The sequence below is a fragment of the Aulonocara sp. 'chitande type north' Nkhata Bay genome, linkage group LG8 (assembly GCF_057382095.1).
Source record: "Aulonocara sp. 'chitande type north' Nkhata Bay isolate Kocher_YH1m ecotype deep benthic linkage group LG8, A_spYH_male_GT1.1, whole genome shotgun sequence".
NCBI lineage: Eukaryota > Metazoa > Chordata > Actinopteri > Cichliformes > Cichlidae > Aulonocara > Aulonocara sp. 'chitande type north' Nkhata Bay.
In genome coordinates this window covers 3963206-4539921 of record NC_141351.1, presented here as the reverse complement: position 1 = coordinate 4539921, position 576716 = coordinate 3963206, and the positions used below count along the sequence as shown (strand labels likewise).

The 576716-nt window shown below is 40.3% G+C and overlaps 12 protein-coding genes, 1 long non-coding RNA gene and 1 pseudogene across 20 annotated transcripts; 7 read left to right on the top strand and 7 right to left on the bottom strand.

Moving 5' to 3' along the window:
* Positions 1-100711: 100711 nt before the first annotated feature.
* On the bottom strand, positions 100712-153857 carry spata20 (spermatogenesis associated 20). Its single transcript, XM_086302842.1, has 16 exons — positions 153566-153857; positions 152462-152590; positions 152307-152371; positions 152077-152231; positions 151841-151984; positions 151474-151675; positions 151227-151357; positions 150011-150115; positions 148857-148931; positions 147286-147498; positions 146891-147083; positions 143227-143395; positions 135996-136204; positions 127743-127942; positions 124358-124438; positions 100712-101716 (listed from the first exon to the last, which is right to left on the bottom strand). The coding sequence occupies exons 1-16, from the start codon at positions 153760-153762 to the stop codon at positions 101522-101524; spliced, it is 2463 nt and encodes an 820-aa protein (XP_086158968.1). The 5' UTR covers positions 153763-153857; the 3' UTR covers positions 100712-101521.
* Positions 139002-231467, top strand: LOC147322880 (uncharacterized). 2 transcript variants are annotated; one of them, XM_086302847.1, is made up of 5 exons: positions 139002-139089; positions 229325-229439; positions 230165-230438; positions 230587-230709; positions 230836-231467. In XM_086302847.1, the coding sequence occupies exons 2-5, from the start codon at positions 229339-229341 to the stop codon at positions 231187-231189; spliced, it is 852 nt and encodes a 283-aa protein (XP_086158973.1). In that variant the 5' UTR covers positions 139002-139089; positions 229325-229338; the 3' UTR covers positions 231190-231467. The 2 variants fall into 2 exon arrangements, with proteins under 2 accessions (XP_086158973.1, XP_086158972.1); XM_086302846.1 differs by lacking the exon at positions 139002-139089 and adding an exon at positions 228443-228560.
* LOC147322884 (PI-PLC X domain-containing protein 1-like) lies at positions 154293-159362 on the bottom strand. Of its 3 annotated transcripts, none has more exons than XM_086302844.1 (7): positions 159048-159362; positions 158824-158929; positions 155972-156096; positions 155746-155877; positions 155222-155386; positions 154897-155080; positions 154293-154667 (listed from the first exon to the last, which is right to left on the bottom strand). In XM_086302844.1, the coding sequence occupies exons 2-7, from the start codon at positions 158927-158929 to the stop codon at positions 154474-154476; spliced, it is 906 nt and encodes a 301-aa protein (XP_086158970.1). In that variant the 5' UTR covers positions 159048-159362; the 3' UTR covers positions 154293-154473. The 3 variants fall into 3 exon arrangements, with proteins under 3 accessions (XP_086158970.1, XP_086158971.1, XP_086158969.1); XM_086302845.1 differs by having other exon boundaries at positions 154293-154664; XM_086302843.1 differs by having other exon boundaries at positions 154293-154703; positions 159048-159358.
* On the bottom strand, positions 174361-178604 carry LOC147322883 (pepsin A-like; annotated as a pseudogene).
* On the bottom strand, positions 186575-218456 carry pkd1b (polycystic kidney disease 1b). Its single transcript, XM_086302840.1, has 41 exons — positions 218344-218456; positions 217970-218163; positions 217072-217190; positions 216773-216920; positions 215992-216257; positions 215133-215894; positions 213941-214072; positions 213613-213788; positions 213351-213487; positions 208944-212611; positions 208303-208455; positions 208024-208164; positions 207576-207852; positions 207266-207368; positions 207012-207140; positions 206741-206891; positions 206098-206235; positions 205120-205264; positions 204356-205042; positions 201781-201934; positions 201430-201685; positions 201133-201328; positions 200834-201001; positions 199229-199369; positions 198855-199065; positions 198632-198755; positions 196951-197094; positions 196540-196861; positions 196253-196364; positions 196008-196165; positions 195348-195550; positions 192740-192937; positions 192504-192658; positions 191359-191559; positions 190750-190924; positions 190454-190636; positions 190276-190380; positions 190054-190188; positions 189772-189974; positions 188110-188221; positions 186575-188009 (listed from the first exon to the last, which is right to left on the bottom strand). The coding sequence occupies exons 1-41, from the start codon at positions 218454-218456 to the stop codon at positions 187131-187133; spliced, it is 12174 nt and encodes a 4057-aa protein (XP_086158966.1). The 3' UTR covers positions 186575-187130.
* LOC147322881 (ankyrin repeat and SOCS box protein 12-like) lies at positions 223324-226105 on the top strand. Of its 3 annotated transcripts, XM_086302837.1 has the most exons (4): positions 223508-223729; positions 223820-223855; positions 224349-225119; positions 225748-226105. In XM_086302837.1, exons 1-4 carry the CDS (start codon positions 223708-223710, stop codon positions 225897-225899), a joined length of 981 nt encoding a protein of 326 aa, XP_086158963.1. In that variant the 5' UTR covers positions 223508-223707; the 3' UTR covers positions 225900-226105. The 3 variants fall into 3 exon arrangements, with proteins under 3 accessions (XP_086158965.1, XP_086158964.1, XP_086158963.1); XM_086302839.1 differs by lacking the exons at positions 223508-223729; positions 223820-223855 and adding an exon at positions 223324-223495 and having other exon boundaries at positions 224352-225119; positions 225748-226104; XM_086302838.1 differs by lacking the exons at positions 223508-223729; positions 223820-223855 and adding an exon at positions 223331-223495 and having other exon boundaries at positions 225748-226104.
* Positions 231468-240268: 8801 nt separating the features above from the next.
* Positions 240269-406808, bottom strand: slc39a11 (solute carrier family 39, member 11). 2 transcript variants are annotated; one of them, XM_086304718.1, is made up of 10 exons: positions 406767-406808; positions 403899-404016; positions 401750-401788; positions 371742-371900; positions 307164-307305; positions 258287-258454; positions 242680-242749; positions 241183-241281; positions 240941-241099; positions 240269-240834 (listed from the first exon to the last, which is right to left on the bottom strand). In XM_086304718.1, exons 2-10 carry the CDS (start codon positions 404004-404006, stop codon positions 240756-240758), a joined length of 1023 nt encoding a protein of 340 aa, XP_086160844.1. In that variant the 5' UTR covers positions 404007-404016; positions 406767-406808; the 3' UTR covers positions 240269-240755. The 2 variants fall into 2 exon arrangements, with proteins under 2 accessions (XP_086160844.1, XP_086160845.1); XM_086304719.1 differs by having other exon boundaries at positions 307185-307305.
* LOC147322879 (uncharacterized) lies at positions 269657-270850 on the top strand. Its single transcript, XR_015130826.1, has 3 exons — positions 269657-269690; positions 270063-270148; positions 270744-270850. It is a non-coding gene; the product is annotated as an uncharacterized LOC147322879 (long non-coding RNA).
* Positions 406809-418969: 12161 nt separating the features above from the next.
* On the top strand, positions 418970-423327 carry LOC147322877 (somatostatin receptor type 2). Its single transcript, XM_086302836.1, has one exon. The coding sequence runs from the start codon at positions 419462-419464 to the stop codon at positions 420473-420475; it is 1014 nt and encodes a 337-aa protein (XP_086158962.1). The 5' UTR covers positions 418970-419461; the 3' UTR covers positions 420476-423327.
* A 24457-nt stretch (positions 423328-447784) lies between these two features.
* Positions 447785-459279, top strand: LOC147322876 (somatostatin receptor type 2-like). Its single transcript, XM_086302835.1, has 4 exons — positions 447785-448174; positions 450468-451153; positions 451627-451952; positions 452916-459279. Exons 2-4 carry the CDS (start codon positions 450772-450774, stop codon positions 453345-453347), a joined length of 1140 nt encoding a protein of 379 aa, XP_086158961.1. The 5' UTR covers positions 447785-448174; positions 450468-450771; the 3' UTR covers positions 453348-459279.
* A 14472-nt stretch (positions 459280-473751) lies between these two features.
* Positions 473752-477605, top strand: tnfrsf13b (TNF receptor superfamily member 13B). Of its 2 annotated transcripts, none has more exons than XM_086304716.1 (5): positions 473752-473834; positions 474790-474920; positions 475171-475287; positions 475482-475733; positions 475809-477605. In XM_086304716.1, exons 2-5 carry the CDS (start codon positions 474809-474811, stop codon positions 476069-476071), a joined length of 744 nt encoding a protein of 247 aa, XP_086160842.1. In that variant the 5' UTR covers positions 473752-473834; positions 474790-474808; the 3' UTR covers positions 476072-477605. The 2 variants fall into 2 exon arrangements, with proteins under 2 accessions (XP_086160842.1, XP_086160843.1); XM_086304717.1 differs by having other exon boundaries at positions 473771-473834; positions 474790-474830.
* Positions 477606-479214: 1609 nt separating this feature from the next.
* On the bottom strand, positions 479215-501677 carry usp22 (ubiquitin specific peptidase 22). Its single transcript, XM_086302832.1, has 13 exons — positions 500998-501677; positions 494228-494360; positions 490005-490118; positions 489220-489321; positions 488160-488326; positions 487910-488057; positions 487518-487620; positions 484778-484936; positions 484348-484474; positions 484173-484264; positions 482285-482347; positions 481026-481175; positions 479215-480941 (listed from the first exon to the last, which is right to left on the bottom strand). Exons 1-13 carry the CDS (start codon positions 501115-501117, stop codon positions 480899-480901), a joined length of 1521 nt encoding a protein of 506 aa, XP_086158958.1. The 5' UTR covers positions 501118-501677; the 3' UTR covers positions 479215-480898.
* Positions 501678-501800: 123 nt separating this feature from the next.
* On the bottom strand, positions 501801-513337 carry cops3 (COP9 signalosome subunit 3). The gene is made up of 12 exons (XM_086302833.1): positions 513067-513337; positions 511955-512084; positions 511143-511255; positions 510815-510864; positions 508573-508665; positions 508296-508475; positions 508062-508202; positions 506910-507083; positions 506133-506219; positions 505780-505893; positions 505574-505654; positions 501801-502680 (listed from the first exon to the last, which is right to left on the bottom strand). The coding sequence occupies exons 1-12, from the start codon at positions 513119-513121 to the stop codon at positions 502627-502629; spliced, it is 1272 nt and encodes a 423-aa protein (XP_086158959.1). The 5' UTR covers positions 513122-513337; the 3' UTR covers positions 501801-502626.
* A 478-nt stretch (positions 513338-513815) lies between these two features.
* nt5m (5',3'-nucleotidase, mitochondrial) lies at positions 513816-523938 on the top strand. The gene is made up of 5 exons (XM_086302834.1): positions 513816-514844; positions 515964-516064; positions 518661-518721; positions 518838-518952; positions 521432-523938. The coding sequence occupies exons 1-5, from the start codon at positions 514572-514574 to the stop codon at positions 521569-521571; spliced, it is 690 nt and encodes a 229-aa protein (XP_086158960.1). The 5' UTR covers positions 513816-514571; the 3' UTR covers positions 521572-523938.
* The last annotated feature ends 52778 nt before the right edge of the window (positions 523939-576716 follow it).

Below are 576716 nucleotides of genomic sequence, written 5' to 3'. Positions count from 1 at the left end.
TTGCAGCTGTTGGGGATCCATGGCCTCCAGACCCTCAGTATCCCCCGCGGCGGACTGGACCTGAAGACTGCTACAATGCCCACCTGGAACAGAGTCATTCTCAGGGCCGCCCTGTGGTGACGCGATCACTGAAGTCATGCCCTCCCGGTCCTCCAAGCGTTGGCAGTACCTGCACTGTTTTTCCTCACAAGGGCGTCGGGAGAGGGCATCTGCATTGGTGTGAAGACGTCCCGCCCGGTGACGGACCTCAAAGTGGTAATCTTGCAACGTCTCCAACCACCGGGCTAGCTGTCCCTCCGGTTCTTTAAAGCTGAGCAGCCAAGTGAGGGACGCATGGTCTGTGCGCAGGAGGAACTTCTTCCCGTAGAGGTAGGGTCTGAAATGGCGGAGACCCAGGATGATGGCCAGCAGCTCTCGACGGGTGACACAATAGTTCCTCTCCGGTCTGCTGAGGGAATGGCTGTAGTAGGAGATGACCCGCTCCCCCTCAGGGCCTTCCTGCGACAGTACAGCCCCCACCCCTGTGTTGCTGGCATCGGTGTCCACGACAAAAGGGAGCTGCAGGTCTGGGTAGGCTAGCACCGGTGCCTCAACCAGTGCAGATCGGAGCCGATCAAATGCCACGGCACTGTCCTCACTCCAATGGAACTCCCGGCCCTTCTGTGTGAGCCAGTGCAGGGGGCTTGCAATGGTAGCAAAGTCCTTGACGAAACGCCGGTAGTATGATGCCAGGCCAAGGAAACTCCGCAACTCAGCAATGTTGCCCGGAATGGGCCAGTCTTTCACAGCGGCCACCTTTGCAGGGTCAGTGGAAACCCCTGCTCCGCTCACAACGTGACCCAAGAAGGTCGTCTCCTTTCGGAAGAGATGGCACTTTTTGGGGTGGAGGCGAAGGCCAGCCTGGCGGATAGCGTGGAAAACAGCAGTCAGGTTAGCCAAGGCTTTCTCGAAGTCTGTCGCGTGGACGAGGAGGTCATCCAGGTAGACCACACAGCGGTCGCGGGGGATGTCAGCCAGAACCCTCTCCATTAGGCGCTCGAATGTGGCTGGGGCATTGCAGAGGCCGAAGGGCATCACCTTAAACTGCCACAGTCCCTGGCCAATGGAGAAAGCAGTCTTTGGGCGGGCCTCTGGCGTCAGCTCCACCTGCCAGTAGCCACTGCGCAAATCGAGGGAACTGAACCAGCAGGACCCAGCAATGTCGTCGAGGGCATCGTCAATCCGGGGCAATGGGTAGGAGTCCTTGCGTGTGATGCTGTTGAGTAGACGATAGTCGACACAAAACCGCCAGGTACCATCCTTTTTCTGAACCAGTACAGCCGGGGCTGCCCAGGGGCTGTTTGAGGGTTCGATGATGCCCGCCTCTGCCATTTCCCTGATCTTCTGCTCTGCTGCGGCACGCTTGGCAAGGGGAAGGCGACGAGGGCGGAGGCGGATGGGCCGTGCAGCCCCAGTGTCAATGTCGTGTTGTACCAGGCTGGTTTGCATGCAGTCCTCATCCTTGGCTGCAAAGATTTGGGCAAACAAGTCGAGTATCTCTCGCAGCTGCCGTCGCTGATCAGCCTGGAGACCCTCGCAGCTCCTTTGGTATAGGTCCTCGACAGCTTGCTTGGTCTCTGCAGACAGTTGCGGTACTGCTGGTGAAGGGGAGGCCCCTTCCCCCGCCAGCGGCGACAGGTCCTCAGGCTTCCTGACGCTGGCTGAAAAGGTGGAGGCAGGCAGCGGGACTTCCGTTGTGGTGTGGAGCTTCACAGCCTCCGTGCCCAGGTAAAGGATTGCTCGGGACACGTCCACTGTGGCCTCCCATTTGGCTAGCAGGTCCAGGCCAATGATGCATTGGTCCTGGATGCTGGCTAGCCAGAACTGGTGGTCCACGGTGCAGTTAGCAACAGTCACCGGGAGGGATCTTTCCCCCTTAACTTTGGCACGCTCCCCCGTGACTGTGGTGATGTGGAGCTGAGTAGGCTGCCAACCCTGCGGTATTGGGCCATCAGAACCAGGGAGGACTCCAGCCTGTACTAAGGAGAGCGTGGATCCAGTGTCTATCAGGGCTCTACAGGTGGTGCCGGCAAGGTCACAGTCCAGATACAGTCCCCGTGTCTGGCCGAGCCGGCCAACCCGCAAGTGTGATTTGGAGGACAGAGTGGTGGCAGGGGGCAGTTCCTCCGTTGTGCCACCCCGCCTTAGTTTAACGGCAGCTGGGGTGCCAGGCTTTGTGGGCTTGGTGCTGGACAGTAGCGTGCGATGTGGCCTGGTTCTCCGCACCGATGGCAGTTACCCCTGGATTGGCCTCCTGCTCGCCTATTCCCTCGCCGAGATCGCCAGGGTGGTGTGTTGGTGGTTTGGCGGGCCTCCTCCGCCTGGTCGCTCCTTTCGTAGTCCGTTTGGCGCACTTGGTGACTTATGCCAGGGCTGCGTGCACCTGGGCTGAGCACATGCTCCACTCTTTCGGCCTCAGTTAGAGCTGCCGCCAGGGTTTCTGGTGCATGCAGACGGATGTGCTCTTGTAGTCTTTTTGGCTGGAGACCCCGGACAAAAGCCTGGAGAGCAAGCTCTTCTTGTGCTGCAGCATCAAAAGCAGGGTACCCTCTACGTGCATAAAGACATAGGTCAGCAGCATAGGCACCCAGACTCTCCTCTTGTCTCCGTGGGCGGTTAGCAAGTTTATCTCGGGCATCATCTGCATGTGTACGGAGGCCAAACCTGCTCTGCATTGCTCTGGCAACAGCAGGCCAACTTAAACGCTCTTCTGGCTGAAGATCTGTGAGGATCTGCAGGGCCCTGCCTTCCAAGGCGAGGGCAACTTGGACAGCTGTCTCCTCTGTTGACCAACCGTTTAGCTGAGCAGCCAGCTGTACCTGGATAAGGTAGGTCTCTGGAGGTGCCTCCCCATTATAGCGTGGCAGCTTCATGCTCCCCCGGACAGGAGCCCCTGATGGCAGCGGCGGCTGGTCGCTCGTGGTCTTGGAGCCTGCAGCATGCCTTGGCGGCTCCGACAGCTCCCCAGTGGGCGGGGGTGTGAGGCTCCATCTGGTAAGCCCCACAGGTCTTCCCCTGGCTGGCTTGCGGCTGCCCGGGGATCTCCCCGCTTCTTCGATTGTGCTCCATTCACTGCTTCCAGGTGAGTGATAAGCTCCTCAATCTTCCTCAGCTCCTCTTCCTCTTTCAGCATAGTGGCCATGCTCTTGGAATCCCACTTCTGACACCAATGTGGCATGCAGAGGAAACTTTACAAAGAAGCTCACAGAGAGATTGTTATTCAACCCCAAGCTGGTAGGGGGAGCTCTTTATTACAACACACACTGATGCTACACTGTGCTTCGAGGGTCATCAACAGCATAACAGAACTCACCCATGGTTGCATTCATTCTATAAAACAACAACTGTAAGTGCCTTTGAACCACAGTACAAACACAACATTCAGGATAACAGTTAAAAGTAGTGTAACTATAAACAACAAAACAAGAACATCCAAACAGCAGCACATGTCCCAAGGCTTGATGGGAGAGAACTAGCCGCTCCCCCAACACGCCACAATATGTTGGGGTGTAACCTAAGATTATTTACCCATCTAATGTCAGTTATCTCAATATTGTATTGTCATTGGTTGTTGTGCTGACGAGCCAGTCAATGTCACTCTTCTCTGTTATGGGGGCGGGACGAGTGGTAATGTTTGTGTGAATCTGTGGGAGCGGACACAGAAGCTAAGTCCGAAGAGAGAGATATCGTAAGGCAACCGTGGTGTGGATTTTGCATCTAAGTGTATCATTGAGGTCGACTACCCGTGGTCCTGATATTACTTATTTGTGATCTGCAAGAGGTAAATGAGACTGTGTGCCTTGACATTTGGACTGTAACTATTCGTTATAGTGATAAAATAGCGTGATATGTGATGCTAACTAGCGCAGCTTACCGCGTTATGTGCTGTGATGCCATGCTGTATGTTTAGCTCTGTGATTTTCAGTCAAAGCATGCTAATGCTAAATCGTTATGTGATAGCATTTGGTATTGTAGCTCAAGTGTTTTAATATGTTTAGAAGCCGAGGGACGCTCTGAAAGGAGAGGGAGAGAGAGGTTTCTGCCCGGATGGACCCTGCTGTTTTCTCACCCCTGGCTGTTTCCTCGCCCCTGACTGTTTTCTTACCCCTGACTGTCTTCACTACTGGTGAACTAACTGCCCGTTTCTGATTGCCCCACTAACAAACTCATTGGACTCGTGAGTACTAACTGGAACTAAAGTGCACGTATTTTGTTTATGGCTCAGTTTGAGTGAAGCGGCCATCAGTTTTAGGCCTCACCGCACCCGAACTTCGAATCAGGCCTGCAACAAGCACGTGCTACAGGTGTAGTGTGGACAGGTTAAAGTGTGTGTGTGTGTGTGTGTGTGTGTGTGGGCCCACTGTTACAAATTCGGTTTAAATTGAGTAAGTGTGTAGTTTTAATCAAAGTTATTATCAAAGGTTGAAATTCATCCATTTTAAAGGTGTGAGCTGTTGTAACTGAAATAACAGTTGGCACCTAAGAAAAAGGTATTTTGTGTGGATAATCTTTTATTTATAATCCATGTAGTCACATTTACAGTGTTTTTTTGTTTGTTTATTTTAATTCAATTCATTTTATAAAAGTAACTGTTTATATTAATTTCTTTGCGGTCTAAATAAATACCCGGTGAGGGATAAATTTGTGTAAAGTACAGTTGTGGTGGTCCTTATTAGTTAAATTAGAGGGTATCAGGTATCATTATTAGTAGCACTACGAACCCAGGCCCAGTCTCATTGTACTATATACTCTAGCTTTACCATAGCTACGTGGGACCTGGGTTACATTTGGTAAATGAAATTCTACTGTCACCTTGGTCTCTCAGTGCTAACAGCATTACAGTTTATGGATACACCTTGCTAATCAGGCTCGCTGTCATTACCTGATGCCCAAGCACACCACCTTCTCACCAACATACATCGTTCAGGCATATAATTATGACCACCTGCCTAATATTGTGTTGGTTTCCTTTTCTGCTGTCAAAATAGCCCAGACCTGTCGACGCATGGACTCCACTAGACCCCTGATGGTGTGCTGTGATATCTGGCAGCAAGATGTTAGCAAAAAATCCTTTAAGTTCTGTAAGTTGTGAGGTGGGGCCTCAATGGATCAGCACATCCCACAGATCCTCAACTGAGAGGCAGCTCATGCAAAGGCGCTTTAGCACGCCCCGTCTTATCTACTTTAGCATCGCTTGACCATCCGATATGAAAGTAAAAGACATCACAAAGTTCAAAGCAATACACCATCTGACCTTTTAGAAAAGCAAGTATTTATGACTCTCACAGATGATGCAGCTCATCAAGCCAATTACTGCTGGAGTTTTCATCTCAGCTCCTCATATTTTTATATGGTTTTAAACTTTTAAACATTTAACAGCATCTTAAACCCACATGTGAACCAAGAGCTGAAGGTTTTTATAACAAGTGGTCAGCGATATATACCAAGAGATATGTTAAAAGAAAGTGAAGTTAAGATTGCAGCGTCCTCTAGTTAGTCATTTTTATTATCTTTATTTTAAGTTATTTTATTGACCGATTAACTTGCCCACAAACCGGATTCCTTTATGTTTGGAGCATTAACATTCTCAGCTGCACATTCATACATTTTTATTTAGCTGACTGTGTTAGAAACCTCAGGATTTATAGGCATAAAAAGAGATTTTGCATGTGAGTATTCCACAAAGCTGAACAAATAGGGGCCGTATTTTAAACAGCTAAAAGGCTTCTATCACCCCACTTTAAATCAACTTACATTGCCTGCCCTGGTGCATACAACAGTGAATGTATGAACTGCATGTAAGTGTCTCCTAAAAACACTACTCAGCCTGGGTAAACTGTTTTTGAGTGTCTTTAGACTGCACTGTACTTGTCTCTGGCTGACAAAAACACCACATGCAGTGGTGCTGGTGACAGGTAGGGTATATCTTATGTATATGTGTGTGTCAGTGTGAGTGTGGCAGCATTAGTGTGTAGATGTGTAGGGGCACGTCTGGACAGAGTAGGCCTGTCTGCACTGTAAAAAAAAAAATCCTAAAAAAACAGTAATATTCCAGCAGCTGGGGCGCCAAAATAATACCAGAAAATAACAGAAAATAACTTTCTCATAAAAATACGGTTATGTTCAGTAATGACAATACAGTTTGTTGCCCTAATTTTACATGGGATTTTGCCTTTTTCAAGTGCTTTTAAACATTAAATTGGGAACATTTTAACGTGATTAAACAATGAAATTACCTATAAACAAGGTCAATGAATGCGGCAATATGAATAATAATACTTAAATGTACAGAAATATACAGTTAACAGTTGGTTTAAATAATAATGGATTGCATTCATATAGCACTTTTCGAGACCCTCAAAGCGCTTTACAATTCCACTGTTCATTCACACACTGGTGAAGGCAGCTAGAGTCGTAGCCAGAGCTGCCCTGGGACTGACTGAAAGAGGCGAGGCTGCCATATCGCACCATCGGCCCCTCTGGCCATCACCAGTAGGTGGTAGGTGAAGTGTCTTGCCCAAGGACACAACGACCGAGACTGTCCAAGCCAGGGCTCGAACCGGCAACCTTCTGATTACAAGGCGAACTGCCAACTCTTGAGCCACGATCGCCCCAAACAACGTTATTTGATGTAAAGTTTATAAGAATCATTTTATATATTTTTCCATAGCATTACATTTGAATTTAACAGTTCAATCTTTCAAATAACGGTCAAATACTTGTGAAATTATGATACATTTGTGAATGTATTTTAACAATCTACATATGCACATGTACAGACAAATACATTTAAAAAAACAAGAAAATTATGTTTTATTACATTTACAGTGGTTTTACGTTATTTTACATTTGAAATCTGAAATCACAGTCTAATTATGTGAATTTAATGATATTCTAGAAGAACAGTACAAAACTGTAAAATACACAGTAAAATACTTTCATATAACAAATTTTTTTTACAGTGTGGTGTTTGTGAAGAGGGTGCGTGTTTGTTGTGGAGATGTGGCGCTGTGCAGAGTGGACGGCGAAGAGAGCCATTAGTGGAGGACGGCTGCTGATTAGAGTTGAACTTCTACTCTCCTTCACTTATCGCACACACACAGACACACATACCCTGCTGAGATAGCAGGTGGGCAAGAGTCTAAGACATTCCAAACATGTATGTGAGTGTGCGTATATGTTATCTGGGCTGTTATGAATCTTCTTGAGCCTGGACAGCGTGGCGTGTGACTGAAGGGCTAAAGTTTTAGAGGTTGTAGTGATTAGGAAGAAATAAACAGTAGCAGCGGGCAAGAGATGGCACTGCGACAAGGCCACAGCAACAGAATGGACGCCTATGACCCAGGCGGTTTAAATAATTTAAACTCTAAATTTATAACAAAACATCTAAATGTTTCCACAGACAATAGACAGCGTCCTTAATGGTATCTTCTCCCAGAAGGCTATTAACCACCTAACGTGAATTTTTTTTTAAAACATATTATATACAGAACAAATCTGAAAGGTCTAGAAAGGGCCTTACACTGGTTTCTTTCTCAATTCCAGCAGGGAACAAATCCTCTGGTAGCAAAAATAAGGTTTGGTGTACCGAAATCGGTAACACTTTATAATATGGCCCAAAACTAAGGAATTAATTCCCCTGCAACTAACAGGAAGTTTAGTGTATTATACTTGAATTTACGATGTAATTATATTTTCCTACAAATATATAAAGGCAGGGACACTAGGAAGAGGTTCACAAGTCAGGTTTTTACAGGAAACAAAGAAATAATTAAACTAGGAAATTTAAACAAGTGTGCAATTTCATGGTAATTTGGGGTGTGGGCATTTTAAGGAGTGGTCTTGCCTTTTTACATGTGCTACTTAATACCCATTATGTTTGTATGTATGGTGGGTGTTCTATTAATGAACTGTGCTTTTATTTTACCAATGTAAGGGTGATAAGGACTGTTCTCTACCAACTAATGAGACAAAATAAATCCCATAAAAATTTGAAGGCTTATGTAACCTCATAATGATGGAGCCAAGTCTAACTTATTGTTTTTTCCTTCATAATAACTGTTCAGACATAGCTTTCAAAAGGAGTGTACAAGAAAGTAAAAATACTAGTTAGGCAAGGTGAAGCCACTCCACAGTACGGCCTGCAAGAAGTACAGTGTACTTACAATGTAAAATGAGAAAATGCTGTTTGTTTATCAGCAAAATTACAAACCAACTTTACTTAAAATTACTTACAATTAAATTATTTCTTCATTCCTGCAAACTTCATTAAGTTTTCCAATATTTAAAATTACTGGTTTAAATTACTTGACACAGAAGTTAAAATGACTTACAAAGTACTTAAATGTTCATTATAATTATTTCCTTGTTTCCTCTTACCCTCCTTATTCTAGTGAACTTACCTCTGATTATTTGTTGGTAAATATAATTACATAGGGATTTCATATAAATACATATATATTTAGTTATTTATTTATAGGCTGTATTATAAAGTGTTATCTAGAAGTGTATGGGAAAAAGACCCAAATACTCACTTGATTTACAATATCAATAAACACTTTACTGATATGTTAATGATCTACTTTGCTAGTTTCAAGTCGCAGTTAATAAGGCATGATGTCAGTTTTTCATAAAACAGGATAATGAAGGGTTAATGTATTGATTAACTCGTGACTGAAGAGCTGCTACCATAAGAGTGTGCAGTGTCCTTTGTTTCTCAGTTAGATCAACACCTTGCTCGTCTGGTTTCATAAAACAACATGGGTGACATCAGAGTGGCTAAGCCAATGTATTACATACAGTCTATGCTCGCTAATAGCAGTGACAAACTTTTATGCAGTTACATCAGCACAACATAAAGAAATAAAGAGGAGATAAGTGCAGACACTTTTCCCCCTTTTCTTTTTAAGCATTATGACACTGAAGAACAGATGAGCCAATTACTGCTTTACAATCTTGGTCAAAGACAGGAAGCTGCCACTTTTGCTGTATGAAAATATGTCTTTTCTATATGCAGAGCCTCCCAGGTTATGAATCGAGCTGTCCTGTGTCTCCCTGTTGCCTGACAGGAATGATCAAAGAAGGCGTTCACCTTTCATACATCGAGTCATATCAGATCACAGATTTCTGTGTCGGGAGCAAAGCGCTGTCACAGCTCCTGCGGCCTTCCTTTTAATATTCATCCGGCTTCAGCTTCAACTCGTGTCGTGCCATTTGATGTGCTGAAGCAGAACCCGGGGAGCGCTCTGGCACCTCGGTGCAGAAACTTTATTTAAAAACTTTGGCTGTCTGCGTGGGCGGGAGCTGTTCCCGCCCGGCCACAGCTTCGCTGGTCTCTTCTCAGAGATCTCCGGGGAGAAACCAGAAATAATGACCCGTGACCTCAGAGGCAGATGATGGAGGTTGTGGGACGGCTCTGTGACGTAAAATGTCTTGATTAAGTACCCCTGTTTACTCAGCTGACTGCCAGAACACAGAATCGGCAAATGGAGGCAAAGCGGGAGAAAAAGATGAGGGGAGAAAATCCTGAGATGTGGACGGGGGGCAGAAATGCAAATATAGTAGAAAAACCGAGCCAAATAGCCAGGCCAGAATGGGAAGGAGGTGAGAGGACCAGAAGATGAAAGAGAAAGTGGCTACGATTCAATTGACCCTCTTAGGGACGAGACTGTGACTGAACTTAGTGCTTCCCCTTTGATCATGAGACATGGCGAAAATCGCTGCAATATGGGCTATGAAAATGTAAGAAGAAGTTGCAGCGGAGACGGTGGTAGAGAGAAATCAGAAACCAGCACAAAGCCAAGCAGAGCGGGAGTGCTGCACTTTCCTTTTCTTTTTTTTTAAAGGAGGGGGAATAAAAAGAGTAATATAAGGAAAAAGAGGCAGAAATGGAAAGTATATGATGTCCCGCTCAAGCAAAACTCATTCATTTTAGTCACCATATTGTAAATTACACTACGGATCTGCGAGAGCCGAAGTAATGAGGAGCTTCTGAGAGGTTCGTAGGAAAAACATACTGAGTTAATTAATAGAGAAAGAACATTGCTGGAAAGGATTTTTACGGCTTCAAAAAGCTAAAAGGACAGAGTTCAAACCATATTGTTTTAAGTGGAACAACTGGAAATTACAAAATGCAGAAAGTAAAGCCAGATTTTTGTTCTTGGCAGACTAACCGCTCTCTGGTAACAGTTCCAAAGGTTTGGTGCCAAAATTTTGATGCTTGTGGAAAAACATCAACACTTGTAATAATTATCCAACGTGATCCTAACATAGTCAATAATAAGCTGTTACTGACACAAATGCTGATTGATCGGCTAAAGATGAGAATAAATTAAGTGAAGCATTCTAGTGTCCTCAAGAATGGATAAAGATCAGACCGTCACACGGCACATCAAACAATGTATATTTGGATGCCTTTTATTTTGAAGGAGACTCAAACTCTCTTCCTAGGTAAGAGGGATAGGACTGTTTAAAGGTCCACTTGTCACGAGCCACGCGAATTCAAATTTTTCAGTCTAACATGCAAAGGAAGTACGAAGACACGAGACATGAAGCAGACGTATGCAAACCTACAGTGTCATACTCTCTCATATCATGGCCACAATTAATTTTGATCACTGTCACAGAAATCACACAGTGTGATTTGTTTAATTTGGTTCATTTGTTTCAGCCCTTTTTCTTTTATTTTTACATTGTAATCCAAATAACGGTTGAATCATGTGATTCAGATTGTTTTAAAGGTGCATTTTTCCCTGTCTTGAGTTGACTGAGTTGTCTGTCTGCTGCTCCACTCCTCCCTGGTTAAGCAAAAGAGGAGGCTGAGGGTGCAGCCAGTCTAATACATAGGCCTAAACCATCTAAATAAACACCATGAAGGGGAAAGGCTTTCTCTGTATCAATTTTAGTTGGTGCACATTTGACCTTTGACCTCTCTCAGTATATTGAACTAAAGGTCAAAGTGATAATAATGCTATAAAGAGCTATTTAATACCATGTTACTTACTGCCATTGTTTGTATTGACAACATATAGGCATATATGGAGTGATGATGGGGATCATCACGTCACTTTGGACCTCTGACCTCTTCTTCGAGGTCAAACAAGGTCAAGCTTTCATAAAATGTCTTTTACCTTTAAAACTGTGCGTAAAGTTCTACTGCTTTTTTTGTAGTTTGCATCAAAATGTGTCACATTTGACCTCTGACCTCACTTTTACACTTCATGGCTGTCTGTTTCAGATTTACCCCAAAATGCGTTTTATATTTAAAGGAAGTATCGAGGGAAAGAGAATGAGCTGCCTAGTTATAAACTGCTCAAGTTATTCATGTCCAGTTATTTACAAATCAGTAGCTGTTATTCATGATCTGCTCCTACATAATGTTGGTGAAACCAAAGTAAACATCTGTCATTTTTACTGTGCTACAAACTTCTTCAAGTCAGTTTAAAAAGATCAAAGAAAACAAAATTAATATATGGAAAATACAAAACTAAAACTGCCCAAGGTTAGCTTCTCTGTTTCCAGTGCTCTGTGGTTTTTATACTTTGAATATTTTGTAACTTTTTTGGGTTAAATAAAACAAGTTGTTTGAACAGTGCACGTGTCAGAGTGTACGCTGAGAGCACAACACCCCAACTTTTAAAAAGAGATGGGTGACCTTTCTTACAGTGCTGTTGCATCTTAACACAAAAGCTGCGTTAAGTAATATTCTCATGTTAACAAAGAAACAAAAGAGTTTCTGTGATGTTTCTATGACGCAGCAGCAAGGATTCAGCTCACGATTTGGTGGAGAACGAATTGGAGCTAAAAGAAGAATGAACACATTCATCAGCTGCACACATATTCAAACCACAAATAAATGTTAACATTGCTCTGTGTCTGCTTATTGGTGAAGCCATAAGAGAGTGGGGTAAGGGGTTAAGAAGTTATTTAATCATTTGTTTTGAGTGCTAGTCGGTTGGCCTTGATCTCTCAGCAATCTGTGATGAAAAGCTAAAAGTCTGATGCTTTTAGATCAATTCTTCTTTTGATCTCTGAATCAGAATGCACTGCGAATGAATCAACAGCAAGAAAAGCAAAAACTGAAGACACGGATGTGGATGTTCCCATTAAAGCTTTGGAACAATGTTCTGTCATCTGCTTTTTTGCCTCTTTTGAATAATCTTTGCAGGCTGCCATCTGTAGCTTTAACATGGTTCTCACGCCACACACGGGGACCTTTCTGGGGGTTTTCCACAACCTCCTGACACAGGGCACTGCCTCCCACTTCTTTGTCCATACATGTATGTTTGGAGATGGACCTGTGGTCCACAAGGTACAAAGTGAGCTATCGTTCATATGCCACTTCCTCTCCACTTCATCTTCTTTTTGTCATTCTCTTGTGTTTCTCCCCACAGACACGTTTATGTCTTTCTGTTCTTTATGTCTGTCTGTAGTGTCTTCTGTGCTGTTTCACCCTCCTCTCCTCCCCCTGCCCTCTCTTCTCCCAGTGCCCCAGTCCTTCAGCCTCTATCTCTATCTATATAAGCACATCAAAACAAACTATAACTCAAGATGGACCACCGCAGCCTCCCACCAGTTCCCATTAAAAGACACAGGCACGGAGAAGAGAGAAGATGGGAAGGATGAGGATGGGGACAGAGTGGGAGTTCTGGGAGGGAACAAATGGCCAGATAACACTGACATAATGAGAGAAAATGAGAGAGATGACAGCAGAGCGGATACAGGAGGTGGACCGGGAGGGGAAGGGAGAGGGAAAAAAAACAGGCGAGGTGAGATGGGCTGCGGAGCTGTGTAAAAGTTAGGAAATGAAGCACATCAAATAGATTTGACACTATAGAAAAAGGAGGAAGAGGAAGAGATGGAAGGTGAGAGATTAAAGAGAAATAGAAGCGACTGATTCAGGTGGGAGTTGATTAGTGGACTGGAAATTAGGAGAAATTCCCGCACAGCTAGTGAAGCACAGCAAGAAAGGGAAAGAAAGGGTGGATAAGGGGAAGGAAGGAGCACTGAATGAAAAAAAAGAGGATCCAGCATGGCCGGGGGGAAATGTAGAAAGTGAGATGAAAGAGTAAACCGTGGAAGAGTTGGAGGGAGGGCAGGATGAATGCATTCAGTGTGGTCTCCTGGCAATTTGTGAAATAGTGACGAAATGTGATCTATTTGTTCGGCTACGTGGACACACATTTTCCGTTTTGTTGTGCCACTCGGCTTGACTTTGAAACTAATGTATTACAAGTGGGAATATGTCTTCTGCCAGAACCACATATGTTTGGTTTGGTTTTTTCAAGACTGTTGTCTGATCACCAGGAGTGCAGTATTTTAACCCGAACCACATTTTTCTAACCCAAACCAAGTAGTTGACCAAAACTAAGCATACATACACTGGATACACACATACAGAGTAGACAGTGCTTTACTTTTGTTATAAAAGCAGTGTGATCTGATGCAGAGCTGCCCTCAGACAAAGTACAGCCACCCCCACCAGTCAACCAGGAAATGTATCCAGGCACAGGATGCAACAACAGCCAAGACTCTACAAACCTCAGCTCTCAATATCACACCACATGCACTCGATAATGAAGTTCAAGTTCACACTGGGAATGGATTACTTTCTATAAAAGGCTTTAACTAAGAAATCCATGCACATTTACGATTTTAAAGATATTGTTCATCTTCTAAAATTATGGATGGATGAAGAAACACAGCAAAGACGTCTTAAACTTCATTTTTCTAGCTTGATAGGTAAATTTGTTGACCAATAGTATCGAACGACGCTGTCCTTTTTTGAAAGGTTTTCTGAATAACTATCCATACAGTGTTTTCCACACTCAGAGTTTACTCCAGGCATATTTGATAGTTAAGGTATAAATTATATTGTGATCTTTTTTTTATCCTTCTGAGAGAACAACACCTCCTGCAACTGATACAGGGAAAAAATCCCCTCACTTTCCTGACCGACTTGTTTGCCAGCCAAGTAGATGTTCCATCAAAATAACTCAGCTGTACGAATGTCGTAGTTCGACAGACCCCAGTGCTAACCATAACCTGCAGATAGAGTAGAATTAGATCGCCTCACAACACTAACTAATGCTATGGTGCAGAACAAGGACCAGAATTTCTTAGGCCGTTCAAAAAGCCAGTAAAATCCAGTATTGATCAAGTGCTACCAATTGGTAAGATATCTACATAACGCCTTGTGCTAGACGTGCTTTTTGATTGATACGTGTTTTTGAATCTTTGTGTTATCTTAATTCAACAAAGATATGCAAAGAGTAACTTTTTGTGTATGTGTGTCCAACAGAGGTGTAAAAATCTGTTCTAGTGCTGACTATTCATCAGGATATAACTGTAATTTGCATTTGCATAACAGGACAGTATATTTCCTGAGACTTTATCAATGCAGCCTTGTTGCTAAAGGGGTGGCAACATAGTTGCTCAATCAGTCAGTCTGTTTTAGTCCAACAGAACCTGGTTGCTTTGCAATACAATTTTTCACAACTCCTGATCACTCCCACAGGAAGGTTTCGGAATGTAATGTCTCAACAAGTACCCAGTGTATTAAATGGTCAATACAGCAACGTCAGGACAGAAACTCATGCAATTGCAAAACTAATAGCATTAGTTTTGCAATTGCAGCTTTAGCTGTACTTTTTGTTTTTTGCTAAAATTAACATGCTAATAATGAGTTTAACATAATCAGCATGTTACATTCCCATGCCAAGTCATGCCAAGATGATTTAGCAACACCTAACCTGCATAAATGCCTAATGTTGTTTATTGCGCCATGGTATTATAGATTCCTGTATGCCAAGTTCTCTGGTCTACAGACGTACGACACACAGTCACCATAGAAACTTTGTGTGTTCACAAATATAAGCATATGTCTAATGGATGTTAATACAGTATAAAACCGTGTTATGCAACAACCTGCAGAAAACCTATAAAAGTTATCGACTTCCAGCCTCAGCGAATCATAATCCTGGGCAGGGATGTAGCTTTAATGGCTGCTCCTATCAGATTATGAAACTGCAGCCAACATCCCAACGGTAGTCTCATGCTAGTGGAGAGGCGAGGAATGTAAAACGATTCAGTCCAGGCCATGAATGAAGTTGAAATGAGGCTGATTAGATCCCTTCTGCTTTGCTCTGCCCTCTAGCCAAGGAAACACCAAAATGACTTGTTATGCTTGTGCTGGAGCCAGAAACCACTCAATGTCTCTTATTTTGGACTTCGAGATATCACAACAGGGTATCGGATCGACTCGAAATGTCTGCGTCAATCAGAGGGCTCAGAAGTATTTCCTGATATCAGGATACGATTTGATCACATTGCGTGTGTGTGTGTGTGTGTGTGTGTGTGTGTGTGTGTGTGTGTGTGTGTGTGTGTGTGTCTGAGAAGTGGCCCTAAGTGAAGATGAGGGGGAATATAAAAAAAGAAGAGAAAGAATATAAAGGAGAAGAGGCCTATTTAGGGTAGGAGACTGCCAGAGCCCTCATTTAAAGACAGCAAGCAGGTTTTACAACCAGCTAAGGAATGCAGACATGAATCGGCTTTTATTATTTTACACAGAGCAGTGGTGAGCTACCAGCAGCAAATATCTCTATCTCACCACATTTAAAGCTTTCTTCGCCCATTTAGCCTAATGTTTTTAACCAAACTTCAGTACTTCTGTTTCCATATTTTTTGTCATACACCTGTATGCATGCAAAAACCTTATTCTTCCACAACACGGTCTCCTCAAAAATGTAATAAACTTGTGATCCAATCTCCATCCATGTATCCATTCATCTAGTCTTCTAAGGCTGGGTACATCCTGTACAGGTCTCACTATAGTACTATAGCGAAGTCACATCACAGGAGGTGGCTCAGCTTTGCTTTCATTATATATTATATTCATTATATGCTAAAGACCATATCTTATTAGTTGTTAGCAATGAGGCTATGTGTCACTGCCTGCTCACTCAGCCACTGCGATAACTTAGAAAGTCAGTCATTAGAGTACCCTTAGCCACTTCCAAATTAGCTACCTAATGTGGTGAGACGTCAACCTGACCTTCCAGTTCTGAGGCTCACACATTGTTATTAGTATAGGGTCAGGCTACATGAGGCAGAATCCTTCAGGCTTTTTCTATTTTCACTGGTTGCCTTTACTCCTACCATTTTTGCCCGGTGCTAAGCACCGTGTCTCTGATTCTTGCTTGATTGTTGTTCAGTTTGTTGGTAGGGTGTGTCTGCGAGAGAGAAATGTTATAGCAGAATGTTAAAATTAGTCTTACTTTAGCATGTTAGCACAGTAGCTAGCATTAGCCTAGCATTAGCCTAGTCTTTATATCATTCCGACAAAAGGAAATACTCTTGCATTGCATTTTTCTGTGCAGCTGAAACACTGGGCATGCTTTCCTATATATGTGATGAACTTCTTACATATAATATTAATACATGTATATATAATACACACATATATGCATATATAATAATAGTAATGATACATGTAATATGTAAAGAACTATCTCATAGAGATAGTAAATTACTAGTTACAGCTTTCCTTTATGCCCTTTAAGGAGTATAAATTCATTATATTTTCAGTCTATAAAGTCCAGTAGAGTTTTTATTGTTTCTGGCAGAGTGGGACTCATCCACTCAGGAGTCTCATTGTAAACCTACACAAAAGTGATTTGCAACAAATGGTTGATGAGTGAATTTGTTGCAGCGTGGAAGACAACAATCAAACATTAGGCCAGTATTCAACAATACACATTTAAAATGAACTCTGAGTGATTAAGCTGGGACTTCAATTTCAATACAGTTAGCTTTAGAAGCAAAGGAAGCGTAACATTCCCTGGTTAAAGTTTTTCATACATAGGCAGCAAATGCTTTTTTCTCATTAATGTGTGCCGATAAAAAGATTACACAAATTTTTTGTGGTTAGGACTGCAGTATATTAGTATGCTCTATGGTGCATTACAATTGCCATTTACACTGTTTCCTGATATTCTCCACACAAATGAATGATTCTACTATTACTGGATATTAAAAAAAATAGATATACAAGTCATTGTACTTCGTTAGATTTCCAAAAGAGTAAACAGCTTAACTTTTCAACAACCAGCATTAAAACTCCTAAAAGCTAAAGTTAAGAAATCTGATCCATCTTTTTTTTAATAGCATAGGGTCCATCGGTGGTGTATTTAGGAAATAAGTATACAAACAGAAAGTCTGCTAACAACAGGATCATAACTCTTAGCTTATAATGAGAAATGGATTGATGAAGTGAGGGCAAACATTTTTGGTGGCTTTTAGGTACAATCAGCAAACTCAAAAAAAGCTCAAGGGTCATGACCCATAGAGTCTGATCCCAAACTATATGAATACCTTTAATGATGGTGATGATGAAAAGGTTTCATAAGACAAGTCAAAGTATCCACCCTGTGGATGTGTGAGCATCAGAAGTGGACCATGTAGCAATGGAAGGTGGTCTGGTCTGATGATCGATGGCCTCATGTTTTCTTATACCTCATGTGTTTGCATGCACAATATTAGACAGATGATTGCAAAAGGGTTAGATAACATTACCCAGTGAAAATATGCCCAAAAAATAGTTGCTACGTTCCATATTAATACCCCATTCACGCTTAAGCAAGTTGCTGATTACAAAAATGTTGGTTCAGAGTGTGCATGATGGAGTCTTCCTCTGTCTGTCTAAACGAGCTGCCTTCTTGTCGGACCTCAGGCAAGCTAATAGCCTGCAATAATTAACTGAATACAATATTCAAATTTTATTCAGCCTAACAAGAGTTAACAGGAGCTAACAGTCAGTTATTTATAATTCTCAGATAAATATTAATTTATATTATTCAAGGATATGCTTGAATAAATGAAGCATTTTAGGGTCAGTGTAAGTCAGATATCTAGCACTGCTCCTGGAAAAAACACGCCTCTAAGACCGGAACTTCGTGACCTACGATAGAAATGTTAAAATGAAAACTCCTTTATGTAATTTGCACTGATAGCACTAGTGCTGCTACAAATGGTGAAGTTGCAAAAAGTTGCAACATAAAATATTCACACTGCAAAGTGCCCATCAGACTGTTAGCGCTCACGTAAGAAAGCTGAATAGCCTGTCTGCAAAAACAAATAATGCTACTTGTTTATGTACTTCTATGTACATCTTAAGCCTCTGTGAGTGTATCATCATTACAGACCTCACTGTATATGATATACGTTCCCCTCCACTGGTGCATGTGCATAGTATATATCCATGTGTGAGTGTGTGTTTGCGTGTAAGTAAGTGTGATGGATGATTGTGTCTGGGCAGCAGCATTGAACGCCGAGCCAAGAGAGTCTGTAAGGGGTCGACTCAGGCCGTCTGCTAGGGGTGTACTCTCTCTCTCTCGTTCTCTTGCCCTAAACACATATAGTAGCGTGTCAGCGATGATAAAGCGAGGCTACACAATGCAGAGTTCCCCCAGGTATACTTAGCAAGGCAAACCCAGCCTCACAGACAAAACGCTGTCATTTCGCAAGACAACAATAGAACGGTATAAAAACAAGACAACGCAGACTTCACTGGCAAAATAACTGAATGAGGAAGTAATCCATATTAACCCGACTGTGTCGGATTTTCAGTGGCAGTAAGTTACATACAGGGAATCCCACATATCCACATACACACAGTATAGATACTCCAGAGTTCTTAGATGACACAATGCCTCCGTTGAGCAGGAGTACCTCTTGGATTCATGTCATTTTTGGTCATGTTTAACAAAAAAAACATCTCTAGTGCAGTTTTATGTACAAGACCCTGTCAGGGATTCAATCATATCTCTTTTATACCTTTATACCGATGTAACATAAGCAGCACATTTCTACCTGAGGTGAAATAGGTGTGTCATTTCTTGTTCATCATTCAGTTGTTCCTGTTTAGTAAAGTTTTACAGTAGGTATAAATTGTCTGAAGCCTTTTTTAAACTAGCCAAAATTAGTATCCACGTGTTAGTGATTTATTGCTGTTTCTTGTTAATGGCTCAGTCACACTGGAGTAAAAATAGGACAGCAACCTCTGTGTGACCAGGAAAGATCAGTCATGGCACAAGTGATTTTTTTTTCCTGTCAAAGACCAACTGCAAGTAGTAGTGAAAACTAGGTGATTGCCCAGAACTTGAGTGTGCAACACTGTAACCTCCTGGTGACCACTTATGATCACAAAGCGATTGCACAGGTTACCTGGTGGTAAGCAACCTGTCTCCAAACGACTCAGACTGACTGCAATCACTCTCAGACAGTTTGCAGACAATTTGCAAATAACCACCATCTAATTTATAAACAAGGACAGGTTGCCAGCTCGTTCCAATCAGTATGAATGAGCCTGTGTTGATGGGTGCAACTCTTCTTCAAAAATTCCTATTGGTTGTATTCTGATTATATGAATAAATATATAAAATAAAGATAGCAATAGTGTGTCAGGAGCTAGCACTGGTCATCTACTAATTGGAGGGTTGATGGTTTGATGCCTGGCTGCTCCAGTCTGCATGCCAAAGTATTCCTGGGCACAATACTGAACTAGCATTACATAGCTAGTTAGCGTGTTCCACCTTGAGCAGATAACTCGAACATGTTACTCTCATGCCCAAACATGGTAACTTGTGGCTCCAAAAAAATAAAGATGGCGACAGTGGAAATGGCTAATTAGGCAGTAGTGCTATAAGGATGTCTGAGATTCAAAAAGCATGGCGAAAAGTTATGGACACATTTTGGTTTCTACACAAAAAGTAATGAGCTCATGTTCCCAGTCTGCAAATAGTTTCCCGGTAATAATGTACTGCAGCTACTTTCTACAAAAGTAACAGTCACACCAAATTAAATTTCATTCACTTCTATTGCAAACTTTAAGACGGTTATTTCAAAACCTTGGTAAATTAAAGCCAAACTATTTCTAATGCTAGGATACCACTGAGCAGTAAAATTTGTGCTCTTTGTAATGTAGCTGAACCAACCCTCTAACCAAAGGAGATAAGTTGCAAGGTCTGTTCTTATATAATAATTATAGCATACCATGGAAAATTTTTGACAGCCTAAACACACGTATATAAAATCACAGCTTCTGCCCCTCACGTCTTACTTCATCGTCCAAAAATGCATCGGAGCTGGCCTGTTGCTAATCGTTGGCTTTTGTAAACCACACTTCAGAAACAGCAGCAGTCAGGCTGCGTTCCCCTCAAAGACTAATTTGTTAAAATCACTGTGTAGCCATGCATTTAACACAAATCCTCCCGTTCATTTAACACAAAGCTCTTCCCATCCATCTCTACCTTCGTTTTGTCTGTCTCTCATGAACCATAATTTATGCCAAAACAGATGCTGCTACGTCTGCTGCTGCTGCGGCGTTTTATGTGTGTCTTTGTATGAATGTGTGTGTATGTGCCTGTGGGAAGTGGAAGTAAGCAGAGCGAATAATAAGCATAATCACTAATACAGGAAAATAAGGAAATTCTTTGACACACATGCCTACAAAAGTTAGTCCAGTCCCAAACACACACACATAAAGACATCCTATCAAACATGTATTCAATCATTCTTGAGTTTACATGACAACAATATATATTTCATGAATCTTGTGCAACCACTCTATAACACACACACACACACACACACACACACACGCACATAGCATCCCCCCACGCATGTGCTCTAATATTCCTGAACCTCATTGACAGTGATGTTGCTGACACAGGCCTCTGTGGGGGTTAAAGGCCTTTGGTGTTGCTGAATGGGCTCCTGCAGGACACAAATACCCACGTACACACAATCGCATGTAACACACACACGTGCATGCAAACCAATTAGCATCACCTGAAGGCGTGGAAGGATGTGCGTGCCCTGTACCTGCCATAATCTCACCCCCTTATTCTTCAGCTTTTGCTTGCACGTGTATAAGAGCAGATGAACAGACGGCTTTGATCGGAAGCATCGTGAATGCTAGCTGACTCCTGCATGTGTATATATGTGTGCGTGTATACACGTGCGGGTGTCGGTGCATGTATGCGTTCGTCTGCAGGGCTTTTCATGTTCTTCAGTTGTCTGCACAGCAGAACATCAGCAGAGATAAATATAGTGAGCAGAGAAACGTATACGGCAAACAAAAACATGTCAGATGTGCACAGACCAACGTAAACGCTGCAAGATTCTGTTAATAAGTCAATTAAGTGTCAAAAAGCAATTGTTTTTCAGTTACCAGTGGCATTGTGTCTTTATTTTTTATTGACTGAACACCTACTTTAAAGGTTACCAGCCCAATGAATGACAATTGTTATTAGACTACATATATGACCATTAAGTGGCCTCCAACACCTACTAACAGGATCAGTACCAGTTAACAACTCATTCAATGGTAGTGCATCGAATGCATTAGGAAGCAGCAGGGTTGTTAGAGGAATTATTTCAATTATTGATTATAACACATTAGTTGGAGGCTCATCTTTTGTTCTTGCTCTTCATTTTGAATCACTTTTGCTAGCTCCGTTTTCTAGCTTATCACAATTTGTACCACTGAAGATTTTACATGCATTCTGCTGTGTGCTAAAATTCTCCTATATAATCAGTCATTTTTGTTTACCAGTTATTGCAATCACTGCCTAGCTAGCATATAAGTAATTCTGCTAGAATTTAAAAGTATGGGACAATCCAAAACATCTATGTAATTCACACTTGGGATCTGTTGCTATAGGTTACTGCTATTTTATTCTAATGTTCATTTTTGTATGAAAGTCCACTGTTAGGACAAGCTAGCTTTTAGGAGAACAATACTTTTGGTTTTCAGTGTTTTAGACCAGTGGCCCCCAACCTTTTTTACACCACGGACTGGTTTAAGTCTGACAATATTTTCACAGACTGGCCTTTAAGGTGTCACGGATAAATACAACAAAATAAAACCAGTACCAAAAAAAGAAGATCTATTAATAACACATGGGAAAAGACCCAGGGAAATTGAGTTAACGTTAAAAACGATAAAAAATAAATAAATAAATAACTTTAAAAACCAATAAAAACCCTGAACCTCAACTCTCACGGCCCAGTACCAAACAACTCACGAACCTACAGTCACCGAGGAAAAAATGTGTATTCACTGACCGACTGGAGGCTGCTAGCTGTCAGTAGTGAAAATGGTGTTAAAGAAAACATCCAAAATCAACATATTTCAAAAGGAACAACTTTTATTTTTGAGCCGGTGAGTGTTTGGAGAGAATTCACTCAAATTACTCACAACCTCGGCAAGCTGCTGGTGACCAAAGCAATGACGAGGAAGCTTTCGGTGCAACACTGTAAATCTCCTTGTGACCAGTTTCACACTAGTGACTGCTAACAACCTCTAGCCAGCCACTTTTATCTAGCAACCAGTGACTTCCTGGGGTAACTAAACTGTCAGTAGGCAGCAATCAATTTCACAGCCAGAAACCTTCAAGGTCCACTTTCAACTGGTAGGACAATCCACATGTTGCCCCAATGACCAGTGGTTGCTAGTGGTTTGGCTTTTCTAGCTTATCCTGTGGTGGACTGTAATAGAGTGAGTTCTAAATATGGGTCAACAGATTGAACCCTTTGCCGTGTTCCTCAAGTAGCTTTCAGTGGTGATGCGGTTTTCTGCTGCCTGTAAGAGCATTATTTAAGAGTCTTTTCTTCTTTTAAAACCAGTCAGCTAGGAACAAAATAACAAGTCACTCAGAGACATTATATGCAGCCAAGTTCTGAATTAATTAGCACATTTGCTATAGCTAATAATAACATTTGCCAGTCAACAAAACCTACGCTTTACAGATTAGAAAGGAGAAACTGCTTTTCTTTCTCTGTGTCCTATATGGATGTTTCAATAAGCATTCTAAGTCATTAATATGCCACCAATCAACTGCGTGAATGGCCCATAAGTCTCATATCAACTTTTATTTAAAATCAACTTTAAAATCAACGCATACATATAAATGATCCCAAACCCATTTTTAATATTTTATTACAGTCTAGCAGACTGTTTACATTTCATTTCTTTCTCTATCCACTGCATCTGGAGCTGAGATTATATCGTTCTGTCATTGCCTTGTTTTTAAAATTAATTGTGCTGCTGGTGGCAACCATATCTCCCCAAAGGGAACAACTAAGTTTCCTAATCTTATCTCTCATGACTCAGATCACTTTAGTTCATTTCAGCTTCTCTTGGCCAAATTGTGTTTCCCACATTTTTCCCCAGACAGGGTTTCTGTCTCATCCTGAACACTTTCCACAGCCTTAAACTGTGTTTTCCCTTTTCCCCTTGCTGCTCGTCTTAGCTCCTTCCTGCCTCCCCATGTGGCTGCATGCGGCGCCCACAAAACCCTGACAAATACGGGAGTGCTAGACCACTGTGCGTGCACTTCTGCGAATTTCACACACACATGGACACCCATGCAGATCATCTCAATGAGAGAAATCTGGTGTTAGGTGGGCAGACTGATGAGAAGACTTGAAGCGTATAGAAGGGTAGGAAGCACAAGAGAGGGACAGGAAGAAGCTAAAACAGAGGGGCAATAGTGGTGCACAGAAAATAGGAAGAAAGGGAAAGTAAGGAGTTGATTGAATTGTTTAAGACAAAGGAAAATAAAAGATACCTCTCCGCTCAATACACAACCAATCCACCCTCCAGCGCATTCAGAGAATGAGGCGGCTAATAAACACACAACTAAACACCTCAGCTCTCAAAGCCAAAACAATGGCTGCATCCTCTGCATAGGAAAACCTACAAAAGAATGCTGAGGAAGGAGGAAAAAAAACACACTGGAAGAACTCCCAGTATGTACATATATATATAAAGTCTTCCATCACCATAGCAACCCTGGCTAAGGAGGGAAGGTATCATACCATAAGGTCGGAAAACAAAATCTATTGCAAAAGGAAAGCATGGAGGGGAAAAGAGCAAAATAAAAGTGCCTCAAATTTGGGGAATTAATAGATTGATTGATAATTGAAAGAAGGAGAGAAATTATGGCATGTCAGCAAAAAGATGAAAAAGGCCAAAGGGGCGTCGAGTCTGAAACAAAGTTGAAATGTGACAGAACCAATAAAACATGAGTCTGTCAATATACTGAACACTGTGTGCAGCTTTACTGCTCAATGTAAAGAGAAAATGTTTGTGAGATATTCACAGTGTGTTTTTAATCTTTAGAAAATGTAATAATGTAGTTGAAGAGCGGGTCAGACTGAAGCTGTATCCACACAGGAAGTGATTCCCAGAAATGCGGTCACCAGAGACCATACAAAGCCACTAAACCACCACAGGCAAAGAAATGCTGGCAATGTAAAGTGGGCTGGTTCCAAGAAAAATTATTCTTAACTTCAAAGCAAGTGATTGAAGCAACTACCAATGGGACTGCAGGGTAGTAAAAACATTTGAGGGTTACCTGGGCAGCCTGCGCTTTGAAGGCTTATACTAGGGATCAACCATCAGCTTCAACATGATGCACGACAAGTGAATTGCTTCTCATGTGGATGCAGATAAAAGGTCTTTCATGGCCTACAAGAGATGGCAAAATAGACCTGACCCATTAAGGACTCATGGGGTTTCCTGAGGTGCCTGGGATCAGTTTTTAATGGATCATTTTCGGTCCTGTGGGGTTGCAGGATTGAGCCTCTATGAATCTGGTCTGTTGCAGTGTTCTTGGTAAGAAGCCTCTTTTAGGCAAAGAGTATGCCATCAAAGTTACGTGCAGATGCATCCTCAGGTTCTGAAGAGAATACTGCATTGTAGCGAGGTGATTGTTGTTATTTGCTTCTGTTACCCAAGGTTTTATTGTTGTGGCCAAGGGCGTAGATTTGGTTTTGGCATTGGTGGGGACGGATGATTCAACCACCAAACCCTGCCCTGTTTCTTTTTTTTTTTTCCTTTTTATTTTTGTTTCTTGATAAAAGGAGAAATATACTTGCCTACATATGCTATTCTACATGCTTTTAAACCATTTAAAATTACAATTCATAGTTTTATATGTGAATTATATAATGTTAAATTACTATTAAGCAAATGACTAAAGTATTTTAGACTTTAGTTTACTTCAGCCATATTCCATACAAATCAGGTATCATACAAAAATAAAAATAGCTTCAAATACAGTCATGACAATAAAAGAATATGACTTTAAGGATTTAACATCATTACTTCAGTTATAGTACACCAACATGTCTTATACATTAGCACTAAGGGAAAACTGAATGATCTGGTGGTTTTTGTTAATAAAACTACTCATCTAAGATTACCACAAAGTAACAGATCTCTCAGCAAAATTATGCAACATTTTAGGCACACTATCAAATCAGTGAGCTGGGATTTTTTATTCTAAACATGAACTACTGTTACAGCAACAGACATGGACACAACAACTCAATGTCCACTATGTGAAGGAGCCAAACACATGCTTTCTCCTCTCGTTAACTGAGATAAACTGCTGGCATATTTGTTTTACATCTATACTGTCCAGTCTCTCCTGGTGGACATGGTACAGCCTCTGTAAACTAATATCCTGGCTTGCTCGAGGCTGCCGTTTTCTCTGACAGTTTCAATCAAAATTAGAAATGCTACTCTGAGATTGAGATAACTAATAGTGCTGCCTGATGTGCAGTTAGTTTCCAAATCACGTTATTAATGGTTACATACACTTTTAGACTGATGTGGGCCAAAGCCTAGCATGGCCTGTAACGTTATTATGACACATCTTATGAGTGAACTTAACTTTAAGTGACTTACAGGTTTCTTTGAAAAATACTTTCTCATATCCAGGTTCTTCCTTTTTGCTGCCATACTCCTCTCCTCCTTGCAGCGCAGGTTTGCCGCTGCTAAAACTAAACAGAGCTCCCTGAAAGGCACAGCCAATCACATTGGCCATATTTGTCACATGAGGTAGGACTCTACATCTGACTCAGTAGAGAACGTAATTTAGCTCTTTCTGCACCGCTGGGTGAATGAGACGCTGACAGATCTTTTTTTTTTCTTTCTATCGGGTTTGATTTCTTTACTCGAAGAGATCAAATTATTGGTGGGGATAAATTCAATAATCGCTGGATATTGGTGGGGACATGTCCCTTCTGTCCATGCCAAATCTACGCCCTTGGTTGTGGCTGATCAGCATGTATGAGGATCTTGTCGTGAGCATAGAAGTGTTATGAAATGTATGCGCTAGCATTAGAGTTCCTCTGTGTAAGAGCAGCAAAGCTTAAAGGATAAAGGAAAACATGTGCCAACATTACACATCAAAGTCTCCTCAGAGATAGAAGGGAGCAGAGGTGGGACCAAGTCATTGTTTTGCAAGTCTCAAGTAAGTCTCAAGTCTTTATCCTCAAGTCTCAAGTCAAGTCTCAAGTAATGTCAGGCAAGTCAGAGTCGAGTCTCAAGTCACTGGTGTAAAAGTCCGAGTCAAGTCACAAGTCTGAAATTTTGAATTTCAAGTCCTTTCGAGTCATTAAAAAAAACGAAAAAAAGCATGTTGCAGTTATATGCTAAATGTAAATATTAGACCATGTAATTTTTAAATCTGTGTTTTTCTCAACACATGACAAAATAGTGAACTTAGAAAATATACACAAATTGTGAAATTGCACCTCTTTAGAATGCAGCTCAATTAAACCTAGCTCCAAGAATAATTTTCACCGACAGTTCTGAGATAAGCTGCATGTTATTCTTGGATGCGGTTGTAGGACCGGCTTTAAAATCGCATGACAAAAATATCATACACATTAAAAAAAAACTGCATCACCAACGTAGCCTGGAAAACATTTGCTAGTTAGATGAAGTCAGCTATCTCATATTTATATGCATATTTATAAGCATACGGTTCTTGGAGTGAGTGCATACACTCATGAAGTTTAGTAACTTCCGGTCACTGCAACAAGCCCAGGTACAGTTTACCGACGGATGGGTGCAGGACCTTGAAATGCACCGTGTAGAACGAAAGACCATCGTACGTATCATAAGTTTACCAGTCTCACAAATCGTCTTCATAAATACACATTCGTTAACCGTTTATTAATAGGACCTTTGAGCTCAACGGTAATTAATTAGTAGTGGAAATAATTTCTGGTACCCATCACAGAAATGCAGCAGTGACAATAATACTGTATGCTGTAATCGTACTGGGCAATTAGTGATACAAAAAACCTGTTTTATCCTGTGAATAAAAGTATATGTTTTTGTCAATGTACCATAATAACAGAAGCGAAACGCAATATTGTGTCAGGACAATTCACTATTTATGCACAATAAACAAAGGAGCATAGCACGACAATTTCTGTTCAGCGCCAGACTTGCTTGTAACCTATATCACTAATTATGTTATGAAAATGACGTATTAACTACAACAGCAGACTGACCTTTGTGGAAATGCTTGGAGCAGACTAACCTGTGAGCTGGAGGGTTCTGGGACGTTATATTTGATCTTTGAATGGCTGCAATCCAGGCCATCCGTCGCCTGTTTGTCACTTCGGAAACATGGCTCGAACAATTTCTCTTAAACGTCGTAATCCGATAACAACCGATCTCTTTACCCGTCGGCTTCCCGTGGCTGTCATGCGACCGGCTATTGCAGTTAATAATACAACAGCTTCTTGACATTTTTGTGTTTCTTTTTATCTCTGTGTAACTGATTTTAATTGAAAGCCTGCGTGCGGTAGTACTTCTTGCCACGAGTTCCCAGAATCCTTTGCGGTTCTACCCGTGAATGACGTCACATTTTCAATCTCTATATAATATGCGTGTTAAATTTTATATTTGGGGTGAAATATCAAGTCTTTTCAAGTAAACCGGTTCAAGTCCAATTCAAGTCCCAAGTCATTTGTGTAAAAGTCCAAGTCAAGTCACAAGTCTTAGAACATTTTTTCAAGTCAAGTCTAAAGTCATAAAATTAATGACTCGAGTCTGACTCGAGTCCAAGTCATGTGACTCGAGTCCACACCTCTGGAAGGGAGTACTACTGAACATGTGAAGTAGATCGTGTTAAAGCTTTAGTGCAAACCTGATTGCGTCAAGTGATGAACTCAAAAGAAAAATCCAGTGTCGTGGAGTTAGAACCAAGTAAGCCAACTCTATAGTCATCTCTATAGAGGTGAACTGTTGGCGGTCAAGAGTGTGATGTTAGGTATTCTTTTCTTCACAATGAGGCATTTGATAAGGGGTGGCTGCAATCAGCACAGAGTAAAGTCTGACCACACGTTTGTATGACCACCTTTGTGCATTTGAACTGAAAAGTCAAATGCAAAAGTCAAATTTTAAAAAGTAGCTTTTTTCAATTTTCTGGTGTTGTCTTAACTCGCAGTGTTTTTGTCCTCTCAGAGCCACCGTACTTTTGGACAATCCACAGAAACAGTCCATTAACGGACTAAGGATGTATCAATTATCTGACCAACACAGATTAGCTACTAAGAATAAAGCAATGCAGTAATTTCTATGGCACCCCAATATATGAAATGTCAGGTCTTGCCTCTGTTGTGAGATTTTTTTTACCGTTACTGTTGTTATTAGGTTTTCTTTCTTCTATTATTGGTACAATTCCTAAACTGTTTAACCGTTGTCAGTGTTTTATCACTGATACCAATTTAGTTTGGTGTGTCAACATTTTCAAAATTAGCCTAAAGTGCAAAGAAACTGTGAAGGCTCATGGTAATAAACCAAATTAACTTTACAATGTAAACATTCAGACTCACTGAGAATCTCTGTGAGCCACCCAAAGTCATAAAATCGGCAGATTTTAAGCATGCTGTCTAATAGTTTGTCATCCCATGCTAGCAGTCCAGTCCCATGGTTAAAAAAGAACAAATCACGAACACTGAAAGGTTATTCTGCTTCAAAGACTAACGCTAAACGTAAAATTCTGATTCACCTTCCAGCACTTCTTTGCCTTATAAACTCTTACTGCTGCCTTTTTTCTTTCATTCCATTCCTTTTTATCCTTTCCTCCTCCGGTGATCATATTGTATCCTCCCCTTCCCTTTTCTTATTTTCCCTCTCCATCTCCTTGGGGTAAGGACGTATTGAATAATTCACAACGGGTCCTGATTTATAAGAGTGCTTGTAGTGCCCAGACGCTTCAGTCTCGCTCATCAGTCTGTCAGCTCATTACGGCTAAAGAACGGCACGGCGGCCTAATCTCGAATGACACGCCGCAGTTTCCTAACTGGTGTACAACATCAGCACAGTGTGTTCCAAATGCACTGGTGTAAGCAGTTGTGGCTCTGTGGCGGATGAAAGGCCATGATCTGGCTCTTCATAGTAATGTTATCGCACTCAGACAGCCAGGCACAGTTCTTCTCGGGGAGCAGAAAAGCAACTACTGTTACGTGAAAGAATATCCAAACTCCAAGGTTTGGCAGTTTGAGCGCTGATTGAGGTATTTCATGGTCTTAAATATAACCACCCAGTCTGTGAAATACATTAATGAAAGAGGAGGGAGTGTTTCCTATTTCGTCTCTCCCCCCACCCGCATTTCACCGGCCGCGCTGTACATCAGAACAAGCACTGCTGCAATTACAATCCCACCTCTTCTGAACACCAAAATAGACGTACATTTCATAGATTCTAGCTCCAGGGAACACTTGTATGGGAAAATTTGTGTTGCTGACTTGTAAATGTCTACACCAGACATGAAGAAAGTATAGTAGTGGGAGGCAAACTTATGATTACACCAGCCAATCTTATACACACATCAAATGGGATAATGTGGACTTAATTGAAGTATAGGGAAATTGAACAATTACTCATTATAATGGGGCTCCCTCTTGAGGACCACTGAGAATCCCAGGACTCTAACAAACACTGCACACCTTAATAACCTCTTGTGAGCGAGATGCAATAAAAATGCATCTCGTATAAGTATGCAATGTAAAGACGTGGCTGGAGGATGAACAACTGTATTCGGCTCGTATATAAATCTAGCATCTAATACATTTTCTAAAATGAATCCATTTAAATCAATTAAGGAATCTATTTCAATTTAGTGCTCAAGAAACGAGCGATTCCACCGAGGTCTACCTAAATAGAAGACAATGTTTTTTTAATTTCTTTTTCCAAATGGGTCACAGAATCTTTTGTTTAGTGAACGGTATGGTAGCCTGTTCACCGCCTAAGAAAAAGATGAGCAGCATTAATATGAAATGAAGATTAAAAATGTACCTGAAACATTTAGAGCTATTTGCTTCAAGTACTTTGGGTCCCGATTTAATACTACTAAGGTCAAAAGCTTAAAGGAATAGGTTCATAACTTGGGAAATGCACAGATTGTGATTCTTTCCAAGAACTAGACAAGAAGACTGATAGTAGTTGAATAGCTTTAAGCTAAATGTGAAGCTGTGACCAGCAGAATGTCCTATAGTAATAAAGTCCAAATACCAACTATCTGCAGTTTCCTCGACATGTGCAATAAATTCTCGGTGTCTTCAGCATCTCACCACATCTGCCCACAACATAATCCACCACATATCTTTCACGTTAGGCTAATACCAGAAGGTAAAAGTAAGTAACTAGCTTCTTATAGCATAGCATAGCATAGCATAATAAATGATAAAACAGCTATCTTTGCTCTGTCCAAATTTAAGAGAGAATTTCTCAAACAGTATGTCTAAATTAGATTAACATAAATTAATGTGTAGTCCTTTAAAGTTGCTGTTCTTCATGGAGCCTTTAAACATGGATCACATGACAGCCTGCCACCCGAGAAGTTAAAATATCTTGGCTAACCCCCTGGTGACTGTTTGCAGTATAGGCAATGAACCTTATATTTCGGTTGTCTTGTACAATGCCCAAGCACAATTGTCATGCCTCCCAAAAACCCACAGGATTAAAAATATGGCAGTTAACCTGTGCATGTTTTTATTTTTAGAGTAAAGTAGGAGTTCAAAAATCAACAACAAGGCAAATATTAATTTATTTTATCCAGTGCCTTGTTGCACTCCTTCAGATACCAAAACAAGCCATTTTAGCCCCCCCTCCATCCCTTTAAAACCACAGTCCTCATTGGCTACTCCTTGCAAACAGATGTTTCTATGCTCACAGCTTTATTTAGGATATCTCTTGCACATCATACAGAGCCAAAAAAATGGGGGAAACATGGTATGAAACTCAACATGAAGCCAAAGCTTTCAGTTCATATAGATTAGTCTTAAACACACAATGGCAGTGTTTAATATGTGTTAGGGCAGGTATCATAGAAAATTGGAAAAAAATATTAATATTAATAAAATATCCCATCATCATAAAAATATTATCAAGTTAATGTAAGTGTTAAAAAGTTGGATTCTGATTAGTTATATTAATCAGAATAGTTATTATAACTGACAAGTATAGTGGGGAGGGTACCTGGAAATGCATAAGAATATTCATTAATAATATTAATTATTGCAGCAACTATTATTTTAGAGGTTTTGATTAGCCTTTTCAGTGTTTTTGGTGATTTAGGTGTTTTAAAGACTAAGGATGCTTACTAAAGCTACAGTAAGCTCTAAGAAACATATCAAGCACATTTCCTTGATCACAGCATGTTTGCAAAGCCATTTGTTGTTGATATGTAATAGGGGTGGATTAAAACAGTAATTCAAGATGCGGACTCCATCCCAGGATGCTCTGTTCACACAAACAGCATCTGCTCATTTTTAGGCTAAACTCTAAAGCTGGCTAACCTTTTCACTATATCAACATATTGGCCTAAAGTGTTCAGAGCTGATGTTTACCACTGATTGGAATGACGGTTTTAAAGAAAAGTGCACTGGAGCTAAAACAGCTTCAGATAGTAGATGAATTGAGGGGTCGCACAAGGGCGAAATGTATTTGGAATTATTATTTTATTTCATACACATATATGCTAACAGTCTGATCAGTGATCAGTTTAAACACTAGCTTTGCTAACACAGAAAAACTCAGAGAACGAGGGTTCAGCAAAGGACTCACTTACAGTACTGTCAAAAACTAAATGCCCCTAATAGAGATACAACCAATGAGCTGCTCTGCTGAACCAAACCAGCCAATCAGAAATGAAATCTAGTCCCTGGATGAACAACATCAAGACCGTATTTATGTAAGTGGTTCTCTACCTTCTGTTATCTCTGCTCTCTATTCCTCAACACAGCACTTCTTCCCCCTTCTCCCACCAAAATTTTTTTGCCTCAAGTGTTGGAATTTGCTGAAAACATGACTTTTTCACCGGTGGGGATTTTGGAGAGAAAAGCTTAACAGATGATGCTTCCTAGATGGCTGACTTTGTCAGTCTCTCAATTTCCTTCAAAATGTTCAATCAAAGCATTTTGACTCCAGTCACAGTAGCTGAAAAAACCCAAATGAGCAAAGAGGGGGGAGGATAACGTAATGAGGGAGTGATCGATGAAAACATCCTGAGACACTGGTAGAAACAAAAGCCATATATCTGAGGGACAGGTGCGCTGTGCAAGGAGAACAGCAGCAGTTTGCTTTAACAGGCTTTTTCACCAAGACAGATCGAGGGAATGAAGCTTTGGGGCAGTTCAATATGAAAGAGACCTCAAATCTAACCTTTCACAAACCTTCCAAGTATAAGCAGATAGTCAACCCTCCGTAAACTATTCTGGGATACATACGCTGCATCTTGACTGGTTCCTTTATTGGCCCCATCATGCTCCGACATTAGCATTAGGAATGCAGGCTCAGCATGTTCATTCACTTTAAGCCTGTTTATTGTTCTGACCTTGTGCTTGTATATTGTCATGGTTGTTTATTGCAGATTCTGCTTTAGGGAATGTTGTGAGTGATGTGTTTGTGGAAGTTTATTCTGGAGCATAATAGGGGCAAAGTAGCTTTGTCATATGAAGATTAAAAAAAGACCAAAAACAGCTGGATTGGATGCGGAAAAGTAGACGGAAACATTATGCCATGCCAGCAGAGGGTTGGCTGATCAAGCAGAAATATTTGACAACAAGTAAGATAGAGTTACAAGATGTGTATTTAATTTTTTAGATCCCCTAAGCACACCACAGGAGTGAAACGCCAATTAATGTAAGGTGTTTAAATTAATTTGAGCGAGAAATATTGATTTTTGTAGTTGGAAACTACAGAACTAAAACACACCTAATATTTTCCTGTAACACCTAGAAATTGCATCTATATAATACTAATTTGTTACTGCTGATAGGGTTTTATTAAATGGGAACTTTTGGGGGAAACATGCTACTATATACTAAATACCACATGGAAACACGTTAACAAGTTAAAGTCACACGATAAAATAGCAATAGAAAAATGCATCTTACTATTACACAATTGCACATCTTGCCGTTGGTGCTGCAGTATGGCCAACCGTGAGATGTTGGCCCCGTTTTAGAGATGGTGTTGTCATAACTCACTGGCTCTTGTTCAATTGGACCTTTGGGTTTTGCACTTGGTTAGACTTCTCTCAGCTTGCTTTTCATATGTTTTTATTTTTACCATCGTTATCAACAGTGTGAAGGAAAAACTCCCTTTTGACAGGAAGAAACCTCAGGCTAAATCAGCCATTCATTGGGTGTTAGGGGAGGGAGACAGAAGACAAAAGGACAAAAGACACACTATGTATTGGGTTGAAATACACTCTCCCTAAGCAGTAACCCTTCATGTTGAAAAATCTCAAGTCGGCAGCAACAGATATGTCTCAGTGCTATTATAACTTGATTATGGACCAAAGCTAAAAGACAATATTGCGTAACTGAGGCAAAATTGTATTATTTAAATGCCCCTGGAACAAAAAGCTCTGTACCACCAGACATGAACTACAGTTCAAATGTGCAACTGAAACAGAAAGAGGGTGAAACCTTACATCAGTAGCTATCAGTATCTTTCCAGGTAGGTAAAATTGCACAAAAAAAAAGCTCCGGGAGAGGACTTGAGAGATGTCATTGTGTTTTATTGTCTAAAACTGCACATTCTAAGTTTGTATATAAGTAGTAAGATTAATAAGAGGGGAGGCAAAGTTTAATTTCCAACTACAAGCCCCTACTCCTTATTCCCCGGTCTTTGAGGGAGGGTTATGAAGTTAGTTGTGTACAGGCACCTTAATTAACCATGTAACTCAAAAAAACTGATTACATCTATAACTTGTTAGTTCCTCACCCTGATTTATATGGAATTTCCCATTTACAAGACATTCAAGCAATCAGCTTAATGGAGAACGATAACTGTAAGCTGTTGCTTTTGTGCATGTGTCTTTGTAACAGCTCTGATTGTTTTATGCAATTACAGAAAATCAATGAGCAGCCCTCCTATATGGGAATACTGGACTTAAAGGATTATGGTATTAATGTGATGAATTGTCTTCATTTACTAGATTTATTTCACTGAAAAACAAACAAACTTTAAAAAAAATTGTATATTATTGTAAATTATCAATTCAGCTTCTTGCCTACCCTGAAGCATGTTTCAGTTATGCTGCTATAGGTCTGGGCTGTCGGGGCACTTCCAGTGATGCACTAAGCATCGTCTCTTCTCTCCCTCTCTGCTCCAGCCGGTCGACGCAGACGGCCGCCCATCCCACGTCTAGTCCTGTGGGAGGATTCTTCCTGTTAAAAGGGATTTTATCTTGTGCTTCCTCATGGGGGAGTCAATTGTTTAGTCTATATAATATTTAACTGAATATTGAGCAATACTATAAAACCTGATAATACCATATCACCCCAACAGAGCATTTAAGGTATTTAAATGTAGAATGGGAGGCAGAGTCTTCAACTTTGAGACTCTTCTGTGGAACCAGCTTCCAGTTTGGATTCAGGAGACAGACAGTCTCTCTACTTTTAAAGTTAGACTTAAAACTTTCCTTTTTGATGATGCGCATAATTAGGGTGGGATCAGACGACCCTTTCCTTATTTACACTGCAATAGTCCAAGGCTGCTGCAGGTTTCCAATAATGTGGAGTGTTTCTCTTTCACTCTGCATTTCCACAGTGTCTCTTTTGTCCGGTATTCCTCCCCTCACTCCCAACTGGTCGTGACAGATGGCCTCCCCTCACTGAGGCTGGTTCTGCTGGGGGTTTCTTCCTGCTAAAAGGGAGTTTTTCCTTCCTACCATCGCCAAGTGCTTCCTCATAGAGGGTCATGTGATTGTTTGGATATTCTCTGGATTATTGTAGGTTATTTACCTCACAATATAAAGCATCTTGAATTGACTGTTGTTGTGATGTAGTGATCTCTATACATAAAATTGAATTCAACTGAATTCAACTGAACTGAAGAATATAAGAGCTTATATATAAGCTTATATGTAATACATAAAAGTTTACTATGATATAACACTATACAGTCATAAAACAATATAGCGTGTACCATTATCACGCCACAATAATGTGATGCACTGCTGCAAAGGCAGAGTTATGACAGAGTCATAAAAGATCATGAATAGAGCAAGTGAAGTTAGATATGTGGAGCTTTTGTTCAGCACACACACAGGCACATAGGAAAGGTAAAGGCAAACAACTGGGGCTCCTGTGTGAGCCACAGGCACACGGTTTTATTTCATGAATTTAATTTGTGTTATTTCTTAAAGATGCACTTGGTTGCCTGCCTCACACAGAGGGAAGCTAGGACCCAGAGCAGGACAGCGAGGGAGCGTTTTAAATTAGAAGCAGACTTCTCTCTCTCTCTCTCTCTCTCTCTCTCTCTCTCTCTCTCTCTCTCTCTCTCTCTCTCTCTCTCGCTTTCCCAAAAGACAAAGAGACAAGGAGGAAGTGAAGAGAGAGGAAAGAAGAGAGAGAGAAAGAGTCTGGAACTGGTTCTGTAGCCACATCTTGTAGGAAATCCTGAACAGAGCAAGTTAACGAGGGACACCGAAACCACGAGCGCCGAGGCTCCCCTCCCTGCATTGTGTGTGTGTGTGTGTATCACAATGCACAATACAATCCCTCAGATAGTCTGCGTGTGCCCAGCGAGACACTACTGATAAACACACAATAAAAACAAGAAAAAAATTTCTGGCAGGAATTATGCACAGTACAACCTCACATATGGGAAGGACTGGCAAATTACACAATACAGACAAATACACCAACAGAGGATTACATATCACACAAACATACAGTGCAACAAACATGAACGTCACTGAACAAATCCGGCACACACACACATACACCTCCAGGGAACAGACAGGGTTTCCCTCTCAGTCTACATCTGCAAACTGTATGTATGGGACCATTGCAAAACTTACAGTGAGACCTCCCTGTGTGCCCGCATGTCAGGCCCAGCTATGCTGTGTTGGCCTATGCTAATATAAAGCCTAATAAAGACCAGATATTACACATTCATGCAACAGTATGCACACTTGTTCTAAACACACACACACAAGGGGTGGAAATAGACGGGTTGGGGGGTGATTGGGTAAAGCAATGGTGACTAAGAGAAAATATTAATCAAGACGAAAAGCAGATCCCGCTGTCTTCCTCATCCTGCATGTGGGCTGGTCGGCACCCTCGGGTGGAACACAATGCATTTTTCTCCCTGAAATGATATTGTCACATTTATGAATGTGTGGGAGCCACAGAATGCAATATGTGTGATGGAGGAAGAGGGTCGAACTGTTTGCATTTAGGTATCATTTGTATCCGTGTGGGAAGCAAGCACTGTCGATTTTTGGCATATTCTATTGAACTGTTGTTGCTGTGTGGCTGTTTCTGCTGCTGGTGGGGTTTCAGAATATATAGATTTTTATATTACTTTGTCACTTCATTATACTGTTATTAATCTAGTGTGACTTCATCTGAAGGAACACAATTATGACAAGCAGTATTCCCACACAGCACCATACTCCAGACAATGGATGTGAATAATATACTGTAATATAATATAAAAAGATAAGCAAACTTTTTCAACATTTTCGAGGTAATACATTTTAAAGCTAGCCTCAGTTGTCATAGCATAAACTAAGGTATAAAGACTTACTGATAGCATAATGTTAGCACTGTTCTTCAAATGTTTTTGACAAATATACAGTTCTCCTGCACATAGCAACTACATTTTTAAGCAGAGCAGACAGCTGTTTCCAGAAACTAAGGCTTTAAAAAAGGATATCGACGCTCACAGTACCTGCTCAGTATCAAACAGGCTAAAGAAGACTTAGCTGTTAGCTAGTAAACAATATGGAAAAGACTGAAAGCCACTCTCGTTAGCAAGTGCTAGTGTTAGGTTTCCTAATGCCAGCATCTTATTCAAATATGATAACCTATTATAAAAAGTGGCAACATCAGACTTCAAAGCAGATTCACAAAGCAACAGGTGACAACACAGAGGCTACAGCCCTCTTTGCTTTATCAGTAGATACATTTTTTAGCTGGTGTCTTTTGTTACCTTTATATGGATCTGATTTCACCTATTATGTTAGCTAAGCTAACCTCCTGCTGGAGTACATTAATTAAGTACATTTAAGTTATTTATTTGTCCTCTTTCTTATCTGTGTGTGCGTAGTTGCTATACATATATATATATATATATGTATATATTTTTTTTTAATTCCCCGCTCACCCATGCGGGCGGTCAATCCTTCAAGCTCGGGTCCTCTACCAGAGGCCTGGGAGCTTGAGGGTCCTGCACAGTATCTTAGCTGTTCCTAGGACTGCGCTCTTCTGGACAGAGATCTCCGATGTTGTTCCCGGGCAATCTGCTGGAGCCACTCGCCTAGCTTAGGAGTCACTGCACCTATATATATATAATGTTTCAAGTCCTCACATTTAATAATATGGCCATTGGGGGGGGGGGGGGTACTACTGTCACTAGCTTCACATACAAAGCCATATCTTACACACAGACTCTATCATCAGGTGCTAATGTGACATTTTCTCTTTTCCAGTTTAACAGATTACACCTGTTTCACATAACCTTGCAACCCCGTTTAAATCTGGTAAGCTCTAGGCTCATAGGACATGATCCCATTCCCTTCTCAGCTGATCCCAGCGCAGGTGTAGTGATTAAAAGGATGCTGAGGCTCAGCACTTCCACAAAACTCTGTGATCTGATTCAGGAGCAGCCATCACACAGTCGCCCCTGGGACATTAAACTCTAATGGCTGCAAACTGTAAATGTCACAGTGATTTGGGCCAAGCACCAAGGAGAGAGAGCCTGATAGGGTGTTCGCTTGTGTGTGTGGGAAAGAGAGAGACTGTCATGTCAGTGTCACTGCTTGTGCAAAACAGGTCACAGTGAAAACGCACTGAGTTGAAGTAATTACAATATTAGAAAGGTGCGGACACAGAAAGAAACACACGCAAACACTTTTCCATATATTTGATAACCAACAACACAGTCAAATATGTCTGCAGTAAGTTACAACCTACATTTGCTCATTCAGTGAACTGAACTGAAACTGTGTGTTTCCAGAATTATTACATCGGAGTAGCACACAGGGATCCAACCACCAGTGAGGGAGCGGTGATTTAGGAGAATTCAGAAAAATTGATTAGAAAACCCCCCAAAATGCACAATAAGTTATAATTACTGTTTTTAATGTGTACAGACCTCCTGCCTCTATAAATACACATTAGAAGACGTAGCTACAGTCTAATAATATAGCAGGTGCACAGAAACACAAGATTTAACGTGAGATAATGGAGCTAATAAGATATTAGCTCCACTACTGGTTACAACATTAAATATGTTTAATTTTACTGAGTCATAGAAGTAAATAACATTATGTCTGGGAGGGGACGAGGAGCACTCCTCATTTTAAACCTTACCAATGTATTGTTTTCTAACTATACCTTTAAATGTTATTTAATAGTGAAGGCTTTTAGGTTTTGAATCTATGGTAGGCAGAGGTGGACAAAAACAACATCTTATTCTTTTAGAGTTAATTGAAAACAGCCTTTTTCCCCCCAAAGAGGGGGGCTAGAAGTATAACTTCCAAGTGTAAAAAGCTTTCTTAAACCTTATTCTGGGGCACAGTTAGCATACGCCAAAGTCTCTTTCTAATTAGATTTAACAGGTGATTCAATATGTGCATTTTCTATGTCCCAGTGACCATTTAAATTAAAGTTAATTTAGAAAATCCTTAAAAATAGGTGCTTGGAGGCATAACCAATAAAGCAGTGGGGTGGTGAGATTTGTTCCTAGAATCGAGTATTTCTGGAAATGGATCAGTGTTCCAAGCTAGCTAGATATTATGCTAAAAGATTAAGTGTCTGTCCCTGGCTTCACTCTTCATCCAAAACTTTGGCTTCAATTCAATTCAATTCAGCTTTATTTATATAGCGCCAAATCACAACAACAGTCGCCTCAAGGTGCTTTATATTGTAAGGTAGACCCTACAATAATACATACAGAGAAAAAACCCAACAATCGTATGACCCCCTATGAGCAAGCACTTTGGTGACAGTGGGAAGAAAAAACTCCCTTCTAACAGGAAGAAACCTCCTGCAGAACCAGGCTCAGGGAGAGGCGGGGCCATCTGCTGCGACCGGTTGAGGTGAGTCACTGTTTTAGTCAATGACTATTCCTGACTTAAACCTAATTTATGGAAATCACAAGGTAAGTACCATCAACTTGAGTTGATTAGCATTTTCATTTAGGTTTTTTCTGGGGGGGTTTTTGTACCCCCATAAGGACATGCAGAAGTAATGTTCATTAGTCTTAGAGGGATTGCAGGCTTGGGTCAACACCCGAGGCTGTATTCGCTTTAGTTTTGTTCTCTTATGTTTGGCTTTGAAAATAAAAAATGTTTTAGCACGTGCAAATAGCTATGACTGAACAGTTGCTGTTCGGGGGAGGGGTTTAGGGAATGGTTCACTGCGATGACCGAAAACTCACTCGAGCTCACGCGACACATATGCTCGTCAATACTACACTTCATATGAAAAAACTATTTCTGCAGGTTTTTAATTACACACACCATAGGGGGATTAACCACAACAGCTACTCAAAAGAATTGAAAACACACACACACGTGGTCAACCCACTATGAAAAGTTCATTAGCCTCCACTCAGCTGCATGTATCTATATGAACCGGAACAAACCAGACTTGCATGATCTGCTGAACGCAACAACACGGCTTTCGGCACAGAATCACAACGGTAATTGAGTGAGTTACTATCAGCCAATCTGCTGTCGTACAATGATGTTGTGTAATGAGTTAAATTTACATTAATGGGAAAGTTTTATTAAAGTTGAAGGTGGAGCTGTGAACACCCCGTGTGCACAGATGCAGACTTGCACACACGATCTCACGAGGCCAGCAGACATATCATGACTCTTATATAAGCTTCCTGACCCCAGAGGTATTTATATCCCTCGTTTGTTATCTATAATAAGACATCTTTCTCTTTTTTTCCCGCTCCTTCACCAGACTCCCCAGACCTGCTGCGGGAAAATCCTGATTAGTGTCCCAATGACTTGACATAGAGCGATTGAGATAGCGATGCAGACAGAGAGGGAGGAGCAGGGAGGAGGAGGGAGGTGGAGCGGCGAGACAAAAATGTGCAGAAAGTGACAAAAGAGACGCGTTTCGGTGTGTGGCTGTGCGACTTATTGACAAAACTGGCAGTTTTGCGGCGGGCTGATTTGACAGTCGACTGATTTGGCGCTTTACGTGTTTATCCCTGAAGTGTGCATGAGTATGTGTGTGAGCTGGTACAGAGATAAGGTCAGCGCTCAGGTCTGGAGTGTGTCAACAGCACCAGATTCCTTTTTTTAGTAACACAACCTAAAAAGGGCACTTCTATCAGACATGGCATCTCCTGCTGCTCATCAGCTTATCAATCTGTCTGGAGAAAAACACAGCTAGGAAAGGGGGGAGGTGTAATTATCAAAAATAACTATGAGAAGAAGGTGGAGCAGAGATGGGTAAAAAAAAAGAAGAAGCAAGAAACAACAGACCTGAGAGGAAAGAAGCTGAAGAACCAGGTCACATATTTTGTCAAAAAATAGGTTTTTAGAAAGCTGGGCAGCTGAAATTTCACAAAACTGGGGCGATATATGATGACTGAAGAAGAGGGTAAGATGGAGAAGGAAGTAGTGGACACCAGTTAGCAGAAAGGTGGAGGAGAAAAAGATCAAAGCATTTGTCATGACGTAGACCAGACGCAGCGGCAGTAAGACAGCTTAATAACTCGGTACATGTGTCCAATAAGATTTTGCTGTGTAAGAGTAAATATATAGCTTACCCATGCCATTCTCATCTCTCTTCTGTACCCCCACCCCCTTCTGTTGCCACTCTGTGCAGCCAAGCTCAATTCTTCTACAATACCCTAATGAGAAAAAGCTGGTAGGAAAATCCTGGACTCAGTCCTACATAAACTTACAGCCATCTCACGAAACAGCCCAAGAGAGACTGGGGGGAAAAAACACATTAACAGTGCAAAATCAAATATATACTTTCATTATTCTGATAAAGTAACACGTCTTAAGTATAGAAAATACATTATGTTAAACTCTATATTTGCTTCTACAGTACCTATGAAATTTCCGTAACAGGTGAAGTTCAATTCAATTCAATTTTATTTATATAGCGCCAAATCACAACAAAAGTCGCCTCTCGGCGCTTCATAGATACAGAGAAAAAACCCAACAATCATATGACCCCCTATGAGCAAGCACTTTGGCGACAGTGGGAAGGAAACACTCCCTTTTAACAGGAAGAAACCTCCGGCAGAACCAGTCTCAGGGAGGGGCGGCCATCTGCTGCGACCGGTTGGGGTGAGAAAAGGAAGACAGGATAAAAGACATGCTGTGGAAGAGAGACAGAGGTTAATAACAGATATGATTCAATGCAGAGGTCTATTAACACATAGTGAGTGAGAAAGGTGACTGGAAAGGAAAAACTCAATGCATCATGGGAATCCCTGGCAGCCTACGTCTATTGCAGCATAACTAAGGGAGGATTCAGGGTCACCTGGTCCAGCCCTAACTATATGCTTTAGCAAAAAGGAAAGTTTGAAGCCTAATCTTGAAAGTAGAGATAGTGTCTGTCTCCTGAATCCAAACTGGAAGCTGGTTCCACAGAAGAGGGGCCTGAAAACTGAAGGCTCTCCCTCCCATCCTACTTTTAAATACTCTAGGAACAACAAGTAGGCCTGCAGAGCGAGAGTGAAGTGCTCTAATAGGGTGATACGGTACTACAAGGTCATTAAGATAAGATGGGGCCTGATTATTTAAGACTTTGTATGTGAGGAGCAGGATTTTGAATTCAATTCTGGATTTAACAGGAAGCCAATGAAGGGAAGCCAGAACAGGAGAAATCTGCTCTCTCTTTCTAGTCCCTGTCAGGACTCTTGCTGCAGCATTTTGGATTAGCTGAAGGCTTTTCAGGGAGTTTTTAGGACATCCTGATAATAATGAATTACAGTAGTCCAGCCTGGAAGTAATAAATCATCAACAATATTGCTAATGCCTTAACAAACACACTCTTTAGCCATAGCAAGTTATCAGCATTGCCTAAAGAAGCGAGACCTATCTTTCTATAAATAAAAATTAAGTTGAAATTTATATCAATAGCTTTTAGGAGACCCACAGTCATTTCCTACAGTGTGTGGGAATGGGAATTCAAATACTCTGTGGTAAATTTTCTATTGACCTTTTCCCACATATACACACATTGCAAGGATCAATGTAGTGGTCCACCTACACATTACACATACAGGAGCTGCTGGGCCATGGAAACTCATACCATGAAGCTCCTGGTGCACAGTTTTTGTGCTGATGTTAATGCTGATGCATGTTACATACTATGTGCTTCACTACTCGTGACCTCACAACTTTACATGGTCTGTCACTTACTGGCTGGGTTACAGTGGCTCCTCCTATAGCTAATCATGGAATATCTCGAGGGGAAGAAATTTAGCAAATGGATTTATGCAATAGTGCTATGATTTTACTGTACGACACTGCGAACTCTTTGAAATGACTCATTTTATTCCCAAATGTTTGTAATGCAGACTTTGTACACATGTGGTAATTGAACTGGAAACACCTGAATTGAAAAATTAAGAGGTGTGGCCCAGTGTAGTTCACCAATGAACGCTAAATATTTGTTAAATTTTAGCAAATTGAATCCCTCTTTGACTCTTTTACTCATCCAGTATACATTTTTATGTGATGTAAAAGTGTCCTAGTGTGCACAACACCAAGATAAGACCAGACTTGGAAACAACAAACCTATTTCATGACAAAAACACACCATAAATACAACAAGGCTACAAAGAACGTGAGCAGTTTCAAACAAATAACAAAGCGTTGCTAGCTCTACTCGCTAGTTGCACTCATTATGACAGGAGTAGCAAATGGTGGATGTAAATTGCTGTTGCGGTTACATAAAACCAGGGTTTTAAGCTACAGATATAAAAAAAAAGATAAGATAAATACAAGTGCTTTACAAGTTACAGATAACTTTAGCTAATATTATCGTTCGCGTGTTAAGAAGTTATCTTATAACACAACAAAAATCATGTTTGCTGCCTACACACTTTCCGGACCAACAAACCAACCACCATCAAAGCAACAAGAAAAGCAGCCAGTTACCCTTGGACTTGATTATTCAACAAATGAATCACCCACCCAATACCCAGTTCACAAAAGCTGAACCAAACAAATCATTCATTTGACTACTTAATTATGCCAGTTAGCCCGTCTTTCATTGTTGAGGGGTCATAAATGAGAGTAATGTTTCTAACAATTAAAAGAAACTGAAAAAAAGAAATGGCTAAATACTAATAAATTATCAAAACAAAACACAAACAGTCAACCAGCTAACCATTTAACCAACTTGTCACCACTTAAACAAGCTGGTCAACCAACCAGGAAAATGGCCAACTAGTTAACCACATAAAAAACCAATACAACAGCCAACTAACCATTCATGCAACCAACCAATTAACTCCACAATCCTTCAACAAATCAACCAACCAGCCAATGCGTCAAGCGGTCTTTGATGGAACAGTCAAACAGGCATAAACACAACACTCCAATCAGACAACAAACCAAGTATCCACACAACCAGCCGGTCTAACCAAAACAGCATTCCTGACAATTAAGTGCAGATGACAATGACAGAACTGTTTTGTTTTCATACATCTTAATTGTGTCGGGACGCATTCTGCAGCAGCAGTAATTAACTGCGGGGTTTTATCTGCACTAATTGTTCTCTCTGTACAAATAATTGATTGAAAATCAGCGATAAATTTGTTGTCTGGAGACAAACACATGTGACTGTGCTTCTCAAAGCAGAAACAATATGACAGGGGAACTACTGTTGCTGCGGGCAAAAACAAAAGATTATGAGCGAGTGACATACACACACACACACAAACACACACTGTGAAGTGATTTTTACAGGGCCGCAGACGAGCTCTCGAAGACAGCACATCTGTAAAAGTCTAAGCTCCATCCCTTCCATGGATTTCACTACCTCCTGTCATCAGACCCTGCTGCTGCTCCTCTTTTCCTCTCACTCTCCTTTTTTTCCCTCTATTGAGGAGCTAGCCTGTGGTTTTTACAGGATTCACATTAATTTGTTAACTAGGCCACCAGAATCACAGGGGTGGAAGAGCACAACACATGTCTGACAAAAGGAATGAAGCAACACGCACATTAGAAAAAAACAAAAACAAAAACCCAAGCGAGTAAAAGCTGGCCGCTCCATCAGAAAGTTGCACAAAAAAAAAGAAAGGAGGAAACTGACGTTTGCTCTTCCATTCAAAACAGTAAACACATTCATATAATAAGGCAGAGGCACAACAAACACACACAGACAGTGAGTGTGATTCTTGCTGCTGTTGTCAGTCTACAGTAGAGTTTGTGGTTTGCTCCCGAATCGCTGTGGTCAGAGTCTCACCGGGTGTGTATCAGGTTAGCCGGCCCCTCGGCTGCCAGCACGCACACCGAGGTGGCTGCCAGGCCCGAGCCACAAGCACATTCATTGCATTCACATATACTTAAGTAACCTGGTACTCAGAGAAACCGAGTTACGCAGGTAAGTGGAGAAGCTGTGATGGTTCTAGCAGAGAACGGTCGAACCACAGCTCACGATTACAGACGGCGAGCAGTCAGACTCTGTTCTGATGTTTAGATTAGACTGCTGTGGTTTCTCACTGGACGTAAAAGACAGGCAGAAATGACTTCCCAGAGGTCAGGTGATTTTTTACTAACATATTAATTAGTGTCTGCGTGACGGCTAGTCTAGCCGTCATTATCTGCACCTTTGCCTGATCATCCCCTAAAGTGAATTCCCCCGTACGTACGGCGACTCACATAAATAAATTCATTTTGCATTTCCACTACTCCAGTTTCATCACTACAACATAAGAGTTTTGCACGTGTGTATAAGAGTTTTTAAAATAAAGGGAAGGGTTTTAATTCTAATCTTGCAAAAACAAGGTTAATATTTTGAGTTTTCACGAGAGCAGGTGATGTTAAGAAATAAAAGTATGTATTTATTTTCTGTTTCAAATACAGGCCTTGGGAATCTAAAATATATCTTGTGAACAAAGTGGAATATATTCCAAGGATGTTCTATTGATTTTACAGACAGAGGAGCACCTTATTATAAGGTATTATCCAGCAGAAGAAAATATGCGCAATATATTCGATAATCTATAAAGAAAGCTTGTCTGATTGTCTCACCTGGTTGGTGAGCAGTTTCCAGAGGTTGCTGTGTCAAAAATCTCCCTGTGATTGCTGTGATCTCTAGCAGATTGCCGCAGCCACCCATGGATTGCATGGAAGACACTGACTTGCCTTTACTCTTCTAGAAATACTGAAAATAGAAAAAGTGCAACGCAAACCACAAACAGAGGCCATTTAACAAAGTACCAAGTTGCTGGTTTGGCTGCAACCTGCAGGCAGCCAAAGCAATCTCCCCCTGCAGCAACCAGTAGGGGAGTACACCCAGACTGGTTGGCGACTGGTGGTTGCCAGGCTATAGGCTGGTGTGACTGAAGCCTTACCCTAACCTAAAAAACAACAGTTAAAATTACTGTCTTTGATTTCAGCCTAGAATTTATTGTTTATAAACTGAATAGAGCAATAGCAAGAAACATTGCTCAGGGTTCCAAATATACTTTAATACAAAGTACGGTGCATTTTGTAACCGTAAATCTAGATCAGATGCTTATACTTCTATGATTTCTGCGAGATTCCTTTGAAGAGGAAACCATTAACTGGGAGTAAGAGTAATTTTCTAATGAAAAATGAAATAATCACTCTCTGTGCCCTAAAGGAAAGCTTTTCCAGGAAAAAAACCCCCCAAAAAACACACCAGCTGTTTAAAGCAAAAGCTTTAATAATCCGCCTATGTGAAACTATAGAAGTGCAGCAATCAGCAACAGAGCTGAAAATGTGTTGCGGGCCAAGCACAAAGAAGGGTTTTCTTTGTGTTTAACAGCTTAAACAAAGCTCTTCATTAAGAACAGACCTCATACCGAGTCGTCTACTCACACCTTAGTGCAGTCTGAGCTCTGCCTCGGACTCGCTCCCTCTCTCCTCCTCCTGCCATCTCTTTCTGATTGTCGCTCCTGTTATTCGTCAATAATTGGCACTTTCAGTGTGGCGGTGGCTGAATCACTGAATTTCACACACATACTGCAGAGTGTGTCGGGAGTTTACCATTGCCAGGAAACTGATCTATGGCTGTTTTTCAGTGAATCAGTGTTTGGAGCAGGTTCAACACATTATGCTAAAAGAACTGTCACTTACTTCAAACAACCTTGGTGCCTTTCGAATGTGTGTCGAGTGTGTTTACAACAGATGTTAGCCGAACAGTAGGTCTGTGTGATACAGACAACAAAACAACGCTGCAATTATGCCGGTAAATATTGCAACTGATATTTGGACAGGGATACAATAAACGCTCAGTCACTTCCTTCAGCCGAAGCCAAGAGCAAAGACTCGGTGACTAAGAGCGATAAATCCCTATCAGCTAACATTAAATCCTGAATGTAACAAAGACTTTCTCGCACAATAACAAAGCCCTACACCCACATGCACACGCCTACATAAATACCAGCCACAGCGCTGAATGATTTTGACTGCTCTCATTAGAGTTCTCTGGTTTGCAGTTATGTAAGTGTTCGTTCTAAAGCTTAGTTTCCGTCTTAAAAGTGAGACCGAAGAGTTCGCTCTCATGTCGTCCAAAACTTTTGGCAAATGTAACGGTGAGTTCAAAGAAAGGTATCAGAGGAAACATATTTTCTGTAACCACTGCACCTCTTGACTGAACTCCTTAGCAATTTTGTGTGAATTTTTCCAACAGTCTTTTGTTCACCAATAAAATATATTGGAACGTGGCCAGTGACAGAGAGCGGTAGAAGTACAGCAAGAAGATTTCTGGACAGGAAAAGAAAACCAAAAGATCAGATCGGGAGATTCCAGTGCAATCTGTGTGAGCGTCTGCAGTTTCCAAAGCACACAGACCACGTTTGGAACTAGCTAGTCGTCCATCTATCCTTCTGTAAACTTGAGAATTGCTTCTAACCAGTACCAGAGAATTCATAAACTGAACCTAAATCAAATACAACTCCAAATGAATGCTAATTCCACTCTGTGCTTCCTAAAGATTTCCCAGTTTGTTCAGAAAAAACTATTTCATGAGGGGATCATCAAATATGTCAATGCTTTTCGCTTGCACTGCTGCCCCAAGTGGCCAAAAATCAATTAATGCAGCTTTAAATTCTAATTAGACTAATCAGGAAATTCTAATCTAGGATTAGAAAGATTATTGTTGGACTGAGCTGAGCATCTTGTTACGTGGCATTAATTTAAGGTGGCAGCTGTTTCATAAATGTCACGGTTCTGGGTCGGTTCGACCCAGCATTCTGAGTTTATTATGTTTTGGTTTATTCTCGTATGATTGTTTTGTTACCTTTGTGATTTGTTGGTTATTATTTGAATTCTATGTTTCTGTTTATTCGTGTTTAAGGATTTGTTCTTCGGTTGTGTCTCACGTTTAGTTTAGTTCAGGTTCCATGTGTTATATTCTGTCTGTCTCGCAGTGTCGAGTCTGCGTCTTTGTGTAGTGATTTCTTGTTTCCTGTTTTATTGTGAAGGTCTGCGTCTCATGTGAGTGTGTTCAGTTACCTCCCTTGTCTCGTCTCGTTAATTACTCCCAGCTGTGTCCCCCACCTGTGTGTAATCTCCCTGTGTTTCTCTGAGTGTATTTAAGTCGTGTCTTCTGTCATTGTAGTTGCTGGTCTGTCTGTGTATCCACCATGCTTCATCTGTGTGTTCTCCCCTGCTGTCCGTCGTCATTTACCTCCGTCGTGTTCAGGTCCTGGTTTGTGTTCAGTAGTTTAGTTGTTCTCAGTTTAAATAGTTTTCAGTCCCATTTGCCGTTTCTCCATTTGCATTTTGTGTTCAATAAACCACCTCACCTTCACGAGTGCCTGCGACTGGATCCTCCTTTAATCTTTCCACACGGCTCATCTCACTCGCCGTGACAATAAAACTCTAATTCTAATGTTCGATTGAACTTAAGGAGCTTTGCATGACTTTCAGTTCAAAATAATCCTTATTTATTTTAAGCTAAGCACCCGCTGTTTGAAACAAGCCATTTTGCCTCCCCAAGTCTTCCGTTTAACCCAGCTTTCTTTTGATTGGCTACACCTCACAAACACAGGGTTTGAAAGGTATTTATGTGGGCTTCTGTGCTCATAGTTAATATAAGTTTAATCACAAAACACTCAGCAAACACAGAACTCTCATTACTGATCACAAAATCCTGTGTTCTTGTTGAGGTTATAAGCTGTTGCTGCTCACCAGCTTGCTAATGTGTCACATTAGTGTTCCTGTTCGTACTGGTACAAATGCAAACAGAAACCAGCTCCTGAAGTCGGGCTGGAGTATTTTAACATTGTGTGGTGATATTGTATTGATACAGAGAAACCAAATGTCAATAATAATATTATTAAATACATTTAAAAAACAACATTTTCCAGGCGAACTTAGATTAAATCGACTCAAAACTGGACACGCTTAGCTTGACAAAGCTACCTCCTAATAAACCACTGTAGATTTCAAGGTGATTACATGCATCACCTAATAAGAGGCAACCTTTCTACAAACAGTCTGACTTGGACTTACTGCAGTCAGTTTCAGAGACTGTCAAAGGTTTGCAGATAATTGCTGTGTGGTTTATAAATGCAGGCAGACTGCTGACATGAGTATTTGTCGATGAACACGAGTACGAGGACTCAACTTGCTGCCAGCTGTTTGTATTCTGGTTAAGCTACTATAGAATGGGAAGGTTGCTCGGCATAAAAATGGCTATAATATCATATTGTCGGTGAAGTATCATAATAATATCATATGGGGGACTCTCTGGTGAGTTCTAGCCATACCCTGAAGGTAAGTCATTTTCTGGGGAGCTCCCAAGTAGGCGATTACCCTCTGGAGGCCCTAGAACTCTTTGGACTTAAAGTCCCTTAAGAGTGTCGTGCTCTACTGACTGAGCTAACCAGGCTGCTATGTACGTGCTACAAATCCACTGTGGATCTGTCCATTAGCGAGCTGCATTCTACATACAAACTTTTAAGCTACGTTTAAGCTTCAAACACACGCTAATACGATCACGTGTGCAGCTTTGAATATGCATACAAATACACACTCTGACAAACACACACATCCCTTGCAGTGAACAATTCACATGCAAAATACATGCAAGTTACATCACATGGTCCCCGAGATACATGACTCACAGACTAAAGATCCCTGCACAACACAATAAGAAGTTTTTGCACTGCTGAGTAAATACTTTATTAAACACGATGAGTGAGTATGTAAGAAGGGTCCAGTGAGAGACAGCACATATTCAGATTCTTTACACACAAATGTATGTTCCAAGTGTCGACACAGCAACCTAACACGCCTATGAAAGAAGTTCTGATGGGATTCACAAAGAGCATCAAACTGCCAGAAGTTGGAAAATCCTCCAAGCAACTTAAGAGATGGTAGGTTTGGGTGTAGGAGCAGAGGGAGAAAATATGAAAGCTGTGTTTCTGGCGGGAGCAGGCCAACTTTTTCACCTCTTAAAAAATGCTCTCTGAAATCGCACACGGCTCTTCAGCTTAGCCTCCCTCCACCTCGCGCTCTCTCTTTTTTTTTTTTTTCTTTTTTTTTTTTTTGCCGGTTTTGGAGAAGATGGCATACACCCCTCCTCGCTCCTCCAGCCAGCGTGAGACTTTTAGCTGCAGAGAGGAGGGGAGAAAAAAAAAGGAGAAGCAAGGGGGGTCTGCGAGAGGGGAGGGGAGGGCGGGAGACATTTTCTGCTGATTAAGTAAGTGTGCGCTTCGGCTTCCATTATTAGACAGACGCATCACGTAAGACAGGCAACAAATGTGGAGAGTGAAATCGGAAGAGAAACATGAAATTGGTAGCATGCTTTGTCCAAATCCTTCCACTCCTTTGAAGCGCAAGTGGTTTATCAGGCTGCTAGTGATGCCGTTTCAATGTGATGACAAACACCTAGCCTTGGCCAGGTGTCCTCCCTCACTGTTCTGGGCTGTGTAATCCTCTGCTTAAATCAGTGCGAGCAAAGGATAGAGAGCACTGGACCAGTTCCCAAACTCTCCCCTCCTCCTCCTGCATCTTGGCACAACATCCAGCTCCCCGCCAGAGAGGAGACACCTACGGGAGTCCTGGGGAAATGTGTGTGTGTGTGTATGTGTGTCTGCGTATGTGCACTGCTTACACAATCTCGCTCTCTCTCTGTCAAACATACACACACACATACAAAAGCTCTCACTCTTTATCATACGCAGATTCTGCAGGAATCATTAGCAAAACCTGCAGAGGGAATTTCACACAGGCAAGCAAAACATCACTCAGAGCGTGCACCCCAGGGGTCTTCAATTAGACCTTAAATACCTCAGCGAGCATCCAGGGGTCCTAATTACCCCTCAGACTGTTGAAAATGGCCGCGGGCCACCTGAGACCGGGGGCTTAGTGAGGATATGTGTGTTTAGAATAGATTCTGGCCCTGAGATCAGTCAGGCTTTCCTGTGTTGTTGGTCTACAGCGTCAGACAGAGGAAGCAGTCTTGGTGCATCCGAGTTGGCTGCTGCTGCTGCTGCTGCTGCTGCTGCTGCTGCCGCTGCTGGTGGTGTGCTGTGGATGTATTTATAGCAGGATAGAGACGGAGAGAGACTACTGCAGGATTAATTCTCGAACCAAGAGCACAGAAAGAAAGAAAGCGAGACCCCGGTGTGGAGAGGCTGCTGCAGAGGAGGACCGCAGATCAACAGAGGAAGAGTTAAAAATATGGCCAAAGTTACATCTGCTTGCCTCCATGCAAAGCACCAGGGTACGCACTGATTCACACACTGCAGTGCACACAAACACACGCGCAGGGGGAGATGGATCGATCGCAGTAATGTTACACTGCATTACAAAAGCAGTGACCTTTTCCTAAATCGGTACAAATACACATTAAAGGGCAAACGGGAAGCCTGAGAACACCTAAATACAATCTTTGGGATGCCTGTGCACACCCGTACAGGGGAGCAGTCAAACATCACTGCAAATCACCCAGCAGTTCTTTCAACACTTTAAAATCCATACTGCAAAACAGATCCATCAAACCACAGACCTCACCGGTTCGAAAAGAGCCAGTCGCCATCAGGATGAACTTTTTTTCTTTTTTAAATCAGTTAAAATGACAGTATTTTAATACCGTAACCCTAAACCACAGTGTGACACTTTACTGAATAAAATTAGTTTGTTTTGTTTTGATTGCTTCGATAAATTAAGTATTGCATTCGATAGTATCGATCCCAGTGCAGGTGTTGGTAACTGATCGATACTTTGTTTCTATCTTATGAATTCAGGTTTTTTTGGGGGGAAATTCACATTTAAAACTGAAGTTGTCCCAAAGTGTTTTAGAGACAGGTGCATTTACATTCCAGGTCTCCAAAAGAACCCAGTTTCCAAATTTAAAAAGCTGAAAGGTGTGTTTTGTTGTGTAACTAAATATAACATTGATTCAGATAATGTGTTCAGAATTTGCAAATTGATGATAATTCATCTCAAAAACCATGACACACTGCTCTGCTCTTCATATACCTTTTTCGGTTAAAAGCATCGGTACTGGTGACTATTTACGTGGTATCGGATCAGTACCAAAATATGCAGCAGCACACAGCACTACAGGCCACCAAGTCAACCTCAACACTTGCTATGTAAGCTGCTTTAACCTGGCCACATTAGCTGCACATCTGCAAGCCACTTTGCAACCCACCTCCAGCCCAGCTCTTCCTAATACTTTATGACTGTCATATCCATTGTTACTGATCTGTGTTGCAGCTGTCAAAGATAATTTCGTAAAGAAATTATCGCAGTCTTCTTAGGACTACGGTGGTCCTGGTTGATCTGGTTATTTTGGTGACTGGTTACTTTGTCTGTTTCAGACAAAGCAGCCAAACATATCTTCACCATAGACTCTGAGCTAATGATACCAAACTTGATTAGCAAGCTGTATCCATAAACTCCAGCTCACAGACAAACATACTGAATTATTAGTGCTAAGTACATTAATACACCAAGGAAATATTGAGATTTAATTCACCAAAACATCTTAAATGGTTACTGTAACACAAAGAGGCTGTAAATAACAATAAAAGGAGAAACAAATGAAAATCCCAACTGGAATTTCTTGGAACCTCACAATTACAAAACAGAGAAGTATAGAATAATGTTGCTCAAACTTTAATTTCTCCCAACTATATGACATCAACGTCAGATAAAAATCCAAAGAAGGTGGGTTTTTGGATCCTTTTTTCCTATCAAATAGGAATGTGCTGCTTTAATGTGGAGGTCTCACTGGGAGGTCCACGAAAAGTAAATGTTTGAGAACCCATGACTTGGATAACAGTATCAAGGATCTCCACTGCTCCCTGTGGAGTCACTGAGGACTCTTGTGCCCCCGCTGCTAAAAAAAGTCTATTTGTAAGCCCTTTTTAAAAGATTTGACATTTACAGACATGGAAATTAGCTGTGATCTCTGGGAGATGGAGACACACACAAAAAAGAAAAGGAAAAAGGAAAAGAAAGATGAAAGAAAAGCGAGAGAAGGAAACATGAAGGGGAGGAGGGGATAAAAGAGTACAAACAAGTGCGAGCAGCAGCATCGCGGGCCAGCGTTCCTGGGAGAGGAGGAGGACAGGTTGCCACTGCGTCTCAATTAAAACAGTGACAAATTAGGAAGGGGGGTTGGGATGAAATGCAACAGACAAGGCTGAAGAGATGGATGGATGGGAGGGAGGATGGAAGGAACATGACACCTAAAAGAAACAGCAAAGGCGGTCTGAAACCCCCTGAGCAGAGCGGCCAGGGAAACATTTATTCCCATAGCCCACTCACACATATAGACATACACACACACACACGTTACCTAAACTCTAAGCGAGACAGACAGACAGTGGGAGACAGAAAAGAGCCTCCTTTCTCTTCCTCCTCCTGCCTCCTTGCTAGCAGGAGAACGGAATCGGTGCAGGTCCTGTCCATTTATGAATCAATAAAACCCTTCAGTGGCAGGAAGGGTTCAATAAGGCTGTGTGACATGAACCGACTCCACCCCTCCACCGCTATCCACCCCAAGGACGGGGCCACCGCTCAATAAACACCCACTCCAGGTGTGTCTGTGTATCAATAAACACATTACAACTTCCAGACTCCATCCTCTAACCCCACCCATAAGAAATGGATTATTAACAACCACCTTGTGTGTGTTCTTAATAATCAATCAAAGAATAACACCCAACTCGGAGGAATCAGAGCATGATGTGGGAACACACACACGTCCAGTCAGGTGTGAGAGGATGCGGTTCCACTGGGACCCACACACACATCTGAGTCACAAAAATAAATGTGACGCTTTGTTTTGTTTTGTGTGTGTGTGTGTGTGTGTGTGTGCAAATCAGGCCATGACGCTTGCTCACTCCATACATCAGCCTGCACACACACACACACACACACACTGATCTGTGTGATCTGTCTGAGCAGGCCTGTCCTGACTCTAGCAGCCTTGTGGTCACTGGATAAACCCTTGTGAGGTGCACAGCAAAGCAGGTGTTTCTTACCTGCCACAGGTGAATGCGCGCATATGCAGACTCCAAACGCGTTGAGTTAAAAGAAAAGGATATGGGTTGCAGACCATTTTGAGGCACCAGCTCCGGGGCCGGGTGGTTTGTTTCAGGTAGAAGAAGACCACGGGGGCCAGGGTGGGGTAGGGCAGGCTATCCCCGCCGTTCGCCGACATTTCCTCCCCGGCTGCAGAGATCCCATCCGGTGCCGGGGACGCCGGCTCCACCGCAGATATCTCGCCGCTCTCCCCGCCTCCCGTCCCGAGCCCGGACAGGTCGTTGAGCCGGATGAAAGTCCTCGGCAGAGAGGAGCGACCCTCCGAGGCCCCGGCGTCGGGGACCCCGGAGAGATTTCCCCCATCCTCGGCCATCATTCACCTCCTGCAAGCAACGGGGTCGATCACAGACATATGATTAGGATCCATTAGTCAGTGGAGAGCGCGCAGAGAGAACAGAAATCGGCAAAATAGATATTTTAAAAAAATAGCTGATTAAAAAAAATAAAAATAAAGGTACCAACTTTTGGCTACAGTGAAAAACACCTCGCTGCTCATAGGCGCACAATTAAATGCACAATGAAAGGCGAGCAACAGTATGGAACAGCTAGGTGGTGTTGGGGGGGTTATTTGAGGAAATATGGCCAAATATTATCGAAATGACTGCTCAGATATGATCGTTGTATTGGAATATCATCACAGAAGCCGCTTCATTTTACATGGATTAAACTCGGATAAGTGAATATCTACTGTTCAAAGCTGGAGGGGAGACGAATAGATCAGAGCTCCTAATGTGCGGGGCTCACATTCCTTCAAATCAAAAAAAAAGAAAGAAAAAGAAAAAAAGAAAGAAAGAAAAGAAAAAAATCTTGCAACGACAGCGCTTGCTTGCTATTATTGGCTTCCAAACTTCGGCAGCATCACCGATCTACCGACAGCAACACTTCCCACTCCCCCGAGCTCCTGCTAGCTCTCGGAGAGCGAGAGGAGCATCTTTCCCTTCCATTCGTTACCTGTAATGGACTCGGGTAGATGTTCCCAAAGCGCGCTCAGTCATCGCATGATCAGTTTCTCTCTTCTTCTTTTTGCGTGTTTGTGTGTGCCGTGGCTGTAAAGTCCACGCCGGTCTGACGGAAAGAAAGCAAGAGAGAAGAAACGCGAGGGATGGAGCAGACGAGAGATGTTCTTGTAGGTTTGTGGAGCGTATAGTTTCCAGCTGCTGGTGCGCTGCAGTGCTCCTTCTGCAGCTCGGGGTCCGTCTGAGACACGCTGCGCCCCCCTGGGTCGAGTCTCCGGTGTCCAAGAAGCCTCTCCGGGGTCCTCAGGCACGCATCATAATCCTAAATCGTAAAGATTGGGAGGGAGACAGGGAGACTTTTCCCTACTTTTCAGTTCTCAGCCTTCTTTCTTTTCTTTTTTGTCTCTGTTTGTGTGAAATTTACTGACGCCGCGCACAAACTTCTCTTCGCTCCCCTCCTCCTCCCCCTCCTCCTCCACAGCGCTGATGGGCAAACCCCTAAAAAGGGAGAAAATCCTCCACCGAGCTTTGCTTTTCCCCTCCTTTAAATGAACGATCCCGGCACTTTCATCCACAGGCGGCTTTCTTTCAAACGCAGATCCCGCTCCGGAGTTTCAGCACATCCATGGAGATGCTGCTGCTGCTGCCACTGCGCATCCTGAGCGCAGACAGCCGTCCAGCCTTGTTTCTTTTTTAATATTTCCTAAATATCACAAACACCTCCTTCCTCCACTGTTGCGCGCATGATGAAAAGCACCGTGCTGCTCCCGCTCCTTGCTCTCGTCACTCTCTCTCCTTTCTCACTGTACTCCGTCCATCAGCGAGGTTCACACAGCTGGATGGGGGGTGGTGGGGGGAGTAGAGGGTGGAGGAGGGAGGGTGGTGGTGTGGGGGGGTGGGAATCCTAACTTCTCACTGCCCGCCCCAAAGAGCGCCACTCTAAGCCAATCGCTGCGGGGCTTGACTCGGAGGTGCCCGCCCCCACTGGTCGAGCAGGAAGTCGATTAACAAGTGCTGGGAGGGGGCGGGGCGAAACAGCTCGATTCTTAATATCGAACGCGAGCCAATGAGAAGCGAGGGAGTGATGGCATCTGCCTTGCGATTGGTGGTGGGCTTTATTATGGGGGGATTTTTAATGAAAAAAGTTACCACGGTGCAATGTTACCTGACTGTGAAGGCATGGATGGTCAGACAGACACACAGACCTGATGAGTCACTTTAAAATTTCATTAAAATGTTACCTGGAAACCAAAATAAATGCTGAAAAATTCTCTTTATACATTGAAAATTGGAGTGCTTGTTGAGCCTTCTGACAAATTAAAAGAAATTGAAAAATTAAAAGAAAAAAACACATTTTTTTTATTCTATATTACTGATATTTTGAAATGTTTAATCATATTTGCCACACCTACTTCATTTTTGTTTTGTTTATTTGTTTTTTAAATCAGTTGCTTAAAAATGTTATTTATAGGCAATTTTGTTTTTTCAGTGGTGGAAAAAAGTCACACTGTTTTTCAAGAAGCCTCAAAACCTCATATGCACACACACACCATTTTTATTTATTTATTTATTTCGTTAAGAGTTGCATAACTGTATGAAATCTGTCATTTTGCACAATAACAACCCCTTTCTTGAACAAAAGGTCCCTTAAGTAAAAGTTTTATGTATCCTAGTTAAAACTATCCCAGAACTGGGACTCTAGACCCAACTCAGGGTCCACACGAATCCCTGCAAACTTGGTCTGGAAGCAGCTGTTTGCAGAGAATGAGCAGACTCAGCTATCAGGCAGCACATCTTTTAAAACAAGACAAAGACATCCAGGATTCCATCTTTTGTCTACAAAAAGGAAGCATAAATTAATATTAATAGATTATTCATGAGATGATGTCTTCATATATTTTGGCATCTGCTGACCAGTGTGTGCTGATGGCCACTAGAGGAAGACGTTTCCCCGGGCCGTCTGTCTTTCACATAACTACAGAAATACACCGGGTATTAGACCGTGATGCAGCGCTCAGAGTTTTACACTCCAGTTTTGTTCCCTTTTTAAAGTGCATCAGTAAAATTTAAGAACACTTGTAAAGCTAAAATAAATGTTTAGTGTGAGTATTTGAATCCTAAAACCAGGGACTAGAATTGGGACTGTTTCAAGTATTTTCTCAGTTATGAAGTGATAAAAATCCCCCAAACCCTGTGTAAAACAAGAGTTTAGAATCTTCAGAAATCAGATTTTTGGTCACAACATTTCAGAAAAATTGCATTCTGAAGAATTTGTAATGTAGATAAACTTCTAAGGTGGTTTGGTGATGATGCCTCACAGCTAAAACATTTATCTTCATCATCTGCACTCTGTCTACTCTGCACTGACTTACGCTTCTTTGTATCTTCTCTCATCCAGAGACCTAAAATGATCTCTTCCACCTTCACAAAAGAACTCCCAGTTCCCTGAATGGACCCGGAGAAGATGCAGAAATAGGAGATTTCTGGAATGCACAAGTCTTTATCATCAGGTGAGTAAATGCCACATCTTCTAATGTGACAGTTGTTGTGACAGTTACTGTACATGGTAAAATGCAATCAAAGTCTTTATTATAATGTTTCTGACTCAAAATAATACAAAGTAAATGTGTCACCTCTTCGGTGGAATCAATCCCATTAGAAACACATTAGATATCAGTAGCAGTAAGTCAAGTAGAAAAGTAGCCAAAGAAATCCTCAACAAAAAAAACGCTAATTCAGAAATGAATCACCAGATTTTATTGAAATGTATCATTATATAAAGTACTATGTATACAAACTTTGGCACTTTATTTTTTCATTTTTATGGCCCAGTGATTCACATTAAAAACGATTCTACACACTTGTATTTTTCAGTATTGTGTAATTCAACTATACATCATTAACTAATTGGTCACCAATTGTGTTTTGCAAGATTTTTTTTATTAGTGTGTGCTAAAATATGGGACTTTGCAGGAGTGCAGGACTTTATTTTCATATTCTATCCCAAATTACTGACCCTGATTCATTTTGATGGCAAGAAAGACCAGTGAAAATTTCAGGCTTTTATCCTTAATAGTCATTGAGATATTAATATTGAAATGCTAGCAATTTCAATATACCAAAAAAAAAATTCTAATATAAAATTTTTATTCTAATCTAAGAAAAAAAAACTGAAATTAAATGATACAAAATTGTTTCAAATTATTTTCAGGCTCGTCAGAAGCACCACTGCCACTGATTGGCTGTTAACACATCGAACAAGGGGGCAACGCATCTGGCTAAAGAAGAACTCTGTAGGGAAACAGGCACATGGCTTCAGTATGCACTTCCCTGATGACCTTCTGGGCTCAGTCTTCACTTTCAAGTTCAAATTTTATTCGCCACATGCAGTGGCAGGTTGCCCTGCAGTGGAGTTCAAGCCATAATGAATAGAACATGAAATCCATTCAAAAGGGGGATAAAGTAACCAATGTGGTCACTAGACTGAGGATACCAACTGGTCTGGTTAATCACAAGCCTTCATATCCATTTTCTAGTGCTGTGCCATATTGCAGATTTTGGTATTGATACCAAGTAAATACAGGCCAAAAGCTCGGGACTTCTCGTTTGGCAGCTCCACCACCTTTTGTCCTCTCACATCCTCAGGGGGAGGAGCTAAACTGTGAGTAAGAGACACAAGTAAAGAAAGTGAGGAGATGCATTAGCATGAGCTAAAGCATCCTTAATGTATCTAAATTACAAAGCTGTTTCTGCTTTCACCGATTTTTTTCTTCTTTTGTTTTTTTAGTGAACCACAAAAAAGTCTCCCGCGCATACCAGCACACACAAACACACACAAACACACACTTCAAAACGTTATTCACTACTTCCAGCAGCATACTTTATTTTCATTACAGTGCATAATCATCGATCTGACAGAAAGCGCAAATCAATGAGGAGGACCAATTTCTTTTTCATAGAATCTGTTGCAGCTAGCGCTTGCATGCGGCAGCGGCAGATATTAATCCCCTGGGCTATTTACGCACAGCTCATTGGGAAGGCATGAAGACTAAGTATCACATGCACACACACGACCTAAAAAACACCTTCATGTGTGCACGGGGCGGAGGGGGATAACAAAGAGAGAACAATTGGGAGCGCAGCAACTTCCAGCATCTGTCAGCAGACCTTGTTTGGATTGATAACTTAACTGTGTGCTTGCTTAATTGTGTACCCATTGGTATTGATCCAGCACTGCTTGTACTCATTAGGCGGTAATGACGTTTGGCCTGGGCACACATCTTTAAAGGCACAATTACGACCAGGTTCTTGGTAAAGCGCACCTAAAAGTTTAAACACAACATGCATTAATAATAAGCAATACAGTTATGCATTTATTATTCATAAAATGGAAGAAACCACTGGCAATACAGCACTGAGTGCACCGTGAACAATTCCCAAGGCGAGCTTTTATGAGTGCTTGATGAATGATGTTTGTTAGCGCCGGCCACTTCGAGGTACGACCCCAATTTATCAGAGTGAGTGATCTCTGTTCTCCGGAGAAAACTTTCTCTCGTGGCTCCTCCACAGGCCTCCTGACCAGCAGCACTATTTGAACAGCCACACAGCTCACTCGTCACCTTTAGCAGACTGGAGGATTACAGAAAAAAGAGTCAGGAGGAAGGTTATACTCAGAGATAGATTGTGTCAGCAGGGAAGTTGGAACATAGAAATCGTTTGACAGTGAAAAATGTGTAAAGAAAGGGTTACACTTTATTGGAGGCAGGTAATAAAATCAGGTTAAGCCACTTGACAGAGTCAACCTATAATGTAATTCTATCAGCTTTTTATTAGCCACGCTGGTGAAGTGCCTTTTAGGATCTTTTGTCGCGTCTATTGTCTTGTCCATCAGCAAGTCCCCCACCTTGGCAAAGGCTCAAAGTCCCAAAAGTGAGACTTGATCGCTGGCCTTTACATTAACTAGTAGTTGCTTTTGTCCAAAGCAGCATACAAATAATGTAAATGATAAGATGCATTAAACTCATTTTTGAAATGCTATGAAGAAATGTCATGGTGTCCTGCAGTGGATTAATCCTGCTGACTTTGATGGATTTATCTGTAGACATGCTATGAGATGAAAATCTTTGGTTTTCAATTGAAAAAAAATGATTTACGTGGCTATGAAAGAATTTGGACCTACACTCATGGTCCTCAGAGGATGAATCCTAACATCTTTAATTACAGAAACTAAAGTTTCTGGTGAACTTTGTGTTTGGTCGGAATTGCCCTCAAAGATCCAATAAAGTTCCAAATGGAAATTATATTAAAGCCAATCATGTTGCGCTTACACACGTCTAAGGAAGAGGCCTGGGGTGACTGGAGTCCTTGATGATCCTCCCCGCTTTCCTCAGGCACCGCTTCCTGTAGATGTCTTGGAGGGAGGGAAGCTCACCTCCAAAAAACTTGTTTACGTGCAGCTCTCTTAAGTTCCTGCCCAGAGCGTTATCGTTCCCAACGCGTAACATACTGACAATTTTTCACGCCCCTAGTAACGCGAAAGATACCCTTCCGCATTGTCGTGAAACTCTCTCGGTTGTCAATTGAATCCAATAAAAACATACAATTGGAGCAGAGGCTCCAGCCGTCTATTCCAGCCCTAACCCTAAACCTTAACCCTAGCCTTAACACTATCACATAGTGTTTTCCAAAGTGATTCAGGATCTGAAAGTGAACAGATTTAACGTACATAATGCTTTGTTAGGTTGATTTTCATGTCACACGTAAAACACATTTATAGATTCATTCCAAACCACTCTCATGCCTCCCAAAGCGTATCATACCAACGATTTGTCACAGTTGCCGGGTATGTTACCCGATTTTGCTTTATCTCTTGAATAGCTGGCCTTGCTTTTTAATCTACAGGGTGGGCCAATTATATCGATACACCGTAATAAAATGGGATTGGTTGGTGATATTAAAGTCCTATTTGTGGCACATTAGTATATATGAGGGGGCAAACTTCTCAAGATGGGTGGTGACCATGGTGACCATTTAGAAGTCGGCCATCTTGGATACAACTTTTGTTTTTTCAATAGGAAGAGGGCCATGTGACACATCAAACTTATTGGTAATGTCACAAGAAAAACAATGGTGTGCTTGGTTTCAACGTAACTTTATTCTTTCATGAGTTATTTACAAGTTTCTCTTTGTTCACAGCCATTGACATGTCGAAGAGGTTAACACGTGAGGAGCGGATCGAAATTGTGTTGATATCTGGTGAACACAGTAACCGGGTCATTGCAGCAGATTTCAATGCAAGACACCCTACGAGACCACCCACCTCCCATGCTACAGTTAGCAAACTGCTTGCTAAGTTTCGTGAAACTGGTTCAGTGTTGGATTTGCCAAAATGTGGACGCAAGAAAACTGTCACTAATGAAGAAACATCAGTGGCTGTCCTAGCTTCATTCAGCAAGAGCCCACAGCGTAGCACTCGCCGCATGTCACTGGAGAGTGACATATGTCGAATATCCCTTCGGCGGATATTAGCTACTCACAAATGGCACCCTTACAAACTCCAGCTACTGCAGCATCTCAACAAGGATGACCCAGATCGGCGCACAGAATTTGCAGAATGGGCAAAACAAAAATTGGAACAGGACCCTCAGTTCGCGCAGAAGATTTTGTTCAGTGATGAGGCAAACTTTTATGTGAATGGTGAAGTTAACAAACAAAACCACCGCTATTGGTCTGACACTAACCCACATTGGATGGATCCCTCCAAGACTGTTGGCACAACAAAAGTGATGGTTTGGTGTGGTATATGGGGTACAACGATAGTGGGTCCATTCTTCATCAATGGAAACCTCAAGGCCACTGGATATTTGAAATTGCTACATGATGATGTGTTTCCCTCTTTATGCACTGAAGCTGGCGCGTTCCCTGAGTTTTTCCAGCAAGATGGTGCACCACCACATTATGGGTGCCAGGACCGAGCATTCCTAGATGAACAGTTTCCTGGAAAGTGGATTGGTCGTCGTGGGCCAGTTGAATGGCCCCCAAAGTCTCCCGATCTGACCCCCTTAGACTTTTATCTTTGGGGTCATCTGAAGGCAATTGTCTATGGTGTGAAGATACGAGATGTGCAGCACCTGAAACTACGGATACTGGATGCCTGAGCTGGCATTTCTCCTGCGGTGTTGCTATCAGTATGTGAAGAGTGGGAGAAGAGGGTTGCATTGACAATCCAACACAATGGGCAGCACACTGAACACATTTAATAAGTGGTCAGAAACTTGTAAATAACTCATGAAAGAATAAAGTTACGTTGAAACCAAGCACACCATTGTTTTTCTTGTGACATTACCAATAAGTTTGATGTGTCACATGGCGCTCTTCCTATTGAAAAAACAAAAGTTGTATCCAAGATGGCCGACTTCTAAATGGCCACCATGGTCACCACCCATCTTGAGGAGTTTGCCCCCTCACATATACTAATGTGCCACAAACAGGACTTTAATATCACCAACTATTCCCATTTTATTATGGTGTATCCATAAATGGCCCACCCTGTAGAATACTTTGGTATACAGAGAGTTCGTGGTTGCAAGGTATGCTGTTTGTGTAGCTGTAAAACAAGCCCAAATCATCACCCCTCCACCGCCTTGCTCCAGAGGTGGTATGAGGTGATTGTGTTCATATGCCGAGCTTGTTTTTTTTTACTAAATATGGTGTTGTGCATCATAGTAAACATTTCCAGCTTGGTCTTCTCTGTCCAAAGGACATTATTCCAGAAGTCTTGTAGTTTGTTCAAATGCTGGCAGGCCTTCCACACAAGCCAGACTTGTTCAGTCTTTTTTTGATTGTACTGTCATGCACTTGATTTAAAATGTTAACTGAGGCCTGTAGAGTCTGTGATGTAGCTCTTGGGTATTTTGCAATTTCTCTGAGAACTGAATGGAGTGACCTTGAGGTGAATTTGCTGGGATGTCCACTCCTGGGAAAATTTGCAACAGTCTTGAATGTGTTCCCGTTGTGAATAATCTTTCGCTCTGTTGAATGATGAAATTCAAATTGTTTGGAAATGGCTTTATAACCATTGTGAGATTGATGGCCATTGTGCTAACACACACCTGAATGCTCCAGACCAGCAAACTGCCAAACCTTTTGCTTTTATAGAGGTGCTCACAGTTGCTGATGATCTATTATTCAAGTCCATTTGATTATAAGCGCCTGGCTGCTACTTACTCTCTTAATTCCAATGGAAACAGTAAAGGCATTGTCACAGCGGCACCCACCGGTATATTTATAGAACGTACCCAAAAGGAGACACGGGAGAAAAAAGACTAAGGTTTAACAAAAAGCGAGCCGTTTATTTGGCTGAAAAAAGAAGGCAAGGAGATTCGGGGTGAGAACTAAACCAAAACCTAAACTGGGAAAATTAAACTATGAAAACTAAGATATGAGACATGAACATGGAACCGAACAGGAACATGCAAACATAAATATGAAAAAGTCTAAACATGAACCTGAATAGTAGCAAAAACGCTGTGACCTGATAAGATTTGACATGGAGATAAACAGGCCACCCAACTAATGGACTTAAATACACAGAAGGGTAATGAAGGAAGTGGAAAAACCTGGGGAGACACAGCTGAGACAAATTAACATAACACAAAACACACTGAACATGGAAACACTAGACCCTTCAAAATAAAACAGGAAACATGGAGAGATGTAAACATGACACATGAGCTTCACAACGTGGACACAACACAGACATGAAACACATGACAGACTGAACAGGAAACATGACACATGAACCAGGGGACAATATTGGCTGAACTAAAACTGAACTAGACCCTAAATAAAATCACAAACTTAACATAAGAAAATCAAAAATACAGAATAAATTCAAAACGCTGGGTAACAGACCCAGCCCCTGGGTTTACATGCGGCAATAACAGCACACTCTAAACACAGTGGAGATTTAATGCCAGTTTTTAGTTTGTTTATTGAAATTGTTCCACTTTATTAGTTTCATTTATTTTTGTATTTGAGTAAATGACCCAGCCTTAGCACACAGGCTAATGTTCATCTGTTTCCTTAGGCAGTCTTAAAATGGCAACCTAAATATAGAATAAAAAGAAACTTTGCAAATATCACAAAGAGCCAATACATACATTAAAACAGACAACATACCATAAAAAATAAATTCAAAATTAAACACAATAGAAATCACTAACATGGAGACAAATGACGGAAAGCAGAAGAAAAGGTCAGTAAGCTGTTATGTTCATATGTACGACTGATAAAAGTGAAAGTATTACCAGATCAGTAAATGAATGTATTGATCTCTCTGATAGATCTCTCTCTGGTTAAAAGCAGTCCTTCCTGATGTCTGCCATAATATGTGATCATTGACTGATCCTTGAAAATGACCCATAATAATTTTGACCTTTTTTACTCCCAGTTTGCAGGTCAAAATTTCTCCTTGACCAAGATTCTGGCCCTTTAAAATCCAGCTGGAAAACTAACGGCTCAGCATCTCAAAAAGGTCAACCGCTCCCGGTCCTCACAACATGAATACTAATCTCACCATCAGCCAAAGTGTGTACACTACAAGTGCAACTTACATGACATATCCTAGGGTGAACTTTTTCTGTTTAAGGGACTCCAAGTACTGACAACAGGTCAGCTGATGTATTTCACACAAAGCTTCTCAAAGTAAGGACATCAAAGGTTAACTATCATCATTCTGATATTTAAAAAATATATATATTGCTTTTATAAGAATTTCATAAACATCATAGATTTTGTTTTGGTCACATTATCTTAAGACAGTGTGTCAGACACAGATACTGAGTCCTTTCTGCCATAGAAGCTGAGCTCGCCTCCCTGTACACACAGCAAAACAATTCCTTATTCAATAATCTAATACCTGATAATCACTGATTATCATGCACTGTGCTATAGTGTGTGTGTGTGTGTGTGTGTGTGTGTGTGTGTGTGTGATTGCACTCTGTGGTATTGAACCCTCGTTAGTATCCCCCCTGGAGTCTCTAGGTCTAAGAAATATCTAGAGGAGGTAATTACTATATTGATCCTTAAGCTTATTATTCCCTTATTCTTGTGTTGTTCTTATTGTTAACCCTTTGCTTTATAGGAGAGGAGACTGTCCAGTCACTCAATATGACAACAGACCTTTGTTCCAAACAAGCAACAGGCGCTTAGAGGAGCCCAGCATTCAAAATAAGGAGTTTGCTTGTTTTCCTTCTGCCACACAGGCACTTAAAAATAAATGAATCCAGTAACAATAGGCCTGCACCGGGAAATGGAATTGCTAGATCAGTTTCATAATAATCATTTGTTTACATTCCCAATGGCACAGCTAGACATTTAGTGGTTGTACACTGATAGCCAACAATAATAAAAACGCCTAACTTAAATGTCTTCAATGAGTCACCAGCTTGTGAGAATCTATCATTTTTGCCTAGGACAAACACTGAAGAGTTGCAACAATAAATCCACATATTATTAAGATTTTTGACAGTTTTCCTTCATGCCTTCAAATAGACTTTAATCATATACAGTGCCTCCAGAACGTAGTTGCAGCGCTTCATATGTTCCACATTTTGTTATGTTACAGCCTTATTCCAAAATGGATTAAATCCTTTTTACACACAATTGCCCATATAGACAAAGTGAAAAAGGTTTGCTTGAAATTTATTAAAAATCAAGAATATGACAAATATATGAATTTACAACCTTTGTAATGAAACTGAAAACTGAACTCCTGTGCGTTCTACTTCTACTCATCTGTCAGATGTTTCTACAACTTGACTCGAGTCCACCTGTGGTAATTTCAGTTGATTGGACATGTGTATGGAATCTGACATGGACACACCTGTCTATTTAAGATCCCATAGTTGACAGTGCAGAACACAAACCAAGAATGAAGTCTAAGGAATTGTCTGTAGACCTCTGAAACCGGATTGTACCGAGGCACAGCTCTGGAAAGGGTACAGAAAAATTTCTGCAGCACTGAAGGTTGCAATGAGCACAGCGTCCTCCATCATCTGTAAATGGAAGAAGATTGGAACCACTAGGACTCTCTCTACAGCTGACAGCCCCGCCAGTTAAGCAACTGATGTAGAAGGCCCTTAGTCAGGGCTCAGACTTGAACCCTGACTCTGGAGAAATCTGAAAATGGCTGTGCACTAACACTCTCCAATCCAACATGGTGGAGCTTGAGAGGTTCTGTGGAGACGAATGGGAAAAACCTCCCAAAAGCAGGTGTACCAAGCTTGTAGCATGATACTCGAAAAGACTCAAGGCTGTAATTGATGCTGTAGGTGAATTTAGATAATGGAAAGATACTGCTGTTGGGGAGATCTAGGTTTGCATTAATATTAAGATGGTCAGTATGTCTAAGGAGCTTGGAAAGAAAAGGGTCTGGACTTCTTTAAGTTTCACCTCTCATTCGAGAAGCTTCTTCAGTTCTAAGAGCACCAACTGTCTGCCATCTATAATCCAGTTTTGAGATCCCTTCCCAGACGCTTTAACCCCCACTTACATCCTGGGCCATTTGACCTCAGTAAATCATGACAGGGTGGGGATACCTTTCATAATGGGTTAACCCAAAACCTTGGCTGATCGTGATCCACACCCGTTTTCACACTTTGGCTCGTGTGATTCAAGATTTAAGATTCTTTATTTGTCACGTGCATAGTTATACGAGTACAACACACAGTTAAATGTGACCTGATACACTCCTCCACTGTGCAAAAAAAGAGACAACATTATGTACAGTAAGTGAATATATACGAAGAGGACATTATGTGCAGTAAGTGAGTGAATTATATACATTAAGTTAATTTAATTAAATAAAACAATCTGGAAATTTACAGTTCAAAATCTGAGAATGTACATTGTGTGAGTTGGGTGTTAAAGTGTCTTGTGCCGTAGTGAAGCCAGAAGCATCAGGCATGATATGAGAATGTGATTACAATCCTGAGTCCTGTCTCAGTCACTTATGGATGATGATGGGGTGTGTCAAGCTGTATCTTTGACACAGCTGTTCCAATACCAGGATGTGATATTCTGTGTGAGGATGCTCTCCACAGCGCCTGTATAGAAAGTCCTGAGGATCTCTGGAGAGACCCTGAACTTCCTCAGTTGTCGTAGGTGGTACAGGCGCTGCCTAGCCTTTTTGGACTGGACCTGAATGTGGGCAGACCATGTCAGGTCTGAGGAGATGTAGACACCGAGATACTTGAAGGACTGCACCCTCTCCACTGGATCTCCATTGATGACGATGGGCTGTGCTCACTCCTGAAGTCCACTACCAGCTCCTTGGTCTTGCTGACGTTCAACTGGAGGTGGTTGTCCTGGCACCACGATGCCAAATTCTTCACTTCATCCATGTAGGCCGCCTCATCGTTGTTGGAGCTGGCGCCCAACACCACTGTGTCATCAGCAAACTTCATTAGGCAGAGGATCAGCAGGGGGTTCATGACCCTCTTGGGGACTCTCCACCCATTGCACTTAGAACTGAAGAAGCTTCTCGGATGAGAGGTGAAACGTTTTCAAAGAAAGTTAAAGAAGTCCAGACCCTTTTCTTTCCAAGCTCCTTAGACTACGATGACCTGGATATGGACATGGTCAATATGTGTTTTGACTATGAACACCAAAGCAGAACAACGCATTGTAATACGATATTCAATATTATTCATGCCACCTGTCAAAAATGCAATAACTGAATATCCAATGAATGTCTGCATGTCATGTTAATCGACAGAGCTTCTCGACCGCCTCCTGATAAGAACAAACCTAATAACAAAAAGCATTATGGGAAAGAAAACTGTTATGAAACCTTTTTGCTGTCCTTTTTTCCCATGCAAAACCTAGCAGAGAGACCAAAATCAAAATAAAAACAATAACAGTTCAGTTTAACTGACAGCATGTTGAAACATGTCAAACTGGTTTCTTTTAATCACTAAAATCAAGCTGAAGTTGACTGTGATGTTTGGTTGCTGTGAAATCCAGGAAGTTGTTATTCACATTATGCTGTTTAACTTTGTGGTATTCATTTCTTTCCTTCTTTTGTTTTTCTTTTTTTCCTTTTTTTGCAAGACAAGCAGCCCATTGCTGTATTTCATGCCAACAAACCTGTAACCATTTAGAGTTGGCAATTGATAATATTTCAGTGCAGGCCATTAAAGGCCCTGCAAAGGTACTTTTAAATCATAGCTATTTTCGCTAAAGATTATTCTCATGGGCAAATACGTTCAGGGAGGTAAAAATCTATATTACTTATAAACACCAAGCAACCTTAGCAGGAATATGTGGGGCTGTTTCATCTGGCAGGACTATTTCACTACAGCCATTCTGACGTTCAGTGGTAGCTAAACACAGGTGTTTCAAATAGCATTAATAAGGTTCTGTATTTAAATACACCAAAAGCTTAATTAATGTGATTACTAACACCTGTGTTTACCTGCAGTTGCAAAGAAAGACACAGAGTCCTCTACAAACTAAGTGCTACTTCCATAGGACTTCAGAAGATGAGTATCGGCCAGGTGCGGCTGATTAAATTTACTTGATTAATTGATCATCAGCGAGTGAGACTGCTTCTATAAAATCTGAGGTTTCTGCAGTTTCTCAGGCTGGAGCATTCAGGTTAACACAATGCTACAAGCTTTCAAGAAGTGAACATCCCAGCAAATCCAACCAAGGTCAACAATATATATAATTTCCCCCAGGGATCAATAAAGTATTCTGATTCTGATTCTGATGATTCAAGACAATGATCTCGAGCACAGCAGCAAATCTCTAACAGAATGGCTGAAAAGGAAAAGAATTAAGATGTTGCAATGGCCGAGTCAAGTCCAGACCTCAATCTGATTGAAAAGCTGCGGTGGGACCTTAAGAGAGCTGCACACAAACAAATGCCTGCAAACCTCAATGAACTGAAGCACCATTGTAAAGAAGAGTGGGCCAAAATTCCTCCACAAGGATGTGAGAGACTGATAAAGTCATACAGAACACAGTTACTTCAAGCTATTGCTGCTAAACTTTGTTCTACAAGTTAGTGAATAATGACATGCGCTTGAGTTTTTCACCTATTGCTTCTGCATTTTGTCTTAATTTTTGCTAAATAAATAATGACAGTGTAATATGTCATGTTTTAGACTTCATTTGAGGTTGTATTTGCCTGATTCTGAGGCTTGTTAGGGAGTGGATAACTTTTTATGTTTTGATGCATAAATCACTTATTACCCAAATGACCTAGAATGAAGTTCTAGGTCATTTGGGTCATTCTGGGTCATTTGTCAAGATAAATAAATTAATGAAGTTTAAATCAAAGCAAAGTCTTTCTTAAAGACTTCCTCTGGGTCACTTTTACGGCAGTGCTTCTTGACAGTTATTTGGACATAAATACAGCAAGTATAAAATCATCAGTGAAATTTTGAACTTAAAAAGCACACTTACCTATTTTTTTAGGACTGTAAAGTTGGTCATTTTAACATAGGGACTGGTTTGCCTATGGAGCCAGCCAGATGGCACCTAGAAGAACTTTAATGTTTACCACTTCAACATGGGGGAAGTTTCCCCCTATCGTCAGTCCTCTCAGAATCCCATGTTAAAATCCCATACTTTACCTCATGAAGAAGGATGCATGGTATGAAAACAGTTTTGCCCTGTATTGATACTCTGTCTCATTCACAACAACTCTAAAGAGGATGACTATTACATAACTCATCCATGTTTAATTATCTGAGAACTATTATAGCTTGCTGTGTGGTACAGCCTGTCCAAAGAGTTTGTGCTTTAGTTTTGGCAAGAAAATTTTTAGTATTTAATCAGTCTATTACTTGGCAGGACTTACTACATATCTATGACTGTACTTTGCACCCATACAGTTTATGGAAGAAGCTTGCTAACTAAACTTGCAAAGGTTAGCTGATAACTTGGCACTCTTACAAATATGGTTACAAAAAACCAGCATGACATGGGATTTAAAAACTGGAGTCCAAAACCAATGGGCTAAATCATGCTGAATACACAATACATTGTGAAGTACTGTTTTCTTGGTGTTTTGAAACAGGATGTGACAAGGATAGATCTGACTGTGAACGTGCACGTTCATTGACTAACAATGTGATTAACAAATTGTACCCCAGGTAATCCTCCTTATTGAATAACCAAAATTAACAAAGTTAATTTTTTGTTTTAATCTGAAATGAGTGACCCATAAACTCATTAGCAAAGTGTTCAAGTCAGCCGAAAGGATACTTTCATATAGACTTCTACAGGACTAGAATTAGAGCCGTGCAGTACTGCAGATTTTGTTACTGATCTACTACTCTTACCGATTCTTTAAACGTATAAAGGCAGCTTATGTTGAGAGCAGTGTGTCATGATAGAGCTGAAGCATTATTAATTTCCAAATTCTGAATACATTTTTAATGACCATTATATCACTCTGATTTTTCACTTTTTGCAATAATTAGTTAAAACAACAAAACACATCTTTTAGCTTTTCATGTATTTTTATTTTTATTTTATTTTATTTTTTTTGGAGACCATGAATGAACCAGGACTTTGGGTCAAATGTGTGTTTAAATGTGCTAAAAAGATGTTTTTTATAGTGCATGTTTGAGGTATATGTTTTAATTTCCCAAAAACAAGTAATTAAAAAAATTTGTGGCATACATACTAAACTAAGAAGATAGAAACAGTATCAATCATCCTACAGCACTAGTATTGATCTGATACCAATGCTAGCGTTGGATTCGATACTGTAAATATTTTTGATCGACCCACCCGCCTATAACTGGAAGTCCTTTTGCAATCACAAGAATTACGAAATCAGGACTAAGGCTTTTGTTTTTTGGCTTCACATTTCAGACTGTGAAGCTGTATCCTCCTTTAAAGGTATCTATGCCTCAGGTGCTGTTGAAATTTGACCTCTTTGCTAACAAGGGTGTAAAGCTGTTTTGAATCTGTTCATTATTTTTGAATGAACTCTGTATAAGATAAATATGTGCATGGGCTTAATAGTTGGTTAGCATATCATTGAGAAAAAGGAGGGGTATGTCTGTGTACGAAGCACTTTCTGTGCTAAGGGCAAAGTTGTGCTAGTCAGATTAGCTTATGCTACACTAAGCTAACCGCTTCATTTAGTGTTATTATATTAACATACAGACCTGATGAGGAAGGTTCAACTTATCATTTAATGCTCAACAAGAAAGCAAATTAGCTCATTTCCCAATAAGCTACGCTTCTCCTTTAGGCGCAGTAAGTTACATTCTTATGATGTCATTCATGTACTCCTGGACAGTGGCTCGACTACCACACACAGTGACCAAACACACGCTCATCTGCTGGGGAGGCCAGGAAAGGAACAGGCTGGCAACGGAGGGCAAGAGGTGATTGCCTCTGGTCTCACTTTTCTATTTATTTGCTGAATGATAAATAGAAGAAAATGAGCATGTCAGTTTATTTTAGCCCACATGCAATCCAAACAATAAAGTAATACAATGCACTCTGTGTGACTCATGTGGTGTGTCCATGCGTGTGTGTGGGCGTGTTATGGGAGCCCAAAAACGGTCGACAACAATATCAGTCATTTAGAAACAAAAATCTGTTCTAATTGAGAAGTATTAAACAAGAGAGCCCAGACTATACAAAACCTGAAAAGGTCTGAAGCTTTTCCATCCCTGCTTGCCCACCAAAAAAAAATTACACGTGATTTCACTGATACTGATTCACATGTTGGTAACCTTGGTTACAGAGCAGTACAGCAGAGAGGAACATTCGCAACACTTCAGAAATTATATGCCTGTAATGACATGGAGGCAAAAAGAAGGAAGGAGAGGAAACTGGAGGGGCAAGAGAGAGATGAAAAATAGCAAGAGATAAACGAGAAGATGGGAGGCAGAAAAAAAAGAGAAGAATAGGAAATATGAGTATTTGAAGGATGAGATGGTGCATGAGGAGGGAACGACGGGGTTTAAGGAGGAAATGGAGTACGAGGAGGTGCGCGAAGTACGAGAACGATTAGAATAAGAATAATGGGAAATGATAAGTAAAGGCATCAGATGAGAGGAGAAAGAGACTGCAAAAGAGGGGGAAGATGTAGATGGTGAAGAGAGAAGTAGACGGAGGGACAAGAGGTTTAAGAAGAGTAGTCGAATGAGAATTGCTGTGGCAAGGCTGTGATGACTAATAGATAGGTGCTGAGACAGGAATTCCTCATTCTGCTTTTTTCTCTTTGATTCTCTCACCCTTCCCCTCTATCTGCCTAATTAAGACTGCATCTTATTTTCCCCCTAAATATAAGCCACCAACACAAAGTCACATTTGCAACATGTCAGAACTGAAGAAAAAGTTGAGACGAACTAGAGGGAGAAACAGAAGGGGCCCTCAGCACTTCCCTCCCTGCCTCCGTCTTTCATCTTGTTCCTCTTTGAGCATCCTCCAGCTCTGTCAGTGTCGGCTCCCGCAGAGCTCCACTCTCCCGCTGGGGGTCTTAGAGAGTCAACCCAGGACGAGCAGCTGTCCCTGGGGTGAGGCAAAACTGTGAAGGGGCCCCTGCTCTGGAGCCTGCGCTACTGATAGCTAAGGGCACAAACTGTCTCATGGGAATACAGAGATAGTCCAATGCTGCCAAAGTGGCAAAACTACACTAAAGCTACCAGAAGATAAAAAAGAATTTATATATTTGCTAATCTGTTGGGTGTCTATTGCATCATGTCAGTTTATTATGCCTGTTCATGCATGTTATAGATATATTGTTATGAGTGTTTAAATGCACTCCAATAGTTTCTGGGTTAGTTTATGTTGTGTCTAATCCTATATTGCAGGATACGTGAATAAAAAGCTGTGTAGTGTAGGCAAGAAAGAAACCTGTGCCTCAGGAAACCAACTACAATATTTTACATTCACAAAATTATTCCATTACCATCAATTCTCACATACAGTGTGTGAGCAAATTCAGATAAGAACAGCACAGTACTGGTCTCGAAAACAAAAAGCTTCAATGCTCACGTTTTCTGAACTGATAGATGGACATGGACATATGAAAGTCTCTTAAATCTGTAGTTTTCTTTAATAGCCTCCAGGGAACGAAGCAAAAAGAGGTTCAGATGGAAATAAGGCTCAGCATCCTCAATTAGTGGTCTCAGTAAACACTTTCATGATGACTTTATATTTGATGGTGCTAGGTTCAAGTTTTATTGGATACTGAATTTACAATGTTTGCTTAGCAATACCACAAAGTACAGCTAATGCTATGCTGCTGTTAGTTTGAGAAAGTATTGTAAAGCATTCAGTATTTTTTTATCTGATGAAAATTTATACAGGAGTGTATTCAAAGAAAGAGGTGGCAAAGAATATAGGATAAAGATGAAGGCTTAGAGTGATTTGGCTGTGAAACCGGACACTAAGAAGGAGGAGAGGGCTTACATCGACTGAAAGGCAGCAAGATCAAACCGGAAAGGATGCACAGCAGATTAGGGTGGTTAAGGGTGAAGAGGGAAATGTACTAATGAGTGAAGAGAGTGTGCTGAGAAGATGGAAGAAGTGTTTTGAGAAGCTGATGAATGCAGAAAATGAGAGCAAGAAGGACAGTTAATCCAATCAGGAGGTGCAGGGGATTAGTAAGGAGGAAGTGAGGACACCTATGAAGAGGAGGAAGAAGTGGTTGGTCCTGATGACATACCTGTGGAGATACGTAGATGCCTAGGAGAGAGGGTGGTGGACCTTTTGACCAGATGTTGGATTGTTCCTAACAGTCTTGGAAAGTGAGGGAAATGGAGAAGTCTACTGGTACAAGGTTTCATGAACAAGCTTTCACAACAATGTCACAAGCCATACAAACAAACTCTTTACATTCACCAAAACCACCCCTGTTCCCATCTTATGGGGACTTTGTTGTTGCTCTAAATAGAACTGTAGCTTGTTGTGTCAAACCCCAACAACACCTTGTATCTGAGTGCCTCCAGCAGCTTCTGACATGTTCTGTTACTCCATGTAAGTTCTGTGGGGATTTTTCACTTACAAAACAAATATCAGCCTCATTATATAACTCGAGGATGACTGGTCTTACGGTTGCACTAGAAGGATCCTCAGGTGACCAACTAGTTCAGCCTGTACTTGTGATTGGGCAAACAGTATGTTTCATTTCTCACAGCTAATCCAAGCTAATACCTTGGACACCAAGTCAAAATGTAATATTAACAACCTGACACATATTTTATTGCAATTATTGCATGTCTACACTCTTACACGTGGCAGCAGAGACCATTCTTGCCCCGTTGGTGTCAGATTGGCAGTGAGAGAAATCTCAGTGCAAGTCTCACCCATTTAGTGACGATCACAGTCTGGCTATGTGGGTTAAAAGCTGGCTGTGCCTGTTCATTCAGGGAAAGGAAAAGCGATTGGACCAATCGATCACTACCACAGGGGGTAATGTATTGACAGACTAACATTTTTCATACACACACATACTCTCTCAGAGACATTATTATCTTTATTAAAGTCTGTCTTTGAAATTCTTTCTTTCAAAGTCGGGCTTTAATAAAGACTATAAATCTCACAGTTTTAACAGTGTCTGCAATCCATGCACTACTTCCCACCGCCCTCATTTATAATTTTGTTTAAAATGAATCCTTTTTCAGTTCGTTTACTACTAGGTAGCACTAATTAGGTAGCCTAACTTTGCGTGTGCAGGTCTGTGTGGGTCATCTGAACCTCTCTCCCCACAAATGATCCACAGCTGCTACCGACCAACTGTATCTGACAAGGTGTCTGTTCACCTGCCTATCACAGGTGATCATCCACGACAACCACACAAAGAAGCACATGGTTCAACACACAGACACAGACAACAGAAAAAGAGAAGACTGCACAGAATCCTCACTTTCACACAGCCATTGAGAACCAAATCCTCATGACTAGACCGTCCCGTCTTCCTCAGCCTCAGAAACGATCTCTCTTCATCATGAGATGAATAAAAACAGATGGAGGTGTTTACCTCCCGCACGTGATTGAAAAGCTTCTCAGCGGCCTTCCCCGCAGTTCCTAATTTAACCGCATATTTTGGTTTTCCATCCCGCATATCGTAAAAAGCAGGCAGCTTTTTATGCCTCCCTGTGAAGATTAAATAAAAGACCGGGGCCCCTCGCCATTTGTCTCCAACCATTTCCACAACCAAAAACAGCGAGTGAAAGAGAGATCGATATTTCCATTTGTGTGATGGCTCGGGTGGGTGTTTTGAATTATTTGATGATGGAAATGTGCAGGGGGTAAGGCATGTGTTTGTGAGAGAGGGGACAGCAACATTTAAAGAACAGTTTCTTGTTTTACAGAGCTTCTTCGCTGGCTTTGGACATATATGCTACATTCCTAGATAATTTAATTTTCATGTCTCCATTATGGTTCACAAACAAACTATTCTTTTTGCCTTATCGTAATTCTTACAGTCTTACAATGTCCTTATAAAACTCCTTGTGAGACTTAAAACACCTTTACACTGAACAAATAAAATGAAAACACTTCCAACAGTCTGCAGCCACATGTTGGAATCCAGCCAAGTCTCAAGTTTAGTGCCGTGTCCGTTACCATGTTGGTTTTTGAAGCCCACAGTGACCATACTGGACACATGGAAAGAGTGCTAAGTTATCAGCTAGCAAGCTACCAAGCTCAGTCAGATTAGGGTAAAAATTAAACAACAACTCCTTGCGATGACGAATAGTTGGTGGTTGTCTGGAGATTGCATTGATATTTTTTTGCAAGTGACTAAGGGATGAGCCAGAGATTGAGTGTGCAACCCCCTCAACCCCTGAGTGCCCACTTTTGGGCAAAGTGATCGCACAGGTCACCTGGCGGGAAGCAACAATCGCATTCTGGCTCCGACTGACTGAAGTCACTGTCAGACAGCTTGAAGTCTATATGAACACAGACTGATTTTGGTGTGCTAGCAGTTGGACTGAGTCAGTCTGCACCAATGAGCACGATTCATCTGCAAAGAAATTTCTTTGGAATAGGGGACTCAACTCAGCTGGTTGTATTCCGGTTTTATATTCTATCCATCCATCCATCCATCCATTTTCTTCTGCTTATCTGGGGCCGGGTCGCGGGGGCAGCAGCCCAAGTAGAGAAGCCCAGACCTCCCTCTCCCCAGCCACCTCCTCCAGCTTATCCGGGGGAACACCAAGGCGTTCCCAGGCCAGCCGAGAGATATAATCTCTCCAGCGTGTCCTGGGTCTGCCCCGGGGCCTCCTCCCGGTGGGACATGCCCAGAACACCTCGCCCAGGAGGCGCCCAGGAGGCATCCTTGTCAGATGCCCGAACCACCTCAACTGGCTCAGTTCGATGTGGAGGAGCAGCGGCTCTACTCTGAGCCCCTCCTGAATGGCCAAACTTCTCACCCTATCTCTAAGGGAGAGACCAGCCACCCTTCAGAGGAAGCCCATTTCCGCTGCTTGTATTCGCGATCTCGTTCTTTTGGTCACTACCCACAGCTCGTGACCATAGGTGAGGGTAGGGACGTAGATCGACCGGTAAATTGAGAGCTTCGCTTTGACGCTCAGCTCTCTCTTCGCCACAACAGACCGGTATAGCGTCCGCATCACTGCAGCTGCTGCACCAATCCGTCTGTCGATCTCTCGCTCCCATCACTCATGAACAAGACCCCGAGCCACTTAAACTCCTCGACTTGGGGCAGGGTCTTGACCCGGAGAGGGCACTCCACACATTTTCCGGCTGAGGACCATGCCCCCAGTTTTGGAGGTGCTGATTCTCATTCCCACCGCTTCACACTCAGTTTTATTTCTATTTAAAAGCAAAGTTGCTGAGCACCTTTGTGATTTGAAGTTATATTGCTCTCCTGCAACAACTACATGATTATTTGTGGAGGTTTCTGAATCTGAGTCAAATCTATGAGGGTCGGAATATCAGTAGTTAATGTAAATTTCTGTGCACATAGAAAGTAACAGATTTGCGACAGTTTTTTGATTTTTAATGATTTATCACAGTTAGTCATTGTGTTATCATATTATGTTCAAGTGTAAACTGATAGCAAACTGTAACTTTGTCTTATTGTTGTTTTATTGATTTTGAAGCAACCATTTCAAAGGCAAAAAGTCCACAGGTTCACTGTACATGGTCACTATAAGCATGAAAGTAGTGTGTTGCTACAAAACCTGCTACATAGTAAACAATGGAAGAGAGACAGACCATCATAACACTTAAAAATGTGGGTCTTCCCTACAACTGAGTACAGTTTCCTTCACCATCAAAATGCACTCAGAAACTGGGGCAAACTCTGACAGGAAGAGGTCCGGCACACCCAAAGCCACACCTGAATCAGAGGACAAGTTAACAGCTTGCGTGATAGGCGGCTCAGAGGACAACAGCTTCAAGCACAGCTTAATAATGGTCGTAGTAAGCAAGTCTCAGTCTGAACTGTGAAGAGAAGACTTTGCAGGATCACGCAGGATCTTTGTACGGCGTGGAGTAGGTGAAAGGATGGTACCCCAGTGTGTGGCATTAACTATCAAACATGGAGGAGGAAGTGTGATGGTCTGGTGCTGTTTTGCTGGATCCAGGGTCTGTGACTTCTACAGAGTGAGGGGCACCCTGAACCAAAACAGCTACCACAGCATTCTGCAGTGCCATGCAGTACCCTCTGGCATGCGTCTAGTTGGTCAGGGGTTCATCCTACAGCAAGATAATGACCCAAAACATAAATCTAAGCTATGCCAGAGCTACCTCAGGAAAAAAGAACAAGACGGTAAGCTTGAAAACATGGAGTGGCCAGCACAGTCTCCAGACCTAAACCCCATTGAGCTGTTTTGGCATGAACTGGAAGAGGCAAAGCAACCTACTGCCACACATTTATGGGAACTTCTGCAACAGATATGGTAAGAACTTTCTGAAGAATATTTGATTTCTATTGTAGAAAGAATGCCACGGGTGTGTTCAGCTGTTATATCTGCCAAAGGTGGCTACTTTGATGAGTCAAAAGTTTAGAATACATTTTGGTCTATAAGTTGATTCCATGATTTTTTTTTCTTAACTCCAATTGCTTATTTCTACTATGCTTTCATCTCAGAGTGCAATGAGACATTAAACTGCATAATTTTCAAAGAAAATGGAAAAATTGGGGTGTTCTAAAACATTTCACCAGTAGTGTATTTCTGAGATCTTTTTGTGTGTGTGTCATTAGGATGTTTTTTCCAGTGGAATGATGCTACCTTTGATCCTGTGCTGCATTTCACAGCAGTCCCCTAAAGCTGTCAAATAATTGAATCATTATGTTATACTTTAAAGATCTAGATGTAGCCTAGATGTAAATAAATAAATAAATAAATGCTGGTGTTGCTGGTTACCCTTACCCCTGTAAAGTATCATTCTCTGGAGACTAGCTCCCCATCAGATATGTATGCTCATCCTTCCTGATTTGCAGGATACTGGAGGCTGTCCTGTCTGACCTTGGATAAATCCTCAACCTCAGGGCTCACACAAAGAGGAAGACAACAATTTTCAGTGCATTCTGTGTAATTACAGCCACTTATTAGCCTAATCTGCATATTTTTGGACTGCGAAAGACAACCGGAGTAGCTGGACTTGATTCTTTCTGGAGTTTCTTTGGGAAACTCCAGAAAGAATCAACATATCCAACCCAAAACTTTGTTGCTGTGAAACTGCTAACCGCAGCAGCAGCATGCCACCATGGGACTAAACAGACAAATATTGTGGCACAACCACCGTGAAGCAAATCGAATGTTACGAGTACATTATGGCATTTAAACCTCGAGCTAACTTTCAGCATCGCAAACAGCCCGTGCTTGATCCCTTTCTGCAATAAAAACAAATGTATCATGAAATAAAAATGAACTGGAGAGCAAATGTGGCTTTTTCACCCCAATGAGAAACAAAAGATTTCTCATATAGTTCAAACGGGCATCCAGAGTTCAAGTGGTTTTTCTTTTGTTCCCGCGCCCCCATCTCCAGCAGATTATTATGTAAATGAGGCCATCTCATTCATCATGGGACTGTGAAGAGGCTGGCTAGGCAGGAATGTCATCTGGACAGAGATCAGAGAGAAGGAGGGGAGTGGTACCAGGGGAACAGATGTGTTATCGTAGGTGGGAGAACATTTCCATAAGCCACTGAAAACCTCAGGGCTGTCGACACACACACACGCAGAGAACTGACTCCATCAGATATAAAGTCTGATCCGAGGTAACCCTGGATTCATGTGTGTGTGTTTTCTTTGGAAATATGAAGGGTGTAACCTGGTCCTCAGCGGGTCTCTCCTGTCAGAATGGTCGCACTTCATTAACCTGCGAGAGAGGTAGACAGGAGTGTGTGTGTGTGTGTGTGTGTGTGTGTGTGTGTGTATGCACGAGCATGCGTGTGCGCGTCTGTGTGTATTGACAATTTGGCTGGCCTTCGGCGTTCTTTAATGGTCTGGACAGAGTTACGGCCACAATAGCGAGAAGCCACGCAAGTTTTCGCTCTCTGCTGCAACATGTCCAGAAGAAAAATGATCTGCAGCTTTTATCCATGTTCTTTGTGGTCACAGCACTGTTTGGAGTTTAGATGTCTCATCAAAAAGGAATTCCACTTCCACTTTATCAATCTTTTTTCAAGTGGCCGGGAGCCTGTGAAGCAGCTTGCAGATGTGACATGTCTGCTGAGGTTTAAATCATGCTTCTGTCATTAAATATATATATATTATGTAATGAGTTATGGGTGAAATTAAGGGTTCGTGTAACTTGGTGGAATAATGGAAACACCCACTCAGCCACATGAATTTAAAGGATGCTTCTGGTTCATTCTAATCTAAATCTTAGTTCTGCCTAAATCTTCTCTCCAAATGTTGTTTTCTTCATGAAAAAATGGGACATTTGCATTAGAGTTCAGAAGTAGATATTAATGTAGATACAGTGCTGTGCAAAAATCTTGAGCCACCCTTCATTGCTTTATGTTTTGAATCCAAGGAGCCAGACTATCTTGTGATTTAAAAAAATGGTATTCAGTAATAGTTCTCTTGGATTTCTGGAAGACTTTTAAGGTTTTCCACTGGACATTGGCTGTTTTTAACATTTCCAGAAGAATAAATTTTTGGGTTTATTTGTTAAGTCACCTAGGACTGGCCTATATATCATTACAGCATAAAAAAAGACACCTAACTTAAGGAATGAGCTAGAATAATGCTCATAGGCAACCACTTAACAAAGAAGCAGTTTTTTTAATTGTATATATCTAAATTCCAAAGATAACACAATAAGATGATTCCCAGAGAGCTGAAAATGTGGTATAGCTGCATGATGTGCAGTGTGTCTAAGAAAACTAGTGAGGTAGAGTACAAAAGAAGAACTGTATGTGAAAATGATGTCCTCTGAAAGAGGAAGAAATACAGCAAAGACCTGACACAGGACCTGAGAGATTTACCTGACTTTTCACCAAAGCCTCATCAGAAATGGTCTCAGTGAAAGTGTGGCTGTCAAGAACTCATTCATGAGGAAATGAAATGGGGCAAAAACATGGTATGTCAGTTACAACAGGTCTATAAAACGATGAATCCAAATTGGAAATTTTTGGTTAAATTATCATCAATACGTGCACAGGAGGTTAGTCAATTTGATGGAATTGCAACACAGAAAAGTACTGTGAGATTTTGATGCAGTACCATCTGGAAAGTGTCTGACTGGCAACAGCTTTGTGTTTGTAGCATGACAGCAATCCTAAACACACTGCCAATGCAGTAAGAGTGGAGCCATTACTGAGGAGTACTTAAAGAAATTGCAGGAAAGCTTATGTAAGAGAGTTCAGGCTGTGCTGAAAAATAATGCTGGTCATACCAAATAGTGACTTTCATTAGAATTGTACAAACTCTGGTTTTCCATGTATGTTTGCACATTTCCATAAATTGCCTCCATTTCCTGGCAAAAATTAAACAAATGAGGGATGTTTCCAGATTTTTTGTACAATACTGCCTTAAATTCATAACATCAGATGGAGTTTTATTTTATAATTAGCATGTATTTGCCCAGTAATATTTAGTAGTCTAATTAAAAACACAAGCAGCACAACTAACATAAAGGAGAAATGTGACTGAACTTTATATCAACAAAGTCAGCTTTACCCAATTTTGAGGTTAAATGCATATAATTTAACATCACAAAAAGTCATTATGAAAACCTGTTTGTAATTTTCAGAGCATTTTTACACAGTAATAATATTTCATGTGAGATGAAGGCAGTGTGATTTGTTGCATTGCCCCACACACTGCACATAGTTTCAACATTTTAACAGCAACACTGCACATAAAACCAGCCGGAAGCCATTAATCTCTACAGGAGTCTAGGTCACAGTGGCCCTCTGCTATCTATGTTGCAGCACTGTTCTCAGCCCGCCAAACACTGGAAACCACATCACAACAATCAAAGCCTAAACAAACACAGCTCAAACAAAGATCACATTACATCTGTGGTAATAACTTGAACTTATAAGTCTTTGCCATAACAACTTTATAGGATGATTGTTGTGATTTTTCAGTAGTTCCTAATGGACCAGAATTAGTGTGAGCATGGAGGGAGATTGTCAGTTATTAAACTAATCTTTCGTTTTACCGACTTCAGGAAAATCTAACAAATAGCGCTGAACAAGCATTCAAAATAACACTGAATTTAAAAAAAAAAGAAACAGATACCATGGCAACGTTATATTAGAATTGTAGTATTATACTTTTTTTTTTTACCCTTGATTCCCATAGTAGAACATAGGAACAGGTAATCTGGTAAATCTGGTAATATGTAAATAGCCTGCTATAACAAAGATCTTCTGTATAGACAGGCATTTCTGTCCCATACATGACATTTTAGGGTTAGACTGTTAGCTGGCAGATACAAGGACAATTTAAGAGTAAAACATCTTGCTGTTGTTTAAAGTCATGCTTCCACAGCAACGTATCGAGGAGTGTAACAAATTACTTTCTGCAGGGAGAAAATAAGTAATGCCATACTTTTCTAAAAATTAAAAGAGTAATATGTGATGCATTAGTTCGCTAACATGAACTAATGTAAGTCTATTGACCATAACCAACAAACCATCCCAGTGTCTGTACTGTACTGCCAGAAGATGCAATGTTCTAAAAACTTTAATTTTAAGCACATATTTCTCAAATCCGGCTTCACAGACAGGGATGATTCCATGTCGGTCCTTGACAGCAGAGCTTTATACATGTAGTGTTTCATGTCTACTTTAAGGGCTTATGTAGAAAAACGCCTGTATCAAAATGTAAGGTCCTTCAACAGATGCTGAAACTCGTCAGCCTCATAAATAGAATCAAGTAAAAGGGTTATCTTAGTCATTACGATTCATCCTCTAGCAATCATAAATCTCCGTGCCAAACCTTAAAGCAATCCCAAATGTTTCTGAGTGATTAAAGGTGGGACCAAAGTGGTGAAGATCATGACCATCATACAAACGAATTGCATTACTGAAAAGAAAAAAACAATGTCTCTTATCTGATGGTTGTTCTCTTCCCAGCGCAGTATATCTAAGCTTCAATCCTTCCTCTTTTGTTAGCGGCTGTTTGTGGGATATGGCTGTGCAGATTGTCTATACTGGTCTTTCACACAGCCAAAGCAAGAATCAAACAGAAAGTGCCATATGCTAACAATAATCATCCGTCTTGGCATCTGTCATACAAAATCTGTTCATATCGTTCCCATCAGAGAAGCTTAGCTAGTTGCAATTTCACTGACAGTGTAGGAGCAACTTTTGAAAAGGAATGGTGCTCTGAGGTGATTTGCTGCTGATAAGGAATCTTATATGGAGCTTGCATGCAATGCTATGGTACATTAACTTCTGTACAATTGAAATGACTTTCACAATCAAAAGTTTAAAAGGATGCCAGACCAAATGTGTGCACACATGTATGGTAATGATATGGCATCTCTTAATGTTGCAGAATAACCTTTTGAGTTTGCTGTTCAATGTTTATTCACTTGATACTGGAATCCTTCTGGCCTTCCTCCTTTCTCAAACAGTATGTGTTTGCTTTACTTTGCTGTACTTTTCTTTAGAACTCCTTTTTGGTTAAACAGTCTGAGCTCTTGGACTCTGTCAGTGAAATGATCTGATTTAACTTAAAACAAAGTTTTGCAACAAGCAAAAACAGCCAAAACAACAGATTGAATATAAAAGATGGATGCACTCATTGTGAGGTCACACACTGCCTTGTGGACTTCAGCATTTTGGCCATAGTTGGATGCATGAGCAGAGTTTTCACAACACGTTCTCATCCCAAAACGACGATACCAACAATTTGTCACATAGCGTCAGTATGTTACGCTTTTGGCCCAACCCACCTGTATGTTACTCGTTTGGAAAATGAGAACTGTTTGGAATGAATCTACACATGTACATTTATTTTCCTATCTCATCATGAATCGCTTTGGAAAACACTATCTAATATGATTAAGGTTGTGGTTAAGGTTAGGCATAAGGTTATGGTTAGCATTAAGATTAGGGTTAAGGCTGGAATACACGGCTGGAACATCTGTTACTGCCGCGAGCATCATTCTATTGGATTCCACCCACAATCTGGCGTATATCATAGGGACAGGGGAGGTTAGCTTTCGCATTCCTATGGGACGCCTCGGTACGTCACAAATCGTCGGTATGTGACACATTGGGAATGAGAACAGTCTCAGTTAATATCAAGCAAAAGCTGGCTTTGTTGTCAATGTGCATTTACCTATTAATAAATGCCTTCATGGGTGTTGCTGTTAGTACAATTAACCAGACAGCAGAACACATTATTTGTTAGATAATACAATCAAAAATTCTCAAAGGGACACCAACACCATGAAGACAGGTAACATGTCTAGTCCATCCATCCATCCATCCATCCATCCATCCATCCATCCATCCATCCATCCATCCTCTGCTCATCTGAGGTAAGGTCACAGTAGAAGCAGGGTGATTATTATTACTGGCATCTTTCTCCCGGAAGCACTTTCAAGCTCCTCCTGGGAAATCCCATAGTGTTCCAAGGCTGAATAAAATATATATTCCAATAAGGCATAACGTTATCAATACTGTGATGGCCTGGTAGCACTGCTTTTGGCACCTTTGTCTTCCCCTTCCTGCAGCCCTGTGGTAGTGGGAATAACAGGAGTATATAAAGCTAGCTCCTGCAATGTCTCACACTGTGAGGGTTTGCTGTGTGGCAGGCAATGGTAGGACCCAAATGCAGGACTTGGACACAGAAACTAAATTTAAACAGCAGCTTTATTGTTAAAACTCCTGAAATCAGGAAAACATAACCTTGGCATGAACAGGAATTAAGAAACAAGGTAACCTGGAAATACTAGGGAACATTAAGACACAAGATGTCTGTGAAGGTTCTCAGTCATCCAGGTCATCGTAGTTGTCATGGATCGCTGCGTGGCAGGCGGGAGGAGGACCCAATCGCAAGATTCACAAACACGGGGATGAACTCAAAAGCAGCTTTATTGCTGACAGGCAGAACATAGGAAATACAGAACTCAACTAAACTGGGAATCAATAAACTAACACTCGTAGGGAGACACAGGGAATCCACACAGGAAAGTGGGAACACACGGGGAACACAGCTGACACAGATAACCATAACGAGACAGGGCGGGGTGAACATAACACTGACGGGAGACGGGCAGAGTCAAACAGGAAGTACAGAGGTTCAGACAGGAGGAGAGAGAGCACGGGGAAAACACAGACATAACGGGCTGGGGAAACATGGAACAACCACAAAGGGAGACGAGGGCTCATAAATACACAGAGGGCACACAGGGGGGAGAGAGAGCACGGGGAGAACTTAGACATAACGGGCAGGGGAAACATGGAATAAAACATAAGGAGAGACGAGGGCTCACAGATACACAGAGGGGCACACAGGGGGTAAAAGCCACGAAGGGAAAACACTTAGGGAACAACACAACAGGGCAACTCAGGAAACATGGCCTAAATAGGGAACAAAATACAAACATACAAGAAAACTAAGAATACTGGGCCAACATGGCCCAGGACCATGACAGTAGTCAAAGGAGCTTGCAAAGAAAAGCGTCTGGACTTCTTTAAGTTGCTTGAAGACGTTTCACCTCTCATCTGAGAAGCTTCTTCAGTTCTAAGGTCAAATGGTGGAGAGTCCCAGATATAACCTAGTGGGAGTAACCCCCCACAGAGGGACAAACGGACCCCCTGATGATCCTCTAATCGCCTGAGCCAAGGTGTGAAACTGGGTGTGGGTCCCAATCAGCCAGAGTTTCGGGTGTGTTCATTGTGAAACCTGGCCCCACCTTATCATGCGAATTCCTGAGGTCAGATGGCCCAGGATGTGAGTGGGCGTTAAGGCGTCTGGGGAGGGAACTCAAAACTGGATTATAGATGGCAGAGAGTTGGTGTCGTAAACCCCCGCCTCTGTTCAAAGATGGTTGCTCACAGTGGACATAGATGGCTTCTTTCACTCCTCTTTCAAACCATCTGTCCTCTCTGTCCAAAATGTGAACATTGGCATCCTCGAAAGAGTGACCTTTATCCTTAAGATGCAGATGGACTGCTGAGTCTTGTCCTGTGGAGGTGGCTCTTCTGTGTTGTGCCATGGGCTTGTGAAGTGGCTGTTTGGTCTCTCCAATGTAGAGGTCTGAGCATTCCTCGCTGCACTGTACAGCATACACCACATTGTTAAGTTTGTGTTTTGGCGTTTTGTCTTTCGGGTGAACCAGTTTCTGTCTGAGCGTGTTGCTGGGTCTGAAATGCACCGGGATGTCATGCTTGGAGAAAACTCTCCTGAGTTTCTCTGATACACCGGCTACATAGGGGATGACAATGTTGTTGCGTCTGTCCTTCTTATCCTCCCTCGCTGGTGTCTGGTCTTCTTTTCTGTGCCTCTTTGCTGACTTTAAGAACGCCCATTTAGGATAGCCGCACGTTTTGAGTGCTTCCTTTACATGTGTGTGTTCCTTCTTTTTTCCTTCAGGCTTAGAGGGAACATGTTCTGCCCGGTGGTGTAGGGTCCTAATTACTCCAAGTTTGTGTTCCAAAGGGTGATGGGAGTCAAAGAGGAGGTACTGGTCCGTGTGTGTGGGCTTCCGGTAAACTTCGATGTTGAGTTTGCCGTTCTCTTCAATGTGCACGGCGCAGTCCAGGAAAGGCAAACAGTTGTCCTTTGTGTCTTCCCTGGTGAACCTGATGTTTTTATCCACAGCGTTAATGTGCGCAGTGAAGGATTCCACTTCTTGTGTCTTGATTTTTACCCAGGTGTCGTCCACATATCTGTACCAGTGGCTGGGTACTCTTCCTTTGAAAGAGCCAAGAGCCTTCCTTTCCACTTCCTCCATGTAAAGGTTGGCTACAATAGGTGACACGGGGGAGCCCATGGCACAGCCATGTTTTTGTCTGTAAAAGCCTTCGTTGTATTTGAAATATGTAGTGGTGAGGCAGACACAAGGAGCTCACACACAGCCAGGAAAACAATGATGACATGACAGGGACAGAGGAAGACTGAGGACTTAAATACACAGGACAACGAGAAGATCGGCAACAGGTGGAAACACAGCTGGAACAAATCTGACTAACGAAACAGGGGAAGCAAAACTGAACATAAGACACATGAGAAGAGGTAGCATAAACAAACAAACAAACAAACAGGAAGTGACACACAAACTGAAATCCAGACAAGGACACATGAGCTTGACATTAGGACAGGGGATAAACATACATGGAAGTACATGACAGACTGGGGAGACAAAGGCTGAAATACTAAAAGAGGAACATGGGAACAGGTAAGGGAGACGAAACACAGGGACACGACTAAGACACAGAGCAAGAGGAAGAGGGACATGGAGAGAGAGGGAGAGTGAGGGACACAGAGGGAGAGGGAGCAAGAGACAAGACCTGCTGGGGAGACTAAGGAGCACGCTGAGGACAGAACACAGAGATGAATACTATGGTGGGACAGGACATATCAACAAGACTGGCATACACAGGAGACACTGAGGACAAAACAAAAGGAAAGGGAAACACTAAGAGAGCTAAACCAGAACCACAAGAGATAAACACAATAATCAGAAAACTCACAGATGTAATAACACTAAACTAGGAAACTTAAGACACTATAGGTATGCTACAATAAAGATTAACCAACATTCAACGGCCCACAAACACAAAACACTGGGTCAAAGAACCAGATGTACTAATAACCACACACACACACACACACACACACACACATTACACAGTTAACTATTTCTTTGTTAAATAAACTGAACCAGCTAAACCTTGTTTGTGTACCTGTATAGCCAAAATAACCTCGACACATCAAAGCATGGACTCAGCAACAGATCATGTAAGTTGGAGCCTCCATGGATCAGACTTCTTTGTCCAGCACATTCCACAGATGCTCATTTTGTATTGAGACTGGATTGAGATTAGATAGAGATTTGGATTGAGTAATTTGCTGTGCTGTGCTCCTCTAACCATTCCTGAACCATTTGTCCTTTGTGGCAGGGCGCATTATCCTGCTACAAGAGGCCACTGCCATCACAGAATACTGTTTCCATGAAAGGTTGCACATGGTCTGCAAAAATACTTAAGTAGGTGGTACTTGTGAAAGTAACACCCGCGTGGATGGCAGGGCCCAAGGTTTCCTAGCAGAACACTGTGCAAAGGTTCACACTACCTTCGCCAGCTTGTCTTCTTCCCATAGTGCATTCTGGTGCCAGGTTTTCCTGGCAGCTGGCCACAGAAAACATAAGTCAACAGACCAGACCACCTTCTTCCATTGCTCCGTGGTCTATTTCTAAAGCTCATGTGCCCACTGATGGTATTTTCAGTGGTGGACAAGGGTCAGCAATGGTACCCTGACTGGTCTGTGGCTATGTAGCCCCAAAACACAACAAATTGTGATACACTGTGTATACACGGACCAACCTTCGCTCCGCACATGAATCTGTGAGCCTTGGCCATCCATGGCCATGCCATTGGTTCACCTCTCCTTCTTCCTTGGTATAATTTTGATAGATACTGACAACTGCAGGCCAAGAAAACTGCACAAGAACTGCATTTTTGGAGATGCTCTGACCCAGTCATCTAGCCATCACAATAGGCCCTTGTCAAAATTGCTCGCATCCTTACGCTTGCCCATTTTTCTGCTTCTAACACATCTACTTTGAGGATACAAAGTTCACTTGCTCTCTAATATGCCACTCACCAACAGGTACCATGATAAAGAGATAAACAGTGCTACTGACTTCACCTAATAATGTTACGCCTGATAAGCGTTCTTTGTTCAGCATTCTGGCTCTCTTCCCAGAAAACCTCCAAAGTCTTGCATCCATGCCCGAAGCACCTCAACTGGCTCCTTTTAACACAAAGGAACAGCAGCTCTACTTTGAGCTCCCTGCAGTGTCTGACGTCCAAGTCAAATATTGGAGACATTGTTCAACACCTGGATTACTGGCACACAAATCTGCCAGTCTATCTAAAGCTCCATCTTCCTATCACTCATAAATAAAATGTCGAGCAACATGAATTCCCTGATTTGGGGCAGTCTTCCTCTCCAACTCACAGGGAGCAATATCCAGCATATCCTGCCACTGAATAACTTTTGGAGTCATCCTCAAGTGGTCATTGGAGGAATTGGAATTTTTTGACCCTTCTTAATTTTACAAGCCTGGACACATCCACTCCATAACACTGGAATAGATCTGGAAAAAAATCTTAGACTTTCTCAGGGCTACAAAGTCACAAACTGCCCCTTAAAGCCACAATGCAGCATAAGTGTCCAGCGTCACACTGTCCCACGTCGCATTTCCCTTCAGTTCTGGTCCCATGATAACAGATGGCCAGAGCCTGGTGACATGTGTCCACAAATGTCAACAAATGTCGTGCAAATGTCAAGGCCGCAGACAAAGAAGGCAAGCAGGGATAGTTGAGTTTGTGTGTGTACGCACTACATGAATGTGGAAGGGAGATCTTTTTGGGAAGGCAACAAAAAAAATGGCAACATGACAGTATATATGATATAGACAACACAAAGAAATCATGAGCCCCTTACGACCCCTCACCTCAGCTTACAGCAGCTCAGCCGACCCCTCGTCTGTGGCAGGTTTAAGCCGATAATGATCACACACCATCATCAAAAGTGACAGGTCCTACCGTACACTGACAGTGATTCCAATTAGGAGGACGAAATGAGCAGCAGGCAGTAGAAAATTACCAGACTGTCTTGTGCAACAGATTGATTTTTTTTCCCCCCCTTACCAAGTATGACGCAAGACCCTGACACTGAGTAAGAGGAAAGAGGACAGAACTGTAGAGGACAATGGGAAACCACGGAGGCTTTAATGAGCACCTCTTTCTTTCCACTTTCATCTAACTGGGCTAACATGATGAACTAGTCGTCCTGTTCCCGCTTAGCCTCCATCGCTCTAGTTACCTCCCTACACGCCGCACAAACCAGGCCTGGTACCTCATGATAAATTTACAGCGGAGCAGGTGAGAGGGAGATGGAGAGCACGAGTTTGCTCTGTTGTAATGAATAAATGTCGATTTGTTCTCTCTGGTTTCTCTTGCACTCTTTGTCTACCAGCCCACCAGCAGCCACAAGCTGGCATATGCACTGTTTTTATTGTCCTTTTACAACAAAAAGTGAATTAAAACCTGGGTTAACCCTATATATGGCTGGAGTTTAGTGTGCTTAGCCACGTGATGAGTAAAAAAGGATCATTTAGTGCATTCAAGTTAAATGCGGTCAACTTTCAGTAATTTAAAGTCTCTTTAATAAAATGGGTTTTCAAAAAGAGCAAACTCTAATCAGCAGCAGCTCTAACTGAACTTGTCTGACTGTGATTGCACAGCAGGCCTTGCATCAATGGGCATGCAAACAAGCAACAGGCTTTGTCCAGACAAATGAGCTGAGGAGAATTTAGCCATCTCAGGCCCACCCACCATATCTACTGTGGTGGTTGGGCCCACTGGGGCCCACTGTCACACTATCTACTGTGGAACTGCTCCTATGTGGTGTTTAAGAAACAGTCAGCACTTAAAAATTAATAAATTAACACAACTGCTCAACTGCTTGTTAGCGCACATATCTAATTACCCAATCACCCAATCACAAGGCTGCTTACTTAGTACATTTAGCAATGCAAACATGGTCAAGACTGAAATTCAAAATGAGCATCAGAATGAGGAAGAAAGGTGATTTAAGTGACTGTGGCGAGGTTGTTGGTGTCAGACATGCTGATCTCAGTATTTCAGAAACCCGTGATCTGCTGGGATTTACCCACACAAACATCAGTAGCTTTAAAGAGGATGGACTGAAAAAGAGAAAATGTGCAGTGAGTAACAGTTTTCTGGGCTGAAATGCGTTGTTGATGCCAGGGGTCAGAGGAGAATGACCAGACTGCTTCAAGCTGATAGGAAGGCAACAGTAAATCAAACAATAAAATTCAATAACATTTGGTTCATGGGTTCAACATAGGGCCAAATAATAACAAAAGTCATCTTAAATGCTTTACATTGTAAGGTAAAGATGCTACAATAATACAGAGAAACTCCAACAATCAGATGACCTCCTATTAATAAGCAGTTGACAAAATAATAGGAAGTAACCCCTGGCAGCAATCTGCTGTGTGTGGTTGGAGGTGAGGTGATGAACACAGGACAACAGACACACCGTGAAAGAGAGCCTGAAATGAATAATAACTAATGATTAAATGCAGATGGTGTATAAACACACAGTGAATGAAAGGAGGTGAGTGAAGAAGAAAAAATATGTGCATCATGGAAGATCCCTAGGATTATTGCAGCATAACTAAGGGGGGGTTCAGGGTCACCTTCTTCAGCCCTGACTACATGCTTTATCAAAAAGAAAAGTTTTTAGCCTCATTTTAAAAGTAGAGGAGGTTGTCTGTCTCCTGAACCCAAACTGGGAGCCGCATCCACAGAAGTGGGGCCTGAAAACTGAGGGCTCAGCCTCCCATTCTACTTTTAAGTATCCATAGAACTGCAACTAAGCCAGCAGTCTAAGAGCAAAGTGCTCTATTGGGGTGATACAGCACTGTGATGTCTTAAGATAAGATGGAGCCTGATTATTCAAGAAAGGGATATTTTTTGGCACACTTTGGACTTATCAGCTGAGCAGTGTTTAAACACCACAGCCGACCTGAGTATTGTTGAATATGTCCGTCCCTTTATAATCACATTGTACCCATGTTCTGATGGCTGCCTCCAGCAGTATGCAACGTCACAGAACTCAAATCACCTCAGACTTTTTTCTTGAAATCATTGTCATGTGGCCTGCAAAGTCACCGCTTGTCAATCCAGTTTTTGGGATCAGGTGGAATGGGAGAGTCGCATCATGGATCTGCTGGAACTTTGTGATGCCATCATGTCAACATGGACCAAAATCTCTGAGATTAGCGCTTTGTTGAATCTGTGCTCTGAAGAATTAGGGTAGGTCTGTAATTGAGAAGAAAAACAAAGGCGTTCCCATAATAACAGAATGGATTTAGGAGTTTCATTGCTCACAGCTCTTGCATGTTCTGTCTGAATGATGACTGGTTGATTATGTGTTCTGCTGCTCCTACATTCAATGAAAGCATATTAATCAAGAAGACCGATGAAAGACTTTTTCAGTCTGCAGAAGAAGTTAATCAGATGTTGGTTATATCAGCTAGGGTGGTTATATGACACTGACATATGGCAACTTTTTCATGAGTAAAAGTAGACAAATAAATTAAAGTTATTAATAATATTTTATATTAATTGTCTTTTTTCCAGGCATTAACAGGTTTCCATTGGAGAACCCTGTCTGAGAAACATGGGGTTTCATGAGATAAATTATAGACTGGTGTAGAAACTCAAAAAGATTTGTTTTTCTTGCTGTCATGAGGGAAAGGGAATCTTTGCTCACATTCTTTAATGATATCTCGCCTGGAGCCGTGCTTTATGTCCACTGGGCAGCTTTATAGTGCACTGTAGCAGCTGGAAAAGGCAACACAACAACAGAAGGGCAGTGATAACATTCACACAAAGTGACTGAATGGGAACAATAAAACAAGTTACTGAATTTCACACCTCACAAAGACGACAGTCAGTGTTCTGCCCAGCACTCCAACCATAATAATCTAAGGTACAACAATAAAACATCTATATGTGGTCAAAGTCAAAATGTACAAAAACTGAAATATTTTAATTCCTTTTTAAATGGATTGTAGACCCACCAGTGCTGATCCAGCCAATTAAAAATGATGGAGTTAGGGAATCTTGAAACCATAAAAGCTGTACATGCCAGGTCTGTGCAATTATTTGTAATAGAACAATAATGTCAGCATTTAAAGAGGACGTTGAAACTGTACCAATAACTGTGAGCGTTCCCACTGCAGTTGCCAAGGTTCCAGCTGGAAACAGGAACCTGCTGGTTTTTGGAGAGTCCTGAGGGAATGTCAGAATGTTAAAAGAGTAAAAGAGCATAGGCACCATGTGTCTATATATAGTTTACACTGTTTGCATAAGTGCATTTTAACTATACAGGTAGGCGCTTCTCCTGCAACGCTCTTGGTTTGGTACACTTTGCTGGTGTTTCTTCATTCAACTTTTGCCGGCACGTTTATCTCAGTTTTCTACTTCCTGTAGTATCTTTCTGCGTATCCTGTGCATGCAGTCTGATATTCTTCTGTCTGTGTTGTTCCGACATCATCACAACAGTGTTGGTCCAGAATTAGCATTTCAACTGACCACCCACATTTTCTGAGCAATCAGTTAGCGTTAGCAAAGAAGTTAGCTAATGCTATTGAAAGCTACCACTACCAAATCAATGTGAGTAACCTAAATTTGGCTAACCACAAACCTAAGTTGATAATAGTATTATTTATACATTGTATAAATGGATAATGAATAAAGAAAACACCTGGGATGATTACCATTTGTTCCAGAAGAGAGATTATATAAATAAAAGCATTTCTTTTCTTTTTCCTCCACATTCTAAAGCTTGACATTGCAAAAATGGGCATTGTTGAGCCTGGATTTTTGTAGTGATGTAGGAACAACACAAACAACACCGTCAGGCTGGTAGCCGTTAACCTCTGGTCTTTCAGCTGAGCTGCCAGCCAAACTTCTTGATAAAAACTTTGCAGTGCAAGACCTCATGGTACACTCGCTTTCTCTCTACCTGTGACCAGGTAGGTGTAGTTTGTTCTCTCGTGTAGTTTGTTCTCTCCACCCTTTATCCAACATGACGGTCTAGCAGTAGCCTACAGACTTAACTGTTGGGTAGGGAGGCAGAGCAAGCCATCTATTAATCAGAAGGTTTGTGGTTTGATCCCTGGTTTTTCAGTCTGCATCCTAAATATTCTTTGGCAAGATACTAACTCCAAGTTCCTCTCCACTGGATTCATCACAGTGTGAATGTTCATATAAGCACTAAGAAAAAAGTGCTTGTATGAATGGGTGAATGAGCCATGTTGCATTAAGCACTTTAAGTACTTGGAGTGGAAATGCACCATATAAGAAGATTTAGACCGCAATGACCTGACTAACTGAGAACTTACACGGCTTTATGAGAACCAGTCCGTTACCCCAAAACACACACAGACACACTATGGTTTGCTGAGCTAAGCTGCAAATCTTAACATGGCTTCGTCCTCCATTGCACCTTAATAATTTATTTACTATTTCCAGTTTTTGTAAAGCACTTCTGTGGTGTTACCATGAGTTTGCGTTGACTTAACGCAGCCCCAGAGATAGAGAATGACACTTGGTGGATCTGGCACACTTCTACCTCTCCGAGGCTTGTGGGGTGCTCGGACTAACCATGCTAAATTCTTGGAGACAGTGGTCTGAGGGGGCACAAAACCTGAAACGCTGACTACAAAGTGGGACTAGCCTGATATGCAGTGACTCCATCATACTTGTAGACTGTTTCTACAGATGTGGTGTCAGTTCCATGTATTTCCATATATAAAATAACTGGTGGTACCAGCATGGCACCACAGAAATGGTGGGCCCAAAGCTGGGACCATTAATGCTAGTGTCTAGGTAACAAATTTGCTCATTATTGGAAGATGGAGCCCATGGATTCTGCCCACCATAATTCAGTTATAATGGAAATTACCTGAACTTCTGCTCGTAAACCTGTTGAATAGCAGGTTTGATCTTGAAAGACACCAAAGCAGAACTAACTGCACGAGTAATTTTTGGTGGAAATGATTTATCACATCGACTTGGATAATCTACCTTTCAGCAGATCCTAACAGTTGTTCCCTTTATGGGCGGTCCAAGTTGTTTTGGTTGTACACAAATGAATACGGGAATGACAATGATGGCTGGCTTTTGTCTTACCAATGTGTAACAAAGTTTTCATTGCTATAATATCAGCACTGACATATCAACATCAGTAGTGACACTGCTATTAAGAGAAGCTAGGTGCTGCAACAGATGTTGTGTTCTGTGTTCTCACGTTTAAAGGAAATTCATACATTCTGGGAAAAAACAAACAAACTGTGTGACACCATAAATAACCAAAAATACATGGATGCATGCTGTTTGTGCTGAAATGTCAAAATCAAGTATGTTGTTTCCCATCTAGGCTGTGTCCATGACTCTATTATCCCTCCACCTCCAACCCAGCCATCAGTTGGCCTGACAGTGTCTGGCTGGATGCACTCTGCTGCCCATGACTGCTTTTGACATGCTGTTGCCTCTGATATAGTCTGAGCCATGAGCCAACACTCCTGCCTACACAATTCTGTCATGCACATAAGTTAGCTAAAATGTCAAACTGAGAAAGCAAGGAGGAGCAGATACAGAAAGGTAAAGGAGGTGACACTGTGGCAACAACTCAGTGTTTGAATGTAATGTTTTTCATCCTCCTGCCTCTTGAACTTTGGATCAAGTGATGATGAATTTTGAACAGAGAACTCTTTCTTCATCACTAGACTAGACTAACTCATCATTGCAGAACATCCATCCAACCATTTCCACTTATCAAATTTACAGCCTGGAGAGGTCACCAGTCTGTTACAGGACAAATACAGTTCCCATACAGACACCCATTCAACCTATGGCTAATTTAGAATAACTAATTAACCTGAAATACAGGAAGCTGGGTTATCCAAAGTTTGGCTGGACTGCTGAGAGAAAGGTTCATCAGCAGCTTTAAATTTCTCCAAGTATGTAATGTATGAAAGTGTGTGTGTGTGAACATATGGAAGACGTGTTTGTTTTTGGGACATCTACGCTTATATTTTATATCTGAGGATCTTTGTAACTATGTTTAAAAAACTTTATACAAATAAAGTTATTATCGTATGATTATTTTTTATTGCATACAGCCTCTCTGAAATCCTGAAATGGACAACCAAAGTTCTACAAAAGGATTAGTGAGCACTGCTCCACACACTAAAACTTTAGAAATGAAGGAAAACAAAGAAGCAAAGAAAGAGCCAGAAAATACATTGAATCAATTGATGGCGTTCCAGGGAGCTCTTGATGAGAAGAAAAAGAAAATGAAGAAGGCAAACAAAGAAACTGAAAAGGCAAAAATGGCAATGAGGGAAAGGCAGAGAGCACTAGAAAGGGGAAACATGCAGTAAGCAAAGAGGGAAAAGGAAACAGCAAAGAAGACAACTGAATAGGCAAAACTGAAAATGAGGGACTGAAAAGTCCAGTGAGCTCTGGAAGAGGAAATACAGAAGGCAAAGGAGGAAAATGAAACAGTAGGGAAGGCAACAGAAATGACAAAGAAACAAATGATAGAAGTTTAGAGAGTGCTGGGAGAGAAGAAAAAAGAGATCCAGAAGCAAGTGAAAGCAAGTGAAGCAGCAAAACATGCAACTGAAATTGCACAACTGCAAGCTGAGGTAGCAGAACTGAAACCCGAAGAAGCAAAGATGGGACTGATGGAAATGCAGACTGAATTGGAAGTAGAGGACAAGGAAATAAAAACAGGCAAAGATGCAAACTGAAATCGCAAAAAAAGAACTGATGGAATTCCAGAGAAAGCTCAAGGAGGCCAAAAAAGAAATCCAAGAAGCAAAGACAGAAAATGTAAAAGTGAACCAGGAAACTGAAATTGCAAACAAAAGGAAGTCATGGAAATCCAGACAGCACTGAAAGACGAAAAATTAGAAGCAAATATGGAAACTGGAATAGCAAAGAAGTACTGAACCGAATTGAACTGAAATGAAGTTCATTTATTTAAGTACAATCAAAGACTGCAGCAATCCATCTAATGCTTTGGATGTGTTGCCAGGAGAAAGTTTTTTTTTCTCTTTAAAGAATATGGCAGGACAAATGACAAGACTTCAACAATGTTCTTTAGACCAACAAGATCAAAGGGGCGATAAGTCACTATCATGCACAGGACCAGGTTAGGTGCAAACCAAACACCACATACCAGCCGTAAAGCACGGTGGTGGAAGTATAACGATTCGGGCTTGTTTTGCAGCCAAAGAATCTGGGGGTTCCTTTATACATTGTGTCAACCATGAACTCCATTCTACACCAAAGTAGTTTAGAGTCAAACGTAAGGCAGCTAAGGCTTGTCGTTGATGTTAATTTAATAATGCGTTAAAATCTTTTGTATTAGCTTTATTAGTTAAAAAACACTAACTTTCAAGTCCACCTCATTTGGCACATGATCTGGTTCTTATATAGTGCTTTTCTACATTCATACTCCAATGAGAACACATTAAGCAACTCAGGGCTCAGTATTTTGTACAAAGACACCTTTTGCATCAGGATACTCTGGCAAACAGACTGGAGCAGCTCGGAATCAAAACACCAACCTTCCAGGTTAGTAAATGACCTGCTCCGCCTGCTGCCTGAGCTATAGCCCCCCTACCTGCTCAACCTTAGCACCTCAGCAACTTCCCTTGTAGTGTGAAATAATGGTGCATCAGCTCGTTTGAATCCTTGGGACCCCGCTCTCCCAGTTTAACTCTATTTTTGCTTTGTGTAATCAACAAAGTACCAGCCTGGGCTGATAAGCGGTACTGATTTTCTCCAGGAGGTTTAGGTCTTATCAGACAAGTTCCAGTGTTGTGATACCTGTTTTGACTGTCTCTCTCTCTCTCTCTCTCTCTCACACACACACACACACACACACACACACACACACACACACACATTTACAGTGTTGATTCCATATTTCAGATATCTGAAGTGTTTTCACAGATTCACATAAACACACAATGCACGTATCTAATTATTTACAAGTGACAACAACATTTTTATTTTTATTAAAAAGAAAGTTTTTTCTCAAAGATTTTTCTTTTCCTTTTAAACAAAGCATCTTAAACAGTTTGAGAAATGAAATGTCCTGTAAGAACACATCAGGAGTGGAGAGAAAACCTTAAGACTCGTGAGCTGGGTGACAGAAAGTACGCAACACCTCCCCCTCTGCTGAATGTTCCTCCTTTCCTCCAAGTTGGTGTGTTGCTGTTCCCGGCCCCCTGTGGCCTCATTATAACACAGACTGAAACACAGCAGCCATGTCTGATAGCAAGGACAACAGCACACGCACACACACACAGACACACATAACCTGAGAGAGCCTTGTTTTACAGACACTTGCTTTCATCTAAAACACAGATCGTTCCACACACTTAATGTCCGTTCAAAAACCAGAACGGAGTCACGAAACACATGCACGCTAAATAATAAGGAATTATATAACAAGACAAATACAGCTCTATAATTTTAGCTTCACTTCATTGTTTACATCCAACCCACACAAAATGTAGGATATACATCAATTCTCTCTAAACATTTGGAAAATGCAAATCGCATTCAAAACAGGAAACGCAACTATGGCAGCAATGTACATCATCATATTTTCCAACAGGATCATTGAGATGGTTTCAGCTCTGCTTGGTCTTACCATCTTCATGTTCATATCCAAACTTTTATCAGCGGAGAGGCATGTCACCTGCTCTAATAAACCTTTTAGGAGGCTAGACTGGTTAAAAATATTTACAGGTTCACAACTCTCTTTATATAGCATTTGGTTAAAAAACATACCAATAAAACACTCAATTTTAAATTGTTCCACAATGCAGCTCGACCCTTTTATTAAGTGGTTGCAGACATGCAACCGCTAACCACATGACGTTAACTTATCTGTCATTTTGGATGTGCGACAATCATGGCAACAATGTGAGCCCCAGTCCTACAAACCTTTTTGTAGCCCTTTGCTAGCTCAGATTTTTACTGTTGCTAGGCTAGTTGTTAGCAATTATTTACAGATAAACATGAACATCTACAGGCAACTGTGGAAATGTGTATATACGTATACATGTATTTTATGTTCACGTATGTGTGCTTATGTGTGAATGTGTACATTTTTGTACATGTATGTGCATATTTGCATGTACACATATTTTTTACAAACATACATGGATGTCTTATAATGTTTTCATCTTATCTATTTTAACTCTTTTTAATTATATTATCCCTCTGTTCAGCACTTTGGCCGACACTTGATGTCTTTTAAATGTGCTATATAAATAAAGATGACTTGACTAGATAAGGACTAGGAGGTTTTTGCTGCAGTGAGAGACTCTCTAGGAAGCCTACAAGAACCACTGCCAAACAGTCGAGGAATATGCATTTTAAGCTAGCAACTGGTGGCTGTATCATGGCCAAAACAGCATGCAACTTTTGAGCAATGTGCATGACATCGCGTGAACATTTTTGTTGGAAAAACCATTGTTGGCATGCAGAGCAGGAAGACATTTCTTGAGGTTGACCACCAGGTGTGCATTCATTTCAGGTGAGATTTTGGCTAACTCCTCTTTACAGAAACTTTAAATCCTTTCATGGCTATCACTTAGCAACTTGAAGCTCCCTCCAAAGATTTTCTATAGGATTGAGGTGTGGACACTGGCTAGCCTACTCTATAACTTTAATGGGCTTCTTCTTTAGTCATGTTAGAAGACCCATCTTTAGATTTTACGCCACATGCTGGTCCATTGGCCCCTTAATGCGGTGAAGTTGTCGTACCCTTGGTGGAAAAACAGCCCCGACTTTAGATGTTATTCCAGCTCCGTGCTTGACTGTGGGAATGGAGCTCTTTGTGTCATAACCTTTATGTAATGTGTTTTTCCTTCTGGATTTTTGGTCAATATTCTTTCTCTTTCTCTCTATTAAAATGAAACTGTCATAAAAATTAGAGACTGTTCATTTCTTTGTGACTGAGCAAGTTAACAAATTCAGCAGGTGATCACATAATTGTTTCCTCCCTCTGTATGTGCAGACTTAGAAACCAGTCTTCTTTTTTTGTGGATTTGAAACTAAATCTCATAAATTGTGATATATTATAGAAATTAAATTAAAATTTAATTAAAAAGTGCAGATTAAGTATTTTTATTTAAAAATGAGTAAAATATCTTTCAAAAAAACGATTAACAAAAACCTTATTAAAACATCTCTTCCTTTATGTGCACAGCTGTATTACTGTGTCATGCCTTTTGCGTATGCACTCCATTTAGCCTCTTTCTACAAAGGTGCTGCTCAAAATGTACAAGTTTATCATTCATATCATGACTAAGATCTGAGGCATGCAGATTACAACTTCATAATTAGCGGGCCGTCAGGTTAGCTGGGGTCAAACACTAATCTCAGTGCTAATTAAAATTTAGCTTGTGCAGCTCATCAAAACAATTAGTGGAGAACAATAATGAGAGGAGTGATGGAAGGAGGGGGACTGTGTGTGCTTGTAGACTAGGATTCAATAAACGAGACAGAGGCTCCAACATGCTTTCAATGCCAATGGCACAGCAGTGGAATGGCCAGTGTGTATATGCCACCAAGACAGAGGGGTCCAATCCTGGGAGAAGATGAGAGGAAAGGGAGGAGAAGGAAGCAAGCGAGAGAGAGCGGTGTGGAAATACAAGAAAAGGAGCATCCAAATGTTTCAACAGACAGAAAGAACAACCGCTCACAATCTGATAAGTTAAGAAAAGTGATGCTGGGACATTTCATTCAAATCTCTCTCCCTCTGCCTCATGTTCTTCCTCCCCACAGCCTTGTTTTCCTCTTGGCTACTTCTTCTTCCACAGAAGCAGCCGTCTGCCAATATGATCCCTCCTCAATCTTAAGGTGACACGAAAAAAAGGAGGGGAGGGCGGAGACTTGGCTGACAAAAGTACAGAGACAAAAGTAAACAAGTGCAGATGGTCTGCGTGTTGTTAAAGGACAGCGGTGGATGCGAGGTGAAGGACACGAATCTGCCGCCACCATTGCGGAAACTTTGCATTTCTCCTCTCGTCTTTTTCTTCTCGCTTTGCTTCCGCAGCCCAGAGGACGACCCTCAGAGACTTGCCTGCCTCGACATCGGCGGTCCATCTGTGTCTCCCTAAAACACACGCAGTAATACACACACTCCCAAGTGTTTCACACAATGTTTACATTACATTGGCCCAGCCTACAGCGGGAAACAGACAGCAAGAGAATACACAACTGACGGCTTCTCTCTGTACGAGTATTTATAGTACAGAGAAGAAAAACGCTGCTGGGACAGACTCACTCACTCCTTCATGGAATTTCCCCATCTTGGACGTCACAGACAAAAACGAACACCACAAAAATGACACTTATTCTGGGCACCTTTATAGCTGCATTACATAACGCAGCACATTCAAACAAAACAGAAGCATCAATCCAAAAATCAAACACCCACTGCTTGTAGGAGAAATAGATTTATTATTCGGGGGTTGTGAATATACATGCTCTGTTTTTTTATGATGTCTAAAGGTAAAGACAACATTCACAAGGCGGATCTTTTGTGCAACAGTTTCAGTAGACTCGCTCCTCACAGATAAAAGCATCATATGCAATGGTTTTTAAAATGTATGTACACGGTTACACACAAATCAACCGCCGCCAGGCAGGTCTCCTCTGTCAAATCCGTGTGTCGTGAACACAGGAGCTGGAACGCATGCCGGAGAGGTCCCTCTGCAAAATGTTATCGGCCCAGTTCATTTAAAGGGCTCTCAGCTTATCCTCTATTAGGGATCTTCTGGGGTAACGGTAAAGCTACAACTTTTTGCAAAGTTGCTACAGGTTTATCAGATTGCCACTGTTGCTTAGCTCATCTGAGCATTTCTACACATTGATTTGAATTAAAACCTGGAGCTGATATTTGAGGTAATACCTGGTATTGCTGATAAAGAACAGGCTGGAGTAACAGATGTGGAATGGCTAGCAGGACGACACCCTCAAGATTCCTTAGCCCTACCCCTACCAACATCAGCTGCTAAAGCACCGCCATCCAGTGATGGCAAAGCCGGACTCACTAGCCACATCCAACAAAAAAAGAACTAGGCTTGAGCTGCAGGTCTTAGAAGAGCAGTTTTTGAGGATAACATGCTCGGTCAGTTTATTCAGCTGTCATTCTATCTGCGTGTTTGTAGTTCCGTCCAGGAGTAACCGGCGGAGCTCCTGTGGGTCGGTGACGGGCAGAGAGCACGTGAAGTCCTGACAGACGTAGGCTGTGGCTACACCGCGCAGCTGCGACATGGAGGAGAGGACGGGCAGGCGCTGGCACAGGAAACTCTCCGTGTCCCCATCAGCGAGCATCAAGACCTGAAAGAGCCAAGCAAAAAGTATGTGGCATCAGATTACAAGGACAGAACTGATCAACAAGGTGCAGTAAACATTTCTTTGACCATAAATCAGTTCGCCATTATGATAACATTTATGCTTCAAGATTAGGATAATGTTTGCATATAGAAGCGTACGTGCTGAATCTCTAATTAACAAATCGGGATTAAGAGAGGTTAATTAAACTCAATCCAAGCTCCAGTTAAAATAGTTAACATCTCATCTCCAGCTAGTACTTGGTAGACCATCCTCTGTCTCAAACAAGCCACTTTAACTCCTATGGTCTTCGCTTTAAATCAGGCTTCTTTTGATTGGCTGTCCCTCAAAGACAAAAGGTTTGAACAGCAGGTGGGTGTGGCTTCTACTCTGGGGTGTGGCTTCTATGCTGACATGTGCCTGATATGACCATATTAGTATGCTGCTCTCACTGACATCAAACAGAAGACATGCTGTTATGCTTGTAAATTAATAAAAGTGAACTGAGTTGAAATATTGTGCATCTGCTCAAAGGCAGTGATTTCAGTGAAGCTAGCCCCTCCTGTATGCTAATTCCTAATGCATACACACATTTTGTTTTAGCATCATGGAAAACTGGAATTCTGTGTGTGGGACACAGGAATTACAGCTGAGAAGCAGAAAAATCAAACGAGTGCTGGAACAGTAAATAGAAACCATTTGTTTTAATACGAACAAAAAAAAAAAAAGAAAGTCAGTTGTTGCCATTTGGCCAAGCGTGAAAATGGTTTGAGTAATTGGGATTGTCATTTTTATGTTACTTCCATCTGTGTGGCAGCAGTCCAGTCACTAAAGAAGAGTGTTACTGTCTGGGAGAAAGATGTTCAGTGTAATTACATCTTTAAACCATTTCTGTGTCAACGCATCATCTCGGCACACAGCGCGGCCTCGTGCTGATCATGATTGCTCTCTTTATTCCTTTAATACAGCTGTACTACTCCCATACACTCACCCAAAATAACCCTCCCAAAAACACCACATTCAAACGTGGGTCAGTGGCTGCTATGCTGTCATGCCCACACCAAGTCAAGAAATTATTATGTGTGTGTCTGTGTGGGGGATACATGCGTGGTTCACCAGTCCTGCCTGCAGCAATGACGCTTTAAAAAAAGACAAAAACCCAAACAAATAATTTAAGTATGTATTCACAAGAATGTGAATTTGGGCTTCAGGTCACCAGAGAGAGAAAAACTGGCTGCCTGTCTTTGTGCATGTCTGTGTGTCACTGCAGTGTTGGACAGGCAGCAGAGCGAAGTTAAAGAGAGCTGCCCTGTCTGGTCCCTGGGCGGTTTCCTGTCAGACACGTGTCATTTCCTCCTGGCCCTGCACCACCTCTGGTTCACAACGGAGCGAGAAATGACAATACAAACAAGGAGCGGAGGGAAAAATGAGAAAAGGAAGGAGAAAGGAGACGAGATCGGACGACTGCAGGAGGGTAGAGGTGAAACTTCTTGAGTAGACTGACATGACCGTCGGTATAATAAGCTGACAACCAGAGGCAGTATAGGAAACAAACACTGGTTACAGGTTTGAATGATCGACAGAGTATCTGCAGTATATAAACATCTAAGACAAGCTTGAGCCAGGTAGGTTAAACCTCTGCACTGTTTTATCCACACAGCAGATGAACTTAATCAGGTCTTGTTTGTTTTTCCAATAATAAATTGTACATTTGCTAGTAAGACAAATGACCACCTTATCCTTTAGCACAGCCTGAACTATCTTAGGAAAGCTTTCCTGTTGTTTGTTCAGGCAGTCTTCAGGAACATCTTGATGTATGCAAAATCATCCAGGTAAGGAAATCCCCCAAAGTAGTCTTATGGGTCTTCAGGAATAGTTCTCCAGACGTCCCCTTTCTCTTCTTTGGAGGTCGACTGCCTTTCGTTGTGTTCTTTGTCGAGATGCCGCACTGCTTCAATAGTGCTGAGGTCCAGGCAGGGAGGCCAATCCATGACTGACAGTGTTCGATAGTGTGCTTTTCTATCCAGATTCGCTGTTCCTGCACTGACCGTGTGTTTACACTGTCATGCTGAAAAATGCAGCCATTGCGATTCACATCCTTCCCAGTTGGTATTGAATGGTGGGTCAAAATCTGAAAGTACTTTCCTAGATTGATAAATTGCATCAATTTTGACAAGTTCTCCAACAACAGCTCCAAACCATGACAGAGCCTCCACCGTGTCTTACAGATGGCTGTAGACACTCACTATTGTACATCGTTGCTGACTTCCTGCCGACATTGGTTTAGTCCTGTTAGTCCAGATCTTGTGTAATGTGGGATACCTCAGCCTTTTCTCCCAGTTTCCCTTCCTTCAGAATGTCTTCTTGACAGCCACCATTTGACAGAGACCATTGTGCTGAATGCTCAGTAAACAACTGATGCATCTCTCTGATATTGTGTCAGGTCTTTAATAGATTTTTTCCTAATTGTTAAGGTCATCACTTTCAGATACTGATACAATTCACAGAGATGTATAATTCCTAGATGATGCATCTTAATGAGTCCAGTTACCCTCCGACACTTCCCTTTTGCACAACTATATGGTTGACAATGAATATCATTCCCATCAAAGTCAGCTGTACTTTGCATTTAGTCCAAATTTGCTAACATGCTCAACTCTAATGGCAAACCTGTTAAACACAAACCTGCTAATCATCAGCATTACCCAGCTGTCCCTGTGATTCCTTAAATGCTGCTGTGCTGCAGTACTAACTCTTAGAGCTGCTAGCAAAGCATTTAATAAAAAGATCGAAACACTGTTTTGGTATCAGTGATAAAACAACATTAATATATCAGAACTGTGATCTGGGAATATTAGAAATGTCATCCCTTCACAGAGTACATAATGATCAGTATGAAGTATGGATTAAACATAAATAATGATACAGTAAAATATCACGGTCCTTCATCTTCCTATGGGTTACCCAGTGGCTAGAAACATCCATATTTAAATTGAAATAGGCAGTAACTCTGAAGTGCATACAGCAATGTGAAGCACATTAATCAACTTCACACATTATTAACACTGATTAATAATGCTAATACACACACTGACACTGCACTGCAATATACAGTATAGATATAAACAGAAATCCTGCTCTTTGCCTTTCAGATGTATGTTTTTGGTCTTCTATCTACAGCTGTTTTGACACAGTCATCAATAATGTATTGTTATTATTCCGATTAATTCAACCTGTAGTATGCGAGTGCACGTGGGGGTGTGTAGGACATGTTAATGTGAGCTTATCCGTGTACTGTGATCCACTCCGTACAATAACGCTGCACCCTGTTACATGTCCACATGTACAGGTGGCTGTAATAAACTAGAGCACACAGGTACTCCCGATCCTGCTTTCATCGCTAATTGTTCTTTAGTCATTAGACAAAATTGTCTGCTGGAGGAGACTCTCCTCTTCTGTAAGCGTGCCAGCCAGCACTCACCCGGGCCACCATGCGGAACTGTTTGCATCCTCTTCACCCCGTCTCAATGAGCCTTCTCATTCACTGGCTGTCTCAGAGCTCCCCAAGTGCTCCACTCAGCCATTTAGATGCTCATTTGTGCCGAGAGCCATCTGCACTTCAAAAGCCAAAAAACTATCAATAGATTACGCCGCTCAAATCCATCCATCCATCCATTCGCTTCCGCTTATCCTTTTCAGGGGCGCGGGGGGCGCTGGAGCCCATCCCAGCTGTCATAGGGCGAGAGGCGGGGTACACCCTGGACAGGTCGCCAGTCTGTCGCAGGGCCAACACACAGGAACAAACAACCATTCACACTCACATTCATACCTAGTGACAATTTGGATTATCCAATTAACCTATCCCCACAAGCTGCATGTCTTTGGACGGTGGGAGGAAGCCGGAGTACCCGGAGGGAACCCACGCAAACACGGGGAGAACATGCAAACTCCACACAGAAAGACCCCGGCCTGATGTTGGAATTGAACTCAGGACCTTCTTGCTGTGCGGCAACAGTGCTAACCACCGTGCTGCTGTGTTGAACTACTTCTGTGTCTATTACTAAATATGCTGTGTGGTAAAGAAAATTCTTCCTTAAGGGGAGCATGAAAGGATGCTGCCCACATCTTATCTTCTCAAAATTCATGCAGGCTTACGTGTTTGAAGAAGCTCAGATGATAAATAATTTTGGCACTAAAAAACAGAAAACTGTGGAAACATCACACCGAGCACCGGAGAGAGCTGTCTACAAACATTTTTGGGCATTAAATCAGGGGAAGACTGGGAAGAAGCATGATGGAGTGTGTTCATATTGGTGTGACCGTTGTCATAGCGACCAGAGGAGGATTTCCCTGCCAAACTGAACCTTTTCCACCCTGACTTGATTCTTCTTTTGGCTTCATGCCGTCCCTCCCTGGGTTCAGACCACATCCAGCCACGTGGCCTCAACTTAAAGGTCGCTCAGTAGTCTGTCTGTGTCACAACAACACGATCTGCACAGACCCCTCGGTGCTGGAAACGACCTGTGCGTGTGTGTGTGTGTGTGTGTGTGTGTGTGTGTGTGAAGCTGAAACAAAGAAACAGAGACAGACAGATCCAGATTACGTGTGAATGTACACACGAAGGCTTGTGGATGTGACGGACTGAACGCAAAGTCTGTGTGTGTGTGTGTGTGTGTGTGTGTGTGTGTGTGTGTGTGTGTGTGTGTGTGTGTGTGTGTGTGTGTGAAGCTGTAGCAGACAGCACAGTTGGCTACACATGAGAGTGCAAACTCCCACAGGGTTAATCCCCTCATACTGGGCAACCCTGAAACAAATACACACACACACACACACACCTCCCACCCGTTAAATGTCCCTACACTGACAGCTCCCTCCCACTCTACATCTCTCATTCTGCCAAAGCAGAAGAGCTCAGACATTTAAAAAGAACATGCCGTACCTGTGCTGACAGCAACTCGCAAACACACACGCAGCTTCGGAAATCATTTTATCATACTTAGCATCCGCACAACTTGGGGGCTAAACTCACACAATGATCGCATCGAATGCGTGCTTTCAGGAGCCGCTGTCACACCTGAGGAAGAGCAATCACAGTTCTACACGCAGTCAAGCGTGAAGAGAATTACTTCCCCCATCCCTCTCACTTTTGTTTTGTCCAACTTGCACGCACACACGCGCACACACACATGCATGCATGCTCACTGTGTGCTGCTCAGTCATCACTGCAACCTGACATCTGGACTTCTGCCCCAGGACAGAAACAGACAAATTCACGCTTTTACGTACATTCTGTGACAGTGTGCTGCTCATATCACCAGTCATCCAGTGACTTTAACTTTACCCTTGGGTTCATTTATTTATCTTTTCAACAAGAGAGAAGGATGAGAGGAGGTGAGTGTGCCAGAAAGAAAACTGGACAGGAGACATTTGAGAGGAAGGAGAAGGTCAGAGAAACGGGAACGGATTCGGCTGATTTGGGAGCATTAAGCAGGATTGAGCTCAAACTCTTCACAGAGATCAAAATCTGCCTTTTTCTACACTTAACTATATAATATCCAGAACAGTTAACACACTTCAACTAAGTGCACATTTTAATGCAAGGCTTAATATTCAGTTTAAACTCAGACTCCAAATATGATCACCTACACCACATTAAAAGCAAGAATCTGGAAGCTTTCCTTATCCTTCCAAAAACAGTTATGACACACAAGGGCTCTGACGAGGATCTGAGGCTTTCCTATGGATTAAAATTTTGGACCGCCTCATATTTGAGGTGTTTCGTCTTCTTCAAGCTAACGCTTAACAGTTTTTACAGTGTGGAGTTCCCACTGTCCTGCTCACAAAGACCACTGCTGTCAAAGGAAGGGTGTGTTAAATGTGCAGAAATGTTTAGGTGGGTGGCAGTGGTGGGGGTGTAAATCAGCTTATCATGTGCATGAATATCAGGAGTTTCACAGCAGGTTACTGAAATGTGACAATATCATTGATGTTCTCCCAGTTTGTTTTTTTTAAATCCAGAGAATTAAAAAGACTGACACGAAAATGTGGAATCAAGCTAATGTCCAAAATTATGCACATTACTTGACACAAGAGCTACGAATACAGACATAAGGAAAAAAACTACAAAATAAGCCTGCGCGCACGCACGCGCACGCGCACACACACACACACACACACACACTTGCCGTCTGACCCGAGTTAGAATGAGTGGGCGAGCCTGTTCTGGCAGTGTGTTCTGTCTTTTGTCAAGCTGGGCATCAGTTTTCAGCTGCTGACAGTCTCTACAGGACCCTCTTCACTAAATCAAACTGTGTCTGCAGCAAGATGTGAGAATGCCTTGGGATCTGAGCAGAATTAACAGCCTCTCTCTTCAATCAGGCCCTGACACCTACGGCACACTTCATCAGCTTCTGTTGTGTTTAAGATGAAAGAAGATTCTCATTTTTTAATGTCGTAAAAGTCACGCCAAGTTAGAAATGCTAAAGCAATAAAATCTGACATATGAGTGATACAAGGACGAGGCCAGTAGTCTGAAATATCCCAGATATACAGGCGGGTGACTAATGAAGGAAAAAGACTTGAACCCTTGACCCCTGTATGGAGAGGATCTGCTGGCTCTGTTATGCTGGGGTGGGGGTCTGTCTCCTTAGAAGGAAGGATGACTGTAAATCCATACAAAGATGTTCTGAGGAATCACCTTTACCTTTTTGGAAGAATGTCGTTCATTACTCCAGTAACATTTCAGCGATTGGGTGATCTTTCTGGAGGAACAGTGGAGCAGATCTGGTTGTATGGAAAGGCCCAATCAAAGGTCCTCCCTTACTAATGTAACGGGGAACATTATATCAAAGACATCACAAAATGCATAAGTGTCCTACTTCACATTTAAAGAAGAATGTTAAGCACGGCTCCACAACACGGGTGGAGAATCATCCTGGTGCTACACGTTTGAAACGGCAACGGTTAGCTTTAGTTTGGTTAATATTAGAACCACCAAGAGGGTCATTTATGTAGCTGTGTATAAAACTCATCATCTCATACTTCATTACTTATCCAGTGTTTTAGTGCTGGCTAAAATGACAAATTATTACAAACACCTCTACTTAAAGCCGCCAAGAGAATTTGACCCCCAACAGAAATCACTGTAAAAATGCTGCACTTTACATTTACAGCACACCTGCATTGTTGACACATGAGCAAGAAACAGCTAGATGTGATTGATAGATGAATACACAGGGCACTGTAGTTAGATAAAAGATGAATGGTTACTACGGTGCTGACCCGGGGCTGGAAGTGTAGAGAATTGGGCAGATTTCTACTGTCAGAGCAGAGAGTCCAAAGTAGTAATCAGAGCAAAAAAAAGTGAAATACACAGCAGATCAGCTGAACTGATTTCAGGCCTGAGGAGCAGAGCCGAGGAGGGCTGCAGACTGAGGTGGAGCAATGTGGGTGGTGGTGAATGAGAGAGGCTACAAGTCCACTGAAGGAAAAGCAGACATGACAAACTTTCACTGTTTTACCTTTATAATAATTCATTTATTAAAATTAACTTAATATTTTGCTGTTGCAACAACTGGGTTATCAGTGAGCGCTCCGTTTTCGATCCTGTCTTTATATTAATTACATTCAGTTTCCAATTCAATTCAATTGAAGTTTATCTATATAGCACGAATTCACAACAAAAGCCGCCTCAAGGCGATTTTTATTGTAGGGTAAAGACCCAACAATAAGACAGACAAAACCTCAACAATCAGACGGCCCCATTTCAACAGTAGCAGAACCAGGCTCAGGTAGGGGCCATCTGCTGTGACCAGTTGGGGGGGTAAGAGGAAAACGATACGAAAAAGAGAAGACAAATGAAACCACAACATAGGGAGACGGGACAAAGCAGGGTGAGGGAGAGAGGAGACTACAATTAATGCTGCAGTGGCGTAAAAATATGTGAAGAGTAAAAAAGGTGAGCGGAGAAGAAGTGCACAGTGTATCCTATTAAGTCCTTCAGCATTCTGAGCATGAAGCAGCATAGCTAGAAGATGGTTCAGGGACATCTGATCTAGCCCCAACTACAAGCTCTATCAAAAAAACCTAATCTTGAAAATAGAGAGGGTGTCACACTGGGAGCTGGTTCCATGGGAGAGGAGCTGACAGCTGAAGGCTCTACTTTTAGAAACTCTGGGAACCAGAGTGCTCTGTTAGGATCATGTGCATGTATGACAGGACCTGATTATTCAAGATGTTGTATGTGACGAGAAGGATTTTGAATTCAATTCTGGATTTAACTGGGAGCCAATGACAAGAAACTAATATGGGAGAAAACAGAAACAAGCAAAATGAACTCTCATCCTCTCAAAGCTGGGGGCTTTTTAGGGAATTATAAGATCGATAAAACCTGATAATAATAAACATCAATAGTCCAGCATAGAGATAATCAGTCCAACATATTTGTTTATGTGTGCACTGAAAAACATATCCTGATCAAAAGTGTACTGAAGGTTATTCTAATATACTGTAAATTATTATATTTATAGATTAAACAAAGCAAATCTGTATCAACTTACATCAACAATATGTGGTTGTTGAATAGTGGTATTGTAAAGCGCTTTGGGTGCCTTGAAAAGCGCTATATAAATCCAATCCATTATTATTATTATTATCAATCAGAATACTACAGATGTCTGCAAATTATTATTATATAATAATATTTATAATAAAAATATTATATTATCATAATCGGCCTTTGTCAATACTCAATATCGACTCATAAGAAAAGATTTACATTCTGTTTTGCTTTTGCAAAAGCAGAAAAAATAATAGAGATGAACTTTTTTTTGAACCAAAAGAAATCTAGATTCTTGTCAGATGTAACTAATTTAATCCTTGACAGAGAGCTTGGCTCTTGTTTCAGGTGGCTTTACACTCAGGGTCACTGGAAGGCAGATGAACAGTACATCTGTGCCCCTGAGAACCACTAGCCACTAACTGGATGTGTGAGATGAAAGACTGCTGGACTCCATCTGAGGTGTTTCATTAGCTCTCAGTCGTACAGTGGGCCAGAATTGGAAATAAGGTCTAAAATTTTGCTTCTTTCTAATTCACTATGGGAAATTGTGTGAATTTCAGCACGTGTATGGATACTAGCTCTGTGTGTGAAAGATTGATCAGCTAGAACATATTTGTATGTCTTTTAATTTCAGCACAAAATGAACAAAGTGAGTTTTCAATTATTTTTCTTAGCCTTTCCAACAACACCATTCTGTTTACAGGATATCTTTGTATACTGAGATTTTAGCTTCATACTGCTGTAAAAAATGTGAGCAGAACTGAATTATTCAAGCGTTATTAACCCTCTGGGGTCCAGGGTATAATTGGCCGTTTTTGACTACTTTTGATTTTACTTCTATATTTCACCTTTAAAAACTGTTCATCTTGCTTTGTTTGGTATCATTCTCTTCAGCACAGCCCTCATACCTCATATCTGGTGTCATTCCTAAAACTTACCCCCTCTTCCTAAACAACCAAATGCCACATATAATTTTGTGATTCGTTGACATGGTACACTTTAACACCAATAGGAAAGGGGTGTTTTTCTTTAAAAAAAAAAATTTTTGCTCCAAAGGGGAGAGTGGTTGCTAGCGCTGTCCTTAGAAAACACTGTTTATACCATTTTATTCAGACACAAAGATAGCGTGTATTTTTCTTTTATCATAACTCTCGTTTTACATGGCCTATCAACACAATTCAAAAACTGGTATATAGTTTGCAGTCCACACTTTTGACAAGTTGAAATGGAGGCTGTGCATCGTTCCATCTTGTTGTCTTAAATTGGTCATGTGATTTTGACGCACTCGTGCATCCGTCGACCCTAGAGGGTTAAAGAAAATAACTACTAATTTCTAACTTTAGTACTAATAACTACTTCATTCTTCTTGCAACTTCACAAAAAATGACTGTTTTAATTTTATATAGCTATTTTAATGTCTAATCAAGTGTGTCAAACATAAGGCCCAGGGTCCACAATCAGCCCAGCAAGGACAAGGACAGCAAGCAAGGAAAATATGAAGAGGGCAGAAAGTTTTAGAAGTTATACAACTGATAAAAATCTTCTCTATAGCCATTCTTACTACACCAAAGTAGTTAAGTAACAGATAAACAATTAAATGACAGAAAAGTTCCTGTTTTTTTACTTTCTACCATAGAAGTTTCAATTAAAACAAGAAAACTTTCATCAATCAATAAGCTGTAAGTTCTATAAATATGGGACAGTCTGGGCAGTGAGCTGCCAGAATCTTTTCTGTATTTTTAGATATTTATCGTGTAGAAAAACTGAAATTGAACTTCTTTATTTTATAGTAAGATGTCTCAGGAATTAAATGTGTAGTTAAATGTGTAGTTAAATGTCTTTACACAATGTATGTTTCACTCGGCGATCAAAGTGGCCTTCAATGGAAAATGAGTTTGACATCCCTGGTCTAAATGCTCTTTTATATCCTCTTACGCTGCTTTTGTAAATTACCTTTGATGTCTTTTGAAATTTTATGTAAAGCACTTTGAATAGCCTTGCTGTTAAAATGTGCTAAAGAAATAAACTTGCCTTGCCTCCTCGATAGAATGTTACAAGGTCCAGATACTAGATACCATTCATCAGTTTCAGATAAGAGATCCAAGTGAAAATTACATGATACTGGCTGAGGCAGATGAAGAAGTACACCAGTACAGGAAGGAGACACAGGCAGCCAACAGGAACAAAATCCAAATTGTTGCTTTGAAAATAAATTATCTGAAAGAGACAGACTAAGACTGAACTGCTTGTAGAGAATTTGCATGCAGTTCGGAGTAATGTTGATGCAGGATTTTCTTCCACTAAATGCAAATTGATTCTTGGCACTGTCAATGAACAAAATGCTCAGAACTGCTTTCCTTCCTTTGACTGCCAGGGAGATATTGGCTCAGCTTAGAGTGCTTCCAACTATTTATGGGCACACAAACTTTCGTTAAAGCAGTTTTCTACTGTTCCTTTCAAAAGTTTACATGAAAGATTGAGTTTTCATGTTTGGAAATGTTGTGCTGAAATGCTACTTTTTCATATCTATACATGCTACCACAGATGATGTATTTTTTAAATAATTAAAATAAAAATGATATCACAATAGAAATACACTGTAAAAATGTGATATTAAGTTTTTTAAACTGGCTTTTGAGTTTTTTTTAAAAATGTAAAAATGTATTATTACTTAAATCCACCACCGCCAAGCTTGGGTGTGAGTAGAGCCCTCTAGTGGGTTGCCACACATGCCCAGCCCCCCGAACACCCAAACAAACAGTCCACTAGTCCAGGACCCGGGGCTTAATCAAATGTCCAGAACGACTGAAACGCGGAGTCCGAGAACTGGCTGTGGGCTCACCAGGCCGGGAAGGACAGGCCGAACCCTCCGCTTGCCGGACAAGCACCGACGGGCACGGTGGGATCACAGAGGGAGGGTCAGAGTCCAACGTTCCGGCAGCAGGTGGGCGGCTGCGGCGGAGGGCTGGCACCACAGGCGCATCCTGCAGAATGTGTGCAGGCTTAAGTTGGTCCACTGAAACTACCTCCTGCCGGCCCCCAAAATCCAAAAGAAACCCCCTGGCCACCACCTCTGCTGTCGTGAAAGCCAGGGGAACCACCCCTGGCCACCTGGTGGTGCGATCCACCACAGTCAAAAGGTGTGTGAAACCCTGTGACTGTGGGAGTGGTCCGACCAAATTGTCGTGCACATGGTCCGAGGGGCACCTGAGTGTGCCTGTGGACCTTCGAGCGTTAGCACAGAACACACGCAGCAGCCCAATTCTTTACCGCTTTCCGCAGGCCCGGCCAAACAAACTTGTCGCTTACCAGCTTGACCGAAGCCTGTAAGCCCGGGTGAGAGAGAGCATGGATGGAGTCGAAAACACGACGGTCCCACGAAAGGGGAACGACGGGGCACGGGCGACCCATAGACACGTCGCAAAGCAAACGCGGACCGCCATCCCACACCGGCGTGTCTTCCAGCATGAGGCTCGTCTTTCTTTATAAGTTGCAATAGGAGAACCGTTAGCCGCAATCAGCTGCAGTCCGTGGCCTGCTGCTAAGCGGTCCGCGGCGGTGGGCGTGATGAGGCTCTTCTGGGAGCCAGAGTCCAGCAGAAAACAGCGCCCGGAGCGTGAGTCTTCAATGAAGAGCAGCCTTTCCATATCGTCAGCGACTGCGGCAGGCAGCAACGCGCTCTAGCGCCAAAACGCTGATGGTAGAAACAAATCTTTCCCGCGGTGTGTAGCGGTTCCTGCCGTTAGTGCCAGCTTGTCCGCTCTGGAGAAGGCTGTTGGGGGTGTCGCCGGCAGATCCACGGCCGAGGCATGCACTCCAAATGTGTGGGAAACCAGCAGGATGCGATCTGCCTCTTCAGCCAGGGAGCGGTACTCCTGCGCCGCTAGAAACGGGGAGCTGGCGAGGCCAGTTCTCACCAGTGACAGGCAGTTGTCTGGTAAAGAGATGGACGAAAAGGAATCCTCCGTCGTCCGAACCAAGCAAGGACAACATGTTTTCCGTGAGTTCAAGAGCCGTGCCTCTGCCCAGCCTGGAGAGGGAAAGAAGTTTCTTGGCTTGCACCGCACCGGAGAGGGTGTATCGCCGCGGGAGTAGGTCCTTAAGGGCGACATATTTCCCTTGCACGGGCGGGTCCCGGAGGAGGGCCATCGCACGGCGGGTGGCTAGCAGGTTGAACGATGCCACCACATGATGAAATTTCGTGTCGTCAGCCGAGATGCCGGGGAGAGCAAACTGAGCCTCCACGCGGACAAACCATGACGAGGGGTCGTGGAGCCAGAAGTCCAGCAACTGGAGCGCCACGGCAAACGTAGCCACAGCAAACATAGCCACAGCAGGAGCTAGAGGGCCGGCAGTAGCTGGCCGTCCAGGGCGAACTCCATGGTTCGATGCGTGTTCAAGGTAGGGTCACCAATATGGAGGCATGGGACACACAAAGTTGTAGCATTTTCAGCACAACATTTCAAAACATTATTTTTGATTGATTTAAACTAACCTAGACTACAAAAGGAGAGTGTAAGTAACACCAAACAAGATGTGTTTGTCAGCTTTAGTCTGCAACTGTATTGCAGTCTACCTAGTTCCAGGTTTGGAAACTTTAACTAAAATTATTACATTTTGTCGTAGCATGCTGTGTAGAGGAATCATTTACTCAAAAAAAATCTCAGAAGTTAAATTTATGCTGCGAGTTTTCCAAGACAAAAGCAAATCTTGAGTTTTATTTAAATACAGGAAAGATACACTGATGGGTATCAAGTGTCAAAGTAAAACTTGCTAAGGGAGATTTAACCAAATATGAGTGAAATTGCATGTATATATTTGAACATGTAAGTATAGTTTTGACCTTGTGTGCATTAGAGGAAATTCTTAATAAATTCAAACTTGTGAACACAATACTTGTTTTTTTTTAAAGGTAATTCTTTGGAAAGAAAAAAAAAGTTCAAAGAAAGTATTAAATATATATATGCAAACTTCTGTCCACAACTGTGGGAAAAATCTTTTTACAAGCATAAGAACGATCAAACAAAATTTTTTTTTCATCTTGCTACACCTGTGATTACATGAGAAAGAATTTCACAGCTTATAGAGAGGGAAAGAATGACCCAAAGGGATATACAGTTGCAAAATGCCTGTATTTATGTATGTGTAAATGTGTATCCACACACAGCATAAGGATATTTACTGAGCTGAGATATGGACAAGCACGAAGCATCAAGCATGGCTACAGCACTCAAGATACCACGGGCAGAGGATTATATCGCACACATGCCACTAAAGCTGTCAACTCTGCTGAATCATGAGTGTACATGCAGCTTCACCGTTGCTTTATGAAGATGAAAAGAAAAAAAAAAGTAACATTCACTTAATGGATGAATGTGTAATGCTTTAGATTAACAAATATTAGAAGAATGGAAGGAGGTGAATGTAATGTGAAACTGAATATCTAAAGGATGTTCATTTGCAAAATAGCAGAGACAAAGCAGGAAAAAGAGGATAAGTGGCTACCTGAATGCATTAAAGTAAGCATGAAATGCACTTTTCCTCTACATGAACCATCTGGGGCCATCTGGGGCCTTTCCCAGACCTGTCAGTCAGACTGTTTTCTACTCTGGATGGTTACTGGGCTTAACAGGTCATCAAGGTATTGGCGGCTCAGGTGGTAGAGAGAGTTGCCGAACAATCAGGAGGTGGATTGATTCCTGGCTTTACATGTCGAAGACGCTGAAGATGCCCAAGTTGCCTCTGACGCATCCATTAGACTATAAATGTTGGCTAAAAAGTGCTTAGGAATAAATAAAAGCACTGAAATTGTGTGTTTTTAAGTGGCTTGTGGTAGAAAGCACTTTGAGTGGTCAAAGTGAGCAGAAAGTTGCTACAAGTATGAGTCTGTTTAACAGAACAGAAGAAACAATTCTTAGCGGACATATGCAATCTTTTAAGGAGCTTTCATGAGTGACCGAGGCTCAGCGAAACAAAGAGACACAACAGGACACAGAGTGAAACAACGGAGCTTAAAGATCACTGAGGACCCTGGGCATGCCTAACTCTAATCCTCTTTTTTACAGTCGTGTTACCATTGCAAGTTGGCTAGTAGATACTGTCTCTTATCTCCACCCATCCCCTCCTTTCCCTTTCTCTACTCACACTCCATATCACCCTGCTAACTGTTCCCCCATGTCTCTAAGGTCTTGTTAGGGATTCCCAGTTGTTCGCAGACATTTTCAAAAGGACTCTCCTCTTAATAGGCCACGGTCCATCCTTCTACTCTACGATTTGTCCTATTCTCTCTGCCTCACTCTCGTCTTTCGAAAGGCACAGGGAATGCGAAATATATCCATCTACATTTAATTCCATTTAATAATTCTTACATGGTATTTCTTAAACCATAAAAAATCTCTCTGTCCTAAGCATATTTTCTAACGCTCACATTTTACAGTCCTCCATAAGACGTGCCACAAACACTTTCCAGATTATGGGACACATATTGCTGAAGTTTTTACTTAAATACACTCGAGAGAGGAACAGCAACTCTATTGCTCTCTGTGACAGTTTGCTTATAATAGAGTTACACAAAGTTACTTGGCTAGTTTTCTGGGGGGAAGGCTGATGAATAAGCAGAGCTGACAAGACACAGTCGGGCTCAGTGGGAACTCACAATGGGAATTACAGTTCTTGTAAAGCATTATTCAACTCATAAAAGATCATGTGTAAATCTTGGGCTGACAGAAATTCATAATTTGAACCACTATCAATGCCACTGCCAACATGCTTTGTTGCTTACATTACTAAGCAGCCTTGAGATCACAGCTTGATGAATGTAAATCTTCATGTTTAGTGTTGAATGTATTCCATTTTCTAGAAATGTATTCTAAAAATGCTGATCAGACAGACCAATGGAGAAATCTTGATTTTTCTTTTTTAACCACCAAGATTAACCAGCACACAGTTCAAAATGAAGCTTTCTTTCAACAATTCCAACCCTCTTTCAAAAGTAATGTTCCTAGAGAACTAAATTGCATTTACTTACCTTACTTACCAAACATTTTTCTCTATAGCAATAAAACCTTAAAATTTTAAAGAGAGACATTCATCAGGTTGATAATGGCTTTTTGACCTTGAACCCCCATCCTGTCTCATTGCCTTGATCATCTACTCTACACCTATGTCTAGTTTGCCCCAAGTGTATAAATAGTCCTCTTTTCTCCTTTGTCCCTGGGTCTGTTAAATTCCCCAAGTATGTTTGAACTGTACGATCTCGTGGGTGTTTTTGGACTTTGTTTTGACAATTCTCATCTCTGCATCAGCCCTAATAAACGTTAACTCCTGTTTAATCAGCCACAAACACAGTGAAGAAATTTAGTTTAATGACTCAAAGCAGTGAATGGACCCTAGCGAAGACCTTCTAGTTTCAGCTGCCTCTGTTAGGACATCTGCCATAAACACAGCTATGTGTCTAACTCCAGCACCCAGGTGGATTTGTTTAAAAAATGAATTAAACAAATAAATAAATAACTCAGTAGTCATAGAGTTGTTATGAAGGGAGAAACTATCAGCAAAAACAACCTTTTGGTACCAGGTTGAAACATGTTTTTTTAATCCTGAAGGTGCTCAAGTGGCAGTTTTTGGCACTTGCACACACGTTGCCTCTTGGGTAAAACATGTTATCATTTTGATAATGTCATCTCTTTGTTATAAACCACAAAAAGTCTCGGTAAGCATTACTATGTGGAGATTTGCAAAAGACGCTAAACCATTCTGACTCACAAATGTGCCCAAATGCAGACATGGTAAAAGAAAAAGGAAGCGAATTACTCAGTACAGGTTGAACATTATTGGAGTGCAAATATGGATGTAATGCTTTCGAATCAGTGACTCACAGAGGTCACTAACATGAAGATGATACAACAACTTTGCAAGTGTTGTTAGAATATTAGCCTTATTTTGAGAACACATTCTGACTGCACACTTTTAGAGCAAAGAAATTCCACACGTTGGTGTTTTCAGTGCCAACGTGGCTTTGAAGAAGAAAATTTAGCCACCATCAATTTATCATTTATACCTGTGTTTTTCACACTGTTAACATATTTTCCACAAGATAGACCTCATGTCCTAAGTAGAGGAGGCACACTAGAAAAACTGTTTCTAGTCCTACCAATGTAAGACTAAGATTCATGTCACAAAACACCACTGTAACACTGTAGTGTCTATCCCTATCCTTAGGCCCAATTGCTAAAAAAGACTGCATCTCTATTTGTATTGCAAATCCCATACTACAATTCCTGTACTTACACAATCAACAAACCCTAACCCGACTCTAATCAAGCTATGTTTCTGTGTAATAGAAAAATTAACCACAATTTATTGCAGCAATTACAATCAAGAGCGATGTTTCGGTTTAACGGAGGCCTATAATTGATTCCAACAAGCAAAAAGTGAAGAAGCAGCTCCGAGTGCTGGAGTGAATTGAGAAGTGCAGACTCTTGCGGTGAATTAAAATAGTAAGTATTTTAAATGAAGTGTGAAGAAATAAAAATGTGCGTGTGTGTGTGCGTGCATGCTCTAGATTAGCATGAGTTGAGTTCTGAGCACCTCATTCACCACAATTAGTTTGTGGCGGTCTAAAACCAGGAAAACAGGCAAGGAGTAATTGGATTTAAATTAGACATGTTCTCTGCTCATAGCTACCTAATGTAACGTGGAGCACAGTCCTCTTACTCTTCCTTCGACTTCTTCCCTTTATCTCATTTACCAACCCTCAATCTCTTCCCACTCCTGATGCTTATATAACCCACCCAGCTGACTCCATCATGCACTTTACCCCTTACTTGCATTATACCCATTCCCTTCCAGTTCATTTGGTGTTTTTACGTGTCATCTTGTACATTATCTGTTTTAGATCATGTTTTCTACTTTTCCTTGTTCTTGCTACCAGAAATGAATTACTTTAAAGGAACAGATCAAAGAATGTGTACCAAGAAAGTGTCGAGGTTTTTATTATTTCATAGGTTTTAAAACATTTCACAGAACAGAATCATTTCTCTTAAGAGTTTTTAAATGATCTTTTATTAGCTAATGACTCTGTGGACAGCATTATTTTAAGGCTTTAGATCTAACCAGTTTCACAGGGTTCTATTCTATTACTTTGCCAGGTATCAATTCTGTGCTGATGATTTCCAAATCTACCTGCTCCTAAAAGTATTACATATTTTTGTCAAGTGACATTAAAGTCTGAATGACCTTAATTTTTTTTTTTTTACTTTAATGAGAAGTATGAATTACAATAATAAAAACCAATTAGTTCCAGCGATGATCCAAAACTGGACCTGTGTCCAATGTCTCCAAAGGTTGATTCTGTTGATCTGGACGTAGCGTTTTTAGTTTCCATTATAAATAAGCTTGGTGTGAAAATGGGCTGTAACTTAAAGACTGAACAAACAATTCTTAATTCATTTGTTCAATTAGGTTTTTACCAACTAAGGCTTCTAAGGTCAAGCACTTCTTATTTATTATTAACTTTTGGAAAGTTATACATGCTTTTATTACTAAGAGCCATTTCGTTCGTGACCGACACAACACTACTTTTGTCAACTTTTTAAAAAAAAATAAAATTGGATTGGATTGTTAAATTGGATGCTCAAATTAGACATGGCTAAAGTTTCAAGCCATATTTAAGCATATGATAAAGTAACCCCTGTAAAGCCAAAACTAAGGCTTTACGTTCAGAGTTATTTAGTACGTCAGCACTAAATCCACACCCATCTGCTGCTCAATCCCTCTGTTTAAAAAATGTAACCAATCAGAAGGAAAGCTATGTTAAAAGTAAGTGGAAAGGCGCTAAAAAAAGCTGGTTTCTAACAGCAGTGAAGGGCTTCACAAAGGTTCACTATAAAATAAGCATTATTCTAAACACTGAACCATTAAACTGGAACAGTTTGCAGCCGAGAGTGAAGTGGTGGGAATGAGAATCAGCACCTCCAAATCTGGGGGCATGGTCCTCAGCCGGAAAATGGGTGGAATGTCCAGTCCGGGTCAGGGACGAGTTCCTGCCCCAAGTGGAGGAGTTTAAGTATCTCGGGGTCTTGTTCACGAGTGACGGGAGAAGGGAGCGGGAGATTGATGGTCCATCATGTTGAAGAGAGAGCTGAGTATAAAGCGAAGCCCTCAATTTACCAGTAGTTCTACACCCCTACCCTCAACTATGGTCACAACCTGTGGGTAGTGACCAAATGAACAAGATCGCGGATACAAGCGACGGAAATGAGCTTCCTCCGAAGGGTGGCTGGCCTCTGCCTTAGAGATAGGGTGAGAAGTTCAGCCATCCAGGAGGGACTCAGAGTAGAGCCGCTGCTCCTCCACATTGGAAGGAGCCAGTTGAGGTGGTTCAGTCATCTCATAAGGCGGCCTCCTGGGCGCCTCCTGGGTGAGGTGTTCTGGGCATGTCCCAGCCAGGAGGAAGCCCCAGGTCAAGCTGGAGAGATTATATCTCTCGGTTGGCCTGGGAACGCCTTGGTGTTACCCCGGACAAGCTGGAGGAGGTGGCTGGGGAGAGGGAGAGGTGTGGGCTTCTCTGTTTATGCTGCTGATTAAATTGCTGATTAAATTTCTTGATAATCAATTAACAGGCAAACTGCTTGAGCACAGTTTTATTTTTTCTTAATTTCTTCCTTTTCCCTTCCTCTAGTTTGTAATCACATCACGTACATGTGAACTTTTGTCCTCACTTATTTATCTTATATTTGCATGTGAAACTGTGTATCTCCCAGAATGTGTTTATGTGCTCCAAGTGTTGCTTGTGAACAAACTGTATCAGAAAGTCCGTGAGTGTATTTTACATCTGCTGTAGGCAGTGATGCCATTCCTCTCAAAGTGTGATGTCTCATCTCCAAAAATAGGTTTATGTGCATGTTTATTGTTGTGCAGGACCATCAAATCTCATCCTGGCTGAGACAGCTTCTACTGCCACTAAAGTTGGCTCTTGCCACTATATCTGGACACACACAGATACTATGTGCACACACACTCTGTCCTCTGCCTCATTTACTCCCTCTCAGCCTCCCCCTTCATCTCACTCTGAAGGCTCATTAGAACAAAATCTGTATCTGACGTGTCACTCAAACAGACTCCAGGAGTCTTTGTTTCTTTGCTTCTAAAAGCACAAATGCACAGTTATACTGTAAACTGTTCCATCTTTACATTCAGTATCTAACAAGATACCAGTGAAGCCTCTTTTTTTCTATTCCATGTCTTCGAGATAAAAAATAAATACATAAAATTTCCTCGACTATAATGTTTCTACTTCTTTTCTGTATTCTTTTTAACCATATTACTGTTTTCAGTCCAAAGAACATTTTATTCTTTTACTCTAAGTGGTGTAGTGCTGATCACTTACTGCCTCACAACAAGAAGGCTCCTGGTTCACCTCTCTGTATAAAGTCTGTGTGTTTTCTGTGCACGCTGAAGTTTATTTGTGTGTGTATGTAGCAGCTACACTGATCCATCATAGTCATCATGAAATGAAAGAAAACAAGAGGAGGACATTTCCGAGTGTTGGATTGATTTTTGAATCACAGTGTAATTTGACAGTGCATTTGCGGAGCTTCTCGATTATCTCATCTCCTTAACTTTTTCCCCACCGGGCATTTTTGTCAATGAAAAACTTGAAGTGTGCTGAAGAGCACAGGAGTGACAGCTGAGTCATTTTACACAAGAAAAACAAACAAACAGGGACAAATTTCTCATACGTCACTACACAAGGGCTCGTCTGTGAGATGGCCTCCTCATGCGCGATTACAATACGAGGCTACAATTTAGCCTACATAGTCACTGCTGCTGCCAGCATTTATCCACCCACCCGGTGGGGTGACCATGATACCCCATCAGCCTTACGTGGCTAAGGGGTAAAAAATGGTGACAGAAAGAGAAGCTGGAATTGCACAGGAGGAAATGACACCACCGAATGGGCCGATCACAGCTGCACTGACATGACGTGGTTACCATTCTGAGGGGCTGCAGCGTAAAATCAATGAGCAATAAAAACTAAATTTTTCATGACCAACTTTCTCATTTAAATGAACCCAACTTGAAAATAAACCTGTCTTTATTATTGATGTGACCATTTCTCCTGACTGAGACAGTACCCCATCAGAGAAATCACTGTCATTACCCTGAATATAACATGGCTGAGCATGTGACAGTACACAGTGTACATCAGCCTTAATAATACATCCATCCTGATAATGGCTCCATCCAGCTCGGTCCTGATCTGTGTCTCTCTGCGGGGATCTGGAATGGCTTGATGTTACTGCAGCCACTGCCTGATACTGCACAACTCATCTATATTTCAGTAGGGCAGTGTGGAGTGTGTGTGTGTGTGTGTGAGAAAAGACAGGGCGAGAGATGGAGTGGACAATCACTGCTTTAATTTAGTAGTCTAATTCTGGTTGCAAGCTGGGCAAATAAGTGAATTTAAAGAGAAGTGTTATAGTGAGAGCTGTGAATCTGTGCTGGAGCCCTTTCTTTGTTGAGTTTCACTTACTCAACAAGCTTGTAAAGATTCTTTTTACAATTTAACCCAGCGGTCCCCAACCCCCGGGCCTCGGACCGGTACCGGTCCGTGAGTCGTTTGGTCCCAGGCCACGAGAGTTGAGGCTCAGGTGTGAAATGTATGGTTTTCAGGGTTTTTATCGGTTTTCAGCGTTATTTTATCGTTAACTCGGTTTTCCTTGGTCTTTTCACGTGTGTTATGAATAAATCTTCTTTTTTTCGGTACCGGTACTAGTTTTATTTTGTTGTATTTATCCGCGACACCTTAAAGGCCGGTCCATGAAAATATTGTCGGGCATAAACCGGTCCGTGGTGCAAAAAAGGTTGGAGACCGCTGATTCAACCCACAAAGTGACAAAAGCAGCAGAAAGCTACAACACCAAGGAGCTTTCCTGTGGATGCACTCTGGACCTTAACATCCATAACAGACAGTGACTGTCTCCGACCTCACCCTCTCAAAGTCAAAGCCACGCAGAAATTTTTCTTCCATGCTGTCAAGATGTTCTGAGATAGAGGCTGGCACCAAATCACAGGCATGTGTGAAAGCATGGCCTTTTTAAGTCAACTCAGATCTGACCACATCAGACGTAAAGGCAAATAGTCACATGAAATTTTCAATTTCATTACACCCCCCCCCCCCACAGAATGACACAGAATACTAGAAACTAGTATTTTCACCTGAGATTTTTTATGTATTTTTTTGATAAACAAGTTACAGTAAGTAAAAGGTCTCTTTTATCTACATTCTGTTACTGGCTCATCTTCTAGCTTTGTTTCCTTTTGTGTCAAAATTTTCTAAAAAAGACATTTTTTTAACGCTCACAAATTGGAAACCTCTGGTGCTTGTTTGACAATCTTTTAGGTTTTACTCTAACATGTTCAGTTTACAAAGAAAGCAGGTTAAAGGCACTCCCACACTGGATTTTCACCACGGGTAACCTGCCATTATATACAATTTATGCTGTTGTTGTTTTTTTAACATTTATTATATTTAGTGTGAAACACAGAGAAACATTTTTTGTCTGAAAGCACTGAAAAATGTTGGCTAGCCACAGTGAATTTAAGACTGACTCAGACTGACAGCTGTCCAGTTCTTAACTACCAGCCTCCATCAGGGCTAGCAGGAAGACAAGTAAGGCCTTCACCGACTGCAGAGTTAAGATTTAGACCTACTGGGCCTTTCAATGTCAGCAACGGGCTTTAAGGTCAACTAATGCCCCCAAAGAGATAGCTGGGAAGTTATTACACTGAGGAGTGGAAAAGAGAGAAGCTCAGGCTGACCTTTAAAAAACCACACTTAAATCAGCCAACGCCACAGGCGCTGTTCTACGTTGGGCTCACTCTGCTTCTGTGTGTCAGTGTGTGTGCACGTTTAGAAGGTTAGTGCAAATCTGCTGCCTCCTTAAAGACACTGACGCTGGAGTAAATCAGCATGCGTCTACAAAGCTGAAAGCTGATCTTTGCTTTAGCGATTGGTGATATATTTTTCTCAGTTTGTCGAAATGATGCATCACTTTCAATCAAACATGATGTTGAAAGCTTACCTTATACGGGAGGAAGAGGGACTTGACTGCTGCTAGGAGACTTGTGGTATCTGGAGCATCCCTCTGACCACAGATCACAATCTAAAAAAGATAAATAAAAAAAAATAGAAGAGGGAGGGTGAGGAAAAAAAGATTATGTGGATGAAAGGAGAAGGAAGAAAGAGGAAAGAAGTATAATAAGACCAAAGCAATGGGGGGGAAAGGTGACACGTGGGACGAGGAGATGGAGAGGAAGTGATATAGGTCAGTACTGTATTTGTAGCACTAACAAGGGAGGCAGGTGTTTTCTCTGGGATTGCCTTCCCCTGCTTTACTTCTCAGTTTGTTACCCTCGCGCTGTTACCCTGACCTGTCACCCTGTCATCTATGACAGACAAACCCCTAACTAATCCTGTTTTAGGCTCCTGTTATTCCCTTCTCTCACACGCTTTCAAACTTAAAATTTTCTTTGAGTGTTACAGAAACTTTGGGCTAACTCCTGCTGTGCCTGCTAGTTTTGGTGGTTTCAGGCTAAACTGAGGGTGTTAATATTTCAAAGCAGTTACATAACTGAACAGCTGAAATAATCCCTTAAATGCACAAGTCCTGTTTAAAAACAGGGGGAAATGATTAAGAGTCTGTGTGTCCAGGGATTAGATGTGCAGGGAGCTTAGAGAGGTGCTGTCCTCAGATGACCTACGGGCCATGAAATGGGGTGAAAAATATGTATCAACAAATTAGCTGCTTGCTTAAGGAGGACTCTTGTAAACAAATGTTTATCCAAACAGGGTTTATATGATGGGCGCTGAGCTTCCAAGTTAATAATGAAAAAGTAGCAGCGGGAGGAGAAACAGCACAGGACATAAATATTGTGAATGGTGAGGATATTGAAGGCTACTTGGCTCTAACTCCACTTTCATTAGTCAGTAAATTACACACACAGCCACTTTGTTCACAGTCTAACTCATGATTATTACTGGGATCGAGGTTTACCAATGAAGCTAAAGAAATACAACATTGTTTAAAAAAATTCTTATTTTTTTAATTACTGCAAAACTTTCATACATTCCAGTTTCATTATATATAAAGTGAAAGATTTTTCATCCTTCATTTGATTTAGAACACTTCCTCAGCTTAAGGATGTGCGTGACTACTTGACTAGATGACTAACTGTCGCTGCTGGTTGGTACCAGACATTCTGCTCATTTAATCTAATTGTTAACATTTCAATCGATGCCAGCAATTTATTGTGTCGTAAAGGTTATGCATCCATGAGCCACCAGATGGAGCTGCAGCCCCAAGATCGCTGTAGAAACCCCCATAAATCTGTAAATCTAGGCTTGATCCTTTATTTAAGTCACTGCTAGTCAAGCTGGTTTGATAGTCTGATCGGACAAAGGAGGGAGAAAGGTTTCACCCACCACAGCAGGGCTGTAACTAAAGATTATTCATGTAGTGATCTAATTTGCCTTTTTCTTTAACTTTCTAAAACGGACCCATTCAGACCTGGCGTCACAGCTCCAAGGTGCGGGCGCTAATCACTCACTGCGGTAGTGCTGTTGTGGGAGGAAAGCTCCACTTTGCACAATCTACATTTAATGTTTATCTTAATCTCTCATTTCCATTTTCTTCCGTCCTCCTTGTTTTGCGGTCAGTTACAAAAACACATTTACGTGGTACTAGCGTCTGATGCGTCGACAATAAATTTCTGCGCAGGCGATGTCATCGATTATGCTGAGGAATAGTTGCAGCCCTACACCACACGCACACTCCTGTGCAGCCCCTCATTTAGTCGACTAAGAAATTAGTTGCCAGGAGCTGAGATCAATCAAAAACTGATTTACAATACAAAAACAACTTCTGAACACAATGTTACTTATTACTTTAAAAGCAGACACAAATGTGATATAAAAACAAAATGGACTTGACTGAACTAAAAAGCTCCCTGCTATCTTTTTTCATTAAATGAAAAATCGTTTTGATTTCAGGGAACAAAAATCGTAACTTTTTTTTTTTTTTGTTCAGTAAAAGATGTTTAACAGTGATAACGTAAATGTGGGTCACAAACTGATCCAGGTGGGCCGCGCAGCATAATTTACAATAAATACCTAAAAAAATATATTTGATTCTTACAAACAAATTACATTTCAAGTGCACAGAAAAGCATCGTTTTAAAAGTCACACCTTTTAGACTTTTATACAACTTAATCCTGTTTGATAACTTTATAAAATTAGATGCACTTATTATTTAACCCTACAGGATAAAATCCTTTAGGATTGGTTTCAAAATCAACACATTTTTATTTTAAAAGTTTTGGGATTCTAAAGAACTTCTGAGGGTTTAAGGGGTTTCAAAATAACTTATTTTTCATTATTATTATTATTATTATTATTATTATTCAGGTTTTCAGACCATTTCCTGATCTTGAACTCATCTCACATTTCATAGTAACCAGGAAACTTAATTTGGAAAGAAAAACTAAGATTAAAACAAATGAATGACAAAACACGCACAGGAAACGTTTCATTTTTCATTTGTGAGACGATCAGAGTGACTAAAAGTTTTGTGTGTCCCATTTCAAACTGTGCCGTGGAAGTTTAGGAATGGCTGAAACACAATACAGTAAAGTACAGTACAGTAGGGCTGCTTGCTGTGAGGAATAGTATACGTTATCTCTGTCTTTCACTTTTTGCAATATTTGTTATTATAAAAAAAGTTAACAAACAGACATGACTTTAGGCTCTGGTTGCTTCATGGCATCTGTAGTTTGACCAACTAAAGAGAGAACTTTATTACCCAAATATGCAAACATCATCAATCAATAAAACTTTATTTGCAGTGCTGTGGAGAGATGTAGTGGAATAGTTTCATACTGATTCACGTTCACTTTACTGCATGGTTACTGAGTATACAAGAGAATCAGTTAAATCTGTTTCACCAGCTTCTTGTTCAGCTTTTGTTTCTGCTATGCCACATCATTTTCTTCAGTTTTTGTTTACCGCTAAATGCAAATTGCATGACAAACTGTGTTTGCACAATACATCATTCAAGCAGAAACCTTTGCCTTTAGTGGGTGGATGCAAAAATCAATTTGGGCTGGCAGCCTCGCAAACACCTGCTCTCCAAGCCAACCTGGCTTTTAGGACAACTGTCTTTGGCTAACACCAATCAACAGTGGCACTTTAAATGCGTAATATTAAATCAAGACTACTTTGACTATCCTACCAATACCAATTGTAAAGTATTATCTGGTTGTCATAGTAACTAAAACCCACCAGTAGCCCTGATTCCTACATGCAAAACTCAAAAGACTTTAATAACCGGTGAACTCACAGGACAACATAAATCCTTCTGGTGCCTGAACTTGTTCCCCTTCATGATCATGTGTGTTAGTTTCAAACTCACCTGTTTAAGTGTGTAGTGCTGGGCCATAAGAGCTCGCACCATTTCAGGCAAGGCTATGGGAACAGTGGTCAGACGGTCAGAGAATGCCGTCAGTAGCTGCTGGGACTTCTGGAGCCACTCCTGTCTTCCAGTGTAGTGGGACAGACGAAGGAGGTTGAACGCTGAGACTGAGTTAGCACTGGGCTCAGCTCCATCCTGATCTGAGACGCAAAGACAAACAAAAGATGCTCAACAGTTACAGTCTAAGACCTTGAATATACTCTGAATCAAGAAAACAGAGGAGTTATTTAAATGAAACCGAGTATAAAGTTATAGTCACACTAAAACCGTGGTCAGAGATTTCAGCATGAGCATATTTATTGCACAATTGTGCAAAGAATTTGCAAACTCACTGGCTTTGAACGACTCCTCTGAAGATACACTTCAGTTGTTTGGAGACAGGCTGCTTTTCACCAGGCAACGTGCAATAAAAATACTCACAGCAACTACTTGCAAATTGTTCACCGATAGCAAAAAACTTCAATGCAATTACCAGGCGACCAGTGATTATTCCTAGTTACAGAGATGTTGCCATCCTATTTTTACTCTAGTGTGACTGAGCCATAAGACGGGGATTAGGACTTGATACAAAACAGACTCACTCACAACACAACTCATTTATTGTTATCTGAAACAAGGTCCTGGGAAGGTGCACAAAAAACAATAATCAACTTAAGCATTATTTTGTCTTTTAGATATTCTTCACTAAAGTTGGCTTCAATTTTTGCCCAGTGACTGCATTGAAGTCTTTTGCTGCCGGTGACCGACTGAAACTGAATGTTTGAACATTCAGTTGTGGAAACACAGGTATTGCCCACTAAGTTCAGCAAATTGTCCTCTTTTTTTTGTTTGTTTGTTTAAAATGCCAACATCAATCAACAAAAGCTTCTTTTTTATTTTTCAATTTTATTTTTAATGAAAAAAATCATTTTAAAAAAATAATAAAAAATGAATGCAGGTTTAGGAAATTTCATGCTTAATTTTTCAGACTCAGATTATGCTCAGTGTTTTATAAACTCTATGGCATAGCAATGCGTTGTACGTTATTTTTAACTAATGTGATTTGTCTAAACATGAACAAACATTAAAAGTTTCGCTTTTAAATCCAGAATGATGCCATGCTTGTAATCCAAATGTGGATGCAATGCCTTTCTGTGTGATGTGATGGACACAACAGATAACCCTATGAATGGCTCTGTTCAGTGACTGGTCCTTATCATTCATATCAGTGTCTAATGAGAACCTGGAAGGTGATGTTCCCATAACCTCTGCCCTTGCTACATGATTGCTTCTCAGGCCTGAGTTCTGTGTTTCTGAATGTGTGTGAGTGTGCTTTTTATTGTCCAACACAATTTACTCTTTAAGTTAAACTGCACATTTTGAGCAAAACCTGGAAATGTAGAGTTGTAGAGTTCTGACTTCTAAGTATTTACAGCAAAATGGCCCTACACAGCCACACAGCTGTCCTGTACACTGCATATTCAATATGTTTTATAATGAGCACGAATTACCATCATCCATGCGTGACTGAAATGCAGAAATACTTTGATTTGCATGTTTCTGGACTCCACAGCAAGGAAGTTTCAGCACACACACACACTGTAAACACACACAGAGGTTTAACCTGAGAGTCTGTTTGCTTTCAACATTTCACATCTCATCTCTTAAGGATCCCCATGGAAGGAGGGCAGATGAAGGCGTGACAGTACTGCTTCCAAACAGACACACACATAGAAAACTTGCTGTCAGCACAGAAACACACACTCACTGCAGTAAAGCACTACTTAAGACTTTTATCAGTTTTTTAAAGTCTACAAAAACAGCTGAAGCAGTCTCAAGTTGATGTATCCTGTATTTTTCTGTCTTTTTAAATGGGAATACATCTGACAATGCACTGTGACCACGAGAGACAAAAAGTGTTTTCACAAACAACTGATTTTCAACTACAAAACAAAGACGGATATTGTGCATAATTGCAACCTTAGTCTTCAAAAACAAATACACACAAGGGAGGCTGAGGCGAGGGGATGTAGAGTGGCAGCATAGTGGGGTAATCCGTCTTGCGGTGACAGGCCACGCTGCTGGGACCGGCGTCCACACTGCAGCGGGTGTAGCGTCACTAATGGGCTTCAACCCCACACAGCGCCGCCACCATAATGGCTCCGTCAATCCTCTCAGATGAGAGAGCTCTCACGTGTCAGCTTCGATAAACACACACAGATGCAGGTGTGACGGCGCGCAGGGACAAGCGCTCCAAAACACACAAGCTCAGGCTGCCATCATCTCTGATCTGTCCCACATTTCATAATAAAAATAACAATCACCAAAAGATCTGCATTTCCAACTGAAAAATGATGAATCCTGTCATGGAGGAAAAGAAAAGATGTAACGTGAGATCCATTTGGAAGGGAGAAAGACGAGCCTACTGACTGTATTAGTAAGGAGAAAAAAAATTAACTGAGTCGAGATGACAAAAGAGTTATGAATAAAAATACAAGTGGGAGTAGGAAGCTGTTGAAATAGATGGTCCCTGTCAGACAGAGCAGCTTGGGAGCAAAAACAAATAGGCAACTACATCCAAATTGGAATCTACAGCCTGGCAGATCAAAGGTGCATGTCAGCACGTAGACAAAGTGTCAGTTTCTCTGACATGCCACCAGCCATCAGTTACAGAAGTGGATTGGCAACTGAAGAAAGGCTGGAGTGCACATCCAGGCCAGGACCATTTATTTTTATATCCCCAGTCCTTTGGTACAAAAAAAAATCTCCTTTTTCTACAGATTTGCAACATTAAAGAAGTTCTTGAGGAAAAGTTTTTTTGTTTTTTACGAGCTAAGCAAAAAGTATAGACCAGGGATCGGCAACCTGCGGCTCCGGAGCCGCATGCGGCTCTTTAGTCCTTGTACTGCGGCTCCGCGTGGTCTGGGAAAATAAATTAGAAGTATTTAGCTGAAGTGTGTTTTATTTGTGATTAGTTATTTTTTTAACTTGTAGTTCTAAATTGGAAGATTATTGTGATATTGAAATATAAAATAAAATTATATTTTATTATTTTTTCATCGCTCAAAATAAGCGTCACACTTGCGGAAGCCGGTATACCCGCCGAAGCGCCGTGCATTTATCGAGACTTTCAACCCCAGGTAGGCCAATTATGGATCTTCGGATCCACATTATGTCAGCAGCTGTTCTCCACCATGAACTATGTTAAAAACAAACACCGCTCACGCCTCACAGATGACAGCTTACAGTCCTGCGTAAAGATGAAAGTGACTTAATAAAGCCCCGATTTTCAGACGCTGTGCGCGGAGGTTCAGGAGCGGAAGTCCCATTGTAAACATACCACGCAGACCCGACGATGTTTCCATGAACGTGCTTTTCAGCATCTCTTTATTGACCACTTTTCACACACGGTTGCTGTACGCATACAGCCGGCTGTAGCTTTTCAGCTCACAGCCCGACACACACCAACACAACAGCCGAGAGCACAGACGTTAAGGCGGCGAGGCGAGATTGCGGGTGCCGCTCAGGTGCGTCCGCCTCCCCTGCAGCGGCGCTGCAGACGATGCCCCGCCACACACAATAACCAGGTAAAATACATATTTAGGCAGAATTTTGCAAATATCTATTTTTCATCTTTTAGCAGCATAGTGCTTTTATTCCAATTGTTTTTTCAAAGTCAGGTCAAGGCTCCAAAAGCCCAAAGGCGATATAAGGGGGCCTCACAACAGTTTTTGTTTGCTGGATCATTTTAGTTCAGCTGGGTGTCTTTCCTTTTGTTATATTTCTTTAAGAGTTCAAAATGTGTTAATTACATAAATAAAATGTAATTTTCTCTGTAGCACTTCATGGATTTCATAAGCAACACACCTTAGTTGAAGCATAAAGGTAAAAAACAAAACAAAATAATATATGCAGTGTTATCTTCATTTTAGATGTCAAAAAGTATTTGCGGCTCCCAGTGTTTCTTTTGCGTGGAAACCGGGTCCAAGTGGCTCTTTGGGTGTTAAAGGTTGCAGACCCCTGGTATAGACCATTATATTTTCAGACACTGTACAGAATATGTATATATGCGGATGGGTTTCTTGGACATTTGTTTATATTTAACGGCGCAGCGAGTCTCTTTACAGAAACTCTTTAAATCTTTTAGCTTTCTTGGCTAACAGATTAGCTACCTGCTTAGCTACCTGAAGCTTGAGCTCCTTCCACAGACGTTTACAGGACTGAGGTCTGGAGACTGGCTAGCCTTGTTTGGAAGAACAGATATGTTGAGTGTGACCCAAAGAACATATCTGTTCTTCCAAACATGGCAGGTTAGGTTGATGTGAGTGAGTTTCATCTGACCGCAGCACTTATTCCAAGCCTTCTCTGAATTATTTAGCTGTTCAATGGGAAAGTTAAGATTTGGTCTTGCCGACCATGGCGGACAGACTGGAATGGAAGAAACTAATTCTGTGGACAGGTGTGCTTTACACACATAACACATTGAGATCAGGAGTATCTGTAATTGACTGATTGTTTGTAACGTGGCACACAACCAATCAGTGGGAACCAGAATTCTGGCTGGGCTGTAGGGAATCAAGTACTTCACTTTCACTTAATGAGACGCAAATCTATTTATAACTTTTATGTAATGTGTTTTTTCTGAACTTTTGGTTAATATTCCGTCTCACTTAATTAAAATGAAACCATCATAAAAAATAGAGACTGTTCATTTCTTAGTAAATGAGCAAACTTACAAATTCAGCAAGTGACCAAATAATATTTTCCCGCACTCTAAGTAACAGCTAAGAAGGCACTAATATTTTAATCACCAAAACTAAGCACAAACTTCTGGGATGGCCAGCAACCCATAATAGTAGTTACATAATTCATTTAAAAATTCTCCAACAGCACACACACTAAGGGGGGGGGGGGGGGGGGGGGTCAGTAGACACTATAACTGTCTGTCTTGGGACACCTATCAGTCAAAGTGACTGTGCCCCGAACGTGACTATCCAGCTGGAAAAGTTGGAAAAATTCACCCAATTCAGGATTGAATCTCTGAAACAGCAGGCTGTCAGTCTGTCTGCACAGTGCTACTTCTTCTACTTCTATAGTAATACACTGTTTCATCACTACCTTTTACATAAGAAGATTTTAATTAGCAAAACTTTAGGCATCTAAAGGAATTATTTCTACAAAACTCCAAACTTTCCACTGCAGGAAAGGTTTAAGTTCTTAGTGGAAAACAAGGTTAGACAACATTTTTCATTTTTAGTGGCCATTCGTGTACCTTGTTCAATCTATTTCTAACCTTTTTAATCATTCAATTTATTCTCTACAGTTATATGCCAATTTTAGATTAGATCAGATATTTTCAGTGCATTTGTGATAAATAACGAACAAACACATAAATACTGGCCTTACACAGCTTGTCCACTAGGGGCCTGGCCCAAATGTCCCACATCTCATCACAGCTCCATCAATCACTTATATTATGTTAGATATTGCTGAAAATATTGTCCTCAAAGGTTTCCTGCACCATGCTGATGCTAGTCTAATGCAATGCCACCTGTTTTGTCATTTACCAGGTTCAAAATCATTGTAAAGCTGAGGCACAGGACCAGGTCAAAGACAAGACTTCAGTCACTGGGAAATCAGTAGGATTGTTTCTGGGTTGGGTTTCATTTCCTCAAGCAGAAAACAGATTTTTATTTATCGAATAGCCTGAAACAAAACAACACTCTAGTACTGTTTGTAAGGAAAACTATTTGCGGCCCAATTGTGCTTATATTTGTAATCAACATGAAAAGGCCCATACTGAGGAAGGAAAAGAAACAAACCCTACAAGGCTAAAAGGTAAGTACGAGGGCAGCAAGGAAGAACATGTAATAATTGGAAAAGAATGAAGATGTAAGCAAGATGAGAGCAGGCAGAAGCAGAAGGTGGGTTTGAGATTCCCACTGCAGATTGTCGTCCTGTTCCAGCCTGTCAGGAGCAGATGGACTGAGAGACAGAAAGAAGACATATTTGACAGGCCTGGTGATCAAAGTAGCCGAAGAATCAGAGCATCAGTCTTTGAGTGCTTTCAAGTTGAAGAGGTTCAGCTTGAATGAGTGAGGCTTTTACAGTGCTGAAGGTAGATAGGAGGAGGTCAATACTCCTATGCTCCCCTCTTTTATCCTCCAGCTATTCATCAGTCTATCCACCAATCTGTGCCTTCTTGCCTTTTCACTAACATTTAAAGTGTAGCAATAGAGGGAGACTGACAGAGAGGCTTCCATCGTGTTAAGATCCAAATCGATCAATAAGGTGGAAGATATACATAGGCGAGAAAGAGATGGACGGTACATGAAAAGATGAGCAATTAATGATTACGCTCATCCAGTAACTCAGCATCCATTCATGCCTCCTCTGTTTGTTTAACTCAGTGTGGTCAACTTCTGCCAATTTCCAATTCTGCAGACACATCTCAAACTTAGTATTTATTCATCTCTCTGAGCTACATCCTCACACTTTGCCTGAGCCGCAGCGGTATTCTGCAGTAGTGCTATTAATCTTTCACCTGTTTGTCAATCCAACCTGCATCTTTAAACACACTTGCCACATGCCCCACAGTAGCAGCACCAGTTTGTTATTTATGTTCTAACAGCTCAACAGAACTTCCAATATTACAGCAGATGTGTGTACATGCCTGTAGCACTTTCGGCCTGTTGCTTAGTCGACTGGCATCATTTTCTGATGTCACATTTGACTCCATGTGTATCCAAAGCTTGAACCCTTCTCAGTTTGTTAATCACTTGACTTATTTTTCTACTGCTTGACAGGAGCAGCTGGAAGCTTAAAAAAAAACATTACATGACTGCTTAACAAAATTACCCTAAGTTTTCTACAGACATTTGTGAGCCCAGGAGAATGGACGTTAAAGACTTTTCCTGATCACCTCTGTGCTCATCTAACAACACAATCACTGCATTCGAGCACTCGTGCTCCTTTCAGTTACTAATCTGGGCAAATCTTCAGGTCTAATATCAAAACTGTTGTTCCTTGAAGACCCACTTAAAGCTATTCAAGACCACAGACTTCCATTTAACACACTTTTGACTCCATGGCTAATTTGCCTCTTTGTATAAACTGTATATTATCCATAGGACTTAAGGTCAGAGGAGCTGACTATAGGGTTCATATAGTGGTTATAGATCGGTCGGTGTGTGTGTGTGTGTGTGTGTGTGTGTGTGTGTGTGTGTGTGTGTGTGTGTGTGTGTGTGTGTGAGATCATTAAGGTAGCTACATTATATCTCTTATATGTAGTGTATGTTGAAACTTTACAGAGCAGTTAGATTTCTAGAGGGTTAAAATACAACATTCAAAAACACTAGCAAGTTTTTAAACAGAAGAAGTTAGTTATTCAGTATGAGTCACAAAAAATGCTAAATACAAACTGTGATGTTTTTGTTGGCTTTCATATTTTAGAAACAAAAGACGTATGAATCACTATAGCTCAGAGTACAATCACTCAAATTGTCCGCTCTATGACACTGTAAAATCACACTCCTTGCGGATTCCTAATTGCCACAGGCGACATTACCATCATGCTCTGACATGATGGTAATGTCTTCCAGAGTTATGTATTTAAATTCACTACTAATATTGTAGACACAGGTAAGATAACAGAGATTTCAGATATCTAAGTAGTTTATTTTCATTTTATAAGAAAGAAATCATGTTTGCCTCAACACCCATGCTGAGATGATCTACCAATCTATCAGCACCTACATTTCCACTCCAGGTACCTATTCTGTCCCTGAAACTTCAAAGAAAGAAAAGGTTCCTTTACACTGTTGTTCATATGTGATTCCACTTCAGTCTGAAGAACCTCAGAGATTAGGCAAATTAGTTCACTGATGTAGAAACAGCTATTCTGACAAGACTTTCTAAAAACATGGCAAACCAGACGTTCCAGCTGTGTAAGCCTCTCTTGTCTTGCTCAAACAGAGCAATCAAAAGCTGTGCTTGGGCCAGATTTAAATGTTATCTTTATAAAAAGTAAGTTATCCTAACAAAAAGAAGTCACCACTCACACATCCCTAAACTTCCAGAATGTGCCAACCCCCCTGAGCAGGGACTTTGCTGGGGGTAAGATATTGTAGTTCTTATTGAAGTTAAGTGCATTGAGCATCTTCAAATGTTCCTCTGGTAAAAAAAAAAAAAGCAGCTAATGCATCCATCCCTCACCCTCTTTCAGCTGCAGCAGTACTGTGCTGTCAGTGGGATCACTGCAGAAGTAGCCTCCGCCCTGATCATCCCAGAACAACACGTCCTGCCTCAGCTGCAGCTCCTCAGCCCACTGCAGCCACTCTGTTTGTAGCGTGGCCTCGTACAGGTCCAGCAAACCACATATGATGAAGGCATAGTCATCCAGGAAGCCAGAGATAGACGGAGATCTGCAGAGCGCAGAGGGAGAAAGTGAAAATCAGAGGAGCAGGAGAGGAGAGTGGGAATCAGGACAATTTTCATTAAGAATTTATTGATCGATGCGTTGACATGAGTTACTTTTAGTGAACTAGTTTTGCTTTGTTTTTTTTCTCCATTCCATGCTTTACTTTTTTATACTGCCTGAGGAAGACAAACAGCCAGATGCTAAAGAAATGTGGAGGGACTGCCTTACAAAGGCATTACAAAGAGCCTGAAGGAGATACTTGGGACAATCCACGACTACATTATAATACACATAGTTAGCTGAGTATAATCACTTCCTGAAGCATTTTTCTCAATGTGTAATTATTCATCTGTGTTTCTATAGTAAAGGCAAAGACATTCGCATAGGCACACAACTGCATACATAAGATGTCTGACGTTTGAAGTAACTCTTTTTCCTCCTCCACTTCATTCAGACGAGTTCTTTTGTCCTACCAATTTCTCCCAATTTTACAAATCATTCTCTGTCAGTGAAATTGATTCTGATTTATTGTTCAAGACTTGTCCTTCACAATGTTGCTACTGAGTCGCTGCAAATCAGCTTCTAAATTCGAGGGTTATTCCACCCCGTGCTACTTTTCCCCTCCAATTCTTATGACGGCACCCCGTCTGAGTGAGTGCATGGGGACAGACAGTGACAGGAGGCCAGACAGTGCTGTGACATGAGAGGCTGATGGCTGGCAGTCAAGAGGCTAAAAACAGGAGGTGCACTTGGAGAAGATAAAGTGCATGACTTTAAGGTCATGGAGAGGTGAGGAGTCAGAGAGCAGCTTTTCTTCCCCAGAAAAAAGGTTGATTCATGAGCCAACTCATACACAGAGCAAAAGCACTTGTTCTAGCCAACTCAACTCAGTATAGGACTCTGCAAAAGTCCTGACCCACCCCCTCTTTTCTTTTGTTTCCATGGAGCCAGAATTTCTTGTTATTTTTAAATTGGCCTTAAGCAAAAGTTCTGAGGCTTTCTGAAGTGGCTTTGGCCACTTTATTCACTCGTTTCAGTCCCTGTAAACTTACAATTATCATATAGATTATTATGTAAAATCTGAGGCCATGGTTCTCAGCCGGAAAAGGGTGGAGTGCCCACTCCGGGTCGGGGATGAGTTCCTGCCCCAAGTGGAAGAGTTCAAGGTTCTCGGGGTCTTGTTCGCGAGTGATGGGAGAAGGGAGCCGGAGATCGACAGATGGATTGGTGCTGCGGCCGCAGTGATGCAGCTGGTCGAGCTACGTCCCTACCCTCAACTATGGCCACGAGCTGTGGGTAGTGACCGAAAGAACGAGATCGCGGATACAAGCGGCAGAAATGAGCTTCCTCCGAAGGGTGGCTGGCCTCTCCCTTAGAGATAGGGTGAGAAGTTCAGCCATCCGCGAGGGGCTCAGAGTACAGCTGCTGCTCCTCCACATTGGAAGGAGCCAGCTGAGGTGGTTCAGGCATCTGACAAGGATGCCTCCTGAGCGCCTCCTGGGTGAAGTTTTCCAGGCATGTCCCACCAGGAGGAGGCCCTGATCTATGTTTACACATAGCAAATAAATGATTTTTCTTATATTTTCTATATAATTAAAGGAATGTGATTTCTTTTTTTGTCAACAAGGAGGCCGTTGTTTTTTGAGTTTGAAACATAAATAATTCCTTCCAGCAACTTGATGTAAGTAAGTATCCAAAACATACAAGTTTCATTTATATAATTTTTAAGGGATCTTATACCTGTTTTCACTCTTGTATACTTTTCATACAAGTTTCACACAAGACATAAATCTTATAAAGTTTGTATCTATATATCTTTTCCATATGGGGTACACGTACTGGAAAATTATTTACTAGGACTCACCTATCACGCGACTGGAGAGCGCAAACTCCGCCATTGTCGTTTTCCATCAAACACTCGTTAAAACAGCAACCTACAGGTATGTTAGCGCACTCATCCCTGACTGTCCGAGGGAAGGGCGGGGTCACACGTTGAAACAGACGCAAGGCAGCCCAGGCGGGGAAATTTTTCTTTTACATTTTGCGACTCATATTATTTCTCTATCTGATAAGAAAACTATTCAATCAGATAGTTATTTGTGGTGAATGAAATACAGTTACACTTTCAAGCACTTTTAAGCGCCACATCTAAAAATTCAAGCACTTTTCAAACCTTGAAAAGACAACATTAAAATTCAAGCATTTTCAAGTATTTCAAGCACCCGTACGAACCCTGTTACAAGTCCTTTAAGATGCCCAGACAAATATTCCTTGAGATTGATAAAGAAATTATAAGAAATCTTGACCATAAGAATTCAAGCTGTGCTGAAGAATAAATCTGGTCATTCCAGTTATTGCTTGACAGAACTGTGAAAACTCGTTTTTTGCCTCATATTCTGTACTTCCATTTATGCTTGCACGTTTCAGTAAATCGCTGCATTCATTTCCCACTTTCCTTACAAAATATAAAGAAATTTTACACTGGCTTAATACTTTTGCACAGTACTGAGCTTATAAAGCAGATATATATACAGTAGGGGTGCAACGATATTCGTATCAATATTGAACCGTTCGATACAGTGCTTTCGGTTCGGTACGCATATGTATCGAACAATACAACATTTGTAATTTATTTTATCAACTTTCCTTCTGACGATGCTGTCTGTGTGGAGCGCTCAGTGAATCTGCGTTCGACTACTCCGCCTAGGCTGCACTGTCGAGCGCAGATCCACTGAGCGCTCAACACAGACAGCATAGTCAGAAGGAAGAGCGCAGGGCAAGCTAGCGAGACAGAAGTTAAGCTCTCCTTGCAAGATGGACCTCCCCCACCCTCATTCAGATCTGGCGTTTGGAATTATTTTGGTTTTCATGTGACGTATGACCCTGAAGGTAAGCGAGTCATGGACTAAAGTAAAACAGTATGTTGGATGTGCCATGCAATGCTTAATTAACTAGTGTGTTAGCGCAGTTAGCTCGTTAACGTGTTGGCCGTCTAGCCCCATGCACGGGGCGATCGGCGGTAGCTCGTTAACGGAGATTTGCCGTGTTGTGGCGTTAAGGTCATTTCAACGAGATTAACCTGAAAGCACTAGTGGGAACACAACGAATATGACTGCACATTTACGCCGACATCATCCTAGTGCAAAGACAAGTGGAAGCAGACAAAAAAAAAGCAAGCATGCTACTAACTTTAGTCGAGTCATTTAGACAGCCGTTAGCACAGGATTCTCCTTATGCTGCTGAGAATATAGCCCAGAAGAAGCGGATAGTATAGCTTTTATTTTGGAAAGAGACATTTCTCTGTAATAAACTCTCTTTTCCAAAGATGAGTGATTCCTCAATCAGATACAGGGCTTGCAAAATCGCTAGCCCGACGTCCCGGAGCTAGCGATCTTTCCAGTCGGGCTACAAAAATCTCTCTGCCCTGCCCGTCGGGCTATTGTAGGAAAAATATATGTCAATGCTTTTGCATTCTTTCAGAAATGTAGCTGGGTAATTATGTCATTGGCATCGGTGAGCCACTGTCAATATGTGACATATTGAAATCGCGTTTGAATTTGCGCTTGTTTTTTTGCTTTCACTTTGCAATGACAGCACTGATCTGTGAGTGATGATAATTTGTGCACCAATTCCTCTGACATCGTCTTATTAATCGTTAGCTTACTATGCAAACATGACAAGTGAAATCTCCCGCAGCAAGCTTAAACATGTGAGAGGTTGATCGCGCAGAGAATCGCTGAAATTATGTGAGTGCGTGTGTAAAAGTAGCAGGATTTATATTTCAGTTCTGCTGAGCCAAATAAGACAGGTCGGGGTGAAGAAGTGACAGCCAAAGAAAAGCTTACCACAAAACGGAGAAGTTATGACAAATGAGACTATAAGGCAAAAAGAAAGTGCAGCTTTATGGTTTCATGGACAAAAGAATTTCTGTGGCTGCAATATGACGAGCTAAATAACCAGGGGTGCACATAAGTGGTCCGCAGGTGCGCATTCTGAGTCATTAATAAAACAATGTAGCTAACCCTAACAGAAGCCTATGATACTCTGCAGACCCTTGAAATTAATTTGAATGCCCTCATCTAATTGCTCTTTATGCGCCAGCCCATCAGCGTGTGTGGGATTGTGTATAAAACTGTAATTGAACGGCAGTGAGGTGGAAAAAGAATAACTGCTTATGACACTATTAGAGTGCAGTCAAAATCACATTTGATTATTGGCTCAAAAAGTTTGAATTTGCATTACTACATATTATTGTGATCTTTGGAAAAACAAGCAAACAGACCCACACAGTAATGACAGGCTCATGCTTAAAAAGCCAGATTCATTTTAGCACAAGAAAATAACATTTAATTTAAACTGCAACAGTCATTGAATGAAAACAAACCATCCTTAAAACTAACATCATTAAAAATCAAATCAAATTGGTGGGCATTGGGGGGGTGGGGCTTGGAGCCTATCCCAGCTACCATAGTGCGACGGGCAGAGTACACCCTGGACAGGTCGCGAGCCTGATGCAAGGCTAACATTAAACTAAAACAAAATAAAATAAATTAGGGGGCTCCACTATAGGTCAGCTGGTTGACCAGGCAATACATATGCCCCAACAAGGGTCTGGGCTCCATTTCTCCCCACACAATTTCATCTGGCCCCACCCTTTCTTCCTACTTTGGATAGTACAGAGTAGACTGCAGTCTAATAATTCTACAATGCCAAAAAAGAAATCTTAAAAAAACAACTAATTGAGAAGTTATCTCTGCTAAGTGTAGTGCTGAAGAGGCTACAGCAGCAGCCTGAGTAATGAGTCAACATCACCAGTGACCCACTTGCCATGGCTATACTGGATCCATTGTCATGCCTTCCTTTGGTTCCTAAAGACCTTGGTGATACTCTTCATGATCAGCTCCTCAACATTACCACGGCCTATTAACCCAGTTAGCCCGAGCACCTACTATTCCTCCTGGTAAATTAGCGCACGGCCCATATGTGCCTGGCCTGGTGTGACAGAGTGATTTACCAATGTACAGAAAGTAAACCAGCCCTGAGAAAAGGGCTTTGGTAAGCACTCTCAGTGCCGACCCCATCTTGAATTGGAACATTATGAATGAGAGACAGGCTGTGGAAGACAGAGGCTCGTGGTGTCTATCTGTTTATATGTGTGTTTAAAATTGCATGCATTTCATGCTGTGATGTGGGCTTCCTGGCATATTTTTCTGCTGATTCGGCCATACTGCATACTCACTCATTCGTAGTAACTAGGACATAGGGCTAGCCAACAGAACGGGGACACCTGGAGTGATGGTGTAGAATCAACAAGAGACTCTGTTCGTTCCGCTGTGTTTGTCACACTGATGAGAAATTCTGTTTGTATTTGGTCGTCTTGGCCATTTCAACACAAAAACCAGAGCTTAAGCTTAACAGTATTAGCTTAACTCTGTGCCATCTTCCACTTCATGTTAGGCTTAACTGTAAAAGGTTAAAAATCAAACACGGCACCCCGTAAAAGAAAACAGTCATTCTAAGACAAAACAGATTTTGTACTGTTGCTATGTAGGCTGAAAAAAACTCATCACGAGTCATTCAACAGGCGTCTTTAACCCAGTTAACACAGGGCCAGTCTTGTCTCAGATAGACAAAATGATAGAAACTAAAAGAGAAAAACTAATTACTGACCTGCAGCATGTAAATGTGGCTTTGCTATAACCAGGTTACTAGAATGCATGTGAACATGTTCTCTGATTTCTCAGAGTAACCTGATTTATCCAGATATAACCGTTTCCTGTTTGCATATAAACAGCCATTTCAGTACAGAACTACTGCGTACCGCTCCTCTACTACAAAGTGGAAAAAAAACCATTTTCCACATCCTATTTAACAATGTCACACAGTACAAAAGGGACAAAGCTGTCTGTCATTTGGCATTGAGAAGCTCAAGATTATAACCTCATATCATCTCAATCATCAACATCTGGAAAAATTCTGGTGTGGAGGATCATCCCTTGCAATTAGGCCTGGGTCTCCAGTTCTAACAGGACAGTCTTCAAAGACCACACAGTCATCAGCCTGAAGGTAGAAAGACTGAGATTCTAGACCACAGAGTGAGAGATTAGAAACCTGACGTTATGATGTGACGTCTAAAGGCCCCTGAGAGAACTTCCAGCGGAAACAACCAGAACTCTGATGTGTTCCAGCAAACTCAAACTTTTTCTGGCAACGCGTTGATTACAACTCGGCCACCTTGGGAACTCTGTCTGCCACCCAAAAATGAAAATCAAGTTGAAGGATCACCGCTGGAGAAGATCCAGTAGATGAAGGCACAAGTGTCCACTAAAACCTAAAAATAGCAAAATGCTCAAAACAGTCTAGAGGCACAACAACAGGAATATGTTAAAGGAGAAATCAACCAAACCCAAAATCAGCTAAGGCTTTTCATTTTTGTGGGCCCAAATACTGGATCAGACCTTATAAATCTAGCAAACACTTCAAGAAAGCGAAGGAAACTCAGACAAATACAGGAGTATTTCCTTTGTGGTCTTCTGCTTTCTCATAAGAACTAAAACATTCAACAACTCTCTCGGCCGAGGAGGACTCAATTTAGCACAACTTGTTTAGTGCAGTGGGTTCAGCAAACCTTTACTTTCCATAAATCATATTCATTTCATTTTGGTTTCACTCCATAACCTTCCCGCCTCACCTGCAATGACTCTATGCCCTACCCGTGAGGCTCGCTAAACTTCAGGAAAAAAGCACACATGCAGTGTCTCTGAGAGAATTTTGTACTACAGATGCATCGAATCAGGAATAAAATTCTGAGACTCTCAAAAATCCAAATCAAGGTTAGGACAAACATCCTCTGACAGCTTTCAGTCACAGTTAAATATTCAAAAACTGCAGGACTGTGTGGGTCTAGTCTGACATGTATGTGAACAAAAGCATCAAGCAACCAGCTGTCATCAGATTCTCATTCTGACTATGATCGCTGAATTAAAGCTTTTAAAAACTGAGCCATCAAAACTTTCTCTCGCTTACATCTGTTGCACCTCCATCTGGTCTCCACGGTAACAAGATCGAAGGATGGTCTGCTGCTTAGCGTCCCACAGGTGCTCCTTTAGGAAACCCCCAGCCTTCACTGCTCTCTCCACCAAGTCCTTGTCTCCCAGCACAGCTCCGACGCGAGCGTAGGCCGACAGCATCAGGCCTAACAGGGAGAAAGTAACGGTGATGTCGTTGAGGGTGAGTGTATTGAGGTCACCAAGTAATAAAATGACATACTCACTGCTTAGGTATCAACATGTAGCCCCTGCCACACTTCCAATTTAGTTATCCCCCCCTCTCTCCTTTGAAGTCCCCCTGTTCCTCCTCTTGTCCCTATCTGCATCCATCCTTCCTCCCGCTTTCCCTCCACCCGTCTTTTATGTAGTAAATCAAAGCCTAGTGAGTGCACAGCCTCGCCTTCAAAGTTTTGCAGCAGAGGACAGGTGATTAATGGCAAGGTTTCTTCATTAGAGAGGAGACAGAGAGTCTTGCGTCTAATTGGAAAGTTCTCAGGATCGCCGAGCTTCATTACCTCACTAACACACACTGTCTGAGACGTCAGCCCCGGGAGCCAAATTCGTGGGTGCACTTGTGTATGTGTGCTCTCTTGTAATTAATCGAATCTGAGACAATGTGCAGGACAAACAGTGCTAAGGAGACATCACATTAATCCCAAATGACAAGTGTCTGTAATAATCTACGCACACTTTGACACTGCAGAAAAACGGCGTGCTCGTGAATATGAGCGGTATTTACTGTAAATATATGACAGTCTGATAAAATTGCTTGTGCTAACTTGACATAATCAGAATCAAACTGTCTTGTTGAGAAAAGAAGAAGTGCTCATAATCTATCAACTAATATAATGTAAGGTGTCTGTTTCCGTTGTGGAATTAATGGTCACATTGTGGAACATCCCACAGAAAAACTTCTCCTTTCTGGCACGCTGTGTTACACTTTTGATCATGTCTGCAACCTGAATCCCTGATCAGACAGATCACTGCCTCTGATTACGAGGCTGAGCTGTCTATCGATACTTAGCTAATCCAGCCAAAGGATCGATGAGCTCATGCCACAGCCGTGCACAATTTACAAGACCCGCGACTCCTCCTGTGTTAATGGTCAGAATTTAATCAGACTTACACACAGTGATCAACTTATTGGTCTTAACCCAAACTGTGCCCAAAGGTCAACATCACTTTTGTCATTTTGAGGCAATAAGCTCAGAACTGTGACCGATCGTGAAACGCTTGAACTACTACGTCACTGACATTGTTTTTTGTGCATGTCCTTCATAGTGACATAGTTTGATGTTTAAAGTCACAGCTTTTCCAGTGGTGCACTCTAGCACTGTTACCTAAAGGTCGCTGTCCAACTTTCTCCTGCAGCATGGAGGGAGACACAGTGCAGGTCCAACAATAAATAGTAACTCTAAGTTTGAAGCTTTATATTAAATTAATGGCTAAACTTTGTATGTAACAACAGATGACATTTGTTGATTTGTGTTAAGAAAGAAAGTGTAGGTTGGCAGTTACTCTGTGGGACAGATGAAATTCAGATGAAAGGCCCCTAACTCACCAGTCACACAACACTAACTGACCAATCAAGGTAGGAGCACACAAACAACTGTGTTTACTGCTGTTTTGGGAGGTAAAATTACTGGTTTTGTCAATGGAGTCTGACTGAGTGCACCGCCTTCTCTTCAGGTAAAAGCCTGGAAATGTCCTAAACATAAAGTACACTTAAACAGATATTGATCCCTTTTTGTGGCTGAAATCCATGTTGGCGCTGACTGTGTCCTCAGCAGTACATGGCTATAGTTTCTGTGCTGTGTGCTGTCTGTTTGAGTTTCTGTCACTGGCATCTACTGAAGAAAACAAACTGACCGTGGATCACAACCTCAGCCAGCCTTACTTCAGATAAAATTATCTATCCCCAGCTAAACAGGCAAAATTACTTCTGATATCTCAAATTTGGTTTTGTACAAAATGCAGACATATGTATTGGGTATCACCACTCTAGGAGTGTTTGGTCCATTTAAGGTACAAAAAAAAAAAAAGATTAAAGGACTAAAGAGGGGGGCTGAGAAGGGAGTAAATTTTCTATCGTCCAAAAAATGACCATATTTAGGCAAATTTATGAGAACAGGAAGTTACTAAATGAATTTCTAATTATTTCTCATCTTATCTTACAGAGCTCATAGTGCTCCAATAATGCTCTGCATTTAATCATTAGTTATTACTAATCTGTGGCTCACTTTCAGTCTGTCTTTTGTCCCATCTTCCTCCCCTACTCCCAGCCAGTCACAGCAGATGGCCGCCCTTCACTGACCCTGGTTTTGCCAGAGGTTTCTTCTGGTTAAAATTGAGTTTTTCCTTCCCACTGTCGCCAAAGTGCTTGTTCGCAGAGGGTCGTCAGATTCTTGCTTTATTCTCTATTATTCGTAGCTTCTTTACTTTACAATATAAAGATCCTTCAGGGGACTGTTTTGAGTTGACAGCTATATACTGCTCCTTAGTGGAGAGCATGCTCTCCTGCTGCCTGGCTGTTTAGTACCCAGGGGCCACAAAAGAGATCAGGAAGGCTGTACAGAGGGTAATTAACACCACCTCAAAAAAATCACTGGCTGCCCTCTGCCACCCTTTGAGCCCATCACCAGCTCCTCCCATCTCAGGAAAACCAGATCTATCACAGGTGCACCCCGACCACCAATTTCCTGCCCCGCTGCCCTCCCGCACCTCCAGACTTACAAACAGCTTCTTCCCCTGGGCCATTCTCACATGCAGTCTTTTCTTTGCTCTACATCCAAGCACTTTGCAACTATTTTGTTCTCTATTGTGTGCTTTTCTCTTGTTTTGTATAAATCCCTCTTGATTGTATATATTTCTCCTGTTTGCTATTTATTCCTGCTGTGTACAGTTTAGATTTTGCTCCAGCACAGTTGGTGTGGAGCACCCACAATTTCGTTGTATGTGTACATTAACAATAAAGGGCTATTCTATTCTATATAAATATAATTGAATTGATTAAAAAAAAAAGAAAACAGGAACAGGTTTTCACAAACAAAGACTTGTAGTGTGCCCAAAAAGGATAAAGTGATTTCAGTGACACTTCACTGTATGAGTGCAAAGCTAACACAGCTGAGTGTTGCACTCTGTAGACGGTCGCAGCACATTCCTCTCACAGTCAGCTACATATGACTTATTAATGTGTATTATTGCTCCAGGTCTGCCTCGTTTTAATAAAAAAGAACTTGTGGTCTGTTGACGTCCTGAATAAAATGATTGAAAAAGGTGCTGCTGGAGTTCTAAAAACGCTCCTCATGAGTTATTGATTCCAGAAAATGGAAAATGTGAATTTCTTCCCTACCTAAACCTGAAAAGTAAAGCGATATAGTTCCTTGACTAAAGTGAACGTGTGTTTTTAGTGGTCTTTTGTTCCCTATAAATTTGCATAAATTTTTAACACTCAGTGGCCTTAATATATATAAAGCTGCACCATTCACCCTCAAATGTTTTTGTTCATATCATCAAGCCCTATTACTGCTGTCACTCATTACGATTACTCATCTATTAAACAGAAAAATCAATGATGCTGAGCCTAAGAGCCATTTGAATGACTGGAAGTGACCATTTCAGTGCTGTAGTGTAAACTTTACCATTCCAGGAGGCCAACATCTTGGTGTCCAGATGAGGGCGTGGCCGACTCTTTCTCACTACGGCCATTTTGGCTCTGGCAGAGGCCAGGAGCTCATTGACTTTCTCGACAGTGATGCCAAAGCGAGCAGCTGTTAACTCGACTGAATAACGCACGATCAGCACATTCTGGCCCTGCAGCTCCCCGTGGGGGTCCTGGCAACACACAGTACAGGGAATAAGAGGGTGTTCACACATACTGATCCACACTGACTGCAGCATTTTTCATGTTAATGGTTACTGACACTATCAAGTCACCTTAAAGTCCTCTGTGACTGAAGTATAATAAACCATTATCATTCTGTGCATATTCACTTTCATTCATTGAGCAAGACCAACACAACTAGAACAAAAGTACCTGTTCTGGAGCAACATTGCCTTGCTCTTTGACCCCATAGTGATGCATAAAGATGTCAGCCAGCGTAGCATTACCAGCGGTGCCCTCCACCACGTCTGGTAAGAGCTCCCGAACTTCAGAGGCTGTCCACACGCAGAAAGCCCCCTCTTGCTTTTCTGGTCCCCCCGAAGCCGGGACAGAGTCTGCATCCTCTGCACTGTAGAAGCCCCCAGACTGTTTCAGAGAACGCACAAACACACAGAGAGGGCAGGAGGAGGGAGAGGTGCTTTTTAAGGACGAGAGACAAAATGCACTGTTGTAGATCAGTTGAGAAACATGCAACAGTATTCACGACACTCTTTCTGTTGCTGTGACATGATGATGAAAAACAACTATCTGAGAACATGAAAAAATTATTTTAGACACTGAAATTTCACAAACGCATTAATTCGGAAAGCTTCGGAAAGTAAAAACACATGAAAACCTAAAACCGCGGCAGTTGGTTGGAGGAAAAGCAGGACGGTTTAGCATCCTTTTCCTAAAATGAAGACTTAAACACTGCACTGCTACTGCACTTTTTTAAGATCATAACTGGCCTATTAATGTGGTTGGGAAACACAGAGATTTGCCAACCACAAAGTTTAACAGGGTTTTAATAGATCTACTGTAAAAAACACATAATGACTCTCAATTAATTTCAACCCCTATGATGCAAGATAAATCAAGCTTCAGGTAGTTAAAAAGGAAATACAGAGACTGAAGATCACTGGGACCCACACAGCTCACAGGGAACCAGCTGAAGTAAAAAAGTACTCCAGTAATTTAGCCTGAGGACAATCACGGAGTCTCCCTCACTGTGGGAAGATCCCACCCACTGTATTACAAAAAAGCAGCATGAAGTCTGTAGAAAATGATCTTTGCAGCACCAATTCATTAGCCTGTAATTGCATAATAAATCTTAGGGAATATTATTATTGCAACAAGTCTGGTTTTAATTGTGTGCCCAATTCACTTCTGTCGCCTCATTTAACAAAAGGGGGGGAAAAAAGGCTTGACCCTTAGACGAGAAGCAAGAGTTTAAGAGGCTATTCATCAACGGGGTCCCACCTCGTGACCTTGAGGATGCATGAACAAAAAGAATCCATAGAAAGGAACTTAATACAGTGTTGGCTTTAATATGCCTGTGCATTGATTCTCCAAGTCTGTGAAAGATGTCTTGACACATGCTCAATCATGCAGGTAAGAAAATCCCCAAAAAGTTTTTTGGGACTGTAGAAAGATAAACATGGTTAGTGTCATAAATATCTCCCTTAGCTCCACAGTGTAGGGGTTTACACATTTGCTCAGCTGGAAACATAAATCCTCTTTGGGGTTATATCAGGAAGGACATCCGGTATAAAAGCTCTGCCAAACTAAACCTTTAAAGTTACCTGCTGTGATGACCCTTCATGCCAAAGAAGCAGCCAAAAGAAACTATTTCTTGTGAAATAGTTTCTTTATTTGCTGATTTACAAAACCATCACAATGACGGTGAAGTTCCCATTACCACAAAAACAACACAGCAGTTGTGCACACAGAAATGGCAGACTCACCTTGTCGCTCAGGTCTCTGGAGACGTAAAGCAGTACATCCTTAGCCACTTCTGCAAAAAACTGCTCACCTGAAACCTGGAAAAACAGAAACGCACACAAGTCACCTCCCAAAGCAACATGATTTAACCTTAACATGACCTCACAGGTACTGTCACGTGGAGTGGTCTGTGCAGTATGCAATGAGAGTTCTATTTGTTTGAGTTTGTATGTTTGTGTCCTAATTAGGGTTTGTTTTTCAGTCTCTGACTTAAAAGCAGGCCAGCCCAGCAAGCACTCACGGGAAAACTGAAAACTATGGCATTCAGATTCTTAAGTTGTTTGCTGCATCATAACTCAGTGCTGCCCACTGCAGTGAAAAACACTGTCAAGTGTTTGAAGTGATGTACTAAAAACAGTAGAGTACAGTCATTTTGACTGAGGGCTAAATAAATAAAATGAAAGTTACAAAGTACAGTCTGACCACTCCTGGATTTTTAGGACCTATGTTGATACAGACTTTGAGGAAGCAAAAAAAATTCCAGCATTACATCTACAATACTTTTTTTACTGTACTATATTAGCGATGTGTGAAACCACTTGAGATGACTAGATGTTTAATCACTGCTGCCCTTGATAGTGATCATCAAAATTACTGCGTAGTTTAAGAAATTCATCCATTTCTTATTCAATTCTGGGTCACAGGGCGCCTGACCCTATCCCAGATGTCATAAAGTGAGAGATGGCGCATTTGCCGCATTAATTAATTTTTTTTTTTTTTTTTTGCTATGTCTGGTTTTATTACTATGTGCATATTAGTATTGTACAGCACTTTGGTCTACCAGGTGTGTTTTTAAAGTGCTAGATAAATAAATAAATGATGATGAAAGAAATCTGTTATCACAACTCTTTGGGCTCAAACTGTAAGAAATAAATGTGTAAAATTACAGAATATGTTCTGGTAGGCCATTGCCCAAACAATAAGCCTCACAATAACAGCACATGTGTTGTCACTGTGAGTGTTTGATTTGACTCTGAAACAAAGTAAATGTTTGCCATCTCTTATGCTGGAGATTTTAGGTTGGGGGGTAACATTAATTATGCAGACAAGAGAGAAAGATCAGAGCTAATTACACTGTCAGATACACAAACAGCCACACAGAGACAATTGCACACACCTGGGAAGCTGTTATGTAGGCAACAGCCAGCTGAGCCTGGTCGTACAACATCTTCTCAAAGTGAGGAACATGCCAGGAGGAGTCTGTGGAGTAACGATGAAAACCCTGAGATAAAGAGACATAAAGAGGGAGGCTGCTTAATTTTACTCACTAAAATGAGTTGAAAGTATCAGTACTACAACATAAGTATATCTGACTTGAACTAAAAACACGATTATATTAAAGAGACCAAGAGTACATCTGTGTGTTTTTGTGTCTGACATGAACAAACCAGGCTTGCACATTAGAGAAGCACCACTTCTGACAACATTCTGACAACTTTTTATTTAATTTTCTTGTTACTTGATGAATAAAATGTCCTAACCGTACAAAATGCCCTTTGTAAGAGCTTTCCTCTACAGTTTTGATTCAGTCTGTCATGCATCTCTATGACTCGCCACTGCATTCTGTATGATTTGATGGGTTGGGCATCACTGACCACATGCACAAAATAGCACTAACATATTTTGGTTTTCTGGGTAAACTTCCAGGTTGTCTTGGTATCCTTGTCTGTTCGAGCACAAATGCCCTTTTAAGACTTTGCTTTTTTGATGAGTTCTGACAGATGTGGGAAAAACAGCGTTTTATTAAAACACACCTAAACTTGAACATGCCAGTTTCTACTAGTGAATTTAAAATGATCATAAAATGGAATGGATTGAAAGAGACCTGTGGATGTTTTTCATGAGAGGCTTCTAATATTTTATGTTATGGATACTTGTATATAGTACGTTATGCTGCAGACCTCACAGAACAGAGCAGGCCTCAAGGACATTGGATGTGGCATTAATTATGCTAGAAAAAGGTTGAGCCAGGGTAGAGTTGGGTTGCAAAGCAGCATGCAGAGTCAGCAGAAATGGTGGGGACAAGCTACATGACAGCTGCCAGTGTCACAAACTGTATCAGCTGAGCATCAGCTGAACTAAAAGCATCTGCCCTGTCAGCCAGAATTTAGGGTTAATTTATAAATTTTTCTGACAGTTAATTTACTCCCTATTTTTCATGAATCTTTACCACTCAACCTGGTGGTTTGAATTTTGTTTTTCTGTGTTTAATATTTATTCATATATCAATTTTTTTACAATACTTTGCCATTCATAATCCTGTTACAAAAAAAAAACAACAACAAGAAGAAAGAAAAACCCTGAATTACAACACTAGTTTGGTTTGTTTATACCTGTGCAATGTGGTCATGGATGCCTCCCAGTGCCATCATGCGAAGCGTGTGCAAGGCCATCTGGAGAGCCTCGACCCCTTCCGATGTGGAGCGATTCACAGTCCAATAGGACATGAGGAACATCAGATTCACTACAGATGCATAGGCAAGAGAGAGAAACAGGAAAAGACTTGCTGTCAGGTAGTCAAATAAAGAATTTTCTACAGGCCTTAAAGCTACAGAGCTGACCACTTGGGCTCATGTCGACCTGGTGAGGGGAACTTTGGAGCGTCTCTAAAGCCTCCATACTCTTCCTCATAGGAATGGGCGAGCTGCTGGAAGCAGCGATTAGCCACGTCTGGAGCCAGTGGAGGACTTTGGCCTGCGTTTGCAGTGATGGTTGTGCCTTTTTTCAGGGCCTCAATGATCCTCTCCCCACTGGACTCCAAAGCAGGACGATTATTCTGCCACTTTAGAACACAAGTCATACTTTATGTCATTCATACACAGCACAGGAGGGTAAAGAGAACAAACAAAAATATAATTTAAATCTCTTTAACGACTTTTTTTCATCCCCACTAACAATGCATGAAATCTGATATAATAATGTTCCCTAATTCTTGAAGTTTTACTACCTGATCTATGATTCTGGTGAGGACCGTCTTGAACCCAGGTCTACCTCCACGGTCTCTGGGAGGGAAGTAGGTGCCTCCAATGAAAGGTCGAAGTTCAGGAGTCAACCACACACTCATAGGCCAACCACCACCTCCACTTGTTGCCTGGAAATAATTCCCAGGCAAAAATTATAAAGGGGCACTAGCAGAGTGAAGCTGAAAGAGATTTTCATGTGAAAATGTAAATGTATACAAACCTGCACAAAGGTCATGTAGACCTTATCCACATCAGGCCTCTCTTCTCTGTCTAGCTTGATGCAGATGAAGTTTTCACTAAGGATTTTGCCAATTTCCTCGTCCTCGAAGGACTCCCTCTCCATAACATGGCACCAGTGGCATGTGGAATAGCCCACTGGAGGTCAAGCAAAAGAAAATTCTTAATGTAGTGATCCAGATATCTGTAATCTAGGTCGCGGAGAACTCTTACCGGATAAAAAGATGGGTTTGTCTTCATTCTTTGCTTTGTCAAAAGCATCCTTCCCCCATGGATACCTGACCAAAAAAGGAAAAAAGAAAAACAAAACGTGGCATTTGGCCGTGCTTTCAGAAAGTATGTCCATCTGAAGTTTAAAAAGCACTCACCAGTCGACAGGGTTGTGCGCATGTTGTAGCAGGTATGGTGACCTCTCCTTAGCTAACCTGTTGGAGTGTTTGTGAGAAGTGGATGATGGCCCTTCACTCCCTGACGCCATACTCATGAAGACAGATGGACTGGACACACAAGATGCTTATGAATGTGGATCCTGATTCTTATTAGCAAAACAGAGCAATCTTGATGTTGCTGCCTCGGTGTGGGCCCAAATACAGTGACTAAATACCTTACACAATGTTAAGCCAGCCCCAGGATGTCATTGTGTTACCCTTGAGTAATACGATAAAAATACAGCTACAACATTCAGTTCAAATTTCTCTATACATACCCGTTCCTTACAGAAACACTGTCAATACCCTGTGTAGTATATCGACAAAAGAATATATAAAATAATATACTAATATTGATAGGTTAATTTTTTCTAATTACAATTCTTGAGCGTTTCTGGGGCTGTACAAGCTTGTTCAGCAGCTCATTAAAGCTGCAGTAGCTGTCAAGCAGCTGTTAGTCCAGACTGGCAGCCGTGGCGAATTCCATTTGAATATTCTCCAATTTATTATGACTTAGCTAAAAAATAAAAGTTCATACCCCGGAAAACGTCAACAAACAGCTTTCACTTTATGAGTCATTTTTGTTGAATTCGGGTGGAAAAGCTGCACATATGTGCGTGATTTTTCACGTGTAACTTAGAAGCACAATGCTAGAATTTTCATCGTTAGCGGAGGGTGGTCGATGAGTTCCCAAGAAACCAGCAAGAAAAGCTAACCAGTTAATAGAAACCAAAACATATTGTCAGCCTTTGTACTTACACCGAATTGAAATGCGTGGCATTATGATTTTAATCAAATGTTTGCCCCTACGGGGGAATGTCTCTGGCCACGAGTTAGCCTTAGGGACATATTAATATGAATGATTTTATATGGGAGTATGGTGTGGTTCGACACTCGTTAGTGCTATTGTGCCACAAGCAACAACCGTATCATAATACAACAGGTCGTGACTTTTATGCTAAGCCCGCTATGCTTGCTGTAAAATGTCAAAGCAGTGTTTACGTACAGCTAGCATTAGCTACACATTAGCTGAGGCAGCGTTACCTGAGGTAGCAGGCCGCCCGGGGATGGAGGAGCGGTGACCTGTCGCTTGGTGGGTGGGGAATTTGTCTGAAACACCTTAAGTCACCCTGTGATTTCTGCTGTGGACTATACGCTCCCGAATAAGCTGCAGTTAACACGCATGTAGGTCCCGCGCGGCTATGTTTGGACGCCGACCGACGCCATGCTAGTCTTAACATCCTAATCCACCAAGTGCGTCACTTTAGCAAGCTAACGTTAGCTAGTTTGTGAAGAGACAGCAGTCAAAACTTCCAGGCATGAGTTAAACACTTTTTTTTTGCAATACCCTCACTTGACAGATGGAGGCGCGACAACAAAGCAGGAGTGGGGATCACAGGAGATAATGTATTTGTTTTGGTGATACAAAATAAAAATGACAAACTGTGCAGTAACGTCTTCTCCCAAGTTTGTTATTTTCGTAAACGAATTTAAATTAAATATAAAATCTTTACATTACCTAAAGGAAATAAAACACAAATTCTAATATATTATAAACCATCTTCGCATTGCATTGGATATGTGAGATAAAATATATATCTGCACTTTTTTCCTACCTCCTTGTGTATGTGGCTTATAATTTAATATTACACCCTGTTCATATGCTTATTTTTCTACACATTTTTTATTTTATTAATTGTTATTAGTCTTGAATTTATACAACACAAAATGTGTTTGTTTTTGTATTTGACACATTAAATAAAAATTTAAAAACAATTTATTGTTTATTTAAAAAAGCAATACAATACTTATGTACAAGCAAAATATTTAAGCCTCTAGTAACTGTACAATATTTATATCTTTTCAATGAACCGATGAGTTATCTATGGTTTAAAGAATAAAACACACACACACCGTCATATTCAAACTAAAGAAACACAATACTTTTTCAGTTATGGTTTCATTAGTGCAGAATTGAGCTCAACAACTGTTGACACAAAGTCCTTGCGAGTTGCCAAGTCTGAGGCAACGATGTTCACACCTGATTGCTGCTTCAGCCATTTCAGGAGCTTAGGCAGACCCCTCCTAATAACGTTGGGGAAACTGTCGCAGAGACGAAGGATGTAGATGAGTATCCTATGATCTGCTGGAAGAGTCATGTTCAAACCACATACAAAGAAATCTGTGGGGAACAAGTTGAAGCTTAGTAATTATCTCAAATTATATTGTGTATAACCTGGCTGTTTAAAACTTTTTTCTCTCTGAATAGATGTTATTTTGGATATTTACATCCCAAGTAATATTGTTTTTTGATCACCAAAGATGAATGTCTTGCTGTCTATAACTTATAACATGGCATAGTTGAGAAAACTCACAATTGGAAGTCTTTTCCTTTCCCAAGGCTTCAGATATTTTTGATTTAACTTGTGCACGGTCCATGCTATTGGCGTAGTAATAAGTTATTTTTTTCCACATTTCAGGATGGTAGTTTGCTGGATAGTCATATGAAACTATGACATTTTTGCCTTGGTCCCAGCAGTTCTGCAGTGTGGGGATGCCCTGTTGTAAGATAATGAATATCTTATTTTGAAACTATAAGCAAAGGTTACAGTAAGTACTTCAACAATGAGACTTATTTGACCTACTGATCTAAGAATAAATGAATACATTTTTTAAAAAAGAAGAAAAACTGTACACTACCGGGGGGACGAGTGTGCTTCCAAACATGGTCTTAATGAAGCCGATAAGATGGTTGTGAAGTTTATCTTTAATGTTTTTCTCAAAACCATTGAAGTTTGAAAAAGCCAGGATGATGACTTCTTTAGGATGGGCCACTGTCCAGGCATGTATTTCCCCGAGAACAGTCTGAACTCAATGGGAAAATTAGCTGGCATTAGATAAAAGAAATCTTCTTTATAGGGTTCCTTCATGACACAGTAAGTGAGCACATGTGTTATAAATCACATTAACTAAGGCTAATTACCAAAATAGAACAGACACTTCATAAAGGAAATCAGTAACACCTGTGTTTATTTACCTTTGGTCATATTTTAAAACTTGAACTAGTTTTAAAACAGGTCTTGCCTAAAGCTTAGTAAAGGTCTTCTTAAGTTAAAAAAAATCTGCTAAAAGTTCAGTTATTTTTATATCAAAAAATTTGATATTTTAGTCTTGTACTTTTGTATATATAGTCTTGTACTTTTACATAATATGCTTATTATTACCTCAACATCAGTGCTTGTGTACAGCCCATGGTAAAAGTAAAGCCTAGTGGGATGGTGGTCATTACGTTTGCGAGCGATCCTCAAGTCAAAGTAGCGAACTCCTGCTTCCAGTTGCATTGTGATGTTGTATTCCTGTGATAAAAACCAACATCAGTCAAACATTCCATTCTCTGTTTGTTACGTTCACCTATAAATTTGATAGCGGCAGGTCAGAAACTCCCCTTACCTGGGTCATTCCCCATGTTCGTACTATTCTGCGTAAGCAATAAATCCAGCTGAATCGTTTTAGATTGTCAGGCTCTATAATAGCAGAGCTGGCATCCAAATCATAACTCACAGAGTCATGGCTTCCTACGAATGAAACACACAAATGCCTTACCAATGTTGTTTTAAAATGCTGTACAGATTTGGGAGTTGTTTTTTTATGGTGTATTTATGGGATTTTTTTTCTCATGTAGCTCTATAGTCCTCTTTTAAATGTAATGTGTATGGGCACAAATTATGGTCATAAATATTTTGTACTTGTAAATCAGGATTTGTATGTGTAAAAAGAATTTGTGTGTGCATAAAAACATTTGTGTGTGGACTTAGCCAAATAGTGATGGGTCGTTCGCGAACGAAATGGCTCTTAGAGCCGGCTCTTTGACGTGAACGACGCGAGCCGGCTCCTTATCGCGAGCCGTCACGTGGGTTTTTTTTTTTTTTCTTTCTCTCACCCTCTCTCTCTCTCTCTCGCACTTTTTTTCCGCTTCACTTCGCACCTGAGCCTTGTGCTTTATGCTGGGCAGAGGGGGGAGGGGCGGTAGTTACACTCACTAGCACAGGAACAGAGCCAGAGGGAGAGAGAGAGAAAGAGAGCCAGGGACAACAACGTCACATTAGAAAGGTATAGTAATCATCCACAACTATTTTCGGTTGCAGATGATAAAGGATTCAGAAAGTTTATTCATGCAGGCCCATATGACAGAGAATATGCATCTTCTTTTTGTTTTCATATTATAATTTATATTTAATTGTGTTGTGGTTTGCAGTGTTTTGTGTTGTTTTCACTTTAAATTTGTAAAAGGAAAAAGCTGAAAATTTAAATAGTTAAAATTTGAAATGTGAATAGTTGATTTTTGTATTATATGATTTATTTATTACATTTTATGTGGAGTGAAAAAATAAAAGTATATTTACAGTGGCCCCTACAGACAAAGCACATACAAACTTCAAATCACGTACAAACTCCAAAACACGTAAAAACACGTACAAACTCCAAAACACGTAAAAACTCAAAACACGTACAAAAGACAACAGAAGTGCTCCAGGATGCTGGGCGCAGTGTTGAGCTTTTGTTACCTAGTGGCTACACAAGCCAGCAAGTACCAACGACCGGATTCGGTGTGTGGTAGTAACAGGTAAATGAACTTTTTTTTAAATTATTTGAATATATATGAGTGCCTGTGTATAAATACACAAACAATACACACGCTTTCAATTGTGTAATTTAAGTGATCTAGTAGCTCTGCTTTGGAAGTTCAGTTCATGCTAGAAATGTGTTTTGGAGTTTGTACGTGTTTTGTCTCTAGGGGCCACCGCATATATTTATATATAAACATGTACAAATAAAACCACTTTTTTTACGTTAGTAATTCCTCCATCCATCCATCCATTCGCTTCCGCTTATCCTTTTCAGGGTCGCGGGGGGCGCTGGAGCCTATCCCAGCTGTCATAGGGCGAGAGGCGGGGTACACCCTGGACAGGTCGCCAGTCTGTCGCAGGGCTAACACACAGGGACAGACAACCATTCACACTCACATTCACACCTAGTGGCAATTTGGATTATCCAATCAACCTATCCCCACAAACTGCATGTCTTTGGACGGTGGGAGGAAGCCGGAGTACCCGGAGAGAACCCACGCAAACACGGGGAGAACATGCAAACTCCACACAGAAAGACCCCGGCCTGATGGAGGAATTGAACTCAGGACCTTCTTGCTGTGCGGCAACAGTGCTAACCACCATGCCACCGTGCCGCCCCCTTTTGTGCATAATTTTATATTATTGTTAATAATAAATTAATTAAAGCAACAAAACAACCTGAAGAGCCGGTTCGGAGCCGAAAGAGCCGGCTCTTTTTAGTGAGTCGAACCGAAAGAGCCGGATCTCTAAAAAGAGCCGGAAATCCCATCACTATAGCCAAAACATACAAGTGAAACTCTGCACTCAAGTTTCAAGTTACTAGTACAAATTTTGACCCTAGTTTTCTTCCTTTCATCTGATTGGTCATTGTCATGTCAATCACAAATTTAACAATCCAATCAGAGAACAGATGGGTTTGGCTGTGGAGGGGTGCTTTTTTGAACTGCAGGTCCTTGAAGGGTAATACAGTTTGAAGCTGGAAGATCTCTATATAAATATCCGATAGAAACTAGGTCCCCTAAATTTCAGTAGCTGTTGAAAGGATAAAGTTGTGGTATATCAGTGGTTAGAAATACCATTATTACTTTAAAGGTTAAAGGTTAATTAAAGGTCCTTTCACATTGGATGCATGTGCTGCTAATGCTAGCTGCTAACTAAAAGCCAAGGATCCAAAATTTGTTGCGCTGGCTGCTGAGCTCTGTGGGGTTTTGCGGCAGCTCTACCTGTACTAGATGCACCTGCTCCTTGTCGTTTCTATCTCTGACTTTATGTCCTCTACAAGAGTTTCTGTTTTTTTTTATCTTCAAATGTTCAATAGAAACATGTAACGCTAATTCATAACGAAGAAAGCTTTGTAACTATCCCCACTAGTGAAGACTGTCATTTCCACAACACTGCCATTTGGGTACAGTCTCCGCACTAGCCAAGTACAACTACTGTATTTCTTGCAAATAATTAACAAATTAATTAACAAATGCAGCAGAAACCACAACCTTTTTCATTCATTTTGTTTGTTTGAATTCTGACTGAATAAATGCTACCACTAAATGCTATTGGAGGTGCCCCAAAAAAATCTGCAGTGTAGATTGCAGAAAAGTATTTCTGTTAACAAAATGGTCCGATTTGACACACTGTACATGCTGTGTTTGACACAGTTGCACTGTATACATTTACCTGGTATGGCTAGTTTGAAGAGAGGAATTGTCCAAAGTTCAGATGGTAGTTGTGACATCCAGTCAGTGTAGTTCGCGATCTTTATATTCCCTTTCTTTGCAGACATCTACACAAAACATTTTTAAACTTACGGGAGAGTCTCTTAGAAATTCAGTGGTTCTAGGCAACAGTGAACACATTAAGCACAAACATAAAGGTCACAAGTTTTAAGAATTAACACTTACCCTGCCAAAGTCATGCACCAGCTGTAGTTTACTTCGTTATTCCTTCAGATTTGACAGTGTACACAAGCTGACACAGTCAGACAATCAGAGGCTTAGCTTTGTCACTGCTCCTCAGAAGGACTTCATTGTTATGTTGTAAGAGTTAAAACGTCAGCTGTCTTACCGGTTTTGCAAGGATGCAATCAAAACAAGGAATGTTTGATCAACAAGATATAACGCCCCAATGAAGCTTCCTCATACCCTCAGTATTCACTAGGAAAAAAACAAAGGCTTTCACTACACTTTTAATTCTGATATTAGTGCAGACTTCAGTAGTGGATTTCAGTCTGCACTCAAAAAAGTAAACTAAGGCACTTGTTTGATGAGTTCGTTGATAAGTTTAACCGATGTCTCTAGCAATAAGATCTCTGGAAATTATTGAGAAAAAAACCAAGGGCTGAAACACTTTTTTGTACTAAAAAGGTTTGCAGGGTACATATTTATCAAGAGTACCATTACAAACTGTTCAGAAAAGAGATCATTACCTGCAGGACAGACATCAGTAACAATATTTAAATTTTTTTGATAGACATGCTGAAGTGACGAAGGAAGCCTGAAAAGAATCTTTAATACAAATCAGTACTCTGTCTCCTTTGGTTTTCCTGTCAGTTTGACAAATGCCGCCCAATGTTATGTCCAAATCGGAGAGATTTTTGTTTAGCTAGACTACAGCAAGGACAAAAATATTGAAACAGCATTCACACATTATTAAATGTAATAATCCTTTTCTATTTTTTGAAATCATGTAGGCAAATTATTTCAGTAGGGCTGCTTGGCACTTGTTGTCTCAGCAGGCTGTTTATTGATCTTTATGAGAATATCTGAATTATTTTAGCTAGACAGGCAGGCAAATGGCCTGTTATTGCCATTAATTTGATCTATATATGTCTAAATATTTGCTGAACACTGCTAAGAAAAACTATATTAGAGAGAAAACCTAGTCTTACCTAAACTATTTCTTGGAGAAGTAGCACTGTTTTTTCTTTAGCTTCAGAGAGCTACTCCTTGAAGCTTCTGCCTCCCTCTCATTCACACACATGTTCTGTCTTGCTTCTATTGACTTTCATTCCTCTTCTCACCAGAGCATGCCTCCATCTCTCCAGGCTCAGCATTATGATCTTCATAATGCCGTCTGCAAACAGTATAGTTTACAGAGACTTCTGCCTGATTTCATCAGTCAACCTGTTGCTACTGTAAAGGCTCAGAGCAGATCCCTGATGTTGTCCCACACCGCCTTAAATCCATCTCTCTCTGACCGAGATCACTGTCTTGTTAACACTGAAAGTCTTATGCCACCCTCACATATAGTGCTTCTCTGCCACTCCTGACTTTCTCGTGCAATACCACAGTTTTGCCGTTGACACCCTATCATATGCTTTCCCTGAATAACAAAAGACTTAGTGCAACTCCTCCTGACCTTCTCTATACTTCTCCATCAACACTCTCAAAGCTAACATCACATCTGTAGTGCTCATTCTAGGCATGAAGGCGTACCGTTGCTCACTGATGGCCACCTCTGTTCTTAAAAAGAGAAACTAGCTGTCAACAGGGTTAAACCACTGAGGAGGAGGCCATTCTTAAAATGTATTCAAACATTAATTTCCACTCTTGTAAATTACAAAGTGAACTCATGCGTAATAAATCACATATTTTCTCTTGTCTGTACACAGATTGTTCTCTGCGACATTCTTAAGCCATCTGGTTTGACGAGTAGTCTAGCCTACTGTTGACATGACTCACCTTAACTTGTGCTACCGGTAGATCATGTTTTTAGCATCCACAGCTATCAGATTGGTACATATGGGCAAAGTAGTTACTGTTTTGTGTAATGTATTGTGTTGTAGGCTACAGATTTATTGTAAAGGAAACAGGTTGGAGGAGAGATACACCGGAGCCCTATAAACACTGTTTATGGAGTAATCAAGTTAAGATAAAGTTATTCTGTTAAATGTAAGTTTTGCATAGAGGGGTTACTATTTGGGAAGCATTTTAGATGAGGTGTTAGCAGCCTATAAAAGACAGATTTGAAATGCTTTGTTCTATATGAACAATGACCACAAAACAGAAACAAAATATTTATTTAACTTTTTTTTATTAGACTTTTGATGTTGCAAAGCCGACTATAACACAAAAATTTATAGGCTTTTCAAGGACTTGACTTCAGGTTGATTATCTAGCCTTGGCCAGACCCAACATATTCTGGCCTCTTTTGTAGATTGAATAATACTGTTTGAGGAAGACATCACTCAGGGTCCACATGTTGCCACCTGTAGCACCGAAGCCTTAGCCTAAACACTACCATTTGCAACATCCACATGTAATTGATTAAAAATATTTACTTTGTTTTCTGTTTTTTTTTCTGTGTACTTTTACTTAGAAACTGTGATCACACTGATCACACATAAATTATTGCAAAGCTCTGCATACCAATAATGTGAATGCTGAAAGAGCATTTGGGTCTTTGGGTTGTGGTGGAGTAAGATATTTACATCATGGTAGCTGAAACGTGCAGCAAATGTGTGATGCTGTCAATATGGTAAGGTAAGCTTGGTAAGCAAGCTGCCCCAGTCTAAGTTTACTCCTAATGGGTAATTGCTGAGTGATCGGAGGGTGAAATTAATGCCTTTGCATGCTATTATTAGCATTTTACTCCCTAATATGTCTCCCAGAGCTGATAGTATGACATTCATATTCATTAAAGAAGGTCATCATTTATGAGTTGATATCATTCACCCCCAAAATTTTGTTTTGGAGACACATGTTTTTCACACAACAATTACAATACCAGTTGGAAACAACTGCACTGTTATTATTTACTCAGCATGGCTAGTTTAAACAGAGGAAGATGGCCTTTGTGACAATCCGCCATTGAAGCATTTATTTTCCCTTTGCCTTTTTCTGCATAGATCTATAAAAAACATTTTTAGTCTCTTATAAATTCAGTGACATTAAGCAAAAATGAACAAATTAAGCTCAGGCATAAAAGTCAAAAGTGTTTGGGAATAGCACTTACCCTGCCAAAGTAATGCTCCACTTGTAGCTTAAATCTTTATCACTTTAGATTTGAGAGTGTACATGAACTGACACAGTCAACCAACTGAAGATTAGTTATTGCTCCCCAGGAGCACCTCATTTATATGCTTTGAGGGGGATAACGTCAGCTGTCTTTCAAGTTTTGTTGTGAAGCAATCTGAAAGAGGAATCTGGTAAATCTCCTTATGCCATCATTATTCATTAGAAAATACAATGAGATCACAAATGCTTTCAACACACTTTTAACTCTCTGACTGGAGTGGACAAAAAGCCATAAATCAGTGGTTCATAAACCAAAACAAAGCCCAAAACAATCTGAAGCGGTCGTCAACAATAAATTATGATCTACACTGAATTTGACTCTTAATAGATTTTTATATAACCATGAGCCCATTCTTAAATCCATAATTAGTGTTTTTATATAATTATGTGCCCCCAAAACATTAAACACCTTAGTTACACCACGGATGACTTCATCCTAGATCCTAAATCAGGCACACAGATCATGTTTGTGAGTTTCGTTCTCTTTCGACAAATACAATAAGAATAAACAAAAACAAATTTGTTCCTACAGACATGTGAAAACAGCACCGCGGTCAGTGGTTGCATACACAGTAACCTGCATGTCAAAGTGTTCTTGGGCAAGAAGCTGAACCCTGAATTTATCCAGATGGATCCACTGGAGTGCGGGTGTGTGAGTGTTGTGTTTAAAGTGCTTAGACATTTAAAAAAAAAAAAATACTTGTATAGATGTGTGTGAGTGAGGCTTGTAGTAAGGAAAGCACTTTGAGTCCTCACATTAGTAGAAAATGTGTACAGTGGCTTGCAAAAGTATTCTACCCCCTTGAACTTTCCCACATTTTGTCACATTACAGCCACAAACATGAATCAAGTTTTTGGATTCCACGTGAAAGACCAACACAAAGTGGTGTACACGTGAGAAGTGGAACGAAATCACACATGATTCCAAACATTTTTTACACTTAAACTAAAAAGTGGGGTGTGCGTAATTATTCAGCTCCCTGAGTCAATACTGTAGAACCACCTTTTGCTGCAATTACAGCTGCCAGTCTTTTAGAGTATGTCTCTACCAGCTTTGCACATCTAGAGACTGAAATCTTTGCCCATTCTTCTTTGCAAAACAGCTCCAGCTCAGTCAGATTAGATGGACAGTGTTTGTGAACAGCAGTTTTCAGATCTTGCCACAGATTCTCGATTGGATTTAGATCTGGACTTTGACTGGGCCATTCTAACACATGGATATGTTTTGTTTTAAACTACTCCATTGTTGCCCTGGCTTTATGTTTAGGGTCGTTGTCCTGCTGGAAGGTGAACCTCCACCCCAGTCTCAAGTCTTTTGCAGAATCCAGGAGGTTTTCTTCCAAGATTGCCCTGTATTTGGCTCCATCCATCTTCCCATCAACTCTGACCAGCTTCCCTGTCCCTGCTGAAGAGAAGCACCCCCAGAGCATGATGCTGCCACCACCATATCTGACAGTGGGGATGGTGTGTTCAGAGTGATGTGCAGTGTTAGTTTTCCGCCACACAGTGTTTTGCATTTTGGGCAAAAAGTTCCATTTTGGTCTCATCTGACCAGAGCACCTTCTTCCACATGTTTGCTGCGTCCCCCACATGGCTTGTGGCAAACTGCAAACGGGACTTCTTCTGGTTATCTGTTAACAATGCCTTTCTTCTTGCCACTCTTGCATAAAGGCCAACTTTGTGCAGTGCACGACTAATAGTTGTCCTATGGACAGATTCCCTCACCTGAGCTGTAGATCTCTGCAGCTCATCCAGAGTCACCATGGGCCTCTTGGCTGCATTTCTGATCAGCGCTCTCCTTGTTCGGCCTGTGAGTTTAGGTGGACGGCCTTGTAGGTTTACAGTTGTGCCATACTCCTTCCATTTCTGAATGATGGCTTGAACAGTGCTCCGTGGGATGTTCAAGGCTTGCGAAATCTTTTTGTAGCCTAAGCCTGCTTTAAATTTCTCACTAACTTTATCCCTGACCTGTCTGGTGTGTTCTTTGGACTTCATGATGTTGTTGCTCCCAATATTCTCTTAAACAACCTCTGAGGCCGTCACAGAGCAGCTGTATTTGTACTGACATTAGATTACACACAGGTGCACTCTATTTAGTCATTAGCACTCATCAGGCAATGTCTATGGGCAACTGGCTGCACTCAGACCAAAGGGGGCTGAATAATTACGCACACCCCACTTTGCAGTTATTTATTTGTAAAAAATGTTTGAATCATGTATGATTTTCGTTCCACTTCTCACGTGTTCACCACTTTGTGTTGGTTTTTCACGTGGAATTCCAATAAAACTGATTCATGTTTGTGGCTGTAATGTGACAAAATGTGGAAAAGTTCAAGGGGGCCGAATACTTTTGCAAGCCACTGTATTCTCCTTCTGTATCCCAGTTATGAGATCCAGTTCTGGCTTTGGATTTGAGTATGAAGTATGTATCCATAGAGTGTTTTTGAACTACTTTTTTTTTGATAGACTCACATATTATGTCACTTCATGACATATGACATCACTCTCCTGTGTGTTAAATTGAAATAGTAATATCAATAAAAGCAGGAAGTCTAAGAATTGACTGTTTCCTTTACAACAATTTCATCCACTTGCAGTTACTCTGTTACATAAATACCGTTGCATTTCTTCCTATCTGTTAAAGTTTCCATCACATTCCACATTCACCTCCATAGCTCGTGACTTTGTGAGAATCTTCCTGTTGAAGATAAGCAGCAAAAGATGCGACCCATGAAAGCAATGTGACCCATGACTAAAGCCTTCCCACATTTCTACACAGCCGTTTAAAGAAAACCAGAGTTTAGAAAATTGCTTCCCTGCAGTGTATTGAATACTAGCGTCAATCCTTGAATACAAGAGTCCATTGACTAAAAATGCAATACATGTTGATGTGCAACTTGTCACAGTTTGAGATCCACTGCTATATATAAATACAGCCTGGTGGAAAACTGTGCTATACTAAACAGTGTGCTCATGTTAAACTATCTTGTGAACACCATCCACTGCATTTGAGTTTAATGGGGCAAAGGGGTAAAGGGCTGGAACATTAAATCCCTTTCAGGTGAGATAAAATAAAAATGATGGTCATTTCATCCATGAAGGAAAATAAAAAGTAAAGAAAAAATAACAATCTTATTGTTCTTTTGGCTGCTCCCTTTAGGGGTCGCCATTGGCCTCTGTTTAAACACTATCCATATCATCCTATTCTGTCACACTAACCATCCACATGTCCTCTTTCACTACATGCACGAATCTTCTCTGTGGTCTCCTTTTGTTCCTCCTGCCTGCAAACTACATGTTCAACATATCCAACATCCAATATATCCACTTCCGCTGCTCTGCATCAAACCACCTCAGCTTTGCCTCTCTAACTTTGCCTCCAAACTGCTCAACCCGAGCTGTCCCTCTGTTATACTAACCTCTAATACTTTCTCTCACGGTCAGTGCCAATAAAACTTAACATCTATAATTCTGCCAGCTCTAGTTTTGCCTGCTGTCTTTTTTGTTAGCGTCACTGTTTCCAAACCATACATCACAGCACATCGTTACAGAAAATGGTTAGTCTTACCCTCCACATATGTTCTGTTTTCTACTTATGGTGCATATCTGACTCAAAAATACATTCCTATTGTGTAAATCTGATGTTTTAAAATAGGAAATTAATTTTATTCTTTTGCAAACGACAACATGAACTCCTTAGTAATAATTCACATCCTTCTTGATTTGGGGACACACAGATTGTCCTCTGCTACAGTCTTGAATCATCTGGTCTGACCAGTAGTCAAGCCTACAGTGGACACAATTTGGTGACCTTGTGACTGCCCTTAACTTGTGCTGCTTGTAGATCATGTTTGTTAGCATTCACAAATATCCTATGCCATCCCATTGCTGTTTCATAACTTCAGCTGTTTTGCTTAATGTTAATCATTGTATATTAGGCTACAGATACAGCTCAGCCTTGCAAGATAACTCACATGAAATGATCAATTTTTTCTTTTTTATTAACTGTTTTGTAAGTTAAGTCTAAAAAAGTCTTTGGTAGAGTTCTTCGGGTAAGTAGGTCTCAAACTTATAGGTAAAGTAGGTCTTGAAAATTAAAAATACAACATATTAATGACATATTAAACTAAATTATTTTCTCAGTTATAATTAGAGTATATTTGGAAATTCCACAGTTTTGTTCTATTCATTGTACACTATTTACAGATATTTTTCATTTTGTCCGGGCTTTTATGTTTAATGGTTTTTGAAATATTCATGGTCAAACACTGCCTCACATTTCAATACGCATAAAAAAGAGCACCGAAAATGGGTAGATGTAAAAAAATTAAAAAAAAATTCACAGGATTGAGGCTCTGGCATGAACTCTGGATGTGTGTTTTTTCTATGTTTTCGATTCACTGGAGGAGCATGACTTCTTATATCTCAACAGCGCCATGTGCTTTTATGGCTGTCATTATATGTTCTTGCTCCTTGTCTGCAAGTTAACCAGGACACAGTAACAACAGAACAAATTCTGACAGTAAATCAGATTTGCTAAGTTGGACAGATACTTGCTGGTAGGCTTTTGGATCACTTCAAGCTTGATCCTAGTCTTTATCAGTTGGGTGTTAGACCAGGGGTGGGCAACTCCAGGCCTCGAGGGCCGGTGTCCTGCAGGTTTTAGATATCACCCTGTGTCAACACACCTGAATCGAATGACGAGTTCATTACCAGGCCTCTGGAGAACTTCAAGACATGTTGAGGAGGTAATTTAGCCATCTATGTTAGATCAAGGACACATCTAAAACCTGCAGGACTCCGGCCCTCGAGGACCCAGATATATTAAAATGTTATATTATGTTATTATATGCTGTCTTTTGTAAATTAATGTCCAGAAGATTGAAATGTCCCAAATTCACTGGGAGGTCAGTGGCTTTATTCCTGCTTTCCACGTCAAACTGGAACTACCCCAGTTCACTAACAGAGAACCAAATGGAGCTGCTCCAGGAACACATAGAACATATTAAACTGCCTAATGACTTATATTTAAACAAAATACATGACAAATAGAGTTAACTCCTTGTGGGCTGTTGTGAAATTTATACCTGGAGAATGCTGCTACAGTCTTAAGACATGTGGTTTGACCAGGAGTCTACCCTACGGTGGACGAGGTTTGCTGACCTTATGACTCTCATTAGTTTGTGCTTTTTGTATTTTTTGGCATTCACACGTATCTCATTGACACATTGGCCTGTTTCACAATTTCAGGTGTGTTACCTAATTTTAAATGTGTTGCACTGATTTCCCCTTCACACTTTAAAAGATTCCCAAATTCTGGAAGAACCCAAGGCTCATTTGTCTTATTTAGATAAGCCAGCCAATCAAGATATTTGAAGTCTCATCTGTAGCGCCATCACTAAACCTGACTCCTTTCCACTCTCACATGGATAACTGGATATACAGGGAGTGCAGAATTATTAGGCAAATGAGTATTTTGTCCACATCATCCTCTTCATGCATGTTGTCTTACTCCAAGCTGTATAGGCTCGAAAGCCTACTACCAATTAAGCATATTAGGTGATGTGCATCTCTGTAATGAGAAGGGGTGTGGTCTAATGACATCAACACCCTATATCAGGTGTGCATAATTATTAGGCAACTTCCTTTCCTTTGGCAAAATGGGTCAAAAGAAGGACTTGACAGGCTCAGAAAAGTCAAATAGTGAGATATCTTGCAGAGGGATGCAGCAGTCTCAAAATTGCAAAGCTTCTGAAGCGTGATCATCGAACAATCAAGCGTTTCATTCAAGACAGTCAACAGGGTCGCAAGAAGCGTGTGGAAAAACCAAAGCGCAAAATAACTGCCCATGAACTGAGAAAAGTCAAGCGTGCAGCTGCCAAGATGCCACTTGCCACCAGTTTGGCCATATTTCAGAGCTGCAACATCACTGGAGTGCCCAAAAGCACAAGGTGTGCAATACTCAGAGACATGGCCAAGGTAAGAAAGGCTGAAAGACGACCACCACTGAACAAGACACACAAGCTGAAACGTCAAGACTGGGCCAAGAAATATCTGAAGACTGATTTTTCTAAGGTTTTATGGACTGATGAAATGAGAGTGAGTCTTGATGGGCCAGATGGATGGGCCCGTGGCTGGATTGGTAAAGGGCAGAGAGCTCCAGCAAGGTGGAGGTGGAGTACTGGTTTGGGCTGGTATCATCAAAGATGAGCTTGTGGGGCCTTTTTGGGTGGAGGATGGAGTCAAGCTCAACTCCCAGTCCTACTGCCAGTTTCTGGAAGACACCTTCTTCAAGCAGTGGTACAGGAAGAAGTCTGCATCCTTCAAGAAAAACACGATTTTCATGCAGGACAATGCTCCATCACACGCGTCCAAGTCCTCCACAGCGTGGCTGGCAAGAAAGGGTATAAAAGAAGAAAAACTAATGACATGGCCTCCTTGTTCACCTGATCTGAACCCCATTGAGAACCTGTGGTCCATCATCAAATGTGAGATTTACAAGGAGGGAAAACAGTACACCTCTCTGAACAGTGTCTGGGAGGCTGTGGTTGCTGCTGCACGCAATGTTGATGGTGAACAGATCAAAACACTGACAGAATCCATGGATGGCAGGCTTTTGAGTGTCCTTGCAAAGAAAGGTGGCTATATTGGTCGCTGATTTGTTTTTGTTTTGTTTTTGAATGTCAGAAATGTATATTTGTGAATGTGGAGATGTTATATTGGTTTCACTGGTAAAAATCAATAATTGAAATGGGTATATATTTGTTTTTTGTTGAGTTGCCTAATAATTATGCACAGTAATAGTCACCTGCACACACAGATATCCCCCTAAAATAGCTCAAACTAAAAACAAACTAAAAACTACTTCCAAAAACATTCAGCTTTGATATTGATGAGTTTTTTGGGTTCATTGAGAACATGGTTGTTGTTCAATAATAAAATTATTCCTCAAAAATACAACTTGCCTAATAATTCTGCACTCCCTATAGTAGGGTTGGCCAAACAAAACTGGACCTCCTGAAAGGATACAGGCAGGTGCCTCATTTCCCATTATACATCTGAAATATCTTTCTTTGTGACGCCTGATCACCTACTACAGTATACTGTAAAGCCTTTAAGAGTCACTATCCAAAGGCTAATCAATACTGCACTGTCTAGTGCCTAGGCATAACAATATTACCACTGGTCAGGTCAGGGCTGTTTTGGTAGCAAAAGAGGGACAAAGAAAAATATTAAGCAGGTCGTCAAAACGGTTTGCCTGATCAATGTACTTAACTGTGACACTGTGACTTATTCTTCAGCATGGTGAGATTACACAGATTTTGCAGGAATTTTTTGATAGATGTGAAAGTGCATGTTAAATGGGAGTTTGGCAAGGGTGTTGTCACCTATTTAGGGAAACAATGAGGGCATGGGCATGTGTGTGCCTTGCTGGCCAAGGTTCAGGCCATTCTGGACTTTTCTGTGCCCAACACATGATGTTAACTCTGCTAGTTTCTAGGCATGTCTGGATACTATTTCTGCAAGGACTTTGTGAATGTGGTTGTGCTTTTGACTGATTTTCAAGCCCTGACAACCCTTTTGTGTGGACTTCTGAGTGTTGGGATTAATTTAATTCAGCCAAGCATCTTCTATGCAGTGTCCCAGTGCTGGCTGCCACTGATTATGCTTGTGCTTGTGTTAAACTAAAGGTTGATGTCAGTTGTTGTTTCATAACTTTGGCAGTGTTACCTTAATATTGATTACTGTGTTGTAGGCTAAGATTTATTTTATTTATATACATATTTTATACGTGACTATTATCTGTTAAGTAAATAAAAGAAGAAAGCAGTTTTGGATTCAACCAATTCTCAAGAATAGAAGCAGCAGGGAGAATTTTATGGTTTCATCCATGGTTTCATGTGTGTGACATTTTAAGATTTCAGTGGGGCAGTTTGGTACCAGAGAAGGTATACAAATAATTTCAGAGAGCCAACTGACCCAGAACAGCATGTAGCTGTGTATATCATATATAACAGTGCACATATTGAGCCACAAGCACACTTGTTGCCAAATGCAGTGGTCTGTTTGGTCAGATTCAAATCTAACTTGATTGAATAAATAAATAATGCGAATTTGTACATCACACCACTGAAGAAAAAAAGATGCCCAGTGTTAGACTAAAGTTTGCTATTTACCAAAGATTTTGGCTTTGATTTTGGTTTGTACAACCTAAACACTCAGTAAATGCCTAACTCAGACGCCCTCTACAGGAAAGGGCAGAGCAGGCTGTACCTGCTGCGGAGACTCAGGTCGTTTGGAGTGGAGGGCCCACTCCTGAAGACCTTCTATGACTCTGTTGTGGCTTCTGCTATCTTTTATGGTGTGGTCTGCTGGGGCGGCAGCATCTCTGCTGGGGACAGGAAGAGACTGAACAGGGTGATCCGAAGGGCCAGCTCTGTTCTAGGATGCCCTCTGGACCCAGTGGAGGTGGTGAGTGACAGGAGAATGGCTGCTAAGCTGTCATCCCTGATGGACAACATCTCCCACCCCATGCAGCAGACTGTGACAGCACTGAGCAGCTCCTTCAGTGGGAGACTGCGGCACCCACGGTGTGGGACGGAGAGATTTCGCAGGTCTTTCCTCCCCACTGCTGTCAGACTCCATAATAAAGACTTTAACTGATCAAGCACACACATCCATACATATGCAATAATACTAAGTGCAATAATCCTTTCTGTCATCGTTGTATTTTTACTCAGTTGTATATAGTATTTGTATTCTATTTTTATCTTATTGTATATTTATTTTATTTTATTCTACTGTATATAGTATTTTATTTTATTCTATTCTGTACAGTTGTGTACTGTATTTATTCTTATTGTATTCTAATTTTTGCCTCATAACTTTTGCACTGTCCACTTCCTGCTGTGACAAAACAAATTTCCCATGTGTGGGACTAATAAAGGTTATCTTATCTTATCTTATCTTATCTTATCTTAATAACAGATGCAATAAATGTGATACCTTAAACACGTGCTGCACTGTACTGGATGAAATGAACTACTGCAATACTACAAAAGCTACAAGTGTGAAAAAGTTGGCTACTACTGTTTGTACAACAACACACTTTCCACATTGTTTGTCTGCTTGCCTTTACCCCACTGGGCCTGACTTGTAACTGAGAGCGAAATTTAAAAATGACCAGTAGGTGGCAGCAAACGTTAAGAATCTATCTACTTTATCTACTGTTATTAGCTTTTATAATTAATAATGGGTTTTTTATGTCTTGAATTGACACAGCTCATGGTTTATTGAACATTTTATTGATTACATTACATAGTAAACAATAAAACCTACAATCATACATCCTGCAGTAATACGAGATTAATTATGACTAATTAACAGCCTGACCGGACATCATTTGACTGAGCCACACCCAATCCAAACAACAACAAAACACTCACTGGCATGAAAAAGAAGCACTGACCATGAAGTCCTTGTCCATATAGGGCAGGATATTTTTGTCTCTGTTATTGATCTGTTTTTGGTCATTTTTTTCTTCATCCCTACCTATCAAATCAACATTACCAGCACCAAAATCCCCACAAAATAATAGATCCTTAATTAATTATGTTAAGTTTGATATTCATAGCTATTTTGTGACATTTTACATTAGAATTTGTTTTTATCAACAATCCTGTTTATCTTACCTCTTTGTGTTTCTACCGGGACACACTTTCTGCATCCTTGCCTTTATGATTTAGTCCACTGGGCCTGACATGTAACTGAGAAAGAAACTAGCCAGATGATATCAGCAAACAATATGAGCATTCACTTAGATTTAAGTTTTTAATGGTTTAACTATTATCACCTTCTTAATTTATAACCATTTTCTAAATTAAGAACTTGCTTTTACTACATAGCTCATAGTTTATTGTTTATTTAACTGTATGTATCTAATTTAATACATCCATATGATTTTAATGACTAAAACCTCAAGTTCTATATATAAACTGTAGGTTTCATGCATTTCAATGCATCATAAAAAACTTACAGAATAAGTATATGAAAATTATTATAATTATTCTTATGTAATTATACCACTCAGTTGGTGACTGTGTGGGGATGGCTGGTTATGGTGCACCTGAGTTTATGCTTGGTATTCCATATGATGAAGCAATTGACATGTGGTCTCTGGGGCTGGTAGCTGTGGAGCTTTCTATAGAGGTGCCACTCTGCCCTGGGGATATGGATTATGATGTTTTGAAATTTATCATAGACATCAGGGTCAGCCACCAGATTATGTTCTGGACTCCGGCTTGTGCACTGATGACTATTTCATAGAAGACAACTACAACGAACAGCACTGGACATTTAAGAGTGAAAAACAATTTCAATACGAGACAAGATTACAATCCCAGAATACTCGATATATAAAACGTAAGTGTATTGATAACCTCGAACAACTACTGAAAATGTTCAACATTTATTTGTCAGCCTAGTTAAACAGATGTTGGCCTTGGATGCAAACCAGCACATAACACCCTCAGATGTTCTCCAGGATCCCTTTTAGACCCTGGCCTCTCTGCGAGTTCCCCCTGCACTGACATGAGTAGCACAGGGGGAAAAACTTTGTGGTCTTTCAGCAGCCTTCAAGCTGGAAAAGAGAAAGACCACAAAAATCAATCTCAAGCACAGTTTCTTTTACCCCAGATAAAAGTGAAAAACACACAAATAGGGGTTGGAAAAGGCAACTAACAGCAAATTACACTCCAAAGATTAATTAACCTGCTTTGGCTGTTTGTTTGTTTTTTAATTTTCACTCCCCCCCCCCCCCCCCCCCCCCCCCCCAAAAAAAAAAACCTCTATGGGAACTAACAATTCTTGTGAAAAACAATTAGAAAGCCCCCCCCAAAAAATAACAACAACAACAAACAACAATGAATATGGTCTTGAACTTGGGCACAATTTTTCTTAACATCCATTTAGTAATCTCTATGTCAAGTTCTTACTAATATTCAAAGCGGAGCAGCAGACACCTTACCATCACATTAGTCCTTCAGTCAGACTCACACCACCATGTTCACACTGATAAATTCGATGCAAATTGGAAATAAATTGGATATTAATTAATAAACCTGCTTTAAGCATCATATAATTATTGTTTGTAATTCTTTATAAATATATAAATAGTGCTAGGGCCCAGAATGCAGCTAAATCTATTTTTGGTTAGTATGTTTAGTTATTTTATTTTAAAATATAACATTTTTTAAGACTATTGTTGGTTTTAATCTAGTTTAAACCAAACCAGCCAATCAGAATTTTTGCATCCAAGTATGTGATTGGTTGGTTTTGTGGCACACTTATAACAGTGTACAGAGAGTTGAGTGTGCATGAAGCAGAGATGTTGTGAGCGCGAACGACACACTGAGAGCAGGTCCGCAGCTGTCTGTCAGCACACAGAGCAGAGATCTGAGGAAGAGCAAATGTGAACAAATGAGCGAGAGGGGCTGTAATTATGTGTGCATATGAATAATAGCAAACACTGAAATATATGTCTTGCACATAAGAATGAATTTTGTTCGCTCAAATTAAAATTCTCTTCACTCAAAATAATTTTCTCATCAAAATGCAAAAATTGTGCTCGCATTTTTTTTTAACATGCGCTCAGAATAGAGGCACAAAAATAACACCATAGACTTCAAAGCATTTAACACTAAAACTGCCAAGAGGGTCTTATATTGCATGTTTTCTCTCATTTTAAAAGATGAAAATTAATGTAATTATTTTACAAATGAAAAAATGTTATTAAAGGTAACAAATCACATTCTAACTCCAGTACAAACAGATTGTTTGCTGAAGTGGACAAAGTTTGCCAACTTTAATACTCTCCTTGACTTGTACTACTGGAGTATCATTTTTAATACATTCACATGTATCCCACTGACACACGTGACACAAAGTATTTGCTGTCTCATAACTTCAGCTGTGTTGCTTGATGTTGGAGAGATACACTGGAGGCCTATGCACACTGTTTATGGGGCAGTCTGGTTAAGACAGTGTTATTCTGTGATATGTAAGTTTTGTATTGTAGAGTTGTTGAACTGTGTGTTTTTATTTAATTATCATATCAAATTAGATGTTATCAGCCTACAAATGGGAGATTTGAAATGCTTTGTTCTTCATGAATAAGGAAAAAACAAACAAATACAAAAAAAACAAAGACAAAATTGTTTTAACTTTTTAAAAACTTGATTTATTTATTAGACTTTTGATGTTACAAAGCTGACTATAACACAAAGATGTATGTTGAAGGACTTGACTTCAGGTTGATTATCTAGCCTTGGCCAAACCCACCGTTTTCTGGCCTCTGTTGAAGATGGAATAGTACTGTCCGAGGAAGACATTGCCCAGGATCCACAGGTTGCTACCTTGACCACTGAAGCCAGTGAGGCAGCCATAGCTCTGGGACTAAGGAGGAGATGTAACAGAAAAAAAATAAATACAATTTAGGGAATATGTAGAGAAGTTATAAAACATACAGTGGGGCAAAAAAGTATTTAGTCAGCCACCGATTGTGCAAGTTCCCCCACCTAAAATGATGACAGAGGTCAGTAATTTGCACCAGAGGTACACTTCAACTGTGAGAGACAGAATGTGAAAAAAAAATCCATGAATCCACATGGTAGGATTTGTAAAGAATTTATTTGTAAATCAGGGTGGCAAATAAGTATTTGGTCAATAACAAAAATACAACCCAATACTTTGTAACATAACCTTTGTTGGCAATAACAGAGGTCAAACGTTTACTATAGGTCTTTACCAGGTTTGCACACACAGTAGCTGGTATTTTGGCCCATTCCTCCATGCAGATCTTCTCGAGAGCAGTGATGTTTTGGGGCTGTCGCCGAGCAACACGGACTTTCAACTCCCGCCACAGATTTTCTATGGGGTTGAGGTCTGGAGACTGGCTAGGCCACTCCAGGACTTTCAAATGCTTCTTACGGAGCCACTCCTTTGTTGCCCGGGCGGTGTGTTTTGGATCATTGTCATGTTGGAAGACCCAGCCTCGTTTCATCTTCAAAGTTCTCACTGATGGAAGGAGGTTTTGGCTCAAAATCTCACGATACATGGCCCCATTCAGACGGGCCTGGACATGCACTGGCTTCAGCAGCGGAACACGTCTGGCACTGCGGGATTTGATTCCCTGCCGTTGTAGTGTGTTACTGATGGTGACCTTTGTTACTTTGGTCCCAGCTCTCTGCAGGTCATTCACCAGGTCCCCCCGTGTGGTTCTGGGATCTTTGCTCACCGTTCTCATCATCATTTTGACCCCACGGGATGAGATCTTGCGTGGAGCCCCAGATCGAGGGAGATTATCAGTGGTCTTGTATGTCTTCCATTTTCTGATGATTGCTCCCACAGTTGATTTTTTCACACCAAGCTGCTTGCCTATTGTAGATTCACTCTTCCCAGTCTGGTGCAGGTCTACAATACTTTTCCTGGTGTCCTTCGAAAGCTCTTTGGTCTTGGCCATGGCGGAGTTTGGAGTCTGACTGTTTGAGGCTGTGGACAGGTGTCTTTTATACAGATGATGAGTTCAAACAGGTGCCATTCATACAGGTAACGAGTGGGGGACAGAAAAGCTTCTTACAGAAGACGTTACAGGTCTGTGAGAGCCAGAGATTTTCCTTGTTTGAGGTGACCAAATACTTATTTTCCACCCTGATTTACGAATAAATTCTTTACAAATCCTACCATGTGGATTCATGGATTTTTTTTTCACATTCTGTCTCTCACAGTTGAAGTGTACCTCTGGTGCAAATTACTGACCTCTGTCATCATTTTAAGTGGGGGAACTTGCACAATCGGTGGCTGACTAAATACTTTTTTGCCCCACTGTAAATAAGGAAAGGAATTCTTATCTGACTGATGTAGGCAGAGGCTGGGAGAGTGAACTGCTGTCCATTGATGTTAAAGGTCACATCAGGCATTTGGTCAATGTTGTTGCAGCTGACCATGTACTGATGGAAAAGGAAAGTTAAAATAAGCTGCCTGTAAAATATGTAAATTTTGAAGAGTATCAGTTTCACCAGACCAAGTGGTACTTCACTCAACATATTTCTCCATATTTTTTGTTTTTTAGCACTGACCTCTCCATTCTGACTTCTTGCTCCCAGCCAAGCATTGATGTTGTCAATGTCACTTTAAGGTCCAACAATCAGAGAGGTTCCAGTGTCCACAATAGCCTCACAACCACCATTACAAGCCACAGCCTGACCATTACCAGAAACACTGTAATGGACAACACAGTATGCATTAGGAAAGAAACTTCTTTGGCAATATAGCTCTATCATGATTCTGAAACAAATATAGGGCTGTAACTTTTGGTTTTACCTGTCAACTGTGATCTAACAGTACAGTTCTTTGGAGAGAGGAATCCAGGTGGAATTGAGTACAAATTAATATATGAGGCATCTATAGATAATTTCCAGAGTCAGGTAGAATCCCGCATAATACTTATGAGCTCAGATACAGGGAGAAGAGGTTCTGGTCAGTCAAGCCTGCATTCATGTTATCAAACACAGGTGACGCACCAGAGGCAGACTTGGGTAGGCCAGACCAAGGATACCATCAGCCTGCATGTACTGCATGAAAGGGGCCTCAGTTTGGCTCAAACTAAAGATCTGATTTGTCACAGTCAGACCAGCAACCTGCCAACCAAAGATGAAGCCAGTACAGTTTGAAACCAATGGTGATGGTTTTTTGAAAAGTTCTTTTTCATACCATTCTATTGATCTCCATTTAAAACCAAAACCACTCCAAATGTTATTTAAAGAATCACATGTGAAAAACCCCTTCATTTGTGTTTTATATGTTCAGATTTCACATTCATAAATACTTTTTGAGGCAATCGCAGTTTTTACTGTGAAAGCACTGTAATACCTTTACAATTACTATTAAACAAGTGAAAGTTCTTTTCCCTGGTTTATAAAAATATTTTGGAGCAATACTTTCAGGCTAACATAGTTTTTATTTTGTAGGGATTATCATGGCGTTTTTTCATCTTTACATTTACTGTTAAACAGACTGATGTTTTGGGGTTGTTTTTGCTTGTTTTAAAATTCTCACCGTCACAGTGTCATATCCCAAGAAGCCAGTCATGCTGCCAGTGCCATACGTCATACTGAGAGGTCTGCCATACTGTCTGTATGTGCTGCTCCTACCAGGGTCAAAAAGAAAACACAGTTTATGGCAAAATGCTGTACCTCAGTTCTATTACCTAACTACCAAATCCTAAATATAAAAACCATCCATCCATAATCTGAGTTCTGATAACGGGGGCAGCAGTTTGAGCAGAGAAGCACAGACTCTCCCCACTCTGGCTACCTCTTCAACTCCAAGCCAGCCAAGAATTATAATCTCTCCAGCAGCTCCTGGGTCTTAACCAGAGTCTCCTCTTTGTAGAAGATACTTGAAACAGTTCACCTACATTGTGTGTCTATTAGAAATGTCTCAATCTTGCACACCAGATCAGGCTCCTTCCCCACCAGAGAAATAACATGTACCACTAGTTAGTTTATTGGAAGTGCCAGTCATCGTCACCGAACCCCTACGGCCCTAACCTGGGCCAGACTCCAGGGTGGGACCTTGGTAACTCAGTCTTGGGAACTGTAAACTGGACCCTTGACCCTTATATTTTTTTTTTTGTCATTATAAAGGTTTTCAGAATCACTCTCTGACTTTGTGTGGAAATGCATTATGTAATCATAGATTTACATACTGCAGGCTGCACTGTTGCAGTAGATGGAGGGAACCCACAGGTTAGATGAGCCAGGGTCAAAGATGACTTTAAAGGACTGAGGTGGAGTTCCAATTGAGATGACTCCATAGTAAGACAACTGGAGAAGAAGAGGAGACATGAAGGTATACTCTCAAGACGTTTGTCATGTTCTCTGTATGTTGATATGCATGTTCAACGTTTAGATGATGTTACTCACACAAGCATCATTGGTCATGGATTCAGGGCCCACAGCAAAGCTCCTATCAAACTTGGCCATGGCATTGTATGGGTATTTTTGCCTATACTCCTCCCATAGACCCTGTTCCTCCAAGACCACCCTGGCCCTCTTACCCTTTTCCAGAGGGATCCTAGGAGTCATCAAAGGGAGCAAATTACATTTTGCCCATTAGGATACATTTAGAAAACTTTATTGAGCTGTGAACAGATGTTTTTTCATACCAACACCCTCTTAGAACTGCATATATAAATATTTTATACTATACGTATCTTATATTGCATATGATAGATGGCCATGTCGATCTATTACTATTTTTATTTCAAATAGTAAAAGTAAAAAATAAATAAAAAGAAGAATGAAATGAATGAAATATAGTTTGGCTGACTTACTGAACGAGGCAATCAGACAGTGCCACCATGGCAAACACAGCAAAGGCCCACTTTATTGTTTCAACTCTACCGTCTACTGCAATAGAAGATAATGTATATAAGAACAACAGAACACTTTACTCCTGTAGTCAAATATTAGGTGTACAACCCTGTTAATGGACGTGTATGTAGACTCTAAAGCATGATTGCACAGAGATGCACTCTGCATAACCCTAACCCATATTTTTCACATTAGGCTAAATCCTAAAACTTTCTATTGAAATGTAAAGAGGTGTTTTTTCATATCAGCAACCTCTTAAAAGTTTTACTATTTATGCTTCTTTTATTTTAGCGGACCTGACAGTGTGTCATATATGTCTGTAACTGTTTAAGAGAAGGCTGTAAATGGATGATTTATAGTCTGACTTACTGAACGAGGCACTTGGAGAGTGATACCATGGCAAACACAGCAAAGGCCCACTTCATTGTTTTGACTCTGCCCTCAACTGCAGTAGAAAACGATGCATATCAGACCAGAAAACTTTACTAAAATAGTAAATGTACAACTTTGTGGAAGGACCTATCTGTAGACTCTAAAGCATGAGTGGCATATATTTTCATACAGGTAGAATGATATTTTTATGTAATCCAATAAAATAATTAAAAAATAAATAAATCTCATAATATATAGCGCTTTTATTTACTACATTTATTTAAAAAGTGAAACAAAGTCTACATATGTATGTGTGCACCAAGTCTCACCAAGTCTCTGTGAAAGCGATAGCCAATCCTTTTTTTTAAAGGTCATCATCATTGTTCTGAAGTCCATAGGAATAGGACTCCCCAGGAACCTACGCCAGGATCCTGTTTGTGGACTTCAGCTCTGCCTTCAACACCATCCTTCCAGACCATCTCCGAGGCAAGCTTTCCCAGATGAATGTGCCTGACCCCATCTGCCGGTGGATCACTGACTTCCTGACGGACAGGAAGCAGCATGTGAGGCTGGGAAAGAATGTCTCGGACTCCCGGACCATCAGCACCGGCTCCCCTCAGGGCTGTGTTCTTTCTCCTCTGCTCTTCTCCCTGTACACCAACTGCTGCACCTCCACCCACCAGTCTGTCAAGCTAATCAAGTTTGCAGATGACACCACCGTTATTGGGCTCATCTCTGACGGGGATGAGTCTGCCTACAGGAGGGAGGTTGAACGTCTGGTGTCCTGGTGCAGCCACAACAACCTGGTGCTGAATGCCCAGAAGACAGTGGAGATTATTGTGGACTTCAGGAAGCACACAGCCCCACTCCCCCCCATCATCCTGACTGACACCCCCATCACCTCTGTGGACTCATTCCGCTTCCTGGGTACCACCATCACCCAGGACCTGAAGTGGGAGCCCACCATCACCTCCGTCATCAAGAAAGCCCAGCAGAGGATGTACTTCCTGAGGCAGCTGAAGAAATTCAACCTGCCAACACGGACGATGATGCAGTTCTACACTGCAATCATCGAGTCCATCCTCACCTCCTCCATCACCGTGTGGTACGCTGGAGCCACTATCAGGGACAAACAGAGACTGCAGCGTGTTGTGCGCTCTGCTGAGAAGGTGATTGGCTGCAGACTCCCATCTCTGCAGGACCTGTACACCTCCAGGACATTGCGGCGTGCAGCTCGGATCTCAGCTGACCCTTCTCACCCTGGACACAGTCTGTTTGACCTGCTCCCCTCAGGCAGGAGGCTCCGGTCCATTCGCACCAGAACCTCTCGCCATAAGAACAGTTTCTTCCCCTCTGCTGTTGGACACATGAACAATAACCATATGACTGTACCCGCCACTAACACATGACCCTACGCTGTGTCACTGCATCATTCCATGTTTGGCACTGATCACCACCTGCACTCATGTATATATCTTTCTACGTAGCACTCTTAATTCTTATTCTCATGTATATATCTCATGTATAGCTCATGCACATATCTTTCTACGTAGCACTTTTAATTCTTATCCCTACTTTTATTTTTTCATGTCTATTTAAGTGCTATTTATGACACTATGTTTGCACTGAAGCACCGCAGCAATTTCCTAATGTTGTAAACCTGCTCAACATTTGGCAATAAACCCCTTTCTGATTCTGATTCTGATAAAATGGAGCATGATAAAAGGCCAGTGATAAGTAGCTTTGGTTTTTAGGAGCTTTTATTTTGAATATCTAATCCACTTCCTTTAAAACCTGTAAGCCCTCAAAACTTTGAATGACAGTCATATAATGAAGTATTGGCTTGAAGATGTGAGCATGTTTTTTGTGATGAATAATAGCTGTGTTTGAATGGTCCTGATAAACAGAGGGCACACTGACCCTCTTAAACAATCACAGAATCGGCCTTGATGAGTTTTAGCCTGAAAAAGAAAGGGTGGCATAGCCAAAAAGCTATGTTGCTATGGCAACCACAATCAGTGAGAAGAGGGAGAGGTGCGAAAACCCCTCGTCTGCATGAGAGGGAGACACAAAAAGACACAAACATGGATTTCCCTCTCAAACAAAAGGTTATGAAGAGAAAACTACAAATCATAATGAAATATTCTTTCACGTGGCAGCAACTTCCCGAGTACAAAATACTCTTGATCAGAGGGAAGTTGAAGCAGCACAAACATAGCACAGTTGATTGACACCAGTTTTGTTTGTTTCCGTTAATGTGGGGGGAGCTGGTTGACCTCTGATGACCTCTAGAAACTTTTATTAATATCTTTTAAATGATAGCAGCACAAACAACGATTTTTACAGCACAAACGTGTGACACCACTTTTGTTGGATTTGAAGGTGGGGCCAACTTGACTCTGAGTCGCAGTGTAAAGACAGCCAGTGCTTCTGATTTTCAGCTGAAATTTGTGGGCTACGTTCTGTAAGAGTGTGGAGAATGGAGGAGGTTAAGTTTTGGTGACATTCATGAGAGAACTATAAATCCTAATTCACACCATGGAGACCTGCTCCAAAAAGCTGACGTAGATGTTGCTGGTTCTAAGAAATAAGCACTTCAAGTTTCAGAACATGTTTACCGCCTTCTTGTTTCAGTATAGAAAAAGAAAAGGCTCTAAAAAGTGCGTCATCTCGCCCTTGGAGTCATCTTGTCCCCTTTTTGGCCCATCACAGACATCGACCTGTTTTCCCTGCGGACATACTGATGGGATTCCTGATCGTGCTTCAGTAAGAAAATTGTTTATGTTCGTGGTGTGATGTGATGTGCATGTAGAAACTGTTTTGATGTGCTTGGGTAAAAAATGATTATTTTGTCGCTTGACGCGGTGCTGATTGCACCAGCCGACTGCGCCACGCAGAGTCTCTGACTTGAGCTTGTTGGTCTGTCATCTGACTCACACAGGGTCTCCTCCACATAGCCTTCATTTACAAACTGCTTTATCAAACCAAACATTACAGCTGACAGCTGGATTTTCCTGTTTCAGTGCCACCAGCCAAACAACAAAGAACCACTTACTGCTTAAGAGACAGAGAATAAAAATGGACAGTATATCATCAGTTTCTTAACATAAAACTCACTGTTGCAGCAAGTGTAAAAAAGTGATCCCCTTAAACTAACTTTTAGTGCTATTGTCGTTATTTTGCCACATCTTTACCTCTCAGACCGATGTGGATGAAAACAGAGGTTCTCATATTTTTCTGGAATTCCCCTCTTCAGAGTTTATTAACAATTAAAAACTATCCAAACTGGATTTTACTCTTAATAGATTTTATATATGTAAGTCTCCAAAGCATTAAAATACTTTAATGTCACTTAATATTTTTCACTTTATTATCGGCAGCCTCCCTAGGATAACCACATTAATACATCCCAAATGAGGGACATGGAGTGTGTTTGTGAGTTTGTAATGCTCAGAGGTGGTCCCAGTTTGTTTTCTTGGCTGATGTAAAAATAAATGCACAAATAAATAAAGGCCATATACACAAAGAGAGTGATGAAAAAGCTGAATTCAGTTTTTAAATACATACAATAAGCATAAATGCAAGCAGACGTTTGTTCAGCATTGTTCCTGCACATGTGTAAGAGCAGTGCATCCTCCAGGGCGGCTGTAGCTCAGTAGGTAGGGAGTGGGCCATCTACCAATCAGATCAGTGATCACTAACTTAATGCTAAAGTATCCCTGGGCACTAAACTGATCCCTGAATCGTTTCACGTGTTTCCCCTGGAGTCAGAGTGTGTGAGTATTAGGTTAAACGTGCTTAGGCGTAGAAAAAAAATCACTTGTATGAATGTTTGTGAATGAGCCTTGCAGTAAAGAAAGCACTTTAAGTTCTAGAATTTAGTATAAAAGTACTACATAAATACCAGTAAATGTAATCCCCTTTTCACTGTAATTACAGATGCAAGCCTGACTTTGGTTTTCAGTATGAAATCATCCAAGATGAACGCCTTCCTAGCTTTTAGTGAAAGCCAATACTAGAGTCAATCCTAGAATACAAGAGTATAAAGTGGTACAACTAATTCATCTTCATTGGCTCAACGCTTCCATATCCCCACCATAGGCTGAGTGTACTCAGGTTAAACTGTCTTGTGAACGCGCATAGACTTCATTTGAGTTTCATGGGAAAAACCGGAAAAGGGGTTTGGAACATGAAATCCCTTTCAGGTGAGATAAAATAAGTCACGCAGATGAAAAAAAAGAACATACAAACAAAAATCCCAACAAATGTCTTCTACTTTCAACCGCTCGCTTTAGGGTCACCGTCTGCCCCCATCTCATCCATATATCCACTATAATTTGTCTGCATCTCAGCTTTGCCTCTAACTTTGTCTCCAAACTGCTTAACCTGAGCTGTTATATGTTATATATATATTTCTGTGTGTGTGTTTGTGTATAAAGTTATGTTCTCTTTGATAAATTCCTACGCTTGCAAATCTTTGATGTTGTAAAAGAGGGAATTTTCTCATTCTTGACAAAGTGAACAGATAATAAATGACATCTGTAATCAGTACATCAAGATCGTTCTCTGTTATTCTCTTAAGCCATCAGGTTTGATGAATAGTTTGGCCTACAGGGAACAAAGTTTGCTGACTTTATGACTCAGCTGAACTCGTACTACGCAAATGCCGTGTTTTAGAATGTGTGGTTTGGGGTATTAGCATCCTTGGGTGGTGGATCCAAGTTTTTGAGTGAACTGATGTTGTTTTTAGAAAGTCAAACTGGCTTCAGGATCACCCCTATGTATCTGCTATATTCTACTTCTCTTAAGCCATCTGGTTTCACGAGCAGTCTAGCATACAGTGAACAATGTTTGTTGACTGTTCAGCTACATAGGTGTCGTGTTTTTAACTTCTAGTTTTGTCACTGACGCATGTGGGAAAAGTAATTGTTGTTTCATAGCTTCAGTTGTGTTGCTCAGTGTTGATCATTCTGTTGTAGGCTTCAGTGGTGCTGTACATAGAAACATTTCCAAACAAATGTATTTTTTGGCACATTGCTATTTGTACATATTTTAATGATTAAGTGGAGTCACATCCTTAATCCTGACAGTACACAAATATTGTTCTCTGTTATACTCTTAAGCCATCAGGTTTGACGAGTCTAACGTATACGGTGAACAAAGTTTGTTGATTTTATGACTCAGCTGAAATTATGCTTTGTAAATGTCTTTTTTTTAGCATTTATAGTTTCCCCATTGACACATGTGACCAAAGTGTTTGCTGCGTCACAGCTTCAGCTGTGTTGTTCTGTGCTGTTCATTGTGTTGTAGGCTACAGATTAATGGTAACACAAACATGTACAGGTTCTTGAAGGACAGGGTGATTTCAGAGTAATTATATAGCTTTGGTAAAACCCACTACAGTCTGGTCTCTTTTAAAGATGGAATAATATTGTCTGATGACATCACCAGGTTCTCCAGGCTGTGACCTCCAACACTGAAGCCAGTGAGGCAGTCATGGTACTGAGACTAGGAGGGAGATGTAGCAGAAGAACTCCAGCTTTAAGGAACATGAGAAGTTAAAAAATACACATTTAATTAGGAAAGAAACATGGAAGAGTGAATATCCCACATGCTTGGACAGCATTCCACAGTAATGAATGCACAAACTAGTTTTTTAGCCTTACTTTGAGACAGGGTGTTTCTAACTTTAGCGATACTACACAAATGCAAGAAAGCATTTAAACGCGTTTGTTTAATATTCCCAGGGCGGCACGGTGGTTAGCACTGTTGCTGCACAGCAAGAAGGTCCTGAGTTCAATTCCTCCATCAGGCTGGGGTCTTTCTGTGTGGAGTTTGCATGTTCTCCCCGTGTTTGCGTGGGTTCTCTCCAGGTACTCCGGCTTCCTCCCACCGTCCAAAGACATGCAGCTTGTGGGGATAGGTTAATTGGATAATCCAAATTGCCACTAGGTGTGAATGTGAGTGTGAATGGTTGTCTGTCCCTATGTGTTAGCCCTGCGACAGACTGGCGAGTGGCGACCTGTCCAGGGTGTACCCCGCCTTTCACCCTATGACAGCTGGGATAGGCTCCCGCGACCCTGAAAAGGATAAGCGAATGGATGGATGTTTAATATTCACCGAGGAAACGAGCCTGATTGAAATGGCTGTGAGATTCCTCACAGTGTGACTGGAGGCCAAGATAATGTCTTCCAGAGTAACTATCCTGTTTTTATGTCAAATTACAATAGGTTTTATCTCAGTTTTATCTGAAGTTAGAAGCAGAAAATTAGAGGGTTTTTTTGCAGTCTAACAAATTGGTGTGTGCCATCTTTTTTTATTGGTAGATAAAGCAGATAAAGCATATGATGTTTGCTCTCATAGAAAACATCATGTTTGCACTGTAGTACTCTTTCTTGGCATGAAGCCATACTGCATTTCACTAATTTTCATCTAACTTCTTAACCAAGCATAAACAAGTCTTTCAGATAGCCTCATAGCATGGCATGCACTGGGTTCACCAATAGGTCAGTTTAATCAAAAGATGAAGACTACTGTAACAAATGTGAAGGTGGGACAAAATGAAAACTAGAACAGCAGACCTGACTGTGAACAGGGTCAAAGGGCCCATTATTAAATCTTCAAATTGAGTAAAAAACCTTTGTCAATAGGGAAACTATGAATGCTAAAACACAAGATATATAATTAGCACAAATTTAGCTGAGTCATAAGTCAACAAACATTGTTCACCGTGGGCTAGAAAACTGGTCAAACCAGATGACTTGAGAGAGTATCCTGTACACAAATAAGTAAGGCTGTGATTTATAACTAATGACTTCATTTGTAAAAGAATAAGACAGTTCCTCTTTTATTCCTCACACACACAGGTGACTGTTGCTTATGTGCTGGGACAAAGTAGTTGCTGTTTCATAACTTTAGTTGTGTTACTCGGTGTTGTTCATTTGTCTTAGGCTACAGGTTTATTGTACGATATGCGGATTGGAGGAGAGATACGGTGGAGCTCTATGAACACTGTAATAGGTCAGTGAGGTTAACAATAAGTTATTCTGTTATATGTAAGTTTTTTATAAAGGGGTTGTTAAACTGTAGGCTTATTTGTATTATATTTGCATTTATATTAACAACGAAACTTTAGCAGAATATAAATGATGTTAAATGCCTAATACTCACTATTCACATAATCTTCTTTTAAGATCACCCATCCTCCATTTCTGTTCATATCTACACCATGGTAGAAGTCAGCTCTCTCTCTCTTTTAGACTTAAAGTCCCTACTCTTACATAAAAACTCCTGCCTTTCCTTCTCTCTGGCTCCCTCCTAACATGCCCCCCCTCCTTTCTTCTTCCTTTGTCTTCTGCCAGCAGTAGCACAGTTTCCACCAGCACACTCTTGGCCAACAGTACCGGAGGCGGTCATTGTTAACCTGGCCCCTATTAAACTGGTATGGAAATTTTATTCTTTATGAACCAGAATTTGAAAGTTTGTTTTGACTAAGATTTTATGCCAGATGCTCTTCCTAATGGAACTATCCCCATTTATCCAGCATTGGTTCCACTGACTGGGTTTGTCACTCCAGCACTTACATGTCAGAATGTGTTGTTCCTTAAATTATCTCTATTCCTTCGGTTAGGTAACAATATAACATGTGTATGTAAAATAGTCCTAGGCTATGTTAACACTTAAAGCAAACACACAGAAGTACACACATAATGTTATGAGGGAACACTTTCTCTGTTCAAAGATGTGGAGCATAAAGTCCAATTAAACTGTAACATTCTGTTAATTAGGGATGTTTTCTAGTTTCCTGCTCTTTGCTATTTGGAATTTTTTTATGTATAAGCTGACCTGCTGCTGCTCCTGCTTCTTGCCAAACAATTTCTTGGTTCATAATTTAATATTGCTATCTGAGGGACTTTTGCTTGTTCCTGGAGTGGATTTCAAACATATTGCAATGTCTGAATCAAATGGTCATGCCTTTATTCATCTGCAGAGCAGAATATCTACAGCACAGTGTCTTTACCACTTAGAGTTATAGAATGTTGTAAAGTACAGTAAAATGTTCATAAAATGGACAACAGCAAAAACGTGTGTCTTCATTTTGGTCATTTTTTTCAAATGATTCTGTTTTCCAGACACAGACATTTTTCTTCCATTGTGATGTTTCTCACTCAGTCTCTGGTCCTTCAGAGATCCAAGCTTTCCTCTTTACTGGAATCCCATCCCCGATAGATCTTCTTAAGCCTTCTTCACTTTTGGGTCTGGGATTAAAAGCAGAATTTTCTTCTCCGTTTCCACATGGAGAAACTTCCAACAATTGGAATGTCCTCTGAGCAGCATCAGCTGAATGAGAGCTCCCAGAATGCCACGCTCTTCTTCTGGGGAACTTTTCAAACTGAGAAGCTTTTGAATACAATACACTGATTCCAGGTGTAGGGTCGGCAACTTCGCAAGAGTGCACAACACTAGCTGGCTGAGGTTGAACTGCTACTGACTCAAACTCGGAATAGGAGATATATGTATTGGGAAACATGTACACTGAAGGGACAGAGGACTGGAGTGTAGATGGCAGGGAGACTAGTAGCTTGGGATGATGGAGACTGGTCTTCCTGTGAGTAACTTCTCCTGTTATCCTTCCTTCATCTGCGCCTGTTGGTATTCCTAACTCTCCAAAGATTCTTTCACTTTTCTTCTCATAATTCATCCATGTCTTCCTTCTCCTGGTCTGAACCTCATCCAGTTTAATTTCTAGGTTGTAAATGTCCTCACTTATCTGGTTGACCCGATCAAAACGAGATAACAGAGCAGTAACACGGGGCAGCAGACTGTCTAGGTACTGCTGGACTTCAAAACCAAGCTCAGACACTGACGAGTCCTTAGACCCATTGGAGAGAGCCGAGGATAGAGGACGTGGGGACGAGAATGCGGAGGGCGAAGAAGGGGAGCGGGAATAAGAAACGGTTGAAGACAAGGTGGAGAGACAAGATTCCTGTGAAAACCTGGAAGGAGGGATGCCCATGCCTTTGAACTTCACCCTGTGTCTGAACTAGAAAGGGGAACAAATGTGCAGAATCAGTAACAACAGCTACAATTTTTAGTTACTCAGCCTTCCTGATGGAATGCTTCACATTTAGCAGTCTATTCACCTGTTTAGCCTTAGTGAGTCCCATCCATAGCTTGAGCCTTTTGATGAAAAACTCCACCATTTGATAGTCCTGAGGTTTAATGGTTGGATGAAACAACTCAGCCTGCTCTGCCCTTTAGAAGACGAAAGAAGATGGTTTATTAAAACTTAAGATCCCTCTGTGGCTCTATCTTCAGTAAATTTCAGCAAAACATTCAAAACAACATGCCATTTAACAAAACTTCCTATGATACAATGTGGCACTCAAAATTTTGTCAACCACTTATATTTTTGTGGAAATACAGAAATTCTTACTGAAAACATTACTCTATTATCACAAAAGTAATAGAAATTCAAAGATCACTTCAACAGTAAGGTGTGTAATACTGTGCAGGGTTACAAAGTGCAACTTCTTTGCAATGAAAGAGGTTTTATTTTTGCCATCGCCAAAGAACTTTATCCATTTGTGAAACACGGGGTTGGTACCATCACGGTTTGGTAGCGCTTTTGCTGAGTTTAGGCCAAGATAACATAACATCATATACAAAGCCATGAATTATGAGGTCTGCCAAGAATTTTCAAACAAAGATATCAGGACATCTATAACGTAATCGAAAAAGAAAGTTTGGCTTGCTATCAGCACTCAAAAGCCTGCATCTCTGATCTCATGGGTATTGCTGACTTTGGGATGTTTAAAAGATTTACAGATCATCTTCCTTTTTTTTTTTTCCCCATTTACATTATGTTAAGGTTCAAAATATTGGGGATGGAGACAAGAGAAAAAAACCACAATAACAACACTGGTCCGGCCGGGTTGAGTCAAACGATGATTTTAATGAACACACGCGTGGGAGATGGACACCGTATGCAGACAGCCTCAGATCTCAAAATGGTGGAGCATTGCTCAAACTCTTATAGCCTCTGGTGTCTCCACCTTATCATAAAAAGCCTAAACATTCACATGCTTTCTCTCACACAGCGCCTAAGCTACGACCTTGGCTCCCTGTTTATCTGCTCCTGCTGAGATTGGGCAGAAAACCTCTCCAGTATATTCTGTTCTCTTCTAATCAGACAAATAAGGCGATGACTTTCTGCAAACAGTATTTCTTATAACTCAGCAGTATAATGCATCATAAACAATATCATTCATCCACAATAAATCAGCAGTCTAATGTAATGCAAATCAGTTTAACTAATGCAATAGTTATCAGCTTCTTCTAATTCAGGAGAATAATGCAAACTAAAACTACATAATAATTCACAATCTTTAATTAGGGGTATAACATGGCATAAAATAATATTATAATCTAACAATTACAATCAAATGAGCTGAACATAACCCGTAATACAAAATATTACTAGAACACAAAACTCAAAATGCTGGGTCAAAAGGACCCAGAACCGTGACATTATCTTTCTATCTTAAGATGGAATTTCTAGGTAACCAGACACCTAGAAGACTTTCACAGCTACAAATTGCCAAACATCAGATGTCAGTATGGCAAGATTATAAACTTGTTTAAGGCCTATAAGGGCTTAAAGGGCTATTTCTGTCTTTAAAACACAGTTTCTCAAGGGCTAACAACTTCGACAGTCTACAAAACTCTGTTGTCTTTGAAAAAAGAACAAAACCTAACTTTGGTTAAAGCAAACATAGCATCTAAAGAAAGGTAATGTTGTGTACCTGTAAGTATGGATAAGAACAGCTCCACAGAGTCTAGCCAAAACCCAAACACCTCCTCCCATGAGAAGCAGCCCATAGAGAGGGCCCAGGATGGGGTGGACCTGGCAGATTTTTTGCAGGACGATCCGACCATGAAGAAAGGACAAGACTGAGACACTGGTGTCTTGTACTGACAGGAAACCTTCTACTGATTGTGAAAAAAGCTGAAACAAACCATATCAAATATCTTTCATCTCGCCTTTTTAAATATCTTTGCTTAAGCTGATGTTTTTCTGCTCATACCACATTCCCAAGGTGAGTGCAGAGTAGCATCAGCAGCAGTAGTAAGACAGCCAGAGCCAGCAGCTCCCTCCAGGCTCTGTGCAACACTCTGCCTATCGCAGCCCACCTCTGCACAAACCGTAAGGTTCCCAGCAGCTGGAAATGGGAATGAGTTGGGTTTTTTTGTTTTTCTTTTTAAATCAAAGTGAAATATCTGTGGACATGTGTTAGACAATACTTCACCTTTAAAACAAGCAGAGTGAGCAGGGTGGCTGCACACTGAGAGGACCTTTGTGACAGAAGGGCAGCACTGTGGAAGTTGATGAAGTTGTCTGGTTGGGACCGCAGCTAAATAGCACATAAAGGTTGTTGAATACTAATTTTGTTTTGCTTGGAGGATTTTTAAAATGTTATTCTTTACCTGGGAAACACATGACGACGCACAAGACAGGAAGCGGAGCTGCAGGATAGCTGTTGTCAGCAACAAGAAGGCAAGGAGCAGCTGGAACCAGTGATGGCATTGATGCAGATACTGGGTGCGCTCAGTGGCCACAGACCACAGCTCCCCAAGTACAGTCAGGAGAGCAGAGATGAGCAGAAGAATCTGCGGTATAAAGTCATTGGATTGGGTGAAGAAGTACTTTCTATTAACTATTAAGCTCTAAATACCAGATTATGGTGAAAGATTTTCATTTGAAAGACTGCAGGATTTGTTACCGGAAGTGCCGTCTGCAGGTCCAGTCCTGACACGGATAAAGGGATGAGGAGTGGATGGATAGAGAGACAGGATGTGATGGCTTGTGTCCGAGTCTGCTCAAGTTTTACGTACACGCACAGAAATAAAGCAGACTCTCTGTGGTACTGAGTGAACTCTATAGAAAGAGCTTCAAACCTGGAGCGAAGGAAAAGAAATCATCAAATAAAAACTCACCTTTTTATTTTTGTCCTTTTTTTGTCGACTGAATATGTAAATGAATGCAATTCGATAAGCGTGACCCATGCGTAAATAAAAGCTTTGAGTTCATCATTACGATGGAGGGTAAATGTTATGCAAGAATCTGTGGGCCATAAACAAACAGATAAATAACGACATTAGAAGATGATTGGACACCACAGACAAAATGTGCACCACAGTTTTTGGTCGTTTGCGTGTTAATGCTCCATTTGATTTCAGAAGAAAAACAACGTTCCATTGTTTTGCTTTTTGGCAACTTCTAATGGGCTCACACGCCTCATTATTTGCAAAAGAGTCAATTCAACAGTATTGATGAACACACTCAGCATGTCTGAGAGAAGCACTCATGTTGCTCTGACAATTCCACTTACTGTTTCCTGCTTCTTCCTGCCGTGTGAAGGGCAGTGAGGAGCTCAGGTATCGTTCCACTGTTGTTTGACTGAAGGTGAACCGCCTGGCTACCGAGCGCATGTGTGTACTGCAGCTGCGTTAAGCCCACGAGTCGCAGTGAGGGGTTTTGGTGGAGATGTGGCACCAAGGTGTGATTGATCCACAGCTCTGTGTCAAACCAGCTGCAAGAAGAAAGAGTAGAATAAGCTGAACAGTTGCACTCCGGAGGCAACACAAACACTGTTTCATGCAGTCCACCAAACGTGTATTGACACATAAATGAAAGTAGTCCCCAGCAAAATTACCAGGCAGTAAATTTAAGGTGAGCAATTATGGACTTACATAATATATTGGGTACGGTGTCCTTGTATTGTGCTGCTGTCCTTTGTTTCTATATATAGGCGTATGTAGGTGTGCATGTGTAAGGGTGCGGCTGTGTCGGGCATCTTTAGGCATGGTGGGTGTGGCCCTGCCAACTGGATCATCACACACACCTGGAGCTGACCTAACGTCGTCGGGGAGCTACATAGCAGTGTGGCTGAGAGCTCCACAGAAGGTCAAAGTTCACAACAATCAGCTCTTATCATGTCTGATATAAACAGCATAAATCTGACACAGTTCTTTCAGCGAGTTGGGACCAGAATTGCAAACACGTTACTCTAGTGCAAACTTGCATAAAAAAGTGCAGTTACAAAAGTGCATATAAATGGTGGAAACACAGAGATTTCTTAAGCCACAAATAACAGGAAATTTAAATCAAGCGTGCAAACAGATTTTCTAATGTGTGAAATGCACAATTTACTGCTGATTGTGCCAATAATTGACGCTGAAAAAGAAACGTCTTTTGTTTCGCTTGTTATTCAAATGAACTGTTTAGAAAAACAGCACCAATTTTGTATTTCACCTGTAAAACTGACCACATTTATTAGCGCTATTTGGGGATTGCCCTCACATGCTATTTTGCCCTCTTAAGTAAATCTGCCCCTCTGTCGATTAGCTCAGCAATCATTAAACATCTAAATGTTTTCTGACCTTTTGAATTTAAAGAACTCGAGATTTGTCCCCACATTTTACACTGTGTGGCGACAGTGTGCTGTGTTTGTGTGGCGTTTGGTGTCACCCTTACTCTTTGAGTGAGGTGAGGTTGGGAAACCCCAAAGGTGACGCGTGAAGACGTTGTTTGATGGTGGCGTGCAGAAGCCTGGCCTGTCCCTGCTCAGTTGCATCCTGGTAGTTCACCATCAGCACCAGCAACAGAAATAACAGCTGCCACACACACTGCTGCAAAAAAAAGAAAAAAAGTGTGACGTCTGGGAAGAAAAATTCCCAGACAGAAATAAATCTTAAATATTTTCTCCTCACCCTCATAATTGACTGCAGTGCTTGGACTTTGCGAGCCTCCTCTTTCGCCTGCAGCAGGCCGTAGCCGCATGGCGGTCGGACCTTCCCGCTCTGCTCTCCAAACGGCCTCACCACAGTGGCCTCCTGAGCCAGCTGCTCCTCCACCTCTGGATCCACAGGTCTCCACAGGACTGTGTAGATCAAGGCCAGCACGCACACCTGAAAAACAGGTGTCAAGAGAGGTTGGATGGAGAGAGATTGAAGTCCTTGCCCCAACTTCCTGTCAGGACATCTGAGAGAGGGTAGAAAGTCTGAATATCCACCCTTATGTGTTAACAATGAGTGTTAATCAGCTCTTTCCAGTTTGCTAACAGTACATCGCCTTTATTCATAATCAAAGAGATAATCAAAGGACAAGTCTGATTAGGGTTGCCAACCGTCCCTTAAAATACGGAATCGTCCCGTATTTAGAAACAAAAGTACACGTCCCGTATTGAGCTAATAAGGGACGCACTTTGTCCCGTAATACAGTGAGAATCAAAAGTAGTCTATAAATGTTAATGGAATTAACGCTTTGTTTGAAAACATAATTCCCAGCCCCTCTTCTGCTTTGTGACCAATGAGCTGACAGCACACTTATGACAATTCGAGTATGACAATTCAGATTACCGCTTATCTCATTGGTCGAGGAAAGGTCGCTTACGGAGAAAATACCGGAAGACAACAGATGACCACAACAAGAAGCATGGCCAACAGGGAAACAAACGCCGACACTGCGGTGCAAGTCTCGGACGACAGTACACCTAAAGCTGGGCAAACACTGTGCGATTTTCAAACTGCACGATTGACTCACAGGGGTTAGAAGTTTGTAGGTCACGATGCAGGGTCTCACACTATACCGCCCGATGCTCTGATGCGACCTGAGTGCTCACACTGTGCCTCCATAAAATGAAGGTTATAACAGAAAATCTGTCGCTCGCTCTCCCTCTCTCTGTCTTTCACTCACACAGACACACCACCACCATCAACTTTGCTAAATTGCTAATGAAAAACATTGATCAGGCAGCTGTGACTGAGCAGCAGTGTAAATCCAACTATTTTCACGATTGTTGTGGTCGTGATAATTTTGTGATGCCACATGGAAAAGGCTCGGATGAGCTTTCCAAAGTTCTACAAGTTGTGCCTCCATCGCTTGTGTCCAGATCACACGCTGCACAGCCGTGCTGCTCCATCTTTTTCACCGACGTTTACGTGTGAGCAGTGTGAGCGGCTGTGGTGACACCCTCACGAGCGATTGATGATCGGGAGCTGGTCGTGAGGTGTTAATCGCTTCTCGTTACCCCACGTATACTACACGACGCACGATGAAGGCCAAAATCAGGCCGATCACCAAATCGGTTGCACGACTCAAAAATCGTCTCAAAATGGGCCAAAAATCGCACAGTGTGAGCCCAGCATTAGAGCAGCAATGTTTGTTCGCTCAGAGAAAGAAAAAAAAAGGCTGCAAAAGTACAGGGAGGAATGGGAAAAGGAAAACACCTGGCTGGAAAAGTGCACTATAAAGCGCACTGCACTGTGTGCCGGCGCACTTTTTCCATAGGCATGCTTCTAATGGTGGGCACATGAAGAACACGAGGGGCGTGAAAGCTCGGGGAACCCTTAACCAATTTCTTGTCCACCAGGCCACGGCAGAAGCAGATATGGTATGTAAACATTGGGTTGTTTTTTTAAAACCCTCTGGTTAAGGTTATGATGGGCATGTGCAGTGAATATCAGGGCTATGTGGCCAGAAGTGTGATAATATAATTTATTTTGTGTAATAAACAACTGCAAGGATAGATGATTACAACAAATAGATGAATAATACATAAAAGTAATACATAGATGAATAATGATGATGACTTAAGATGCGTAATCATGGGAACAAGCGGGTTTACAAACAGGAGCAGCTGATTAGCATTAGAAAAGCTGAAATAATACCTCAGCTGAAGCCAATTGTACTAAATGCACTATATGTGCACTGTTACAAGAATGATTTTGTTCTATTGTTTTCTATTAATTTATATAATTTTAAGTTAAGCAGGACAGAGTTCTTTTAAAGAAAGATTTACTTATATTCTCAAAAGTTAAGCATGACAGGCTTCTGTTTAAGAAAGAGACCTGTTTTACTGTGTTAATGTTGTCATTGTGAGCTAAAAATAAATGGCTAAATGATCATTTGTTTCCCATATGGTCATATCACAAAGAATATGCATCTGCTTAAATCAAATTCAAGTCAAATGGTTAAAAAATAATTTCACACACAAAAAAAGAGCTACCACACTGGGAAGGGTGAAGACAACTGGGTTGCCCGGCCCTGGCCACGAGGTGTCCCTTATTTATTTTTCAGGGAGTTGGCAACCCTAAGTCTGATTAGACTGAAATGACTGTTGGAACGTCTGAACTTTGTGTGAGTGCACATGATCCAGCTTCAGCATTGGTAGATTAGTGTGTGACTGCAGGAGTGCGTGAAAGATAAAAACTGTCTCGTCAACTCAACATTATACAAATGCAAGTCATGCAAGTCAAAGTAGTTATAATCTGCCAAAACCCTGAGAGGTGAACAAACTGGACCACATGCTTGACTCACCTTGAGAGGTTCCAGCAGCAGAGCAGAGGTGAGAAAGGCAGAAAGAGCTGATACCAGCCACATGAGTACTACTGTCCTGGAGAAGCAGCTTCCATAGAGTCCCATCACAGCCAGACACGCTCCAAGCAGCAAAGCGAGCAGAGGATAAATGACACGCAGCGCCCAGCGAGGAAGTAGCCTGCCTGGCTGACTCCGAGCAACACCTGTTCAAATAAAATCTCCAAATGTGAATAAAAAATTCTAGATAGGATGTTTTTTGTCTCATAGTCTAACAAAAAGATTCCAAACCAGGGTTAACTGTAAAGGGACTCATGGAAATAGTGATGACTACCTCAGTTTCTTATATTCAGCTTCTCCCCAGTACAGTGCTTTGTAATAGAGAAGGCCTTAAACTTATATATAGTTAGCTAAAATGATAATTGTGAATTGTATTTGTATATGTAGTATGGGCGACTGATTGCAGATACGGATCTGCCCTATGGACCTGCTCCATTACTGGGCTGTTGCATTAGGAATTAGGTGCCCACACAGATCTGTTTCCCATTCTTAAGCCATCCCAAAACACTTTATTGAAACAGTATCCACTCATTGAAGGAGTACTGGAGTACATTTGACAATACATTTGTGGGTACAATTAACAAGAAAAACCTTTTATGGTACCTATGCGTGTCGTGTAGAAGGAACATGTGGAGTCAGGAGAAGTGCTTGGCAGGAAGGTGCTTGCCATCGAGTCTACGGATGGACACTCATAGAGTCCAGTGCCATACTGGGAGTTATCCTCACTGTGCTCTGACCAGCTGCTGCAGGAGGTGCTCCGCCTAAAAAAAAAAAAAAAAAGTTGAAGTGATACAGAATGTTACCTGTCAATAAAGAACATCATAAAAATAAATCTTTATTTTCCTTACATGGTTGAGACTGAGGATGTTGTTCTCGGAGAATCCCGCCCACTGTCTGAGTTGCTGTTTTTAGCATCTGCTGTGTCGTCTGCTGCTTCAATAGACATGAGTAAATCCTCCTCTGGTACCAAACACAAGAATACAGAATCAGATGTTATTCAGAAAACTTGGTGTTCCCAGAACAGATTTGGAATCATTTTAATTTAAAGAAAGTCGGCAAGAAACAGCCAGAAGCAAAGTGCTGGAGACCATTCACGTCAATAGCAGAAATTAATTACGCTTTAACAGTTTCTTACCGGAAAGAGTAAGAAGTGTTGTCAGATTGTGGCTGTGAACTTGGACTTGATTGGAGTTCATATCTGGGGATTTGTGCGGCGTCAAGTGAAGCTGCATCAAGGCCTTTTTCCGCTTTAGCTGACGAGCAGATGAAGCCTTGCAGGGGTCAGGGGCTAAGGTTGGCTTGGAGGGGCTTGAACCCACTGGTAGACTGAGTAGGCTGTCACATGATGGCCACGCTACGATGCCATCTTCTTGATGTGCTTCGTACTTCTTGGGCACCAAACCAGAGGCAGCCCAGAAGTCCAGGATGCTGGAGTCTAAGGCCTTACTCTCAAGCAACTGGAGAAAGATAGAATAACAACTGGAGTTATTCTAAGAAAAAGACAGGAGTAAAATAACAAGTATACTGTGTATGTGCATGTCCTTACGGATGAAGGACTGTCAGTGACTCGGCCAGAGGAATCTGGCAAAGACAGAAAAGTAGGGCAGGAGAACTCCGATTGGCCAAGGAATACGTCCATCTCCACAGAGTGACAAACAGGAGAGGGAGGGACTGACATGTCCACAGTTACCTGAGTCACATGTAAACATACACCTGCAGCATTAACATTTCTGAGTGTACTCTCACACAAGTGCCCAGATAGCAAGCAGGTCTGGCCCGGATCTGGTATCAAGCCGGCACTGCTGGCGGACTTCTGGCATGATAAGACGTATGTCATCCAGATATGGGCCAGGCCTGGCATAGATGGCACTGTCTATGTGATGGCATGCCATATCTGGCATGATTATGGTTTGGTTCATGTGGCCCAGGCCCATAGAAAACAGCTCTGGCTGGGATCCGGTATCAAGCTGGCACTTCTGACTGACTGGTGTCATGGCAGGATGTATGTCAACCAGATGTGGACCAGGTCTGGCAATGATGGCACTATTTATGTTCCTATTTTCTAATTTTAGTTAGAAGACCCAAATGCCATGTTGCAATACTATACTGGTATGGTAGCCAACGTTTCAAATGCAGGTTTGACAGGTTTGTGAGTTTACACTTTATCCAAAATCTAGTGACGGTTTACTCATCTTTGCCAGTGGGTGACTGTAGCTCAGGTGGTAGAGCAGGCCACCTATTGATCGGAAGGTTAGTGGTTCGATCCCTGTCTGCATGTTATAAGTGTGAATGTGTATGAATGTAGTTAGTAAGAACTCAGCTTAGAGAAAGTGTGTGAATGTGGGATGTTGTATAGAGCACTTTGAGTAATCTGGGAGAGTAGAAAAGCACTATATAAGAATCAGTCCATTCACTGTCTGAACAGAGTTTTGTCATGTTACTTTTGCACTATCATGTTCCAGCACATGTTGGTATTACATGGCTTGATTAAGGTACACATTAGGCTGACATCTGGGGCCAGAGCTGAAACTGTTATAGGCCAGCACAGGGCCAGCAGTGTGTCTACAACTGGCCTTGTGCTGGCCCATATCTGGCAAACCAGATCTGGGCCACCAAAGGGCCATTGTTCTTTGCGGTATGTGGGCCATGTGTAAGCCAGATCCGGGCCATACCGATTTTGCTATGTGCGTGAGAGTGTTTAACAAACAAAGCATGGACGCACAGCTGACACAACCTCTAATCAGCAACTCTCTGATGGCACAAGTATTCTGTCTAATGTTTTGAAATTAATGCATGGCCTGTATTTATATAGCGCTTTACTAGTCCCTAAGGACCCCAAAGCACGTTACATATCCATCCATCCACACACACACACACACACACACACACACACACACACACACACACACACACACACACACACACAGGTGATGGTAAGCTACATTGTAGCCACAGCCACCCTGGGGCGCACTGACAGAGGCGAGGCTGCCGGACACTGGTGCCACCGGGCCCTCTGACCACCACCAGTAGGCAACGGGTCAAGTGTCTTGCCCAAGGACACAACGACCGAGACTGTCCAAGCCGGGGCTCGAACCGGCAGCCTTCCAATTACAAGGCAAACTCCCAACTCTTGAGCCACGATCGCCCCCACGATCTTCAAGTTACTTTAAATAGGTTCACTAGTTAAAAAAAAATAAAAATAAAAAGTTGATACTGTTTTTAATTACCCGACTGTGAGCTTTTCTAAACAGGAAGCAGAGGAAACACTGGAGAGGAAACACCAGCACAGCAACAGTCATCCCCACAGCAACCGTCTCCACGTTGGCGAGCAGATGGGCTGAAATGGGTCCACTTGAGTATAAAGAACACATATCGATTTGATCAATAATCTACTGGCTTATATCTGGAATTATTAGATCTTCGAGTATTGAGTACTCTCAGTCACTTCACCTGTGCCCCACAGTGCCAACAGCTCCATACCACAGAGCCCCCAGTGCCAGGTAGAGATGCAGCATAAGGGCACCGCAAGTAACTCTCTGTCCCCTCGTGAAACAGCTGTGAGGGGGGCGTTCCAACAGGGATAGCCACAGGTGGCGGTCGACCATGCCAAATATCAGCTGGGAGGTGAACACCCTTTTAAATAGAGTGAGCTCCTCTGGACCTTTTGGGACAAATGGAACGGTTCAAAGACAATGAAAGAAAAATATTTCAGTTTACAGGAAGAGAAAGCACACAAAGTGGAACTTTGATAGGTCTGCTTAAGAAATGGCCTTAGTGCTTTTCCATTTAAACAGTTGAGTTCAGAGTAACATCTGTAACCTTACAAGAGGCAAGTACTTCCTTCTCCACTGTGCTGTTCGTCTCATTGTCAACAGAGAGCCAATCATCTAGCAGGAAGAAGAACATGTGGTCTGTCTGAGGGTCCCACACCACCACATGTTGCACATACCATGATGGGTCCAAACCTGTATTTACATGCATGTGAACACGCACACACACACACACACACACACACACACACACACACACACACACACACACACACACACACACACACATGCAGACATGTCTTAAACACTTACTGTTACTAATTAATCACACATTTCATTCACTAGAAAAACTGTTTCTAGTTAATCCCTATACTTACACTTTAAATACAGGAACACTTTATTGAACATGGTGTTTTGTGTCTGTCCACAGAGGCAAGTATGGACTCTACCATGCAAAGAAAAGGTAGCACTTAATAAAACATGACATAGGGTGTAATTTCCCCAAAGTTTACTGTGTATTTCTGATACAATTTATCCAAAATTAAGTTGTCATTTTAATTAGCTTAAAATATTTACCAGGAAGTATACAAGAATGAGGGAGTAACAATTTGAGGTCTTACTGGTAAGAAGAAATAAAGTACTGTAAGCATTTGTAAAGGACACCTTTGAATATTTTAATAAAGCAGACACAAATCATACAGTAAATAAATATGTTAGTAGTTCCTTTTTTCTCTTGCCTTACATTTTAACCACACAATAATTTTAAGGACGCAGGTTGTAATGCTGAGTGGACTAAGTGCTGCATCCTAAACCATAATTACACAATAAATTAAGCTGTGTGAGCAATATTATAAAGTGAACTAACCAGCCCACGACTGCAGAGTTGTAGCACAAATTTAAGGCTCAATTTGATGAAAATTACAATAGAATTTAAATTTGTAGGCTGTATTATAAAGTTCTCCCAATTAAAAAGGGATTTTTTTTTGCTCCCAAGCTCAGATGGAAAACTGTCCAATAAAATATTTATTTTCCTTTTGCTAATCGTGTACACTGACTATTAAAGAAGGGGACAATTTCTTATTTATTTCTTTATGAGTGCGCAATTAAAAACTCAGCATCTGTGGTGGCATGAGGGTGCATTGGTGTACATGGCATTAATGAGTAACTCTAACATCTTTGAAGGCACCATTATTCATGAATAATATATATACCGTTTTGGGGCACCATATGTTGTCATCCGGAAATTAAAGGCAATGCCAAACCATGCTGAGAATGTATAGTTCTGGAGCAAGAGTTGGGTGCTCAGCTTTCACACCTGTAACTCACACCTGTCACCCAGTAAAAAACTTGGACATTATGACTAAAAACAGGAGAAAAGAGGCCGTAAACTGTTAAGCAACTTCCCTCCTGAGTTCCCAAATGCTAACAGAGGGGTGTTAAAGGAAAATGTGATCACGTGTTCAAAGGGACTGTGTGTAAAACACAACAAAATAAAACATAAAACAAAAGAAATATCATTCTTACATTTGATTTGTTTGCTATTTTGAAAATCATTAAAGGTAGACTAGATTGCCTGGTGCTTGATTTTGTACACCTGAGGGAACAGAACTGGAAATAACTGAAGAGGCCTGGTCCAGTAATTGTGACCACATAATGTACCTGTGTTATCATGCCAGATGCGAATTTTCCAGACTTCGCCCATGTTGTCATCTGTCTCCACATGAAACTGGTCCAGGCTGCCACGCTGGAAAGCTCCATCCCTCTGCAGATGGTGCGAGCCGCTCTTTTTCAGACCATACAAACTAATGCCAACATGTGCCGTAGTCCCTGAAGGGTAGCACCACAGAAACGATCACTTTCCATTTAATTTTAAAGCATTCAAACAGGATAATTCAGCCATTACATGTAATGTTTGGCTTTTCATTTTCTGTCTCTTTAATGTCTTCTCTTTGGCTGACCTGCACCGGGCCTCCAGCCAGTCTTTACCAGCACTCTGTAGTGGTACAGCCCGGTTCGCCCACACAGTGGTACCTGACTCAGTCTCAGGCTGTCTAAGTGGTCCAGTTTGTGGGCAATGAGCCCCACCAGCAGGTGAATCAAAACCAGGGCAGCACAGATAATCCCTACCACCATGTTCCTCACAGGTTCTCCTGACTGCAGATTTGAATAGGGGGAGAAGGAAAAGAGCAAAAATCATGCATTTATTTTATTTTAAAATATCTACGTCTGCTGTAATCCTCTGTGTTCTCACGTACAGGTGGTAGCAAAACAACAGCCCCTGGATGAACAAACAAACTGGCCCCAAACATGGTGAGGTGCTGGGTGAGACATAGCGCTGTGTGGAGTGTGCTGCCCTCCAGTGGTTGAAGACCTTCCCGGCTCCAACGCCTCTCCTTCACATTGTAGTACTGGCACAGAGAGCTGAACACGCACACAGACACATTGACTGGACCGCCGTCGACCAGAGATGAACTCAGGTTGACAGAAAGAGGCGTATCTGTCCCATTCAGACTGTTGTAGAGGAAAATTAATTCATGTGAAGGTCATCTTTATTCATCAAAATGAGCAATTAGAGCAGTGAGTTGCAGAAGAGAGCCGTGACTCACAGGGGAGACAGAAAAATGGTTTCTTCCGAGGAGCTGGCCAGATGAGAGAGTGTAAGAGCCCACTCTCTCATCAGGGAATCCTGGGATGCATTGGTCCTCGGCACTGCAGAGCTTGCTTCAATCTTGACATGTCCTACAGGCAGTGGAGCTGCTCCTAGTGGTGGATATTGCAGTTTAAAAGCAGTAATTTTATTAATAATAGCACAAACATATATTGCAGGTTTAATAAATAATTATGTACAAGAGGCACTACATGGTTGGTCCTGAAAGATACCTCCTATCCTGAAATGTGTACACTCATGTTATTAGTACATTTATTAATGAAAATGCATTCATATTTTGTAAGTATAGTAGTCATTGCATTGTTCGGGACTGACAGTAAAGTAACAGCAACACACTGATTATTTTTAAACAGTATTATTTTATTTATCTAAAAAGATAAAAAGCTATTCCCTGACTGTGATGTTTGCCCCCTGAGGTAGTCACTATGGACTGTAATAAACTGACTAAAAACTAGAATCATGCACAACAGACGTACAGTGCTATTCTTTTTTTGTTTTGCATATTTGTCACACTTCAATGTTTCCAACAAATTTTAGCATTAGACAAAGATAACCTGTAAAAATACAAAATAGATGGGGTTTTTTTTTTTACTTTTTAAATCTACCTTGCCCTATTTGAAAAAGTGGTATGATGTGAGACATTCAGAAATGGAAGAAAGTTTGAATAGTGGTGAATGTTCTCAGGAGTGGCCGATCTACTAAAATTAGTTCTAGAGCACATCACTGACTCATCCAGGAGTCACAAAAGAACCCGGAACAACATCTAGCAGCTGCAGGTCTCCGTTAAGGTCAGAGTTCAAGATTTAATAATAAGAAAGAGATGGGCAAAGATGGCATGGGAGAGGTCCATGGCAAAAACCATGGAAAACATCCTGATGATCCCCAAGACTTTTGGGGAAAATACAGTTGAACTTTTTGGAAGGTTTGATTCCTGTTGCATCTGTTTTCATTTCATAAAAGACCAGGTTTGGATAACTTCTTTCTCTTAATAAATGATATCATTATTTACTAAAGTAAAGACATAATTTAAATCTTTGTCTAATATTATGATTTGGCTTCTTATATGAAATGTACAGGTTTGATAAAATGTGTAATGTGTAAAAAATATTGTGTAAGAAAGGGGGCAAATATATATTTTTATAGCACAGTAGCTTTGGGTCTGAAAAGCTCTAAACCTGTATATTATTTAGCAGCCACCAGGAGGCTGCAAAAAATGTTTGGTCCTTTTGAAGTATATAAGAAAATTCCCTTGGCGTTGTATTCATTTTGGGTTATATGAATAAAATATTTAATCCATTTTATAAATTTAGGTCATAGTACCAGAAAGAATGACTATCCTGGCTAGAGTTAAACACTCTCACCCACATAGCAAAATTGGTATGACCCGGATCTGTCCCACACAATGTGCTTACACATGGCCCACACAGTGTTGCCAACTTAGCGACTTTGTCGCTATATTTAGCAAGTTTTCAGACCCCTTAGCGACTTTTTTTCTAAAAAAAAGTCGCTAAAAAAAGACGTGAAAGCGCGTATCGCTTTTACTCTCAACAAGCAGCGGGTGCTGTAACGCAGTCAGTTCTTTTACTCTTTTACTCTTATGCTGTTTTGTGGATCACAAGGTTTAAAACTACTTATAAACACACACACACAAAGTAACTCCACCACAGTGCCTATTTCGGGTCACTTTTGCCGGTCCAAGCCCGGGTAAAGGAGCAGGGTTGGAATTGTGACATTAAAAAAAACAATAATTGCTAAAAGAAATTTAATTTGTGCTGTGCTGGATCTATTTAAGAACTAAATAGAAATTAACCAGCAGTGCCGGCTTGATACCAGATCCGGGCCAGACCTGCTTGCTATGTGGGTTGGCTAAGGTTTGTGATAGTTAGCTAATAAGTGTATGGATTTTTGCACTGAGATCCTGGCTACTAGCTCGGCACATCTGGTTTCAAAACACAAGAATAGTGATGATGACATTGCTCATCTCAAGGCTTCAGACTAGAGCACTTATTTACACCTATTTTTCCTGGTGTAAAAACATAAATGCATCCTGGTAATCAAGATAGCTAGTAAGCGCAAGCATTAGCTGATAGCTCCCCAGCTCACTCTTCTTTACCTGGTAAATGTATTTATTTATAAACAACAGCCCAGGATGTTAAACAGTTATATCAGCCTTGCGAATATTTTATGAAAAGAAGAGGTTAATGTCTTTAAAATCAGACCTAAAAAACACACAATGTTCTAAACTCAATATGAACTTTTGTAACTGTGCTCCCACAGAGCTCCATTAAGTATCAGGCTATAAAAGCAATGAGCTGTGATATGCTAAAGGACCCCATAGAGTTTAGGAACTGTGTATTGACTTAATAAGAGGCTTTAAACTAAGAAATAGTAGCTTTTGTGTTTATATTTGTAATGGGTATTTAGCTAAAACTTCTACACTCATGAAAACAGAAACAGGTAACAAATCTGGAGCAGGACAGACCCAGAGTAAGAAAAAAATAAAGAAACTGTACCTGGCGCCAAGGTGAACTTGAAGGCGATATATAAACCTGCATTTTCATCCAGGCTATCTGGAACTTTTACTGTGAAGTTCAGCTGTCCTTTAGTCGGTAGTGTTACAGTAAGACATGTCCCATTCCTATCTTTACCTACTCTCTCATTTCCATGATCCAACGAGTACTTATTTGGCAGGGCGACCTGAATGGCTTGTTCAGGGTCCAAACCCACAATGGGTATGGGCTGACCCTGAGGAGTGCTGAGCTCCATGGCCACAAGAGTGGTGGAAATTGGAGGATTGGCTCCTTCCAGTAAAGCGTTGTTATCCAGTAGTTTATCCAAACCAAACAACACCTGCACCACCTCAGACTCTGTATTCTCCAGATGAGCTATCAGGGAGGAGGGCATAGTAAACTGACAATGATGAGAAGCCTTAGATTTGTCAGGAAATGATGACTGCCTCGTTATCTGGTTTGACTGGCAGAGGAGATCAGAAGGGTCTCCTTGGAAACCCACTGAGGTGATATAGTTGGTGGACAGCAAAAAAGGCACCTCGCCAGAAACATATGAACGCATCAGTGTGCGCATTAGAGCTCCAGCATGACTCAGTGCTGACAGGGAGATTACTGATGCTCCCTGCAGAGTTCCCGAGTAGGCTGGGTAAAAACCACTGGATGATTCAGACGCGGCTGCCAGAGTACTACCTGGAAACACATAGAATATGGTAAATTTGATGTCAGTACATGACTATTTCATGCAGGAGATGGTGGTTGGCCAGCACCTATAACATTAAGGATGTTTCTTCCCTTATCTGCGGCTGACAAAACGGCAGGATCCGTCTCTTTCTCTATTACATGGATCATCTTCCCCACAGTTTCCAAAACTTTCTTCTGAGAGGTTTCACGTACCAACTCACTGGGAACAGCCTGGAATAAAGAAAACATGCAATGTCAATGCAAGCAAAAAGAAAAAGAAGACGACTATGCTTCTGTTGGGATTAAATAATTTGCAGTGCCTCAATAATTCTATGCTTTTTAATAATAAGTGTTATAAAGTTATATAGTGTAGTATTAAGTGGACACAGCCCTGAAAAATAAAGGCATTAGACCATATGTCCTTGGAGAGTAGAAAGCTGCAGACTCTCACTCACGCTTGCCTGGGGAAATGTAGATAAGAGGGGACCATCTCTAGTGGAAAGTTACTGAGACGCTGTTGTTTAGACTAGAATGAGAGAGCTTCTGTAATAAAACTGTCAGGGGCACACCACCATTTTGAGATCCACAGCAACGTGTCATGCAGGACGCATCTCCCTTCTAGAAGTAATAAAGTGTTAAATGGTCTACTGAGCAGTGTTTTGTCTTCCATCGGATGCCTCTGAGGAATCAGTGTTGATATTTACACTTCACATAGTACATAAAACATAAAAGTCATGCTCTTGTTACTAAATCTATAATTATGATCCAGTAATATAATGTAAAAGGCTGAATTTCTGCATAATAAGTAGGTACGTAATTTATTTATTTTTTGCATTGTAGTATTACTACTTTTGTCATGAACCCCCCACAGCAAGATACCGAAGCCCAAAGTTGCTCCATTTCACGTCTGTGAGCTAAATTAAGCTTGCAGTGGGGGAGTGGTGCTGACCTTTTCCTTCAATTCTCTACCAGAAAGCCAAGTAAATTTTTCCAAAATGTCAAACTGTTGCTTCTTCCCCTCAAGCTCACAGTTTTTGTCTGGGCATTGTCTGTGGGTTCCTTACCACAGACTGCGACAGTGTCGCACTGATCTGATCAACATCTAGTAAGGTGGACACAGGGAGAGAGGCGAGAGCTTCTGTTACATTTTCTCGGATCTCCCTCCTATCCATGAGTTCCTCGGCAGTCCACTCAAAGTCCATCTGGTGAAAGGAGTGAAGTGCAGACTCAGGATTCAAAGTAACAAATAATAGTCAAGTTTTATTACAAAACTAGTAGCTACAGGCCAGAAAAGGAAATCAATAAGAGGTAATCCAAGTAAAATCGTTTTCCAAAAGGGAACCAATAGGACACAGGAATACAGAGATTTAATTTTCAAGAACATCGAAATACATAATGAGTGGCAGGGCAATCGGGATGTTGGGTACAAGACGGCATCAAGACACGATGTAAGACCATTCACCCAGGAGAGCTCAAAACACCAGTCACATGATTGCCAAAGAAGAAAAGGAAATGAATAATCACTGAAACATGAATTAACTTGACAGAGGGAAAACACAGAAGGAAACACTGACGGGACTAATAGAATTTTAATCTTATAATCTAAACTAAAACTCCAAAAAAAAAAAGCTCAAGAAAAAATCTCTAATACCAAAATCCACAGACCATGACACATGCACTGGAATATGAACATTTTACATACACTACCTGATTGAGCTTGCTGGTGAGGGCAATGCAATACGGGATGATTTCTTGAGGGTTACCATGTTGGACCAAAGCCCACAGTTCAGTCTGGCTCTTGTTTCTGAGCCACTGACTGGCAGCTTCATTGACTGCAGGATTTTCCACTGTTAGTGTTCTTGGGAATGCAGAAATGCAGGGCCACATCAGTTCAGTGCATTAAACTTTACAGACACTGGGCCTGAGATGTATTATTCATAAAGAATTCTCTTAGATTTTAACTAACACGACTTCTCACCTGTTCAAAGCCACAGACTTTGCCCCAGAATGGTTCTCTACAAGCAGAATGACTCTGATAACTGACACGGTTTCTCTTTGTCCAGGACTTCCCACTGGGACCAGCGTGCTGAACGTTGACTGTGTCCCCCTTGGGAGAAAAATTCAGACAATCCAAACTATAACTTTGTGTTATGAAAGGCTTAATTTTAAAGGAATAACTAAGCCTGCATGTACTTGGATGTCTATTAATAACTGCAAGCTGAGGCCATTTACCTATAGAGTGTGAGCACAGGGCACACAGTGCTAATGAGCTGACATAATGCCACCTGGAAGGTATAGATCAACTGAGAGACTCTGCTTTCATCATCTTGCCATCCTATCCCAGAGAGAGCAGATGTTAGACACAACCATAAACAACAACGTACATTAAACTCCAGCTGTGTGATTTTAACTTGTTTCATTAAATTTGTCAGCTGGGTTGAAAAGTGTGGAAAAAAAAAACATTTACACTTTTAACCTGTCAGATGAAAACATCAATGCAAATTAGATTGTGTAGCCCTGTCGTTTTATAACTTAGTGATACCTGAACAGTTGTAGGTGACCTTTGTCTCCAGTAGATGTATGTCTGACTCTGGACTCAGATCACATAGGCCGCCGTGTGGTGGATTGTTTGTTTGTATCATCAAGACGGCACTGCCCCGTTCCCCACTGTGAGGCTGGGCTACATCTAGGGCAAAGTAATAACTCTGTCCTGGCTGAAGGATGCCTGATCGCACCACCAAGCGAGAATATTTCCCTTTAGTGGTGACCTCATCAAGGACAAGGGACAGACCACTTTGGTCATGAGCTCTCCATTTGTACTGTAGAAGACACGTTCATGAATCACAGTAATAACAAAATATATAGGCATATTTATATATTTCCCAATTTAAAAATAATCAGCCAGTCATTACTTTAATTTATCTACTAAAGAAATAATTAAATACAACCTCACACAATATTTCTTTTGCATTTAATTTGACAATAGTTACCTGTGCCTGGTCATCACATTGTCCACAACGTCCAGAAAGGATAACGGGGGCGTTGTAACTGATGTGGTTAGCAGATGAGCGAACAGAACAGGATACACATTCTATAGTCACAGGAAGCAAGTGAGCGTCACTGACAGTTACCTGAAAGAAATAAGACATAAGACAAGGTTTGATGGTCATTCAGCCCAGTAGCTTCTTCCCTCAGTGACATGTTCATCCATACCTGCTTATATCTCCAAAATCATCTGATTGCAAGCAATATTCAACATAACTCCATACCGTTTGGTTAACAGAGGAAGGTTTCCTTCCTTCCTTGTGCACAGTAAGGGTGAAAATGTAGATTGTGCCAGGGTGTAGATGATTGCTTTGTATAGTCATCCTACTGCTGGTCCACCCGATGGGCTGCTTTACAAAAGAGGACTCTTTGGAGTTCTGCAAATTGTTGTTATAGTTAGACGCACGATCTGATATCCTCGTGTTGGTGTTGTTCCCAGATCATCATACTAAATGTTGTTCCAGGATCAACATTGCAAGTGACCAATCAGATTGTTGTGACGTCATACTTTTGCGACTTCGGGAAAAACCGGCGTAAAACAAAAAACTGTACTTAAGCTGCGAGAAACCACCTCTGTCCGCCGATCAACGGACCCTAACCCTAACCCTAACCGTAACCCTTTAATAAACAGTAAGCAGAATTGATATTGTCCTTGCAACATTGGAATTTCATAAATGCACGAATGGCTTGGCGCGCAAAAGAATAACGTCACAACAATGTGATTGGTCACTTGCAATGTTGAACCTGGAACAACATTTTCATGATGGTCTGGGAACAACACCAACATGAGGATATCAGATCATCCATAGTTAGACACAGAATGAATGCAATACAATAGAAATCTTAAACATACAAAGCTGCCTACCACTGCCATGCAGCTCCAGTGATACTGAAGGGCATCTTCTACTCCTGGCTCAATATCAGGGTCATAAGAGTCAGACCCATCAAGGACAAGGTTGTTTAAGCTGGACCACCATCTGTGGGAGCCTCCCTTGATGAGAGCTACTAATGGTGAGTGGACCACTGTGATGTTAGTCTTCAGTTTGAGGAGGATGGGAGTTTCCTGGAATGAAAGTGTGAATACCAGGCAGTAGCTCCCTACATTAAGCACATGCTTTGGGATTGAGAGAAAGGGTGTTGCATCCTCCAGATTTTGGAGAATGACTTTGTTTCCGGAAATATCAGTGTTGCCATAGGCACAGTCTGACTCGGTGAATACCTCCCACAGATAGAGAGTCTTGTAAGAAGAGCAATTAATATTCATACTTGCTTCAAAGAAACTTGTTCTAGACCTAAATATAGTAGACTGGCTTTGGACCAGGGAGGCCTGTGGGCTGGAACATTGAAGATCCTCCACCTCTATGTGTAGCTGTGAGGACACATTGCTGACACTGTTGAAAACTGTGACCATAACTTTGTATTTGCCGGTGTTATAATAAGTGTGGTTAATAGCACTTGACTCTGTCACTAATAATTCCTTGGACTCTCCAAAGTCCCACACATATTTAATATTGCTTCCTTTGCCCACCGTTGCAGAAAATCGGACAGGATGTTCAACAAATATTTTCTTTGAATGACAGACGAGCTTTACTTTCCTAACAGGCCACTCGACTGTAGCAGTCAGGTTTACTGTCTGAGAGCATTGTCCATTGCTGGCTGACACACTAACAAACAATGAACCACTATCCAAAGGAGTAAAGATGACTTCTTTTCCCATGAGCCAAGTGGGCCTTGACCTTTCCAAGTGAAACATCCAGGTGTAGTTGACTGGAAATCCACTTTGAACCTCTGCTTTGAATTGGGTTCCTTTCTGAGCTTCTAGAGTAGTAGAACAACAGTTTACAAGTTGCAAACCTTGAACTTGCTCAGTGATTAGAATGCTAGAGGACGCCTCTGCACTACTGACCTGGTTGAAAGCTTGAACTGTAACTATGTGTCTCCCGACTGGAAGACTTGATGTGGTGTATTGGCCCTCAAAAATATCATGACTTAGAGTCCAGTGTTTGTTTTGGAAAGTTATAAGAAAGCTTACATTGCTTCCTTTGGAGATTGTTGGAATAAATGTTACTTGTTTGTTACTACAGAAGGAGGACTTGCTATTGCCCAGCACAAGACCTTTGACTGCATCCTGGACTCTGACATTGTGTGAAACCATCTGCCAACTTATCTCATTGGAAACATTCAGATACACCTGGTAGGTGCCTGCATGTGGAAATCTGTAGATAAATGTTTGACTGGTTGAGGTGAAAATGTTCTGTTTAGCAGTTCTAGCTTTCCAGTCCCAATGCAGATCATTACCCTTGTGAATAAACCCATGAAAGGAAAGAGTAGCACTTGCATTGACATAAAATGGATGTGTCTTGTTGTCAATTTGAAAGTCTACATCTTGGACTTCTTCCTGAACCAAAAACGGTTTGGTGTTGTTACTCTGGCTAACAGCGTTCCAAACTACAACTGTGACAAGATAAGAACCCAGACTTGGAAAAGTGTAAAGCAGAAAAGGTTCCTGTGTCTGAAGGGGTAAAAGGTTAGCATTCATATGCCAAAGATATTGTAAGTCTGATCCGGTATCCACAAAAACAGAGATATTCACTACTTTCTTCCATGCCACAAAGTTTGACTGTACTGTTATGACTGCATTTTTTACACGTTCAACTACTACTAAAGAAACACTCTTGGTAACCTCACCCAACACATTGGAGGCTCTAAGCTGAACTGAAAGATTACCAGGTGTTCCAGGTAACAAATGAAAAAGTTCTCCTTCACCTGCAATTTGTTGGGTTGTTTCACTCTGTCTGGCAAGCCAATGGAAAGTAATGTTGGAGCCTTTGGTGACTGAAGTAGTAAACAACACTTCCTCATGAGTTGGTATATATTTCTCATTTATCAGGCTTTGACATTCAATCTGAAGTACCTCTATTCTTTCAAATGCCTCAATTAAAATATCTGCCTCTCTTTTACTCAATAGATTCTGTGCTATAGCGCTTACTCGATACACTCCTGGTCTCGGGAAAGCAAATCTAAACTCATGAGTTCCCTGACTGGTTAAAGATATGCCTTCTACTGTCCAAAAGTAGCTGGCACTGCTAATTCCAGCACTGCTAACTGCTGTGATGACAGTTTCCTCTCCTACCACAGAATAAGGGTGGCTGGTGTGAAGTGAAAGATCTGAAACAGGGAGTAATACGTTCACTGTGAGGGTTGTAGAGTCCCGGCTAACAGCGTTAAATGCTGTTGCAGTGACTGTGAACTGACCCAACAAAGTAAAGACATGTGAGACGTTATGTTTCTGCTCCGCTGGTGACCCATCTCCAAAGTTCCACAGCACTGACACATTGGTGCCAGCACAACTGCCAATCCAAAATGATGCTACTGTATTGACAATCAGTGCATCACTTTGGCTATTGTGCCAAATAGAAAGTCCGCTCACTGGTTTTTGAATGGTAATGTTAACTTTGGCTGTTTTGCTGCTGACTTTGTTACTTGCTGTTACTGACACCTCTTCAACACCTTCATCTCCAAAGACAAAACACCTCTCAGAGTTTTCAGTTACAGCAGCAAGATCATAGGAGTTACTAAACCATTTGAACTGGTAACCCATCATCTGTTCAGGGGACACTAACACACCAAAGCATATTTGTTCGCCAACTGCCACCACATTCTTTGAGCGTTGCATCACAACATTCGTTATCGGACTTTGAACACAGACACTCGTATTAAATGAGGTACGTGCGAAAGAACTAAACACAGTCAGGTTAACATGAAAAATACCATGGCTTGGAAATATATGCATGGCTGTGGACTGTCCTATCACTACAGTTACATTTGAGTCTTTAAACAGCCAATGGAAAGTCAGACTGGATATGTTTCCATTCACCAGAGCTGTAAACTGCGTGTCTTTTCCACTCATGATGCATTCTGTCGGGAGAACACCTCTAATAGTCAAAGCATAGACCTCAACAACGATAGACTGAAAAGCTTTGCTGACAGAATTATAGACAGTCACTTTTACTGTATAGTTCCCTGGAAACTTATAGATGTGTGACATGGAACCATCTGTAAGATTCTCCTGCTGGGACCCATCACCAAAGTCAAAATCCCAGAGGAGGTCAGTACCAGTAGAAACCTCAGCTTTGAAATCTGTAGCAGAGCCAACTTCACTTGATCTGCTGCTGGAGACAGTTAATCCAGAGATTTTCTCCATAACTACCACCACGTGCCAGGCACTAATGGATGAAACTGTGTTATTAGCCAGTACTGTGATGTTGTATACTCCTGCAGATCCAAACCTACGGCCAGTTCTAGCGTGGATGCTTTGGACAGCTTTAGAACCATCTCCAAAGTCCCATGTGTAGAAGACAACAAAAGCGGAGGGTTCGGTGGAAGCTTCCAGGTCGAAAGTCTGGTTGACAACAGGCACCAAAGTGGAAGGGGAAATGAAGAGGCTGATTAACAGAGGGCGGACATTTATCTTCATGGATGTTTCAGTGTTGTCATATTGATTGGAGACTTGAACGTGAAGTGTGTAGTCCTCTGGATTAAACACAGAAAATGAATTTTGCTTTATTGTACTAAATACTATAAGTGCATAGCAGTCAACCACAGTGTCATTTGTGGTACTTCCTACTATAGATTTGAGAAAATTTCAAAAATATTATCCTTTCTAAAGTGGTTAAAAAAAATATGACTCTCCATTAAAAGAGAAACAAATGGTTTAAAATATCTACATATGATTCTGGGGTCTCTGCCAAAAAGGCAACAAAGAGAAAATGTAAAAGTTAAATTAAATTAACAAAGTTAATTTAATGTTTGCTTAACTGGCTGTTTAAAGCACCATTAAACTCATATTAATTACCTTTTTGGCCAGCGTTTGTTGGAGAAACTAATTGTAAACATAACACTGCTCTACTGCGAACACATAAAGTCAATATGCTGAAGGAGTTTGCAATCATTTGCCTCATTACACATCAAGCAGACATATAGGAACATTAGTATTTAGAATCTGGTTTGGTTTTAACCAAAATGTGCAGCACTCCCAAATGCTCTAATATGTCCTCCAGACTTTCTAACAGTGTTGATGCTTGGTAGGTAGAATACAGTGGGTTTACTGGAGTTAGTTGCTAAAATCAGCTTTTTTGTTAAGAAATAGGAAGGTCTGATTAAAAGTGGCAGTGAACCAAAACATTAAAGACATGGGATGTAAAGTTAAAATAGTGAAAAATATTACAATAATCAGCAGTGTCAATAATTTAAGTCTTCTGTGTGTGTTTACCTGGGATCTGATAGCTGTAGTTTACCGAGTCCTGGATATACATTTGCTTCTCTCTTCTTGCCACATGTGCTTCCATGGCCTGACATGGAGCAGGCTGCGTGTGGATGACACTGCTACTGCCATCCCCAAAATCCCATCTAAGTGACAAGTTGCATGAAAAGCATACAAAAAGAGCTTTATGAGTGCATTTTCAGTGTGAGACTTTCTTGTCAATAAAAATTTCAATAAAAGTCTTGGGAGAGATGGCTACAGAAGTCCTTACCTAAAGGTAACTGGAAGGGAGATATCAACTCTGACCCTCACAGTGTAGAGGTGAGTAACATCCACAGCTACAACCTCACTGACTGACAGGAACTCTGGGTCAGCTAGCAGCGTGATTTCATCTGCAGTCAGGAGGATTTGCTGGCTCTGTGAGCTCACGGGGTTGGATGCTGTCACCTACAGATAGTTCACTGATTACTAAAACTGCTTTTTCAATCCTTTTTTCTATTACGGTAACTGTAATCATGAAATTTCTATTTGTTATATTTGCCAAATAATTTATAACAACTAATATCTGAGCATAGTGCACTTCTTTTTTTTTTTTTTACCAGCAGCTTATACTCAGCAGGTTTCTTGAACATTACACTGTAAGATCTCCCTTCATAGGCAAACTCTTTCAGGTCGTCAATCACCCATGAGAATTTTACTGAAGAGCCGCTCTCCACTGTGGCTGTAAATGACTACAAAATAAAACATAAAAAATGTCATTACATTAAACTAAGGTAACTAACATTACTTTCATATCCATGTTTAACTGTGATTGCAACTCTTACTAAAACACTAACTAAATGTAATACAAAATAGTCAATGGCCTCCAATTTAAGCACTTAAGACGGCTCAACCACAAGTGGTCCAGTCAACCACAAATATTTGATGGAGCTTTCCATACAGCTACTGAAATACAACTGATATGCAAGGTATAAAGAAGATGCACTGACACACTGTACTCCAGGTACAGAAGCACACTCACAGGCACACCAAGAAACCCCAGGTTAAGATTAAGCAAGGGAATCAAGTCAGTCAGTGATGTGTCAGCCTGAAACACTGTGGTGATGAACAAAGCAATGTGACCAGTGCAGAGAGCTTTCAGCAACTGATGGATTCAAATAGGAATCTTTGGTCCTATGCATTGTGAGCTGAAATATCTTGGACTTGATGAAATATTACACCAATGATCCACTGGAATTGTAAATTAATGTAGATAAGAAACATACTATACTTATCAACTTTATGTTACGTGTAAAGGTTCTTTAGGTATTCCTGCTATGAATTCTTGAAGTTATACTTGCAAATTTAACATTTTTTGCTAAAAACAAACAAAACCAAAAAAAAATCTGACAAAAAAAAACAAACCTCTGGAAAAGTTTTTAAGTTGCCAATTTGATTTCTCTGTAGTAAGAAAAATAAATAAATCTAAAATTGCCAATGGCTGGAGTTATGTAGTATATTAGCTTTTTCCTGTGTTGGCCATCACACACACATGCAACCCTTATGTGGATAGACGGTTAAAATGATGGATGGATGGATGATTATGAACTATTGTCTGGGGACCATATGTGTCCTCCAGAACTTGGATAACAATTCATCTAGTTGTTATTAATTTCTTTTGGTTGCATTCAAACTGGCATAACAATTAACATAAACTGCTATTTTGAGACTCACACAAGCTATTTCGTTAAAATATATTGTTAAAAAAAAAACTTAGCATCTTTGTCACTGTTTCCTTTTTGGTGGTCTCACCTGCGATGTATCTACAAGCATCCTCAGGCATCCATGTGGCTCAACACTAAGCCCCGTCACAGGCTCGTAGCCACAAACCTTCACGCTCAAACTCTGAAAACTTTGCACATCCATCACACTGATGTTCAGGATTTGAATTCCAGGTGATGATAAGACCAGAGTCACAGATGAAAACCAGGCATCCTGGGATTGCTTCCTACAGCCAAGTAAAGACTGAAACATATTTTCAGGACAGGATGGAAGAAACGGAACTCCAGTCTGGAGCACCGGGGCTGACCATGAGCTGCTGGCTTTTTCTCCAAACAGGGCCTTGAGAATAATGACAGTTGGGGCATTGATTTGGACATGAATCTGGTTCTTATCATCTGGGAGTGGGTGAATGACCTCAAGTTGGAATTTAGACCTAAGACTGGGATTAGGGCCTGTAGTAAGGGGCCTAATACCACTGACAGTGGCTGTCTCTGTCGGAGTATAGTCAAAGATGTCTTCATGCTCCGTAGCTCTGTGAAGGGTGTCCACATAAAGCATCCTTAGATTACACACAACTCCATCCACCCACTTGCTTCCTTGGGGCAGTAAAGTAACTCCTTCCAACCAGCCTCCCCACTCCATCCCCCTGAAGGACAGGTAACTTTGGCTCCAGGGAGAGTTTCGAGAGGCTTCACTGTTTAGGCAATGTAGAAATGTTCCAGAGTCAAGAGTGTGCTGTATAGCCACAATATCATCAGGGTAAACCACGATGGCTCGCTCTAAGAGGGACAGCTATTGAAAAAACGAACATGATAATGTGTAAAGAATTATTGTGGCATACGTTTTAAAAGGTGCATTTTCCAAAAAGGTTGCAAGATAATCAACAAACCCTTATGGTGTTTAGCTCGAAGGTGGGGTTTATTTTCAGAGGCAGGTCTGCCACCACGTGATAGAACGGTGGTAAGTCGGAGTATCTTGGGGGTAAGGCAAAGCCCCGATTTCTGATGGCAGAGTCGTAGGTGCTGCATGGACTGGTGGTGAGCACGCATGCCTCCAGTAGATGGCACCAGTGCTGCCCTGTGCTGCAGCCCCCTGTAGTGTTACACAGCGGTACTGCTGAGCAGCAGCTGAATGGATTAAGGAGAGAGCTGCAGCCTGACAAATAAAAAAGCAGATTATCACCTACAGTATCAGACAAATACATCCTACACCTCCTTCCCATTAGCACCTACTCAGCTCGACTCAACTTGACTCGGTTTTTAGCGTTTTCTATCAGGTGGTAACTTGGTTAGTAGTTGTACCTAGTCAGCCTGGGTTCCCATCAAGCTGAGTCAAGCAGAAAATGTGATGTCGATAGACTGCGTGCCATCACTGAGAGTGATGTCACTGAATAACCCAAGAGCCTGCATCATTTTCTGACTCTCTTCTTTTAGTCTTACAAAAGGCCATAAAGTGACCAGCAGGTATACATCACCTCAGTGTCCTCCAGTTTGTGTTGTGTTTGTGTTGCGTACAAATGACACACACTGCACACTCTGCCTTCCTATAACTATCCCACCAACATTGAGTACAACTAAATTGTACTGAAAAATATCCCAAACTGAGTTGAGTGGATCTGAGCCAAGTAGGTGCTATGAAAAATTAGGCTTTAGTCACAGCTGTTTCAGTACCTGGAGGTACCAAGTGGTAGTTAGGGTTGCAGTAGGGCCGAAGTATCTGGACACGAGCCAGAGAGGACACAGGACTGGGCTGGACCACCAGTTCCACTGATAGCAACTGACCTGCATGACTGAACCACAAGCCTGGGAAAAGCTGCATCTGTGGGAGACATGGGAGCCTACTTATATACAAAAGTTGTGAGTGTTTCATCCTCTCCTTTCCCTAGTTTGGAATCACATAGCAGCCGTTCATCTTATAATATCCTATGAGTCCTTGAGTCAGGAGTCAGTGATTAAGCACAATACTTTACCTCTGCTGTGTGCCGTCCGATGTCTGGAACACTGGGAAGAAGCTGCACGTGGGTTTCCGCATATATGCCGGTCATGAGAGCCAATCCAATGAGGTAACTGTCTATCGATGGTAAAGGCGCTACAGGAAGATGAATAAAACAAAATCACCTCAGTCTATTTCAAATGACATTTTTTATATATTTGACCTGACCCATTGAGGCATGGACACTAACTAACAACAGATCCTTCAAGTCCTGTAAGTTGAGAGCTGGGGGGCCTGCATGGTATCCCACAGATGCACAATTACACTGAGATTTGGAGAACTTGGAGGCCGAGTCAACACCTCAATCTTGCTGTCGTACTCAAACCATTCCTGCTTTTCTTTCCAAGCTCCTTAGACCAGTCAAGAAATACTATTTCCATGAAATGCTGTGTATGGCTGGCAATAATGCTTAGGTAGGTGTTATGTGTCAAAATAACATCCACATGGATCCACAAGGATTTCCAACAGAACGTTACCAAAAGCTTCACACTGCCTTCATCAGCTTGCCTTCAACCCATATTGCATCCTGGTGCCAGGAGTTCCCCAGGTAAGCGATGAACACATTAGTCCCTAATATATCCCACCCACTAACAATGTCATGATGACGAGAATAATTAGTGTTATTCACTTCACCTGTCAGTGGTCATAATGCATGCTTGGTCGGTGTTTAAATTAGGCTTTGCCAAATTATCAGCATGTTCAGTCGAGCTGTGTTTTTCTGTTTCCAGAGCTTGAGCTTTGCTTGCCCTCTGCTTTTGTTTGTTTGCCAGCTTGCCTGCCACCTGAAAACTACCATACTGCCTGCATTCAGTTCTCCTTCCTGCTTTCACATTCATGCGTGTTTCTGGTGTCCTTTAATGAAACAAAAATCTCACCATTTACTTCCATTTCACAGATGAAATGGTATTGTCCTGCACACTGGGCCTTCCTCCACCTTCCCAGTGTTCCCAGTGCCATCTGAGTGCACTCCCCTGGACTATCATCATCTTTGTCCCGCCATATTGGACTTTGTGACTGAACAACCCCTTCCTGGTCAGAGTCCTGCAGCCATACCCACACAGTGGTTTTCCTAAAATACAAAATGTTACACATTCTGTGTTAAAGATTAAAAACAGGCTGAAGAAGCATCTCCTCCTGAGAACCAGGGTCATCATTTGTCCTCTGCAGTAGACACACAAATCACAAAAAAACAGAAAGTTCTCAGGAGAATATGATATGAATGACTGTGTATATTGTTTGTCAGACTCACAGTGGAAAGGCATGAAGAAAGAAACTTTGAAGTTCTAGGCTGTCAGCAGCTGCTAAGTCCCCTCCCAGGGTCGTTCTGCATGAAGCCCGTGCTTCAAACCATGACACTGCCATCTCTGACAGCCAATAGCATCGTAGGCTGGTCAGGTGAACCTGACTGCCTTGCGGGCAGGGAATGTTCTCTGGAAAGCAACAGCAAAACTTAGCGAACCACATGCAAGGAGTGCTTTCTTACATAACTCATGTGAATCACATCAGTGATTAGCTTTAAATCCAGCTGAACAAAGACACATTTGACAGAATCACATTTCAGCTTTTAGGTTTAACCTTGACGTTGTGTTTGTGAGACTTCAAAGCACCTGCTGGTTTTATCAGGAAATTTGAGCTACAGCACTGGTTTTAGGAGAGAAGCGCTACATGCTCCATGTGTAATGTTCTGTATGAAATACAGTCAATTTAGTGGGACAAACATTCCTCTTTAAAAGTTCTCTGTTACAAGTAAAATGCACACATTCAAACTGTGACAAGATCATCAGAAAAACTTTAAACTATGAAAAATTGAAGTATCCATTAATAATAATAATAATGGATTGCATTTATACAGCGCTTTTCGAGACCCTCAAAGCGCTTTTACAATTCCACTATTCATTCACACACTGGTGGAGGCAGCTACAGTTGTAGCCACAGTTGCCCTGGGGCAGACTGACAGAGGCGAGGCTGCCATATCGCGCCATCGGCCCCTCTGGCCATCACCAGTAGGCGGTAGGCGAAGTGTCTTGCCCAAGGACACAACGACCGAGACTGTCTGAGCCGGGGGTCGAACCAGCAACCTTCCGATTACAAGACGAACTGCCAACTCTTGAGCCACGATCGCCCCATTAGTCTCTTTTTACTCCTTTACTCTTTTTAGTCTCTTCTATCCTTTTTACTGGGCTGACACACATCATAATTCTTAATCTGAAAGGTAAGTACAAATGTCATATTAGCATGCAAACCATAAAGATTTAAGATTTCCCTCTGAACTGTTGCAATTGACTTACAAAATCAAATAAAAAGTATTTTTTACCTCATAATTGACCTCAGGTACAGGATCTTCTTTGCACTCAAAAATTATTATTTTATAGGCCTTATTACCATGAAGCGTTAATTTTAAATAAAATGCAGCTGAAATATATAAAATCAACAGTTTATTTATTGATAAAATTACCAAATATATGGTTGGTATAAATTCAATGGATACTTTTCAAACAAATTTCATTTGATCAGCTTCCATTAAATTTAATATTTGAAATACTTGCATTTCTTAAGTAACAAATTATATGGGGAAGAAATGCATGTAATTTCATATTTAAAGTGAACATTACATTTTGGGCATTCTTTTCTTTGTTGAGTGCAGTCGCACAGAAGGAAGCCTCACATATTAAGTAGATCCTCTTGGGATTAAACCAGGAATCAAATATTCAAACTGCTACAATGTCGAGATTTTGGGAAAAAAGTTAAATAGTTGGTAAAAGCTGGTAAATATAATATAATATTGTTCAACCCTTCAGTGATTAAAAATGTATCATTATCAACAAGAATTTCTTGAAATACATCAGTGAAACTGTTGTTATTTCCAGACTTTAGTCTGGTAATTATTATTAAACACCAATAAAGTTGGTGTTTAATAATAATGATTTTTTTTTAGACTTACAGGAGGTGGCAGGTAATAGTTACATTGTGATAGCAGGATTTAATTTTGAAAGTCTGTCATTTTAACACATGTTCATAAACTCCTAAATAATGGAGCACTATCATTTGATGAAGAAGGAAGTTTTATTTTGAAAAACAAAAAACCATAGCTTTAAAGCATCTATGAAAATATTTCATATTTTGAAAAAAAAAGGTTAGTTTAAAGAACACTTTTTGATTGGCTGGTACAAAACTAAAGACAATGTCATCTGTCTTCTTCAAAAATATATGTTTAAGTTATTTTCTATTACATTTAAGTATATTGCACTTTGTCTTTAACTCGGTTTAACTCACTTTAATAAACACCAACGTTATTAAGCTTTATTAAAGCTTTCTGGACTTTCTTGCAGTTTGTTAATGTGCTGACAAAATTTGTCCACAAACAGCCACCAAGCTGGCAAAATCCTCGCTAAGTAAGTACGCATTTCCAGGACTACGTTTCTGCCGCACACACAAGGTGAAAATAGGAGTCACATTCTCTTTAACATTAAACAAACAGCAACATATACAATAAAAGCCATAATGCACAATCCTTGCTGTATACTGACAACACATGTAAAGTGGATGAAGAGTGCTACAACAATACTGTCGTATTCTGTGATCTCGTCTTCAAATGTAACCAGACGTTTTCTGAATTTTGAAATTATTTTGAAATGTTGAAGCTGATACTGCAGTTTTTCCAGAACACAGCTTTTCTTTTCCATTTAGTAACCTGGTACAAACTTAAGATTCTCACCTCCAGCAGTTGTGATCAAAACCATGCAAATAATCCAGGGTAGAGAGTGTTTCTGCGGCACAAGCGTGGCTCTCATCTTGCCGGGCAAATCACGCATGGAAACAGAGCATTGTAGAAATTAATTCTCTCCTTGTATTACACTAGATTTGAAGATTCTCCTCATCTTAAATTTAGTGTCTTATCTTCCTTTCCATCCACTTCTGTGCCTTCTGCACACACACACATCTCCACTGGGCCCTCCTTTCCTCCTCCTGCACAGACACTATGAGTTATGGTGGTACTGTTGTTTTAAAGGCCTCTTCTCTGTTCTCCGTGAGCGCCTGGGTGACTTTTACTTTGTCTCTCAGCAACAGCCATAGAAGCAGAGTGGACAGAGGAGGCCTGAGCTGCTCATTACCATGTTGTAAAACCTCCTGGCACTCAAAGGAAAGAAGCAGACTCCCTCAGGCTGGATGCAACTAAGGGTCCTGACAGAAACGAGCCTCACAGCCCAAAGAGTCACTGCAGTAGTTGTTTTAGCTTCACAGCACAGTGTGGCCACAAGATTTTTTTTTCTGTTAGAGCTAGAAAGGTCACTCTCCTGCAGTGTGTCCACACACTGTTGTCTCAGCAAGACCTCACCACTTACCCAACAAAGGCTCTGTGACGCACACGCAAAGACTAGATTTGAAAGGCAGGATGCCATCCGGGTTGCCTGGAGAGTGAACAAATCATGTAGAGCAGGGGTGGGGAACCCCAGGCCTCGAGGGCCAGTGTCCTGCAGGTTTTAGATGTGTCCTTGATTAAACACAGCTTATTTAAATGGTTAAATGACCTCCTCGACATGTCTTGAAGTTCTCCAGAGGCCTGGTAATGAACTAATTGTTTGATTCAGGTGTGTTTACCCAGGAGGAGATCTAAAACCTGCAGGACACCGGCCCTTCAAGCCTGGAGTTCTCCCAACCCTGATGTAGAGGGTGGCGATAACGTTGCATTAACTTAGAAGTTTCTGTATTTTTATTTTTCTTTCTTTCTTTCTTTTTTCTTTCTTTCCCAAGAACTTAAAATTCTATAAAGGGACCAAAGTCACTGGTTTCTGTGAAGTATATAATAGTTCAGTATTTATGGATTCAAATGGTTTTCTACCACAAAGCAGAAAAGAAACAACTCTTAAGTCAATTTAAAAAAAAACTTTACCGATACAAAACTTTAAGATTCAAATTTTGCTAATGTTCTACAGCATGTTGGTCAGCATGACATGTTCGTATAATGTTCGTGTTCTTTTTGGTTCAGGCACATTGCCTCCTACAAATGTTCAATGTTTTTAGTCTTATTTTATTGTGGTAAATGTACGAGTGTTTCCCACTTCTATTTGTATTAACTTCCAATGGGTTGTTATATTTTGTTTTATTATGTTATGTTTAGTTATGTTAAGAATATGTGATCTGAATTCATTAGCGCTAGATATTAATAATGTTGCATCCAAGCAAGACTGGGGCTGTGTGGTGTCATCTTATATGGAAAATACTCCTGGTTCAAGACCAGTAGGATGCATGCCCAGCCTAAAAAAAGGGAAAGGAATGTTGTGCCAAATCAAATGTGGATCCATCTGCTGTGGTGACCCCTGGGTGATGTAACCTTTCATGAAGAGTGAAACTAGCAAAAAACTTTTTTGAGAGAGAGAAAAACATCACTGAGGTTAATGAGGGAGGTGGAAACACAGTTGCAGACAATTAACCAAAGGAGATGGGGAAGTAATGCAAGCCACAGAGAACAACACTTACCAAACTATAACAGGAAGAGAGACACAACCCAATGGAGAATAAGATTAACTTAACACAACTAAACAGGGAAGGAGAAAAATAAAAAGACCGACACAAAGACGAGAGTGAAGGAACAGAAAGGGAACTGTTAAGGGAACTGACAAATCTAAAGTCATTTATAACTAACAGAAAAACTACAGGCACAAATAACAATACCAGGAATCAGATGGGCTTACTCATAAGCATAAGGCCTTACAAAACAACATTATTGACATGTACATTAGTCACTCATCAAAACCCAAAAGGAATAATGAACTAACAGCAAACTGAAAACCATGGGTCCAAGAGCCAGGAAGCATGGCAAATATGGGATTTTATTCCATTTCAATTCACAATGTCAGTTTTCACCATGACTTTATGTATTTTTAACAAATTTTCCTTATATTAACTCAGCAATGAAGTGAATAAAATTTCATGTTATGATTGAAAATGGTCCATTAAAAAAGTGCCTATGCTTTACCAGTTACATCAGACTGACCTATAGGTAACTGTGAACTGAAACAGTTACAGCACTAATAAAACTACAACTCAAAATCAAATTAAAGTTCCTGAAACTGTGGACTGCAGCTCATAAGGGTTCCCCAAAATAATTATCTGCATTAAAAATCAGATTTGCAAAAAATCAGATTTGATTTAAGTCAGTTAATAATACTGTTGTTTTGTTTTTTGTTTTTGTTTTTTACAATTTAATAGACTATTTATATATTTTGCTATTGCATCTGTTAAATATCTATTATGCTATCTATATTTATTTTAAGCTTCAGTTTGCCATTGCAAATAAAAGTCACTAGGGGGCAGCAGCGGTACGTCACACAAACACACCATCGAGGAAGAGCAGAAAACAGGAAGCAAAGAAGGAGGCTGTTGATGGTGACATATCTTAGGTAATGTTAAACGAAGAAAACATAAGGGTTTAGCTTCGTTTCTTTGAAATAAGCACTGTTAAAGGATGGAGATGTTTGCGTACTAACGGGATATTTGGAATTTAATATCTATTTGGGTTTTTTCACTGTGGTTTTAGGGTGAATATTAGCGAAGCTATTTATCGTCCGCGAAGTAGTACTGATAAGAAACACTATACGTGTGTGTATGTTGTATGTCGTGTAGAGATGCGATGGGTAACTTCCTTAATATTAGAGGCATGAGTCGGCATGTACACAGTGTAAGAAAGTTAAACTAAATCTGTCCCATTTCTTCCTACAATACAGCCTCACGGGGGAAAATCGCAGTACTTCTAATAAACGGTTGGTTTAATTATAAAAGCCTTTATTCCTTTTTATGCCGAAGGTTTCCAGAAGGTTTTATTTATCATAAACAAGCATAGATTGATTAATTGGATGCATCGATCGGACGATTAGTTTTGCGAATATAAAATTGTAAAGATTTTGAATGAAGTTTGGTGGAAAAAGTCTTAATGACCAGCTTAAACTTTAACGCCTATATATACTATTTTTTTTTTTCCGGAAATAGAATAATAACTTTATCTTGCCACTTTTATCCGAGTCAGATCTGAAGCCTTATTTATATTTCACCTGAACTTTGGATTCTATGTTTTGTTGTTGTTGTTGTTGTTTTCTTTAATACAAAACACTGGTTGCTGATTTGGTGCCCTAAGGACACCAAATCTGTTTTGAGAACAGATGACGTTGACAAACAGAAATGCACTGTGGTGTTTGTATGAGGACCATACGTTTGTATATTTGGTGTTTTATTTATTCTCTGTCTTTGCATTTGCAGCAGGTTCTATGCTCAAGCTAAGGACCGCTGAAGAAGAGAAAAGGAGTTGTGAAATTTCCCAGCTGAGGCAGGCTGTGTTACAAAACAATGACAGACTCCTTGATGAGATGCTCTGCCAAGAAATCTACAAGAAAGTCATCAACTGCAGAGGTGGCTGGGGCATTGCAGGCACACCCCTGCATGCTGCAGTGTCTAAAGGCCACCTCAGCTGTCTGCAGGTCCTTCTAGCTCACGGTGCCATCATAGACTGCGTGGACGTCAAGGCCCAGACGCCTCTGTTCGCAGCCGTTCGAGGGAAATACCTTGACTGTGTCTTAACTCTCCTCAAAGCTGGCGCCAACCCCAACGGAAGCTCGTCCAACAACTGCTCGCCGGTCCTCACTGCTGCAAGGGAAGGCGACGCAGAGATTCTAAAGCAGCTACTAAAACACGGCGCTGAGGTGAACTCCCGCGCCAAAGTCTTACTGTGGACCTCGAGTGCCAGAGTCTCCAGTGGGCCGCTTTATTTGGCTGCTGTTTATGGACACATGGAGTGCTTCAAACTGCTGCTCCTCTACGGGGCAGACCCAGACTACAACTGCACTGATGCCAAGCTGCTGAGCTCTGACAAGCAGCCCAAAACTGTGCTGGAGATGTGCCTTAGGCACGGCTGTGGCGTGGAATACATCCAGCTTCTGATCGACTTCGGTGCAAACGTCTACCTCCCCACGCTGATCATCGAGAAGTCGACGAAGCAGAACGAGGCTGTGGAGCTGCTGCTGCGAGAAAGAGGTGTCGGACAGATTCTTCAGCGCTTTTTCACTTCAGATCTTTAACACTACTGATGACGATGTAACTGAAGGAGTGCTAAAGTTTTATCTATGAAATAAATACATTTATAATATGACTTCTAACATTTATCCTCCAGGCATCTCTCCTCACTATTGCTTTACATACTATATGTTTGACTAGCATTTGTATTTAACATTAACACACTTTGTAGGTGTGATTTTTTTTTTCCCATAGTAAAAGCTAAAATTCTTAAATAATGTACTTACAATATGTATACAGCAGCAGTTATATGTTCCACTCAGTTTTATTTATATAGTGTCAAATCACAACAGCAGTCACCTCAATATGTTTTACATTGTAAGTTAGAGATCCTACAATCAAACAACCACCGTTGAGTAAGCACTTGGTGACAGTGGGAAGGGAAACTCCCATTTAACAGGAAGAGTCTTCTGCCAGACCCAGGCTCAGGGAGTGGCAGCCATCTGCCACGACCAGTTGGGAGATTGTTAAATATATGTTGGATGTCTTGTTTAGTAATAATAGTTACTGTAAACTTCATTAAATATAAATAATATTATTATCATTCATGATATATTGTGGGTATAACTTTCTTCTGTTTTGTCTCCAGGAAATCCAAAAGCTTTGACCTCACAGTGCCGACTTGCTGTGCGGAGACACCTCAGAAAGATCAACAAGATCAACTGCATCGACCAGCTGGAAATGCCCACAAGTCTCATCAACTTCTTGCAACACAAAGCAGCACCAGTCACTGTTCTGTAGATAGTGAAGGTTAAGTTATTTTATGACCTGTGTTTTGTTTTGTTTTTTATTTTAGCTTAAGCTTTTATTTGCAGGATTTGAGCCCCTTTGTCCTCTTTTTAAAATGGCTTCTGTGTGAGTATGCATTGTTCTTGCTCTTAAGACTGATTCTTCAGCTAAAAGAATAAAGGTGGATTATTGTTGTGGAATTGTAGTTCTTACACTTTACCTGTCCAAGGTGTGCCCAATCTCAAATGAACTGTTACAAAGGTTGTTTGCACTGGAGTTCCCAGTGCAGTCATGTTCTTCTCCTTAATGATTATAGTCAGAACAATATTTTCTAATTCACACGCAAATTTTACTTTACACTCGATTCGTCAGTTATGGAGTGTCGAGACCTGATGGAGGATCTGGTATCTACCTCAGGATCGTGCAGTCTCACCTCTGAGATCCATCACACAGAGGCTGATGTTGGTAAATGTGTACAAGCCCAGTTCCAAAGACAAAGTTGTTATGCTTCGTGACACTCAAAGTTGGGATTAGGCTGTAAAAGTAAGTGGTACTAAAAGAAACGCCTCGTTTGTGCCTCTGTCCCACTGAGCTGTCAACAAAGACTTTGATCCTCAAATATTTCCAAAAGAACAGTGACCTTAGACAGGCAAAGTCCTGTTGCTTTGCACATTATCACAATTCTTTGTGATGATATTATATAAATAACTGCCAAAAACCAGGACAAAAAAATTTAAGGGAGTCAGACTACTCCATTCATCTGGTCTGAAAACAAATACTACATGAGAGGGGAGGAACTGACATATGCATAAAAATGGACACAAGAAGAAAAATTATATGAAGTTTGCTAAAATGAGAGACATTAATCTCCAAAATTAAACAAACTAATTATTATCTTACAAATATAGATCAAAAGAAAGGCAAGAAAGTTGGATTTCTAACATTTTCTTGTGACAACACCATGCAAGAATATTATTTTGTCAGTGGTTATTTTGTCCTGTCTCTCATCTATTCAGTATGTTTTTTTTTTTTGTTTGTTTTGTTTTTTTTTAAATGACATCAGAAACAGCAGTATGCGACATTACGTGATGGCAGAGCTTCAGTTCATCCTTTGTCTTTTTTTTTTTTTTTTTTTTCAATAAATAGGACAGGGGGAATGAATGAGAGAAAGAGGGGGAGAGAAAGAAAGAAAACCAAAGGGGAGAAGAGACGGTGAGAAGGGGGGGGAAGAGAGAGAAAAAAAAAAAAGAACTCCTGGGTCACCTGTATGGAGAAAAAAAAAAAACAAACAAAAAAAACAAACAGAGGAGACAGCAAACAACAAAGAGCAACATAATAATAGAGAAAACAAAGCACCATCACAATAAACTAGCTAGTCATAGATATCAATATTTACTAAATAATAAACGATATTGTGCAGCACGCAAGATAGACAGCGCACAGTGTGCTTTGAGGCAGCAGCCAAGAAAGCTTTAGTCCGTGTCTGTGAATACCCATGTGTGCATACCTGTGTGGATCAGCATGCTTGCATTCCAAAGGTTTCTCCATGTAATGATCTGCTAGGGAGTGTGGGGGGGCCACAGCCCCGTCCTCCAGGGTGTGAAGCGGGTATGGAGGAGATCAAAACTCCAGACATCCAGAGGCCCCCAGAACACAAGAGACCATGGAAGACCAACAGAGGGGCAGCCGCGCCACTGTTCCAGTAAGAGCTGAGGAGAGTCCCAGATGAGGGCTCGCCCAGCAGCCGCGGAGCAGAAGTCAGGGGGAGTTGCAGTGACGCGCCCGTGAGCTCCGCCGGCCCCCAGCTGTGCCTGAGTGACCGAGCCCCAGGCCGAGAGGCCGGGGGCACCCCACCTCCAAAGGGGCCCGAGCGAGCCCCAGGCCCCAGGCCCCGACAAGCGGCCGCCAAGGAGTGAGCCGGTGTGTACCCGGACGCCCACCCCCAGACACAAAGAACCACCAACACACCGACACCTGAGGGAGTCCGCCACCGGCAGGGGAAGTGGTGGTGGGTGGAGATAGGCCTCCAAACCTTGGAGGGCCTGAGATGTCCCCAGAGAGGTGGCGTCTGATACCCAACCTGACATATAGACACAGACATACAGGCACACACAGACACAAACATCCATTCCCACCCTCATGCTCTCATATGCACTTACTCCACACTCAACCGACGTGGAGACAGACATAAAGAGACGCTGTACACACAATCACACTCCCCAAGCGTACTCTACAAACCGGGTCTAGGTGCCCCCGCCCCTGGAGGGGGGAATTGCACCCAGACCCAGGTGGTGTTACCCTTTTCCCTGCGGTGGGGAGAGGCAGACCACCCCGACTCCGCAGCAGCAGGGAGGCCCCACACCCCAGACCGCAGTCGGACGGCCAACTCCTCCTACTAGCCCTCCCGCTCCAGCAGGCCGCAGAGAATGGGGGTGGGAGAAGACTCCAAACCTCCCTCCACCCGCTCATTGTAGTGTTGATGCATATGTGTTCTAAGGTGCAATTAAAACCCAGGAGGGCATGGAGCTACCTATCTATTCAGTATGTTGACATAGGTCTTCATTGGTGCTTTGTGACCTTTTACCTTTTCCGTTCAACCATTTAAACATGAACCTCAAAAATTGAAGGAAATAACCTCCAACACTGCTGCTGCTGCTAACTTCTAATCTTTAGGTGAGTTGATACCTAACAGCTTCAGTTTGTAATCCTGTTGCTTCTTAGCCTGGGACATTCTGCAAAAATATCTTCTAAGAGCACCACCCATCCAAAAAAACAAGAATATTTATATCTGATATATTTTTAGGAAGGGTGCAAGAAGGATGTGATTTGTACTTACTGTGTCCCAAAGAGCAGATCACTAGCAAAAAATCTTTAAGCACTTTTATTTAGGCTTTTGCATGAGCTGTTTCTCAAAATCAGAAAGAGTCAAAGAGACAGTCAAAGAATTCCCCAAAATGTTCAGATGATGACATTTTTTGTAGAATATGTTAAAAGATTTTATACTTGTGGAAATTGCTTCTCAAAAAATACACAATCATAATCAGCACAAGGAAATTCAGATTAGGTGATATTCAATGGAGCATGACTAAAGTCAGATGAGCACTGAAGTTAGGATTTATCTTCTGTGTAAATCAATATGTGAAAAAGATGTGGCCACAACCATCTAGAGATATATATATATATATGTAGATGTGGGAAAAGTGAAAGGATTCGTGTTCAGTCTCTGGCACGATGAGTCAGTGCTAAACCTGCAGGTTGCTGTGCCAAAAGAAAGAAAAACAGAAATCTTCTTGTTAAACCATTGAAAAAACAAGGGGGAAAGTCCATTTAAATAAGTTTAAAAAACATGTTTATAATTTCAAAAATTGTTAAAGATTCTGTCTCAGATAATGTAAAAAAAAAATTAAAGCTTTTTTTCTTTGTTACTCTCATGACAGCAACTAAACAGGAAATGGGTCAAACACTATCTCAAGAGCAGGAGGAGATGGCCTTTGAAGGTATTGCTGATATGCTTAGCAATGTTTTACAGCTGGATGAACTTAAAATTGACAGGTGAGCAATTCCACAACCAAAAGACAACGAGTGTCCTTTAGCGTTCCATTCGACATGATTACGTTCCAGTTTTAATGATGACATTCTGTTCAGCAAGATGAAGTTCCATCAACAGGATAACACTCCATTCAAGACGGTATTCCATTCTTAAATAGGACATTCCGTTCTACATGATGACATCCCATTCTTCATTCAGTTTTAAATAATGACATGATGACGTTCCATTCTAAACTGACATTTCATGCTAACGATGACATTCCCATCTGCATTATGACATCCTATTAGACACAATGACATCCCATCCTACCTGACATGCTACGTTGTGCCATTCCATACTAGTTTATGAGGTTACATTCTAGACGATAAAGTTCCATTATATATGATGACGTTCCATGCTACATGATGATATATCTATAAGATCTCTACATCAAACAAAATACAAAGCAGAGACATACATGATTTCAATGTAAATTCACTCATTTTGTTAATCAGTTGAGTTTTCATGTAGAGCATTGTTTTAACACTCTTTTGTTGTTAATACCAAGAGCTTTGTGTTTAGCATTAAACATTTGCAAAGTTAGTGATCATAGGAGCAAACTGAACCTTTCAAAAACTGAAATAAAATGGGCAGTAAAAGTTAATCAATAGTTAATTAAAATATAATAACAGCATGAGCTAACTTCCTTGTAGAGTGCTAAACTAATGGGAAACAAATATCCTCTCAGTTCCCTGCAGAGATTCTCTGGGCTCAACTCAGCTGAAGAGCTGAACAATTACAGAGACCACGTCTTGTACAGTGGAGAACTCAATCAGGTCGCATCTATTTTAAGCGAGGTGGGGAATGTTCTAGGTGGGCTCAGCGTGGTGCCTCATGCTGTCGGACTGGGAGCTCTCATCATTTCCTTGGCCTTAGACGTGGTGGCCAAAAGCCTAAATAAAGAAACCATGGGCACAGCTGAAATGTTAGAGAGGGTGTTCGCACAGGAGAAGGCCAAGGAGGTAAGAACTTAAGAAGTTAGCACTTAAAAGTGGTGTTCATTTGGATGCGTAATGTAGCTTACTAATTCACTTTTTTCCTTGTAAAAAAAAAAGTCCTGCTGATCAACATACAAAATTTGCCTTAACATTCCTCTCTTTAACTGTGCAGGTGCGAGATCTGATGCACGAGTATTTGAAGCGTATGCAGATCAACCTGAGAGACCCACAACTTCAACTCTCTGACACCCGTCAAATTGAGATTGCTCTTAGTGCCCAGCTCACACGGCTAAAGGTACAAAGCTGCCAGCTTTCATTTGTAACGAATCATCCCTGAATAGGGGATTTTACAGAAGTATTCATGTATAGAAATATTCGTAATTAACCCTATGATGCTGTGTACTCCAATTTCTTTTCTAAGAACTCCATGCTGATAGATGAACATATGGACACTCAGTTTCTGAAGCAGTGGGTGAATGGAGCTGCCTTCCACACACAGATGCTGATCCATCAGGCTCGTCTAGAAAATGCAGCAGAACCTGATGGATCCAGAGCCGTGCGTGCGGCAGGGATTTATCAGCAGGACATGAACCGTCTGATGGAGAAAATCAAGACCTTGATGAGAAATCGTGATGATTCTCAAAATGCCAATAAGATAATAGAGATTCTGTTTTCTAAACCTCAGATTACCTGGACGAGGGATTATTTTTCAAAACTGCAAGCAAATATTCCAGCTCTTGTGAGGCAAAATGCTGACTTTGTTATCAAAACCTGATTTTGATCGTCAAGCATCGAGCCACAAGTAATAAACTAAAATATTTGAAACAAGTAATTTTTTTGTGGCCAGTACAGTTATGTAAGGGTCCAGTCTGATCTACTGGCCTGGGAATCCAGTGGAGGAAAATATATTTCTATCTTGGCCAGTGAAACCAATCCGACCAAGAAAATCAGTCGCCAGTCAGTTGGTCTTCCCAATTCTTATGTCCTAAATCTCTTTCATTTTTACTGCAATATACTGCTCTCTGATGGCTTTGTGTGTGTGTGTGTGTGTGTGTGTGTGTGTGTGTGTGTGTGTGTGTGTGTGTGTTTGGTTTAGTGTTTTGTTTTGTTTTTTTAGTTGCTCATGTGAAGCACTTTGTAATTTGGATTTTGTTTAAAGTAAATGGATAAGCCATATACAATTGGAAGGAATATGGGTAGAGTTTGGTTTTAAACCTTTGTGCCATCGCACCTATATTTGTTACTTTCTCAGGACTTGAATAATATGTTTACTATCTTGTAAATTGGTTTTATTCAAAAGCCCATCTATATTTGTAAAAATCATGATTTAAGCTCTGCATGGAAGGGAAACATGTCTATAATTACATTCCTAAGCTCTCCTTAGATGAATTCCTGAAATTAAAAAGTGGCCCACAGACCTATTCTAGAAAGTATAACAACCCCGTTTATGATCTACATTTTTTACCCTTGCATTGATGCTACATTAGAGTCATAAAACAGAGTTAATGCCCATAATTATTAGAGAGTGGATACTAAATTTGATGCTTTTAGAATCACCAAAATGTAAACTTGAAAGATAGATTTTACAAGTACTGTAGTTTATGTGTGGTTTATGTCTGCTTTTCCTAGTGTGTGAATGACTCTGCAACAACAAAATCATACATTGTTTCTCTTCATCATCATGTTACTTCCTTAAATGGGTCCGCAGAAGGAGCATGCTGCCGGCTAAATAAGCTAGACTGAGTTACAGCACAATGGTGGTTCCTCATCAGTGTTAATATCATTCACTAAAAAATTTATTCATGATTTTGCTGATGAAAACACAACAATAAATTTAAAAAAAAAACTATAATGAAATGTCTCTGTTCCTTCTTTGACAAATAAAAAAGAGATAAAAACAGAGAGATGAGCTCCAAGCAGAACTAATGAATTTACGTAGAGAGGGGGGACAAGTTCTCCCTGTCCAGTCATGTTTGACGCACACAATTTGATCTGATTCTGCACACAACAAACGGGTTGGAAGGAAGAGACACTTCCTGTTGCAAAATGTCAATGGTTAGGAGGAAGACGAGAGCAGACAGATGGACACATTTCACATTTTATGTGAAGGAAAATAAGACACTTTGTAAACCGCATGAAGCAACTTTCACCGGTAAAAACACGACAGACTTTTACACTTTGTATTTTAGTCAAATCAACTTAAGATTTAGTCATCAATAATCTTATATCTATTCAGCAACACCCATCTGCTCTTCAAACCTTCTGTCTGTAAGACCCAGCCAATATTTTCACATTAAAATTACAACAAAATTCTTTAATTAAAAAAACCAAAACGTGTCAATGTCAATAAAAGTTTTAGTTTCTAACCATCTAGCCTGCTTCTACCCATCACCACAGCAACAGAGCAACTGAATAAAAAAACACTCCCAGTAAGAGCTGTCTGTACACAGAAGAACTGCTTGTTTAGGTCAATCTTTAAATTTGAAAGACTGCTTAAGTTTGCTGCAGGCTGACAGCACCTGTTCTGTCTCTCGGTAGCATGAAGGGACAGTATAAAGTAGAGCACAGCACCACATTTATTTTGAAGATTATTTCATTGTTCTTTTCTTGAAATAGATTTACAGAGACGTTTTTAATACATATATATCAGGCTCAAAATTAAATTGAAAAACTAACGTAAGTTTAAACCTAAGGGCCGTCTTTAACAGATGGATGAAAATCTTTTGTAGTCAATGACTGTCACTATATGTTTCTTATGATGTCACTTGTTTGTGGGTCTCTCTGACCGACACTGGTTTGAAATGCTGTTTCCAGAGAGAGACACATGTCCAAAATGTGCTCATACTGTCTTGTTTTTTTCAGATTACGAGTAACAAAATGTGCTTGCATTATTAGTAGATTAGGGGAAGAACTTGATCACGTTTGATTGTTGGGGTTTTGTGAGTTTTTAAAACCTCTACATCATCAGAGTGATATCCCCCCCGTCCCCAAAAATCCCAAATACAGTGGCTTGCAAAAGTATTCGGCCCCCTTAAACTTTTCCACATTTTGTCACATTACAGCCACAAACACGAATCAACTTTATTGGAATTCCATGTGAAAGACCAACACAAAGTGGTGAACACGTGAGAAGTGGAACAAAAATCATACATGATCCCAAACATTTTTTACAAATAAATAACTGCAAAGTGGGGTGTGCGTAATTATTCAGCCCCCTTTGGTCTGAGTGCAGTCAGTTGCACATAGACATTGCCTGATGAGTGCTAATGACTAAATAGAGTGCACCTGTGTGTAATCTAATGTCAGTACAAATACAGCTGCTCTGTGACGGCCTCAGAGGTTGTCTAAGAGAATATTGGGAGCAACAACACCATGAAGTCCAAAGAACACACCAGACAGGTCAGGGATAAAGTTAGTGAGAAATTTAAAGCAGGCTTAGGCTACAAAAAGATTTCCCAAGCCTTGAACATCCCACGGAGCACTGTTCAAGCCATCATTCAGAAATGGAAGGAGTATGGCACAACTGTAAACCTACCAAGACAAGGCCGTCCACCTAAACTCACAGGCTGAACAAGGAGAGCGCTGATCAGAAATACAGCCAAGAGGCCCATGGTGACTCAGGACGAGCTGCAGAGATCTACAGCTCAGGTGGGGGAATCTGTCCATAGGACAACTATTAGTCGTGCACACAGCAAACATGTGGAAGAAGGTGCTCTGGTCAGATGAGACCAAAATGGAACTTTTTGCCCAAAATGCAAAACGCTCTGTGTGGAAAACTAACACTGCACATCACTCTGAACACACCATCCTCGCTGTCAAATATGGTGGTGGCAGCATCATGCTCTGGGGGTGCTTCTCTTTTATTTAGTATATTGTACATACTATTGTTTGAGTACTTACGATTGTTTTTGTTTTTTTTGTACTTTTTATATTTTACATTTATATTTATTATTGATACTTGCACCAAGGGAGTGGCACTCCAATTTCGTTGTACTCTGTACAATGACAATAAAGGCCATTCTATTCTATTCTTCAGCAGGGACAGGGAAGCTGGTCAGAGTTGATGGGAAGATGGATGGAGCCAAATACAGGGCAATCTTGGAAGAAAACCTCTTGGAGTCTGCAAAAGACTTGAGACTGGGGCGGAGGTTCACCTTCCAGCAGGACAACGACCCTAAACATAAAGCCAGGGCAACAATGGAGTGGTTTAAAACAAAACATATCCATGTGTTAGAATGGCCCCGTCAAAGTCCAGATCTAAATCCAATCGAGAATCTGTGGCAAGATCTGAAAACTGCTGTTCACAAACGCTGTGCATCTAATCTGACTGAGCTGGAGCTGTTTTGCAAAGAAGAATGGGCAAAGATTTCAGTCTCTAGATGTGCAAAGCTGGTAGCGACAGACCCTAAAAGACTGGCAGCTGTAATTGCAGCAAAAGGTGGTTCTACAGTATTGACTCAGGGGGCTGAATAATTACGCACACCCCACTTTGCAGTTATTTGTAAAAAAATGTTTGGAATCATGTATGATTTTTGTTCCACTTCTCACGTGTGCACCACTTTGTGTTGGTCTTTCACGTGGAATTCCAATAAAATTGATTCATGTTTGTGGCTGTAATGTGACAAAATGTGGAAAAGTTCAAGGGGGTCGAATACTTTTGCAAGCCACTGTAAATAGCACAATACATTTTTAAGGAATAAATTACACAAAATACTGCATGTAAGAATTTTTTTTTTGATGAAACATACTGAAATATTTACATTTTTATTTATTTATTGTCTGAAAGTTCCGTTTCAAAAGAAAAAAATCTGACAATTAATTGAAATTGAAGAGATATAAAGGGACAATATAAGAGTAAGGGTTTCCGCACCCTGTCGCTACACAATGTTTTACAGATTTGCAGTCAAGGATTGCAGGAAGATATGGCCAAACGGTCTGGAACAAACTGCAGTCTCTGGTCTCACAGGGCTGCCAGGAGGCGTGCCTTGACCGCAGGTGGGAAGTAAGTACAAATTTGGTACTGTACTTAAGTAGAATTTTGAGGTATCTGTGCTTTACGTATTTACTTTTTACTTTTAGTCTCTACATTTGGATACAAATATCTGTATGACAATGGCAATTTGCATATTATTGATCATGAAACTGTTCTCACGGCCCATTGTTAGTCAGTGTTGCTGGTTTCATCCATCCATCCATCCATCTTCATCCGCTTATCCGAGGTCGGGTCGCGGGGGTAGCAGCCTAAGCAAAGAGGTCCAGACCTCCCTCTCCCCAGCCACCTCCTCCAGCTTGTCCGGGGGAATACCAAGGCGTTCCCAGGCCAGCCGAGAGATATAATCTCTCCAGCGTGTCCTGGGTCTGCCCCGGGGCCTCCTCCCGGTGGGACATGCCTGGAACACCTCGCCCAGGAGGCGCCCAGGGGGCATCCTTGCCAGATGCCCGAACCACCTCAGCTGGCTCCTTTCGATGTGGAGCAGCAGCTGCTCTACTCTAAGCCCCTCCCGGATGGCCGAACTTCTCACCCTATCTCTAAGGGAGAGGCCAGCCACCCTTCGGAGGAAGCTCATTTCCGCCGCTTGTATCCGCGATCTCGTTCTTTCGGTCACTACCCACAGCTCGTGGCCATAGGTGAGGGTAGGGACGTAGATCGACCGGTAAATTGAGAGCTTCGCTTTTACACTCAGCTCCCTCTTCACCACGACTGACCGGTGCAGCGTCCGCATTACTGCAGCCGCAGCCCCAATCCGTCTGTCGATCTCCAGCTCCCTTCTCCCATCACTCGCGAACAAGACCCCGAGATACTTGAACTCCTCCACTTGGGGCAGGAACTCATCCCCGACCCGGAGTGGGCACTCCACCCTTTTCCGGCTGAGAACCATGGCCTCAGATTTGGAGGTGCTGATCCTCATTCCCGCTGCGTTACACTCGGCTGCGAACCGCTCCAGTGCGAGCTGGAGGCCCTCACCCGATGAAGCCAACAGAACCACATCATCCGCAAAAATCAGAGATGAGATTCTGAGGCCACCAAAGCGAAAGCCCTCCGCCACTTGGCTGCGCCTAGAAATCCTGTCCATAAAAATTATGAACAGAACCGGAGACAAAGGGCAGCCTTGGCGGAGCCCATCACCCACCGGGAACGAGTCCGACTTATTGCCGGCAATGCGAACCAAGCTCTTGCAACGGTTGTATAGGGATTGAATGGCCCGTAGCAATGGGCCAGACACCCCATACTCGCGCAACACCTCCCACAGGACGCCCCGAGGGACACGGTCGAATGCCTTCTCCAGGTCCACAAAACACATGTAGACTGGTTGGGCAAACTCCCATGCACCCTCAAGTATCCTCGAGAGGACAAAGAGCTGGTCCAGTGTTCCGCGACCAGGACGAAAACCGCATTGTTCCTCCTGTATCCGAGGTTCGACTAGCGGACGAACCCTCCTCTCCAGCACCCTGGCATAGACTTTCCCGGGGAGGCTGAGGAGTGTGATCCCCCTGTAGTTGGAACACACCCTCCGGTCCCCCTTCTTGAAGATGGGGACCACCACCCCGGTCTGCCAGTCCACAGGTACTGCCCCTGATCTCCACGCAACATTGCAGAGACGTGTCAACCAAGACAGCCCTACAACGTCCAGAGCCTTCAGGAACTCGGGGCGGACCTCATCGACACCAGGGGCTCTGCCACCAAGGAGTTGTTTAACTGCCTCAGTGACCTCGCCCCCGGAAATCGGTGGGTCACACCCCTCATCCCCAGACTCTGCTTCCTCCCCGGAAGACGTGTCAGTGGGATTAAGGAGGTCCTCGAAGTATTCCTTCCACCGCCCGACAATTTTCTCAGTCGACGTCAACAGCGCTCCGCCAGCACTATACACAGTGCAGGTAGAGCACCGCTTTCCCCTCCTGAGACGCCTGACGGTTTGCCAGAATCTCTTCGAGGCAGTCCGAAAGTCTTTTTCCATGGCCTCTCCGAACTCCTCCCACACCCGAGTTTTTGCTTCAGCCACTGCCCGAGCCGCATTCCGCTTGGCCTGTCGATACCTGTCGGCTGCCTCCGGAGTCCCACAGGCTAACCAAGCCCGATAGGCCTCCTTCTTCAGCCTGGTGGCTCCCTTCACCTCTGGTGTCCACCATTTGGTTCGGGGATTACCACCACGGCAGGCACCAACCACCTTGCGGCCGCAGCTCAATGCAGCAGCTTCGGCAATGGAGACGCTGAACATGGTCCATTCGGACTCAATGTCCCCAGTCTCCCTCGGAATGCTGTTGAAGCTCTGCCGGAGGTGTGCGTTGAAGATCTCGCGGACTGGGGCCTCTGCTAGACGTTCCCAGCACACCCTCACTACGCGTTTAGGTGCACCAGGTCTGTCCAGCGTCCTCCCCCGCCACCTGATCCAACTCACCACCAGGTGGTGATCAGTTGACAGCTCAGCCCCTCTCTTTACCCGAGTGTCCAAAACATATGGTCGCAGGTCTGGTGATACGATTACAAAATCGATCATCGACCTACGGCCTAGAGCATCCTGGTGCCACGTGCACTTATGGACACTCTTATGTTCGAACAGGGTGTTCGTTATGGCCAAACTGTGATTAGCACAGAAGTCCAATAACAAAGCACCGCTCGGGTTCAGATCAGGGAGGCCGTTCCTCCCAATCACGCCCCTCCAGGTCTCGCTGTCGTTACCCACGTGAGCATTGAAGTCTCCCAGCAGGACAGCAGAGTCTCCAGGTGGAGCACCTTCCAGCACCCCCCCCAGGGACTCTAAGAAGGCTGGGTACTCCGAACTGCCACTCGGCGCATAAGCGCAGATGACAGTCAGGACCCGTTCCCCGACCCTAAGGCGCAGGGAACAAACCCTCTCGTCCACCGGGAAAAACCCCAACGTACCGGCAGCAAGCCGAGGGGATATAAGAATACCCACCCCAGCCCGCCGCCTCTCACCAGGGGCAACTCCAGACTGAGACAGAGTCCAGCCCCTCTCCAGGAGACTGGTTCCAGAGCCCAGACAATGCGTAGAGGTGAGCCCAACTATATCTAGCCGGTACCTCTCAACCTCACGCACCAACTCAGGCTCCTTCCCCACCAGAGAGGTGACATTCCATGTCCCTATTGCCAGTCTTGGCAGCCGGGGGTCGGTCCGCCAGGGCCTCCGCTCCTGGCCGCCACCCGGCTCACAATGCACCCGACCCCTATGGCGCCTCCTGCGGGTGGTGGGCCTGCGGGAGGATGGGCCCATGTCTCCTCTTCGGGCTGTGCCCGGCCGGGCCCCATGGACTAAGGCCCGGCCACCAGACGCTCGCCCTCGGGCACCCTCCCCGGGCCTGGCTCCAGGGCGGGGCCCCGGTAACCCTATCCCGGGCAGGGTAAACTGTTCCCTCGATATTCTTTTCATGGGGGTCTTCTGAATCGCTCTTTGTCTGGTCCCTCACCCAGGACCAGTTTGCCATGGGAGACCCTACCAGGGGGCAAAAGCCCCCAGACAACATAGCCCCTGGGATCCCTGGGACACACAAACCCCTCCACCACGATAAGGTAGCGATTCAAGGAGGTTTCAGTCACTATGCAAATGTATAGCAGGATAAACAGGTTGACTTGCACTGTGGTGAATTTACAGGGTTTTCCCCCTTCCTGATTTCCTATTTTTTTGGTATTTTTGTCATACTTAAATGTTTCAGATTTAAATATTGGATAACACACGTAAACACAACATGGAGTTTCTAAACAAAGGTGTGTATTATTAAAGGGAAAAAAATCCAAGCCTATGGAGCCCTTTGTGAAAACATCTTGATGACGCCCAAGACTTTTGGGAAATTACTCTGTGGACTGACTAGACAAAAGCTGAAGTTTCTGCAGGGTGTGTGTCTCATTACGCATCATACCAGCAGTAAAATATGGTGGTGGTAGTGTGATGGTTTGGGGCTGTTTTGCTGCTTCGCGATCTAGAAGACTTTGTGGTAAATAGAACCATGAATTCTGCTGTCTACCAAAAACTCCTGAAGAAGAATGTTCGACCTTCTGTTTGTAACCTCAAACTGAAGCACACTTGGGTTCGGGAGCAGGACGAAGATCAAAAAACACACCACCAAGTCCATCTCTGAATGGCTTAAGAAAAAAAAAACAAAGGACGACATTGGCTTAGTCAAAATCCTGACCGGATTCTGATTGAGATGCTGTGGCATTACCTTAAAAAGCTGGTTTATGCTTGAGAACCATCCAATGTGGCTGAAATAAAATTATTCTGCAAAGATGAGTCGGCCAAAATTCTTCCTAGTTCTGTAAAAGCCTCATTGCCAGTTATCACAAATGCTCGATTGCAGCTGTTTTTGCTAAGAGTGGGCCAACCAGTTATTAGGTTAAGGGGGTAATCACGTTTTCACACAGGGCCGAGCAGGTTTGGATTTTTTCCCCTTCCCTAATAATAAACACTATAATTTAGAAACTGCATTATTTGTTTATCTTTCTCTAATGTGGTTCGGATGAAACAAGAGGAGGAGGGCAAACACTTTTTCACACCACTGTATATAGGTTACATTTTTTATGGCCATTTTGCTGTACACTATTGTGAGAGGTACTTTCATAGATTACAAAAGGTTAGTCGATGAACAAATACAAGATCTTATGACACGGTAAAATCAAAAGGTCTGAAAATAGACTACTGTTCAAATCAAATCAATACCGACAACACCACATCTCAAAATAAAAGCATCATAATCCTGGGACATTAGATTGCATGTTTGAAATATTTAGGTTAAACATGTAGCTGCAAAGTGTCATATTTGAAATGCCATAATTCAACACACCATAATCATACTGTCTGGTTTCTTAATGATGACAAGACGACTGATGTAGAAATGTTGTAATTATTTATTTTCACTCCCATACAACAGCAAGCCAAACACCAGAGTTCAAGTATCGTGATCATTAGGGAAATGGACGAAACAAAACCCAACACATTCATTTTAACTTAACAGAACAGAAATTATCTGTACTTATAATATTGTTTCTAAACTTAAAAGCTACAAAGTCCCAACAAAACATTCTCCAGCCCTGGAATATGAATATTCATTTAAATATTCAGAAATTAATTCCTTAATGAAATATCAGACATGAAAAACATGTCAGCTGCTCTCAGGAAATCACTGTTAAAATGTGAATGACAAAAGTTAAGTTCAAGTATGATCATCCTTCCAAACCTGATCAATTTTATGATCAACAATTAAAACTAAATGCATAAACAGTGTTTGAGAATCAAACACTAATTTTGGTCCCCCTTTTACTTAAAATACAAGTTGCATCATGATGACGACATCATGTCCTGTGAGGGATCGCCGGTCCTCACGGTGATCTCAGCCTAGACCCACATCTAGTGACATCATCACTACAAAGCCTAGGATGGAGGTCCAGGATGCCAGCTTTCCGTTTCCACTGGTGATGCCAAGTTGAAGCAAAGGGTAATAGATTAGACCTCTTGCACAAGTAATCTAGCTTTGACCCCCCCACCCCAAAAGTAACTCCTCCTTTTCACTTTTACCTGACTTGCGCCTCAGGTATGATGTCATCCACCACCACATAGACCATCGCCCCGGCAGCAAATGCCAACGCGTATGGCAATAGAGGTTCTGCCACAACAACAGCTACGGCGCCGAGCAGCCCGGCAATAGGCTCCACCATACCGCTAAGCTGACCATACCTGAAGGAAGAACACCAACAATGAAGGAAGCTGCACACTGTTTGAAGATTGATACAGTGAGTAGAAACCTGTGGTTTCCCTACCAGAAGGCTGTCCATGTTGAGACCCCTGACCCGCGGAGGGGCAGGCTCACTGCTAGCCCTTCAGGGAAATTCTGGATTCCGATACCAATGGCCAAATTTCTGATGGAACACAAACAATCAGTCACCCAACTTTTCTTTACAAGGAATATTATGAAATATTAAATCAGAAAAAGACTTCATGAAGGTGGGCTGAGGGCCCAGCGTCCTCTACTGGGCCCTGTGCTCAATGCCCAGTGCCACATAGCCCGATTGGCATTTGCCATTGAATACCAGAATTGGAAGGTCAACCGCACAGATCAGAGGAGGTTCACCCTGAGCTTGCTCCCAAGCTTCAGAAAGGGTCTGGATAAGCAGCGGGGACCAATTTGGTTTGTTTGCCATGGGTCAGTGATGGTGTGGGGAGGCAGGTCCATGGAGCGGGACCCAGAAGTCCACAGGTTAGGCAAAGCCACCCTGACTGCTATTACGTATTGGAATGAAATCCTTGGACTCATTGTCAGACCCTACACTGGTGCAGTGGGTCCTGGGTTTAACAATATTTTTTAATAAGTGCTGCAGCCTGTGTTTAATCAGTATCTACACGTGTAGTTTAACTCTATTTTATAACTGCTTTTGGTAGTGTGTGTAACTGAAACTGCAATCACGCTGTTAGCAGATCAAAGTGTTACCTTGTTTCTATTTGTTAAAGACCTGATTGTTTTCCATCTTAATGCCTTTTCAGATCCACAGATAAACATGCAGCTGCTTCAAGAGACAAGGCTGCTGGCTTAGAAAAGGTTTGCTGGGATCTCCAACTGTATCGCCAGTACCAGAATATAACCACTAGGTGTCAGCAGCACACAACAGAGAACAGTTATGGGATTGCATGGAAACACACTAAAGTAATCAAACCCATCTTCAAAGTGGAACTTATTTCCAATCATTTATATACTATTACATTGTTGGATACTCACATTAGCCATAGCCAACATTTCAAATACTAAGGTTAGTTCTTTAAACGCTCATCTCAGCTTTGTGTGATATCAAGATGAGAGGATACCCTGATTGTGATTATTTCAGACACACGGCACTGAAGTCCCCTCGCTTGCTGTTAAAATCTTGAGTTTACGAGGAGCGGCCAATCAAAAGAAAGCTCGCTGTAAAGGGAAATGACCTAAAACTGAGAACAAATTATAGACTATGGGTTTCTCCCCCTTCTTTTGAACTGTGAATTGTGCAAAGCTCATAAAATCAACATGGAGCTAAAAATGAGCATAAGAAAAGCCAACCATCAGCTTCAGTATTTAACTCAACTATCTGAAGTTTTTAATGTAGTAACAATAACCAGTCAGAGCTTGTGAACAGATAACCTCAACCATAACTGTCTCCAGCTGCAATGACGGATAAAATGCTCAACAGCCAAATTAACAGACCAATCAATAAAGCAAGAATCCATTTTTCACAACTTCAGAAAGGCCGTGTGTTGTATTTGTTTCTCGGGTTTTACATCAGTCTTACCTGGCACTCTCAAAGGTAGCAGATGTTGTCTTTCCTACAGCTCCAAAACCAACACCTACTGCCAAGCCCTCTGCAGAGACACAAACAGTTGATCTTTGTTAGTGTATGTCCTTCGGCTTCTCTGTTACACAGGAATAAGAACAGTTTAAGGGGATGGATGAAAGAAGAACATGTTGGCAAACTGTAGATGATAACAAAATACGTGAAGAAAATCAGCATGGACAGAAAGTCTGTGTACTGTGAAAGAAAAATACTAGGTGCTGTCTTTTCAAACAGGAAACCGATCTATTAACAGCAAAATGCCTGTGGAGGTTCCCAGTCTGAAGGATGGTCTTGCTGTTTACAAACAGATTTCTATTATGAAACCTGCTATACGAGGATATGCAGCCCTTGTGGGATGGAGACTGTAGATTGAAATATGATTGCTGAACTGTGACTGAGTGTAAATATAAGAAATTAGGTCTTGTGGGGGTTTTTTTGGGGTTTTTTCCTTATAAGGTGCTGTGAATTGTCTGCTTTAGATGCTACAGACAGTGAGGCTATAGAATGGGAAAGCCGCTTTATCTGTGCTGTGAGGGCTTCTTAAAGTTGAGACCAGTGTGTAGAGCCAGTCTGTCTGCCTCTCTGCACACTCTGAGCAGCAGCCCTCTCCTCTGATGTCCCATTTGTCTCATTTGTCATGCCTGCCACATATATTTAAAGCACACACTATTCAAACTGAAAGTGAAAAGGTCACAGGGTATCTATAATGAGTGTTTGTGTGTGTGTGGCCTGCTTCAAACACTGACAAGCAAACACATCCTGTCATGCGCATTAACAGCTATGTTGTTACAAAGCTACAACCTGCTGATTCATAGTCTCTTTATTTATTTATTTTCTTTATGCACAGCGAGGATTTATAGAAACAAGGCAGGAACAAGAATCAAGGGTAAAACTGTGCCTGGAGGAGGTTTGCACAGCACTTAGAATCACGTGTGACACACTGATTAAATTACAGAAACATTTAAAGCACCATTAACAAATGTTTTTCTTTACTAATTTTTGCTGTGTTTGTTAATCCAACCTTTTATCTACAGACACAGCGCGTTACCTTCTTAATACTAGCTTGTTAGTAACCAAATTAATGCTTTTTAACAGAATTCAGCCTAAACTGTACTTTGAGAGGGTCACAGAGGGTGTGATTAAAATAAAAGATAACATCATGGTTTCTGCTCTTTTGCCAACTTCTATTCATTTCTTTACATTTTATATATTAATATAGAGCCCCTCCCTGAGCCTGGTTCTGCCAGAGGTTTTCCTTCTCACTGTCACCAAAGTGTTTGCTCATAGGGGGTCATATGATTGTTGGGTTTTTCTCTGTATGTGTTATTGAAGGGTCTACTTTACAATATAAAGCACCTTGAGGTGACTGTTGTTGTGATTTGGTGCTGTATAAATAAAACTGAATTGAATTGAAGTATGACTGAGCTCCAGGAGGCCCAAATTACCTCATGTTCTAATAAATATGCTTTTCTTTTACAGTCCACGGTAACATTTATATTAAATTTTTTTTGTGTGCAAAACTCTTGAGCCACTTCTCATTTCTGTATATTTTGTTAGGAAAATGGGAAGCGCGTGCAGCGATGTACTGAAACAAACACATGGAAATACAGAATATAAGCCAGAATTTGTACAATATTTAGGAGGTGAAAGTCAATATTTGGTATGCTCAGCTTTTTAGGGACATTAAAACTCTTCTTTGGATGTTGGCTGCCTTTTGTTCTGTTCGCTTTCAGGATGATCCCACACTGCTTAACAAAGTTGAGGTGCGGCCAATCCAGACTGATCGTGTTCCATTATGTCATTTCTCGTATGCTTTTACAGCACTGGCAGTGTTTTTGACATCATCATCATCATCATGCTGAAAAATGAAGCCGTCAGATGCTTTCCAGCTAGTACTGCATGGTTGAAAAAAATATTTCCTTTAATTTTAACCTAACCCCCCCCCCCGCCTGGCTAAAAGCCAGAAATCCTGACCAAGCCTCCGCTCCGTTTTACAGACAACTGTAGGCACTCACTGCATGTCTCTCTCGACGTCCTCCTTAAATATTGACCGCCATTTAAACCAAGAATTGACATTTGACTCCATAAAACCTGTTGCCGCTGATTTTCACTCCAGTTCTCGTGTCATCTGTCAAACCCCATATTCAACCCGATTTCATTCTATAAGTGCGTCTTAAAGACGACAGACGCTCAGTCATTGAGACCATTTCTGATGATGATAATGAGTGATGGTGATCAACTGAAGAGCCAGGTGTATCACTCAGGTCCTGTCAGCTGAATTGATTTCCTCTGACGTCAGATACTGTTCTACCGATAATCATCAACTCAGCCACATTTTATTATGTTCTCTATTTGTCAAGTTGTTAAAGATTTTTTAAGGACACACTGCATACAATGAAACATAACACATTTTCAGCTCTTTGGGGATCACCTCTTTGCTGCCAAAATACTGTTTGATGTTTGTCAGACTGTGTTTGCGAGTTGTCTGTCATTCGAGTTAGGCAAGTTTTTTTTTATGTTCAGCTGATTCATAGGTCAGTGTTAAGTGGCTTAAAAACCAGGACTGAAAATGAGTGAGAAAAACTCTCAAAAGCCTGGAGAACTGGCGCTCAAGACACAACACAGGGTACTTCTAGTAATTTGTCCTGTTGTAGAAACAATCTTGAAAGAACATAGTTTTCTGATCTTCCGTTGGTAATTTCAAAGGGTTTAAAACACTTTTTCTTCTAAAAGTATTTCACCTCTTGTATACAAAAACAAGTAGAATGTGAATAAGAGAGATAAATGAAGCAACAAGAAGATAAACTAAAGAGGGGAAAGCTAACACAGAGGCCAAAAAAAGTAACAGGATGTTTTTCTAGGAACCAGGTGTCCCTGCAAAACAGACTTCTCCAGCTGAGGTACCACTTCATCACAATCTAACACCTGTTATTACCTCTCATAACAACACAGACTAGTTCTTATCAACCTCCCGCTGCCTCATTACAGGCAGACACAGTGTAGTGGCATTATGGGGAAAAAACCACCCTTTGGGTACGCTGTGGGTCTGCTTCACTTAATCCTCGGAAACAGTCTGAAATGCTGAAGGGCCAGTAAAAAATCTGGCACTGAAAAACCTTCAACTGTGTTTGAATAAAACATAAGCTGTGAGAGTTTCACTGTTTGGAGCTGCTTGTGCAAGGCTAGAGGCACACTAGAAGTTTTCAAAATGAGCTGCTTTAAATACTAAGGAAATTACATCAGCTACTTGGATAACACCTAAATAATCAGGATGAGTTTCAGCATTGACACTGATTATTTGCCAGACTTTTGTCTGCTCTTTTGAATGAAGAATTAGTTTTCTGACAACAGCTGCTGACCTCTCGTCCTGCTTCACAGCTGAAGAGTCCACTGGGCTGGAAGCTTTTCTTCCAAAGCACAGTCCAGAGCTAGCAGGGGAGTGGTAAACACTCACACACCTGTCAGGTTTTATCCCTGAGCCCTATGTTTTACTGTCTTTGCTTGCATCTCGTGGCATTTAAATGCATACCTTGTGGATTGTTAAAATACTGTGGAGGGAAAAAAAATTTCTTGTACCTTCCTGACGTCCTCCACAAATCAAGTCTTAGAAGAAAGGCTGAGTAGGAACAAACTGCACTGTTTTATTTTATTGAGTTTTTTATTTATTCTTCATTGAAATCTTTTGCCGTGCACAGAAAACAATAGGTCACCAACCTCGATCACCATGGAAATTGTGAATCATATGCTATGGCCTTTACAGTCACCATTCTGTGTCAGCTCACACTCTCCACCACTGCCATCGAACACTAAAGGAGGGAATATTTTCTGGAAACACGGCGTTCCTCCCCTCAGTTTAAATTCAGAGAACAGAGTTTTAAATAGAGAAACTATGAGAACGAGCTGTCAAACTGTTCATACAGACAATTTCTCACTCTATGGTGTTACAATCATACTGCTGAAAAACAGTTAAACAAGGAACCTGGACAAAGGCCATAAAGTCACAATATGTTCTTACTGTGCCACAGAGCTTTTGTTAAAAACCAAACCATTACTATGCTCGTTTCCACCTCCATAATTTTATCACTGGACTCTGTTAGAGTGGCTTTGAGTGATCCACAGTTTAATATGACTCCTATTTATCTCTTACTGGCCCTTGGTTCAGCCTTTCGGTTTCCTGCCTCCTTCCTTTAAAGATGCCAACTCTCATTTTAAAAAACCCCAACGTGTCTGCTTTACTTCAATCATTTTTTGAAGTTAATTGGTGACAGAAAAAACGAATTACATTTAAAAAAAGAATAGAAAAAAAATTAAAATGTATTTACATTTTCAAGAAATAATATTATATTTCGAATATATTATTTTTGTTTTTTGCTTTGTTCTTTTAGAATATAATTGAAGAGGTTTTCTAGTGCAGTGAAATTTAGATAAGGGTACGCTTACATACGTTTACTATGATTACACAAACACTATGTAGGAGTAGGTAATGAATAATGGGGGTATTAAATAACTGGATATGTATAACTTGAGCTTATTACATAACATTATACTACAGTATATTTCTCACTATGTAGGCAGCTCATTCTCTTTCTCATGACAGCACTTCCTTTAGAGACACGTTCTGGGTTTAACTTTAAAGAAAGGTGGACGTGAAATGTAAAAATTGGGTCAAATAAAATCAATAAAATGCTATTTATTGCCAATACAAAGGCAGAAGAGTTTTAACCATGGCTTTAAAGATAAGACTTTTTTCATGAAAGTTTGACCTTATTTGACTTTGAAGGAGAGGTCAGAGGTCAAAAGTAATGTGATGTTTAGAATCCTCATATATCATTTCCTAAATGCCTCAATGTTGTCAATACAAACGATGGCAGTAAGAAACATAGCGTCAAATAGCTTTGTGTGGCATTATCAGGTTGACCTTCAGATCAATCTATGGACCTCTAAGGAGAGGTCAGAGGTCAAACGTAACATGATATTTTACATTTTTATGTGTTTGTTTTCTATATGTCAAAAGTACTCACCACATTCAAGCATGATCATTTCTGAGGCTTTTTGTTAAATACTGACCAATAAATCATTACGCTGACCTTAAATATCTTGGTTTCTTGGCTCTCTGCTGATATATCCTTTCTCTTCCTGCTGGAAGTTGGAAATAAACATCCCAGAGTCTCATTCCCTCTCACCCACTGCATTTACACAGATGTGTGTGGAAAGCCATTATGTGCAGCTATGATACATTTGTGCCACACAGTTAGCTTCTTTGTGAGTGGACAGATAGGTGCGAGTCCAATGTTGACTCATTCTGTTCCTTTCTTTAAAAATGTCAAATGTGGCTTCTATATTTGGTTCTAATGGCTCTAAAGATCATTTTCTAGGTGATTTAGTCATTGTGTGCGGTCCGGTTCACTGGAACAGTCTTACCCACATCTGCTTCTCTACTGCTTATTCTTTTCCCTTTCCTGTTGATCTCATGGTAGACCTGACTACAGTGACTTGCTACCCATTTTGCAATACAAAGTGCAGTTTAATTATTCACTTTTAATTCAAGAAATTGATTAAATAGATGTTTTGGACATGGGGTTATACTTTAGGATCACTTATTTGTGTCATCTGATAGCTAAAATTAGTGACTTTAACCTCCTAGGACCTGGTGTCCACATATATGGACATCACATTTTGGGTTGCCTAGACCACAATGCTAAACTTTGCTCTACAAGGACCTGATATCCCACTTACGAGGACATTATACTGCCACTGTTTTATCGAAATTTAAAACGAATGTCTTCATATGTGGATATCAGGCTCTTGTAGAGCAAAATCAGATAAAAAGATAATTCTTTGTTTTTACATTCATCAGGTCCCAGTCAGCACAAATTGCAAAGAGAAATTTAAAATGCATGCCATGAAAGAGTTCGGGTCTCAGGAGGTTAAACCTGATTGGCTGTCCTTTCTAAACAGAAGGTTTTAAGACCAAGCTGGTTGGACACATGTTTACTGTGAGAAAGTGATCTGAAGCCTTAGATTTTAGCTTATGGGGCTAATCGTTCATATGCTAAACTATTTAAAACATTGTAGTATTGTATACATAAGACATATTATACATAAAATAAGGTGCTGTATATTAACATAATATGTAACATAATATGAAAAACTTTAACAGCTTAAACAAACTTCAGTAGAGAACTTTAAAAACTGGACGAGATTGTTAATGTAGCTAGGGTAGCTAGAGCAGCGGTCCCCAACCTTTTTCGAGCCACGGACCGGTTTAATGTCAGACAATATTTTCACGGACCGGAAATAAATACAACAAAATAAAATAAAGGACCAAGAAAAAAACTGTGGTATTTTGTAAATATAATAATAAACCCAAATTCACTGTGTAATTGTGTAACTTTATTAGCAGCGTCCTCCTGAAATGCACCAACAACATTGACAGTAACATCCTCCTCTCTGCCCCTTAATGCTCTCTGGTCACTATGGTAACGTGTAAATATTTCTTTCAAAGTAAGACACACAAAAAAACAAATATAAAGTACATGAAAATATATAATAAAAAAACCCTGAAAACCATAAATTTCACACCCGAGTCTCAACTATCGTGGCCCGGTACCAAACGACTCACAGACCGGTACCGGTCCGTGGCCCAGGGGTTGGGGTTGCAGTTGTGTATGTTTGTGTGTGTCTGCATTGGCTCAGCAACCAGCTCTATCCAATTCCTACCTAATGTTTTATGCTCTTTTAAGCGACTGTGACAATACTGCTGCTGACAGGCCATTGTCACAGCAGCCGCTTCCTTTCATTGCACCTTCATTTAATCTCCACTCCTCACCCACGGACACACTACTTTTCCCACTGTGCTATTTTTTTTTTTTTACATTATTTCCCGGTGAGAAGTTTATTCCAATGACATCAAAGTCAAGCTGCGTCTTTTTTTTCTTCTTTCAATCCTCGCCTTTACACGAACAACAAAGCGACATTTCAAATTTGCTATATCCTGCTGCATCACAAAATGCAAACTGCTTGATGAAAACCATGATTTAGTACCTTGTAATACTTAACATCAAAAGACACACAATTGGTGGCAACTTTTGTATTTAAAGTGACTCCAAAGGCCTGGAAGAAACTAGACAAACAGCGGCCTTGATGAAAGTTCTGTTGTAAAATGCACTGAACTTTAAACGATTGTGCATAACAAATTCTCACATAGTGCCTGAGGGTCTGTATTTACCTCAAACAGGTTTAGAAAGACTATGTTTGAACAAACATTAGTCATCAGCTACTCTCTTCTGATTAGCTTCTTTTTGTTTTTCACTGAATCAGCATATAAACTCAAAACTGCCTCAACTGTTGCTTTGCTAATTTAGGGAGCATGCACATTAACATAGCACTCATTGAATCAGTCTAACATGAGAGCTCTGAGTAACCTTTCTTTAATTTCCTTTTGCTTGGCTGTTCTTTTAATATTAAGTGTCACTCAAACTTAATTGAACATTTTAAAATATAAAAACCTTAAACCAGCACAAACGGTGCAGTCTTTCCCTTTTCTTTTGGCGAGTTACTAAAGTTAACAAAATGTGGAAGTGACTGGAAAAACAGTTACTCATAGCAGCCCATTTATGTGTGAAATGACAGCTGTGCTGATGGAAATACTGAATCTATCATGTGAGAAATTACAGTACAGGCCAACAAAGCATCTTATCTGACATAATCAACAACTAATCTGTTTACAATTACCCATGATGCACACAAGCAGCAAATCCTTATGCCACAGAAGCTTACTATACCAAGAGATGCTTAAAAGTGGCTTTATTTCTTTTTTAAATGATAAATGAATCCTTCAAAAAATTTTGAACCGATTTTATGTTAGCCAATCAGTTAGTCTGGATCTAGATTATAGAGAAAAAAGTAATACAATGTACATACATCCATAATTTATGTCTTTAGAAGAATGCCAACAAATCCTGGATAAATACTGTATATTTACTGTAATTATGGATAATTAATGGATAATTACTGGGCAGACAGAGGAAATCCCAGACCTATGTTTTGATATATATATGTTTTTTTAATTTTGGAAATTTGCATGCTGTGATTATTATTGATTACAGGGACAGCTTATGGCTGTTGAGGCTCTTTATCTCCATTAGTAAAAATGTACTAAAAGCAACATAAGAGTTAACCTTATAGGGAATGTAATCATCCAGCCATTCTCTTCCACTTCTCCCGCTGTCTTAGAGCGAGAGGCAGGGTACACCCTGGACAGGTCTCCAGTCTGTCGCAGGGCAAAGACATAGACAACCACTCACATTCACACCTATGGGCAATTTAGAGTTTCCATTTAACGTATCCCCACTAACTGCATGTCATTGGACTGTGGGAGGAAGCTGGAGTACCTGGAGAGAACCCACACAAACACAGTGAGAACATGCAAACTCCACCCAGAAAGACCCCGGCAAGATGGTGGAATTGAACTCAGGACCTTCTTCCTGTGACGCAAGAGTGCTAACCACCGTTAGCACTTAATCCAATTTTCTTTTCCTGGTTGACTTTTTTCCTAACCCAGCTGCTAGTACTAGCAATCAGTGAGCTCCATCCATCACACTAACAGGGAGGAACGCTAATGGTGGCAAGAAAAGGTGGCCATACGTCTCCGACTCAGCCTCTGCTGCGTCTTCAGAGCCTCTTTGAAGATCAGTACACTCCATTTTGCAGCTGCTGTTTGTGTTATTCAAGGAAAGGTTCACGCCGCATACTGATAGCCTCCCTTCCTACAGGTAAAGACGGGCATCAACATGAAAAATAAGTACATTTTTTGCACCGTTGAGAAAGGCACTCAGTGAAAAGCAGATTTTTTTCCACATAAAATGTGACAAATTACTGCTCAGTATTAGAGTTTTATGTAAAATAGTTTTCTTTCATCCGTCTGAATCAAATGATGAGGTTATTATAGCGCAAAGCCTTCAGTGTTTGTAGTCGATGTTAAATTGCATGATTAGTTGGTGAAGAAGCACTTCAAAGAAGCAAACAGGTCCCTCTTATTGCAATTTAGGACTGCAAAATTACCCATAACACCAGTGGGCCTTTTAAACAGGATAAACACTGCTAGTTTATTAAAAATAATAATAAGAATAAAAAAATCTTAAAAGGAGCAAAGTACATATTGCTAGTTTTATGTGCTCTTTCTTTGATGTTATTAATAAAAAAGGTACTTTTGGCTTCTTTGTTGTAACAAAGTGTTTGTATCTATCCCTGGACTCAAACCAGCAACCTTCTTGTGGACCGTCACATAATTTTTCCAGTGCAGTAAATACTCCACAGCACACTGGTTCCTAATTTTGTGTCTTATGAACCATTTAAGAAACAATCATTTCACACAGAGTTCAACTGGTGACATTATTGTTACAAATAGACAAATAGAAATCAATCAAGCCTGAAGCAGAAAATCATCCAAGCAAGTGAGCTCATTCTTATTAATTACACACTTTAATTTGAGCAAATCATTGCTTGCCCACATCTCAGCGTTCAGCTCACAATTCTATTCTATGTTTCCACATTTTCATATATAAGAACTCTCAAACACAGGACGAGCACAAGGAAGTCACCTGAGACCTTTGGTAACAGGCTGTTATAACCACAGTAAAGAGGTGAAGTAACATTATTCGAGAATTTCTGCTGTGTTTTTATATAAAACTCTCATTTTCAAATCCTTTCAAATCCAAGGTAAGCAATTTTAACATTTAATAGTTAGAGTGGATATCTCATCAAAGGGCAAATATGCATGGACTTTTGAATTATAGTTTATTTATAATTCTGTTGAGGACTTCCAAGACATTAATGTTTTAACTGTGATGAAAGAAATGTATTTTAATAAACCTGTCAGCTCTGCTGTATGATTCCCCAAAGTTGATTTTAAAAAAGCATGTAGCACTGATTGACACTCAGTGCATTTTTACTTTCACTTTAAATATAGATAAAAGAGAGAATATAAATTATTTGATTTACTATTGCTGCCCTACATTTAAAAGAAATAAGCGTTCATTCAAGACACGAAACCACTGACAAATATCTAAACCGATCTGAGTTTTTCCTCAAATACACTTTCAGACTGCAAATGTTCTAATGTTCAAATTCATGTCTGTTCGCTAAACAATTAATATTGTGTCACTTTAAAAATGAAGCAGCAATCTGACAGCAGTTTAATACATAATAGTAAAACCACTAAAGTCAATTTTTCATGTGTCTGCATTACTTATAGATAACATGGAGATACTCACTCAACAAGTTAGAAAGTAAAATCAACTTGCATATTCATCACATGCTCTTTTTTATGTCTCATCCATCCAGAAAGTTGCAATTATGGTAGCCTACTTAGTGAGTTTATTTGCTATGATGTCTCAACCAATATCAGCAAACATGGAAACTGTTTTTGTACTTTGTACTGCCGTTATAATTATAATTTTAAATGTTATATTTGGAAAGTAGTTTGAAAGAAGAACCTAATCTAACATTTGCCTCTATATTGTCAACTCCCGAAGAAGCAGTAAACCTGAAATCAGTGGCACATGTCACATGACCATATATCTATACGTATATTGAGAGAGATACATTATTTAAAAATGAAAAAAAATAAATAAAGGGCAGGGATAGCTCCATGGGTAGAGTGGTGGCCCCATGATCGGAAGGTCAGGGGTTTGAATCCACTGAACGGCTGAGGTAGCCCTGAGCAAGGTACCGTCCCTACACAGTGCCCATGGGGACTAACACATACACATTACTATTTCAATCTATGTGGATAAAGGTCTTTCTGAAATTTAATATTAGTGGTAGTGTTAGCATTACTAACCAGGAACTGGATCTCTCAAAATAAGAAAAAATGTTTTCTCTAATGATTTTTTCCTTTTTCTTTTTTTTTTGCTTTAAAACAGACAAACTTATACTGAAATATAAACATGTGAAATACAGTTGGAGATTTACACCACCGGTCAAAATGTTAAAATGCCCCAATTTTTCCAGTTATTTATTGCAATTCAAGTTGTTCCCCCAAACTGCTCCCCCTCAAAAAAAAAATCAGAATTATACAAAAAGGCTTTTTTCAGGGACCGGTAGTGTAAATAAAAATCACTGTTGCGTAAGCTAATTTGAAATGAAGAGTCTAAACACGAGCATGAGCTATTTTGTTTTACAAGCTGTATTCTTTTTGTATTTAGTTTTTGCGTTTTGAGTTCAGTTTGTGGCAAAATAGTTCAGCTCTGGAAGCTTAAAAAGTGCTACGATTACTGGCACTTTATTGTACCCCGCAAGCACCTCACATTCCTCTTCAGCAATGTCACAAGTCAATTAAAATAATAAAGTAAATATGGCCTCTGCTTTTATGAGAAAAACAAAAGGGAATGAGTGCTGGGAGTTAAGATTATTTATGCTGACAACACAAAATTCACAAGCAGATTATAAACAAACAGCAGTTAATTAATAACTGAATTAACTATTACTTAGTTAATTCAGTTACCGACCCTGCTGTTAATTACTTTACCATTCTTTTCTTTTTAAGTATGAACCTTATCTTGACTTAAGTTTTTACATAGTGGCTGATGGGTGGGTGGGGGGGGGGGGGGGGGGGACGACAAAAGGCACACATTTACCGCCGTTTCTCTCTGATGTATGACTGACAGGTTATTAACTTAATTAACTTATTGGACTTGACAAAACTGTGACTTGTTGACCTCTGAGTAGTGTTTAATAGTGCAAGGCCTCTTGCAGAGCAAACCTGTCTATTTGACTGATTTATTTTTTTTCATCATTAATATTCCAACAACTTATTTGAAGCGAGAAAGAAAATCAATATGTACATTCAATGAGCGTTCCGGCTGACGCACTACAAAACAGCCTGAGCTGGGAAACAGGCTTTTGTGTAATGAGCTTTAAAAAAAAAGCTGCATTGTTGGTATTCTGTGGAGCTCAGCAGCAGGTGGGTGAATTGTAAATTCAGAGTGACTATACATACATGGTTTACTGCTACACCTCGTGCAACATTTACAGCTTGCTGGCATCCCTAAACGACTCTCCTGCTCTCTGACACAGACAGACATGCACACTTTATATTGATCATCATATGGTTGTTGTTTAAATGAGTGTCTGATGTATGAACTATTCTTATTTTTTATTTGTATTGATGCACAGTTCACACCACAAACAGACAACCATGAGTTTGGTCTGACAAGGCTGCTGAGTAGTGCATTCACTTCATCTTCTTATGTCTGTGGAGTTTCTTCTGCTACCTCGCAAACAATGGTCTCTACTTCAATACAAAGAGCTGGAAGGGGGGGAACAGTGATTCCACCTTTAGGACAAACACAATTAAGTGTTTTGCCAGTGAACGCATTAATCAATTCTTAGGCAGTGACAGTAATGTCTCAATACGAGCTAGAGTAGCAACACAAGTGTATTGAAGTGATATTATCGAGAGCCATGATTTTCTTTCCTTTTCATTCATTGACATTTTAGTTTTTTGGGTAAGTTAATATAACAACAAAGGGGCCAATAAATTGTACAGCAGTGCATCCTACACCAACTGTTTATTATTCAGTTTAGATGCCGATAGATAAATGAATAAGTGTTATATTGACACAAATGGACCGGGTGCCTCTTCCAAAGTTTACTTACACATGTTCAGAGTGCAACACGTGAGTGGACTGTTAAATCATGTCTGTAAATAGGGATTGTTGGCTCAGTGGACGTGGACTAGCGATTTTTTCTTCTTGATCGAATGTAAAGTATAAACTTTAAATATTTAGCAGAGTTCCTAACAATCGATGCTGAGGTCGTTACAAAAAAGAAAAAACAATACAAAAATGAATACATCAGTGTACTGCACATTATTCTAGCTTTAGTAAAAAGTAATGTAGTTTGTTACTTAATTACCCACTGGTGAAAATATTTCATTACACTACTCCCTATACTACTGTCATGTTACTCCGTTACGTGAACTGAAATGCACTGTCACAATGCTACCACTTACGAGGTTACAGTCACACACACACCAACACAAATCCCTATACTAAAGAGGGAACACAACATCTTTCTGTTATGCATGAACACAAAACCATAAAGCAAATTTGAGAACAAAACACTTCAAAGTTACCAGAGCCATTCTAGAAACATTTACAGGTAGAAATGGAGGCTGCGGTGTTACAGGCCTGACTGCTTGTCATTGTTACTCAATACAGTAACATAAAGTACTAACGAGTTATTCAATGATCTTCAGCATTGCCTGTTGAAGATCAAATCAAATCAAATCAAAATTTATTTATATAGCACATATTAAAACAACAGTGTTGACCATAGTGCGTCACAGTCAATAAAAACATGAGACAGTTAAAACAAACAATAAAAGAGGACAACAAACAATAGGTAACAACGCAACAAGCTAAAACAGCCAACTAGACAGAATCAAAAGCCAAAGTAAAAAAATAAGTTTTAAGACGTAATTTAAAAGACTGGATAGACTCAGCAGTTATTCCAGAGTCTGGGTGCCACGGATGCAAAGGCCCGGTCGCCTCTCGACTTCATTCGAGCCCTAGGTTGTGCTAGGAGCCTGTGGTTGGACGATCTAAGTGCTCTGTTGGGATTGTATGAATGGAGTAAATCAGAAAGATAACTGGGCGCTAAATTATTCAAAATATTAAAAGTGAACAAAAGAATTTTAAAATCTATACGATATTTAACAGGGAGCCAATGTAATTTGGCTAAAATTGGAGTTATGTGTTCATGAATTCTCGTACCTGTTAAAAGACGCGCAGCTGCATTTTGAATTAACTGGAGCCGGCAAAGAGAGGAGTGTTGGAGGCCCGAGTAGAGGGAGTTACAGTAGTCCAAGCTGGATGTAATAAATGCGTGGATAAGCTTTTCAAGGTCCTTTAAAGGAAGGAACGGCTTTGCTTTGGAAATCTGACCAGGTTCTGGTTAGCATACACTCAGCTTTAACATCACCCTGGATTCTTTGCTAGCTTTGTATTTAACACAGAGCTGCATGTAAAAAAAAGATGTTAGCAGCACAGTACAATTACTTTTCAAAGTTTACATTTTCTAGTGTCAGAAGAAAAAGGCACATTTGATGTTTGCTTTTTGTTTTTGTTTTTTTCTTTCTGTCCAATCATCTGACAGATAAATGAAAAAACTTTATAGTGCAGGTAACATGATTGTATATAATGACTGCATTTATTCCAGTAATTCATTATATTACTGTATTAGCTAAAAATGTCATGTGATTACGTTAATCCACTGTGGATGATCACAGTATTGGACAATGATTAATTGTGCTGATAAAGTTTACCACTTAGATTAGCATGCTGCTATATAGTAATTATTTAGTCATGACCCAAACAACTGAAGAACTTTTCAGTCACTGGCTACACTTAAAAAAAGGCTCAATGGTGCCACTAATACAACAACCAGTGAAGCTGGACTATATGCTGCCATATGCTACTACTAGCAGGCTAATACCATGATACATTAGTATCTTTGTATCATGTCGCCTAAAATTCAAAGTTGGCATGAATGCGACGATCAAGATGTTTCAAATTAAACAGCATTGTTTTTCAACCATCCCGGTGGCATTACAAGTGAAGTCTTCTGAAAGCACGCCAAAATATCCATATCCAATAACTATTTATTTATTTCAGTCTTTACTAAACTGGTGGACTGTTGAAACAACCAAATAATATCGTTGCCATACTGAAAAGTCCAAGTTAAATCAAACTGCCAAATGAATTTTAGACAAAGTTTTCAAGCTGTGTTGACAGCAAGGTCAAGAGCAACATGAACCCAAATTTATTACTGCCCTTAACTATCGTTTATCATTAGCATCATTAGCGGGTGCTTAGTCAGCCCTGTAAAAGTTCTGTGGTGCAACTATTGCTCATGATTTGGGAAAACATTTCATCATCATAATAAAATATTTTTTCATCACTTAGAGTCAACAAGAAAACCTGAGCAGAAGCTTCTAGGTGCTGCGCTGCCTGTTACAGAAAGCTTTGCTTCCAGGTCACAGCTGATGTTGTTCACATACATATTCCTGCAGGCACATATTCATTCAGGAACTCAAACCAGAGCCACAAAAATGACTGTAACAGTCACTCAATGAAAAGCAAAGATTGTATTCTGGGTATTCAATTAAGTTCCAGATCTTAAACAATGTATTGGATGCACAGTTGTAGCAAAAAGAGAAAAACAGACATAGTGCTGGCACGAACTGATAAAGAAGAAGACTGCTTATTTGAATTCAATTTAACACCCCTAGAAAAGAAATAACCGATACATAGTCGTCGTCTTTGTTGTGGAGGGAAAAAAATAACAACCGTTTTGCAGATATAAACCACAATAAAGGCGAAGAGTATTTATCAGTGAGTGCAGGCATTCAGTCTGTTTACATTGATGGAAGGTTATAGCTAAAATGTGTTTTTGCCCCACAACAAAGAAAAACACTCTTGATCATTAAAAAAGAAGCCGTATTGTTTGAATTCAATTTACGTTCCCAAGCAAAACTTCATGTCCTGTGGTTTGTACTCACCCGGGATGTTGTGGATAGTGATGGCTAGGATGAGGAGAAGAACTCGCCGCCAGCTGCTGCCTCTCTGTTCAGCCACTTCCTGTTGTTTACTTCCTGTTTCATGTCCATCCGAGTTGCTCGAAGGAAGTCCTTTCCTTCTCTGGTAGACGTCTCCATTCTCAATTTTATCTGTTTAACAGAGGATAACAAACATTAGACAGCACTTCTTTTTCACCACTCAAAGTACTTTCACACTGCAGGCCACATCCACCCATTAACACAGGATTCATTTGAATTCTATGTGTTTACTGCAAAGCCCTTTAATTACCAGAAACAGATGGACTGATTGGTTTTCAGCCGAGGGTCTAACTACCAACCTCCAGATTGGTGCACCTCCCGAGCCAGAGCTGAACCCAATAGAATTTGGTGGAATTGCAATTATTAAAAGTTTAGCACATAAATAAATAAAAAACTCAGAAGAACTCAAAGAATCCCTTTTTTAAGAAACACCGACATGCACACTGGGATTACAATCTTTCAACCTGCCTACAAGTGTTGCTTCCAAACATGGCTGGGAGACTTGTTTAAGTACTTTTTGACCGCAGGCTGGCTTTAATTGCTTGGTGGATTGCCCCACAGCGCCAGACACCCTTCTCTTTGACTGTGGCTATTCTTGTGACTTTTCCTGAAACAAAAAACTTTGAGGAAACCTTGTCCAGCAATCAGCAAGGCGTGAGGACGTGTAAAAGTAGGAAGGGAGGGTTTCCTCATTAACATTCGGCTTCTTCATTGTTCCCTCTTATTTTTCATTATTCATCCATTTCATAGTGGCAGGGTCGACCGCAGCCCTCATCCTTCCTGATATGGCTTAAATGATTAATGATAGGTTTGTAGCTTGTACCTATCCGCTGGAACGTTGAAGACAATATAATTACACTGCAAAGCAAGACACAAGCAGGCTGGTTTACTCATGCATGAGGGAGGTGTCTGGCTGGAGCCAAGTGTCGTCCCACCACTTGACCTCCGTCAGAGACTCTCAGCCAGGCTCCCCATAGCACTCCTTTTATTGTGGTTACATGAATAGGCATAGGTTCATTAACATATGACGTCTACATACACACAAAGAGTACCTTGCCTGTGTGTGTGTGTGTGTGTGTGTGTGTGTGTGTGTGTGTGTGTGTGTGTGTGTGTGTGTGTGTGTGTGTGTGTGTGTGTGTGAGAGAAATCTGTGTGAGGTCAAGATGTGACCCTGTGAAGACTCCCCAAGGCTAGTGCCAGGACGTCTAAGTCCATCTAACAAAAGGCTCTTATACTTAAACAGATATACGTGTGCTTGCTATACCATAAATCAACAAGAAAAGAGAAACTCTCCTAGGGAGTATGTGATTTATACCAAGGACACTCTAGAAGAACGGATGCACTCCCTAACACACAGAGCTGTTACTTTAGGATGAAACATCCTTTCAATCCACCAATGATTATATACACTTCTAAGCATATATGAGTAAATATTTCTAAGCATAAATGACAATCAACAATACAAATCTAACAATACTCCTAATTATGGCATATGGCAGCAGATTTTAACCCTATCTTTGACTATGATCATAAAGAATAGGTAGGGTTGGTAGAGAAGGACTGGGAGTCAGCATTCACAGCTCTTTCTTGATTTCAGTCACACGTTGAAGCCTTGTTTATATAACACTCAGATGGTCGCGTGGATTTACAACAAATCTGCTGTAGAGTTGATCCTTGATTGCAATAGAACAAAGGTGTCAAGAGGTGCATCCTATAAAGACACTCAGAACTACATTAATCAGGCTAATTAAGGTCTTTGAAATGCCAATCAGCGCTTATGTGAGTCTGAATGTCAACGTTTCAAACACAGAATCCTTATAATTGTGACTCACGTGAACATGCACTTAGTTTTCTGTTATTCAACGAAAACTTGCGGTGATGCGCGACACATAGGAAGCAATTACCCACAAGATCAAAGGACAACTTAAATGACAAATGGGTTTATTACAGAGAAGATCATCTGCCTTGGCTGGCTGCTTCAAGCCTGATTAGCACGTCAGTCACCAAATTTGTATTTACAGGCTGACAGATGAAAAGTAAAACTTTCATTAAAAGAAAAATGCTCAGGATTTGTCGCATATCAGTCCAATTACCAGCAATACAACATCTGTCAGTGTCATAAACCAAAGTTAATGGCCCAAGACAATTTAATTTGCACAAAACTCCTGATGAAGGTTACGCAGACGGAGCAAATTACATTATGTTGTTATAAAAAAACCAAAATAAGCCCAAAATGGACAGACGCCATCAAACAGCTGAAAAATGTTGGGTACAGCATGAACATAATGATGATTAGCTGACTAAATGGTGCAATGCTTTTAATATTTTATAGGTTTCCAATCAAAGGAGACTGTCTAGAAGCAGAGGCGCTGTAGATGCACTAGGAATGGTTTAAATTACCAAAACCCCTCCCTGCTCTTCTCGTGAAATGCCATGAGAGATGCCCTCGAGTGGATAATTCAGTTTGCAGCGTTTAGTCTCGGCCGCCCTCCCCATCCCTGCATCGGTCTCTTTTTTTTTCACCTACATTGCTGAACACAAGCAATTGACCTCTATTAATGTGTTCCAAGTGTCTTGTTCTTACTATGTAGGGGGCTGTAAATTGCAATTATTGGTGAGTAAAGGTCAAACAATCTGGACTTTAGCTTGCAGTGCACTCTCTGTAACAACCTCAGCCAAGCAGAAGGGAAATTCGCTGTGTATTTCTCACCCATTTAACTTCCCAAACTATTTGACTACTGGAAATTTTCATGATTTAAAAAAAAACATTTTTTAGCTGAACACAAATACCCAAATATGCACAAGTGCCACAAGATAATTGTCTTAATAAAGATAATCTTCTCTTCTACTCTAAATGTTATGATTCAATACATATATGTATATTAGACAGGGTGTATACTCTGAAAGTTTCTACTCAAGTCTTTTTTCTTTTTCTGCTCCTTGTTAAACACAACTATGTCTGGTTTGTTGGCCAGAAGCTGCTTCTCTCAATCGCATCTATAAAAAAATAACTCAAATACCAAAAATCCACTTTGGACACTAAATAAGCCATTTCTAGTTTTGTCCTTAGTTGAGATACTTCCTTGATGTGTGTGGCCAAACTTTTGACTGTGTGTGTATTTAATTAATTAAACTTCACACAAAAAGAAAGATATGAGTAAACCTATTAGGGTTGGTAGTGGCGAACATGAATGAATACATGGTTACGGATGTGACTGGCATTCGAACCCCTAAATTTGCTAGTAGCTGCTTTCATCAGCCCTCTGATTGCCATTCATGGCCTTGATACTGATAGGGCTCACTGTCTTTAATAAAATATTTAACCAGAACCTATTCTGACCAACATAATCACTTTTTGTATCAGTCTTTTAGCTCATTTGGTCTACCAAAGAAGAAACCATGAAATGACCCTTTGTACGTTCAATAGGGATCCTGTCAGATTGTACCCCTTTAAAATTTAGCTATTTACAGTTTGAGACAGAGTTAAAAAAAAAGAAAAAAGAATGAGGCAGGTGGAAGAATACATCGTGGATAAATATCTCTCAAGGTTACTTGCTAACTAAGGGCATAAAGGTGCCTGGTGACTGAGAGTATGCAGATATACTTTTCATCAGTATTCCCTTAGAAAGGACTGTTCTCCACAAGGACACACACGTTGACCTGCCATAATTGGACTTGAATGAAGTGAAACCACGAAATGCAGTTTATTTTGTGAACATTTCACTTTTTCAAGATTGTACACAAAAAGCCTGTAGCAGCAGAGGCAGTTGTTTCCTGAAGGCCAAAACTTTGAATACTATTGCAGCCACAAAAGGATTCATAAAGAAAGCAAATACAGCACTGAAAATCTGACCTGATTATAGCCATAGTAAACGAATGTTCAGTCATCATTACAGATGTTGTAAAAGTCTATAAATCATCACAGTTTTTAGACTTGTTGCTTGCACAGCTAACAAGTAGACAGGGGGCGCCATTTTTGCATGATGATGCTAAAGAAACTTTCACGCCTGATTTGAACTGTGAAGCAAATTTGTCATTCCGCCTTAAATCCATCAAGCCTTCTTCATGAACATCTCCGATTTCCAAAAACATTTATGGTAGGAAACTTTGAACATAATAATGGCTGCTATAAAATCTCCATATACCATACTGATATCCATCCATCCTCTTCCACTTATCCTTATCAGGATAAGTGGAAGGGCTGGATACACAATACACAGCTAAAATTTCACAGCACTGATTCTATATGTTCAAACTGTACCATAAAGGTTTTTGCCAAGTTGGAGATAGTGAAGCAGGAAATGTTCTAAAAATTGGCTGTTTAGCCACCAGTGCTGTCCATCAGCCTCCTATTGCTGCAAATGTATGTACTCCATCGTATAAATGTGAAAATCCTCGGTGAGTTACTTCTCGAGTTACCACATTCACAAGATTTTCAGAAAACTTGAGCAAGATTCAAACTCATCCAAGATTTTTGGTAGATGCACACCTATGATACCACAGATGTTACGGTATCCGTTTGAAAATTTCACGTCACCTTGTTCTCGTGTTCACAAAAGTTGGGTGTCCAAACTGTCTGCCCACGTGCCTGCTACCCCGTGTGGTGACAACAACAGCATCATAAAACAACACAATAATAAAAATTAGATAGTACTTATCGATGCTATACATCTGCAAATACTGACATTTATATAAACAGCTATGGCTAGAAAGGAAAAACCTCCTCCTCTCCCGTGGAGTCCCAGAAAGTAATACAATATTCCAGGAATGTTACGTTTTGGGTCTCCTGTTTGTCATTCAGGCAGCAGATCTGAGACTACTTGGCTTGGGCACATGTTGTGTGACAGAATCCTGAGACTGAGAAAAAAAGAGAGACTACACGGTTTGTCACAGTTTTCATCCGGAGGTAGGAAGAGTTGCCTCCTGTTGCTGTAGCAGCAGATGAGTCAGGACGTGACGGTGCCACTGCCTCATCTGCTGCTCCATGCCAAGTTAATGAAGAGTGTGGGTCTTCAAGGAGCAAGCTGGGTTAGCTAAGTGGCTTTCAAAGATTTTGGTCACACCCGTTATGGCAACAAGTATTTCTGAGGCGCAACTTAGCACAGCATAACATGTCACTGTAGTCAAGTCATTCCAAAACATATCTGCTGTTCTCATCATTCGAGGACAGGAGGGGAGACGGGAGAGAGGATGACTGAGATGAGAAAACAAAAACAGCTGTTTGGAGAGGTGAGGGAGAGGAGCGTATCAGATCGATAAGATACACAATTTGACAGCAACTGTTTGTCAAATCTGTGGCATTTCAAAAGAAGCCTCAATTTTCAGAAGTGAACAAAGCACCGGCACCTCACATTGAAGGTCTTAGTTTTTCCTCGGGGGTTTTGATCTTGCTGCTGGAAATAAAAAGCTGAATGAACGCTCACTTTCTTTCTCTCTCTCGCTCTATTTATGATTCATTTTTGTGAAAAGCAGCTGACACACCTGATTGGAACCTTTTTTTGTATAGTGCAGCGTCTCACATCTTATAACAATTTTACTCTGAAATAACCTGAAAATGGTACAGTGATCAGTGGAAATAATCTTCGAGCGCGACACAGAGAATCAAATTAAAAGAAACGCAATGACAGCCAATCAAAATAACAACACATTGTAAGAGGCACAAAAGAAAACTGACAACACAATTGGGCAGGTTAACACAGGGCCTGAGAGGTCTTCATTATGGCAGTGAGCAGCCTCTCGTGCTGTCTGAATATCAGTCCATAATGGTTTGCTTTAGCCATCGGCTGTTCTTTACTTCTCACTTGGACACGCCACACATTTGCACTACCGAATAACACTTTTGGTCTTTTCGGGATGTATCTGCTAACACTGCGAAAACTATATAGTTCATTTACTTGCTTGCTTGATAAACTGTCACAAGAGAAGCAATGATGTGCATTGCAAGTATCTAGAGGAAACCCTCCATACTAATTTAAATATTGCTCATTGTTGCTCAAGTCACTGGCCTGTAACACCTCTTACAACATATCCAGGATATCGTCTGATTCATCTTCACATAAAATCAACCATCATGAAAGGTGGTCACATAAACATGACTATAGTACAACCAACCACTATGATAATGCCTTGCTGCTGCGTGTCACTGTGTGTAACAGGAAAGATGCTGGATAGCATTACTGTGCTTTTACTTATACAAATGATGCCGAAAGATGCATCAGCACTGCTGCTCCTTCATTAAGATACAAGAAGATCTAACTTTAATTAGAAGTCTATGTAGTGTGGATGAAATTACAATTGCCTTGTTCATTAAGAAGCAACACCAGCAAAGTTTTGTGGTATAAGAGCAAGTAACAAATATAAAAGCATATGCTAATTAAAATCTGTTAGTAATCTTGTAAATCTTATATATGGTCAGCGAGTACAAGGCCCTGTTTTAGGATTATATTATATCATATGCTTCCATGCTTTCATTGTGCTTCCAGAACAATGAAAGGGATTTAAAATTGCTTGCAAAACAGATTGGAACACACTCCAATCTGACACACTGGGCAGTTTTGAAAAATGTGAATCAGCACATAGATTTTGAACTCTATTTTCATTGGTTTTATAGCTTTGGGCTACTGTTAAATACATTACAGACATTATAAAGAAGTAGAGATATAGACAGAAAAGATAAACAATGAAATGAGAGTTCCTAATTTCCAACTATCAACTACAGAAATGTTTTTTTTTAATTTTACACTGGCTTCAAATGTTTATTTTTTAAATGCCATTATCTGTAAATTAACAAAATGTTTCTGTTTTATAACTACAAAACTTTCTGGACCATGCACTACCTTTGTACATTTGTAGCACATTGTAGCAAACACATTTATTTCATATGATTTAAGCTCAGATTGTTACAATTACTACAGCAGCATTTCTTTATCATGTAGAAAAAGAAATGTGCCATTGACATTGCATGTTTTCTTGCATTTTTTAATTGTGTAGTTAAACTTCTTTACACTGATGGAACTGGGCGTTTCCCTGGTCCGGCCCACTTAAGATCAAAGTGCGATATAAAATGAGTTTGATATAGACTCTCTTTTAGGGTCTTCCAAGAATGATGACTCTATTTTCCACAACACTTATTGGACAGTATGGGGTGATTTCAAATGTGTTCATCTACAATCTTGAAGGTAACCTACTCTGGTGGAGCAAGAGAAACAGCTTTGTGGGTTTAACTTGACCTCACAGTTTTCTCACAAAGACCGTAAATCCTGCTTCATAGTGTATTTTATAGAGCGCGTCCACAATGAAGCTCTCCCTCCAGGGAACAAACTGTAAACCCTTTGAGAAACATCCTGAATTAAGCAATGTTTCAACCACAGGAGAAAGAGTCTGATTTTCATTTCAGGTCAATGGTAACACATGACATACACATTCAGGCGACCACTTTGCAGTGGTTCAAGTAATGTGGTGTTTGTGTCTAAGTGCAAACATAGGTGGAAATGTGTATTATTTTAGTCCACTGGTGCTTAAGCTCTTATGGAGAAGGTCACTTGAGGAGGTTAACAAATGCACTGCACACATTTTATACATCTGACGTTGTGCTGATGATTGAAGTGCTTTTTATTTGGATTTCTTGTTTATAAAGTTCGTCCTTGGCTCCATCTGAAGGCCTTTTTTAATGACCAGTCTCTTGACACTTTCTTCACTATTTGGTTACACTTGCTGGTTTGGTATTTTGATGATAGTGCTGCTTTGAAATGTGTTTTCCTCCAGTTTTTATGGAGGTTATGTCCACAGAAGGCACACAGGCTTCTTTGAGATTAATTAACTTTTCTACTTTTCCTTTGGTCTGCTTCTGTGGATTTCTTTTGCAGTTAAAGTTAAACTTGTAAAAATGTATCAAAAGCCACAAACAATAATGTTTAAAGGGCTGTATGAGATTTAGCTGTTCTGTGTAAGTTGCATATGACAATGAAATCCATTTACTTCCCAGGCTAAAGCTTGTAGAAACAACTGGTGATTCATGGACGAGAAGCCAACGTGAAAGAAAATGTTAACAGGTACCACTCTTTATTTTCCCTGTAACACAATGAGTAAAGTGTGTGTGTGTTTTACATATACAGTGCTGTGCAAAGGTTTTAGGCAGGTGTGAAAAAATGCTGTATAGATATCACTGAGTAAAAGAAAGACAAAGAAACAGCAGGAGGACAAACCGGCCAGAAACATAGAGGTCAGGTCAGGTTAGCTAGTTGTGTGGAAAGCACGCTTCATTTCTCTTAGTGAAACGTCACAGATGAGTTGTTTTGTGTTAAGAATTTTCTGAGATGTGGATCTTTCTGTGCCATGTATTTTTTTTAAAATTTGGTTTATTTTGTTATTTTTTTCCTCAGTCTTTGTCAGATAGTCTACGTACCTTGAGTCATTTCCCAGCCCCCTGTGCTACTCTCACTGCTTTATAGTCCCCTGTCTATTTATGCTTTCTGTTGTTGGTCTTTCATGCATTTTTCATATATAGACTGTTAAGCTTCTTGGCCTTTTGCTTTTGTAAAATCAGCATCTTCAATAAAATATGTGTTGAGTTTTGCACCAAGTCAGTGTCTCTGTTTGGGTTTCTCTTATCTATAACACAAGCTAACAGGTCTCACACAGGTCTCTGACAACCTTCCATTAGTGAGACAGCAGACTAAATTATTGGCATTACTAACTCCAATGTAAATACTGATATTAACACACAAAGACATACAGTATACACATATGACATACACTAGAAAACAGAATATCCTACAAATTGTGATTATTATTATTTAGATGCAGTAATGCATTAATTAGCACATATTCATCTTTCCTCTCTCTCTCTCTCACACACACACACGCTGTGACTCGGTCTCTTCATCCTGCAACGTGGCAATCAGATTCTGATTCAGATTTGCGTCGTCCTCTATGCAGTATCTACAAATAGCTATGTTGTCCTTGTGGTTAAAGGGCTTAAGCTGAATAGTGTGAAGCCAGACTCTGTCCATGTGCATACATGAAAAGCCAGAAACTGGAAGAGCAGCAGCTGCGCATCACACTCCAGAGCCAGTTACAACACAGAGAAGATTAAATCAGGGTGAAGCAGCATGATAGGTGGAGTTGGGGTGCAGGAGGGTGACAAAGTAGCTTGCAGAATTGCAGCAACTTGGGGCAAATTAAAACAAATATAGACTCCAATCTGGCGCAGTAGATAGATTTGGTAAATACAGTGGCTTGATACATGATTCCAAACATTTTTTACAAATAAATAACTGCAAAGTGGGGTGTGCATAATTATTCAGCCCCCTGAGTCAATACTTTGTAGAACCACCTTTTGCTGCAATTACAGCTGCCAGTCTTTTAGGGTATGTCTCTACCAGCTTTGCACATCTAGAGACTGAAATTCTTGCCCATTCTTCTTTGCAAAACAGCTCCAGCTCAGTCAGATTAGATGGACAGTGTTTGTGAACAGCAGTTTTCAGATCTTTTTATGTTTAGGGTTGTTGTCCTGCTGGAAGGTGAACCTCCGCCCCAGTCTCAAGTCTTTTGCAGAATCCAAGAGGTTTTCTTCCAAGATTGCCCTGTATTTGGCTCCATCCATCTTCCCATCAACTCTGACCAGCTTCCCTGTCCCTGCTGAAGAGAAGCACCCCCAGAGCATGATGCTGCCACCACCATATCTGACAGTGGGGACGGTGTGTTCAGAGTGATGTGCAGTGTTAGTTTTCCACACATAGCGTTTTGCATTTTGGTCTCATCTGACCAGAGCACCTTCTTCCACATGTTTGCTGTGTCCCCACATGGCTTGTGGCAAACTGCAAACGGGACTTCTTCTGGTTTTCTGTTAACAATGGCTTTCTTCTTGCCACTCTTCCATAAAGACCAACTTTGTGCAGTGCACGACTAATAGTTGTCCTATGGACAGATTCCCCCACCTGAGCTGTAGATCTCTGCAGCTCGTCCAGAGTCACCATGGGCCTCTTGGCTGCATTTCTGATCAGCGCCCTCCTTGTTCAGCCTGTGAGTTTAGGTGGACGGCCTTGTCTTTGTACACTGAAAAAAAGGGACTGGCCATCTCTTGGATTTATATAAGCATCTTGCATGTATTTAACACAATTACCTCATGTTTTAAAGATAAATGTAACTATATAGTGTAAAAACTACATGACATGCAGAAAGGGTGTATTAAATTGTTCATATCATGTTCAGGTGAAGTAAGTCAATAAGATAGCAACGTTAAATCTCGTGAAACCACGCGTGATTTCATCTCGCGGGCTTTCGATCGTGGTTCAAAAAGGCATCCATCTCAGTCAAGTCGAGCAGCCAACTCTACGTTTTTGGTATTTCTTGATTTTTTGAATTAATATTTACCATATTTCAGCCAAATGTAGTTAAACGTCTAGAGTGTCGCCTTGTAACATGCTAAAAAAGAGCCGTTAGCTTATTTGCTGTTTTATCTGTTGTCAAAGAATTGGCGCTTTTTCATTTGAATTTGTCTTTGGCACAAGAGCCGTAATATCACATTAAACCTAATTATGAGGCACTCATAACATAATTTGGTTTTCTGTGTGAATAGATTTGCCAACTGACTCTTCAGTTACATTGTGTATTTACTGCACCGTGGTGTTAGTGAGATTTTGGACATTGAACAGCTTTAGCTAATATCATCAGCGGCATTATGCTAGCTTACATCCCTACCCCTCCTGCCCTCACCTGCTGTCCTTTTGTTTTTGTTTTTTTTGCTGCACATTGAGAGATGACCTCTATTCTGCATTTCACCAGGAGTCAGCTGATGGATTGTGGGTTCAAGGTGTTATGGTAAGAAAGTATATTCTATTTTCGCTTAAGGTTTCTGTAACTTAATTATAATAGGTTTTGTATAATTATTAGGTGCATGCATACACAAATAGACCACCCTATTAATACAACTGAGAAATCCAAAATCTGCCATAGGTTTAACTTATACCTGTATGTATTGTCAGAAAGGTGATTACTGGACTCACATTAATGCACACTTGAACTAAAATGAGGTTGTAACTTGTGGGTTCTTGGGTTGCAAATCAGAAACAAACATCTTTGGATTTTTTTAATCCCATAAGATCTGGAAACACAGTTTTTATTCAACAAAACATTACTGATTAACCAAGCACAGTGCCTGCTGTTATTTCAAAATAATTTTATGTCATTTCAGATAAAATGAAGCATTCCAGTGCATCCCAACCATGCCTTTACAGTTAAGGTTTCTGACGGAGCTGAGTTTCTCTCTGACAGTCTGCTGAAAGTGTTTGCAAAGTGATTGGGGGAACAGGACACAAAGCTAAAGGATGTAGCTGCCATGATGACAGTAAGAACTTTAAAATTCTTTAACTAAAAAGTGTATATGTATTGCATTAGGTCAGTAAAAGATTTTTATGCTACATCCATTGAAACAGTCAACTATTACCTGTGAGTACTGATTCCACTGAAAGGATGCCATTCTTTTTTGTCATGCATTTACTGGCCCACTGAGAAAAATTGATCTTTTTTTAAAAATATATGTTCTGGAAACTATATATCCATAAAGTTGATGTCAAACAGGAATTTTTGATATTGCTTTGTAGATGCTGGTGTTGCATGTTGACTGGTTTAAAAAGTCAAGAGTTTTTGTCTGGGATCATTTTCTTCTGTGCTACTGAAAAGTTCACAAATCTCTGTTTTCTTTGTTATAATAGTCAAGGATGACATTAATGCTCGGAGTCCCTCATCAAAGTGCTCCGCATCTGTGTGAAAGACAATTGCAACATCTTGGTGCAGGAGTTCATGGTGAGTGTTTTATGAGTAGATTGTGGCTTTGCAACATTTAAATATGCATTTAGTTATCCACTTGATCCTCATTGGACCGGTTAGGACCAGTAGTCCTCTTTAATAATTTGAAGTTCACATGAGGCCTGGTAGTGAACTCGGCCGCCGGCCCTTGAGGCCCCACCCCCACCCCTGTATTAGGGGTCACATCAGTGTGAAAAAACTTTAAATTTGTCATTCTAGTGAACAAAGGAAAATCCCACCAATATTTATATTAGCTTTTGTTTGAAAAAAAATGACCAACTGACCAACAGCTAACCAAATTGTGGGGAAAGTCTAAATTCTAACATCTTCTGAGTGACATAACCTGGATTTCTGATGGGCCGGTGTCTTTCTAACAAAAACTAATGTAAAGAATTTGAAATTATTATGTTTTTCACTCTGTCTTAGAAACTCTGTTAGACCATGAATGGCAGCATGGCAGGCAACTCTTTGGCTATAGCTATTTACTATGTTGCTTGCATTGGTTTAAATTACTCTAACATTAGAACTGGTAGATTCAAAAGAGATGAGTTTAAAAAGGAATCTTTAAAAAAAATGTTTTGTGTTTAACCAGGACTTGACTGAGGCCACTGCACAGATTGAGAAAACCACAATGAACATCTGTCTCCAGAGGATGCACCAGGCAATGACTTTTCTGATGTTGGCATCATCATCGAGGGTGTAGTAGTTCTTCAAGATTTGGATAACGTGACCTTTGCAGTAGCCATGCTGTTTGGACCTTTTTTATTCCTTCAACATGAGTTACCCATCACAACTCTGCTACACTTTTGAGGTGATTCAAAGGGTGGTAATGGAGTTGGGTGCAACTCAGCTCTCAAGAAAAGCTCACAACTAAGACAAAACTGCTCCTGCAAGGAAAGCTCACGGTTATGCATGCAAGGTGATCAGCTCTAGGTGAGAGGACATTTAAATCTCACACTTGTTCTGCTGCATTTTTGAAGCTCAATTCCAGGAACAGATCGCAGAGTTCATTTTTATATACTCTGCAACTGCCATGAGGACGAGCTGTTTTTTGTTCTTGTTTGTTTTTCCTTTTGCTCTGTACAAGTTCTCTGTTTGTCTGTTTGGCAGCATTTTTAAATTTCTCTTTGTATTTTTTCTTTCTTTTACTAGTGAAGAGATGTAGCGTGAACAGTTATACAGTCTAAATATCCCATATGGGTCTTGTGAAATGGTATTTTCAGTTTCATTCAGTTGAAGTAAAGAACGTTGAATATTTCTAAGTGTGCTGTTTTGAACCAACATGTCACAGTATGATCAGTGCTGTAATTTTTGACAGTCACTGTATCAATGTTATTTTTGCGTCTCTTGAATAAAGGTTTTGACCTGCAAGTGCTAATTTCTTTAGTTATTGGGGTAAAATGGGTAATGTTAATAGGAAGGTGTTTGCCAATTCAGTAACCTAATTTAATGTTAATGGAAACTAACATTACCTCAAATTGTTTAGTCATAATTGTTGTTTAACTGAATCTTGACATTAGAGGCCTTAGAATGTTTTGTATTGTTCTTTCCCAACATTTTTCAAAAGAAAGAGTCTAATTTCTTTGCTGTGATTGATTCCAGAGAACACGGAAGAACTGACATTATTTAACTGTTTATTTATATAGATTCAGTGGAGGAGTAATGTCAGTTTAATTCTTTACCTACTGTCAATGCAGTGAAATTAGACATTTTGTTTTGAAAGGTTACTGGTGGATGCCAGCAACCATCTTGGAAGAGAACAATACAATCTGTTATAAGGCCTCCATTTGAAAATTGTGTATTTGATACTAGAATATAATAGCAAAATGTAATTTGAAGATAACATGTAGCATTTAAGTGACCAAGTAGTATTGGGTAAAAGTTATTGAATCGTGTTGGGATAAAGTGAAAAAATTGTGAAGGATTAAAATATTCCAAGAGCTCAAATTACTTCATCAAAACATGTTTAAGTCACATTTTATCAACACAAATTGCACAGGTTTATTGAACATGAATAAATTGTGTTAATTTAACTCAATTGTTTAAGTTGCTGCCGAAGCAAAACATCTGTGTGCAACAAATGTCCACCATTGAATTAACCCTTCTTAGGCCCTGGGACCATTTTTGGTCCCTTTAGTTTTTCAGTTACAAGCCATTTGCACTGTGTTGAATGGAATATAGCCAAATTCTCTAAAAAAAAGTTTGGCATAATTTCATTTCAAAATTCAAGTCTGACTTCCTTAAGTAAATCCAACAACATATTTTTTTCAGTGTAGGTTTACAGTTGTGCCATACTCCTTCCATTTCTGAATGATGGCTTGAACAGTGCTCCGTGGGATGTTCAAGGCTTGGGAAATCTTTTTTGTAGCCTAAGCCTGCTTTAAATTTCTCACTAACTTTATCCCTGACCTGTCTGGTGTGTTCTTTGGACTTCATGGTGTTGTTGCTCCCAATATTGTCTTATGCTGGGCTTACACTGTGCGATTTTTGGCCCATTTTGAGCCGATTTTTGAGTCGTGCGAGGCCTCTGAGGCCGTCACAGAGCAGCTGTATTTGTACTGACATTAGATTACACACAGGTGGACTCTATTTAGTCATTAGCACTCATCAGGCAATGTCTATGGGCAACTGACTGCACTCAGACCAAAGGGGGCTGAATAATTACGCACACCCCACTTTGCAGTTATTTATTTGTAAAAAATGTTTCATTCCACTTCTCACGTGTGCACCACTTTGTGTTGGTCTTTCACGTGGAATTCCAATAAAGTTGATTCGTGTTTGTGGCTGTAATGTGACAAAATGTGGGAAAGTTCAAGGGGGCCGAATACTTTTGCAAGCCACTGTATGAAGGAGGGCATACGTTTTAGACTTTAACCTGTCCTTTACAAGGTTAAGTTTCACAGTGTCCCTATTGCTAAAAAATTCCGCCATGGCAATTCATATTACACCAAAGTAAACAACTAATAGGTAAGAAACTAAATGAAATTTATGATTTTTTCAATAGTGGGCTCACTGCTTAAAAACAAACAAATCAGAAAATATAACACAATGTCAAGGATTTGTTTGTGACTAAACTAACGCTATGCTCCATTTATAGGTGTTAGAAACAGAGAGATTAAATTTTAAGAGTAATGTTCCTTTAATATTGTTCTGTGCTCCCATATGTGCGTTTTTTCCTAGTTTGGCTTCAGGGAAGCATAAAATGTTACCACGGACTGCAATATGAGAACCCCTGCTGTAAAACTTGCAAACATCTTCTTCCCTCTCTTTGGGACTGGCTTGCTGACCCTAAATCATTCTTTCTTCACTTCAGTGCTCATCAGTAATCGCCATGCTTCTCCTCTATCCAGTCCTCATCTTCTTCTGTGTCACGGTTCACCTACACAGCTCTGCCCTTGCTCTGGGTGGCTCTGATTTTCTTAACAACAGGTGAACGTGAATAAAAGCAAGACAAAGTAATATCGTACATGCATCATTTACCGTGCACCACATAATATTAGGTATCACATTTTCAATGCCAGATTCAGTAACTACAAAAAACTAAATTAGTATCTGTGAGCTAAACACGTGAGTTTCATTGCCTCTGCCTTGGTTATCGTTAATAATGTATGCAAAACAAAGACCTGACAAGACACGATGAAAAATGAACGCTGTTGTCAAGGACTCAGTACACACGTTTAGGCCATTAGTTCTTAATCTTGTAGGATTTTTGTCTTTAAATGCGTGCATAAAATAGTATCAGCTGCAGACACCTTGGTAAAAGGACATTAACTTGCACATCATATTTCCATGGTCTAATTAGTACAGTAACTGCTTTGCCTCTCTTGAGGGAAAGGCTCCTTTTTTGTGAAAACAAAGAAAAATAAAAGAAAGTCTTCACAAACTGTAAACTATTTTTGAATTGAAACACAGTAGCCTGCCCTCCTGCCTCATTCATGATCTGAACACAGGACTTTAGAATTCAAATGTGTGGTTCTTCTCTCTTTCTTTGGCTCAGCTCAGTTGCAGTTCATTCATCTGAACAATAATAAATGACAATGACGTCTTTGACAGTTTCCTGTTGTTGGATAAACTTTCAGAGCGAGAACAATGTGATTGTCAGAGCTCATCTAAATGGAACTGGTGAAAAGAAGTTTTGAGTATTGATCTGAAAAGTTGGCAAAGTCTCGTTCAGAAGATTAGAAACTCTTTTAAAATGACAGCCCTGACAGGGATGATTGACTGACATGGATATGGCTCAGAAACGCACATCCACAGAGTAATTACTGGCTGAACTTTGGATACCAGTGCAGGATACTCCGGATTCAGCAGAGTTGAGAGTTATTTGCAAACTGGGCTTTTTCCTTATTTGAGTTGTAGTTTATCATATGAACTTTACTAATTGAGTTAAATTCTCGAGTCGTCATGGTGTTTTGGTTTATTATTCTAGGCTCATGCTTCATGTTCAGTACATGTTTTTGGTTCTGTGTTTAGCTACTACTTTATTTTGTTAATGTTCAGCTGTGTGTCATCACCCTACTTTTATCCATTATCCTGATTACCCTCTCAGTGTATAAATAGTCCCATCTCACTTTAGTGACTTTTTTAGCTTTTATGTTCTCTCCCCATGTTGTGGATTTCTGTTGGCTACAGTTTTAGACTCTGTAAAACCTGCATGTCCAGTTCAGTATGTGGGTCCTAACTCAATCCATTATGAAAGCTTGAGACTGACAAGTCGCTACCATATGACCGTGCAGTGTGCTTTGGTTTTTAGTTAGTCTTTCCTTGTGATGCTTTGTGATTTAACCTAGTATTTTATAACATTTTACAAGCTACACATACAAAATACACATCATCAAGTATGTATCTTAGAAATACTAGAATTGATGTTATAAAGCCAGACTGTAAATAATAGCTCAATTTAGTCAAGATTAATCACAATTCACATATTATTGTAATGTTTATATTTCTATCTTAATTTTTTTAAAATGTATCTCTGATAAAAGAAATAAAATCGTAAATAAAAATCAAATATATATTTACACGATACAGTATATGCCATCATGCACCATGTACGTGCTCTCTTACACATTAACACACCAGACCTTACACACATCTATCATGCAGCCTCGATTCCCACCTGTCATCTTTCATCACCTTGAGTAGTCATTAGCAACAGTTGCCTCAGCAGCCGTTGCAACGTCATGCTGCTAAGACACAATGAGCAGTGTAATAGTGAGTGATTTATTACATTTCATCCACTAACCAAATCAGAATAAAATAACAGTGTAACACATGTGGTCTGTTTAGTCGGTCTCTCTCTTGAATGTTTCTGGAAAATTGTATCTTTTTATCATTTTATTCCACTGTTCACTAAAACATTAAATGTTAATGAAAAACACCCAGTTTAAAAAAAACAAACAAAACTGTTTTAGAAACAATGATGTCTACTTTATGCTCTTTTTCTTGGGATGTCAAAAGACAATTTCAAATTTTAAAGGTGTTAATTGTAAATGATCACCCACTTTGCAGTTCCACTCAGCAATAAATAAGTTTAATAGTGTTAAAAATCTTGTGATAATCACATTAAGTATATTAACAGGCCTGTGTACAGATTTGACTGAACACAGCAGCCTTTTCCTAGATGAGATAAGACAGTGACCATAAAGTCACAGGTCAGGCCACGTTTAACACAGAACCTTAATCAGACACTGGAATTCACGGAAAATGTAACCATTTTGCTACATGGTCTTAAAGCCAGACCGATTGGAACATTAGCTCTAAAATGCTAAAGGGAGCAACAATGCATTTTGAGTGGAAGTTTTTGTCTGTAAGAAAAAGAATATGTTAGTTTAGCTTTCATTTTGAAAAGGTTCTTTTGGCCACAAACAGTCCTTAAACAAGACCAGTTTTAAAAGTATTTTTAACTTTGGGATAATTGGCGTTTTTCCCCAAAGAACAATCAACAAAAGATCAGCATGGGTCCACCTAAAATGAAAGACCTAATATCAGACCCTTGACCTGTACACAGATATATTTTATACACTCAGTGGAGCACACATGGTGCCCTTAGTCATGTTACCAAAACGTGTAATAAATGGATTTTTAAGCTGAAATGGAATAGAGGGAAACAGTCATGCCCTGTTAGATCAAGAGAAGAACAACAAAAAAAAAGTAATGCTAATGCTAATTTAGAATTGGGCAGGGATAGCTCAGTAGGTAAAGTGGTCGCCCCATGATCGGAAGGTCGGCGGTTCGAATCCACTTAACGGCTACCCTGAGGTACCCCTGAGCAAGGTACCGTCCCTACACACTGCTCCCCGGGCGCCTGCTTAGTGGGCTGCCCACTGCTTCACTGAGTGAATGGGTCAAATGCAGAGAAAAAACAAGTAATTTCCCCATGGGGATCAATAAAGTATCCATTATTATTATTATTATTATTATTTAACAAGCTGGATGGAGAACCTGAAAAAACTTGTAATGTAACATTACTTTTTAACATGAAGACTATGCTAATCTGTGACTGTGTCTCCCGGCCAGGTTTGTGTAAAGCGTCTCTAAGTTCTGCAGAGGTCTGGGTCCCTGTGTTAGAATAGCAGAGGAAGTGTTTGCACACATAGACTTCATTTATGCATCTGCCCAAGTGCATTTGCTCACTCATTCTTCTCACTCTTATTGTCAAAAGTCAGTCACAGCTGATCAGCTTCTTCTGCTTGACCAGTTGCTGTTGTGGTTCTCCACAAAGTTTTTCATTCCGGGTTCAGATAGACTACACAATCTTGCTGTTGGTGATGTTTTATGCATTGGAGTGTAGCAGGTAAAGAACAAGCTGGTGTGCTGCTCTGTCAAGCAAAGGTCATTGCTAACTACTTAATAAGATAATATGTGAAATGGAAACTCTCTGAAGAGGCAGCTAATTGCTGTATTTCTATTTATTTGTTATCAAGTAGGCCTCGATTTTATTTGCAAATGAGGACGTGTTATATGGTATTATTTAATAATTATTTTAAATTAGCATGGGTAAATCTGATATAACCTAGCTGTAACTCCAATCCTCCCCCCAAAATTGTGATGTCCCGCACACTTGCTCTTTTTCACCTGCTGTCCTGAGCATTTACCTGCCAGCAACTACCAGCTTCCTGGGAGCTGCCCAGTATAATCAGAGTGCTCCACTGCTGGCTACTGAGAGCTCTGGGGCAAAGAAGTCATGTTTAAAGGTTATTTCACATCAGGTCTTCTCACCTCTCTGTTTGAAAAAAATGGTGCTCTAAATAGTTTTACTACAAGAAAATTGTACCAGTATCCAGACACGAGACTAACCTAAAAAATGACATGTCAAAGGAGGAGAAATCTGTTATGGTTAGACTGGCAGTGGATGGCACTGATTGCAGATATTATCAGCCAGAGAGAAGCTAATGTAAAGGGTCAGGTCAAATCGATTTTAAACAGACATTGAAGAAATTCAGAGAATATGTATACCGCATTGGTGGAGTGAAGACAGGTGAGATAGAAAGGTGGGTTTTACTTGACGGTGAATCCAAAACTGAGGCAAAGAAAGAGACAGAACTGGGAAGAAGTATGAGTGAGAGTGATAAGGATGTATAGAGTGGAGAAGAGGATACTGAAGTTAAAGCAATATAAATAATGGAAATAAGAGAAGGTGCATCAGATGTTGATGCTGCTATGAAGACTGCAAATGTAGGATTTGATTTAAAGATCAGAAACACAAGCAACTAATAATAGAATCCAGTAAAGGTCACAGTGTAACAATGTAAAAATATCGTATGTGCAACAAACTACTCGAGACATCTCAGAATGGTCTTATGGGGCTCTGTAGACAGAAAATGTCTTTTCACTAAAGTAATTAAATCACAATAAACCTGTGGACTCATTATTTAAGCATGGAGAAGAAAGAATGTTTTGCAGGGTGGAGTTGAGACAGGCTCTTGGTGGCAGGAAAGAGTTACCGGAGGACTAGGTACAGCTGTGGAGGAGAGGGAACCTGTGAAGAAGATATCTGGTGAACCCTCTGGACAGAGGAGACCTAGTGGTTGAATGAGGAAGTATTGAGAATTGGAGGTAGTATAGGACAGTGATTTTTAACCATGGGGCCACAATAAACTTTTAGTTCTACACCTGTGGGCTGTGAGGGCAGCGGGGCATTATTAATTGAAGACACCAGAGACTACTGTTATCCATGAAAATCTCAGTTACAATGCAGCTTCCCACCACTTGGTGGGAGTTGTTTAATCAGCCTCAATAAGCAAGCAGAAGAAGACACGCTGCCTGCCGTTTGCAGTTAGCAAAAGATATGGAGAAGTTCTTAAAACACAAAACTGAAGATGGAAGTAATAACCCCTCCTCCCAAAAGGCAAAATTGTTGCGGAAGAACAACCCTGACTTCCTGAAATATGGGTTTGTGAACGGAGGAAACGAGGCGGACCTGAGAGCCCAATGTGTGGAGTGTGGACTCATGCTACCCAACGAAGCACTGAAGCCTTTGAAATTACAACGGAATCTCAAAACCAAACATCCCATGCTTGCAAGAAAGCCGGTGGAATATTTCAAGAGAAAACAAAACACTTTGCTGATGCAGAAACTGTCTCCTGTGCCACTGACTGGTAACTCAAAACGTGCTTTAAAAGCTAGCTACGTCATACCAAGACTTGTGGCACAAAGTCTTTCACTTTAGCACAGGAGTTGATTTTGCCTGCCGCTGTAAATATGTGCCGTGAGATGATCGAAGAGGCTGCTGCAAAGCTACTGACCATCCCACTCTCAAACGACACTGTGAGACCGTATCACGGACACGGCCTCGACAGACAGCATCAGCTTCTGGAAAGAATAAAAAGTAGTCAATTTTTCTCTTTTGCAACTAGACAAGTCCGCTGGTGTCGCGAATGGTGCATTGCTGCTGGTTTTTGTTCGTTATCGCCGGGACAGCAGTTTGCATGTAGACACGCTGTTTTGTGGAGAGCTACCAACACAAGCCACGGCCTTCTTCCATTCACAACTTCATATCTGTGAATCAGGATTTTCCATTGTGGCCACATCCAAGACCAAAGCCTGAAACAGACTCAGAGCAGCACTGGAAGCTACTCTGAGAGTAAGCCTTTCCCCAATTCCACCCAGAGTGGATCTGATCGTGTCTCAGAGGCAGACTCAAGTGTCTCATTAAGAGGTGAACATACAAGGGGAGATGCAGCTTGCCAAAAAAAAAGGACTGTTGTGACTGTTTGTTGTTGTTAATTTGTCTCAAATATAAAGAGTAACTTCTGGTTCTGCCAGTGAAAAAAGGTTTACTGCTGAAGCAACGTTTAAATTCACTCACAGATTATGAGGCTATATTTTCATTTGGACAGTTTATTTATTTATTCATTCATTTAAATAGAAAATTATTTTGATAGTATTTATTTTATCACCACATTATTTATCCAATTTCTATTTTTCCCTTTTTTTTTGTCTCTTTTGCTGTAGTAAAATTGAATTATTAATTATTTTTGTGTTACTAAGCCTGCCTTGAGCCTTTCAATTTATTTCAATTTTTTGCTGTGGCAACCCCTAAAGGAGGCAGTGGAAAGAAGACGATGAACACATGCACACATACTACTACACACTCCGATATGCATTCACTGAAGGGAATGTCTGCTGGACAAAGCAGGCCTGTTCCTTCACTTTGTGTACATTTATTGTTCCTTAAACCTTTCTTGTTCTTTTCATTTTCTCCATCTTGGTATCCAGAGTGAATATGCTGGTACTTCAGGAACTTAAAAATTGCTGCTCTTTGTAATTCCTGTCTTAAACTTGTAATCCGCCATTTGTATATAGTTGTGGCCCAGCTGTTACTTTTCAATTTGTTTAAATCAGTTATATTCCCATTATATTATAGATCTAAATATTCAATTTTGAAAGGCCTCAGTCTAAATTTGCAATTAATTCAGTGAACTCCTTTCCTAATGTCACAGCTCCATATTGGCATGACTAAATCAGAATTAATCAATTAAACTTGATAGCTGTCAGCAGTCATCTGATTCAACGCCCCATGACGGAAAAGCACACCATGAGCAAAACAATAATAATAATAATAACAAAAAAAAAAACACACACAAAAAATGGGGAACACCTCCACAGGGAGGACATTATTGCTTGTATGCTTCTCCACAGAGGGCCAATTAGATGATGTACACACTCACTTGGCAAACACAGTTGTAGCTGATAGCAGCTGCAGTCCATGCAGGGGTTCCAGCTCCAGTGGCTGGCATCGTGTGTGCTGGCTCATGCACTTGGCTTTATTTGTTAAGGCCAACATTGTTTGCTTACTTTTTGTTAGCTGCACAAGCTTACATATGCTTTTTTTCTTTTTAAACAAGTATCTCAAGCTTTTGTATTTCGTTATTAGTATATATGTTATACTATTAGTTAGTTTCCAGAGTGGACTTTTATTATTTGTGTTTAGTTTCTATAGATGGGAGTGAGATGAGCAGAGGCTGGCCAACGAGCCAGGAGTAGTTGTGGTTAACAAGGAACAGAAAAGGGAAAAATGATAGAATACAAACAACACTTTCAGAAGGCAAGTATACACCCATTCTCAATACACATGTGCACCAATATACACCAATGTCACTTGATGTCCGTAAAGAGTCTACAAAATGGGCAAAGCACGACCTATCCTAGTCTTAGCCATTAAAGGTTATTTGGCCATAATGCAACACATGGTGGCAGAAGGGTGAGGACCTGACCACTTAGTAGTAGTCAATGAGTTGCAAACGAGCTCCTCTGTGTAATGCATCGCAGTGACGCATCCAAGGTCCAGGTCTGCTATGCATAATTGAATGCCCGCCGACCTTAATGACCTGAAGCAACCTTGTAAAGAAGAGTGAGCCATGATATCTCCACTAGCTTTGAGAAACTTATGGTGGTTCTACAAGCTCATGCGGTGTACTTAGTTTTCGACATACTCTGCTTCTGCTGTTTGACTTTGACTTCAGTAAATAATTAGTTTAATAATTGTTCAATAAATAATGAGACAGTGTATTATGTCATGTGTCATGTAAAAACAGTTAAACATCTGTCCAGTAAATATCTAATATATTTAATGAACTTGTTAGCTAATTTAAACATGGTAAGAACTAGATCATTTTTCTTATTTCCTTAAGTGTAAAACCTCAGATTTGAAGTAAAGTGTGCGCTCTTTTTACCATGACAGTGTATATTTTCTTTATTTTGTTTTTATCAGTAGGAGGGATTTTGTATTTGTGTCGATAGATGAAGACTTAAATAAATAATAAAGGGCAAAATACAACATGGATAGTATGAAATATTCTAAAACTCATGACAGCAACTGGAGAAAATAAGAGCAAAAAGGTAAATAAACTGACGCTGACACCAACAGACGTGTGAAGATCACTCTGTAATCATTTGGCAGGACACTGTGTTCTCACTTGAGAGAATAATGGGCACAAATATACATATGCTATCCAAAAATGTCCAGAAAATAGAAGCACAGGAGCATACACATAACACTTTACATGCAAAAGGCGTATTTAATTGGGATATTAAAGGATTACTGAACTTTGAAACTATTTTGCTCTGTGAGCAGTGTTTCTGTGGCTTCACAGGTGCCATTAGTCGTCAGTGGAGCTCAACAGGTAATGTCTTTGTGATTGACTAAATTCAACGTGCATTTCAGATAGAAAGGTAACAAACCATCTCTAAAATAACAACACTGCATCACACTGACAAGCATGTAGCAAGTGTTCCAAATAATTGTCTTTTTGACCAGAGTGTCCAACAGATAAATGATCTTTGATCTGGTTTTTCAGTTTTCCTTCTGCTCTACTGTCTTTAAAGAAAAGTACATAAGATGGGATAAAAAGACATGTGTCATAAAGATAAAACTTTACTGTGACTTTACAGATTACTCTTATTTAAAACACCCAATTCCAAAAAAGTTAGGAAGCTGTGCAAAGGGTAAGAGGAAACAAGATGTGCAAATCTCAAAATCCCAAATTTTATCAACAATAGAAAATAGAGATCATATCAAATGTTTCGATATGTTATTATTTCATGATAGATTTGATGGCAGTAATGCAACTCAAAAAAGTTAGGACAAGGCAACAAAAGCATGAAAAAGTAATTGGTACTACAAAGACACAGCTGGAAGAACACTTCGGACCCAATTAGGTTACTAGCAACAGGTCACTAACATTGCTGAGTACAAAAATAAAGTATCTCAGACATGGGCAGAGGTTCAGCAATCTGCAAAAAACTGTAGCTACAAATTGTGGAATAATTTCAGAATAACATTCATCAACATGAAACTGGGAGAACTTTGAAAATATCATCATCTACTGTATATGGCATCATTAGATTCAGAGAATCACTGCTCACAAGGGACAACGTTGAAAATGATCTCTAGGCCCTCAGGTGGCACTGAATCAAAAACAGGCAGGATTCTCTCATGGAAATCACTGCACTGGCTCAGGATCACTTCCAGAAATCACCGTCACACACAGACTACTGTGCCACCCACAAATCCAGGTTAAAGCTCTAGCATGGATTTGTGAACACAATCCAAAAGCTCTGCCATGTTTTCTGTGCCACAGCTCATTCAAAAAGGTCTGAGCCAAAGTGGAAAACTGTGGTCAGACAAATTGAAATCTGAAAGATATGGATGGTCGGGCTGAAGTATAGTACTTGATGTACTGTAATGCAAAGGTGCATATCACTGATAACAAACTGTTGGCAATCATGCAATATACTACTAATGACTAGTCAAAACAGTGCAACATTTTTCAAAACCCATTCACACATCCACTTATATGCCATACTCTCAGTGGATGCTACTGCATAAGAAAAAGCTGCTTCTGACACAAAATGCACAATATTTTAGCTGCTTCATTTTATGAACGCTGTGCTTTATGTAAGTGTTGTCACATCCACTGATTTCAAAAAGAAGTGGAGCAGAGAGGATTGGGATGACAGACAGCAGTATGTGAGAGACAGGCACAGTAAGAGGACGCAAGGGAACGATAACAGGACAGAAATGGAGTGACAGCCTGTGAGAGCAAGAAAGAATAACGGTGAATGACGGAGAACGAGAGAAACTGTGAGAACGCAGGAACTAAAGAGCCAGGCTTTCATGTGTTCACTGCCCATTGTTGCCAGGCAACTGTTTGACCCTGTTTGGCTATCATGTGAGAGTGTGCGCACACTCCCAGCACACGCAGGAACATAAAATTAACTATATCACGAAAAAGCCATCAACACCTCCACTGAGAAAAACTGTCTTCTCTCATTACAACTAATTACGTAAGCAGTGAGAGGAAGAAATACGGAGACAGTGTGTGACACTGCATCAGCTCACAGCGGAGGCTATTGATCCAATTAGGCTTGACATCTTCTCCTCAGAGATACTTCAGCAATCCATCTAACATACACCCATTTCTTAGCTCTTTAACAGCCTAACTGTTTTTGTTAAACTGTAAGGACAAAACACATCTTTCAGTAGAGCAATATAAACGATAAAGAGACAAATGAGCAGAAAACAAAGCTGTACTGATGCACGAACCTTATACAACTACAGCGCTCAGCAAATTTATTAGACCAAAGTCCAACGTCAGGTTTATGCCAGGGCTACACTAACTAACAGTATCGGTAATACCAAAATTATGTTTAATGTTTCTGTAAACCACCAGCATGCACACGCTGTTTAATCAAAATTATTTCAGTACAGAACTATAATTTGAAAAATGACAGTTATTTACTTCCTGAACAGAAAAAACAGCTTTAGTGGTTTAATATTATTTCTGACTTCACAGAGAAGTCCAGTGTGCCGGCTCAAATTTGCACATCTAAATTGTTTTAGGTCAGTTTTAGGTTTTTAGGTTAACAGATCGGTAAAATATATATGTTTTCTTGTTCTTCTGAGAGGTGCTCTCATAAACTTGTTAGGCACTGTATTTCACTGGGGACAGATGAAGCCAACTCTGAATTTTTCCTTTTCACAAGGTGGAAAAGGAAAGTCTGTTAGGTTGAGACTATTACATTCATTTGATGGGTTGCCATGGAATTTTGTAAATGGTCTCCCGAGGATGACATTTACAGGTTATGTCTGAGATTAATGAGATTTCCAAATAATTGCCACTTTGAATAGAGAACTGTCCTTTCTAATCTACCATCACTTCAAAGTCCTTTAGCACAATTATACATAATTCAGAATTTTCACCTGACTGCCAAATCACACTACCTTTAAATGCTGAACTAGTCATTTTTTAAGCATTTGTTTCATTACTTATGGAGTTTAGAACCTAAACAGGTGGTATAACCTCAGAACAAACAGATGTCAATTTCTCCAATTTAGTGTGTCAAGACTAATGGTTAAGTTTCAGCCTTACAGCAGAGCAAGTGCTTTGTGTTGTGTTTCAGCTGCGGTCAAGTTAAATGCATTTTGAATCACGTCTCATTATCCCATTGGGGATTCAGTTATGGTCCGACTCTGCTTAGGATTACTATGTAAGTGTACTTGCTTGGGTTGATATCAGGATCAAGCAGCAAACTCAGGAGCTAAAAAAGCTGAAACCAAGGCTGACAATATAAAAACAGTGGCCTCTTGATGGTAGATACAAACGGGAAACCACCCATGTAGACAACTATGTTAAAAATGTCCATTTTAACAGCATGTTTACAGCCAGATACAAAAAGTGATACTATTGTGCATTGGTAGTACCCTCATCCATTATCCAGTGGGTACATTTTGGATAGTGACAAGGCTTAAAGTTGGGGTGTACCTGCTTCTATTGACAGGTGTGCCAGTGGAACTGAATCTCTTGGCTACATTTATAGTGTTTTAATTACTTGAGTTAAAATAAAATTAGCCTTCCGTGACAAATGGACTGTAACAGTTTGTGCTTCACTTTGGTGACTGAACTTATTTTATTACACTTTTACTTGCATTTATTATTTATTTATTTATATCAGTTTACTGTCAGTCCCACCTAAAATCAGTATTTATTCCTTGAACTTCAAATCATCAATAACCACAACAGCGTAAGGGGGAAACCTTGGCTCCTGGCACAAGGAGCCCACCATATAAACATAATTAGGACAGAGGCTTTAAATGAGGCAGATTATAATAAAAATACTAAGAACTGAAGAGGAAATCAAGCACAACAGTACACAACACATTCTCTCTATTTGTTGCTTGTGGTACCCAGAGACTATAGTAAACATCAAACCAGATTTAATCTAGAGTTATTTTCCAACAGCGCCTCAAGATTTCATCTATAGTATATTCCTGCTAGACTGATTGTCCATCTGCCTCTGTTTCTGTTTCCAGCACTAATCCTATATTGTAGCTGTGTTTTCAAACATTTTCAGAAGGCACAGAGCAGACAAGGCCAACAAGTAAGCAGAGAAATAGACAGTCAGTAACGGAAAACCATGACATGATCAGCATACTATTGGCTACCTATTAAGCACACAGTTTCCAGTCATTGCTATAACATATGCAGATGCAGAACCCATACATGGAGGGGGCCACAAGCTAATGTACTAATAATGCATGGTTTGGAGATGGTAGTACTGAAAAAAGACAGAAGGTAGTTGATGATGTTAAGATTTTAAATTGCAGAGACCAGGATGGACACAGAGAGACAATACTGAGATGGTTTGGACATTTGCACAGGAGGGATAGTGGATATATTAGACAAAAAATGTTAATTAATGGAAGTGCCAGGGAGAAAGAGAAGAGTTCACAGAGGAGGGTTATTGGATGATTTACAGTAGTGAAGGAAGACATGCAGAGGATGGATGTCAAAATAAGAGGACAGGCTGCAATGAGGTAGATGATCCACTGTGACTCTTACAGGTATCAGCCCAAGAAGAAAAGGAAGATGTCAGCTTTAAATAACCAAAAGTCATCAAAGGTCACTTCCTCCTTACCTTTCCTGCCCTCCTTTTCTCACATCTTTCTCCATCTCTGACTGAAGTTATCACACATTATTGTGTGTTATTTGCTTGTTTGACAGTATTTTTCACAAACCTGCCATCTGATTCATTAACTAATAAACTAAGGTGTTAGAATAATGTTCCAGATCACTCCAGTCTGAGCTGGAACAATGGAGTCGGTGCAGGCTACATAACTTTCTGCACCGACTCCATTGTTCCAGCTCAGACTGTTCATTGTTACCCAAATAACAAGCCGTGGGTGACTAAGGTCATCAAAGCCCTCCTCAACAACAAGAAGAGGGCTTTCAGAGGGGGCAACAAAGAGGAGGTGAGGAAGGTCCAGGTGTTACTAAAGGACAAGATCAGAGAGGCTAAGGACAATTACAGGAGGAAGCTGGAGTGGAAACTCCAGCAGAACAGCATGAGAGAGGTGTGGAGGGGTATGAAGACCATCACTGGATTCAGGCCAACCAACAGCAGGGGAGCTGAGGGAGGTGAGAATAGAGCCGACGAGTTGAATCTGTTTTTCAATAGATTCGACACCACAGTGTCTGCTCCCACCCCCACAACCTCACCTGCAGTCAGCCTGGAATCCAGAGCCACACCACTGTGCCAGCCTCTCTCTTCACATGTTGCCTCCTGTGAGATTCCTGACACCCCTCCCCCACCCATCACCTTCACTCAATACCAGGTTGAGATGCAAATGAGGAGACTTCACTCAGGCAAGTCTGCTGGACCAGACGGAGTGAGTCCCCTTGTCCTCAAGGCCTGTGCCCCCCAGCTGTGTGGAGTCTTTCATAAACTGTTTATGCTGAGTCTGAGTCTGCAGAGGGTCCCGGTGATGTGGAAGACATCATGCCTCGTCCCTGTACCAAAGACGCCTCGTCCCAGTAGCCCCCAGGATTACAGGCCCGTGGCACTGACCTCCCACATCATGAAGACCCTGGAAAGGCTCATCCTGGACCAGCTGCGACCCATAGTAAGACCACATCTGGATCCCCTTCAGTTCGCTTATCAGCCTCGTCTCGGAACAGAGGACGCCATCATCTACCTGCTCAATCGTGTCTACACCCATCTGGACCAGCCGGCGAGCACTGTGAGGGTCATGTTTTTTGACTTTTCCAGTGCTTTCAACACCATCAGGCCGACCATCCTGGGTGATAAGTTAGCAGCGATGCAGGTGGATGCTTCTCTGGTGTCCTGGATTGTTGATTACCTGACAGGAAGACCACAATATGTACGTCTCCCACAGTGTGTGTCTGACAAGGTGATCAGCAACACAGGGGCACCACAGGGGACTGTCCTCTCCCCCTTCCTCTTCACCCTCTACACCACAGACTTCAGCCACTGCACAGAGACATGCCATCTTCAGAAGTTTTCTGATGACTCTGCGGTGGTTGGATGCATCAGCAGGGATGATGAGACAGAGTACCGGGCTGTGGTCGACTCCTTTGTCACGTGGTGTGAGCAGAATCATCTGCAGCTCAACGTGGCAAAGACCAAGGAACTGATCGTGGACTTCAGGAAGACCAGGAAACACTTGACCCCTGTTTCAATCCAGGGGGTCAGTGTTGACATTGTGGAGGACTATAAATACCTTGGAGTACACATTGACAATAAACTGGACTGGGCTAAAAACACCACAGCACTTTACAGGAAGGGCCAGAGTCGTCTCTATTTTTTGAGGCGACTGAGGTCCTTCAACATCTGCCAGAAAATGCTGAGGATTTTCTATGAGTCTGTGGTGGCCAGTGCGATCCTCTATGCTGTTGCATGCTGGGGGAGCAGGCTGAGGGTCGCAGATGCCAACAGACTTAATAAACTAATCCGTAAGGCCAGCAATGTTGTGGGGATGGAGCTGGACTCCCTCAAGGTGGTGTCGGAGAGGCGGATGCTGTCCAAGATAAAGACAATGTTGGATAACACCTCCCACCCACTCCATGACATGCTGGTCAGTCACAGGAGCTCGTTCAGTGAGAGACTGAGATTACCGAAAAGCACCACTGAACGACACAGGAAATCATTCCTGCCTGTGGCCATCTCCCTGTACAACGCATCCACTTAACACACTGTTTGCTGCTACAGCTACACATGTTTCTTTTCAAAATATTTATTTATAAGTGACTTATGTATGTATGTATGTATATATATGTATATATTGTACTATTCTTAGTTAGCGTATTGTCTGTCTTGTCTTAATGTTGGTTTAAAATGGAGCACTGTAACAAAAAATAATTTCCCCCAGGGATCAATAAAGTATTCTGATTCTGATTCCAGTCTGCTTCAACCTGTGCCTAGGCCAGCGCTTCGTCAAAGAAGGTAAAAAAGGCTCAATGATAGCTGATATGATGTATTATCATATCAGCTATTCCACAAAAGGATCTGATGTTCAGTGCACTTCCATGTGGCATCTAGTTGTTTGTGGCATTTTTGTACCTGGAGTTCATGATTTCAGGTTCTTCCCAAAATTCCTGCAAGAATACAAGGTTATGTGCACACGATTATTTCACTGCCTCTATTGAAAATTACTACACAAGTTTAAAGTCACGCTAGCAGCTCCGTGAGGCTGTACTTAGTGTTGCATAACAAGTGTTTTAATAGAAGGTAATTTAAAATTTAATATAAGATAAGATAGATAAGATAAGATAACCTTTATTAGTCCCACACGTGGGAAATTTGTTTTGTCACAGCAGGAAGTGGACAGTGCAAAAGTTATGAGGCAAAAATCAGAATACAATAAGAATAAATACAGTACACAGCTGTACAGAATAGAATAAAATAATATACTATATACAGTAGAATAAAATAGAATAAAAATATACAATAAGATAAAAATAGAATACAAATACAAATACTATATACAACTGAGTAAAAATACAACGATGACAGAAAGGATTATTGCACTTAGTATTATTGCATATGTATGGATGTGTGTGCTTGATCAGTTAAAGTCTTTATTATGGAGTCTGACAGCAGTGGGGAGGAAAGACCTGCGAAATCTCTCCGTCCCACACCGTGGGTGCCGCAGTCTCCCACTGAAGGAGCTGCTCAGTGCTGTCACAGTCTGCTGCATGGGGTGGGAGACGTTGTCCAACAGGGATGACAGCTTAGCCGCCGTTCTCCTGTCACTCACCACCTCCACTGGGTCCAGAGGGCATCCTAGAACAGAGCTGGCCCTTCGGATCACCCTGTTCAGTCTCTTCCTGTCCCCAGCAGAGATGCTGCCGCCCCAGCAGACCACACCATAAAAGATAGCAGAAGCCACAACAGAGTCATAGAAGGTCTTCAGGAGTGGGCCCTCCACCCCAAACGACCTGAGTCTCCGCAGCAGGTACAGCCTGCTCTGCCCTTTCCTGTAGAGGGCGTCTGAGTTATGAGTCCAGTCCAGTCTGTTGTTCAGATGAACACCAAGGTACCTGTAGCTGTCCACAGCCTCAATGTCCATACCCTGGATGTTCAGTGGTTGCAGTGGAGAATGCTTGTGCCTGCGGAAGTCTACCACCAGTTCCTTGGTTTTACTGGCGTTGATCTGGAGGTAGTTCAGCTGGCACCAGTCCACAAAGTCTTGAGTCAGTCCTCTGTACTCCTTGTCGTCCCCATCAGTGATGAGGCCGACTATTGCAGAGTCATCAGAGAACTTCTGCAGGAAGCACTGGGTGGAATTGTGGGAGAAGTCTGCAGTACTATATTCAAGCACTAATGTTAGTAGGGTGATTTTCATAGACTTGACAGAGCTTCTCCTGATGCAGCACAGTTATTTAACAGGCTTTGTACTACTTACATTGATTAAAACTACTCTGTGCAGGTCCATGGAGTGCCCTTGCAATTAATTCACCTTCACCTTTCTATAATCTTTTCCCCCATCATTACTGCCTGCAACTTATTATTTTAATGGTACTAATTGGCAATATGCTGCAGATCCAATACAGTGCGAGTTTCCCAAAATGTTAACGAAATGTCTGCTATTTATTTGCTTTCCTGTTCCGGTAATTGCCAATCAAAACAAGTGAGGAAGGACTACAAACAAACATGGTGTCATAATGTACCAGTAAGCTGTATAAAAATGATATTTATAAGACTTTTAGGTAATAAAAATGGAGAAATATTTAAAAGCATAGAGATGGCTGCAGACAGAAAAGCCGTGTACATAAGATGAATGCAGGTAAATGTGCTGGAAAGGTTTTTGTTATTTTTATGAAGGCACCTGTGTGAATGTGTTGCTTATGTTACCTCAAGGGTTACTACAAACAATGCTTCTTTTGGTAAATGGCCTGTATTTATTTAGCGCTTTACTAGTCCCTAAGGACCCCAAAGCGCTTTACACATCCAGTCATCCACCCATTCACACACACATTCACACACTGGTGATGGCAAGCTACATTGTAGCCACAGCCACCCTGGGGCGCACTGACAGAGGCGAGGCTGCCGGACACTGGCGCCACCGGGCCCTCTGACCACCACCAGTAGGCAACGGGTGAAGTGTCTTGCCCAAGGACACAACAATCAAGACTGTCCAAGCCGGGGCTCGAACCGGCAACCTTCCGATTACAAGGCGAACTCCCAACTCTTGAGCCACGATCGCCCAAAAAGACTAATTATAAGATTTGTCTTTATTTGTGCTGCTTCAGAGAGAAACAACAGAGAATAGTTTGAAAAAGGGGAAAGATTTGCTCAATCAGCCAGTTTGTGAGAGAAAAAACCCCGTTGTGGATGCACATGTTTTTACATGTTGGACAGCATGCTGATTCAGTGGTTGCTAAGAACCCTGCTGAGATGGAGGAACTATAAAGACATGGAGATTTAACAGAGATGTCTTCAACTAATTAACTGCTGCCTTTTGCAATCCCTCCAAACTTCTCAGGATTGACGCAGTCCAGCAGTACAGGAGTACGAGGAGGAAAACAAGTTCAGGGCAAGCTCTTGGTTTTTAACTCTCTGTGTGAAACACTGAGCAGGGAAGAAAAAGTGAGGTAGATGAGAGTAAATAATACAGGAAGAGAGGTGCGCATGTGGTGAAACACTACATTAAGTTCAGTGTCTGAGATTTGTCTGTTTACCCCTTTGGTCTTCCTCTACAGGGAACATCCATTTCTCTATCACCTTCCCAAAACCTGCCTGATTCCTTCCTCTGAGGCTTAATAGAAGACGAAGAAGCGTTAGTGTCCCTCATCAAAAGAAATGAACTGGGCCAAAACACAGCAGCAGGAAATTCAGCGGCAGCAATGAGATTAGAGGAGCAGCTTTTGCCCACAAGGTTGTTTGTTTGAATTTAGAGCACCTGAAATTTTTAGAGTACTTCCATAACAGCTCTCGGGAAAAGAAATGTACCCTTCTGGGGGGGGGGGGGGGGGGGGGGGGGGTTCTTATGTTTTATGCTGACATGTAAGTTTTAGTTATTATTGTGCACCAGTGGTGTCTTGTAGATCGAAGTTCTATGTGAGTGGGCTCTAAAAGTAATTTGTGCCATTGTTCGAGTGGACTTACAGAGACATAACCAGCTGGTGGGTGGATGTTGTCCATATTTATCAGCCAGTAAATTGAATGTACATTTCTCTGAGCAACCTCAGTCTGCTATGGTATCAACCAACTCACCATAACAAGCATTTCAATAATATTTTGTCACACCTACAGGATAATCTACGGAATTTCATACATTTAGATACATTATAACAGAAAATAGTTCCACAGTATTGAAAACTGGATTACTAAACACTGGCTAACATGCAATTGGTGTAACAGAATATAATGTGCACTCACTTTATTAGGTACACCTGTTCTCTTGGCAGTAATTCAGTGCCTTTAGAGAAATAGGTACAGTTAAGACAATCTGCTGATGTTCAAACCAAGCATCTGAATATGGAAGAAAGGTGATTTAAATTAATTTCAGAAACTGTTGACTTTCTAGGATGAGATGGAGCACCACCATCTCTGGGGATTAAAGGGAAAGATCCAAAAAGGAAAAACTATCCATTAAGCAACAGTTCTCTAGGTGAAAATGCCTCAGTGATGCTGGAGGTGAGAGAACGGGATGTCCAGACTGTTTTGAGCTGAAGGCAACAGTAACTCAAGAACCATGGGATGCAGAAAATCATCCAATGAATGCACAGATCATCCAATCCTGATAGGTTCCAACAGCAGATGACCACACCAGGTATCACCTATGTCAACTAATAATGGGAAACTAAGGCTGCAATTCCAAAATTGGACAATATCTCAATTTCTTCTGCAACATTCAGGCGGTAGAGTAAACAACTTGAAAGTGTGTCTCACCTCATATCAGTGATTCAGGCAGTGGTGTAATCATTTGGGGATATTTTCTTGGCACACTTTGGGCCTTTCAAACACAGATCTAGCACAGTTAGTTTAGTCTTTAACATCTGTACTGAATGAAAAAAAGGGTCCAGGGCTGCTCAACAATGCTTGGGCCATAATTGCTAAGCCATTTGTATGCCACTTAAGGTTCAAACGCAGAATAACTAGCAGTCGGTTTACCTAATCTTTGCTAAAAGTTGCTTGGATAAAGTTTAAGAAGACTGGCCTACATATGTTGGATGTAAATCCAAACCTTTTTAGTTTATTCTCAACTTAACTGTTATTAACTTTGCCCAAGCTTTGCTAAAAATGCCATTCATGCTTTTTGTCATATTTGGTCCATATGCATTTTTTTACCGCATGGACCATTTTAGAGTCATAACAGTACTGCATTTTGCCAAAGTGCCACAAATATAATGGTGATATCCTTGAGCCATCAGAACAAGAAATGGCCCATATCTACATACTGTCTGAGAGACTCCAACTGTCATGCAATTATATTCAACTTCATCTTAAGTACCTTTTATTTCTTTAGAACTAGTTAGGTACCAATACAATCAGATTGATGTCAACTCTGATATTAGTGTCCAACACTAAAAACAAATAACAGATTATTGATCTTTTTCTGTCAGAGACACTTATTATACAATGAATTAAAGTCAAAGATTGAAACTTCTCTGAAGTTTCTTCTGATGAAAGATAAATCACTTTTGTCATAAGCTTTTCTTAAAACCTTTATTTATAGATTTATTTTGGTCTGTTTTCAATTATAAATGTTTAGAAATGTGTTTTTAACTCTCTCTTATCTTAAAATCTGCTTTGTTGAGCATTTCATTATGGCTGACTGATAAGTTCTTTAAAAAAACCCTTATTATAACAATTAGAGACACAAGGTCAGACAGGATTTTCTTTTTTTTATTCATGAGAATTCAGTAACGGGTACTGCATCTTAAGCAGTGACTTAATGTAATGTACAGGTATATGATGTGGCTGCAGCATGCATTAAGATTTCCCTTTGATCACAACTATGGCATCACTGCCCCCTCATTATAAGAGATTGGGCAAACGCTACAAATGACATAACGTTTTTTTTTTACGGAAAGACATCAATTCCTGACAACTACAACTATACCATTCTGGAACCTGCAGCATACTGTGTTCTGAAGAATTCACACGTAATCCCATTTGTCATTTCAAAGTAAATCTAAAAATTTAAACTGAAGCACTAACAAAATAGAGGCACACTTTGATTCCTCCCAATCTCAACTGAATTATTTAGGATGCTATGCATTAAGCATGAATGTGTATTTGTGAATACATGCATCTTTGAATCGAAACATGCTTACCAAGGGCTTTTTGCCACTTCAAATGCCTGGAGAGGAGCAGGAGGCAGAGAACTGATCTATTAAACATGTTTCAGGACTTGTGCAGTTGGAGAAATGCATCTACTAAAGCAGTGTTTCCCAACCATTTAATTTTAATTAATTGGTCCAAAAATACAATTTAATAATTACTACAAGTAATAAAATCATTGTTGGGCATCTGTGCTTTCAATGCAGTGACTGGTAGAGTAATTACTCTTTTATGTCAGTGGGTGGCAGTGGGTAGCGCAATATCACCTTGTTAAGTTAAGACATAGTTAGTGATGCGCGCTTTACATGGCAGCTGCAAGACGTACAACAAAGGAAAAACTGCGGACTACGAACTGTGCCCTGGACAAAATTCTAATCCAGAAGAGCCTAGTACCAGTGGTAGTCAAAAGACAGCAAAAACGGTGAGCTCGAGGCAATACAGTGAAAGTTGTCTTTTGTTTGGATTTACTTTTCACTGGAGATCGGACTGCACCAACTCCGTTATGTTTCAGCTTTTATGCTCCTTATATCTGGAACAAACTCCCAGAAAGCCTCAGATCAGCTGAAACACTCAGTTTATTTAAATCCAGGTTGAAGACTCACCTATTCTCAGTTGCATTTGAATAAAGCACCAAATCCGCACTTAAGCTTAAATGTCAAAACTTACATTTTAACTACTGATTTTATCTACTGTTCGGATTTTATCTGTTTTGATTTTATATACTGTTTTGTTTGTTTGTTTGTTAATTAGTTTGTTTTTTTTGCTTGTTTTAATCAATTTTAAATCATGCTTTTTATTTGTTTTTGTTTCTAATGTCTCTGTAAAGCACTTTGAATCACCTTGTTGTTGAATTGTGCTATACAAATAAACTTGCCTTGCCTTTGGTGTGTGGAGAAAAGCTCTCAAACAGTGCCATGGTCCCAAGCAAGCTTAAACGCCTGTATGTCTTTCTTCAATTCCTGCCAGAATATCATCTTTGTGTTCATCTAGACAGGCCCAGGTTTCACACTGAGTGAGTATAAACAAACTGAGAGACTAACTTGCCATTATATGTACTGTATTAGGCTACAATGTGTCATTTTGGAGCAAGTTTGGTTGGTGGTGTATAAAATGTGCCGCGACTCAAAAAAGGTTGAAAAACACTGTACTAAAGCTAGTAGAGCGAAAGATTGGCTCATTCTGTTTTAACCAAGAAACAAAACATGATCAATCCAAATTGTACCAACGATTAGGTATTCATAGCCACAGGTGTGGCATTGGTATGAATATTTCAAATAGCTCAATGAATCCAGCTGCCATCAGTTTCTTTCCTGTGCTATTGTCACAGATTTTTGTGTGATGTATCAAATGTATCAGCTGTGTCAACTACATTTTAGACAACACGGAAGTATACTAAAGTAAGGACACCATCATTCCCTACTGTTTATCAAAAGAATTAGTAAGCAAGCCAATGTCTTGCTTCTGCACTGCACTTTTATTGAACACTAATTACACAATAAATGTCATCAATCTCTTCATATTTTTGCAAGATGATAAATGTTGTATCCAGCATGGATGGAGGTTTTACTCCTTGGGGAAAAAAGTTAAAGCTCTCTGTTATGTAAGTAAAAGTGGAAATTTTTAATATGGCCATGTCAGGGATGGGGCCTTGGCCGGAAAGCTCTAGAAGCCCAAAACACCTTACAATTGGGCAGCCTATAAGAACAAAGCTGGCATAAAGGGAGGGTAGCCTCAAATTAAGAGAAGCCAGAAAGTCTTGTTTCAGACACAAAATGAACTGAGAGGCTGGTTCATTTAGTTGATGATTAGTTGATGTGAACACTGTGCTGGTCTATCATTGTGAAGAAAAAGCTTAGCATAAAAGCAGAGCTGCTGATTTATCAGCCGATCTACATCCCTACCCTACGAGCTTGGAATAGTGACCCAAAGAACAAGAGCCTAGATACAAGGCAGAAATGAGCTTTCTCTGAAGGGTGGCTGCCCTCTCCCTAAGAGATGCAATGAAGACTTCATCCATTCAAGAGCCGCTCGTCCTCCACATCAAAAGGAGGCCATTGAGGTGGTTTTGGCATCTGAATTTGAATGTCTACTGGGCGAGCTGACAGCACGTCCTACAGAAAGGAATCCCTGAGGTAGATCAAGGGTAGACTGGACAGATTATGTTTCTAGGCTGGCCTGGGAATGCCTCTGCGTTCCCTGGGATTAGCTGGAGGAAGTGGCTAGAGATAGATACCTAACTTCTACCAGTAGTTTGTGTACTCTGCACACCCATGGTACCCTTTGCCGCATCCAAGAACGCAAAGCCTGCATATCGGAAGGCATTTATCTCAAACAAGCTGCATACACCTGGTAGCTGGGTCGGATCATGTTTAGACCATAAACAAAGTGCTCTGATGTATGCAGAACCAGACTGAGACCATCTCCTCCAAAGGGTCTTGGTGTGGTTGTTTAGATCCACACCTGAGTGCAAGCTGCAGTTTAAACCAAATAGACTAAACACTGCAGGTGTAAACACCCTGAAATATTGAATAATGCAAAGCTGCTATTACTCCAAATGGCCAAACTTTCTCTCTTTAAGTTGTCTTGGCTCAAGAACTAAATATTTAGACAAACTCAACATCAACTCATAAGTGGAACTATTAAAAAGTTGACTGACTCAGCATCTCAGGCACTACTAGCTCTTTTGCACTCACATTACACTACTATTCATACCACATATTCCCTTTCTTTATTATACACACTTGTAAACCACTGCACACATTAAACAATGATATCTGCAGGCCTACTTGTTGTTCCTAGAGTATTTAAAAGTAGAATGGGAGGCAGAGCCTTCAGTTTTCAGGCCCCTCTTCCGTGGAACCAGCTTCCAGTTTGGATTCGGGAGACAGACACTATCTCTACTTTCAAGATTAGGCTTAAAACTTTCCTTTGTGCTAAAGCATATAGTTAGGGCTGGACCAGGTGACCCTGAATCCTCCCTTAGTTATGCTGCAATAGACGTAGGCTGCCAGGGATTCCCATGATGCATTGAGTTTTTCCTTTCCAGTCACCTTTCTCACTCACTATGTATTAACAGACCTCTCTGCATTGAATCATATCTGTTATTAGTCTCTGTCTCTCTTCCACAGCATGTCTTTTATCCTGTCTTCCTTCTCTCACCCCAACCGGTCGCAGCAGATGGCCCCGCCCCTACCTGAGCCTGGTTCTGCCGGAGGTTTCTTCCTGTTAAAAGGGAGTTTTTCCTTCCCACTGTTGCCACAGTGCTTGCTCATAGGGGGTCATATGATTGTTGGGTTTCTCTCTGTATCTATGAAGCGCCTTGAGGCGACTTATGTTGTGATTTGGCGCTATATAAATTGAATTGAATTGAATATCTCAAACATAATTTAAAAACCTCAGAGAGATGGTCAACGATTCTAATCCAAGTGATTTACAATACTGGATCAAATTACACCAACAACAAAATGCTTTACATGTTCATTCATTCTTCTTTGCCTTGTTTTATTCCATTCACTAAATCTTCTGTCACGTCAGCCACTCCCAACCATTAATCAGTTGATATTCTCCGTGTCTCTGCACATTTGCATCTACTTCCTTAATTAATCCAGTCATTATTTATACCGCAGGTTTACTGTTTACCCTTTATCTCATCTCTGGGATTTCTGCAGCAGTTCTCTGTAGTCTGTTTGCATACTGATATTGTGGAATGATAGCAATGCCTAAAATAATTTTACGCATTCTATATTGTGTACGAGTGTTCACAATGTTCAGTGTCTGGTAAAATGTTCATTGTTTAGCAAAATAGTTGGTGGTGAGCAACGATGTTGTTTTGATTTTTATGACCACAACTTTTGACAGCAAAGCCAGGCTGTTTTGATTGAACGTTCTCCTTCATATGCCTGACATTGTTACAGTGTAACTGTACTGTACTGGGCAATGAAATTATGTTGCACAAACCTGTGATTCTGGAGAAAATGGTGAGCATGCTCCTGGCTGCACTTCTCTGGGGTTAAAAGTTGTGTACTGAACTCCTGTTTACCCACTATGTTGTAGCTGGAGACCCAGCTCTCATCCCCAGTGATGTGCTCTGACATGAAGGCTCGCTCAGTTTGAAACAGAAATTGATCTTTGCTCTCCTTGGCAGAACAGGATTCCTAAGAAAGTTGCATGAGAAGATAATCTCCAAGGGGAGACTGCAAACATCAGGTATGGTCTTTGAATTTTGACAAGGTTGAATTCACGGAAGGTCTTGATTCATTCAGCCCTTTGTCACGCGATGAACCAATGCAAAATTCATGTGGCACAACAGAGTTTTTTTTTTAAAAAATGAGCTATTATCAGCTATAAATAAGATCTTTTTTGACAAGACTTCCAATAGACTGATATTGGCAGATGCCCACAGTTATGTGAAAAAGAAAGTTTTCACCTTGCAGACCATTTGCAGTAAATCCTTGCTGCGTCCGTGGGAATTAAAAAGGTAGCAGACAGATGCTGCTATTTGATTAACTCATCAGCAAGTATGACTACAGGACCACCTCTGGTCTGGAGTATTCAGATGTGTGGTAATACAATGCCACAATCTTCTCAGAAGTGGATGTCCCAGCAAATTCACTTCGAGGTCAACAGGCCTAAATGTTAAAGTTTGTAACAGCACCATTAGAACAAGACTGAGAAGTGTGGCTTGTATGGAAGGGTTTCCAGAAGATAGACTCTCTAAAAAGATTACTGCAGCATGGCTAAAATTTAAAAGCTGCATTTGAGCAAACCACACGACTTCTGGAACAATGTCCTCTGGACATATGAGAAATGATTGACCATAATGCACAGCACCATATTAGCACAAACCAAGCACCAGCGATAGTGGTGTGGCTGATTCGAGCTAGTTTTGCAGCCACCGGTCCAGAGCACTTCACAGTCATTGAGTTGATGATGAACTCCTCTGTTGATAAAAAATATTGTGGACTCAAATGTGGGGACATCTGTCCAGCAGCTAAAGGCTGCTGAAACTGGGTCATGCAAGAAGACGGTGATCCCCAAGAACAGCAGCAAATCTATAAAACATGGCTGAATCCAGACATCAGCCTCACTGAAGTAATGTGGTGGTATTTTAGGGAGCTGTGTATGAATGAAAACATAACTCAATCAACTCAACCAATCCTGAAAAGAATGATGTAAAAAACCTATGAAGTCATACAGAAAATAAATACCAGAAGTCACTTCTAGCAAAGACAATACTTCAAATTCATGAATCATGTGGCTATGCTACTCTTTAGGAATAATTAGCATGTTGTTGAAATGCAAATTTAAATGTCTGGTGTTGTGCTTAATTGTTCTGTGGAGGAAGTTCTTCTCTAAAAATAGAAGATTAATTCCCACCTCTGAACAGATGCCCATCTCAGCAATGGAAATGAAGCATAATTAAACTTCCAAGCAGCTATCAACCTGCTTGGGAGATTAGAATAAAGACAAAAATGTAATGCACACCTTCCACATTCATATACCACACATCTAAAGGACTGGAATGAGCTTTTGGTTTGTTCATCTTCTGTGATGACTAAAAGGACAACAACAACTGCTTCCAAAAAGTCAAAAGGTAAGATTTCAAATAAAGATAAAGCCCAAACCAAGAGGAAATATCCATAAATTAGTCAAGAAATTAAAAAAAGAGGTCCCCCAAAAAAAGAGCCCAAACACCAATCATCAGATCACCAAAGGACACTGAAAGATAAAGGAAGCATTGATTGAGAGGATGCATGTAATGCTAAAATAAAATATTGATTATAGCTTAAACATGAGTTTCTACACATGAACCTAAAGAGACATTTATCAATAGCTTTTGTCTGTAAAAGAATCATAAATAAAAGCAAAGCCTGACAAGGTCAATCTTTCAATAGACATGAACTGGAACCTTTCGAAAATCTTTAAAACCGGGCACCCTAAATGTCTTTGAAAGTTTTTTGGAGTTGAACGCACTATTACTCTAGACATCTAACCAAGAGCGGTGTCTAAAGTATAAAAGAAAAAAGCTGTCAATCATCTTTTGTACAGCTTGCTTGCAGAAGCATTTGCTGATATCTACAGCATTTACACCTTCCTCCGCTCCTAACCCCATTAAGGTGAAGTTAAAGAAGACTCAGTGGCCTTGAATGCAAAAGAAGCCTTTAGATTTGAACCTATAATGACACCAGGAGCCCAGAGGCTACAATCATCTTCACCTCTGCAGCTGTTGTACTGTGCAGGAAGACAGGGATTCTGATATTAATCTAAAATAAAACATAGTTACTCTTTTGATCTGTTGTGAAATACTAGTACTGGGCAATCCTGCAGTTTCTTTATATTTTGCTAGAAAAATGGGAAATAAGTACAGCTTATTATTGAAACACCCAAAGCATAGTGTTCAAGGCAAAAACATACTAAAGAACTTGAAAATCACCATTTGGCAGGATGACTGCTATTCTTCAACACAGCCTGAACTCTCTTAGGCAAGCTTTATGTAATTTATTTCAGAAATAATTCTACAGACTTCATTTCAAAGCTTTTCTTTGGATGCTGGCAGGTTTTTTTTGTCTTTTTCATCATGACCTTTGAGGCATCTTTGTTATGGTTTTGGGGACATCAATCCATGACTGACAGTGTCCCATTGTGTGTTTTTCCAGGAATTCTTTTTTGGCAGTGTATTTGGGATCAATATCAATATGACAGATGTTTTCCAGGTGGTATTGTACGGTGGATAAAAATGTAACGGTACTTTTCTGTTATCTGTATCATCTGCTGAGACTGCACTCAGTACTAACAAAGAAGAACGTAGCACGAACAGCAAAACAGGAGGACGGACGAAAATGGGAACGAAAATTTAAAAAAAATGTGAAAGCATTTCAAAGAAAACAAACAAAGTTAAATGCAGGCTGTGCAAAAGCAGAGATTTCCTTCCATGATAAAAATGTAAAACTCAGTTAAGTTAGTGCGCCGTGTTGATACCTTGTTTTTGGTAATGTTTGTACAGTAATGTCTATGTTGGCTTACCTGTCGGAAACTTCTCAGGATGATGCTTACTAAGCGAGCACCATTTGTGAAATGTGATAGTTAACCGTTAAACAGGAATAGCTCCACTGTCTCCTAGTTTTAATGAATTTAATTTGTTGTGGGGTGAGACAACAGGATGATATTCACAGACTTGAGCAAATGAGCTACTGGAGCCTATAACAGGAGGTTTGCCCATAGGAAGCAACCATAAGAGTTATTGAAATAATCGTAGACTAATCGACTACTACGAAAAATTGGCAGTTTAGTCGACAACCAAAATCTTTAGCTGCAGCCCTGATCCCTCCATCAAACATGTTGACACTGACACAGTCTAGTTCTTGTGCAATGTAACATACTTCTACCTTTCCTCCCAGTCATTCTTCCTTAAAAATAGCTTCTTGACAGCCATCCTTCCACTGAATGAGACCATATCTGATGATGTTTCAGTAGACAGCAGATGGATCAACAGAAGGGCCTGATGCATCTCTCAGGTCTTTGCTAGATTTTCTCTTCTTTCCATATACAGTTCACCCTCTGTAGTTTTTTAGGCATAACATTTTTTATTTTGTAATATTTTAAGTACACAGTGGACGCCATGCTGAGATATGCCAAGTTTTAGCAAATAGCTCTTTAGAATACCTTGTTGGTGTAAAAAAACTATTTGATGCCTGTCAAACTGTGTTATAATTGGTATTTTTGTATATTCAATTTCAGAATATATTTATTTATTTGCAAATAGAATGGCAGTACCAAACTCCGAAAGATATAATTTAAACCTGATTGAGTAAGATGCCTGTTTTCAATGCTTGAATAATTCATAGGTCAGTGTTTAAAAAATCTTTTGGAAATGTTCAACAATTCATGGAAAATCTGTGGGAAAAAGTGCAGTCACTGTCAAAAGAAAACTTTCAGAAAGCCTGCTGCTCACTAACACAAGTCTGTGTCCCTGGAAGCAAAATACGAAGAAATTGTAATTCTCTACTGCAGACTAGCTATGTTGCATCCTGAATAGCACGTCGGGCCTGCAGTGACTTAGAGACCTTTTGATGAGGGCTGGTCTTATGCTCCTTTCTGTTTACTGTATTGGCTGACTGACTTCAGTGCCCTCAGGCAAGCCATGAGGGAAACTAACTGATCCATAAGCCACACCGAAGGTAGCTTGAAATATATATTTACTCATTTGGTGGACTTGGTGACTAAAGCAGGGATTCACTGTCAGTTTTGAGTGTTTTATCACTTTTGTCACTTTTTGTCTCTTAACACATTTAGCAGCCATTTAGGTGCTGTCCTTACAACAGTGAAAATGAAACATGTTTTACACTGTATAGAAATGCCTTTTTATCTTTAAAGAAACCAACTGAATAACACGGAGGTCACTGTGACAATGACGGAAATAAAGAGGAGTGAGTGAGTCAGAAAGTGACTCACAGGAGCATACGCAAACACGAAGGAATTCAAAATATAACTCCATCTTCCAAGCACTTTGCAATCGCTCAGCAACATCCAGGTTGAAGTCAAACTGTTCCTGGTAGCAAGAACAAACTTCCCAAAGTTTTATGTCAGCAGGGAAAACAGTGTAGTAATTAATAAGAATACAGGCTGCACTGTTCAATTTTCAAAGACCAGCCAATGCTAATGGTGACCCACTGAGGTGGCACTTGTTTTATTTTAGTACCTATAGTTCAGGTGCAGTGTGCTCTAAAAAAAAGCGTATGTTGCTTTGTATTTTACAAGACTATAGCACTAAAGCAAGCACATGCAGGTTACTGCCACAACTTAATATTCCATAAAAACTGTCTCAGAGTTTGAAATAATGTTTTGTGTTTAATCAACGCCTTTGGGCACTGCCATTTTTGTTGTCTTGTTAATTAATCCGCTAGATTTGCTGGCATGCAATTACAGTGGGGCAAAAAAGTATTTAGTCAGCCACCGATTGTGCAAGTTCCCCCACTTAAAATGATGACAGAGGTCAGTAATTTGCACCAGAGGTACACTTCAACTGTGAGAGACAGAATGTGAAAAAAAAATCCATGAATCCACATGGTAGGATTTGTAAAGAATTTATTCGTAAATCAGGGTGGAAAATAAGTATTTGGTCACCTCAAACAAGGAAAATCTCTGGCTCTCACAGACCTGTAACGTCTTCTGTAAGAAGCTTTTCTGTCCCCCACTCGTTACCTGTATGAATGGCACCTGTTTGAACTCATCATCTGTATAAAAGACACCTGTCCACAGCCTCAAACAGTCAGACTCCAAACGCCGCCATGGCCAAGACCAAAGAGCTTTCGAAGGACACCAGGAAAAGTATTGTAGACCTGCACCAGACTGGGAAGAGTGAATCTACAATAGGCAAGCAGCTTGGTGTGAAAAAATCAACTGTGGGAGCAATCATCAGAAAATGGAAGACATACAAGACCACTGATAATCTCCCTCGATCTGGGGCTCCACGCAAGATCTCATCCCGTGGGGTCAAAATGATCATGAGAACGGTGAGCAAAGATCCCAGAACCACACGGGGGGACCTGGTGAATGACCTGCAGAGAGCTGGGACCAAAGTAACAAAGGTCACCATCAGTAACACACTACAACGGCAGGGAATCAAATCCCGCAGTGCCAGACGTGTTCCGCTGCTGAAGCCAGTGCATGTCCAGGCCCGTCTGAAGTTTGCCAGAGAGCACATGGATGATACAGCAGAGGATTGGGAGAATGTCATGTGGTCAGATGAAACCAAAGTAGAACTTTTTGGTATAAACTCAACTCGTCGTGTTTGGAGGAAGAAGAATACTGAGTTGCATCCCAAGAACACCATACCTACTGTGAAGCATGGGGGTGGAAACATCATGCTATGGGGCTGTTTTTCTGCCAAGGGGACAGGACGACTGATCCGTGTTAAGGACAGAATGAATGGGGCCATGTATCGTGAGATTTTGAGCCAAAACCTGCTTCCATCAGTGAGAACTTTGAAGATGAAACGAGGCTGGGTCTTCCAACATGACAATGATCCAAAACACACCGCCCGGGCAACAAAGGAGTGGCTCCGTAAGAAGCATTTGAAAGTCCTGGAGTGGCCTAGCCAGTCTCCAGACCTCAACCCCATAGAAAATCTGTGGTGGGAGTTGAAAGTCCGTGTTGCTCGGCGACAGCCCCAAAACATCACTGCTCTCGAGAAGATCTGCATGGAGGAATGGGCCAAAATACCAGCTACTGTGTGTGCAAACCTGGTAAAGACCTATAGTAAACGTTTGACCTCTGTTATTGCCAACAAAGGTTATGTTACAAAGTATTGAGTTGTATTTTTGTTATTGACCAAATACTTATTTTCCACCCTGATTTACGAATAAATTCTTTACAAATCCTACCATGTGGATTCATGGATTTTTTTTTCACATTCTGTCTCTCACAGTTGAAGTGTACCTCTGGTGCAAATTACTGACCTCTGTCATCATTTTAGGTGGGGGAACTTGCACAATCGGTGGCTGACTAAATACTTTTTTGCCCCACTGTAAAATGAGGTGCTAAGTTTGTGCTACCCTAAGAAAATCCCAGATTTGTGTTTTCTTTTTCAGATTCAGCCCTTATTAGATGAGTGTCAGAGAGGGGCTGGAAGAAGAAGAACCCAGCTTTAAATAATCGAGATAATTGAGAGAATCCGTTGCAACAACATCATGGTGTGGTACGGGAACTGCACAGTACAGCAACAGAAAGCCCTGCAGAGGGTTGTGCGCACAGCTGAACGCACTATGGGAACATCTTTACCAGCACTGCAGGACATCTATGCTGAAAGGTGCAGATCCAGGGCCATCAGGATCATTAGGGACTCCAGCCATCCCGCCCACAAACTGTTCAGGCTACTGAGGTCAGGAAAGCACCTCTGTAGCCTGAAAACAAGAACAGAAAGGTTCAGGAGGAGTTTTTACCCACAAACAGTGAGACTCCTCAACCAAAACACAAACCGGACGACATGATGGACAATCTCACACACAGTACATAATTTGCATTTTACTTTTCTCTCTGAACCTTATCCGTACCTTATTATATATATCTGTACTATGTAAATAATGTATATTTTTATAGTTTTTTCATTTAAATTATTACAGTACAATATCCTGCACGTCATGGATATATACTTATAAGCACAAACATATGGACTTTTACATTGTTTTTTATATTATTTTTTACTTTTTAACTTTTGTTTCTCCCCCCCCCTCCCTTTTTTTTAGTTTATGTAAAATCCTTTTTAGCATGTCTGCACAGTCGGGGGGAGTACTTTTTTAGCCAGGAAAAACATTTCACTGTATGTTGTACCAGCTATAACTACATGTGACAAATAAATAAAGAATTGAAATTGAATTGAATAATCATCCTATCCTGGGTAATTTAAAATTGGCATTACCTGCATACATATTTTTATCTTTATCTGACAAGTTGTTGAATTCTTATGTTAATGTAACTTTGCCTATTTCAGAATTTCTTTTTTAATCTTATAAATAAATAAAAACTTTACATATTAATGAGTCAGGCCCTTTGGGTCACCTTATATTGCATGGAAGGAAGGTATTTTTCTGTTTCCTATACTCATACTCAGGATATCTAGACGTTTTGGTCCAGTTCAATCAAACTCTGCTGTTTTTTCCCATTTGATTTGGGTTGTTTGAGCTGGCAAAAAAGCTGTCAATCAAAATCTGACTAAATAACTCAAGCAGAGAGACCCTGCTTTTCAGGCTGTCTCTATTCTGGTTTGACTGTATGCTGAAAACAAACAATATTTTTTTAAGGGTACAAGTAATTCATGATTTAAAAAAACCCCAAAACCTTTGTAGGTGATCTATGATAAATGACAGGAGGTTGTGCACTCAATACCTCTTAAAAAGTCAATGAAATGCAGCATCAACACTTTGGGTATAATTAAGATTTTTAAAAAGTCCTTGTTTTCTTCCTTCCTTCTACCTGACCATTACTTTTCATGAGTTACGGTCTTGACAATTGGTGCTGGTGAAGATTTATTTCTTAATTGGGTTCATTGTGACACCAAAGAAAAATAACTACATAAGGCTTATAATTAGCAGCATGACTCTATTTCATTTTCACCATTTGCTCTGGTAGTCTGGTTCGAAATCAACAATGTGTATGATTCAGCAGAGCCCCTGCTGTGCTTGGAATTCATAAGAACGCAGAGCGACAGTTAACAGCTTTTCAGTGCAGGAATAAACAGAACATAACATGTGAATGAAAAGCGAACTTATCTAAACTATTACCATTACCAAAAATAGTACCAATGGAGTTTCCCTGAAGGCAAGACGCATGTTTAGCGCGCCACAAACGCAACAAACCAGCTGCTCTGAGCACAGTCAGCACAGTATAAACAAGCACTAGTGTTGTATTATCCTAGTAAGAACTTATAGGTAAGTACATGTAACAAATGTTATACAAAGCCAGTATATCTAAATATATTGTGTATTTAGCTAAATACCGAAATACACAGACTAATATCTAAATACACAGACGTTCACATTAACCACCTACATTGAGGATCCAGCCACAACCAGGGTGCCTCCACCAGGCAACCTGTGCAATCATCTTTAAATTGAAAGCGATTCACCAGAGGTTGAGGCTGTTGCACGTTCACCTCTGGATGACCAGGTGTTTGTTGTAACCTAACAGCAAAAAAGTCTGACTAAACCATATCAGACAGTCTATTTCCCTCCAAGTGAGCCAGCATTTATGTTTGCTATTTTATGTTATGTTTTTGCTGCATTTATTTGCTCATTAATTTTCTACCTTCATTAGGCAGTTGTATGTGGGGTGTCACTGCTCAGTTGCTATAATATTACTCTGATATGTTAGAAAATCTTTCTTACTCATGTTTTCTGCAAAACAGTACAAAATTAGACTTGTCTCTGTCTTGCACGTTGGAAATTATAATTTATGTTAATTACAGAACAACCTACCCATTATAAACCGATTCAGACAAGTGTGACAATTTACAATTAGTATGTAGGACATTACGTTATAAGGGAATAGCATTCGGAAAGATGATTGCTTAAAGGAAGGTTTAGTGTTGCAGCCAAGGATAATTTCCCAAGAGCTGTCAAGATGAAAACACCATTCAGCCACAAGAGCACCCAGTGAGGATTACAGGTGATGAGATAAGGCAGGTAGAAAAAGAGAAACAGAAAAAACAGGACAGCAAAAAGAGAGCCATCATAGAAGCGCCAGGTCAGGTTTCAGACAGCCAACCAAATGCAGTCGTTTTTCCTCGATTTTGCTTTCTAATGCCTGAACCTCTTTTGCAACTGCAACCAAATCATGCATTTGAAACAAAGAGACTAAAAAGGTTGCAGCTACAAAGACTGCAGCCCAAAAAACAGCTGATGTGGGTATATGAAGGGAGGCTTGCCTGAGAGATGTCCAGCTCTACCTATGCTGATGGTCATATCATCAGAGTCCAGGAACTGGAACGGGGTATCCTCTGCTTTTTCTTTGTGCCACTTGGAGTCAGAGGGCAGAGCCAAGGCACTGTGGGGGTCCGTACCAACACCCTGAAGATGACAGAAAAAGGTTTTAGCTTTGGTTATTGATTAGCCTAGAGCTGTGAATGTCTGTATACATTTGAGTTTAGAATGTTTTGCAAAGTTGACAAATCAACAGAATGAATTGTGCAGAAATGCAGTGCATATAAAGAGACTCAGTGTTCAGTGAGCTGTAGATGAACTTTCTTAGCATCACCATAACATTTTCATTAGTATTTCTGATTTCAGTGAAGTATTAGAGATGCATGTTTTCTAAATATATTTGCCCTACCTAATTAAAACTGAATATATAAAATCGCAGGACCATCTTTTAGGGCATTGTCACTTAAAATGCTTGTTAGCACTCTGTCTAGTGCATCGCTTCACATTGTTGACAAAGAGCTGACATGTTTTTCTACTCTGATTAAAGTCCAGTGAATGCTGTGTCTGAAAATGATATAGGAAACATCACACTGTTGTTGTAAAGGGAAGCAATTCCAATTAAACCACCGTTGAAGCTCAAAATTAGCATACATCTCAGCTTTGGTTGGAGAAAAGTGAATAAATAGTTCAACTTAAGATTACATAGACCCTGAAGGGAATAGGGATAGAAATAGAAATGCTTCAAGTGCAAAGTAAAGGGCTTAGCATGAAATAACTTATTCAACAAAATAACAGCAGTGATGAACTTTGTAGCTTGCATGTTTTTAAAACAAATCTGGCTTGTGTCACGATTTGTTGAATAGAGAAGTTAAGACCCAAGTGCAGGACGGAGGAGGCAGACCAAATTAACAAAAGACGAGCTGTTTATTTAGGCTAATCCATAAAAGCTCAAAACACAATCCATGCCATGAAGCACAATATCTAACAGACCTCAGGAGAACGTGGAGGAAAATCACAGTGGGCAGGATAACAGACACTGCAGCAACAACTGAGGAAAAGACAGGACTATTTATACACGCAAGGTGATTAGGGAAATGGAGACAGCTAAGGCAAACTACACACAGGTTTAGTCAAGACAATCAGCCGCAGGAGGAACTCAAACAGCACAAAACACAGGAGACAACTAACAGAGTAAAACAAGAACTGAATTTAACAGAGAGAAACACTAAAGGGGCTGATAAACTCCATAAATACTAAGTTATGTTGGAAATGTGGGAACACAGCTTATTAAAAATAATATTTTTAGAAAACTATCATTCCGGGGTAAAAGTAGGGGCACTTAAAAATAACAAAACCCCACAACAAAACTCACACAAAGCAGGCAGAGACACTTCATGAATATCTTCATAAGGATTTGGTGTTTGTGTTTTATTCCTGCTTCCTTTCCTTTCCTTGTTTCTTTCTGTTTTTATCTCAGAAAACTGTAAAGTAATTGCGTAAAAGTAGCTGCATGTTGAAAATCTTCCATTAACAACAAGCAATCTCCTGCACGCGCTCACTAACTGTTCAGGGAACGCACATTTTTCCTTAGCGGCGGGTGGTTCCCAGGCAGTCATCCACTGGTCTCTAGACCAATGTGACTGAGGCCTTAGTCTACACTGTTCACATAATATAGTCTACGTGATAGACAATTTTTCAAAATGACCACAACTCTTGAAAAAGTTATTAATAGTAAACCTGTAAGTAGCACAAGTTAGAATACACTAAGCTAGTCGTTATCAGCAGTTTGTGCAAGAGAACGAAGTTAATCCTTTATCTCCGTTACAGTCCAGTCCTTACGCATCCGTGAGTGATGAATAGTCCAACCCATGTCATTATCTAGCCAATTAACTTATTTCAGACATTTCCAGTCTTCAGTGCTGCAGTGTCAGTGAAAGCAGTAGGTGAGGGTTAGGAGGAGACAGGTGTCATTGACAAGTAACTGGATTTTATTTCAGTGCTAAAATTTGTATACTGAGGAGATCAGAAGTTCTATATCCATATTATGCTTTCCAAAATGCACAAGTTAAAATTAATAACAGACGAGTGTTTTACAGCTGAATACATTTCACGTTCAGACAGACTCATGTGTCAGAGGGGAGACGGCTGACTGCAATTAACCCAAACACCTCTGCTTTCACTGTCACAGTAAATGTGTTCAGCTCCATTGTGCTACCAAAGAAATGGCAGCAGTGCTGAGAGCATAGCACATGAAACCAGTAGTCTTGGTTTGTCTACATGCAGTACAGAACGTTAGATTTTCACTCGATTTCTTTTAATTCAGCTCATTTAGATGCAAAGTTTTTGGTGGGAGAACTGTTTCAGCGCTCATCCAAATGTTCTTGAGTTCTTCAGTCTCAGCTGACTGCAGGTTTCCCCGCTTTAAAAACTCTACAGTTGCATAACGATCAAAACCAGCATCATTGTACAATAATGAGACACAAGATCATTGATGATTGTTGATATGCAAATTGTCTCAACCATTAAGCAATGGCCATGAGTACTATTCATGTACTATTCATAGTCTGGGGAATGGCTGCAATCACGCACTGTAAAGATGGTGAAAGATGTACCCTTAGGGTCCCTGTTCAGTTCAGAGATGGCTGTTTCCATTTTACCCAAATGGCTTCCCATCACTCTCTGCTCGAATCATCCTTCCTGCTAAGTATGTGCATATACTCATTGTTGAAGAGTGGCCACTGGACTGTAGCTGTAAATAGAGAACAGTGTCCCGGCGTGATGAGGCAGCTCTTTTGTGCTGTGCCATTTAGCCAGAGGGAGAAGCAGTTAATTCCGTCTATTCCTTTGTCACAAGGGGTCAGTAGCTCAGAGTTTTACTGCAGAAGCCTTTCAAAATTTGCATCTCCAACTAGAATTGAACCAGCAACATTTAGCTTTCCAAGTGAGCGTGTTAACTAATGCAAAGGAAACACACAGGTAAAAGAATACACTATATACATGACTCTGGCCGGGGGCCCTGAGCCTTAGGGAATACCAGCTTTAACACTTGTTTTCACTTGAGCTCTTTGTGTGTTATATCTTTGCTCTTCTTCACAACTAATTCAAGAACCAAAGCAGCACATGCAAGAGTGGAGTTGCAGCATCCTGATGACATCTAAATTTATGCTGCAGTGGAGGATGTGAATCACACCCTAAATACTGATCCCTATGTGTTAGTTTATGGTATACATCAACTTTCAAGTGTCCCCATTACTGCTGATAACTTCAGTTTAATAGCGCTAGCCTTTTGGGAAAACCTTCAGTTAGCGGAGACTGAAGAAGCCACTTGGATGAGTTATGAAATGTTTTTCCCACTGAAAACACTCGTGTCCACATGAACCGACACAACTTTATGGGAAAGCGGAATAATGATGATGCAGAGATGTTTTACACAGCCAGAGTAGCATAACGGCAAAATGACAGTCATCAGTCATCTTAATCAGTTTCATTGCCTTCACAGTTAGTCTGTTGCCATACTTAGGAATAAGACAGGCATAAGACACTTAATTAACAATCATTCAGGGCTACATTCTTCCGAAGGATAAATAATCATAAATAAGCTTTTTGTGATCTTTGCTGGCTTTTTTGAAGAAAAAATGCTTCAAAAGTGTGTCTGAATCTCTTTCAGAAGAAAAGCAACATAAAAGGATGAAACTTTAACAGCCAACTTAGTAAAAGTACAAAATAAATAAACCGGGTTCCATGTCAGGCACTATCCAAAGCCAAAAATAACATTACACTGAATGAGCACCACAGACAGATGGAGGCTTAATTAAGTAGTTTTAAAAAATGGCCACTTTGCTGAAAACAGAGTCCATATATTCATTAGCCAACCATTAGATGAGTAATGTCCAAAAAAACCAGCTACTCCTTCCCCGTTTTCAAGCAAAAGTGAACAGAAAAATGACCCGTGCTGACTACCACAGATAACTTATATAGACACCATGAAGTACATCGCTTATGTTCTCTACATGTTAGTACTTGAACCACCAGTAAAATGTCATACAAATATTTTTAAGATAAATTTGAAACTTTAATGTGGGAATTTTCAATCAGTCTTAATAATATTTTCAAATTCGGAACATTCCAGTATGTGTGTGTCAATCGTTCCCTATAAAGCTACAGAGAGTCTGACTACAAAGCTCCTGTCACCGGCGAGTGTTAAAGTAAGCTCCACTGGTAGAATAAATCCATATATGAATCCTCTTCAATCCCAGAAGAAAGCACATCAAAACCAGCATGCGCTGCTTACAAAAAGTATTCACTTCCTGTTGAAGGCTTCATGTTATATTCATGCAACCAGAACCCGGTTTGCATCCAAAAACTGCTCCAGCACTGCTGATTCTCCAGATGGGTGGCACAAAAATATAAGTAGAAGATAAGCAAGAACTAGATGAGAATGAAATTATGGAGTTAAAGCAAAGTGGATCACATGATGTAATCCACGGCATCAATTTTGCATTGATTGAGCCCCATTTTCTAGGAAAAAATGTTGTTTTTATCACTGTAAATTATAAAAATTATGTAACGTAGCAAGTACAATGTAAAATAAAATAATAACATGCACTAATGCCTTTTCTGCTAATTGTAGATGGAAAACAAAAATGCCCCTTAAGGTCTAGACACTGGTTTCCCACAGTTTTGAGCATGCAACACCTTCATGTCACCCAGTGGGAGACAACCTGTCTCCAAACAGTTGTCTCCTGGATCAGACTGACTGCAGTCAGACAGATTAGCAAAGAGTTGCTAATGATTGCTGTCTAATTTTAAAATAAAGACAAAATATTAAGCCAGTCTGTGTCTCTTTGCCAAAGGGCACTCAACTTAGCTGGTTGCCAGTTGGTTATATTCTGGTTACATTCTTACATAAACGCAAGATTGCCATGCACCTATTTCCCAGTTAAATTGCCTCAAGCAGCAACAACATCATTTGTGGAGCGATTTTTGAACTTTTTTTTTCAAATGTCTGATGTTCTTGCTGAACTTAATGTAAGAGTGAATTTCTGTTTAATGTAGAAAGCAAACGATTTGCAATAGATGGCAATAGACTCCATCTTACTGCCATTTACATCACTGTCTTGACGCACCAAAGTCACTTTGAAGACAGCAGCTGATTGCGAGCGTGCACAGACCTGGTCTTCGCCTTCAAAGCAACCATCTCAAAGGCAACAAGACTGCAAGTTCACTGCACATTTTCAAAGCGGTTTTGATTGTCTGTGGTCTCCAGCCCACTGCTTTCCCAGTGTGATTGTAGCACTAGATGGTTTATTTCAAATCCAATTCCTTTAAAACACAGGATGCGTGATACAACTGGCCTCACTCGCTAATATGCGCATCACAAAGTTCTTGCGCATCACAAAAAATAACCAGGCAAGCTAAATGACAGTAATTTGTCACACACTCTTTTTAGATTTGCCTTGAGGTGGCATGGAAAATGCAGCCATGGTGGTGGAGAGTCGCCTGCACGGCTACAGGAAAAAAAAAGAAAGACAAAGTCTGATTAAAAGAATTAAAGTGTGCTCCTTTTCAGTTAATAGTGTGCGTTCATTACATGTATTTATTGTTCCACTGATGTTCATTTCATTTTGATTTCATAAATATAGCCCACACACATTTGAGAGCCACATTAGCCATCCGCTAAGTTATCGTTAAGTTAGCATCTAGTAACTATGGCTAATAATAAAACCATAATGTTGTTGTTGTCTGTAACAATAATAGTGTTAATAAGTTCTTTTTGTCTAAAGAGTGTCACGTTTCTCTTAAAGTCCTACTTTTAAAATAGAAGCACCAGATGCACAGCACCAACTCATGCAGCCTATTATATTTAAATATCTGTCACATATATACCTTATTTACAGTTATGCTACTATGTTTATTGCATTACTTCAGGCAACTTAAAACAGTGCTGTGATCGATGTTACTGTTTACATTTTTCTGATCTTTATTTCCAAAAAGGCACCTCTTACTGTTTTTAACTTAAATGACGTTCGTATTGAGTATGATTAGTATTATTGGTATTACATATAAGTGTTTTCCTGGGTTTGAAACTGCAGTATTGTAACAAATCAGGTAAGAAAATACTGATGAATCACAGTTTTGTGCGACATGTTTTTACACATGGTTTATGCAAATATTTGCCCATGTCCTCACCTACACCACTCAACAGAACAAAAGATTTTTCACCATTATCATAAAGCATAAAGCAAAACAACCTTTAAACTTACAGAATTTGAAGTCAAAAAATTGTATGCACCAATTATTTTATTATTTTGTTTGTTTTCTTGTTCATTATTCAGCATCTGCAAGAACTGGAAAATTTAATCACAGGTACTGTGCAAATAACAACTTTTGTGCTTGCTAATTAATTCCTTTATTTTCTTATCAGTGTAGAAACCAAACACTGTGTTATGGAAACTTACCTCTGAGCTACAAATTAAATTCAATCTGTCTTTTTCATTCTTGCTCTCTGGTTATTATGTATCCCAGCAGCAATAAAATAAAGATACAGCCTGCGGTGGGGGAGGCAGGAAGTTTGGTCAGGAAAACAAAATGAAAAAATAAACTAATGAGTGAGTTGGGGCATGACATTCAGGGACGTAGTGTCACTGTTTGGCTGAAAACACTGACTGCAGCCTAACAGCCAGGCACAAACAGCTGCTGTTCGTGTGTACCCATCAGTCCATCCATAGATTTTTGTGAAATAACAAGCAATCAATATGAATCCTACAATATGCTTGGAAAATAATTGGTAATATGCATTAGGGACATTAGCACATATTGTATAACCTAAAAAAGGCAATTAAATATTGTCAGAATAAAACATAACATTAAAAATTATAGTCCAATAATAACATAATAATTTAAGCTTATATTCCAATTAGGTGATTGTTCTTTCTGTGTTTTTTCACATTTACAGGGGTCTTTATAAGGTAACTGTGACCTCGGACTTTGTGCTGGAATGAGTGCAAACGTGTGAAATCGGTTCAAAGTGTGTGTCACACCACAGAGGAACTCACTCACCATCTCTGAGGATGCTATTAACCCACAGTGGCCTTTGGTGACAACCCATGATACAATGTCATCAGCAGATGTGGGTTCACTATCAAAACACTTCCAGTAGCGGCAGCAGTCTGGCTCTGCTGGTGGCAGAAAGTCACCCTCCCTCTATCTCTTCTTATTCCTCTGTCTCTACTGTGTGAGCATATTTGATGACACCACAGGCATGACACAGAGCTGCATTACTATTTGTGGTTATTACTGCAACCAACATTTGTAGAAAAATATAATACATGCAAGGAATGGAGGAGGGACTATGAAGCAGTACAAGAATAGAAGAAAAAGGGAAATGTATCTTTGGTTTAGCATCTTCAAAGAATAAATGGCTTATTACACTGCTGCTTGTGTTTACATTTTTAGATTATTTTCAATTTCCGGGATGTAATTGCTTTCCACATATTTCAGTTTCCAATTAAAACAAACCTGCAGAGACTTAAATCAAGCTCCAGATTCTCCAGACTTACATGAGATTACTTTCTGACCAATCGCTTCAACAAACAATTGAACTTAGCTAAACTACAGAAAAACAGAAAGAAAGAAAGAAATCCATTTTCTTGCTTTCCTCTTAGATCTTTCATCAAGCGTAAAAAACAAATTTAGGCAACTTGAGCCAACGACTGATTAAATGAGTGTCTGTTAGCAAGATTAGGTAAAAACTACAGAAGTGAATTTCCTTGAGATGTGGAGCGTGGGGAAAGAAAGAAAGCATTAAAATCTCAGTTCTGGGCAACTTTCAATACAGAGCATTTTGGCAGAGGAAGCACTTTGTGAGTGACCTTCTGGCTTGTGTTTTCTGTGGTGTGACTGATGTTTAAATGGATTCAAGGACAAGCAGCAAATGCAGACAGGGGAAAGTAAACTGTGCTTTCAAAGCTGAACATTTTCCAAGTGTTTTGATTCTTATTCTGGTGGAGTATACAGTTAGGTCGATAAATATTTGGACAGAGACAACTTGTTTTCCCAATTTTGGGGCTGTGCATTACCACAATGAATTTTAAATGAAGTGCAGACTTTCAGCTTTAATTCAGTGATCAAAAAGATTGCAAACAAATGTAAAGAAAGCATTTTTAACACAATCGCTTCATTTCAGGGAATCAAAAGTTACTGGACAAATGACATCACTGAAAATAAAATGTTCATTCATCTAATACTTGTTGGAAAACCCTTTGCTGGCAGTAACAGCCTGGAGTCTCTTGAAGGCTGAAACTCATGGACATCGGCAGATTGTCGGTTTCCTCCTTTTCAATGCTCTGCAAGGCCTTTACTGCAGCAGCTTTCAGTGGCTGTTTGTGAGCCTTGTGAAAAATGAAATGCATGGTCAGCTGGGATAAGAAGAAGAATTGTCTACACCTGCCCACGAAATAGCCTTTGAGTCAACTTTCCAATTAGCTTTGGTCCCTTTGAGGGTAGCAGAGCTGAGACTCCTTCAGTTTGAATGTTGCTACCCTCAAATGAAAGCTGAGAGTCTGTCCATATTATATATGTTTCAGTAAACAGTTAACTGTTTTTATCTTCTTCTCTTACTATTTTCACTCTCTCTTTATTTACTAGTTGTAAAAGATTAAAATAACAACTAACCTAAAATGTTCATGTATTTTTTAAGCATCACAGTGACATTTAAAGGTTTTTATCGATATTCAAATCATTTCATTTCACTGATCTTGCTTTGTTTACCTCCCCAGTGCCAATGGAAATAGCTAAAAGTTGACTATCGTTCTTTTGCTCCCATAACTTACTTAGTTTACTTTCACACAACACTGTACTTTCACAGTGTTTACTCTAAAATTTTAAAATGAGCTTTCTCTTTAATTATGAATGTTTAGTCAAGATGAATTTTATAAAAAATTATGAAATGGTACCATTATTGATGGCTGGATCCAAGCAGTCAATTATTTTATTAATGGTCTTTGCTGTTAGCGATAATTCTCAGCTCACTGCAAACAACCAGAGACCTTTTCTGTAACCACATCACAATTTCGGACACGCTTCCACTGGTAGATGTGGAGGTTCGTGGGTTGAAAATGAATGTAGAAAAATCCAGACATTCCTCAACAGCTGTCTCAGAGGGATTCTCCACATTTGCTGGCCAGACACCATCAGTAACATCGAACTATGAGAAAGAACCTGTCAACTCTTGGTAGAGAAAGAAATCAGGAAGAGAGGATGGTGCTGGGTAGGGCATGCTCTACGCAAACTGCCAACCAACATCACCAGGCAGGCTCTCAGGTGGAACCCCCAAGGCAAAAAAGCAAAAGAGAGGCCGCCCATGAAACACCTGGCGATGAGACCTCGAGGCAGAAGCAAAAAAGTTGGGCTACACTTGGACCCAACTCTAAAGAATGGCCCATATCCTGGGAGGAGTGACGAGCAGCAGCAGTAGTAGTTTTTTTTTTTATCTCACTTAAGATTAGATTCAAGCCAAAGCTATAGGTGCAGACTTTGGGCTGTCTGACACAAATATCCAGGTTTTCGAAGGTAAAACATTATGAAATGAAAAGACAGGGGACTGATTAAAATGTATGGCTATAACTGGACATTTAACATAATTTACTGTAACACTTGCCAGCTTGTCTCAGTCAATCTACCCACTCCTCACTGAGCTGAGAAGAGCCTGCTGATCCTCATGTACTGTAAAAATCTATATGGCTATATGAAAGTCCCCCAGCTATCTGATGTTTTTATGATTCATTCTGTGTGAAAGCTGAAGCAAGAGAGTTGTCTCAGAGGACTTGTCACACAGTTTGATGAGGGAGGCAGTCAAAGCAGCCACTGCCCTGTTTCCATCAAAAACACACCAGCAACCTGTCACATATTTACACACAGGAGCCCACTCACACCACAACCCGCTTGATGAATGTGGCCTAAAATACAGTATACACTCATGCTATCTCCACTTCACACTGGGCTCGGTGTGTTTGATCATGGAGACCCAGTTTTTTCAAGCAGAACTAAACCTAGCTGGTGCTCACTCAAGGAGTTGTCAAAGAAAACTATTTTCTGCCACGGAAATTTCAATCATAGCACAAAAGACATCTTTGCAAAGAACAAATTTTAAGTCGCGTCTTTTGGCACTTTGTTACTAGCAGCCTATCATAAAAACATTCTGGGTTTTTTGTTGATTTTTTTTAGATAAATCTACAAAAATGCCAAAGATAATACAGTTTGACAGGCATGCTGTGTGTCCTTAAAAAAAAAAAGAAAGGACAAGTGGAGGGCATAGGAAAAAGTAGAGGGTGTAAAAACATTTTCCAGCAGATGAACAACTGAAAGTGATGTCTTTAAGAAACAGGAACAAAGCAAAACCCTGACACAGGACCTGAGAGATACATCTGACCCTTCTGTTCATCCAGTGGAGTCTCAGTGGAAGAGTGGCCGTCAAGAAGCCTTTCTTAAGGAACAGAAGCAGGAAAAAAAAGGCTGAGGCACGCCGAATTACACAAGGAATAGACTGAAAATCAGTAGCAGCAGGTATTAACTAACTCAAATTTGAGGTTTTTGGTTAAAATCATCACCAGTGTATACAGAAGAGGTCAGAAGAGAGATACAATAGTGACTGTTTACGCCCATCTGTAAAACATGGTCAAGGCTCTGCATCATTGGAAAATTACAATAAAGTATGACGAGATCTTGAGCTACCATGTAATACCATCAAGATTTTTAAGCATGACAGTGACCCCAAACACACTCCCAATGCACTAAAAGCATACCTTGATTTACAAAAAAACAAAAAACACAAACACAAGGGAGCACTGCCCAGAGCTTGGAGTTCAACCTCAAATAGTGTGTGATCTTCTTGACAGAGACAGACATTCAATATCCAAAGAAGAGCTTTGAAATCTACTTCAAGAAGCCTGGAGAAAGCTTGACTCGAGGAATAATCTGCATCTAAGGGACAAAGGTCACTCTTTCGAGGATGCCAATGTTCACATTTTGGACAGAGAAGACAGATGGTTTGAAAGAGGAGTGAAAGAAACCACCTATGTCCACTGTGAACGACCATCTTTGAACAGAGGGCGGGGCTTATGACACCAACTGTCTGCCATCTATAATCCAGTTTTGAGATCCCTTCCCAAACGCCTTAACGTCCACTCACATCCTGGGCCGTCTGACCTCAGCAAAAAGGATGGGGCTAGGTCTCACAATGGGTTCACCCGAAAACTTGGCTGATTGTGACCCACAACCTGTTTTCACACCTTGGCTGTTGTGGAGGATTAATAGCTGGACACTCCCATAGGGCTTAAAATCTGGAACTCTGCACCAGTTTCTCTTAGAACTGAAGAAGCTTCTCGGATGAGAGGTGAAACGTCTTCAAGTAACTTAAAGAAGTCCAGATGCTTTTCTTTCCGAGCTCCTTTGACTACGATGACCTGGATGCCTGAGAACCTTCAGACGTACGTCGACTAATAATGGTGGCCATAGCAATTATCTTTCAAGCTCATTACAATTGTACAAAAACAACTTGTTATATACTGTATGTCGATGGTTAGTCCATTTTTCAATACATTGCTTTTTTGTTTAAAGAAAATAACAGGTGGCTCAAGACTTTCACAAAGAACTATATGTACATAAGTGTCTACATAAGGGTCATGGTTCGGGGATCTTGTCAAAATTGAATAATCAAACTGAATTATGGATTTATACACACAGAAAATTAGTGTCAGATTTTGTTCTCAGTGAAATACCCTCGGTAAAGCATCAGTATTTTACAATCCACTGTAATCTGAATGAAACCTAGCACACTACAAACAAATGTTTAATGATCTGCTTTAGATCCAGACCATAAGAGGTCAGGTTTCACTTCTGCTCAAAGTCCAAATCATAAAAGACTCCTTCAAGCGAAGCCTTAAGAAGTTAAGTTTTATTGAATTAGTCATATAATGTATGAGTGCTATCATAACAGCTGAATTATTCCTTAAACAGGCACTGTGATTTTCAAATTAGACAAGCTTGAAAGGAGAACATACATTAACAGACTGCTATGAGACTTAAAAGACAAAGGTTAAGCTAAGGTTGTTTTTAAACAGTTTCACATTTTCACTGAAGTAAAAGAGGTCAATTATTATGAAGCTCAAACAGCAGGTAACAAATGTTGCAATAAGTTTAAACAGTGGAATCGTACGTGTATCTATATATTTCCCCTAAAGTATAAAAGCATAAGCCTGGCCAAATTTAATATTTTTCCCATAGTATCATGAAATGTACAAGCCCAAGCTATAAATGCACCTTTGTTTTGTCAGATTAACCACACACACACACACACACACACACACACACACACACACACACACACACACACACACACACACACACACACACACACACAAAAGCAGAAGTAGTTATTTCAGTGCAGCTCTGCTACACTACTCCTATATTTCAGTACATAATGATACAGCTGAGTGGTCCTTGACAGATTAGAGGTAATGCCAAGGTTTTTTGTAAGATAACTAAAGAAAAGAAAATGATAGCAAAAGTAGTTTCAAAATAATAAAGATCTAACTAACCCCACCTAACAACAGGTACTCCATGCAAATATACATTAAGAGGATATTTTGCTGAGACTTCCATCATTCAGGAAAGGTTTAATTGAGCAGCACTGATTATGCTTGGACTCATTTAGTTATGACCTGTAAACACAATCAATATGTAATCTGGCAACTAGAAATACTTTCCTGGCTTCTGTGTAATGATGCTTACTTTCAATCCAATGCTTTACAGGTGCAGAGCAACAAACAGGAGCAGCACTGAAACCAGCTGCAACTAGGTATATACTGAGACACATAATGCTCGGTATTCAGTGATAAACCTCCCACATATAAACACACAGGGTACAAAGTTACACATAAAATTTCCCCCAAAGTATAGCAAGATATTTCAAAACTTGGACCTGGATCATTCCTCCTTTTGAAAAAAGTTTCCTATTCAAAACATATGATTTTATTTGCTGTGACAGACAAACAGCCCACAAAATGTTTGATAGTGTCCAAAGAAAGTATCACAAATTCACATTTTTACCTTTCATCTGACAGTGAGGTCACCAGAAGTGTGATTAGTGGAGCTCCAACACAGTAATCACCACAAAAAACCTCTTCGTTCACAAAGCTATTAAATTAAATACAGCCCATAGCACACATGAATTGATACTGGGGAGCTGTAATGCATTCTCCTCTTTCATTTGCCTTTTTAACAAATTTGCATCTAAATAAATGCTTTGTTTTCCCGAATTACCAGTCACTCTGTCACCCTCTTCACTGATAGACATTTCAGCCAATGATGCTGGCCTCAGAGACGCAGCCATTGAATGGCCGTTTCTAGGCTGGCTGAACGAGTGGCATTTAGAAATAATCAAGGGAAAGATACAATGAGACAGTACGCCGTTTTCCAGAACATCCCATAATACCTTGGGCAGCACTTAGCGCATTAATATGTAAATGCATCAAACTAGTAGGAGTATACAAAACACGCATTTTTGTTTCAACACACTGCAACAAATTTAACTCTAAAAGATATCCGTAGCCTATAATACATCAGTCCATTTAGTGTTACCAGAGAGAGAAAAATTATTCAGTAAAGTTCAAAACTGATAAGCGAGCCCACTCAGTGAGGCTTACAATATCATTAACACAAAGACAGAGTCAGTTAGTCCCTGGACAAGGAGGATAAATGACCTTCTCCGGCAGCTCGGTGCTTGAATATCTCAGTGTGTCTCTCTTGATAGAGCGGTGCAACGCTGAGAAAGTACAGAGCAGAAAGTCAAATCTACTGTTGATCATAATCCATTTCACTTGTGCTATACATCAGCGGTGTTCACACCCACGTGCACACGCCGTTTTCACACCTTGGGAAATCTGACGGCGTACAGGCGCTCGTCGTCATTCTTTCTTTCTTTTCTTTTCAGAGTACTGAAAACGTCTTGGTCACTCAGTGTTGAAAGTGTCACAGTGCGTTTTGCCAGGTTCAGGTGAGGTAAGACTTATTATTTCTTTACATTAGAAATGCCAGATAAATTATACAATGTGGTTTTGTAACCTCACGTTAAATAAAGACAAATATTTTCTTTCTTCGTTTTTCTTTTGCTAAAACAGAAACAGTCAGAGAGGAATCTTTTTAAAAGTTTTGTAATGTTAACAAGTTAAACACAGACCCAGAGGCCAGTTGGTAACCTCCAATTTAGCAGATTGACATTGTTTGCAAAGTCTGCATGGAAGTGCAATTCAAACTGGCAACAAAGAATCCTTACATTCAAAGTAAACGCTGAAGGCAAATCGTCTTTTTTTTGGTTTGCATCACACTCTTCAGAGATTCACAACTACTTGTAGTTGGCGAGTGTTTGCAGAAAAGCTGACATCCAAGCCTCGGGTGACTGTGTTAATCTGTTAATAGCCAAGCAACTAAAAGGACGGTTTTAGTGAAGCATCACATCTTTGTAACCAATTTCACTTACTACAGCAAGCAACCTCCTGCAACCATTTTTCCGTAGCGATCCAGGAGTCACTGACCAGTCCTGGCCTGCATGACTGGAGCTTACCAATTGATTTCAGCAACCTCCAGCATTCACTTACAACCGGCCGTGGAAAGCAAATTTTCCCTAGCTACTGGTGGTTGCCTACTGGTCTCTTGGCCTGTGTGACTGGGGCCTTGGACTAGAAAAGCTTTGGATGATTTAGGGTTTTGGTATAATGTCTGTCTGAAACAAACAATAATAAAGACATCCTCTCTCATAAATATTTCGATCAGTCTACGATGTGAGCTTATGTAAGCATACAACATCGTAAGCATATAAACTTTGCAAAAAAAAAAAAAAAAGTGTGTTTGGTCAATTTTTGCTTTGTTGTAACGATACTTCTTGGCAATATATTTTATACTTAGCTCTGCTGCTCAACCCACAAATGAATTTTCCTTACACACCTGGCACCTTTTAATGGGAAATAAACTGGTTTTGTAACAATATTAGATTTACTGCCAAGAGCCAAGAAGCATTGTTGGCTCTTGGTTCTTTCTTACTTTTAGCTCTGAGTTCATATACACATGTACACCATGGACCTGTCCAGGGTGTATCCTGAAGACAACTACTTCAGTGAATAGTCACCTAATACTGAAGCTTATTTTAGAAATAGCTTTATTACTGCACACATTGAGCAAATCACACTAACTGTGTTATGAAAGAGCGAAATGAAAATGCCAAACTACACAATGGGCTTAAAATTAAGTTTTGAACTCATTGTCAAGTCCACAAAGGAAGATTTAATGATCAGACTTTGGTTAAATTTATTCTCAGGGTATTACATTTACTCACATCAAATTTGAGATGCAATTTATGGTCAGTACTTTTATGCAATAGTGATTCAACGTACTGTCATTCAATAACTGCATGGTGTTAATTGTAGGGGAAGAGTGCCATTCCAGTGCTGAAAAACGTCATTGGATATTTCGTTTTATTACTGTGATTAACAACTGTATCAAGTTAACAGCTGCCCTTCTGACACATTTCTGGCAAAGTAGCTGCTTAACGAGTGTCTAATGTAGCATTAAACCATTCTCACTGTGCTGCCCACTCCACACGCAAAATCATTAAAAACTTTTGTTTTATAACTAAAACTTTTGTGGGAAATGCAATGTGTCATATTACAATTAAAAACACTGGAATAAGATTAAATGCAAGCCAAGCTTAGTTGAGCTAACATATGATGAGATGTGATAAAAGAAAATAAGGTTGGTTAATTTCCGATACAGTTTGTGGATCCCAAAAGCTGGAAAATGTCATGGCAGCAACATCAATAACAAACTCTTATTTAAAGTAAATACAGCTAAATAAAATAAGCTCAAAAAGGTAAAACTAACTACACAAAACAATAAACAGAGTTCAATAGAAAAAAAAGTGTTAAATAAAATAAAGGAGATTAAACAAGTCTATATAATTCATGCAAACTACAGGAGACAAAGAGGTTTTCTGGAGGGCTCGAACAGAAGGCAACTGGACTTAGGGCAACTAGTGGTTGCCAGATGGTTGTCAGCTGGTTGCCAACTGGTCTCTAGGCCTTTCATGAGTCCTAAAGCTATGAATACAGCCACCAGAGACCATTGTACTTTAAAGCGCAAATAAACCTTGGGACTGCAGCTCGCACAGATGAACAGTTTTCATGGGGATGGCAGAAAGTGTTGGACACTTCATATAAGCTTATTGTACTTTCAAAGGCCGCTCATGCGTGCACACACAAACACACTATAGCAACACCTTTTAAAAATGTACCATAGTCATAAAACAATACGCAAACCCTACAACCACTGATTACAAGACACTGTGTGTGTGTAAAACTGTGTGAATATGTGCAAGTGGGCCAACATCCTGTCAGATAAAATGAAGTCTGGGGGTCTGGCACCTAGCTCTTAATTAACGGGCTATTAGAGTGGTGGAAACTAAAGTATTGACATCATCATCACCACCACACCACATAAACCACCACACACATGCAGGTACATATTTGTGTGTAATTAGGTGTGGATCCTGTTGACATCTGAGTGGGGATGGTGATAACGATGATCATGAAGTCAAACTGACATCCTGTAAAGAGGCCTAGAGACATGATTATAAAAATAGAAAGAAAATACATTTAAACCTTCAGGCTATGTGTACGATGTCAGTGAACTATTCTTTTAAACCTTTAAGTAACAGTTGTTAGATATATCAAAGGAACTGCCTTCAGAAAAAAATGTCTTCTATTGGCGAAATCTTGATGAGAAGATTATAAATCAGCATTTTCATTTTGGTTGTTCTCTACAATGCTATTAAAAAATTGCATTATCAGTAGGAAATATCTTACAACAAAGTATATTCTGCATACCTCTATATTCCATGAACTTTTTTGATTCAAGAGTATTGATGATGATGATGATGATGATGGATTGGATTTATATAGCGCTTTTCAAGGCACCCAAAGCGCTTTACAATGCCACTATTCATTCACATTGTGAATCAATGTCATTATTTGACAGGTGTGGGAGAAAAAGGTGCAGCTGTTTACATGATTGACATCCTAATGTGTGGAATATGGTGGCAGCAATCTGCAGAGGCAGTCGTGTCTGGGCTTCAGATCATTCAGTCCTCAAATCAGGCCATGCACCAAAGTAAACTCACTTATGTTCAAGTGACATTTCAATCCATCACTTTCATTAAAAGGGCCGTTTGATGGCGACTTTGATGGCTGTAAGGACCTGCAGCAATTATAAAGTTTACTTTTCTCATTGAAAACCACTTTGTCTGCAGGGCCTTTGGATAGGAAGAAGAAAAGAAAGAGAAGAAGATGAAATCCAGCATATTTCTTCCAGGAAAACATCCGCCTATTACTGGTTATGGTATTTTGATCCTGAAGGCTGAAAATCATCTGTCTTTGTAATAAAGTTTCAGTAATGTTTTATTGATTTTTTTCACCTCTGCTGAGTTTACAGAATGCCAGTTTTATGTTTCTGAAAGATTTATCAACAGAGTTTCATATTAGTGTTCTTAAGCCTGTGTCACTTTGGTTACAATGACAGCCAAGAAATCTATAATATACAGATTTTACTAAATAAGCAATCTCTCAATGTTAATTTTTAATATCCTTCTCCATACATTTTGATGGGTACACATGTGGTCTTGAGAGAGTTTAAGTCATACTTAGTTGGTAATAAGTGTGACAAGAAAATATAACCCACACCATAAAACCACCTCTAGCAGACTTAACCATTGATACAAGATGTTATGGATCTGTGCTTTCACGTTTAATGGAAATTTTAACTTTAGTTTCTGAATATCACAGCAACAATCGAGACTCAGCAGACCAAACAACATTTTTTTAATCTTCTATTGACCAATTTTGATGAGCCCGGGCAAGTTGTAGCCTCTTTTTCAGGATTGGGACCCATGTTGATATGTGTGCTCAGAGACTCACTTGTATCAGTTGGTTATTTGAGTTAAAGTTGTGTTTCTACCAGATTGAAAGAGTTTGACCAGTCATCAGCAAAACATCTTTCTTCAGAAAACTGCTGCTAACTGGATATTTTCTCTATTTCGGATCATTCTCTATAAACCCTAGTGTTGGCAGTAAATCACCAGTGCCACATTCAAAGTCACTTAAACGCCTTTCTTCAAAATTTCAATGCTAGGATTGAACTTCAGCAGGTTGTAAAGCCCATGTCTACATGCCTAAATGCATTGAGTTGATGTCATGTAACCAGCTGATTAGATATTTGAGATAAATGGCAGTTGAGCAGGTGTATGCAATAAGGTGTCTGGTAGTGTCTATGTATAACAGCCACAAGTACACTCAGAGCCAGATTTCACTGCAGCCAAGTATGCTGTGCATGTTCAATTGGTTGAATATTTCATGTCAGACATATCACACAGAAAAATTATAGGTCTAAAACAAGAAAAAATGGATTTGTGAAAAATTCAAGGAAATACGTGTCAGGAAAAATAATGCTAGTAGTCGTGCTCAGAAAAGCGATGAAAAGGAAAAACAAAGATAGAAGGCGGAGACGTTATGTTTAAACTGCTCTTCTGTCAAGCACTTCATCTCTTTGATCTGACACTTAAAACCTTTCTTCTTACTGAAATACTAACCATGCCGACTGGTTTGAAGATGAAGCGCGAGAAAACATAAAGCGCTGAACTGAAAGGGAGGAAATTCTTTTAACAAACACACAAATTAAATGAGGCAAACACACACCAGGAACAGGGCTCGCAGGGGTAATTAGTCGAATGCTGGCTGAAATAATTAATGAGTTTAATGAAAGTCTGTTTGTACAGTATATGACAACAAATCCCGAGGGTCCAATATCCAAGCCCACTCAGTGTTCAACATCTTGTGTATATGTGCATATGATTTCCAGACAGACACAAACAAGAAAATGTGCGTCCAGGGAATCCTACGCATTTTTCCATTTAGTGGATGAAGTTTACTACTGTATTTACTGCTGGTTATGTTCTCAAATGTGATGGAGGCATTTGGCTCAGGATCATGTGCCTCACCTTTTACACGTACCCCGACTTCTTAGTTGATTAAACTATACCTGTTTTTATCATTTAAATGTAAGTTAATACACACACACATATGTGTATATATACGTATATATACATATGTGTGTGTGTGTGTATATATATATATATATATATATATATATATATATATTGGTACACAGCCAACACTGGAGAGCTGGTCAGGGTGGACGTTGGTCTGGTGCTGACCTCATTTAACCTCTGATCCAGCCTGTGGCCAACCTTCTTTTAGGCAGGACTCTTCTGTTTTTGTTTTCTATTTCAAGCCGGGAACTTGTGAAAGATTATCAACTGCAAAAATTTTACCTGAGGCTCTTCCTTAGCCATCATTATATGTCAGTTTTTAAATATGAACAAAAAGTGAACAACACATGCAAAACCCAAGCACAAAGAAATAGAGAAAACCCTTTTAGGGCCTTTATAATTGGTATAGAAGTCAATAAATCATGGGCAGCCGTGCTTTAGGCAACTTGCAAGGGCTGAACCAACATAAGCCAATAACTGATTTGCTCTTCTGATGGAAAACACTCAGGGCAGGAATTCTGTCACTTACATCCGAGCGAACAGGAATGCATAGTGGGCTCGGAGAAAACAAATTTAAGAAGAAAACAGCAAGACTGAATGATAATGAAACACAGCAATTCAACATGTTTATGCATGATTCCAATATGCTGGCTGTGTCTCACCGAGAGCAAAGCCACAGCACGTAAAGAGAAGACCAGAATCAACTCGCTCAAGTGACAAAATGATCAGACATTAAGAAACGCACACATAGCTTTCCGGGTGACTTTAAAACACTTGCATCTCAAGGTCTGCTGCGTTTTATCTAATCCCGGCACTTTTTCCGTGTCTGTTTTTTCAGGATGTTTCTGTCATAATTTTTGATATGTGCTCTGTAATAATGAGAAAGCTATTTTAGTAACTGTAATAACTAACCACACTATATTTTTTGCAGGGATACTTTTTAACAGATCGAATGGCTCTATTTGTTTTCACACATCGTACCTACACCATTTCCTTTATCCATGAAAGATATACAGTCATTTTTATATAAAACAGAGTTATCTCAACTCATCTCCATCAGCTGAGCTGCTTTTATTGTCACTTTGAGTATTAAATATCTGCCTCAAGGCAGCTGCAGTAATAAATCTCGATACTCAGGGCAGCTTTGGGTCAGAAAGAAGAGCGGATTGTCCATTAATTGGAAGGTCAGTGGTTTGGTCCCTGGCTATCTCAGTCTGCAGTTCAATGTATCTTTGGGCAAGATATGGGGCAAGATATATCGGGTGTGAGACTGTGAGTGGTTAAAAAGTGCTCAAAGGTATGGAATAAATGTGCCACATGAATCTGTGTGTGAACATAGCTTGCCACATAAAAAGTACTCTGGGAGCAGAGGAAGACCAGAAAAGTGCAAAATTAATACCAGCCCATCTTTGGATAAGCATGCTGAATTTAGATGAAATAAACATTGCTATATAAATAAAATAGACATTGAAATTAGAGTGGAAAACCCCAATGAAAACACATATACAGTATTGGTCAAAAATGACCCCACATACAGTACTGAGCAAAATCACTGAGTCACCCCTTGTTTCATTGTAATCTGCTTCCAAGGAGTCAGGCTTTCATGCAATTTTAAAGTGATCTTAATCAATAGTTCTCCAAACTTTCTGAAGGTGAAGGTGAAGTTTTTACTTTGTAAAATTTGGCTACTTTTTCATTCAAGCATGAAACTCAAAGAAGGAACCAATGTTGTGTCTACACATAAAAAACGACTTAGTGAGGAACAACTTTTAAATTGTACCTTTAGACACAAAAAAACACATAATTTCTTATGAATAATGCCAAAGATTACAAAGTTTGACAGTTTGACCCTGGGTCAACACACCTGAATTAAATGATTAGTTCATTACCAGGCCTCTGGAGAACTTGAAGCCAATTAAATCAGCTGTGTTGGATCAAGGACACATCTAAAACCCATAGGACACCGGCCCTTGAGGCCTGGAGTTCCCCCACCCCTGCTTTAAGTGTTCCCTCTGATGAAACTGGATAAGTGGAGGACAAAAAAAGAAATGGCAGGCCCAACAAAGACTTGACAGATCTGGCCCTTCATCTGATCAATGTACTGTTTGCAAAAGACTGATCAGAAATGGTCTAAGTGGAAGGATGGCTGTCAAGAATTGATTCATATGGAAGGGAAACCAAAAGAAAAGGTTGACATATGCCACATTAAACAACAACTAGGAACAGGTTTGATTGAGTGAACACTATAAACACACTGCCAATACAGTAAAGCATACTTAGACAGAAAAACACACAGAGGAACACCGTCATAGCAAATATTAACTTGCAAGTTTTTGCCTTATTTTCTGTATTTCCATTTATGTTTACACGTTAGAAGAATTAGTTGCACATATGTCTCATTTTTCTGGCAAAATATAAAGAGCTGACGGGTGGGTTGAGACTTTTGGCACAGTACTGTAACTTTATAATATACAGTTGGGGTCAAAACTGAGTCAAAGTAAAAACTTTGAAGGCGCTAACTGCCACAGCAACTGCACAGCAGTAATCTGTGATGAAACTAGTTTCAAGCCTGCTACTAAAAATATATAAGTGCCACATCATATTATGTGGGCAGAAACGTATTTAATTATAATAGGAAACTCCAATGTGACATTTCCTGTGAGTGACAAAGATGTTTTTGAGAAACCTTTTCTTAAATATGAGAAAAAGCTTTTTCAGATGATTTATATGTGGCAGCCGTCTCATGTATTTTAGTCTAACACCTTACCAACGGCATTAAAAACCTTTTACTGGTTTCTATTTTCGCTCCAGCCTATTATCCTGATGCATGTCTGCTGCTTTTAGGTCCTTTGATTTGAAGGCACAGATGAAGAAAAACATCCTTGAGCGCTCTCCAAATACTCTTCAGGAAAGAGACTTCTCGCATCACTGAGGAGGAGGCTGAAGAAACACAAAGTTCCTTCATCTATCTGCAACAATGCTCCTCTAATGTGCACATAACCCACCTTATTCTTCTAGAATCCCATTAGCTTTCTCCTTTGCTGACATTTCTTCCATCCTCTTATTCATACTAAACCATCATACCTAGTACATTAGGCGTAATTAATTTCCTATGCACACGAATCCCGCCGACAATTGAAGCCCATGGCTCTGAAAATGAAGCATCCAGTTCAATGATAATAGAAGGAACTAATTGCATACAAAGAAAACACCCGAAAAGAGCGACAAGTAATCTCCATTAAGAATCAACACTCATCGTTTTAGTTTTGCAGCATTAAAAGGTGCAAATTCTGCAAAATAAACAAACACAAACCAAATGTAATAATGCATTTGGGGTCGTGATGGCTCATTGTGAAAGAAAAGCTTGCGGTTTTCTGTTTTAATCTTTCTAATTAATGCCTGAAAAACACAGTAGAGAAGCAGCTGTTTGTTCCTCTGTGGTAATACGCTTGGTATAATGGATGTTTATTTAGCCAGGGGAGGAGACAAAACCACGAGAGATCTTGACTCTGCCAGATAAATCTTTTCTAAGTTGATCCCATTCTGTCAAAGCCCTGTCCTCATTTCCTATCCTGTCATCATCAATATCACGGTTTTTTTCTGTCAATTAGAAGGAATGTTTTAACAAAATAACATGACTTCAAAAATATGACAGCTAACCAAAGTCATCTGAGTAGGCTAAAAATGCTCAGAGGTGAAATTTACTGTCTTAGTGCAACCATGGATTTACACATTGACAACTGAATAAGATTTGTTAACGTGCCAATTTTTAAACAGTAACACACAAAAAACATTTTTTTCACTAAAAACAATCACAATCTGCCAAGAACAGGGTGGGTCAAAAACAAGCAGAATCGATAGGGTAGTGATTAATATGTTAACCAAAATAGTACAGTGTAAGCGTAGGAACAGAACCAGTGTGGCAATTCAAATCGATGAGAAGGAGCTGAAGGGGAATCAATATGTTTTTCAAATAGCGGGGAAGCTTTTCTGTTAGGAATTGATGAGGACTGTGTGGGGTCTTAAAGGTAGCTGTTATATCACAACTGAGGTGGAGCACAGAAATTAACCAGAGGCTGTTTATTACAAACGATTTTGTCAAGATTTAGCTTGAAGGTGGACATCAATGCAAACCAGTACTTGCAGTAAAAGAAAAACTGAGCCTTATTGTAAACCTGACAATAAAGTTCAGAAGTCTCAACAAAAAAGTATTTAATAAAAAAAGTACAGAAACGTAAAAAAACAACAACAACACCAACAGGGGGATTACGAGTACTGACAACTTGCAAAAGGAAAACGGTAGATGAAACACAAAAAATAAGACAAGACTATTTAAACACAGAGGGCTGGTTAGGGAGGTAGAGATTGAGGCAGCTTAATTAGGTCTATGAAGAAATGGGAACTAAAACCCCAAACAACACACCACCAGTTAACAATTGAATAGGAAATGAGATAGAGGGGGGAACACAGGGATGAACTGAATTAACAAAAAGTAAGTAGAAAACCAAGGATCTAAAACTAACTAACTAATATTTTTAGTAGATACATCTATGGTATAAATTTCAAAAATCTACGTCGCCTCATTCTAAAATGATCACATTCACAAACGTGCGTCAACGTCACCCACCCGGCAGAGTGACGGCACTACAGATTTTACTGTTACTGTGCAGTGAAAAAGTAGTATGCTGCCTTCTTTGTGATTCCTTTCTTTTTTCCATATTTTTAACACTTACCATGTTTCATATCGTCGGACACATTTTAGTACTATTAAATGTTATTTAATATTATTTTAACATTAATGTTATTAAGGAAAAAGCTACCTGGCCCTGTGTGGAAAAGTAACTCCCAATTGTTAAATCACGAATGAACTGAAACCACGTATTTTTAGGAAGACTGAGTTTAATTTCACTAGCCAGAGTGCCAGTTACTGCCGCACCTGTTGATCACTTAAATAGAACCAGACCGACAAAGTGATGTGGGCTAAAAAAATCCCAAAAGGTAACATATTTAAAGGAATTCATGAAGAGATGACAAAACAAAGTTAAAGTTATTTCCAAGGCTTTTGGACTTCGGCGAACCATAATATCAACAAATGGAGAAAACGTGCAACACTGGTGAACCTTCCCAGGAGTCCCCAGCCTACCAAAATTACTGTAAGAGCGCATCAAGAATATTTTGGCTCATCTTACATTTGCCAAAAACATCTCAGTGATCCCCAAGAAAATATTCAGTGGACTGAGACAAAAGCTGAACTTTCTGGAAGGTTTCTGTCCTGTTACACTTGGCGTGAAATTAACAGCACCGTATTGATGGAATCATGAATTCTGCCGTCTATCAGAAAATTTTGGAAGGAGAATATCGAACCATCAGTTCATGCCCTGATGCTCAAGCAGACTTGGGTTATGCAGCAGGTCAATGATTTAAAACACGTCAGCAAGTACATCCCTGAGTTTTAGTAGTTTGGACTTTTATTAGTTTGGACCTGAAAGGTATTGTGGAGTGGTCTAGACAAAGTCTAGACTACAATCTGATTGAGATGCTTTGGAAAGACCGTAAATGGTTAATCGTAACCAATTAACCAACTAGACAATACCACCTCGTTAAATGTCAATTGGCCAGCTGGTTTATTTGTGAAGATGTGATTGGTCCACTTGGATTTTTTTTCTGTGTGCTGTTTTTTTATTTAAAAACAAACTGATGAAGGCCACAAGCTGAAATGCGTTGGTCACTTAAAGTAATAGGGAACAACTTTATTAAGTGTCGCTGGAGTCTTCCCATCATCAGATCTTTGTCTTCTCCATGCACCTTGGAAGTAGGTGAAGTTCTTCCACAAATATTTGTTGCTATCAAAGACCATAAACAGGCCATTCTTGCTCTAAAAAGGCTGAAAAGTCTAAAAAGAAGAGTGGGCTACGACATGTAAAAGACTGAATGCTAGTTTTTGACTGCAGGTCTTGCTTCCAAAAGTGGTACAACGAATTTACAGAGCGCCAGGTAGGTTTGGCTTCTTCTAGTGCCCTCTAACTCAATTAGAGAGACAGATATTTTGATTCCATTAGTTTCTTTTACACTGCTTTTAATAAATCATTTTGGTAACACTATATAAAAAAACACTATTATTAAATAGTAAATCCATAAACATTATCTGTAACACCTTCATTTACCCTTTGTTTATCAAAGGGTGTGAATGACAGCGGTCCAAGTGTAACAATGATGATGCAAGCAGTAGGGTTAGTGAAGGTCAATGTGTTTAAATACCAAAGCAATGTACAGTGCACAGGAGAGGTGGCAGGCAGGGTGGAGTGGTTGGAGATGAGTGTCAGGGGTGATTTGTGACTGACGGAAAATATTACGAGTGAAAGGTAAGATTTACAAGATGGCAGCGAAACTATGTTGTATGATTTGAAGACGTGGTGCTGACAAGAAGATAGGCGGAGCCAACAGAGGTGAAGTTGCTAAGATTTTCATTGAAAGTGACCAATATGGACAGGATTAGAAATTATTATGTCAGAAGGAAAGCTCAGGCTGAGCAGTTTGGAGACAAAGTTACAAACGCAAGGTTGAGATGCTTTGATGCAGATGAGGGATTGTCGATATACTGGACAAAGATGTTGAATATAAAGCTGCCAGGCTGGAACAAAAGAGGGAAATCACAGAGAGGGTTCATGGATTTAGGACATTTAGGACATGCAGAGCGTTGGTAGAAAACAGGGTGAGCAGATGATGTACTGAAGGGAGATGCTGAAAGTATGAAATTATCTTTATTTAGCAGTATGGTTTAGGACCAGAACCTTTTAAGACTCTGGGCAATGAGAAACAATGTGTAAATGTGTAAAACAATGTGTTAAAACAGGAGTTTTTTGTGCATATGTAAACTGCAACTTTTTTTTAATACGTGAAAAGTATTCATCCTCAGTATCATTTACAATTTACATAAATCCTCATTTTGTCATTTTGTCATGTCCCCTTGGCATTTTGGCCTCCTTTTGTCTTATTCCTCACCGACTACGTTCGCCTTACTCAATTGAGTTGTCTGTTAACGAGTTTTCGGTGTTTTTCTATTCCTGATTATAGGGAGCAGCCACCAAACGCGTCCACTCATTCTGCCATGACACCCGCCCATAAATCCTCATTTTTAAAGGATGGCACTAACAAAACATTCTCTTAGTAGTTGCATAGGTTGTTTCCTCATTGCATCATTTGGGTGCTTATTTGTTTAGTTGTTGTCTTAAAACCTTATTTTGTGTTAAGACCAGAATAGAACGAGAGGATTATGATTGAAAATGTAAACTAGATTATAAAAGGCAGCAAGAACAAAAGAAAGTGTACTGCAGAAAAAAATTAATGGAAGATGAAACCTCTGTTGCACTAGCGCATTACAGGAAGCGCAGGTGGACCAATAACATCTGTAGTCCCAGCTGGCCTTTTCACCAGCATCAGTATCTCAGAAGTAATAGAAACAATACAGTAATAAACATCATGCTCAGCCTTGCCCACACTCATTTTGTAACTTGGAAGAGAGCTGTAGGATGGACGTTGTGATCAAAGATTTGGTTTTTTGTTGTGTTTTTTACTTGTCCCCGAAACTTGTTCATTATCATATCATATTCTTAGATTATAATCAACATCAACAAATAGGAATTAAATTCCTGTCATGAATAACTGCCATCAATCAAAAGAACTATGATTTAAGGTGAAAGACCAAAAAACTGGGAGGTTTGCTCACAAAATGAAAACCACTGACAGCTAGAGACTCAAAAGACCATTTTATAAAAGGCCAATGGGAAATGCTGGAACCTGGTACTTCAATAGGAGTTACATGTAGCAACCACTTTACATCAGAAGCGTTCACCTAAGGCCTTAGTAACAGACCTAGAGACTGTTAAGCAATCCCCTAGCAACCACAATTCACAGGTGAAATCTGTGTGCTGCCCCAAAAATTGGTCACTAGCGGATTGCAAAGACAGTTTAACTTCAAAGTAAAAGTCATGCCTTTCCACCAGACCACATTTCCAAAGGCACAGCTTTTAATTTGACAGTACATCAACTAACTTTCTGAATTGTCCATTTTCTTTAGAAACCACTGGTTACCTGGGGGTTGCCAGTCAGTTGCAGACCAGTCTCTAGACCTGTGTGAGACTGGAGCCCAAAACAACAACAATAATAGGATACTAATGTAGCTGCCGTGCTGCTAAACGTAAACAGAGACAGATCAAAGGACAAAAAAAAAGAGCCTAAGGCGTTGATCCAGCTTCCAAACTTTTCTTCCTAGATGACCAATGCAACCACATGATCGACCAGAGCCAGTCCAGGAAGGACCGCACCACAGTATCTGGAATCCCTACTATGACAGGGTCTCCTATCCCTCTGCCCTTCTTTAATTGCTAAAAATGTGATGAATGTGTTTTACTTTATCTACTGACAGAATATTTACTCACTGCCAGCAGCAGAAGAAATTTTATCTGAAACATGGAATCTCTCAGACAAGCGGTTATATTAGTTGGAAAAAAACAGGTAAAACAGTGTGGTGTTAGATGTATTTAGGGTTTGTTTAGATTATCAAGTGCAATATTGAATATCGTAGCAATTATAGAAGATGCATGCTACTGTAAAACACATAACATCAGCTTTTTGTCTCAGCTGGCTGTAGTTTACATGACTATGGACAAAATATCAGCTCACTGTTGCAGGAGTTAAAAACATAAAGAATGAGAAATGTTCCTATTTTAAAGGTTGTTTTCAGAAAATACAAAGTAACAGTGCTCTCAAAGATTTTAGGAGTTAACTTTTGTATTTGGTGAGGTTATGCTGTTTTTGTCAGGCCTGAAAAGGTCAAGACTGATGTAGCCTTTTGGAGCACAATGACCTGTCTTTGACGTATTTTAGCTCTGGAATGAGGCTCGAGGACAGTAGCTGTGTGTACCAGTACAGAGACTCTACAGGGTGGGCCATTTATATGGATTTATATTACGCACACTGTAATAACATGGGAATGGTTGGTGATATTAAAGTCCTGTTTGTGGCACATTAGTATATGTGAGGGGGCAAACTCCTCAAGATGAGTGGTGACCATGGTGGCCATTTAGAAGTCGGCCATCTTGGATACAACTTTTGTTTTTTCAATAGGAAGAGGGCCATGTGACACATCAAACTTATTGGTAATGTCACAAGAAAAACAATGGTGTGCTTGGTTTCAACGTAACTTTATTCTTTCATGAGTTATTTACAAGTTACTCTTTGTTCACAGCCATTGACATGTCGAAGAGGTTAACACGTGAGGAGCGGATCGAAATTGTGTTGATATCTGGTGAACGCAGTAACCGGGTCATTGCAGCAGATTTCAATGTAAGACACCCTACGAGACCACCCATCTCCCATGCTACAGTTAGCAAACTGCTTGCTAAGTTTCGTGAAACTGGTTCAGTGTTGGATTTGCCAAAATGTGGACGCAAGAAAACTGTCACTAATGAAGAAACATCCTAGCTTCATTCAGCAAGAGCCCACAGCGTAGCACTCGCCGCATGTCACTGGAGACTGGCATTAGTCGAACATCCCTTCGGCGGATATTAGCTACTCACAAATGGCACCCTTACAAACTCCAGCTACTGCAGCATCTCAATGAGGATGACCCAGATCAGCGCACAGAATTTGCAGAATGGGCAAAACAAAAATTGGAACAGGACCCTCAGTTCACGCAGAAGATTTTGTTCAGTGATGAGGCAAACTTTTATGTGAATGGTGAAGTTAACAAACAAAACCACCGCTATTGGTCTGACACTAACCCACATTGGATGGATCCCTCCAAGACTGTTGGAACAACAAAAGTGATGGTTTGGTGTGGTATATGGGGTACAACGATAGTGGGTCCATTCTTCATCAATGGAAACCTCAAGGCCACTGGATATTTGAAATTGCTACATGATGATGTGTTTCCCTCTTTATGCACTGAAGCTGACACGTTCCCTGAGTTTTTCCAGCAAGATGGTGCACCACCACATTATGGGTGCCAGGTCCGAGCATTCCTAGATGAACAGTTTCCTGGAAAGTGGATTGGTCGTCGTGGGCCAGTTGAATGGCCCCCAAAGTCTCCCGATCTGACCCCCTTAGACTTTTATCTTTGGGGTCATCTGAAGGCAATTGTCTATGGTGTGAAGATACGAGATGTGCAGCACCTGAAACTACGGATACTGGATGCCTGTGCTGGCATTTCTCCTGCGGTGTTGCTATCAGTGTGTGAAGAGTGGGAGAAGAGGGTTGCATTGACAATCCAACACAATGGGCAGCACATTGAACACATTTTATAAGTGGTCAGAAACTTGTAAATAACTCATGAAAGAATAAAGTTATGTTGAAACCAAGCACACCATTGTTTTTCTTGTGACATAACCAATAAGTTTGATGTGTCACATGGCCCTTTTCCTATTGAACAAACAAAAGTTGTATCCAAGATGGCCGACTTCTAAATGGCCACCATGGTCACCACTCATCTTGAGGAGTTTGCCCCCTCACATATACTAATGTGCCACAAACAGGACTTTAATATCACCAACCATTCCCATGTTATTACAGTGTGCGTAATATAAATCCATATAAATGGCCCACCCTGTAGAGACTGGATGATCATGCTTGCTGTAATATGTGTGTTCGTCTATTTGCCTTTCCATAATAAATTTATCATACTACCCATCTGTGTCTCCTAAACAATTATTTCTGCATCACAGCAAATTTGATCTCATCAAAATTTCTAACCCAAAAGAAACATGATTTTTAATGTAATTTTCCCACAGTGGTTATATTTATTTTCAGTAATGTCTCAAGTTCAAAAGCGGGGGACAGTTTTCCTGTGCTCCTCTGGCTGCCACAAAGTCTCAAACAGCTTGGCGCCAAGCTTTGTTTAGCGGCAATCAAATTAGGGCCTTTGTAACCTGACTCTGGACGGTTAGCAAATGCTAAATTGAAAATTTGTGGTACGGAATTATGCACCCTTGTTGGTGATTCATAAGCTCTGTTTAAAAAAAAAACTGGCAGCAGAGGAATGGAAGAAAACAATTGGAGAGAAGTGTAAAACACTTAGAAAGCTCCTGTGTTTGTGGATGTGTCCGTGTCTGAATTCATACCTTCACAGTACACCGTGAGCTTATGAGGATTAGCAGCCGTCTCGTAAAACGTAGCGTCCCTACACTGAGTCTCAATGGTAACAAATCCCCTCAAGCAACCTGCCGGCCATTTCGTCTGATCAAAGATAACAAGTTTCGCAGAAGGGCACTGGGCAAGTATTCCCTGAGCCAGGAAGCCTGGAGGACAGCTTTGATCTAACAATTGCCTTACCATCAAAGCGCTGCTGAGAGCATCCTCTGCGAGCATCTGTGTGGGTGTGTGTGAGTATGCGATTGTGTAGCTTAAAAGGCACACTCCTTGGCCCAAGAGGAAGGCTATCTCCCACAGGGATTCCCTGTCCTGCTGTGAAATAGTCTCAAAAGCGTACAAACTGGCTTACAGGACTTTTGAGTCATGCTACCTGCCAACTACTTACATGTAAAAACATCCACTGGCTGCTCAATTCTGATATTTGTGGCACATCTTAAGCTAAGAAGCTACACCCAACCGTGGGGGAAAAACAATCCTGTCCAGACGTCACTGTACCCTAATCTCCTGACGATGCGGAAGGAAACATTTTTGCATAAGCAGCGTACTGAACTGCCAGCAGCAATAAATAACCGGAAAATAACTGTCACATCCAGACACACCTTCAAACTGCTGAAGTGCTCAAATGCTCTCAACTGGAAGCAAGAGAGCTGATAAAACTAGTAAAACCGCACTTTACATAAATACAGTACAAAAGAGAATGACAGAAATAAATCTGTAAATTGTTCATTTTGCACAGTATTCATAGAAATATTCATTGTACACCTTAACTGTTAAATGAAATTCTAGTCACAGGTGCTCCTGCTGAACACTGAAGTTACACTAACTAACTCCCTCCCACACACGTTTTAATCTAAAAATGTAATCGCTCTTCCATAGTTCTAACACTTTTTATTGCTGCATTTAGCTCCTTAACATACATAAAGGGACATAAGATTAATTCCATACTCATGGAAGAAAAAAAACACACTTGCATAAAAATGTATATTACTGAAAGGGGTCAGTGCTCCCTACAATTGCAGTAAAAGGTTGCATAATGGCATATCTTGACTTTAAGGGAGGTGTTTGCATTTGACGATGGGAGTGAAAAAGAAGTAGAGGAGAGTGGAGAGTCCTTTCTGCACCGAAGGGAACTGAAAAGAGCCTACTTGTGTAAATGGCTAACTGTGTGCAAAGTAATATGTGTCAAATTGTCATTTATGTGCTTTAAGACATATGAAAGGTGACTTAAAGGTTTAGTGTAAGTGGGGTTTTTTTTTAAGTCAAAATGGTAAAGATAAGGTATTCATTCATAAATGTTTGCCAATTACATGAAATCATTCATCCTTGTATGTAATCAGGGTTAACCGTGAGTCAGAGCTGTCCTGCTGGCGCCCAGCTTTTCCAAAATTGAATGGATTTAACTATGGAGTGAGACTTTGTGATGTGGAACTTAGAGAGGCATTGTGTGGAAAGAAGGGGACATATCCAAAGTGAATCCAGTGCAAGTTAATAGTGTTTTTTGTTCTTTTTTCTTTTTTACAGTTACCCTGAGAAATACACCAAATCATTTACAACATTTAGATTTTACAATATTTCAAAAGTCTACTCTCTCTGAATATGGACTAATGCTTTAAAGAACAACAGGACTAAGAATGTAGGACTAAGAATTCACACAATGTATTTTTTGACTTCTCATTAACGGAAATTTAAATTCAATATTCTTAATAAAACATTAGCAATTTTGCATTTCACGTCAGGCCCCAAACACATGGGCCCAGAGCCCTTGCAGGTCATGTAGCCTTAAAGTAGCTTCCATAAGGGATTAGAGGACAGTTGAAATGGGTGCAGATGTTTTGTAACTTCTTACTTATAAAAAATACACCTCAAGAATGTCTCCCAAGAAAATCTTTAAAGGTGAAGTGTCTCTTTTTCTGGGTGGCATTGTACTTTTCAAAGTTTCACTATGGCTCACTGGTTAGTTTGCCAGTGTTTGCAGGAATGTTGGCATCCACCATGTAAACTACTGTAGACCATGACAATCTGCTACCAGAATGGTTGCTGGTGTAGCACCCTCTTTGCAACCAATTTCACTTTCAATAAAATTACTGCAATGGAAAAAAGAACAGGCTGAGCTTAGAAATGGATTTGCAAAGCTGTGTAAGACTATTAGCATCAAACGGTCACAGCAGCAGAGCAATACAACTGAAGCATCACAAATAAAATAGTTTTTGTTCAGCTCAGTATGCTCTGTTCATATTGTTTGCACAAGCAACAAACACATCTATTGTGATCGCTGCTCATGGCTGACCAATTGAAAACTGTCTGAAAATAATATTGCATCAGCAATCTGACTTAATGGGACAGTACAATGTATTGTTTGCATTGTTTTGGGGGGTTATTTGGTTTATTATTATCATTATTACTTGGATGAATTCTGCACCAACAGTCAAACACCAGAGAAAGACTATGGATTTTAAATGAGGTTTCCATGGTGATAGGATTCCCTCAGCAACGTGACTGAGAATACTGAGATTTTGACTAATGCTATCACCTTGTTATCACACACACACTTAAGAGTCTGTCTCATTTGTATATCTCAAGTGTTTTCTGCTTAGAGCACCTTATTACAGTTTCTACTGGTACAGATATTGTTCTCCTGCTTTCTCGCTCTCTAACACACACACACACACACACACACACACACACACACACACACACCATCACCACAGTGTGATCCACTTGGGGCCAGTGGGTTTGGAAGGTGACATTTCAAAGGGGAATGATTATTCATAGGTAAGCTGGACAGCACTGTAGGAAAAACACACCCACACCTGCACACAGACCCACAGACGGGCACACAGGCTGGCTTGCGTGCCTTTTGCCATGTGATATTCAGCACGGAGCATGAGTTCTGTGTCCATTTGGTGAATAAATGAGGTGGAGAACTGCTGTTAGCTGCATGAATCATGGGACTCCGCTAGGCCTTTGCAACCTGCAAAGCCTGTCAGGATCTAGCCTTGGGAAAACACTACTGCATCAGTACGCACGCAAACGCGCACGAACGGCAGCACAGATGCATCCACTGAAGCCATCACCACCGTCACCTATTGAGTGCAAATCATCCACATCCTGTATAATCGATGAAGGTTGCTTATGTTGCAAGGTTGAGGAAGGCTCTTGATAGTTAGCATCTGCTCATTTAAATGTAGTACACCAAAGTAATCAGAAGTTAATCTGAGGGTATTAAAAGTTTTAACTGATGCTAAAGTGTTCCCTGCTTTTTATCTGAGTTCTAAACAAGCAGCAACCTAACAAGCTAAAAATACAACAAAAATGAAAAATGCTTCAGTCTAAATTTGATCCCTACACTCCTACATTAAAATATTTAACCATAAAGCAGAAAAAAAATCATATTTAAAGCATTCTTTAGAAATGATAGCAATAGTCTTTCTGCCCCTTGTATATAAAACTCACCTGTTTAAACTCTGAATGTTAACGGTATGACTGTTAAGAGTAACTGGTTGATGCTAAGCTTAGCTAATCCAGCTAATTCAAGCCACAGAACTGGACATTTCAACCATATTTTATATGTATTTCTTGGCCTACTGTGTGGTTAAATGTACACAGAGACTATCTAAGAAGTCTGTGTACAGATGCTTCTTGCTAACCAAAGTTGCTAGCGTAAGCTGATAACCTGACAATAATTAAGCACTCCTTGCTTTCTTCCAAATATGGTTATTTTTGGCTTCTTCATGGCAAACTTAAAGTCAAAATCTGACAGCCTTTGTGTTTAACCTTTTAGCTTTTAAAAGTGAGCATATGGCATGAGGATAATGAAATGTGTTAGGTCTAATAAATGTAACATTACTCAGCTGCTATCAGCAGCAGCTACACTTAGCCACAACTGGATGTGATGGCTAACTAGGGTTGCCAACCGTCCCTTAAAATACGGAATCGTCCCGTATTTCGAAACAAAAGTACACGTCCCGTATTGAGCTAATAAGGGACGCACTTTGTCCCGTAATACAGTGAGAATCAAAAGTAGTCTATAACTTTTAATGGAATTAACGCTTTGTTTGAAAACATAATTCCCAGCCCCTCTCCTGCTTTGTGACCAATGAGCTGACAGCACACTTACGAGTATGACAATTCAGATTACCACTCATCTCATTGGTCGAGGAAAGGTCGCTTACGGAGAAAATACCGGAAGACAACAAATGACCACAACAAGAAGCATGGCCAACAGGGAAACAAACGCAGACACTGCGGTGCAAGTCTCGGACGACAGTAAACCTAAAGCTGGGCAGACACTGTGCAATTTTTTTCAGTCACGTTATTCAGCTCCTGCTCAAACTGCACGATTGACTCGCAGTTGGTAGGTCACGATGCAGGTCTCACACTATACCGCCCGATGCTCTGATGCGACCTGAGTGCTCACACTGTGCCTCCATAAAATGAAGGTTATAACAGAAAATCTGTCGCTCGCTCTCTCTGTCTTTCACTCACACAGACACACCACCACCATCAACTTTGCTAAATTGCTAATGAAAAACATTGATCAGGCAGCTGTGATTGAGCAGCAGTGTAAATCCAACTATTTTCACGGTTGTTGTGGTCGTGATAATTTTGTGATGCCACATCGAAAAGGCTCGGATGAGCTTTCCAAAGTTCTACAAGTTGTGCCTCCATCGCTTGTGTCCAGATCACAGGCTGCACAGCCGTGCTGCAACGTCTTTTTCACGGACGTTTACGTGTTTGCGCGCGAGCAGTGTGAGCGGCTGTGGTGAGACCCTCACGAGCGATTGATGATCGGGAGCTGGTCGTGAGGTGTTAATCACTTCTCGTTACCCCACGTATACTACACGATGCACGATGAAGGCCAAAATCGGTCCGATCACTCAAAAAATCGGCTCAAAATGGGCCTAAAACTGCACAGTGTAAGCCCAGCATTAGAGCAGCAATGTTTGTTCCCCTCAGAGAAAGGGAAGAATGGGAAAAGGAAAACACCTGGCTGGAAAAAGTTAATATGGGCATGTGCAGTGAATATCAGCGCTATGTGGCCAGAAGTGTGATAATATAATTTATTTTGTGTAATAAACAACTGCAAGAATAGATGATTACAACAAATAGATGACTAATACATAAAAGTAATACATAGATGAATAATGATGATGAGTTAAGATGCGTAATCATGGGAACAAGCGGGTTTACAAACAGGAGCAGCTGATTAGCATTAGAAAAGCTGAAATAATACCTCAACTGAAGCCAATTGTACTAAATGCACTAAATGTGCACTGTTACAAGAATGTTTTTCTTTCTATTGTTTTCTATTATTTTAAGTTAAGCAGGACAGAGTTCTTTTAAAGAAAGATTTACTTATATTCTCAAAAGTTAAGCATGACAGGCTTCTGTTTAAGAAGGAGACCTGTTTTATCGTGTTAATGTTGTCATTTTGAGCTAAAAATAAATGGCTAAATGATCATTTGTTTCACATGTGTTCATATCACAAAGAATACACATCTACTTAAATCAACTTCAAGTCAAATGGTTAAAAAAATAATTTCACACACAAAAAAAGAGCTAGAAAATTCACCACACTGGGAAGGGTGAAGACAATTGGGTCGCCCGGCCCTGGCCACGAGGTGTCCCTTATTTATTTTTCAGGGAGTTGGCAACCCTATGGCTAACAGGCATCGAGCTTTGTGTCTTTAGCAATTATTTCAGGCTAAAACGGCTAAAATGTCACATTAACTCCACATACAGTGGCAGATTTACACAGAGCTTACAGAAATCATGCAGATGTGGGCAAAGTCCAAACTACAAGTGCCAGCCTATTGTAGTCTTTAAACAGGACATCTTTACACAACACATCTTAAACTTTCTATTTTATTCTTACCCCACACAGTATTATCACATTAATAAGCAGTGCCAGTGATTAAAGGGAATGTGGTCATTTTCAGGGTACAGTTTTATGATGTAAGTGAGGGGTGTGGATATATATATATATATATATATATATATATATATATATATATTTTTTTTTTTTTTTTTTTTTTTTTACAGAATTTTGTGGGATAACTTACTTTTTCGTAAATCGACTGCATACAGATAACTACCTTGTACCAGTCACCCTTTTCCCCCTCTCCAGAGATCCTCTCTCTCGCTCTCGTTCACAGCAGGAGTAAAGAGAAGCTGTCCAATGACGTGGGAACACTCAGAGGTGGTCTTGATGTGAGGGAAAGGACCATTATTAATGCATCACCTGACGCACCCTCTCACCCGGACAGCGTTAGGACAAATATCACTAGTCATAGTGCTCTACTTTTTCATTATTTTCTTCTACTTTTGAGAGTTAACAAGGCCCACATACAGCAATTTACCTAGCTCCTGTCAATATGTTCTTACGCGTTCCCTGAAGGACCTAGCAAATTACTATAGTTAAAAAACACACCATAAAGCAGGGTAGAATTTTCATGACATTTTTCTCTTTGGGAAAAAAAGGATGTGCACTTTAGTGGAAAAGAAAGAGAAAGTCTTTTTTTCAGCAAAGCTAGCAGACAAAGGCTGAGCCCGGAAGTGCACCTAAGCAGCAGAAAAGAGAAAAACCTCACACCTTTAGTTACATCTAATGTGTCAAACACGACATGGACTTGAGTCACACTCCGTTCCTGAATTTGACAATTACAGGTTGCAGTTAATGATTATTTCATCTATGAAAAATAACTTTAAGTCAAAGCTTAAAATCAGCCAACATATTAAATTAATCATATGGACAAAGAACATTATAATCGTATTTATGAAAATGAACTGAATGATAATAATAACTGATTACATGACTAAAGTCAGCCTTATAAAATAAATCACTTTGAAGCAAATTTTTTAGTGATAAAGCTAAGAGGAAGCTTGAAAGCTAATAAAAAAAACATTAAATGATAATTTGCATTTTTTTTTGGGGGGGGGGGGGGGGGGTGGGGTCACACTAATCATGTGGAAGTCTTAAAGACTCTAAGCTAAATCTCTTACCCAATTAAAAAAAAAGGTTTGAACAACGTAGAGAGTTGAAAAAAACTAAAACCAAGTGTTTCGAGCAGTCCTGCCTGAACTTTGGGGTCCATTTAATGTTAAAGTTTTTTTTTAACACTATTAAGATTCATTACAGAAGGCGTTTTCTTGAGGATTAAAATACCACATTTTAGACAAAAGGCATCTTTAAAACAGTATTTCATTAAAAGAAAAAAAACACAACCCAAACTTTTAGCCTAAAATGAAACGAGAATCGATACTGTAATTTAATAAAGTTGTCTTTGCATCCAAGATGTGACTAAATGGTCTACTGAGCCAACACAGTTTTACACTAGTTAGCACAAAATAGTCACATAATTTAGCTTTAATGAGTCATATTCATGGAAATATGTTTTATTCATTATTCTTGGGCACATTTAAATTGAAAAAGTGAAATGTTTTAACCACAGGAGGTTGTGATAGATCAACAGGTCACAATGGTTTCAATGGTTTTGTTTGAATTGTTTGAAACGGCACCAGAGTTTTTATGTTTCATTTCTTTTCATACTGTCATTTCACTTTAGACTTACATTTTGTTTCACTTGGTGAATACTTTACTTTTTTCCCCAACACTTAGCTCGGTGACCCTGAGAGGTCAAACGGACTGCAATTTAAGAAAACACCAACATATGTGAAAGAAAAAGTGAAAGATGATGAAAAGATGCACATGATTTAATCACATGATTCATATAATACCGTACATACATGTTTGCTAGTAGCTGTTACCTATTAGCTTCTCACTTCCACGGCTGTTCCGTCACGTTTTTGTTTCACTTCTGTTTTCTTTCATGGTTTTTTTTTCATGATTTTTTTCTGCAGCTTTGTTTTCTGTTTCTGTTGTTTTATTCAACTTTTGTAATGTTGTTTTTTCTTTTTCCATTGTGTTCTTTTTCTATTACCGTTGTGTTTTGTGTGGTCTTGCAGTGTTTTTCTATTTGCTGGTGTTTTCATAAGTAGCAGTCCATTTGACCTCTCAGGGCCACCGTAAGGTTGAGCAATCAAGACTCACTGGTTTGGTTTCAGAAAATGAGCTTTGGGTTATGACACTGATCTTACCACAGCTTTGAAATTGATGTTTTCGTGGGTGATGAGTCCCAAGACTGTGGTGTTGACATTTAAGATATTTCAACTAGAAAAACATCATTTTTCCAATTATTCTTGGTGTCATGAACAGGGAAATGTCTGTTCTGCAGAACAGGCTGGCAACTCAAATTTTCGCAAATCACAAATTTGCAATTTTAAGACTTAGTATTGAGCCTGTAGCACAGACAGTTCCTGCTGGCGATTGCATAATAAGCTGCTCCAGCAGAAAATCAGATGTTAATTACATGCAGAAGGAGTGCAAACTGAATAAAAGGCAGTGTGCATTCTTGTTCCTAACACTAGACCACCAACAGATGGTTGTATCCTCAAATACACACCTGCTCACACAAATAGGGAGGTGGACACACAAATAAAAGATCCCCCTGGAAATCAACTTCCTTAAAAGGTTCAACATGTAAAAATTGGTCTCAAAAACATAAGCATCATTGGTTCTTATTGCCATTGATTCAGAAAAACTAATATTCCTCTCAAGTCAGGTATAGTACTCATATACTTTTTACTAGATGTCCCCAACTGTGGAACAGCTTACTTCAAAATAGTAAGGAATCAAATTATTTGAATACTTTAATGAAACACTTCTTCACACTTCTAATAACACTAGTTGAATCTAAAGTCCTCTGCTACATTAGCTACAGGCAGATATGAAAACAGTTGTAAATGACTTTAATCAGTATCAAATCAAGCTTGTTTGTTTGTTTTCTTCTGTGCTTGTGAAGTCATTTAAGCCTTTAGGCTGCAGATTCAAAAAAGATTTAAAGCTTCAGGTTTCAGCAGGATTTGAATGATTTTTCTAAACACATTAGGGGGAACTGTAAGTCTACGGTAAGTGAGAGTAAGCGATGCGGTGTCGCTCGTGTCAGTGTCAGCTGGGTCTGAAGACTAAACATTTGGAAATGAAATGGAAACAATCTGGAGCTATAGAGTTTCAAGGAAGAGTGCGTACAAGACTCCTGCCCGCTTATCATCTCAGCATGAAGCCATCAACTTAAATCTTCCAGTGTAACACACAGCGTGACTCACAGTGCAATGCATGTAATGTAATCACTAGGTTTTGACAAGTTAGAGGAATGCATGGAATTTACTTCTTGTTCTTCTGGCTGATAACACAATAGGAGTGCAGTGCTAAAACTCCGAAGTATTGTTTCTACAATAATTACTTACATCTTTCAAAATTTCACCATGTTTGAATGGAGATGATCCCATTTTTACCACGCTAACACAATTTTACTGCTCCATAAACTGGAAGCTAGTCTTTGTTAACGCATATGACAACTGTTATGCAGTTCTAACTGTATAGTTGTTGTATGAATTTTTTCCATGTCACAAAATTGCAACTAAAGTCACATTTTTGTTTGATCTATTTTAGCAGTTCAAAGTGTTTTCTTGTATTACTTTAAGTGAGATCCAGCAGTGATATTTACATGTAGCATTAATTACCTTACATTACATTGTATTGCATATACATTATATGTAAAGTAAGGCATGTACAAGTGACATAAGCAACACGGTTCACTTATGGCATTACAGTGTCACTTATCGAAAATTACAATAATAAAACATGACCCCGGCATCTTAGCTATAATTAAAATGGAACCAACACAGATCATCTCATTATAACAAAACTATTTAGCGAATATCCATAAGCACTGCCCCTCAAAATATCTTATATTTTTCAACACATGCCCTCAGGATGGTGCAAAAGTGATAACTGACAGTTCAAGACTATAGAAAACAAACTGGTTTTTGTATATTGTATTAATTCAGAAAACTAAAATGATTGTGTGTTCAACTCCAAGCGACGATAATATTTCTGAATGTGCAGGTTCTTCCACTTAGTGTGGTGATCAGAAATGGGCAGTAACGTGTAATCAGATTACTTTTTCAGGTAACGAGTACTTACTCGCTACCTGTTACTTTCCCATAAGCATGCTGCGTTACAAACTAAATCATGACGGTTTAGTAACGCAGTGAGAGTGTCTCATGACAATGACGTAGGCAGCAACACACGTCTGTTGCCGCCCATGCAGCGTACATTACATTACTGACATTACTTTAAGTTTGATTCCATAAAAAGTGACAAAAATATTAGCGCCCGCTGTACACTCTGTGTGGGAAGAAAACTTCTTTCTACAGCAAAAAATTAAACTTCAAATCTGAGCCAGCACCTAGCATGCTGCCACGGGAATGTGAAACTCACAGAGAAACCCCCGGATCCCCCCACTGACATGACCACTGTAGCACCTGGCAAACCTGGCCCCACTCCTGCTAAACAGGTGAAAACAGATTTAAGAGCAACAGGACTTAGTGCTGCTGAATCTGTGATTTTATTTATTTTTTGCTGTGTTTTACTTGCATCTATTTGACAGAGTGTAAACACAAAAATTATTTTATTTTATATGCTGGAATATTAAGAAAATAGGTTTAAATGTTAATCAAAATTCTTAAAGACTGTTGCATATAATTTCATTTTTGCTTGATGCAGTGTCCATAAAGTTAAAAGATTAAAACTAATAACACAAGTTTTAAAAAGAGACTTTTTCATTTGATTGGACAGAAAGGTCTTTATTAAGTATTCAGGTTGTATATCATGTTTTTAAAAAGTAAATAAGTATTAAAGTAACTAATTACTTTTGAAAATAAGTCAGAAGTAGTAAGAGAAGTAATCAGTAATTAGTAACTAATTACTATTTTCAAGTAATTTGATCAACACTGGTGGTGATACAGAATAAATTAGACTAAACTAAATAAATTATTAAGATTAGCTGGGATTACATGAACACATGTTGTTTAAAAATGCATAATAATTTAAACAACCTGGACAGCAGGTTCATACTATTATCATGCCGCACATGTAGTTAGTGAATTTTACATACTGGCGTGCTGTAAACCTCTGCCACATCTTTCATCACTTCAATCACTACTTACTTAAGTGGTTAATCTAGATTGAGTTATGGCTTAAATCAAAATCAATAAACAAACTGTTGTAGATTATGGTGAAATCTTGTAATATTTACAAAACAAGAGGAAAAGGCCAAGAAAAAGAGAAGGTGAGAAAATGTGGGAAAAGAAAAGGCCCAGAATAGAAACATTACAGAGGAAGCGTAAGACGTGCACTGGGCCATCCTGATCAATAACACAGCAAAAGGGACTAACAGCAGGACACACACACACACATATATATATATAATGGATGGCCTACCACAACTAGGCAGGTAGTCGATGCGTGACTGTAGAATAACTCGTGGGTTTTTAATCTTATCTGTGCCTAGCTTTGCAAAACTTTTGGCAAATCCAAATACCCAAGACATTTACAGCAAAGCATTAAAACTAAAGAGCCAATTACCTCTTTTCAAACACAGACTCTGAGTCGTTCAATCGAACTGAATGGCTTCAGAATGTAATTTACTTGCTACAAAAATGACTGAGAATTTTTTATACTGTCAAAGAGCTACAGGTTCTGGACAGAAATTTGGTTAAAATGAACCTGTTTGGATCATTTCCAGCTCTGTGGATGGACAGCCTGGAAATGGAAATAAAACTGCATCTATACAAGTGATGTGTTGGTCGCGAATGAAACGACTCTTATTCGAATTCACAAATTTGGGTGTCAATGACAACCACCCATCCCCGCCCACCTTGTTGGGGTGGCAATACACCATTAGCTGAGGTGCAAAAAAATGATGTGGTCATTGTCACCCTAACTGTAGTAATAAGCCAAGCAATTCTGATGATCAATACAAGAACAACATTTCAAACGAGCTGAAAATCAAGGCGTTATATAGCTCATTACTCTGTCTCTTCCACATTTCCTTTTAAACATGGAACAGCCTTTTAGCTTTAGCCTAGTCAAAAATTACCACTGAATTATGAAATGTTGACCATAAACATTAGCTTTTGGTTGTTAATTTGAAAAATTTTAAAGTATCCACTGCTGTGTTATGCTTTCAATTTTAGGGAAGGTGAATACATTTTTTGGAAGGGGAAACCCTTGCCCATACCAATCACGCTCACCAGACAGTAGTTGTTGTAGGTTTATGATGACACTAAGTGCACCCAATTTCTTTGTAAAGCAGATTCGAGCGCGCGCACACAAACGAAACTTTGGCAGAGTTTGATATCAGCACTGCAACAGCACTGACTGACAAGGATTAATCAGGTTTATTAATTTAGGTGGTAAAGCGGTTCATTTCTAAAATGTCTAAATCTGTCGGTTTACGACACTAACTGTCTGCCATCTATAATCCAGTTTTGAGATCCCTTCCCAGACGCCTTCACGCCCACTCACATCCTGGGCCATCTGACCTCAGGAAATCACATGATAGGGTGGGGCCAGGTTTCACAATGAGCTCACCCGAAACCTTGGCTGATTGTGACCTACACCCGTTTTCACACCTTGGCTCGTGTGATTAGGTAGAGGATCATTAGGGGGTCCTTTGTCCCTCTCGGTGGGTTACTCCCACAGAGCTTAAATCTGGGACTCTCCACCATTTGACCTTAGAACTGAAGCTTCTCGGATGAGAGGCGAAACGTCTTCAAGCAACTTAAAGTAGTCCAGACGCTTTTCTTTCCAAGCTCCTTAGACTACGATGACCTGGATGCCTGAAAACCTTCACAGACATATCTAAATCACAAACTATTTTGTGTGTGAATTGCAAACCTACATTAACAGATCTACTCTCTTACTGAGCACCACAAACAGGTGATACATACAACACGGACTTACTATGGGTTCTTGGATATACTGGCTTTTATGGAGCTCTTCACTTGTCTGCTGCGGCTGGAAAGAACACTTATGAAATCTAGACAGAGAAGCAAATCAGTGAGCTGGAAAACACTTAAGAGTCTGGCGGTAATTTACCTGTCACAAATATCATTTCACACACTGGATGTAGGAAACGTTTGGCTATCACATAGTATAAATGACACTAAAATATAAATTTGATACAAGGCAGTATCTTTGCCTCTCTCTTAGTCATCTTTTGAAGCCATTGACTACACAGCATATCAGAGGAGTCATGCTGAGTCATTGATCCTTGGGGGCTCTTTGCGTCGCTTTTAAATGACTGAAAATCTGATTGATTTCTACATTTTGAACTCAGGAGCAAAACACACTGTCCTTGGAGAACGCGGAGGCACAAAACAACACATTCTTTCTACTTGCAAATGAAAACTACAGTCAGCAGAAATCAGTGTCCACACGTCACTTTTTTAATATTTGTTCAAACTTCCTGTGATTTCTGGGCTAATAAAATGCCTCTGAGGACCATTTAGCATCTCTGTGTCTCCCTTTTATTCTAAACCATCACAAGATAGCATATCAGTGTTTTACCAGAATCCATTAAACAAAAGGCACACACAGAGGGGCATCACAGCCCAGCCATACGTCTCAGATAAGGGAGACATCACTTATTCACGTGCAACCATAAATCTCGAAAACACAGAGGAGATAACAAACAAACGGGACGGAGCAGAGTGAGACATTGCAAACTCATTAAAATGACCGCTGTGACCCCACTATGCAAAGAGCTGGAAGCCGGGACGTTGGTGATGTATTACGAGGAAGAAGGGAGCAACGGTGTTCATACGATGTGCAATTATGCTGGCTTTACTTCAAAAAGGCAGGTGGAAGAGTGAGTTAAAGGGCAAGAGCCAGAGAGAAACGTGCTTAATAAAACCGTGTGCACAGAGAAAAAGATGGAAGCATGTATGGCCAACTAAAAAAGCTCAACAAATCCATGACAGACAAAAGAATGAAAAGAAATAAATAAAACGGTAATAAATGAACACTGATAGAATTTTCTGTGTTGTGTGTTGCTGTGCATGCGTGTGTGTACATCTGCTGCGTGTTTAAGAATACACAGTGATTAATTTGAATACTGGGGGGCGTGGGGGGGGGGGGGGGTAACAGGTTTGTGACAGGTGCACTTAAGGGTTTGAAACTGGTGCCATTCTTATTGGTTATAAGGTGTCCAAATGAATTAATGTGCTTAATAGAATTACACAAATGTGTACGTGTGTGAGCCCTTTGCATTAGCGCGCACTGGTGAAAAAAAAAAAAAAAAACTAGAAATTTCCTTTAAATACTGAAAAAGTCATTTTAATTTTCAGGAGACAGAAACGTTAATAAAAGTTTGTTGTTGTTGAAAAATGAATGGCACACAAAGACTCGTGTCCTAATGTAAAAGTTTTCTGATTATAAATTGAAGATGTTCAGGGTGATTTATGATGCTATTCTCTGTCAAATCTATACTGTAACACTGGTGGATGCTCATATTAAAGATTATACACTACACGCTACATCCACTCATTAAAGCACACACTTGCAGGCTGCTTTTATTCTTTGCAATTTAAACGACCACGTGCAACGAACTTGTCACCTCAATGCCAATGAAATGGCAGATCCAGCTTTGGACCAAGTCTCTGACCACTTTCAGTCAAGTTCCTGCCTCAAAAGCGCATTTTAACGTGGCTCAAGAGTTGAGAGTTCGTCTTGTAATCGGAAGGTTGCCGGTTCGAGCCCCGGCTCGGACAGTCTCGGTCGTTGTGTCCTTGGGCAAGACACTTCACCTACCGCCTACTGGTGTTGGCCAGAAGGGCCGATGGCGCAATATGGCAGCCTCGCTTCTGTCAGTCTGCCCCAGGGCAGCTGTGGCTACAACTGTAGCTTGCCTCCACCAGCGTGTGAATGTGTGTGTGAATGGGTGGATGACTGGGTGTGTAAAGCGCTTTGGGGTCCCTAGTGGGGACTATTAAAAGCGCTATACAAATACAGGCCATTTACCATTTACATTTACCATTTTAAGTGCAGTTTGCAGTTCAGTGGGGTTCAAGCTAGCAATTTCATACATTCTGTTTGTGATAATATAATCGTTAACTATGATAAATAATCAAAAAGTGTCTGTTGCCATCCATTTTTATTTACAAATACCGAATTTCCCATTCATCAGAAATTATTATCATCTACTTAGATTCTGAGTTCAGCCAGAACTTCTTAGATTTCAAACAGAGATTTAAAGAGATTTCAAATATCTCCACAAACACTGACATAGTTGCTCCAGGACAGCAGTTTAACGGCAAAATGACCCCAACAAACATTTGGCAATCAGTCTGAGTGTGACTTGCATGCTCTAATTTATGGTCCAAGTTAGACCGTGATTTTTTGGGACAGGTTGCCTCCCATCAGGCGAGCTGTGCACTCAACCTTCAATGTGTGACCATTTTCAATCAGACTGAAAGCAGAGGTTGGACGGTGCTGCAACCTCTGGGCAACCAGATGTTCGCCACAACAATTTGTAATGTAATCACCCAGCAATCAACAATTTTTCCTAGTTTCAAGGATGTTGCAGTCTTTTTTTTACTCTGATGAAACCAAGACATAAAATAAGGTACAAAAACACCTTTGTTACAAATAGAGAATCCATCCATCCATTCATGTGTCCCTCATTCAGGGTTGCAGCTGGGTTGGAATCTATCCCAGCGGTCATAGATAGATAGGAGATACATAGAGAGGAGGGGTACACAATCTATCACAGGGTTAACTGGGGAAAAACAACATAAAATCACCCTCAGTCTTTGTAAACCTTCCAGATCGACAGTGGGTTGCAGCTGTTTGTAAGTAGGGCTGCCACGATTTGTCGACTAGTCACAATTACGTCGACTATCAAAATCGTCGACGACTGATTTAATAGTCGACGCGTCGTTTGAAGCTTTGTAAGATCACAAAAGATGCAGGAATAAGTGGCAGGATTTAAGAGTGTAATAACGGACTGAAACAGAAGATGGCAGCATTGCATGTACAAGGATGTCAGCTACCGTTAAACCCTGAAGAAGAAGAAGAAGAAGCAGCTGTGTCCCAGAATTCATAGCGCGGCCCAGCGCAGTTTCCAACAATGGCGGCAGTTAGTTAGTTTTAATGTTACTCTTATTATTCTTTCTGGGTCACAAAATAAACGTTTAACATATTTTCAGGCGAGAATGTAGCTGTGTAAACCTCAAATATCGGCTCAGTTTATCAGGACACCACATATTTTCAAAAGCGCTCCTACGTTTTTGGAGACGTCTGTTACCCACTAGCTCGTTAGCGAGCCGAGGGCTAGGCTCACTAGCGCCGTGAGAACACCGGACTCCCCGCAAATCGTTTTCAAACCCACCGCCGTCTTTCGCTACTCAGGTTAAATATATATGAGTCACTTAGATAACTTAAAATGTTATTGTTTGGCTTTTTTTTTTGTATTTTATTTGTTCCTGAGTAAATCAGTTTGTCTGAGATTAAAGTTATAGTTTTTACACAGCTGAATAAACGTCAAGCAGACAACTGATTATCAGAAGTGTGAGATGCTCCAGAATATACTCCAGTGTCCTGTTATATTTTAGATAGCAAGGAGTTTATTAAACTTCACCGAAACAATCTGCAAATTTCATTAAAATTTAATAAACTATCATCTTGTCTTTATTTTTAGTTAGCACAGACCTTAAACACTTAAAGCTGTAAGCTAATGATAGTTATATAAGAGCAGATGCTGCTGGTGCAATAAGATGTAGTTTTACGTCCAATGGATGATGATCTGATTAGTCGACTAATCGCAAAAATAATCGGTGACTAGTCGACTATCAAAATAATCGTTTGTGGCAGCCCTATTTGCAAGTGAGTCAATTCTAACAATGGATCATCAACAAGGCAACAGCAATGTAGATGTAAAACCCTAATTAATGTTCATTCATGTCTTCCTACATGTAGCCTTGAGGAACATAATTCCATCTTCATGGTTCTTGGGCAGATCTGATGATCTTATCTAAAACGAAATTAATTAATGAAATACGCTAAATATAAAAGTATCTAAGCAGGCAAGACACAATAAGGTTAGCTCATTATGTTGGCAGAATGCAACGTAACAGATGCAATAGTCCACAAAAGCATAAAATAAATCAAATTAAAAGGGCAACGTATTTATAAATAACATTTCCAGCCTGGGATTCAGAGTAGAGTACTTACTAAGCAGCAGTCTCTATTTGATATAATCATCACGAACTAAATGAGATGAATATACATTTTTCTTTAGAATAGAATAAAATAGAACAGACTATCTTTTTATTGTGCATGTACTTTGATCATACCACTCTAGCAACATATATCTTATAATTAATTAATAAGTGAAAGATCACGACATACAATTGTGAGTGAGCATGACGACACAGGAGACATCAAACTCCTTGTATTACTTAAAGTCCAAGAGATTTAGAGATGGTCACCTTTTTCGATATTCAGATTCTGATATTTTCGATTGTTATGCCAGCAGGCGGTAAAATGTAATCCACCTCTAACTTGAGGAAGTGGCAGTGAAAATCAAGTAGAAGCTATATGCTAACCACCATGAAGGTGAGCATGTTAATTACAACCAGTGGCTGGATCATTTGTGATAGCGACATTAGATACTATTGCACAAACAGGAGAAACATGCAAAGCCAAAGAGAAGTAGAGCAGTCAAAAAGGTCCAATGCAAACTTCTCCAGGTAAAGCTAACATGTCACAGGTCTACTGTAATGATGCACTGTATCGTATATCATATCTGAGAGTGCAATGTAGACAGAATACTTGGAGTTTTTAGTGAACATAATAATGATAATTTTGCTTAAAATGTCCATCCCTAGTTGTTTGTTAGTTAGCTACGTTTACCAAACATGTTTAAAATGTCCTAATTATGCTAGTTAAGATATTGCCTCTACAGCATATGGTGACAGGAGCTTTTATTACAGAAAGCAATATACCTTTATTTTTAGCAATTTTGTATAAAAGGGACTCCTTTCATTCTAACAGGTCATTTTCAGGATTTATATAAAACCAACAGTGTCTGCAGCCATTTCAAATTAAATCTTCTCCAGTGTTTTGTTGGATGAAAGAATAATAATAGCAGCAACTGGCTAACAGGTCTTTTATTGCAAAGAATTGGAAGGTACACCCCTATGCAACACCAGCTGCATGAATGGTTTGTATGTTGTGCTTAGGATCTCTGCTAAAAGGTAGCTTCCCAAATTACTAAACGACCATCTCGATAATATTTTAAGGGAAAATCAGTCCAAAAAAAGACCTAACAATCACAAGGATCAACAACTTTGATTCTTAGTTTAATACTACTTCAATTGCTGTTAGAGTAAGATGAGGCAGCAAAGCTACTTGGGTAGGAACCGAAGATTTCACACCATGTTAGGCCTCAGTCACATGGAGGTTAGAGATTGGGTAGTTACCTTCTGGCAACCACTGCTCGCACAGAAAAAGTGGTAACATTATTTTTCAGTTTGTACTGCACTTGTCAAAGTTTCTTCACCTCTTGGAGAGCAACTGTAGCAATCTTCTTGCAATCAAAGCAATTGCAAGGAGGCTCATTAGGCTTTACATAGCATCATCCTCACGATTTCTTTTGCCCAGTATGAGCCAGTAAGTTGGGGAATATGCATTTTTCTATTGTAACCAGTGGCTGCCAGATGGTTGCTAACTGGTTCCAGGCGTGTGTGAGAGAGGCCTCGAAAGTTTGGCCAACTTGAATTTTCGTTGTTTTTTTAGCTATTGAGATGGTCATTTATCTACTTTACCACCAGAAAATATCTCTCAAACCGCCTCTTCAGCAGAGGAAAGAGAAAGATAGAGCAATTCAAATCATCAGTTAAGAGAACGTTTTAGATGAAAGTCGTGTTACAAGTGTAGGCTGTTAGGGGAGTTCAGCTGCTCTGTAGGTGTACTGAACTGAAAACCACAAATAATATATCTGTCACAGTTGTAGATGAGGGGCAATTAAGAATAAACACAGCAAAAGCAAATCCAGCGAAATCATCATCCTCAAGATTTTCAGAGTATATTGCTGATCTGTACCTTTAAAGTGGACCTGTAATGCTGAATGCTTATTGTTGGACTTTTACTCCTGCCCATTGCGTTGGCTGCTGGGGGCGAATATTCACAGATTTCGAACAACACAGTTTTTACACGAGTAACGGGCCTCTCACATACAAAATAACAACAGTTGTTTATTTAGTTGATGAAAAGAATGATAAAAAAAATTACTCAGCAACAAAATTAATATGGGTTTGGTGAGAGACTGCATCATGGCAGCATATTACTCTAATGTAACATGCTGAACACATTATTGGAAACTTTTAACATCCATCATGATTAGGGATGGGTATCGAAAACCGGTTCTTGTTGAGATTCCAGTCGCCCCGAATGACGTCACCACGTTGTGGAGCGTCATTTACCTGGCAGGAAACGCGGCGCCTAAGCGGCTCAGAAGTTTGATTATACTTTACAAGAACGGATGACAACAGGGCAACTTGCAATACTTGAAAAGTAGATATTTCATTTAAGGGAGGAAACATTACAAATATGCAAAAGCATTTGCTCACAAAACACGCGATGACCTTAAATGAATGTCATGTTTTTAATTCCCTTCCGGACTCGTGAATCTCAACCCAGCAGCAGCGGTAACGTTTGCACGTCCTCTCCCGTTAATGCGGCAGGTAAATAATCAACTAACAGTGCATATTATGTTAGCGCGATCTGCCTTATTACAAAACCTGCCATTGCTGTGCATTTAGGTGACCATGATGAGAGAGACAGAGTCTGGCTCAGATGCTGGCAGTTCTCGCTGCAGTCTACCGGTAGCATCTCCTTTCAGGCCAGGATAGACGAATGTCACCGAGCAGTGACTAAGTTTGTGGTCAAAGGCTTGCACCCATTTGCCACAGCAGATTTTAGGTAAGTGAATGTGTTTAATTGTAGGCAGGGACATTACTGGATATTCTTGTGTAATTGCTACAGAATAATTTATGTTATACTTTGTTATTGCTACAGAAGAATATTTATTTTATTATTTTACATTTACAATTTTTTTCCTGGGGACGCTGTGACACCCCATTGAAGAGCCGTAGGCTGGATTTCTTAAGATCTCACTGTTGGGTTTGTAAGGCCATGTTACTCCTAAATTTCTATCTTGTTCAAAGAGAAGATATAAAACAAAGTTCTAAGCTAATCGGCCTCAGTGTTCTCCTTAGCATCCCCAGGCTTCTACCTTTCTACCTATAAAACCCGAGAGCAGCCAAATGGCTGGTAGGCTTTTAGCTAAGCTTTAGCTTCAGCCAAGTGGAAGCTAAATTGGCTAGTCATTCATATGTATATTAGGTCGTTACCTGGGAATTCTGGAGGGAGGGGAGTGGGGGTGTGTGATTGAGGGCGTGGGGGAGCTGCTAAAAGCTGTGCACTTCCTTTTGTGTTTCATCTTGATGCATTCTCAATCATCCAGGGAAATAAATCTCCAAAAGTCACCAACTTGGAGTGTTTCAGTTTGCCATCTTAGGGAGAAATCAACACACATGGGTGTATGTCCTTTGTTGCTGAGATTTATTGATAAAAACAGTACAAAAAACCAACCATTTGTACACATATTTACAAATAATAATAAAAAGTGAGTGAGTACAATTCAACATTTTCAGCAATCACTCACAATCCTGGCACTGCCATGGTATCTGTAGTCTGCATTTACCACATGTGTATCTGTAGCAGTGAACACATCGCACAGTGGCATGATTGTTCTTGCATTTGTGTTTGACCTGACACGTGGCTCTTTTTCCAGGGCTAGGTGTGGAGCGAACTTGTCAGTCTTTGCTCGATCACAGCGGGTGGACTTGTCATCAAAGCGTAGGTGTTGCATGATGTCTTGGAAGCGGTTTTGTGCCATAGTTCCAATTATCTGTGGGTTTCCCAGGTTTGCTGACCAGCAGTCATTTACAGATGGCACCATGTAAACCCCCCGCAAGATCACAATTGCAATAAATGCCATTAGTTCAGGGAGGTCCATGAACCAATGAACATGCTCCGTTTGCTGTGCATGTTGAATAGTCCATTCTTGAATGCTACGAAGCATGTCAAGAGTGATGAAACACAGGAAGCTCTGAAGGCGACTCGAGATACTTCTCCTGGCCTTAGCCGTTGGCTCTCCATCTGCAGCGTACGCTTCTATTGGGGTGAAAGGGAGACAGGTCCCCACATGTTCTTCACGCCACACTGTGCCATCTTTCGCTGTCTCAGTCCCCAAACAAGCTCTCTTTTTCGGTGGAGAAGCAGTCTCCTCATCTGCAGTGTGAACAAATTCAAATTGTGAGCAAAATGGGAAGGTCAAACAAAATCACAAATGCATGCATAGATACTAATTATAATTCCAGTATCTCCTCCTCTGTATCAGAATAATGTCTGAAATATCTTACTTACTAACTACATCCACTTACTTGTTTGAAATGAAAAAGGAAATAACATGAAATGAAACTAACTGGAAGACTGATCAGACAGCTCTGAGTCCGAATCCGGCTGAACTGCTAGGTCTTCTCCATCCGAGTCACAAGGGTCGACTTCCGTCAGGATCATTTCCAAGGCCTGCTGAGTGGTGAGTCTTCTCTGCATTTTCTTTCCTTGGAGAGGAGGTCCGTACACCACAGAATTCTTCAGGGCAATGAAGGATTAGGCTAAGTGCAGTGAGATTGTATCATATATATACCCTTGGTACAATAGTACCAGTGCTCTGATTGGTGCCTCTGATTGGTGCCACAAATAACAAATAACACTCCCCAATCGTCCCACTGGGGAGAGACTTTCTGAAAATGTAGTAATGAGGCTGATGGAACCATTCCTAGACAAGGGCAGAAATGTTACCACGGACAATTTCTTCACATCGCTTTCACTTGCGCAAAAACTTCTTAGACGGAAAACCACCATCCTCGGCACAGTCAACAGGATTCGCAGGGAAATTCCTCAATCCACTAGACAGACAGATCGCAATGAATTCACCACTCAGGAATGTTACAGGTCTTTTGTGGTTCTATGTTTATGTGTTTCATTGTGTGTAAAAGGGCTATGGAAATAACAATTTATCTTATTTCTTAGGTGTTTTCAACCTCTGCTGCCACGCTGACGGCGTATGCGGCCAAACGGAAGAAGACAGTCTATATTCTTAGCAGCATGCACAGCGTGGTTCAGACTGATAACACCACCAAAAGGAAGCCAAACACTGTCACCCTTTACAACAAAACAAAGTGTGGCGTGGATGTGATGGACCAGATGGTTTGGGAGTACACTGTCCGCAAAGGAACACGGCGCTGGCCAGTTGCCGTGTTTTATAACATGATTGACATGGCAGCACTGAATGCACATGTGCTGTATCAAGCATGCACCGGGACGAAGGAAAGACGGGTGGACTTCCTGGTGGCGCTTGCAACAGAGTTGGCTCACTCTCATGTAGCTGCGAAGAAGGCAAGAAAAGAACAGTTGCTTCGGACACAACCCTCCACACCGAGCCCTGGAAAAAGAGCCACGTGTCAGGTCAAACACAAATGCAAGAACAATCATGCCACTGTGCGATGTGTTCACTGCAAAAGATACACATGTGGTAAATGCAGACTACAGATACCATGGCAGTGCCAGGATTGTGAGTGATTGCTGAAAATGTTGAATTGTACTCACTCACTTTTTATTATTATTTGTAAATATGTGTGCAAATGGTTGGTTTTTTGTACTGTTTTTATCAATAAATCTCAGCAACAAAGGACATACACCCATGTGTGTTGATTTCTCCCTAAGATGGCAAACTGAAACACTCCAAGTTGGTGACTTTTGGAGATTTATTTCCCTGGATGATTGAGAATGCATCAAGACGAACACAAAAGGAAGTTCACAGCTTTTAGCAGCTCCCCCACCCCCTCATTCACACACCCCCACTCCCCTCCCTCCAGAATTCCCAGGTAACGACCTAATATACATATGAATGACTAGACAATTTAGCTTCCAATTGGCTGAAGCTAAAGCTTAGCTAAAAGCCATTTGGCTGTGGGGGAAGAATCGATAAGAGAATCGATAAAGAATCGAATCGTTAAAACAGAATTGAAAATGGAATCGGAATCGTGAAAATCTTATCAATACCCATCCCTAATCATGATAAATGACAGAAAATAAAGGAAAACATTCAAGAGAAGTCAACAGTTTAATAGAGCACAAAATGACATTCTAATTGCTTGTTTTTGAAAAATTATAAGTGCAGTTTATCTCGTCATGCATCATCTTTGCTTCTCTCCATTTTTCAAAATTGCATAAAAAATATCTCCTTTGTTTTTTTCTGTTAGAATTTTCCTTTTTTCATTTTTTCTAGAACACGAAAAATTATTATCTGTAAATACATTCTTGTATATTCAATCTAAGTAGCTGGCTGTTTGACAAATTATTCCCTCCAGTATTTAATTATGTTAGAATCCTAATACCCAGCTCAAATGAGATTTGAGCTCAAAGACCGATGACAAACTGGTCAATAACCACAGCTGAGAAGAAGAAAATCACAAGTCAGCTTAACCACATTATTCCCTGTGGTATGTTAAGACGGTCCCTGCTAATCAAAGCTCAACAAATCAGCTAAAGAGGATTTAAAGAAAAGAAAAAAAAGCAGGGAGAGAATTTCTCCAAACAGCCATGTTTACTTCATTATGCAGTACAGTGTGAACAAGCGGAAGGCAGATTTCAGCTACATTTCATTATGCATGCAAAACAATGTACTACAGCCAGCTAAGCTCTTCTGTGCGGATGGTTAATAAAGATGTAAGATGCCTGAACGAGAACAGGACGGGGACCTTCTACGACAGAGGGGAGTGTTTGACAGCAAACGTGGGTGGTATAAAAAACAAGGAAAAGTTAAAGGAGCTAAGAGCTCCGTTCGAACTTCTCCAGATGGCCGTATTATTATAGACGTCCTCTTTTGCAGGGATAGTGTTTGTGAGGTCATGCGTGTAAACAGAATCAGAGCAAGCCCATAATGTGCCAGGTCAGTGATGGCCCATCCAGAGAGTATACAAACACAGAATAAATATATATACGAGGAAAGGAATAAACATGAACTTGATTTATTGTTGTTTGTATGAGCTGAATTTGTCTTGTCAGTAGAAACAGCTGTGTGAAGCCTCCGGGATGTAAATGTTTCGATGTTTTGGGTCATTCAGAGCTTCTTTCAGCTAAAAAGCCTCAGTTAGTATCACAGCAACAGCCGGGGAGTCCTTCAACCCGTTTCTGATTTGTTAACCACACGCTATCTGACAAAATCACCACACATTAGTGCTGTGATTTGGACTGTATTTGACCAATTAAAGACACACTCAGAGGGCATAATGTCTTTCTTTTTCACTCTACACGGTAAGCTGACCGTGACTAGGTGCTACTGCTTTCTATCGATTCACAGAGAGGAATACTCCACACTGACACGTTTTTAGTTTTTCTGCTCTACCTTCTTGAAAAAAAAAAAAGACGCTGCTAAATCTAAATCGGTAACAATTAGGTGAACTGAAGCGTGACGATCTCTGCTCTGTGTGATTCTGACCCTGTTATTAGGGCCAAGCCCCACCACTGCCGCAGTCATATCTGAAGGCGTTTGAAGGTATTTTCCTGGCATGTTCACCGATGGAATATCAAGGCTCTTGTTATTCCCATTTTCAGAGACAATTCTGATGATTAGCTTTTTCACAGGAACTAAATGTGTGAGAGGGTTGGTGTAATAGATAATGGAGGAGTGGCAGTTCTTTCCTTAATCGATCTGTGCTCAGCTGGGTGTTTTATTCATTGATTTCCTCTTACTGTTCGTTTTTACTGACATTTCTGCTGTTAGACCGTGTGGTACTGTGGCAGCAGTTTATTTTTACTGTGTTTGTGCCCTACCAAAAACATGTACTAACCTGGCATTATCACTCTTAACTCCACCATGACCAACAGCACAGAATACCCTGTAAACCTTCAGGCCTGTTAACAGCAATAAATGGTTGTATTAGTAACACACTCTACTTATTAAGGCCCTTGGTCACGAGTCATCAGTTCTGCTGACAGCTCCATCTGAGTGGGAGGAAGAAAAGCAAGTAGGTGATATTAGAGAGGCCAAAAGAAGATAATGCTTCTTAAATGAACCGTCCTAATTTGAATAGGGAATGGCTCATATTTGCAAAAAGCATGCTTTTATTTAATGGCTCCTTAATGGAAATGTGCAGATACAGTCCATCTTAATGGACTGAATCCTATAATAAAGTCAGCAGACTGACGACCACAATAAAGTTCGTTTCATGGGTTCAGTTTTCTACAAACAACTCTTGTGACCGACTGAAGAAATTTGCTTGAATCAGTTGGTATTTCGTGTGCATCCATGTCACTCTCTCACCCAGTCACTCAAGTTGAAGGCTAGAGTTTTAAAACTATTGTGCAAAGTGAGGTGTTATTTTACTGTTAAAGAGATTTATTGTTTGGGACTTTCACGTTGAGTTACCATGACTAAAAATCCCAGTCCAGTAAATGTGTTTGCTGTGCTTTGGTCATTGTTAATCCTCCCCTCTTGGCTAAGTGCCCCCTGCACGCTGTGGACACAAACCGAGTTCTGGTGATATACTGTACAGTGTGGTGTAATGTTCCCACCTCTGGCCAACACTTCCTTTATTCCTGAGGGCTATATGTTGTTATGGTGATGGGTAGCTCAGGTTAGAACAAGGAGGTATGAAAGTAGCGCTGTATTACTTCAAGTGTGGAGTCACATCAGAGTCTCTTCACGTGTATTGTTAGAGAAGCACATGCGAGAGTTTGAAAACCAATGAGTGACAATGGAACAGGGACACTCTGCTCCTTTTCTTATTACTCTTGCTCTCTTGATCCTGCCTTAAACTCCATCAATTCTTTCAAGGTCAAGTGCCACTGCTTTCTAAAACCATGTAATCCTGCAATGACTTGCTCCCATAACATTTCTTCTCTCTTAGTCTTCAACCAAAGGACAAAAGATGGACAAAAACTGACAAGAGCTTTAGTAGAACTGAATTCAAGACTTCCATTTCTGTGTTTATCCAACTACTAATAAAACTCAGAAGAAAGCAAAAACAGGTGATTTGTAATCATAGGTTCTTACTGACATAAGGTCAGGTCAGTTTCTATACATTGGTTTCAGACTGAGGGCAGAAGAGCAAGGCTTATACACAGAGTCGAGAAAAAGTGGAAGAATTTTAGACACGACACAGCAAAGTCAGACTTCCATGAAAAATAGTGCAAGGTAAGGTGATGTTACTGAGATGAACCCTTTGGATCAAAATAATGTGGCCACAGAGTAAAACACTGTTATATTATCACAGTACGATTACCATGATAGTGATACTCAGTCCACCACAAGACAATCATAAACACGTCATGATATTGGAGTGACTCAAATAGAGGACATAACCCCCCAAAAAACAGAGACAATAAAGTGAAAGAGTCTTGAACCACACCTCATTTCTTTACATGTTTCCTTCAAGGAGCTAGGCTTTCTTGCAACTGTTATTGGACCTGATCATTTGCAGAGGAATGGCTTTTGATTGTTTGTTTCTTAAGTCCATTAACACTGACTCACTATGAATCATTAAAGCATAAAAAGGCACCTAACTCAAGGGGTGAACCAGTGTTGTGTCTACACAGACAATTTAGCAAAGAACCAATTTTAAATTGTATCATTAGACAGTTTTGTGTTACTAGCAGCCTGTCACAACAACATATCATTGTTCCCATTTCTTCAGATGAATTTGTGAAAAATACAAAAGACGACACAGTTTTCCTGGCATAAAATCATATTTTTGCAACAAGAATGTGATTCACTAACAGTTATTACAAACACAAAAAACCTGGCCTATCTCTGCATGGTGTGCAGTGTGTCAGCCGGTGCTGTTGGGGATCTCAGGGATCTGATCCACCAAGCAATACCATCTGGAAAGAGTCTGATTGGCATCAACATGACAATGATCCTAAACACACAGACAATGCAGTAAAACCATATCTGGACAGAAAAACACACAGGAGAACACTATTGGTCAAGGACTGGCCTCCCCAGAGCCCAGACCTCAACATTACTGAAGCATTGTGGGATCATAGTGACCAAATATAGACTTTCAAGCTCGACAGAACTGTTTGTGCCTTAGATACTGCATTCCCATGTACGTTTGCACATGTTTCAATAAATTGATGCACACATTTCCCAGCTTCCTAGAAAAATATATATATATTTGCACAGTAATGTAGTGCTTTATCACCGTGGTTACATAATATAATTGTTTTTCAAATTTAATAATGTGCCAGTTCACCTAATTAGCCCTGTGATTATCTTTCTGTCATTTTCCCTTTGTGAGTTTGTTCTTCACAACAAATTAATAAACTTCCAGTTGTCCTCATGTATTTCATAATTGGCACCACAACCAAGAACAGTACCACCAGAGTATTGATAAGGTATCTAAAGGGATAATGGGATGATACATTGCCGTATTCATTATTTTGCGTCATTGCTACTACAAAGAATAGAAAACAATTCTGCATTCTTATTTCACAAGGGATGGTTGGAAGGATGGAATAATGAAAGCTGTATATAATCCCTAATCAAAACATGGAATAGGATAGACTTATTCCTAGACTACAAGTCACCTTCACCATTTCACATACATTTATTTCATCCTCCCTGCATTCACATTCAAGTAAATCCAGTTTAGAAACACCAGTTAACTGAAAACTGATTTTTTTTCTACTGTGGGAGGAAGCTGGCGGACCCGGTTGCTCTTTGGTTTGCACTCATTGCTCAGACACACTTAACCTGGTGCATTGTGCTTGTAGCAGTGATTGTCCGGGCTGAGAAAGAAATTTAATGTCAAATAAATCAGTAAATAATGAAAGCAGATGTGTTGTCTTCAGGACATCTGCAACAATAACACCATCTCATTTAATCTAATACTAATTACTCAGCAATTACTTGGCAGGTGTGGAGGTTTATGGCTTTCATTATTCCAGCTCGTGCTTTTTTGATGGAACAAAAACAATCCACCCACAGAGGGTTTATGAATAAACACTGAACCTGCATTACATGCTTCTGAAAACAATGTATTCTAAGAAACTCAGTTACTATTCATGCCCTTCATATTCCTTTAGTTGAAGAGGTGTAAAGCAAAGATGCATGCGAAGAAAAATGTCTTACTGGAACAGATTCACGCTGTCTTGGTCATTTGGTTTTATCACCAAGCTGAAAGGCTCTGTGAGGTCCTTCCTGCTGTCTGCCAACATCACTTCTTTTCTGTGTCATCGTCACCCTGTTCCCATCTCGTACCTTATCACCGTCATCGTTCTCTCCCTGTCAGCCCAAACCCCCCCTCTGTGTCCATCTTACCCTTTCCCAGTTGTTCTTCTTATTCAGCTTCCGTGTTTGTTGAAGAGCCAGTAAAAGTCAGGCCAGCAGCAGCTGTCCAAACACGGATAGCCCCCCACAGGTTCCTAGTTGATTTCCTGCAAGCTATTACTATTGCCCAACATTTCCACTACTGTCACCATGGTGCCAGTCGTTGGAGGGGGGCTGAACTAGCAGTGCGAATATGTGATAAAATGAAAATGAAGGAGAGCTTCAGGGAGCTGAGGAGAAACTATGAAACTGGAGAATAAGAAATAAAAATGCCCATGAAGAATAAAATGACAAATGTAACGGTTTAAGAAAACAAAAGTCTGTGAAGGTTCTCAGTCATCCAGGTCATCGTAGTCAAAGGAGCTTGCAAAGAAAAGCATCTGGACTTCTTTAAGTTGCTTGAAGACGTTTCACCTCTCTCGGATGAGAGGTGAAACCTTCACAGACATATCTAAATCACAAACTATTTTGTGTGTGAATTGCAAACCTACATTAACAGACCTACTCTGGTGCGGCTGTCTTCTTGTTTGATGGCAGATACTCCCTTCACCCTGGCCAAAAAGGCTAAAATGACCAAAGAAAAAGTGGGAAACAGTTAAACATGAGAGGTTTTTGGACAAAGTTTGTGTTTTTTCCATTGTTTAAGCACTGCTTCCAGCCAAGAGTGATACCATATATGCCCCATAGCTGCAGAAAAGGCTAACATTGTTATCTTTTTACAAAAACCAGCTGAACATGAGAGGTTTATGGACCAATTTTGTGTTCTCCATTCTTTAAGCACCGGTTCGAGCACCGTTTAAGCACCGGCACTGTTTCAAAAGTACCGGTTTGGTACTGGTATCGGATAAAACCTAAACGATACCCATCCCTAGTCATAGAACTATAAATACAAAAAAAAACCTTTTGCTAAAGCAAAGTGCTAGATAATTAGGTGGTGGGCATTCAAAAATCAGACACGGTGAGTGTTATTTCACATTTGAGTGGAATGGAAGACGGTGTTGAACAGCAGCTGTGATGCTGCCTGTTCTTTTTTAACTTCAGGTTTTTTTGTCAAATCTGGTCTATCGGAAAACAGATTAAATAAAAAACCTGAGTGTTGAAACCTTCAGTAAGATCTGGGGGATCATGAATGCAGTGGTTGAGTGGTTGTTTTGGATTAACTTGTCCTCTTAGATGGTGGGGCACTGATAACAAATGGAAAGTTCTTCAGCGTGATCATCCGTGATCAACGTTTGATGAAACGTCTTGATGCTGATGGGACTTGTTTTCCAGAATCCCATTCACAGGGCATGAAGGGTCAACGAGTGGTTTGATGAGTATGAAAATGATGTAACCCATATGCCCTGGCCTTTACACTCATTAGATTAGATGGTGGACAGTTGACAGCAACTTTCCCTTTCAATAAATGAGGGAATATTTTTTGGAAGAATGTTTTCATTGAATCCTTTTTTAAAACTAGAATTTGAAACTATTGAGATTAATAGTCTCTTTTGTGAGTGTCCTTCACCCAGATGGGAAGCAGTATGTAGTGTCATATTAGATGTCATTAACCCTCATAAGACTGGCAACCTGCCCAGGATGTACCCTGGCTTGTACCCTATTGTAGCTGAGAAAGGCTCCAACCCTACGTAACCCTGATAAGAATAAGTGAAAGAGGATGGATGATGGAGAAGAAACTGTAGCTGCCAGAGAAAAGAGCATGCAGGTTCAAACCTAGAATAGTGCAAGTGAGCGTTCATACTGCTTCTTTGCCTTGCTAATTGTGTTTGATAGTCTTAAGTGATGAGGCATTGAGTTGGCAGCATGTGGTGGTCCAGTACCCTAAAACATGTTTTTGAGTCTGTCAAACTGAATATTGTGAAGAGTATTGGTGTAAACTGCTCCGCATGCCTGGACTGTTATGTCTTTAGCAAGTAAAGGTTTGGAGTTTCAGTCTGCAAGTGTTTAAAGCAATGTTTTTTAGCAGTTTCTAGTAGTTAGCTTGATCATCTGTCTTGCTGTTCCTGTTGTTCAATCTTACTGTAAAATGGACAGACTGCAGGATCTTTGAATGTCTTGGCAGTCATTTGTCTTCTGTTGATCTCAGCATACATAGAACCACAAGTGGACTTTTATTACATATCCTTTTTTTTTGACAAAATGTAGAAATCAATCAGATTTTCAGTCATTTAAAAGCGACGCAAAGAGCCCCCAAGGATCAATGACTCAGCATGACTCCTCTGATATGCTGTGTAGTCAATGGCTTCAAAAGATGACTAAGAGAGAGGCAAAGATACTGCCTTGTATCAAATTTATATTTTAGTGTCATTTATACTATGTGATAGCCAAACGTTTCCTACATCCAGTGTGTGAAATGATATTTGTGACAGGTAAATTACCGCCAAAAGTCTTTACAGCTCTGAACTCTTTTCACAAACATGTCCCTGCTGAAGCTCTGAGAAATGTTTTTGTTTGCCCATTGCTGTACTTGCTATCTCCTGCCCTATTACTAAGACTACCAGTGGAGTACAGGTATTAAACTGCTGCATGGGTGGCTTACGGAAAGGAAGGTCAGCAGCCCAATTAGCCCCTGCTGAAATGCGAAGAGGTGAAGTGATGGAGTGAAAGACAGGCAGTAAATTATAACATTAGGTGTTTCTTTTTTCTCTCTTCTCCCAAGCAGTAGATTGCTTTTTGTCCTGGTCTTACAGAAATGATTTTTTTTCCTCCAGGAGGAGAAACATTTATCTCATTTGATTTAGGATGGGAGCGTTCACCACCGTTAAATGATCCTAAAATAAAAGGAGTTGCAGTAGCAGTAATGGGACAATGTGTCAGTCTGCACACAGCAGGTGAGGAGAACAGGAAGTCCAGTCATATCTGCCATTTAACTGCTCAATTTTCAAAGTAAAAACCCTTTTTATACTACCCTGTTATACTACTGTCCTGTCGTGACCATTTGCATTTTTTCTTTTTTTTGCACAAACAAGAAAATTAGAAAAACTGTTCTCTAATGTCCCTCATTTATTCTGCAGGCTGTATCTGAAAGATGGCTGACAATTGGCCACAATCCTCTCGTGAAGCCTGAGTGGTTTTGCATAAACTGGAGGGTGGATCTCCCTTTGAAAACGAAGAATAGTATTGGCCTTTCATTCACAAGGTATGCTATCTCTTAAGAACAAAAACCCATCAGGAAAACATACTGATGCCATAGATCAAGGGAGCTTTGGGTTGTTTTGCAGTAGACGTTTATACAATCCACCGTTTGACAGAATGAAGGTTTGAAGCCTTTTAAGGTGCTTCCACAGTGGCTTCCATTTTCCAACCCAGAGGCTATGTCTATCATTTATATACAGCCTATTACTCTTCCCTGATTTCTTAGTATTGAGACGGTCCCTAACTTCATTACCTTTCCCTCACATCAAGTTGCCAGGTTTTAATATCGGATTATGAGGTTCAAATATGCCACGCAACAACAGTCAAGCTTTATCCTGCACAATGACACAACTCTGCTGATAACTGAATGAAGGTTATGAAATCTGAACTTAACTGATGGTCTTAATATCAAACCCTAAAAATACAACCCTTGTGTGTTTTCTACATTTTCAAATGTGCATCGTAGATTTGATCAAAGACGCACAACCAAATCTTTGCTTTTCATCACCCTCGCTTTCACTGTTCGTCATCCTCACAGGGATATGTGTGTAACGCTGTCTTTATGCGAGTGCGTGTCATCTTATATGAGTGTGCATGACAGCGACGTTATGCACTCCTTCATATGTAATTCAAGTGATTGCTTCTGTCCTGGTGTGACTGCAGGAGCTTAAGGCAACAGCTGTTCTCTGCTGCTCTGACTGTTGTGGCCGCATCCCACATCTCCCCACTCCACTACTGTCACTCCACATTCCTGTGCTGGCGCATGTCTGAAGGCTCAGACCTGTTTTTTGTATCATTTGAGATTGCAAAAATCTGCATTAACAAGACATGGGCGTTTTTGGAAAGGGTTAAAGGATCGTTAATAAAAGTCCAGCTGTACAGATCAGCTTTGTTGTAATTTGTAGAGGTTTGCAGATCTCTGTCAATGTTTTACACATATTCATATTCTCTCTGTTTCTTTTAAAGAAAGATGAGAAACAGGCTGAGTTGACAAAGTAATAAATGACAAACCAGCTACAGAATTAAGCTTTCCATCATTATAAATCTGTTGGACTGAAGTTATTTACCTTTTCCTGTCCTAAACGTCGCACTCGTGTGAATCTAACTTATTCTGTGAATCTATTCTTCTTGGGACGAAGACTAAAAGAAGACTAAAGCATAAAGACAATAGCCAAGTGGATCAAGTCTGTTTCCAAATGTCTTGCTGACACTCATTCAAGCTGCAATCTGGGCAGTTATTAGGCTGGGTCAACACCTTTGCCATGTTTCTCGAGTTGTTCTCCAGCAGTTTTAAGCATGATGGGATCTGCCGCGGGTGGGGCCACTGCCATCTGGGGGAGTCGATCCAACGCGGGATAGTGCTTGCTCTGCCAATGTTTAGGTGGGCTGTACATGTCAAAGCGATAATCACTTGAATGCCAGAACCCGAAGCTGTCAAGCAGAACACTGGCTTTTAACGAGATGATCAATATCATTCACTTCACAGGTCAGTGGTTTAATGTTGTGGCTGATTGGTGTGCATCTCTTCTTTATCTACCTCCTCTATCTATGCTCAGTGCACTCCCAGTATTGAAAGCTCCAAAAAATCCAATTCCTTTAATGACAACTTGACGCTAGCTCCAAAAATGATTTAAGCTCCCATTTTAAAATCACCCATTTCTATATTTACCCATTTAGAGTTTTATTAAGCCTAAAAGTGAGCTAAAAAGTTAGCTTAAAGTTTGTTTTGACTGAGGTGTCAGTCATTTATATACCATTGAAAGAAGTAGAAAAAAAGAGAAAAAATAAGCTTATAATTTGATTGTCTATGGAAAAAAGCATGCAAATAACATAGTCTGAAAGAAACTGTAATAGATGTCAGGGTAATGTCTCCATTAATGGAACCAGTTCCATGATATTGCTTTGATTTGTTTTTCATGGTTACGTTACCCAAGCTCTTTTCTTGGGTCTATCAGGCTTACAGGTGTGCTGGCCTTTGGCAAAAAAAAGTGTATCAATATGCAAACAGTGAAGTATTTCAAAAGCCATCATCTACAAAAGTTCCCAAGCAGGCAACAAAGAACTTTATATTGATTAATCCTCCGAGATGCATTCTACTAGCTTTGGCCCAAACTCATTTTCTCTGTCATGTTTTCTATTCTTCAACCAGCAGTTGCTCTCAGCAGCAATTATGCTATTATCTAAACCACACAAAAGACCAGTGCAGGCAAAGTGGAACAAAACACAATCTTGGTCCTTTTAACAAGTATGTGTTGCCTCAGGTAACATTAGGCATTTCTGCAGACCTCTCAAAGGAATATGGGTGGCAAATCTGTGCCAAGATTCAACTTTTTCGTGAGTAGAAAGCTCTGTTCTCTGCTATTGTATCATAGAATATCTGTATGCATGTACTAGATTTCAATACTTTAATTATAAGAAAACTGCCATGCTACTCTATGCCCCTTGTAGAAATTTCATCTGTATTAACCTCACTGACCTAGTCCTCAAGGTTTCAAATTCAGATATGCCCTATCTAGGTTAAGTGGGTATTTCTGTTTATTTCTGCATGGAACTCAATTCTTCACATTCACACCACAGTATGTCCTCCATTTCTTCTTCTTTCCCTCATGAATTATCAATAGCTTGCTCCCGTGCGTGGTGATAAGTCTTTGAAAAGTGACCGTGAATACATATAAGCAGACATTAAGAATTGATCAGCACCTGCTACATTCACATCACCACAAGATTATTTTTTGTGCTCTCCAGGAAACATAGAATACTGTATGTGTCAGAGTTCCTACCAGGAAGGGCATGGCAAGGTCAGCGAAGTAAACAAACGCGGCCCCCAGTGTAAATCCTACAGCCACAGGCACGAAAGCAAATGAGCCGTACTTCCCAGAATCCTCCGCCATGTCGATGGCTGGGGCCAGCAGTGACCAATAGGAAGCAGCCAGCATTACCTGAAATACACAGAAAAAGAGGGCAAAGAGGAAATTTTAAAAAAGAAGAAGAATATGAAGCTTGGATTTTTGTGTACTTTTGGTTTCAGTCCAAAAATGCTGTCAGGTTAGAGGGAAAAGGATGGAGGATGCCCTATAGTGCTGTAAAGTCATGAGTCACCCCTCAATTCTTTATATTTTGTTAGGAAAATGGAAATGATGAAATGATAAACATATCCATCCATCCATCCATTCGCTTCCGCTTATCCTTTTCAGGGTCGCGGGGGGCGCTGGAGCCTATCCCAGCTGTCATAGGGCGAGAGACGGGGTACACCCTGGACAGGTCGCCAGTCTGTCACAGGGCCAACACACAGGGACAGACAACCATTCGCACTCACATTCATTCGCACATTCACACCTAGTGGCAATTTGGATTATCCAATTAACCTATCCCCACAAGCTGCATGTCTTTGGACATGATAAACATATACTACGTGGAAATCCATGGAAATAAATTATATAGGGCAATTCAATCCTTCAACACAGCCTGAACACTCCGAGGCAAGTTTTCTTGTCATTTCCTGAAGTAGTCTTCAGGAATAGTTCTCCAGGCTTCTTGAAGGACTTTCAAAGCTCTGTTGGATGCTGACTGTATTTGGTCCCGTTCTCTGTCAAGATGATCCTACACTGCTTCACTAATGTTGAGGTCTGGACTTTTTTCTTAAGGTTTTTCACAGGAGCCAAACGTTATTGTAAGCTTTTTTTTTTTAGTGGTCTTAAGCGATAGTTCTTCAGGTGTTCAGAAGTGCTTTCAAAGTTCTTTGGATTTTGGCTGCTTTTTCACTCATTTTCAGTCCAGTCCTTGCAACAGTAAATCCTTGCACTCAACTCAAGGGATGAACTAGTGTTGTGTATATTTGTAACTGACGATTTAGCAAATAACCAACTGTTAAATTGTTACAATATGTTAAACATAGGATGACAGGCAAAAAAAACTACTTATCAAAAACTCTGCATATTTAAGCAACAAATGTCCAAAAGGAAACGCAGTTGATCCATCTACTGTTCATTGAAGCCTTATCAGAAATGCTGTGAGTGGAAGGGTGACTTCCAAGAAGCATTCTTAAGAAAGAGAAATGGGGAGAAAAGACTGAGGTATGCCAAACATGATGACTGGGGTGAAAAATCGGTGGCAACAGGTGTTATGGAGTGATGACTCTAAATTTGACATTTTTGGTTCAAATCATTGTCAATATGTAATGGGTACAACAGTGAGTGTCTACAGCTATCTGTAAAACACAGTGAAGTTCTATCAGAGTTTGGAGCTGCATTTCAGACAGTGTTAAAATTGATCGGCATATCAACACAGAAGAGTACTCTCAGATTTTCATCACTCATACAACGCCAATACACCAACTGATAAAACCATACCTAGATAACATTTTTTTTAGAAAAACACACATAATGGAACACTTTCAGTCATAGAGCGATGCCCCCAGAGCCACAACCTCAGCATTATTGAAGCAGTGTAAGATCATCTTGACAGAGAATGGCAAAAAAGGCAGCCAACATCCTTCAAGAAGTCTGGAGAGCTATTCCTGAATACTGCATAAAGAAATTAAAAGAAAGCTTGCCCAAGACAGTTCAGGCTATGCTAAATAAAGATGATGATGCCAAATATTGACTTTCAACTCACCAGAATTGTACAAATGCTCGTTTCCCACAACCTGTATCATGTTTGTATGTTTTTAATAAATCAATGCACCAATTTTCCATTTTAAAGAAATAATGGATGACAGGACTTTTGCACAGTACTGTAAAGCTGTCCGTGTAAGCCAATCAAGACATAAATTTAAACTTGGCAGATAGAAAGTTATAAAACAAAACTATCAATCAAAATTTTTCCATTAAAAATCTTCAATCCCAAGAGCTGTTTTATAAAATCCAAAACAGTGTGACCTATAGAAGCTATCATTTATTAATATCAGATTTATCTTATGGAGATTTTTTAGTTGGTTTCATTTTATTGCTTCTTTTCTGTCGCAGCATGGCAGATGAAACTCTGTTGGCAGCGACACTGATCTTTTCAAATTCTTTCAGGTCACCTGAATTGCCTATTTGAAGCATTTCTCTGATCATTCATAACATCAAGACACAACACTCCAGTCTGAAGATCTTCAGTAACAAATGGTGCATAATAATTAACAGTGAACATCAATGTTAACAGCACTTAAAACTGCAATTGAATTCTTTTGAAGTTCCCCAAGTTTTATTGGTGCATGTGTGGATATGTGTGCTGCCATTGTCACTGTGTGTAATTGTCCAGTATTCAGTACCTTAGTCTGTTTGTATAAGCTGTCAAAGTCCAGACAGAGAGAGCAGCACACAGCAGTGCAGCTTTTCAAGCTTAATGTGTGTGTACACAACACATATTCAGCTTCTATTGTGCATCACTGAAAAGTTGCCGAAGCACTTTTTTTTGTCTTGGAGACCCCTGTTGAAGTTATGTAGAGGTGCTTATCAAGCATTGTCAGGTTTGTATAACAATGCCAAAGTTGACTAGAATCCTGGGAGATAAAAGGTTTTGTCTTATTTGTGTTGAACTATCCGAGCTTTGCAGCAATCAAGTGACTGAAAGTGACAAATGATCATCATTTCTTACTCATCAAAAAGATCCCATTCTATTTTCCATCTACACTATAACCTGTCTGACACACTCAAACACGTTATTTTATCCATTTGCCTAAATGTGATTTCTTGCCACTTTCAGATTGGCAGTCAAAAACTACCTGCACTTACTTTTAAAGCTTTCATGACAGAAATGCCATTTATTCTGAGTGCAGCAGCTTTCAAACTGAATACCCAGTCAGCAGCACCATGGAGAGGGAACAAAGTTATGAGGATATAAAAAGAAAGCTCAATTTAAAAGAATATAAATTGCATTTCTTTGTGCCCATGACAGTAAAAAATTATGTCTACGGTTTAAAAAGAAGCCAGAAAGAAACCTAGTGAGAAATTGAACCAAACTAAAAATCCAGTTGAACAATATGGCATTTAATGAAATTAAAGTTATTTCAGTGGTAATACAGTACAATACACTCATTACAAAAACAGCCAAAGAAACCCTTAAAAAAGAAGAAGAGCAGATCTACAGCATTCATTAATGCAATCAGGCCTTCTTTACATGATCTAACTGATCATTTCCAAACTCACACCATGTTTTTAGCCATGTTGGATCCTGATGATGTTTATCAAAGACCTCCATACTAATCCCAGCCCTAAGGGAAGGGTTAGAATCAGGATTTAACACCAGTGATGACTTAGACCTCAAAATGTTAAAAGGCAGCAACATTTCAGCAACTTTTTATTGTAATGTTAGAATTTTCTTTTAGTTACCCTATAAAATGCAAATGATTGGCTGACTTCTTGTTTGAAGAAGAATGACCAATTTGATACACTCACATGTATGACTGAAGTTTTTTCCTCTTCTTCTAACTGGAAAAACTTAATGAGAAGAAGGGTTTTGCCAGTGAAACTGATTACAGGGGCCACGGCACTGAACTTAATGGGGGCACTGGTTTTAAATGTGTATGATTATACCAGCAGCAGCCTGATTGCTGATTACAAAAGAAGCTCCCTTTCTCTGCTGTTCCACTTCAATTGCTTTCCAATTATAACTGGTAGTTTTAAGCAATCTGGTTGCTAAGCAAAAGCAACTGGTTCTAGTGATAACTCAAAAAGTAGGACCTTTTCGTTTGCTCCTCTGTTAACTTGGAAACTTCTTAGAGGCTTGGCTCATTTTGACAATTTGACCTCACGCCTAGTTGCACCAGCAGCATAAGCCATAATCACACCAGACATTTTTCTTTTTTCATCTTCAACACTAGGTTTCATCACATTCAATTTCCATTCCCTGAGTAAAAAGAATGCAATTTTGCAATCTGGAGAACATTATATAGTTTTGTGCCAATTAAATTAAGCCCAGTGAGCTATCTAAATATTACAGCAGCAATCCAAAGTCAAAGTGCAATGAGTAGAAACGCTTTTGCTGCACACAGATATCAAGCCTCAGGTGCACAATCTTTGCATTTGTTATGTGAATGAGAATTCAAGCACGGTCAACCAATTACATTTCAAACTCTGTTCACCACTATTTATCTTACATCCACTGAAGCCTAACAAATAGTCCAATATTAGCTGTTTCGAAATGTATTAGTATCTGCATTTATAATGGGCGAAAAATTAAAATGTAAAAAGTAAAGAAAACATGGAAGAACTCTTCAACCATGTTGATGTTGTGTAGTTTGTCCACCAGAAGGCCCCCTACAAATTTCCAGAACATGTGTTTGAAACACACAAAAACACAACTAGCTGATCCGAGTTAGACAGCGTAAGTAAAAACTAAGTACTCATAACAAACGTTAGGGGACTATCTTTATATATAAGTTCTGAAAGAAAGAACTATCAGCTGATATCAGCATCAGTCTTAAAAATCCTATTGTGATTGGGCTCTAACAACCACTATATAATATATTAAATAGGTGGAAGTGACTTGAGAATAGTTTTGACAAAATGAAGAAAAAGGCAAGAAATCAAACTACGGACATGTACAATCAACCTATTTACAAACTTGTGCATAAGATGACTGGTGTTATAAAGAGAATTACTAACTATTATAAATTATTTCCACACTTAAAGTACAAACTAAAGTTAGCTACACCTTAGTGGCAAAGAACTTGAATTAAAAACACACACATATATTTATAAATTCACATTTATCCATTTAACTCGCATTCATTTATTTTTTCACATTTAGACTATTTGTCATATCCTTACATTCTTTTGAGTGATGAGCTAAGTGGATAATAGTTATAGCTTATAGCTATTTTTAGCACAGAGACATGAAAGTTTTTACTCTGTTGATACCGAGTTTTATTTCAAGCTACATTTATAAATTCTACTTCTCAAACAAATAGTACTGATTAATGAAAGGGGTAAAATAATTAACAAAGAATATAATCAATGTAATCATTAACTGAGTTTGCTGTAATGTATCTAACTGATGCTCTAAAAACATGAATTTTCTTTGATTGTCATACTAAAAATCACTTCACGAGCTTCTCAACATAGCCACTTAAAAAGAACACACTGATTGTGAAATCGTGCATAATGGTGTTCATACTATTGTTCATGCAACTTTCATATTCAGTTGCTAAAAAAATGATTCAATACTGCTTTTAGTTTACAAAGTTTAGTTACAAAGATCATTGTTCCTTCTTTTGTTTACAGCAGAAGGTTATGGGATCCGTTGTTATTATGCTATTTATGTGTAGAGTGCACTACAGCAACTCTAGCCTAAAGGCCAATGGTATCACAAGTACTTCATTAAGTACTAAGATCTCAGTGGTTTGGGGTTTAATGTCAGGATCATTACTTTTCAGCATCACATAGTCCAAATCATGCAGGAGCTTATCGATTACTAACTACTTTTAGATGGGGTGAAGTTTTTTATCTACTGCCATCCTGCTGTATGATGTCTTTAACTGTTTAGGTGATTTCTTCAATCAATAAGTCTGACAGCAATCAGGCCTGGCTGTCAGTAGTGAAACAGATTTTTTTTAACTGTACTTAGTTAATTCATGAGCTAATAAAGACAGACAATAATTTTTCACAAGTTCAGATAGCATTTTAAATCATCATTTAAAAATGGCTTTTTGTATCTACTCGAGTTATCTGTCTCTAATATTAAAATCTATTTGATGATCTGAAAGTGTGACAAATATGCCAGAAAGGGACAAAGTAAATTGTGTACACAAGGTAAAACAAGATTTGTACAATTCTAACACACTGGAAAAATATTTTTCAACATTTTTTTAAGTAGTCTTAAGGAATAGCTCTCCAGGCTTACTGAAGGTCGTTTCAAACCTCTTCTTGGGGTGTTAGCAGCCTTTGAATGTCTACTCAGTCAAGATGATCCCACTCTGCTTAAATAATGTTGAGGTTCATGCTCTGAGGTGACCAATCAATGGCTGATAATGTTCTATGCCATGTTTGCATGCAATGTTTTATGCCAAAAATGCTCTTGTGCATTTTTGCATACCTCAGCCTTCTTTCCTGGTTTGGGTCCCTTCTTAACAGCTACTCTTCCATTGATGCTGCTTTCACATATATATATATCTACTAGTTTTTAGGCCTGGCACTTCTTCTTTGGACCTCCACTTATCGAGTTCCTCAATTTTGTTCAAATGACACACTGAACACCATGCTGGGATATGATAAGTTTTTGGCTAATAGCACTTCTTGGAATCATCTTGTTGGAGCAAAAACAATGTGTTATGCTTGTCAAACTGTTTTATCTTTGATAAATGGAGACAAACTGTGTTTTTTCTTTGCTAAGTTTCCAGTTCTGTGTAACACTGGTTCATCCTTGAGTTTGGTGCCTTTTTATGACTCATGACTCATAGGTCAGAGTTAAGTGGCTTAATAAACAAACAAAAAGAAACAATCCTCTGAAAATGGCAGCCAATGTACAAAGAAAAAGGACCTTAAGAAAGCCTGGAGAACTATTGCTCAAGACCACTTTGTTCAAGGGAGAATTGTGAAAAGACAGGAGGTAGAGCAAGTTATAAGTTCTCTACTAATCGGAAGGTTGGCTGTAAAAAAGTGCATGTATGAATGAGCCTGAATGGGTAAGTTGTACACAGAGCTTCAAATCCTCAGACAGCGTGGAAAAGTGCTATGTAAGAACCAGTCCATTTACTATTACTTAAAAATCAAGATGATGTTATTTTTACTTTCTCTTGGTTTCCCTTTTTACCTTGTTTTAAAGAAACTGAGTGAACTGTATGTTAAGCCCACTTTCACCTTCACTCCCTCAGGCCTTAATAATGTTACACAACACATCTATGTAACACACAGCAATCACTTTCCAGAAGTATTTGGACTGACATTCATGGTCTCCAGAGAATGTTTCATAATGGTTTTGGTGACTCGTAGTCTGCTTGTTCTGGACCCTAATGTCTTTATCTCCAGGTGCAATTTTGACAATATGTCAAAAAAGCATATCAAATGTTTAAACTGATAAAATGTACCATTTAAAGAAAAAGATAATTTTGAATTTGATGACAGCAACACATCTAAAAAAAAGTGTAGCATCCGCCTTTCTTTTAACAACAGTCTAGAAATCTCTGGGAACTGCGGAGACCAGTTGCTGGACTTTCAGGAGAACAATGTTTCCTATTCTTGTCTGATAGGATTCAGCTACTCAACAGGCCTCAGTTCTCCTTGTTATGTTTTTCATTTTTTGATCTTTGTTTGGTAAATGGACTGATTCTTATATAGGTATTTTATATTCTGCTTAACCACTCAAATTTCTTTATACAACATGCCTCACACAAATTCATGCAAACACTTTTTTCTACGCATAAGTACTTTCTATCTAATATCCACATACATTCACACTGCGAGGAGGTCAGAATCTTGCCCAAACTCTTTTAATTAGCAGTGGTATGGTGTTTGACCCTGTCTTGTTGAAATATGCAAGGTCTTCCCTGAAAAGGATGTCTGGATGGCAGCTTATGTTGCTATATATATGCACTGAAGCACCGCAGCAATTTCCTAATGTTGTAAACCTCAACATCTGTCAATAAACCCATTCTGATTCTGATTCTATAACACTTATACATACCTTTCATTATTGTTGGTGACTTTCCAGATGTGTAAGCTGCCAAATCTATAAGCAGTAATGCCCTCCCATACCATAACAGATGGAGACTTTTGAACTGAGCATGGAACCATTAAGAAATAACAGCAGTGCAAATGATTGTAAATCCAGTAAAATGATCAATGTAGCCATTCTTCCATGCATAGAAGCAACGAAGCACAATGTCCAGGCATCCATGAAAAAGAGAATTTAAAAAGCTTTGATCTTAGGTTAATGTTTATCCTGAAGTCTTAGTTGTCATAAGAGTGAATCTTTTTTAAAGTGTTAAAATATTTACAGTCTGGAATACAATTAGTATACAGGCTGTAGTGTAAGATATAGCCTACTAATTTCTGTCTATATTTATATTGCAGGTTGAACTTTAATATACACTGAATGGAAGAAAAAATAGGTGGAAAGAATAAATGCTTTACACAGCACCAGAATGAATGTTGATTTGCCTGAATCTTGAAGGGCTATAATACCTTGCAAAAGAGAGCATTAATAACTTTTTCTTCCATTTAACCAATGACAAACAAAAAAGGAGACAACACAAAGTAGCTTAATCTGTGCTCTCATCATTAAGGTCTATTTTATAGACACAATAGGGGCTTGACTCTCTTTATAATATGTGGATGCACCATAATCAATTCTGCAATCAGTGATTACAGTTTACCCTGCTGAGATGGGCTGAGTCATGTTCGCAGTGAACATAAATTTTAGAAAGTAACAATGAATATCAGAATGATTTGGGATACAATGTCCTGACAAGTACTGTGAGAGTTGCTCTGTAGCATGGACTGAAAAAATGTAACGTTATTGGTAAGTCTATCTAAGCCTCTAGTCACACATACCTAGAGACCACTTGGTTAATATGACAACCACCTGCCACTTGGAAAAAAAGAAAAAGAAAAGAGGTGTATTCCCCTACACATTTTTGGTGACTGGTTACTTGAGGTTGATGCTGATAGCTCAGTTTGCTTGGGAAAAATGTGTATTCCTTGACTGGTTGGCCAGTGTTTTCTCGAGGTTGCTAGCAGTCGCACTGTATACACTGTATACCTCTGGAAAGAGCTATATCCTGCTCAGAAAACTTCCATGCAGTTGCTTTGGTTACTAGCAGATTTCAAAAGTCGACCATAGTCTGCATGGAAAATTTATGGAATAATCTCCAAGCAGTAGTGACACTGAAAAGTGCAATGGAAACTGGAAATGGAGCTCATTCACATCATCAAAGTAAGTACTTTCCACTTGTCATCCCACAATCTGGCAAAACATAAATCCAGTGACGTATTCTTCTGAATCCCAGTTTCTAAAATAAAAAAATTGTTTTGGCCAGTAAGGTTTAGAGGCTCATTTAAAGCCAGTGGCAAACAGATCTGATTATTATCATGGAGACAGGCATAAAACACATAAGATGAGCATTGACTGGCACTGTTAAGTACTTGGCATCTGAGACCCTCCATTTAGATTAAATTGTGCATGTTTTCATCTTACTGTCTATACCCCTTTACCATCTACAGCCCTGTAGCTTTACGGATAAGGATTATAGTAAATTGAGCCTCAAGGGTGTTCTCCTTAGATTTTCCTCTCATTATGTGTATGTTCCTAATGTCATCATTCCATTCTAATAGCCTGTACTCCCTTTCAAGGCAAAATCCACCCATCCCACATCCATCCTGCTTTCGTCTATCCAACAGCTATTAATGTTCAAAGCCATCCACTTTGTCCCACTCCATTTTCTCTCTTCAAATCATAATAGACCTTGTTCCTTGGTACCCACACCTAACTGTTGATTTGCCATCATCTCTCACCTTATCCTCCTCATACTGCACTTCAACCATCATTAAATGCACTGTCCTCAAGAGTCCTCAGCTTATTATTTTTAGGTCTCCCTCAGTCGTCATGGGAACATTCAACCGTACTGGTTTAGCCAAAGGAATGTGCTTTTCTAAAATGCTTCTGACACAAATTAAGCTAGATTTGGTTAATGTTGGGTCACTGAAACTGGAAATGATATTTAAAAAAAGGTTGGCTGTCTCTAGTTTTCCTGATTTGTTACTAGGTCACAGACCAAATGAGTTAAAATCCACTTCAACATCTTAATACTGGCCAAAATCCCAGAAAAAAAGAGGTAGATGCTCATTTTCAGGAGACCAATCTCCCTAAACTATTCATCCAATTTTTATGAAATCGTGCGTGTTTGAACTGGAATTTTATAAAGCATAAAATGTCAAACTCATGCCTGATCATCCACATCAGACTGTTCTGCAGCTTCCTATTTCCTCTTGTTGAACTGCAATTAGGCACTATGGCTGCTGTCCATGAGATCCTGCTGGAAACTCATTGCTATGAAACAAATCTCTGACAAAAAAAAATCAGCCCTAGGCTGACCATCAGTCATTGCATCACTCACAAATCTGAACCGTTACAGCAGTGAGTCATTTTCACAAACTTCTTGACTCACAACCTTCCAAAGTGTTTTGTTCATCTTAGTAAGTGGGGCAGGGGGAGCCACCGATGTGTCGAGAGATTTTCAGAGATGTGGGTAAAAGACATAAAATGTTAAATGCCACACCTGGCTGAATGATACTCAAGTGAAAGGGGTTTTAGTTCTGGCACGTTAGAACAGCATTCAACCATTTGCATCATTATATTAGACTGCATCTTTGTCTTAAAGTGAGAGACAAATAATATTGCATTCTTAATTAGATATTACAAATACAATCTTGTAAACACAAGTTCTGATCTCGTTAGCATTATCCTATAAACCGTACACTGCTATGGGCAGCACGGTGGTGTCACCTCACAATAAGAAGGCCCTGGGCCCTCTGCATCCACACTATCGTTTTCAATCATTTCTGAACAGTTGTTCATCCACACTGAAAAGACAGAAAACGCTTACGTTCCTGTATTGCGCACGTGTGAAACGTAAGACAATTCTTTTTTTTTTTTTTTTTTTTTTTTTTTTTTTTTTTTTTTTAAATGACATCAGAAACAGCAGTATGCGACATTACGTGATGGCAGAGCTTCAGTTCATCCTTTGTCATTTGTTTTTTTTTTTTTTTTTTTTTTTTTTTTTTAATAAATAGGACAGGGGGAATGAATGAGAGAGAGAGGGGGAGAGAAAGAAAGAAAACCCAAGGGGAGAAGAGACGGTGAGAAGGGGGGGGAAGAGAGACAAAAAAAAAAAAAAAAAAAACTCCTGGGTCACCTGTATGGAGAAAAAACAAACAAACAAACAAACAAACAAACAGAGGAGACAGCAAACAACAAAGAGCAACATAATAATAGAGAAAACAAAGCACCATCACAATAAACTAGCTAGTCATAGATATCAGTATTTACTAAGTAATAAACGATATTGTGCAGCACGCAAGATAGACAGCGCACAGTGTGCTTTGAGGCAGCAGCCAAGAAAGCTTTAGTCCGCGTCTGTGAATACCCATGTGTGCATACCTGTGTGGATCAGCATGCTTGCATTCCAAAGGTTTCTCCATGTAATGATCTGCTAGGGAGTGTGGGGGGGCCACAGCCCCGTCCTCCAGGGTGTGAAGCGGGTATGGAGGAGATCAAAACTCCAGACATCCAGAGGCCCCCAGAACACAAGAGACCATGGAAGACCAACAGAGGGGCAGCCGCGCCACTGTTCCAGTAAGAGCTGAGGAGAGTCCCAGATGAGGGCTCACTCAGCAGCCGCGGAGCAGAAGCCAGGGGGGGTTGCAGTGACGCGCCCGTGAGCTCCGCCGGCCCCCAGCTGCGCCTGAGTGACCGAGCCCTAGGCCGAGAGGTCGGGGGCACCCCACCTCCAAAGGGGCCCGAGCGAGCCCCAGGCCCCAGGCCCCGACAAGCGGCCGCCAAGGAGTGAGCCGGTGTGTACCCGGACGCCCACCCCCAGACACAAAGAACCACCAACACACCGACACCTGAGGGAGTCCGCCACCGGCAGGGGAAGTGGTGGTGGGTGGAGATAGGCCTCCAAACCTTGGAGGGCCTGAGGTGTCCCCAGAGAGGTGGCGTCTGATACCCAACCTGACATATAGACACAGACATACAGGCACACACAGACACAAACATCCATTCCCACCCTCATGCTCTCATATGCACTCACTCCACACTCAACCAACGTGGAGACAGACATAAAGAGACGCTGTACACATAATCACACTCCCCAAGCGTACTCTACAAACCGGGTCTAGGTACCCTTGCCCCTGGAGGGGGGAATTGCACCCAGACCCAGGTGGTGTTACCCTTTTCCCTGCGGTGGGGAGAGGCAGACCACCCCGACTCCGCAGCAGCAGGGAGGCCCCACACCCCAGACCGCAGTCGGACGGCCAACTCCTCCTACTAGCCCCCCCGCTCCAGCAGGCCGCAGAGAATGGGGGTGGGAGAAGACTCCAAACCTCCCTCCACCCGCTCATTGTAGTGTTGATGCATATGTGTTCTAAGGTGCAATTAAAACCCAGGAGGGCATGGAGCTACCTGCCAAGGAGCAGCAGGTAAGCGCATGGTCCCTCCTGCTAGCCCTCAATGACTAAGTGTATTTAAAATTGAGAGGTGGGCAACGACGTCAGGGGTGAGGTATACACCCTGATGGTAATTTGGACTCCGTGATTGTGCCCACCCCCAAGATCCTATATGTATGTGTAATGAGAGTGTGAATAATGTGAATGTCTAAGTTGTGGGATAAAATTGAGGCAGAGGCAGCCAGAAGGGGACAGGGGGGGGGGTAGCCTCCTCTGCACCCTGGTGACATACCCCCACTCCAAGGCCCTGCATGTGTGGGTGGTTGTGGAGGAGCGGGAAGAGGGAGGCAGCTGGAGATGGGGAGGGAAACGTAAGACAATTCGACCTGCATGATTTCTGTCAGCTGTTTATTTACTTTCCGGAAACGTCGGGGCAAAATGTCGAGGAAAGGGACCGTCTTGAAATGGACTGACAATGAGGTGGAGTTGTTGCTTCGAGCAACACAAAAGTACAAAGTTGCAAAAGCGAGTGAGAATTAAAGAATGTAAAGAAAAGCTATCCGGAGCATGTACAGACAGATATTAATCTTTAATAGGGCTGTCGAAATTGAGAGCAAACAAAACAACTGCTGTATATATAGCACCACTGTGGTTTGTGAATTATTTTTTACCCTCGTTCTGTTTGTTTGGTATGTTTTGAAAAAAAGAATCTGGGCAGATGCAATAACCACTGCAGTGTAATTTAGGCTTAATCATATGAAACTACCACAAACAAATGAGAGGATATTAATGGGGCAATTTCACTCTACTATTTCATAGTATAGCTTGAGAGGCATTCAATGGGTCCCCGTTTTCATGGAGTAGCAGGAAAGCTGTTATAAAACGTTCTAAACATGAAACATTTAAATGTTGCATTGAAATCCAGGTCAGTGAGGAATAAAATAAGAAGATGAAAGAGAAGATAACAGCACTGACAGGCACTGAGCCACGCTTGCTGTTTTTTGAGGCTATACTTTGACGCAGCCTAGTTTTCACAGCAGTCCATCTGATATTTAAAAGGATATGTAAATGTTTGGCATGTTTGTAGGGCTAGATGAAAAAGTCAAGGGATCACCAAAGTCAAAAGGATTTTTCCTCTAGGAATCAACTCCTGTGCCAAATTTATCAGAAACTGTCAAACCCTTTTGGAGACATTAAAAGCAAAACGAAAACGTCAGGGAAGTCAGTAGAAATTATCAGAGACATTTCACTCCGCTCTCTGGAACAAACTGATTGACCAAGTGATTGGCCAGCATTAGCCTTCCTTTTAAGCCTCACCATGCGCATGGCTAAAAAACACTTCCATGCATATTCTGCAGAAGTCAATCCCAATGTCACCATATAATCAATTCACTCTGAGTGCTTTCTACAGACAATCAGTGCTGTATTGATTAGTTCAAAAGGTTCGTCTGCAATCAAATGAGTTGCACTATGGAGAAATGGTGATCCCATTTTTGAAAAAATAAGCTGTATCAATCTGACAGATGAAAGAGAATTCAAAGTCTTACTTGATTTAGTATAATGCCTTTAACAGGTCTGCATTTATAGAAATTAATGTGTGTGCATGCGCGTCCCTTGAGATCAGCATCCAGTTGCTCCACTGATCAAATGAGCATTTAACCTTGCTCCCCTTCCTACTGTGGTGCTTTGTTTTATGAACACAGTAGAGGCCATGCACAGGGCTACATGGAGAGATTAGAGGATGTACGGGGTGGGCCATTTATATGGATACACCGTAATAAAATGGGAATGGTTGGTGATATTAAAGTCCTGTTTGTGGCACATTAGTATATGTGAGGGGTAAACTCCTCAAGATGGGTGGTGACCATGGTGGCCATTTAGAAGTCGGCCATCTTGGATACAACTTTTGTTTTTTTCAATAGGAAGAGGGCCATGTGACACATCAAACTTATTGGTACTGTCACAAGAAAACAATGGTGTGCTTGGTTTCAACGTAACTTTATTCTTTCATGAGTTATTTACAAGTTACTCTTTGTTCACAGCCATTGACATGTCGAAGAGGTTAACACGTGAGGAGCGGATCGAAACTGTGTTGATATCTGGTGAACGCAGTAACTGGGTCATTGCAGCAGATTTCAATGCAAGTTGTATCCAAGATGGCCGACTGCTAAATGGCCACCATGGTCACCACCCATCTTGAGGAGTTTGCCCCCTCACATATACTAATGTGCCACAAACAGGACTTTAATATCACCAACCATTCCCATGTTATTACGGTGTATCCATTTAAATGGCCCACCCTGTATTTTAGGGTGTTCCTTCTCAGAAGTGCAAAATATGTGAGGAGAGAAGGAAAATAGATATCACTAGGATGTAAAATGTGCTGCATTTTGTAATGAGATGCACAAAGAGAGAAGCGTTAGAGGCAGAGAAAGTCATCAGTTTCAGGCTATTATTCCAAGGAAATCAAAACATGGAAATTACAAAAACTCTAATGTGTGGTGTTACCTTTCTGTTTCACCCCAAGGACTTCTATGATTTGTATATTCGTAGTTTAATGGTTTTGATCCAGGCCATGTGCAAATAACTGAATGAACCAAATAAGCCTGTTACACAATTTTATAACAATGTTTTTAACATTCTGTCATAAGAGGCAAGTTTCACCTGTAAACTTCCATTATTTTCACAAATCATCCAATCACTATTCATTTGTGTGAAAGTCTGAAATGACAGACTTTTAAACTGTTCAAGAGTCCAGGCTTTTGTGGATTAGTACAGTATATTTTCAGTGCACTGATTAAAATAGAGAAAAAACTGAAGCAACAAAAATAAATAAATAAACAAAAATGAAAAATAATTGCAGTGTTAACTCAACCATCCCCACTTTGCCCCAGCAGTCCAGCTTTGTCGCCTTTTCAACAAAACTGCCTCACTCAATGAGAGGAGCTGAAACAGTAACTCATCCAACTGCAGGAAATTAACAATTGCACACAAAATGAACATATTGCAGTGCTTTATCTCTTATCCAAAAGACAACTGTAGTGATTCCTAAAATTCTTAAAATAAATCCATCTCCCAAATCTTCCCTTCTCTCATCACACTTGGTGCATTCCCCCAACAACGTGACCATGAAAGGAGTCTGCTTTGCCAGTTTGGCTCCAAACTATTGGAAATACCAAGTGCAGTCTGGGGGAGAGATGATAAACACAAACAAATCACATATACAGCTTTAAACTTTAATGTGGCTGTTGTTAGAATTTCATGTGACAGACAACACCATCCTTACACAGCTTTATATGCAATGTGCTGGATATTCAGACATTACAGGGCCATCTACTGTATAATATTCCATAACATGTGGCCTTGATCTTGGGAACTGATTACACCAGTCCAAACAAAGTGTTCCTTTCAATGTAAATTTCTTGTTTAAAAAAAACAAACAAACAAAAAGTACAGAAACTGAAGAAACAAACACATTAAACAATCTGAGAAACATACCAAAGTTTCCCCACTGTTCAACAAAACCTGGCAGCAATCTGGCTTTTGAGGTAAGATCAAACATTACAAGTTCCTATTGAGAGTCGGGGGAGAAATCAGAAAGTGCCATTCACGCTGTATTTAAAAAGCCTGCCACTTATCCCCATCCGTGAGAACGCTTGAAGAAACCATTTCAGAACGTATCAGTAAATGCAGAATGTACAGAGTGTGTTTGGGAAGTTTGCCGACCCTTTTAGAGTTTTGATAGATTTATAGAAAATCATTTTACAATGGATTCAAGTCATTTATTCCCCATCAGCCTGCAGACACTACTGCACAGTGGCAAAGCAAGGTGCAAATATCTTGTTTAGTAAATATCCTCAAATATACCTAAAGTAAATGGTAAATGGCCTGCATTTGTATAGCGCTTTTCTAGTCCATAGGACCCCAAAGCGCTTTACACTACATTCAGTCATCCACCCATTCACACACACATTCACACACTGGCGATAGCAAGCTACATTGTAGTAAGTAGCATAAATAAAGAATAAATATGAAACTCTAGAAAGATAACAGAGTTAAAAAGGTTGAGGAAAGCACTATACTGGTTTGACTACATTATTTTAGCAAAGTGGAAAGTGGGAGTAAAATGCAGTATTTTCATCTCAAAAAATGAAAACATGTTTCCGTGTCGACTGTATCTATACAAACTGGATTATAACCACTGAACCAGAGCATTGATGTCCGCTGTAGACATTAACCTTCACAAGTAGATGTCTGTGTGCCATGTTATGATACCAGATGCCACACATTTAAAGGGTAGTCTAACACAGAATTAATCTTCTTTTTTTTTTAAATCTCTTTATTTGGATTTTTTGATACACAAAAAACAACAAAAACAAAAACCAAACAAACAAACAAAAAACCCAAAACAAAAAAACAACACAAAAAGCAGTCTGAGACATATAAAACTAATACAGTATGATAGATAGTAAATAATTGGGTCTACTGTGCATTTACACATTTCTCCTGACAAACCCAACCTGCCATCGGAGTGGGGCTGCCCCTCTCAGTATAATTTCCCTCAGATCATCAGGTAAGTAATCCATTAAAGGGCGCCATATATCCAAAAAGATATCATTGTTACGACCCGGCGTATCTGTAACCGGAAGGTCGCTGGTTCGATCCCCGGGCTCTCTGTCCTGGTCGTTGTGTCCTTGGGCAAGACACCTTACCCTACCGCCTACTGGTGTTGGCCAGAGGGGCCGATGGCGCGATATGGCAGCCTCGCTTCTGTCAGTCTGCCCCAGGGCAGCTGTGGCTACAACTGTAGCTGCCTCCACCAGTGTGTGAATGCGAGAGTGAATGAATAGTGGCATTGTAAAGCGCTTTGGGTGCCTTGAAAAGCGCTATATAAATCCAATCCATTATTATTATTATAATAGCTCACACGTTTTGTTCACTTTGGTAAATTCATCTGTGTCATAATTTCTGAACCTGTTGCCATATTGGACGACATGTTCTGTCACTGGGAGCTCAACAGCAGTAAAAACACAATTCATATTCTCCATAGAAATTCTGAACATGATCCATAATGCTAATATACCCATCCAAAGTATCGCAACGTAACACAACGTTCTGAAATGATAGAACGTGCTCTTGCAGAAACCTCAAGTATGTATGGAAGTTGTTCACTGTTGCATGTGCACAGAGTTAGGGCATTAAATACTGAAAAATCTTAATGGGATTCTTTTCATCAGTCAATATCAACATAAATTTGTATCAGATATATATCAAATCACTATGTCTCTCAAGCTTAAAGGTCATTTTTTTACTCTTAAGTGAAGATACAAGGTGAATTTTGGCTCAAATATAATTATTTTTCTGTGAGACATTCATATTACATTATTATTATAGCATAATACAACTGTATTTTAAATAAATAGCAAAGGTATTTATAATAAACCACTAAATTTGTCAGTAAGCTCCAATAAATGAATTAGATATAAAACATCTCTGGACGGTATTTGCTTTTAAGGGAATAGTACTGTATTTTCTATATATTCATTATGTTTTCTTTGGGGTTTTTTCCCCAAATGTGTTTTTGTAGTTTGCAGTGCAGTAAAAACTAGTGTAAAGTGCAGGATTTTGTTACTTTTTATTTTTATTTATGCAGCTATTGTATATGTGTAACAGTAATTTCGACATTCATTTAAATCGTTAGTAAATACCAAGTGAAAAAAGTTTTGATCACAAACTTGTTTTGTTTTTCAAAACAATTTATACTTACTCATGAGCATTTTACATATTTTCAAATTGTTATGCTTTTAAATGATTCTAATCTATTACATTTGAAGGACAGGTCAAAGGTCATTGTGACATATTTTACATGTTTATACAGTACTTTCAATATTTTGACAACACACTCGACACTTGTAAGAACCATAGAATTTAAGTTGGAATTCTTTTTATCAATTTTTTACCGATACTTAACTATGTTGACCTTGATGTATATATGCCAAAAATTCGATTGTTAACATGGCCCTGCTCTACACCCTACATAGTTTTATGAGAGTTCACTTAAAACTTTTTGAATCTATAACGATGATGTGTATGTGTGGCTCTGCCTCAACCAAATTTCTTTGGCCCTTCTTTTCAAAAGAGCCCTGGCCTGTGTCTGCTGACATTATCACGTGTGCTGCTACCGCCTGTTCATCCTACACAAAAATTATCTTCATTGCTTTTATCAGCCAGGCCCAAGTAGTTCCTTTACTATTAAAAGTAAGTACAAAGTCTTGTCTTTTTTTCCACTTTCCCTTATTTATTTTTTAATTCCAAATCAAATCTTTTTATAGTCATGACTCACCTCATAGCTAGTGGGCTTGGTTCAAGGCTTCAAACTGTTTATACAAAGATTTTCTGAAATGTCAGTGGAAATAAATAGGAAATTCACTTCCAGAATCGGAGCCATTAAAAAAGTGGGCGGTCACTGTCGAGCTCCATACGTAAAGCTTTTCTCTGTCAGGTTAACAGCGCCACATGTTTTTGACATTACTGAAAATCAACCCGTAGGGATTTATAAATATCATGATGCAACCCTAGACCAGTCTCTAGCCACATAACTAATCCTACTGACCCCATGACCACACTGCCCTGAAGGATGTTAAAACAGCAGATTTGCACTCAGTAACCTTGTAAGCCTGATCTTACATCGGTCTTGAAACCCACTTCAACAACCCCCTTTTCGCCTTCTCATATTTCTTCTTTTTCATTACTTTAACGCCTCATTTAAATAACAGCCGTATAGTCACTCCATGTGAGGGACCAACATTGGGGAATTTAATTATTTTGATGCAGTGACAGAGAGAGAGAGTCTCTTGCAGTAAAAAGCTGGAAGGACATCCTGAAAGAGTATAATCTTTTTAGTTTCTATACATGCACCCAGAGGAAATACCAGAACCTTCATAGTTAGGTAAGAACTTTTAAGGTGCTTCAGTCCTTCACTAAATTTAGAAATCAGTTATCGGTTATCAGATCTATTCTCTATCTATATATCATGTTTGCTATCAGCAACACATTCAAACATTTAAAAATGTACTTCCTAAATCTGTCACCCGTGTGTGTCCACGTCTACGTAACAGACAACACAAAAACCACATGCCACGCTTGTTGAGCATCCTGGGAGGTGCCGTCTACCTCTCAGCATGTCAGTGCTAATTCACATTACACACAACATAAATCTGGCGGCGGCATGGCAACACAACTAATCCTCATATGGACAAATGCCCAAACCTCTCCTAAAGTGACTTCAAGCTCATTTTCAACCTCCACGCAGCAAACACACAATTTCACTCCAGGACTTTTTGCGTGTTATGATACCCAGAAACCCCACAGTGCTTCTGGGTATCATAACACGCAAAGAAACTCCACTTGGTGTAATTACATAAATGTTCTTTAGCAACAAATCCCTCTCCATCAGGAGGCTTTGTAGATAACAAAAAAACAAACTGTGTTTCACACATGAATTACATCAATAAATATCTCAGCGTCATCCAAATGTGTGGGCAGTCAGGTGGAGTCTGACTGTGACTGCTGACAGCAGGAAGAGGGAGAAAGTTTCTTTGGATGAGGTACCACATTCAAATTCCTCAGACAGACTAAAGTCACCAATGTTTTCATTGGAAGTCACAAGTAACTGTGCAAACTGTCAAAGTAACCAACAAAGATCTTTTTCAGCTGATATACAATATAGTTACACTGATATGACAATGCATGACAAAAAATGAATATAAAGTACTATAATGCACAGAAAGTAAGGTGATGCATGTTGGAAATGTGCATTATCTATTAAATGAGTTATATTCAAAACTTATTACAAACTCTCTCAAAAAAGACTGGATGTTCTCAGCCGAGTTTTCATATAAAATGAATTTTATTAACCAAGTGGATCCAACAAATTATCAGCAAATCAACTGGTCATAAACAAAGGATAAAGCTACATCAGTGTGTCTTAGGAATTCTGAGCTACATCTTCTGATGTTCCTGGTTTCGCAGTTGACTTACTCTGACTGTTATATTGTCATTTATGTAGCAGATTAATGTTATATGATAAGAAATCCCACACTTAAGTTGCCAGCTAAACAATCTACATGACAACTGAGTAGCTCCATTCACCAATTCAGCCATAAAATTTAACAAATGTCATGAAAACATGCTTTTCTTTTCTTTTTTTGACAAAATTATTGAGCATTCAGTCTCAAAGGATCAGAATGAGCTGCACACCTTTGTTCCTTCTTGAATATGGTGCAACATCTTTGATGCTTCAATAAAACTGAACAGGGGGCTTGAAACTAGAGCCTGCACCTGTGTCCGAAGCATCTTGGCCTGATGTGCACTGACTGCATTTAGAGAGTAGCAAAGATCTGCTAACTTACAAGCACAGAAAGAGTCAGTCTGCACAAATGAGCACAACTTGTCTGTGACACATCTCTTTGCAACAGGGGACTCTACTGTTTTGCTAACTGGTTGTATTCTGCTTATATTTTTAGATAAAAACAGGGTTGCTGAGTGCTTGTGTCACTTTCCAGTTAAATTGCACACCTGCAGTGACTATGTTGCTATTTGCTGAAGAATTTCATTTTCAAATCTATGTGATACTGACTAGGCTAAGTCTATAAGTAGCTAATGTTAATTTCTTTGTATGTTGACGGCAATGGATTTGTGATTTTCACCAATTTATCACAATTAATTACTGTATTATCACAGAGATGGCATATAATTGCCAGTTTTGATATTTAATATTTAGTTGATAGACTGCTTCCATCATACTGTCATTTTCATGCACCAAAGACAATAACTCACTGCAAGTGGTCAGAGACTGGTCTACATCTTTGAAGCAACCACATCAAATGTAACAAGGTCACAGCATTTTTGCATACGGTCATAATCTTTTTTTCTCCAGTGTGATCATGTACATGTACACATCCCATGGACCTCACCTAATATAATATATCAATTAAGTGCAAGTCCCACTGGTGCACCCCACTTTCCACATAGAGAAAGTACGGACATAACTGTCTGTTTTACACTGGATACATTCATTTTATCCTGATGTATATTTGTTTGTATCACAACTCTTTAAAACTGCTGTTGATATGTTGTAAAAATCTGGAAAAATCCTGTGCCTCATGTGCAAACAGGCCTTATAGCTACAACATGAAAAATAATAATATCAAATACCATACTCAACTGACAAGCTATATGACACTCTGCTGTTTTAATTGCTGTATACTCGGTGTCATTACAAATTCTCTTTTTCAGGGCTTTTGTGAAGAAGAGTAATGCTGGGCTAAATTCAAGGGGAAACAGCTTGACAATCTTCAAAGGCATTTGGGACCTGTTTAAGCCCATTTTACTTTCTGAAACACTTAATAAACAGGAACCACGAGTAATGGAACTCATTTCTCTTGTTTTTCCTAAAAATGGAGATTACTTTTCCGTGGGTATATTTCTGGGCTGTTTCATTCTGTAGGTCTATAAAAGGCAGTGCACTGCTTTTATCTTCCAGTCACTGGGACATTAAACACCTAAAGAATCCTGTCTTACACAATTGTTGTTTATCCAGTGTACGATGAGTTGACACTAGCTTTTACTTTTTGAGGGAAATGTAATACCACTCAGATTTTGTTCACTGGCAGCAATTTGTTCCACTGGAATAGTTGCTGTGACCTTTTTACACACCATCCAATGAATATTAATAATATATGAACAAACTCGACCATGATGAACTAATTAGACTGGCCTACTGTTCTGTTATATCAGCGAGGCATTGAATAGGAAAATGATTATTTAAATTGTTCCGGTTATTAACTTAGAGAAACTGATGACTCAGTGTAAATTGCAGGCCATTAATGTAATGTATCTGCATTTTCTAACATTTTGCATATGCCATAACCAAAATAAGAGGGACTTGTTAAAAGAAAAAAGTTTGTACCACCCAGCTTCCCAAAACGTAAGACAGTTGTGTTAAACACTCATAAATGTGATGCAATGATTTGCAACAACCATTTAAAGTCTATTTTTAATTGAAAATAATACAAAGAAAACATGTCAAATAACTACTGTGAATGTTATGCCATTCAGCCATCACCCATTGTGAACACTTTTCAGAGAGGTCAGGACAAGGTATTGGTTTACCACTGTGTTGCATCATCTCTTCTTTTACCAAGACTGTGTGAGCATTTGGTAAAAGCAAAGACCAGTTAACATCGAATGGGGTACTTAGTTCAAATTCCTGCTTCAGCTGTTCAACGGGGAACTGTATATTTTGTTCATTTTTTTCTGATATGTCTTAACAAACCAGCCAGTTTCAACTTAAACAATTTACCATGTTACAGTTGTTTCAGAATGAGGTTTGATAGTGTCTCGCTGAAATAAGCAAGGTTTTCCCACAAAGAGTCTTCATCTGGAGGGCAGTATGCGCAACTCCAACAGACAGCAATTTAATTCAATGTTATTTATATAGCAATAAATCACAACAGCAGTCGCCTCGAGGCACTTTATACTGGTATAGGTAAAGACCCTACAATAACAAAGAAAAAACCCCAACCCCAACATGACCCCCTATGAGCAAGCAATTGTGGGAAGGAAAAACTCTGAAAGGGAAACTTTTTAACAGGATGAAACCTCCGGCAGAACAAGGCTCGGGGAGGGACAGCCATCGGTCCCAAATGGTTGGGGATGAAGGGAGGGAAACAGGACAAAAGATACAGTGTAGCAAAGGGCCAGAGATTAAAAATAACTAATGATTAAAGGTACAATCAGGTGCAATCAAGATGTTCCATAGCTTGGCTCCTAAACATCTTGCCTTTTTAATAAACTATAGTCACAAAGACAAAGTTCAGGTCTTTTCCTTGGTCCCAATTTTGAAAAACAAGATAGTGGCAATATCCAATCCCAATCCAGGAGATTGCAGGAATCCAAAGGTGAGAGGCATATGCCTAAACAAACTGGTGCTGTGTCAGTAGTGATCTAGATGCTGTACCAGTCTGTCGCGGTAAAGAGAGTGCTGAGCCTTGACGTGAAGCTGTCGATTTACAGATCAATCTTTGCTCCCAGCCAGAAGCTCGGTGTAGTGACCAAAAGAATGACTGTGGATACAAGCAACAGAAATAACATTCCTCCATAAGGTGTCTGGCCTACAACTTACAGCGAGGGTGACATACTCAGTTCAGCAGGGGCTAAGAACAGCGCCACGACTGCCCCACATTGAAAAGCCGGTTCAAATGGTTTGGGCATCTGATCGGGATGCCTCCAGGGCACCCGCTCAGTAAGTTGATTCAGACATGTCCTACAAGCAGGAGGGCCCAGGGCCGACCCATGACACGCTGGAGAGATTATGCCTCTCAGCTGGCTTGGGAATGCCTCAGTGCCGCCCTGGAAGAGCTCGAGGAAGTGGCTCGGGAAAGGGAGGCCTGGGAGTATCTGCATAAGACTGCTCTCCCCATGACCCAGACCTTGATAAGTGGCAGAAAATGGAGAGATAGATGGGTTGCTGGCTTTAACATCAAAACAAGATTGCCTCCCCCCCACATTATAGTTTATATGTTTCAAACAAATGTAGGGTTTTAGCGATGTACTTATAAACAAAAGCATAATGCTGTAAGTTGCATTTTGCACAGTACTCGATTTGGGTTTGTGCACGTATATTTGTATGTGTTTGTGGGGCGGACGTTGAGTGGAAAGGGTTGCATGATTTTACACCAACAATGAGAGCTGAAAGATGCTGTTTTGAGACAGCATGACGTGATAGTCTACTGTCACAAAGTGTGTGTGCGTGCATGTTAGGACAGCAGATGTTAGGCATGGAAACAGGGTGGCATCTGAATCATGAGACACAAAAAGCATGACACATGCTCTTCAAACACCCACTGAGCCTCACACACAGACAGACGCACACAACTCAACATGGCTTTTCTGCAGGGCAATGTATTTTCTATTTAAAAATGAGTACACAATGTGTTTTTGTGTTGTGATATTGGAAGAAAAAATATCACAAAGATTACGTGTTATTAGAGAGTGGAGTAACTGCAGTGGTGATGACTAGCTGCTTTCATCTCATCAATTCTTAACCATGTCATTCAGCATCAGTATTAGCAATTTACAATTAATTATATACATTCCACTCTCTCAGCTTATGGAGGGTTCACGAGTCACCTCAAGATGTGTAACTGCCATAGCATTTGTTTTATTAGGGCCTCTTCAGCAAAGGACAGAAAGAACTGAGTTTTTGGGTATAAAACTTTCACTGCAAATTAAAATGTTCTGAGCTTAACGTCAGCACATTCATCTGGATGTCAAACTGTTTCAGTAATTTATTACAAAAGAGGGATTTTAACATCTGACAGCAGTAACAAAATTATATTTTTCCTGCGTGCTTTTTGAAAGATGACAAGAAAAATGTGCTTAGCTTTTAAATAGATTTTTTTTTTTTTTGTAAAGAGACGCAAAGCTTTTTGAATCAAATCAGAATCAATTTTCAGTTCCAGGCCAATATTCATTTCAGTTAATAGAAAATGGGGTTACATTTTACAAAAACGCGAAGTGCTACACTGCACCGTTAATAATGTTTGTGTCTCCTGCAGTGGAAAAAAGGCTCTGCAAAAACACTTCTTCTAGTTAGATGCACTGTTTTGCCAGAACCCAATACAACAGCAGCTAATGTGAAATAAAAGGATGAGTTTAGTTTTTCCCACAGTATTTTCAATATAGTCACACTGCAGTATAGAGATAACCCAACTGCAGGTCGGAATAATACAATTGGAGCATTTATGGGTTCCTGGCAAAAATGACAAGTGTAAAAAAAATACTAAATCTAAAGGGGCACAAGTGCATCCCAGCAAATACGGCTGAAACTCCAGCATCATCTCACCAACAGATGTCAAGAAAAGACAACAGTGTTCAGCATCAAAATGTTTGCTGGGATAAACACTGGATCATTGGAGCATATCAACGAATGTCTCGAGGTTTGATGGATGAACATAATCAAGGAAAGTAAGACTAACACAAGAGAGAAATGTACATTTCAAAGTAAAACAGGAAGTAACCAAAAGACAAATGCTAAACACCGAGACAAGAAAAGAAAATACTACAGAGAAAAGAAAACACAGGAGGGCAAAGGAACTGACATTGAAACAAGACAGAGAGGGAAACCGTCAGGGTGCTAAAGACACAACATGAACTCAAGAAGACTGTAGCGTCTAGCAAGAGTCAGCCTTACTAGCATCCATGGTAGCATGTTTAATACCAAAGTAGAAGCTTGAACAAGCCATTTAAGTTGATAAAAGGTCAGTGAAAACTTTTAAAGACAGATAACAATTCATTTCCACTGAACTGCCATCACTTAATGCTGTGTAACATTCCCTCCCACTGTATCTGCTTCCCTACTTTAAAATGGATTGACCTTACTTCCCTCTCTGCACAGCCAAAAAGCAATCCAAGCCTTGTCTTCTTTGAAAATCATAAGAGAAGAGTCCCATCCTGCCTTCCATCTCCACTCATTTTGCTTTTCTAAATGGCTGAAGAGTTTAATTTGTTCTGATAAAAGCCAAATGCAGCTCTAAACCTCACACGTGGCAAAATCCGAAGATGTGGAAAAAAAATACTTTCTTGCTCCATCCGTTCATCTTATAATACAAACAGGGATAAAAACTTTTATATTTCTTCTGTAAGTTGTTGACTGCAAAGTCTAATGTATTCATTTGAACCAAACAGATAGCTACAGTGCCTCAAATCTAAGCTAAGTGTGGCACATCCAGAATAAAATTGTGTTTCTTATCAAAACTATATTATTAAAAAATGTGAATTATGCAAAGAAAAATAAGAGGACTGGATAGATTGTAACACTATCTCACCAATAAGCCAAAAGTTACGCTGTGAAAAACATATTTTAAAAAGATTTCAGTTCCCATAATTGCAAAGAAGTTCAGCAAATGTTTGAAGCAGCCCTCGGCTCTTTTCTCCTTATGAGCCATTTCATTAGAATGTATAAGAGCAACAGCTAAGCCCGCGAAGTAATTGAAAAGCTGTTAAGACCAAAATGAAGATAAAGGAGGTGGGGGCCGAGATTGGATCTATCTTTCTCAAAGAAGCGTGGACAATCTCTCATCATTTGGCATTCATCTTATCAGCTCACTCATCTGAGCTCGTAATTAACAACAAGCTCTGAACCAGTTGGAGGGATTGCAATTAAGGTCCCAGTCTTATTCAAAAAGAGAAAGAAACAGAGATTCCACAAGTATGTGTCGGCTATTTGCAATGCTTGACTCAAATTTATCATTTCACCTTGTTTGGGGTGAAATAGTATCAGACCACACTGATGACAGATGAGTTGTTGTTCGTTACGTAACCGCAGTGGCTAGTTTGCATGCATTAGTCAACTATTACTGCGCACAAGATCAAATGTTAGAATGACTTTATGAATAGATCATAAAGTCATCTGTCTCCCAGCCTCACATCCATCTGTCTCATGCCTGTTTGTCCACTACATATTCCTCACATCTCACTGCTCTCCCTGAAAATTAACGCTTCCCTTTTTTCCACTCTTTACATGTAGGATGGCTGCTCTCTCTCTCTATAGTGGCAAAATAAAGGACACCAAATAGTAACCAGTTGTCATGGCAGATGAATCTGAATTCGAATGTAAATCTTATATACAGTTTGTGTTTTCCATGACATCTTCCTGCGTGTTTCACAATAAAAGCCTAAAAAAAAAAAAAGAAGGCTCCTTGTCTACTGAAATGGTATATGTGCTTTTAATTTTTAATGTGGAGTAATGAGGTAACTTTTGCAGAGGAGGAGCAGACGGACTACAATTCAAACAAAGATATTTAAAAGAAAAGAAGAGACCAAACACTATGAGATGAAACACAGCATTCATGTAAATCAAAGAAAAATAGAAACGTTGTTACTAGTTTTGGTTAACTTTGGTTTTGTTAGATTTTAAAAAAGAATAAAAGATCTTTTGCAGCCAGTACTACAGCTCTTTTGGCTTACATCCATCTGATCCTGCACTTTACCTCACACTTTCAAGCTGGAGCACTTAATTAAAAAGTTCATCGGTGCACAGCGTTAAAAAGAACAAGCTGGAGCTGCAGTGATTTTCAAAGAATGGGTGGTGTGTCTACACAGACACCATTAGTAACAGCGTATAATCATTACTTTTTGTGCAAGAAGGAATTTGTGGAAACAAACAGTGAGGTTCTAATTTATTTAAAGTTCCACTCATCAATATATAACAACTGTGTAATATGACTAGGTGCGCGTAATAGAGCCATTTAATTAAATTGCAAAATAAATGTATAAAATTATTCACTGTAGCCAGTTACTAATCAAAACATAAGTGATTAGACAGAAGTTGCAGTTGAACAATATAGTTACTAAATAAAGCATACTAATATGACATTACATAACTGACTGAAAATCACTGGTCTAAAAATAACAGTTTATGGCATAAACAATACCATAAATACCATAAACTCGTCTCCACAGTTCCCAGACATTTAGGGAGTGTAGTTAAAAGAAGTGGGGAAGCTACACATTAGCAAAAATGGGACTATCCAATTTTTTTAAGATGTGGTGATGGCATCAAATTCAAAAGGAGCTAATATTTTTATTTAAAAAGTACATTGTGGCAGTGCAGAGGGGAGTAGGCTCAGCCAAATGGCTCCCCGGCCTCAGTCGGGCGATGGGGGTATGTGGCAGGGCGTGGTCTGTGGTGTGGCTGCCAGGGAGGCGGACGCACCTGGTTGACATGAGCTATCACGCCTCACCCGCTTAAGTAGACTGAACTATGTCCTGATGTTGTTGTTAGTGTGTGTTACTGCGAGCTGAAAAGCTGCAGCCGATTGTAAAACGGCAACCGTGATCATAAAGATGCTGAAAAGCGTGAAACCGGGGCTGCCATGGAGTTATTACACGTCTTTAGATTAAATATTTTATGTGTTTTTATGATCTATTGTGAATAAAATATGTCTTTACAAGATGCTTAAATCATTACATTCTTTATATATATATATATATTTCACACAGCATCCCAACTTTTTGGAATTGGGGTTGTTTGGATATATAGGTTGTCTGTAGGTTATAGTTCTCAATAATAATATGAAAATGAACATTAACTAATGGTGAAAAGTTACAGAAACATTGCTTTATCACTGTAGGAGGATATTCTTTGCCTCTCTAAAAGGACTGTACCTGTCCCCTCTGTCTCTGTGCTGGGGTCTGGATGTGTCTGAGGGATTTTCCTTTTACTTTGTTTGTCATTTGCTGATTGGAGCAGTCTTTTTTCCACAGTTTTTCATGTGTTTGTGTAAACTGGTGTGCGGCCACAGTAGCAAATAGCCTTTCTCCACACATCTCAGTTTGCAGTGTTTTCATTTAGAGCTGTAAAATATCTCCACATGACGTTCCTCTTTCTCTCTGCCATCACTCTCTCTCACCGCAGCCTACATGTGTCTGCTCAGTGCGGCTGCTTCACGTGAAGCACGGGAGGAGGAGGAGCAAAGTATGCCAACATGTGAACACCAGCCATGTTACATCAACTTCTCAACCATTTTCAGATGTATAACAATCATGGTGACAATATAAGACCAAGTGAATAAGGGCCAAGCCACACAGGCCCAGAGGCCAATCTATGACCACCTGCCAACCAGCAGTCGTCAGGGAAAAATGTGTTTTTCCCCAACAGGTTGAGAGTGGTTGCTGGAGGTTGATGGCAGGCGCTGAGAAGATGATTTCTAAGGCTCCAGTAATACAGGCCTACAGACTGGTCAGTGACACCCCCCGCCCACCCCCAGCAACCATCTGTCGCGGGAAAATGCGTATTTCCAAACAAGTTGGCAAAAATTGTCTTGTGAATGCTTTAGGTGGAGGAATTTAGCTGTAGTTTGAATGGAAGTAACAAATGCGTCTACAAACGGAGGCCAGCTGCTATCTGAGCCATAATGAAACTGTCAGCCTCCAAGTAGATACACCTCTGGTATCAAAATCCTACATCACCTTGTTCTAAAGTTATCGCATTCACAAGATTTTCAGAAAACCTGACTTTTGACCTTGAGGTTGAGGTCACCGGGATTCGAATTTCATGTGATGAGTGAGAGCTTTGACTGAGTGCCGCCTCCAGGAACCACTGCCAACCAGTCATTTACCTAGCAACCACTGGTTAGATGACGTCCAATATGGCAGACAGCTTTAGACAAAGTGTGCATGACATTACGTGAGAAACCTCAATACAAGGAGTGACGTCTATTTTCTCAGTACTAAATGTAAAGAGAAGAAACTGAAACCAAAGTATCAATTTCATCATGCTATTATAAATCTGATACCAACACCAACACTGCTAATGATAGTATCGATCCACTCATCCCAACAAGGCCAGCTGATATATGTGATCTATATCTATAAACTGCTCGTACTGCAGGGATTTAAACATCGTAATTGAATGAGTGACAGTGCTGTTAAGGGGATGCATTTTCAGTTGTAGGGTGATACCTGCAGGGGAACACTTCTCTCAGATTTTTAATGAAATGACATGGCAGCTGGATGTGTCAGAGTTTCTCTCTATGAGGAGGAAACTTGCCTTGCTGCAGTGGAACGTTTAAAAGCCAATCACCTCATAGCAATGTATGTGTGAGTATGTGGTTCAGCTCAAATGAAACCTTACTCACCCCAGCTGCAAAGCCTAAACTTCCATCCAAGATGCGCTTCTGAAAAGGGCAGACAAGAAGAGAGATTGTGAGTGAGGCAGGGAAATCGATATCGTAGTAACCCTGACAGTGGAAGAGCCAGCAGTTCAGTGCATTCCTCACCATCGACTTAACTCGGCAAAATGGGCATGTGTTACCGGAGTCAGAAATGGTAAAAATACATCAAACAGTGTGCAGGTTTTGCACAGTGTTTTCATGCTTTCTGATTCATTTCTCTGCGATTTAGCTGAATAAATTTACGGTTTATCATATCACTTAAAGGTTGCAGAAACAAATATTGACATCACTAGCTGCTAAAGTGTTCTGGATTTTCTCACTGTGTGTCCACATAGACTTAAATTCTATATGTGGTGAGCTGTCGGGTGATGGTGAACACACCAACACATAAATAAATTATTCAACTGTGTGTATCCATTCCACACCTACAAATAATTTTGTCACAAAAAGTCCAGCTGTGCTGTAATTGAATGCAGCTGATATCCAAGCAGAACACACATGTATGAGACTGTGTGTTAGAAAAGGCTGATATCGGGTTTTTAAGACCAATACACATGCAGATATTTGGTGATTTAAAAATGTGATCTTGGAATATATCCACCAACATTTTTTTTTTTGACATACAAAACATAAACAGATTCTCCTAAAATGTGTTACCTGTGGTTATTTATTTACTCACTTGTGCTCTGCCTGACTTTACTTAGATCAGCTGGTTTTTTGAAATTGTGCGATTCCAAATATGTGTGCTGTCAACAGGGAAGTAGCAGAGTGGCTTTTCCTCTCTCTGATGGACAAACTATTCAACATCGATACTCATTTAATGGGTTAAGACTGCTTCCTCCATCTAGTCTTAATCTTTTTTATTTCATTTGACGACCACTATAAATGCTGGCACTGATAGCTCAGCAAACAGCGAATATCTGCCGCTAATAAATTAAAAATTGACCTGGCTGCAATGCATTCATTTTAAACTCTTAACATTATTGAATTTTCCACCATAAATTACTACACGTGGATGAGAGAGTGGCGTGCTGAGTTAAAATCCAGCATGGATGCCAACCACAGACACACATATCTGCTGATTAGCGCTAATCAACACTGAATAAGATAATTAAGTGAAAATGTTATAAAAGACACCACAGCACAAGCATAGATGAGACAGCAGTGACTCATATTTAGCTGAGGTGATTGCTGCCTATCAGAAACACTGCAAACGTTAAGCCTGACTAGTAGCAAAACTTCACATGTCCATAACTTAAGAACTACAGAAGTATAGAACCTTTTGTTAAAGAAAAATTTGAAGTGCAGGCTTTGAAATGTACTGAAAGTATAAAAATAAAAAGTCACTTTTAAGGTTATTTCTACCAGCTAGTTTATCATTTTAAATTTGAATTCTAATGAATTCACTCGACTTGATCTGTTATGTAGAACAGAAGCAAGAAAGAAAAACAGAAGGAACCTAAAAACTAGCTGTATTCAAAAACGCAGATTGTTACGGTGGCCCTGAGAGATCAAACAGACTGAAAATATCCGCAAATAGAAAAATGCTGCAGAATCACATAAAACACAAGGACATTAAATGAAATACAATGAAAATAGGAACAAAAATGTCTGTTCTGTCACATTATTGTATCCCCAGAAACACTTCTGCTTTTTTTAGCTTTTGTAGTGTTTGGGGTTTTTTTAATGTTGCTTTTTAGTTGTGTTGCTTTTGAATGCTGTTTAGTTGGACATTTCAACATGGGAGTCTATGGTGATTTACCCACTTGTAGAGCCAGTCTCAAGTGGCCCTGGTAGGAACTCTTTGTTTTTGTAGGAGCTGCCAGCAAACAGAGAAAACATGAGACATGGAAGGGCCCTGTCTAGCTGGCTTGCAGCAACCAAACTTTCAAAATAAGAGAAAAGTAGTAGATTCATTTGAGATAGCACCGTTCTTTCAGATTAAAAAAAAATATATAAAAATTATAAATTCTAAAATTTGTCACCAAATGTAGGCAACTGTAAATTGACCAGGTCACACTAAGTTCATGAGTGGAAAACTCTAGCTCACCAAATAATTTGCTAGTATTTCTTTAGAAGAGCGATTCCTGGAGCTCAGAGTGACACTCATTACCTGTCGGCTGGAGAAGATGAACACCAGAGCAGCTCCGGCAGCAGTCAGACCCCATGTGAACAGAGTCCCCAGCAGGGCCTGGGTCACAGGGCTGTAGCCTTCTAGCATAGTGACAGACCTAAACAAACAACACGGCCACACTAAAAGTTAGCCCGTGGCACATCGACATTATATTCAAAAAGATAGGCGACAGAAAGACTGCAGAAAGACTTTGAAAACTAGAGTAAAACAAAAAAGGCTGCTTTCAGGTAATCCTACAAGGCAACAAGACTCCTCTTAAGTCAACACACATGCTAATGCACAGCCCTCGTGTGACTGACTCACGCCTCACACCTTGTTTTTTCAGCACACAGTGGTACAAAAAGATGTTTCAAATCCTGTTTGCTTTGCATTTTAACATCCTGGATTTCTTTTTTCTATTGCTGCACTATGATTATTATCACTGCCGTCCTAGGGTTTCAATCATCAACACACCAAATGATTTTCATGTTAATATACAATATTCACTTTTTAAATTCCAGTGAAATCAGTTAGTAGTAGTTGTTAGTAAAACTTTTATTTAAATATGAGTGCCTATAAGCTCTGTCTGATAATAAGCCTGTTAACTTTTGGTAAGCCCAATATCTGCCTGAAAAGTTCAGCCCCTTGTGGTCAATTCAACTTATTCAATTCAATTTAGTTTTATCTTCTCAAGGCACTTTGCTCTGTCTCTACCTTCCAATACAATTTAAACCACATTATCCAATGTGCAGTCAGGGCCACCACATTTGGGGACCCATCCAAGGCACAGATGAAAAAGAGATCTCTTAAACTTTCAGATCATCAAGACATGTATATATATATTTATCATAACAAAATAATATAAAGTGTAAAATGCAGTCCTCCTTTTTGTTACCTGCTCCTTTCTCACCTCCACTGCTAAAGAAATTAGTCTACAGCTAACTGCTGTATTTGCACTACTTCCAAAATGAATGAAACAAGTAGAAGGGGAAATATCAAACAACAGAGGGTAAAAAAAAACAGGCATATGCAACCTTTATGGAAACTGCCTATTTTGTTCTTTTTTCTTCTTTTTTTTTTGTTCAAGCAATTCAAGATGAAGACACTGCAGTTCACTTTAAAGTTGTTAAGACAACATTCAGCAAAATGATAAGCAAGATAATTCGGGTGTACACAGGTGGAGCCGTGTGTGCATGTGTATGTGAAAGGACACACAATTAAATTATAAAATACACATTATCCTTTTAAAAAAAGCTTAATTTTTTTAAATTGTTCTTCATTTTCCATTTTATATAAGACACGTTTTACATCGTGGGCCACATATAGCCCACTTTAGATGTAAGTGGACCACACAATTTAAACTCTTGCAAATAGGTTTAAGCACACATCTAATCAAACGTTTGATACCTGAGATATTTTAATATTATATGTCATTTCAACAATAAAAAAAATGTTGCTTTGAGCTTAAATTGAGGTCACTTTAAGGTCTTCAAGGTCATTTTAAATCTCAATTTCAAATTGTAAAGTTAGATTGTTATTGATCCTTTTTAGCTTAAAGTGTATATTTACTCCCCTTACCTCAGTCTTAAAGTGTATATTTACTTCTTACTCTTCCTATATTTATTGTTGGGGGTTTTTTGCATTGAATGGACCTGGAGCCTCGTCATCTCGTCTCTCTATATACTGTACTGTATATAGCAGAGATGACAATAAAGTTTACTTTGACTTTGAACTTTTAATGAATATTTGAATTAGATAAAAAGTTCTTACTTCACTGCACAGACTGTCCTGTGATTATAAAACTTTATTTTTTTGTAATTGAATGTCTTTTTGTGTTTTGTTTTATTTTGCTTTGCTCCTTTTTAAGGTGAACCCACTACAGAAATCGTAAATTTCTATAGTAGATCGTGAAAAAACAGGAACTTTCTGTTATTCAATTGTTTACCTATTAGTTGTTTACGTTGGTGTAGTGTGAATGGTCATGGAGGAGGTCTTTATCATTAGAAAAAGCTGTACAGCTAAAAGTCAAACACATATGCCCTCCATTATATTTTCCAAACCCATCCAGTGGGTAGATTGGAGTCTTTGGTGGGCTGATTCTGGCCCCTGGACCTTATTTTTGACACCCATGAGTTAATGAAAAGAATGATTGGGATGGCTACTTTAAAAATTTTCCCCAGAAAGGTATGATGCTGTCTATAAAAACTATTCTCTGTGTTATACACGTTGCTTTTTGTCATATCTAACTATTGAAGAAAGGATGAAAGAAAAAAGCCTGATCATGAAAACATGTCGGCTAGAGCTCCTAAACATTTGTGCCCAGGTCTCTGTAACTGGCAGGTGTGCCAACAATACTGTCAGACTATGTGAGACTGCAGCAGTAAAACCCTGGTAGTGTTACAATGAACAAGAGAGGAGCACATAGGAAAAATATTCGCCTCGTACGGGTGGATTCATTTTGGAGCGTAAAGTTAAACGTATTCCTTTCGTGTGCGTATACAATCAGCTTTAAATGACAGCTGACTCTTGTCAACAGCTGTTAACTATTTTTTCATTTTCTCGTCTTTTCCTTTTCCTTTGCTCTGTTCTGCGATATAACCGGTCTTCGTGGAGACCTTCTGGCGAATCGAGTTTTAAATACCAATACACGTGAGGAGCACAAAGTGCAGATTACAGAAAACAGAGGTAAATGAAAGCAAGCCGGCTCTCTTAAAATATTCGCTTTGTTTTTAAAAATATCAGTGTCATATTTCCAAAACACGCTGTTTCTGGTATTGTGAAGCGAGAGTAATGAATTCGGCACAGTTCAATTTTATCCTAAATCTATTGTATCGCTAATTTCTTTATAAGTCTTTCAGGTTTACTCACTTCTTTCCAGCAGCACTCCGAGTGCTCTGTATTTACTTCCTACTTCCTAGTACACGTGTCTATGACTCTATTAGCCCCGCCTCTGCTCGCAGGCTATTGGCCATCAACTTTAACAGTAGTAATCGAAGACAGCGTTCATTATCATCAATATTATTATTATTTTTTTATTATGATTTTTTTGGTTATTATTAGTAGTAGTATTACGTATTTATTTATTAATTTATTTAAAATTTAAGCCAACTTTATTTATAAACCACTGACTTAAGTGCTGAAAATACGAATATAAATATTTCAGGAGAATATTTTAAATTTAACCTTCCAAATGTAATCTGTGCATTGTTTTTTGTTTGTAATTGACTGATTCAAACTATCCGCTTTTTTGTAGGTCATATAGGCAAGGAGTTTTCTCACACTGGTGGGATAGACACTCGCTCTTTTGGCCCCCTTTTGTTTTCAGAACTGCCTTGTGTGTGCCTGGCATACACTGAAGTTGGATTCCTCTGAGATTTTGCTGAGAACTCATTCCACCACATCATGAAGACGCTCTCTATTGGAGGGGTTTTTTTAGTGCAATGAACTCACTTTCGTATGTGTTCAAGAAAACACACTGAGATGATTTGAGCTTTGCAACATTATGCAGCTGGAAGCAACCATTCAAAGATGGCAATAATAGGTAGGCTGTGGCATTTAGGTTTGTGCTAAAAAGCCCCGAATGTGCCATAAAATACCTCGATAGTAGAGGGTGGGCCATTTATATGGATACACCGTAATAACATGGGAATGGTTGGTGATATTAAAGTCCTGTTTGTGGCACATTAGTATATGTGAGGGGGCAAACTCCTCAAGATGGGTGGTGACCATGGTGGCCATTTAGAAGTCGGCCATCTTGGTTACAACTTTTGTTTTTTCAATAGGAAGAGGGCCATGTGACACATCAAACTTATTGGTAATGTCACAAGAAAAACAATGGTGTGCTTGGTTTCAATGTAACTTTATTCTTTCATGAGTTATTTACAAGTTTCTGACCACTTATAAAATGTGTTCAATGTGCTGCCCATTGTGTTGGATTGTCAATGCAACCCTCTTCTTCCACTCTTCACACACTGATAGCAACACCGCAGGAGAAATGCCAGCACAGGCATCCAGTATCCGTAGTTTCAGGTGCTGCACATCTCGTATCTTCACACCATAGACAATTGCCTTCAGATGACCCCAAAGATAAAAGTCTAAGGGGGTCAGATCGGGAGACTTTGGGGGCCATTCAACTGGCCCACGACGACCAATCCACTTTCCAGGAAACTGTTCATCTTGGAATGCTCGGTCCTGGCACCCATAATGTGGTGGTGCATCATCTTGCTGGAAAAACTCAGGGAACGTGCCAGCTTCAGTGCATAAAGAGGGAAACACATCATCATGTAGCAATTTCAAATATCCAGTGGCCTTGAGGTTTCCATTGATGAAGAATGGACCCACTATCGTTGTACCCCATATACCACACCAAACCATCACTTTTGTTGTTCCAACAGTCTTGGAGGGATCCATCCAATGTGGGTTAGTGTCAGACCAATAGCGGTGGTTTTGTTTGTTAACTTCACCATTCACATAAAAGTTTGCCTCATCACTGAACAAAATCTTCTGCGCGAACTGAGGGTCCTGTTCCAATTTTTGTTTTGCCCATTCTGCAAATTCTGTGCGCCGATCTGGGTCATCCTCGTTGAGATGCTGCAGTAGCTGGAGTTTGTAAGGGTGCCATTTGTAAGTAGCTAATATCCGCCGAAGGGATGTTCGACTAATGCCAGTCTCCAGTGACATGCGGCGAGTGCTACGCTGTGGGCTCTTGCTGAATGAAGCTAGGACAGCCACTGATGTTTCTTCATTAGTGACAGTTTTCTTGCGTCCACATTTTGGCAAATCCAACACTGAACCAGTTTCACGAAACTTAGCGAGCAGTTTGCTAACTGTAGCATGGGAGATGGGTGGTCTCGTAGGGTGTCTTGCATTGAAATCTGCTGCAATGACCCGGTTACTGCGTTCACCAGATATCAACACAGTTTCGATCCGCTCCTCACGTGTTAACCTCTTCGACATGTCAATAGCTGTGAACAAAGAGTAACTTGTAAATAACTCATGAAAGAATAAAGTTACATTGAAACCAAGCACACCATTGTTTTTCTTGTGACATTACCAATAAGTTTGATGTGTCACATGGCCCTCTTCCTATTGAAAAAACAAAAGTTGTATCCAAGATGGCCGACTTCTAAATGGCCACCATGGTCACCACCCATCTTGAGGAGTTTGCCCCCTCACGTATACTAATGTGCCACAAACAGGACTTTAATATCACCAACCATTCCCATGTATCCCTATAAATGGCCCACCCTGTACAACACCAGCAGCAGCCTGAACAAGGCAGGATGGATCCACACCTTCTTGTTGTTTGCACCAAATTCTCAAGCTACCATCTGAGCGTCACAGCTGAACATGAGACTTGTCAAACCAGACAATGTTTATCCAAACTTCTATTGTCCAATTTGATGAGTCACTGTGAATTATAGCCTCAAATACCTATTCTTAGGACCAGGTTTGTTTTTTTTTCAGGACCAGGTGTGGTCTTCTGCTGATGTAGCCAAAGTTTAATGTGTTGTGTGAGATGCTGTTCTGTATACTTGCGTTCCTAATAGCTCAATGCTTATTGGAAGGCGTGATACCAAAGACCATTGTCCACTGACCTATGGCATCAACAAGACATTTTCCTTCAGAGAATTCCCACTCACTGGATAATTTCTCTTTTTCAGAAGATTCCATGTAAACTCTATAGATTGCTGTGTGGACACCAGATATTACAGTAACGCGTTACAAGTGATGCGTTACTGTAATCCAATTACTTTTTTCAAGTAACGAGTAAAGTAAGGGATTACTATTGCAAAAAAGTTAATTAGATTACTGTTACTTTCCCGTAAGCACGCTGCGTTACTGTGTTACTAAAACCGTGATTTTTTTGCCAGAGTGTCTCATAACAATGACGTAAGCAAGTGCGACGTTCGTGGCAACAGCTGTGTGCAGATCAACAAAAGATAATATATCGAGTGCGGGAGAGTATGAGCGTGCAGCGTTTAAAGCGTGGAAATACTGACCTTACTTTGAGTTTGATTCTGTAAAAAGTGACAAAAACATTAGTGTCCGCTGTTCATTGCGTGGGAAGAAAACTTCTTTTTACAGTGAAAAAAACCCTTAACTTCCAAGCAAGCACCGAGTGCGCTGCCGCTGGAATGTGAAATTCACAGACAAACTCGTGGATTCTTCTACTGAGCGCTGCGGCTCACCTGCACCAGGGCAAACCTCCACCTGCTATACAGGTGAAAATAGAGCAACAGGACCGCTGAGTCTTTGATTTTATTTATTTTCTGCTGTGTTTCACTTGCATTTATTTGAAAGACTGAGTGTAAACACAAAAAAATATTTTATTTTATGTGCTGGAATGTGCAGAAAATAGGTTTAAATGTTAAACAAATTTCTTCCAGTCAGCGAATGTTGCATATAATTACATTTTTGCTTGATGCATGAAGTTAAAAGATGAAAACTAATAAAACAAGTTTTAAAAAGAGACTTTTCCATTTGATTACATTTTGTATGATGGATTATGTAGAAAAAGTAGAATTGGTCTGAAAGATCTATCGCTTTATCACCTATTCAGGTTGTAAATCATGTTTTTAAAAAGTAACTAAGTAACTAGGTAATTAATTACTTTTGAAAATAAGTAATCAGTAAAGTAACGGGATTACTTTTTTAGCGAAGTAATCAGTAATTAGTTACTGATTACTTTTTTCAAGTAACTTGACCAACACTGGTGGACTCTGTCATTTTCTCAAATACTCAGACTAGCCTGTCTGGCACCAACAACCATGTCACATTCAAAGTCACTTCAATCATCTTGATCCATGACTACATGCTTAAACAAGCCAAATTTCTGCCTTGTGATTGGCCGATTCAATAATTTAGCAAAAAGTGTCATTTGTAAAGTCAAAGAGGTCTAACATGTTTAGTTTCTGGGGATTTAGAACACAGGCAGTAGTTAGACAGCAGCATGCTAACTTCTATTAAAGTGTTGGAGCCTTCTTCAGTTCTTTGATCATTTCTTTCTTTCTTAAAGCTTTTTCACAAATGAGGTTTCAGTTAATTAAATAGATTTTCATTCCATGCACCTTTTTATCTGGCAGAACACTGACATTTTGGCTTGGATGGCTGCAAAAAGACCTAAGATTATAGGATTACAAAAGTCTTTGGGGAAATGAATCAACTTCTTACTTGATTTGTTTCCCAGTGCATTTGTGGTCTCAGTCTTTAGTTTCAAGCCTTATTGAACAAAGAATTATGCCCATTTATTAAACCATGGCCTTACTTCAAGCAAAGTGAATAATAAAGCAGGGTATACTTTAGGGCATGGCTGTGTACTGCTAATGGGTCCATGTGCATTTTTCCAATTTAAGAATGAGGAGAAAGCTGCAGCTAAAGTGCTAAAGTGGGGATTCAGAACCATCATCAGAACCCAGGAATCAGCCAGCGATTGAGTACATTCAAAACATCAGCAATTTCTGATATTCAAAACACTTATTTAGTTGGTCCCTGATCCTCTACTCAATAGGATTTGGTGCTCTCATCGCTGCTGCCCAGGCTCAATTCCCAGTCAGAGAGTGATGCTTGGCACTATACTGATACCCACTCATGAGTGGGCAGAAATTAATGCTGAGACTAATATTCCTCAGTCCTCATATCTTGAGTATGTGTAAGACAGTGGATTCATGTGTTTCTGTGAGTTGGACAGCTCCACAACATTCAATGTTTTCTTCAAAAGGTTAACAACTATAAGTTAAAGACATATCAAGGATAAAACTATCTGTTAAAATTGTTCTTGATGTTAACCCTGAAAACCAGTTATTTGATGGTCACAAATTTTGTTTAACACTTCCTCAAGTGATTCAGTGCTTTTGAAAAGTCAGTCATTTAGGGTACTCAAAGCACTGATGTAGTGGGTCCCTGATGGGCTAATGGCTATAATGCAGCTCACTCAGTGCATCAGCTTGGGTTTAATTACTGGTCAGGGAATCAAAGATGGCATGCCAATATACTGCTGCCCACTGAAGACTTTTTGTGTGTCTTAGTCCAATGGTGCAATTCAAAACTGAGTCTAATCTTACTCAGAAATGCCCTAAAATTAGATTAATGCTCCCTTGAAAAGTGAAACTTGCATAACAAGTTGCTACACAAATGCAAGTTGGACAGTTTGAAAAGAACTTGTGTGATTTCTAACCACAGGAACCATTTTCAAAGTGAGTTTGATGTCTCCATGACAAGTTTCAGTCAAGCATTATGTTCATCTCATAACTCACGGTCCTATTTAGAGGAAGGAATTACAATCATATGATTGATAAAATGCATGTTGTTGTCAGCTTCTTAGTCAAATCCACTGCATGTCTTGTCATGTCAGGCTTCAGAAAAATAGATTTTTTATCCAAAATGCCAAAGTCAAAGCAAACCTGCTGGTGAGATCATGGTATTTATGTCAAACTGATATGCAGTCTGTCACATTCACCCAAATATAAAGTGGAAGAATCAAGTAGTTATGTCTAGTTGGTTTTCTTGTTGACGTGCCGTCAATTTAGTCTTTTTAGAAAAAAAACAAGATAAAGATGTTCAGAAAGTGAATTAAGCAGGCTTGTGTGTATAAATACACATATATAGTTAAGTTAAAGAGATGACAATATCAGTAACAAAACTTTATATATGACCTTGGATGTAAGTCTTGAGGAACATCTATTTTTTGGTCCGAGGTTTTATTTAAAATTTCCTGGATAGAGTTCAAATGTCAACCCTGTAGCCTGGGTTTGAATAGGACTCAGGAATTGAGGTTTGGCACCTGAATGCACAGGTGCACACTAAGGTCTTTTTGTCCATCTTAATGGCACAATTCTAATCTTCATCAGTCATGGCTTGACCAAGATTGATACTTTCTTAAAAGGTCAGAGATGTGTAACAAGCTAGCTGCAAGAGGCTCAAGTGAAAGTCACGAGACAACAAATCAACTTCTCGCTTAAGTTCTCGACTCGGTAAACATTTTCCCGGTGAGTTTGTGGTCTAATTTAAAGGCTTCATGTATTCTGTATTTAGCGATATTTTGTAAAAAAGGGTCAAAAATGAACTTTCTACCTACAAAACATCAGTAAATGGAACAAAAAGTGGATACAATTTTTAATGAATCAACTTAAAAACAACCCAACCAAATGGAATGTTAAAATCTATCATATGCAAAATAATGTTTGCAGATGCAGGATGTTTACTGGTAATAAACACTTTCTTTAACTGTGTACTGTGCTGTCACTTCTGAAGGCTCCAAATGTCTTAATTCATGAATTTCAAACTAATTTCACATCATTTTAAATGGGACAGACCAAACTCCCATTTCTGTCATAGTAGAGTAGTTTAACTGCACATTCAATCCCAGAGATATCTAAATGTAAGAAAAAGAAGTGCAATTTCAACAGTGTGCCTCAGTTTTTCCTGCATGATAAAGGAATGGTGTTACTGAAAGAAATCTGCCAGCATGACTCTTGGGGCTTAAATTGTAAGTAATAGATGTGGAAAATTACAAAATAAAAGTCTCACAAATTGTCCTGTAAGTATTCAGCAGAAAGTTATTTTTTATATCATACAAAATCACTTATTTTATTTTTAAATATTTTTTATTTATTCATTTGTTTTATTTATTATTATGATTAATGTGAAAAAAACAGACATTTCTAAGCAGATAGTGAAAAAACAGGAGCTTTTCTGTCATTTAATTGTTTCTCTATTACTTTATTATTGTACTTTAAATGTCTTTGGGGAGATCTTAATCAGTAGGACAAAGGTGTTTATGAAAAAACATTTAAAAGTCATATACTTTTTGCCATCCCTGACATCTTTCAATGCCGTCCATTGTGATGTGATTGCAGTCTTTGTTGAGCCAATGCTGGTCACCCGGCTTCATGTTTGCTACCTCTGCCTTAATTAATGTTGGGATCTTTGCTTTTCTGAAAAGAAACAGATTATGTTGATGTTGCTTTTCCTTTAAGTTGCCACTCTCATCTCTGGGAATTCCCAGGTAAGCTGACCTTTGATTGGGGTTTTTGTGCTTTTTAGTACAGAATTTCTTAAAATCTTCCGTGAGCGCCAAATCCCTGACCATATAACGCTTCTCACTGTGATGTGAATTATTAACGGATCAGTCATCAGTCTTGCTCTTTTATGTTTCATACCCACCAAACCACGTAAATTGACAATTAAGAGGACCCTATGTGTTTTTTTTGTTTTCCAGTATTTAACAACCCCAGTGGGGGCTCAGGCATTTAAAGCTTTAACCATCTTGTTTTATTAGCCTGTTAGTTGAGGGATGCATTTTTTTCTTTCAGTGCTGGCAGTTGATAAAACTCAGTAACTTTGCGATGTTGGAAATCATCAGCTGATAAAGTTCACTTCAGTACGTTACATTACATTTAGTACTGTGTGTGCATGTCTAGGGTTCTGCTGTTACTTATTAACTGTCATGTGGTTGCATTGTGGAATGATTTAGTTAATGCAAAAATAATCCATTATTATTAGAAACAAAATAAAGACCCAGTTACAAAAGCTATATATGTGGCAAAACATCATAATTTAATATGCAAACAGGCTTGTAGTGGAAAGTCGAGGCCATGAGCTCTTCATCAAACAAATGCATGATGTCCTGTGTCTCAGGTGGGTTGTTATCTTTTTAAAGGCCTTGTTACTCCTTGTCCACTAATTTCGGTTCTTTCAGGATGATCAAACATCTGTTGTGCAAGATGTCTGTCAAAGAAAGCAGCCATCGTTCTTCGATTCTCAAGAACTGACATCAAATACTCAGTTTTCCTTCTGAGGTGTTTGATCTCTTCAGTTTTTATGCTAAAATGACTTCAAAACACTCCATATTGGTAACATGCCAAAGAGACAGCATGCCAGGTATTTCTAGGGTAGTTTTGCGTGTGAAAACGGGAATGGGAATAGTTCAAATCACCACGTTTTAGGAAAGAACTCTCAAAATGCTGCCCTAGACAAGATAAGCCCCTGACTAATATTCCCTCAAATATTTTAAATTTCTATCTTGCAATTACAAAAGCTACAGATTTACATAACTCGTCAATGACGCTAGATGTTTAGTCATTGTTTCTGGGAAACAAAAGTAGGATGAACATATCCTGGTACTCACAAACAATAAACAAGACAATAAATCATGTGGAGTTTCCAGATTTTTCTATTGGCTTCCTCTCTTTTCCAAGCATGCTGAAAGTATTTGGTGCAGCATGCTATTCCATCTGTAAGAGTTTTTACTTATTGTCTTATGAAATAACAATGTAAAAAATGCAGTAACACTGTCTGACTCATAGTTTACTGGAATAATTAGATCTTGCATGCACGCTGCAGATGGTCTCTGTGCTTTATTTGAGTCTTTTTTAGTAACTCTAGCAGCACGGCTCCGTGGAACATTTGTCCGCCTGTTGCTTGCGCACAGAAAATGAACCCACATGGAATTTTGAGCAAAGAGCCACGATACTCAGAGTATGGATGCCACCAATTTGACTGAGAGCTACCATCAGATTTGCTGAAGATATACAAAGCCCACAGAGGATGTATTTTTGTGCTAACAGCAGGTCAAGCTGTTCATAGATTGCATAAAATGTTTTGATGTCTGCCAGATTAGCGCAACATATTCACTATTCACACATGCTAACTCCTGCAGCTGCTGGTAGTCCCGTGACTACTCAACCTTCACCTTTTACTTTGGCAAACTGCCCGATGGATCCCAGAAAGCTGATTCTTTTCATTTGGACTTGGGAAAAGCATTTCATCACTCATCCAAGTGACTTCTTCAGCCTGACTGATCACTACAGATAGTCCTGATTTATGTGATAAACATGAATGAGTTTGGTAACTTTCATACAGTTAGATTTGTGTAACAGTTTCCTTCATTATTAAATTTCTGAAAATCTAAAGTTATCTTCTCATTATATCAAAGGAGCTTGCAAAGAAAAGCGTCTGGACTTCTTCAAGTTGCTTGAAGAAGTTTCACCTCTCATCCGAGAAGCTTCTTCTTCAGGAGTCCAGACGCTTTTCTTTGCAAGCTCCTTTGACTACGATGACCTGGATGACTCAGAACCTTCACAGACTTCTCATTATATCCTGATAATATGTGCTAATCATCAGTATATCACTGGCAAAATATTTGCGTTAGAATTCTGACGTTTTTCTCGGAATTCTTTTATCTCAGAATTCTGACTTTAGTTTCACATCAGCAACGCCAGAAAAATGTCTCAAAATTGTGAATGTGCATTTCAGGATAACAACGTAAAGTATTTATTCAACACTTTCTGCCATTCTAATCAATGAGTGACTGAACTAGCTGCTTTCTTCCACATGTAGTTTTGTGTGCCATTTGTAGTTTTTCCTGTTCTTGTAGAAATGCTTCTTCTTCAGAATGTAAGGAGATATGCTGTTGTCATCAAGTTCAGAACTGCAACCTCTGCACATACACTGCTTATGATTCCTATGGTACTAAAAAAAAAAAATCTTAAGTTTAGTATTGAAAGGCATTAGAAGTATTGTTTAAGGTGACGTCCCTCAATGGGAGTAAATGTGGGGTGAGTATCATAACTATTCAATTACTAAATAAGACACTTGCTAAATCACTTGTGGCCTATTATGATTATGTGAACACTTTTTTTGCTATTACTCACCTATATTAAAAGGTAAAAATTTGAATCTACAAACTGCTTAATAAATAATTATAATCCTCCACTTCATTTTGTAAATCTGTCTGATTAGTCACACATATGGATGGTGCTTTGCTTCTCATTAGTAATCCTACAATGATTTTCTGTCTCCATTCAGCAGTTTTTCTTCTGCTCTCATCCTAAACTGAGATGACTAAATTTAACATCTTTTTCTTTTCCTCACTTTCATTTAAAAAAAAAAAAAATGTGCTTCAGTAGTCTTTTACTGCTCTGAGATCCAGACTAATTTGCTGCTAAAGATGGATGTAAAAAAAAAAAAATCACGTCTTTGCCAGTGCGTGCCTTTCTACAGCGGCTGAGATTTTTAAATGAAGAGCATGAGTATGCAAGGCTTTTATCAATTTGATGAAAAGAATGTGAGTGTGTCTGTGTGCGTTTGTGCTTACACACACAGCTGTGACTCTGCACAGAGTTTATGCATCAGGCATCTGGAGTGAACTATGAAGAAAGTCCAGAAGACAGAGCATTATCATTCCCAATGCGTAACGCACCGATGATTTGTCACGACCCTAGGCGCAATAATAACGCAAAGGGTACTCTTCCATGTCCTTATAAAACCCTCTGGCTTCTCAATTGAATCCAAAAGATAGGCGTTCACGGTGATAACACACTCCCAGAGCAGAGGCTCCAGTCGTCCACTCCAACCTCAACCCTAACCTTAACCCTATCACGTAGTGTTTTCCAAAGCGATTCAGGATCTGTACATAAAACACATTTAGAGATTCATTCCAACCGGCTCTCATGCTGCCGAATGCGCAACGCACTGACGATTTTGTGACATTGGTCGGTGTGTTACGCGTTCTGATGAGAACGTGTTGCAGAACAGGGCGCTTTGTTCAACCTGGTTGGAGGGCAAAAGTGTTTACAGGTCCACGCTACACTCAAAGACACAGTGAGAAGCCACTGTCATAGTGGGGGGTGAGTAATAGTTTCACACACATTTTCAAACAAGACTGGGAAAAGGGTTCCTTTTTTGAAATATCACAGTAAAAGGTAAGTCCTAGAAGGAAGATTCATGTGAGACATGAGAATGGAAGTAACATGTGTTACAGTAAGTGCATGACAGTTGTGTAAGATGGGAAAAAGAAAGATTTAGGAGGAAAATAAAACGAAACAGAGTTTTCGAAGCTTTTCTGATAAATGGTGAAGTGGCCTTTAACCTCGAGTTTACCCGTGCGAGGGCTGACATTCATCTGTTTCCTCGTGACTTATCCTTTTGCTGTAGATAGCGCTGTCGCACGTGGACACGGATGTCAACATGTCCGCTTAAACATGTCAGTGAAACGCAGCTTGTGAAATACGACCCTGTCAAACGTCTCCAAATTTAGCACCGTTGAAACAAGGGGTGTTTTTTTAAGAAGGCAGAAGGCTTTGGTCGGGGCGTAGAGGGAGGCTTTGTTCTGTGAAGTGCCAGTCTCTGGGGAGACATTAAGCCAGAACCTAATCATGAGTTCAAACAACAAAAGCATTTTTTCTGCAGTTAATTGGAACCAGTTTAAACGACAGACAGGCGGTACGTCTCGGAGAAATCTCAGGGGAAATCTGACGAATGAGCTGATAGATGAGCTGATAAGTGTCCTTGTCTAGTTTTGATTGAAATCCGGTTCTGGTGTTGATGGTAGGTGGCGCAACGTGCTGGAGGAATTTCAAAGGGTTATTTCAGCTATGCGTGGCTGAACCACAACAGAACAAAGGTCAGTACTCTTCTGCCGACCTCTGCCTTGTCCTCCTACCTCTTTCTCTTCACCACCTTTTCTTACTTTTTTTTCATTGTCACCTTTTTCCCACTTCTACGTAGTTTGAAAAAGGGTTGGAGGAGCATAGAAATAGGATAAAGAAAGGGAAAAAAGAAGTTGCAGCATCCCGTGTCAAATGTCAAAAAACAAAAGCCCTGATTTCTGTTTCCTGTCGGCAGATTTACTCGGTCTGGGTTGCAGAGGTGGATGGCCGCAGGCAACGAGCTGGTTGTTATTATCTTTGCTTGTTTAGGTTTTGCTCGTGTGACCCCCCTCCCCCGCTGAACTGTGCAGGCAGAAAAGAGAGGTGGATAAAATAGATGGTGGAAGGGGGGAGGGGTTGGTGAGGTAAATAGAAATGAAGAGGGAGTGAAGACAGAAAAAAAAGTTATTAAAACAAAAGTATTGTAGCAGATGGGAGCATGGGTTTACCTTGGAAACAGCATTACAGCAGAGGAACCGGGGGAGGCAGAGCCAAGCTGGAGTTTATCACAATCTTTGGAGAGTGATGAACCAGGGGAGGAAGGGGGGGGAGGTGGCACACTCCCAGCACAGTGAGGGGTGGAAGAGATATAAAAGGGCTCCCAGGGAGAAAGAGTGGTCAGGCAAGTGTGTGAGCTGCTGTCCTGCTTGTTTCCACACTGCTGCACACCACTGTTTCATGCTAGTGTGTGATGTGAGGGAGCCGCGTGCCGTCTCCACCACAAAGGAATAAACTTTTGCAGTTATTTGTGCCAGAGGATAAAAGGAAGTAACGACTAACTGTAAGAGGGATGTTGATGAGTTTCTGAAGCCTGGCACTTCTCAAGTCTGGAAGTTTGATTTTTTTTTTCTCTTTCGGTTGAGTTGTTTACTCTTTTTTTTTTTTTTTTTTTAAATGACATCAGAAACAGCAGTATGCGACATTACGTGATGGCAGAGCTTCAGTTCATCCTTTGAGTTGTTTACTCATCGCCCTCTGAGAACCTCCACAGCAGAGAGTCAAGAGGTGACTCTTGAACTGCGTGCAGAGGAATTTAAACAGAAGCTGAGATTTTCATCCACCCTCCGCAGTGACTGTTCGAAGTGTCACTTTTGTGCCCTTGTGTTCCTTTTCTGATCAGCCTTTGGAGTCACAATGAATGCCTCATTTTTATATGACTACAATCAGTCCTTAGTGGATCGGGAATTTTACTGGGAGGGAAATCTAGATGGTTTCGGCATCACGATGGCCTTTCTCTACCTGGTGGTTTGGGTCATGGGGCTAGCTGGAAACGCGCTCGTTATCGTCGCCATTTTAAAGTTTGACAAGCTGTCCTCTTCAACCACAGTGTACATTTTCAACCTTGCGCTGGCCGATGGACTATTCATGGTTGGTCTTCCCTTTATAGCGAGTCAGAATTTCATGAACCGCTGGATTTTTGGAGATGTGGCGTGCAAAGCTGTCATGGTGCTGGACGGCATCAATCAGTTCACCAGCGTCTTCTGCCTGACGGTGATGAGCATCGACCGCTACATGGCGCTGGTGGAGCCACTTCGCTTTGCCCGTTGGAGGACCCCACGCTGTGCCAAGATTGTTTCATCCCTCCTCTGGCTGTTCTCCCTCCTCACCATCCTCCCGATGGCGCTTCACTTCTCGACCGATCACGGCTTTTGTACGCCGGATCTCGGCTCCGACGCCCGGTGGCTTGGCGTCCTCTCTTACACCTTTATTTTGGGTTTCGCTTTACCATTTACAGTTATGACAGGTTTCTACGTGGCAATGCTGCTCGCCTTGTGGGGTCAGAAACTCCGAACCTCAGCGGTGACCCTGGAGAGCCAGCAGCTGGAGCAACAGGTCACCAAAATGGTGGTCGCGGTGGTGGTTGTGTTTGGTTTGTGCTGGCTGCCGTTTTACACCTTCAACTTCTGTTCTCCATACCAAAACAGCTACGCCGTGACCTTCTACAGGGCTTTCGAGTTTGTGGTCCTGCTTTCCTACTCATGGAGCTGCGCGAACCCCATCCTCTACGCCTGCCTCTCTGACACCTTCAGGAGGCACTTCCGCACCGTACTCTGCCCCATCACCAAGTCTTCTTCCAGCATGCAGTGCATCACTGACCAGCAGAACCTAAATGACACAGTTGTGTGTGATGGCACCAGTACCCCATAAAGCCAAACGAATACTGGCTGCATTTTAATTCCCTTCCTATTATGATGCACTGCACGGTACTTTTGGACTTCTTTCTTTTTAGTTACTCCAATAATGCATTGCAGGTACCTACAATGACTTAGGAAATCACTGTATGTGCAGCCACTATATTCTTTGTTTATTTCCACAATTGTTTGCCTAATCCGAGTTAAACTTGGCTGGCTTTCTGCTGACAACCCGAGTAAGTGAAGTGCTGACTTTCAGATCATTTGGATGAGCGATTCTCATATTTTGACTAAAAGTTGTTCTCTGCTACCAGTGTTTGCACTAGACGGACTGCTGACTGCTCCACTCTGTGTGTAGGGGGGATAGGCATACATACATACACAGATATGTTAATCGCTTTTCTTTGAGTGGGCATTCATTGACATTAATGCATTAATGCAGCTACCCTGGGCTGAACTAATCTCTAACTGTAACAACTGTAACCCTGAAACAGCTTTAACCCAGTCATCCAAACTGTTAAAATTCTTCCAACATTCCATTAAGCTGATGGCCCAAAACTCAAAAGTTAGTCGTCACAAGGACAACTGGACAAGTTTCACTGTAGTTTTCTCGTCTTTGGTTTTCTGTGACAAATTTGGATGTGCTGTAACAACCCATTTTGCCCATTCTGGACAGCCAAGTTTGAACTGGAGCAATCACAGACACGTGCAGAGAGTGTATCTTTATAATAGCATCACTTTGTTGGAAAACAAGAGCTTTATGACTGCCTACATCTGACGCATTTATGTAAATTGCAGCTACAAAAAATACACCGGGTTTACACTTTTCACAAACATGGCCTAGCTTGGCAAATTTCCCTTTTTTATTTTTTTGTTCAATCTTCTCCACTTGAAATGTACATTTTATGCTCAAGCTTGTAGCCTTGGGTGTGTGGATTTGATGCCTTTCTGACTGTGCATTGAGCTGCGACTTTAAAGGGTTAATTCTATTCACCACTATATCAAATGCAGGCTTAAACACTTCTTAAAAAGCATAAAGATAAAACAGAAAACACCAGACACTGTCACTAAATGTGAGTAGATGATTTCCATACCACTCTCTTGGTTTAAATATCACGTGTCTGTCTGACTCAGACCTGTTGTATAATTTGTCAGCCGAGAGCTCAGAAAATTCAGACGAAATGCTCTAATGCACATCCTGCTATAGCGCTTTTCAGCAGAGCTAATAAAATGTAGCACAACAGGGATGAAGTGTGGACAGGTGGAGTGTAAACAGAATAACACGGGTCACATGCTTTTGACAGCACCAACTCATACACGCACGTACACACTCAGCAAATAGCATCTCCACATCTCCCACAGCTGGATTATGTCCCAGTGGCTGTGCATGCAGGAAGGCATCGGATGAATGTATTTCTACTCGGCTGGCCACGAGCACGCACTTGTATTTTTGTGTGCAAGCACCTATGTTATTCTGTTTAATGGTGACATACAAAAAGACACCCTTAACTAGGTGAAAGATGCATAAATCACTACATAAAGTCAACATTACGCCTGTGTGGTATATGAAAACTTCCAATGTTTGTTCTGTGTTTTGTCATTCTGGAAATGTATGCTTTACCCCGCTCCTGGGTGGAAACCTGGAACCTCCAGAGTTTCTTCATCTCAGTCTGAATTATGATGTAATCCAAAAACAGGATTTTTTAAACCAGCATAATCTATCAATCCCAATCAATCCTGCAAATGCATACACATGAAAACAGGGGATTTTCTTTGAACACCAGTGATATTTCCTGATTGCTTCTTTCACTCAGTAATTCTTTGATTAACCACACACCCCCTCCCTTTACCTCTCTTTCACTTTGACCGCTTTTAAACTTCATGCGTCTTTAAACGTTCATTTTTTTGACAGCTATTCTTAACATTAACCTCCACCAGCTGTGACACACTGAGACATTGCTTACATGTGTTACCCCGGCACTCGAGTGCAGGAATCCAGCACGGCCGTGTCATCAGAGCGGTTAGATTAGAGCGGCCACCAACACACCGCAGAAAGATTCAAATCAGCTCACGAAAGGCTGAGGAGATTTCAAGCCGTCCAGCTGCTAACTGTCTCCCTACATCTTTCCATAAGCACTCCCGCTGGGCAATCCCAAGAATACTTAGTGAAATGCATTTTATGAGTTAACAAAAACACGTGTTAACAACAATAACGCCTCTTGCTCACAGTGCTTCCCCCCCCCTCTTTTACTTCAACTTTAACCAGAAAACATGAAAACACAAATTGTGGAAGATACACAGAAGGAGCCAACCACTTCATTCATAGAAGCAGCATTTTTGCACATATAAAGAAAGAGACATTTTAAAATCATCAATGATACAGTATGTATGAATGAGATTAATATGTCAGTCACACCACACGAAAATCACACATTCTGTTTCTGATGTTTTATAAATGAATAAATTATATGAATAAAAAAAATTAGCCTGAAACTTTCTTGATTCTAAGCTTATTTCAGTCTCTGTATCTTAACTATATTTATGTGCCAAGAAAATAATCACCACCAAGTTTTGTTACATTTTTCTGTAACGATCATCTTACCAGTTAATGTAACCATTTTTCAAACCCCGCCGAGGTTTGATTTTAAAAGCAGCATTAATCTTTTTCCAAACACTTCCGAAAACACCATCTCTGCCTCATCCATCTCCTCTAAGGTGAAGCAAACTGAGCGTCTTGACTTGACCGTCTGCTCCGAAACCGTCCCTCGAAGGGCATCCTGTAAATGTCAGGCCTGCTTGTTGAGACCCACTTGTATCTGCCGGCTTAGTTTTAAGAACTAATGAACCTCTGTGTCAGAGTTGGCCTAAAGGCATAAAACAGTCCTCAATTAGTTTGGTGGCATGGCTACCGTAAATGTATATATATATATACATACATATATATACATATATATATATATATATACACATATACATATATATATATATATATATATACACATATACATATACATATACATATATATATATACACATATACATATACATATATACACATATACATATACATATATACACATATACATATACATATATACACATATACATATACATATATATATATACACATATACATATACATATATATATATACACATATATATATATACATATATATATATATATATATATATATATATATATATATATATATATATATATATATATATGTATATGTATATGTATATATATATATATATATGTATATGTGTATATATGTATATGTATATGTGTATATATGTATATGTATATGTGTATATATATATATGTATATGTATATGTATATGTGTATATATGTATATGTATATGTGTATATATGTATATGTATATGTGTATATATATATATGTATATGTATATGTATATGTATATATATATATATATATACATATACATATACATATACATATACATATATATATATACACATATACATATACATATACATATACATATACATATATATATATACACATATACATATACATATATATATATACACATATACATATACATATATACACATATACATATACATATATACACATATACATATACATATATATATATATATATATATATATATATATATATATATATATATAGAGAGAGAGAGAGAGAGAGAGAGAGAGAGAGAGAGAGAGAGAGAGAGAGAAAGAGAGAGAGAGAGAATGTTTTAATGCAATACTATAAACAGCTGATGGCTTTTTTGTTCTGAAATGGATGTCTTGTTGTCTAAATAAAATATTCAGATGTGCTAACATGATTTCTAGCATAGTCAATAAATAGGTCAATAAATAAAGAATATTTTTCTCCTGTCAATTTTGTCTGTCAACATTGTTAAATATAGAAAAAGTTCTAAATAAATGAGACATCTGTTTCTTGTGGATTGTATCCTTTAGGGTTGCTGGATGGGAAAGTAGCTGCAGGTTGGCCCTGAGGAGGTCACTGAGAGATCGGTTATATGAGTCACTGAACACCAAGGCAGGAGTGGGTTGGGGTGGTGGAGTTCATGAAGGGGAAAAGTTTGCACTACACATTTCTGTAACACAAACAGTCACACAGCTGACCATGTAGACTGAGTTACAGTTCTTTCAAGTAACCACTAGATGCTGGCACTTCATCTAATGTAAGATGAACTTTTTTGATAGGAATTCAATCCTGTCTCTCAATAAATCAAAATATAAACTTTTATACATAAGATGACAATAAGGCAGTTAAAAAACACTGCTTATGGAATAATAATAATTAAAATAATGGTCATATAAAAGAGCATTATAGCTTTTCTGCATTACTCTAGAAGGTGGAATGCTAAGTCATGAACTGGAGCTGGCAAGTTTGGCTAACAAGCTGCTTCCATAAACTGTATGAACACTCAGGCTAATTTAGCGCTAAGAAACTAATAATATATTTTAACTTGCCAAAACCGAAGTAAAAACACAGCAAGCTTTGATATTACTCAAATAATTTCACAAAAGCTTCTAATCACACAAACATTGTTTCTTTTCCTTTGTGTCTCTGAATGAATTTCCTGTTTCTGCACCGCCTATGTCACCATCTTTGTTCCACTCTTCTCCATGTGGCTCTTGGGTTTTTATTTCCCTCGTTCTTTTTCCTGATCTTTTTAATGTCTGCTTCCTTTTCCACTGGGTCATTTTGTGATTGTTTCCTAAAAATGTTACAAAAACTTCCTTATGCCAGCATTAAGTTTTCTACGTCAGTGAGTACATTTCATCATCCTGCAGTATAGGCAAGGCTCCATGTGGGTATCTGTGTATCCTCCAGTTTGTGCTCACCAGGAAGACTTTTAAGCTCACCCACAATTTTCCAGAGGTTTCCATTTAACCTGCTTCCTACGACCAGATAACAAAGTACTATGATGTGAATAACTGTGCCCACAGTCTCCTTGCACCTGTAATGGGAATATAATCCCAGCCTTATATATATATATATATATATATATATATACAATATACAGTATGTTTTGCTGCAGTAGCAAAGCAACTTTTAGGCAAAGCTTCATCTTTTTGTGACTTCGCCAAACGTTGGTTAAGAAAGACAAAAAAAAGCAACCTGAAAATGGTTTCCTCTCTAACAACACAGCATGATATGCTATCTTTTTATTTTATTCTCATTTTTTATATTCTTATAAAGTTCAGCTGTGCCAGAAATATCTCCCTCTGGTCAACCTGTTATTGTGAAAGCTGTCATGGCTCCAAATTGCAGAGAAAATCACTAAATTTGCTGCAGATGGTGAAAAAAAGGAAGCACTTTGTGACATGGATTTTGAGAATTATTATTAACATTATTATTGTTGTTGTTGTTGTTAATAATAATTTGTTTGTTTGTTTATTAAGATTATGTTAAATTTGAAAATCACTGCCTTACCTTGGAACACACAATAATAACCAGTACTCACTGGTGTTCACTGTAAGACTCAAAATGTGAAACCTGGGTCCTAGACCCAGAACCATGACGCCGTCTAAAAAAACTTTTTTAGCAATTATCAATATTTTATATGGGAACAGCTTCTGTTATGTTAATTGTTTAAAATGATAGTTGGATAGTGTGTTGCTATGAATTACTGGACCGCATTGTTTTTCTGTATCCAATCGTGAAGGTAAAGATGATAAAGGAAGCACTTGATGCACCTTTCCTTGGTATTTACAGAATTCAAACAGCTCTTATACTGGTTGCCATAGAGATCCTTCTGGGTCAGTTCACTTACTTTGGAGCATCCCTGCCCAAACGTGACTATTTGACTGCACTCATGACCCTCCGGTTCTCAAACATCCTGCTTCAGTCTCAGGAGTGCAACAGAAGGTAGCCTTCCCAGTCAAGTCAGAGTCTGGTTCATATATACAAGCTGACATCTCCAGGTGCTGCCCTTACACCAAGTAAAGATACGACATAAGGAAATTTACCAGGCAGTAGTCTGATTGGCTGGCAGTGAACCCGGTGGCATTCTTCCAGCCAGTTGGAGCAGTTGGCCATGAATAATGCAGACTCAGTGTAAACAGCCTGCTAAAGAACAGAGGGGAATCTGGACTATAACAGAAGATGTATATGGGGAAACCAACACATCCATCCGTTATGTTGGAACTCTAAAATATGACTAATTAACATGCTAAATCTTGAATATGAAACCAAGCACTCGCTCACAGCCAGTAACAGCCTGGCCCACAGCAGCCTATACAATGGCAGCTGACACAGAAAACAAGCCAGAATTAAAGTGTTAATCAGGGAGCTTCAAATTATGGACAAAGACAGACTCCTGTTTTTCTGCAAGACTAAACCTGAAACTTTCATATTTACCATTCATGGTGAAAAGCAAGAAGAACAAAAACAATGGACCCAAACCAAAGGACCGGACGCTTTTATTGGTCAGACAAAATGTAATGAAAAGTTCAATCGGCCTATCATTCAAACTGAATGTGCTGAAGGAAACAAGATTTACAATGCATCGTTCACCACAACCAAAGGTCACGCTAATTAATAGGTCTGCGGTGTTTGGTGTGTGTTTGTGCATGTTCGGCGTGTGCGTGTTGGTCCTGATTAAGACAGTGGCAGACCGCAGTTATTTTCACTGGCTCTCTTCACTCTGCCTGATCCAGCCATCACCCTGTAAGTGTAATTAAGACCAGATGCAAACTGCCAGAGCAGTTTCTCAATAAAGAATATTGATGGGACCCCTGAGAGATACTAAATATATGTATGTGTGTGTGTGTGTGTGTGTGTGTGTGTGTGTGTGTGTGTGTGTGTGTGTGTGTGTGTGTGTGTGTGTGTGTGCGCGCATTTTTCCATGACACGATGAGAGGTTCCATCAGGCAATTTACATTTCTGTCAGGCATTTACTCATCACTTTCCTATGTCTTTGTCTTGATTGCCGCCTCCTCGTTATTCTTTATCCTCGGCCACCTCCCCCGTTTCCTGTTGATACCTCATCTCATTTCTCAACAATGGATTTATCTCTTTAAATCTCCTCTTGCTTTTTTTTTCTTATTCCATTCAGATTGTGCAACAGGACTGACAATTGTCCAGAATTTGCATGTTAACAAGACACTGCTGATCCAGGGTTTGAGTATTTCGTGGAACAGACAGCGAACAGATATTGCCAAGAATTATGACATTCCCGTGTTCTTGGAAAGCACAAAAATGGGATTTACGTAAAAAGTGCTTTAACAATTTCCTGCTACAAAAACACTTTTTACAAATGCATAAATTATCCTGACGTCTCTAGTTTCTCAGTTAACATTTTTAATGCATTTGAACCAGATTGAGAACATTGCACAGTCTTGGATGAATGTTAAGGTTGTGAGTGTTAAAGGTGAAGACCTACATGGGAAAATATGTGCGACTGTGATACAAAACAACAAGAAAAAAGGATAAGATCCTCACATAATGAGGATAGAATTTAAAGTTTAAATGGGAATACTGAACAGGCGCCTCCTTTAATTCTGACAAAAAGAAAAGTGTTATTTTTTCACGTGTGTAAGGTCATGGCAGAATGAGCGTAGATCATATAAACGATCCAAGGTTATTTTTTTATACATAAAAAATATTGTTGAATATACCCTGAAAATGAAGCGTGTCTCTAGAGAGACCCATAAGCAGGACTCGCCACACACATATCTCCCCTCTAGGCCAGTTTTGTCCCTCAACTTGAGTTGTATATGAATAATAATTCAAATGAATGGATTTCAATGAATGAGGCTTGTCTCAAGAAATGGATTCAAGCTCGCAGCAGTCCAAGGTCACAGAGATTCAGTGCTGTGTGTACACCTAAAAGAATACACATATATTAGTGCCCTGTCATGTATAGGCAAGGCTACAAACAATACAGACATTTTGCTTGAGTGTACGGGTTGTAGTAACTGAAAGAAAAAGGCTCGCTGCAATTTACTCCTGACTTTTGTTTTTCATCTCTTAAAGCAAAAACAAGTCCACTGTAGACATTTCCATAGTGAATTTTACCGTCAACCAAGCAAATGATTTAACACGTTTCTACGAGACTGTATAAAGTAGGTAAAAGCCTGGGCTTAAAATTATTTTTCTGGCGTAAAACACTCGCAAAATAACTAATCGGCTTTTTTTTTTTCCTTCAAATGCAGCACAAAGACTCAAAGAATAATGAGGCTCTGTTTTTTATTTTACAATGTGTGTGGCATCTACGTGAAAGCACGTACTCCGCTCTCCATCCCCTCCCTGAATGTTTTTGTTTTCTGTTTCAGTAATCTAAAAAACATGTTTTCCATGCTATTCTGTATCTAGAACCATCCATCTCAATTAGGCTCCTGTGCTTGTCAGGAGGGAAACAACATAATCTGAATTCCCACTGGAAGGACTCCCAGCCTCATGCAAAGGGCAGTGCATAGGAAGAAATGAGCCTTATCAATGAGCTGTTTTTAGGTGCTGGGGATCCCATCATGCTCCAACTCCCACAGTGATAAGGTATAAGGATGTCCAGATATGATAAATATAGTAAGTTACTATCTCTTCCCAGTAAGCTAAGGCACCACTATGATGTTCTAGGCGGTTGATGCAGCACAACTAATAAGATATTTTTTTTCTTAAATCAAGTGAAATGTTGATAAAGGTAAAATAAAAAGCAGCTGTGGTTAGCCTCGTTTACTCTACCTTCTGTAATCATTATTAGAAATAATGTATCCAGCTGAAATTTTTTTTATCTATCTGGGCATAATATAAAGAATTTCGTTCACTCTACTTTATGCTTCAGTTCATTGAAGTTTGTGTGCATTAACTCTTTAGCTGACGTGGGATGGCTGTGGCTGTGGAGGTAGACTAGGACGTGTTTTTATCAGAAGGTTGATGGTTTGATCCCTGGGTCGTCCACTTTACCTCAAGTTGATCGTGAGGTGTTGATCAAAGTGCAAAATTGTTGTAAAAAAAAAGTGATTCGGTGAATGACACATTCTGTGTAAAGTGCTTTGAGTGCTCAAGTTGACTAGAAAATGCTATATCAGAACCAGTCCATTTACCACTTCAGGTCCCACCAAGGTCTGGACTTTGACTGGGCCATTGCAACACCTTGGTGTGCTTCGAATCATTCTCCTATTGCATGACCCAATTTCGGCGTGTCGGATAGATGAACTTACATTTGATTCTAGAGTATTTCGGAATACAGATCAGTTCGTGGTCGACTCAATGACTACAATGTGCCCACTTCTCGTGGCTGCAAAACAAGCCCGAATCATCACTGATTGAATGAGGTGCTGATGTGCCGTGTTTGGTTTTTGCCAAATGTGGCACTGTGCATTACAGTCAGAGATCTCATAAGACCAGATACAGATACAATTTTATGAACTGAAGCTGTGTTGCCATGTTGCTTTTCGAGGCAAGAATCTCTATCCTGGCAACATCTGCAAGCAAGCCATACTTGTTCAGTCTTTTTCTAAATGCACTGTAGTAACTTTAACATTTAAGATGCAAACTGAGGCCTGTAGCTGAAATGTTGATCTTGGTTTTTTTTGCACTTTCTCTGAGGATTGCACATTCTGACCTTAGACATCCACTTCTGGGAAGACTGGGAACTCCCTTGAATGTGTACTTGTGAATGATCTTTCTTGCTGCATAATGATGGACCTCAGATTGCTTGGAAAAGATTTCATAACTCTAAGCAGCAATAATGGCTTCTCTGTGGGCATTGCTGATGTCTTTCCTGATTGGCATTGTATTAACACACACCTGAACTTTTTGTTAAATAAGTACCAACATTTCATTTTAAGACCTGCTAACGACCAGGCAGAAGGTTTACCTTCTTTTTACAATGACTGCATGTTGGCTGTTGGTGAATGATACCGTTGTTACATGTTTTCAGGTTAAATGGTTTGCTCTTTACCAGCCAAAACTGGAAGAAATTAAACAAACATTCGTCTGTCTTTACCCCACCTTTAAAATAAACCACTGTCTGCAATTACATAAAAATACAATAGTATATTTAAAAGATACCTGATGACAGGTTTTATTTGTGATAAATTGCCAGAAATCAAAGTTAGGGACAAGAGTTTCACTAACAGTTCAGGGAGTTGTTTTACTTTATGCTGTAGTACTAGACATTACATAACTGCAGAGGTGTTTATAGTGTTTTGGCTCAGAGAGTGCTTTGCGCAAGTGTTATTGAGGGCTCATTGGAGGCAATATATTCATGATTACATAATGTCACTTGACATCTTTATTGCTTATGTGTACCTGAGAGAAAATCTGTCAGACAGCCAAGAATTACTGGTATTCATCCAAGAAAGTCCTAGTGCTAATTGTCTGACTGAGTATATAGTTTTTCACCTATTACTTCATTCTTATGAGAAAGCGAAAGCATCACTGATAAGAACTCTCATCTTGTATTTGTCACAGGGAACCCTTCTCATCGAGACAAGTGTTTTATATCCTAAAAGCAAGTGTTGGCTTTAAAGCTCCCAGTGGTAAAGGTTGGTATTTAATCAGATTGTCTTGCTGAAAGTTCATGATCCGAATAAAAATATACAGACAGAGGGACATTTTTGAGATGGTTTAAAGATTAATGTTGCAAAAAAATGTGACAGGATACATTAAGAATTTAGCGATTCAGATTCCATTAGTAATATTACTCATCGATTGAATTTCTTATCAATTCCCTTATCGATTCTCATTGGGGTCTCACACGCTCTGCTTTGACAGTTACCACCATCATTAAGCAGCATATCAAAGACAGTACATTTGTGCAAATTAACTGCATGTTGTGTGGTCAAATTTGTGCACATGTAGGATGTATTTCCTCTTTGTTGTAATCAGTGTTGGGTCATTACTCAAAAAAGTAATATTTTATTCAAATTACAAAAAGCTAATTTATTAAAAGTAATGCAGTATGTTACTTAATTACTCCAGGGAGAAAAGAATTCATTATATGCCACATAACATTGTTTTCACCGTACTGTGTAAAATGACCTGACACACACTGTCTCATAATTACCATTACAATATAACAATATAAACCCGAGGCTACAATCTCACACGCCAACACAAATCCCTATCCTGATGAAGACACACATATGATCTTCCTCTTAGTATTAATGTATGAACACAAAGCCAAAAGCACAAGTCAAAGATGAAAACCAGCGCAAAGACACTTCAAAGTCACTGCAGCAGTGATTCTTCTGTAGAAACGAAGGCTGCAGCCTGACTGCTTATGTGTTTGTTACCTGATAAAGTTCAGCAGCAGATGGCTTCAACACTGCTCACAAATGAAGGCTCTCTTGGCCACAGTCCTGGGCTGGGTTCAACATTCACTCAGATTTAGCGTAACTCTGGGCTTTGGCTAGCTTAGCATTAGCTTGCTGTCTGTGCAGGTGCTTGCAAAGAGGTGAAATTGTCTTAGCAGCATAATACAATTGTTTCTGTCCTGGATGCAGTTTGCATTTTACTATTGTGCTCTTGTCTTTTTATGCAATAAAATTAAAAGTAATGCCCATATCCACACTGTAAAATGCCCTGCTTCGGCAACTAAAATCAGCTGATTGTAGCGCATGCGCAAAAACCGATAAACAGGATTGATAGGCAACCAGAGTAATAATTCCAATTAATTCAACTACAAGTTAACAAAACTCAAGGTGAAGTCAGTGTGAAAATGCCAAAAACCTCCTCAGTTCTAAAAATGGCCACTTGAGGCTGGTTTCAGAAGCCAATGAGTCCCTAAAGGCTTTCATGTTAGAGTTACTACATGTTTATAAGGTACTAGAAAAACACTTTCAGTTTCTCAATTTAATTTCTCTTCTGATAACAATCATGGAAGATTTTTTTTAAACTCCTCTCTTGTAATTTTATATTATGGAAAACACTGGTGTTATTTTTTTTTCACGTCTAAACACTATTTGTTAGGTATCTGTGCAATGCGCCCATATAATAAATGAACCTTGCTAAGAGAGATAGCTTACATTAGCTATTTTACACCACCATCTTCTTCATATATGGTCACTCTGAGCTCCAAAATCCAAGGTAACAACAGCCAGTAATCAGGATCTGCACATCCACGTCATACAGCTTGTCATTTGAGATCAAAATGAAGAAGAAGGTAGCTCAGTCATGATAACTGCTTAGCTTGGCGTTGCTAGCTTACAGGTTGCTGTAATGATAATTACATCAGCAAAAATACCCGTAAATGTCAGGCATGCTCAGTGCCAAACACTGAAATAATGCCTACAACGGAATTCTGCTTTATGCCAAACTCAAGGCTTCAAAATGGTACGCATGTTGCCAATGTCCATCTTTTATTTACAGTTCATGGTTACCCACCTATTTTCTTAATGCTTACTTATAACATCTAATTTAATGGTTTTAAGGTTTGATTCTCAATTTTATTTAAAAAATAAATAAATAAATAAATAACAAGATCTTTTAATCTTTAGTTGGATTTGACAGAGACCAAAACTCCTACCTGCCCCTCTCTGTTAACTCAGTCCAGCTTGGCAGCTTCATTAACTTGAAATTGCAGCGGCATAAATGCAGCATAGCAGGACAAAGACTCGTATGTTCACCAAAGAAAAATAGCTCTCAGCCAGACTATTTGGAGGGTTGTTTGTCAATTGTTACATGACAGGACTCCACCACCACCGAAGGTTAAGTTGTTCCCGCAGGGGAATTTTTTTGAAGATGCGGAAAATTGTTTTGTCGAAATCATTTGCTCTTACTTTTCTTTGTATCTGTAACTGTGCACTCAGAGGTAGTATTTCAAACTGAACAAAGCCTGACCTTTCTGCTCTCTCTGCGGGTACCATTCACGTGATCAATAGGCTGTCAATGATTTCCTTGTCTTTTGAGGTCAGCAGTGTCTGGTGGACTTCTGGGTCAAACAGGGTACGTTGAACCTCAGCTGTTTCTTTCCATTATGAGGTTTCACCTATTTTATACCTCATTTCCAAAACTTGTTCCAACTTCCAAAATCCTACGCCAGCCCAATAAATTTATATCTATTTTCAGTGTATTTTTCTATTGTCCTCCCTGGGCTCTCTTTATCCGGCTAAAATGTATTTTCCTTTGAAATATTTTTCTAAAGCATCTGCTGATTAATGTCCAAGCTCAACTTTTAAACAGAGATAAGTTTAATTTAGGCGAAACATAGTTCTCAGAATACTTGAATTTTTTCGATGAATTTTTTATGTGATTCTAAATCTTCGTGTGTCTCGTCGTTCTTTATTATAACATTGTTATATATTACAAGCAGTGCTGACCTTGACCCTAATTCCACTGCATTGTCAAACTTCTCTGAGAATTGAACATAAAGACATACTGTTAACATCTCATGTTGGCCTTGATAATGTCACTCGGTTCAAGCAGATATTTGCTCTTCTCTCCCATTGAAAAGCTCTCTGGGGCATGGGGGCCGAATCAAAGTCACTGTCACGCTGCTGGCGTCATCCTGAGAATGACACATACCACAGCATGGACTCCACTGAAAAAGGTCATCTGCAGTCATAAAGGAATATTGCCTGACCGGCAGGTTTGTATAGTTTTGTGTTTGGGGTTCACATTCTTCACCTTAAAGAAAATCTCTTGCGTGAACAAATACTTTATTGAGAGTCTTTCAACTAAATGTAACTTTTAAACTAAACTCCATTTATTACCAAATATTACAATCTGTGACATGTGTATAAGGGATCTATGACCCCTCCTGCTCACACATTTTAATCAAAACTTGTGTCTTACTCATGAGATTTATGACTTAAGACAGCTGAGAAATCAAGTGCATCTATCAGATGTGAAAAGATACCTGAGAAGCCTTTCCACTCTCCGCTAATATCCTAAAAGATTCAAATGTGCTTTAGTTCAGTCTGTTAAAGTAAAAAAAGCCCACTGAAAATGATTCCAGGTTGATTTCAGACTTCCATTTTTCCTAGTTTCACTGTGAACTCTCATGTGCATCTTCAAGAGACTTTAGTCCATTTTCAGAAGTTTATACGGCACAGAAACGCCCCATGGTAACCAATGACATCTTTGGGCTAAAGTCGGCTCCATCTGCTGGGCAGGCTGAGGTCTTTTGGGGTGTTCAGGACATTACTGGGGAGCTTTTATGACACTGTGATGGCTTCTGCAATCTTTTATGCCATTGTTTGCAGTGGAGGTGGCAGCATGGAGAGGGACAGGAAATTTCTTAATAGTCTGGTGAAGAGAGCCAGCTTTGTCTGGTGCATTCCTCTGGGCTCTATAGAGGACGTGGGTGAAAAAAGGCTGTTGTCCATTATGGACCCCCTGCATGAGACAGTGGGAGCCCTGACTGTTACTGCACTATCGCAGGTCCTTCATCCCAACGTTAGTCAGACTGTACAATATACTCATAGATGAAATACCTGCAAAAATAACTATCACTGTATCTATCTATCAGACCGAGCCTTTTTCTTTGCACTTCTTCCAAGCACTTAAAATGCATCACAGTTCTTTAGATTATTATGAGTCTCTTGTCTCTTAATTTAAAGCCTGTTGCTGAAAATATAGGAGTTTGATTTGGCTCTAATTTTTGCAGGACACGCACAGAAAATGTTTTCCATTCTTCTTTCCTTTAAATAAGTCACATCTGCAGAGTTAAATCAATGCTGTCTCACCCTAACCTAGAAAAAATCATTTATGCTTTTATTTTCTTGAGATCTGGCTTCCAGCTTTTGGGCATAAATGGAAAATGACTCTAACGTCTTTAGCTCAGAATGTACCATCTGGGCTTCTCGCTGGTTTCAACATAGAGCATCACATAGCCCCAATACTAGCTTCTCTCCAATGGCTCCCGGTATGTTTCAGAATTGATTTTAAGATTTTAATGATCACTTCTGTGGATATAGCCCCGAGCTACATAGTGCAAATGCTGGCCCCATATAAAAACCTTAGAACGTCCAACGGAGTCCCAGCTGTTCCAAAGTCGATGCTTAATTCTACATGCTGGCTATACTTTGTTTTCTTCTGTGTGCATTAACTTGCAGATAAATAAATAACACTGGGTTAAAAAACATAAAATGACAAACATCCATTTAAATCCATTAAGACACTCAAGTCATTACACTTTCACATCTTCAAGATGAAAAGATGTAAAATGCATTAAAACTGTTCAGTAATTACTCCCTAAATCCACAAAGGTGAAATTATTTTCAGTGCATGCACCAATGCCAAACTGAACGACTCCCCAGCTGAGATGGAATCAGGGAAGAAAAAAAACAATTTTACAGCTTCAGAAATCATTTTGAGGTGAATGCTGTCATAGGGAGAATGGTCGGCGCTTTCATTACTACTCTACAAGGAATACCTGCCTCGCACTAAGTGGGTTTAGTCGGCACAAGCGCCAGTGAGAATTGTGTAAATCATTACAACGCCAACTTTGGAGCTTCAGTTAGCCAGAAACAAAATAAAAATGAAACAAGAGACTGATACCGGCAATACTACAAAAAGACTGCACCTATCAGTGAGTTGAGTGCAGATGAAAAGAACCTTTACTGGCCCACTGCCCTGGTTTTATACAATTTATGAATAAGACGAGTGAGTTACAACAGCGCACACTGTAAAGAACCTGCAGCCAGTTAAAGAAATCACTTGGATGGGTGAAAATTCTCCATTGAAAACACAACGTCCAGATGAACAAAATCAACTTTCTGGGTATTGCTAATGTTTTTACAAAATCTCCAGCGACAGGTAGCCCAGAACTAGCAGGGACTTAGGTCTTAGACCGAGGGTTTTAAATGTCTGTGTATTTGGGCTTCCTTTATGAATCATCAACTATAATGTTTCTGTTTTTATTGATGGTATTTAATATACCTCACACCAGTCTCTGTTTCTATTTTGCCTTCAAGTCTAACTTATTAGGTTGTGTTTAAATTGGGTCTCTGTATCTTGATTATGTATTCTGTTGTCTGTGAAGGTTCTCATCACCAAGCCATCTATGTCCACTGTGAACGGCCATCTTTGAACAGAGGCGGCGGCTTACCACACCAACTGTCTGCAATCTTTAATCCAGTTTTGAGATCCCTTCTCAGACGCCTTAATTCCCACTCACATCCTGGACCATTTGACCTCAGGAAATCACATGATAGGGTGGGGCTATAGGTTTCACAGCGGGATCACTCGAAACCTTGGCTGATTGTGACCTACACCCATTTTCACACCTTGGCTCGTGTGATTAGGTAGAGGATCAACAGGGGGTTCATGACCCTATTGGGAGAAAGTCCCCTAGGACTTAAATTTGAGACTCTCCACCATTTGACCCTGGAACTGAAGAAGCTTCTCAAATGAGAGGTGAAACGTCTTCAAGCAACTCAAAGAAGTCAAGACGCTTTTCTTTCCAAGCTCCTTAGACTATGTATTCTGTTCAGTTCCTCTACTCTTGTCTCTGCATTTGTCCCTTTGTCTTTCTTCTTTCCAAGTTCAGTTGTGCCAAGTTAATCTTGTCTCGCCTTTCAGTCATGCCTCTCTTCCTGTTTTATTTTGGTGATCGTTATTCACCGGGTCTTGTATTTAGGTCTACTTCCCTTGTGTTATCTTATGTGATTAGATTTGTGATTAGTTGTCACATCCTCCCTCATGTTCATGCGTCTCCCTGCTTCCTGTTTCTGTGTTTCCAGATTGATCTGCTGCTGCTGAGTTACTGGCAACAAAGCTGAGTTTCTAACTTCATTCCTGCCTCCCGAGTCCTCCATCTGGCTCCACACTCCATCTGCCACACAGCCGTTACATGACATAAAGAGTCATGCAACAGACTGTTCACATGTGACAGTTTGACAGCCTTTTAAAACAGATGCTATAATTATAATGTGTTCCAGGTTAAGATGCAAGCTTCTGAGTTCCCAGTTGGAATTTTTATCTGGAATGTCCCCTTAATTACAATTTCCAGCTAGGATTTCTGATAGTCTGGGCACCCCCTCCAAACCAAAGTTGACAGTCCAAGATGACAGCAGTGAACGTAAACAGTAAGCTGAATCTCTACTACTACTTTTTTGTATTTGTGACCTGCAGAATAATCAAGGCACAGACCATTTAACAGGGTCTATCCATGAATCTGCTGCAGCCATCTTTAACCCCCCCTAAAAAAAACAAGTATTGGACTTTTTTCCTACCGATGCATGAATGGTTCTACCTTCCGAACAATCAAAACAACTATAAAGGAGACAGTAGTGATTAATGGCTGTAACAAAGAGCTTTAACTTGCATTATGTAGAGCCGAACAGCCATAACTCAAACACTATCTCCAGGATGCTAGTTCTTCTCCGAACCGTTGATTGATCAGCTGTAGTTTTAGCTCCACATTTTCTGAGCCTGCCATGAAACAATCCCGCTCTTTGCAGCAAATGTTTTCCTCTCGAGCTTCAGCTCAGGACAGGAATACCACCATTTCCCTGAGGTGATGGATCAGCTGTTGTCCTGCCTCTGCCCACATGCTCCATCAAATCACATTTTCTAGTTGATTTACTCCTTCCAGCAAACATGTCATCAAACTGAAAGATCCTTTTGAAGTATTTCACATAATAGTCAAATTAACTTTTGCATTTAGTAAGTTGTAATATGATACTTAATGTAATACAGCGATATGTGTGTTGAATGTGGGAGAGGGGCAGGAAACATAAACTGAGCTTGATGCTTGGCTGTTGTTGATCATAATCCAGGTCAGTCTGCTTCAGCTGAGGTTTAGCGATTTGTGTTTCTTTGGTTTCTGTGTTTGTTGTGTTCCAAATAATTCCAAAACCCAATTTGTACTTATAACAGTGGTGTGAAAATTAACTGAAAACTATAGGGACTCTCAGGTGCAGAAAACATCAGCTCCTTTATAAAAGGGATTTAAGTGGCACTTCACATGAGTGCATCGTGCCGGCCCTGGAAACGTGTCCACTGACACACTCAGGTCAGAGGCTGGCCACTGCAAAACCACAGAAGCATACAATATAGTTGGTATCAAGGGATGACTCACATTTTGAGAAATGTTTCTGCACAGCATCTCTAAAATATTGCTTATAGAGACACTGAGCACAAGAGTGTTTAAACTTTAATTCAAGTTCTGGGAGCGTTCCTCCTGGCTGTGTACACTTAACATGAGTCTGACTCCCACAGTGGGTCTGATCTCTGCTGTATCTCATAGATTTAACCCTGATATCTGCACAGAAAAGGACTTTTATTGTGAAGTTGTCACACTCATCATGTGAACTTTACTGCTGTCTCACTACATGTGTTATGAAGCGCTGTGTGGCAGGCAGGAGTTGGACCCAAAATGCAGGACTCAGACACCAGGGATGAACTCAAAACCACAGCTTTAATTGCTGGCACGGGAAAATGAGTATACAACACAAACTAAACTAAACTGGGAAACCACAAACTAACACAAAGGGCAACCCACACAGCATAAGGGACGACACGACACTGACTCAGAGAAACACAGGGTTTAAATACACTGGGAAGTAACGAGGGGAATGAGACACAGAAGGAGGGCACAGCTGGGAGAAATCAGAACTGACGAGACAAGGAAGCAAAGTAGGATACACTCACATGAGACACAGACCTTCAAAGTAAAACAGGAAGTCGCACAGATGCAGACTTGACTAGGGGAGACAGAGCAACTAAGAAACACAGAGACAAACCATAAAGCAGAGGACTCTTAGAACCAAAATACACAGAGGGAAATACTAAGCATGGAACACAAGAAACTAGACTCGAGGGAGTAACAAAAGACCAACCATGAGAACATAATTCACAATACAGAGAGACAGAAAACACAAGAAACTCAAAACATGCGAAGACACTGACCAAGAAACACAGACTTACACAGAACAGAGGGGGCACAGAGAAACATGAAGGGCAAGGGATCAAAACTAGAAACCACAGAATAAATCACACGAGTACAAAATACATGAATCACAAAGAACTAAAAACGCTGGGTCAGCAGACCCAGGATCCTGACAACATGCCACCATCATTACATAAACTAAACATTCATTTTTATGCAGATAACGCTCAGTTGTTTATTCCTATTGGCCACATTCAACTGCTTTCCTATGTGGTTTTGCCAAGTGGATTTCTAATTAGATTGAACACATGCAGAAGAATGATGCTTTGCATAAACCATAACAAACCAGTGACATGCAAATTGTATAAAGTGCATTCACCACATGTTGTCTTGACAACACCGGCTAATTTTAGTCTTTCCAGTCTCGACTTAAGCTTCTACAAAACCTTCCTGTGGTGTTCGGGTCAAATCTGACCGATTTACAAATTTAAAAACTCATAAATTTTTGTTTTACATCTGATTGCCTCAAGGCCTAATGGCATCCACACTATACACTTGAACATATAAAAGTGAATTTTGAGTGCTTTAATCAACTTTGTTATATCTGTGGTGTTCCAGGTCAAAAGTGAAGTGAAAAATTAATGGGAATCCAACCCCCCCAGCCCCTTTGGCCTCTGACCCACTGAACGGCCCACTGAATGACCAAATAAATGAAAGACCCACTGAACGACCCGCTGAATGGCCCACTGAACTGAATTTGGTTGTGAAAAATGTTTCTTATGTTATTTCATGTTAATAGCTGTTAAAACTGACTGGTCAGTTGTGGGCGGGAACACTAAAGTAAGGGGGTGGGGTGCACCTTGGAATCAGAATGTGGAAAAAAAACAACAACAAAATTTAAATTATTTCTCAGCTTTAAAGAATTTCTTCACCTTCACCTGTCAGTGCGCCCCAGGGCAGCTGTGGCTACAACGTAGCTTGCCATTGCCAGTGTGTGAATGTGTGTGTGAATGGGTGAATGACTGAATGTAGTGTAAAGTGCTTTGGGGTCCTTAGGGACTGAGTAAAGCACTATACAAATGCAGGCCATTTACCATTTACCTTGCCAGTTAAAACATTCTTCATGTAAGGTACTCCAGAGTACCTGAGTCTGTTTGGAACAGGGGACTCTGCCAAAAGCTGCACAATGTAGAGCAAACTCGCAAAGCCAGGTTGTGTTTGTCATTTAAACTACCACCTTGAAGCAATTATGTCATGATTTGTGGCCAAACTCATAGTTTGGCTGTTTAATGTAATTTTTGTGCATGTCGATGACAACCAAAGACTGCAAATGACTGCGAGCGGTCACGGACCAGGTCCCCGTCTTCGAAGAACCTATTTCAAACACAATCATTTCCATTATTGGAGTAAGTTTGGTCTTGCCATTTTTTTGGAGCTTTTTTTATTGAACACTATAAAAGTGTTAGCCATTAACGTCTAGCAATATTTATTTTGCAAGGATGTGCAGGTGGATTCCAGTGTTTCGCTTTCAGGTGGTGGCAGTGTTATAGTGTCCATTTTTAGCCAGTCTTTTTTAAGCTCCTTTATCTCCTAAAAACTGCACTTGCCACCAAATTCAAACCCTACACTCCATCACAATGGCTTCAGCTTCTCCGTTACGCCACAAACCCCGGTCACTGATCTTGATCAAGGCTTTCGCTATTCTGCACACAGAGGTAGAATCAGCACACTCCAGTAAAGGAGATAGCAGAGAGACTGCCAATTACGCACCGCATGCTGAAAACTCAAATTTTTAGCCTTTTTTTTCTTCCTCCTCGGGTATACTCACACAGCATGATACGGAATACATTCTTCTAATCACAAAAAGAAGCGGGAGCCATGTAAACATCACTGTGCAAACTCTCTCGCATCAGTCATCTGTATTTTTTCGATCTGCTTGCGTGAGTCTCTCAACTGTTTTATTCTACCCCATTATTCAGCCATCGCATTGTCCGAGCTCCAAAAATAGTAGGACCTGAACAATAGCCAAACCTGCACTCAAACCTTCAGCTATAAAAGGGCAGACAGTGTCATGACATTCACTATTAAATTTCCAGCCCCACTCTGCCCACACTTCTTCATCAGGTAACAGACACAGTGTGCCATTGTTAGAAGTACACTCACACAAAAGAGTGGATCAGTGCACCTCAAAAAAAGAAAAAAAATCGGCACATGATAGCGTTGACCTGACACATGGCATTTACCTGGAAGATAAGCATTTAAAATTTCATCTGTGTGTGGACTCACCTGTACAACAGCCAATTTTCAGGGCTGATAACAACAAAGCAAATCCAGTGATTGCAAAGTGCTTTAGAACTTTAAACAAAAACAGAAATAAAAGGGAATGTTTAGTGAGAAATCAGAAATACAAAGAGCAAAAGAGACATTTTGAAATCCTGGATAGTTTTTTTTAAACCCCAAACTTTTAAACGATATAACGGCACTTAGATGAAACGTGTTATGTTTAGATTCTTTCTAAAAAGTCTTAATTTGATGGCTCCACATGCTGTACCCAACAGCCATTTGCACCACTGATCCACATGAGCTAATCATTCAGCTGATACCTTTTAACACTTTACGGCCAGATTTACTAAATGGGTGCAAAATAATGATGAGCGCAATCGCCAAATAGCAGGTGATTGTCAAAAAAGCACAGTTTTGTAAACACAAGTGAAGTCTGTTCATTTCAGTATGACATAGCCAATCTGCCAAGAGCTGCACAGCAAACTCTTGGCAGATTGGCTAAGTGATGATATTTAGCTGCAGGTAATTTACTCACAGGACAGGGCGCAGCTTGTAATCAGAAAAGCATGTAAACACACTGTAGGTCATACATGTGTACGTTAAATGTAGGCCTACAGTGGCAGTCTGGCAAACAGTCATTATAATGGAAACAAGCTTCCAATGTAGGACTGTAAGCCGTGCAATAGAATTTTGAAATTGTATTGTGTAGCATTCTTGTATAAAGGCAATTTACATGACTTCAAGGGATAAAATGAACCAGAAATGCCTGATGGACAGTTTATTTCTGTGCTCTGTGACTCATGGTGTTTACAGTACCACCAACATTTTCTCTACTGGATTTTGTTTAGTAAAAAATGCTGTTCCAGATTTAAGTCACACCAATCAGGGATAACATTCTGACCACTGACCAGTTAAGTGAATAACAATGATTATATCTTCATCGTAGCACGTGTTAGTGGATGGGTGTATTAGGAAGCAAGTGAATATTTACTTTCAAAGTTGGTGCGTTCAAAGGAAAAATGGGCAAATGTGAGGATGAGCGAGTTTAACAAAGACCAAATTGTGATTTCTAGACCACTCAATCAGAGCATCTCAGGAGCCAAGGCTCACTGATGCATGTGACGAGCAAAGGCTGGCCTGTTGTCCGATACAACAGATGAGATACTGTAGCTCAAATTGATGAAAAAGTTCATTCTAGTTCTGATTGAAAGGTGTTAAAATGTGCCGTGGATCACAGTTTGTTGTGTACAGGGCTGCATAGTTGCGGACTGGTCAATGTGCCAGCATCAGAGCTGGACTACAAAGCAATTTAAGAAGGTTTGATTAATCATTTTTCTTTTACATCACCTTGATGGGTGGGTGGGTGTTATTTGGTTACCTGGGGTACGCCTGGCACCATGATGCAATATGGGAAGACAGCAAGCTGGCGGAGGCAGTGTGATGCTTTGGGCAATGTTCCGCTGGAAAAGCCTGTATCCTTGCTTTTGGTTGATTGTTATTTTTAGGTTTTAGCTTCTGTGAAGCACTTTGTGATTTTTATCTTGAAAGGTGCTATATAAATAAAATTTTACTTACTTACTTACTTACTCGCTGAACTTCCATCTCTTAAACACAATCTTGCCATTACACTCACTTTGTAAATGCTCAGTACTTTTTTTAAATACCAAAACCCAGTTTAAGATGCCAAAGCCATTGCTGAAATCTGCAGGCCACTTTGCAACCCACCTCCACACCAGCTCATCCTTTTGAGCTGTGTTTGTCTTTTTAACGTATCTGGCTGCTTTGTTGTTTGCTGGGGGTTTTGTTCCTTTCCTCCACACCTCTTACTTTTTCCCCCATGTTAATGCATAATAAGAGATAGACATGGAGCCTTGATTGTGTGTTTATGAAACCATTTTCATAGTATTTTATTTAAATTTTGCTAGTCTTTAACATACTTTTTTTTAAATTTGGGCACAATGGTTATCGTATTTTACATTTAACAGCTGTAAAAGCACCACCAAACCCTTCAGGCCCTCATATGGCTCAGGAATGGCTGCAGATGGTTGGACAGCTTCTCAACTGCCTTTGCTTTGAAAGCTCTGGCTTCAGGCAATATTGGGGTAGAGCCAGCAGCTCAAACTGATACTGGGGCGGACCACCATGGTCCTCCGCCATGCTTATTTCCAGGGAACTGAAGGCAGGGGGAGGGGTCCTGCAATTCAGAAAAAAGCACACTGTAGCATGTAAGGGCCTTGCATCTCTCCATTTCTCTCCACTTTTGTCTGGCCTGGGAAACTTCTGAAAAACACATCTATACAAGGCCTTGCTCTCAGCCTTCCATTTAATAATGAATAGGATCTTAAGTCTGAACATCCAACTTCCAACTCCTCAGACAATAAAATGTCTGCACTGAGAAATCAGCTTTAAAATCTCTTGAACAGGCCTCTCGAGACTATCTCAAGAGGAGCCATGGATGGGTTGTTGAAAAAGATAAATAGCATCGTCCTGTCTTATAAATGTTCTATTTAAAAACAGAAAATATGTCAAAAAACAAAACCACAAAGATATATTAAAAAAAGGAAATGATGCAAAAACTTCCCCTGACCTCAGGTGACACTGACAATCTGCTCTGCAGAGTGCTAAAGCACCAAAATATTGATAACGTTTAAAGATTCATGTGGGGCAAAAAAAAGGTCTGGAGTGGTTTTAGCATGAATGCCAAATTAAAGCAGTCTTTTTTTCTGTATCTTTTTTTTGTTTGTTTTTTTGCTGTTATGATAGATGAAAAGAAACTCACTCATTCATGCAGAAACATTTTCACAGAATCATCAAAACTCTTTGAAACCAGCAGGGTTTTTTTGTTTGCCCCTGCCGCGTGATCCGGTCGATGTTCAGCACCTTGGCACTTGCTCTTGGCACCAGTGACGTCACATGAACGACATGCTATTACACGCCAGAGCACTGAGATGTCACCAAGAGTCAAGGTGATGAACAGCAGATAAAATGTGTCACAGGGAATGCTTGCGTTCTCTCTGGCTGAGTTTCACGAGGGCGTCAAGACGTATATGTCGCTCGTTCACTTTGAACACGTGTTCGTGTGCTCGACGAGCCTGGGATGAAGGTGAAAGAATATCTTATGGCAGGGTGACAGGCGCAAGCTGCTGGGCTGCAGAAGGAAAAAAAGAGGTGTATATGGTTTTGATACTTTTCTTTAGCTGCGTCAGTGTATCCAGCAACACCTTGTACGAACAGCAAAAACAAAGCATCAGCAACACAACAACAGCAGCTACAGTCCTCCATCAGTGTCTGCCCTGGAATCTGTTCAGATTCTCTCACAGCCCAAAAGTAGACGATCCTGGACTCTATGAAAAAACACAGATTTTAGTCCAAACTGTCTGCAACTGCTTTGTGAACAGAAGTGGATTCTCCTGTCTGTGCAAGTCAGCTGATCTCAGCATTTGATCTCTAGGCCTTATCATGAGTGGACTTCAAACGAAGCTTCGTGTTGACTCAAACGTGTGTTGGACGGGGGGCTTGAGGCCGAGCAGAGAGCGGTTAACCAATGAACGTTCAAGGCCATACGTGTGTTTGTGTGTGAGCGGCGTTAGCAGATAAGATCATGGCTCAACAAACAGCACAGCATTCAATAAAGTTTCAGCTTCGACTATTTTCACTCCTTTTGATCATTTTCTGACAGCAGGATCCTCTCGGGGCGGCGTTATTGAGCAGCTGACAATCAATTTTAAAAACAAACTTCTTCTTCTTTTTTTAAGAAGCATTGGTTTGCAGATCACACACACAGCAAACAGACTAATTAGCTTTTGCCGTGCAGTGGAAATCGGTAACAATAGCTAGATTAATTTGCACAGTGTTAAATAAAGTGTCGTAACACAGAGCTCAGAAATGGAAATAATTGCGTTGCTCTGAGTGATGCTGTGTCTCAGAACCACCCTCTTGATTCAAGCTGTAGAGGGAATGACTCCAGCTCGTCACTCTTGTGCCTGGCACCATTCGCTGTTGACAAAGATGCAGAGAAAGTTATATTCCCGTTAGGATCTCACTGTCTGCCACCAAAATGTCAACTGTTTCTACTCTTCTATTTATATGCTGTACACAAAAATATAACAGTATTCACTCACTCAAAAGAAGGAGAAGAAAAAAGAAGAAGAGGAAAAAAGCTACCAATAGCTCTAAAAGTGTTGCTTACGACAGAATGTGGAAATATTCTTATAAAGAAAAGGAATCCTTGGAATAAAGTCTGGATTTAGGGAGAAAATAAATAATATTCTGAGATATTCTGAGATTATAATGTCACAAGTTTAAGAGAGAGAAAACCCCGCACAATCATGCTTTTCTGTTTCTTCAGTAAGGCCACATCTAGGAGCTTGTTAGCTAACCTTAGCAGAAAACAGAACAAACAAAAACAAAAGTGGAAAAATATCCCCTAAAACCCCAGAAAAGCATTTTCCGCAGGGGTCATCCATATCTGTAAAACTGTTGACAAGATAGATCAAACAAAATGTGAATTTTTAACCAAAGAAGGTTTACCTAAGCTATGGATGTGCACTCATTTGCTAGCTTAGCTTATAGCTAAGATATGGACATACCCTCACTCGATTCCTTATGACCTTCTTAGTACTGGATTGGTTTGATTGGACTCATCAAACCAGGGAACGTTTTTTCCAATCTTCTGTAGTCCAGCTCTAATGAGTCATGTCAACTGCAGACTGAGTTTGTTCTTGTTGGTTGTAACAAGTGTTTATTTGACTTGCCTTTACCTTCCTATCAGCTCAATGTCGCCTGGGCATTTTTTTCCTACAACCTGTGATAACAGTGACGTATGTTCACCAAGAAAACTACCACTCGCTAGATATTTTCTCTTTCTCACACCATTCTCTGTAAACCTGAGAGATATTTGTGTAAAGAAAATCCCAGTACATTGTTAGTTTCTGAAGAGCTTGCACCAGCCCAGCTGGCCCACTTCAAAGTCACTTAAATTGCCTTCCTTCCCCATTCTGATGCTCACTTTGAACTTCAGCAGGTCACTTTGACCATGTCTACACATCTAAATGTGTTGAATTGCTGTCATGTGAGTGGCTGATCATATATTTGCATAAAGAGGCAGCTGAATGGGTGTTGCTAAAAAAGTGTATAAGTAACAACTGGCCACGGTGCTAGACTGGCTTCCATTCAGTTTGAAGACAAGTACAAGTTTCTGTTATTGTTCCAAGTGCTGACTATAACTTTATGTTATTAGCTTAATATTTACATGTGGAACCAGTATCAATCTTTTTTTTTTTATGTATCTTGTGGCTATTCATACTAGAAGGATACAGGGATACTTGAACCACTCCAACCTTACAAATGATATAAAAATGAACTGTAAATATTGCTGAGTTGTTGCTATCCTTGGTGAAGCAGAATACAGCACTCTTTACTGATAGAGTATACTGATACACTGATGGGTTATCTCTGCCTCAGGAACCCCTCAAAAATCCCCCTTCCACTTACTTTCTTACATTGTGACCTCCTTGAGGAGCCCCAGTCCCTCAATTTGGACATAAATAGAACTATTAATCTTTGATAGGACAGCAGTAATAATAGCTGCACTTTTGTGTTGCTATGTTGAGACAAGTGGCGGGACATTTTCTCACGGAGCTCTCCACTGAGAGAGGTCACAGAAGATACCCGCCATCTGCACTCTCTCGAAAACGCTCCCTTTATATAAAGACATAAGATTGGCTCTTGGATTGGCTTCAGTGCTCAAATCCGAGTGCCATCGCTGTTGGCTGACAAGAGGGGTGCACCGGTGCCTGTGATGGGCGCCTGAAAGGGACAGTGAAGCTCTTGAGAGCACTTCATTTGAACCTGATGAATTTGGAGGGACAGCGTGATTACCTCCTTTTTTCCTGAGCAGCTTGGGGTTGATTTTTCCTTTTCCTTGAGTACATCACATCACAAAAGGAAACACAGCTGGAGAACAAAAGCTCCCTGCAAAATGGTATGTGCAATTTTCCATATTCCAAATGTTTATTAATTTTCCTTTTTTTAAATATACCTCTTAGACACACTGATACAGAAGCCAGCGTGCAGCTGGGGAGTTGTGCAGGGTTTTTCAAAAGGACAGCAGAAGCAGAGCCAGCTCATGTGCATGGAAATCAGCAAATTGTAGGACACCGACGCACAGTGACACGTTGCTGCTGATCTATCACTCGACCCGTCTCTCTCTCTCTCTCTCTCTCTGTCAGAAACACTCTCTCTCTCCATTCGGTGCTGCGCGCGTCCTGCCGCTCTGTCTGACTCCTCGCCAAGACTTTCCAGTTGGACACACACTCGCGAGCGCACGCCACCTTATTTTATTTTTCATTCTCTTGTGTTTTTTTGTTTTTGTTTTAGTCTTTCCTTTTACAAACGTGGACTATTTCTCGGAGGTAACAATGGCCTGAGAGATGTAGCGCGATCAGCAGCTCTGATTAGGGCGACTGAATGCCGGCGCCGTGCGTAAGTTAGGAGCAGGTGGATGGAGAGGCTGGCGGGATGCAGCTTTCCAGTAGGTCAGAGCCGCTTCGGGGGCGGCAGGACTTCGCATTCTCGGGTTCTCGGGACACTTTTGCTACTCTGGACGTGATATGAGGATGGTATTTTTCTGTGGAAAAGTAAGTGATGAAATTGGTGGGGGCAATGAGACTGATCCGATTTTTATTATGATCTTTAAAAAAAATCATGTTCATTCATGTGCGCACTTTGCTTTGCTTGTGCGCACTTTAGTGGGAGTCTGATGTAAGTTATATTTTTGGCGAGGTTCAGGCTATGATGAAGTTGCGCATACACATAATGGAGGAATTTCACTTACTTCTACTTGCTTAGTCTTTGGCAAGAGAAAATGTTCAAATAAAATGAAAAAAATTGCCGCGCGTCTCTTTCTGATATAGTTTCTGATTTTCTTTAATGATTAGGGCAATCATGCAAAAATCATTGGAACAGGTGCAATCCAGAGACAGCAGCTGCTTGGCAAATAAATATCTCTATCTGTCGGTTAATAAGTCAAAGGTTCGGTGCCGTGTTTCATCCCCCTGTCACTGAGATGAAAGACAAACCAAACCTGCTCATTATTCAGCCGCTGTTTTCCGCGCCGATGTGATGGAAAGTTTCCTGTTGGGCGCGCAGTTTGCAGGTAAGCTGTGAGGCTGAGCCGTGCCACTGCCGATTCCTCGGCATCACTGTTCGCACAGCCAGAGCTGAGCCAAGACGCAGCTCCTGACACCCATCCAGCATTTTTTGTGGGAAGCAAAGCTTATTGGATGTTTTTTCTTTTGCAATTATTTTAATAAACCAAATCCCCCTGCTTAAGTTAAAAATGTGATTATCCTGCTTTATAATTAAATTACAAAAAAAGCTACTAATTGCGCATCCCTCCTCCTGCTAGCAAATAACACTATAAAATCTCTCTCTCTCTGACACTCCATCCTCACAGACAACTGTGGCGAGCAGAGCTTCATCTATTAACAAATGCTAATATTAATTTTAGAGAATTGCTGTTTTATTTATTTTTTCTCAACTGAATATCTCAGTTTTGGGTGTTTAATTTCAAACGTGATTTTTGTAAACCACATTTTTTTTTATTGTTCAGTAGTTTTGGGGGGGTTTTCGGGGGGGGGGGGGGATTGGGCGGGGGGGGGGTAGCAGTTTGAGTCGCCGTTCCGGCGCTTGCAGTTACCACCAGTAACCACAAGTGTCGCTAAAACAAGGACCACTAAGCAGGAATAGATTCCAAATTTTGATTCCTAGCACAGTCCATGTTCATGAAACAACAGTGTAGACACCAATAATTAGTCTAACAAAGGATTCCACTGAAGGTCTACACTGAAACTAATCTGAAATTAGTAAGTTTTACATGTTAAACTGTCCATGAGAGGAAGGCGAGGCAAGGTTTTAAGGGCTTAAACAGTTAATTGCAAGAAAATCAGTTTGTGGAATGATGTCTAGTGTGATCCAGAGATGTAAGCATTTCACTTGCCATCTCCTGAATACTTGTGATCTTTTATGACCTTGTTTACTCAAAGTGGATTATCTAAACAGCTTTACACAGGCCCATCTCGTGTAAATAATGAAAGCAAGAAGTGGACTATTGTCCTTGCTGAGCCAGACCTGTCACTGGATGGGGAAGAGTGAGCGATCTCGCTCCAGTGTCAGAGCTGTTTGTCCTCGAGATCAATTGAATAAACATTTGTCTTCAGCTCCCCGATGCCCTTGGCGTTCTCTTGCTCAGGCGTCCTTTTTTTTTCTTTCTTGCATGTATGCATAGGTGGGGGAGGCGTAAACACATATTAGCACACTCCCCCGACCTGTAGCATCACAGGATTTATGGTCTGAGTGAGAAAGGAAGAAAAAAAGGCATCAAATTCAAACACACAGTCACCTTGATCTCTTCCTGTCGGCTGTGCTACCTTTGCCTGACATATGAGCAAAAATGTGCAAATGCAAATGTTGGCTTTTCAATAAGTAAACAGCTTGATGTTTGAGGTAATTCCCAGTCCCATAGTTGGTTTACTTACTGTTTTTCTTTTTGTGTCAAATTAAGGAGAAAGTGGCAAAAATGTTATATTTATGAAACTGCACATCATGTACAATTTAGTGCTGGCTATCTCCTCTCCGCTGCTGCGTGCCAAAAATGTTGCTGTGAGCGAAATAAGCAGCATTAAGGATAATCACACACAACATATAGAGGTACTATTTAGAGGATTCTCTAGAGAGAATATTGTACATGATGCTCTGGTGAGGTGTGAAAGCAGTTATGTAAAGTAACCTTGCAACTGTTGCCATGGATCTTGGAGGACTGTTATTATTTTTTGTCAAATGAAATGGTCCCTGTTCTTCAACCCAACTTATTGCTTTCTATTCTGCTGTCTCTCTCCCCACCCACCCTTCTCTTTTACTGTCTCTCTGCAGCTGAGATGTGATAATTGATGCTCCTCCTATGTGAAAATTTCTGAGTCATTCTTATCCCTAGAGCCCCACACCCTTGGAAGTCAAAGTCTTATATTCCCAGGACCCCAGGCTCTTACCTTTATCCTTGAATCCATCACTCAAAGCCTCTTTTAAATGTATTTCTGTAACTTTTATTAGTAAAAGCAGTTCTTTGAAACATGTCATTTGAACCCTTGACTCATTAATATTTCCCATTATCACTGTACCCTGGATTAGAGAAACCCATAACCCTTTAGGAAATTAGACCACTTTGCTCTCAGCAGTCATGGCCTTGGATCAGTTGCCCTTCCTCCCAACTTCCCCTAACAATTCCATCCCTGAGCCCTTCTGGTACGACATCCAAGGGAATGACTCCGACCTGGGCTTCAACATTTCCCAAGACAAGGAGCATCACCAGGACAAGACCAGCTCAGTGGTCATTACCTTCATCTACTTCATGGTATGCGCTGTGGGATTGTGTGGTAACACCCTGGTCATCTATGTTATTCTACGTTACGCCAAAATGAAGACGGTGACCAACATTTACATCCTCAACCTGGCAGTGGCAGATGTTCTGTGCATGATGAGCCTGCCATTCATCGCCCTGCAGCTGGCGCTGGTGCACTGGCCCTTCGGAGAGGCTCTGTGCCGAATGATCTTGAGCGTAGGTGGGTGAAAAGCATATGGTTAATGGTTCACAGCGGAAACTCGGCAAACATTTTGATGCTGTTTGAACAACCATTTGAGATGTCAAATCTCGGTTGAAAAATGTGATTAAAAACTGTTTTAAATAACTGAAGTCGTGCCAACACGTAGTTGGTGCTCAGTCACATCAGACCTGGTGTTAAAGTGTTCCATTTCGTTAGCTTCATAGCACAAGTGCCTAAGTCATTGACTTAGGCAATTATGCTATGAAGCTAACGATTTGCTAAAGAAAGGTAATGAAATAGATACAATGTGATGCGTTTACATGATTTCTTGTTTCTAGTCTGTACTATAAGCAAAAACTGGTTGTGTTCGTTTTTTTCATCGGTTCTCACAGCAGCATACATGTATTTTTTAATCAAGTGTTACTGAGTCTAAACTCAACTTCTACCTTTCTCCACTCCTCTGCTCTTTCTTATTCTTTACACCATCCCAGACTCTCTCAATCAGTTCACCAGCATCTTCTGTCTCATGGTAATGAGCATCGATCGATACTTGGCTGTGGTTCACCCTATTAAGTCTACAAAATGGCGGAAACCCCGTGTAGCAAAGCTAATTAACCTCACAGTATGGGGTGTGTCGTTGTTAGTCATCCTGCCAACTCTGATCTTCAGTGGACTGAACAAGGTTCCAGTGTGTGGCATTGTGTGGCCGGAGCCTCAGGATGTCTACTACACGGCCTTCATATTCTACACCTTCTTCATTGGGTTCTTCCTGCCGCTGGCAGTTATATGTATGTGCTACCTGCTCATTATAGTCAAGGTAAGAGTCCGCAACTGCACGCTCTAAATTACACAACAAAAATCCAACAAGATTTGGTTACATTGCAGATTCAACGTTTTGGTGGTCCACTTCAATTAGTTTGAAATGTTAGCTCAGAAATCAACAACACTGCCACTGTCTCATGAAAAAAAGCTAATAACAGTCTCCTTTTCTTTTTTAACTAAATAGATTTTTTTGCTTCAACTAATATGCAGTACATACATAAAGGAAAAGAACATTAATCCAGATCCTTTGATCCTATGCTTGCACTTATGACACTATGCATACTAAATACTTCTTTGTGATTGAAGTAATTTCCACATGATTTGCATTTGGGAAATCTGGTTCTTTTCCCAGCTACAGCATTTTGGGAATATTTACAGTCTTTTGAAGATACATATTACTAAATCACTTTATCATGCATAAACATCAAATAATGCCACAACACATAGAGTGTTGAAACCTGAAAATGTTCCCTGGTAGTTAGCTAGCTATTTAGCACTGAACTCGCTATTTTCAGTTACAGTGCAGCCTTTTGCTAGTGGCTGAAAATTGATTAGTAGTGTCTTCCTTTCTGTTTCGTTGCCAAGATGGCAGCCATTGTGCATACCGAGTGTGCACTTTTATTAGTACATTCCAGAGTCCTCAATCGTCAGAATCAATTAAGCTAGGCGGCTAACATGTAACATGTAAATATGTTAATAATGTCTGTTTAAACACTTTTCTGTCATTAGTTTAATGTTGGCTTGCAATAAAACGTGTCCGTAGACACAATTTTATCAACCCATAGATCACTGTTGTTTTTACAACAGGGTAATAGGACTTTGATTTTGGCTAGCTAGTCCTGAAAGGCTACCTAGCCCAGCTAGGAAAAAACCCGATAATACTAGGATGTTTCTATGGAAACACTGTACTTTTTTATTTGGGAACTTTTAAGCCACTGACAGCCATTCCTTTTGCCAGGTGAAGTCATCCGGATTGCGTGTGGGCTCCACAAAGCGTAAGCGTTCAGAGCGCAAGGTGACCCGGATGGTGTCCATCGTGGTGGCGGTGTTTGTCCTCTGCTGGCTGCCTTTCTACATTTTCAATGTTACCTCTGTCACCGGCTCAATCAAGCCCACCTCTGCTGTGAAGAGCACGTTCGACTTCGTGGTGGTGCTCGGCTACGCTAACAGCTGCGCCAACCCCATCTTGTACGCCTTCCTGTCAGACAACTTCAAGAAGAGTTTTCAGAATGTTCTGTGCTTGAAAAAGGTGGCAGGCCTGGATGAGGTAGAGCGCAGCGACAGCAGGGCAGACAGGAGCAAGATGATTAACGAAGCTTCGATTATTAATGCCAACCTGTACACTCACAATCCTACCCTGCTCAATGGCGAACTGCAGACCAGCATTTAAAGGAGTGCCAGTAACAGACTGACAGGCTGCCAGTGTACTGTGGTAACCCCAAGTTAAAACACAAATGAGAAAACGGATGATGTAAGAACTGCTCGTGGACACTGATGCATGAGCAAAGTCGAATTGAAAAATAAACAATTTCTTAATCTTTTTAAAGGTCAGGGGAAGTGCACTGACTCGAGCTCAAAATTCTTGTTAATTGGGTTAATGAAGCAACTTGAGCTTATTAACCCTAAGGCGGAGCAAGAATATGTATTTTACTCAAGTACTTTTCAGAGATAAGTGACATGAAACATTTATAAGAATGCTATTTGTGCTTGCCAGCTTCAAGCTTTTATGGAGTTGCCCGAAATGATCTTGAAGAGGCAGGATGTGAAAGTGGAGCGTGGTGGAAAGGACGAAGAAATATTTTGGATAGTACTCCAATGGCAGAGAGAAGTCTGAGGGGACCGAGTACCATCCTTGCTCTAGTTGACTGATTTTTTTCTCTTTTTTAAAATGTGTGTGTGTGTGTGTGTGTTAGCTAAAAAACTTTAGGCAACGATTTCTCTGGATGTGGAAGTACCATGGAGAGAAGTAGGCAAAACATTTGATTGAAAACAGCCAGCTCTGTAATTCCCCAGAGCCTCGAAGATAAGAATCTGAGTCTACAACCTGAAGGTTCATGCTCATATTTTATTCATATCAGGTGATTAGTCTGGTCTTACATGATCAGCGGGGCAACGAAACGGCAAAGCCGACAAACAAAGGATGTTATTTTCTCTCCATTCTAGCTGGTATCAAGATGGAAGAAGCTACAGATCTGCAAACCTCTGAATATTACATCCTGGATTATTGATTTAGTGAAAGAATGGGAAACTGTGTCTGTCTCTAACCTTGTTCCCTTACAACAGTTTGACTTTGTGCATAGGAAAAAGGCTTTCTCTCAACCTCTTGGGAAACTTCACAAATGTGGATGTGTTGAAATCAAAAACAATTTTAAAGGAAAAACCTGCTATTACATTGTGTATTGCTGAGTTTGTAAAGTCCCATCAAAAGTATTTTTACCATATCCTGAACTTTACATTACTTTGTGCCGTTGTAAAGAGCCCCCATAAGTGTAAAGTGCTGTGTTTTGGCAATGTAAGAGTTCCCAATTTAATGTCGTAACACTCTGCTCAGACTCACATTTGGTTCAGCCAGTGTGTGCCTGCAAAGATGCCGAAATTTCACAGAAGGCGGACAAATGTGTCATGTAACCGAACAGGGAAGGAGAGAGAGATGGATGGATAAGGAGACGCAGAGACATAAAAAAAGAACTAAAGCTTGTGGATGAAGTGTATGCGCTGAGAACACAACACACGTGAGGACAATGCTTTGAAGACTGAAGTGTGCTGTGTTAGCATGACTGACAGGAAGAGATCAAGGTGACAACTTGAAAAATAATGCATTATTTCTTCAAAGACACAGTGTTTCCAGAGCCGGGATGTATTTCTTCATAAATAAATGTAAGGATAGCTCAAACATGCAGTTTATACAGTGTATTACATTTAAAAAGTCATTTGTCGTGGACTTGTTTGCTAAATGGTAATAAGAAACACGACCACGAGAGGCAGCATAGTCTAGTAACAATTGATGCATTTGCACTTCCGTAAAGTCCTTTTTTAAGGAATATTAAATGGAGTGCTTTTGTTGATTTCCTGTGTGATGGATGTCCATATTAAACATGTAGTTTGAAATAATGAGGCTTGTGTATGTACAGGTAACATCTAAGATCCAAACATTTGGTCTTCGTGATTAGTTTTTTCTAGAATCGGCTCTCTAGGATGTCAGTGAGACGGAATATTCCTAAAATTATCATCTCAGGCTTATAGCTCTTGCTGTGAGCACGAAGCTCTGCCTTTTCAGACCTTCTGCTTGCGAGGGGCAGCCAATCAGAAGAAAACTGGCACTAGAGCTTGTTTCAGACAGAGGGTGAAATGAGGTGCTGCATCAATGCTCAGTATGGTATAATTTTGAGCTTTTACTGCGCAAAGCTACTCTAGTAAACCCCAAGAATAATTCATGACATGGAGTTGGAAATTAGCATAATAGCCCCTCTTTTAAAATCAAGGACACTGCTGCTGGGAACATGTCACACATTTCCGGACACATTCAAGTTTTATGTCCAAATGAACAGTTCAGCAAAGTTTAGATATATGAAAATATCAGGTCAAAACAAATTTAAAACCACATGTAGTTGGTCTTCACAGTCGCTAGAGTTTGTTGTTGCGGTATATGGCAAACAGCATTATGATCAACATATTTTGAATAGTATTTCACTATCTCTCAATTGCATTTAATGCATTGAATTAAGAGCGGAAATAATAAGTAGACAGCTATAGCTCAAATTTGCGACCAAGTCTATTATTACCGGACATTTATATATATTTAGATCTATATTTTGAGACTCTGGGTTGCTTGCAGGGTGGTTCAAGCCTCGGCAGTGTTGGTCTGTCAGTTCACTATTTTGCTAAATTGATCAGACCTCTTTGATGAATTAAGATGTTTTGGCGATCCCTTAACATTCCATCAATTGCCATCGTCAGGTCTGTCATTTACACTATTTGATAATGTGGTTTAAAATCCAATTACCTGCAAAACTAATGGAAAGAAGTTATTGGTTCAGCAGGTTTAAACGCCTGTATACATATTTAGTTAGATACTCTGTGTTCCAGAACATACAGAGCTGAATAGAGAGCATGGTATAAGGGAAACATGACTTTTCTGTCCAGAATAAGTCCCAAAATAAAATAGTGAGTTTTGAAAAGTGCCAATTCCATTCATAGTCTTCATCAGGATTTTGACCATGACCTACATAATACTGAATCAGTCAAAAGTAGATGTCCAAAATTTAAACAGCAATGCCTCTGATTAGTTAAAGCTGGTGTTGTAATGGAAATGTTCAAACCCACTAACACTTAATGAGCATGAAACGTAAGAAACCCTAATCCCAAACACACACAACACAAATTATAAAATTCATTCAAAAAGACTACAGTAATGTCAAGGATTAAATTCAGGAAGTTTGGGAGATATTTGCTGAGGAATGTAGTAGTTCCTTCACCATTCAAAGTATTTATATAAACAGATTTTCATGTTACAGTTCACCTGGTAGCTGCTCAGCTTGGGTCAAGGCTTCAAACATTTAATATGAAGGTTTCTTGGAGAAATTCCCTTCTGGAACTAGAGCCCTTGGAAAAGTAGGCGCTCATTGATGCTGACATCCTGACAATTATATTATACAGATATTTAGCGAGTGTGTTAACCTTTTAACATTGTGTTTAGCATGTTAGCATGCTAGCTTTCCTTGAATTTGCAACTCAGTCAGAAACATTAGCAAGCTAACATGTTAGCAAGGAGTAAAAATGTTCAATAAATATCTGCATAATAAACTGCTATCAATGTAAAGATGTTAGCATGCTAAAGTCAGGGCTTAGATTAAGTAAAGCCATGGAGCCACAAGGGCTACAGGATATGTTTAGCCTCTTTGATTTGGAAGTCTTCTTATATATCAGATAGTGTTTATATCGTCCATCATTACTAATTTTAACTTACCTACAGCAACTGGCTAGCAAAAACATGACCAATATAGATATAATTTATTCTGTATGAGCAAAATGGGCTTCAGCAAAAAGATCTTCACAATAGCCTGAATTTAGAAACCCTTACCACGTCCACAGAACACATCCCGTTCTGTTCTAGCTATCATGATTTTACTCACATCCACTTCCACAAGACACCTTCACAACACCTGGTTCCCAGACTATTTGTCAAAGCCTCTACAGCAACAACAAGATTGCTGGGTACACGCTCCACTGTCAGATTGAGTTGGTTCCAGTATATCAGTCAGGCCGGAAGCTCGCAATCAATGCAATCAAAAGAGATGAGGTAGAAGAGGCTACTCCTAATAATATTAATGTGAGGCTCTGCACACACAGAGAGGCAAGTCCCAGTTTGTAGCAGGCAACACACCCAGTAATTTGTCGTGACATTCTGTCTGTGTTGTCACTGCTGCAGGTAGTATTTCCAGCAGGGTCAGTCGCACCTTCAGTAACAGGTCAGAACAGGATTACAAAGATACCCTATGAATCATGTTTATGGAAGTTTGTAGGCATGCTGTGATTTAATGTGCTTTAGCCCTGTTTCATACTCTGTCACACAGACATCCTTGTACTATAGTCTGAAAAATACATGAAATGACGATGGCGACCGGACTGTGTATGTAACAGCAATCAAAGAGTGAACAGTAAACAGGAACCGTAATGAAACATGCAGTATATTTTAGTATGTTTTCCTTTTTCTGCTTTACTAAATAACATGTGCACCGCGGTGAAAAGACTCATTTCAGATCCTCACCCACTGCAGTTAAGGTATTTAGCGTCTTCAAGCCTGCAGTGTGAGAACTGATCTCCCATCATCCAGAGTTAATTACTTGAACTCTCTGTGTTTTTCTGTCTGTTTCTTTCTCAGTCTTTCAGTCACATTCACGGCTGGTGGAGTGAAATGTGAGCTGACGCACTTTTTACACCCACCTAAAGTGAACGACGAAATGTACTGAACCATACTGAAGAAAACACACAAAACACCGTTTCCACTGGCTACTCGGACACGCTAAATGTACTTACGGGACCATCGTGGTGTTTAATAGATGTTGGTGAAGATAGTTTGTGCCAAAGCCAGTGTAAATGTAGTGCTCAAAGGAGAGCCGGGGGAATGAGACGCTGTTTGTAGTAGCTGCTTTCTTTGTCATTTTGTGAAGTCAAGACCTGGAATTAGGTCATTTTATTCACAAAAAAATTTAAAAATGAATAAATAAATTAGCAGGTATCTTGGTTAGTTACTTGCTGGGTACAATTCAGCACCTAATGTGAAAAGGGCAATCGTCTGCCTTTCAAGGCAGGTGCCCATCACTGTATAGTGTACAGACGAGAGGCAGAAGCAGAGGCACGGGAGACCTCTGGCTTCTTGTATGCCGTTTCTTTCCTTGGAAACATTCGTTAATTTGCGAAGGGCTAATAGTGCATTCCTGAGGATGCACCTTTCGTTATAAACATTCAGTATGTATCTTCTGTTTGTTCCTGCATGGGGATGGTGGCTTAATATTCCACTTTTTGCATCACAGTACCAACCAAAACCAGTGTTACACACTTTACTAGGTGATGCTTTTTTCGTTTTTGGTAATACACAGAAAGAAAATGCATAAACATGCACCCTAGTCTCATAATAGGCCATACTTTTCTGTCATTTTAGGTTAAAATCAGGAGATTCTGGGTGAATATCACACTATAATCCTGACTACACCAACTAGTAATAAACTGCTTGATACCGGCCATGTGCAGACGTGATTATGTACATTTCTGTGCTGTTACTTTTATTGATGTGCCTTGAACCCAATCATGTAAAGACATCAGTGTACAACAAAACTTCATTCTCACCCTTACTCCCCAGACACCAACCAACCAAAGGCCTTTGTACTCTAGATGTTGGTAACTAAAACATAACAGAGATGTAGAGTGTATTACTTTTACTGCTATCTCCCCAGCGTACAAAGCTTCTGTTTGTGTGCTTTAATGTCAAAAGCTGATGTTTATTTGTGACTCTGTTGTTGCATACTGTAGAATATAACGTGATCAATGATTGTAATGGACAGGTCAGTGTCCTTGTCTCTGCAATTAAAATGCGGGCCATGGTTAAACTGGTGTGTTTGTGAGTTACTGAATGCACGTTTGGCTGTGAGTATGTGTTAGTGTGGACTACTGCCTAGCTATTAACATTCCTGTTGTCTGGGGGGATGTCTGATTCCAACCGTATTGAGATTTCCATAATCATTTACTCAGCATTTACTGTAAGTGCTGTTATAAACTGTAAAATATGAGCTGTATTTCTAAAAAGATAAACATTTAAAGCACTAAACCATTGATTTGAGAATAAAAAATGCATTTGTGATATAACATTTAAGCATTGATTTTAGTGCATTTCAGAGATAGTGTTTTGATATGTATTTGTCTGACTAGGTATTACATTTATGATTCCTCTTTTATGTTTTTGAACTTTGTGTTTGTGCAAATAAGCACTACCAGGATCTCCGTAACATGTTAAGCATGTTATGCTTCTTTCAGGAGCCACAGCTGATTACCTGCATCCATCTCACCCCATCCTTAGCGTCGTCTTCTGCGATAGTAGTCATGGCAAATAAGGCTTCCTAAATGTTAATGTCGCAATGTGAGCTTAAAATTGACAGATAACCATGACTTGCAAGGGCTGGGTCATGTGACAGATGACGGCACGATGCATTTTTTTATCTTTGAAGTTTCTTTCACAGCTCCCAGATCCGCGCTGTCACTCCCATCTCTAATCTGGCCAACATTCCAACATTTGTCGCAGTCGTTTACATCATCTGCTTCCAGTGACAGCAACTTTTAGGAGATCTGGGGTGGGTAAACCCTGCCGTCTGAATGGAAACGTGTACACAGACCGACACATTCGCAGGACCATAAATCCTGCTTCCGTCACACGAGCCTAGAGACCAGTTGGCGATTTCCGATCACTTAGGCAAAATAAAGGATTCACTGACCACTTGGCAGTATGTTCCTGGAAGTTCCTGGCTGTCACTGAGTAAAGTCACTCAACAAAAAACATTTTCGGTGCTAGCAGATTGCTGTCATCAATCTAGTTTGTATGGAAGACACCGACTTGTTGGCAAATACTAATTGCGCACCAAGTCAAACTCAAAAAATGGTGACACAAATCGAAAACTGAGATATTGGGGGGGGATTACCAAAAGTAAAAAATGCGCCTAATCACAAACAACAACGAGTTCACCAACGAACAATCTCAACCGTAGCACATTCTTCACATTTTCACTACAAAATGGCAAGTAGTTGGTAAATGTGTACACAGACAAGTCAGCGTTTTTCATACAATCTCTGAGGAAATGTAGTTTTTAGGTAGCACAACCTGTTGGCAACAATTTCATGCAGGTACAGGAGCACCCCCCCCCCCCCCCCCCCCCAACAATATCTCTTCAACCCATTAGGTATTGCACATTTTTGCTTAGGGTCACTGACTGCTCTCCAGGCCACCATGGCTGGTTCTTTACTGATTTCACAGCGACCACTCACACCATTTTTCTCTAGCGATGGAGCGATGGTAGCAACGTCGCCATGGTGTCGCTGACAGGTCTCTATCCCTGTTCGACTGAGGTCCATGTTAGCCTTAGAACTTTTATTAGGTTTAAATCTTCTAGCTAAAGCTAGGAAAAAATATTGTAGTAAAATTGCATAAGTCATTTAAAACAAAACATGACAAACAACAGCCATGAAAACAGATTTTTACATTCATATAATTTAGACAATTGTGTGGTCTAACTTTTCTACTTCTATTTCATAAAAAAATGTGTGTAGATTAAATAACAAGTCCTATTGTCAAACTACCTGTGAGGGACCTGCCTGAGCTATTCAACCTGAGCTCTGGCAAAATAAGAACTTCTGCAATCTACACATCAGGTGCAACGTTTTTAACATTTTAGCTGTCTTTACCTTACAATAGGAATTTCCTTGAGGTCACTTTTGTGACCTGCCACTATATAAATCAAACCGAATTCTACTGAACATTAGCTACGTTGCTGAGTAAGTCAAAGGAAAGGTGGAGGTAAGAGGGAAAAATAAAAGAAATGTATGCTGAAACACTAACACAAAAATACTAGCTATGTAATTTACCGTTTAAGCTTATTTGCATTGTCAGGGCTTATTCAGTTTCAGTTAAAGTGTGTAAAACAGCTGATACTTAGCTGAACTGAATATATAGATTTTTTCATTGTATTAGTGTAAAATCTGCATCTCATTCTCTCTCTATAAGGCATAGGCTAATTGTTTTATGTGGCCTGACAGGCTCATTAGTCCTTCTTTTCAGCACGGAAAATATTTAAAAATGAAATGAATCTTTCTGGACAGCTTTTCCAGAGTTATTGACTCTTCTATTTTCTTTCGCCTTCATTTAGAATGTTATTTATTTGCCAAAAAAGAGGGAAAACACATAGTGGACATCCAGGAATATAATTACGGGAACTCTGGGGTTTGTGTGAGCAGAGTGGATGGAGTCCAGTTCCTGGCTTCACGCATTGTTTCAGTCTTCCCCTGGCTACACTGCTAAAAATAATGAAATGTAATGTAACTGTTTGTTAATCTTTTCTGAACTTGACATTTATTCCATTTTTTGAGTTGGAACTTCTTCACGTGTGCATATTCACATTAGCAGTTGGTCAGTACTAGTGCTGTTAGTGTGGCTTTTGTTTAAAGGGAAATTTGGGTGTTGCTCTCTATAAGACTTTAAAATCTTCTGATTCCAGTTATGAATCATAAAGTTGCCCTAATTGTAAAGAGGGAGCTAGCACTCAATTACAGTATCAGGGCTGATCTGGTCTTTTTTGTGTGTTCGGGGGGAGGTTTTGTGACATGAGAGTAACATTCGAAAAGATTTCTTATTGTTCTAAAGGAGATCAAATGAGCAGGGCTACTCCTGATAGAAAAATCCTACTACTTCCTGTTAACATATAAACAAGTTGAATATATGTAGACTTCAGAATAGTTCTCCAGTCTTCTTGAAGGACATCTCCGCTGCTTTTTGTTCACTTCTTTGTCAAAATAATGCAGCACTGCTTCAGTAAAGTTCAGGTCACGGCTCTGGGGGGACAATCCATGACTGATAGTATTCCATTGTTTCTATCCAGGTATGCGTTTACTGTATTGACAGTGTGTTTGGGATAATTTTCATGTAGAATAAGGAAATAGTGTCCAATTTGATGCGTTCCAGATGGTAATACAGGAAAACCAAAAGCCGAATATAATCATTCCATCACTTTTGACAAGATCTCCAAAACCACTGACTGAAATTCAACCCAAAACTGACCAAAAGAAAATTTATAAGACCTTAAAAGCCTAGAGAACTATTGTTCAAGGTCAAAATTGCAAAAAAAATCCCCCCAAAACCCCAAACAAACTACAAGAACATAATTGCAATTAGGAAACTTGAGTTACAGCTTCTCATTTATTATTTCGTATTAGGTTTATTGTGACAAGGTCAAAATGTGTGTTTTATTTAGTTTCATGTGGGGTTATGAGGACATTCCCTGGCAAGAAGAAACAGTCAAAGCTCAATCTATTACCTTCCACACACCAGTGAGCCTACGTGCAACACCATTCCCTCATATCACTTCTCATTTTCTCTCCAGCCTGAGTCGCCTCCGAATGACTCACGACTCAGAACGGCGTGCCAGGCTGCGCTGCAGTTCCACTCCGAAAAACAAGTAATGTATTCTATAATGAATGTCGTGCTCGGGGGTGTTTTATTGTGGTGGCGGCAGGTGAGAGGATGGAAATGAGGATTAAAGGCTCAGAGTAGAGGGAGATTTTTCATGTCCATATTTCGTCAGCTGAAGCTTTATGAGAATTAGGTTTGAATGCCAATCTAAAAAATGTCAGTGAGCGCTGACCATGCTCCCCTGGTTTTATTATTGTAGGTCAGCACTGTGCCAAAGCTTCAGAGGGGTATAATCGCGCCTCTCTGACCTTTTCGATAACCAGATGGAAAAATGGCCGATCAAACCATTCCTTGTACGTCTTTTGAAAAGTTCTGCATAATGTGAATTTAAAGTAGGCTGAGATGCAATCAGCATAAGAAACGCCACAAAATTAGGTACTGACAAAATAAATGGAAATCTGGTGGGTTTCTGTGATAGATTAAATTGGGATGTAAAATCACAAAGCGCACGTTTTATATCACAGTTTTTGAGTTTTCACACACCCAAAGCTCTGTGCTTTTCTCTTCTGCCAAATGTAACTTCACCAAGATTCAGCTGTCGTGACTGCATTCATCACTTCACTTCAGCACTTAAGAAAAGCAGATTCTCCATAAAAGGATTCTTAAAAGAAGCTTTTACATGAGTAATACATAAGTAATCGCTGTGTTAAGGTTTGTTGTTTACATAGTGAAGAGTCAAAGAACACTATGGCCCTAGTTTCCCTTGCAGTTTGCCATATCATCCATTCAAGAGCCAGCTTTCAGCTTAGTTTTAATCATACTCACAAACAAGCATTTTACATAATTCATGCATAAATTATTTTTGCTCAGAATGTTGTCAAAGGCTCCTGCAGCGTACTCTGATATATTCAACGCCGCGGTGCATGAGTTTAAGAGGTGGCCACACACAAAATCAGCATAAAACAAAGAAATATTATTCGGTATGCTGTGATAACAGACATGCAGTTTTACTCATTCCACCTCACTATTAAAACCCCAACATCACGTATTTGTCATGTTAGCAATAGATAGAATTACCATTAGATTTTGTGTTTTCAAGTGATGTGTCTGTCTATTTTTTCTGATTAATAAGTCCCATAGTAAGTCTTATTTTGCATTTGTTCCTTTCTTTTTTGTCTCCCTTAACTCTGAGAGGAAGCATTTAATGGCCAAAAGTGTTATTGCATTTACCAGCTAACTGTTAGCTTTAACTAGACTCACTGTTTGGTGTTGTAGGTAGTTTACAGTGATGACACCACAAGAGCAGAGAGAGGGAAAAAAGAAGCTAAAGTGAGGGTTCCTAAATAGAAAACAAAGAGCCAAAAGATACTAAAACAAACAGAAAAATAGACACAAATGGCATTTGACAATTTCCTGTCACTACAAGTGACCGGTCATGTACACTGCACTGCACTGCAGTGTCATTTTGTGGTGATCTGGCAGCATTCCTCCTCTCTTTTCTTGCACAAAGGAGCAGACACCGGTCCATTTCCCTGGTTGATGCCCTGTCCAACTCTCCTTGTATAAAGGCACAAACTTATGAGACTGTGCTGGGAGACACAGCAAACAGTGTTGTGGCAGTACGCTGTGCCACCCTGGAGGAGTTGAACTACCTGTGCCAATTTGAATGGGTGACAAGTGACAAGGAGATCAGTCAGGAAGGATAAGGGCTGACAATGGCTGATGGCAGATTAAAGTTTAATGAAGTTTAAGTGACTTTGTTTGTTACGCAGTCGTGAATGATTCCTCCCTCTTTTTCATTTACTTTCATTTTTTTCATTAATTACAGTGTCAGTTACTTACATTGGGCTGCACTGCAATAGTTTCTACCCTTTTTTTTTACCCTGGGGGTTTTAAAAACACTACCACATCACCCTTCAACCACTGTGGTAAAAGGGTGATGTGGTGTTGTCACCTTGCAGGACAGCGTGAATACCCAACTTTGTGAATGCATTCATGTTACATATTCAAATTCATACCAAAGGTGCATCCACTATGATTTTCAGATGAGTTTGAATTTCAGAGACTTTGAACTTTGACCTTGACCTTAAGGTCAGAGGTCAAGTTTTCTGAAAATCTTCTGAATGCGATAAATGGAGAATGAGTATTTATATCATAAGCCAGTGTTTTTCTACCTTGGTTGGGATTTTTTTTTTGGTTTTTTTTAGCTTTTTTTCTCCTACTTCTGTTGTGTTTTGTATGGTTTTCACAGTGTGTTTGACCTTTCAAAGACACCGTAGAAAATAGTGCAAATACAACATGTCGGTTCATTATAACAGCCTCTGCAGGACGAATGCATGAAAAGAGAAACATAGTTGCATTTTAACCATCTAGTATTCATAACAGCACTTGGTTGTAAATACAGTAATTTTCACCTGCATAGACAAAGCAAAGGATGATGTCTGGGTTTTCCATTATTCTGTAATGAACATCGTGTTTCCCAGCATGGGTAAAGTGAAAACAGATGCTACACCGTCACTGAAGAAAGTAAATGTGAGAGTGCAACTGTGCAACGCTGTCTATTTGATCTAGCAAAGACGCCCCTCTTGGGTGTTCGGTGGTCCAAGAGGCATTTCAGGAGAGCTCTGCTCGACATATGAGCTCTCATCCTTTGATCACATATCTTCATACACCTGTCAATACTATCTTCATCACATACTGAGCCTACTTTCATCCTCTTCAAACCTGTGCCTAAGTAGAGTTTCAACACCTTCATAAGAGGATTACAACTGATGAACAAAGTGTTCCAGTGGCATGAAGAAAGAAAAAAGATGGTGCGTGTAAACCACTGCAATCCATGTTGAACAGAACATAGACCAGGCTGGAAGTTACTGTTGAACGTGCACAGAGCAGATTATCCTTTCATATACTGTAGCGTGACTCCATCTGCTGGTCAGAGTCTGCTGCTTTTTGTGTTCCCTATAAAATGACAAAATCCCAGTGGTTTATGGGAACAAAGATGTTTTTGCAGGCTTTATTTATATTTCTTCTTCATCGTGCCCACCAAAATATTACACCACCATGCTTTCGCAGGAGCAACAACTCGACATTTTCTATCATTGTCAACAGTGAAAAGCAGTCAAATCAAGTGAATATCTAATAAGATAACACTCTATGTAGAACTAAACTCACTCTTCTTGCTACCCAGCATTTCTAAATGTTGTGCATGAAATATTTCAGCAAATCAGACCAAGGCTGATTTAGTCCTGTTTGGACTATTTTTCATTGTTTTCAGTTTTAATCATGTGAGCTGGCTTCCTTTTCCCTTTGAAGAATTTGACTACCCACCTGCAGCAAATCTATTCTGGGTGACTTCAGGTTTCTGACAGGGGTTATTTGGTTAAAGGTGTGATCCACAATGCACAGCAACCTCCTTTTTCTTTCTCAGAATTCGAACCAGTTGTTCGCCATCTGCGGCACACTTTTCGCAACAATACAAACCCCCAACAACAAACTGCTCTTTATGAAATCTCCTCTCGCCTGCTGTGAGTCTTTTTATCAAAACAAATGCATGTATTTAAATCCATAAATCCTTTTGGCTTTATTCATGGATACTAATAAATACTTTACCTTCACATACCGAGTGCTCATATTAGACGTGTTTCGAGTTTCAGATAATGTCACTGCTGTATCCTCAGGTAATACCAGACTTGCCAAAAACACGTAGCTTCATAGTTCTCTGAATGAGGAGTGTCACATTCAGTTTCGCAATGGGCCACACTGGGAAAGTACAGTGCAGTAATTTCCCAGTGTGGGGCAGTTACTTTTTTATGCAGGTTCAGGTAAGCTTGGATAACTTTTCCCATAATAAATGACATCATCATATAAAAACTGCATTTTGTATTTACCGAGGTTGTCTTTGTCTACTATTAAAATTTGTTTGATGATCTGTAACATTTAAGAGTGACAATATATAAAAAATTTTTAAAAAAATCTGAAATCAGGAACGACACAAATACTTTTTCATGGCTCTACAGATTCACACCCAGGACATATATGGCAAAGCATGCTTTCATTTAATCAAAACCTACACTTAAAACTATTCTTGGTCTTTTTAAACATGAAGCAATAATATATCAAAGTATAAAACAAAGTCAGTACACATCAATGATCTCAATCTGTCCAGCTAGGAAGCATAAACCATGGTGAACACATTACATAAGCCTTTTTTGGACAGTCTGGTCAGAAATACACACATAAGTATCCCACTGGAGGTCATCCTGTAGGGCTCTGATAACACTCCTCCTGGTCCTGCTGCTGCGTTGATGCTTTTCTACAGCCTGTCCAAATATGCTCATATAACCGCCCGTCTGCTGGTATCTCATCCACACTGTGCTTGAAGTTACTTCTGGTCGTAGTATGTATGGGTGTCCCCTCCTGGAGGAGTTGGACTACCTGTGCAATGCCTTGTATGCACCATCACGTGCTGCCAGCTGTGACAGGAACTAAGAGAAAGCTGAAAAATTAGATAGGAGGGGCAATCGTCTGTGGCCACCACCTGCAAAACTATTTCCTTTCTTGGAGGTTGGTCTTATTGTTGCCTCCCTGCTGCACCTGTTGCCCCTTTGACTTGCACCAAATCAGCTGAAATGCCTTCACAGTGGATTATTATGATATGCCTGATGTTTAATAATGTGTTATACTACGATGATTGAGGGTTTGCTTAATGTTTTTATGTGGCAGCTTAGTCAAAGCAAAAATAACAAATATTCAATCTTGTTAACCGTCTATTTAACAGGATGACCACATAATGGTAAATGTCAGAATAAAGTAAAACATGGCTAATGGTGTTATTTGCATGTAGTATACATGCAGCATACAAGAATCTACAAACTCAATTAACTGTGAACTTTCTTCAGTATAGCAACACAAATTCTCTTCGTTGGGCCTTTCTTCACAATGAGTATTTCTTGGCAATCTTAGCTCTGTAGAGTTTAATGTTGAAGGGACCTATTCGCACGATCAGCCAATAGTATCAAATGACATTCTCAGAGGACATTAAAAGCTCGTTTTTTTGCACGTGTGCACGTGCACGTGTCCATAAACAGTAAAAAGGTGACAACTCCAAAACCTAATTCAGCTCCGTGAGTTCCCCTCCTGACGACGCTCTCCGCTCCTGTCTCCTGGTGACACAAAAACACGCAGCTCAGCAGGACACCCACAGCAGCAATGTTGTTCACGAACACTCATCAACGGAGGTACTTTACAGGTTTGTCGCAGTATAATCCTGCGCTGACTGGAGCTCTGCCACCTTCTTAAATAGCACGCTCTTGATGAGGCCGCATAACAGTTCCACAAACCATGATTTCCATGGTGGCGGCAGAACAGTTCAGGTGGCCCACCAAACCGGTGGCGATGCGGGTGAGATCCTTCCGGTGGCATGCCACGGGTCCAGCAGCGACAGTGAGACAGTTTTGGAGGTTGGCCCAGTGGGCGGCGACTGTGGCAAAACAGTTTAGGTGGCCTGCCACGGGCCTGGTGTTGGTAACATGGCAGCTCTGGTGGACGGCCGCGGATCCCTTGGCAGCAACTTAGCGGCTCAGGTGGCCGTCCGCGGGTCCAGTGGCGGCAGCGTTGCACAGCAGACGCTCCATGACGTTCAGGTCATGCAGGCTATGGCCCGGGCAACTTGGTGGATGGCCGGCATGCATGGCCAGACGAGGCAGAACCAGGTGCCTTGACATCCTGAGGCACAGCAGACGGCCCACAGACCCCCGGCGTGCTGTCCTCCAGCTCGGGCTGTGCGGGTCCCCCCAAGCGGGGCGGCAGCTGCAGATGGTTGAGGCAATGGCGATGGTGGTGTGGCAGCCACAGGTGGTGGAGATGATGGTGGCGAAGCTGCCATGAGCATCTGTGATGATGGTGGTGTGGCAGCCTCAGCCTGGTTTACTCATAACAGATTCACAGTTAGTAGCTACAGGGCCCACTGACAGTCTCTAGGCCCACTGACTCAGAGAAACCCACAGTGGACAGGTTAGCCAAAACCGCTCTCTCTCCACATTTAGCAGGCTTAGCATTGCCAGTGAACGGGGAAGAAACAGTCTTTAGTTTCCGAGGTTCCAACAAGTGAGCAGCAAGCGACGGTGGGAAAACCGTCCGTCGATGCAGAAAAAAAACAGGAAGCAAGGGCTCCCAGGAGGGCAGCCAAATCCTCCTTGCTCAGACTGCCCAAACCAAACAGCTCAAAGCTGGAGCTTACTCTCATATCCAAAAAGCTCACAGAAAAGGTAGAGGATGACAGGAAGTTATCAAAAAACACTACCTCTATTTGTCTCTGGTGTTTGCTCGCAGTCTGGATTATGCTTCAGCAGTAATCCCAGAGCTGGGAGAACAACTCCTTCTCTGAGGCAACACTTGAGTCCGCCAGGTCCATTATGGCGGGATTAAACTGTCACGGATTGCAATGGCAGACCGTGGAGTTGAGGTAAGAAGGACCCAAACGCTGGACTCTTATTGTGAAGGAGAGTCGATTTATTTAAAACAACCAAAACCCTACATATGGAAAAATAAACATACAAAATACAAAAATACATGAGCCCTGGGTCCCTAGACCCACACCATAGCAGTTTTCGGATGTTGCTTGCCTTTTGTTCATTTCACTGTCCATTTGATCCCAGACTGCTTCAATAATGTTGAAGTCCGGGCTTTGGAGAGGCTTGTCCATGACTAATAGTGTGTAATGTGTGTTTCTCTATTTGGCCAGTATGTTTGGGATCATTGACATGTTCCACAGGGTTCCTCACCAGGACCAATTCTGTTGATATTATACATGCTTCCTTTAGGTACTATCGTTCAAAGCCATAGCATAAATTTTCACTGCTATGCAGATGATGCCCAGCTCTATCCATTAAGCCAGATGTCATTGGTTTTTTTCTGTATAAAAACAACATTAAGCACCTTAAGGCAAATTGTGATTTGGCATTGTGTAATTAAAACTGAAAAGAAACTGAACTGAATTGTCACGGTGAAGAGTGAAACTATAGCCAATCAGAGACTTTCATCATATTGTGTGGTGGAGCGGAATCGAACTATAATTTTCTGTGTTCATAATTCCATGAAACAATGGAACAATGACACTTACTGCTGTGTATCTTTCCTGACTTCCATCCTTGAAGCTGATTTTAGCTACAAGTTTCAAATTTGGACTCATCTCTCCAACAGACCGGTTGCAACTGATTTTCAGTTCAATTCTTGTGTATTTTAGCACACCTGAGGCTTTCCCCCTCTGTTTCTCTTCGTTAAGAAGACCCCCCTCTATTAAGAGGTTTGGGTGAACTGCAGATAGATCAGCTGAAGAGTCCATCTCTATGGTCCTGTCAGGTGTTTGTTGGATTTTTGTTTCCTTTTTTTGAGGGACATGACTTTCAGATACTTCAGCTCATCTACTGTAAATCACTTATATGGGACGTTTTTTGCTAATAGCTCTATGGGAACCACCTTGGTGATGCAAAAATATTTCCTATCAAACTATTTCTTCTTTTTTTGTTGTTGTTTTTTGTTTGTTTTGTTTTGATTTTGTTTAAATCTTTGACATCTTCTCTCCATTATTTTGCATTTAACACTTTGGTGCAGATTAGATCAAATCTGATGACCAATCTTTTGCTTTCACTGTGAGTCAACATGGAGCCGAGTCATCCATGTGCAGCTCTTCCTCAAATTCTGCTTCTTTTTTTCTCACACGGTGACTTGCATTTAGGTGTTTTACATACAGATGTAGCCAAAGTGGAAGTTGATTATTTACGGCTCACTTGCTCAAGCATGCTCCTGTAGTTTGAATCCCAGTGATGAATTTGTTTGTTAATATGCATTTTTAATGGCCGTGTTTCCTCTTTTGTTTATGTAGCTATTGATTGGCTTTGTTCTGTCAGTCTTTCTTAACAAACACCTTCCACCAGTGTGGCTTTGGTGCAAAGGTCCTGCCTGTTTCCTTTTGAAAACCAGGCCACTTTTTGAACGCCTTTGAGAATTATTTTGACTAACAGAAGCTGTGACACATTTCATTGGATGAAAAACTGCATCTGCAAATCATTAGAGGTTTCCTGCACTATTTCCTGCACATTACTGGTTCTAACTCAAGGCCCAGCAGATTTATGTGGTTGTGGCTCGAGCAGTAAAGCAGTAGAGCACCTACAAATTAAAAGGCTGGTGGTTTAATCCCTAGCTGCTTCAGTTTACATGCTAAAGTACTCTTGGGCAAGGAACTGAACCCCAAATTATTCTCCAAGGCATTTATTAGTGAACATTAGAAAACACTTAGATATAGCAGGGGTGGGGAATGCTTGTGTCTGACTGGATGAATGAGACATGTTGTATAAAGTGCTTTATACACTCTTTTTCTGGTAGAACTGTGCAGGACTGGCTCTAGATTGTTGGATTTTTCTGCTACAGAGCCTCAGGGTCAGAGACTGAGTCAGTTTCTCAGGCTTCGATGAGTGGGAAGCCAGTGTGGTACCGTGACCCTGCAAGTGAAATAAGCACTCCTACGGGCTGATGGCGTTCAAAGTTGTGGTTGTCATTTCTTGACTTTATTTATTTGATAGATGACCATGATATACAGCAGCGCCGCCCATAGATGAAGGTCCTGGGTTTCGCTGTGTGGCGTTTGAATGTTCTCCCTGTCCCTGTGTGGGGTTTCTCTGGGTGCTCTGACTTCCTCCCACAGATCAAACACATGCATGTTAGGCTGATTTGTGATTCTAAATCAGCCGTAGATGTGAATGTGAGTGTGAAGGCTTGTTTGTCTCTCTGCGTGGTCTGACCAGGGATGCACACTGGGATAAGCTTCTGCACCTGCAGTTGTTTTATCGGGGAGGGGGAGCAGTGGACTCTTTGTATTACTAACAGTCTCAGAAAGCAGAACTAAATGAGAGTGCTCTAAAACAAAACTAACACCTTTTAATGACATCTCGCCACATAATTTCCGTTATCTTCTTACAGCTGCTTAGCAGATCCTCCCTGAAAATCTCAGACTCATATCTGAAACCTTTTATTCCAGATCTCCCTCGGGGTTTGGGAGATTAATCATTGTCTTACAAACTGACATTTTAGTTCCACACTCGTCCAAATCGCCCTCTTTACTAATCTCAGTTTCAATCTAATGCCAGCAGTGACTTTTTAATAGTATATTGCAAGCGAACTTTTTTGAGGGGATCTCAAATCACAAAAAGGACCTTTCAGTGATGGAGCTGAGATAAAGCCGTGCAGGGCTTGAGAGGTTTAAATCTCCACGTCAAAGGCACATTTTTACCAAGATCAGGTGTTCTCGCTTTGCTTAAAAATAGTTCATTGTATTCGGTCTCAGTTTTAGACAGACACAAATCTTTGTACGCAAATCCTTGTTCATATGAGAACTGAAGCAGAGATAAGACACTGCAGTCATGGTTTGTGCTCAGCGTAGTGTAAAACACATGGTGTGGAACTGCCCGGCAGTTTCACACTGATGTCGAGAAAGTTTACTCACATCTTCCCAACAAGTGTCAGGCACGCTCAGCAGTGCATTAATATCTGTCAACACTGAGTCACTGTAGGAGCTCCGTGTGCGAAGACTGGAACACGGAGCTGCACAAATCTTAATTCTTATTTAAAAAGTTTTTTTAGTATGATTAAATTGGCACATTTTTCTAGTTTAACAAAGTAAAACACTTTGATCTGTAGTAGCAGCATTTTAGCATTTTGCACAATGATCTAAAAACACACTAAAGGACTAAAAGGCAAACTTTGCTTATATTCTAGTTCGAGGTGCCAGAATTGGCCCTGTAAAGATTCCAATCTGGCCCACTGGATGTTTTTATAAAATGTGAGTTAGGGCATAAATTTTGTATTTTTAATTGTATTTTCTTTCTAAGTTTCCTACTAATGAAGACCTCTCCATGATCATGGTCACATCAGTTTGTTTTTATTACAATATTCAATTCAATTCAATTGAATTTTATTTATATAGCGCCAAATCACAACAAAAGTCGCCTCATGACAACATCAGCCTGTTATGGTGTCGTTGGTGGGTGCTAACAATGAGGTCACATGCGTAGCCAGCCTAGAAACTCATGTCTCCCAAGGCCCAGTATGTCGATGTCACTTCTGAAGACGATCCATAAAAAATTGTGGGTAACACAAAGTGTTGACTGATTTTCCTATTTAAACTCAACCTTGGTCCAATTTCCCCCAAAATTAAATCAATTTTTTTTCACTACAATAGAAATGTAAAAACAGACATTTTCTGTGAATAAACAAGAAATTTCTGTTTATAATTTTACACATTTACCTCTTGCAGATTAAGCCCAGAGACTCGTGCTGACAGATTTCTTGCATTTACTACAGCAGTGTTTTTATTATCATATAAAAAACATCCCCCTCCCCAAAAATTTATACATTTTGTCGAAATTGGACTTTTTTTTCTGATATTAAACTATCTCAGGGATTAAACGTGGCCTGGCCCACTTAAGATCAAACTGGAATAAATGTGGCGTCTCAGCTCTAGGCCATATATCTTTTCTTTTTTAATGAATGTTTTATATTCTTTAAAAAAAGATGTAGAGGGTATTTCATATTCTATGTAGTTCAAGTGTAATTAAGTGGAAAAGGACTAAAATAATAATGACGAGTTCTCCTAACAGCCTCTTGTAGCTCGCTCCAAAAGTGATTCAACCCCTCTACAACCTTCAGACACTTTATATACAGATTTAATTCTTCACGGCACAGATTCACCGAGGTGATGGAAACATTCCTCAGATGTTTTAGTCCATATTGCCATGACAGCATCACACAGCTGCAGATTTGATCAGCTGCACATCCATGATGTAAATCTCCTGCTGCACCACATCCCAAGAGTGCTCCGGTCAGGTGACTGTGGAGGTCACTAGAGTGCAGTGAACTGTCTCACACTTCCATGTGCCAGACACTCAGTACCAGACATCGTGTTTACTATATGGACTACACTCAGTCTCAAAATACAGTCCAAGGGAAACTGACTACAATATATAGGCACTTTTCTTGTCTGACCTCACTCTGTGTGTGTGTGTGTTTAAGTGGGAGGATCCTCCTCATGCATAGGGGGAAGTCCCCAGTCTGGCACTAAGTGTATATTTAAATTAGCTTCCACGCTGAAATACAGGCCTGTGTCACTCTCATCTTCAAATCAAGGATTCTCCCTCCGCGTCTTCATCTCGCTTGGTAAGTCATCTCTGCCAACATCATTAACAGCCTATAGCAGCGGCTCAAGTAAGATAAATGTGCTTCGTTAGCATTTGAAACGCAGGTGAGAATCAAATCCATTTATCGAGTGCTGGTTAAGTTCCCATAGAGGACCTTCATAACAAACCAAGCGGCTCGTTGAGGCTTTTATAACAAGAAACAATGTTTTCTATCAGTTTGAACGCAGTTTACGTCCTTCTGTAGATTCCAAACATCAAAACAATAAGAAACGCCCTCCATAAATAAGCACAGAAATGGCTAAGTGCATTTAAAAGGTACTCTGAATTCAGACGCTGGGGACTTTATGTGTTTCTGAAAGTTAAAGAGAGAACATACTGTATATGAATCCTGAATTAGACACAGAGTGCTGCTCGCTGGGGTGTGACGGATATACCCGGGCATTAGTCTTAGCGCTCTATGTGAAAGCAGCGCGGGGCGGAGGTGGTGTAGAGATCTGCATCTTTTTGCACTTGGATGACTCAGTGCTCACTGGAGCAAAGAAAAATATGCTTAAGAAGAAAGTACATGATTTCTAAAAGGATGCTGGTTGTAGCTATGCTAAGTTTTGCTCCAAAAATGTGTGGAAAACACAAAAAGAGGACAAAAACTGAGATATTTCTCAGTAAAGCCTCGATTTCTAAAATGATACAGTTTCACTGGGTCAAGGATGGAGCTAGCAGTCTAATCCACTACACTGCATACATTACATATCACAGCTGCTTTGCTTTCATATATATAAATACCAGAATAACAGGCACATAAAATAACCAACATAATGTGTAGTTAGCCAATGCCACAGCTGCTTGTTTACAGCCACCCATCTTTTAAAAGTTTCTTTACAAATAAACTTTTCATAGAGATCAAGTCACAAAGACAGAAAGAAAATAATAAAACCATTTGTTTTGGTCCCTTTGTGTGTGTGTGTGTGTTTCAGTGTGAGGGTTATCAGGCCGATGGGTGGAGGCTGTGCTGAAGGTCAGTATCGGGATGCTTTGGTGGGGTGTATGGACTGTCTGGGGACATGTCAGAAATCACTTGTAATCAGCAGATGCAGAAGTTTCTGTGGTGAGAGCACACACATGCATTCACAGACACATGCAGGGGCATTTTTTTAATGCAACTTTTCCAAGATTGCAACTTAAAATCCAGCTAGAATTACACACAAACTTGAAGACATATAGATGTAACATGTATTTTTGATATTTGACTTTCTTCCTGAAGGTAATAGCAACAGCAGAGATACTCTTAAACCCACACAGTTCAGTTTCTTACATGTCTTCTGCTTCTTCTCTCACGTTGTCTCCTTCTGCATCAGAGGCTGTAAATTGTAAGACTCAACCTGGCCACTACTACGATAAGCTGCTAAACAAATGTATAGAGTGTAAAGAGATCTGCGGCACACATCCTCCAGAATGCGCCCCACACTGCCAGAGTGAGTGCTGACCCCTCGGTGACCTTTGTCCTGATGGGGTTTTTCTGTGTTTTTAAACCTTAAAGAAGGAAGTATTGGAAAATATCAAAACTTTATCAAATTGTTCTGATTGACTAACATTGTTCAGAGCTTATATACCTGACATATGAATCTAGAAGCATTCAGTCAAAAGATCTGTCCTCCTTCTTTCCTAGCTGAAGTTGTCGCAGGACCCTCCACACTGAAAGACTCTGATATCCTCATCTACTCCCTGCTGGCTGTGTGCCTGGCGCTGCTGTTTTCTAGCTTGTTTCTGGCCTTTGTAGCCTTTCTTAGAGGAGGCAAGGCCAAAACTTCTAACCAAGGATCCACACAGGGCAGTCAATCCAAGAAGAAGAAAGAGAGCGAGGCCAGGCTGGGACAGGAGACTGGTATTCCAGCTGGGCAACTTGGAAAAAGCTCCAAAGGTTAGTCTGGAATGAACCAAAAAACCATTGGAAACGCTGAGCAGTTTAACGAGGGTCTGCCTTCTTCACTTATAGATATTCTAATGTCTCCGAGCTGCCCCGTTAACCTCGAGCCATCAGACGACTCCCTGCCAACAGAGACCTGCGTGTGTGTCCACTGCTTCCCCGACATGAACGTGCGAGGCCCGGCTCACAGCAGGACGCTCAGAGACCCTCCTGTGCTCTACCAGCAAGCTGTCCTCCAAAGAGCCCAGACCCAAAACGGAGGGGCTTGCTGGACGGAGCAGAGCTTCCGAACCTACGACATGAAGGTCCAGGAGGAGGCAGCAGTGGGATGAGTTTAGTGGTGCAAGTGAACTGGAATTAATTACCGTGTCTCCGATCCATCAGAGAAGGTTGTCGATATACTGGATATTTTGTTGGGGGTAAAAAAACAACAACAAAAAAACAAAAAAAACCCCCTAAAAACGAAATGCTACAAACACCATCACAGTATGTGACAAATCAGTCCGTCACTATAAATATAATATGGACATAGCGTCTAGGTTGAATTTACTGACCACCAGGGGGCGAAACCAAGCCCTCAGCCTTGACCTTAACTGTACTCTTTTAAGCACTTGTTTAACACACCGGAAAATCCTATAGCTCCATCACTCATTTCAGATCTTATGAAATCAAATATTAACTCAATTTCATGTAAATTTGGTGATTCTGAGAGCCAGAAAAGAGACCCAGAGTGTTATGACTGGTTAATGATCAGTCCCTCCCCTGATAACGTAGTCTCAAGACACAAAGATGGAGAGGGTGAAAATTCCCAGCTTTATAACAACAGTTCACAAACCGTTTTTTGACCTCTCAGTTCCTTCACTCATAATTTATACTGAAACCTTCACACTCACTTTTAATACAAAAACCGTAATTATATCTTTGCTGGAAAAATTGTCTGATTTTAAGGATTTTTATGGTGTGTGTGTGTGTGTGTGTGTGTGTGTGTGTGTGTGTGTGTGTGTGTGTACAGGTATTAACATCTTTGTGGGGACCAAACATTGGATGTTTACTATACTTGTGGGGACCGACAGCCCTTGTGGGGACCGATCTCGGTCCCAATGAGTTTGAAGGCTTTTTTGAGACTCAAATTGTTGTTTTAGTGTCGGGGTTACAATTAGGTTATGGTTACGTTTAGGGTCAGGGTAAGGCATTCATTTTTGATGGTCAGGGTTAGGGTAAGGGGTTAGAGAAACCATTACGTCAATGAGATGCCCCCACAAGGATATAAATACACATGTGCGTGTGTGTTGAAATTTGTCGCCTTTAAATTTGTGTTTCCAGTTCTTTTTCCAGCATGTTTTAAACCCTCATAAAAAACCTTCATAAGTAAGCACATGAAACCAAATCAATTTTACCCAAAGTGCACTTTTTAAAGGGTCAAATGATATAACAAATATGAAATTGATATGAAAGGTCTTATTATTATCTACATTTTGATAGTAGATAAGCCATCTTATCTACTAGTCATCTTTATGCTGTAAAAAACCAGCTGATTCTAAAGGGATCAGGTGGGAATGGTTTTTTTTTCTATATGTATCGACCCAATTGGGAAAACCGGGAATTAAAGGGAAATAACAGCAGGATGTCTGTGAAGGTTCTCAGTCATCCAGGTCATCGTAGTCAAAGGATGTTCAGGTTTCCCTCGACTGTGGTGTGAAAATAACACACTTGAACATGAATACAACTTTATGCTTCACTTCATATTTCCACATATGAAACATGCTTATAGGTTTTCTGTCATGTTGCTTTTGCTTAATGTCATTGTGAATGTGTAAATGTAAATCATCAGGCCGCATATTGCAATAGCTACAATGAATAAATATTGCCAGTCAAGCTTACAAGTGTGACTTTGTGACATCATGACTAGTTTTGAATATGACTGTGGATGTCAAGTGGCAACGTGAGTCAGCGTCCAAATTCAATTTTCAGGGTTTTTTTGTTTTATTTATATGGTGCCAAATCGCAACAGTTGCCTCAAGGAACTTTTTATTGTAAGGTAAAGAACCTACAATAATACAAAGAAAACAGAGAAAACCCACCAATAATTTGACTCCCTGTGAGCAAGAGTTTTGGTGACAGTGGGAAGGAAAAACTCCCTTTTAGCAAGATGTAACCTCCAGCAGAACAAGGCTCAGGGAGGGGCGGCCATCTGCTGTAACCATTTATGGGTGACCGAAAAAAAAAAAAAAAAAACCCCACATGCTGTGCAAGAGAGCCAAAGATGAATAATAATGTGGTTATGGGTAGTGTCATAACGGCTATACAGCATTTCAGAGGATTTACTCTGCTCTGGGTCTTCTAATAAGAATTTGAAGCGCTTGCTGTACACCGCTCCTGCGTCTGACTTTCGGACACGGTGGTCCTGACTTGACTTTTGTGAAAAACGGATATGGAGCATATTTTTAGCAATGCAGAAAGAGACTTTGTGACTCTGCTTTCCCCCAGTGGGTTTCTTTGCAAAGTTTCATACTGTTCTGCTATGAATTGCTGTTACAGCCTTATACCAAAGGGTACAAATATAATCGACACTTTAAGAGGTCAAGCAAGTGAAGGTCTCTTTAGCTTGTAAACGGCAGATGCAAACGAGCTATACCAACACGTTACATACCAACGATATGTGACAATTCGTCTGTATGTTACGCATTCTGAGGCATGAGAGCAGGTTGGAATGAACCTATAAATGTAAGGTTATGGTTAAGGTTAGGTTAGGACTGCAATAGAAAGCCACGAAGCGAATAAAAAGGGAAGTGCATTCGCTTCAATTAAGAATCTGGAGTGTTTCATAAGGATGCGGAAGGGTACCTTTCCCGTTACTATGACACGCCTCGAGCCGTGACAAATCGATGGTATGTTACGCGTCGGGAATGAGAACGCTCTGATTTAATTTAGAAACATTAAAACAATGAGAGCTGGAAAAAGTATTTGTAATTTCATTGATTTAAAGATGTGTTTGTTTTGTTTTTTTTACTTGTCAGTTATATAATTTGCTTTCTTTCTCCAAAAGAAAATATTTTGTTGGTTTTCTATTAACATTTATTAGACAATTTTATCGCCTTCTTGATACCATTGCAACACCTTGATTCTTAACTTTTTCAGCCATTCTGTCACTTCCGTGTTGCATGACCCAATTTGGACATAGCTTTATCCGTTTTCACAGACGAGCTAACGTTTAAACTTACAGTTGACTCAGTGAATGCACAGTAGGGTCCTGTGGTTGCAAAGCTAGCCAAAAGCATGACCACTCCAGCACCGTGCTTGCTTGCTTGACAGTTGGCATGAGGTGTTTGGGCTGATGTTAGTTGTCACCATGAATCTTTTACAGTAGTTTTCAAACCCTTCAATCAGCAATATAACATTAAAATATAGCAACACAAACAATAAAATAAACAAATATAATCTTACATAATTAGTGACAAAAAGCAACACACAAAGATTTTACAGATATAGATTCTTCTTTATTTGAGTGTCTTTCCATCACTGTGTCCAGTTCTTGCAGCAGTTACATGTGTTTTTGTGGAATGACTGACTGGCTCAAGATATTTAATTTTTTTTTTTTTTCTGATTATGACCCCGTGGCTGGATCCAGCAATATAGAAGAACAAATCAACTTTGAGGTTTCACCATTTTGTTTCTACATACAAACTGTACATATATACTTTTACACACGTCATCAACATGTGGAACAAAAAAAAAAATCCTATCAAACTGTGATACCCAGCTCAGACGGCATGCTAAATGCAAGTACTGATTCAGTACATGAACATACGCTACATACGCACGCGCACGACACACGTGCATACAAACAGGACACATACGCGCTCTTTTTTTGTCTCTTTACACTCAATAACACATTTTATATAAACGCACCTAAGCTGAGGTTTTTTTAATGGATTTCTTTTGCTTCTTTTTTTAATCCTCCTCTTTCTCGAGCATATTCACGTGCACACATTCACACACATATAAACACACTGAATTAGAGCAACATGCGGCCGACAGTTAACACTGCAGGACTGAGCCTGTGACCCACTGTACAGACTCTCCTCCTTTTTTGTTTACTTTCTTTCTTTTGCCATTTACCTGAAACAGCATCATTACAATGTTCCATTAATGTGGAGAACACGACTGAAATCAAAAACAAAAAAAAGAAGCAGCCTATAGCAGCAGTGTCATGAAAGTCATGTGTACAAAAAAAAAAATGATATATATGAGATTGACAGCACAATGTAACGCAGATGAACAACGTGAGAGTCCAGGGAGAACGCAAAACTGCAAACAAATGTTTTTAAATTGCAGTATGTATAAAAATATATTTACTGTGTTGTCTATTTCCCCATTTTTGACGAGGAGACAGGCAGAAAATAACAGATCCTTCATGTCCTTCGCAGGGAAAATGGTTTCTGAGCGATAACTACAAGCTCGCAAGTAATAAAAATGGAATAAACTTCAGACACAATACTATGATTAACGTCTTTTTTCCCTTCCCCAGTAGCTGCACTCTGGAAAAAAAAAAAAAAAAAGCATACGAAGACAACTTCCACCCTTGAAATATTTGGTCTTTTGGAGGAGCGTAGCTGTGTTAGACAAGTGCGCTTGTGTCCGGAAGATTGCCTTGAAGAGAGGGGGAAAGAACAATATCACAACAGAGCCTTGTAGCTCTGTGTAAAGCTGTTGCTCTGCTTCTTCCCCTACATATGCAGCTGTGCAAGAAGCATGTAGCAAGACATTGGTGAAGGACAGCATTTGTGATCAAGTGAAGCTTCTCTTGCATTTGTGTCTGATAAGAGAACAAAAATGTAGAAGGACTCTGCACTCCTTTTCTTTTCTTCTTCTTTTTTTTTCTTTAGCAGACTTGTACACGGACTTGCTGCTTTCTTCTTCATCCCCTGAATTCAAGTACATAAAGTTCCTTTAGGGCCCATCCAGTCAGATTTGTTGGATTTCTCCTGCACAGCAGACAGTGTCCTTCTTGCATGTCACACAGAGTAACTAGACTGGTGTGTAGTAAGGGTGGGACTTGCCAATGACAACGTGTTTCTTTGCCTTTCTCATCACTCTGTTACAAACAAATCCTTGCGTCGTCCCTCAGCTCATCCTGCAGGCCGTGCTGATGCAGGGACTTATTCGTACTCCAGGAACTGTTTGTGGTAAAACAGAAGGTACCTGAGGAGATGAAAGCACCACGAGGTCAGTCAGCAGCAGAAACACAAAAGCAAAAATGTGTCTCAAGCTCTTTGACGTTCTCACCCTTCACTATCCAGGACATCCTTGATGCTAGCCTTGGTGATAATTGCATCGTCACATTTGAACCACTGGTCCTTGTGCTGTCGGATGAAAGTGGTGTAATGACCGCTCTCTAGTGTCCCCTGGTGGTTCACCACTGCAAACAAGCTGTACCTGCGACAGGAAGAGAGCAGAACAAGCTGCAGTTTGGCTTTTACTCAGTTCATAATGACTTCCTGCTCTGCTCCCAGGCTGTGGAACTCTCTGCCCCCTGAAATAAGAAATATTGGTTCTCTCCCCCAGTTTAAATCCCAACTCAAAACTCATCTGTTCAAATCTGCATATTCACTGTGAATCCACTGTTTGTTTATTTTATCTTGTGCTTTTATTTTATTGTTCTTATTCTGCCATTGTTTTACTAAGTGTTTTATCCTATTGTAAAGTGTCCTTGGGTGACTTGAAAGGCGCTCATAAATAAAATTTATTATTATTATTATTCCTTCCTACACACCATTTTCTTCAGCTGTTTTGTGAGTTTAGCCAGGACTACAACAGTGACTGCACAAACAAATTCATCTCGCTCTCACGTGATTAGAAATGTGCTCTCAATATTCATCAAGCTTCCTTTTCCTGTTGTTCAAAAAAAAAATTCAGGTGGGAGAAAGCTGAAGCCTGCCTGTGGTGTTTTTTAGGACAGCAGCAGCATCAGCGTGTCGTTCTGTAGCTGCTGATTACCACATTACCAATTTTCCTCGACTATCCCAATATTTTGATCATTCACTGGAGGTAATGCTCTTCCTGTGTACTGGGACATTATACAATTATTGATTCAGTATGTTGTGCCTGGATCACTAAAAGTTATTGTTCCCAGTTCACCATGTTTTTGTACAAGGACTGTTATTATACTGCAGCATTGTAAATGGCTTTTCCAGACACTGGAAGCTAACAGATAATCAGCTTAGCTGTTATGACAGGTAGTTTTGCAAATTCATAATTCCTACTTTGTTGGGCTAATTTCCATGCAAACAAATGAGGTAGTGGATTCTACCCAGTGAAATGAATGTAGCTGTGAGACCAGTGACAAGAAGAAGCAGTCAAGCAGACAGTTTGTGATGATTAAAAACAGCACATTTCTATAAACATGCGCTTCATGAAGCCCTGCTGCACCTGTCAGGTGTGTTTCCACGAGGCTCACTGTGTCAGGTGACAGAAGGATGAGAATATACGTTTGGTCCTTTTGGATTATTGTGGAATCGATGCTGCAAACGTGTCGCTTTGCTTACTTGTTGTCGTTGTTGAAGGGATCCACGGTCTGCTGGTACTGCCCATTCATCCGGCTTTCTTTACTGAAACACGCGGCAGAGACTCAGTAACGACATACCAACTGTTGTTCTTTCAAGCAGAATAGTTTCCTCGGATGTATTACACAAATTAACATTCACTGCAAAAGCGACTGTGACTGCTCAAAGAAATGAAAAGAACACTTTTCGATCAGATTATAGCATCAAGCCAGTGAAATATCTGGTCAGTTAAGTAGCAGAGGACATTGTTATTCAGTGTCAGCTGCTTTGTTGTTAATAAAATTAATGAAAGATCCACTTGAGTCCCCAAAACAAAAATAGTTCTACAGGCCTCTCACATTTTTTCTGGCTTGTTTTTTCCCCCCACTAGTTTTGGCTCGGATCAGTGTCACTATTGAGAGCACGAGGCGATACCTGGACCCTAAACAGGTTGCACAGGTATTTAAACATCAATATGTGCTGTTGCCAGAAGGTTTGCGGTGTCTTCCGGCACAGTCTCAGGAGCATGGAGGAGATTCCAGGAAGCAGGCAGTTACTGTAGGAGAGCTCGACAGTGCTGTAGAGCAGCGTTTCCCAACCTTTTGGAACCACGGCACATATTTCACATTTTTGTCTAATGTCAAAAAAGTTTTCTCCAGGACAGAGGTCAGCATGACTATTATGTAACTTCTTCTATTTTACTGGCAGTTGGCAACTTAGAGTACGAAGTGGAAGAGAATAGAAGAGAATGTAATCGTTCTGCTCGTTACTCAAGCCGCTGAGACTACTAATCAGGTGGAACCAGATAATCTTCCACGGCACACCTGATCATTTCTAATGGCACACAGTGGTTGGGAAACTGCTGTAGAAGGTCCTTAACCCATTAGCAAGTCTGGTATCTGCTCCTTTTGTGGAAGGAGGAACAGGATGAGCACCTGCCAGAGCTCCAGCAGGACACTGGTGTGAATGTCTCTGACCAAACAGACTTCATGAAGGTGGCCTGAGTTCCCGACTGCCTGGCACTGTGGATCCTGACTGGCATTTGCCTCATAATACCAAAACTGGCAGGTCCACCACTGATGCTCTGTGCTTTTCACAGATGAGAGCAGGTTCCCTCTGAACACGTTACAGACGTGAAAGAGTATGGAGAAGCCATGGAGAACATTATGCTGCCTGTAACGGTTTGGTGATGGATCTGTGGTGTCTGGGGAGGGACATCCATGAAAGGACTCACAGATCTCTAAAGACTAGGCAAAGACACCCTGATATTAGGTATCAGGATGAAATCCTTGGATCCACTCTCAGACCCTACCCTGGTACAGTGGGTCCTGGGTTCCTCCTGATTTTGGGGGTTTCTTTGAATTCACCCCATTGTAGGTTGATAATTTTCATTTCCATCAAGTGATGTGGTATCCTTTAGTTCCCAGCACACACACCAGTACAGATATCGAGCATGATTTTTTCCCCCACAATGAGATCTGATGTGTTTTCAAAGTGTTCTTTTCATTTTTTTGAGTGTTATATACAGTACACATACACGTTTGCACAGTAAGGATGTAAACATATTTAGATATGAGCACATAGTAATGTACTCTGAAATAAAACACGGCCACCATATTTTTCCAGCTGACTGATGAGTTAGGAAATGCAGGCGTCATCCAGACTCTGCTGCAATGATCAGTCTTTACGGTTGTGCTCATTAATGCCAAAAATCAGTTTATGACCAAAAATCTATTTTTAAAAAAAGAAAAGACACTGGACGCACACAAGTCCATATAAACACAGTTGTTACTGTGATTGAGGCCTAGCATGCACACAGCAGCTTCTAGTTTTTATGCACCTTACTGGGTTTTCTTTGACAGCTTCCACCCTTCTTTTAGATTGTGCTCACCTAGAGGCCATGAACGGGGTCATGTCCAGCTCCAGAGGAAAGGAGACATAAGTAGTGATCTTCCGCCGCAGTTTGGCCGAATGCTCAAACCTCTGCGAGCACACGCACATATCCACGAGTTAGAACAGGTAATAAATATCCCCCTTCATTAGCCGTCAAATGTAACCTCTCTTACTTTGAGGTGAAAGCACGCCACGATGGGCAGCTTCTTCATCGTCAGTTGCTTGGTAGACTCCTGGTAACTATGGCAGCCGCTGCACTTGATCTTTGCGCTGCTCCCGAGGTGTTCTGGTCTGGTGAACCTGGACAACAGAGGGTGAGATTTGGTACCAGGGACTTGTGCTGCTGCTTCCCCTGTCAGGAAGGGTAGGAACAGTTTTATGTGACGCTCATGATGATTCTGGGATGAGGCTAAAGGGTGGGTCTCTGAGTTTGCAGAGCATGTAGGATTGTTCTGATTAAAACGCTGAAATTATTCTTTTCATTTTACAACCACAAAACAGACAAAAACTCCCCACCTGTTTATCTTTTAATGCTGATGACTACAGCTCAATCCTGACGTTTCAGATCATGTCTCTCTGATCTATTCTTCATATGCGAGTTACCTGCGCAGACAGTCCGTCAGTGCTGTGGCTCCAGTGGTGTGACTCTCTCCGTTAAGTGCTGATCCATCTCCTCCGGGGCTGAGGGGCCAGAATGGTGTGGAAGAGCCTGGCAGGTCCAGGCTGATGTCCCAAAATGGGTCTATAGTTGTTGAAACACCACTGGGAACCAAACAGATGCCAGGATGTCACGTGACACGGTCAAGTGTTACTCTTGAGAAGTCACAGCTCAAAATAATCATTATCATACCCAATGTACAATGATCCAGAAATGGTAAAACAGAACCATTTTACCTCCGAGTCATTTTATGACCAGCTATGAGAACGGGATGAACCCAGAATCTCACTTTCTTCCCCTTCTTTATTAGAAACATCAGCACAAGCTCATTATCACTTCATGTCAACTCATTTTTTTCACAGTTTGCTTTAAAGGATCATTTATTTTCTTGCAAAAATACAGGAGGTGCAAACAGCAGGTGGGCGGAGCCACTGTTACTGACAACCATATTAAGGTTATCTGTTCTTACTGACATCACACAGAGAAAAGGGTTATGAATTTTAAAAAAGGCTTTAACTCACATGAACACTATTTATGTGTAAATATGCAGTTTAAAAAAAAAAAAACAGTTGACTGGAAAAAGTACACCACTGTGTTGAAAGGAGGTGAATTTAAGATAAAAATAAAGCAACATTCAAACAAATGAAAGCCAAAGAATTCCACTGGTGGTCTATTTATCAGTTTTTTGCAGCTGAACATTAATTGGTAACACTGTGTGTTCATTGTTAAGGACATAAAGCAGATCCTACTGGTTCGTGGTATATTTGTGACTGTGTTTGTATCTTCAGTCATTTGGAACAGCTGGATTATAACGCAGCAGTTTGTTGCTCAGAGCTGCAACACAAACACAAACACTGCTCAGTTAATATCCATTTTCCAAACTGCACCCCCGTTATCTCTCTAACAGCTCCACTAAATCATCTATTGTTCTGCCTACTTTCTCTGTAATGCATAGTGTTCTTGTTAAGCCAAGGGCCATAGCACAATTACAAGATGTATCACTGCAGCGCCGGCTTTCTGTCAAATTTAGCTCCATCTCTTTGCTCTAATAATTCCACTTCCTGGTGCCATGAATCTCCACAAAGCCGCCAGTGTCATCAGAACAAGGGCTCTTTCAAAGCCATGTCACTGGTTCTGACATGAGCTTTAATCAAATTCGATGGCTGTTTAAGATGACTGCTACACCCAGGACCTCCACTGCACTCTAGCCTAATCCAGCAGTCTTCCTCACCATGAAGATGAAAGCTCTGAATAGTGTCGCTGACTGGCAACAGTCTGGTTATGGTTGGTCAAAGCAGAAATTTCTGACTTTCTCCAGAGCTGCCACAAAAAGAAAAAGAGGACCGCATTCCTCTACAGCATCTTTTAGTTAGTCAAATTTTATAGGGATGGATTTAAAATGGCAAAAGGCTTCCACTTTAGTGGCTGCAGGATCTCATCTCTGATCTTTTCAGATGTGGTCCTGTTGACTTGGTTAAGTTGATGGCCAGCTCACACTGGAGTTGGAAGCAGTGGGAATGAGAATCAGCAACTTCAAGTCTGAGGCCATAGTCCTAAGCTGGAAAAGGATCTCGTGGCCACTCCGGGTCAGGGGTAAGTTGCGCCCCATGCGGAGGCGATTAGGTATCTCAAGGTCTTGTTCACGAGTAATGGGGAGAGGGAAGCAGGAGACTGACAGACAGACTGGAGATGTCTGGAGTAGAACTGCCACTTACAACATCTAAAGGAGCCAGTTAAGGTGGTTTAGACATCTTGCAAGGATGCCTCCTGGGTGAGGTGTCCTGGGCATGCACTACAGGGGACACAGGGCAGACCCAGGAGTGATTACAACTACACCAGCCTACCTGGAAAAACCCAGGTGTTCTCCTGGATAAGCTGCAGGGAGGTTAGGCATTCTCTGCTCAGGCAGCTGCCTCTGTGACCCGGCCCCAGATAAGTGGAAGAAAACGGATGGATGGAATCACAAAATTGTGGCTCACTGTATTTACTGCTGATTTCTTTTTTCCCACTGGAGAGGCACCAGCTGTGTTCCTCAGCTAAGCATGACTTGACAATAAGCTTAAAACTTCTTCTGACAGTAACAAACAAACTGCTACACTTAGTGCAGTGACCCAGAAATGCCGCTGCCTGGGTTCAAGTCTGACCCGTGGCCTCTGCAGCGTGTCCCCTGCTCTCTCCCGTCTACTCGTCACTTCAGCCACGCCAAATAAAGGCAAAAATGCCCCAGTGTGTGAAAATATCTCTTATATGGAAATAGGAGCTAATCACATAACAGATCAGTTTAAAAAATAAATAAATAAAAAAGGCGGGCTAGTCCACTCAGAGCTTCAACAGCCTCCACAAACCACCAGGTGGAGCTAGAGATCAACTTTACATGCCATGAAAGGCTGTTCCTGTTGCTGCAGTGTAGCAGTTCACCAAGTGTGTGATTGATGGTGCAGTATGTGAATGATAGAGGAGAACGGAGGCATTAGGGAGGGAGGGGGAGGAGGGTCACCTCGAGGCAGGCCATTAGACATTCTCATGCAGACAAGTGAGGTCTGTTTGGTGGCTGTTTTGTGTCTTCATGATGGAACTGTACACTTTAATCTCTTTATACAGACTCTAGTGAGGCATCAGTAGAGTTTTAAGTTGTTTTTTTCCCTGCACACAAACTTACATTCTCACAGACACACACACACTTACTGGCAGGCTTGACAGGTGACGTCAGACTGCAGGCCCCCTGTGAAGATTTGGTCAATGATGCAGTTACAGTGGTTCGGGTTGTTTGCCTTCTTCCCATTGTCATCTGTAGGGACACACACACACACACACACACACACACACACACACACACACACACACACACACACACACCAAAAACATTAAAGCACACTGTCACTAAAAGCCTTACTGTGTAACTTCACAAATCCCCACTGTGCTTATAAACTGATAAGAGATCCAAAAGAATCAATACTGCCTCTCATGTGTTTTCAGCCTCTTAACTCTCCGTGTCAAACATGTCTGACTGAAAGTCACATGTCTCAGCTTTGATGGTCGTCTCAGCTTGTTTATGATATCGTCTCTGTGCGTCTGACCTTTGCAGTGTCTGTGCAGGACGTCCAGCGCTGCGATGAGGAACTCGTGGGCATCCTGCTGCTCGTAGCCAGCCAGGTGACGGGCGTGGGTCCACACGAGGTGGAGGAGGCGGAACGGGATGTGAGGTGAGCGGTGGCCTGAGTAGAACTGCGGTAAGGGGGTGGGAGGAGTTTGTGTTTTCAAATGACACTTTCTGAATCATCGCCTTGTCCTCTCTAAACTACTAAAATAAAATCAAAGACGCAGTACCTCCTGGAACAGTTGCGACATCTCGCACACCAAGCAGGAGTTGCTCTGCATCTCGCATTTGTGCCGGTCCGAGAGGAAGAAGTCTCGCAGCAGTGGGGTGTGTGTCAGCGCCTGGACGATGCAGTTCATAAAACACGTGTTGCCCAGATTTATCAGCCCGCGCAGGCCTGCGGGTGGAAGAGGGACAGCAAAGGAAAACAGACATAAACGCAGTTCAAGGAAACAAAAGTGTGTGGACAGGATAAACAGAAAAAGAGGCTTCGTGGCTGCTGCAGTGTGGCAGCTAGGCTGCAATGCTGTTATAGACACACACACACACACACACACACACACACACACACACACACACACACACACACACACACACACACACACACACACACACACACACACACACACACACCAATGTCTCTAAGGCACTAGTGGACTGCATACAGGGGAAACCATTGCCTGATTAAAGCAGAACCAACCACATATATTAAAAAAAACAAAAGAGGTGGGAGAGAGAGAGAGAAAGGAGGAGGAAGGAGAAAAGGTGGAAGGAAAGACAGGAAGCAGAAAAGAAAGAAGGCTGTAGTGTTTTTCATGGATGAGCAGCCAGCCCTGTAATTCCCCTCGTCTTAGACAGAGCCAGGGATGTTGCTGGCGCTGGAGCACGTCCCTGCAGGCTGCTGCAAGGTGTTAAACGTATGCCAGCTCTCCTCACTCCGACATACTGAAGGTCCCACCACTGCCTCACTCCAATATTCATCATCACTACAACAAATAATATCTCCTCTCTGCATCACCCTGTGCCTGTGACTGGTAGCTTTTCATATTATTAAAGGAATGGGTAAAGCAGAAAGTTAGCTCTGCAATTAGCACACGGGCCAGCTGCCATCACACAGGCTTTGCAGTAAGAAGCTGGCAGGTTAAAGAGCGGCTGATGTCCAAAGTGTGTCAGACATTCTCACAAGATCCGGGCTGCAGAGTACGTGTGAAAACATGATGGATGATGGTGTTGCTTCATCTTTGATGTGATGTCAATGTGCGTGTGTGAGAGAGAGAGAGAGAGACTAACCAATTGTACAGTTGGAGGTGATCCTCCTTCTTTTGGGGTTGTGACGCAGCAGCTCCAGCTCCCTCTTCGTCGGCTCCCACGTCGAGTACTTTTCCCCGATACCTGGAACACATTTACACGGACACACAAACCTGTGTAGCCTGAACCATGAAATAATAATTTTGAAACTGGCGTGGTTACTGAAGCTTCTTACAAATGAGAAAGAAAGACATTAAATATGCATTTGCATATATCAGTTAAAATTTCTATCATTTTTGCTACTTTCTGCATTTTTGTGTTGTCTATTTGGGTTTTTCGGGGGGGAAAATAAATAAAAATCACACTGATTAATTCTCAAACACTCACAAAATACACTTGCCGTTAAAGGTTGAAGACTTGAATCTTTCTGTTCAAGCTTAGAGGGCTGCCATAAACACATTTGACCACTGCTACATATGCATGAACCCACTGCGGCTGCTCTATAAAAATCCACATTTACAGAGGATTAGAAACAATGTTGCAATACAGCATTATCATTCATATGAATATTAGCACATCAAAACTGAACTCTATAAAAACTTTTAACTGCAAAATGCTAATTTATATCTAATCAGGTTAATAAGCTGGATAATGAAGACCAGGAGTTTAAAGAATTTGCAGCGCAGTGTGGATTTTAATATTGCATATGTGCTGCCATCTCAAAATGCAGTGATTGAGCACAGAAGTGCCATTGCTTGGTGAGCTCTGGTGTAGAAATGTCCCACTGAGGTCAAAGTCACTTGGTGCGTTGTTTAAAGTTGCTGTACCTTGCATCTTCCAGGCCTTCCTTTGTTCCTCTTTGGCGATCTGTTCCATCTCTTTGTCGTAAATGTAGTCTTGGCACATAAAGCAGTAAATTCCCCCGTACAGCAGGTCGATAGCTGGACAGACACAAAGAAAAGAAGAAGACGGCATTTTATTCAAATGCAGGGACACTCACGAGACTGTAAAGGGTTGCGTGTTGCTGCAAACTGTGTAAAAGGCTAACTGCTTCACCTCTCAGTTTTATTCTATTTATGTCACGCTGCGACGGCAGGCAGCAGGGTTCATCTGCTGACAGATCAGCCATGTGTTCACAGCAGCCAGAAACGATAGAGAGAGCAATGGGAAGTCAAAAGGTGAGGACGCCGCCTTTCTGGGTAATTTCCCACCATCGCAGACTCACTTAAATGCTCACTCACGGCCCAAAACAGTGCTTCCACTCCGTCTTACCTCTCTCTCCTCACCTGCTCTGTACCCTGCGGCAACCTGTTTGCTGTTGCCATAACAACCTGCCTGACGGCCTCTCTCTTGGCTGTCATCTTCTGCAGGTACAGAGGAAAGAATGGAGGGAGGTGAGGAAAAGCAAAGGCAAATATGAAAGTGAAGGAAGAAAATTTGACAGACTGAAGGGGGGGGTGGGGTTGTAACGGTGCCAAGTGAAATTAAATGAAATCCTTGAACAATTCGGAATATCGAAAGGGTCATCGGGTAACCATGGGAACAAGAAGAGGGCAGAAAGAGAAGAGGACAGTGGTGAGAGAGCGGGAGGAGTCCGACATGAGGAGGCAAAGAGAACGGTGGACGTCCGTAAAATGAGCAGATGAAAGAGATGCAAAGGCAAAACAGGAGGTGGAACAGAAAGGAGGGTGAGGAGGAGGGGCCGGGTTTAATGGAGGCTAATTCCACAGGGTGTATTAAAAACGACTTAATTACCTCCTCATCAGCCTGCTGAGAGCGTCACTCACACACACACACACACACACACACACACACACACACCCCCCGCAGGGGGTCTTCCTGAGCCAAGTGATAAAGCAAAGCAGGCTTGATAAAAACCAGAGCACAGATTCTCCAACATCTGCCAAATCCAGCCTTTTGTCAGCAACACCCTCGGTGCCTCTGCTACGGCGGCGCTCTCCTGCACAACGCTGCAGTGTAACGCACTCCACTTGCAGCTCAAAACAGCCGTAATTCCATTATGTGGAGAATAAAAAATGAAAGACACTGGGTGTCGAGCTGGCGTCGCCGCTTTCACACTAACAGGATGATGCCTTTTGGTGCAGATAATACGCCGTTTACAGTGTAATTAAATGTTGCCCCATTTTTAATGCTTTCGGTAATATCAAAGGCAATAAAAAGGTTGTACAAATGTCTGTGTGATCGACTCTAGCAACACAATAATCCCGAGTCTCAAAGCTTTGTGCTCCTCCATAGTTTTGTCATTTAGCACAGCCTATTTTTGCTGGAGTGAGACGATTAATTGATGTCAACTGTGTAAGTGTCAGAGAGCAGCAGATCAAGATGGATTTCCAGTCTAGAAAAAACATTATTTAACCAGTAAAACTAGCAGGAGGCATCTTGGATCCTACAGCTTGAGGCAGGTTATGTTTTAAGACTTTTCTTAGCCAAACTATTTGGTATTGGTTGAGCCATTTAAACAAATGTGGATTGTTAGCATCCAAATCTGCTAATCTACCACCTAGTAGGCAGCATGTCTGCTGTGAGCATCTAGCTACAAAACTAGATATGAGCAGTTATTTTCTGTTGTTTTGAACTGATGTTAACAATTATGGGCAGCACAGTGAAGGTCTTGGGTTTGAATCCACTGGTTACTGAGGTCTCTCTCTGTGGAATTTGCATGAGTTGGATAAGCAGAATAAAAAGGATGGATGTCAGCAATTATCCTGATTCTAACATGAACAATGACAGCAGACATTACGCTGCTTTCCAAGCTCATTTTAACACTCTTGATAAAATGATCAAAGACATTTTCATAACAATGAATAGCGTCTTTTTAGATGACAGCACCCAGTGCTTTTTAAGACTTGTTAAGGATATTCAGGAACTATGATCCCGATGATGTGGTTGCACTGCTGTGCTAGTCAAGTAACCATTTGAAAAAACACCAACCTTCCTTGTGCAACACAACTGTTCAATACTCATGATGACACAACTTACAAAAAAATCTGCACACCTGCGATGAAAGTTACACTCCCTCAGCTTTAATAGTACACTGCTAACACCAGGTCCAGTGCTAGCATGCTCAGTGTGAATGTGTACATAATGCACTGTGTTTCAGTCTTTTGTGATGTTTTTATGGAGCATGTACTTGTCACTAGCTGAGATCACTACTTCCATAGAGTACAGAATCACTTCTGATCACTCAAACTTCTCATTTGTCATTTGCTTTAGAAACAACTTCATTAAGCCCAAATTCAAATACATGAGTCCTGAATAAGTTATATTACACCCCTGTGTAACCCAGTAAACAGCATCACAATGCTATGAACCCTGTGTGCAGGGTTATGGTGCACAAAAAAGGCTCAACATGACGTCTAGCCTTCATGCACTTGTTCTAACAGATGACGGACCCTCGTGGGAGTCTGCGAGTTTGTGAGTGTCAGAGAGCTGGTGAAGAATCAACGTAGAAATAGACTGAATCAGTAACATGTGGTGTAAATGTTTCTGGGTTTAATAACTTGGGGTTTATTATTTAACTGGGGAAGGCACGTTTTCCCCTTTCTTATTATCATTTTTAGATAAATGTCACAGTCGGCGCTCGCATGATATTCCTCAGTCCACTGGGTTTAAATGAAGGCTCTGATCGTTAGTTACCCATTGCCATGGTGACTCTTGGTATCAGAGCTCCATCGACGATGCCGTTCTTTCATTACTCTGAGTGACTAAACAAACTCTGATCATCCTTTCTGCAACTCAGAGTTTGTTAAATCTGATTTCTGGAACAGGGCCCCAATCGCCACTTAACTCAAGCACCAATGGGAGTTTCAGAACATATCAAACTTTCACAGAAAGTCTCAGGCCTGCTGCAAGACACATAGTTCAGGGAGGAAGGATAGTGTACTCAGTGGTGTTTCTTTTTATTTTTCACCCAATTAGATGTGAATAGCAGCGATTTCTGCACACAGCAGAATTCTTTAGCAGCTGTTTATACTATCTGAGTATATGAGTTCAGGTACTACCAGCAGCTTTCTCAATATATTGATATTGACAGTTTGGGCAATATCATTGACCAAATTGCTAAATTTTTGAGCAATGTTTTGATTATCACAGGCTGTGTTCCCCAGTGGGAGTCGAAGCACTGGGCGAAAACAACCAACTGTTCACCAAACACCCACGTCTTTCTTCAGATCTGGAGCTGTCCAGATCGCGTCTGTTTCCTGTAAATATATAACTCATTGAACTGAAATACAACAATTTCCCGTTTTCTTACTGTGTGTGCCCAGGCCAACTAAGCAGCCTCTGTGCGAGCTGTGGTGAGAAATACAGCGCGCTTGCTTTGGCTCCTCAAAATAAAAGCCTGCTCAGTCATTTTAAAAGGAGAAAAATATACAGATTATCACTGAAAACAATGGCTCGTGATATTGTGTTACCTTCACTGACCTGCAATATTAATCCTGTCTACAACAAGGCTGAGAGAGATCTCATTGTTCTTGCTTATAAATACCCACACCGCTGAATGATTGCAGGGATTTTGAGAGAGGCTTTGGAGAGCAGGGAGGTGTACCCAATAAAATGGAAATGTGCTTAATTTTAAATCAGCCACCAAGACAGACCTCAGTGCCCATTCATTAGCAAGTTCAATACTGCATGCTTTCCCTCTAATAGGCTGCCTGAGGCCAAAATACACAGGTGACTTTCCAAAGCCCCTTGAGATGAAGTCTTTTAGGCAGTATTGCATTTATGTTGCACTCGCTTGCGTAACAGCTCACACCCCTGTGGCTCCGAATGCCTCACAAAAACCACAGATGCGTCACAGCTGAAATAAAAGCATTAATATAAGTAATATAAGAAGGCCAAAGCTGCTTATAAATATAGTCTCAAACACACAAATGCATGGTGTTTACAATGCAGTGGCACTAGCCTATACCTCCATTAGCCGCTGGCTGTATAATTAGCCCCGATGGTGTTGTGCTGGGGTGTGCATATCGTCCATGTTTGTTACAATGAGGAAGCTTAGTATGGGACCGTGAGTTTGTGTGTGTCATACCTAGGTTATGCCTTTTGCTCTTGGCATGTTCGTGGATGTGTTTTTTGGCAAAGCAGGCGAAGAAGACGCAGTAGAGGCAGGAGTGGAGTCTGTTGAGGTGGGCGCCGCACATGTGGCAGATACATGACTTGGCCTGAAAGAGACGGGGGAGGGGTGGTGGGCGGGAGGAGGAACAGCAGGGAGAGAGGGAGACAGAAATAGAGAGAGAGAGATGAAACGATTGTATGAATCTTCTCAAACTTGTACTCCACACTTAAAAAAAAAAATCATAAAAATTGAAACAGCTTCAAGGATGAATCTTTGTAGAACCCATGACATAACCTACGTAAGTGGCCGATCTCATTTATGTGTGTTACATGTTAATCATCTTGTGGATGAGTCCCTGTGTTTTACATGCTGATAGAAAAAAAATGAATTGCTGGGACTTTTCCCCCACCTGGGTCTCCACTCTTTGTGGTGGTCAGTTGTTTACGGGTGTAAACATATTACTCCTCTGTGCCTTCCCTCACATCCAGTCTGACAGTTTCTGCAATCTCCCTCCAAGAATTTGTTACATTTGTGACTCCTTATGTTGCTGCTATGATGATTATTCATTGTCCTGAGATGATGATTGTTACTTTCTAAAACTTCAAAAACTTGATGGAGCTGAACTGGCCAATCACGATACTTGTGGGCTGCGCCAACCCGTGTAGCTACATTTTTCGTGAAGTGCATGCCGGGTTACGGCGTAGGGTTCAGATGGGTTTGCAGTTATGCCGTAGGTTACAATGCAGATTTCCCGTAACTATGGCAATTTTGCTTTTAGCGCACCGCATGTTGAAAATTTCAGTGACAAAATAAAAGCATGTGTTTATATATTTGTTTGTTACAGATGTGCTCAGATCAAAACCTGAAATCTCTTATTTACAAAAGCATTCACATTTTTTGCTTTACGCTGCACTACGAGACAGACCTTGAATTTCCTGGAGTCCACCCGTTGCCACTTGAACACATCAGAAAGAACATAGAAACATGAATATGCTTCAGCCTCTGTAGCTCAAACAATGGATACAAACAAACAAAACCATCCCCACAAGCAGATTTGCATAGTATCCATGAGAGAGGTCTAATTGTAAACTGCAAAATCCTGCTAACTAACCACAGAGAGAGTGAAACTTGAAAGAGGGTGATGCAATACCGAAACAGAGGCATCTTAATGGCTGACTTTTCTCCATTTTTACACTTTTCATAGTTTCATTACGACTCAGCAAGCACTTGGTGAGTGTTTGTAAACAAGTCAGCATTTTCCATGCAAGCTATGGACAACTGTGGGAATCTGCGAGTGGCAAAAAGGCAATCACAAAGAAATTTTTGGTGCAGCACTGTACAATGCTTTGCAACCAATTTACCTTGCAACCTCCAGCAACCACTTTTCCCTAGTGGGGTCGTCAACTAGTCTCTCAGCTAAGGGCCTAAGACTGCCTGGTCATTGCAAACAGAAAAACTGAACACCAAGTAGTGTGAGCAGCATCACTGTAAGACTTTATCTAAGACAAAACAACGAAAAGTCTTTAAGAGCTCATTTAAATGCACCACGTCATCGTGCCAAGGTCATCTACTGTACATGACGTCAAGCCTGGCATTTCTAAGCAGCTGCAGTGAACACATCAGTTTACACTTCTGGATGTCAAAAGCTATTTTTCCCATCTACTCTGTGTTTTCTATTAAGTAAATGGAACATTTCTCAAACACTGCTCAAAAACCTACAAGGCATTAATGTAGCTACAAAGCATGATGCATTCTGCTTTTTAATGCGATATGGCTTAAAGTACAGAATCAGGATAAAATTCACCTAAGCCTAAAATGCACCTCTTAAATATGAATTGTGTTTCTTATTCGTTATTTTCGGCAGTCATGGAAAGAAAAAAAGAAGGGCGGCGTGACTGTGGATGGAGGGTAGATAGCAACAGTTCAAAAGCATGCAGATGACAAGCTGGCATGCCAATGAGCTAGCATGAATATAAGGAGGTGGGAGGAAATGAGCAATGCCTAAGAAGAGGAGTGCAGGGAAAATAAGCAAAGACAGGAAAGAAAGGAAAGCGGGTAGAGAATGATATATGGGAGAGCATCAGACACAAAGACAAGAGGAGGAAATGTAGAAGAAAATTAGAGCTGGAATCATGAGACAGGTTGATATCAGTGGCATTTTATAGAAACTCTACCTTAGAGATCTAGACTGGTAAGCTAATATACATAAAATGGAAAGGCAGAGTGACAGTACAGTTTGGTGCCCAATTTAGAAGATGTACGGATTGTGGCAAATGATGCCGTCTTTACCTGACGTGTATGACCAAGAAGTCTAAAACCCTAAATTATCAATGTCAACAGAAGTAAAAAATAAATAAATAAAACAATACAACCAATATGAAGAGAAGTTAAAACTGCATGTAGATTTTATTTAAATGAAATTTTCACATTATAGGAAATAAACCTTTTTCTTCACAAAACTCAAAACTATTGTGTTCCTCCTCTATAATCAGGTTAGCTTAGCTTTGCATAAAGATCAGAAGAAACAACTAGAGTGGCTTTGCAAAAAGAAAAAAGGAGTAAACACTAACATCTCTAAAGGCAGAGATTCTCATGGCATCTGGCATCATATAGTTCATAGTGCTGTAGGTAAGCTAGCTGCCCGATTCTAGTTTATTTTACCATCGTTATCTCCTGTCACCTCCAACCAGACAGCTACCCCTCCCTGAGCCTGGTTCTGCTGGAGCTTTCATCCTGTTTAAAAGCCAGTTTTTCCTTCCCACTGTTGCCAAGCGCTTGCTGATATGCGGTCGTCTCATTGTTGGGAGTTTTCCCTCCATTATTGTGGGGGCTTTACCTTACAATACAGGTAACTGTAATTTGGCACTGTATGAATAAAACAGAATTGAATCAAAAAGTTGAACAATTTAAGCAAAGTTACAATATGTGTGAAACACATTCACAAGCCTCTTTATTAGACACAACTAAAATGCTTGTTATCGTTACCTAATTAGCCATTTGCTTGATAGCAACTCAGCGCTCTGAACATTTCTACATGCCTAAAGATGTCTCTCTGAAGTTGCTGAACAAAGCTTCAGAATGGGGAAGAAAGTAAGAAGTAGTAAGTAGCAGCCTTGGAGTTTTGTGCCGTTTCTATCCACATCTATCCAGATCAATATACATAGTTGTGTAGACTGACAACAGTCCCAGTGTGCAACTAAATTTAAAATACTGGCAGCGTTTGTACAGAACTTTACATCATTTGAAGTTGACTTATTAGACATTGTAGACAGTGTATGAAATCTAAGTGTATGAAATCTATTTAAACCACAGAGTACACACTGTGATCACACGGATGAGAGAGAGGTCACACAGTTACCTCCCACCCATTTCAGTTTACACTGTACAGCTAAGCAGTAGCTTCATAGTTGTTACCATAGGTTACCAACCTTGTCTTACTAAACGGATGAGGGTTCTGACAAATGTCACACATTTGCTTGATTCATGCAGTGTTTTTTGAGATCCATATTACAAAAATAAAAGCCTAAAACCCTCTAGATTAAAAACTTTTCATCTGGGCTTATTCCTCATTGAGTACCACCTCTGCTGTTCATGATTTAAAAACATGCTTCTCTTGTGAGTGTAAATGTGGGACACAGATACAAAAAAAAAAAAAAAAGACATTCTTATTCCAGTCACACACACACACACACACACACACACACACACACACACACACACACACACACACACCCCTCCTTGCAAAACTGCTCGGACAGCACATGAATTATGAAAATACCCATCAATATGCAACAATCTTTCGTCACTCATTCTTTTGGCTGTCATTGTTACAGTGTGCACGTCTGTTTAGCTAGTCCCCCAAGGACGCTGTATTCATGTAGGATTTGTGTCATCTTCTCTGCTCTACATCCCAAACTGTCAGTAAGAGCCTGAGCACATATACACTGCACAGTAGTTATGGTTTAGAACACTGTGTACTAAGAGGCCTTGTGGTTCTTCTAACACCCGAAGAACAGCCAAGCTCCAACTGTGTCATATTCCTCCAAATGCTGCGATGTCAGAGACGAGCTACCAGTAGGCGGGGAGAACTGGAAAGGGTAATGGGATGTAAAGTTGCTGGTTAGAAAAGTGTAAAGTGAGAAGATTATTACACTGTGCGCCCATGCAGCGACACCTGTCTCATTCATTTAGGGAAAAGTTGTGGTAGCCTGCCATCCCAAACAACAGACTGATATTTATTTATGAAGATTAATCAATTATTTCCTCCTTTGTCCCAGGCAAACTAAGAAATAACGGACCCGTTTTACAGTCATCACTCTATTTTGCAACATTTAGTCTTGCAGCATAAATATCAGCTGTGCCACTGAAAACACCCAGGTAAATCTGATTTGTTGATATGTCTGATACTAAGATTTGGTTGTTGTTGGAGTGTGTGCCCTTGAAACTAGTGGAAAGAGTAAATGTTCAACACAGAAAAAGCAAAACAAAGGGCTAAAAAAATGAAGCTGAACTTAAATTTAAAGCAACAGCTGTCACTGTCGTAATGGCAAATACTTTGTTGACCTTGTTTATTTTTGCCACCAGCTCCGGGTTTCATACTCAGAGGGCCTCTTTCACTTTAAATCTACTTTGTGTTGCAGTGGCACAAGCTAGTAGAAGACAGCCTTAGGAGGACAGAAAATATTGCTAAATCTGCTAAGCTCTGACGTTTAGTAGTGACTCACCAATTTTAAAACATGGTCTTATTTTATGGTCCCTTGAGCAGCCTATACTGGCTGTTAAAAAGGACTATGTCCTGGTCCTTATTGTCAATCCTGTGCTGTACTAATGGGTCTGCATTTTTCACAGTTCAAAATAATCCTTTTTTTTTTTAAATCTTACTGGGCCTAAGTGCAGCTGCTGAGTTCTATCACTGTTTGAAATTATCCGTTTTAGTTCTCTATCCTCCCGCTCCCAAGCACACTGTTATTTGACTGGCTGCGCCTCATAAACAGATGAGCTGAAGAGTAGGTGGGCGGAGCTTCTGTGCTAACAACCAGAGCGTGTGCCTGACCATATTAGGAATATCTGCTCTTACTGACATCATACAGACAAGTGTAGGGGAAAAAAAACCTGCCTGAAGCCTCTGACACACAAGATCTACCAGCGGATATGCTGACCTCATTGTTTGAAACTTTGGCTATGTTTAATATACAGAAAATAAAATGTTAAATGTTTTATTACAATGTAAAAAGATCACATTAGGATTGCGGTGAGAAAATGCGCTTTTACTCTGCAGTAGACTGATAGAATTCAATGTTGGCGCAATTCAGATGAGATAAAACACTTGTGTGATTGTCAGTGAAGTGAGTCAAAGAACTGAGCCTTTGAATTCTAAAGGTGAACCAATACTCGGTATTCAATCTACATCTGAAGGTCAGTGGACTGTCTGATGTACACAGCGCTGAGGCTGACGCCAGAGGTAATGGACGACAGAGTGGCAAGCGGGTGATTAAGGAGTTGTATTTTTCACAGGTAACACTTTCAAGTGTTGCTGCTTGACTGTCAAAATGTATGCAATTTGTTTGCCATTGTTGTTTTGAATGGCCCTGGAATCACAATACTTGTCCTTTCCCTTTGTTGCATCCCTGCAGCAACCCAGTGTAGGTGCAGAGTGTGAGTAGCAAGCCAAAATACCTGGATACACCAATGCTTGCTGAATAACAATAATGTATGGATAAACTTTGCGGTTGAAATATTGTTCAGGGTCAAATTAAAGACTGTCTTGGACCTGAAACTAGACTGGAAAATCTAATCTATGACTGTCAACAGACTTCTCCAGCTGGATAAAAAGAAAACAAGTGCATGACAGGTGGAGCAGAACCCTGGTGTAACAGTTTCCCCATAAGAAGCATGTGTCTGATTGGAGAGGTGTCCCACATATTTCATGATAAGAAGGGATTTTGGCCCTCCAGGGGCACAGGAAGAGACCATACAGTACATATACCATCTGCATACGCACCATTACTTTCTGTATACATGTCTCCTGGACTTAAGCCAGTGCAGTATACACACAGATAATGCAAACACAACATGCTATATGTCTAAGTAATGGCATGATTATTAAAAAAAATAAACAAAGGAGAAGAAAAATAATATTTCCTCTTGCAGCGTAACTGAAGACACACATTCTGTTGCTTTACCTGTTAAACCTCGTTGATCCTGTAATGCTGAACAAACATGGCCATGCTGCATATCTGTTATCATAGGTTTATGAGGACAAGAGATATGAAGTACTTGGCTGATTTCAGAGCCATCAGTGCCCCAATAAGCGAGGAAACACCACCGTGTAACACTGGCCTGCGGTCTGCTGGTGGGAGGAAGTGGAGCCACAGCAGGCGCAGTGCCAGTGCAAACACATGCACATCATCAGCTTGCTGATCCATCATGCGGACTCTAGCTTTGATCTAAGCTAACGTTCAGCGGCGAGGGGGTTAACTGGGTGACATGCTAGTAGTTTGCATCAGTTTGAGGACACTGCAGCTGTGGTGAGGTGCTCAGAGTGGCATTTAAGCGCCACACTGAGACTAGAACAAGTCTCTGAGCTTGGATAGTATTTGGCTGAGGGGGAAAGCGGTACTTTGGCATTCACCGTCTGTTGTTGTGGAAGGGCGGAGAACTATCTACGCACACGACGGCAGCTCAGCACACAAACACACGCATACACGGTCGTACATCAAGGGTCCCTACTAAACACTCGTTACCTTGCGTTTTCTGGTCTCAGCTGAACCACTCCACACGAAACACTGATAAATGACCCTCAGGTTCTGCTTCCAGTTGTCCACTTTGAAGCCGTTGACATGGGGGCAGCCTGCGGGACTCATGGTAGTCACAGCATCCGGCTTCACTGTCCACTGAGCGACGAAACCTGTTCAAATCCCTCAAAGCAGACCCAGTCCAAGCGGGCTGACTGGCTAGCTCTGCCAGGGTTCGTTATCCACCAAGTGCTGCGTTCTGGCTAACTGGACATGTCCTGGTTGCAGTAGCAGAGACACGCGCAGTAGCAAGCATAAAGACGAATTTTACAATATACCTCTTTTGGAGATGTGTATCATTTATGTATTTAAATCCAGCTATACCGCTTTACATGTAGTTCTTCACAGTCGCTCAGTTACACGTTAGCAAGCTGGCTAAAGTTGGTTAGCATTGGAATTTCAAGTAGCTTACACGGCGAGTGTCGTTAAGACCCACCTCATTCATAGCGACGGACCAATCACGACCGAGTGCTGCATGTGATTGACATGTGCCAACTTTCGTTCAGAGGGTAAAGTCCTGCCTCTAAAAAGAAGGGCGCTTCGTCTTGATTGGTGGAATTCTCCAGCTAACCACATCCGCTTGCATACGTACGTTCATTGGCTGAAGCGAAAATTAGCTTCAGCGTAACAATTACAAAAAAAAAAGAAAAAAAAAAAGTGACAGTCCATGAATGGATGAGAATTGAAACACACCGTAAAGACGAGGGCCCGTGTCGAAGAGAATCTTTCCATAAAGGCATGAAACCCAGAACTATATTCTTAAACAATTTATTATTAACAGATCCACAATCGCCAAGCTCAAGCTCCCAAAATTACATGACAGTTTGGTTTCATCTGTTGACTTCACCTCTTGTAATAACAAGCTGTCAAATCGGTTTTCTGTACAGTGCTCTAGCGACCTCTAGTGGATCCGACCTAAAAAAAAAACCAAAACAACAACAAAAACCCTAAACAAAAGAAAAACAAAACAAAAGAAAAACAAAACAGTGCACCAGATTGTGAACGACTCCTCCATTGTGCCGAGTTTTGGTCAAGGGCATGTCCATGTGTACAGATTCACTATTTGATGATATCTACATTCTAACCGGCAGGAGTGAGAGGGAAACGATCGCTTGCAGTCTTTACAAATGCAGAATTTTATCAGATTCATTCTTCATCAATTTTAGATGTTTGACCTTGTACGTAATGCCCTCAAAGTCACGGCCATCATGCAGCAGAACCAAAACAAACAGTGAGATTTTTCACATACGTTTGGAACAAATAAGTCCAGTTTTTATTATTGTGATTTCTGTTAATGTAGCAGTGGCGCTTCAACCTGAACATTGATAAATAAAACACTGACAAAATTGTAATTTTTTTTCTTTTTTTCCTCCTTTTTCTGTAAGGATCTCACGTTATCCTTAAGACACTGTGAAGTAAGAATAACCAAATTTATCATCATTCCACACAATTAGATTTTCCTTGACCAATGTCCTTATGTGAGATAGAATGTTTGTTTTTCCTCTTTTAAAAAAATCCAACTCATCCTGGGAAGAACGTGTTGGGTGGCTGCAGCGTTCTCTCCCCATCCAAGGCCCCTCAGGAATAACTAGACGTTTTGCTACCAACATCATCCTCCTGCGATCCCATACTCTGAAGGGGAAACAAAAAACAAAAACAACACAAAACATCAAAACTGTTATCTGAACACATCAGGCGGAGCCACTGCTGCAAACCAGTTTCTGCTGCACTTCCACCAACAATGAGTGATTGTTTTGTTCAGGTCTCAATGCCCAATATTACTTGATGGTAGGGCGTATTGCCATTCTGGGAACTAACTCCTTAGACTTTTTCTCCAGTTTGTGTTGATATATACCAGTGGTTCCCAAACATTTTTTGCTGGGCCCCCTTTGTTTTACCAGAAAAATGTTCGGCTTAGAATGAAGTTGGTTTGGAAACATATTCAACTATGCTTCATTCCCTGCTTTGTGTTTCTGTGGCGGCCCTGTGCTAGCCGTGTCCAAGCGTTTTGGTTTTTTCTCCCCCTTTTCATAACGCGCCTCCCCTAGGGGGCGGGCCCCACACTTTGGGAAGGTCTGATATATACAATAAGGAAGTGTGCAGCTACTTGACTGGTCGTTTAAAAGTTGCTGTCCTTGTTTGTTGGCACTGAAAATCCAAGCCACTTAACTTTAAATGTCGATAGCTCCATCACCGTTTGTTCTTGAGACAAAATTGAATACTGTTTTGGAAGGAAGGGAAGACGAGCTTTACAGCAATATCTGGTGTATTGTGGCAGCATAAAAGTATTCACCAGGTACTACTGTCTGAACAGGCAGATGTTACCATGTGCACTTCACATTATTGTTGGTTCTCAACCATTGTGGACCAGAGAGAAAATTCAAATAGTTCTTGAAAGCTGAGAATTATTTAGTAAATTTACAGCCAAAATTACAAAATGAGTCACAATGTACGACTAGCCCAGGCAGCGCCTCTCAATGATGGAAAGGTGTAAACAAACGAGGTGAACTATAAGCAAGAAGACAGCTGTGCAAACCATTTAGCTTCTGTAGAAAATAAGCGTTTGTATGTCATATGTAAGATTAAACTGATATAAAACCACGCAGGCCTGCAAGGAAGGCAGGTTGCTATTAACTTTAGCCAGATTTGACAAATTAATTTGTGTTTTATTAGCACAATGGTTCACAATTTGATAGAAAGTGAGCCTGACTGCTGCTATTAAAGTGGTTAATGACATTGTTGATTCAATGGACTGCAAAAAATACTGTGCTGCTCCTTTTCTTGACTTGTCAAAGGCTTTTGATACAGTTGACCATGCTATATTTTATTAAATAGACCAATATTGTTTAGTCTATCTGTAAATGCTGTAAGTTGGTTTTCAAATTACTTGTCAGCAAGAAAACAGTGTGTCCATGCTGCTGGGTCTTCTTCCTCTTTTCTCCCAGTATCCAAAGGAGTTCCGCAGGGCTCCATATTAGGGCCATTGCTATTTTCTCTTTACATAAACAACCTTTGTGATAATTTGTCAAATGCAGCATTTCATCTTTATGCAGATGATACAATTATTTATTGTTCACCCCCTTCAGTAGCACAAACCCTGCAATTTCTGCAGTCTGCCTTTGATGTAGTTCAGTCCCATTTAACTCAACTTAAGTTGGTGTTAAATCCAGAGAAATCCAAGTTCATGTTATTCTCAAATGGCAAAGAGTTGTTAGCTACGTCTCCTAAGATTAAAACAATTCAAGGAACTGAAATTGAAATGGTCACATCTTACAAGTATCTAGGGATCATTATAGATCAGAATTTGTCATTTAAAACTCACATTCAAAGGCTTGTGTCAAAGTTAAAACTAAAACTAGGTTACTTTTTTAGAAATCAATCCTGTTTCTCCCTCCAAGTGAGAAAACACTTGATTCATGCAACTTTTTTACCTTTATTGGATTATGGTGACCTGCTTTTTATGAATGCACCTGCCCACTACCTAAAGAGGTTGGATACTGTGTACCATTGTGCTTTACGTTTTATTACTGGCTATGGAAATCGTGCACATTATTGTTCTTTGTACGCTGCTGCTAAATGTTATATACTTATGTGGTATGTATATTTTGACTTTTGTTGCCATGATGCCAAGTCTCTCTTGAAAATGAGATTTTTAATTTCAATGAGATTTTTTACCTGGATAAATAAAGGACTAATAAATATTTGGTTAAGAAAAATAATTCTCACGCTGTTATAGCTGGGAAAGCCTCCTACACCTGAGTTTAGGGTGAACGACCCCACAAACGGCCCAAAAAACTAAAAGTGAAAGTATTCTTGTGGTCACATTCCCGACCTGATAAGCTTGGATCAGATTCTTCATCCAAAACAGCGTCTTGGTTTTTGTCTACAGCCAAAGGCTCGCCACCCTCCATAAGGAAGGTTGGGTTAGTTTGAAACGGAAGCCAATGTGCAAATTTGTGCAAGTTTTAGCACCATAGTGTAAATGTAGACACACAAGGGCAAGCGGTCAAAACAGGACGTCCAGGGGGCAATCTTTAAAAAGGGAAAAAGAAGAACCAGGCTAGGACTGTTTTCTGACTTGCACAGTTGGAAATGTTCTTGAAGGGAGAGATCTATAATTTGAATCAGGTATAGTTTTTGGTTTTTATGGATGGAAATGCAAAACCTTATGATCGCATATTGCATAACAAGCGGCATGTCAGTTACACTGAAAAGGGAGAATTACAGAGTCAGTGTTTATCAAACGCCCAGCAATGGATTTCATGAAACAGTGACTGAAGACACCATGTGACTTGGCAACACAATCTGCTCAGGCATGCCACATGTGCAACAAACAGTGATCACACTGTTTCTAAACCTCTAAGCATCTTATCCTCTGCTTCAATAAAAAGTTTAAAATTTGAACTTTTTGGACAACATACACGCCGACAGGAGAACATCTTTAGTCTGGCTCATTCTACCAAAAATACACACATAAGCCAAAATAAGAAAAAGCAACTCCAGTGCTGCTGGAGCCCCCCCTCACCTTCTGCACAAATTGTGGGTTTACTGTGATTTCCTGATCCATAGACTTTAGTTTCTCATCCAGCTGTATACATTTCAACATCTGAAAAGAGAGGAAAAAAAAGACACGTGCTCATTTTCAAAAATTCATGCAGGATTTGTGTATTGCAACTGCAAACAATCCATGCAAAGCACAAGAACAGTGAACACAGATCTGAGCCTCCACACCTCTTGGTCAATTTTGTGGAGCATTGCTGGGTTGTTGTATTTTTCAGGGTTGTCATGGAAGCAGACCATACCATCTTTTTGGTTAATGCTAGCATAGATCTCACCATCTTCAATCTGCAAAGAAGAAAACAAGAGGGAATGCAGAAAATCCAGTGTAAAGACTATTGTTATATGGTCGTTAAGGCCTTCAAGTCCAAAACGGTCCAACACAACAGATAAAAGACTTGTGTAATACATCTATAGCTAAAAAAAATATCAAACCATTTCACAAACACGTAAAGTTGGATATCGTGATTTCTATCAGCATCAACTGGATTGTATTTTTTGTGCTTTGGTCTCTCTGGAGAACTCACCATGTGTAAGACGTATTTCTCTGCTTCCTGCGGGCCTGAAAGCTGCACTCGACTCGCCATGTCTTGCAAAGACAGTGTCAGGAAGGTCTGTGGGGTTCGCACAGAGGAAAAACCGATATCAGATCTAGTGAATGGGCAAAAACCCGCCATCTAAACTCCAGTTTGTTTCAAATAAATCCCTTGACAACTCAACGAACGTCTCTTTAACCTCAGTAAAGAAGCTCTCAGTACTCTGGATTGTCTGGCTAGCTGGTGCTTTGGATTTGTGCCTGTCTGTTTGAGCTGGCATGTGCAACATGAACCTAAAAGATAACCTAAAGTGATATCCAGACAGCACTGGGCCTGGATTTAACCTATAGGCTGTATGGAGTGTGAAACTCAAGTTTTATGGGTCACACAGCCCCTCTAACTTCAGTCTTCTTGGTAATGTGAACAAGATGACCCAACAGGTGGAAACTGAAAGCTCAAGAGTCATTGTTGTTAGTCGTTTTAGCAAAGATGGGCCAACAGCCAGTTATCAGATGTCAGCATCTGTCTTGGCACACCCATGTTTTGGCTGTGTTTCCTTTCATTTTGATTATCGTGACCTCTAATGAACTGCGCCACAGATGATTTGAGACGACAGAGACATTTCTACGTTCTTGACGTCTCTCTTCTTACAACAGAATATTTCCTAAAGTAAAGTCGCACAAGCTACCCAGTGAAGCTTATCTCTTGAAGGCATCGGGAGTGTGTTAATATCACACATCACATAGAAAACACACACACACAGCTCACCTTTGTTAGCCTCTGGATATTCTTCTTGTAGAGAGAGGAGAGGCACTGTTTGACCAGGCCTGTGTTGTTGTCTCGTGTGAAGGTCTCGCTGTGTTTGTTGACCAGGCTGCGCAGCTCGGCCGGGTTGTTGGTGGTGTAAACCTGAGCCAACTCGTGGTATGCGTTGCTCAAGGGCTGAGGCACAAAAAAGAAAAAAAAGGAAAAAAGCAAACGCAATTATGGACGGATAGCTCAGTAGCAGCAAAATAAATAAGTGGCTTTTCCTGATGGGCTCACACTACAGCTGCACATAAATATTCAACTGTTCCAAATATTAGTTGTTGTTGAAACTTAGAAACTTTGTGAGCAGATTTTGCTGCTTTTCAAAGCCCACAGTGAATTTTTGATTTACAAAAAAATAAAGAAAATAAAGAAAATTGCTACTGCGTGACACTGACATCTTGATCTGCTTGCTTTTACAGACTCTCTGTTCTGCTGCGTTCAGTTAAGTGAGTGAGCCGTGAGGCTACAAAGCAGCGCTGCACAGTGTGGGAGAAGAAGGGAAAAAAAAAAAACTTTCTGTGTGAGCAGCTGTCTGATACATAAAAGGCAAAATGACAGGTGAGCCTTTGTGTTCACCTCGTGTGTGATGGTATTTTTATCAAATCTGATTGAAATCAGTGCTTTTGACTCTGTCCAAGTAACGATTCATCTTTGAGTCTTTTAGGTGCTCAGAGGTGTTTACTTTCCAATTAGTGTAAACCAATAATTGAAGTGCATTCACATCCTACCCCTGATGCCTACACCAATGCTGATGCTCTTATCTTAACTTTAAAGACAAATGTTGGTGAGTTCTTCCTTTGCCCGAGCTCCACTTTTCTATAACGTTTCATCAAATTCAGCTTAATAACTTTTCCACATTCTAGCTAACAGAATGAATGGCTCACCCTCCCACTGAGACTCAGCCTAGCAGGCAAAAAAACAACATTTTAACAGCCAGTCTGTCGATCTGTATCACTGATTCTTCATGCATGAACCTAAATGTTAATCTATACATTACTGAGCATCAATACACTATTATTATTACTACTTTTTGGTGATTTTAGAAAATGACACTTCTTGGCTACACCTCTAAAAAGAAAAAAATATCACCCACACGTCATGCATCCTTACCTTGATGAACCTCCCTACTATTTGTGAAGTGTATTTGGGCAACTGCTGCACTTTGCCGTGGAGAATAAGTGACACCAGGATGTATTTTTTATAGGCTTCCAACATGATGTGGCTCACTGCCATGGCTGGAGTGGTTATTGCCTGTCACAGAAAATTAAAAACAAAAGCATGTGCAGTGATGCCGCAAAGAACGTTTAAATTCAGGAGGCAACAAAAAGACTGTAAAGACAGTACCTGTTCATAAAAATACAGTGCTCTTTCAAAATTTTTGAGGCCCGTGTAGATCATGCCACCATAGTAGTAGTAACATAAAAAGTGCTTTGCGTCGTAGGCTCCGTTCTCCTTGCAGATGTCCATCATGTCCACCTCCAAAAAGGGCAGGGCTGGCTTGAAGCACTTTGCTAACAAACACAGCTGCAGAAGAACATATAAGAGGTGAACAAGTGGCTTAGACTGCATATGGAAAAGGAGATGTGCTGGGATTACAACTGGGATGATGCTAAGAACTTACCTGACACAGGTCTGCGTGAACTGAGGTAAGTTGGTTTGTGTTCATCTGCATTTTGTCTATTGCCTGTTTTAGGACCACGACACCCCTCAATGGCTGTCAGAAGAGGAGAAATTGTGAGTTACTAAGCTGAAAGTCGTCCTGAGACACCCAAATGTGCTGGAAACAGTCAGGGCCTGAAGAACACGCTAAAATATTTAGATCAAGAAGGGAAAGGAAAACATGCTCCACTGTGGTGCTGAAACTCAGTGCTGTCTTAGTGATGAAATGACTCATGTGAGCCCTGTGATGAAAAATGATTGTGACTGACTCATTTCATTCTGACCAAAGGGGGGAAATTGGTTTTAGCTGCAAGGTAAATGCAACACACACACTATGTAGGCCACACAGAATTTAGGAGATAAACACTAACATGATCATTCAGGTGGAAGGAAGTTTAGGGGTTGGGGGGTTGGGTGCTGTATTAGACAGCAGGGTCATGTGACTCTCCTGCTGCTTGTGAGAGCGCGGATAAATACACTTGCAGTGTTTCCCCACGCACAGACTTGATTTGGCCATCCAGATATATCAACACCCAAGTATACATTTGTCTGCTGGCAGTCTCCTCGCCATTATTTTGAGTGTTCAGTGGCTGCAACCTGGCTTACTGTTGTGGCAGTCCTTAATATTACTCTCCAGAGTCTCTCATCCACCCTCATGAACTGTAGCTGCTGGTGGTAATTCTTGTAGGTTATAGCTAGCACCAGCAACAGGTTGCTTGTTCATTGAAGCTAAGAACCACAACAAGGACTACTGTTATTGCATTCACTTCACGCCCATCCGAGCAATGATAAACAACTAGAAAGGATTACTCTTATACCAACTCCTTAAGAAAGCACCCGATCCCACAAACACAATCTAATTCAGTAGGAAATGCTGACGAGGGTATGGCAATGGTGGCGCGTAGGGTGAGTGATATCAAATGAACTGCTGACAGGAAAGGCCCTAACCCCTTTAGCTTCAAGAGATACAATTGTGTGGATGTCACTAAATCAGCAGCCTGCAGATAAATACACACTGTTTAAAAACATGTGGCCTCTGGCAGAAGACAAAAGTTCTGAAGCCAAAAACTAGTCAGACTCATGAAGTGTAAAACCAAGAATTACAGAAGCACCAGGAAATACAGAAAGCCTGCCTGCTTTTTGTTCTTTCCGCTGATATTAAAGACTGCACGGGCTGAATGAAAACAAACTGCTTGGCACAAGTGCAACAGGATTACATACTGCATAATCTACAGAGGGACAGAGAATGCAGAAGGCATTTTCTTCTAGGGAGATGTATCATGAACAAATCTTAACAGTTCTCTTACAAAAAATAAAATTTAAAAATGCAATTGTGTTCTTTTTTTTTTGTTAAGCATTCACTTTTACAACATAGCCCTACTTTTGTCAAGCCTAAACGACATCACTATTTAGGCTACGTTCACACTGCAGGCAAAAGCGCATCAAATCCAACCTTTTTTTTTTACCCTATGCGACCCATTTCCGATCATGGTATGACAGTGTGAACAGCACAAATCCGATATTTTCAAACCTGACCTGAGTCACTTTCGTATGTGGTACTGAATCCGATATATATCTGATGTTTTAGAAAGCGACTGCTGTTTGAACGGTCATGTCACATTAAATCCGTCTTTTACATCACTGACACAAGACAGACGCCTATTATCAGCGCCGGAGAAGCGCCCAAGAAGACATCGTGGACGCTTCCTGGCCATCCAGTGTAGATGTTAGTGAAACTGTTGGGAAGACAACGTTGGAGAAACGTGAATATTTTATTTGTACTGTATAATCTGCAGATTCTGACAGAAATCTGCAACTATCCTTTGAAGCACCGCTCCTTTCTAAAACAGCAATAAGGATCATTATTAGGCCATATGTAAATAACTTTATAACTTAAAAAAAAATTGGGAAACGTAAAGTCCGAATAAAGTCTTTATATTAAGGCCATCAGTCAAACAATACTGTGTGGTCTGGGTCTAAACAGAGCGCGTTGTGTGTGAGGTCTTCTTTTGCGCATGCGGGCCGCTTTGAGGGTTCACACTAGAGCGCGTTGGCTGTCACATTTTATTTGTAGTGTGAACAAGCAGACAAAAAAAAAACAAAAACGGATTTGATCAAAAAATCGGAATAGAGCATTAAGACCTGCAGTGTGAACGTAGCCTTAGTTGGATTAGGCTCAGAATGATAGAAAGAGACATTCTTACCTGTTTCCGCTCTACAAGTGCGTTTGTCAACTGGTGGCAGAGACCAGCAACTGTGGCAGGAAAACAGAAGAGTTATGATTAACCACGTGGATTCTGCCAGATCCCACAAATCCACATAACAGATTTCAAACCACTGATACAAAGCTGTGACTGATACCAACAAAATTTATATAACCTTGTGTAAAATATATGAACACAAGTAGCGATTCATGACAGCTCAGCTAGAAACGCATACACGAAATGCTTCTGTCTTAACAATCACAAAAACAAATTGAAAAAAAAAAAAAAAACTTGACACAAAACAAGTTCACTGAACAATGAGACTTACAAGTGTCTGTTGCATATCTAATGTGCTCCCCATTGCATGTACTGATGAAGAGCTGGACTTGGGAGAAGAGCGTCTCAAAGTCAGGGATGTTTGGCATGGAGAACTTCACAAATCTTGAGCAAAAGCAGAAGGAAGGAAGGAAGGGGGGTTAGCCAAAACTTAGCATTAGTTTGCCGATTTTTAAAAATCATTTAGAGCTAAAGGGCTGAGTTTTGAGTAAGGAGGGAAATGTATCGATCAGACGCAATGTTGGGTAAGCAGAAGCGAGATTGATTTTGTAAACAGGAAATAATAGCTTTCATTTCTGTGTTATTTATTATCAGTTGTAAAGGCAACAGAAAACCTTTAGCAGTGTCACGTCTGTGCAGGATTTGCTATAGTGCAGAGAATGTGTGGAAATTTTAAAGAAAGGAAACAATTTGAAGAAGTGAGAGAGATTATTCCCTTTCAATAGAACATTATATGCAGGAACTTATTATCGGTCAACTTTTCCTCTCATTTTCCTCTAAATCCTGAGCTGGCTCTGTCATTTTTCCAAGAGACTTCCTCTAAAGAACTACCGCCTCTTCCTCAACCAACACAAAAAGTACAACGTGACCTTCAATAGACACAACATTAGGAGAATATCTTGGCCAAGAACAGCAGAACGAAAGCAGAGTGCAGTGAAACACCAAAATGTAAACTAATAAAAAAAATTAATATTAATAATACTGATAATAATAATAGACCAGTTAGAGGGGAAAAAAACTTTATGAGAAAAATTTCTTGTCATGTGGTAACTGAGACAGAAGAAAGTTATAGTGGAAACTTACAGCACAGCCAGCACACCTAGGGAGTGCTCCTGGATGTCCAGGGCCCCCAGCACCGTGTCCAGGTGGGACAGATTTTTGGCCAGCAGCTCCCCACTTTTGTTGATCAACTCACATAGCTGAGTCATCTGGCCTGGAGGGATGAAGGGAAATTGAGGTCAACATTGAGAAATTTAACCACACTTAACTTTTTGTACCGACCTTTTAAATCTATGGGAAGTCCAAACTAGGGTGTCTTTCTAAAGGCTTAAGGTAACTTGTTTTGCAGGTCTAGGTGCAGATTATATTTTTGACACCAGCCCACCAGATGTAGAATAAAATCAGGTTGTTATGCTGAGATTTAATGTCATCAGGTCTCTATTTCACAAGGTTGTTATTACATTGCAAAGCACACAAGGAGGGCACATGGACAAAATCTTAGCTGGAAACGCTACAAAGACTAGACACAATCAGTATGACCACAACCCCACTACAACTATTATCAGTAAAGTTGTTGTATGTTGATAGGAGAAATAATGCACAGTGATACATTTTCTTTGTTGTTTAATTGGTCAAATTATGGATAAAATAGGAATTTTCTTGTTTACGAATCCAAAGAGGCTATTCTTTATAAACCTAGAGGACACACGGACTCATAAAACTGTGTATAACCGCCGCGCTGCGGATGGGCATTTCAATTGAAATCGGCTGGCCAAGTGTCCTGTCAAGGCCTTGCAACAGAGGTAATGCGAGCAGGATTGACAGATGACTTCGAGCCAATAATATTTGCCAATTCAGTCCGCTAGCCAATTATATGAGGCTAGGGCGGGACTACCGGTAGGCAGTCCCCAGAAATTATTTTCTAGATCAAAAACAAAAAGTATAATTTTCACATCTAGTTTGATGACATGCACGTTATGCAGTTATCCTTCGGGTCCTTGTGTAATACCGCATCTTCTCGTGGTAGTTTACATAGGAACTACAGCGACATAAGGTCGTTTTAGCGATGTGTTTACATGATAAAGCAAAAAGAAGCCTCTGACCAGTTTGACTGCCTAGCTATCGGCAAGGCATTGGATAGCATATGCTAGCTAACTAGCTAATACTTCAGACTCTAATGAGTTTATCAACCCTACCTTGAGCGGAAAGCTGCCGCACATTGTTCACAAACTGCTCCAAGGCTGAAGCCATTATTTCCTGGGTCCAACGTGGAGGTAATTTGCACTGTATTTCATTCAAACGTCAGAAACAACTCCGTCCGGACTAAGACAGGGGGCCACACAGCCGCCACTGAGGTGAGGCTATCGCGAGATCGTAAGAACAGAACAGCCCGCAAGGAGGTTTAGAGAACCGACCGTTGAATTCTTAAAGGGCCAGCTACCAGATTTGCTGGTAGTATTGAAACACACTTGCTTTTATATATCTATCTATATCTATATATAGATATATATCTATATATATCTATATATAGATATATATTGCGCGAGTGTGTGTTTATTTAAAAATGGACTTCAACTTCTCTCTTTGAGGACTCGGAAATAAAGGAAGTGACGTACATACCGGGGTTAACGTAGATGTTTTATGGTGAGACCTCTTGTCTAACTACTTTTACAGGACTACTATAGTGCTGCTCCTTTGGGGAAACGAAAATATGATGACATTGATACATTGATAAATATGATTGAATGTATATATGATTTGAATCAAGTTTTTGTTTAAAATTGAATAAATTTAAATTAAAGTTAAGTTTTGGTCTTAGACTTAGACTTAGATGGTCTGCCTCCAGCATCTTCTCTCTCTCTCTCTCTCTCTCTCTCTCTCTCTCTCTCTCACACACACACACACACACACACGTATTTCATGCACAAGTGATGGATCTCTGGAAGCTCCCCTGTCTGATGCTAAATGTTTTGCCCCTTTACCTATCCATCATTCAGAATAAGCTGTCACATTTGGGCATAAAGAGATGACTGTGCATAAATTGCAATGAACCTAACTAACGACAGTTCTTTAGCCAATAAATAATCACACACGTTGCGTGTATGATTATTGTTGTGGTAAAACCTTCGTATTGTTGTAAAATTTTATATTTTTCACTGTACATGGCTCCTGAAAACAGCGAGGAGTGAACCATCTTGGTCATGTGAGATCTTTGTTGCGCACGGGCTCGTAGTACAGTTTGTTCTTACAGCTGAGCGCTTCTCCCTTTGGTGCAGCAGCTCCAGTTGTTTACTTCTCGTTTCACCTCAGACAGCTCTAACAGCATATGTTGTTTATCTCATATGCTGTGGAATTTTAGAAAGGCATGCCTTGGATGCCGGCCGGCTAATACACACTGACAAACGATACAAAGAGCTCCCGGCAACTGTGACCGCCACAGGCAGGTCACAGTTGAACTGCCCGCTGCGGCTGCTGTGGTGCTAGCCTGTCAGCTAGCCAGCGTCTGTTAGCTCAACTGCCGCTCAGAATGTGAAAAGTTGGACAAAAATTCACAAGGGGCAAATAACAGTGTCTAAAACGAGTACTGAAAGGGGTTTAGCTCCAGTGTCTGGAATTATTTTTGTTTGTGTAAGTCCCATGCCGACTTTACAAGCTGTTTCTGCTGACTGTTTGGAGAGGGCAGAGACCGAGGGCGTGAAAAATGTTGCTGCTTAGTGCAACACGCCTACTAGGAAGAGGGAAAACTTTGCTCCGAGATCCCATTAAGAGGATTTGCGCAAACATGTCGTTCATCTCTCGTTCCGGGAAGAGACTGCGGGTCCTGGTGGACATGGACGGAGTCCTGGCGGACTTCGAGGGGGGTTTCCTGAAGAAGTATCGGGCCAGGTACCCGACGGAGCCCTACATCACCCTGGAGGACAGGAGAGGGTTTTGGGTGTCAACGCAGTACGGGCAGCTGAGGAGTGACCTTTGTGTGAGTGACAGCAGCACTAAATATAGTGGCTGAAATTCAACTTAGGCTTTCTCGATTTGGGATTTTTATTTTTTACAAGTTTTAATTCAAAAGATTGTCTGTCTCATTTACATATGGTTAACAGTCAAGTTTCTGACTGCTCTGGACTGGGACCTTTTCAATAGGGTGGTACAGGAGTATTTATGGAAGAGGATTATGGCCACTGGGAAAAATGGATTTTTTTGTCAGAATTCTGAAAAACAAAAAACAAAAGATGGCCCCACTTTTTCAGTACCTTCTAATCTTCTTAGTAAGTATTGGACTATTGCATTGCAATATTTTCATCCAGAATACAGTGAAAATTAGAAGAAAGTAGCATAATATGAATGGACATTAAATGCTGGAATTTTTACAGTGGAAGCAGAATAATCACATGTACTACATTGCAGTCTACTACTGGTCTCGTGCATGATTTAGACTTCTGCGGCAAATCTACATCATAGTATAACTGGAACTGCAAATACCTTTAAATGTTTCTGGTTAAAAAGAAACAATAAATAGTTTAATCGTACTCCACAACCTTCCACGTAACCCGAGAAATGTAACTACATGTCGGGTCAGACTATATGGCATGGAAGGTTATGGCATAGGAGTTTACAGTTACAGTGTAGATTTCCCGCAGAAGTCTAAATCAGGCATTATCCTTGCTCTCATCCCATGGCTCTGGGGATTGTGAGATTAACAGCGCTCTAGCTCAGTAGCATTAATTAGGATTGGGGGCTGGTGTCACCCCCGCTTCATGTGTAGACACAGCCATGGATGCGCATTCTTGAATTGGTTTGTGTGGATGAATGACTCAACCTCGATTTCCTTGTGGTTCACTTTAATGTGAAGTGTTGAGCAGTTCACTCACTACTCCATTTGATTATGTGTTTCCTTCAGTGTCTTAATTCACCTACTCCAAGCAAGAAGCAAAGTGCTACCTTGTAATCATGTCCACAGAAGTTGGCCTTTTGGACTTTACTTCTTCAGGGCTCATGAACACTCACGTGGATACACATACTGTACATGCACCTGATTAATTTACACGGTTGCAGATAAGCTGTATGCATGTGTTTTGTTTCCTTTTTTAAACTCCAGGAAAAAGCTATCAGCATCTGGGAGTCCAAAGGTTTCTTCATAGACTTGGACCCGCTACCAGGAGGAGTGGAGGCGGTCAAGGAGATGGCCGAGATGAATGAGTAGGTCTTGGAAGTTGCAGTGCATTTATCTCACATACACAAAAGAGACTGAGAGGAGTTCTTGTTGTATCACAAGTGGCTTAAATCACCATAATGGGAGAAGAATGTGCATGATTAGATATTTGCATGTAGCACTTTGATCAGAAGGGAGGTGGGGGAAATGGTGTTCTGAGTTAATATGTATTTAACTTTGCAAAATAATGCCAGGCTCTGTGGTTTGTTTATCATTTTCCACACAGTTTCACCCTGTTTAGTTCACTTTATCTGACTTCCTCCACAGTCTCTACATTTAGCTGGCTGCATTTTAAGGCTCTGTTTTCATACAAAAGCCCTGCAAAGCAGCAATGGCCTGCTCAGCCCAGTTTACAAGAAAAGCTGGGAGGCAGGAAGCCTGAAATGAGTGACTGTGCTCCTAAACACATCAGCAAAGTGTTTACCTGGGACAGGTCAGAGGGCTGTTTTCCCATAGACTTTTATAAGACCAGGTTTTCTTTGCACCTGCACCTATCCCCCCCTGATGGTCATTAAAAAGAAAGCATGTTTAAGACACTTGGCATTGGCGTCCTTTTTAGGCCCAGAAGCGACAGTGTTATGTAAAAGCCATGCGCCACCATTTCTTCACACTCTCCTATGAAAATGGGAAATGGGTGCCGCAACAAAAGAACGGTGAAAATTGAGCTACTGGGCAGAAGGAAAAGGGGAACACACACAGAAGATTTATCAATGTAGTGAAGGAGGACATGTAGAGGGTTGGTGTGACAGAAAAGGATGCCACGGGTTGGGTTAGACAGGGAACGCTTAAAGAGAGCTGAGGGAAGAATCACAGTATATAACAGTATACAGTATATAATGAGCTTGAAAGTCAATATTTGGTATGACCGCCTTTGTTCTTCAATACAGCCAGTGTTGTGTGCTTTTTGTGTTCATAATTCCACCAATTTTGACAACATCCCCAACTTTACTGGTTAAAATAGAGCCCCAAACCATGACAGAGCCTCCACCATGTTTTATAGGCAGCTGTAGAGACTGACGATCTGAACAAAAAAAAAAGAAATTTGGATTCATCACTCCATCAGACCTGTCGCCACTGATTTTCAGTCTACTTCTTATGTAGTTTGGGATACGTCAGCCTTTTCTCTCTGTTTCCCTTTCTTAAGCACAGGTTCTTGACAGTCATCCTTCCACTGACACAATTTCTGACAAGGCTTTATCGAACAGTAGATCAACTCAAGATACGTCTCTCTGATCTGTTTTCAGCTCTTTGCTTGATTCTTTTTTTTTCCCTAGTTCTTAAAGATATGATTTTCAGATACTGTTCATCTCCTGTTCTTCTTTTTTCATTCACCTGTTCAATTTCCTCAAATTCTTAAGAACACACTCCACACCATGCTGAAATAAGGCAAGTTTTTGGCTAATAGCTCTTTGTCAATCACCTTTTGGTGACAAAAAATAATGTTTTATGCTTGTTAAGCTGAGCAATCTTTGACATTTTTCTAAGATTGAACTGACTTTACTGCACTTTTTTTAGCTTCCACGGAACCAAATACAAATTAGGATTGGCTCAAGACTTTTGCACAATACTGTACATCCATCTTTTATTCTGTCTGTGATTTTTGAGACAGATTGTGAACGCCTCCTTTTGATGGAGGTTTTTTCTGTTTTGTCTGAACCTGACCAAATGAATCAAGTCAGAAAGCCCCTGTTGCTCATTCCAGTCACTCACAAAAGCCAGCAAGACTAGATTCTATAACATACACGTAAATTTGATATTTATGTTTGGAGCACATTTTATATATTTTTTACACACATTAAAACAGTGATTGTGTTTTGGGTCCTCAACGCTGCCAAAACAGAGACAACTTGCCACTCAGGGCTGTGCCTGAAGGCATCAAGCGTCGAGGCTGCCGTACAGCCTCCTAGGCCTGGCATCAGTAGTGAATGTGATGGTCTGTTTGTCTGTCTTCTCTGTATGATCTATTTGTGCTCTGCAGTCAGTGACAGCAGCAGGCCATAGGGACAATTACAGACACCTGGCCTCCATGTTGTGTCACCACACAGCCTGTCTTTGTGCGCGCCAGCACCACGCTGTTCTCCCGTTCACTCAGCCTCACGACTCAGATGGCCCCATGCTGTGATATTTTCAGTATTTTTTTTTCCCCTTTTTCTAATAAATGATTTAAAACACATCACCCCGAGTCTTACTCGGGGACGGTCGCGTGTAGTTTTTGATGATATTTTAATAAGTGTGATCTGAATCAGCGTGACACAGACTGTGACTACTTTTTTTTTTTTTTCTGGGATTATTCTCAGAGGAGAATGCACGTGAATAACATCTAAAAATACCAAAAGTTATGAACTTCGCTTACATTTCTTCTGCTGCTAAAAATGAATGGCTTTCTTTAGCCACCAGTGCCTGAATGTGCACGTTCTCCCATCAGGGTAATGCACCATACACATGATTTCATGTTTACTGGGAACCTTCCCCACATGAATTCCTGTCATAAAAGTTCAGGCCTAAGCAGCTGGAAGGTAAACATAATACTGTGTGTTTGTAACTTTTCCACTCTGGTCTGTTTGTTTCCCTTTGTTTCTGCAGCACAGATGTCTTTATTTGCACCAGCCCTATAAAACATTACAAACACTGCCCACATGAGAAGGTAGGCCTACTGCAAATCAATAACAAATATCCATTTCTCTGTGGAAATGATTAATGTGTTCCACTCTTTGCTGATGAGATCTCATCTGCTGTGTGTGTGTGTGTGTTTTTGTCTAGTATGCCTGGGTGGAGAAGCATCTGGGCCGTGACTTCCTGGAACAAGTCATTCTAACCCGAGACAAGACGTTAATCACCGGCGACCTCCTGATAGACGACAAACCCGACATTCTAGGTGAGGCCTCCGTGGAACTTTGTGTGGGTGCACTTTTGTGTTTATCATGATTCTTTTATTTTAATATTAATGCTCTAACAATCTTTTTAGGTTATTTTTGGTCTGTGAAGCGATCTGCTCCGGTTTAGCCTCTATGGCTTTCATGAAATAAAAACAACATTTTTGAACAATAAGTTTAGCTAAACAAAAACAAAAAGCATTCAAACTACTTATTTTTAGCTTGCTTCATTTCATTTTGCAAATTTCAGTAGAGCGCTGCAATCGCAGTGCATTCTGGGTAGTCAAGGCCATGTTGTCGTTCATAAAAATAAAGATAGAAGCTAACAAATAATGAGGGGAAAACGCACTAATGCCCACTGAAAAAGCACCTAAATGACCTATGAGAAGATCAGCAGCACAATAGGATACAACAAGATGCTAAACAACAAGGTTAAGGAGTGTTATTTGATCCATCCATCCATCTTCCTCCACTTGTCCAGTTCAAGGTCTCAGGGAAGTCTTTCCCTGCTGCCATAGGAAAAGAAACACAGTACGCACTGGACAGGTCGCCAGTCCGATTCAGGGCTAACATAGAGAGACAACCATTTGTACTCACATTCATACCTATGGGCAACTAAGAATCCCCAATTAGTCTGAAGCTGAAGTACCTGTAGAGAATCCACGCAAGCATGAGTGATGGTGGATTTGGATCCAGGATAATCTTCCTGGACTGGAATATGGGAACACAAAGAATGGTAGTCTTGAGAGCTGAAAAGAAGCCAACTAGACTTCTTTAGGTTTTGAAGACATTTCACGTCTCATCCAAGCAGCTTCTTCAGTTCTAGAATAATTGGTAGCGAACTCTTCCAGTAAAGGTGGTCTTGAGGATTGTTAACCCACTCTTAGTTATGTGAGATATTATATGAGCCAACAGATGACAGAGGAAACCTCTGTTAGACGTTACCCCACCCCACCGTCATGTGAGCGATTGAGGTCACCTAAGGCAAGGTGTGAGTGGTTGAAACACATGGGAAAAGAACTCGGGAGCATATGTGGCTGATGGCTGGTGCCATAAGCCACCGCCTCTGTTCAATGACAGCTGTTTACAGCGGGTCTAGATGGCCTCCTTTATTCCTCTCTTAAACCCTTTCTTCGTCCAAAATGTGAACATTGATGTCCTCAAAAGACAGTCCTTCCTTGTTTTCCTAGTCCTAAAATCCTTTCCCAGGTGTTTTCATGCGCTGACTTTTACAGGTGAGCCGAGACTATACCACTGAAGGTCATTGATAATGCTAGCTGGGTTTCCACACAAAGCGCAGATCATAACTGATCTCCGAGCCGTGAAAGCAGTGCCTGCAGCTTACCTCACGCACTGCTCTCTCATCAGTTTACCATGAAAAAATTTGTACTTACCCATCTAGATTTTGTTGGGACTTAAAATCCGGGGCTAAGCCAAGTTGGTTGGCCAACATAGGCAGTTGTCTGTAGCCTTTTGGAGGATATTTCATAAAGGTGACAGATAATGATGGTTGTGTGCAACAGCCCATCCAAGAAGTTTGTATTCCAGATCTAGTAAAATTCAAGCATTTTATTAGTCTGTGATGTAGTGTTTAAATTAGCAGGTGTCGGAGGATGCAGCTTGGTAAAGAAACCAGTGTTAGCTGAGTCTAAATCTAAGCCAAAAACATGGCAACACTGGTGCTATAAAATGTAGACTCCAAAACAAAGTGATGAATGAACATTATGTTGCCATTGTTCATTGTCTATACACAGTTTATGCTTTGCCCCCTGTCATGCTAAAGGTAGCAGCAGTAATATTGCATTAGATTGCTAGAATGAAATGTTTTCACACCTGATTACATTTTTATTCAAATTGTAACCATCATGCTAAAGCAGCTGCAGCTTTCCAAATGTGCACATGCTTTGGTGTGACGGTCAGTTTTTCATTACTTTTTTTTTTTATCAAAAGAACACATTTGTACATTAGTCATTTTTTCAAACAGAGTTCCAGAGTGCAAAGATTTTTTTACGTAATAATGTGCAGATACACACTAATGTCTGATGCTGGCTGTGAGTGCACATTTGCCTGAATAAAAAAAAACCATCTTGAAATGCTGAGTATTTAACTTATGAGTAGATCTCAAAGTTAGTCGGCTTGAGTCGTGTAAATTATTGCTGCCGCAGTTAATTCAGTAGGAAAGTACAGTAGTTCACTGATCTGAGCAGATCAGGGATGATAACTATTATTTTTAAATCACTGAAAGAACAAGAACAAATGAAGAACAAAGCAAAATCTTCAAAGAGGACTTTTGCATAATAATGTTTGTGAAACTTGGTGTGGGTGTTATAATTATTTGCATCCATTTTCAGTGCTTTGATTGCTTCATGAGGCAGCTGCTGCAGTGTTCCTATGGTCTGTCAGGACAATTTATATCCTTCACACACTTAAATACAGGGAGCTGCTACTTAAATAATGTTTATATTTCTGTGACTTGGACAGGTGTGGAGCCAAATCCAGCGTGGGAGCACATCCTGTTCACTGCCTGCCACAACAAGCACCTGCCCCTCAGCCTCCCCCAGAGAAGACTCCTGTCATGGTCAGATGATTGGAGGGCCATCCTGGACAGCAAAAGGCAGTGAGGAGCTCCTGCACGGCTCAGCCCCACAGCAGCCTGGCATCAGGGTTAGTGGAAGTTCTGGGGTTCGCTGCTGTTGCCTTGGCATCCTTGTTCTCCACTAAGTAGGGTGTGGAGGCTTAAGCGGGATGAGCAGTTTACGTTTCAGGTTGAATGGAAGTGCTGTACAAGAAGACTGTTGATCCAGTCTGTTGGAAGAGGATGTTCACTTGCTCGACCACAAGGGGGCACTCTGACACTTTGTATGAATTTGTGTTGGCGACCAGATTTTGAACAATCTCACTGAATGAGAACAACAAAAGGAGTTCATAAAACGATACATGGTAAGTGGAAAGGACAGATTGTGTTGAGTGACCTCGGCGGTTATGGACTCAGTTTGCATTCTGGATGTTTCTCAGATTCAGACAAAATGGATTTCTGAGCCACTGCGTGGTCTATCTGTGGCCTTCATCGCAAAAGGCTTATCAATATTTAACTGCACCGTGTTGCACTCGTGAGTCAGTGTGATGTGATTCACAACAGGGCACTCCGCTGCACCCAAAAAAGCTCAAAAATACACCCTGAGTCGTGGGCACTGGCGAACACAGAAACACAGGACAGTGACTTGGAGTCAAAATTACTGTTCTATTAGGTTGTCATTATTTTGCATGTATTGTGTAGGTATGTGCCATGTTACTGTTATGTAAATGCAAAAGTACTGTGAAATCCACTCTGGTTTTTAAAAAGCTTAAAAGCCTACATGGGTGCTCTTTTTTTACAATATGTAATTGTTCAATATTTCACTGATACACAAATGAGAAAAGTAGCTGCACACGCGCATCTTGCCAAACATTGCTAGTGTAGATTGTTGTAGGCACTGAAGACTGAGTAACATTGGTTCAGTGTTGGTTAATAATGAACCATTATTCAATATTAATATATCACTGACAAGTCCATATGTTATTCAAAATTGTGGTAGGGTAGCTTTGCATGATTCAGTTCATAATAATCATTATTTCGTTTACATTGGACCCTTCTGCCACCTCGCAAGTTCAACGTTGGTCATAGACAAGCCATACCCCCCCCTTCCCTCCCAAAGCTAACTTTGTTCTGATTGGCTATCCCTCACAAACAGGAGTTTGCATCAGGTGTATGGAGAATTCTGTAGGGGCTATTTGTGCACACATTGGCCTCATTATTTGAAACTTTGCCCATGTTTAATATAAATATCCACAATTGCAACAGCATGGATATGACAGAATGCAGAATAAGGAAAAGTGGAAATCTATAGGAGCGGCAACAGTAATCACTATGTTTTATAAGTGGTATGTCACCATTCTGTTCATATTTTTAGAGCCGGGGTGTCCAACTCCAGTCCTTCAGAGCTACTGTCCTGCAGCTTTTACATGCAACCCTACTCAAAGACAGCTGAATCAAATGACTGGATTACCTCTTCAGCACACTATCAAGTTTGGCAAAGGCCTGATAACAAGCCATTCATTTGATTCAGGTGTGTCAGAACAAGGATGCATCTAAAAGCTGCAGGACAGTACCTTTTGAGGACTGGCGTTGGACACCCCTGTTTTAGAGCTTGTTTTCAGAAGCATGTCGCGCAAGATTTAAGTTGTAGAAAATGTTTTAATAATCCAAAAATAAAGTTTTTATTTCAGCTTGTCATTAATTACTTGAAAACTTAACTTGTATTAATTTTTAGAAACTATATTTTTATTATATTTTTTAGCATTTATAAAATGTATAAAATCACCACTTTCTCAGTGTCACTGTCCTGCTTCACTCATTTAAAGGGGACCTTTGTATACTCGTTTACAGTTTTATTCACCAACTCTACTAGAGTATGTCTGAATATGATTCACAGTTAAAAATACCTAACCTTGGTGCGGCACCTAATTTCATACGTTCTCTGAGGGAAACATGCCAATTTCCTGTGTGCCTGCAATATTTGCACTCTCTGACATCATACAGAGCAAAGAGTTGGGAAAAAAGTACCTGAAATGGAGTGTTTAGTGCATTCTCGCTTTTTCTTACTTGCACCGATGCTAACCTCATTGGAAACTTGATGCTTTTAACATGAACACCCATCAGAGTAACAGCACCTGTAGCTAGCAAAGCAGTAATAGGTCCCCTTTAGGATACACAGACGATATGTAGATGCTGGGATAAAATGCTTTTTAATTTCTGGTATATTTTTCAGGGAACTACGCAGTAGATGCTAATTATGTGTAATGAAAGATGTATGTAATGCTGAGTGCTTGTTTTTTTGTGACTAGCTTATACATATTCAAATGTCAGTTCAATCCAAATGCAAATGTTTGTTTCTGCCAGTGAAATGTTTAGATCCACCTCTATTAAAACCCATGCAAAAAAACAATAACTTGATGACTTGGACATCTTCTTTCATTTAACAGTGCCATTAAAAGTTTCATTGGCTTTGGTTGTTTTTATATTTTTTTTCATTAAAATGCATGCTGCTTAGTCACATGAAATCATAGATAACTTCCTGCCAAAGTCTGGAAACATGCCCACACTCGTGGTTTGACATTCTGGCACTTTTGGGGGGAGGTTTAACTAAACATGAAGAACGCTCCTCTTTGTGGTCTTTGTTGTAGTTGCTCTCTGCACTGATCATATCAGTTGAGGAAAAAACCTCAAGAAGCTGATGAAATGATTTGTACAGCTGGAAGCGTTTAATTTTCTTGAGCTCAAAAAGAAGGCAGCTGGACTTCTTTACATTTTTGAAGATGTTACTGTTGCATCTAAGAGGTTTCTGCAGTTCTTGCCCAGACTGTCATGACCTGGATGACAAAGAACCTACACAGACAGCTGTTAATTTGATTAAACTCACTGCTACGAAGCCCAACAATTCATTTAACTTTTGTTCACATAGCACCAATTCAGTCGCCTCACTTTATATTGAAAGGTAAAGACTCTTCAAAATTAGAGAGAAAACACCCACAATAAGATGATCTCACATGAGTGAGCACTTGGTGACAGTGGAAAGGAAGAACTCTCTTTTAACAGGAAGAGCTTTGGACATCTCTGTTGGCATCTCAGATGTTGGGATCACATTTCACTAAAGAAAGCATGTGTAATGACATTCTGTTCACAGATTTAGATGTGAACAGGTTATGTAAATCTATTGCCCTGAAGCCAGTGTGCAGACTAGAAGGGAGCTTGGGCGAGCGTTGCTGCTCAAGAGCATAATTTGCAATGGTTTTTGTTTTCATGCATCATGCTCAAATCATCAGTAAAGCATTCTGAAAAAGTGGCTGCCTCACCGTCTCTGTTCAGTGCATACTTTATATCAGATTTCTCATTATGATTTTTCATGTTCTTCCAATAAATCCACAGCGAATGGAGCACATTAGGGTCAGCAGATGACATAAGCGTCATGAGCAGCTGGCTTTTCCACAAAACGTCACGGTTAGAAGAAGATTATCAACAAAAGCAGCTTTTATGTCAGAATTGTACTCATTGTGGTCCTCAATAAACATTGCCTGCTTTCAAAACGTATCTTCTCTGATTGATGTGAGATCAACGGAAACGAAAAAGACACTTGAGTAAGAAAATCAAGCTAAGAAAGAAGTGTTTTGGTCAGAAAATGGTACAAAGAAACGGTGTAAAAGCCTTGTGAGCAAAGAGAAGAAAGACTTCTTTAAAAAAAACTGGGCTTGATGGCATGAGTCCTCTGTTCTTGTATAATATTATTGATATAGGTTGTTTCTATTCCTGCATCAACTTATTTTATTCAACTTAACTTTTAATTTTGCTTCTGTTATTCATGGGTTAAGAGGAAACTGATTTATTATTTATATTGGGCCTCAAAATGAGGGCTGGGATTGCTTTAAAGGTTATTTTTCCAAGTCTATATTTTTTGGGGGAAATAGCAGTGTCAGCATAAAATTATTGACCCCAGCCTGTTTGTGTTTCCTGTCAATACTTCCGTCTACAGTCAAGTAGGTCAGCTGTCTCCCAGCTGCTGGAGGAACCTTTCTGTGCTTTTCGTTCCATGCGATTGCCTTCATGGCCAAGTTGCTGTTAAAACAAACGTGTGTGACAGCAAAAAGCCTTTGCATACATGCTTTGTGTGTGTTGGATCTGTGCCAGCGTCTTTTTTCTTAATTGTGAATGAATGTTTCATGTTTCTGGAGCTAAACATTTTTCCTCATTGGCAGGCTCATAATTTCATGGGAGTAGGAAAAAAAAATCCCTGTGACTCCATTGACGTTTCTATAATTTTGTTGTTCTATATTATTATTTTGTTTTTATTTCTGGTTTTATTTTCAAGCACTTTTTTATCTGTCAAAAGTGCACTAGAAATAAATCTTCTATTTTACTTCTTCTGTTTCAGTTTTATCGTAGTTGGTCTCAAAGGTGATGTTTAACCACTTGTGTTGATGTTTCAATCAGACAGTGACTGGTGCTGTATTTTTCAGTTTTTTCAGTATAATATTTGATCATTTTTGTCACAATTCAATTTAATTTTCCACATTGCCTCTAAACAAATGTGTTCTTGTATTTCAGATATGGACTGGATGAATATATCCCTTTGCAAAGAACTGTTTTCGCAGCTTTTTCCTACATCAGGGGACTGTTTTTATTGCCAGTATTTGATGAACATTTTGAGCTTTCCAAAACTAGAGCTTATGTAATATAATCGGATAATGATGGCAGTTCATTTTAAAATCTGGCTGGTGATTAACCATAATTTTGTTTTTGGCAGAGCTTGCAAACGTAGCTGTCTTTCTGGCCGAGGTATAAAAATTTTTTTAAAATCACAGTCAGTCAGATTGATGCTGTTTGTCCTTTGCTGAGTGAGGCTATAAATGTGAGTGCACTGTAAGTGTAGGACCTGTGGAGGTGTTTAGAGTGTTTGTGGAGGGGGTGGAAGTGAATTGGAAGTCTTTTGGGAACATTTCTGGTTTATTTCATGTCAGCAAGATGCTATAAAACAACAGAAAAAACAGCAAAATACAAAATACAAGGTGAACACATTGACTGGTGAAGCTTAGCGTTTTAGCATACTGTGTGTAAAATCATTGGCAATCTAAAATGTTATTGAGTGACATATCTGTGTGATTACAAAACAAGCGTGCGTCCGTTGGCGTCATCACACCAAAAATATATCAGGCCTCACATGTAACTTCTCACTCAGTAATGATATGGTAGGCCTTCAAATGCAATGAAACGTCAGTGAAAAAAGACAAACAACAGTGGAAATCAGTCACGATTAGATTCTCTGGATTTGGGTCTACATGGAAACTGAAAGGTTGTCAGTCAGAACACTTTCATCCATAATATCAGCTCACGGGACACCAGTGTTTGCTCTCTGGCGTAACAACAAGGTCCACTGACAGCCATATTTCTTCTGAATGTGTCATTTTACCTGGTGGCAAAACAGTGTGTTGATCTAGGTTTCATGACGATTGGCTTTGGCCCACATTTCCTTTGCAGTTACCACAATATTGTCTGTCTTTTTTTTTTAATATCATAAAAAGTTTACGTACCTTGCACTCCAAGTATGACAGGGCATTTTTTTAAACATAGATGAGTTATTAAGGAGGGCAAAATTTGCCAGTGATGTCCAATGTGCTCTTTATCTTGGTAAATAATAAAAAAAAAACCTTGCTGACATTGCTCTACTTGATACTAAGTAGATGCATAAAGATACTCTGCAGGAGGCTGAATCGCGCTGTCATATAATCTGCTGGCTGCTGCTTTTTACGGCTGATTTCCCCACACTGCTTTATAATCACATTGCTTATGTTCTACACAAACAGTGTAATATGATCTACACTGGAATTGGTAATTTGTGATAATTTATGCAGGTGTTTTCACAACCTCTGCCATGTTGTAGTCACTGAGTTAGTGGGTTTAACAATGTTTTTTAATGTATGATTATTAAATAATGGTAATGCAATGTAAAATAAATGACACAGATTAGGCCCTTAGAGCTACAGTGAAAAGGAGGATCATTTGGGGAGGACTCAGACTACAGCTTGCTATTCCTCCACATTGAAATTGGAGCATCTGACTAGGATGCATTGGGCATGTCCCTGGGGCAGATCCAGGATACAATGAAGAGATTATGCCTCCTGGCTGGCTGTCTTCTCAGAATAGCTGGAAGAGGTGGCCAAAGTGTGGGAGGGAATCTCTGATGTCAATGCTGCTTCTGCAACCTGGACCTGAATGCTCAGAGGATGGATGGATAGACGGATGGGATGTGGTGTCTTTGAAGTTTAATGAACAGGAGCTGGAATAATGTTATTAGAGTGAAGTTGTGTTACATTTATTTTCCTAAGGAGGATTAAAAAAAGAATAATTTTGAAAAGAGAACTTAAAACAATGCTGGTGTGGTTTTACCTCCTAACTGGTTTGACGACTCTTCATCCTTATGACATATTTTTGTTTAAAATCCAATTAATTAATGTAGAATTCAGTCATTCACAATAATTAGAAATTTAAGAGAAATTAAAGTTACAAATGGGAGCGAAATGCTGCCAAAAGTATTCGCTCCTCTGCCATCCCACTTATGAACTTGAGTGACATCCCATTCTTAATCCATAGGGTTTAATATGATGTCGGCCCACCCTTTCCTGATATAACAGCTTCAACTCTTCTGAAAAGTCTTTCCACAAGGTTTGGGATTGTGTTAATGGGAATTTTTTATCCTTCTTCCAGCAGTAAATTTGTGAGGTTAGACACTGATGTTGGACAAGAAGGCCTGGCTCACAGTTTCTGTTCTAATTCATCCACAGGGTTTCTGTCAGGTTGAAGTCAGGAGTCTGTGCAGGCCAGTCAAGTTCTTCCAGACCAAACTCACTCATCCATGTTTTAATGGAGCTTGCTTTGTGCACTGCTGTCAAGTTGGAACAGGAAGGAGCCATCCCCAAACTGTTCCTACAAAGTTGGGAACATGAAATTGTCCAAAATGTCTTGGTATGCTGAAGCTTTAAGGGTTCCTTTCACTGGAACTAAGGGGCCCAGTCCAACTCTTGAAAAACAACCCCACACCATAATCCCCTCTCCACCAAACTTTACACATGGCACAATGCAGTCAGACAAGTACTGTTCTTTTGGCAACAACCAAACATAGACTGATCCATCAGACTGCCAGATAGAGAAGCTATCTTTATTGCTGCACCTGATGCTTTGCATTGCACTCAATGATGTAAGACTTGCAGCTGCATGCAGCTGCCCAGGAATGAAATCCCATGTCATGAAAATCTCTACACACTGTTCTTGTTCTAATCTGAAGGCCAGATGAAGTTTTGAGGTCTGTAGGGATTGACTCTGCAGAAAGTTTGCGACCTCTGCGCACTATGCGGCTCAGCATAACCCCGCTTTGTGATTTTCCGTGGGCTACCACTTTGTGGCTGTGTTGCTGTCATTCCCAGTTGCTTATAGTTTGTTATAATGCTACTAACAGCTGACTATAGAATATTTAGTAGCAAGGAAATTTCACAAGGGTACTGGTTGCACAGGTGACATCCTATCTTATCACCATGCTGGAATTCACTGAGCTGCTGAGAGGAACCCATTCTTTCTGCATGCCAAGGTACTTCCATCCATCCATCCATTCGCTTCCGCTTATCCTTTTCAGGGTCGCGGGGGGCGCTGGAGCCTATCCCAGCTGTCATAGGGCGAGAGGCAGGGTACACCCTGGACAGGTCGCCAGTCTGTCGCAGGCCAAGGTACTTGATTTTATAAATCTGTTGCCATGGAAGTGATTGAAACAATGAGTTAAATTATTTGGAGGGGAGCTTGAATACTTTTGGCGATGTATTTGTATCATGGTTCTCAAAGTCAGGATCACTTGATGATGTGGACAGATTCAAATATTTCTCCATAGCTTGGCAGGAATGGTTTGCCGCACCTTGACTTAAGTGAATGATTTTATGATATATAAGAAAATAAGAATCTACAGGATGAAGGTAATGACGGTGAATTTCTGATGGTAGCCTTTTCCATAGCTTTAGACTTCAGCTTTCAGTTCCTACTCTTGTCACAGCATTAAAAGCGGGTGTACTTTCTTTGTCACATGACTGTACATCAACTTATATGATAAAAAAATAACTGAGTCTGAAAGACTGAAAATCATTCTGCTGTTACCACTACATTGTTCTACCTAATCAAGAACACAATAAAAAAAATTTTTTTTTTTAAACCCATATGATCACTTATCAGAAGCAGCAATAAAAAGAAAATCCAATGAATCTCTATGTCTGGGCTGTCCTACACTGCACAGACGTTTGTCCTTATTGGGCAAATGTGTCACAGTTCCAAAGAAATCCCAACAGAGTCATAACGCTGGGGCATATCAAGAATTTCTCTTTAACATTAAGACAGGAACTTTATGAGCGTACACTCATATTGGACATCCCAAGGAAATGCCCTTTATGGTGCTGTTTGTGCAGAGGAGATATAGTACAAACATGTTTTTGCCACAACTCTACTCAGCGTAGAGTTATGGTCAACCACGTGATGCTGTATGTGAAAGTTATTGTTGGTGCGGTGACATATGATCTGTGGAAGCGTCCATGGTGGCCAAAAGGAACATGTATCTGAACTATGTATGTATGTTTGTTTATGTGCCAGTGATTTATACAATGTACACTCTGAGAGGCACGGCAAGAATGTGGGACCGGGAAAAACTGTGAGAACGAGTGATAAAGCTCATAGATCACAATAGGTGAGGCGGAGCTTTCATTTGCTGATGCGTTTCTTTTTCTGTTTCTTTCATCACAGCTCCAGGACCACCTCCCCCTCAAGTCCTCACACATTTACTGCCTGCTACTTCCCTTTTTTTTAACAGTACATAATAATCTTTCCCTTTGTTTACTAAAATGACCATTAAAGTGATGCATTAGTAGTTGTGCAAGAACCCATCATGTTACCTTTAACATGATGACATAACTTACTTCAAGAAATATGACAATATTCTAAGAGGTTAATTTAAAGGTACAAACAGTTGTTTTTGAGATTGTATAATAGAAATGAAGAATATTGTGCTCACAAATATACTCTAATTAGTGTGTATTTACATCTTCCAATAAATTGATGTATTCTGATACATTTATAATTAATCCATTGAAAATACATAGATGCATGCCCCAATTTGTGAAAGTCACCATGTTACCCCACCACCTTGAATACATTGGCTGCCCAGTTGGCTTTTAAGTAGGTGGTGAGATACCTTTAGCCTTATCTCCTAGTCATGGCTCTAACACACAGTCATGGCTCTAACTAGGGATGGGTACCGGTGTTCTGACATAAACGGTAGTAACCAGACCGAAAAGCAGCGCACATTTCGGTGCTTTATTTCGGTGCTTTTTTTTCCTGAGCTGTGATACACTTCTAGCCAATCATTTTACGTTTCCGAGGATAGTAGGCGGGGCCAGGTACGTACGTTCAGTTAGAGCAGAGCTACAGATTAAAAATGTCCAAGGCGAAGTGGTCAGAAGTCTGGCTGTACTTCACAGCAAAATATGCAAACTCAGCAGCCTGCAACAAGTGCTTTAAGCTGATACTGTGATACTGTCAAAGGAGGTAACACCTCAAATCCGATGAAACACCTGGCGACGCATAGCGTTTTTTTTAAAAGCCGAGAAATGCGCCGTATTTGATAGCTTGCTGCGAGACCTCACACTGTGCACGTTGGGTGGGTTGCCAGTTATCGGACCGGAGCAACATCCCCCAAAAACCCGAAGAATAGAGTCCTGGCCCCTAGCCCTGCCAGTGTAGCAGAAATGATGAGGATGATGACGGCAGCAGAAGCCGTTCTTCTCTGCGTGAGTCGCTTAATGTTGTCCGTGTGTAATTTACGTTGAGTAGGCTAACCACGTTATTACATTAATGCATGTAAGGTGAACTAGCAAACATCATCATAGCTACATGCGTCTGTCTTCTTGTTTGATGGCAGATACTCCCTTCACCCTGGACAAAAAGGCTAAAATGACCAAAGAAAAAGTGGGAAACAGCTGAACATGAGAGGATTTTGGACAAAGTTTGTGTTTTTTTCCCATTGTTTAAGCACTGCTTCCAGCCAAGAGTGATACCATATATGCCCCATAGCTGCAGAAAAGGCTAACATTGTTATCTTTTTACAAAAAAAAAACAAAACAGCTGAACATGAGAGGTTTTTGGACAAAGTTTGTGTTCTCCATTCTTTAAGCACCGGTTTGAGCACCGTTTAAGCACCGGCACCGTTTCAAAAGTACCGATTTGGCACCGGTATCGGATAAAACCTAAACGATACCCATCCCTAGCTCTAACACACAGAAACAGCAGCGCTTATCAACAGAAAAGTTCAGGATACCGTCAACAACTCACAGTCGTGAGCTTCACTGACTCATCGGCTTGTATCTGAGTCCTTTTAAGAAGTTATACAGCCTGACTTTGTGACAGGGTTGCCGCAATACTAAAATGTCCAAATCCATACCAATAACCAGGAAAATACACAATATTTGATACCATTTCTCATACCACAGAGAAGATTTTAACCTCATCTTGCAACAAGAGAAGTAAGGGTTCAATACTTGCAGTCTGCTAGCTACTATGCTAATGATAACAGGTGGCTAATGCTAGTGATTGGTAATTGCTACTAGCAAAACAGCTAATGTCAGCTAATGTTAACATGTGTGCATGTTAACATTAGCTGCATTTAGGATAGCTGTTGTTGAAACAGGAGCTTTAGATGACCTCTTTGACTTCCTCCTAAAGTTTTCAGTGTTATGAACGTTAACCATACTTTAGTTGTTAGTAAGGAGATGAGGTGTGCCTTTCTGTCTGCAGTGAAATTATGTGAAATTCGATCCAGCTGGAGGAGGCAAAGACAGCAATGTTTGTTTTGATGTTGTTGCAAATGAATATTGTAATTAAATATTAAATTTAGTACTGATTAAAATCTAAGGATTGTTTTTTTATTTTATTTTTTTGGAAACCCTAGTTGTGAAAGAAGTCGACTATGTAACAGTTGGTCCCCTGTTTCTACTAAGTTCCTTTATGAGTACGTTGAGGCCAAAATCAAAGATAAAAGTGTGGATTGTATGGTTTGTAAACATGATTGTATATGCAGCATTTACTGGTTCTGTAAAGTGAAATCAGTGCTCTTGGTCGTCCTATTTAGAGTAAAATGTATAGTAAAGCAGGGTATGCATGTTTGCATATTTAAATGATACCTCTGTGTGTTCTCTGGTTATGTACTGGTATGTGTGTTTCACGTGCTAAAGAGCCTCGTGCATGTGGTTTTGCTAGAGTCAAACTAAGTGATTCATCCACAGGCAGCATTTGGTCAGTTTGTTGTTGTTGGCCTATTGTCATCTGTTTTTCTGTTTGTCTGTCTATCTGTGTGGCTGAAGGAACGGTACACTGTGTTTTGCTGAGCTGGTGTTATGGGTGGAAGTCAAACACAGCAGTAATTACTGAAACACACACACCTCCACTCACTCACAATACAGTAACAGTGATAAGCTCACTTGATGATTATGTCTCAGTTTTTGCTGTGGTGAAACACAAAGATTTGGGAACAATAGCTTAATGTATTCAAACTCATAAACCCATATTTAGCCTAAAAGCTATTTTTCCATGTGTGATGAAGTTAACCCTGAGGGTAAAAGCCTGCCCCTGGGTTTATGTAAGCCCACTCCTGTTTGAAGAGGACGAGGGTGAGATCTGAGGCACAGATGTTTCATCTGTCATCAGATAAACAAAGTGTGGGTGTTTGAGTTGCAGCTTTCATGCAGCCTGCAGAGACACACAGCTGAATAGATGGTGATTTATGACCAGTGCTAAAACAGCATTATGAAGTTGTATATAATACTTTCAATGCATAAAATATTTAGGAGATTGAGTCATATTTTACAAGCAATACAAATAAGAAATGTGACAACTTTGTTCTTCATTCACTGATGTTTTGGGGTCAGTGCAAACAAACTATGAATACAAATCATCAAATGTGTTGCCCAACCTTAACAATATAAAAATACCAGTTTCTGCTAGAGCCTGACTGATACATGGTATTTTATAACTGAAAAATCTGATACCCCCATATATTGCCTGATATTTCATATTATATTATAACAATATAATCAGTGCTGTTCACTTGTTGGTAATTTTAACAATGTGGCTAATTAGTTTATGTTTAATACTTCTAAACGGAGACACAAATCTCCTTTGGGGCTTGTGTGAGGAAGGACATCTGGCATAAAACCTGCCAAATGGAGTAACCCGGTGTGGCGATCCCAGTTTTTAAGCTTTTCAAGGATATAAGGCTTCTTAGCTGCACATGTCTGACTGCTTTTACCAGCTAACTGCTAACTGTGTTTGTATCAGAGTAATACTGATGAGAGCGGAGAGTGTGAAACCAATCAGCACAAAACTTCACTTTAAATAAAAACAGGGTTTAAAAATATTCATATTAAAAATACATTATTTTACCTGGAATAGGCTCCACTACACTCAACAACACGCCAAGAAAATTAAGAAAATGAATAAATTCTAGGATAGCACATTAAATTCTGTGGATAATGAACAGCATATCATTCTAACTTGTTTCCAGATTGCACTAATTGAAAGCAAATTTACAGGTGATCACTAAGGTTAATGGGATCTTCAAGCCAAATCAGTGACAACATGCTTCTCCTCCTGCAAGTGTCTCTCTCGCTCAGCCCTGGCTCATAAGATTTTTTGTGAAAAGCTGCTGGTAAGGAACTGTTAATGTATGTCAGGCTTTAGAAAAAGTGGGACTTGACGTTATTTGAGAGAAAGACAATGAAACTGCCATTAATCTCTAAGTGGAACATGCTGTTAAATAAGTACAAAACTGGATTCGAAGCACTTCGTTCCATACTCCTCACACGTCACTAATAAGACGTGTTCCAGGGTGCATCACTTGAAATGTAATTCACTTCCAAGGAAGCCTTGACGAGTTCTGCAGAAAGAAGAAAAATCATTTAAGGGAAATAGATTGGTATGTGGGTGAGAAGCAAGTTCAGTAAAGTACAGTTGGAATTTTTCTTTCGTGCACGCTGCCAATTAAAAGAGAAAGTTGAATTTCTTCTGGAGTGGATCAGGTTTGTGTGGTGTTCTGATTATCATTTGTTCCCTACATGCCTCTGGGTAGAACACTGGCATGCTTGCTGTTTACGCCTTCGTGTACTATGAATGAATTATGGGAAATGGAAATAAAAAACAGGTACATTTCCACAGCAGTGCTGGACCACGCCACCACTTTGCTCTGCCACCTGTCTTCGCCAAGGAACACAGATTGCGCTTGCTGACTGTGGGGGCAACCTTTCTTTATAGAGTGTCTTCATTTCCAGGCACAGGACTGAGTTGGAAACATTTCACATTAGTCTGCTGACGTCACATGTGGACACAAGCTCGTGTTCATTTCATTTCCCATTCCCATTGTTAATTAAGTTTTGGCACTAAATGGCGTCTCTGTGGTAACATGTTAATCTTATTAAAGCTGACACTTACAACCAGTATGCACGTATTTGCATAACCACAAAGCAAATCAAAAACACCAGTTTATGTACTACTGTGTTTCCCATGAAAGCCCCAGCTTCCTGTCATAACAACACAGTCTACATGAGTATTTCTCTCAAATAAGAGAGGAGCTTTTAAAAATAGCACACACGCTGCTTACTGGGAAAAACGATTGGCCAGACTCGTACTTGTATATATTGAATAAACAGCTGTAATATCTTACTGTGTAACAGCAACTTTAGAAGCTTCATTGGAAAGCTGTAATACAGAAGCAGAGGACAATAGCTCTTTAGCAGAGAAATGCCTAAACTTACAATGAATAAATGTTTATAAATGTACAACTGCTTTCAAGATCTTAATCTCATGACATCACATGGGCATGCAAGGTGCTATAAGGTGTTCTACACTTCATTACATACTCCATGTGCACGCAGTGGTGCAGTGTCTGAGCCTTTGGGCGGGATCCATTCCCCCATCTGCTGAAAGGCCCATGCTTCAGGAGCCCCTCCGATGCCCCTGCCCACAGGCAGGATGTTATACAGGGAGTGCAGAATTATTAGGCAAATGAGTATTTTGTCCACATCATCCTCTTCATGCATGTTGTCTTACTCCAAGCTGTATAGGCTCGAAAGCCTACTACCAATTAAGCATATTAGGTGATGTGCATCTCTGTAACTGATTAAATGAGAGTGAGTCTTGATGGGCCAGATGGATGGGCCCGTGGCTGGATTGGTAAAGGGCAGAGAGCTCCAGTCCGACTCAGACGCCAGCAAGGTGGAGGTGGAGTACTGGTTTGGGCTGGTATCATCAAAGATGAGCTTGTGGGGCCTTTTCGGGTTGAGGATGGAGTCAAGCTCAACTCCCAGTCCTACTGCCAGTTTCTGGAAGACACCTTCTTCAAGCAGTGGTACAGGAAGAAGTCTGCATCCTTCAAGAAAAACATGATTTTCATGCAGGACAATGCTCCATCACACACGTCCAAGTACTCCACAGCGTGGCTGGCAAGAAAGGGTATAAAAGAAGAAAAACTAATGACATGGCCACCTTGTTCACCTGATCTGAACCCCATTGAGAACCTGTGGTCCATCATCAAATGTGAGATTTACAAGGAGGGAAAACAGTACACCTCTCTGAACAGTGTCTGGGAGGCTGTGGTTGCTGCTGCACGCAATGTTGATGGTGAACAGATCAAAACACTGACAGAATCCATGGATGGCAGGCTTTTGAGTGTCCTTGCAAAGAAAGGTGGCTATATTGGTCGCTGATTTGTTTTTGTTTTGTTTTTGAATGTCAGAAATGTATATTTGTGAATGTGGAGATGTTATATTGGTTTCACTGGTAAAAATCAATAATTGAAATGGGTATATATTTGTTTTTTGTTAAGTTGCCTAATAATTATGCACAGTAATAGTCACCTGCACACACAGATATCCCCCTAAAATAGCTCAAACTAAAAACAAACTAAAAACTACTTCCAAAAACATTCAGCTTTGATATTAATGAGTTTTTTGGGTTCATTGAGAACATGGTTGTTGTTCAATAATAACATTATTCCTCAAAAATACAACTTGCCTAATAATTCTGTAGTCCAGGTGAGTGGCTGTGTTTTTCCATTGAACTGGAGTTTTCACCTCTGGGCAGAGCTACCTCTTTCTACCCACGATCTGCACCTGCTGGTAATTTGGGCTGCCAGTATTTAAGACCAGCGCTGTCAACGAGTTTTTGCCAGCTCTTCTGCTAACCTGCGTTAGTGTGAGGCCACCAAGTCTTTAGCGTTTATTCATGGTTTCTGCTTATGCTTATCTAGTATTTTCTCCCTGTGGTTCCCAGGAATCCTCTGGCACGGCAATACTCACCCACTTCAGGACGCTGGTCTTCAGGATCTACTCTATCATTTACTGCAAGGCCAGGCACATCCTTCAGCAGCCCCTCCCTCAGCTATCAGCTATGTTTTTTATTTAATAAATTATTCTTTTATCTTTTATGGCGATGCCTATGATGTAGAAGTTATCCTTACCTTACCTATCTTTACATTTTTTGCAGCTTTTCTTTGTTTTTTCCCCCCATTCTGTTGTGATCTGGCGATGTGTTTCAGTAAATGCCTATTGGGATTGTGTCAGATGGAATTATAAGCACAGAAAAGTACAATTAGGTCTTAATCCACCATGCAATACCATCTGCAATCATATGATTGGCAGTGGCTTAATTTGTCAACATGACAATGGTGCCAAATACATTTCCAGTGCTATAATCTATCCAGGCAAAGCAAACCTGGACAGCAAAACACACTGTCAACCTCAATATCATTTAAGCAGCAGATAGCAGCTCTCTTGACAGAACAAAAGACAGCCAGTATCCCAAGAAAGAGCTTTGAATGTCCTTCAAGAAGCCTGAGGAAGTATTCCTGAAGACTACTTAAAAGGATCTACAAGAAAGCTTGCTCAGGAGAGTTCAGCCTGCAACTGTTTTCTTTCTTCATATATTATATTTTTATGTATGTTTGCACATGTTTCACAAAGTCAATTTTCCTTTTTCTCATTTTCCCGCATATATTAAAAAGTAGATATATAATGAGTGTTTTAAGACTTTTGCACAGTATATTGTTTATTGTGCATCGATTCTGTTAAAATAACAGTAGGGAGTAGAGATTTAAATTTCAAAGGCCAAGTAAAAAGCCAGCATCGCCTTGTCCAGTTTAAACTGCAGTATGGTGTGAAATAGAAATATGAATGGATACTGCTTTTCAATTATTAAAGCATATTCTGAAATAATAAAAAAGCAGATTTTCAGTCTATCCCCCTTGGTTGTACAATATACAATGCAGATTTGTTTCATTGATGGAGTTTACCATATGCATTCTGAAAGCTAGTCATGTGGATGCATACACATTTAACTTTGTGATCCTCCTATGGGGAGGCCAGGTTCCATTTACAAAATAATTTGTATGTATATTTTAAATTTTGGAAGTAAGGCTTGATGATTGTGCTGTCGAGCGCTTGATTCATCTCATATGTTACTGACTTACTGACTTGTGCATTTTTAATATTAGTTTGTTTCCCTCATCTGGTCATTTTCCCAAAGCCGGGTTCAAGGCAGTGAACTTCTGCACTGAATACAAGCGAACAAATAATTCAGTGCGCTCAGAGGCAAAAGGAGACTGAGCGTACATCAGAGCGGGAGCAGTGGAAAATAGAAGATGACGCAAACAACACAGCGCGCATCTATAGCTCAGTGTGTGTGTGTGTGTCCTGAGAGCTGCAAGGATAAAGAAGGAACACTAGATGCTCGCACAGATTGACTCACAACGTCTCTCTCCAGTGTGATGTGTGTGTGTTTGTGTGAGGGAGGAAAAGCTGCCACCACTTATCGTGACTCATCAGCCCTGAAGTGAGGAAAAAAGTGCTAAAATTAGAGTGAGAGAGGAAAAAAGTAATTAAGAAAAAAACCAAAGGCTTGATTACAAAAATAGCTTATTCTTTTCCTTTTGAGGAAGATGATTCAACTTTGGTGTGAAAATATGAAAGGATGCGGAAGAAGCTGGTAATGAGGGGATTGATTTTCACAGGGGTGTCCTGTGGATTTTGAATCCCAGGACAGGAGGTGTGAGACCGAAATAGCAGCTTTTGCTAATTGCTGGTTAGCAGTGTTTGTGTTGGTTTAGTTTGTAAGTTGTCTACTGCTGTTGTGGTTTGACAGCGTCTGTGGGACCATTTCACCGGGTCAATATTACACTACACTGCTACGAGTTCACATTGTATTTTCATGTTTATGTCATATGATGGCTTTAAAGTCTATGATGTACCTTTATTTTTTTTATATTATGCAGTAGTTCCTTATTATAATGAGGAAATGTTAGTTTAAATAAATACTTTGACATATATGTAAATGTATTTATTATCATTAAAATGATGAAATCTAATAAAAATAGAAATAAAGGGTATATAACACCCCTTCCATTCCATTATCTGTCTGCATTTTCCATATTAGTGTACTGTGATGTCGTGTGTGTGTGAGAGAGTGATGAGCATCCTCAGTGCTGGCGCGATCTTCAGTGCCAGGAAACTTCACACATTGACGTCTTTGCTTAACAGATTGAGGCTGCTACGCTGAGGAGAGCTCACAGTATGATGCTGGCAGACGATGCCAAGTTGTCACTCACAAATGCACGTGGATGTGTGTGTGTGTTTGTGTGTATGAGCGTCTCATCGGAGCCATTATGTTAATCCTTACATAGCCATCCTAGGTGCTTTGTTGTTTTTAGATGCAGACTGACGCTGTGTGTCGTCATCAGGCTGTGGGAAATGGGTGAAGCCACAACAAAAGTGTGTGGATGTGGATGAATTACATACATACCAGAAAGGGAGCCTTTACTTACTAACTAGCTGGCATTTATAAAGACATTTGTAGCATTTGTTGATGTGCCGGAGTTAATTTCAAGCCTAAACTAACAGACATTTGAAAAGTACATTTTGACTGTGTGGCCAACAAGAAGGTTAAAAAATAGTTCTGTGAACTATGCAATACATATCTGACTTGACTTCACTACATTCACAATTTCTCTGGAGACTCCGCATTGACCTTTCTGTCTGCTGGACATTGCCTTATCTCTCTTGAGGTTTAAATGTTGCCTGGAAATATCTTCAAGTATCGTAATTCAACATTTCCAGTTATTTATCAGCTTTGTACTGATTGGCATGGAAACAAATTATCTTTGAAATTAAATCAGGGTCTGGGGAGGGCTGGAGCCCATCCCAGCTCCCATAGGGTTAGAGGGTACACCCTGGACAGGTCACTAGCTAGGCTGACACAGAGAAGCAGATAGCCATTCACATCTGTGGACAATTTAGAATCGCCAACTAACCGAAGTCCACTAACTGCATGTCTTTGATCTGTGAGAGCAAGTTGGAGTACCCATGGAGGACATGCAGACTCCACACAGAAAGGCCCCAGCCAGATGGTGGATTCAAACCCCAGGACCTTCTGGCTGTGAGGTAGCAGTGCTTTCCACTGTTCCACCATGCGGTCCAAGAAACAAACAAACAGAAACGAATCCATTGTGCTTTATTGTGTTTGTCTTACAGTTGCAGGAAAAAGTTTGCTAACAATTTATAAGCCACCTGTCATTTCCTTAGAGAGACAGATTTTCTAGTATATTTTTTAAAGCTTTCTCAGGAAATTGTTTTCCAGCTTTTGTGGCAGTTTTTCAATATTGGCTGATTTTTCACACATTTTCAGTCCATTCCTGGTCCCTGACAATTTTCAGTTTGTTTGTTAAGCCACATAACACTGATCTATGAATCAGTGATTTATAATCAATCATAGGCACCTAACTCAAAGGATGAACCAATGTCTACACATAATGGACAGCGTGGCGAGGACATGCTGGAGAGAGTATATTTTTTGGGCAGAACTGGGGACACCATTGGTGTCCTCCTGGATGAGCTGGTGGAAGTGGATATCAGGTCTATGTTTTATTTATTATCAAAATAAGAACGAACATGGTTCCCTGCACAAACACAGGTAAGGTTCATCGTGGACTTTGCAAACTAGGACAAATTGGGTTTCTGGTATGGATCAGGCAGTGACCGAACTGGTAGCATGACTGTAGATGCTTTGAAAGTTACTTTAATCAGCTTTCTGATTTTTAGCATTTGTCTTGTAATCTTTAAACATTTGTGTTTAATAGTTTTTCTTTCTCCTACAATCCCTTGTCTGTGTATCCCTTGACCTGGATTGGTAGCTGGTTAAAAAGGCCTTTAAAGCTGTATTGAATTAAATTACCATTTAGATGAACACTTGGGACATCAAATTCATGTTAGCACTGCCAAGCCTCCCACCCAACTGCTGTCTTTAGATAAGAAACACAACATGCAGAGGAAATAGCAGTAATACATGGAAATCATACTGTTAGTCATCAGGGCTTCACCATATTATTCCTTTATGTTATTTCTTGGGTTAAATGTTTGTGGAGAATTTATACCAAACCCTTCTTTGCAAGATTTCTTCCATTTATTAAGGTTTACAGGAATTTGTTTATGCATAGCTCTCTTATTATCTCATTGCAGCATTTCAGTCAGGTTGAGATCAGGACTTTAAATGAGCCAGTGCACCATCTATAAGGGAATCAGAGAATTGTCTTCTAGTGATCATTTTCCTCTTGCATGATTCAATATAGGTCAGGCTTAAGAGTTTGGACAGATATATCCTCAAACTTAACTGTAGCACACTTCTATTGATGACTCAGTGATTGCAAGGCGCACAGGTTCTGTGGCTGAAGCAGTGCATCACCTGAGAATATCAGTGAACTTGACCTCAAGACCTCAAGTTTTCTGAAGTTTAAAGCAATAATCTAAGAAGGAGCACACCTTGGATTTTCAGATTTAGTATTTTTTTTGTAAATGTGAAACCTTAGAATTGAAAGAGAGCGTATTTTCACATGTGTTGTATTTCAGCTTCTTGATTGCTGCAAAAATTCATATTTTTATATTAACAGATTTGCAGCCCATTTAGTTCAGATTAGTCTGTCTGCTCTGATTAAATATGTTTCTTGCACTCGTGTCTCTAAGAAATAAACTACATCCTACCTAGCTCTTACATGTTCTTGCAAATCCTCCCAAGTAGCCCCCCCCCCCAAAAAAAATTCCCAAATAATTCCAAGTAACTGTAACTCCATTAAATTGGCTCCATTTACAAGACAGAGGACACAACAAAGAGTTAAGAGACACAGGAAATGCGTAATGAATATCTGTTTAGTTTTTTGCGTGGTTATAATGTCGTATAGGCCGTTGTGAATGTTGTGAAGACACAATTATCTTACCTCATCTTATCTGTCTGCTGGGTGGACCTTAGGACAGCATAAAAAGACACGAATTTAGGATCTAGGAAAGCAAGAGCAAACAACAATCACATACTTTGATTTATATACTTATGAGAATTGCGTTAGCCTTTGACAAACTAAAGCCAAACATCTTGTGAAAGATCTTTATCCAACCAGTAACATCAAATCAAATGTTCTTTGACTGAAATTTAATTAAGTTCAAAGAGCAATAATCAGATGCATGAGGTTTTCCATTTCATTGACTTTTTGTTTATGTTTAAACAACATTTGGATGACATTCAAAAGCAAGCCTCACAAACAAGGCCTTTATTGTTTGGTGCTTAATCTCCAGATGCATTATAAAACCAGTGTTTGTTTCCTTTTGAGTAAGGTATGAAAACCGCCTTGATATCAGTGTGATGTGTGTGTGACTGCATTGCTTCGTACTGTGCTGACGTAAGGCCTGTCTTCTCAAACAACGCAGTGGCAGTAGGTGCTCTAGTCCTACGGTGGCCCCTAGAGACAAAGCACGTACAAACTCCAAAACACTTACAAAATCCAAAACACATGCAAGCTCCAAAACACTTACAAAATAAAAAACACATGCAAAAGACAAAACACGTACAAAATACAAAAAACATGCAAAATCCAAAACACTTACAAAATCCAAAACACGTGCAAAATCCAAAACACATGCAAGCTCCAAAACACTTACAAAATAAAAAACACATGCAAAAGACAAAACACGTACAAAATACAAAAAACATGCAAAATACAAAACACGTACAAAATCCAAAACACGTGCAAACTCCAAAGCACTTACAAAATCCAAAACACGTGCAAACTCCAAAACACTTACAAAATAAAAAACACATGCAAAAGACAAAACACGTACAAAATCCAAAACACGTACAAAATCCAAAACACTTGCAAACTCCAAAACACGTACAAAATACAAAACACATGCAAAATACAAAACACGTACAAAATACAAAACACGTACAATATACAAAACACGTGCAAAATACAAAACACGTGCAAACTCCAAAACACTTACAAAATACAAAACACATGCAAAATACAAAACACGTACAAAATACAAAACACGTGCAAAATACAAAACACATACAAAATACAAAACGCGTGCAAAATCCAAAACACGTACAAAATCCAAAACACGTGCAAACTCCAAAACACATGCAAAATACAAAACACATGCAAAATACAAAACACGTGCAAAATAGAAAACACATGCAAAATACAAAACACGTACAAAATACAAAACACGTGCAAAATCCAAAACACGTGCAAAATCCAAAACACGTGCAAACCCCAAAACACGCGCAAACTCCAAAACACATGCAAAATCCAAAACACAACGGAAGTGCTCCAGGACGCTAGGGGCAGTGTTGAGCTTTTGTTACCTAGTAACTACACAAGCCAGGAAGTACCAATGACCGGATTTGGGGTCTGCAGCCTTAAAGGCCGCATTTTAAGGCCGATTATGTCACAGCGACACGACAAAGACTGTCCCAATTCAAAGGCTGCTCGAAATGCGGCCCTCAAATGCGTCCTTAATTTCCCTGAATTTTAAGGATGGGTCTGTGTAGCCTTCATGGCCCAACATATCCCAGACTTCATAGCGCGGCGGTGGTTTGGATAATTTTGCCGAAAAAAAACGGCGGAAGCGGAGCGGACGAAGAGTAAACTTCCAGAAGTAAGTACTGAATATTATGTCACTTATTTATGCGCAAATGTTTTTATAATGAAGAACATTAAAATATTACTGTTGGCAACATGTCGGGAAAGTTATGTGACATTAGCGACGTTTGTACTAACTTGGTTTTAAAGCCTTCACTTCAAAATATTCGCCGTTCAATAGCTGACTTTAATCTTACAGAGAATGTGATGATTTTATGCGTAATTAAAGTCAGTCATGTCAGTCAGCTGACGGTTCACTCCTTAAGCTGAAAGAAAGATGCTTTAATCACAGGAGTCACACATGTGTCCACTGTACCATCTGGGAACTCTTCTTGTTTAGCACTCGTAATGACACAAACACTAAATCCTCCTTCTCTGGTGCTGTTTTGTAGCAGTGTGTACACCTGAGACTGTCACCTGTCTGTCTGTCCTGCACTCTCTCTCTGTTTCTTTCTCTCTGATTGTGGAATAAAAGTATGAACATGTATTTATAAGTCACACTTGTGTTTGAATCCTGCAGCTTATCACACATTTGATTTCTATGTGTGACACCTGCAAGTGCCCAGAGTGAGGACAGACTGAGGGACCCACTGCATTACATCATCTGTGAGGCTTTGCACCCCTGATGATCCACCAGGACAATCTCAGCAGTATGTGAGGAAGAGGAGGAGGAAGAGCCAGCAGCAGCTGACAGATGGAGAGAATAGACAGACTGTTCCCTGTTTGTGAAGGACTGCTAGAAAAGTTTAAAATAACTAATTGTCTGTCCTGAATCAGTCTTATTAGGTAATGTTCAAATAATTTTATCATTCCAGTGTTTCCAGTGTGGGAGAAAGTACTCAGGGCCTTCAAGTTACGCACTATGAAAGGCAGCAACAAGTTTAATGTTCAGAAACCTAAAGTCTGTATCAGCAGCAGAATGGAACTAAAAATAAATGTTTGTTTCAGTTCTATGAAGCTTTGAGTATTTTGGATCAGTAGCACTGCTGTGTTTGTTGCATCATATTGCTGTAATTGTTTATATGCTTTATATATTCTGAGGTAAGTTGATCTATAGTGTTACATCATATTCTATAAGGATGTTATGTGTTTGTATACTTTCTGCCCAGTTTGACCCATTTAGCAGACGTCAGCCTGTTTAAGGCTCTGATATCTATTCTGTATGACTTAAAGCAGTTATGACATGGTCTGATTTTCTCACCCAATAAAGGAATATTTAATACATCAGTCTACTCTTCATTTTATCAGAAACATATATATACTATTATATATTGTACATATATTTATTAGTTTCAGATGTAGCCATTCTTGTATTTTGCTTGTTTACATTATTGTATTTTGCACAACTCTGTTGCTTGTGAAGCTCGCACACAAGAATTTCACTCACATGTGCTGTACCAATGTACCTGCACATGTGATGTGACAATAAAAGTGATTTGATTTGAAACAGCTCACAGCTTGTACATTTTCTTTTTACACATGTATGTAAGCATTTGAGCCAAATTTAGTAATGCCAACATACTGAAGGAACAACATTTGTCTCTTATATATGATACACCTATATATGCACTGTCAATATACATTTTGAACCAGCTGCAGATGTCAGAGTAACAACTGACTGACCCCCACATAAAGTGCGTTACAGTAGTCCACAGGGGAAGAAATAAAAGCATGGATCACGGTTTCAAAGTGCTGCCTAGAAAGAAACGATTTCACTCTTGCCAGTCGCCTTAAATGATAAAAATGGACTTGTCCAACTTAAAACCAAGGGCAGTAACAACAGGTTTAAAATAAACCTCCAGGGGTTCCAAATGAAAAGAAGAGGACTCACAGGGGCCACTGGGTCCAAACACCAACAAATCTGTTTTCTTTTCATTCAAATTTAAAAAGTTTAGAGCCAACCAAGCTTTAATGTCATCTAGGCATGTCAAGAGAGGTTTTATTCAGATGCCATCCTTCGGCTTCAGTGGCAAATAAATTTGGCAGTCATTCCTATATACTTGTCTTTGAGTGAAGATTTAAGGTGGTAAGACATGTAAATAACTGCAACTTGAATCTGTACTGAAGCTCAGTATTTGACAAAGAGTTCATGTTCACTGCTGTAATACCTAATAATGACTAATATAATAACCATAATATTGGCCATATTATATTTACATTACCAAAGTGATATGACTTTAGTCTCATGAACAACATTAGCTAATTGTTATTTACTAGCTAATCTTAAATGACTGTTCAGTACAGAAATGAAGCCCAAAAATCATGTTTTACTGTCCTGTGGTCTCAGCCTCAGATACTTATCAAATCACACAAAGCTCTTGTAGAAACAAACAAACAAATGAAAAAAAATATGTTCTCCTTCATTTCTGTCAAAAAAAGTTGTATGACACGTTTCCAGCTGTTAGTATCATAGTTGCTAGGCAACCTGGGAAGCGCAACGGAGACTAGAGCCCATGTGTTTGCAACAAACTTGCCGTTTATTTTACAAATCGAGCTCAACACTGCCCCTAGCGTCCTGGAGCACTTCCGTTGTGATTTGGAGTTTGCATGTGTTTTGAATTTTGTACGTGTTTTGGATTTTGCACGTGTTTTGGATTTTGTACGTGTTTTGGATTTTGCATGTGTTTTGGATTTTGTACGTGTTTTGGATTTTGTACGTGTTTTGTATTTTGCATGTGTTTTGAATTTTGCATGTGTTTTGGATTTTGTATGTGTTTTGGAGTTTGCATGTGTTTTGAATTTTGTACGTGTTTTGGATTTTGCACGTGTTTTGGATTTTGTATGTGTTTTGGAGTTTGCACGTGTTTTGGATTTTGTACGTGTTTTGGATTTTGCACGTGTTTTGGATTTTGTAAGTGTTTTGAATTTTGTACGTGTTTTGGATTTTGCATGTGTTTTGGAGTTTGCACGTGTTTTGGATTTTGTAAGTGTTTTGAATTTTGTACGTGTTTTGGATTTTGCACGTGTTTTGGATTTTGCATGTGTTTTGGATTTTGTACGTGTTTTGGATTTTGTATGTGTTTTGAATTTTGTACGTGTTTTGAATTTTGTACGTGTTTTGGATTTTGCACGTGTTTTGGATTTTGTAAGTGTTTTGAATTTTGTACGTGTTTTGGATTTTGCACGTGTTTTGGATTTTGTACGTGTTTTGGATTTTGCATGTGTTTTGGATTTTGTACGTGTTTTGGATTTTGTATGTGTTTTGAATTTTGTACGTGTTTTGGAGTTTGCACGTGTTTTGTATTTTGTACGTGTTTTGGATTTTGTATGTGTTTTGGAGCTTGTACGTGTCTTGGATTTTGTACGTGTTTTGGATTTTGCATGTGTTTTGGAGTTTGCATGTGTTTTGGATTTTGTATGTGTTGAGGAGTTTGTGCGTGCTATTTGGAATTTGTAAGTGTTTTGGAGTTTATACATGCTTTGTCTCTAGGGGCCACCGTACTAGTCAAATGGATGGCTGAATCTAGGTTGCCACTGCGTCTGGCATCTCAATCACTCACCTCCGTGCTCGACTAACAAGGGAAATTTCCTCAAGTGTTAATGCTACTTCAAACACTAGCCTGATTTTTCATCGCTTGTAAACGATGTGTTTGGCTTACTCTGTGGCAGATGTATGACGAGTTTCATACTTTTATTCTTTTTAACTCCTAAACACACAAACAGAAAAAATAACTACTGTTAGTCATCTAGGAATGAACACTAATAGCTGAAAGTCAGTTAACAGCTGTTATATAAAATCATGCATGAGCTGCAGGACCACTGCTGAATAAATGTTACTGCACTGTTGCACTGTTAAAGGAAGCACTAGGCACCTTTAAGTCCATGTTGGATATCTCTATTAACCAAGTTACCCAAGCTCCAATCAAACAAAATCACCAATAAACAACGACTCATGTTTAGATTCTGTTTAAGACATTTGCACTGAAAGTCTGGATCTAAGTTCGATACCTGTTTGACAATTAATATAAGTGGACTTTTCTAGTTTGACCATCCACACACACACACACATTCATGCAGCCCATATTTTATGCATAGAGCACCTCTATCTATCACACATCGATGGATGCATCAGTGAAAATTTGGGTTTCAGTGTTTTGTCCAACAACACTTTGACATGTGAACTTCGAGGGCTCGAGATCGAATCATCATCGAAGTCCTATTGAGAATCCCTGAGTCAAGGATGCTACTTTGAAATATAACACTGACCTATTGCATATCAGTGACATTTCCATAGCAATGGCATTGTCAGATGGAAATAGCCTGGATGTAATATTTGAAATAGGCAGATTTCCTAAAATCACCTACAGATTTTTTTCTCTCTATAGTCTCAGTTTCAGTGCTGTACCCACCTAAGAGATTCAGCACTGACTGAAAATAGCAAAATCCTTATAACACTTCCTGCTATCTGATCATTAAAATATGCAACTGCCACTGAAGCTTTCTGTTTTTATATAGTTTAAACACCTAACAATAGTGTATGTACAGTTAACGTTTTCCCTGCTTTATGCTAAGCTAAGCTAAGCTAATTGCTTGTTGACACTAACTGCAGACATGACACATGAAAATCTATTGTCATTTAATGCTATGGAAATAAACAAACAAATTAAATCTAGGACTACCTTAAAGATATCAACCTGAATATTTTATACCCATTCTGAGGCTTTTGGTGCATAAAATCACATCGGCAATCATGAAAAATAACTCCTAATGCTACACAGTCACTGTCCATGTTTACTTCCTGCCACCTGCCTCTGTTGTGAACTAACACTTGGTTTTACAAGAAAAGGGAAATGCATAGACATTATTTCTTATTGCATATTGACTGCTACAATTAACTGATTCTGTGGGAAATCATGAGGATTTCTCCTACACTATAGTAAGCTGTCTAAATCCCAATTCCCTGAGGCACATTCCATTGCTCTGACCGGTTTAATGTCACATTTATGGCTGTAACCAGCTTAGTAATTTTATATATACAAGTTGCTTCTGCAAAAGAGGAAGAAAATAAAGTCCTTTACAGTTTTCAAAATTTATGTTTTTGATTGTATTTCAACTCTCGTGGTTTTTTTAAAGGTCACTGGAGCACAAGCACATCTTTATTATCAAACATTAAGAGGAAAAAATTCTGGACCTCACTGATTTCTAAACCCCGGTCATGTCCCTGGCCAGACTCCTTTATAATCAAAGACAGGACAAATACATGCTGGTGAAAAGACGTTGAGATTAATAATAACAAATAACTAAATGCAAAGAGGTGTATAAGCACTTAGTGAGTGAAAAGGGTGACTGAAGAAGCACTCAGTGCATCATGGGAATCCCCCAGCAGTCTAAACCTTTTGCTGCATGACTAAGGGAGCATTCAAGGTAATCTAATCCAATCCTAACTATATGCTTCATCAAAAAGGAAAGTTTTAAGCCTAATCTTAAAAGTAGAGATAGTGTCTGTCTCCTGAATCCAAACTGGAAGCTGGTTCCATAGAAGAGGGGCCTGAAAACTGAAGGCCCCTCTTCACTGCAAGTAAGCCTGCAGTGCAAGAGCGAAGTGCTCTAATGAGGTGATATGGTACTATAATGGTCATTAAGATAAGATGGAGTCTGATTATTGTATGTGAGGAGCAGGATTTTGAATTTAATTCTGGATTTAACAGGAAGCCAATGAAGAGAAGCCAATATAGGAGAGATATGCTCTCTCTTTCTAGTCACTGTCAGGACTCTTGCTGCAGAAATTTGGATTAACTGAAGGCTTTTCAGGGAGGACAGCCTCATAATAACAAACTATAGTAGTCCAGCCTAGAAGTAATAAATGCATTAACTAGTTTTTCAGCATCATTCTCAGACAGGGTGCTTCTAATTTTGGACATATTAGTTTAATATGTGTATTGAAGAACAAATTCTAGTCACAAACAACTCCAAGTTTCCCCACAGTGTTACTGGAGGCCAAGATAATGCCATCCAGAGTAAGCATCTAGATACCATATTTCTAAGATTTTCAGGGCCGAGTACAATAACCACAGTTTCATCAGAATTTAGTAGCAGAAAATTAGAGGTCATTCAGGTCTTTATATCTTTAAGCATTCCTGCAGTTAAGCTAATTGGTGTGTGTTATCTGACTTGATGGATAGATAAAGTTGGGTGTCATCTGCATAGCAGTAAAATGTATGCAAGGCCTTCTAATGATAGGGAAGCATGTATAAACAGAATTGGTCCCAGCACGGAACCCTGTGGAACGCCATAATTAACCTCAGTGTGTGAATTTACATTAACAAATTGGAGTCTTTAAGATAGATATGATTCAAACTACTGCAGCGTAGGACCTGTAATACATTTTATTACAGCATGCTCTAATTGCTGTAACAAAATGTTATGGTCAACAGAATTGAAGACTGCCCTGAGGCAGCAAGACAAACACAGAAATGAGTCCACTGTCAGAGGCCATAAGAAGATCCTTTGTAACCTTACCTAAAGCTGTTTCTGTACCATGATAAGCTCTGAAACCTACTGAAAAGGATCATATTTAATTTTGACATATTAATTAAAGGTAGGACTTATTTGAGCAGTCTTGTAGGAATGGGGTCTAAAAGACAGACTGATGATTTGGAGGAGGTAAGTACTGAAGGTAACTGAGAAGGTGCAACTGGAGAAAAAAAGAGTCTAAATAAATATCAATAGTACTGAAAGTAGCTGTGCATAATAATTTTAAAGTAAACTTCTGTGGCTCCATTTTAGGTCATGGAGTGAGCAGGTGACCACATGCCGCATGTCTAGAAAGCTGTGGACTGGGTTCAAGTCTGACCCGTGGCCCATCTCCCCTCTCTCGTCACTTTGGCAAAATGCCCCAAAAAAAATGTTAAAAAAAGAAAAAGAAATATTGAACTGATCAGTTAACTGTCACCAAACCAGTCTTTGCTATATCATCCTTGCAGTGTTAAAATTCTCCTTCTGATATCTGTTGTTTTCAGATGAAATGCCAGCTATTTACAATGCAAAATAGGAAAGAACATCCAAATTCCAGTTGTTATTGCACTTGCATCATTGGTTTATTCACTGTGTCCATTGAGATTGCCCTTTTCAATGAAAGTAGGAATAAATGACGACACAAAACCCAGTGTCTATGTCCCTACCCATGAAAAGGGTCATAAGCTAAGCGTGTAAAAGGACAATCATTACCTCTTGTCTCTGTTCATGAGTTTACACAGTGGCTGTGAATACAAATACTGTGTGTTTAGGATGTTGTGAGCTGTAATATAATTGATCTTGCCATATGGGATGCAGCAAAAAAACAAAACAAAACAAAGATTTGTCATGTTAGAATTAGGTTATAGTAAAGATTGAGGTGCAGATAGGAAATCCATTTTGCCCATTACTGTCCTCACAAGCATACAATTGCAAATGTGTGTGAGAAGCACAGCTGTGAGAAGCTGAGACGCTGAACACTGTGGGAAGGTCACAGTGATGAGAGAGAATGTTGGGAGGGATCATCCTGTGCTTGGATGAGCAAGGTTACACAGATAAAGACTGTGACCTTTAATCACTAATGTACCGTCATTCACATGCACGCACTCATGAGCGTGCATGCACATGCATAAACGATTAATTACTTAAGCACACACACAGCTCTAAGTTACTTCAGCACAATGATAATTCTTCTGTGTTGCTTAGCAAAGATTGTTTATTTTGTTGAATGCAATGACCTGCAAATCTCATAGACCCACATTTTATACACAATAGAGCATAGAAAACATATCGAATGTTTAAACTCGGGCATGTTAATATCACATGAAAAATATCAGTTAATGTTGAATTTGATGGCAGCACATCCCAAAAATAAGTTGGAAAAGTAACTGGTACTAAAAAGAAACAGCTGGAGGAACGTTGTGCAACTAATAAAGTTGACTGACAATAGGTCAGTAATCTGATTGGGTATAAAAAAAACTTCTCAGAAGATGAGCAGAGGTACGCCAATCTGCAAAAAAACTGCATCTACAAATTGTTCAGAATAATATTCCCAAGACTTTGAAAATCTTATATATATTATCAAATGATTGTGAGAATTTGGAGAAATCCAATCAGGGACAAAGCTAAAAATCTATATTGGTTGCTTGTCTTCAGCCCTTGAGATAACACTGCATTAAAAACAGGAATGCTAGGCATCAGTTTAGCACCAGTGGGTGAGTAGGTGGCCCATGGCCAGAAGGCAGCAGCTGGGTTTGAATCTGACCTGTGGCCCAATGCTGCCTGTCTTCCCCATTCTTTCTTTCTCCGCCTTCCTCTCTGTCTCTACTATCACTATTAAATAAAGGCAAATGCCAAAAAATAATATTGAAAAAAACAAAACAAACAGGAATGGGTTTTTTTTCAGGCTGGCTGCAGCTCAGGAGGTAGAGCAGGTCTACTGATCAGAAGGTCGGTGGTTCGATCCCTGGCTCCCGCTATTCTGCATGCCGAACATCCCTGGGCTAGATATTAACCCTAAGTTGCTCTCCGATGCAACCATCGGATTATGAATGTTAGTTAGTAAGCACTTAAAATCATAGAAGAAAGTGAATGTGGCATGTTGTAGAGCTTGGAGTACTCTGGGAGAGTAGAAAAGCGCTATATAAAAAATTACTTTTTTCAAGTAACGAGTAAAGTAAGGCATTACTATTGCAAAAAAGGTAATTAGATTACTGTTACTTTCCCGTAAGCACGCTGCGTTACTGCGTTACTAAAACCGTGATTTTTTTGCGAGAGTGTCTCATGACAATGACGTAAGCGAGTGCGACGTTCGTGGCAACAGCTGTGTGCAGATAAATGGATGGATCACATGTAGGGTGCGGGAGAGAGTATGAGCGTGCAGCGTTTAAAGCGTGGAAGTACTGACCTTACTTTGAGTTAGATTCCGTAAAAAGTGACAAAAACATTAGCGTCCGCTGTTCACCGCGTGGGAAGAAAACTTCTTTTTACAGCGAAAAAAACCCCTAAACTTCCGAGCAAGCACCGAGTGCGCTGCCGCTGGAATGTGAAATTCACAGAGAAACTCACGGATTCTTCAACAACCGCTGCTGCACACCTGCACCAGGGCAAACATCCGTCTACCCCACTCCTGCTAAACAGGTGAAAATAGAGCAACAGGACCGCTAGTCTTTGATTTTATTTATTTTCTGCTGTGTTTTACTTGCATCTATTTGAAAAAGTCAGTGTAAACACAAATACCTATTTTATTTCATGTGCTGGAATGTGCAGAAAATAGGTTTAAATGTTAAACAAATGTCTTCTAGTCAGAGAATGTTGCATATAGTTTAATGTTTGCTTGATGCATGAAGTTAAAAGATTAAAAGTAATAAAACAAGTTTTAAAAAGAGACTTTTTCATTTGATTACATTTTATGTGATGGAAAAAGTAGAATTGGGCTGAAAGATCTATTGCTTTATTACCTATTCAGGGTGTAAATCATGCTATAAAAAGTAACCAAGTAACTAATTACTTTTGAAAATAAGTAATCAGTAAAGTAACAAGATTACTTCCTTCGGGAAGTAATCAGTAATTAGTTACTGATTACTTTTTCAGGTAACCTGACTAACACTGGAAATGACTGCATGGCCTCAGGAACACTTTCAGAAATCACTGCATGTGAACACAGTTCAATCTGCCATCCACAAATGCAGGTATATACGGGTGTTAGGGCAACATGTAATGTCATCCAGATGATGTCATTTTCAGGGAAGGTTTTGCATATTTCAGCAAGACAATGCAAAACCACATACTGCAACTATGCACGCCTCCATGATGGACTATCGGAGCACATGCAGCAAAAGAAATCCTTTGTGCCGCTGGCAATAAGACTGTACAACTCTTCCTCACTCTGTAGGTGATTTTCCTGAGGATTAATAACAAAGCTATTCTGTTTCCATTCAGACCGTGCAATATCACCAAACAGTTTTTCATCGAATGTTTGTTTCATCTCCACATCATAATGCTGCTACTCTCTTTTATTCATTTTCACAGTACTATGCCACTTTTAGAATCACCTGCACTGATAGCTAAGCTATTTATTTTTCAGGATATAGTTATATTGTTACTTGTTAGAGTTATTTGATATTATATTTTGCACCATCCTACTGGATATTACTGTATACTAGTATTCTATTGCATATATTGTATATCTTATTCCTCTGTTCCTCCGTCTCTCTCGCTGCATTGAGCATGTGTATGACAAAAGAATTTCCCTCGGGATAAATAAAGTTCTTCTCTTCTTATCTTATCTTATCTTATTAGATAAGTTAAGATAATCGATCGTGGCTCAAGAGTTGGGAGTTCACCTTGTAATCGGACGGTTGTCGGTTTGTGCCCCGGCTTGGACAGACTCGTTTGTGTCTTTGGGCAAGACACTTCACCCGTTGCCTGCTGATGGTGGTCAGAGGGCCCGGTGGCCATTTACCATTTATTACAACAGCACAGTTTTGTAGCAGAAGAGTCCAGGTGCTAAAATGTCCTGCCGTAGTCCAGACCTTTCACTAACTGAAAACATTTTAAGGATCATGAAATCAAAATAAAATGACAAGGAAGAACCAAGACTATTAGTCTTCTTTGTCTTCTTTTTCAGGATCATATGACTCTATAGACTTTTCTATCAGACAATAAAGAAACATGTAACATTCCTTTGGCTAAAGTTCAGTAACTGTAATTCTTCACTTCTCTTATGTTTGAAGACTAGACTGAAAGTAGAGGGGTGGCTACCTGTCCCAACTTTTCTGACACATGTTGCTGCCATGAGATTGATTACAGATTGCATTTTTTCTATAAACTACACAGAATCACAACATTTTTAGATTTGGATTTGATGTATGTAAATATATTGTGGCAAGCTGCGAAACCTTAGCAACAAAGGACTCACACAAAGATTGAGAATGCTGTTATAGCCCAAGCAGACATGGTGCACTCTTTGTTAATCAGTTCAATGTACTACACTGTGCTTCAGAGGGTCAATAACCCCACACATAAACTCACTCATGGTATAACATCTCTTTCCATCAAACAACAATTGTCAAAGAACTTAACAATATCTTCCAAAACACCATGAAATACAGTTTCTGAACCACAGAATTCTGCTGTTAGCATTGTTATAGCTACTTTTTTTTTAACCCATTCAATGTTTTCTATATCACGGATTCTTAATTTGATATGGTGAAATGATCATGGGACAGACATACTTAGAATTGGAACAAATTTAGTAACTGTTGAGTAAAAGACTCTCATGGAAATAAATAAATAAATTGAGCTTGTTGCTGACCCTCTGACTGGGACGGCTGCTTTACTGTGACAAATGTTAATTAGATCTGCTGATGAAGTCGTCCTTAGATCCTCGCTTCTTAGAAATTTGGAATTTTTGAAGAAGTAATACAATCAAAGTCATTATTGAAACAGTCTTGCTACTTGGGGGCCATCATATTACATAAACCTGCATATGTAGAATCACCAGAAACACATGTTTTTGACATTGTCCCAAAGGTTTAAAATTGTTTTAAATGTCACAGATTTCCTTCTACTATGTAACATTACATCTCCTATGGCTTTAATCCAGACATGATCAAGGGTTTTGGCTCATTACACCAGAACACTGGACAAATTCGTGTTATAGATATATAAAAAAAACCCTACCTGCAGGAACTACACTACAATTCTTAGAGGAGCAATAGTATACTGTGGCAGTTAAATAACTAAACAGATAAAAATGAGACAGTTCTGTGGGACATGTGTTAGAAAAGGAAAAGGAAAATATAATTTCCTTCCAGGCAAATGGCAAATAAACTTCCTTTCTTACAATACATACAGAGAAGGGCTCCACAAAGCTCCAACTGAGCATTAAAATAACAGTTGGCAGTTTGTTTTGAGCATAGCATTGGCTTTTGTAACAAACCGATGAAATGACACATGATGTTCAGGCAACCTTTCGATAATAACACACTTGTTGGAAAATCTTGTGTTGTTCTCCTATAAACACATGACACCAACGGCTTCAGAAGCTGTTGTGAAAATTTGCTTTAAAGCCAGTTTCGTTTTCTGTTTTTCTTACATTTTTTTCCTAAATCTTTCTTAAATTTCTTTATATTGTGATCAGTTCCTACCCTGTAAAAGAATACTTAAAACAACAAAACTAATAGTAATAAACTATTGTTATGGTTATTATCGTTGTGGCACATTTCGATTGAAAGCATTCTTCAAAGACTTTGTTTCATATTGGTGCAGTTGCTCCACATCCATGATATGAATCTCCCACTCCATCACATCCCCAAAGTGCTTTTATTGAATTAGGATCTGGAGACTGTGGAGACCATTTGAACAGCTCACACAGCAGCATAGTGTCACCAATATCTGATCTAGCTTTTTGTGTCATGATAACTGATCAAGTATTAGAGTGGTCCACCCCTAGTTCCCAACATGCAACAACCAATAACCAGTGTTGATGAAGAGACTGTCGATGTAACATTCTGCCTTTCTTGGTCAGGCAGCCTCTGAGGAGCCCAGTGGTGTGTTTGTTGGCTCATCGTCCTGTTGTTGTTGCTCTACGCACAAACAAGATAAGATGGGATGTTGGGATAGACGTGATGACCCCTTTCCTCTCCTCTACAAAAAACAAACCTCACACACACACACATACACAGTCACAGGAAATCACACATGCCTTCACCTTTTCTGAGTCTCCCAAACACAAAGCGAGCAGATGAAGAATGTGGTTATGAAACCAGAGTTCAGGTTTCTATTTGTCTGATTTCTTCTGATTCACAGCCTGAGCCACTCTCTTCTTACTGATCTGCCAGCAGTTGTGATTATGAAGCCGTGATTCCTACACTTTCTTCACAATAGCTGATGTTGATATACAGGGAGTGCAGAATTATTAGGCAAGTTGTATTTTTGAGGAATAATGTTATTATTATTATGTTATTATTGAACAACAACCATGTTCTCAATGAACCCAAAAAACTCATTAATATCAAAGCTGAATGTTTTTGGAAGTAGTTTTTAGTTTGTTTTTAGTTTGAGCTATTTTAGGGGGATATCTGTGTGTGCAGGTGACTATTACTGTGCATAATTATTAGGCAACTTAACAAAAAACAAATATATACCCATTTCAATTATTGATTTTTACCAGTGAAACCAATATAACATCTCCACATTCACAAATATACATTTCTGACATTCAAAAACAAAACAAAAACAAATCAGTGACCAATATAGCCACCTTTCTTTGCAAGGACACTCAAAATCCTGCCATCCATGGATTCTGCCAGTGTTTTGATCTGTTCACCATCAACATTGCGTGCAGCAGCAACCACAGCCTCCCAGACACTGTTCAGAGAGGTGTACTGTTTTCCCTCCTTGTAAATCTCACATTTGATGATGGACCACAGGTTCTCAATGGGGTTCAGATCAGGTGAACAAGGAGGCCATGTCATTAGTTTTTCTTCTTTTATACCCTTTCTTGCCAGCCACGCTGTGGAGTACTTGGACACGTGTGATGGAGCATTGTCCTGCATGAAAATCATGTTTTTCTTGAAGGATGCAGACTTCTTCCTGTACCACTGCTTGAAGAAGGTGTCTTCCAGAAACTGGCAGTAGGACTGGGAGTTGAGCTTGACTCCATCCTCCACCCGAAAAGGCCCCACAAGCTCATCTTTGATGATACCAGCCCAAACCAGTACTCCACCTCCACCTTGCTGGAGCTCTCTGCCCTTTACCAATCCAGCCACGGGCCCATCCATCTGGCCCATCAAGACTCACTCTCATTTCATCAGTCCATAAAACCTTAGAAAAATCAGTCTTCAGATATTTCTTGGCCCAGTCTTGATGTTTCAGCTTGTGTGTCTTGTTCAGTGGTGGTCGTCTTTCAGCCTTTCTTACCTTGGCCATGTCTCTGAGTATTGCACACCTTGTGCTTTTGGGCACTCCAGTGATGTTGCAGCTCTGAAATATGGCCAAACTGGTGGCAAGTGGCATCTTGGCAGCTGCACGCTTGACTTTTCTCAGTTCATGGGCAGTTATTTTGCGCCTTGGTTTTTCCACACGCTTCTTGCGACCCTGTTGACTATTTTGAATGAAACGCTTGATTGTTCGATGATCACGCTTCAGAAGCTTTGCAATTTTGAGACTGCTGCATCCCTCTGCAAGATATCTCACTATTTTTGACTTTTCTGAGCCTGTCAAGTCCTTCTTTTGACCCATTTTGCCAAAGGAAAGGACGTTGCCTAATAATTATGCACACCTGATATAGGGTGTTGATGTCATTAGACCACACCCCTTCTCATTACAGAGATGCACATCACCTAATATGCTTAATTGGTAGTAGGCTTTCGAGCCTATACAGCTCGGAGTATGACAACATGCATGAAGAGGATGATGTGGACAAAATACTCATTTGTCTAATAATTCTGCACTCCCTGTAGTGTGTACTTACATCTTCCAATAAATTGATGTATTCTGATACATTTATAATTAATCCATTGAAAATACATAGATGCATGCCCCAATTTGTGAAAGTCACTACGTTACCCCACCACCTTGAATACATTGGCTGCCCAGTTGGCTTTTAAGTAGGTGGTGAGATACCTTTAGCCTTATCTCCTAAAGTCATGGCTCTAACACACAGAAACAGCAGCGCTTATCAACAGAAAAGTTCAGGATACCGTCAACAACTCACATCAAGCTCACGACTGTCATTCAACAGTCGTGAGCTTCACTGACTCATCGGCTTGTATCTGAGTCCTTTTAAGAAGTTATACAGCCTGACTTTGTGACAGGGTTGCCGTAATACTAAAATGTCCAAATCCATACCAATAACCAGGAAAATACGCAATATTTGATACCATTTTTCATACCACAGAGAAGATTTTAACCTCATCTTGCAACAAGAGAAGTAAGGGTTCAATACTGCAGTCTGCTAGCTACTATGCTAATGATAACAGGTGGCTAATGCTAGTGATTGGTAATTGCTACTAGCAAAACAGCTAATGTCAGCTAATGTTAACATGTGTGCATGTTAACATTAGCTGCATTTAGGATAACTGTTGTTGAAACAGGAGCTTTAGATGACCTCTTTGACTTCCTCCTAAAGTTTTCAGTGTTATGAACGTTAACCATACTTTAGTTGTTAGTAAGGAGATGAGGTGTGCCTTTCTGTCTGCAGTGAATTTATGTGAAATTCGATCCAGGTGGAGGAGGCAAAGACAGCAATGTTTGTTTTGATGTTGTTGCAAATGAATATTGTAATTAAATATTAAATTTAGTACTGATTAAAATCTAAGGATTGTTTTTTTATTTTATTTTTTTGGAAACCCTAGTTGTGAAAGAAGTCGACTATGTAACAGTTGGTCCCCTGTTTCTACTAAGTTCCTTTATGAGTACGTTGAGGCCAAAATCAAAGATAAAAGTGTGGATTGTATGGTTTGTAAACATGATTGTATATGCAGCATTTACTGGTTCTGTAAAGTGAAATCAGTGCTCTTGGTCGTCCTATTTAGAGTAAAATGTATAGTAAAGCAGGGTATGCATGTTTGCATATTTAAATGATACCTCTGTGTGTTCTCTGGTTATGTACTGGTATGTGTGTTTCACGTGCTAAAGAGCCTCGTGCATGTGGTTTTGCTAGAGTCAAACTAAGTGATTCATCCACAGGCAGCATTTGGTCAGTTTGTTGTTGTTGGCCTATTGTCATCTGTTTTTCTGTTTGTCTGTCTATCTGTGTGGCTGAAGGAACGGTACACTGTGTTTTGCTGAGCTGGTGTTATGGGTGGAAGTCAAACACAGCAGTAATTACTGAAACACACACACCTCCACTCACTCACAATACAGTAACAGTGATAAGCTCACTTGATGATTATGTCTCAGTTTTTGCTGTGGTGAAACACAAAGATTTGGGAACAATAGCTTAATGTATTCAAACTCATAAACCCATATTTAGCCTAAAAGCTATTTTTCCATGTGTGATGAAATTAACCCTGAGGGTAAAAGCCTGCCCCTGGGTTTATGTAAGCCCACTCCTGTTTGAAGAGGACGAGGGTGAGATCTGAGGCACAGATGTTTCATCTGTCATCAGATAAACAAAGTGTGGGTGTTTGAGTTGCAGCTTCTCAATGGGGTTCAGATCAGGTGAACAAGGTGGCCATGTCATTAGTTTTTCTTCTTTTATACCCTTTCTTGCCAGCCACGCTGTGGAGTACTTGGACGCGTGTGATGGAGCATTGTCCTGCATGAAAATCATGTTTTTCTTGAAGGATGCAGACTTCTTCCTGTACCACTGCTTGAAGAAGGTGTCTTCCAGAAACTGGCAGTAGGACTGGGAGTTGAGCTTGACTCCATCCTCAACCCGAAAAGGCCCCACAAGCTCATCTTTGATGATACCAGCCCAAACCAGTACTCCACCTCCACCTTGCTGGCGTCTGAGTCGGACTGGAGCTCTCTGCCCTTTACCAATCCAGCCACGGGCCCATCCATCTGGCCCATCAAGACTCACTCTCATTTCATCAGTCCATAAAACCTTAGAAAAATCAGTCTTGAGATATTTCTTGGCCCAGTCTTGACGTTTCAGCTTGTGTGTCTTGTTCAGTGGTGGTCGTCTTTCAGCCTTTCTTACCTTGGCCATGTCTCTGAGTATTGCACACCTTGTGCTTTTGGGCACTCCAGTGATGTTGCAGCTCTGAAATATGGCCAAACTGGTGGCAAGTGGCATCTTGGCAGCTGCACGCTTGACTTTTCTCAGTTCATGGGCAGTTATTTTGCGCCTTGGTTTTTCCACACGCTTCTTGCGACCCTGTTGACTATTTTGAATGAAACGCTTGATTGTTCGATGATCACGCTTCAGAAGCTTTGCAATTTTGAGACTGCTGCATCCCTCTGCAAGACATCTCACTATTTTTGACTTTTCTGAGCCTGTCAAGTCCTTCTTTTGACCCATTTTGCCAAAGGGAAGGACGTTGCCTAATAATTATGCACACCTGATATAGGGTGTTGATGTCATTAGACCACACCCCTTTTCATTACAGAGATGCACATCACCTAATATGCTTAATTGGTAGTAGACTTTCAAGCCTATACAGCTTGGAGTAAGACAACATGCATGAAGAGGATGATGTGGACAAAATACTCATTTGTCTAATAATTCTGCACTCCCTGTATATAAAATGAAAAAACAAACAAACTCAAAACATTACATTGGCTTTAATCTGAGGTGGTGTCACTTTATGATTTCAGAAGCTGGTAAAGCTAATGAACATAAACTGGTGCCATCTTAATTCAGCCCAGTCTCAGATGCTCGATAGGCTTAAAGAAACATATGACATGGTAAACATGCTCTTCCATTACCCTCCAACCTGTCACAGCAGATGGCTTCACCTCCCGCATTCATGTTCTGTCTCTTCCTGTTAAAAGTGAGTTCTTCTTCCCCACTGTTGCCAAGTGCTTGCTCATAGAAGTCCTCTCAAATATTTTAGGGCCTCTGACTTGCAATGATTGTTGCTGTCAGCTGACACTGTATAAAAAAAATTAAATAGAGAAAACAACAAAAAGAAACAAGTGTTCTGCTGTTGAAATGTGCATAACTATGGCAACTGTGGTAACAAAATTTTTTGAATAAGTTAGTTGAAGACATTAGTCATCTAACTTCAAGTTAACAGGACTTTGCTTCTTTACCTAGACTGTGACTGTGCACTAAACCCAAACAAATAGTTTCAGTCTCTAATCCTAAGCAAACAAATGACAGTAAAACAAATGGAGAAGTTCCCAGATGGCACTCAGACTTCTGCCTTTTCAGTGGAAGCAGTATAATTCTGCCACCTCCCAAAACACTCCCTACTTCTCATGAAGAATTCACAACTCCCAGGCTATGTTTTGTAGTCTGTCACAGTGGTACAGACTCTAAAGTAGGAAAGCTTTTCCCCCCTCATCATATCCTTTTATTTCTGTTGTGTTAAGTGTTCAGTTCATATACAGAAAGAAAATAGTAACAGTAACAAGGTAGATATGTCCACAACACTAGTAAACTGGTGCTGTAGTGTGTTATTTGACCAGTTACTGTAGAACCTGCCAGAGTCATCGTGACGTATAGTGTAAAGCATCTCGGCTTATGCTGTCAATTTCTAAACTGAAAGCTGAGAACACGATGTGAAACATGTCACGTCAAGGCTGATGACTGTTGATGTGAGAGACTGTCGACAGTAAACAGTAACCAAGAAGAGAAACACATCTTGGTGGACATCTTGGTGGCAAACTGTGGAAATATTTCTAGCACTTTTGGCAACCAGCTTTTAATATCTGACCATTTGATCAGTCAGATATCAGTTCACGACAGAAAAAAAACACATTATGCAGTTTCCTATATACTCAAAACTGTAGGTAATTTATAGGTTTGATTAAGACTTCACAAACTGTTCTGTTGTTACTTACTCCCTGCCTGGTGACATTAACAATTAAACAGACTTTTAAATCAAAGGGCCACTTTAAGCATTCCAGGCCCAGAAAGGGTATGTTTTTCATGCTGTGAATAAAAAAGACTCTTATAGGAGATATATACCACAATTACAGTAATCCATGACATAAATAGATTAGAGAAAAGCTATTAAAACAGTCTCAAGTTCTTAAAGCCAAATTATAGAGAATAACATTATGACGTTATACTGTTCCTGTGTATTTACTCTGTTTGTACAGTACACTAATGACCTCAGTTTGGATTATAAACCACACAAATATCTGTTTATGACACATCAACACAACAGTCCTTACTACAACACAACAACAAGGAAGGATATTGGAGTTAATGAAAGTTAACTTTGCTTTCAAAAATGCGTTTTTATTGTAATACCTGCACTGATTTACTGAACTCTGTCCACTTAGATATATGCCCTCCATACAATCGTAAGTAAAAAAGGCTGAAGCTAACACTGAAACAATATTTGATGCTTTTTAAGGCATACATATTTTTGACTTTATAATAAAAAGGTATGTTGTGTATACTATTTCCAGTTGAGTAATGGATAATTTGCTTGTTTGTTTGGTGACCTCACTCTGTTTTCATAATAACAAGACAGTATGCTGGACGTGCTAACATGCAGGTCTGCACCGATGAGCAGCAACATCAACCGAGGTAAGCCAGCGTTTTAAATGTCGTGCTGACTAAAACTGAAACTGTTATGGAAATTAGGTGATTTCAACTATAATTTTAATCCAAAAGCAGAAAAATCCGATCCAAAAATGAACCTGTATTTCAGTGTTTTCTTTTCATTGCTTGTTATGTAGCTATGTAGATAAATACTGCATTAATAATTTAAGAAATCTCTGTATGTTGGTCCATGTGTTGCCTACAGCCTACCTGTTCTGCACAGCTATGTTTTAAAGAGGCTCAATCCCACACAAAGAAACAGATCGTGTGTCTTTACAGCTGTCCTCTTTTCCACATATCCTCTTGAAAGCCTGCATGTGATGCATTTAAGGCACATTGTTGGGTAAGTTTTTAGTAACAAAAAAAGATATTTCAAATTATTTTAACTATTCCAAAATAACTAAAATTAAAATTTGCATGGATTTAACAGCATTAATTATGTTTACATAATAGATGAAAAAAAAAATGTAGTGATCATCTTGTGTTTTGACCTCTTGGAGTTTCACAAAATGTACCAAACCAGACCAAACCAGGTCTGACCAGCGAGGTTCAACACTGTACAGCACTTCTAAGAAACCTGTCATAAACACTGCCCTTTCAGCAGAGCTGCAATCCTCCGTTGTCCAGTCTCAAAGCTGATTTCTTTGAAAATACAAGGCTCTCATAAGAGATTGTTTCAATCTTAACTCTACTTGCATACATTTCTCAATCTGTTTTGCAGTGTGTAAGTCACGATAATAACTTGTACGTGATAACGATGGATGCTGGCGTCACAGCTCCAGATGCACACGATAAAATCATTCAACACATGGTACATGTTTGTCATGCTTAAGGACAAAGCAATAGATAATGAACACTCCTATGCAATTAGGCAAAGACCAAACATGAACACACCCACATGCTGGACTGGCCTCGTGCTTGCTGCATCACATTCTCAGGCAGCTCCCTTTATTGCTGTAGAAGTGATAATGATGTGCAGCTGTTTTACAACAGCTTATTGCAGCAATGATGGCTGTAAGGCTGAAATGCACGTTCACACAAATGAACAAAAATATAGCCTCCTACATTCTCCATGCAAGCAGTTCTTTTTTGTAGTTTTCAAATTTTTGTCATATTTTGTTATTTGCCACAGTGTAACACAACCCTGCCTGTGTTCAGCACATAAATGCTCAGATTTTTACCCAGTAATTGCATCACTTGCGCAATTTATGACAATTTAAAATGAATCTGTGATACACTGTGCTCCATCAAAAGGCTTTCATAACCTTAAATTGAAATAAACAAAATGAGTGCAATCCAAGTCTAAAAAGAACAATAACCACAACAAAAGACCTTTAGGGAAAAAAAGAATAAGAGCATTAATATTAATAAAGCAGTTTTATCGCACTGTAGTCACCAGTGATTTGTTCAATTTTGTTTTCGATTTGATGTCATAACTTTTGCTTCTATTCTATGACAATGGCTCCTTTGGAACTATTTCCTCTTCTTCATATCTCTTTCATTCTCTTTCATTTCTGTGTTGCTCTCCTCATCTCGTGCTCTCTTTTCCTGATTGCATCTTCTGTCTCTTGATCTGCTCATGAAAAGTTGAATTTCAATTGTTTTTCAGCTGATCAGTAACCATATTCACATTATTTATTGATTTTTTTATTTCCGCAGACTAAAAGTGACCATATTATTCCCATACTGCTGTAATGTTCAGGGAGCAAAAGGCCACAGTTACAATGCTATTTAACTGTCTGAAAGGTCTTCTTCTTGGTCAAAGCTTTGCTTCCATCTATATTAAAGGTTGATGGACCAATCCAAATATTGATACTGGTAGTGGTATTTGATCAATACTAGAGCAATATGTTTGATCCCATGTAGCCCACAGAATTGTGTTAAATTAATATTTATTAATTTTTTTAGAAATGAAAAAATACACCCCAAACATGCACTATAAAAAATGTCTGAACCTTTTTATGTTGACTGTCATGTCTGTTGTAATTATAGTAAATAAAAGCTGAACAAAAGCCCTTTAGAGACAGGCATATTTCTCCGAAATAAATAAAATAGTTAAAAAACAGTTTCAAAATGCATGAGCTGTAAATTGTGTTTGTTGTGTTAACGAATTGTATTGCAAAGTAAAAAATCACAGTCATTTAGTGGTCATCAAAATCTGTTCAGAATTCAGAATTTACAAAGTGATGATGATTAATCTCATAAGTCATATAACCAAACATATCGGTATCGTGAACTTGTGATCTCCTTGCCTTTGAAATCATTGCTTCAAAGATGTGAACCAGGTCTGCGACCACTCAGGGTCAGTAGGTCTCATAGTGACTTTGGTAAATCAAGACAGCAATAAAACGGCAATAAGAAGGCATCAGCCAATTATCGGTCTGAGTGGAGTCAAGTTGGCTATTACAAGCAATCTCTTTGTGATAATATAGTGATTAGCTGAGATAAACTGGCAAAAATCCCAAGCCTGTTACCATCTAAAAGCACAGAAATGTACAAAAAACAAAACAAAATTACAAATATCTGCATTCAGAATCCAACTAGAACCTCATGGATCTGAAACAAAAACACTTCCACAAATGAGGACTTAGTTGCTGCAGAATGATGACTTTACTTTTATATAAACATTTAACTACAGTACAACAACATGACAACCCAGTCAACAACCAGTTTGCAACTAAGTGACTTGAGTTCCCTACTGAAAATATCTTTTAAGTAGTTTTAAGTAACAAATTAATAAAGTAACAGAATTTCACTCGCTGAAACTAAACCACAAAATTATTGGATAGTCTTGATCTCACAACAAGCCCTAAAAGGAATCACATGATCTATTAACAATGCTCCAAAAGGCACCAATCCACTCATTAAGTCTGGCGTCACTAGCCGTGTCTGGGTCTAAACTCCGCTGCAGGTCCATATATCAAACGATCACTATGGCATTACTGAGAGTTGAAAACTGTCTAAAGTCTTTCATCTTTAATTAAATGATCAGCGTTCTGCTCTACCAGGTGTAACAATTGAGTTTAACATCCAGGCATCCATGAAAACAGAATTTATGACATTTAACGAAGTTAGAAGTTAGCAGGAAGTTAGCTCGCTAGCTTCTATCTAAATACAATATAGCATGTCCTGACTGCGGGGTTTTGGAAACAAATTAAAACGTACAGCTCTGTTATCACTTCCAGCATAAATGAAGACAGAAAACTAAACAGCAGTGACGTTTGTAGGGTTACTGAAGTTTGGCTAGCTGGTATATAATAATGTGTTATGTCAGCGGTCCCCAACCTTTTTTGCGCCACGGACCGGTTTGTGCCCGACAATATTTTCACGGACCGGCCTTTAAGGTGTCACAGATAAATACAACAAAATAAAACTAGTACTGGTACCGCAAAAAAGAAGATTTATTCATAACACACGTGAAAAGACCCAGGAAAACCGAGTTAACGTAAAAAAAACGATAACAAAATAATGCTAAAAACTGATAAAAACCCTGAAAACCATGCATTTCACACCCGAGTCTCACTCTCGCGGCCCGGTACCAAATGACTCCGGTCCGTGGCCTGGGGGTTGGGGACCGCTGTGTTACGTGACCGCTAGCGACACAGCTATGTTAGCATAATATAAACAAGCTAACTTGTAAAATTATGTGGACCATCCTTATATAGCGCTTTTCAAGGCACCCAAAGCGCTTTACAATGCCACTATTCATTCACTCTCACATTCATACACTGGTGGAGGCAAGCTACGGTTTTAGCCACAGCTGCCCTGGGGCAGACTGACAGAAGCGAGGCTGCCATATCGCGCCACTGTTTTCCACTCGATAAAAGTTAACGTGAGTGTTCTCGGTGGTCAGGAACAAATGTAATCGCATCCAGGATGCTGTAAAAGGACCAAACTTCAGCCAGGAGAACAACTGAGATAATCCATCCACAATACGAGGTTAGTCATTCATATACTGCTGCATGGGCTGTGCTGTAGTTACATTCTAAGGTTTTAAAAACTGACCTTAAATAAATGATTAGCGGTAATAAAAGCTGAGGGAGGTCAACAGTGATCACTGACTGTTTTAGGAGCTTTTTGAGATCAAATAGAAGAAAATACAAAACATTAAACATGTTAACAACACAAAAGCCATATTAAACGCAGACTACTTTAGACCCGGAAGTAGGATTCGTCACGTCATCACTTAACGACCGGATAACTAAAATCTAGTAATGACGTTCAGTTTAATAACTTGAAGTAGCAAAGTCGAGGCCCAGCAGGTGCCACTTGGCTCCAGCTTCCTGTATCTGGACACCTGTCAGTCAACATTATAACAAGTCATTGATTCAATTACTGTATATGAGATGGGTTGCAAAGTGACTTGTAGACATGCAGCAACTACAGGCAGGTTATAGTAACTCAGATTGACAATTACATGCTAGCTTGTATTTTGTGGCACTCCCCAAAGTCAGGTTTGTTGCCACAACTACTGATTAATTAATGGTTAAAAAGTTGTCAAAAACGGATCTTTTGGCAGCTCTAAGTGTTATAAAATGGATATTAATATAGACGCAAAAGGACCCATTAAAACTTGTTTAAGGATACTGGGGAAGGCTATATTTCTTCCACTCAGTTCACACTGTTATTTCATTCTCATTAACAGTTAAAGTCCAAAGGAACAAACATGAATGTCAGAAATGTATCATTTAAATCCATAAAAAACAAAATAACTAAAACTAAGCTTTTTAGCTTTTCAGATATTTTGAGGAAAATGCTTTTAACATGTTTGTTTTGAAAGTAGATGCAGAGTAAGCTTGGCGTCATTTACATCTTCATAAATTATTTCATAATTATTTCAGAGAAATCAAAGTAATTTTGACTTTTTATTATTTTCCTTTCTAGTATAAATCTTTTATATATGTTGTATAAATAATTGCTGTGCCCCAGATGTTCTCCAGATGTCAAATAAAAGCCACAAGGATTCTTATTTTCTTTTTGTGTCATATCCTGGTCAGTCCATCCCGTCTCCAGGTTTTCCATCTGCAAGGGAGGAGATTTGTTTGCCAGTTGGCTGTTTTTATTGATGATTCACAGGTTAAACCTGAACTCTGTCAACAAAGAAATCATAGCACCTCAGCGATTCCATTGTATGTAGTTAAGCTGGATATTTTATTAGCCTCTAAATCAGGGATGTCAGACTCATTTTATGTTGTGGGCCACATACAGCCCACTTTGATCTTGAGTGGGCCTGACATGTGAAACTGCCCTCATTGAACAAACAAGTTCAGTTTCGTGAGTTTGTCTCAGTTTCTTTACATGATTAATGTGTAAAAAGACAGAAAAGCATCTGGTAGTACAAACTGTCCTCCATTTATGAAAGATAAGGGTTTTTTTAAACAAAGAAACTGTACACCCACTATTATAAAAACACGAATTTCTAGTGTAAAACAGGAACTTTTCTGTCATTTAATTGTTTATCTATTGCTTAACTACTTTGGTGTAGTGTGAATGGCAATGCAGATGGACTCTTTATCAACAGAAAAAGCTGAAAAACACATGAAACAGGAGTTAAAAGTTCAGAAAGTACAAAATCTAGGTACATTTTCCAAAGCCTTCCAGCAGGTTGGTCTTTGTCCGGCCAGATCTGGTCTTAACTGCATTCAGGATACTATTTTCCAAGAACTTTTCTCCCTATTTTACTTCACAGAATTCAGCGTGCCTCCATTTCTCTGCAGCCTGTTTCAGTGCACCATTAAAGTGGACTGCTGACGAGGTCGCTGATGCATGCAGTGACAGGAGCAGGTAGAACCGAAGCATTAGCACGAACACGTTAATGTGAAATGCTGAACATTTGATTAATTTCACACATTTCTCCGTACTCACACTCTCAGAACTGCTGTGAAACATCATTAAACTTGCACCTGAAAGACACACTTCTGTACAACTTTATTGGTTTTCCACTGAGAATGATAAAGATTAGCTTAGAGAAAACTTTGCTGAAAAAAACTTGCTTTCAGTTTATAGTGGCTACAGAGCTGATGCTTGTTATTGGTCTATTCAGTGTTATCTCTGCATTGTGGGTGAAAACATTGCATTCAGATACAGATTTCAATATCACAAGAAATCCTTATAAGATATATCTCCTTATATATATCTAATCTGTACTTGATGCATATTAATGTGAGTATCTGCACTAAATCTCTAAGTTAGTTTCATTGCAGAAGAAGGCGGTGCAGCATTAGTCAAACCGCAAAGCATTGTAAAATTATGTGGACCATCCTTAAAATTCAGACACTTAAAAATTTCCTTTTTCACAGACCACTCCTTCCTGTTAAGCAGGCAACATTATTTCATTGGTATCTTGTGACTTGCATAAGTGAACGGAGCATATGATGGGAAGTAGATGCATAGAGATTAGAGAAACAGGCTTGAGGTCTGATTTGAAGGGTCAATCAAAGGCCCGGCTGAAGTACTGTTTCTAATAAGAAAAGGAACAGTTTGTTAACTTGTTAGCTGTATTTTATCAGATGATATGGACATGTAACATAAACTCACAACACAATACAACTCACCTGATAGGGATTCAAAATGCACAATACAAAATAAGCAAAAGAATAATGCAAAAAAAAAAAACCCTAACAGAAGAAGTACACTAATTACCAATACTCAACTTTAAAAGACCCTCAGAAAACTCGAAGACATAATCCACAAGATTAAGAAAGTCTGGCTCAAGAAGTGAGGGGTGGCTCAAGATGAGGTAGCAAACTGGAGTAAAGCAATGATAGATTATGGGGAAGGAAAATAATTAAACGTTTAATGATCTGCATGGTGTAAAACTGCCGTCGGCAAAAGGACGCCATTTTCAAAATAGCAATCTTGTTACAGTTTCAATTTCAGGATCAAAAACCAGAGACAAGTTAAAGTAAAGAGCACTTTAGAGAGTCTATATTATAATACCCAAGTGTAACAGGGAGCACTCGAGCTATTATAATACAGTACTTCAAATAATACCTATGCAACACAAAGCCTGCCTTGCAAAGTATAATCACTGAACTCAAGCTTATGTAAGTTCTGTAGTGTCTCTTTTCTGGTTGCCCCTGGCAGCAGCAAGCAGAGGAGTTAACAGCGTGTGTGTGTCTATTCAAGGACAGCAGCTTTTATAGTTAATAACTGTCAAGTCACTAACAACAGCTGAGAGTAGATACTGAAGAGACGCTCAGTCATCGTGAAAGCCAGCGCGCTGAAAGAAGACAAGGCTGGAGCTGTCAGGAGGAGAGGTGACACTTCAAGACCACGTGTCGGTGTCAGCCTGACCTGTAGTAAACTTCAATGATTGTGCATTTTTACTACCAGTGATGCACAGCATGGCAATATGCTGATTTACACAAGAATGTGCTACAACAGTCACGGTCAACCTTTCTCTGCACATGTAAACATGCAGCATGTGGGTAGTAGGATATCCTGGCCCCGCCTGCAAAACACTCCGTCTGCAGTTATTTACTGATGGCTGAGTGCCAAACTAAAAGTTACTGATTAATCACAAACAATCATTTAGATGGAATATTCAAGAATTACCAAAACATGCAGAGAGAACCAGAAAAACAAACAGGTGGAGACTTGACCTAGTGAACTGAATACTTGTTGTTTTTTAAGCTGTTACACGTGCTGCCAGCGAATCCCATAACATTGCAGATATTGCATTTAAGAAGAATGCATTTATATGTATCATTCAGTTTTTTATTATTATTTAGAAACAGGTAATATGAAAATGTGAGCATTCTCCATTATAAGTAAAACTACTTTTCTAACAAGAATTAAACTCCTCCCGGAGGTTAAGGGCGATACTGAAACGTCATGTTTAGCACGATGACACGAGCAGTTTTCATAGGTCATGTGAGCTGATGTTATCCTGATGAAATCAGCAGTCAGCTAACGTCGGCAATGATAGTATGGAAATCCCCAACAATGACATTGGCATTGTTTTCATAGATAATTTTTGCTGATGTCAGCATTAACTATGTTAAGTTTAACTATGTAAAGCACTTTGTGCTACATTTTTTGTATGAAAAGTGCTTTATAAATAAAGATTGATTGATTGATTGATTGATTGATTGATTGATTGATTGATTGATTGATTGATTGATTGATTGATTATATCTGTAAAGGTTCTCAGTCATCCAGGTCATCGTAGTCAAAGGAGCTTGGAAAGAAAAGCGTCTGAACTTCTTTAAGTTTCCTTGAAGAAGTTGCACCTCTCATCAGAGAAGCCTCTTCTTCCATCAAGGTGGCTCTTCTATGTTGAGTCATGCGTTTATAAAGTGGTTGTTTGGTCTCTCAAGACAAGACTCGGCTGTCTATCTGCATCTAAAGGACAAAGGTCACTCTTTCGAGGATGCCAATGTTCACATTTTGGAGAGTGAAGACAGATGGTTTGAAAGAGGAGTGAAAGAAGCCATTTATGTCCACTGTGAGCAACCATCTTTGAACAGAGGCGGTGGGTGACGACACCAACTCTCTGCCATCTATAATCCAGTTTTGAGATCCCTTCCCAGAAGCCTTAACGCCCACTCACATCCTGGGCCTTCTGAGCTCAGGAAATCACATGATAGGGTGGGGCCAGGTTTCACAATGAGCTCACCCGAAACCTTGGCTGGTTGTGACCTACACCCGTTTTCACACCTTGGCTCTTGTGATCAATAAGGGGTCCATGACCGTCTTGGGGACACTCCAATAGGGCTTAAAACCTGGGGCTCTTCACTAGTTGCTCTTAGAGCTGAAGAAGCTTCTTGGATGGTGAAACATCTTCAAGAAACCTAAAGAAGACAAGAAGCTTTTCTTTTACTTTTAATAATTACAATTCATTTTAGTGTTATAATTCCCTCGAAGCACAGGCAGAGTGGTTTTCAGTCACTGGTTTATTTGAAGACTTCTCTCTCAAAGCCACGACAGCATTAACACAGCACCAAAAATAACACTGTACAACAAAACACGATAAATCGATAAATACCTCGTTGGCTGCATGCTGCAAAAAGGGAATTAGCTGCCGTTCTTCTAAGGTTTCCTTTAACCGTGTGTAGTTAAAGTCCATCCCACTTAACATGACATTCAATAAAGACCATTCTTGCTGCGGGCTTACAGGTGTTTTCCCCTTTTTTCTCCTTTTCTTTTTCCCAAAAAGGAAACTAGTGTGACTTGTAAGCATGCTTGACTTTCAAAATAAAAGCACCAAAACTTTAACTACATAAAATAACATAACATAAAATAATGTACAGCTTAAACAATTTACAATGATGACATGGACCTTGGACAAGATAAAGAAATAATCCAAATTATATAAACAATGTCATCATGCCAACAGCTACAAGTGTTTATAGTCTAACTGTTAGAGCACAGCCTAAATAAACATATAAAGATTAGAAACTAAGTACTGAGTCTTTTACTGTTCAAGCTAATTTTCATAGTTAAGCTAAGACTAACGTTTAGCATTGTGACACAGGGTAAGTAATGCCAGCAGAATTATTAAAAGATGAAGTTGCACTCGCTCACAGCACTAATGATATCAGTGGGTTTCCTGGAAAAAAAACACATGTGCTGTTAAAGTAAACCATGGCTGTTCCAAACATGACCTTCGAGGTTGGGCTGCATAACTAATGGCATGCTAAACAAAATGACAGCTCTTCCATTTAGTGGGTTTTTCCATTACAACTAAGCGAAATACCCGTTTAAACCCAACAGTGCTTAGGCATATACTATATTTTATATAGGCTGCTTAACTGAATTAAAATACCGCTTTACTGGCATTACACCCTTATCTTGAATTTTGGTATGTCACAAATGTAACAGTGCTTCATTGTGCTTTGAACTCGTGAACCTTTTATATCCCATGAATTTAGCAGAAAATTATATCATATTGTGGTAGCGCATGATGTCAAGCTTATCAAAGCATCTTTAGCATTACATAACTGTGTTGCAGTTGCAATTAATCAGGAATCAACCAAACAAGCAGATATTTGTTTTTGTCTGTATTAATAGCTAAAGGGTTGGTTTGTCCCAGATAACAGGTACATAGGGGACATTAAACACGGAGGTGACCACATTGGTATGCAACATGTGACTTAAACATCTGTTTTAGGTCAAAGCTAATTTATCATGCAATGCATGTTTATTTTCTGGCAGAAAAGTGCTAGCTGCATCATTCTTTACAACTTTAGCATCACCTTATCTATCTGTTGTTAATCTGCACAATCCTTTATATTGACCTCCTTCCAACCAGCATGTAAAACAGACTTTGACCTAATCATAGATATGACCAGAGGGTAAAAAATATAACAGGTCAACAACTGTCCACCACCACCACAACACCAGGTCGTCACCTCAAGAGTAACATAAGTAAACTTGTGACTCTGATTGTAGCTAATGTGACCTAGTTTTTTTAACTGCAACTGACTGCAAGCTATTGTAAAAATGCAATTCTGCAGAGGAAAAAAGGTCTCTTAAGTTTAATTACAGTACAATTGCTCATGTATTTGGTTTATAATACAGTAAATCAGCCTGGATTTTAAATACAAAAGAAAAAAAGCATTTTGCAAAAAAAAAGAAAAAACAAACAAACAAAATATTGCGCAGGAAATAATTACCAAAGCTGTCCCAGCTCATCAAAGTCAAAGACTACATTTCTAATCTGCTCACACAAGCTCTATATTTGCTTTATCGTCATATTGTCAAAGCGGCCACAAGATGCCTGTTATATTGTTTCTGTTTGAATTATGTGCGTCACAGGATCTGTTACCACCCCATCTAAAGACACACATACACACTCACATCAGAAGGACCTTTGATGAAAGCGCCTTATGTCTTTGGTAATTCAATACTCACTCTTGTGTCTCATCTTCTTCAATCCAAAGCCTTTGTAGAAGGCAAGACACACAAATAATCAGTTTCTTCTTACTAGATTCATTTTGTCATCCCTGCTGTTCTGCTGCTATTTATCCAAGAAGTTCTGAAGAGAAATTTACCCCGTCAGGGTCCTTGCAGCACTTAACAGTCATTAGCATGGCATGAAGCCAGGCAGCTATTAGGAATAAAGCTAACCACTTGGTAATTGCTCCAATTTACATAATATGTGTAAATTGTTGTCGTTAAAAGAGCATTAGCGATTAACGCTGACTACTCAAACTACAGGGGGACCACTGAGTCTTTAGAGCAGGTTGACAGGGCAGGAGATGAATCCTGAAATCATTATAAGTCATCACATTTGAGCAAGCTTTTGTTGCATGCAGGTAAACTGTCTGAGTTGAGAGCAAAGAGGAACTACATCTGTTGAAGTGCTCTCTTAACACCACTGGCTGTCTTTTAATTATGTCTTGGGTACTTTACTCTCATTTCACAACGTATATGTATCATAGGCTGGATGTATAAGATGGATGTAGCCACCCTGGTGTCACCATATGGTTTTGAACTCATCATTTGTTGCCTTAGCATTCATGTCTTGGCCGTCAACACTTTTCTTTCTTTATCTTTTGATTTTTTTTTTCTGAGCTAGAAGTGACCATCTTTGGATGTTTAGTAATCTGCATTCATAAACTGTATGCAAAGACAAATCTGTTTCTGTTAGCCAGTATGAATAACTGTACAACTGTCATTATGGTCACAGTGACCAACTAACTGACACTCAGTTGGTCACTCTGGTGCACATCATTGTTGTTATCAGGCTGTCAGACAGAATACCACTAAAAAACATTGTGGTCATAGTAGAGGAAGTGGAGGAGGTAAAAAAGCTCAACTATATGTCTGGGAAAGCTGCGGGAACAACAGAACCTGTTACCAGACGTGATGGATCAGAACAGAACATGGAATAACACCCCATACGAGTTCTGTGGGTTAAAAAAAGAGACCCTCCAACAACACACAAAATTAACCCCCTGAACCCCCCTCCCTCGCCCTGACCAAAGGACAGCTACTGGAGAACGCAGCAGCAAGCTCCCCCATACAACATGCATTCCTCCAAAAGGAAACAGCTTCCAGATCAGAACTACTAACTCGGCTCTCACTCAAGTCTGGAAAATATACTTGAAACCTTAATCAAGAATGAAGAGTGACTTCCCTCTAGACAAAAAGAGAAGAAAAACAAAGGGTAAGACTGACAGTGCGCTCTGTTAGTGTAAACAGCACAGCAGAAAGGTATGGAAAATGTATGGAAGAGAAACCCCAAAGCAAAAACAAACAAAGATACTAACAAACACACACCCAGAAAAAAACAGAGGGAAAAAGGGGGGATATAGTTACATAGACAGTGGTAATGAAGGCAACGCAAGTGAATGAATTAAATAAAAATAAAATAAATATATAAACGCTTCTACATCTGAGTTACGATGAAACAGGAGGGTATAGAATTAAAACGCTACGTCACCTGACCGTATCTCAGTGAGTCCAGGCCCTTTGAAGAGGTAAGAAAAAAGAAAAGGGGTTTATCGTCTGAGTAAAGGTGCTGTGTTGATCAGAAAGGCAGCCTGTCTCAGTTACTCTGCGGGCGGCACAGTGGGGTGGTTGTCGATGTACCAGACGTAATAAATCAGATCAAAAACTACAGCAAGAAAATACTGATAAGGAGGGAAAGACAACCACAGTGGAGTGGAAATAAAAAATGTGCGTGATATACCAGGACAAACAGATAACCCCATTAAAAAATAATTAGACAAAAAAGACTAAATGCAATTTCTTGTCATTTGGTCAAAATTATATAAATTATGGAGTGCCTTCAAAATAACACTGGTGAGTAAAACAATAATAATATGCCTTTGCTGGGAGTCAAGTTTGTATTTATAGTTCTTGATTCCTGGTCTGTTCATGTCTGTCCTTGTCTCATCATTGTGTTTTGTTATTCCTTCAGTCTCCCTGCTCATGTCTCCATGTCTGTTTCTTCCTGGTCCCAGTGTTGTGTGTTACTTCCTGTTTTACTTTGATAGTCTCTAGCTTGCTTCCTTTGTCTCATTTGTCTGATTAGTGTCAGCTGTGGCCAGTTCTCTCGCTATCCTCTGTGTCTATATTGTATGTGTTCATTATTATCAGCAAATTTAAGGAAACCCCAATACACGATATTTAGAAATCGTTCAACATACACCATAAGAACGTTTTGATAAATAATATTGAATTTAAATTTGTTGAGGTGAAAATAAACAATAAACCGTACTGGAATACTGTAAAAAATTAAATGTGTTGCAATACACACTGTCATGTCCTATCATATAGATAATATATGAAATATTATGTAGTATTATGGGGAAGCACACACAAAACAATTATTTAAACAATATATGTACTGCAAAAAATAAGAATAATTAAAAACAGTAACTTCAATCAATCATCTAATTCACTCTTCATCAAATCAAAAACACAAAAAATACAAATTGTTTACTGAGTGAGACAACCTGCAGTACCCACAAATATTCATAACTTAAAGTCAGAAAAAAACATCGTGCACTACATGGCCAACAAACCAGCTTTAAGAACCAATAATAAATATAACCACATCATCAGCATTACAGTCAAGGAAGCAACACTGTGGAGTAACTGCACAGAGGAAATGAACACCTGTTTGTCACTACATAAGTTCACACAATTATATAAAATCAAAAATTATACAGTTTTATTTTATTCATTTAACTCACCATCAGTTAAAAAGGTAACTCTCCTCTACCAAGGGCTGCTGAGAGGCCTCTTTACGAGGCCCTGTGAAGATGTTAAATGTTCAGAGCCTAGACACAGTTTTCTCTTGTTTTCTTAAATCGAAGCTGCCAGCTTAGATGACAGTCATTGACTCAAGTACAAGACAGAAAGAGAGGGGAGTAGTCATCTGGACACAGACAGCGCAGCTGCAGATGGCACCAAAATTAGATGTGTGAGCAATTTTCACGTGTGTGTTTGGGTGTTGGCATACATCTGCTGCTTCTGCTCTGTGTTTGTCTGCTTTGCACTATTGTGTGTCTTCAATTGTCTAGATTTTCTCTGTGCAAGTGAGAGAGACTTAAAACAGGGG

Excerpts from the sequence above, each read along its gene's own strand:
- spata20 (XM_086302842.1), bottom strand. The coding sequence starts at position 153,762 with ATGTTAAGACTAGCATGGCGTCGGTCGGCGTCCAAACATAGCCGCGCG. Across the intron at positions 152,232-152,306 it reads CAAACCCATCTTTTTATCCG|TGGGCTATTCCACATGCCAC; the intron begins GTAAGAGTTCTC and ends CTTGACCTCCAG. Across the intron at positions 101,717-124,357 it reads CCCTCTTCCTCCCGTATAAG|GTCTTGATGCTCGCTGATGG; the intron begins GTAAGCTTTCAA and ends TGGCTCTTTCAG.
- nt5m (XM_086302834.1), top strand. The coding sequence starts at position 514,572 with ATGTTGCTGCTTAGTGCAACACGCCTACTAGGAAGAGGGAAAACTTTG. Across the intron at positions 516,065-518,660 it reads GAGATGGCCGAGATGAATGA|CACAGATGTCTTTATTTGCA; the intron begins GTAGGTCTTGGA and ends TTGTTTCTGCAG. Across the intron at positions 518,722-518,837 it reads AACACTGCCCACATGAGAAG|TATGCCTGGGTGGAGAAGCA; the intron begins GTAGGCCTACTG and ends GTTTTTGTCTAG.
- slc39a11 (XM_086304718.1), bottom strand. The coding sequence starts at position 404,006 with ATGCTAGAAGGCTACAGCCCTGTGACCCAGGCCCTGCTGGGGACTCTG. Across the intron at positions 371,901-401,749 it reads GTTTAGGCTTTGCAGCTGGG|GTAATGCTGGCTGCTTCCTA; the intron begins GTGAGTAAGGTT and ends TGTGTATTTCAG. Across the intron at positions 241,282-242,679 it reads GCTACCTTTGAGAGTGCCAG|AAATTTGGCCATTGGTATCG; the intron begins GTAAGACTGATG and ends GTGTTCCATCAG.
- LOC147322884 (XM_086302843.1), bottom strand. The coding sequence starts at position 158,929 with ATGTCTGCAAAGAAAGGGAATATAAAGATCGCGAACTACACTGACTGG. Across the intron at positions 156,097-158,823 it reads CTTCAAACTAGCCATACCAG|GAAGCCATGACTCTGTGAGT; the intron begins GTAAATGTATAC and ends TTTCATTCGTAG. Across the intron at positions 155,387-155,745 it reads ACACAAGCACTGATGTTGAG|ACTGTTCTCGGGGAAATACA; the intron begins GTAATAATAAGC and ends CATTGAGTTCAG.
- usp22 (XM_086302832.1), bottom strand. The coding sequence starts at position 501,117 with ATGAGTCCCGCAGGCTGCCCCCATGTCAACGGCTTCAAAGTGGACAAC. Across the intron at positions 484,937-487,517 it reads GTCACCTGTCAAGCCTGCCA|TGGTGTTTCAACAACTATAG; the intron begins GTAAGTGTGTGT and ends TTTGGTTCCCAG. Across the intron at positions 484,265-484,347 it reads TGGCGTGCTTTCACCTCAAA|AGGTTTGAGCATTCGGCCAA; the intron begins GTAAGAGAGGTT and ends GTGTGCTCGCAG.
- tnfrsf13b (XM_086304716.1), top strand. The coding sequence starts at position 474,809 with ATGGGTGGAGGCTGTGCTGAAGGTCAGTATCGGGATGCTTTGGTGGGG. Across the intron at positions 474,921-475,170 it reads CAGATGCAGAAGTTTCTGTG|AGGCTGTAAATTGTAAGACT; the intron begins GTGAGAGCACAC and ends CTTCTGCATCAG. Across the intron at positions 475,288-475,481 it reads ATGCGCCCCACACTGCCAGA|CTGAAGTTGTCGCAGGACCC; the intron begins GTGAGTGCTGAC and ends CTTCTTTCCTAG.
- LOC147322880 (XM_086302847.1), top strand. The coding sequence starts at position 229,339 with ATGGGTCAAACACTATCTCAAGAGCAGGAGGAGATGGCCTTTGAAGGT. Across the intron at positions 229,440-230,164 it reads GATGAACTTAAAATTGACAG|TTCCCTGCAGAGATTCTCTG; the intron begins GTGAGCAATTCC and ends ATATCCTCTCAG. Across the intron at positions 230,710-230,835 it reads CCCAGCTCACACGGCTAAAG|AACTCCATGCTGATAGATGA; the intron begins GTACAAAGCTGC and ends TTCTTTTCTAAG.
- cops3 (XM_086302833.1), bottom strand. The coding sequence starts at position 513,121 with ATGGCTTCAGCCTTGGAGCAGTTTGTGAACAATGTGCGGCAGCTTTCC. Across the intron at positions 508,203-508,295 it reads CACTGTATTTTTATGAACAG|GCAATAACCACTCCAGCCAT; the intron begins GTACTGTCTTTA and ends TTTCTGTGACAG. Across the intron at positions 505,894-506,132 it reads AGAAATACGTCTTACACATG|ATTGAAGATGGTGAGATCTA; the intron begins GTGAGTTCTCCA and ends TCTTCTTTGCAG.
- LOC147322877 (XM_086302836.1), top strand. The coding sequence starts at position 419,462 with ATGAATGCCTCATTTTTATATGACTACAATCAGTCCTTAGTGGATCGG.
- LOC147322881 (XM_086302837.1), top strand. The coding sequence starts at position 223,708 with ATGTCGTGTAGAGATGCGATGG. Across the intron at positions 223,856-224,348 it reads CGCAGTACTTCTAATAAACG|CAGGTTCTATGCTCAAGCTA; the intron begins GTTGGTTTAATT and ends TTGCATTTGCAG. Across the intron at positions 225,120-225,747 it reads GCTGCTGCTGCGAGAAAGAG|GAAATCCAAAAGCTTTGACC; the intron begins GTGTCGGACAGA and ends TTTTGTCTCCAG.
- pkd1b (XM_086302840.1), bottom strand. The coding sequence starts at position 218,456 with ATGGCAGTGTCATGGTTTGAAGCACGGGCTTCATGCAGAACGACCCTG. Across the intron at positions 198,756-198,854 it reads GTTGGCACTGTGGGGCACAG|TGGACCCATTTCAGCCCATC; the intron begins GTGAAGTGACTG and ends TTTATACTCAAG. Across the intron at positions 195,551-196,007 it reads CTTCTACACGACACGCATAG|GTGTTGCTCGGAGTCAGCCA; the intron begins GTACCATAAAAG and ends TTATTTGAACAG.
- LOC147322876 (XM_086302835.1), top strand. The coding sequence starts at position 450,772 with ATGGCCTTGGATCAGTTGCCCTTCCTCCCAACTTCCCCTAACAATTCC. Across the intron at positions 451,154-451,626 it reads CCGAATGATCTTGAGCGTAG|ACTCTCTCAATCAGTTCACC; the intron begins GTGGGTGAAAAG and ends ACACCATCCCAG. Across the intron at positions 451,953-452,915 it reads ACCTGCTCATTATAGTCAAG|GTGAAGTCATCCGGATTGCG; the intron begins GTAAGAGTCCGC and ends TCCTTTTGCCAG.